At 35.0% G+C, this 519,728-nt stretch overlaps 40 protein-coding genes and 4 long non-coding RNA genes across 55 annotated transcripts in view; 20 read left to right on the top strand and 24 right to left on the bottom strand.

The window, feature by feature from the left end:
- The window catches only part of LOC136820021 (probable actin-related protein 2/3 complex subunit 2), a 12,675-nt gene extending 8,993 nt beyond the window's left edge, over positions 1 to 3,682 (bottom strand). Inside the window, exon 1 of the mRNA XM_067076260.1 lies at positions 3,488 to 3,682. Coding sequence (XP_066932361.1) covers positions 3,488 to 3,561 — 74 coding nt within the window. The 5' untranslated portion in view covers positions 3,562 to 3,682. The remainder of the gene's footprint in view (positions 1 to 3,487) is intronic.
- Positions 3,683 to 18,805: 15,123 nt separating this feature from the next.
- Positions 18,806 to 38,544, top strand: LOC136820020 (allene oxide synthase-lipoxygenase protein-like). Its single transcript, XM_067076258.1, has 14 exons — positions 18,806 to 19,489; positions 19,920 to 19,964; positions 21,167 to 21,295; positions 21,795 to 21,892; positions 22,666 to 22,798; positions 23,187 to 23,282; positions 33,004 to 33,100; positions 35,036 to 35,153; positions 35,495 to 35,587; positions 36,433 to 36,602; positions 36,918 to 37,003; positions 37,305 to 37,478; positions 37,779 to 37,942; positions 38,331 to 38,544. Exons 1-14 carry the CDS (start codon positions 18,875 to 18,877, stop codon positions 38,443 to 38,445), a joined length of 2,133 nt encoding a protein of 710 aa, XP_066932359.1. The 5' UTR covers positions 18,806 to 18,874; the 3' UTR covers positions 38,446 to 38,544.
- On the bottom strand, positions 24,479 to 30,479 carry LOC136820039 (uncharacterized). Its single transcript, XM_067076273.1, has 5 exons — positions 30,277 to 30,479; positions 29,403 to 29,744; positions 26,203 to 26,379; positions 25,873 to 25,923; positions 24,479 to 25,499 (listed from the first exon to the last, which is right to left on the bottom strand). The coding sequence occupies exons 1-5, from the start codon at positions 30,350 to 30,352 to the stop codon at positions 25,273 to 25,275; spliced, it is 873 nt and encodes a 290-aa protein (XP_066932374.1). The 5' UTR covers positions 30,353 to 30,479; the 3' UTR covers positions 24,479 to 25,272.
- A 4,728-nt stretch (positions 38,545 to 43,272) lies between the features above and the next one.
- Positions 43,273 to 102,241, bottom strand: LOC136820012 (potassium voltage-gated channel subfamily H member 6-like). Of its 3 annotated transcripts, XM_067076250.1 has the most exons (9): positions 102,176 to 102,241; positions 97,509 to 97,569; positions 59,422 to 59,539; positions 48,123 to 48,575; positions 47,320 to 47,716; positions 46,192 to 46,391; positions 45,311 to 45,563; positions 44,576 to 44,781; positions 43,273 to 44,160 (listed from the first exon to the last, which is right to left on the bottom strand). In XM_067076250.1, exons 3-9 carry the CDS (start codon positions 59,530 to 59,532, stop codon positions 43,408 to 43,410), a joined length of 2,373 nt encoding a protein of 790 aa, XP_066932351.1. In that variant the 5' UTR covers positions 59,533 to 59,539; positions 97,509 to 97,569; positions 102,176 to 102,241; the 3' UTR covers positions 43,273 to 43,407. The 3 variants fall into 3 exon arrangements, with proteins under 3 accessions (XP_066932351.1, XP_066932349.1, XP_066932350.1); XM_067076248.1 differs by lacking the exons at positions 59,422 to 59,539; positions 97,509 to 97,569; positions 102,176 to 102,241 and adding an exon at positions 54,500 to 54,913; XM_067076249.1 differs by lacking the exons at positions 59,422 to 59,539; positions 97,509 to 97,569; positions 102,176 to 102,241 and adding an exon at positions 49,666 to 49,849.
- On the top strand, positions 62,234 to 63,411 carry LOC136820064 (uncharacterized). The gene is made up of 2 exons (XM_067076303.1): positions 62,234 to 62,357; positions 62,485 to 63,411. Exons 1-2 carry the CDS (start codon positions 62,293 to 62,295, stop codon positions 63,287 to 63,289), a joined length of 870 nt encoding a protein of 289 aa, XP_066932404.1. The 5' UTR covers positions 62,234 to 62,292; the 3' UTR covers positions 63,290 to 63,411.
- On the top strand, positions 65,666 to 66,672 carry LOC136820043 (uncharacterized). The gene is made up of 2 exons (XR_010848520.1): positions 65,666 to 65,881; positions 66,075 to 66,672. It is a non-coding gene; the product is annotated as an uncharacterized lncRNA (long non-coding RNA).
- LOC136820010 (collagen alpha-2(I) chain-like) lies at positions 81,902 to 108,508 on the top strand. The gene is made up of 27 exons (XM_067076245.1): positions 81,902 to 82,214; positions 86,956 to 87,132; positions 87,676 to 88,016; positions 91,191 to 91,437; positions 91,776 to 92,495; positions 92,836 to 93,417; positions 94,080 to 94,226; positions 94,648 to 95,000; positions 95,434 to 95,707; positions 98,015 to 98,082; positions 98,313 to 98,366; positions 98,990 to 99,325; positions 99,597 to 99,758; positions 100,109 to 100,252; positions 100,485 to 100,736; positions 100,919 to 101,539; positions 101,726 to 101,878; positions 102,205 to 102,411; positions 102,671 to 102,778; positions 103,136 to 103,243; positions 103,480 to 103,587; positions 103,893 to 104,756; positions 105,065 to 105,370; positions 105,597 to 105,738; positions 106,142 to 106,323; positions 106,886 to 107,077; positions 107,649 to 108,508. Exons 1-27 carry the CDS (start codon positions 82,154 to 82,156, stop codon positions 107,790 to 107,792), a joined length of 7,053 nt encoding a protein of 2,350 aa, XP_066932346.1. The 5' UTR covers positions 81,902 to 82,153; the 3' UTR covers positions 107,793 to 108,508.
- An 890-nt stretch (positions 108,509 to 109,398) lies between these two features.
- Positions 109,399 to 118,762, bottom strand: LOC136820019 (F-box/LRR-repeat protein 7-like). The gene is made up of 3 exons (XM_067076257.1): positions 118,304 to 118,762; positions 110,159 to 110,395; positions 109,399 to 109,536 (listed from the first exon to the last, which is right to left on the bottom strand). The coding sequence occupies exons 1-3, from the start codon at positions 118,703 to 118,705 to the stop codon at positions 109,474 to 109,476; spliced, it is 702 nt and encodes a 233-aa protein (XP_066932358.1). The 5' UTR covers positions 118,706 to 118,762; the 3' UTR covers positions 109,399 to 109,473.
- An 8,074-nt stretch (positions 118,763 to 126,836) lies between these two features.
- LOC136820018 (pyridoxine-5'-phosphate oxidase-like) lies at positions 126,837 to 136,687 on the top strand. The gene is made up of 7 exons (XM_067076256.1): positions 126,837 to 126,976; positions 129,741 to 129,898; positions 132,129 to 132,228; positions 132,990 to 133,043; positions 133,931 to 134,059; positions 136,006 to 136,076; positions 136,443 to 136,687. Exons 1-7 carry the CDS (start codon positions 126,881 to 126,883, stop codon positions 136,606 to 136,608), a joined length of 774 nt encoding a protein of 257 aa, XP_066932357.1. The 5' UTR covers positions 126,837 to 126,880; the 3' UTR covers positions 136,609 to 136,687.
- Positions 136,688 to 140,588: 3,901 nt separating this feature from the next.
- LOC136820078 (unconventional myosin-X-like) lies at positions 140,589 to 203,194 on the top strand. The gene is made up of 55 exons (XM_067076317.1): positions 140,589 to 140,684; positions 143,193 to 143,291; positions 144,098 to 144,256; positions 144,469 to 144,656; positions 144,919 to 145,053; positions 145,340 to 145,464; positions 145,799 to 145,812; positions 146,066 to 146,150; positions 146,681 to 146,784; positions 147,524 to 147,653; positions 148,367 to 148,632; positions 149,053 to 149,153; positions 149,725 to 149,791; positions 150,018 to 150,110; positions 150,376 to 150,527; positions 151,072 to 151,186; positions 151,833 to 151,913; positions 152,450 to 152,574; positions 152,995 to 153,115; positions 153,522 to 153,683; positions 153,987 to 154,046; positions 154,388 to 154,500; positions 154,899 to 154,959; positions 155,406 to 155,564; positions 156,311 to 156,463; positions 156,764 to 156,884; positions 157,280 to 157,356; positions 157,729 to 157,787; positions 158,762 to 158,968; positions 159,286 to 159,379; positions 159,687 to 159,742; positions 160,237 to 160,404; positions 161,118 to 161,162; positions 162,040 to 162,125; positions 162,570 to 162,629; positions 164,242 to 164,296; positions 164,576 to 164,662; positions 165,742 to 165,797; positions 166,274 to 166,431; positions 167,432 to 167,552; positions 167,934 to 168,037; positions 171,129 to 171,173; positions 171,568 to 171,642; positions 172,087 to 172,160; positions 172,700 to 173,047; positions 173,628 to 173,754; positions 175,289 to 175,325; positions 175,369 to 175,390; positions 176,298 to 176,404; positions 176,965 to 176,997; positions 178,189 to 178,283; positions 200,971 to 201,057; positions 201,604 to 201,713; positions 202,528 to 202,612; positions 202,992 to 203,194. The coding sequence occupies exons 1-55, from the start codon at positions 140,664 to 140,666 to the stop codon at positions 203,103 to 203,105; spliced, it is 5,802 nt and encodes a 1,933-aa protein (XP_066932418.1). The 5' UTR covers positions 140,589 to 140,663; the 3' UTR covers positions 203,106 to 203,194.
- LOC136820067 (uro-adherence factor A-like) lies at positions 181,429 to 194,211 on the bottom strand. Its single transcript, XM_067076306.1, has 4 exons — positions 193,925 to 194,211; positions 185,051 to 189,394; positions 182,071 to 182,256; positions 181,429 to 181,734 (listed from the first exon to the last, which is right to left on the bottom strand). Exons 1-4 carry the CDS (start codon positions 194,090 to 194,092, stop codon positions 181,429 to 181,431), a joined length of 5,004 nt encoding a protein of 1,667 aa, XP_066932407.1. The 5' UTR covers positions 194,093 to 194,211.
- A 2,625-nt stretch (positions 203,195 to 205,819) lies between the features above and the next one.
- Positions 205,820 to 241,773, top strand: LOC136820011 (sorting nexin-13-like). The gene is made up of 29 exons (XM_067076246.1): positions 205,820 to 206,015; positions 217,912 to 218,027; positions 218,429 to 218,627; positions 219,150 to 219,271; positions 219,731 to 219,849; positions 220,320 to 220,633; positions 221,135 to 221,184; positions 221,660 to 221,751; positions 222,971 to 223,101; positions 224,449 to 224,560; positions 226,499 to 226,554; positions 226,943 to 227,023; positions 228,691 to 228,762; positions 229,543 to 229,647; positions 229,881 to 229,945; positions 230,149 to 230,204; positions 230,851 to 230,882; positions 231,259 to 231,349; positions 231,797 to 231,936; positions 233,047 to 233,154; positions 233,507 to 233,617; positions 234,343 to 234,468; positions 238,108 to 238,158; positions 238,334 to 238,401; positions 238,820 to 238,897; positions 239,120 to 239,188; positions 239,788 to 239,900; positions 240,137 to 240,188; positions 240,755 to 241,773. Exons 1-29 carry the CDS (start codon positions 205,980 to 205,982, stop codon positions 240,900 to 240,902), a joined length of 2,913 nt encoding a protein of 970 aa, XP_066932347.1. The 5' UTR covers positions 205,820 to 205,979; the 3' UTR covers positions 240,903 to 241,773.
- Positions 241,774 to 252,549: 10,776 nt separating this feature from the next.
- LOC136820013 (uncharacterized) lies at positions 252,550 to 265,048 on the top strand. Its single transcript, XM_067076251.1, has 3 exons — positions 252,550 to 252,791; positions 253,772 to 253,897; positions 263,874 to 265,048. Exons 1-3 carry the CDS (start codon positions 252,599 to 252,601, stop codon positions 264,947 to 264,949), a joined length of 1,395 nt encoding a protein of 464 aa, XP_066932352.1. The 5' UTR covers positions 252,550 to 252,598; the 3' UTR covers positions 264,950 to 265,048.
- LOC136820031 (octapeptide-repeat protein T2-like) lies at positions 260,712 to 261,988 on the bottom strand. The gene is made up of 3 exons (XM_067076268.1): positions 261,687 to 261,988; positions 261,364 to 261,642; positions 260,712 to 260,965 (listed from the first exon to the last, which is right to left on the bottom strand). The coding sequence occupies exons 1-3, from the start codon at positions 261,986 to 261,988 to the stop codon at positions 260,803 to 260,805; spliced, it is 744 nt and encodes a 247-aa protein (XP_066932369.1). The 3' UTR covers positions 260,712 to 260,802.
- Positions 265,049 to 267,018: 1,970 nt separating the features above from the next.
- Positions 267,019 to 271,441, top strand: LOC136820015 (keratin-associated protein 10-8-like). 2 transcript variants are annotated; one of them, XM_067076253.1, is made up of 4 exons: positions 267,055 to 267,145; positions 267,525 to 267,594; positions 269,763 to 269,825; positions 270,179 to 271,441. In XM_067076253.1, exons 2-4 carry the CDS (start codon positions 267,534 to 267,536, stop codon positions 271,165 to 271,167), a joined length of 1,113 nt encoding a protein of 370 aa, XP_066932354.1. In that variant the 5' UTR covers positions 267,055 to 267,145; positions 267,525 to 267,533; the 3' UTR covers positions 271,168 to 271,441. The 2 variants fall into 2 exon arrangements, with proteins under 2 accessions (XP_066932355.1, XP_066932354.1); XM_067076254.1 differs by lacking the exon at positions 269,763 to 269,825 and having other exon boundaries at positions 267,019 to 267,145.
- Positions 271,442 to 275,016: 3,575 nt separating this feature from the next.
- Positions 275,017 to 275,760, top strand: LOC136820077 (cuticle collagen 1-like). The gene has a single exon (XM_067076316.1). The coding sequence runs from the start codon at positions 275,017 to 275,019 to the stop codon at positions 275,758 to 275,760; it is 744 nt and encodes a 247-aa protein (XP_066932417.1).
- A 3,686-nt stretch (positions 275,761 to 279,446) lies between these two features.
- On the bottom strand, positions 279,447 to 284,004 carry LOC136820076 (coiled-coil domain-containing protein 89-like). Its single transcript, XM_067076315.1, has 4 exons — positions 283,604 to 284,004; positions 283,101 to 283,207; positions 281,368 to 281,437; positions 279,447 to 279,648 (listed from the first exon to the last, which is right to left on the bottom strand). Exons 1-4 carry the CDS (start codon positions 283,970 to 283,972, stop codon positions 279,547 to 279,549), a joined length of 648 nt encoding a protein of 215 aa, XP_066932416.1. The 5' UTR covers positions 283,973 to 284,004; the 3' UTR covers positions 279,447 to 279,546.
- LOC136820045 (uncharacterized) lies at positions 281,730 to 282,736 on the bottom strand. Its single transcript, XR_010848521.1, has 3 exons — positions 282,660 to 282,736; positions 282,117 to 282,220; positions 281,730 to 281,815 (listed from the first exon to the last, which is right to left on the bottom strand). It is a non-coding gene; the product is annotated as an uncharacterized lncRNA (long non-coding RNA).
- A 395-nt stretch (positions 284,005 to 284,399) lies between the features above and the next one.
- Positions 284,400 to 299,402, bottom strand: LOC136820049 (calpain-7-like). The gene is made up of 23 exons (XM_067076283.1): positions 299,158 to 299,402; positions 298,841 to 298,887; positions 297,668 to 297,784; positions 297,144 to 297,211; positions 296,422 to 296,598; positions 296,004 to 296,090; positions 295,405 to 295,531; positions 295,114 to 295,199; positions 294,577 to 294,670; positions 293,430 to 293,540; positions 292,696 to 292,731; positions 292,057 to 292,168; positions 291,538 to 291,647; positions 291,198 to 291,248; positions 290,489 to 290,582; positions 290,089 to 290,188; positions 289,067 to 289,202; positions 288,542 to 288,617; positions 287,141 to 287,277; positions 286,777 to 286,839; positions 286,047 to 286,180; positions 285,584 to 285,652; positions 284,400 to 285,076 (listed from the first exon to the last, which is right to left on the bottom strand). Exons 1-23 carry the CDS (start codon positions 299,378 to 299,380, stop codon positions 284,944 to 284,946), a joined length of 2,388 nt encoding a protein of 795 aa, XP_066932384.1. The 5' UTR covers positions 299,381 to 299,402; the 3' UTR covers positions 284,400 to 284,943.
- A 280-nt stretch (positions 299,403 to 299,682) lies between these two features.
- LOC136820048 (EKC/KEOPS complex subunit TP53RK-like) lies at positions 299,683 to 302,578 on the bottom strand. The gene is made up of 2 exons (XM_067076282.1): positions 302,534 to 302,578; positions 299,683 to 300,434 (listed from the first exon to the last, which is right to left on the bottom strand). Exon 2 carries the CDS (start codon positions 300,427 to 300,429, stop codon positions 299,758 to 299,760), a length of 672 nt encoding a protein of 223 aa, XP_066932383.1. The 5' UTR covers positions 300,430 to 300,434; positions 302,534 to 302,578; the 3' UTR covers positions 299,683 to 299,757.
- A 94-nt stretch (positions 302,579 to 302,672) lies between these two features.
- On the top strand, positions 302,673 to 303,897 carry LOC136820047 (protein HEXIM1-like). Its single transcript, XM_067076280.1, has one exon. It carries the CDS (start codon positions 302,827 to 302,829, stop codon positions 303,562 to 303,564), a length of 738 nt encoding a protein of 245 aa, XP_066932381.1. The 5' UTR covers positions 302,673 to 302,826; the 3' UTR covers positions 303,565 to 303,897.
- A 3,275-nt stretch (positions 303,898 to 307,172) lies between these two features.
- LOC136820046 (chondroitin sulfate synthase 2-like) lies at positions 307,173 to 314,745 on the bottom strand. The gene is made up of 7 exons (XM_067076279.1): positions 313,966 to 314,745; positions 313,428 to 313,644; positions 312,107 to 312,373; positions 311,142 to 311,289; positions 310,488 to 310,649; positions 309,859 to 310,054; positions 307,173 to 309,413 (listed from the first exon to the last, which is right to left on the bottom strand). The coding sequence occupies exons 1-7, from the start codon at positions 314,731 to 314,733 to the stop codon at positions 309,003 to 309,005; spliced, it is 2,169 nt and encodes a 722-aa protein (XP_066932380.1). The 5' UTR covers positions 314,734 to 314,745; the 3' UTR covers positions 307,173 to 309,002.
- Positions 314,746 to 329,499: 14,754 nt separating this feature from the next.
- LOC136820106 (putative mediator of RNA polymerase II transcription subunit 26) lies at positions 329,500 to 344,799 on the top strand. Its single transcript, XM_067076344.1, has 13 exons — positions 329,500 to 329,775; positions 330,592 to 330,711; positions 331,096 to 331,125; positions 331,628 to 331,862; positions 332,277 to 332,311; positions 332,732 to 332,782; positions 333,835 to 333,922; positions 334,677 to 334,979; positions 336,922 to 337,182; positions 338,241 to 338,477; positions 339,733 to 339,987; positions 341,594 to 341,851; positions 343,720 to 344,799. The coding sequence occupies exons 1-13, from the start codon at positions 329,539 to 329,541 to the stop codon at positions 344,709 to 344,711; spliced, it is 3,102 nt and encodes a 1,033-aa protein (XP_066932445.1). The 5' UTR covers positions 329,500 to 329,538; the 3' UTR covers positions 344,712 to 344,799.
- Positions 344,800 to 346,348: 1,549 nt separating this feature from the next.
- On the top strand, positions 346,349 to 358,540 carry LOC136820014 (uncharacterized). The gene is made up of 5 exons (XM_067076252.1): positions 346,349 to 346,470; positions 347,557 to 347,709; positions 348,705 to 348,821; positions 357,280 to 357,579; positions 357,834 to 358,540. Exons 1-5 carry the CDS (start codon positions 346,407 to 346,409, stop codon positions 358,454 to 358,456), a joined length of 1,257 nt encoding a protein of 418 aa, XP_066932353.1. The 5' UTR covers positions 346,349 to 346,406; the 3' UTR covers positions 358,457 to 358,540.
- Positions 353,410 to 356,663, bottom strand: LOC136820030 (uncharacterized). Of its 3 annotated transcripts, XR_010848515.1 has the most exons (5): positions 356,610 to 356,663; positions 356,234 to 356,404; positions 354,891 to 354,955; positions 354,037 to 354,086; positions 353,410 to 353,561 (listed from the first exon to the last, which is right to left on the bottom strand). It is a non-coding gene; the product is annotated as an uncharacterized lncRNA (long non-coding RNA). The 3 variants fall into 3 exon arrangements; XR_010848514.1 differs by having other exon boundaries at positions 356,234 to 356,663; XR_010848513.1 differs by lacking the exons at positions 356,234 to 356,404; positions 356,610 to 356,663 and having other exon boundaries at positions 354,891 to 356,227.
- Positions 358,541 to 359,305: 765 nt separating the features above from the next.
- Positions 359,306 to 360,414, bottom strand: LOC136820016 (melanocortin receptor 5-like). The gene has a single exon (XM_067076255.1). The coding sequence runs from the start codon at positions 360,346 to 360,348 to the stop codon at positions 359,395 to 359,397; it is 954 nt and encodes a 317-aa protein (XP_066932356.1). The 5' UTR covers positions 360,349 to 360,414; the 3' UTR covers positions 359,306 to 359,394.
- Positions 360,415 to 369,097: 8,683 nt separating this feature from the next.
- On the bottom strand, positions 369,098 to 374,251 carry LOC136820008 (keratin-associated protein 10-2-like). 3 transcript variants are annotated; one of them, XM_067076242.1, is made up of 7 exons: positions 374,143 to 374,251; positions 373,853 to 373,930; positions 372,444 to 372,521; positions 371,898 to 372,056; positions 371,127 to 371,201; positions 370,819 to 370,884; positions 369,098 to 370,616 (listed from the first exon to the last, which is right to left on the bottom strand). In XM_067076242.1, the coding sequence occupies exons 2-7, from the start codon at positions 373,923 to 373,925 to the stop codon at positions 369,682 to 369,684; spliced, it is 1,386 nt and encodes a 461-aa protein (XP_066932343.1). In that variant the 5' UTR covers positions 373,926 to 373,930; positions 374,143 to 374,251; the 3' UTR covers positions 369,098 to 369,681. The 3 variants fall into 3 exon arrangements, with proteins under 3 accessions (XP_066932343.1, XP_066932344.1, XP_066932345.1); XM_067076243.1 differs by lacking the exon at positions 371,127 to 371,201; XM_067076244.1 differs by lacking the exons at positions 370,819 to 370,884; positions 371,127 to 371,201.
- An 8,425-nt stretch (positions 374,252 to 382,676) lies between these two features.
- On the top strand, positions 382,677 to 383,898 carry LOC136820088 (elongator complex protein 4-like). The gene has a single exon (XM_067076325.1). The coding sequence runs from the start codon at positions 382,685 to 382,687 to the stop codon at positions 383,831 to 383,833; it is 1,149 nt and encodes a 382-aa protein (XP_066932426.1). The 5' UTR covers positions 382,677 to 382,684; the 3' UTR covers positions 383,834 to 383,898.
- A 165-nt stretch (positions 383,899 to 384,063) lies between these two features.
- Positions 384,064 to 392,322, top strand: LOC136820087 (5'-AMP-activated protein kinase subunit gamma-1-like). Its single transcript, XM_067076324.1, has 14 exons — positions 384,064 to 384,157; positions 384,404 to 384,679; positions 385,154 to 385,220; positions 385,608 to 385,711; positions 385,948 to 385,981; positions 386,273 to 386,320; positions 386,490 to 386,548; positions 386,903 to 386,948; positions 387,072 to 387,126; positions 387,388 to 387,514; positions 388,237 to 388,317; positions 388,585 to 388,707; positions 389,077 to 389,223; positions 390,324 to 392,322. Exons 1-14 carry the CDS (start codon positions 384,101 to 384,103, stop codon positions 390,438 to 390,440), a joined length of 1,341 nt encoding a protein of 446 aa, XP_066932425.1. The 5' UTR covers positions 384,064 to 384,100; the 3' UTR covers positions 390,441 to 392,322.
- Positions 392,323 to 393,060: 738 nt separating this feature from the next.
- Positions 393,061 to 416,880, top strand: LOC136820098 (uncharacterized). 5 transcript variants are annotated; one of them, XR_010848526.1, is made up of 11 exons: positions 393,061 to 393,297; positions 395,803 to 395,859; positions 397,320 to 397,704; positions 397,986 to 398,103; positions 399,537 to 399,738; positions 400,747 to 401,201; positions 401,580 to 401,716; positions 414,069 to 414,447; positions 415,605 to 415,707; positions 416,320 to 416,376; positions 416,680 to 416,880. XR_010848526.1 is itself a non-coding variant. In XM_067076336.1 (7 exons), the coding sequence occupies exons 2-7, from the start codon at positions 395,837 to 395,839 to the stop codon at positions 401,591 to 401,593; spliced, it is 1,197 nt and encodes a 398-aa protein (XP_066932437.1). In that variant the 5' UTR covers positions 393,061 to 393,297; positions 395,803 to 395,836; the 3' UTR covers positions 401,594 to 401,817. The 5 variants fall into 5 exon arrangements, 2 of the variants coding, with proteins under 2 accessions (XP_066932437.1, XP_066932439.1); XR_010848527.1 differs by lacking the exon at positions 416,680 to 416,880 and adding an exon at positions 416,543 to 416,588; XR_010848528.1 differs by lacking the exon at positions 393,061 to 393,297 and adding an exon at positions 395,369 to 395,494.
- Positions 404,513 to 410,705, bottom strand: LOC136820054 (uncharacterized). Its single transcript, XM_067076287.1, has 7 exons — positions 410,617 to 410,705; positions 410,173 to 410,247; positions 408,964 to 409,342; positions 407,095 to 407,212; positions 406,574 to 406,775; positions 405,049 to 405,509; positions 404,513 to 404,710 (listed from the first exon to the last, which is right to left on the bottom strand). The coding sequence occupies exons 2-7, from the start codon at positions 410,187 to 410,189 to the stop codon at positions 404,697 to 404,699; spliced, it is 1,191 nt and encodes a 396-aa protein (XP_066932388.1). The 5' UTR covers positions 410,190 to 410,247; positions 410,617 to 410,705; the 3' UTR covers positions 404,513 to 404,696.
- A 5,577-nt stretch (positions 416,881 to 422,457) lies between the features above and the next one.
- LOC136820099 (uncharacterized) lies at positions 422,458 to 429,758 on the top strand. Its single transcript, XM_067076339.1, has 6 exons — positions 422,458 to 422,565; positions 423,928 to 424,306; positions 424,599 to 424,716; positions 425,583 to 425,784; positions 427,411 to 427,871; positions 429,257 to 429,758. Exons 1-6 carry the CDS (start codon positions 422,546 to 422,548, stop codon positions 429,268 to 429,270), a joined length of 1,194 nt encoding a protein of 397 aa, XP_066932440.1. The 5' UTR covers positions 422,458 to 422,545; the 3' UTR covers positions 429,271 to 429,758.
- Positions 429,759 to 431,749: 1,991 nt separating this feature from the next.
- LOC136820097 (major facilitator superfamily domain-containing protein 6-like) lies at positions 431,750 to 435,233 on the bottom strand. The gene is made up of 3 exons (XM_067076335.1): positions 433,929 to 435,233; positions 433,102 to 433,248; positions 431,750 to 432,717 (listed from the first exon to the last, which is right to left on the bottom strand). The coding sequence occupies exons 1-3, from the start codon at positions 434,986 to 434,988 to the stop codon at positions 431,804 to 431,806; spliced, it is 2,121 nt and encodes a 706-aa protein (XP_066932436.1). The 5' UTR covers positions 434,989 to 435,233; the 3' UTR covers positions 431,750 to 431,803.
- Positions 435,234 to 436,244: 1,011 nt separating this feature from the next.
- On the bottom strand, positions 436,245 to 444,835 carry LOC136820102 (uncharacterized). Its single transcript, XM_067076341.1, has 5 exons — positions 444,696 to 444,835; positions 440,270 to 443,827; positions 439,026 to 440,052; positions 438,403 to 438,819; positions 436,245 to 438,098 (listed from the first exon to the last, which is right to left on the bottom strand). Exons 2-5 carry the CDS (start codon positions 443,795 to 443,797, stop codon positions 436,678 to 436,680), a joined length of 6,393 nt encoding a protein of 2,130 aa, XP_066932442.1. The 5' UTR covers positions 443,798 to 443,827; positions 444,696 to 444,835; the 3' UTR covers positions 436,245 to 436,677.
- Positions 444,836 to 449,109: 4,274 nt separating this feature from the next.
- LOC136820075 (transcription factor 23-like) lies at positions 449,110 to 449,460 on the bottom strand. Its single transcript, XM_067076314.1, has one exon. It carries the CDS (start codon positions 449,458 to 449,460, stop codon positions 449,110 to 449,112), a length of 351 nt encoding a protein of 116 aa, XP_066932415.1.
- A 3,267-nt stretch (positions 449,461 to 452,727) lies between these two features.
- On the top strand, positions 452,728 to 469,586 carry LOC136820100 (uncharacterized). Its single transcript, XM_067076340.1, has 4 exons — positions 452,728 to 452,956; positions 465,758 to 465,987; positions 467,991 to 469,128; positions 469,372 to 469,586. Exons 3-4 carry the CDS (start codon positions 468,441 to 468,443, stop codon positions 469,473 to 469,475), a joined length of 792 nt encoding a protein of 263 aa, XP_066932441.1. The 5' UTR covers positions 452,728 to 452,956; positions 465,758 to 465,987; positions 467,991 to 468,440; the 3' UTR covers positions 469,476 to 469,586.
- Positions 454,590 to 455,372, bottom strand: LOC136820074 (demethylmenaquinone methyltransferase-like). The gene has a single exon (XM_067076313.1). It carries the CDS (start codon positions 455,370 to 455,372, stop codon positions 454,590 to 454,592), a length of 783 nt encoding a protein of 260 aa, XP_066932414.1.
- LOC136820073 (arsenite methyltransferase-like) lies at positions 457,449 to 458,228 on the bottom strand. The gene has a single exon (XM_067076312.1). It carries the CDS (start codon positions 458,226 to 458,228, stop codon positions 457,449 to 457,451), a length of 780 nt encoding a protein of 259 aa, XP_066932413.1.
- Positions 464,046 to 464,864, bottom strand: LOC136820060 (arsenite methyltransferase-like). The gene has a single exon (XM_067076293.1). The coding sequence runs from the start codon at positions 464,855 to 464,857 to the stop codon at positions 464,066 to 464,068; it is 792 nt and encodes a 263-aa protein (XP_066932394.1). The 5' UTR covers positions 464,858 to 464,864; the 3' UTR covers positions 464,046 to 464,065.
- Positions 469,587 to 474,542: 4,956 nt separating the features above from the next.
- On the bottom strand, positions 474,543 to 475,947 carry LOC136820023 (protein O-mannose kinase-like). The gene is made up of 2 exons (XM_067076262.1): positions 475,463 to 475,947; positions 474,543 to 475,205 (listed from the first exon to the last, which is right to left on the bottom strand). Exons 1-2 carry the CDS (start codon positions 475,772 to 475,774, stop codon positions 474,633 to 474,635), a joined length of 885 nt encoding a protein of 294 aa, XP_066932363.1. The 5' UTR covers positions 475,775 to 475,947; the 3' UTR covers positions 474,543 to 474,632.
- Positions 475,948 to 476,072: 125 nt separating this feature from the next.
- Positions 476,073 to 478,204, bottom strand: LOC136820024 (mitochondrial protein C2orf69 homolog). The gene is made up of 3 exons (XM_067076263.1): positions 477,639 to 478,204; positions 477,046 to 477,307; positions 476,073 to 476,584 (listed from the first exon to the last, which is right to left on the bottom strand). Exons 1-3 carry the CDS (start codon positions 477,777 to 477,779, stop codon positions 476,163 to 476,165), a joined length of 825 nt encoding a protein of 274 aa, XP_066932364.1. The 5' UTR covers positions 477,780 to 478,204; the 3' UTR covers positions 476,073 to 476,162.
- Positions 478,205 to 481,146: 2,942 nt separating this feature from the next.
- Positions 481,147 to 483,311, bottom strand: LOC136820038 (uncharacterized). The gene is made up of 3 exons (XR_010848518.1): positions 482,907 to 483,311; positions 482,210 to 482,308; positions 481,147 to 482,003 (listed from the first exon to the last, which is right to left on the bottom strand). It is a non-coding gene; the product is annotated as an uncharacterized lncRNA (long non-coding RNA).
- Positions 483,312 to 489,929: 6,618 nt separating this feature from the next.
- Positions 489,930 to 511,600, top strand: LOC136820086 (receptor-type tyrosine-protein phosphatase N2-like). The gene is made up of 21 exons (XM_067076323.1): positions 489,930 to 490,224; positions 494,260 to 494,331; positions 495,433 to 495,480; positions 495,828 to 496,451; positions 498,345 to 498,387; positions 498,875 to 498,958; positions 500,034 to 500,113; positions 500,471 to 500,544; positions 500,812 to 500,954; positions 504,046 to 504,106; positions 505,203 to 505,355; positions 506,497 to 506,550; positions 507,049 to 507,142; positions 507,400 to 507,473; positions 507,857 to 507,934; positions 508,232 to 508,294; positions 508,541 to 508,597; positions 508,891 to 508,962; positions 509,086 to 509,180; positions 509,432 to 509,624; positions 510,265 to 511,600. Exons 1-21 carry the CDS (start codon positions 490,149 to 490,151, stop codon positions 510,334 to 510,336), a joined length of 2,310 nt encoding a protein of 769 aa, XP_066932424.1. The 5' UTR covers positions 489,930 to 490,148; the 3' UTR covers positions 510,337 to 511,600.
- A 5,470-nt stretch (positions 511,601 to 517,070) lies between these two features.
- LOC136820041 (polycomb complex protein BMI-1-B-like) overlaps positions 517,071 to 519,728 on the top strand; it is a 9,491-nt gene continuing 6,833 nt past the window's right edge. Inside the window, exons 1-4 of the mRNA XM_067076276.1 lie at positions 517,071 to 517,209; positions 517,724 to 517,820; positions 518,512 to 518,567; positions 518,958 to 519,002. Coding sequence (XP_066932377.1) covers positions 517,104 to 517,209; positions 517,724 to 517,820; positions 518,512 to 518,567; positions 518,958 to 519,002 — 304 coding nt within the window. The 5' untranslated portion in view covers positions 517,071 to 517,103. The remainder of the gene's footprint in view (positions 517,210 to 517,723; positions 517,821 to 518,511; positions 518,568 to 518,957; positions 519,003 to 519,728) is intronic.

Below are 519,728 nucleotides of genomic sequence, written 5' to 3'. Positions count from 1 at the left end.
GCCATTATGGATTTTCAGACCAAAATATTTTGGGATTTTACTCAGTTCATTGTACTTAACAACATATCCAAAAATGAAAAAAATCTAAGTTCCAAACTATTGAAACTGCCCCAAACTGCCCCATTCTTAAAAAAACTGGCTCTTAAATTTTTTAACCTCTTTGTGAGAAGTAGACTAACGTACTCTTGTCAGAATTGGAATCTGACCGCAGCGCAATTTGATAAGCTTGACTCAACGTACAGAAGTCTACTTAGCAAAATGATACAACATGGTTTCAGTTGAGTCGATACTGAAGAAGGAAACTTTCGTTTAAAAATTAATAACACTAAGCTGCATTCTATTTGCCATACTGAAGACGTCAGTAGTTTCATTTGAAAACAGCAAAGTAATTATGCAGGACATTTCGTTCAAATGTCTGTAGATTGTGGTATTAAACAGTTAATGTTTAATTCCGATAAATATCATCATAGAATCAGAAGAACAACTCCCTTCTTCTAGAGAAGGTGTTGTCAGATAACAATTTGACTATCGACAGATTTATAAACTTGAATATGAAATAGTGATTTTTACCTAACAATTTTTTATGATTAAAGTTTGACTAAAGTCCCATTTACTAGTTATAGTAAATAAACTTTAACTACTCGAAATGGAAACAATAAAGACTTTAGTTCTCCGAATGCGAATTGAAACAATCCCTGAAAGAATTTAGGTCAAAGTGTCTGCTCTCCTATTTAGCATACCTGAATCTCTTAATCAGTGCGTCACAAACAGCGATATTTCGATTGCACGGAAGCGCTTCAAAACACCAGCTATTTTGGAGTTTTGTCTCGTTAACCCAAACGCTTCAATCTCGTGTAGGCTTAGGGGTCAAGACTAGAACTCCCAATACGAGACATTTGCCTGACCGAAAAAAAATCATCATCATCAGTTTTGGTAATTGTCAGAATCGTTTACTCACTGGAAATACGCAACTTTCTGAAGTTTCGTTTTTTTTCGGTTGTGCTTCATTTTAAAAATAACGAAGATGAAGAGTTACCATCAATCCCGTGAGTAAAAGAAAGTATTCTGACTAGTCTACGAAATGTGCGCTCGCGCGGTGAATAGAATATCTCGCAAATTAACATATGCACTAACTAACGAAATCCTTTATTTTTTATGCTTAGGTGACGTCACCATTGATCCTGACTTGACAATGGAGAACCAAATTTGGATGCGTAATTATTACGAGCGGCCAAGAAAGTTTGTGTGACGCAAAAATTGCGCGATAAAGGAAGCCGTAGAAAAACGCCCACTGAAATTGAAACTAGGAATTTATTGAATATTTCCATAATGAAGTATCAAACTTTTTGTTTTTTGTAATTATTATAAATTCATAATTTTTAAATACTATTTTTTGAAAGCCAAAGGACTATGAAAGCAAATTTAAGCTGATTGGGTGGATATTGGGCGGACGGGCGTTTTGCACGTTCCGAGATTGGAAATTAAACAAGAGTAAAAGACGGGGGCGTCTTAGTATGTAATATTATTTTTATTTTTCGCGACTGAAAAATGAATTTTTGATTTTTGAATTTAAGGAAATATAATATAATATATTATATTTGATTGTCAATGCCAAAAGATATTTCTTTACTTTACGAATAATCTGCTGTGTTGCTTTGCCACTTACCCCCGGATTGTTTTAGTAGGCACTTCGGTCACGTGACTAAAAACACATGTATATATTGAAACCGACTGTGAACTGAACGAAATTGCAATTACATAAATTATTGTGGAAGTGAACGCTTTAGACGAATTTTTGGGAAATCAAAAATACAACTTTTGTGAGAATGTTGAGTTTTGTTTATATGGCTGTTTGTGACGCACTGTTAATTTGGATACTACTCTCCCAATTTACAATAATCCTTGTGGTTATGAGAATTTTTTTAGGAATAGCCCATTTCACCAAAAGTTTTCCACATGAAGAAGGTCTCATTGTGAGAGGCTCTGAGAATGTTACCGTAGAGTCGTTTAATATCGACATGCGCCTTGTTATTTCGACATAGCTGTAGCCTGGTCTTCGAAATAAAGAACCAAACATAAACAAATACATACATACCAAAGTTATCAATCAATCACTAAATTGTACTCTCCCTATCACGTCACAGATTGTTGAAATGTAAGAAACGTGAAGTGGGTTTTTTTTCGAAAAGAAAACTTTAACGATGTAGTCACTCACTAAAAACTAATTAGCATGCTTTCGTTCAAGGCAGATATCCAAATCAAAACAACATTTTGCATGCGAAGAATTTTAGAAGACCTTTTTACTGTGAACCGAAAATAATAAAAAGAACCCGGTTTCCTTTTGAATTTAATGTGACAATGATGAAATGCTGAATCAGCAGAAAAATAAAAAAGTAAATAAATGAAAATTGCCGTTTTTGGCAATTATTGCCGTTTTTGGAAATAAAAGTTGATTTTATTATTGAACACATGGTATTTGACACCCTCGCGATAAGTAGCTGCCCACTGTGCCTCGTTTAGTTTTGTTTTCAACTGGTTTTTGTTGGAATGCAGATAGCAAAATGGAGTCATATGTAAACAAATTTACAACGGGGTTTTGTTATCTCTTTCTGGCTGTGTTTCGGCATCGATGCAGGATCTTTTAACATATTATTTTAGAATTTTTCATGTTATTGAGCAACGAAAAATTGAAAAAATCACTTTTAAAAATTCGAAAAACCTTTTTCAGTCTGGGAAATCCTCTCAATTGCACGCTTATGTTCCGAGGCCGTAAGCGCGCAATTGCATGGTTATCAAAATGGCAGAATTTTTAAGCGTGTAATTACACGCTAATCAAAATTGTTCTGAAACGGGCGGTAAGCGTTATTATTCTGATACGCAATTCCTTCCGAAAGCTCTGTTGAATTTCAAAAGCCTAGGGCAGTTTTACTCAAAATTTATCGTAGAAGAAGATTTCGTAAAAATGGATTGCCCGTTAAACCATGCCTTCGCCCGAATTAGAGAATTCTGAACCCCTTGAAATCCCTAAGCAATTTCAACCGAGGCGTGAGCGGGCGTAAATTATAACCATGCAATTACGCGCTTACGCCCTCGGAACATAAGCGTGCAATTGAGAGGATTTCCCGGACAGTTTTTCTTGATGCAATTTTACTATTTTCAAACACCACTGACATCTTTGCCCTTAAAAGGACAACACATTTTGCTGATTCATCATTTCATCGTTGAAAAAATTGCTGTTTTCGGCAATAATTTCCGAAAAGAGCAATAATTGCAGTTTTTATCTTAAACACCCGACTGGTGATGGTGGAGTTTCAGATGTCAGGAAAAATGGTTTCCGACTCTCCGACTCTCCGACTTTTCAGTAGAAATCACGATCGGTCGGGTGACGGGAACCAAACAATTTTTTATGAACGGCCTTATTAGCCCTCTACCTCTGTCTTGCCTTGGTTAAAATACGGAGCAATTCAAAGCAAACCTAGGAACTTACTTTGCTGCAATTTGAGAAATACGTGACTTCAAAGTTTCTTCTACAATAGTGTTGTTGATTTCAAGTAAAATCATCTTGATGGAAAGCTGTATAATTTCTCTTTTACAATAGTTTTTGATGCTGTCCTGTCGCCTGCTTGCTTTTCCCAAGCTTGAATTTCAAGGGAGTGAAATAAACAAGTTTAATTTTTTGACTCGCTTTTTCAGTCCTAAAAAGAAGGGTTTTGAGAGAGTATGCACTGAATGGGCGAGACGAATATTTGCTCTAATAGATATCACTCAAAACAACTAAATCGAATGTTCATCTCCACCCTTCCAAGAAACGCCCTTTCGGCTGAAAAATCCAATTTTCTGAATTCATAAATGTTTTGCTTCCATTACCATCATACACTCAAATTCAAAAACAAATGTTTAAAAATTCTTGTGGATAAGTATAAGAATACTGAAATCCTGTGAAATCTGTGAAAATTAAGATGCCACCCAAATAAGAATTTCCCGCCAAAAGGATTGCTCCACAAAAAAGTGAAATCTGTAAACAAACAAATCGCGGCGAAAATAATTCAGAATCATGATCATCAGACATCAGAGTCAGATCATATCATTATGATCTGAACTTCCACCTTTGTGGACACATTCAGAGCCAGAGAACAGTTAACAGCTCATGTTTCTCATAGCTGGTAAGAAATCTTGGTAAGATTACATTTTATTATCATAAGAAATCAACATAAAAAAGGGTTGTTTTTTTTTATTTTTTTTCAAAATTGTACCACTCCACCTTGGTGGGCAAAAAAATTATATGTCTAATACAATTTTTTCGCAAGTACTTTCAGTAGCTGTTCTTAAGAAATATAAAAGATTTATAAAATTTTTTTGACTCGCTTTTTCAGTCCTCCACCCTTCCAAGAAACGCCCTTTCAGCTGAAAAATCCAATTTTCTGAATTCATAAATGTTTTGCTTCCATTACCATCATACACTCAAATTCAAAAACAAATGTTTAAAAATTCTTGTGGATAAGTATAAGAATACTGAAATCCTGTGAAATCTGTGAAAATTAAGATGCCACCCAAATAAGAATTTCCCGCCAAAAGGATTGCTCCACAAAAAAGTGAAATCTGTAAACAAACAAATCGCGGCGAAAATAATTCAGAATCATAGATCATCAGACATCAGAGTCAGATCATATCATGATGATCTGAACTTCCACCTTTGTGGACACATTCAGAGCCAGAGAACAGTTAACAGCTCATGTTTCTCATAGCTGGTAAGAAATCTTGGTAAGATTACCAGTTGAGTGTTTAAGATAAAAACTGCAATTATTGCTCTTTACGGAAATTATTCCCGAAAACGGCAATTTTTTCAACGATGAAATGCTGAATCAGCAGAAAAGTAAAAAAAGTAGATAAATGAAAATTGCCGTTTTCGGCAATTATTGCCGTTTTTGGAAATAAAAGTTGATTTTATTATTGAACACGTGGTATTTGACACCCTCGCGATAAGTAGGCCCACTGTGCCTCGTTTAGTTTTGTTTTCAACTGGTTTTTGTTGGAAATGCAGATAGCAAAATCGAGTCATATGTAAACAAATTTACAACGGGGGTTTTGTTATCTCTTTCTGGCTGTGTTTCGGCATCGATGCAGGATCTTTTAACATATTATTTTAGAACTTTTCATGTTATTGAGCAACGAAAAATTTAAAAAATCACTTTTAAAAACCCGAAAAACCTTTTTCTCGATGCAATTTTACAATTTTCAAACACCTCTGACATCTTTGCCCTTAAAAGGACAACACATTTTGCTGCTTCAGCATTTCATCGTTTAAAAAATTGCCGTTTTCGGCAATAATTTCCGAAAAGAGCAATAATTGCAGTTTTTATCTTAAACACCCGACTGATTACATTTTATTATCATAAGAAATCAACATAAAAAAGGGTTGTTTTTTTTTGTTTTTTTTCAAAATTGTACCACTCCACCTTGGTGGGCAAAAAAATTATATGTCTAATACAATTTTTTCGCAAGTACTTTCGGTAGCTGTTCTTAAGAAATATAAAAGATTTATAAAATTTTTTGGAACTAGCCTAGAAATTTGAATTTTTAGAATTTATAGAAATTACAGAAAAAATTAGATTGTTTGGTAAACGCTCCAAAAAAGAGGGGAAAACGGCATGAACTAGCTACCTACTATTCTTTGCTTTAAATTTATATAAAATGTTCTATCATTGTTTTGAAAAATTCTATAGTCGTTTTTATCTTATCCAAATTATCCGTAATAAAAATATCATTCATATCTATTATTTTTTCGTCCGGCCACGAAATTTTCGTTTTCATATTTCTGCATTGTACCACGTGTTCAGTTGTTTCGTTTTCTATCTCACACCCTCTGCGGAACCACCGTTGTGTTTTTGCAAAAGCGAGAATATTTATTTAGATGAGTCTGATTTTGTCCCCTCTACCTTCTGTCATCTGTAACCTTTTGTAATAGTTGTTTTGGACAACGCGGTGGCCTATTGAATAACAAATTACTCCACATACATTACTTTCCCAGCCAATAAAAACGTGATAGATTATCCCAGTGTGGAAACGATGCAAAGTCCATGCCAAATTATTATTTGATTAAAGTTGGGTGCACGCTGAAAGAAGTTCGGCTTGCAGAAAAGGCGGGCGAATATGCAAGGTTTTTTTTCACTCAACGGGTCAGGGCTGAGCCCTGCCTGGTGGGGGTTCAGGGGGCGAAACCCCTGAATGAAAGCTCTGAGATTTTGATCTTCTCATTTCTAAAAGTTGCTCAAAATTTCTAGAAAAAGAGCTTAAATTGCTGGTTCTTCGAAAAAAGTAGACTAGTGACTAGTAAACTAGTAGGTTATTACTTATAACCTTATAATAAAACTGTCAATCAAATGATTTAAACACTAATTAAATATTCAGCGTGCGTGAGAGAAAAGGAAAATAACGGACCAAAAGCTACTTCCAACGCCTTTTTTTCTTCACCTAAAATCGTAACGAGAGACATACAGATTTCTGTATGTCTGACTTGTGCAGGATTGCATTTATTTTTCTTTCTGTTTATTGCGTTTTTAGAAATGCTCATTTATTTATATGTTCCCATGTTCAATGTTACTATGAAATATCATTTAGTCAAAAAACTTGGATGGGTTCTCAAAAACCTATAAAAAGTTGTAAAATTAAACAAAGTTTTTTGAGGGAAGTAACTTCTAATCATGACCATGAGCCATATTTTAAGATCTAATGGGATTAGGGATTAATGAATTAAAAGCGCTTTATATTCTATTTACATTCTACGTCGTTATGTGACGGTCATGGGAGTACGAGGTGGATGGGTTTGAACCTGGCGTGATGAAATCCGGCGTTAGAATGGCTGTGCTCCTCTCGTCTTGAAAAGCTTTGACTTACACCAATATCTTACTTTATATCCACTCCTTACGCCAAAATGCCAAAAGTAATTACTGCTTCACGCCGAATATATGAATATATCGGCGTGCTGTTCACTAATTCCAGCCTGGAGATTATCTTGTCTCTAGGTAACTGATGTGGATGCCAGTGTCAAAAATGAACCCCCTAAAAATTACACACTCGTTATTTGCTAATCCCAACGGGCGATAGGTGGTTAGGCGGGGGGCATTCTCTAATTCTCCAAGCGACGTCTGGTCATTTTGAATGAAAACAAAAAAGTTAAAAAGGGCGCGATATCAGTAAAAGTTATCAAGACATGTTATGATAGAAAGTATGATTGATAAACTTGGTGAAGTTATCAAAACAAATTTTTTGTGAAAGAGATTTAACAGTATTTTCACTAAATACAGGCCATATATCAACAGTCCCATGTTTCGACCAATCGTCCCAAGTTAGAGCAGTTGACGGTGTAGTTAAATGGAAACATCAGTTATGCTTTAATAAGATTTTACTAGATGTTACAGAGTGTCGTCGATGAATTGAAAATGCTTACTTGTCTGCCAGTTAAGAACATTTGACAAGTTCCTGTACGTAACCGCAATCAAAACAATCGTAACAACACTCATAAAAAAATTACGTTTGTAGCAATAAGCAAAAAGTTCGTCCCAAAAAAAATGGAAAATGACAAAAAAAAAAGTTTCTAGAAAAGATTGATTGACTATATTTTTTTTACTGAGTTTTGCCTATGAGATAGATAGCAAACATAGTAACTATAATAAGCTGACTGTGCATTTAATTTGCTGTAAAAAGTTTCTGCATTGCCATTGGTAAAATTTTCTCAAACTTTCAACAATGATAGAACAAACCTGTTTATTAAAATTACCAGCGCATTTTTAATCGTTATCCTTTTTCATCTTCAATGAACCATTCAAAGTCTACTGAAGTTAAGCACATAAGATATTCTTATAATTATTGGTATTCACTGAAAAACCTTTTCCTCAATGCAATTTTACATTTCAAACACTTTTGACATCTTTGCACTTACAAGGTCAGCACAAATTAATTATACTGATTATATTATACTTAATATTTTTCAACCGTTTTCAGCAATGATTGCCAAAAAGAGCAACAATTGCTGTTCTTTAATTTAAAGCTGGAGTTTTTACAAGCTCTTATTTGATTTGGTTGGTCGTTAAGATGTAATAAAAGAATCTTATTACTTTTTCTAAAGAAAGCGTCATCTCTATCACTTCAAATGACCAATTAGTAAAGTATCTCGTAAAAACTCATCCCTCTTTCTTAAATACCCAACTGATTTAAACACTTAAACCTACCAAAACTCAAAATATTGTAAATTTTGTGTTGATGACATCATGCTTGGACCCTAAATGTCATCACCCAAAGAATAATGAACTTTTTGATGTATGATATTGCATTTTTTGTGTTTTGATGACGTTATCAACTAAAAATGCTAAAAACTCAGCCAAATTTCAAAGTCATAGTCAAGTCTCTTAAACTCTCTTGTAATATTTCCCATAAATTTATTGTTCCGATGAGGGGTCAACAACTTCCCAACTCCTTATCGAACTTGAGATATTGCATTTTGAAGTTCTTCCCAAATCCATGATGTCATTGGGTTCTTTTACCCCTAATGTTGACAACAGTCAATTCTCGAATTTTGGAATTTTTTCAATTAGTGGTTGTGCCCCAATTTTCCCAAAAAAACAAAAAACAATTATTTCTGTGGGAAAGTTGCTTTCTTAATTGTGTGAAAGACTTGCATTACAAAGACTTAAAATTGGGATAAAAGCAAATGGATGATAGATGGATAAACAAATTCTATATTTCCTCATTCATACTCCTCCTCATTTCTGTACATATATACAGATTTCTTTACGTCATTGGCAGATCTAGAGAAAAGATGCTAAACTCCCTATTTGGGGATGAGCTTGAGTTTTTACAAGATATTTCACTAACTGGTCATTTGAGATTATCTAGAAGAAAGTAAAAAAAAAGTAACAAAATTGTTTTAGTTTAGTACAGTTTAATGACCAACCAAATCAAATAACAGCTTGGAAAAACTCCAACTTGGCCCCTTAATCTGGTGCTATGCACTCTCAAAACAGTCATTCCACAATTATAAGTAAATTCTAATTTCCCTATGTGTACCAAACTACTATAAATTGTTTAATTACTGCCCAGGGGGGAGGGGTCAACATCCAGATACCAGACCCATAGCCGGGTGGTGGTTCTTTTAAAAGTCTGAAAAGTCAAGTTGGTATTGATGGGGGTGGGTCCCCCTTTTTTTAGAAAAAAAGAGTTATCCTCGGCTGGTATTGATACCAAAATAGGGGGTGGGTACCCCTTTTTTTAAATAATATGGTTCAGAAAGTTGGTATCCATATCAAAATTACAGCAAAACTTTCCTAATATTTGCCCTTATAGCTAGAAAATACCCCGAAAATATTGATATAACTTTTTTTCATTTTAAATAAAGTACATATCAGTCTGAACAGGCTTCAATTGGATTTGTTTTAGCTTTTGAGTATAATGACTGTAAATGAGTAATAAGTATAAATGACTTAGAAGTTTGTTTATTTTGGACTTTTTCAATATTTTCAAGTTTTTGATCAAGCCTGAAGCAAAAACATTTTTTCTGTGATAGCATTTGGTAATGAGTGAATCTATTCTGTTCTAGTATGTACTAATAATAGCTTCTCCTAGTTTTTGCACACCAATTATATTCAGATAATATTGATTTAGATTGATTTTGCTAGATTCATTGGGTTTGTTGGAACTACCTCCGGGTACCCCAGTGGAGGTCTTATAAATTAACTGTTGTCTGTTCGTCCGTCCGTCCGTTCGTCTGTTACCAGCTTTTCTCGAGATTGGCTCATTAGTTTTTTCTGATTTTTGGCACAAATATGGAAAATGGCAATGGCCAAAATGTGACGGAGCCCAATTTTCAAAAAAAAAAACTTCCAGCCGAAAATGTCGGAAATATGCCGGAAAAAACTGGTTTTTTGCATTTTCTCAAGATTTTATCATTAGTTATTTTTGATTTTTTGATCAAAGATTATTATAGATATTAAAAATGCTCAAAACATGACCGAGTCTGATTTTTGAGAAAAAATTTTTTCCGGCAGAAAATGCTGGAAATGGTTATTTTTCTAGATTTTCATTGGACTTCTTTCTTATAATTGGTTGTTTTTTCATTCAAAAACATTATTAATAGCAATGCCCACCATCAAGCATAATTCAATTTTCAATAAAATTGATTTTTGAAGCCGGAACTATTTAAAAATCGCCGGAACAACCTATTTTCACCGGAAATACAGTATTTCTTGAATTTCTCCAGCTGTACTTTATTTTTTTCTATGAAATTTTGCACACTGATGCAAAATGACAATACCTAAAATCTGACGGAGCCCGATTTTCAAAAAACATTTTTTTCCAGCCGAAAATGCCGGAAATATGCCGGAAAAACTGTTTTTTTGGCATTTTCTCGAGATTTTATCATTAGCTTTTTTGATTTTTTACTCAAAGATGCGTATTAACAATGCTCAAAACATGGCCGAGTTTGATTTTTGAGAAAAAAATTTTTCCGGCAGAAAATATCGGAAGTGGTCGTTTTTCTGGGTTTTCATTGGGCTTTTTCATTATAATTGGTTGTTTTTTCATTCAAAAACATTATTAATAGCAATATGGCCACCATCAAACATGTTTCAATTTTCAATAACATTTATTTTAGAAGCCGGAACTATTTAAAAATCGCCGGAATAGCCTATTTTTCGCCAGAAAGACAGTATTTCTTGAATTTCTTGAGCTGTACTTTATATTTTTTTATGAAATTTTGCACACTGATGCAAAATGACAATACTTAAAATGTGACGGAGCCTGATTTTCAAAAAAAAAAAATTCGACCGAAAATGCAGGAAATATGCCGGAAAAACAGGTTTTTTGACATTTTCTCGAATTTTCATCCTTAGTTTTTTCTAATTTTTTTGCAAAAAGATGCGTATTCGCAATGCTCAAAACATGGCCGAGTTCGATTTTTGCGAAAAAATTTTTTTCGGTTGATGCCAGAAATCGCCGTTTTTGCAGATTTTCATTGGATTTTTTCCTTATATTTCTATGTTTTTCACACAAAAACATTATTGATAACAATGCTCACCATCAAGCATGATTCAATTGTCAATAAAACAGATTTTTATGACCAGAACTTTCTATTCATTTTTCCCTACAACTCTTCCCTCTCCCCCCATCAACAATCAATGATGAATTTATTGCGTTATGCATTTTCGCTAAACGCTATATTTTCTGACTGATTTTTTTCATTTTTCTCTCGCATTGCTATCTAACTTTCATCATCAGGTAGGTCCATTCAGCATCTAGCTTGTTTTTATTATATTTTCAGTTTTCAGTCATTTTCTATTTTAGCATATGCCATTTTTTGTTGAAAGAGTGTTGAAGAAAGAGTATTTCAAAAATGAGTTTTTTGAAGTTTCTCTTAGTACCCTGTTTGTGTGGGAGGGGGTGGGTCCCCTTTAAACAGCTTTAAATTGAAAAAGTCATGTTGGTATCGATACCAAGTTAAGGGGGTGGGTCCCAATGAAGTATAAGCCTGAAGGGCTAGAAGTCAATCTCCTTGGTAGGATTTGAAGCCAATAAATCCTACCAAAGTTGCGCGGCCTTGAGCGGCTCGCCTGGTTTTTACACAAATGACAGATTGAAACTAAAATTTACCGCTAAATTTTGAAAAAAATATCAATCGTAAACAAAGGAATTGCTAGATTCAATCTGTGGTCGCTTCACTTTTTCTTGCATGAGAAAGGCTAGAGATTGAACTCTAGCCCTTCGCTATGGTGGGTCCCATGGCTCGCACCCCCCCCCCCCCGCCTGAGCGGGGGGAGCTACACCTAAAATTTGACATATAAGAGGTGGAAGCTGCTTGTTTTTCCTTCCCAACAGGCAGGGGGAGCTCTATCTTGGGGGGGGGGGACCTCTATCTTTGGGGGGGACCTGCATTAGTTTATGTAACTCCGGGGGCTAAATAACACTTCCTAAATATTTTTCTTTACTGTTGGTTTTTAATTTCTCTAAACCTTTTATCAGGCTGGGGGGACCTTGTTCTCAGGGGGGACCTAAATTTGGTGGCGGGACCTAGAACCCCCAGTCGGAGCCATGGGTTCCCCCTTTTTCTGAAAATTATGATTTTCAAGTTGGTATCGATACAAATTTTGGGGTGGTGGTGTTAACTTAGCTCAAAAGGTCAAAAGTCGGGTTTTTGGGCTATGGGTTGGTATTATAGATGTTGACCCCCCTGTACAGCCATGGATAACATAATTAAGATACCAACAGGTGGCAAAGAATGAGTAAGGAATCTAACCCAGAATCAAGTATTATATTAATTTGATTGGTAGAGAAATAATCTTGCACACGTTAATAGGTATATGTATGAGTTCTGGAGGATTTTACAAGACTTTTTGTAAAGCTGTTTGCTCTTCAATTTACCATAGAATGGTCCAATCTGGACACCCCTTTAAAGGTATTCTACGGGAATAAAAGAAGCTTATTTTAGGCAGTGTCTTCATGCTGAGTCAGATAAATTAAAGCTAATTTTTTACGCAACGATATCCTGCAAACAAGTGAAAGATCAAAAGTTGTTTCGAGATGTGACCTCGCATTCTATTCCTTTTGTAAACAAAAAATAGTAAAGTTGATTTTGAGCACATTTACAATCTAATGTTTTGATTATAAGATAGAAAACGTTCTAATTGTCATAAACATAAAAACATTCGAAAAAGTATCAGTAAAAGTTCCTTTGTTTGAGGAATGTTTTTTTATTCAATGTATTTTCATTTTTTCAAAACCTTTTTCTAATCTTGTCGCACTTGTTTTTACTACATCAGCATCATCAGACCTTTCAATCAAAACAAAACCTTTAAAAAAGGATCTACTCATTACGGAGAATCTTTTCTGTGATCATGGTTTCATCCATGATTTTGAGTCCCCCCTTAAAACAGAAATCACCTTTTAACAATTTATCCCCCCCCCCTTAAAGCCCTAAGGTCGTTTTGAGATGTCCCTTAAGATTTACTCCCCCTTAATATTCCCAGACCTACATGTGTACATGCCCTTAAAAAATTAAGGAGTGTGGAGGCTAGGCTGCTGTAGTGCTGGCTATCAGAAATCAGTGCAATGTTTGGTAACCTCTTTTGTCGCTCTTATTTAGACATAAAAAGATAGGAGTGGAATCACAATTGCTTTTAGTATCAAAGTAAAGGAATGTAAAAAGTTAGGGTGTTATATAGGTTTGCCAAAACTCATATACTCTTATTTTAGTGAGAAAAAAAGGAGCTGTAGGGAAGCTCTGAACACATCCCTAGTTTCTTATAAAACAATTTTTAAGTTTTTTAATGATGTCATGAAGGCACTGGCGGATTTAAGACAATAGAACTAGTACGTTGGAAACATTCGAAGAGTGCAACGCTCGTTAATTGACAATGAAATTACAATTACAAATCTCTTCCCCTGATAAGTTTGACATGGTCTAAAACCGCCTATGTGAAGGGGCACTCAAAAAACGCTACTTCATTTTCACCTAGTTCCTTTTCAAAATCAGATTACTGAACCCCGCCCTCCAATTTTGAAAGTTTCTATTTTACAATTATTTTAAGTTTAATTTTTTAAATCAATTAAGCTCACAAAATTGTCTTGAGCAAATTGGAAAGTCAAAAAGATGACTTCAACCACAAAAAATTTTGTTACACTTGATAATTGGTCAGTCTTTAGGATAATAGATTGCCAATTATATACACCCCTTTTCACAGAACAGACTTGGTAGGAATTTTAAGCCAGCTGGGGGTAAAAATAGACTCAATGGGGGTTAATATTCCCATTTTTTTATGGCTGGGGATTTGAATTCCATAGTTTCTGGGAAAATTCAGTGGGGATTGAAAAAATAGCACAATATTTTGCGGTTAGGGTTTGCTTATCTGATTATTTTCAGGGCGATAAGAATTAGAGTATAATTTTCCACTCTGGATGATATTTTAGCCAATTTTTCCATTGGGAAGAGGTCACAGTGGGTCTGAGAGAAGGGGGTGTTTTTATTACTTATTGTCAGTCAGCTATTTAAATGAAAAAATGTGACCAGTATAAGAAAACAATGAATGTACTCTATAAATGCTCTTTATAAATGCCTTTTTTATTGATCCTTTCTTCCTTAGTCTTTTTGAAGGACTAGGAGATAAGACTCTCACTATTTTCAATCTCTGGGTATATTTTATTTGTGGGTTGATGATATTCTTTTTCATTTAAAACAAACTTTTTTATTTTTTTCAATCTATATTGGCTGCTATGATAGATATTCCAAGTGTAAAGTGGCAAAAGTTTAACCTACCCCAGCTCTAATTGAACTAAAGGTTGTCTGGTAAAGTTTTAATGTGTTCAATTGTGAATTGATTCTGATTGATTAGGTAAACTAGATGCTCAAATTGAGCAGTTTGGGGTATTCAAAACTTGCCTGTCAACATTTTTGAAGCCAATAGAAATCGAATGATATAATATCAACTGTTTTTAAGCTATTATTAAGCATTCCATAGAAGTAAATTTTCAAAAATTACCAACCATTCAGCGTGAAACAGTCCTAGTTCCTTATATGGTGAGAGGAATTCGTAGCTTGAATCTATAGTATTTTAAATGCTGCATAATCTATGAAGAAATGAAGAAATATGCAAACGACTGTTTAGTATATGTTTGTATTTTATTTTATCAAGCACTTGGTATTTTGTTTTGTTTTTTTGTTTCATCAAATTATAAATATTCAAAAAGAAAACTAAGATTTCTATCATATTTTCTAAAAGGTACATCATCATGAAATATGTTATTAAAGTTACAATTATACTGTAGGGTGTTTTTCCCACCGGAGACAAAGTTTTAGCTAAATTACTCAGTGGGTAGGGAGTCTCACCAGGTCTGTTACACAGGAGTGATTTACATATACCATTTTTGGTGGAAAGAAAAGTAAGAAAAAGTAACTTATACATGATCGTTTTTTATCCTACAAAAATAATAAAAAGACTCGATGCCTTCTTTGATTGTAAGCAACAACCAAATGGATGGCTTACATCGATCCATTTTAGTATTTGAACTTTCAGAACTTAATTAAAGCTAATTTTCTACTGGTATTATATATTTTTTAAGGACACAATTTTTCAATAAAAATAAGATCCCTTTGAACTGAGAACTATGAGTGAATTGTGAATAAAGATAACTTAGTCAAAGTTAGTTTAACCCTATTTTATAAAGCTTTTTGGGAGTTCGTATTATCAAGCTTCAGCCAACATTTTACTTGCTCTTATAAAAAAAAGTTTAGATTTTAAATTGAAATTGAATTTGGTTCTTTACATAAAGTTTTATTTAGATTTTTAGGATTTAGTTTCGGTAATGAGATGTTTCTTCATTTAAAAATGCTTCTTTTTGGAAATATAATTTCAAAAGTTATATCACTAATCTCTAAAAACCACTTTCTAACCCACACTTCTTTTTTAATAAGAAAAAAAAATACAATTTAAGAACAAGCCTGAGTCTAAAATCTTTAAAAAGCAAATTAAGGGTAAAACCATAAAACAAGTAAAAATAGCATAAAAAGTTTTAAAAAATACCTTAAAATGTACCTTTTAGCTTAAAAATAAGGTTCAAAGTGCAATACCAAAGGTCATGCTAGTCTTAACAAAAATCTACTGGTTCTTTTAAAAAAAAGGGAGTATTTGGCCTGTAAAATTGATATGAGATTTCTCTTATAGAAAAACAAATTAAAAGATTATTAACTAATATTCATGTTGATGATAAAGTGAGTCTTTGTTTCACATTCGTCATTTTGTGTTCCTTTGAGCCAAGCTCAAATTACTGTTAGACTAATTGATATACACGTTTCTTTTATAAGAACAAACTATATAAGAACATAAGGCTTCGATGGCCAAAATGTTTTTAAGGACAAGCTAAGAACATTTTAAGGCTTTGTTGACTCAAAAACACCCGTTTTCTTAGGGAAAATGGGTAAAAATGGTCACAAAATGGTGAAAATAAGAACATTTTAGAACATTTTTAGGCTTGAAACCAAAAAAGTTAAGAACATCCGAAGGCTACTAAAATTGTTAATGTTCTTATGAAAAAATCCTGTATCTTGAATTCTTCTTTGAAATATAAGAATCATTTTATTGGATGAAAATGTTATTACAGTTACTGGTATTGGTCAAATAATATTTGAAATTTATTACTTTTTTATGAATAATCGAAACTCATCAAAGAGATACCTCTTTCAAGTGTAATAAAATGTTTTTGACTGTCTATTTTACATAACTACAAATCCCCCACTGCGTTGCTAAGGTAACCGTTTGTAAACAAAATGTAATGCTTTATTAAAGGGACTTGCATAAGTTTTATTTTGATGTAGATAAAAAGTTTCTATTTCACAAAGAAAATTGGGGGAAGATAAAAAAAAAGTTAATTTGTATCTTATATATAGATGTGATTTTTCAAATTTTGTAAGAATTTGAGTTTTGTATTTCTAAAGGATGTATCTTAAACCTTGAAAATTTAGCATTCTTATTCTACGGTTAATAGAATTTCTTAACTTTTGTACTTCTTTTTTCATTAATGTGTAGTGTGTGTTTGAACTAAACTTCGCAATGTTTCAGAATTCATTAGATTAATGATGGCTCAAAATTTATTTCTTATTCTATCATATTCTTATAGGGATTATTATTCATAAAAAGGCTGTGATTTGTCAAAAATTATATTTGATGAACCTATCATTTCTTTTTAATTTCTGTTCGGAATAGCTTTTAGCCTAGCAAGTGGTAATCGTCTCTTTATTAGCAGTTTATCGAAATATTTCACTGTCTCGAAAATTTACTTTCCCTAAGTTACATAAAAACATTTTGTTGGAATAATTTAAATTTCTGGAAGATTTTATTTTCACCTTTTACGTATTTTGCTTGGATTCGAACTTGCTCGTTGCTATGGTTTAGAGTGTTTACTGGCTACAAATGAAACTTTTGATATTATTTGGTTGAAAATTTTACATTTTAGGCAAAACTAATCGACATCTTGTTATTTTGGATGTGGTGTTATGATGTAGGTGGTGTTCTTAGTCGAAAGGGAGCATGGGTTAATCAGGACACTGCAAACGCACAACACACTGATAACGGCTTTCTTTTGACCTAAACCTTTGGATGTATTTTGCGTTTAACCTACGGGAAACCTTTATATAAGTGCAATCAGTCCTGATTACCCATGATTTATTTCGAGCATGAAATGGCCTTAATTCTAATTTGAAAAAATGGCTGTCATCGAGAAATGTGGCAGGTTTTAGTAGCTCCGTGGTTTTAAGATAAATCTTTTACTTTAGTAAGTATTGAACCACAGAAAAGGGAACCAAAATGTTAAGAGTAAATTCGTTTATCATTTTCTCGAAAACACCGTCGTTTTTTATAAGATTCTTGTCACTTTTCCGGAATCTTTCCGCTATTTTTCCCGGGATAACCGGCATGAGATTGGAAAGGGTTTGTTTCTCATTTTTCAACTACCCGAAGTCCTGGTCTTTTTCTGCTAGTAAAGTGGCAAAGGAATCTTAGTGCGGAAATGGGAAACTTATAAAAAACGAAGCTACCTTTTTAAAGAAATTGCTTATCCTCAGTAAGTTTTTAAGTGAATGTGGGAGGAGAATCATATCAATAATGTCAGTAAAATGCGTGTATAACCGAAAACATTACCGTCTGTTCCACTCGAACTCGCATCATTTTTTAAAGAAATATAAGTTTTTAAATTGAGAGAAGAATTCTAGTTTTTCATGTCAAAACGACCCGCTGACAATCAACATCCTCCTTTTTTTAGCAAGATGTTCTAAGACCTTGAGTAACCTTTTTAGCGTCTTCTCCCGCGTAAGGGGAATTCAAAAGATATACCACGCGAAATGGGTAATCTGAGACTTTTCTTTTACTTACTATTTGTATGAGTTGGTGTCTTATGTTGTGCAATAATTCAAAGAAATTTTTTCTGTACTTTTTATATACTTGTTAAAAGAATATCGTATGATCCTGGTTAGTCTAATATGCAACACGACTGATTCTAAGGGTAAGGGAAGGGATGCGATAGGGAAGGTGAAGGGCAATAGTATAATCTATTTTATACAAACTCACGTTATCCTATCAAATTAGCAATTCATGATATTCATGACGTAATGTTTTCTACCGAAATATCTCAGTAGTGGCAAAATTAAAATAGAAAAAAGTTGTATAAAATTTGCCACTACTGGCAAAAACCGGGGTCTTTTCGTAGAAAACATTACGTCATGAATATCATGAATCAGCACATATACTGCGTATTATTGTATTTATAGCACGTTTTTTTTAAGATCCATTCTGAGTCCTAGTGTGTCATTTTATTCTAGTGGATCGTTTAGAATCACTCTAAAGTTGTGTTTAATTTCATTGTTCCTTTGTTGGCAATTTGGAGTTACAGTTGACGCTCTCTAGTTCGATCTTCATGGAGAATCGGATTTTCATCGAATAAGGGAGCATATCGAATAATAGAGCATCGTTTAAGAGAGTTTCTTGTTGACGGTGACTTTCAATATTATCGAATAACGGAGCGCAGCGAATATTAGAATGTTGAATTATAGAGCGTCAACTGTATTCATTAAACGGACAGTTTTCGTTTAGTTGTAACATAAATAGGGGCACCAATCGAGGCACGTGATACAAGGTGATAATAAAATCGCGTGGTAGGCTAGGGATAGGCTATCGTGGCGTTTGCACCCTTGTGGTTTTAGGGTGGGTCAAAAAAGAAAAGGTCTTTCAGTTGCCATGCCAATAAAATTTCAATTCATTTTCTATCTGTTATAGAAAAAATATCCGACAAAACAATCATTTTGAAAATTATTTAAAACAGAATTTGTAAAAAGAGAAAACCAATGGGTGTAGCATTGTCAAGACGTAACGTTGATTTTGAACTAATTTGTAAAACTGGAGATGTCAAGGGGGCTGGGACAGACTCCAACGTATATACTGTCATCGTCGATGAGGATGAAGATAAATCGCGGAACGTTCTGTTAGATTGTAATTGGCGGAACGATTTTGAACAAGGGAATATAGACACTTTTAAAATCCGGAACGTGCCAAATTTAGGGCGTGTCAAAAGTATATTATTATGGCGTGATTCATCGGGCGTTAATGATGATTGGTTTGTGGAATATATTAAAGTAAGACAATACACAGTTGGTAAAAGTGATAACTCTACAGACCAGAATGGTAATGTGAGTGTGAATTCTACAGAACAGTTTAAAGACATTGACGGAAATCACATGAAAGAGACGAACCAAAGTACAGGATCTTTAAGACAAAAAGTTGAGTATGAATATCCGTTCCCGATAAACCGATGGATTGAACCGAATCGGACTTACACATTTACCATCTATGATTCGTTGTTACCTCAAGATGATAAAAACCCAGACCAAAGATTTAAAGAACTTGAAGAGAAAAGAGAACGTTATGGATTGAAAGGAGATTGCGGTGAAGCCCCTAAACAGGTCTGTTAATTAGACGTTCATCATTTTAATCAATTAATCATTTTTTCTAAAACACTGAGTTATCGCTTGTGAAAGTTTCCAATGAAAACTGGAAATTTAGATTACCGTAATATCTTTCTGGATACCTTCAGCGAGTTTATGTATTTGTACTTTTGAGGACGGTGACTGAAGTGATTTGGAAAACCCTCAGTTCTGACCCGCAAAATCGAAGTCGGTAAAAGAACTGGTTTACCGTTGTTCTCAGTTAGTCAGGATCTAGTCAAATTAAAACCTTGTACCGTCTCCGTCGCTGAAAAACGCAGATACATAAACTTGATATTATGTCTTTTAGTTGGGTGGGGAACTGTTCAAAAGTTATCGCGAGATTTCTTTTCGAGTTTGGAACGATTAGAAGCAGACCTTTCGATTGACCCATTTTTTTTTCATTTAGATTGATGTTCTGCCAAGAGAAGAAAGTTTCAGTAATGATTATAAGGTGAGACAAGCTATGATTATTTTGGGGACCCAAAATTTATAATTCTTGACTATTTTTTCCTTACGAAAGATATTTTCTGTTCGGAAATTTTAAACGAAGTGGAATATCGACACTAGCTCCATTTAACTGTTTTTATCTCCAACATAAAGTCATGTTCCTTACTAGCCGTTATAAAACATCAAGAGTAAGATTGAAACTCAGTCGCCTGTGCAACACGAAGGTTGATAGCCACTATACCATGCGCTTTTGAAATATAGATTCTACCGTATCTACTAGTACGTACTACTTCTACGGTGTCTTATCTGTGTAAATTTTCCTCGATATGTTAAAGGATATCATTTAATGTCTCTCCTACACAACAAAAAGAAAGAACAACTTGAGGAAAAATTCGTTCTACTTTGTCCAGCATTGAGGCGCGCCTCTTTTCTGTATCATTAAAAAAACTTATGGCCAAATCTTCATGATGCACCGACCTTGCAAATAGCCCATGAAAAATTGTGCGGGTAAGCGCACAAACCAGACGGCTGTGCACATTCCCTGTGGTGCACTTGTGTGTGAGGTCTTCTTGGTGGAATGGCGACCATATCAAGGATATAAAAATTACAAACACACAGAGGATTGGAGTATTCACGGAAGAAAGAGAGGAGAAAAGGAATTATCGACCAATCAAGGTAGTATTCGAAAATGAAGACGACAAAAACAAAGTCTTGAGAGCCATCACAACATACAAAGGCCCTCCTTCATCCTATCGAGCAACAGAAGACCTCACAATTATTGAACGATTGACAATCAAAGAATTGTGCAAAAGAGCACATGAGCTCAATGCTCAAATGAAAGATTGTTTCTGACATTTAATTTAAAGTCAGGGGAAGCCCCAGAACAAAACTTTACTGAAAGAAAATTGTAACAACAAGCGATAGGCCCACGGCGTGCCTTGAACCTCAATCCTTTAATAAATAAATAACAGTTAGCCTAACTCGTGAGGTCTGTTCACCAGTATATACTCTACATTGTGACTCTATGAATAATCTAGAATTTCGAAAAATCATCAGTTGTCGTGAAACATGTAGGTTCGAATCGGGGTAAAGTCTTGAAAAGTCTCGGTACATCATGAAGATTTTAGCCGTAAGTTAAAAAAGAATATCTACAATTATGATTTGCTAAGCCTATTGGCCAAGTCATTCAACCTTTGCTTTCTTTAGTGGGATATTGTTGGTAAAAAGATGCGTCTACTCGCGCAAAAGAAATTCTTGAAACTTCGAACATCTTCAAAATGGGAGAACTTGGATGCTCTGGTCGATGTTTACAAAGGTTCATTTGGAATACCATATGTAAGTGAAATGAAAATTTCCAAATTTTTTAACCGTTTATACAATTTTAAAAGTTTCCTCTGTCCCAGATGGATTTCTGTCTCAGCGAAGTATACAAAGAGGCTTTTTCGTCTTAAAATTCTGCACAATTCACTAAAATTTCATGAAAATAAGTGCTAATTTGCTTTGTAAAATCCATTTTCGTCACCGTTTCGTTTAGCAATATGTTTTCAAGTGTTTTTCATTTGGCTTTTGTCAATTCGTATGTTGGAAGAATATTACCATTCGAATCTTTTTATAAACTATTAATTCTCAGTTCATGTCAAGGATAAAAAATACTCCAGAAAATAGAATACTTCTGTAAATCGATCAGATTCGAAATCCCTTTCGAGTTTGAATTTAAAGTCAATTCTATTTCTAATTCTATTTAGAAATGGAGATCACGGACTAGATTCGGGACAGATATAGCTTTTATCCCCTCTGGATCTGTTAATATTTATGTTTTCTCTACCAATTCCAGGGTTATTACAATTGGAAATCGGACGAAAAGTTCGGACAGCAAAGAATGCGAGGTTGTAATGCTACAATGTTGGAATTGTGCACAGAAATCCCTAAAAAGTAAGATTTCTCTTTTACAACCCTGTCTCACAGCCCCGATGGAACTTTTTTCTCAATGGGGATAAAAATTCCCATTGAAATTCCAATGGGGATAGAAATTCTATTGTTCCAAGGTTAATAAATTCAATGGGGGTGGTTTTGAAGTGCAATTTTTAAACATTGAATATCGCATGGGATGAAATAAAAGTTAATTTCCCAATGAGGCTGCAATTCTAGAATATTTTCCTACTAGGGACGAAATTTTTGCCAAACTGGGGTCCCAGTTGGTCTGTGACACAGGGGTGTCTTTCCCTTTGTTAGTAGCGTATTTTCCATTGAATGTTTATGGTAGTTATTGCAAATTTCGTATTTTTAATTCTCCCTCATGTAGAAATCCTCAATATTTTAGCCAACCTGATTTCTAGCTTTGTTTTGTGGTTTTTTAGCCAACTTTCACATATTTGCTTCTTAGCAATGATTGTCGTAAACTGATTTACCCTAAGTCTGATGTTACCAAGGGCCAAGGGCATACTGCTTTTAATGCTGAAAATTCAGAATCAACTATGGCACGAGACGCGATAGTAACCCAGATGAGGTCAAAAATCCGCAAGACCTTCGGCTATCTAGCGAAAAGGAAACCTTCGAAGATCATCTACTTGTGTTTTAACCTGTTAACGACCACTAGCCTTTTTATTGCACAGTGAACAAATAAAAAATTTGTTTGGTGAGTACTAAGGTACTAAGGGCTTTGACTGCAGTTGAAATACTAATTTTTCCTTTGATTCAATTTTCAGTTTTCCAGTCACCGGTGAAATGGCGGACCCTCTGTTAGAAGAGACATCCTTAGAAGAAGCGCTTAAAGACCGTCGTATTTACATCATCAATCTGGACGTCTTGAATGATATTATTTGTAAAGATTGTCGCACGGTACGTAAGCCCGTTATTATCTTTCCTTGCATTAAATGTGGAAATTTTCATACAGAACTCTAAAGCACCGAAGGTCGGATAGATTTTTAAGACCTCGAAGATTTTTTTAAGGAATTTTGTCTGAACGTGTCAAGGGTTTTAATGCAGGAGGTATGGAACATGGTATGACCTTGTTTTGGGGGAATTTGAGATCCAATCACAATCTTTTCATTGTGTATGCGCAATGACAGTTTAACCAAACTGGGGGTTTCGGCGCATTGAAAGTTTACTACCATCCCAATTTGATGGGAAATTGACCCACTCCTTTAGATATTATTAGCGTGGTTGGCTAATGGAATTTCAGATGCGCAAGTATATGTGGCTATTTTATCATGGAACTTTCTTTTAGATTTGTCCAGCCATGGCATTGTTTTACGACAAACCAGACGGAACATTATTACCGATCGCCATTCAACTTTTCCAAGAACCCGCTGAGAATAACCCTGTAAGTATAAAAAGGAATAAACTTCAGCGCGTACGCTTAATAAAGCTTTTATACGCTATCGGTTAAAAGAAAAAAAATCACTTCCATTATGTAGTCTTATCAGACGACACTAACAAAAATTGAAATTGAAATTATGTGAAATTAGAAGCCTTTAATGGAACTATTCTTCCAGAAGCTTTTCAAAGGGCAAAAAATAATTTTTCGGTTTCTTTCTGGCGACATTGTATCTTAGCGGCATTCTTGTGTATTAGAAGGTGGGGTAGTTTAAGGATCATTTAATAGGTACTCGATGTCTTTATGCTTGATGCTCAGCAATTAAGAGAAGGATCAAGCCTGGTAAATGGAGCAATCCACGGAGAGAGATTGGCGCCTTCCTTTACCTTCGGGTAGATATTCGTTGAAAGAGCAGCTTTTGGGTCGCCTCCGACTGCGGTCGAAGATTATACTGGAACTCTAGAAAGATTTTTAGGGATTCTTGTAATAAAAAATCAGCATGGGCTATTAGAACACCCCTGTCTCTCATCCCCACAGTGGGAATAAAAATTTCTATTGAAATCCGAATGAGGATAGAAAATATATTGTTCCAAGGCTAAAATTCAGTGGGGATAGTTTTGGAGTGCGATTTTTGAACATTGAATTTCGAATGGGGAAGAAAATTAGAGTCAATTTCCCAGTGGGCCTGAAATCCTTTTTGCCAAACTTTCCAGTATGGCTGGGGTCCAAGCGGGTCATTGACACAGGGGTGTGTTACAGATGAGAATATATGCTAATACTTTTCTGGAGTTGACCAAAGCAAGAAACACATTCTACGTTTTGAACAGAGCTGTGAAAGTTTTGAAATTATGCAGTTATTAGGAATTAGCCAGTGAGAATTGTCCAAAGTTGCTAGTTGTAATTTAACTTCAAACAGGATGGTATCGTCTGACACTTCAGGATATATGTAATCTTTTGTTAAAACCTTATGTCAAAAATTATTCGTCATATCAATGTCAATGCTTCAGAAAACAGTCGACTTCAGCAAAAGAAAAATTTCCATGTCCTTTCATTACATAAACGAAAGCACAAACAAATGCTTTGACACTTCGAAAATGAAACTAGAAAAAATATTATACTACACCTTGCTCAACTTCCTAGTTTAAACGAATGTTTTCGATTACCTAATTTGGATGAAATTATGTGCCTTCGATCCCGGCATACCGGATCAAAGTGGCATATAGAAATGTCACTTTATATCTCGTTTCTCTTGATTTCTAATTAATTAAATCAATGTCAATATTATAATTATCTACTATAACTTACTGTATAATTATGTACAATAGAATAAAAAGGTATTCTAAAAAGATCCTCTGTAATATTTCATGAATAAATTTAAAGTTAAAAACCACAATAGAATTTCCAGAAACAATTACAAAACGATCATTACCCAGTGTGATATCGCGTTTGACCACCATGAAAATCGTCAACAGCCATTGACAACTTACGACAACAATATAAAACTCGAAAATAGAAATTTCGCATATCAAATCGATCAAGTCATTATAATCCATCTGATTCGCCGTTGTATTTTTCATGATTCTTTTTCACATTATTTTAGCGTCCGTCTTATGACTTTGAAGAACGAGCCTGAAGCTATATTTCCATTTCCTTTTTACCAGAATAAATCCTTCACTACCTACAAATGAGTGAATACATTTTCATTTCTGTTCGAGAAAATAATATAGCTGCATGTTTGATTATTATTGATTCGTATCATATCGTGATCCATAAAACCAAAAACGTCAGGTAGCTTAAAATCCATCGACTGATATGAAACGCGTCAAAACAACGACTATATAACGTTGAATGAACGTCAAAATAATGTTATTGAGATATCTCATTGATCAATGTCCAGCTGACACAGTACGTTAAAACAACCTCTGCTCTATCTAACATTCTTAAAACCCACAAAACGTCAACTGGAAGTTGAAACAACGTGGGCGTAAATTATCGCTCATTTCTTAAACCTTGGCGGTAACACATTATTCGGCTCCACATATTCATAAATTCCATTACTTATCTCCATCGGTCTCTCGTAAATATTTTTATCAGTCTGTTGTAAAGAAGTATAAGTATCGTCTACAGGTGTTTCGTATTGGGCGGGTGGTGGGCGTAACTGGTCGTAAGTATTAGGTTGATAATCTGATAGATCAGCATACTGTTGCTCTTCGGAATGCGTGTCTGGAATGGAGAAGAATAAATTTTGTATATTTAAGGAAATTTCATTGGATTGGACACTCTTTGGCAACGTTATCTTCCTTATAATACATACATATACATACATACACGAGAATTTTATTGACAGTATAAGATTTTTCATGTGAAAAAGTGTTTATAGAAAATATCATATAACCGCATATAAAGACCACTGTGTCACAAGCCTGGTATGACCCCCTACCCACTGGAATTCTTGACCTGAGAACAATAGAATTTCATCTTGATTTTGATTGAGATTTTCATCCCCACTGTGGGAAGAAGCTCCAACGGGGTTGTGAGACAGTGTATAAACAACAAGAGAAGTCAAGCAAACAATGAAAATTGTACATCGACTTACTTTTTCTTAGTGATTGTGTTTCACCGTTTCTTTCCCTCCTCTTTTTGTTTCCTATAATAAATTCAAAAGAACTTTCTCGTAAAGTCGTGATATTAACTGTACTGGGTTCGAGGTTAAATCTCTGGAAAATACAATAATGCAAAAATTGTATTTTGAATATATTTTTAAGCCAGTAATTGCGTCTATTCACGAAACGCCCATGGCATTCATTACTCACAATGGTTTTAAAATCTGTTTAGGGAGTAATCAGTGAATATTTAAGAGTTGTTAACTTCAGGGGGTCAAAAAAACTTTTAAGGCTAATTGGGGTGTTTAAAATAGCTTACTTACTCCTAATGATACACAAAACAATAGCAACAGTCGTTACAATGAACAATAGAACACTAATGATGCCAATCACAATCAATAGTGTATTCGTTTCGTTATTGTCTCCTCCGTTGCCTTTTGTATTGTTGTCTTTGTTATCGGGGTGTTTTCCATTGTCTGTGCTTGTCTTGTTGTTTGACTCTAAAGTGAAAAAGAAGTAGAAGAAAAAATGAATAAGGCTGTAGGCTGTATAATCTTGCATGTGATTAACCAGAAATTTTATCCGTGATATTCCGGATGAATTTCACTCGTTCATATTTTGAAGTTTCAAAAGTGTGACCTTTGGGAATAGATCCCGAATTTCTTGCGAAACTATTCGAGATAACTAGATCTAAAACTATTTCGAAAAATCAATTGTCTGTGAAAAATACACTGTGAGTGTCTTATCCATTTTATACTGCCCCCATCCATCTCAGGAATATATTACATTTCTCAGAAGGAACCAATCTTTAACAGGCTGATACACGTTGTTTTTATAAGAACAAACTATATAAGAACATAAGGCTTCGATGGCCAAAGAACATTTTAAGGCTTCATGGGCTCTCAAACACCCGTTTTCTTAGGAAAATGGGTAAAAATGGTCACAAAATGGTGAAAGTAAGAACATTTTTAAGAACATTTTTAGGCTTCAAAAGTTTTGGATGTTCTTATATAAAAAAACGTGTACAATAAGTCATTTTGGAATTAGAATGACAAATATGAGGTCAGACCTGTATAGACTCGTGTTACAAAATTGGAAATTTCATTTAAGTTGTTTTATTGGCATTACCACTAATCCTAATCTAAGATTAAAAGTTTCTCGAAATATTGCATGTTTAGTTTGCAATATTTTGTAGCCAAGGGAAAGAATTGTAACTCTGAAATAACCAAAGGATCATTGACAAGGAGCTTTTCCTATCGTACTTTCATTCTTACGTTTCTGAACCTTTTTGGACCTACCTAAGGTAGTCCTTTAAATTAACCCTTGTCCGTTCGTTCGTCCGTTCGTTCGTTCGTCTGTTGCCAGCTTTTCTCGGGATCGGCTCATTAGTTTTTTCTATTTTTTTGCACAATGATGCAAAATGGCAATGCCCAAAATGTGACGGAGCCCGATTTTCGAAAAAAAAAATTTTCCGGCAGAAAATGGCGGAAATATGCCGGAAAAACTGGTTTTTCGGCATTTTCTCGAGATTTCATCATTAGTTTTTTCTGATTTTTTGCTCAAAGATGCGTATTAACAATGCCCAAAACATGGTCTAGTCCGATTTTTGAGAAAAAATTTTTTCCGGCCGAAAATGCCGGAAATATGCCGGAAATCGCCGTTTTTCTGGATTTTCATTGGACTTTTCCATATAATTGGTTGTTTTTTCATTCAAAAAGATTATCAATAGCAATGCCCACCATCAAGCATGTTTCAATTTTCAATAAAATTGATTTTTGAAGCCGGAACTTTCTAAAAATCGCCGGAACAGCCGATTTTCGCCGGAAAAACGGTATTTCTTGAATTTCTTGAGCTGTACTTTATATTTTTTCATGAAATTTTGCACATTGATGCAAAATGTCAATACCTAAATTGTGACGGAGCCCGATTTTCGAAAAATATTTTTTTCCGGATTTTTTACATTTTCTCGAATTTTCATCAAAAGTTTTTTCTGATTTTTTGCAGAAAAATGCGTATTCCCAATAGTGAGGTCTGTTAGCACAAAAATACTTCAGATGGTGATTAAAGCATGAAATTTGGCACAGATGATCCTTAGAGGGTCTAAAACTTAATTTTGAACAGTAACACCAAACTTTGCCACCTGGCCACCTGCCAGATGACGTCATCAGGTGGCTTAGCAAAAATTTATTTTTTTGAAAATATTTAAAATCTGATGGTATCAGCGGAAAGAGCATGAAATGCTGATGAAAATCGAGGTATAAAACATGCCTTCAAAATCTTCCTATCAAAAGTTATGAAGGTTTAAAGTTTTGTGATGACGTCATCATAAGCCTTTCCAGGCAAAACCTAAAATCCCGTAATAACGGAACTAGTTGACCAAATTTAGTGTTTTAAACATGACTCCATGTCAAAATTTTAAGTTCCATCTGATGCTTGGGTCTAAACAACATAGGAAGGCTTAAAACATCCAAAAAAATTAGTTGGTTGTACACTGTGCTCCTGAAGGGAGAACGCTGCGTTGATTTGCCTTGTAAAGCTCAAAATCTAAGTTTTAGTATTCTGTAGGATTTAAAGCTTTTAATTCAATTTGAACATCGGAATCGGAAAAAGCAATGAATTTTGATATGAATTCATGTATAAAACATGAAATTTGGTCAATTTGTACCAAAATTACGAGGTTTTTAAGTTTTGCCTGGAAAGGCTTATGATGACGTCATCAAAAAACTTTCAACCTCCATAACTTTTGATAGGAAGATTTTCAAGGCATGTTTTATACCTCAATTTTTATCAGCATTTCATGCTCTTTCTGCTGGAACCATCAGATTTTGAATATCTTCAAAAAAATAATTTTTTGCCCAGCCACCTGATGACGTCATCTGGCAGGTGGCCAGGTGGCAAAATTTGGTGTTACTGTTTAAAATTAAGTTTTAGACCCTCTAAGGATCATATGATCCAAATTTCATGCTTTAATCACCATCTGAAGTATTCTTACGTTTTTATGTGCTACCTGACCTCACTACAATGCTTAAAACATGGCTGAGTTTTTTTGATTTTTGAGAAAATTTTTTTTTGGTTGAAAATGCCGGAAATCGCCGTTTTTGCAGATTTTCATTAGATTTTTTTTCTTGTATTTCACTCAAAAACATTATTGATAACAACATCAAGCATGATTCAATTGTCAATAAAACTGATTTTTGCGACCAGAACTTTCTATTTATTTTTCCCCTACAACCCTTCCCTCTCCCCCCATCAACAATCAATGATGAATTTATTGCGTTATGCATTTTCGCTAAACGCTATACTTTTTGACTGATTTTTTTCTCCTCGCATTGCTATCCAACTTTCATCATCAGGTAGGTCCATTCAGCATCTAGCTTGTTGACTTAAACATTACCAATGCTCTAGTAAAATATTCACTTGTTAAAGGCTGAAAAGGGCCCAAAGAAAATCAGTATTTTCTGAAATCTGAGTGTGAAATTGTTCTTAAAATTTATTCTTGTGTTTTAAGCCAAATTATCCTTACCTACAGCCAGTTGTACATCCTTACTATAATAGAACTGTCTTCCAGAGATACATTGAACTCGACAATTGTAAGTCGCTTCATCTTCTTTGGTGACATTATGTATCACAATCAAATATCGGTCTCCGTATTTCTCTGTTGCCATTCTGTCTGGTGCTTTCCGAGTCTTAATGAAAGCTGTTCCACTCTTTTTGACCACTAGAATAGTTTGTTTGCCTTTAACTTTTTTGTAACATGAGACTTTATTCAAGATATAATTCCAAGGGCGATGGATATCCCATTCTAAGGTAGCCTGTTTTCCTTCCAATATGACCAGGCTAGGTTTGGGTACTTTGACATCACAGGCTATAAAATGAAGGTGAAAAAAGATATAAAATAGTTCGAATGAACCCCAATATTATGCAAATAATGAGCTTTACTCACTAAAGTTTTTTTTAAAGATTCCTTATCGACATATTTTCCATTCCCACCCATCTTAATGGGACGAGATGGAGGTTTTACAAGCTCTTATTTGATTTGGTTGGTCGTTAACCAGTAATAAAACAATTTTGTTACTTTTTCTAAACAACGCGCCATTTTTATTACTTCAAATGACCAATTATTAAAGTATCTTATAAAAACTCCATTTTATCTGAGCAAAACGCGCATAAAGTTTACAAATCAGATAATTTGTACTCAGTACCCAGCTATCCGTTTATAGTGCTAGTTGGATTTTTCGTCTTTACTAAGTATATTACTTGGCATTAGGTTGTGGATACCGACGATGTAATCGAGAGACTCAGATGATCGAATTATCAATTTAGACTTCATTTTTCTGATCTTTGGACCTAAAAAATAGCAGTAACTCGAAGCAGCATTACTATAACCAATAGCTTACCTAAATTTCGACCAATCAAATTAACCAAAACCACACAATATGTAAACACAACTTTATAATCATGGAATTGTATCATATTTTCAAGTTTTGTCCTCCAAACACAAAAACCAATTTTAATTTATGAAATCTCTGAAAATACTTTCTTTCTGAAAAAAAACAAAAATGACATATGCCATATGATCTTCACTGCATAGATTGTAATTAAAGACAATCTTTTCTATTGGGAAATTAGAGAAGAAAAAAAAACAAATCAAGTTATTCTTTGTGACAAATTAATTATAATACGTTAATTTTGACGATATGACGTGATATGTCTGTTCGTCTTGCCAACTAGAAAAATCTTTTTATAAGAACTTCCGGAAACGGTTTGCTGGGGGCCATGGTATAACTTAAAATCCTCGAGATTTCAAACACGGATATATCTACTAAAACCCCAAAAAGTAACATACTAACTTAACCATAACATATCATTTAAAATCTAGGCTATATTTGTCTGATGCAGCGTATTTCTCAAGAGTCTAAGGTACTTTGATAATTTATTGCTTTTATCACTAAAAGCACTTGCTATTCTTAGGAGTTTTTTATCCTGTTTTCCCTGTCGTCATTCCTTTTGTCTTCAAAGCGGAATTTGTTTTGATTACGAGAATTTCGGCAAATTCACTTTCGATTTGTTGTTTTAATTATTTATTTTCGCGAAAAAATGTGTCAAAATGACGCACGAATGACTAAAAAGGTATTTCGATCCCGACACTTTTTGTTCGGTGCGCCCGAATCCTGTATGTTTTATGAGAATAAAGTATATAGTAACACGAGGCTCCAAAAAACCAAAAGATTTCTAGGAATATTTTCAGGCTTGCAGACTCTAAAACATGATGCCTAGAACGCTTTCATATTGCCTTAGAGATATTACAACAGAATTTCAGCGCTTGACCAATTAGAAACAACAATACTTTTTGCAATACTCACTTTTTTTTACTTGGAAAAGATTAAAGCACTCAATCTAGCCCTTCAAGCTTTACAGAAAACTGTAAGAGTAACTACGCTACCAGCAACATTTAAGAATTAAAAATCACTATCAACAAATAATTTTTCGTCAGTAATCTTTAACTTGTATTATCTATTTCAACATCACGACATAAGATTTTCATATCTCGACTGATCTTATCTATTTGTCATTGTACGTATTAGAAAATTTTGAAGATTATTTTGTTAGCTTCTGTCAATCATTTGATAAACTTCCGTGTATTTCTTATAAAATAAATATTTTATGATATAGAAATATGTCTATCCTTACAGCTCCCTTTATTTCCCTTATAAGAGGAAGAATTAAAAAGGTTTTGAACAAGCTGGTAACTCATATGGCACGAGAAAGTGATATATCAGTTTATTATTGGTCAGTGAATCAAGTAATTCATTTTAGTCGAACAAAAAATAGATCTAGAGTTAAAACTTGTGTTCCTTCAATAAAAAATTCGACAAGTTCTTGTTTAAACTAGATACCTTGTTTCTAGGCAACTAGATGCAATTGGATTCACCAAAAGGTAAACAAAAAAGAGCCAAGTGTCAATAAAAAATGCAAAGGATATAAGTTTTCATAAACGTTAGCATAACCTATGTCATCATCACAGGATAAAGTTGAAATGATACCGTTGGCTTTTTACTCCTCTATGACGTCACTTTGTCTTTGTGACACCATTTCTTTCAATGAAAGAAAAGGCGATGAAAGGCAAACTGGGTAATCATGGGTGATGGTCCCATCTCTACCGATCTGTATTCAAACCCTGGATTAAGGATTATGTCTATCATTGAACAGAAAACCTGTCAACGATTTCGTGGTTATGCGCAACCCAAATTTCGTAAACAAATTTAGTTTAAATAATCAATCAATCAATCAATCAATCAATTAAGAATCATTACCAATTATATCCATAATAAATACCTGCCTAATGAAATAAAAAAAAAACCATATCATCCAGTTTCGACTTTTGCTTCTTTGCAGTATCGTTATGTCCATCTACACACAAGTATAGTTTCATTATACATGTCTAATTGACGTTATAACTGACCACTGAAGTAAGCTGATTCTTAGAACTGAGACAACAATTTGCCAATGTTCAGCTCTTTAAGAAAGCCACAAATCCATAAACAAAATTTGGCTTATAAATGGTTATGTTTATTATTCAAATGAGTACTATAATCACCCTTGAGGTGCAGGTTATTCCAGAATTCTTTTTAGCCATTCCCTCATGTTAAGGTCGTAAGTTGACCATATTTCTCGTTAAGGAGTTTTGGGGTTCGCTCAACAATATTTAACATTTCGGGAAAAATCAAAGAAGGGAGTTTCGTAGATTTAGTCGAAAATACAGTGGGTTGGTGAAAAATTTGCCTAAAATCCAGATAACTTTCCTTCAAAAATGACCCTCCCAACTTAAGGGGTAGATTAGTCAAATAACCCAAACGCTAAATATTTTATTTTATTTTGAACATTCAGACACGAATGACGCATATGCGCGTTCTGAAAAAGCTCATTTTATCGTACTGGACATTTTATGTCATAATTCCCGACCATCAGATTTAAGAAAAAAAGTTCTGCTTTTTTGTATAAATTGCAGGACAAGTGAGGTCACGCCCTTCAAATAAGTTTTGCATCTATACTGTCAGACAGTGTCCGGTTCTGGTGGTCATCTACCAATTTTCATGTTTATATTTTTTCTTCTTTTACTGCAGATCTTTTTACCAAGTGATCCTGAGTACACATGGATGTTGGCGAAAATGTTTTTCAACAATGCTGAATGCTGCTTACATCAAACTTGCACACATTTGGGTAAGAAGAACGATCCAACACCCTAAAAGGGGCCTTACTTTCTTTATTTGTAGATGTTTTGAATTAAGTCGATAATTTTTTTGTGCAATACAGGTGACTCTGGCTAATTCGAACTCGAACGGAGAATTTTATTTGTTCGAATTACAGAGAGATTCGAGTTATGGAAAGTATTTTAAGTAATTTTTTCCTTGATCAGGGTGTCTACGGGACCTTGAAAACCTTGAATACCTTGAAAATGAACGACCCAACCTTGAAAACCTTGAAAATTATCACCTTTCTGGGAAAAACCTTGAGAACCTTGAATATCGTTAAAAACCTTGAAAAGCACTTCTTCCTATTCGTCCTATTTATCATAACTCTTTATTAATTAGGGAGGTGGCTAGAGTCTAGTTTCTTCTCTAGAGTGGAGAAGTAAGGCATCTCCATCCTTCTACTAGCCTTTCAATTACCTAGGTTTTTTCATCTTTCTATCGATTGTCATTGGTTCTACCGGTTTATTCTGGCAATTCTTATAGGTTCAGATTAATTTTGATTATTGTGTACTGGGTTTTTCTCATTCATTACCGTATACTAATCTTATTATTTTAGTTTTAATATAATACACGCTTCTTTTTATGAGAAAAACTTCTATAAGAATATCAGGGTGAGATTTCAGAGTTAGAACAATAGGCCTATTGTTTAAAACAATAGAAAAATGAGAATAGTGCTCACCATCAGCCAAAAGTAAACTATCTTATAAAAAAAGCGTGTAGTATTGGAGCCATACAGGGTGGGACAAAAATGTGCTTCTTGAAGAGAAATTAGTGTCTTTGTCTTTTTATGACATCCCTTGAAGACATTCTATCATAGTTTCACAGTTTCATAGTTTATACCCGTTACATTTAGGGAGGGTCTTGGATTTTGATGAAACCCAGATATAGGGGGTTTAAACGTTTGAATTTCCTAAGAGGGGGTTGACAGTTAAGGGAGGGGGGTTCTACAGAAAATTATGTACAAGTTGTAATTATATACATTCCTTTTTTTTGAAAAAAATTTTCAATAAAATTTCCTAGGGAGATCTGATATTTCAAATGTATTTTAATGGGGGTTACCACATGAGGGGTCTTTTTACTGAGTGGATGTTCTTGAACCCTCTAGAAACTATTTCTATCAAATATACGACTAGGTTTCTAGCACAGCCAATAAAAGAGAAATGAAATTTCTATGGTACTGACTGCTCTGCAAGTGGTACATTTTTTTGCCTGAAAACTTTTTTGCCCACCCTGTTTGGCTCATATGGCTAAAAGATGTAAAAGTTATTTCTTATATCTATTTGGCTTTGAATACTTGTTTTTCACGATGCCTACTGGTAGTATCTTACAAAACTTGTCTGAGAGCCATATCAACTGAGTATCAAAAAACCTTGAAAAGTACTAAACTTTTTGCCAAAAGAACCTTTAAAACCTTGAAAATCCTGAAAAAAATCCGTAGATGATGGGTCTGGGAAAAAGTTCGATTTATAGAAATATTCGAGTAAAAGAAGTTAAGAAAGAGTCTAGAGTATTCACATGGGTCGAGGATCGGCCCTTGACCTTGAGAGGACTGCATTTTTAACAAAATAAATTTGTCCTAATTAGATCAGGAAAAGAAGCCCGAGTTTTATAATTGATACAGTTGACGCTCTCTTATTCGATTTTCAAGATGAATTGGATTTTCATCGAATAAGGGAGCGTATTGAATAGTAGAGCGTCGTTTATGAGAGTTTCTTGTTGACGTTGACTTTCAATATTATCGAATAATGGAGCGTATCAAAAAGTAGAACTTCAAATTAGAGAGCGTCAACTGTATTTTCAAAACCTATTGTTTGGAACCTTTCAACGAATGAAAGGTTCTTTCTTTACTTTTACCGGGTAATTGTATCATAATAAAATTCCTTCAATTTTTGATTGTTTTTAGGATTCACTCACTTGGTATGTGAATCAATCTGTATTTCAATCCATCGAAGTTTATCACCCTCGCATCCAGTTTTTCGACTTTTGGGGCCCCATTTTCTCTACCTGATCGCTATAAACAGGTATGTTATTGACATTTTTATCAACAACTGTCGGTACGATAGGAAAAAACAAAATTTAGTTTTGGAATGTCATATTCTTCGCCACGGAAAGTCATGTGATCTACTTTTCAACCAATAAGATTCCATCATTTCAAGGGGAAAACGAACTCTACGGTTTAACTCACTAAAAAGTTTTGCTTACTGAACACGCAATTAATCTTCTTAGTCAGTTAAACCATAATTCTCTGTTTTCTATCCAGTTTGAGGTCGTGTCTTGCCAAAGATTTAGGATATTAGAGGATAGATAATCATTTGGTTCGAGAACGCCATAGCTTAAGTACTGTTTTTGTTCCTCTCATCAGTTTGGCAGTGCAGAAGTTGTTGTCACCTGAAGGTTGGATTGATATCACCATGACAATGGGTGTATCTGGCCTCTTCCAAATATTGAAGAAAAAGTACGTATTTTTCATGTTCATTGCTCTAACTTAAGCAATGTTTATTCGATCATTATTTGATGAAACAGTTCTGGTGGGAACCTCCTAACGACTGGAAGAATCCCAGTCCCCACTGAGAAAAACTCCTAAATTTCATAAATTTCGGAAAATGGAAAAACTACAATTGATTCTCATCCACCTCTCGGAATGAGGCTAATATTATGAAAATCCCCATTTGATAATATGAGCTGTAGAATTTCAAATCTTTATTTTCTTACTTGACTGAAACATACTCACCAGGACACTGAAACAAGGGTGTCAAAATGTTCCTATTTCTGATCCAAATTTCCATGCGCATTCTCGGTATTCAACCTGATCTTCTTGACTTGAACAAGATATGTTTTAATTTAACTTTCAGGTTTCAAACGTTCGAGTGAATTTTCATTCGAGTGAATTTTCATTCGAGTTTAAGTTAAAAGGAATTTTTGTGTTTGAAAATGTGAATTTCATAATTCCATAAGTCATGAGCCGAAAGAGTCGTATCTGAGAGAGGACTCTATGGCAATAAAAATCCAGAGGGTTTTCGAAAATACACGTCAACAAGTCAAAAATGTAAGTTCAAAATAGGGGGGGGTAGGCGTAGCTATCAAAAATGACCTCTCCTTAACCCACGATGCATGGTATTCACGTTGTTATCTTTTATAAGGAAACACCTGAAAAACAGAGGGCTTTTGCCATCTTAAACAATAAAATTAGTGGCAAACGCCCTGTATTTTTTGAGTGTTTTCGTATAAAAGGTTACATCGTGAATATCATGAATTCATTCATTTTTAATATCCCAATATTTCTTCATCAATCTATCACAGATGGAAAGATTGGCGTTTGGATACTGATGGTTGGTTACCGTCGGAGTTGAAGAAACGTCAAGTCGACGATGATGAACGGTTGACAGGCTACATGTATCGAAAAGACGCGTCGACTCTACATCAAGCTATTTGGGATTATGTTTCAGAAGTTTTGACTAATATTTATGGAGGTACAGTGTTATCTTTTTTAGCCTTGACTTCGAGCGGTCATAATGTCGAAAACGTTTAGTCTCAGTTACATTTTGGTAAGAACTGAAATTTTAGTAGGATATATTTTTACCCAAGCATTATTGTTTTTTGAATTTTTCATCAAGTTCAAATCTGAACTACATAAATTTATTTGTTCAAAAGATTTCCTGGTTGCTTTAAAGGTCATAGAAGGTAGGTTTGTGGGCCAAACTTCTCACTCCATCCATAACTTAAAAGCTTGTCAAAAGTAAAAGCATATTCATTGTAGAATCTCATAAAATTTCATATCACTTTAGAATCCACCGAAAAACTGACGGACGATTTTGAAATCCAACAATGGGGTGCTTGTCTTACAAACTGTGATACTGGAGTCGGTATTAAGGTAATTATTTTAAGATTTTCATTCTTGTTCGTTCGTTCGTGCATATTTTAGCTTTATAAACTCTGAGAGGCCTGATAGAAAACGGTCCTTCATTTATCATTTTTCTTTTTCTCGTTTATGAAAAATTTCATATGGATTAGTTGGTTGATTCGGCTATTACATCATAATTTTGAGATTCGACCAATCCAATCAAAAGTGGTTTGTTTTTGGAGTATAAATGACAGACTATATAGGAAGAAAATATCTCACTTGATTTCAAAGTAGAATCTTATGATTTTCATTTGACATTTTTGTTTTTTAGGGCGTTTTCGGTGACGGCAAATTTGAACAACTGGACGATTTAATCAAGACAGTCACTTCCGTTATCTACCTGAGTAGTGTTGCACACGCCGCTGCCAACTTCTGCCAATATGACGAATACGCCTTTCCGCCCAATTATCCCGCCATTCTGAATGGAAAAGCGCCAAGCTCAAAGGTAAGATTTAATTGAAGGAATATTTTTTATGAATCAACATTTCCAACTTGACAATAGGCTGTTGACATCCTCCAATGGAATATCTCTCTAGTCTGGAAGTCTGGTTTTGACTTTCGAGGTCCATGTTTCCGATCACCTGATCAAAATCCACGTCAGAGAGTGGTCAATGAAATTGGGAAAGTCGTCGCATTGGAATTGCAATGCGACGTCACCAAGACTTTTTTGCTTATGTTTTCTGACAGGGTTTATTTTTCAATTGAAATTGCTCCAACGAATTATCTGATACTTTTAATTTTGCAGGCTGAGATAACGGAGAGTGACGTATTGAGTTATCTTCCAAATAAGGATACAACTCTCTCCATCATGGTGGTGACAAAGATTTTGAGTGATCGAGGTACCAATGGTCTCGGTGATTTTGAGATCCAATATCAATATGAACCAAAAGCTGTAGAAGCTGTTGAAAAGTAAGAAATGTCCTTGGCCCTTTGGCGTAAGCCTGAAAATATTTTTGGACAAGACAATCCCCGAAAACGAAGGCTGGGGTTCAGGCCACCCAAATCTTTGACGCGGTCTGACGAAATTTCGTAATCTAAACCCTCAAAATGTTCGGAGTTTACAGCCGTCAGGGTGGTTTACGGGGAAAATAATGGCGGTAGAATTTACAACAAGCGGTCGATCATATCTTGGTCTCGCCTCGATCAATTCTACTCCGCTCTGGGATTGCTTTCTTCTCTCAAATTTGTCTCCTAAGATATTCCCATTTTAGTGATCTTGTGTAGGCTATGCGATATTCATCATTCACTTATAAAAAAACATTGATCGTTTATGAAATTATATGTGTATCTTTTACAGGTTTCGAGCCCGCTTAGCAGAGATCAGTAAGGAGATCAAAGAACGCAATGCGAATATGAAGGACCCTTATCCTTATTTGGACCCTGAAGAAGTTCCAAACGCTATCAGTATTTAAAGGATGTGACTAAATATGCGTGATATGTAAAGTTGTAGATTATATAGTCTAATAAATCACTGGTGAAATGCAATATGGTGTCAAATTTTAGAAGCAAGACCTCAATAAAAGTGATAAGACTATCTGCCAGCGCAAAACGATGCTACGACAGAAGTTTTACGACGCTCACCTAGCATAAGATGGATCTTGTATGGACGTTGTATTGACGTTCAGTATCAGGGCTAATCACAGAAATGAGACCAATCTCATTTCATCATCCTTCTGTTAATGAATTTCATTCAATCAAGGTGCCCAAAAGTTTACTAAACCTTTTTACAACTAGACGCCAATTAAAACCCTGGGCATACCAAAGGTTAATAATAGTTTATAGTTTAAGGTTGGGACATTAATTAAAAAACACCTTTTGTCCAATACGATTCGCACTGTCTTGGGGGCTCCCATTTTAGGGTATTAGTCTCTTTCATAGGACTCATGCATCTGCATATTCAATTTAAAGAGCAAAAATGCACAAATCTGTGCAGATTTCCTTTTGCTAAAGACGCTCAAAATTGATTTTTACCACCCATCGATTAACTTGGGGATTCATGAACTCTTTTCTATTGTTGCTGCTTTATGTACAAATTTTAAACAAAAGAGTTTTCAACCATAAAAAGTTGATTACTGCAATGACGAAGAAAATTATCATGTACTAAAAACACGAATCCTATGAAATAGGGTAATGGTTACCTGTAAATACTTTTTACAATACTTATTTTTTTCGTAATTTAATAAAACCTAGCACTTTGAACGTTGATCGTTTAAAAAAATTATTTACTAAGGAAATAATATTTTAATTTTTGAATGAATAATTTTTTTTCATAATACTCATATTTATTTTGTAAAAAATAATTTTAGTTTTGTTTGATACACTATATGTATTTTATTTCATGAGGGTATTTTAAAATCGGAGTGTAATGCAGTGATTCCCGGCAACAATTTTATAAGAACAATAATAGATAATAGGCTAAAAAATGGCTGAACTTTAAGCAAATTAAGTGTCAAATTATTAAAAAAGGCAATTAGCCTAAGTCAGATTTGCACTAAAAATAAGAACAGGATAAGAACAATTTTAGGTTAAAAAATAAGCCAAGTCTCATAAAAAATCCACTTGCTCTTATAAAAAACATTGTCAAATCATTTTTATCTAGTAATTTGATTTAAAATGGTTGAAATTCTACGAAAATACCCTTATAGGATTGAGACAAAACTTCATGTTTGCAATATAATTTTTAAAAGTTTTTTTTTTTAAATATATGGGTTTGATTTTTTGATAAAAGCCAGAGATAACAATTTTGAAAAAATATTATTACTTAAAAATACTTAAAAGATTCATTTTTGCAACCTTGAGCCCGACTAAATTTTAAAAGAAAGATGGCCGCGATTGGCCTATAATTTTACGAAAGTTACGAACTCCTATCCTAAAGGCCTAAAATTTCAAGCCACTCCTCACAATTTGACAATGTGGAAACTTTATTAATCAATTGTCATACAGAAACGAGGTTGGGTGGAGAAGAAATTGTATAGTTGTTTTATATGTAATGTTGTAAAATTTACTCATGGACTGTAAATTTTGTTTAAATATCTACAACCTAACAAAATTTTGACCTGAGTTTCACACAGTAACTATGAATTATGGATTATTGATTTTATTTGATTGTCCTCTTTTGTTTTGATTAATTTCAGAAGCAGCCACCTAAAGACCTAAAATTTGCAAATACCTGTTCTGATTTGCCAGCTGGAAGAATTTCCCCGAAATTAAGAACAGCTCCTCGTTTTCCATGGGAGAAATTTTTACTTCAGAACAGTTATATTTTTCCAGCTAGGAGGTAAAAAAACTTTCAGAACATGTACGAAATTATTACCAGGCGATTGATTTTATGCGAGTTAACTGTTCTTATCTACCAGGGCTGACAAAATCTTATAAGAACATCGCCAAATTCCAGCTCGACTGAAGGACTTTTAAGAACAGAAACTTAATTTCCAGCTAGCTAACAGTTATTTGTGCGACAATTTTCAGATGTTCTACGCAGATGAAGAATTTCAGCTGCCACTCCAGGCAACCACATTCAGAAGGAAAACAGATCTAAAAGACTTTTTGACTTTTTTGAAATTCACTCAGAACAGATAGGAAATTCTTAGACACCTTATTTTTTCATAAGAACAGATCATATTTTTCAAGCTGATCCCAATCTTCAGTAGAACAGACCACTTTTTTCCAGCAGACTTTTTCCATATCCAGCTGGAACGTGCCTTCAGAAGAGATATTTTGAAGTCCCTCTTCGGTGGATGCTTTCGTATTTTATTGGTGTGTTATTTTTGATTTATGGTTGTGGTCAAAGATGAAGACAAAGACAGAGATCCAGTCCAAGTAAGAGTTACTTCACTTTTTGTGAATTCATCTGCATTTATATATAATAAGTTTCTCTCTTAGTAGAATAAGTCAGAAATTCCTCTTTGTCCTTAGTTATATTCAATGTGTCATGTTCGAGGACATTGCGTTTTGTTTATCTTATCTTCTACTAACCTGAGACCAAATTGTGATTGTTTTCTGCCCACCAAGCTCTAAAGTGATGGGTGAAAACATGACAATCTGACGAATATAAAATCCCGATTTTGGAAGGACCGCGCTCGTTTCAAAGACCTGGAAATGACATTAAAGTTGCGTGATCATGTTTGAAAATAGGGTGCCATATCAGGAAAATTTAGTTTTTGACTTTCCGGTGCACAACAAGATTCTTCGTGGGTTAATTTTCAAGCGCCTTCAGAGGTTTACCGTGCGCGTAATCCACAGCGGACATGTTTTCATATGATTCTATAATTCTCTACTTATCATTAACAATGCTAAAGTTTTGCTGCTGCTGTGCTGCGGTACAGCCACTTTAAAATTTGTTAAAAGTCTACAAGTTATCTACCAAACTTGTAGGCTTCTTCGAAAAAGTTTCTTATATGAAGTATATCTATAGAGGTCTTCGATTCAGGCTACATAACTTGGAACCATTGAGCTTCTGCTACAGCAGTCTTCATTGCATAAAATCTGCAATTTTAGTCTATTTTCACCCCAAAGACATTCTACCAGAATTTTTCTTTCACAGCTCTATTCAATTGCACAGTCTTGGGGCTCTCAAGTCAACCAAATAAATATGCAAATATTGTGCATACTCCACCTACAGAGCACAGAAGGTTTCGTTCTTATTTTAATTTTCAATTTTTCACACAGACTCGACATATTCTCACCTTTTTTAACTCCCTTGGCCTTGGGATTTTTCCAAAAGCCGATCAAAATAAACTATTTTTACATACTCCACAAAATACTTCATTTACAAAATATCCTCATTGATATAACTCTGAAACATATTATATTCAACAAACTTTGAAAGCTCAAAAATTCTGGAACTGTACATAATTTCGAACACTTTGAGGGGTCTATCAATTTCATCCACTGATATTTTACAAATTACATAGCTGTTTTAGGATAACGACCGCAAATGTCCAGAAATATCACACTAACTTTATCCTACCGGGAAAAATCCTGGTGGGATACTGGATGATGTGATATTTTACAATAGGCGCAAAGAAAATTTTTATCACAAGGATCGAGCAAAAGAAAAACTGCATACAAATATAAGGATAAAATTATGATTCATATATTCCTTTCAAGTTTCAATTATTTTCCTTATTTGCACCTAAATTTTACAAAATCTTTTTAATTTTATCCCTTCTCCGAATGTCACTTCCTAGGGAGGGTACCCATTTTTCCATATTCAAACATCCACAAGCAGCATTAGGATAACGATCGCAAATTTCCCGAAATATCACACCATTCTCTATCCCTTTGGGTGCAATCCTGAAGTGATAGTCCATGATGGGATATTTTATAAAACATACATAACTTGGAGCCATTGAGTTTCAAGCCCTTCGGGCTTGGAAAGAGGCGAACATTTAACCCTTCTAAGGCAAGAGAAACTGAAGCCACTTATTTCCTATCCAAAACGCACATAGAACGCGCCGTAATCATGACTACGGATTGTATCTAGCGGTTCCTTTATTTTTGAGGACTACATTTTTGAAATCTAGCGATAGATTTTAGTTTCAATCTAGCGTTTGTGTAAAAACTACGCGCGGGCGTTCTGGATGGGAAAAAAGTGGTTTCATTTTCCATCCAGGAGTCTCGTCTCTAGCCCTTCGGGCTTGAAACTCAATTCTTGGGACGGATTTTTTGTACATCTTTTACCGAGCTGGGATATGCATTTTCAGCGGAACTGAATATTGTGCGAAATTTAGAATACAACTTCCGTATATTTTACTTGACTCCGTATTCTAGAAGTTCTGCACTTACTGTTTTTTTTATTCGGAATATAGACAATATAGAAAATGAATCATACACAAAATTCATAAAATTTATCACGGTGAAACTGGGGTAAGATGACTTAAGTTCGGTTGCCAAACTCCATGATGGTGATATTCTTAGTATATTCTTGATTTTTGGCCAATTTCATCATAAATATTTTTATAAAGTATATTCTTATAAAAAAGCGTAAATATCTCTTTACTGAAATCAAAGATATTGACAAATTTCTACAGGAAAAACCAAAAATATGCTGTGACTTTTGAATTTACGGTAAAAAAGCTGCCACCAGATTGGAAAGTTTTTGACGTTCTCTAATTCAATTCTAATCTAATTCAAGAATCGGATTTGGATTTGAATAACAGAGCACCGTTAATAAGAGTTTTTCGTTGTCGGTGACTTTCAATATTATCGAATAATCTAGCGGATAGAATAGTAGAACGTCAAATTAGAGAAGGTCAACTTTTATTCACTGTGAATTATTAAACGACTGCAACTTTTTGCCGTGAATCACCTAAAAAGTCTCGGTTATTTCCTTTTTCTTTATTTCTTTTGTCCCCGAAACATCATGTTTATTGCTATTGGTTCTTAACCCTGTTCGAGTTTGAAGATGAAGAATTAATTTTAGTTTTGTCTGTTGTTAAAACCTTGATATGGTTGTGATTGGATGTCGTTGTAGATGGAATCGAAGTATGGTTATTGTTATTTTTGACTACTGTTGCATTATGGGTATTGTTGTTCTTGATAGAAGTATTATTGTTATTATTACTATCATTATTTGTTTTATTGGGCGTGGTCGAAGATGTTGACGTCACTTTCTCTTCTAACAAATCGACAACTTTTTTCATGTCTTGTTTCAAAAGACTTTCAATACGGAATAAATGGGTTCTCATCTCTTCAACTTCTCGTCTCAGTTCTAAAGTACAAGATCCATCGTGGTACGACGTTGCAGCAACGTTATGATGAGACGTAGCTGAAAGATGTGTATCTCTTCGTATAGCTACTGGTGACGTCGCGATAAAAGAACTATCAACTATTTTATTAGATGTTGGACATTTATTTTTAGTCATGCGACTTTGACAACTGCTGGAGGAGCATGGGTCTTCTTCAGATAACGAGTCTAATAAAGGTCTACTTGCACGTCGCTCATCGCTTGAAAACTCCGTAGTTGATTTAGTGAAGCCACTGCTAGTACACGTCCGGCAAGGTGAGCCGTTGTAACTAGGCGATAGACGATCGAAAGGCGTAGTACGTACGTTATTCGAGAAACGTTGCGCGTTGAATGATGGTGAGGAATTGAAGATTGAGCTGTTGACATCTTTTTCTTCAAGCTACGAAACGAGAGAAAAATGGTTCAAAGTTATGCATTAAACTATTTGAAATTGACAAGTCAAGTCAAGCAATAACCTAACAATGGTCGCAACTTTTTAAAGCAAGTGGTATGAAATAATAGTGTGCAAAATTTAAGCCAAATCCAACCATTTTTAAAGTCTCCAGGTTACCCAAAGTTTTAGTCTCGCTTTAACGAAAACTTTTCCACATGCCCGAAATATCAAAAATTTTGAAAAATGAAAAAAAAACACCCTAAAAATATTTATTCACCCGAGGAATAAGTGTGCAAAATTTCAGCCAAACCCAACCATTTTAGATTTAGGACACACAGACATTCTCAGATTCTACATCAACTGAAGTTGAGAAAAAAACGGGGTTCAAATCAATCCCACGATACACATGAAATCCCATCACCTGTGAATCTCTCAAATCGTAAGTAATATGCAAATCCACATTGAAAGTTTTTCGAAATTCTGGATAAGCTGCCATAATATGCATGAGGTTTTCTTTGGAAATGGAATGTAAATCACAATAAGTCAAGGCTCGTATACTGGCTTTTGCTTTGCCAGTTACTCGATTGTATGTCAGGCCAAAGTTCTCTCCAAATGAATCCTCTTTACCTAAGAATAAATGTTTTAAATGCGTTTTAAACTACAATTTGGTACATGTAAAATTTCGATCCATCAATGTAAATACAGTTAACTTTCTCTCTAACTCGATCTTCAAGGGACCGAGAATTTTTCTTCGAATTAGAGAAAGATTCAGAATTACAGAGAGTATTAAAGCAACTTTCTAGCTGAGGGGACCAATATTTTAGTTCGAATTATCAGAGAAAGATTCGAATAATAGAAGTTCGAATTCGTGGAACTCCACTACAATTGTCAATCGAAAAACGGAGCCGTTAACTCGCTGCTCTACACCAGAAATTTTATTGCATTTAGTACAAAAATGGTACTTGATGCCTCTCTGCTTGATACTCAGCAATTAAGGGAAGGAACAAGGGCATGTGAAGCAATCCAGGGAGCAAGGGTGGCGCCATCCGCTACCTTCGGGTAGATAGCTATCGAAAGAGGAGCCTTCAGGTCTACTTCGACTGCGGTCGCAAACTTTAGATCTTTAAAAGGTTTTAGACTATAGTAAGTTGCTTACCAAGTATAGCGATAATACTATCACACTGTATAACTTCTACCGTACCACGGCCGATCCAGTACAAATTGTTGATTTCGTCACCATAGTGAATGATGTAATCACCCGGTGGACAATGTGTTGTATTGAACTTCAAGGAGAGCGAGCGCAAACAACCTGGAGTGCAACCACGGAACGCCAAGTTGTTGGACAAAAGATGACGGTTTAAGTGTAACGAAATGTCTGCTTGTAAACCTTCAGGAAAGTTCCGTAAAACCTGTATAAGTGGAAAGAAAAAGAGATTCCATTTGAGCATTTCTGTGATTACAGACCCAGGTGGAACCTTCTTAATAGACGATATCGGCTTAACGTGAAAACTCAGATTTGATCCCCGAATATTGCCCACAATGCTTTGCGCGGAAAAAAGTTCACGGTGAAAATTTTTCCGCACAAAGCATTGTGGGCAATATTCGGGGATCAAATCTGAGTTTTCACGTTAAGCCGATATCGTCTATTGAGAAATACCTCAATAATAAATTCTAATTACAAAAAAAATCTGAATGACTCTACTGGCTCTTATGATCTGAAAAAAAAAGATTTTGTACCCTTATGTTCGGATTCAAACACAACTTCCAAAAATGTTACATTAGCAAATGACGCAACCATTTTAATCTGGTATACCTTAAAAAAACTCAAAATAATTATTTTGGAATTGCTTAAGGACTATGCTTTGAGTATTGTGAGACATTATCACCACAAATTTCAATAACAAATATACTTAGCAGTTAAAAAAATTATTCATAGAGACATAATAGTGCTCCACCTCCCACCCGGCTATTGAAATGGGTGTTGGGCAAATGTTGTTGAGCGCGTCGGTCATTCTAGAAGGCGATCGCATAGCTTACCTCGTTCATATCAATACCGTTAGTATAGGAGTAATCATATTGAGCATAATCTTCCAACCGTTGCCGCAACGGTGACGGTATCTGATAGAAACGTATGAATTCACGGACACGTCTCATGGTGGAATGGTAATGGGCCATACCCGAATATAAACGTTGTATGATTGCCGTGACGTTACCAAAGATAACCGCATGCATCAATGCTGAAAGTAGAAAGTAGAAGTTTTAGGTTTGTTAGCTCTCTAGTCATTCAACTATCCGATACGCCATTGATCATCATCACTATCATCTTTCGACCGTAGTGCAGTGGTAGAGCATCCGGCTACGTTTCGCAAGGTTGTTGGTTCAACCCCAGCCGGGTCATACCAAAGATTCCTAAAATGGTACTTGATGCCTCTCTGGTTGATGCTCAGCAATTAAAAGAAGGATCAAGGGTAAGTTGAGCAATCCAGGGAGAAAGAGTGGCGCCCTCCCCTAGTCGTCTCCGACTGCGGTCGCAGACTTATCATCTTTCGACCACGGACGAGATGAAAACAAAAGGTTTTGTACCCCTATGCCTATGTTTGGATTCAAATTTGAAATGCGCCACCAGGCCACCAAGAAAGGGTCGTAACAAATCCATGACCCGTTCTTACCAAGGTCTTTTACTTTATAATTCTTAGCAGTTAAAAGAATTACCCATGAAAACAGAATACATCAGACTAACCTTTAAAACTGTAATGTGCGACCACGTAAATCTCACCGAGAATTACCGAATGGCTCCCATTTCAATAGTCTGATGTATTCTGTTTTCATGGGTAATTCTTTTAACTGCTAAGAACTAAGTATAGAACTAATAATGAAGCAATGTTAAGTTAAATTCCTTGATCTTCAAACCAGACGCTTGGAAATCGTCTACGATTTTATCCATGTTACAAATAATTTTTAAGGGTCCTAATCATTTACCTAATCCCAAAAATGTGTCTGAAATACACTCTTCATTCAAATAGGCCGATAGAATTGAAGGAAGTGGTGAACTTTCCCTTTGCACATGGAAATAGACCATAAACAAAAGTAGGTTTCGCAGCGCTAAAACTTTGTCACACGTCCTAAAAAAGACCTTCAACTTAATGTTATTACTAACATACTAACCTCCGACTAGCATAACAGCAATGGTAAATATCTTCTCGCTATTGGTGTTTGCTGATACATTTCCAAACCCAACACTTGTCAAGCTTGATAATGTAAAATACAGAGCTGTCAAATACTTGGTTTGAATGTCCGGTCCACTGTTAGAATCTGTCCGGTTATACGGTTGATTTGTATTGATACCTAACTTATAAAGCCATCCCATTTCTTGGACTTGATGGCGTTCAAAATTTCCAATGGCGTACCACACGCAGGCTAACCAATGCGCCACTAGGGCGAAACCAAACATTAGTAACATGAGAAGGGCGGTACCGTATTCTGAGTAACGGTCTAGCTTCCGTGCGACGCGAACCAAACGTAGCAAACGCGCCGTCTTCAGTAAACCGATCAACGTGGTCGTCTATGAATAAATAAAATAAAGTAAAAATTTCTTAACATTGAAAGGAAAGCAGAAAAGATATTTTCAAAAGGTTCAGTTCAATCTTTGTAACGTATGCAGCCTGTTAGATCAGCCTGACCTTCTGGAATTCTAGATTCTTATAGGTTTTCTAACCCATTATTCTAAAGCCAGATGAGATAAAAAGAGGTTTGAGGATTTTACTCTATAACATAATATCCGTTCCTCTCTTTAATCGGGCACATCAGCCCGGGGTTCATTTTTGATAGACTTGAAGGCGCGAGTAAATAGCCTAGATCAATATGGCAGCCATCATTTTATGCTTTGCTTAAGCAGAACGTAAAACAGTCCTCCAACTTTTAGTAGTTTATGGAAGGTAAAAATTAGTCAATGTAAAAACTGTTAATACCTGATCAGTATTTCCAATCATGATGAGTAACTCAAAGGGTATGGCAGCTAACAAGTCAACGACAAACCATCCCTTCATATAATGGATAGCAACTAAACAAGGATCACTGACAACCTCGTCATGTACATCAACAAAAGTCGTTCGAAAGTTGATGAAAATATCAATAATAAACATGACATCAACAATGTAATCTAAGATGACCAATGGATCATCAGCTATGGTGATTGCAGAAGCGGCATGAGATGTATGCATCGCGAATGTTTCCTCGTTGGAATCTCTGGTTAATACGAAGGCGGCCATGTAGGGCGTGATAATGGCGGTATACATGACGAGAAATAAGACCACCCAATCCCAGATGGCTTTGAATGGTGAGTAATGGAGAATTGTCCATGGGTGGATTTTTGGAGATTCCACTTGGTACTCGGGTAAAATATCCGATCCTAAAGACATCACCTGAAATGTATATAAAAAAAGGTAATTATTTTTTACTTCTGAATGATGGGTGGGCAGTCTGTTAGTCTTCAATATATAGTGTGTCCCAAAAAAAGCGGACACATTTTTTAAATAAAGTAAAACCCTAATGATTTATACAAAGTTTTATGACTTGAATACTTAATATTTCAACCTCAAAAACCTATTCAATCGTCTTGGAAATTGAATACCTATAGTATAGTACCTATTGATTGAACAAAGAATTTAAATCCTATTACAAACATTTTAAGCCCTAAGTTAAGATGATGAGTTTTGGAGATTATTACTGTATGTAAAAATTTGTCCGCTTTTTTTGGTACACACTGTATGAAGTTACACTGTTATCGATTAGAGATCGATGTCATACTACAAACTGAAAATAATTGTAAACCTGTAACGTCAGATAGACGTGCCGGGCTACACAAGGCCAATCTCGCGCTTATTTCTACTATATGTATATACATATGTAAACATCCGTAAATCTACTAAATTATTATTTTTACTGTAATGGTAGATATAGTATTTACCGTAACTGCCAGTATAGTAGATTTTCGGATGTTTACATATCTACACGTATGTATGGTAGTAGAAGTGTGAGGATGTGTTGGCTAGACACCGGATTTTAGTAAGGCCAACTTTTGAGCACATCTATGATAAAACCATACATAATGATAAGAAAGACAATCATCCAGAATTTTATGATTCGGAATTCTGCTGATGCAAACAATACGTTTTCTTGGTTAGAATAAATCACCAATTAATCAAGCATGATTTGATATATTTATATTTCAACTCTGTGGGTTTTAAAAAACCTCGCTTCAGGAACAAAATCTATTTAATGTGTTTTCCTTCCGCTTTGAGCCAATTTCTTTATGCTGACAAAACATAATAAACAAAATAATTTCTTAAATATTAAGCTCGCTCGGCTCTAAAAGGGGAGAAACTTGTACTTCCTTTTGTTTAAAAATGCTGAGTAAGGCAATCGTTGGAGATTGGAGACGTTAAATAATTTCCTTTAAATTATAGCTTAATGTCCATGTAATCATTTCGAAGGTTACCAATAAGTGCTCACTGGTGTTTTGACCGATCGTGATTTTCCGGTAAAGACATCACCCCCGTCCACAGTGCCATCCCAAATCAAACAATCAGATGTTCCAGTACCATATTTCACTTGATTCTTTAAATTTTCCCCTTCTTTTTTGGTAGGTTTTAGTCCCATTTCTACAAGCTACCAATAGTATAGTACAACTGTTTAAAGTTATGATTTACCTTATTACACAAATATTGCTAGTCATTTTATTAACACGAATTGAAAAATTTCGTGTTAATAAAAACCCCCTTAATTAAAACCAGCCGTGGTGTCCTTGAAAAAGCAAATAAAAGTCGTGCTAATTTTTTGCGTGTTAATTTCAAGGCCGTTGAGTATTTGTCTAATAATATTCGTGTAATAAGGTAGTTCGATATTTCACTTTTTCTGGAGTATAGATATTACAGTATTTTTCACGGATAGCTATGTTTTCATCAACTTAAAAATCAACATTCCACCATTCCACATCCCAAACAAACAAATACAAAAAAAGTTTAAGAAATCCAAATATATAATTGAAAAAAGAGAAACCATAATAATTATATAAAAAACAAAAATCATAATTTCTAAAAATGAAGAAGCAAAAAAAAAAGGTACTGGACCTATAAAAAAGAGAAGAAATTTTGTTTGAGCATAGAAAGGATATAAAAAAAGGAAAAACTACGGTTGGTAAAAAAATAGACCTGAAGTTAAATTTCATAAAACTTAATTAAATAGTCTAATAAATACACATTATTTTGTTGAGACCGGGTGAGACCCTGTAACAAAGACATTTTTATAGATTTCCCCTTAATGAAAACCTCAGGTCGATAATACTTAAACAACCTTGCTGGAAACCTTTCCATTTCTTTTTCTTGGTTTCTAACCTATATTTAATTCTATTAGTTTTTCGCAAGACCCCCAAAAAGTTTCATGAAAAGAGCGTTATGTATAATCAAGGAAAATTTAACATTCATAAGACGGAGCAAACGTCAATCAATCAATCGATCAATCAATCAATCAATCAATCAATCAATCAATCAATCAATCAATCAATCAATCAATCAATCAATCAATCAATCAATCAATCAATCAATCAATCAATCAATCAATCAATCAATCAATCAATCAATCAATCAATCAATCGGCCCGAAGTTTGGTTCATATTCTGACATCCCCTGTGCCCTAAGTAAATTTTTGGGGGATAGCGGCGACCTTTGACCAATTAGTATTGGTAAAATAAACTTATTAAAGTTATTTAGGGCCATTTAGAGCGAGAACAATAAACTTTACAATTACTTAGGGCCATTTAGAGCCAGAACAATATACTTGTTAGATAATCAACTAAACTAGAAGGATTATTTTCAAACTGGGGACTCAACGGGCAGATTGTATAATGAATCGTAAACAAGATTACAAATTGGCTGTCCTAAGCATATCGCCATTAAATCACAAAATTAGTGTCTGAGAAAGCTAAGAGTTTTTCTGTCTAGCTAGCCTTAATTTCGACATTGGCTTATCTTACATAGCGAGGAGGGTCCCATATACATGAAACAGGGTCAATCTCAAAATTTATGCTCAGACAGACAGAAAAACTCTTAGTTTTCTCAGGCAATGATTTGGGACGATTGGACTTCTTGATTTGTCAACGGCGTTATATCATTTGTATGTACATATTTAGAGATTTACCCTCGAGCTGATAAGGGAAGAAGATTTCTTGTTCAAATGATTTTGAGATGTAATTTTTTAAGTTTTCCAACGTATTCACACATATAAGAAGGACCCGAAAACCTTTTTAAAAATTACGTCATGAGAGCACTTAGTTTTCAAAATATTGCTATGGTAATACACTCTTCTCGAGATGCATAAATTTATTGTTGTCCTCGTTTTCAAACAGATTTCATTGCTATGAAATTATACATTTAAACCAATTTAAATCCCCAAAAGGCAAACATTAACTCTAAAACAAAAGTACTTGAAATTCAAAATGTCTCATGAGGTGAAAACAACACAATTATCATTGTGAATGTGTTATTTTATAGCAATGAAATCTGTTTGAAAACGAGGACAACAATAAATTTATGCATCTCGAGAAGAGTGTATTGATTCCCACCATGGAGGTATAAAGAAACAGGAGAAGTATGCTATTGTAACCAAGCTCGCCCTACGATTAAAAAAGTTACGATGTATGCATGCTCATAATCTCATATATCGTGCATTTTTAATGAGCTCTTTTATCCATGGATGAAATCCTATTGGCTCATTTAAGCTTTAGAAATTAGATGAGACGAGATTCATTGTTTCTGACATCAGTGTAAGAAAATATTTGGACTAAAAAAAGGCCTGTAAACTTGGCAATCCTTCATCAAATGATAAGATTTTTCGATCAATGTTTTCCTTAAGGTGAACTCTATTGCTTGATACTTTCCTCCAAAATTCTCCAGCGACTTTATGTCTACACATTGAGTCTGAAATCGTGTGTGCTTATAAAGAACTTTTCATTTTCTAGCTTGAGAAAATATCTTTTCAAAACAAAATTGAGCGGATAGCGAAATGGAACATAAACTTGCTTCGTGGACGAATTCTTATCTAATTTTCGTATATTAAAAGGCGAGAATCTTCAATACTGATTATTAGAATGTTCATAGCAAACTTGAGTTCTACTAAAAAGTCTTATTTCATCGGGCGAGCTTAGAATTTCTTTTGATACATTTTATAAAAGAAATCAAAAGACTTTAACGACCAATTACCGACACATTCAACTCCTGTTTTTCTTTATACCTCTATGTTCCCACCAGAATAGTCCATTAGAAGTTTACTCTATATATGAAAGTAACATTCGAAGACTCAAGAGATTTAATCACCTTGGTAATGGTTTCAGAACGAGGCACTCGTTGCACTCAAAACTATTTATGAAAAAGGCTTATTGTCTAATTTTTGTTTATTTATAATGCGAGTACACATCCCAATCAAGAAAAATACACTCTTGACGTCTCAACACATATTTTGGCACTTGATAGGTGAATAGATACCTACATCTAAACTGAGATCAGATTGTTTCTGCCCACCGCCACACTGAAGCTCTAAAGAGATGGGTGAAAACAAAACAATATGACGAATTTGTGAGGACCGCGCTTCAACTGGCTTGTCTAACAGGACTGGGAATGACAAAAAAAAGTTGCGCGATAGTGTTTAAAAATAGGGCGCCGTATCAGGAAAATTTAGTTTTTGACTTTCCGGCGCACAACAAGATTCTTGTCGTAGAATTCACCGCGGAAAGACTATTTTCCTCAGATGGTTAATTTTCAAGGGCCTTCAGAGGGTTACCGTGCCAGTAAGAAAATCATGACCAGCTGTTATCAGGTTACCTACATCTTACTTCGTTCTCAATATACGAAGTATCTTTAGGTACATCTTTCTTGATTCCCACTTTTTCCCTTTTTTTTGAAGGATCTAGCAAATTAAGCCATAAAAAGAAAACCGAGGCGTTTAAAAAAAACTAGATGTTCCCACTGCAAAATTGTATCTTAACAAGAAATTTAAATTTTGAAAAAGAAAAATCACAAAATAACGCTAAAATTTCAAAAAATTAATACTGTATATTAATTCATTTTTTTAAGGGAAAGAAAAAAAATACATATATCACGCGAATTCTTTAAAATGAAATAGATTTTAGTTTTAAATGAGCTCTCTACAGGGTATCACCAAATCATTATCAAAGTGATAAGATTGGTTTTGAACTCCCCCTACTCACAGACCCCGGCAGCGGGATTTTTTCAGCCAGTGGGAATAAAAACAACGGACTGAAACTCAATGGGGATTGATATTCTCATATTTTTTATGGCTGGGGATTTCAATTCTATTTTTTTCAAGTCACAAAATTCAGTGGGGATGGGAAAAAAAGCATCATGTTTCGCAGCGAGGATTGGTTTATTTGATTATTTTCAGTGGAGACAAAAAATTGGAGGATAATTTTCCACTGGGGACAATATTTTGGATAATTTTCCACTGGGGACAATATTTTGGACAATATTCCAGTGAGAAGGGTCCCCAGTGGGTCTGTGAGAAGGGGGTATTTTTGATTGATATAAAGGGCTGGAAAATATACACCGACATTGCATTTAAAGTTCTAGATGTATCAAATATAGAAGAATAATTTACTATATAACATCAGGGATTGTAAATCAGGGCCATGGCCCCCCACTTTTTTGCTAAGAAAAAAAAAACCAACCAACCATGGTGGCGCCTCCTTAGACACTTACTATTTGGCCCCTCCACTTTCAAAATTGATTCGCCGGCCCTGTAAATAAGATATTCTGAGTAGTAGAATCGGACAGTCGTTAAATTATCGAGTAAACACGTTTTTATAGGAGCAAGACTGACATTTAGCCAAAAATCAAGATCAGATTAAGAACAACCACAACCTCAGATCCCAGAAACTATATAAGAGATACTGACTTTCGGTCCTTTTTCAGCTATAAATAAAGTAGCGACCAAAGCAGGGTATTTATTGCCAATTAAAGTCAATATTCAGTATTTAAAGCCTGTTATTGATTTTAACAAGTTTAGTCGTTATTTATTAACGGCCCTAAATGGGCGTAAGCTCAAAATAAGGCATCGGCGGATAAAGAGCCGATGTAAAAAAAGCTAGTGATGTGTTCTTTACAAATGTGTATAAATTGCGTAATGTGCTAGGCTGCTCGCATCCACTAACGGATTCGTGCTCCTTATATACTACCTGGGGTTTTGTAGAGGTCCGCGATTCAGACTAGTAATGTGCCTGATATGATGCTCGGAAAGAAAACAAAAAAATAAAAAAACACTAGAACAATAGAGTAACCTGTAAGACAGCCATAGAGGAACGTTCCATAGCTTGTGACATACGTCTTTTCTGACTGGTACGTCGCTTCTGACGATGGTTATGTTTTCGTACCACGGTAACTCGTTTGCCGTACAACGTTTTTGAAATCGTGTCCCAGGCTTTATACACCATTATGAAAACCTTTGTAAGATTCCAAATTATTTTTCTCGTTATGTCAAAATTCAAATTGTTGTTAATAATTACTTCACAAAATTTCAAAAACTTCTTCTTTTTATACTTCTTTCTTAGTTGACTAATATACGATTTTTTCAAAAAATTCACAAAACATGTTTTCCTTCTTTCATTCTTCATGTATTAGAAAGATGTACAATGTTATACATTTTTTTCAGAAAGAAAATTCACTCTTCTACCAGGCAGAAGTATACTTACTATATTTCAATAAGTACCCCTTTTCAAGATTTTATTTTATTTTTTTCATTTCTTGAGAGAAATATCTCTAATTACATGCGACGTTCTGCTGTGTTTGCATGTTATTTTAGAAAGGTATAGATAGTACACTGAAATGTTATTTTTTTCTCTCCCTTTTTCTAAAAATATGGAGATTTCTTTAAAATTATATTCTTTCATAGGATTTATAAGAAAATTTCTGGATATTTTTTGTCAGTTTTAGGAATTTTTCCCTGTAAAATTTTAATAAAATAACGTAAACACTACTAAAGCATAACAATCGACACCGATCAACGATTTTTTAAATGAGATTACTTGGAAGGGGTTCTCCAATTACTCTAAAAATTCATCACAAAAGACACACAATTAAGATTCCTAATTGTGACAATTGAAACGAATTATATACTCTCTTTTCTTTTCTTTTCATTAGTAAAATTTTGCTGAGAATCGACTGTTCTTATTTCTTGTTCTTTTAGCCTCAAATTGTTCTTACTGTATCCCGTTCTTGTTTATGAGGTGGAATTGAGGTATTTTAAGCTTTATACTCAATTTTCACTAAACTTTGACCCCTAAATTGCTTGAAACTGAGTAATTCCAGGCTCAGCATTGTTCTTAAATTGTTCTTTTTTTTGGCGATTTTGAGCCTCGTTGTTCTTATAAAATTGTTGTTATTAAAGAAAAAGAATGTAATGAGAAAAACACGATGGGGGAGATTTATTTGCATACCTGCAGCGCAAGAAATTAGAAGGACAAATTTGCTTGAAATACATTTTGAAGAAATATATTCAAAAGTGAAAATATTGGCCCGAAGGGGGCGAATTAACTTTCTTTTTATTTACGCCATAAAATCTTGAGTTCCTACCGCTAAGCATAAAAGAAATTCAATGAAAAATTCCTTTGCTTAATATATAAATCACTATGCTTAGAAATAATTACGATATTTTCGAGATTCTTATTTCATTGAAGTGGAATTAGAAGTTAAAATAGAGAAAATGTCGCTAAACGAAAATTTCGATTACTTTTGAAATATTTATCCGATTGACTTAAAATTCGAAAGTGCAAAGCAAAACCGAATGAGCATCTTTGATGAAAATTTCCCCATCATTAACCCTTTCACTACTGCGTCTTTCATCACCAGTATTTTTGGCACGGAACACGATGACGATATATCTCGTCATCGGTCTTTAAAGGGTTGATGGCATCATCGCAACTTGATAACATTATCATTCTTTGAAAATGTAGGACTTTCTCTAACTTTTTCTCCTTGATTTTTTTTGCCAAAATTTTGTGAGGCAACATAATCTACTTTTTACCACATTTCTTCCGTATCGTGTTTTAATCACCCATTCTGCCCGGGAAGTAAGAAATATAGTGAAGTTATATGCACTGAAGAAAAGAAAAAAATAATTTTTTTTTAAACAAAAGGAATACACAATACACAAAAGGAAGTGATAAGCTGAAGACCGAAGTCTGAAATCAGGTGCGGTACCTTGAGTAAGCATCTCCTGCCACTTTAGAGTCACCTGTCAGCTTAACAAGAAGAAAGAAATTAAAACATAGGCACAAAGTCTGACCATACAGTTAAGTACAGCAGAAAGGGAAAGGTTGAATAGTCGACCTAGAACCCGGTTCGGCGTCCCGTACCCGAGCGGTCGCCTCAAAGAAAAACCAATCCGGAATAAAACAAAGAAGTTCTAAATACTTTAAAAGATATATGATTACAACCGGGGGCCAGAGGGGCATTGCCACCCAATAATTTTTTCAAAGATGGTTCTAAACATTCTTAAAGAAAATAATAAATATTTTGATTGAATTCATTGATTTTTGGTGTATTTTCCAGCAATGTAGAGGCTTAACTTTCACCCCCTTCCCTTTGGCCAAACCAAATTTTCTCCCTTGCGGTTTCACTAAACTTCAGCCCGCCCCCCGAATATATCAAAATGCTCCCTACGACACTGGTATTGGAATATTCTTTGATAGTCATTAGATCAGAGGTCGAATTGTTTTTTGGCTATTTTTTAGTTGGAAGGGGTGCCACTTGGTCTATGACCATTGTAGAATTCTGATTTCAACCTTTGACTTAAAATTGATATTCGAACATGTCACGACTATATAGTAACATTAACTAAAATATTTGTACATATTATAGTTTGCTTACATCCATAATGGGCACCCCGCTTTGAAACCGTGAGATGTACAAATAATTTTTTGAAGTTAGCTTAGTATAAGATAAACTGTTTGGATCTAGTGAGATCTTTATTATAAGATTTCTGTCTGTTTTCCATAAAGATGTCTCGCAGCTCACGAGGGGTTCACACGAGAAATGCTGTTGATATCATAAATCTCTGGAGAACACCAAGGTCACTGGATTTATGATTTCAAAAACATTTCTCGAGTGAACCCATCGTGAGCTGAAAGAAATCTTTATGGAAAACAGATAGAAATCTTATAATAGAGATCTCACTAAATCAAAACACTTTCCAGAAGTGAAAAACGTGGGTCTGTAAATCAATTGACGCTCTCTAAAGGGATCCTTAAAGCTCCTTTTTAAAGAAAGATTCGAATTACAGAGAGTAATGTATACTTCTTTCTAGCTGAGGGGACCAATATTCTAGTTTTGAATAGTAGAGTTTCGAATTAGAGAGAGTTGACTGTTAATTCTTTTTTGTTTTCACCTCTAACTACAAAAGGAAACTTCTGGAACTTTTTCTAGCAGTGCTGGGAGCCCTACCCCATCGGAAAATTTAGCCAAAATTTCGTCTCAGACGGAAAGAATACCCCACAATTACAGAGCAACTTGGAAATCGATTTTGTTTTATCCCCATTTGAAATTCAATGGATAAAAAAGGACTTCAAACCCATCTTCACTGGATTTTTTGGCCTAGGAACAATAGAAATTCTATACCCATTGGGATTATGATAAAAAATTTCATCTCCACGACTGTGACACAGGGGTGCATTGCTTCATAATCGGAATGCAGCTAAGGTTTAAAGGGACGACGACCGAGTTAGCTATGTTATCTTGGTCAGAAACCAGGGGTTCGGGTTCAAATACCAACTTCTTCCAGTGTTTTCTTATAGTTATCCCCTTGAAAACAATCAAAAGGTTTTTTAAAAGTTCTAGAAGGATATCAACTTTAAAATATCAAATCTATTTAAGTACAATCGACTCGCTGTAATACTCAGGGGGCCAATAGTTTTCTACGAATTAGAGAAAGATTCGAATTAAGGAGAGTATTTTATACCAGTAGCCAAACTGAGGGGACTAATGTTTTAGTTCAAATTATAGAAAGAATCGAATTATAGAAGTTCGAATCAGAGAGAGATGATTGTAGACATATCATCAAAGTTATAATGTTTAGGATTTACAGAATGGGAAATGTCAGAAGACGATGATCCCAATGCCCCACACTCTCTTAAAAAAGAAAATAATGATACATTTGAGTTGTCTGATGCAAAACCTCATTATTACTCTTTAACCAAGTGTTCATATGAAGTTGATTGGGTGAAGGCCAACCCACTTTTCGTTAATACGTATGTCGGCGATGTCTAGTATTGGTGTCTGTGATGTATCATTTTATTTATCAAGTATTTCAAGTATTTCAAGTATTTCAAAATGAAACTCGGGGTATTAATCCCTAAATTCCCTCAATGTCATATCATTACTATTACTTATAAATCAGCAGTAGCTATTTCGATTCCTTTAGATGGCCTCCAGCGGTTTGCGTGAATGCGTGAATCTGGGCTATTTCATGCGTGAATACGTGAATTTTCCCTTTTTCCCACCGATTATGTACAGTTTTCCTGATTTTCTAATGTTTCCCCGATTTTTCCCAAAAAACTTCGGGTTATTGCGTTAAACTCGAGGAAAATTTGCGTGAATGCGTGAATTTCGAAAAAAAATTGCGTGACTGCGTGAATAGAGGGTCCATTGGGAGGGGGGGCTCTCAGATTCCTTCCTTGGCCACAGTGGTAATGAAGGTCAGTGTGTTAAGAGCAACTGCTTGACTCTCCTCCCATCCCTGCAAACTCAAATGCAACAAGAAAAGAAGTTACTTAAAGTTAATGATAGTGGCCTAAGTAAGGATTTTTGTCTGACACAGAAAATGGTTTGTACATAGCAAATTAGCACTTCTTTTTTAAATTTTGTTCAGTCATGCAGAATTTTGAGACGAAAAGCCTCTTTGTATACTTCGCTGAGACGGAGGAAACTTTTTCGCACTGGAAACAACGTGAATAAAAACATTATAGTCCCACAAAAAGTTATAGCAAAATTCTAGTAAAACACCCCTGTCTCACAGCCTCGGTTGAACTTTTTTCCTTAGTGGGGATAAAAATTTCTATTGTAATTCCAATGGCGGTTCCAAGGTTGAAAAATCCAGTGGGGATAGTTTTGGAATGCAATTTTTGAGCAGGGAATTTGGGAGTTCCAGCGGTCTGTGACACAGAGGTGTAGTAAAGGAAAAGAAACTAAAGAAGAAAAACAGACCAACCTGGAATACAACTTGAGACGTTCTTCTGATGGCTTCAGACATTTTCCGTGGTTTGGTTTGAGTTGACTTGAAGGCATGTTGACAGTTATGTTTACGCGGTCGATCGGTCATCACGTCTCTGATCGGAGAGAATCACAAGATATGGATATTGTTATAGAAGAAAATACCGGAGTCAGGTTATTGGTTTTAATGTCAAGCCTTAAAGAAGATTTTCTTTTTTTCGTTCCCGCTTTCAAAATCTCGATATCTTTGAGTCGGACAATTTTTTTTTGGAATCCACATTAAAGGAAGTTCCCAAGAGAACCGTCTTCCAAACTCAGAACAGATATTGTTTCTGTAATTCTTTTGGCTACTTATAAAAAAAAGAAGTTGACCATAAGAAAAACCTCTTCTGAAAATATCATTTATACATCGTCAACAAATTATATTTTCCTTCTATTATGTTTTTTTGTCCTCTTTGTGATTGTGCAACACTTTCTTATGAGAACACTATTAGAATACTGTTCCTAAATTATACAGAAATCGGTCTGGCAAAATAATATCAATCCAGTTCCCAATACGTGACAAAGAAAGACCTAAATCGTGCAAGAAAAATTATCCTTCAACTTGACGCATAAATTCAGCATTTGCAACTTTATAATGGCTTTTTTAGAAAATACAAGGTTCAAATATAAGGGGTTCTTCAAAAACACATATTATTCTTAAAGAAAAGACTGTGAAAGGTATCAAAACTAGAGAGGGGAACTATGTTACACGTATTCTTTTATAAGAACAAACTATATAAGAACATAAAGCTTCGAGGTCCAGAAATTTAAGAACATTCTAAGAACATACTAAGGCTTCGCGGACTCTAAAACAGCCAATTTCTTAGGAAAATAGGTAAAAATGGTTACAAAATGGTGAAATTAAGAACATTTTTAAGAACATTTTAGACTTAAAACCCAAAAAGTTAAGAACATCCGAGTGTTTCAAAAATTTTAGCTGTTCTTATAAAAAAAATGTGTATCATAAGATGAGACGAAGATAGTACCCTCCCTCACTCTCTCTCTTCAAAAGAAAAACCAACTCTATCATTTCATTGAATGATGAAACCACTTCGATTACACACTTAAAACAAAGATGAAGAAATAATGAAGAAGAGTAAAGGCTGAGACAGAGAGTGTTTTTTTTATCTACGTTCCTTATTTAGAAACCCGCACACTTCATCGTAGTAAATTTGAACCATTTCATATCCACAACTAGGAGACACGGAAAGCAAAGACATTTTCACAAACTCATCATATTGAATTGGTAAATTGAAAATGAAAATGAAAAAAACCTCATTTATTGAAAGATTTAGATACAATCTATCTGATTTATTTTTCTCTCCAAACTTTCCACCTGCTTTAATCAATAAGATCAGCGAAAGGGGAGAGGAGGTGCTTAAATATGTCCTTTTTGCTGAAAGTAGGTCACAGTAGGTCACAGTTCGGTACCGGCAATTTGTTCAATCAAGCAAAAAAAACCTGAATGATGCGAATCGACGAGGCGAAAGATAGGCTTGTTCAATCAAATTGCCGGCAACGAACTATGGTCTACTTATCAAACATGGCGGATTGTTTTGCTTCAGCTAGGGACGAAGTAGCTCTATCTAGTGTTTTAAATAAGATATATGTGGTTGAACCCATAACCTTGTACACTGTAGCCGAATGAAGAATGTAGCTGAATGAGAGGTGTCCCCCCTTTTTTTGCAAAGTAAAAATTTTTGGTTACGCCTCCTTAGACTCTATATTTATTGCCCCTCCCTCCACTTTCAATTTCATGGTGTGGGCCCTGTTATGACAACGTCAATTTTCAGTACAAAACCATGCATTTTTTTCAAAAGTGGAAATCTTTTTATAGCTTCTTGAATGATATTTCAAAGCAAGGCCATCTTGAAGAGGATTTCATAAGCTTTTAGAAAATATATACTTTTACGGATAAAAAATTTACAGAAAACAGTTATTGTGAAAATAAAAAACCATTTCACCAAAGGTGAAGACAGTCCTTAAGCAGAATTTAGAGCAGAAACTTTAAAGCAGATATATGATCAAAAAAAATTAATTTGGTATGCGTTCAAGTCATTAGTTATTCAATAGATTATCAATTTTGTCTTAAAGTGGTTGTACATATCCAGCTCAAGTCAATAATATATATACCTTAAGGGAAGAGATTTCCACGAAATTTAATTTCGCGGTTTTGGGTGTTATCCGCAAAATTAAATTCCGCGAGACACGGAAAAATCTGTTCAAAAAATATTTGCCTTTTTATCAAAATTGGCCGATATATTTACGAACAAAAATAATTATCATCAACCAGGAAATTAAATTCCTCGAAAATTTCTTCCCTTAAGGTATCTTCAAAATGCGATCAATCCGTTCGGTTTCTCAGAAATTAAACATTTAATACTTATAGACAAACAACAAGTGTATTTAGATAAATATCAAAATGCTTCTTTGAGATCCGTGTTTTTCAACGTGCAAATTGAAAGTGAAACAAAATGGAAAAAGTTTATCGGGGAGGAAGTATAAGAAGAATGTCCAATCATGAGACAAAATTACTAAAACTAAATATGATTTTGTTTATACTTCAAGGAAGTTAAAGAGCGCAATGATAATCGATACAAATTTACTTGGAATCCATTTTGAGAATGAATTGTGTTATCTGGCATGTTCAATCGACCATAAGCTTACAGGTTGTGTCTGCCAATGCATACTATAGTTAACTAGCTATTAATACTTGTCTGGGGAATTTTTTTAAAAGATCTTTGACTTTTCATAATATATATTATAGAAGAAGTTATTTCAAAAATACTTCAGAAGAAATTATCATCTTTGATAAAGTGCAAAACTTATGATGACTTCCAATCAAAGAATTCGCTTGGTGTGGTGGCTGTTTTGTCTTTCAATCATTTCAAGGTATTATTTTTCTATCAAGTTTTTACCTATTTGATTGAATGATCTGAATTTGCTTGGATAGTTTTCTGGATGGACTTTCAAGAATTACCGCTTTGAATTACAACCCCTTTTTTTAATCTCACTTTAGCATTTGTGGAAGCAAAACTACCGAATCAAAAGTTAATCGTTCAAAAAGAAATTTAGGAGGAATTCTTCAAAATACAGAGCTTCCACGTGGAAAAAAAGGCGAAATATTCGAGGCTACATTGGGAAAGCTAACACCAATTCTATCTTCATACCATCTTGATAAAGCTGCCGAAGACGCTTTTCCAAAAAATCTCGAGGAGTTGAGTAAAACAAGTAAAACCTACCATTCAATCCCAGAGGTTGCGCTAAGAGGAACGAAGGGTACTGCTGCTATCTATGATATTGTAATGAAAAATCTTATTGCACAACAAAAGGACATCCCAAATTTACATGACGGGGCTGGTTTGACTTTATATCGTGGTGATGACCGTAATGCAGATCAAATAATTCAGGCTAACGGCTTTTTCGGCTTTGCTCCTATCACAGTCGAGCATGCAAGACTAATCGCACCATATTGGCAAAACATGGCGATGGCAGAAAAATGGCGAGTACAAACAGGAATTCATGGCCCTATGCCTTTCGTAGCAACAACACCAGAAAAAAGTCCCCCTAAAGGTAAATACCAATACGAAATAACGGTACCCATTCCAAAAGAGAGGGCCGAAGGATTGGGCGTGCTTCTTCTTCACGAAGGAACAAATGAAAAAGATTTTTCCAAATCCAATATCATTGCTCTTCGTATGAATGGCCATGAAACTGACTTTGTCACTGGTATTCCCTTAAAATGGATCGTTGGATGCAGAAAAGAAGAAAAAGAGGAAAAAGAGTATCTACCTTTAACGGATCCTAAATCTTCTTGTCGTTAACACTATAAGATGTACACATTTTTTATAAGCAACTCCATTTTCCCCTTCAGGTCTAAGGATGCTTAGCCTTTCAAGCTAATTTCTAAAAAATTTGTCTAAACCCCTCTCACAATTAAAATGCATTTCAGGTTCCACCATTTCCATTTCTTAGAATTTGAAAATATAGTCCTCGGCCCTTAGCAACTAGGTTGCTTATAAAAAAAGTTAAAAAACGTGTAATCCAATGTCATACCGGGTGCGCCACAAAAAAGTTTCTCTCTTTAAAGTGAATTTTCTCGAAGTCTGAAAATTTGAAGATAACCAATCTTTTTTCATTAAAAAGAAGAAAAATAAACTTAAATTTTGATGGGTCATTTATAGAATTTGGTTCATTAGATCAAAAGTTATGCTCAATTGACACTGCATGAAATATACGTCTTTCCGATTTCTTGTTCTGAAAAACTTACTATTTTCGTGCGTACAATTTCGAAAAGATTGAATTTTCCTTACAGTTTTAAGAAAAGATTATTTTTCTTAAAGTTCTGAAGGAAAGACTGTCTTCAGGTATTTCTTACTTCGAAAAGATTATAATTCCTTTCGTCATTTTTTAGTAAAATGTAAAAAATTCATGTTTTTTAGATTGGCCGTCTTTTCTTTTTTTGTATTTTAAGAAAATATAAAGTTTTCATCTTTCCGAGTTCGTGTTCTGAAAAACTTAATATCTTCGAGCGTACGATTTCGAACAGATTGATTTACCCTTACACTTTTCAGAAAAGATTATTTTTCTTCAAGTTTTGAAGGAAAGACAGTCTTCGGATATTTCTTACTTCAAAAAGATTATAATTCCTTTCGTCATTTTTTAGTAAAATGTAAAAAATTCATGTTTCTAGATTGGCCGTCTTTTCTTCTTTTGTATTCTAAGAAAATATAAAGTTTTCTTCTTGAAATTTAAATGAAAAGATATTTCATGAAGATATCAAATTTCCGTGCAAAATTTATCGAAAATACAAAAACCTTTGGTGTGATTTTCCGACAAATATGACGGTCTCAGGCAAAAATCATGGGGTTAAAAGTTAATGAAAATTTTAGCTCGAGAAAACACAGACCTGTTGTATATTTTGGAAAGCTCTCAAAAAATTTAGATTAGAGATATATTGCAAGTATAGGTGATTTCAGTACCTAACTCGAGATATTGGGCTTCAAAAAGCGCAAAAACTGGACAAAATAGCTGTTTTTGGCTGAAAAACACGGTTTTCAAGGGTTAATATCTCGAGTTAGGTACAGAAATCACCTATACTTGCAATATATCTCTAATCTTAATTTTTTGAGAGCTTTCCAAAAATATACAACAGGTCTCCGTTTTCTCGAGCTAAAATTTTCATTAACTTTTAACCCTATGATTTTTGCCTGAGACCGTCATATTTGTCCGAAAATCGCACCAAAGTGTCCAAAAAAAAATTGGAAACATTGCAATTTCGAATCCCCTACCCCTTAGCTTTCCAAAAATGTATAACAAGTGCTTCTAACAAAACATTCTAGCGATTCCAAAAAATCGAACAAAATTCCCCCTACAAAAAAACATAAATAAAATCTAAATCTAAAATATTAAAAACTGTTTGTATATATTTTTTATTCGGGTCTGTAAATTTTCAAACAAAGCCAAGAAGGAAGACAAGGCGCCAGGTCTCTTGAGAAGTAACAAAGTTCAGTACCTTTGGAAAAAAGGCTATTGTGGCTGAAGTTCGAAAGGAATCTTAAATTTTATTACATGGAATCATTAACAGGATGTTGTAATAGTATTTCCACATGAAAACAGGTTTCAGATTTCAAAAGTTTAGGCAAAAAGAGGTACCCCAAAACCTAGCCCAATTGGCTACCCCATTTTTGGCTACCCTGCTTTTTAGACCAACCCGGAAAATTCCTAGTTAAACACCCCTGTGTGGTGTGGTGTTACTTCACAAAATTTGGATATTTATTTTTCTTATAAGCATCAAATTTATATGAATCAAATCAATAACTCTTGGTGTAAAGCAAACTTGGTTAATCGATGCTTACAAAGTTAAAACCTCGCCCATGTATGATCAATGATCCTGGATGATTCAAAATCCTTTTATGGCTCGACCCAAACCTTTTTTTTTTCGAATTCGCATCTTTTTTTTAGTATCGAGATTTTTGCATACATTGCGCTAATATAAGGCGAAATTTTCGACTTTTAGTCGTCTTGTTAAAATTAAACTCGAATTATTTAACTTAACGGAAGAAGAGAGACCGATTTATACTTTCGCCTTCTTGTTGATATTTCAAAGGGGATGAAAATATTGTTCGGCGGTTTCATCTAAGAAAATCACAATTAACTATGAATTAAACAACACCATTCCCTATGGGACCAATTTATAATTGGAGAGAAATCACTACGTTTTAAATCTCAGTCCAATTAAGACTATTAGAGAAACATGTTGACAAAAACATTTTAATTGGCAGAAATTAAAAGGGGAAAGAAAGAATGATGACTTGTCACGAAATCTTGAAACAAGCTTTCATACGAACTCAATGTCAAAGTGTGTGAAACAAAGAGAAGAAGGAAAAAATATTTTTCAATGATGCAATGATCATGTAAGTTTTTATTCGTCAAGTTTCGGGAAAACCTGCTTAAAAAAGTAATTTCTTTCTCGCCATTGGTTTTTTGCAATCTTTAAGTAATTTTGGATTTTTACACAGATTATTTTCGATACTGTATAAATAAAGAGGCCAGCTTTTTAATAATTATGTTTAAGTAAAGTATAATGTTATTATTTTCTCTCGACAGAAAATCGGAAAACGTATTGCGAGCTCGGAGAAGATCAATGTTAACAACGTGTGGAGAAAAGTTATCACAAAATGAACACCGTGTCTCATCCAGAAGACAAAGATATTGTTAAGAAAACGAAGTGATTGTTCACGAACAAAACCTATGAAACATCTTCAATGAGGGGGATTATAGTTCTTTTGAACGGAAGAACGCGGAGAACAATCGGGAAAAGAGACACGATATACACAACTGAACAGGGTATTTTAAGATTATTACAAATTATACAGCAATGTTTGCCCTTTTTTGTTAGATACTGATTTTTCACACAAATACAAGTTTTTGAACCGCAACCGAATTATTAATTCGAATAGTGCTTAGCAGTGTCAAATTTTGTCAGAATTATTCCGAAGCCCTATATTTTTTAACTCTTTTTTCAATACCCCCTCCATTTTTTTCATCTTTAAAAAATTATGTATTATAATTTATCAATCATTTTATGTAAGATAGGGTATACTTTACATTTTAAGCGCAAGAATTATGTGTACAAATATATTAATATAATTTTATTCAATATCAAATTTATTTTAAAGAAGAAAACCATCCAAGAATATTAAAATTCAAATATCTTTAAGATTTTATTAAACCCGGGTCTAATTCAATAAAATTGCAGTAATATCTGGAAGAAAACCTCGTAAAGAATCAAATACTTTCGCTAGCCTGTTTCAATGTTTTAATGTTAGACATTTTCTAAACATCTTGGTGAAATGAGAAGGGATCAAGGTATTTTCTTTTCCTAGACATTCCAAATAAAGATTTTTTGGTTATTTCTTGTTTAGAAATCTGCATATTTTCGTTGCGTTGAATTGTAAATCTCTCCTTTCATTAAAAAAATTCTGTAATTTCTTTTACAAAAAAGGTTTGTCTTTTCTCAATTTTAAGTTTAACTTTTCCATGGACAAGAAAATAAGTAACAGTGAATCTTCAGTGCGTGGAGAAAATCTTATATTATCACTTCGGAGAAAAGTGGTACTTTTCGTAGCTAAAAAACCAATCTTTCTGTACAAAGAAAAGTTAACTTTTTCGATATTTAGAAAATTTAAGCTTCTCGAGAATCAGTGAAGATTCACTGTTACTTGTTTTCGCACAAAAGAAAATTCAAAGATTTCAAAACAAGAAAATAGAGAGAAAAGTTAACTTTTCGTCATATATCTTGCATTAGAGAAGACGACTTTTCATGCAGTGTGAATAAAAAAGTTACTTTCAGAAAGTGCTCGAAAACGTTAAAAATCGACCTATTAAATTTTTAGTTTAAATTTGGCAATCGCAATAGACTTTACATGATTAAGAGCATTTTTGAGTAACTTACACATGAATTTTGATATTGAAGGTTCGAAAGGGTTTTAAATCTTCATCAAAATCAATTTAATTTATTTTTACCGAAATTTTCCTCAGATTTTTAGTTCTAGACTGGATAAAGTCTATGTAAGGCTGGATCTACCTCGAAACCCATATTTGTTGTATCTTTATGAATTTCATCAGATTTTTTAGCCTTTTTCGACGAATTTTCTTCTTTTCATTGAAATTCAACCTTCCTTTATATAACAAAAGGTCATTTAGAGAGCTAAATCATTTTTAATGACTGAAACGAAAATACTGATGTATTATGTAATTATGCTTCTGTTTATTTTGATAAGTCGATTTTTAACGTTTTTGAGCACTTTCCGAAAGTAACTTTTTTATTCAATTGAGCATAACTTTTGATCTAATGAATCGAATTTAAAAAATGACCCATCAAAATTTAAGTTTATCTTTCTTCTTTCCAAGAAACTTTTTTGTGGCGCACCCGGTATTTCTTGTTATAATCGTTTGCGCAGGGGGGGGGGTGGGGTCACGCAGTTACTACAAGACCGTATGCAGGGTGTCTACGGATTTTTTTTCGTGATTTTCAAGGTTTTCAAGGTTTTTTTGGTCATTTTAAAGTGGTTTTTCAAGGTTTTTTGGCAAAAACTTTGGCACTTTTCAAGGTTTTTTGATACTCAGTTGACATGGCTCTATCTTTACAGGATTTTTTTTTTTTTTCAGAATAGAGGACAGCAAATAAAATTTATTCGCTTTTGGTGCCCGGGGAATTACTTCCACAGTTAAATTCCTATCTCCCTCTCGAGAACAATACTACAAAGAGAAATACTCCAGCTCCCTAGTCTTCCAACTGTAGAAATAAAGAATTAGAAGCAAAACCAATTGTTTACAGTGACCCAGGAGGCGCAAACATGGTTTGCGCCAACGAGAGAAAATTTTGATTTTGACTCTTTCAAATGGCTAAAAAACGCCTTATTTTTGATTTTGTTTTTTATAAAAATCAATTTCCAAAGGAGTTGTTTTAAGGAATCTTCGAAATTTTATTGATGAACGGCCATTATTCCAAGACGCTCTGAAGCGATTTGAAAATTGGGGAACAGTCGATTTCTTAGGGCTCATGCAAACATAAAATTAGTGACAAAAACTCAGCTAATGATAAAAGAATATGTTGCATTCGTTGCAACAGAATCATCGCAACAGAAACAGGGAAATATGGAATTCTTTAAGTGTTATAAAGGTTTAGCGCCGCAGGCGGTTTTTTACTTATTCTTACTTTTCGAATGACTGGATAGTACTTTTCAAGGTTTTTAACGATTTTTCAAGGTTTTCAAGGTTTTTCCCAGAAAATTGATAGTTTTCAAGGTTTTCAAGGTTGGGTCGTTCATTTTCAAGGTTTTCAAGGTTTTCAAGGTCCCGTAGACACCCTGGTATGACACTTACTATACTACCGTGGTGGTACTGTATTCAGAAGTTATGAAAACAGTTACTACACAGTGTAGTAACTGCTGTTTGGGGGTGGTGCCAAACACTAAAACTAGTACTTTTGGTGTAGTAAGTGCTTAAATTTTAATTCTTTTTAAAGAACTTTCAAAATTTTTCACAAAAAATGAATTTTTTTGTGAAAAAATTCTTTGTTAAAAAAAATATTTTAGTTATAAATGGACGAAAAAAAATTTGAAATTTTTCTCAGACCCAACTTTGAAATTATGCTTTCCCTAATTATCATTAAAATGTTCTCAACAGCTGTTAATTATTATTATTATTATTATGATGTATACAAGCTCACAGGCCCGAGGTGGACCTCTACGAACCGATTTCTAATTACAATATTAATATGTCAAGTATCTTAGTTGGTGTTTTTCCCACGCTTTGTTTAGGCTTTCTTTAAACAATTTGATTGAAGTCGACTCGATGACAAATCGCGGTAGTGCATTCCATGTTGGGATCGATCTATAGTAGAAAGATTTCGTCTGAGCCCCACGAAAACCATCATCAGCAAAGTTTGGAACAAATTCATGATCATGGAATCTGGTTGGACGGGATTTTTTAACAAACTTGTTCCGAGTTGTCTGTGGGTCGTAAAAATGAATATGCTTATATATTTGCACCATATCACTGAAAAGCCTTCTGAACTCAAGAGATGGAAGCTTGAGTCTTTTTAAACGTTCTTCGTAGTGGAGATTACGATATTGAGGAATCAGTCTTGTCGCTCGTCTTGAACACCTTCAATCAAGTTTATACTACGACCGTTAATTTTGGCTGCCATACTGATTGTGCATATTCCAAGTGAGGTCTGACAAAGGTGGTGTACAGAGTACAAAGTGCCGAAGGACTCAAGTCGTTAAAACTTCTTTTGATAACTCCAAGGATTGAATTTGCTTTGTTAACCTGTTTGGATATATGCTCCTCGAAAGTTAGTTCCGAATCGATCAAGATGCCGAGGTCTTTTTCTTCAAAAACATGTTCAAGTTCATTACCTCCAAGCTGGTATCTGTGTGCATGCTTGATGTTGGCGAATTTACCTATTGTTAAGACATGACATTTATCAGGATGGAACTTGAGTAACCAATCCTGAGACCACTTTTCCATTTCATCGATATCTCTTTGTACAACGATAGAGTCTTCTACCGAATCTATAGTCTTCACTATTTTCGTGTCATCAGCGAAGATAAATGCATCCGAAGCTACTTTGTCTGGCAAATCATTGATGTAAATGACAAATAGCAGAGGTCCAAGTACACTTCCTTGAGGAATCCCACTTACGACAGGGTTAGTTGTTGATTTGGCTGAGTTGACTTTGACCAGCTGCTTGCAATCTGACAAAAACGATGTTATCCAGTTTAGTAGACTTCCACCTACCCCATAACATTCCAGTTTTTTCTTTAACCTCCTGTGAGGGACGGTGTCAAACGCTTTTGCAAAATCAAAATAGATGCAATCGACAACTTTGCCTTCTGCCATCGTTTCACAACATTGGTCAATGTAGTAAAGAAGTTGAGTGACTGTTGATCGCTTACCAATAAAACCGTACTGTTTTTCAGATAAAAGATTTTCTTCCACAAGATGATCCATAATTGCTTTTCGTAGCACTGACTCCATCATTTTGCATACTATAGATGTTAAACTGACTGGACGGTAGTTTATGGCTAGGTTGTGAGCACCCTTGTTCTTGTAGATTGGCGTGACATGCGCCATCTTCCAGTCCTCAGGTAATACGCTATCTTCTAATGTTTTGTTCATGATTATCTTCAGCGGTTCTGCAACGAAGTCAACTAGTTCCTTCAGCATCAACGGATGAATCTCATCTGGTCCAAATGATTTGCTGGGGTCAAGCTGCTTGATCTGTCTTATTATTGTTTCTAGAGAAATTTCAGGGATATCGATCATCGTATCTGTTCTTTTATCAAATGAAGGTAATTGTCCGTTTGGCTCATTCGTAAATACACCACAAAATTGCTTTTGTAGGATATTTGCCTTTTCTATGTCTTCATGTTTCAATGATTCTTTGTTGTCCTCCGACTCCAGAAGAGATGCAACTCGGCTTGTCGACTTCAATTGATTTCTTACATGCGACCAAAATCGCTTCGGGTTGTTCTTTGCCGATCTGCTAATTTCTCGTTCATGGTTTCTACGCGTGCGTCTCATTATACTGTTGACTCGGTTTCGCGCCGAAACATATTTTGCTCTATTGAACTCCTTGTCAGCATCCGAACAATTAATCCACTTCCTATGTAGGCGATCTTTTATCCTGATTTCATTTCGAATATCTTCCCCTATCGGAATATTTCCTTTTTTCTTCCAGAAGGAATTTCCAACTTCTTTTAGCGGGACGAATCGGCTCTTTAGATCGTTTAGATCAGTTTTGAACTGTTCCCAGAGCTCACATACTGTCTTTCCGTTTGATGTCGCGATAAAGTCTTGCGTCCAATTAGCCGCTCGAAGAAAGCGTCGCATTTCCTGGAAGTTAGCTGAATTGTAGGAATACTTTTGGCAACTTGGCTTCTGCTCAGCACAACACTTGAAGTCAAAGACAAGTACACTGTGGTCACCTTTTCCAAGTGGACTAAGATATTTGAGATTGTTGACTTGATTATATTCACTGGTTAGAATGAGGTCTACTAGAGACGGATCGTCTGTTCCTCTACATCTCGTCGGCTCTTTGACGTATTGGTAAAGAAATGAATCTCGTAGTGCATCCAAGAATTTTTCTTCTTTACTGTCCTCAATATGGGGGGTTGTCCAGTTTTCCCAATTTATTGTTGGTAGATTAAAATCTCCAACTATACATTTGTGTGAATATCTCTTGTCTTGACTCAATGACTTCAACAGGCTGTTCAACATAGAATTGTTTTCGTGCGAGTTAGCTTGCTTCGTAGGGCTTCTGTATATACACGCAAATATAAGTTTGTCTTTCTTTGCTAGACGAATCTCGATAATACAGGTTTCTTCGAATTCAACAGGACTTTCGATGTCAGCAACTAGATGGTCTATTGATGAGTGTGCCAATATAACGATTCCTCGACCTTTGTTGTTATTGGTATTAGTGGAGTTAACAACTTTGTAGTCTTTCATTTCGTATTCGTGGATTTGCCATTTTTCACCATGTTTGGGTTTTACTTCACAAATTGCGATTAGGTGCGGTTTCTCGAGTTGATTTATCTTATTTAATATTCCTTTCTTTGCTTTCGTAAATTGATCGGTATTTGTTGATAGGATTCTTATTTCAGGTATAGTTCTTGGGGTAGGGTTTGCTTTATTGCTAGTTGATGCTTGTTAACCAAGTGAATTAAAAGAAAATCTAGCTCAAAAATGGCTTTAGGTTGAAAAATAATCGCAATTTAGGGTAATTTCGAGCATGTTTTTGATGATATCACTCAAAAACAGGGGTGGTACCTGGAAATCTTTTCTGAAAACAGTTACTACCAAGGTGTAGTAACTGCAAAGGGTGGTGGTCCTGAAAAAAAGTGTTGAAAAAGCTGTCTTGTAGTAACTGCGCCCCCCCCCCTGATTTGCGTTGGACATTTGTTTTTTATTGAGTTACAATCCCAGGTCTGCAAATAAATATTTTGTAGTCATTGTCAGTCATTGTCTGATTATGTTGACTGAAACCGAATCATGTCGGAAAAAATCATCCAGTTGGTCAATCAAAAAAAAATTTTCTGTCGGTCTTACAGCTAAATCAGTCAGACATTGACCGATGACCGACGCTTATTTGCAGCCCTGCAATCCTTTCATCAATCAGAAGTAAACAATAGCTTCGTTAGATGGGTGAAAGTGTCTTCGGCCAGGTATTTTAGAAAAGTGGCTAAAATTTATGAACAGTATCTTTTACCGTAAGTTTAGGTACATTTTAACTTCGTTTGTGGGAGTCTTCAATTTTGACTTGCCTTTTCTTTTCTTCGATGTTTGTTTCTTTAGATTAAAAAAATTATAACCACTATTCAAAATTCTCATTTTCATTTTTGTTCTTCAGCACTGATCTTACGATGTTCTTTCAGTGTTTAGTAAGTTTGACTAAAAAAGCTCGCCCATTTCAACCCCAACCAAGTTGTATAAAAATGTAAAGTTTTTAATTTTTAAAGAAAAATGTATTTTTGAGATTGAATGTGATATACACTCGAAAATTAATCGTAAACAAACCTTAAGACTTTTTTTTTCGGATAAACTATTTATGCATGGTTTTAATGTTTAGGAATCATAACTTTTTACGGCAATGATATTTCCTTCAATTTTCTTTCACTTTTGATTACAAGTTTGCCAAATATGGATGAAATACATTATGCATCGTCATACCTTATTCGTAACGTTAATTAGCCTGTGTCGTTAGGAGATCAAGTCTAGTGTTACGGACACACACACGGACATATTTCAAAACTTGGCTATATTAATAGGGCCCTTAATACATAGGATACTGCAGATAAGTTAAGGAACAGAAAACACCCCTTTCTCACTTGACAAAAAAGGCTTTAGGCCGAAAAGTTTTTCAGGAAAAGCTATTTCATTATTTTTTACCGACGAGGGTACTTTAGTCTCACGCAAAAAAATCAAAAAAATTTAATCATACAATTTCCAAAAAATCCCTAAAAACATTCGAGGGTTAAAGGCTACCTATCTTTTGTAAAACTCGAAAAAACTAATTAGACAAAAGCTGGTAACAAACGGACGAACGGTTAATTTAGAGGACCTCCATAGTTAGAAACATACTTATATATTATAATGCAAGAAACAACCAAACAAACACTACTAGAGAGCAGAGAAGAGATTTCAAATTCTCCACTGATAAAACTGATCCGATTTTTTAAGAATTTCTGATACATCAGTCAAAAACATAAGTCAAGTTTTATGAGTCCAAAAAACTTCAGGTACTTTCTGTAGTATTTTTTGAAGTATTTTTTTTGCAGTAGTAGAGGCCAGTGTCGTAAGTTAACTCAGTACGCTCAAAAGAAAATCACAATGAAGTCTTCCCTGTCTTCAAAAGTTCTTTACAGCTAAACTTACGTCTGCTATACCATTTTGGCCCATTGGCAACATAAATTCGCTGAAGGTAATCCATCAGAGTATCAAAATGACCAGTCTTAATCAGTCTTATATAATTTGTCGATGTTAAACAGTGTTATTGGAAGACATCATATCTACTATGAAAAATATTGACCGGACCGTAGCTCAATATTTTTCATAGTGAATGAGACGGAGTCCAAATAAATGGTTTATTATCCCTTCGATGTTGACAAAACGACGTGCTGACAAAATTAAAATCCCAAAAGACGGGTTTTCAAAAATGATTCTTGGTAGTTTTTCTAAAAAATATAGATTTCTATTTTCTGACTCAACAAATTTGTTAAGTGACGTCAACTTTGCAAATACTATATACCCTCCGCGGAAGCTATAATATTAAACAGTTATTGGACGACGTCGAATTCACTAGGTATGCAAAAATAGTGTGCGCAAGAAAAGATATTGGACCAGGCAAAGCCATGTCCAATATCTTTTTCCGTAGCCCAATATTTTTCATAGTGAATGAGACGGAGTCCAAATAAATGGTTGATTATCCCTTCGATGATTTCAACACTAAATTATTTGCTCGCTCTTGCCAAATTTTAAGCTCAAAAATTGGGTTTTCGAAAGGATTCTTCGTATGGTAGCTTTTCAGAAAAGTTATAAAGTTTATATATTTTGTGACGCAATGTAGGACTCATAATACATTTTCCTTCGAAAATACATAGTCTGAAATAAATTTTTGATGAGGGGCTGACAATATGATTACCAAAAATATGTGAAAAGGCATTCACATTAAGGACTGTCTTCACCTTTGAAATGAAAAAAATTGGGAAAAACTTTTTTCTGTATAATTATATGTAATTTTTTATTTACTTTTCAATTCTGAAATCAGAAATAGACTTAGACCTTAGACTCTATATTCATTGCCCCCCCTCCACTTTCAATTTCATGGCGTGGGCCCTGTTATGACAACGTCAATTTTCATTACAAAACCCTGCATTTTTTTCAAAAGTTTTCAAAGGTAAATTTTAAGACTATCCAGGGGGGTCAGGGTCCAGGATACCAACCCAGGGCCCAAAAACCTGACTTTTCGAGATTTGAAAGTAGTAGACACCACCACCCCCTAAATTGGTATCATCAATACCAACTTGAAAACCCCAATTTTCTAAAAAATGGGGGAACCTACCCCCCTAAATTGGTATCGATACCAATATGAAAATCTTGATTTTCTGAAAAAGAGGGGACCCCCCTAAATTGGTATCGATACGAACTAAATTAGCAAAATGTATCAAATTCATAAAACTAGTTGATAAAGTAGACTAGATAAAAAAACTCATTGTATTAGGCACGCCTAGAGTCTTTGTAACATATCCTTTATGATGAACGTTATGTACAGAAAATTTTTATTACAACTAAAAAAGCTCTAAGATCTGCTAAAACTTCAGTTTGTTCAACTCTAGATTTGAATGAATTTTGGTTGATTGAAAGGATTGAGAGCAGCAAAAGTTAAATAAAAATTTAATTTCAATTATAGAATGAAGAATGCTTTTATATGGAATCAGGGTATAGTGTAAACGATTCAAATAAGTTTTTATACTTACATTGTACAACATTTTAAGTCAGATACCAATTTCAAATTCAGCAAAAATAAAAAAAAGGGGGATCCATCCCCTCATTTTGGTATTGATACCAACTTAAAGATTCCCTAATTTTCAAAAAGGGGGACCCACCCCCTCATTTTGGTATCGATACCAACTTGACTTTTTGAAATTAAAAAAAGAATTGACACCACCCCCCGGCCCTGGGTTTGGTATCTGGATCCTGACCCCCCCTGGACTATCTGCTATTATCTGAAAGATAATGAAAGAGAATTAGAAAACCAAAATCAGGTCACGGGGAGAAACAGCTCTTGGAATGATTAGCACATTAGCTAATAAAGTATGTGCCTAATAGTATAATCATCGAAATACGCTTGCTGGACAAACATATATATGCCAAAAGTTTATTTCATGTCAGCGATTACCTATCCTTCGGTATCAGATCAAACGGTTCAACTTGAACACAATCTTGTCATACAACATACGCGTTGTTATGACTACACAAGTAGTGTATTGTGGGACCTCTCTAACAAACATAAACAAACTATTAACTATGTGAGTAATGTCATTGAAAGTCTGAATTGCTTGCATTCGTCAAGGACGACAATGTGACTTTCCTTATATCATTTTGCCGGGGTCAAGAAAGATAATATACTTAACTTTCTGTGTATTCGGCCCGTGGGGGGAGGGGGAGTACTAGGGTTGCGAGCTGGCAGGGGAGTACCGCCCGACTTTCGACCCTTGGACCCTTACCAGGACTAAAAAGAAGGAAACAAAGGAAAATTTTGTGAATTTTACGACCCTTATTGGGACAAAAATTTAAATTTCTGATTTTCCGACCCTTAGCGGGACTTTGGAAATCCAAAAAAGGTACCCTTAAGGGTGGCACTTGGCACATACTGTACTCTCCATTTGCCTAAGTACCCTCCTCGGGGGTGTTCGGGCAGAGGGGCTTTCGGGTCGATGTGAAATTATATTTTCATGCAAATCTTCAAAATTTCCAACCCTGGCTATGATCAATTTCTTTTTTACTATCGCGTACACGTATATAGTACACGTATATGGTACCCAACTTTGCAAATTGTTCTGCAGCCAACTCTCTCCAATTCGAACCTCATCTCTACTATTGGAAGCTTGTTATAATTCGAACTAACTTATTGGTCCCCTCAGCTAGAAATTAGTATACATTACTCTCTGTAATTCGAATCTTCCTCTAATTCGAAGAAAACCTCTGGCCCCTTGAAGATCGAATTAAAGAGGGAGTTAGCTATGAATTGAAAATGTGACAGTCTTCCTTTCTATTATTTAAATACCAAGTCTTGAGAATTTAGATCCCTTATCTTAATAGAGTTTTTTTAACTTAAATCTCTACATATTTGTGAATAAAATGAGATGTGACTCGATGTCTTGACGATGAGCGAGTGATTACAGCAAGTACAGCTTAGAAATCCTACCCACGGACAACCTATTCTAGTGCTATGACTCTTTAAAGTCGAAACCTTTATGCAAGATTAGAAAAACAGCCTCCAAAAAGATATTCTTTCTTACAGAGGAAGATAAAACTAAAATCAAATCTTCTGGAATGCCTAAAAAGGATCTTTTTCATACATTAAAGTCCAATTTAACTGAATTTCACCCCCGTCCCTGCTGAGGCCCATAGACAGTTAGATATCTAAGACCTTAAAAGTATTCTAGATGCAATCAGCAAATATATTGATTCATAAAAACCAACACATTTCTATACAGAGAGGCTTAAAATGTTTATTTGGTATAACCCATTACAAAGTAAACAGGAAAATTACCAAAGGGATATGCGCTGCAAAAACTAATAGGGTTATAATCTGATAATAACGGCTTTCTACTTATAAGAATCAAAGTATAGTATGGAAGAACTTAGCCGATTTATCAAGGCAAAGTTCTCAAATCAGAAAAAAAAAGATCGAGAATAACAATCTAACTACATCATTCTTGGGTAGAAATTATAAAGTCGTGATTGATTGAATCGAAGGAAAACATTCAAATCGAAAATCCTTTCTTATAAATAAGATTTGACTCAACTGTTACTTCATATATTAAGAATGTAATTGCGAATCAAGCCAGCTCACAAATCTTTAGGGGATCTCTGTCTTATACAGTCTTTTAAGAAATTTGTTATTTATTCAGGCTCAAATATCATCATGGATATATTAAGTTTTACGGAGATTGGAATCCAATTCTGTAGAATGCTTATCTTGAAACACCAATGGATCCGTTTACATGTTTTTTTATAAGAATATCCTTTTTTTTTTGAAGGCTTCAGATGTTTTTAAGTTTTAAGCATAAAAATGTTCATAAAATATTCTTGATTTCACCATTTTGTGTGTATTTTTGTGTAATTCACTAAAAAATTGGGTGTTTTATAATGCGTGTAATACAGTAGTACAGGCGTTATATGATAATCACGTTTATATGTTCATGCTATAATAAACAAAAATAATAACTCCTAAATTTTAAAATACTTCCTAAATTTGAAAAAAAAAATGGTTAAAATGAGCATGGCTGGCTATTTCTGTTTTTCTCCAAAACGCAACTGTATCTAGTGGTATGAATTTGTTGCGTGTTCAAGCAAAGCTGAAAATGCCATATTACACCGGGCTACTTATCAGCCCCATCCAGTCTACCTAAAGGCAATAAGTAGCCTTCGGGCTGATTAATGGTTGGCCGATAAACGTCTTTCTTATTATATTAGTTATATCGATTAGCCGTTGGGACATCTTGGATATCATTTTTCGGCTTGCACTGCGAATGATAAAGACAAAAGTTCCTAATGTGTGATTTTTCAGCCAAATAAATAGAACGAGTGAAAAAGCTTTTAGCCTCACTTTTCCTAAAGCATTGTCTCGGTGAGGATTTTTTAGAGATAAAAGGATGGGCCAGTAGAACAGACACGAAAGAACAGGGGTTGAAAGTTAAGGGGTAATGTTTCATTAGGAAACCTAGCTTTCATAAGGGTTGGGAGAAGCTCATGTTATATAAGTGTGTCATACCCGGAGGAGCACTCAAGGTAAACGACCTACCATACGTGCGGCCGGTATATTTTCCAAGCTTCCCAAAGTGCACTTCAAGGGTCGAAATCAGCAAAGATTAGAAAAATTACACTCTGAGGGTGTAAAATTTTGAAAGTCTGACCATATTTTGCTTGAAAATGGTTAAACATTTCCAAGAAAATGCACCGTAAGGGTCGATCTTTCGCTCAAATTTGCTCAAATTTTGCAAAATTTTCTCTGCACTGTAAGGCTCCGATTTCAAAGGCCTAATTCTGGGCCACACGTATGGTCGTTTTTGAATCGAGTGCCCCTCCCCCCGGGGTGCCATATTCTTTCTAACCACCCACACAATATTTGAAAGAAAAAATGACCTGCTTATTTTTCTTTGGAGTGCGCAGATAATCGGGTTGAAACCAGATGGGATGATGACTTCCTTTTTTCGCTGATATAATAATCTTAAAAAGTCAACCCCTTTGTTTTCAAAATACATAAGAGGTGTTTAAATGTCAATAAATTAGACCATTTGATGGAAAAATTCATGGTTCAAATTTTTAAGGTTATCTTGAGATAACTAAAACCAGTTCTGGGTCGGGTGGGTGTTTAAGACCAAGTATGTGTCAGATATTGCAAAAAAATGTTGTTGCATCTATAATGTTTTGCCTACACATTTTTTTATAAGAAGAAACTATATAAGAACATAAGGCAAAATATCAAGAACAAGTTAAGAACACTTTAAAGCCTCGATAACTCTAAAAAACCCAATTTCTACTTCGGAAATCACACAAAGATGGTGAAAAGACAAAGACAAGACAAAATGGTGAAAGTAAGAACATCTTTTGGCTAAAAAATCAAAAAGTTTTGAGAACACCTGAAAGCTTAAAATTTTTGAATGTTCTTATAGAAAAAAGGTCTATAATGTTATGATTAGAGTAAAGCAGTGATTACAATTGTTTTGTCTTGCCACTAACGATGTGATGCTTTTATATAAGAACATCATCGCGTTATCACGATCGACAAATCGATCAAAAAAAAAAAGAAGATTAAGACAAATTTGATACCTGAAGGTGGCAGAAATTGTCTGAATTATGTCACAGCCCAGTGCACTGTGGGAAAAAATGATGACAACGCCTAACAGACAGTACAAAGAATTTTTTTGCTCAGTTGTGATAAAAAAGAGTTCATTTATAATTGATTCATATTCTACCTAGATTATGCTATAGTCACTGTCTAAGAAATAATCTCAAAGCCAAAGAAAATTCGCAAACGGATTTTTTTGTAGAAAAGATTTTACAATCTTCTTCGAAACTCTACCGCCGATTTTTTCCCCGTATACCGCCATTCTGGCTGTAAACTCCACGCATATTTATTTTCCCGTCTTAACTATCCCTGCAACGGACGATAACATGTTCGTAATATTTCTAGACTATATAGTACGTTACCTCCTCAAGAATTTGGCATTCCCGCTCAATTCTGGAGTCAATATAATAAAAATCAAGTTTAATGCCTAAAATAAATCTGGCTCTAAATATAAGTACAGGATAAGAATAATTTGAGGGTCAAAGTATCAAAAAAAAATTAAAAAAACTTATATAAATCTGCTGGTAAAAAAAAAGTGAATCGCCATTATTCGAGACATAACGTTCTTATAAAATATGGGATATCAAATACAGTGGATCAATTGACGATTGTACTCGAATCTAACCACGTTCAAAAAAATCTTCGCCAATCCAATGTACACGCCTTTTACAAGAACCGATCAATTTTGGCTAAGTGTCTCGAATGTTCTTAATTTTTTCAATATTTTCGAGGCTCAATTGTTCTTACGATGCTTAGTTGGTTTGGCCAGGAAAAAAGTGAACTTAAAAAATCAGTTAAAATGTAGTTCTGTCTGTCTAATTTTAAATCTGAGGCTCATCCTGCTCTCAATTTGTTCTTAAGGTTTTCGGCCAAATTTTAACCTCGTGTTCTTATATAAAAAACATGTAATGTTTATACAGGGCTAACTCTAGGACGATGAGAAAAGAAAAACCAAATTCATGTTGAATGATAACATACACGTATATAAGAACATAAGGCTTCGGTGGCCAAAGTCTTAAGAACATGTTAAGAACATTCTAAGGCTTTGTGGGCTCTAAAACACTTGTTTCCTTAGAAAATTAGACAAAAATACTCAATGAATGCTGAAAATAACAACATGTTTAAAAAATTTTTAGGCCTGAAACCCGAAAAGTTAAGAACATCAGAAAGCTTCAAAAATTTTGGATGTTCTTATAAAAAGACGTATACTTTTTCTATATCATTTATAATAAAATTCTTGTACAAATACAGGAGCTCTTGGTTGGAGCAAAGTTACTAATCTGTTTGCATGACGATAAAAAAGAATAAAGCATCTAAGCTGTTTACAATGGTGAACCAATTAGGGGTGCCGGACCTAGATATTAAAGAGATTGATAATGACACGGTTAAAAGGTCCTGTAAGCGTCCTCTAAATCCCTTTAATCTGAATTTTAGGGTTTGATTCTCCGTAATAATCGTTCAAAATATGTTTTGATATGTTTTTATAATCGAAGATGAAAATTGTTATCAAATTTTTGTAAGTTCAGCCAACTCTCTCTAATTCGAACCTCTACTTTTCGAATCTTTCTATGATTCAAACTAAGATATCGGGCCCTTTAGTTGGAAAGTGGTTTAAATTATTCTCTATAGTTCGAACCCTTCTCTAATTCGAAGAAAATTCTCGGTCCCATGAAGATCGAATTAGAGAGAGTCAACTACACCAGAACTTCATCATGCTTGATGAAAATAATATAACGAAGAAAAAAAGTATCGAATTATTTTTTGCGGGTAGAAAAAACGTCATCAAGTGGTCTGAAAGTGTATGAGGCATATAAAGTTTCATGATATTTTCCCCCCAAAACCTTCAAGTTTTATATTAAAGGGTTTTTTATAGAGGGCTGTATGATGATGCGTATATGAGTATGAAAAAGACAAAAAAGAATAAGGGTTATAATACAGACATTCTCAAATTTTTTATCTCAACAATGTTTCTCTGGTCAACCACAAAGCCTTCATTGGACCTCTCATTTAAATACTTTGAAAAAAAAGTTTCTAAAACCAATCCAGTGAGATGTGTTTTTTAACAGCTAACATTTCCTGTCGATTAATTGTCCATTGTTCTATCTTGTTTTGTTTTTGATTGTCAAGTCATACTTCAAAAGGAACAATAAAATTATATATCAACATTGAAACTTCCCAGTATTCAACGCATGCGTATTAGAATTAATATTTTTTTTTTTGAGGCCGGATTGATTTCATTCTGGATTGTGTTTATATGACTATATTAACCCGGTGAAAAAAATTCGTCAGTACAAAATAAAAACGTTTTGAAAACTGACGCGGGTTTTTAAAGAAAGGCCGTTCGACTTTCTGTGAAAGTGCAAAGAAAAGCACGCCACTTTTTTTTTTGAAAAAAGTGTTGGTGTTTTTCTGTGTGTGTTTGGAAAGAAATAGGCACATTTTTGGTAGAATTGTGAACTTGCAGTATCGGCGGTGTGTGTAACCACCTTTTTGGTTAATTGCAGCGGGTATATCACCGTTAAACCCCTTGTTTCACAAAATGGCTATCAAGGCGAGCATCTTTTTGGCTTTATGCTTACTGGTGACCGTTTATGCTCAAGGTAAGGTTGTCATGAGGACCTGGTGTTTTATCTCGGAAATTTTTTCAATTCAGTTGTTTATAGGTTTTTTTGGAATCCATTTTCCTTGCATTTACCAATATCTGCTAAAAATGTTGTATCTGATTATTGAATATGACCGAAATAGTATAGTATAAAGATTGTCTTTCAATATCATCTTAAAATCTATCTTTTACAGCTTATTGGTATTTCCAAAATCAACAAAATTATAGCTCAGTAATTATTTTGGAAAAATGATCCCCTTTTTGTTGCTTTTATCATTATTATCATTTAGTTAAAACTTATGAATTTTGGTATTATGATAAGAGGGGTTGAGTCTTTTTATTGTATACAAGTAGTTAGAGTAGCAGAGCTAGTATGTGAGAGGAGAAATGGTTGTGTTTACAATTAAGAGTGTCTGCTTACAATTAGACATGAAAATATGAATTGGGTAAGGTTACAAGATTTTTTTAAGTAAAAGGAAGTTAAGGTGACATATTTTTATTTTTACTTTTTTTGTAATCATATTGTTTCTTTTATTATGCTTTTTGGGTACTTTATTTTTGTTTGACAAAAAAAAAATTGTGTTTTGTGTGTGATTTGAGAGCCTTCTAAATTTTGTTGAAAATTCTGATTAAGGAAATAAACTCGATGGGGTAAAACGATTTTAGCGAAATTCCAAAGGGTGAGTTAAAAAAAATTTTGTAGTCATAACAATAATAATATAACCCCGAAGGTTTTGATATTGAGAAAATATTATTTTGAAATTAAACGTCTTTTTTTTTATAAAAAGGTCGATTTCACGGTTATTGACATATTTAAACTGAGGAGGGAGTTTTTATAAAGTTGTCCACCACACTCTAGCAAAGAAAATCACTGTTAGGCGCATATTTACTGAGACAACACTTTTTGATAAAGTGGGGAAAAAAAGAAACTTTATTTTTGTTTTATTTGATATACTACAAGGGGTTTCTTTTCAATACTGATCTGAAAAGGATATCAAAATTGTCGGCTTTATTAGTCCCTCTTTACCTAACAGTTGTGTCCTTGATGACTTTTATATGACTATGTAATGTATTATGAAAAAAATTAAAATTTGACACTTTTTGACTGAGGCGAACCACACTTGAAAAAGGTGCTCACAGCAAGCGAAAATTTTCAAAACAAAAATACTGTCTGTCTTTTACTCATTTTACAAAGAGTAACGTCTTATTTTTGCTACTCAAACTTTCCTTTTTGGCTGAAAATTTTACCGCAAAAAATGGAAAAAATAAGTCTCAAATTTGCCCTTTAAAAATAGATGATCTTGACCCCTGAAATAAAACAGTTTAGAATGACTCACTCATGTTTAGATAGGGAATCCAAGTAAAAAAACATTTTGGCACCCCTGCTGGGTAGGGTGATATAGTAAAGCGGATTTTGCTTATTTCAGCTTTTATCTGAGCCCAAACTAAGAGCATGCTAAGAGACAGGGGTGTATATGTTTATACAAAACAAGAAAAAATTCAACTTTCAATTCTTAACTACATCATAATTTGCAGTCATTGGAGAAACTATAACAACCCACAATTTACTAGATAAGAAACCTACTAAATTTCCCAATGTTACAGTATTTGGAGCTATCAAATATATGGCTTGCTTTCCATTAAAAATCTAATCCTTGCTATTTTTAATACAATTGATGAACGGATGAACAGACCTGACTGTATTACAAAATCAATATTCCTTTGTTTAAAAAACGCAATGTAGACGTGTACTATCATCACCAAGAGTGAACATTTTTTGTTAAAATCAAAAATTACGAGGTGTTAGAAAGAGAAGATTATAATTTGGGGTTGTTACGAGTTCCATTTGACCACAAGGAGATTCAAATATCTTTATATCTTTATAACATAAAAAGAAAATATGCGATATAAACCCTAACCAAAATATGTTAATAGCCTATAAATCCAAATATTTAGTCATTGGAATGAAAGTCACCTAGATCAGATTTTACAAAAGTCACACGAGAGCGTCATTTTTATGGTACATTGATAGGTTACTAGGCAAACCCCTTATTTTTCTACTTTGATGACAGCTACTTATTGCATTTTATACAAAGATAAAAATAAAGTAATACAAATATTTCATGATCTTCTTAGAGACCCGTTAACGTCTGATTTAATGGACATAATGTAAGCCTTCAGACCTCGTTAACCCCCTGCACGTTTTTTATAAGATCAACTAAGAGCCTTCAGATGTTCTTGGCTTTTCAGTTTCAAGCCTTAAAATGTCCTTAACATGTTCTCATTTTCACCATTTTTTAGTATAATAAGAAATTGGGTGTTTTAGAGTCTGTGAAGTCTTAAAATGTTATTCCTAATATTTTTGGCCTTCAAAGTCTTGTGTTCTTATGTTCTTCTTCTTCCTATAAAAAAAACATACATTTTCTTAATTTATCAAGACATCCAAAAACACCCAATAAAACCCCAAAAGTCATAAGGATCCTTGAAAGATAAATTATTTGAATATTTCTTTTTTTGTGAGGGTTTGCATTAGGTTTTATACCCCATATTAGACATAACTTTTGTCCAACCTCAAAGGAAATGAGCCAATTAGAATGCTATGAAATTATTCGACCCCAATCTCATTGCTTTAATCAAAACAAAGAAAAATAATATTACACTATAGGCTTCCGTGACGAATCATTTTATAGTTTACTGTATTTGAGTTAATGAAAAAAAGGAATTTTGAGCTTTGCAAATCATATAACCTTCTTAAAATCGACAGTAACAAAATCTTACATAATGCGGGTGGGTCCACCAATGAATTTGTTCTGTTTTTGTGGAGAGAGGGCGTTGTCCTTTACTATTTTATTCTAATTTAAATGAATTTGATCACCATATTCCTTGAAGTTCTTTTATTATCTATCTTCAAAATTTTACTATTATTATTTATTTGATATAATTTTTCAATTCGGAAATTAGAAATTTTTAGCGTTCGAAAAATTTATAATTACAACTTTAGGCAGACTATCAGCTTATAATCTTTGGACAGTTTTTTTGTTATGATTCAAAGGCAAGATTTTCTGACCGTCATTATAAAATATAATAACCTAGAATATACTTTTTACTCAGTTTTACACTACTAAAAACTAATTCACTTCAGCAGATATTTTCTACCAATACACGATTGAATTCGTCAGGATATGCTCACCATCGTGTCATCAAACAAATCACTTTATTTCAAAAATATGTCATCTGAAGACAAGCTTCAATCTCAAAGATCCTCGAAATTCATCATTAATGAATCCCCATCAACATCCCGTTAACATCACCATTAGGCACGACGGAAGCTTAAAAATCTGGTACGGCAAATGTGGAAATTTAGGCGATTTCGAGATTTTCTGTAAAAATCTGGTACGGCGGCCACCGTACCTACCGTACCCGGTGCGTCGTGCCTGACCACTGATGACAAATAGTATCGGGTCACGTTCATCACCCGATCATCCGATTTCACATAAAAAAATCAACGCCGGTATCGTAAACTCCAAGTTCATTGGTTAACGTGACCATCAATCACCAGTTCACCCGGGGGCATTCGATTCAAAAACAACCATACGTGCGGCCCTAAATTAGAAATCAGACCCTTACAGTGCAGAGAAAATTTTGCAAAATTTGAAAATTTTTGACCATTTTCAAGCAAAATATGGTCAGATTTCGAAATTTTACACCCTTAGAGTAGTGCAATTTTCCCATCTTTGCTGATTTCGACCCTTACAGTGCACCTTGGGAATCTTGGAAAATATACCCTTAAGGGCCGCGCGCATGGTAGGTCGTTTACCTTGAGTGCCCCCGGGCCAGTACACCTGAATCTTGTGGTTATATCATTACTTTTTATAATAGCATTGTTCTAACATCTCATTTATCATTAACCTCTATAACAATCATTACATTTTCTAGAGACACGCCCGAAAGAGTGTACACCGATAGATCCGAATCAGGAATGCGGACCACCAGGTTCTGCACCAACTGAATGCTCCGGCAATAATGATTGCGGTAGTAACCAAGTTTGTTGTCTTGATAGATGTAATGCTGGAACATGTGTAGAAGCAGGTTTGATAACATAAATCCTCAACATTTTTTCACCAAAGTTGACTAATTTCCAAACGTCTCATTTTTAAAGTCAAATAGCTTAAAGAACAACTTTGAGTTTAGATTCAACCTTTAACAACTATCAAAAGCTCCAAAAACTTCACTTATTATCATTCATTGAGACTCGGAACACTTATGAATCGTACTCTCCCCATTCTCCTATTCAGGAAAGTTTATCATGCATGCAAGTTTTAACATCTGATTACTGAGTAGTAAGGGAGACAGTTCCAAAACTCGTAGAAAGACAGTTAAATAAAAGAAAAAGAAAGATATAAAAATATAAAAAAAAAAATTCAAGAAGCGACAGGTAGCGCGAATAATTTGCGATTTCAGGATTTTTTTTAAATTGATATCGAAATGGCGGCCGGAACCAAAAGAATAAATCAACAAAAACAAATAATTCTCAAGCAAGGAACAGATTGAAGAACACAGCTACTCCAGGAAAGCCAAAAAGTTTCAAAAGATTTTGTCCTGCATCAAGATCAACAATATCCCATACATAGAATTCAAACCGAAGGACCACTACAAGACAACAACAGGTAAAGTATAGATGACACGAAGTTACAATAGATCTAACTCAAACATATTCTTCTTCCATCCCGTCCATGCAGAAGCGGTGAAAGAAGGGACCTGCCCGGAAGCCAGCCGGACAGCAGAATGTCCACCAGAAGAAACCATCAACAACGAATGTCTTTTTGATGAGCAATGTCCAGGCAAGACGAAATGTTGTTCTGACGGATGCGAATTAAAATGTACAGAACCAGTGGCAGATGAAACAAAAACAGAAGGTTCTTTTAATTTATTTCTTTTTGACTTTCTTTTTGAGTCTTTCTTGGAAATTCTTCTGTAACACCCCTGTGTCACAGACCCACTAGGACCCCAGCCCCAATGGAAAATTTGGCTTTGATCTCATCCCCATCCGAAAATCCATGTTTAAAAACTGCACTCCAAAACCATCTCCACTGGATTTTTATCCCCACTGAGGAAAAAAGTTCCACCGGGGCTGTGAGACAGAGGTGTTTTGTATTTTTAGGTGATTTCGACTTTACCTAATACAATGCTTCTGAGATTCTTCCTATTTTACCTTTACAAGTCAATTTCTATTAACAATGCTCATAAGATCTTATGAAATTGTCCGGTATAGATTTACTAGAGGGAGGCTAAAATAATAATGCACAGGGGGTTGAGATTTTCGAAAATTAACTAACGCTTATTGGAAACCTGAAAGTCGGGATTTACACAACAAATTAGCTCATAGTCTAAGTTAAAAGATAAGAGATAAAAGACAACAAAGCTCGCTAACACTTCTCTGATTATATTCACTACCATAGTATGTGCTGTTCCTGTTGATCTCGGTTTCATTATTGACGCATCTGGATCCATCGGTAGTGTAAATTTCCAAAAGATCTTACAATTCGTCGCCAAGATTGTAGATGCTTTTGATATCCGACCAAATGGTACACATGTTGGCGTTATTTATTATTCCGATGATGCTAAATTGGCTTTTAATTTCAATAAATTCGAAGGAGATGACTTGAATAGGGAAAATGTTGTCAATGAAATTAATAAAATCGTTGTGACTGAAGGACAAACTCGTATAGATTTGGCTTTGAAGAAAGCTAAAGAGGAGTTGTTTACAGAGGCAGGTGGCATGAGACCTGATAAACCAAAGGTAAGACATAGTAACCAGTTGGTACAGAACGTCAAAACAAGGTTCTTGTAACGTCCTTAACATACAAATAATGTTATATGAACGTTAAAAAGCCATTGTGTGTCATTAACCATAACCATGTGGTCCGTGAAAATAAGACTCAACTCAGCAGATCTAAATGAAGAAAACTCTCTTACTTTAATCAAACTCTATCATCATCATTGCTCGACCGCAGTCGAGACAATGGATTCCACTCGCTGGCGCCAGGAGTCGCGGTTGCGCATAGCAGTGCCCAGGTCGCTAAGATCAAGGCCTGTATCCCTGCTCACCACATCCGGAAAGGTAAGTTTTCTCGATCTCTGAGCCACACGTTTAGGTTTCCAAAGCAATAGGGAGGAAATAACCTCAGATGAGGCACGGAAACAATGACCAGCAAATTGAACGCGCTTGGCTTTAAGGAGGAGAGAGATTGGTTTCAAGGAACCGTATATGGTACGTTTTGTTGGATGGTCACGCCAAGAGAGATTTTTAACCCTTCTCAGAAGTCTGGTATAGGTACCGTCTAGTTGCTTTTCAAACTTTTTGGTAAGGGACCAGGTTTCTGAACCATACATAAGAATTGGCTCAATAGTTGACTTGAAAATTTTAACTTTGAGACTAGAGTCGATGAAGGAAGATGACCAAATACTATGTAGCTTATTGCATGCACTCCAAGCTAAACCTTTGCGAATTTTAAAGTCTTTTTCAGAAGAAGAGATGTAAGAACCGAGATATTTGTAGTCTTCTACCTTTCGTAGGTTTGTACCAGATATTGTTTTAATATTGTCTGATGATGCGTTAACATTAAGAGTCAAATATTCGGTTTTGGACTCATTGAGGTATAGGCCTGTACAGTTTGCAGCAGATTCAAGAGCAATTAGAAGATTTTGTGCATCCTCTAGGGTAGAGCTGATAAGTGCTATGTCGTCAGCAAAGTCTGTATCTGTTAAATGAACGGCAGGGTTACGTGGACCAAGCCTACGTTGAAGAAGAAAACCGCAGCTAGATATTTTATCAACAGAAACGCGCATAAGGTAATCGACAACTAGAATAAAGAGAAATGGTGCAAGGGTATCACCCTGGAGAATACCAGCTAAAATAGAAAAGGTTGAAGTCTCACCATCAGGTGTTTGTACTGAAGATTTTGTATTAGTGTACAGAAGTTTTATGGCATCAATGATCTTTTGAGGGATACCGTAAAGAGAGAGAATATCAAACATTAAGTCGCGATCAACCGAATCAAAGGCTTTCTTGAAATCAACAAAAATCAAAATTGCTTCAAGATTGAAGTTTCTAGCTTCCTCTAAGATTCGTCGAAAAGCAAGAACTTGGCTTAAAGTAGAACGACCACTTCGAAAACCGTTTTGATTTTTACGAAGAATGGGTTCAACATGAAGCCGTATTCTATTTAGAAGAAGCTTATTATAGATTTTTGCTGCGATTGGGAGAAGAGAGATACCACGATAGTTTGTGGCAAGACTAAGGTCTCCCTTTTTTGGTACTGGAACGATGGTCGATTTTAACCAGTGTGTTGTACAAACTTTGTCTTCGAACGCGAGGTTGCATAGCTTTAAAAGGATATCATGAAAATTTCTGTCCTTCCAGATAATAGGTGGAATGTTATCTGGACCGAGGGCCTTGCATGATTTTGTTGTGGAAAGGACCTTTGTCAACTCTTCCATGGAAAAAGAAAAAGTAGATATATCTAGAGGGGGAGAAATTTGCTCTCGCGGAAGAAAGTTATTTGTTGCTAACACCGGTTTTTTACCTAAAAGATTTTTGAAATGCTGTAACCAATTATCTAAGCGTTTTTTATCCGAGCCACCTTTCAGCTGGATGGACGGTTTTGAGTTCTTGCCACTTAGTTGTTGTACTACTTTCCAAGCATCGCGATGAGAATTTTTGGAAAATTGCTCAGACATGTCCTTCAGCTGAGTATCAATAAAAGAAACTTGAGCCTCTAGGTTGGCCTCGTCAAGTTTAATCTTGGCAGAGTTAAGTTGCTCCTTGCGTCTCCGCGTTGGTGCTGCATTATACAAAGAGGAAGCTTTTGTTAGATTTTCTCTTGCTTTCTTGACTAAGGAACATTCTTTTGGGTCTGATTTAGCTCGTTTTTGTTTTCTTGGAAGTTGCTCTAGAGCAACTTTTTCTGTGGAATCTTTAAGACAAGAATACGCTAGCTCAACATTATCTTTGGTCAATTCTTCGTTGAAAAGAGTAGAGAAACGGTTAAAGACCTCAATTCCAAACATGCTACAGACTTCAGGATTTGTAGAGGCTCTTTTCCAATCTATTTGTTTTAAAGGATTAGGTTTTGAAGGTTTAGAAGAGCGAAGACTAAGTTTGACCTTAGAAGATACGATGCGATGATCAGTACTCACAGTAGCAAAGGAAGAATATGCTCTTGAGTCCTGTATGCTATTACGCCATTTTTTCCGGAAAATGATATAGTCGATCTGTGCTTTATCGCCGTTTGGATATTTGAAGGTCCAGAGATGATTAGCACATTTCATGAATGAGCTATTTGAGGAAAAAAGGTCAAATTCTTGTAGAAGATCTAAAAGGTGTTCACCGTTACGATTTGTAGCCTTGTCAAATGAAAAAGGAACATCAGGGTAGGCAAGTTTGGCATTAAAATCACCGGCTATGGAGAGAAAATTATGCCTTGGAATATGGCTAAGCAAGTTTTTAAGTGACGAATAAAACTCCTCGACATCTTCCTCGGGAGCACTGTTGTGGGGGCTATAGGCACACACTACTGTTAAAACTGGGTTGCTGGAAAATTCAGCAATCACGATTCTAGGTGTAATTTTTTCAATTCTTATTAAGTTGCTGGCTGCTCTAGATGAAAGAAGAAAGCCAATCCCTCCAACAGAAGCGTTAACCGTGTTTTTTGTTGCAGATGAGGTGATAAGTTGGGAGGAAGAAATAGAATCGTAAATTAAATCATCAAACTCTATAAGGATCGATGTAAAAGTGGTTTTTGGCGTTTGAAAAGAAACCCGGGTTTCAGGCTCGACTCTCCACTTCGACTCAAGTGTTCTATTCTAGCCAAATGTCCCAAAGTCCTAATATAGTTGGCTATCCACATAAAATAAATCGACTTCAGTCAGGTTTTCATACAAATTACCGGCTAATGATCTCTCTACTTCTCAGATTGTCCTGGTCATGACAGACGGTCGTCAAACGAAAGGAGAGGACGCTCCTGACGCAGTTGATCTTCATATCGCGTCACGTCCACTCAAAGATCTTGGTGTACAAATTTTCTCACTTGGTATAGGAAAGAATTATGATATTGGTGAATTGTTGGATATTGCATCTGACGATGCCAGTGTCTTCAGATCATCAGATGTCGATGAGTTGGTCTCCATTGTAGCAAGTATCACTGAACAGACGTGTAAAGGTCCGTAGTTCGCCAAATTTACATTTATCTCTTGCATTTCTAAATCGTTCTATTGCAGACCTTAAAAAAGATTCCTTTCATATTTAATAGCAAATTTTGACCAAAAGCATCCTGCAAGCACCGAATTAAATTCCCGGCCAAAATGATCCTTTTAAGCAATCCTTTCCTCCTTTAAGGTAACAAGATTTTAAATCTTACGATTCAAGGTAGATCGATTTCGATTCGATGAACGAATGCATTCATAAATGAATTTCAGAAATATTCAGAAATTCTTTGAATTTCTACAAATATATTGTAATATTTTTAATCAAAATAATCATTGTATTTCTTTCTCTTAGGATGTACTCGACCAATTGATATTCACTTTGCTCTTGATACTTCTGTCAACGTCGGTGAAGAGAATTTCAATATGATGGTGAACTTTGTTAAAGCTGTTGGATACAAATTCGTTATATCAGAGACAGGTTCACATATGTCTGCCTCAGTATTCGGTTCAGACGCAACGACTGTATTTACACTTGATAAAGCGACTACCCAGAATGATTTCTTGCTAGTTGCAGATGATATTCCGTATTTAGGTGATACAGAAGCTAATATAGATTTAGCTTTAAGAATGGTTGCCAGTGATGTCTTCACTTTAGATGGATACGCCAGACAAAAGGTTCCGAAAGTCTTGGTCATGTTAACGGCTAGTGATTGTAGTACGTGTTTGGAACCATTATCAGATGCTGTTGAAGAACTTAAGGAGAATGGTGTTCAAATTATAACAATCCCTATTGGTGAAAAAGCAAGTCTAGCTGACATGGATGCTATTTCTTCATTACCATTAAATCGATATGTGAATCCACAAAACTCATATTCAGAATTGATTAATGGTATTTTTATTCAAAAGATTTCGAGTATGATTTGTTCTGGTAAACCTGGTATCTGTGAGGAGCCACCAATCCCAGAGAGCTGTGGCAATATTGTGTATAATTGTGATGTCGATGTCGATTGTCCAAACGAACGTAAATGCTGCTTGAAGAATTGCGAACAAACTTGTGAACAACCCGTTACAGGTATGACATTTATAAGAACAATTTTATAAGAACCCGAGACTAACAATTAGCCAAAACCTAAGAACAAATTAAGAACAATCTGAGACTAGACACTTTAGAACTTACTCTAAAGAGGTCCTGATTTTAACAGATTTTAACAGATTTAAAATTGATTCTAAGTCTTTAAGTAAAGGAACTTAGCATAGAATTATTCTTATAAAAAGCTTGTATTCTAAAAAAGTTGAAGAGTATTTTAGAATCTACCACGGTCTTTAAGCTGTTGGAATTAAAGTCTAATATGTGTTTTTCTTTTAATCTTTGGTTCTAGTGAAGCTTATCCAATTCTTCCTTCTTATTTTAGCTTGTATTACAGCAATCGATTTGGCGTTTGCTTTTGAAACGACATCCTCAGGTGATAACAACTTTATTGACATGAAGAAACTCGCTGAACAACTTGTTGACAATTTCAAAGTCAGTGCAGCCTCTACACATATCAGTTTATCAACATTTAGCGACACTCCAGGCTATATTGCACCCTTCAATGCATTCAAATCTGCCGATGAGGTCAAAGCCAAAATTGCTGGTCTCAAATCGGATGGAGGCTCAGTCAGTAATATGGGAAATTTCTTGGAATATGCTAACAAAGAGATGTTTAAGGTCAGCTTTGGTGTTCGACAAGCTCAACCACGTGTCTTGGTTATCTTCACAAGTGGCAACATACCAACTGCTCAAGAAAGTAGGGCTATCGAGGCAGCTAAATCGTTAAAGAAAGCTGGTAAAGATGTCTCGATTATGATTGTTAATGTTGGTGGAGCGAGTCAATTATCAACATTGAATGAGATTGCATCTGAACCAAATGAAGCTAAAGTGATCAGTGTTTCTGATTCACGGGATCTGTTGAACTTGGAAACAAAACAGAGAATCGCTGAAGAAATTTGTTCAGGTAGGTTGTTTAATACAGTGGTCAAAGCAAGATTTTTTCGTCTGAGACAGAAATCTTGAAATTTTAGTAAATCATGCAGAATTTGATACGGAAAAGCCTCTTTGTAAACTGTGCGGAGATAGTAGCAAGTTTATGTATTTGCACTTTTGAGGACGGTAAAGTGACTGAAGCGATTTGGAAAAACCCGCAGTTCTGACCTGCAAAATCGAGGACGGTAAAAGTGCTGATTTACCGTCGTCCTCAGTTGGTCATGATCTAGCCAAATTAGAACCTTACCGTCTCCGTCGCTGATAAACACACATACATAAACTCGGTAATAATCCGTCCGTGACGGAAGAACCTCTAACACCGTAAGCACTACAATTACGAAAAGAAGAGTCTTTCTCAGTTGGGTTTGGACCTTTAAAAATGACTCGCAAGCTACAAAGTTGTATACTTGCTACTTGCTGCCTGTATCTTTCTCGATTTGCTTAATTTGTCAAAAACTGCATATAAACGAGTTCGTATAAATATTGTAACTTGAAATTCTAGTGTCAAAATATTTACTATCTATTACTGTTTCTCAATCTACTGTACTGTTTTCCAAGACAAGACTTGAGAACATAAGACGTTTTTTTTTTGATGAAAATACTAAATTAAATTGAACTTTTTCTCATTTATAGCAAAGACAAGACGAAGGGAATGCAAAGAACAATTTTCAGCAGTTTGTGGTGTATTCGATAACTTGTGTCAATCTGATCTAGATTGTCCAGGTTTCCAAGAGTGTGTCAGTGATGGTTGTAGAAAGTCTTGCCAATACTGTGGAAAACGTAAGCATTTCATAACGTGTTTTTTACATCATTCATTGAATTTCGATGAATAAAGTAAAGGAAATGTTGTAATTTATTTACGATATGCACCATTGCAATGTCTTCTGACATTACATCACCGACCCAACAGCTGATTGGTTGAAAGTGATGTAAAATCCGTCAATACGTGACTTGCAACCAATCAGCTGTTTGGTCCGTGGAAGACATTGCAATGGTGCATATTATGAATTCATTTAAAATTTCGTGATTTTCTGTAATAGTTGAGATTTCTAGCTTTATTGTCAACTCGAACCTTTAGTATTCAAATCTTTATGTAATTCGAACTCGAGTATTGGTCCCCTCAGCTTGAGAAAGAGGTTTAATAATTACTCTCTGTAATTCGAATCTGTCTCTAATTCGAATGACATATTTATTTCACCAGGGTGTGAAGATAAAATCGACCTTCTCGTTATGCTTGATGACTCATCCAAAACTGGTGAAAAAGGATTCAAAAAATCAAAAGAATTCGTCAAATTATTCATGGAATGGTTCAACGTAGCACAAGATGGTACCCATGTTTCTGTCATGACATACAGTGATAAAGCCAGACTCCAAATGGAATTGCCAAAACCAGGATCAAGCGATCCAGTACAAACGATTACAGATTTATCAACCAAAGTTGATGGGTTGACATACTCTGGTGGATCTTCTTCAAACCTTGATATTGCTTTGGGAACAGCAGCAGCTCAAGTATTCCCACCAGGAGTACCAAGCGGACGGCCTGATGCCAAAAAGGTTAGTTCCTAGCGTTGGATTGTAGATTCTCAGTTCCCAAAATAAAGTTTTTCTTTTTCTTCGTACAGAAAATAATTTTAGACAAAGGAACTAGCCGAAATTTATCAAATTTGACAGTGTTTTGCTTTTCACGCCGTTTAAACCTTTGGGCTTTGCCACCAATCAAATTATTTTGCTAATAAAAACCAGTAGATTTTTGACTTTTCTTATTTTTTTTGGCACTTTGAGCCTCAAACTGTTATTATCATGGTCTTTTTCATAGGGGTGGAATTGAAGTATTTTACCCAAATTTTTACTACTTTAACCCCTAAATTGCTTGAAATTGAGTAATCCCAGGCACAAGATTGTTCTTAAATTGTTCTTATCTTTTACCAATTTTGAGCCTCATTGTCCTTATAATGAAGAGTGCATTTTTCCCATTTCAATGCCTTAGGTAGTCATTGTTGTGACGGACGGTAATGTCGATAAATCAAAACGTCTCGACGTCGCTTCGTGGCCATTACGTAGACAAAACGTAACAGTTGGCGGTAAACTATACAGTGGAATCCGTATAATGGCTGTCTCAGTCGGAGATAAAATAAATTTGGATGATTTATCACAAGTTATTACACCACCTATTGATAAAAATGTTTTCCTTGCTGCTAATTATGATGACATGTATAATGCAATGAGACAGCTGGCTGAAGATTCTTGCGAATATGCTTCAGGTATCTTTCTTAAAAATCAATGAGTACTTTATTCACAAATCACATTATGTATTCAAGATATGCACCACTGTAATGTCATTAACCATTACGTCACTTTTAAAGCAGCTGATTGGCTGTAAGTTTAGTGCTGTGTTTTGAAAAACATTACATAATTTCATTTACAGTGGCGCATATCTTGGACTTTTTAACAGGTGTCTCAAGGAAAACATACCATAATTAATGCCAATAATCTTCAAAATACACTTTGATATAAGAACAAACTATTTAAGACCATGGCTTCGATGGCCAAAATATTTTAAGAACAAGTTGAAAACATTCTACGGCTTCATGAACTTTAAAACACTCAATTTCTCAATAAATCACACAAAAATGGTTAAAAAAAAGATCAAGTTAAGAACAATAATTTAGGCTTAGACTCAAAAAGTTAAGAACATCCGAAGGCTTAAAAATATTGGATGTATTCTTCAACGTAGTTTTCAAAAGAAATTTTTTTCTGGATGTTTCAACATTATCACGTATCTTGGATAGGATTTGATGTTTTCCTTGAGACATTAGTTATAACAATCTCATTCAATATCTAAAAGCACTCACCACCACAATCAACCAATCAATCTATTAGGCATAATATATGCACAAATGCACATATAATTACCCATCCACACAATACACATACAATCAAAACACTTATTCCATTTTTTGTTTAAAAAAAACTGTAACCTCCCTCAGCAAAGAAAAAACATCAAAAATTATAATAACCATGACACGACTTACAGAATCATAATCAGCCCTTTGAAACTAATCACCCAATAACCAATTTTAGCTTTAAAGTCTGATACTCCCAAACAAAGCTAACTATAATTTATCAGAAACTGAATTTTTAATAAGAAGCTAATTTTGACAAACAAAAATGATTAACCAAGTACTTAACCTTAATGTCAGATTGCGAAGAGAACTTAGATAGACCAAAACAATAATAATAATCAATAACAATAATTACTTATTAATTCAAAATTACAAACACAATAAAATCAAGAAACCCTAATAATACAGCAGTTCAAGGAATTCCAGCTTTTTAAGCAAAAATATTAGTTTTGAAAACTTTAACACACCAATTAACTTTGCTAATTTTAAAGATTAGATCTATAGTGGTTAACAACTTATTTTGTCTGGAGGATTACAAATTTTTGAAGAAAAAAACAAACATCCATTTCCAAAAACAAATAAAAAAAATACTCCGAAAACAAAACATTCACATACACATACACCCCTTATTACAAAAGCACACAAATACACCCCTTATACGCTCACTCTATACAAAAGATTCTATTTCAAACAAAAAAAAAAACTATACTTCGTGCACACATACAAGAGAACTCAAGGCAAGAATTTCCCTAGAGACGTCATGGTGTCGATTCGTCCAACAAAGACTATCTACATACATTTTATGGTTTGTGCACAAACACATTCTTTTTACAACTTTAATAACACCCATTTTAATTCGTATGAAAAACTATTATACAATACACACGACATACCCTAAATGCACAGCAAACAATGAAAATATATTCTATACCCTTTAATTTGAGCAAATCAAAGTCGCCTACTTCCTTGTTGATTTTTTTATTGACCAATCTGAAAGCTCCTTAAGGCGTCTTTTCACTTAGTCTAAAAGCCTGTCACATTTTCCTTTTAGGGAGATGAGGGTTATCCAGATCAAAGTTTGTCCTGAAATCCTACTGTTTTGGTAAAAAAGGCTTCCTTTCAAGTCCAAATGAAGTAAATAGTCAAATAATCAACATACCAAAATATTCCAAGATTCCACCAACCATGATTACCCAAAATGCATCATCACTCGTGTGCCCCTGAAAATAAAACGCAAAATCATTGTAAATTATTTTTTGGTTAAGAATAAATTGATCTTGTCTCTTTTTCTTTTTTGTATTCAACCCTTCCTATTGTTCTTCAATCAGAAAGTTTTAAATGCTGAAAAAAAAAAATTAGACAAAAAAAATATTTCTTTTGGAAATGGATGTTTATTTTAGAAATTTTTGAAAAGTTTATCCAACATCCAGCATGCATCAGTAGTAGTAATAAATAATAACCATAACCCAGAATACATCAGAAAGTCAGTAAAACCAAATTATACAATCTTAACACTTATATAACATTTGCAACAGTAATAACAGCTTTCTACAGTAATATAACCTAGTAATTATAAGCTAGTAGACACCCCCCGAACAATCTATCAATCTTATAATAATAAGAGATCACTCATTGACTTGCTGTTTTATTTGGTGTTATTTTCAGCTGTTGTTGAACCTCCAATCATCTACGAACCAGGAGATCCAGGACCACCAGGGCCTGATGGAGAAAAGGTTGGTTGAATATTGGTATCGTCCTTAATAGCAAGTTGATATCTGCATGATTGTTTTAATGTTGATGTGTTTGTATAGGTCAATCTTATCGAATTTCTGGAAATTCTCCATGTGCTTGCTAACACCCAGTGATCTAATTTTTGAACCCTTTTTATCGTTGAACATAAAGTTAAGGTAAAAGGCTTCACGTAAAAATCTTATTTGATCAAACATTTTTTGTGTGTTTTTAGGGAGACCAAGGTATGGACGGAATGAAAGGAGCACAAGGTGTTGTAGGACCAAAAGTAAGTTTGGAATCTCTCTAGTATAAAACAAAGCTTCTTGATAAGAGTAATAAGTATGAAATGGAAACTTTCTTTAACATAAATTCTGTAAATTATTCATGGACATAATTCACCACCTTAGAGTTTTTCCTCAAATGCTTTCGCTTTCTACACTTTTCTAAAAAAAAATTTTATCACAAAGCTGTATAAAAATATTCTATATATTTTATGTTGGTAAACACTGAAGGGGACAAACATCCATCAAAAATTTTCGGTTTCGGGAATTAGGTTTCGAGTTTACCAGGATCGAATGTCATCAAATGTCTGAAGGCGTTGCATTGACATGCTCACAGATACCGGAAATTGACGTCATTCTATCTATTCAATTCCCTGTGGCGAAAGGGTTGATAGGTGCATATTTTCTATGATATGCACCATTGCAATGTCTTCTGACATTACATCACAGGAACCAACAGCTGATTGGTTGTAAGTGATGTAAAATCATTCAATACGTCACTTTGAACCTACCAGCTGCTGGGTCCGTGCAAGTCATTGTAACGGTGCATATCATGAATAGACTGAAATTCTAATGACAAAATTTTAATGACAGTTTAAAATTTGATATTTTTTGCCATCGTTTCCAGGGTGAACCTGGAATGAAAGGACTCAAAGGAGAAGATGGAGATCGAGGACCACCAGGAGGTGTTGGTGAGGGCTCAAGCACCAAAGGACCTGATCCTGAAGGCGAATCTGTTGGAGCTTCCATTGAAGGTACTCCATTCCCAGGACCTGGAGGTATCATCTATGATCTTCGAGAAGGTCCACAAGGGCCACCAGGACAAGCTGGTATCGTTGGTGGTACTGGTCCAGCTGGAGACAATGGACCACGTGGTAAAGATGGCCGCAAAGGGTCACGTGGATCACGTGGATTCTTTGGTTTACCAGGACCTAAAGGAGAACCAGGAAAAAACGGAAACCCTGTAAGTTGATTAGAAGAGTATAAATATTTGTTTACTGAATTTTTAAACGAAGCGGAACATAGGGAAATGTGGCTATAGTTATATTGCTTTTCTTACTTTTTGATATCCTAATAAAACCTTCAAATTGAATTTCAATAGATGATATGTTAAGTTTTCAGATCTTCAACTAGCCTCAATAATGAATGTCAAGTAGTGTAATCCATCTTATAGGGGTTAATGTACAAATTGTAAGAACACAAATTGAAGTCTATTAATATTTCTAACATCCCAGGGAGACAAAGGAGACTCTGGAGCTGCTGGAGAACCTGGACAGCAGGGACCAACTGGTACACAAGGTCGACGTGGTCTTCAAGGACCTTTCGGTTTCAAAGGAGAAGCTGGCTTAGCTGGAGCTTCAGGAGAACCTGGAGAAGCTGGTCGCACTGGAGCTAAGGTAAATTGAATTTCAAGAAAAATACGAGTTTCGACTTTTTCATGATCAAGAATGAAGACTGTGAAAACGAGAAATTCAAAATTTCTCAAGTTGATGCTTTTATTCTAGTTATGTAATGTCTTCCGCGAACCCAACAGCTGATTGGTTGAAAGTGACGTATTGACTGATTTTACGTCACTTTCAATCAATCAGCTATTGGGTCCATGATGTAATATCAGAAGATATTGCAATGGTGCATATCATGAATTCTAGTTATGTGCATTGATTTTGTTCTTGAATAAGACTTTTTGTTTAAAATTTCAAAAGATGTTGAAATAGGCTCAAAGAAAATTTTTTGACACATCTTATAGGGTTACCCAGGAGAGAAAGGAGACCAAGGAGCCGTTGGAGAGACAGGTTTCCCAGGACCTGAAGGACCCGAGGGACCAGAAGGGCCACCAGGACAACGTGGCTTGAGAGGTCAAGACGGTAAACGTGGAGCAGCTGGTGATGCTGTAAGTTTTGTTAAATGCAGTCAGAATTCTATTCGTTGAAATTTGCCTGGAATTTAATTCTTCGTATATGGCTTTTTCAATTGAAAGCTGCCTGATGTTGTATTCTGAGCAGCCAGCAGAACTGTTGGAAAACCAACAAATAAAGCTCTACCTTGTATTTCATTATCCATCTTGAAACATACAAGCAATTCATTTCAGAAAGACGTTTATCAAATCATATTTCTATTCCTAGGGACCAATCGGTTTGAAAGGACCCACTGGACCACGCGGACAAGCCGGAGCTAAAGGACAACAAGGAATGCAAGGAACTCGAGGAGAAAAAGGTGTTGCCGGTGAAAAGGGACCCGATGGAGAATCAGGTCTTCAAGGTTTAGCTGGACCTGCTGGAGACGATGGTAAACCAGGAGACGCTGGAGTTGAAGGTAAAGAAGGACCACAAGGATCACCAGGACCTGCTGGACCACCTGGACCAAGAGGAGAAGCTGTAAGTAGAAATTGTAGCTTAATAGTATGTCTTGATATGCTGATAATTCAAACAAATTCCTGACATTAGGCGTTTCATAGACATGTCATGAGCCTTCTTCTATTTTTTAATTCAAGTATATACACACAGATGAAATATATAATTGAAGAGTTAAACTTATTTATGTTTTCCGTATTTACCAGGGACCACAAGGAGCTCAAGGAGAAACTGGATTCGTAGGTGTAAAAGGTCTTCGCGGAGAAATCGGTCTTCGAGGTACACCAGGAAACAAAGGAGAAACTGGTGTTGCTGGAGAAATCGGACCACCAGGACCTGCTGGCCAACAAGGTAAACAAGGAAAGACTGGCCCCGTTGGACGACGTGGAACACAAGGTGTCCGAGGTAGCCAAGGTTTACCAGGTCAATCCGGAGATCCAGGACAATCAGGAAGAACAGGACCTAAAGGTAACAGTGGTAAACAAGGAGAAGTTGGACCTGAAGGAGAAAAAGGATCTCGTGGCTACACAGGACGTGTTGGAGCCAAAGGATTCCCAGGAGAACCAGGAAACGTTGGACAACCAGGTTTAACAGGGCGCGATGGTAAAGATGGTCAACGTGGCTTGAACGGTAAAGATGGAGACCCAGGACCACAAGGACCTCAAGGTATCCAAGGTGTTCAAGGAACAAGTGGTGTACCAGGAACAACAGGAGATCCCGGAGATACTGGAAACACTGGACGAACAGGTGCAACTGGTGTCAAAGGAGCTCGTGGAGCATCAGGAACTAGAGGATCTGCAGGACCTCCAGGACCTACTGGTGAAAATGTAAGTTATTCTTTACTGAAAAAAGTCTTTCACAACATTCACATCACCAAACTTGGCTTGATCATAATACTCTTTTCGAGTTAGGCCTTTTAGGTGAACTCGTTGTTTATTGTTTGATGGGAAAACAGTCATCGCTTATTGTTGAAAAATCTGACGATCTAAAATAGCTTTTCTTCCTTCTCTTAGGGTCTTCGTGGAGAACGTGGAGAACAAGGACCCGGCGGAACTCCAGGAAGTCAAGGACCACCAGGACCTACCGGAGCTGTTGGGTTACCAGGATCTGATGGTATCCAAGGACGCAAAGGATCTTCTGGACGACCAGGAAACCCAGGTTTGATGGTAAGTGATATTTTGCTTTTGATTTATATTTTGTACCAAAGTTTCGATATTTTGTAACCGAGTTATTTGATTTGACAAGATTGTTTGGGTGATTTAATTCTCCATCGTGGAATTTATTTAATCCACTTTTAGGAAAGTAATTACATAAATTGAAGCACTCGCCAGCTTCAAGCATTTTTCTTCCTAAATTTACTACTCTCTTTAGACTAATCATCGTATTTTCTCGAACTATAAACTCCTAAGAAATCAATAAAATAGTGAGAATTATTTAAAGAAAATTATTCTAAAGGCACCTACTAAATTATTTTGATATCACTCCATTCTAGGGAGAACAAGGCGTACCAGGAGCTCCAGGATTACCAGGATCCCCCGGAAACAATGGTAAACCAGGAGAACGTGGAGATCCAGGACAAGATGGAGGACCAGGAGATCAGGGACCACCAGGATCACCAGGAAACCCAGGTGCCAGAGGACGTGAAGGAACTCCAGGACGACCTGGCCGACGTGGAACACCAGGACCTAATGGAAAACCAGTAAGAAAGAACTCTAATAATAATTTGTGAAAATCATGTCTTTTGTCCAAGGCTGATTATTGAATCAAACAAAACACACATCAATTGAATTACTGTAGAGAATCATTTAGTTGTTCGAGAAACTGTTAAAAATTGCCAGAAATTGATGATCCTATTAAGTAGAACACCAATTACAATAATCGTACAAATAGTCCCTTGTAAAAAATTATCATCAAAATAGACTTTTCAATAAAGTAATCAACCATTCTTCTTTCTCAAGGGAGCACCAGGAGCAGCAGGACCAAAAGGATCAGACGGTCGACCAGGAGAACGAGGTCCAGAAGGATCTTCAGGTCCACGTGGAGTCAATGGAGCACGTGGAAGCCCAGTAAGTTGTCGCTGTCTTTTTTCTATAGAAAAGTCTTATCAATGAAATGAGATTACAATTAACTCGAACCTCTAAAGAACACCTTTACTTTTTTTTTTGGATTAATCTTAAAATTAAGTTATCATTGTCCAAACTCGTACACAGTCCCTTAGTTCACTTTTCAAAGATTCTGATAGCACTCACGCGGCAAGTGGCTCTGGGTACAAGATTGGTCACTGTCCGTTTTCTAGTTAAACCAACGATGTAAGACGATAATAAGTCTCTCTGTAAACTGTAGTTTCAAAGCCATGCCACTCAAATCTCATCTTCAGCTTGCAAGCCCTATTTGACTGGAATATTCTTTCGTATTTCTCTTAGGGTCCAGATGGAGCTGCAGGACTTGATGGAGCTCAAGGACCACCAGGTGACATTGGTGCACCAGGAAAAACCGGAGCCTCAGGAGTACCAGGACCTGTCGGACTTAGAGTAAGTATTAACCAGTATTGAGCGCAGAGTGCTTTTGTTAATGAGTAATTATTGAATGGATAAAATGTGGTATAAATGCATCGATGTAAGTAAGTGTTGAATCGAATCTGAAGTTGGATGATATAAAATTAAAAGCATCTTGAAAATTAATACATAAGTTTCAAACATTAAGTTTGAATAAAAACAAAAAAAGATTCGTTGTTATAATGGTTGATTCTTTTTCTTTCCAATGATAGGGACCAACTGGACCACCAGGAGTTCGTGGAGCTAAAGGATCATCAGGAGATTCTGGTGATGATGGTGAACAAGGACCTGCTGGTACCGCTGGACAACCTGGTCTTGTTGTAAGTAAAGTCTCCTTTGTTGCTATTAGAAAAAGACTTGCATTTTCTAATAATTATATTTCGTTGTTCTTTTGGTGCTGCGAATACACCATGTAAGAAATACTATAATTCAGTAGGTTAGACAACAAAAGATGACATAAAATAATAAAATAGGTGAAACATAAAAAGCTAAAAAAGGTACACAAAATAAAAAAGGTCGTTTATAGCTGGAAGAATATTTCGACCATTGACGTGTCTTTATTTTGACATGTAAGATATTGCAAATGATAATGTCATTAAAATAAATCAAATCACAATTTTTCTAGGGACCAATCGGAGAAATTGGAGAACGTGGACAAGTTGGAGAAGTCGGAGAAATCGGAGAGACTGGTCCACAAGGTATGCCAGGACCAAGAGGTCCACCTGGACCACAAGGACCGGAAGGCCCAGAAGGAGCCCCAGGACCAATGGGTAAAGACGGAAACAAAGGACCTGTTGGAGACCCAGGAAATGCTGGCAGACCTGGCAAACAAGGAGAAAGTGGAAAGCCAGGAAAAGACGGTGTTCCAGGAAACCCAGGAACTGCTGGTAAACAAGGACCAAACGGACTTTCAGGATCATCAGGACCACAAGGACCACCAGGAGAACAAGGTCAACGAGGACCTCCAGGACGAATTGGTGTTGTTGGAAATAATGGACCTAAAGGTTACGTTGGCCCTGACGGTTTGAATGGATTAACAGGTAAACGTGGATCACGTGGTAAAGAAGGACCTCAAGGACCCACTGGTGTCATTGGCCGTGATGGTCGCGATGGAAAGCCAGGATACAACGGAACTGACGGTGATAACGGTGGTGTTGGACCTAAAGGAGATTCTGGTGAACAAGGAGATAATGGAGCACCAGGATCTACTGGTGAGAATGGTGATGTTGGAGAGCCAGGAGTCGGTGGTGAAGATGGACCACAAGGACCTAAAGGACCCAATGGTAACCCTGGAGCACCAGGTGCCCGTGGAAAGACAGGACCTAAAGGAGACCGTGGTGGTAAAGGAAAGACTGGTTCTGATGGACGTGGTGGCTCCAAAGGACAGAAAGGAAACATGGGACGTTATGGTATGCAAGGACCACCTGGTGATGCAGGAGAGAAAGGAGATGAAGGCCCACAAGGAGAACGTGGACACCATGGACCACAGGTACTTTTAACTTTGAGTTGATTCTTTGGTGATAGGGTCAATATTTTAAGACAATTTTGGATGATCGAAAATTTACAGTATTCTAAATCTAATTTTAGATCATTCAACTTTTTTATAGACTTAAACGTTAGAGAATAGAATACGTATTTGCTCTATATGATAACAGAGAGACAAACAAAGTCGTTATAGCCATTCATTTTCACTTATATTGAAATACTGGAGATACATCGAGATAAAAGGAAATAAAAATCTTCTCTCTTTATATTAGAAAGAAGACTTATCTAATAACATTTTTTCTCCATGTATAGGGAAGCCCTGGAGATTCTGGACCAAACGGACCAGATGGCGAAGAAGGATCCAAAGGATCTCTGGGAAACCAAGGACAAATTGGTAACGAAGGTATCCTTGGTGCTCCAGGACCTGGAGGAAGTCCAGGAAGTGCTGGAAATCCAGGTCCCCCAGGTCCACCAGGACCTCCAGGAGATATGTCTGGTGCATTAGCCGGCAACTTCTGGGATTACTTGAATACTGGACATAACATGAAAGGTCCTGGTTATTACAGACAACGAAGATCTGCTGAAAACCACAACGATATTGAATCCATCTTCAAAGAGGTATAATATTTTCTCTTTTATTAACATGATACCTAGGATAAAAATTGGGTAATAAATCCATTTCTGATCAAGTGAACACATGGAGGATAGGATACACGTAACTCAAGCTGTCTAGAAGTTGCTTTCCGATCTTGCAATCTTATAGTCATCAAAGTTAAACCCTTACTAATGTTTTACAAGATTTGTATTAAGTAAAAGCATCACGATTTTTTTCTTTTCCCAACAGAACTACAGGGTATTCCAAAACTTCGACAACTTGTGGAATCGTGTTATGGATGATATTGTCAACAAAAAATCTTTGGGAACCAAAGCTAACCCAGCAACCACGTGTGCTGATCTCTTCCGAACAAGAAAGGGATTATCATCAGGTATGTGTGGAAGCTAGTCTACTCTCGATTTACTAGCTCTAAAATGAAGCTCCGTATTTTGATGTCAAAGCGATCACCTATTATATTATTCAAGGAAAGATTTGAGTTATTGACTTCGATTAAATGTCCTTCTTCTCAAGGAAGAAAGAGTCGGCTGCTGTCTTAAAAACAAAGAATTCCCCATTTTAGTTATTTATAACTTATGATACCTAGGCCATTTCACAGTCGCAAAGCGTAATGGGTAATCAGGACCACTGTGCTAATAACGACTTACTATTGGACAAAAGTTTTGAACATTTTTGCGTCTAGCAAACCGGAAGTCGTTATTAGAGCGCAACCAGTCCTGATTACCCATGATTCATTTCGACTGTGAAATGGCATATGCCACCCATTCTAATTTCAGGCGACTACTGGATTGATCCAAATGAAGGATCATCACACGACGCCATTTTGGTTCATTGCAATGCCACCAATTATGAAACATGTGTTTATGCTAAACAACCGGAAGCCGATAAAGATGTTTGGTTCACTGGAAAACCATCTTTCTTATGGGCTTTCAAAGAATACATGGATGAACCAGAAGGCGTAAGTATACAATAGTTGGGTAGAGCATTATTGGTAGAGCATTCTCCTCGCAGCTTCAATCTCTGTTTACTGCCAACTCGAAAAATATCAATAAAGCTTATATGGTTATGTGTGATCTCCGTGCTAAGAGTTGAGAAACTTTCTGAGGTGGAATAGAAAATAAATTGTTCAAGTATCGGGAACAAGTGCTTCCAAATAGTTTGTAGCTTGCATATCTTCAAAGTCTCAAGAGCAAAAAGGAATGACGAAAATACTAGAAAACGAGGGCTGACTCTTGACTTTTTATCAATCAACAAAGCATAAATTTTTCAACAAACTGTAATGAATTCAATCGAATGATAAACAGACAAACGAGTATTTTTACAGTTGACTGTCACTCTAATTTGATCTTTAACTGAGGAAACATTTTCTTTGAATTAGAGAGAGATTCTAATTACAGAGTAATTGAAACAACTTTCCAGCTGAGAGGAGCAATATTTTAGTTCGAATTAGAGAAAGATTCGAATGATAGAGATTCGAATTAGAGAGAGTTGACTGTATCAAATTTTCTTTCCCTTTTTAGATTTCATATGCTGCCGATTTGGTACAATTGAAAATGATGAGATTGTTAAGTAACACCGTTCGACAGAATATTACACTTCATTGTAAAAACTCTAATGGAGATATGAGCATTATGACGGATGAGAATAAAGAATATGAATTCAATTCATTACCACGTGGTATGAGATCAAAAACCATCTCTAATGGATGCTCGGTAAGATCTGTTCTCGATTTCGTTCCCAGTGAATTATTAGCTTTTCGTAAGAGGGCGCGGGCTCCCGTAAGGCAACACCAGGGTATTCTCTGATGCCTAGCAGTAAAGTAAATAAAGCCTGGGATACATGGGGATGGAAGAGATAGGAGGGTGCTAGAAATAATCTTGTCAAGAAATCTAATCTTTTTTGAAGACTTAGTTAAGTTTAAGAATTCCTATCATCATTAAATTCAGAATAAGGTTGGAAAAAACTCTTTTGAAATAGATATAATATACGTTTGGTATTACTCTACCGTCGTACAGAGAATTTTTGCGAATCGTGCCGTTAAATTAAAGACGATGATGTTATAGGCACCTACCTATCACAAAACAAGCCATTTTATCTGATAAACAAAAAGTAAGAGGCGAAACTTTATTGAGCAAAAGCCAACTAACACAAATCTATAAATCCTACATAATTGCACCAGACATATCTTCTGGAGGTTCTTTTGGACCGGGAGGACCTGGATTTCCAGCACTTCCTGGACTTCCTATTGAGAAATAAATAATGTCAATTCTTTTTCTTTTTCAGATCAAAGATAACCAATGGCATAGTCGCGTTGTTGAAATCTTTTCCGACAATCTCCGTGGATTCCCAGTTCAAGATATTGGAAAATTCATTGCTACTGAAACTGAACAAGTTGGAGTCACCGTAGGACCTGTTTGTTTCAGTTAGAAGAATGGCATTAAATTTTTGATCATCTGGAAGATCTTTTTGATAGAAGAACAGAGGCAGTTTGGAGAAGAATAGACATTAGATTGAACCATTTCCTAACCATTGCAACGAGTAAAGGAAAAATTTATCACATACACTGCTTTCACAACTACTGGGGTTGCGTCGAAACATCTTGATACAACAAACCCTTCAAAACGTTTGATGAACACTCCACATATCACAATTTTAGATTTCAATCAAAAATTTTAGATTAACAGTTTTTTATAGAAATTTTATAATAAACTAGAATTTTTTTCCATTTAATAACATCTAATCGTAATGTGACCAGATTATTTTATTTTTATGCTTCATTGAAAATCTCTTGTTTGTTCTTTTTCCAAAAAAGACTGCCACTATCTTCTTGAAATAAGATTTTACTGTCATTATTTATAATTTCAACTTAAAAGAGGAAACAATAAAAGAGAAAACAATTGCTTGCGAGGGAGCTTACACCACACCCCTTTGAAATGTATTTACAGTATGACACGGCTTCAAGTACTTTTTTTACTCTTTTATTCAAGAAAAAGCTAAAAGATAATTGAAAGAGTTTGTCGTCGTATATTTGTGAGTATTTTGACTTTTACCTCTTGTACATACGTTATTTACTATGAACAATAAAAAAATTAAATTGGTACACCTTTTATAGGGAAATAATAACTATAAAATATGAAAAAATACATTACAAGTTGTTTTCATTCATTTCTGTTCTAAACCTTTCTTTTAAATAGTATTAAGATTGGTTAAAGGTTTTCTACGGGAATAAAAGGAGCTTATTTTAGGCAGTGTCTTCACTATGAGTCAGATAAATTATAGCTACTTTTTACGCAACGATATCCTGCAAACAAGTGAAAGATCAAAAGTTGTTTCGAGATGTGACCTCACATTCTATTGCTTTTGTAAACAAAAAAATAGCAAAGTTGATTTCGAGCAAATTTGCAATAGAATGTTTTGATTATAAAATAGAAAATGTTCTATTTATTATAAACATAAAAACATTCGAAAGAGTATCAGTAAAAGCCCCTTTGTTTGAGGAATGTTTTTTTATTCAATGTATTTTCATTTTTTCAAAACCTTTTTCTAATCTTGTCGCAATTGTTTTTACTACATCAGCATCATCAGACCTTTCAATCAAAACAAAACCTTTAAAGAGTGTACAAATAATAGAAAAATCGAGCTTTTCAAGCATTTAACTCTTTCTGTAAAGCTTTTTTTATTCAATGAAGTAATGATTCTAAGTTTGAATCAGCTCTTAAAAGATCCTTGATATCTTTCAGAGGTCACTGCCCAATGTGGTTAGTTCGAAGCCTTTTTTTGAAATGGAGCTGCGAGGAAAGATTTTGTATGGTCAAGTAGCTGACATTATTGAAAAAACTGATTAGGCCTAAAATGAAGATGACTCAAATTAGTATTAATTGATAACATTAATTGATCAAGAGTACAAAAGTCCAAGCAAGAAGTGTACTACACCCAGCCCCATACTCAAACACACCCACAAAAATAAACTGGTGATTGATGCTAATTGCACAATTTAAATACAAATCTCATATTTTTTAATTAAAATCTTAGGTTTTAAACATTATTGTGTATGCCCATTAGGAGAACAAAACTACTTACAAGGAGTAAGGTCAAACATTTTGATTCTTCAAAAACATGAGTTGATCATAATGCCTTTGGCTGCCAGACGTTCCATTATTCCTTCTGAAATCTAGAAAATATAATACCAATGCTATTATGTGTTATTCAGTCAATAGATGAACTTTTAATATACTTAGGTATGCTGTAAACTAAATTTTCACTAAATTTTCATTAGTGGGACTAATTTTTGCTGCGATTAAATTTTGCTTTTTTCGCAGCTTTGGTTGTAATCAATTGGAAATTTGAAAGGTTTTATCTAGGAAATCTTTTTGCATTGAATTCCAAAAGACCACTTTTAACATGTTTACCGCCATCAACGAAGCACTAGTAATGCGTATTTCACAACCAACATGCATAGTTGGGCAGTAAAATAGCAAAAATAGCAAATAATAAATAATTTCTCACAACAACTGACAATAGAGTCATCTGCGGAATTAAGTCTCTGCAAAAGCTCAAAATTTCACGGATGAGCTCAACCGCAAAATTCAATCCTAACAAAAATCAATACCATTACAGTATTAAGCCTTATTGGGCCCTACCTGAAGGTGGCATGAATCACTGAACTGTCAAGGATCGAGATTCTACAAATGCAAGGCTACCAAGCTATAGCAAATACTTTGACCCAGCTAAAATTTTACTAACATGGATTGCACATATAAAAATTCAATTATCAACGTTCAACATGAACTTACATTTGGACATTTGTATAGTCGAATTTCTTTTAAATTTTTGGCATAACCTTCCCTCAACATATCATCGAATGAGGTATTTGATAAATAGGTTCTCCCAATATCAAGTGTTTCCAAATTGGTACATTGTTTGAGTAGTGCAGATAAACCTTTGCTGGTTATTCCATAGTTAGAGCTGATAATGAGGTGTTTAAGGTTGCAAGAAAATTTGGCGATTGCCAAAACACCAGTGTCTGTCACCTGAAATGATAACATTGAGATACTATAAGATATTCATCTAAATCGTATGCAAGATGTTTCCTAGGACATCCTTTATATCGTTCTAACTTTTAAACCAGATGCCAGGTATACCCTTCTTTTCTCATTCCTTGTAGTATCTCTTCTGAAGAATATGGACCAAGGAAGAAATAGTCATTTATGGAACCGGCATGATCAAATCAAACTAACAAAGTTTGAAAAGAGGTCTCTACCCACCCTATAAATCTAGCCCTCTCTTTTATACTTCACCTTAAGAATCCCACAACCGTATTTAGAAAAAATATATAATACCAATCAGGGGGGTCCATGTACAGAAAAGCGGCATGTATCATGGGGTGGGTGGGTGTTTTCAAAAAAAATTAGCTGTTTAGTACTTGTGTACTATACATGGGGGTCAAATTTCTGATTTGCTGTTAAGTATACCTGTACTATACAGGGGGTGTCAGGGTCAAATTTCGGATTTTCTGCTTAGTATTTGTGTACTAAAAAGCCAAAATCAAATAAAATTGTGATTTATTTTAGATTTTTGTCGAAAATCTTTTAAAATTCTCAATGTTTTTGACAATTTTCGAGAAAATCTTTTGAAAATTTTTTTATGGGAAGAATAAAAAACTTGCCCCAAAGTTTCAAGTTTTTTGGCTTAAAATTTTTATTTTATGAAGGGGTGTAGGGGTATATTTGGTAGTTTTCTGGATAGTATATTGTACTATGTAAGGGGGGTGTTGGGGTATATTTGGCAATTTGCTTGATAGTATATTGTATTATACAGGGGATGTCAGGGTGTATTTGGGAGTTTGCTGGATAGTGCTGGATAGTATATTGTAAAATATAGGGGGTGTTGGGGTGTTTTTGGGAGTTTGCTGGATATTATTTTGTACATTGTGTACTATAGGGGTGGGTGGGTGTTTAAAATCGAAATTTGCTACAAAGTACTGATACATGCCGCTGTTTTGTACATGGACCCCCCCCCTGTACCAATATTTTTACTAATAAATTCCAATTACTTTTGAGCTGTATAACATTCTTTTTAGAGAATTTACTGATAGGAAATCTTTTTTGAAAAAATAGCACACTTCATGGTATAAACTAACATCATCAAAAACACTATCACTGCCAGTCACTTCCTTTGAAAACCCTTACTACTTATCCCTCCCTTTAAATAGTCTGATTTCATATCCCTCCCTTAAAGTAATTTTTCCAAACGCATTATTTCTAAAATTTGATTCAGGGTATAAGTACATTCTCCCAAATATAATGTAGTGTGAACACATTATTTCTAACCCCCCTACATTTAGGGGGGTCTCGGATTTTGATAGAACCCTATGAATTTCCTAAGGGGGTTGCCAGTTATTGGTATTTCTACGTTTCTCTCAAATATAGGTAAAAATTGAAATTTTCATCTCAATGAAAAAAATGCGGCGCTGTAAGGTTTACATCACTTCTACTTTGAAAATGAAAAATTTGAAAATCTTTGCCTGCGACAAATTGTTTTGGAAAAAAACTGATGAAAATGTTCCATTTGTTGAGCTAATCAAACTCAATCAAACCTTTGGTTAGTTAGTTTGATTAGTTTATTGACGTTTGATGTGTACAATTTACAGTTATTGCTGATAAATTATTATTGAGCTTCTTGAACAGCGTTTTGTATTAAGCTACAGCTGACGCACTTATAAGCGGAACCAAACATTAATCAAACAAATAGCAATATGTAAGCAAACCTTAAACTTAGAAAAGCTCTATATCGAACTAAAGATTTCCCTGTAAAGTTCAATTACTTTTTCTAACTATTTGACATGACAATGCGATAAGAAAAGGTCTAATAACACTCTGGAAAGATGGTAATATATAAACCAGATATTTTTTGGCGTAGACTGACTCAAGACCTAGTCTACACAATAGACAGATCCAGGCTTTTAGGCCTTACTCTTGGTCTATAGGCACTGCTATAGGCGGCGTCTATAGGCACTGCTATAGGCGGCCACTAGTGACCCCCACCGGGAATTGCTTATTAATAGGTTTAAACATAATAGACAACATTCACAAAAGATGTTTATCAATAGAGATTTTAAATAAAAGAATGTTTAAAACACAGCTGATTGGCTTAGGTTTCGAAACTCTCTATTGTTTCATTAAAACCTCAGTGTGCATGCGATTTATCTGGAGAATTTCAATATTCAAAACAAGAGCAGTGCTCATAGCCCGAAGAGTACGAGTTTTACGCTCAAAACGAAGGAAGATATGACGTGGCCTACTCAAGCCCTTGAAATTGAAAGTCTACACCACCGGATGTAATCCAACGTATGTATACCAGACCCCCGCGCTCGATAGGATCGATCATCGGAACGGCTCGATGACGGATCGATATGTGATCGATGGATTACTTATCGATCCGGATAGGAGATCGATAGAGGATCGATACTCAAGATTTTTTTAAGCTTATGATTAGTTATCGATCTATCATCGATCTATCATCGATCTATCATCGATCTTTTATCGATCTTATCGACCCTATCGACTCTTTCTAAAAATCGAGCTCTAATATTAATTGATCTTTCTCGCTATCGATTACCTATCGACACCTATCGATTACCTATCGACACCTCTACCGTAGGACGGGGTGAATCGGATACCCGGGGTGAATTGGATAATTTGTTTAATCGCCTCTCATACTTTACTGACGATGTCTTTTTCCATTCTGTTTTCAGATCCCGTTCACTGATCGATCAAGCTATCGGAAAAATATGGTTTCGAAGATTTGGAACATGTTCTTCGGAAATTGAAGAAGAAAACCTTCTGATTTTCGGACCCTTTTTTGAAATGCCGAATAAGAAATAATGAAGCGACCGTGATTGGAGATTTCTTTGGCATTGTGTTCTACGAAAGCCAGTTGTACACAATCTTTGGTTCACTAAACGAAAAATAATGTCTATTCTTCGTATTTTCATTCTAAAGTTAGGGCGGAAAATTGTTCGCGTTAAAACGCGAATCGCCCATTTGCGCCCCATGTTGAAGGCGTTGTTAAGTGATGCGGAACCGAGAAATGGAAAGTAGTTAATTATTGAATAATTAAAAAATATCAAATGCCGTCATCATGTCATTTTTAATTACTACTGCCACACTATCCCAAGAGGCTTGTTAGTGTTCAGAGTAGCTAGGAATAAATGTTCAAATGTTAATAGTCACTCATTGTCCATTGTTGTTCATGTGAATACAATGTCTTTGTATATTTGTATAGTGATAATTTGGGAGTTTATATGTTATGTATTATTTTCCAGAAGAAGATAGTGGGAAGGGTAAGGCTACAAACACTTTACAACAGGATTAGAACTAGACGATGCTATCGTCCGTATAATGTATTATTATGATATAACATAGTTTGTATATTATCTAAAACGTAATATGTTTCGCGGCGGATAGAGTCTGTGTTTACGACAACAGCTACCCCCGAAAAAAATTCCCGTCTTCACGTTTGTTCCTCTTAGATGAACCTCGTCTTAGACTATAGCATAGTCTAGATAAGAACGTTTGTTAAAGAAATGGACGCCTCGATCTCTCGTCCTTCCTAGGAAATGTCTTTGACGAAAGGGATTATTTCTAAAGGCTTGATAATGAGACATGGTACAGTATGAAGCAAGACATAATTTCCCGTTCGTTCATATGCTGTTCATTCTCTCGGAGGTCTCGCATCTCTGACTTAAGGGCTCTGACCATAGTGAATTTTTCATAATTGCCGTGTTTGAAATGTGTTTTCTGACTGATGTAACCAACAAAACTATGGCATGTTATACATTTTCTGTTAGACAAACTATTCCTGAATCTGAAAATTCAAAAATTGCAATGAAAAAATTTGATGAAGAAGAAAATGAAGACTTTTGCGAGGAAGAGTATTTCAACTTTGAAGAGCTTAGTTTCGGCGAAGAAAAAACATTTTGAAAAAATTTTGGCAGTAGATGGTGTATCTTTTACCGAACAATAAAAATTTTTGCGGAAAATTTTTGTAAATGCTTCTTTGTCTCGAAATCTTCAAAATAGTGGTTTTTCATCAATTTTTCATCTGGATTTTGCTTAAAAAACAGTCATAACTTTTGACACATCTTTTTAGAAAAATTTTCCGCAAAATTTGAAATAGTTCAATTCTTTGCGGACAGTGTAAAGAAATTTTGAAACAAAAAGGTTAATTACCCATTAAAACTTAGCACTTTTTATAAAAGAAGGTGATGCAACATATTATTAACGTCTTTTTAAAGTTCGTAACGTCATTTCTGCAATTAAATTCTTAATTACTCTGAAGGGATTTGATTAAAAAGCAATTTATAAAGGCAATTCTTTGTTAAAAGTGTTAAAGAACCTAAAACATAACTTTTATGTTCAAATACTAAAATCAATTTTCCGACTATGGTCAGAGCCCTTAATTCATCTCTGACTCTGAGACAGGGGTGCAAATATTTCTGCAAGCGGAAATTGGAAAAAGGGGCAAAAAAGTATGACACGGTGGAGCCCCTTCCTAGTGGAACAATTGGCAATAAATAATCGGCCAGGTGAGAAAATATGCCCCAGACATTTAAGAACCCGAGAAATTTTTATTTTCTATATTCCTTACCATTTTTTTATCCTTCATTTTCCCGAAGGGTATAAAAGTTCTTATCGGGCACTGAGAGAGACAATGTTATAAAGTATTTTCTTTCGCTAAGAAAAGAATAAAAAGTACATATTTTCCAAATAAGAGCTTAAAAAGTTTGCTGCCAACTACGAGTATACTATGCATCTGAACATTGAATACCATATAGAATTAATACTGTCTCCTGTCTTTGTGTTCATGGCGATTCCACGCTGGTTCTGAATTCTTTAAGTGCCACCTCGAGTGCCACCGTAATACCCCTGTCTCAGTAACTCAGTGAAATTTTGAAATCGACCATCGGAGAAGTTATGAAACAAGTAAAACGTCACACACACCGGGTCTGTATTTGTAATCTCTAAATTCTCGCTGGAGTACTGTAAAATTCACTTTTAAGCATTTTTCCTAGAGTAGAATTCATTAATAATTTTTTTTCGATTTTGACCGAGTTGACCTTGTTGCCGTAGAGGTGTCAAAATACCAACAGTTCTCCAAGGGCCATAACCTTTGATACAAATACTTTTGCTTGCTTCGTTTTTGTATTTTTGGAATCTTCCTTAAGGGCTCTGACCATAGTGAATTTTTCATAATTGCCGTGTTTAAAATGTGTTTTCTGACTGATGTAACCAACAAAACTATGGCATGTTATACATTTTCTGTTAGACAAACTATTCCTGAATCTGAAATTTCAAAAATTGCATTGAAAAAATTTGACGAAGAAGAAAATGAAGACTTTTGCGAGGAAGAGTATTTCAACTTTGAGGAGCTTAGTTTCGGCGAAGAAAAAACATTTTGAAACAATTTTCGCAGTAGATGGTGTATCTTTTACCGAACAATAAAAATTTTTGCGGAAAATTTTTGTAAATGCTTCTTTGTCTCGAAATTTTCAAAATAGTGGTTTTCCATCAATTTTTCATCTGGATTTTCCTTAAAAAAACAGTCATAACTTTTGACACATCTTTTTAGAAAAATTTTCCGCAAAATTTAAAATAGTTCAATTCTTTGAGGAAAGTTTGAAAAAAGTTCGAAACAAAAAGGTTAATTACCTATTAAAACTTAGCACTTTTTATAAAAGAAGGTGATGCAACATATTATTAACGTCTTTTTAAAGTTCATAACGTCATTTTTGCAATTAAGTTCTTAATTACTCTTGTGGGGTTTGATTAAAAAGCATTTTATAAAGGCAATTCTTTGTTAAAAGTGTTAAAGAATCTAAAACATAACTTTTATGTTCAGATACTAAAATCAATTTTCTGACTATGGTCAGAGCCCTTAAATTCTGCGTCGATCGGTAGGCAATTTGTACGCACTTAAAGAAGAACCAAGGCCAGTGGAGCCTCTGAAAGTCAAACTTTCGATGAAATTAAATGAAGTCAAATTTCTGAAAATGGCTTGACAGTGAACGTGTTAGAGTTAGGTCATTCTTTGTAAATTTTTCACCGGTTTCCATCGAGACGGGATCTGTGACCGGGTCACTGATACAGGGGTGTATCATACGTTTTCTGTTATCATTTTGTCGACAAATCTTAGAGTTAACTAGAGCGTTATTGATAATCTTCTCCCTCTCTCAAGTATCTAAGATTGTTCAGTACCACCTGAAATAACGGGGAAACAAAAATATACGATGATCAGGTTAATTTCTCTACTCTTTTTATCGGCTCAGCTATATCACACCCAGTATCGCTGCGTAACTGGAAAAAGTTAGCTTTCCATGGGGCATTAGTAGAAGTCCAGTGGATACTTGAGACAGGGGTATTCTATGGACGCTAAATGTCAAAACAACATCCTTTTATAACGTCCGTAAAACAACGGGATATGTATTTGGGCGAATTTTCTATTAACTTAACCTAGCCTGTGAATGTGAAACAGAGGTGTGGGTATGCTAGACTCTTCTGGGATTAAAAGAAATACGCACCTGCTGGGTATGATATATTTCTGCTTTTAAATTCAATGATATCTATCGTAACCGCGGAATATAACGACCATATAACTAACGACCATGTGTTTGTTGACTCTATCGGTCGATGCTTCGATGAAAATTTGATATTTTCGTAAGTTTTCCAGTTTCTCTAATGTTCTTCTTTTTTAATCATTTATTTACTTCTCCCTTTTCATTTTCTCTGGAACGAAACGCAAGCGTTAGATAAAAAAACAAATTTGGATTTAGCTAATGTAGTCAGACCTTTCAGAGACGTTTCATTTTCTTACATTGCACTTTCTATCGTGCATTCAACCAACACTTTTCATAGCGCACACTAATCAAAATTTTATCATCAATGATACTAAACGTACTACCCAAATATATATCCCTTAGGTATTACATTTTTATGACGCTCCATCTAATGAATAATTGCTTTGTGAAAATTGCATGAATTCAAATTATAACTTCGGCAAAACGTAATTTTTGAAATATGGTATTGCTCCACCACAAAATATAGAGAGTGTTTGTTTATGTTCCGAATGGCGCCCCGTCAAATTCTATCCACTTCACCCCGAAACAGGTGACTCGATTTTCTTGTATTCGATTGAAGATTGTTCCTCGTAGAAGAAACTTTTGAAAATGAAATTTTCTAAACTCGCGAATTAGACCTCACTCGTCAAGTTCTGCGGTATAATTAGGTGGTAGGTCTCGTCAAGAAGAGGCAATTTGCCCAAAACCTTCCAATTCTATTCGATTCACCCCGTCCTACGGTATCGATCCAATCAAAATATCGACCGTTCTTTTATATTGATTAATCGATGCATATCGATCTAATGGCGTCAAACCGGATTTACTTATCGGTACTTAAAATAAAAATTAAATAAGCTTATTCGAGGATTTACGGGTTCGATATATGATAGATGCATAATCGATGCATAATCGATTTATAATCGATGACGAATCGATTAACGATCGATGACGAATCGATTAACGATCGATGACGAATCGATTAACGATCGATGACGAATCGATTAACGATCGATGACGAATCGATATACTCGATTGAAATACTAGCTCGATAATGGATCAACGAAGGATCGATACTCAAGACTTTTTAATGGCTGGATCTTCCATCGATCTCCTATCCGGATCGATAAGTAATCCATCGATCACATATCGATCCGTCATCGAGCCGTTCCGATGATCGATCCTATCGAGCGCGGGGGTCTGGTGTATAGCTTTTTTTCCAGAATGGGTTGACAGGTTTAAACTTACTGGCAGTAAGAGAGAATTTGGTTTGTAGTTTGTATTCTGAACTCTACCTTATTTAATAAAAAAATATTTATCCACTTGCATTATAGCAGGAACCAATGTTTAAGAACTCCAGTTTGGGGCAATTTTCAGCGAGATTTAACAAAACATTGTCTGTAATGTTTGATGAATGGCCAGCTTCAAAAAAATGAATTCTTGAGCAATTGCTTGTTAACAATAGTAAATTAGTTTCTGTTGCAGATTTCCAGCATAATGAAAGTGAGATCTGTTCAATAAATTTCAGAGAAGCAAAAATTGATTTCAAACCTTCTTCGTTCAACATCAAAGCAATTTCCTCATCAAAATATAAACATTTCATTGATTTCATGTACGACTTCACCAGGCTAAAAGATTGTTTTGAAACAGTCTGAAGCTTGCAAATATCAATAATACTTAGATTTGTAAGAATAAAGTGAATCCAAATCTCTGCTGGCAAAATATCCATCTTTATTTTCCTCTGCTGTATACAAGTTTGCTCTGTCTACTGTTCTGTTCCATCCGAATTTTCACGCGGGAAATGATTTCTTCGAAAACGTTGGATTTCAAAAAGCAAACGATTTGGGTAATGAACAGGGGGTTAAGATATTTCAAAATACTGAAATCTGAGTTTTGATGGGTAATATTTAGTAAAATTTCTGACAAAGATAACGAATCAAACTTAAAAAAAAGTTGCACTAATAATTCAAGAAAAATTCATTATCAGATCATACTAAAACTTTTGTAACGTTCAAAACTCCCTTTATTTAACAATTAACCCCCTGATTAATCCCCTAAAATCGAAAGTGAAAGTGAAAAATCCTTAAATTTAAGATGGCGGAAAACTTACATAACAAGAACATAACATTGAAGTTGTAGCCTCATCCGAAAGGTGAAAAGCTGGCTTTGGCAGTTTATAGTGTCGTGACTGCTGAATGGGTTCAATTATGAAAATGTAAGAATGCTAGACTCTTATCTGCTAGATTCCATTAGATATAGACATACTAATACTGAACTGAAAGACCTTGAAAAAGCCATACATTTTTTTGTTTTGTGCGTGCACCCTTGGCCTTGCTGGCCTTGCTCCTTTTTAAGAGGGATTTTCTGGGGGCCCTGGGTGGGGGCACTCGATTTTGAAAACAACCGTACGTTCTGCCAAAAATCAGGTCACTAAAATTGGACCCTTACAGTGCAGGAAAAATTTGGCTGAAAATCGACCCTTTACAGTGCAATTTTTCGAATTTTTTTGCCCTTTTCAGAGCAAAATTTTTTGAAATTTCTCAAATTTTACCTCAAAATTTAGTATTTCTTGAAATTTTACACCCTTACAGTGCATATTTTCCCACTTGCTCACAAATCAACCCTTACAGTGCACTTTCTAAAGTCCAAAAAACCTACCCTTAAGGGCAGCACGTCCGGTAGGTCTCTTACCCGGGTCTGGGGGTCTTTGTTTTGAACGAACGTGGAGGTTTGCCTTTTTTGCCTAAAAACTCCTGTTTTTATCATTAGTTTTTGAGATATATAATCTACCACATCCTTAGTACGTTTCTTTTGACATATAAATGACCATGACTAAGTCCCCCAGTTTTCTGCCCCAAGCTGTCATTTTTGGACATGCCATAAGTTACACAAGTAGCGATTTTGGTTTTAACCTGCCATGGCCGTAAATCTTATATTTTCTAAAACAGCTTCAACCATTTTCATGAAAAATTTCTAAATCGGTTCACCCTGATGAGTGTGTTACTGACTCCTTCGTACGGGTGAAAGTAGATTTTTTGTTATTCAATCCGTACGGGTGAAATCGTTTATATTGGTTATATACAGAAGCAGCCGGCGGAGAGATTTTTTAGAAATATGTGTTCTTATTTTCTAGGAGACCAAATGTTATGAACTTTCAATTTTTGATACGAATGATGTGTTCTGATTTCTAGGAAACCTTTATCACACTATTTGTCTCCCTAAACTTATCACTACTTTATAATTTGACGTGTTCTAAAATCTAGGAAAACATCTTGGCAAGATAAACTTGTATTACATTTGTTTTTCTCCGCGAAAGATGTGTTCTGAAAATTTCTAGGGTTACTAGGCAACAAGATTACATCAATTTTCTCTTTATTATACCCCTGTCTCCTTAAAAGATGTGTTCTGAAGTTTTCTAGGGTTACCTAGACAACAAGAACACGTTAGATGACCTTAATTATACCCCTGTCTCGTCAGAACACATCATTATTTCTAGCTGATTAATTTTCGAAGATCTGATCAGAACAGGTCAAAATTTCTAGTTGAAATATGCTCTCAGAACACATCGGAAAAAAAGGTTGCCTCGCCGGCTGCTTTCGTATATAGGGTCAGGATCAGTTAGGGTCAGGGTTGGCGTTCGAGAGTCAAAATTACCTAGTTGGGAGTAGCATTGGTAGGTGAATATAGGGCTCTAGGCCCTGGTAAGGATACTCTTAGGGTTGGGGCTAACCCTTACATGTCAATCCATATACAGTTAGGAATATTTGGCGAGTTCCTGTACGCGGCCGCAATCAAAAAAATTCATAACCACACTCATAAAAAAATAACGTTTGCGTCTTTTTTTACCGTTTTTTGCCTAGACGAAAAAGCAAAAAATCGTAAGTATAAGCAGACTGTGCCTTTAATTGACTGTAAAAATTTTTTGCGTTGGTAGAAATTTCTCTAATTGTTAACAATGATAAGAACACACCTATTTAAAAAAAATTAACCAGCGCATTTTATATCTTTCTACTTCTTCATCTTCAATGAAGCTCTCAAAGCCAATTAAATTAAGCACATAAGATATTCTTATAATTGTGAAATGTCGTTCGGGCTTTCGCTAAGGTGGAGTGCATGACGTAACTCGCGCGGCACCAAACTCGCCTTCTGTTGGCTGATCATATTGGGCATTTTGGCGTTACCACCCTTGGAGCAGCAGGCACCTTCATCATTTCCCAACTCTATCCACCATTTTAAATGAGTTAACAATAGATCCAAAAGAGCGCCCTCATTTTTTTTTTTTTTTTTTTTTTTTTTTTTTTATATATAAGTCTTTGCGATAATAACTTTGCCTAAAAAGTATACACGATGAAAATATTAATGATAGCGATTTAAAATAAAAAAGTCCTAAGAGCTAAAAACATTCGCAGGAGATAAAAGAAGACATCACTGTCTTTTCACCCATCCCCTTTTTCAGCGATGTTTATTTATGTACATTTAAATTTACGGAAAAAAAAAATAAAAGTGAAATGAATTTTCCACAAAATTATCGGCTAGTTCGAAACGCAGGTCACAGGTCACAGGTCAACAGGTCACAGGTCACAGGTCAACAAAGTGCAGACCGGAAAAAAGATAATAAGATCATAATATACATAACATAACATCAATACATAACACATTAAATTACAAAAAAGTAATACATGTCATTTAGATATTGTAAAATGACAATTGAATAAAATAACAACCTAGTGACACTTACTTACAAAAATAATGACAAAATCATAAAATATGATGCCTAACAAGACAAAAACACGAAAAATATTTATAATACAGAATGTGATGTTGATAGTGTGAATGGATATAAAACGGCACCAATCAGAAGCTTGTGAGGTCCCTAAGAGAGTGGTTTTAGAAGGATGAAACTAATTAATCATTCAATTGTTATTTTAATGACTTAATGACAATTTTTGACAAAAATGTTGACATAATCACAAAATATCATGTCTTACAAGAGAAAAACACCAAAAATATTTAGCATACCGAATTTGATGATAACAATATGGCTGGATATAAAATTACACCAATCAGAAGCTCGTGAGTTCTCTGAGAAGGTAGTTTTAGAGCGATGAGTTTTATTATATGTAACCATCATATAACATTACAAACATTACAATATGTAATATACCTGTTATACGTATAATATGGTTTTAAATTTTCTGGTCTGCGTTATACACGGCGCAAACTGCGAAATATCGATAAAAGCACATGGTTAAATTTTGATGTTTGAAATGGTTTTATATGGATGAAATTGCTTGAGAATTATGTTTTTGATAATTCTTTGTGTTTTCCAAACATTTTCCTCTGCAATGACATTGATTAGAGTCAACCTGTCATCACTGACCTGTGACCTGTGACCTGTTGACCTGTGACCTGTGACCTGCGTTTCGAACTAGCCGCAAAATTATTTACAGTATTTAAACTTTTAATAATATTTTTCAATGTCTAGATTGATAATGTAGTTTTTGACAGATTTTAAGAAACAAAGCTTTGACTTTTTTGTACATGTTTCCTTTAAGTCATTGTTTAAAATATTATTCCACATAAAAGGCCCTCTATAGTTAATAGCGAATCTCTTGGCCTTCAATCTAGCAAGGAAGATCATTTGCTTTGGTCTCAAGTTTTGGAAAGTAGTAATGTTTTCGATTGTTTTTGATGGAAAATGTAAGAAAGTTAAGTTTACAAGTGTCATTTAGTTTTTGCTGGCTGATAGAATGGCAGGATCCTGGATGGCTTCCCTAACTGATATAAGTCTGTAAAATACACACTGTCAGCTTGGTAAAATTTGTGTGTTTTTTTTTCTCACATTCTTTTTACGCCCCCTGACAGTTGACAATTAGGCTAGGCTAGACTTACCTCTTTTCGCTTTCCTCTTCCAACAATAAAATGCTTACTATACATAGTTGACACATAATACACACAAGTATTCCCCATACAATTTTTATATCGAAATATATGCAATAAAAACGAAGGTGCAGTCTCTTCTTCTTAGTCAGTTTAGACTCGTATTATCAAGATTCTGCGATTTCGAGTATGGGCCGATTTTACTTTCGTTTTCAGTGGTTTCATTTTCGATTTCGAGCCAACATCTTAGCAATGGGGTGCTGGCCCATAGTTACAGGGGTTTCCGCAAAAAACAAAACATAGAAAATTTTCCAAATCCCCCATTTCGATTAATGCAATGAAAAATGAAAATTTTCTATGTTTCACTTTTTTGCACCAATTCTTCAAAATGAAAATATTTAAGATTTTAAGTTCTTCTTTTATTCAATGGTTTCTTTACGGCACTTTGTTGACAATCTAACTTTTGCATCAAACTCCGGCTTTCTTCAGTAAATTGAAGATAAGAAAAAACCTAAGCCTTAGGATCACGGGTTGAAACAAATATATAAGGGTGGGATTTTACAGCCACCCGTCGTTCAAGGCACTGAGAGGCCACGGGTGTCAAATAGAAGGGCGGTTTGAAATGCGGCAACCTCATTGGTGGAAATGTGATAAACAGCTGGGAAGGAGCACAGAAAAGCAATCAGTAGAAGAGACCACTTTCGTTTTTGTTGCAGATTTAGATATAAACTTCTCTCAGGGATTACTTGTCAATATGTTGTGTCAACTTGTCAGCATTGTAAGGCTAGCCTAGTTTCTAATCCTGATATAGGAGTTTTTAAGCTTAGACTGTCAGTTGCTTTTGTAATTCGCTCCATCGGAGTGTCTTTTTCAAATTTCAACCAATGAGATTGCCGTGTATGATGAAGGTTAATCACTGGCCCTACTTTTTGGCGCTAATGGCTTTTCGGCGTCTTGGATAACGAGTAGTCATTTAACTTCTTTATTTGTTTCAATCCTTGATTCTAAGGGATGAATTTTTTTAGTTCTCAAACGAAAGCGGGAATTTGATACTTTCTGATTGGATGAAAGTGCTTTACCTTCATTTGATTGGATACTCGCAAATCCGGTCATTTTTCCCACTTACGGCTTTTCTCTTCGATCTTTTATTGGTTTCTTTTGTTGATTTCAAGTCCAACTTAGAAACATCCTAAAGGTTCAGAAACTCTAGAAAACTCCAGATCAAAGGTAGAAAAATGCAAGATTTACTCTCACCTGTACAAAGAAGCCACGACCGATTAGTGTCCAGGATTAACATGGAAAAGAACAATAGAGGATTGCAATCAATAGCATAGTTGTTTGGGAAAACACCATGGTTTATTGCATAACTAATTACTAATTGCAGAGTTAAAACTTTTAAAATCGTACTTTAAAGCACTTAGAAATCACTTACGGTTTTAAAGTGTTTAGGGAATTCCCCTTTTGTGCCAAATATTATGGTGGTGATTGAAGCTGATGGATAATCACTTTATTATATACTAGCAAAAAGAAGAATCTGTCAACTTTGAAAGTTGCTATGTATTAATAATCTAAATTTCATGATTTAAAAATCAATTTAAATGTCATTATAATATGAGTGTCATATTCTTGATTGATTGAACCCAACATTTAGCTCGATTTACATTATCAGGTCAAGACTTTCAGGGTTTTTTTGTGCATTGAGATAAATTACAATACTTTTTTGGTGTACAAACTTTCACAAACAGAAAAAAATAATTTAACAATATTCACTATTTTTTGGCCCTTTTTGCTAAAAAAATATGTCTGCAATTACTTAACATAACGATTCGTGGAAGTTTATGCTCGAGAAAAATAATATTTTGGTATGTTTTTAGCCCTTAGACTTCATCACAAAAGTTTGTACATCTAAAGTAAATCCTGAATTGGCATTGTAGTTGACTTGGCATTAAAAGGGGGGGTTTTCAGCGGTCTTAAATACCGTCATACCGACAAGATTTTGGGTCAAATACCGTAATACCGTCGGTGAAGGAAGCCTAATACCGATACCGATATTATATTTATGTTTTTTTTCTCGAAAATAATGAATTTTCAGTTATCAAATCTATTGTGTAGTAACAAATGAGAAATTGTACAAACAAGTTTTGTACTTTATGAGGCCCCCAGTCAACCCTCAATTCAGGTATTCACGCACAAATTTTTGCCAATTCACGTATTCAAGCGCGAAAAAAACCATTTTTGCTTTTACATCTTTGGTTAAACGATTGTGACCTTATTGGGCTAAATTTAACCTTTTTATGGTCTCTTTTAAACAGATTGACCTATTCTTATGGGATGGGCTGGAGTTTTTACAAGAGACTTCACTAATTGGTTATTTGAAGTAATAGAGATGACGCGTTCTTTAGAAAAAGTAACAAAATTGTTTTATTAGCAGGTTAACGACCAACCAAAATCAAACGAGAGCTTGTAAAAACTCCAGCTTGTCCCATTCTTATACCAAACATTTTCGCCAATAAAGTTTTTTGCTAGTTTTGTGACCTTATTCTTGATATCGTCCACTTTTTAAGGCCTCTTTTACAGCTATTTGAGCTTTCATAAAGCAATATTTTAGGTCTGCCGCACCAAAGTCACTTGCTTGTTACGGGAGGCAAATGCAAAAATAAGCCTTTCCCCCAATAATTTCTTCTTTGCAGACCCATAAGATGTCTTTTATATTGAGAATTAATTCAAAATCGAGGTTTGGGCCAATCATGGTCTGAGAAGCCGTAGACTTCAACACAGGCTTCATAGAGGTGGTGCTGTGGTGTAACTAGAGGACGCGAATTCTAAAGTTTAACCCCCCCCCCTATGGGAGGAAAGGAAAAATATATAAAAAAAGAACGCAAGCGAAGCGAGCGCGAAGATTTTTCGAGAATTTTCGCTCTCCTTTGTTATTGAAAAACGGCCTTAATACGCTGTTGTTAGCCAAGTATGCCTTGTTTGGTCATACAATTTTTGATTTTATTTAACACTGACCATTTGTTGGCAAAAATATGGTACGGCGAGCGACGTACCTGCCGTACCCGGTGCGGCGTTCCAAGAGTTTCGCCCAAGAAAAAAATTAAAATTTAGAATGCCTAGATTGTCTGAAAACGCATCATGTGCATCATGATGTGAATTATTTTTTAATCGTTCGATGCTGCACAAGATGCTTTTAGAACTACTGGATTCAGTATTTGCATCACAAAAGTTGTCATTAAAAAAATGCGGCCACAGAAAAATAACAAAAATTGTTTAGTTATCGTAAAGTTTTGCCTATTTTGAATAACCTCACCATGACAATAACTCAATTGGACATCCTAGATTGTGCGAGCGAAGGGAGCAAGAAAATTTTACTGGTTAAAATTCTTTTTTGAAAATTTTTCTGCATGAAACTCATGAAAAAACTAAAAGGTAAATAGTTTTATACCGAAATACCGTTTTTTATTGATAAAAATATCGAAATACCAACAAAAAAGTAGGCAATTTCCCGATACCGGTAGAAAATGAAATACTGTAATCCCGTCGTTTTTTTCTCGTAATACCGATTTACGGGGTGTAAAAAGGCCCAATACCGTAAAAGTGAAACCCCCCCCCTTAAAAGTAACTCAAAACAAAAAAACAAAACTATTTCGGATGATTTTTCTCTAAGATAGGTGGATGTAACCAAGGTAGGATAATTCTACCATGGTAACATTCTTGGCTCAAGCCTTGACTTGGAACAATCCAGAGAGAAAGAGTGGTGAAAAAGATAGGCTTCTGGTAGACAGCTATTAAAAGAGAAGCCGTTGCGTTGCCTCCTCTAATTGCGACTGTAACCTTCCCAAAAAAACTGAGGAATTATGAATGAAATCAGAAAAACATTGCTCTTAAAGAAAATTTGGTATATAACTTGATGTGTGCCATGTGTTTGCATCTCCCTCGTTGGTATGACTTTTACGATAATTTTATTCACCTTCTATTTTTATAGGAACATTTTGAAAATAATCAATAATACAATAAAGAGTTAATGGTTGTATATCTAAAGACACCGATCTTGTTTTCATCCATCCTTCGCACTTGTACTTTCACAACTCTTAGAAGAATGGCTACTATTAATGATAAGGTATGCTTTTTTGTCTAATTTTGACTTTCTTCATTGTTCGACCATCCTATTCCCCTGAATAAAATATGGTGACCAATTCCCCCCAGGATAATCAGGAAGGGGAGATATCAAGAAAGGAAGATCCTTCAGGAAGGGCCAGGATCAACATTAAGCCATAACCTTCTGGTCATAATTAAGTAGTTTATCTACTTTTTTTTTTTTAGGGAGAATATGCTCAAATTACAACGTATTTTCCATTTTTCATGGTAGTTTTAGACGTTCTTTTCAATTCAGAACCCTTGGAAATATTTACACGTTTTTTTTCATAAAAACATCTAATATTTTTGAAGCTTTCAGATGTTCTTAGCTTTTTGAGTTTTAAGCCTAAAAATGTTCTTATTTTTTTGAGTGTTTTTTGTCCATTCTTCTAAGAAAATAAGTGTTTTAAAGACCGCAAAATCTTAAAATGTTCCTAACTTGTTCTTAGCCTTGTGTTCTTATATAGTTTGTTTTTATTATAACAGGACGTGTAGGTAATTAATTGAAACTTTTATAAAACTATTTTTTTGTTGGTACTCTAGTAGTTTACCAGCAATTCAAACTTTGCAAGTAATATGTAAGTTGAACAGAAACATCTGGTGCTTGAAATTATAAAATGCATTGATCGAATATCATTTTATATGATTTTTGATGATATTCACAAGGCTCATTTAAGAATATGGAACATAAAAAGACGAAAATAAGGACCATTTTATTCCACATTAATTATTGATTATTATGATTTCAGCCACTCCTTTTCACTTTTTACTTATTTTGTTCACATTTTTTTTTAAGTTCCTTTTTATTTTTGTCACTTAATAGAAGTTCGAATGACAACTAACCAATCAAAATATTCGAATTGCACAACTATGAAATCGATTACTTTTTGAAAAAAGTCGTAAGGTTTTTTTGCTCTTTTCGTGAGATGATTACAGCAGGGCTATTAACTGGCTCCTCCCTTACATTTTTAAGCTAAGCTTTTTTAAGCTTTTTAAGCTATTCTTTTTAAGTAATTTAAAATCGGTTAAAAAATAAATTGGGAAGCTAGTTTGATAATATCAGCTTTGAGACATCTACAGTATTCGTTGAAATTTTTAAAGTCGAAAATTAGTTCGTAAAATTTTATATTCACAAGTTTCATTTAATTTCATATAATTTCTCCAGAATAAAGAAAAAGATAAGTTAACTCCCCCATTTAGCCAGAGATCTCTTACTAGCCTTACACTTCTGTGACCATCTACCAGAACTAAGCGTTGTCAGAGTAGACATTTGCATATAATCAACAAGAAAAAATCTTATAGCTGGATGAAAACATCATGTTTCTATTCCTGGCTATGTTGATCATCTTTACCACGCATGACACAGAATCTGAAGCTAGAAATAATTCAAAAAATGGAATGAATAGAATGATTCAGTATTTTTTGTCAAACTGTTCCAGTCACTAAGACAGAAACAATTCCATTTGGAGACGGATTGGTTACAGTGACTTATACTGTATATAAAACAACTTGCACTCGTTATTAATGACACTATGTTACTGCTTGCTTTTATGCTTTGGATTAAACAAGGGAAATTTTTGTCACAAATTTATTCAGCGATTGTTTATGTTTACGAAATATATATACAAAACGAAATTGATAAAGGGGTTTGGAGTACTTTTTTACCTTATGTACTGTATGCGGTTCTTTTTGGTTTCAAACTTGATGAAAATTAATATATAATTGCTTCAAAAACGAACACAGGAATAGGAAAAAGAAAAGTAACCAAAAAAGAATAAATACAAGCACACCCATATAGCATTGGGCTATTCCAAAAAAATTGTACCCATTATATTGAGGAGGTGTTTTTGGGAAAGGTGACCCCCTTGGATTTTTTTTCCTTATTTTTTGAACCACTCTGGAATTTTTGACCTCGTTTTACTGACCACTCTGGATTTTCAACCATTTTTACTGGCCAACCTGGATTTTCCAGCTCATTTTTCTGACCACACTGGATTTTTACTCTTGAAAAACCAGACCACCCTGGATTTTTATTTTACTGACCACCCTTGACTTTTTATTTTACTGACCATCCTGGACGTCACACCTCCTTAACATAGGGGACGGACAGACTATATCTGGAATAGCCCACTAGTTACTTACACATCTCAAAGATTATTAACTTTAAAAAATTCTACCGATTAATCAAGATTTTCCAAAAACTTATTTTCTGTAGTTTATGCCAAAAAACGTTTCACAATCTACGTCAAAATATATTGAGAATTTTGGTTAATTCCTCGTTTTTAGATATTTGAAGTTCGGGCGAGAAAGTCACTTTTGGGGTATTAGTTGAATGTAATGGAATATTTCAATTTGGAAGGGGTTTAATGACTCCCAGGCCATATTCTGACCCTTATTGGGCCATTCTTGAACTTTTGGATCCCGAGAATCTAAGTTCCTAACATTTGAGTTATCATTTATAAAGACGCGACCCGTAGTGCAGTGGTAGAGCATCCGGCAACGATTCGCAAGGTTGTGGGTTTAACCCCCTCTTGGGTCATACCAAAGATTATCAAAATGGTACTTGATGCCTCTCTACTTGATGCTCAACAATTAAGAGAAGGATCAAGGGTAAGTGGAGCAATCCAGGGAGAAAGAGTGGCGCCCTCCCCTACCTTCGGGTAGATAGCTATCGAAAGAGGAGCCTTCGGGTCACCTCCTTATACTTACTTATAAAGAAACGACCCTTTTGGTATTTTTTTCAATAGATGGAAGGTATGAGACAGTCTTATGAAGTTGAAAGTTCAATTTCTGAAGATCTCACTGTTAAGGATCCAATGGAATTGTTTAAAGTATGGTTTCAAAAGGCTGCCGAGCATCCGGATATTCTGGAACCTAACGCAATGACTATCGCTACTTGTTCGAAGTAAGTTTGCTATTATGTTCTTGTTGAAATGTTTGAATAGTGGTTTATTCTCCCGGGGGGGGGGGGGGGTACTTAGGCAAAAATAGGTGCTGGGTATGTGCGGACGGTAAGGGTCGGGTTTTTCACCTTTCAAAGTCTCTCTAAGGGTTACAAAAATCAGGAAATTTCAAAGTAGTCTCTCTAAGGGTGGGAAAAATCACGATTTTTAGATATAAAATTTGATTTTGAGAGAAAAAATTACAAAAAAGTCTCACTAAGGGTAGGAAATTTTTGAAAATCAGGGAAAATTTTTCGAAAAAGTCTCTCTAAGGGTCACTTCACTAAAATTTGGTCTCTCTAAGGGTCGGTTTTCGGAGGTCCCGTCCGCACATACCCCTCATTCACCAACCCTAGTACCCCCCCCCCCGGGTTTATTCTTCACTAAAATTGTATCATCATAACAATCAGGTCAAGAAATCTTGATTTTTGGACCTACCCCGGTGGGCTGTAGGTCCTATAAATTAACCTCTGTCCGTCCGTTCGTCCGTTCGTCCGTTCGTTACTAGCTTTTCTCGGGATTGGCTCATTAGTTTTTCCTAATTTTTGGCACAAAGATGCAAAATGGTAATGCCCAAAATGTGACGGAGCCCGATTTTCGAAAAAAATTAATTTCCGGCCGAAAATGCCGGAAATATTCCGGAAAAACCGGTTTTTTGGCATTTTCTCGAGATTTCATCATTAGTTTTTTCTGATTTTTTGCACAAAGATGCGTATTAGCAATGCCTAAAACATGGATTAGTCCGATTTTTGAGAAAAATTCTATTCCGGCTGAAAATGCCGGAAATATCCCGGAAATCGCCGTTTTTGCAGATTTTCATTGGACTTTTTCCTTATATTTCGTTGTTTTTTCACACAAAAACATTATTTGTAGCAATGCCCACCATCAAGCATGGTTTAATTTTCAATAAAATTGATTTTTGAAGCCGGAACTTTCTAAAAATCGCCGGAACAGCCTATTTTCGCCGGAAAAACGGTATTTCTTGAATTTCTCGAGCTGTACTTTATATTTTTTCATGAAATTTTGCACACTGATGCAAAATGGCAATACCTAAAATATGACAGAGCCTGATTTTCATTTATTGTATTTTTCCGGCCGAAAATGCCGGAAATATGCCGGAAAAACCGTTTTTTTGGCATTTTCTCGAGATTTCATCATTAGTTTTTTCTGATTTTTTGCACAAAGATGCGTATTAACAATGTCTAAAACATGGCCTAGCCCGATTTTTGAGAAAAATTCTATTCCGGCTGAAAATGCCGGAAATATCCCGGAAATCGCCGTTTTTGCAGATTTTCATCGGACTTTTTCCTTATATTTCGTTGTTTTTTCACACAAAAACATTATTGATAGCAATGCCCACCATCAAGCATGGTTTAATTGTCAATAAAAGTGATTTTTGAAGCCGGAACTTTCTAAAAATCGCCGGAACAGCCTATTTTCGCCGGAAAAAAAAAAAAAACGGTATTTCTTGAATTTCTCGAGCTGTACTTTATATTTTTTCATGAAATTTTGCACACTGATGCAAAATGGCAATACCTAAAATATGACAGAGCCTGATTTTCAATTAACGTACTTTTCCGGCCGAAAATGCCAGAAATATGCTGGAAAAACCGGTTTTTTGGCATTTTCTCGAGATTTCATCATTAATTTTTCCCTATTTTTTAACAACGCCAACGTCATCAAGCATGATTCAATTATCAATAAAACTGATTTTTGCAACTGGAACTTTCTATTTCTTTTTTCCCTACTCTCCTTCCCTCTCCCCATCAACTATCAATGATAAAATTTAAGGCGTTTTGCAATCTCGCTATAAACGCTATATTTTCTGACGTGATTGTTTTCATTTTTCTCCTTATTGCTATCTAACTTTCATCATCAGGTAAGTCCATTCAGCATCTAGCTTGTTTTATCTTAATTCAATGAACTTCTCTCAACTCTTTCAAGCAAAGATTTTAATTGCCAACTTTTTGCCCATTTTTCACCTACTAAAACAATTAAAATAGGCAGGGCAACAAGTCGTTTGTCTAAAATAGAGCTAACACTAAACCTAAATTTTGGTATCATCCCGAAAAACTCAATATTTTGTTTCTTGTTCGCCCCTAACAAAAAAGTTTCTAATAGATTATAGGTAAAAGTCCAAAAATCTCAAAAACGGACGGCGGAGTGAGAATAATTTTTGCGCTTCTTTTCCAGAGACGGGTATCCAACATCGCGATACGTTCTTCTAAAAGGATTAACAGAGAAAGGATTCCGTTTCTTCACTAACTATGAAAGTCAAAAGGGAAAACAATTGGTAAGGAAGTTAAATTATTTTTTTTCCAATTCAAGTATGAAAACAAAAAATGGGTACTCTTGTTTTTAATACTTCATTTGCGATAGGCTCTTGCTTATCCTCCAACGTAAAAGTTTCTTATAGAAAACATATCTATAGGGATCTGCGAATAAGAATAGGTTTGCGATAGGTCTATTTTGTTTTTCAAATTGTCAAATCAATGTGAACGGCTTTTGGAAGTTTCAGAATGTTTTAACTGAAATCGGTTAGAATTTACCATCGGCGCCCGCTGACGTCTGTTTCTGGGAGTTTATCAACGACAATTGCTTGATAATGAAATCAGTATTTTCAAAACTCTTGATATCCCATTTTCCATCATCATACATCGGCATATCTAGAAGAAACCTATCATCGCAAATGGAATCGGGTCGGGTTCGAGGATAGAATAACGTCAAATGTCGGAATCTGCGAGCATGTCAAAGCAACGTCTACGGGCATTTGACTTCATTTGGTACTGTAACCTTAAACCCAATCCCTTTCTATGGAACTTTTGATGTAAGGATTAATGTGTTTTATGTTGTCTTTATACAAAACTATGTACTGAATCATCATCATCATCCTTCGATCAGAAACATAGAATAACTTTCCCTCAACAGCTCACTAAAGCTCAAGTACTAAATGAGCTTTATTATCTCTTCTCATTTATTTTTTATCTTTAACCTACGTTTCTTATTCTACCCCATTTAGCAGATAGTAATTTTATTTTAACAATTATTTTTCAGATTGAAAACCCCAAGGCTTCGTTAACGTTCTACTGGGAGCCTATGCACATGCAGGTTTGTTAATACGTATATTTATCATTTCGATTAATCTACGATAATCTAATTGTAGGGGTTCTGCTTGTACACGTTTTTTTATAAGAATAAACTATATCAGAACATAAGGCTTCGATGGCCAAAATGTTAAGAACAAGTTAAGAACATTTTAAGGCTTTGCAGACTCTAGAACGTCGAATTTCATAGGAAAATGAACAAAAATACTCAAAAAATGGCGAAAATGAGAACATAAGAACCTTTTAGGCTTAAAACTCAAAAAGTTAAGAAAATCCCAATGCTTCAGAAATTTTGGATGTTCTTATAAAAAAACGTGTAAAGCAAATGGTTCTCTGAAATTTTTTCCAACGGATGATGCGTTTTATGGCTATTGTTCTAGTTAGATTCACTTTTTAGGAGGAAGCAAACTTTTGTATCTAAAACTTGAAAACCGGGTTGGTCAATCAAAATTAATACCAAAAACAGTTTTTAAAAAATCAACCGTTTCAAAACCGAAATCTTTTTAGATGCTTATCTTACCCACTTCCTTGTCAACGTAGATTATACAGTAATCAATGGTAATTAATTTGAGAATTCCTACTGAACTTATAAGAACATTTTGTAGCATGGCTTCGATATACAGCTGACTCTCTCTAATTCCATTTACATGGGGAATCCAGAACGCATCGAATATTGGGCAGTCCCCATTACCATCCGATAAACACGAGTTAGTTGTAGTTACTAATTCGTGTTACATGGAGTATTATATACCACTTTCCAAAGGGACTTTCTAAGTTCGAATTAAAGAAAGATTCGAAATATACAGGTTCGGATTAAAGGGAGTAGACTGTATCACCTGACAACACACACATGAAAAATTGATTTTATTATCGCCCGTATTTTTGTTGTAGGTTCGTATTTGTGGAGACGTTGAGAAATTACCTGAAGAAGATTCAACATCTTATTTTCATAAGAGACCAAGAGAAAGTCAAATCGGTGCAGTTGTTAGTCGACAAAGTCAACCCATTCCTAATCGAAAGGTACACTTTTTATAAGTATTGCGGTTATAAGCAAATCTAGGCTCAGATATGGCAAATATTTTTGAATTATACGCTGAGAATTACCTTGACCCTACACATTCCGATTCTAGCTGTTTTTGGATGAGATTTTACTGGTTGTCGGAATTTCCCTAAAATTTTGCTAAACATCCTTCAAGCATTTTTCAGCCATATCAATCTCTCAATCTAAGCATCTCCGAGCCAGTTTTTGGATTTATGTACTTTAGGCGTACAAACTTTCGCGAGGAGAAACTTTCGCGATTTTCGCGAATTTTGGCCTTTTTTTAAAATTTATTCTTAACAGGGCAATGAAAATGAAAAATGAAAAATTATTTCGTGTTTATGTCTTTACTTGAATAACATAAACTTATTTTGGATCGTGACACTCTTAATTACTAAGGCTTCAAAACAAACACACTCTTTTTCTTTTATAAGAACAATTTTATAAGAACAACGAGGCTCAAAAAAGTAGAGCAATTTTAGAACAATTCTCAGCCCGAAATAGCTGAATTTTTATCAAATTAAGGGCTTCACTCTCAAAATAGGAAAAAAATCCTCAAACTCTATATATTAATACGCTAAAGCGTGTGTGTTACAACATTTTGTAAAAAGTTTTCGAAAATCTAACAAAGCTCTACAAAGCCTCCTCTTCATGGCGTTGAACCATCATCTTTCCGCATCTTAGGCAGGTTCTCTACCACTAGACTAATTTTAGAGTGCCCAGATACGATTTTCTATGCAGGAAATTCGGAGCTGGACGAGTTAAAATCATACTTCTTCCAATAAATTTTAACTTTCAGTTTTCTTTTTCAATTTTGAAGAATTCTTATTCAAATATGCTCTTTAAAACTTTTTGTCACATTGGTGGCTTCTTAATACTTTCAAAACTTTTCAAAGTAACCTTCGAATGTCCAGCCACGATGGCTAGCTACGATGGCTAAAATGATCTAAAATGTATTTCTTCTAAGCCATTTACTTAATTGTGGTTCAAACTTGTAATACAATGTTATCTTTTTTTTCCTTAATCAATTTGTCCTTAAATCAAGGACAAAATATGAATTGCCAAATTTATTTTTCAAGAAAGACATAAGAGCAATTAATTTTCTGGCATTTGTTCATAAAATGAGACTCACATAATCATTCGGCGGCTATCTTTCTTCCGTTAGAGTTTTTTATGTATAGTGATTCACTGGATTGCGACACACAGCGTGTGACGGTGCATAAGGCTAGTTAATCTTTAAATTAAGAACAGAATAAGAACAATTAGAGGCTTTAATAGCTAAAACAAAAAAGAAGAAAGTCGAGTTTTAACAAAAGTTCACTGGTTCTTACAAAAACAAAGAGTGTACATAATCATGTTCGCAATTCATGTGCTTTCTAGATTTAACTAGACATAATCTCGGAGACTTTTAATCGATTCTATTTTGTGTGCAACTTATACGGACATCGTATACACGTTTTTTTATAAGAACAAACTATATAAGAACATAAGGCTTCGATGGCCAAAACACTAAGAACAATTTAAAGACATTTTAAGGCTTTGCTCAAAACACCCAATTTATTGAATTTCCATTACAATATATTTTACACACTAGTTATTTCTAAGGATCAAATTTGGACAAAGCTGAAAATTAATTCAAGAAATTGAAAAATTTAGAAAATCAAGCATTCCATACACTAAAATTTTATCATGATCTTCATCGAAGATAAAAAAAGTGAATTTTTGAACTAGATATTTTTTGGAACACATTTTCGGTTTTTTAACAACCCTGATAAATGAAAAATTTATTTTTATTTTACCGACCGACCGACCCATATTTTGCTAACGATCTGCCCGTAGATCAACAAATTAAATTGGTCTCGCCTTATAAAAGAACGTGTACCACGTGTTTCCAAAATTAACCTGAAGACTTCTTTTTCATTTTCAGTATTTAGAGGATTTGCGAGAAGATATCATCAAGAAATACGAGGGCAAAGAAATCCCCAAACCTACATACTGGTAAATTAAAAATTCAAATTTCAAATCAGAATTAGCTTGTACAGAGGATACGATCTTCTTAACGAGGAGGCTCGCTGTGCAGACTTTGATTTCTCATTTAGTGGTCAAATCACGGAAGAAAAACTAAGTCAGCGATATCCCAGCTGCTACGTTGTTTTGACGTTTATCTAATGTTCAAAACGTCCATACATCGTTAGATACGTTGAGACAACGTTATGTGGGATAAGAAAAATTTATAAGAATAATTAATACGAGGCTGATTTCTGGAAAAAAGCTAGGAACAAATTGAGAACAATCTGGCATTAGAAAATGAAAATGGACCAAACTTTCATGTTTCTTACAATAAAAAAAACTTTTTTCTTTTAGGGGAGGTTTTGTGATAACACCAGTGACAATGGAATTTTGGTGTGGGGGCGTCGGGCGTTTACACGATCGAATCCGCTTCCGTATACCCGCCCTAAGCGAAACCATAAACAGCGATCTAACCAAAGAAGGCGCCAATGGATGGGTGTATGAAAGATTGTCACCCTAATGCTTGCCACGATGGCTTCATGAGACAATTTTTGGAGGATTTTAGATCCTGTTTGATTGAGCCCACACCATGTCAAGTACATGGCGTCCTCCTGCTTTTTGGTCCCCCCTAATATGAGCTAAAATCCCCCATCTGGCCTTTCCCCCCCACCTGTCTTTAAAATTCGTGCTCCCCCCCCCCTAATTGGGAAATCCCCCTAGCCGTATTGTATAAGGGTTGCGAAGTGATGATCCAGACTCGCCTTAATTCGCAAGCTACTATAGCAAAAAAAAGACTCTCAATATCCCAAGAAAGACAGGCTCATAAGCCTGAATGCCCAAACACACCAGGAAGGTCTGTATTTATCCTATTACTCCCCCCACTAGGTAGAGGACTGAATATACCCCCTATTCGCCTTTCTCCCCCCGTCAAGCTTGAAATTTTCACTTCCCCCCTGGCACCAAAATCTGATTCCCCCCCCCCCATCTTCCTGGGGGGGGATGATCCCATGAAGTACTCCTATGGTTGAAACCTGAACATTGAAAGATGTTTTGTGTGTTTTTAACCCATTGAAAGATGACGTAACATTATAATGACGTCACCAAATAATGACACAATTTAATTGTCTTTTTTATTGGCTTCAATTTACAATTTACAATTTAATGATAATATCGACTTGATACGCTTGAAAGCCCTTGAAGTCCATCTACATTTTATTTATGTCTTTCAAGTTTTTCAAAAAGATTTTATCTACCCTATCTAAATGGGAAGAATCCCTTCTAATCTATTCTTTTAGAATTTTCGTGTACAAAAAAATAGGATTGAAATTGGATATGTTAGAGCGGTTTACAACTCTTTATTTTTAAAACAGTGACTTGGCTTAAACATGATGAATAATTTACAAATCATCGAACCCAAAAAAAAGAGTACTGTAAATGTTCCTTTTCTCAAAATTTTTATAGAACGAAAAATTACAGTGTTTAAAGTTACATTTTTATTTGTTGAATGCTTGGGAGTGTTTTCGTGAGTTTTTTGTAGGTAAGGCCGAAATAAGCATGAAGTTAAAAGAATCTTGACGTCTTTAACTGTCGTTTGCAATACCCACAAAATCACAGGTCGTTGTTTTGAAATTTATCACACTTAAACGATAGATTTAATGTTTAATATTATATTCTATCTACAAATTTATTGTCAAAAATTTATTGTCAATTTTTTTAATTTTACAGTGATAATAAGATGAAAACGTGAAATTTAAATTGCGTGACAGAGTATAGTGTTGTATTATTTTGATGCCAACAATACACCAGTACTATATAGGCTGTACCATATGTTTTCAGTCGATTTTAGATACAGTTGACACTCTCTAATTCGATTTTCGAATATATAAAATTCTTATTATAAATTAAAATTTGTCGTTCTTTCTAGATGGTCTGGAAACGTTAGATGTACAGTCTCTGACGGTCATTTTCCAATATTATTGGATAATGAACGTACGGTCATTTTCCAATATTATTGGATAATGAACGTATTAGAGAGCGTCAAAAGTAATGTCTCTTTCAACGCTCAGGATCCTTATTAATTTCTTTTATTCGTGGCTTGAGCGAAAATAATCACGTTATTATACTCTCAGTATGATTAGATCGTGCGCTGTTTCAATATCATTTTTATCAAGATAATCAATCTTATAAACGCATGGAAGAGCTTTGAAATAAAATTTGATAGTTTTCTTTTCCGTCTTGATGAGGCTAAAAAACAAGAAACAACTGGTTAAATATCTCCAGATTGAATACATTTTGTTAGAAAAGAATCAGGGAAACATTCCTTCATCTTGTTAAGTTCTTTAAATCTTCTACTTCTCCCTAGCCATATTTTCCTCTTCTTTAGTTTATGACGCATGGCCACCTTTTGAACCTACTTATACTATAGGAATCCTCGAGATCCTTGTGAAAACTGACTAATATATCTTATCATGAACATATAAACGACTGGACATTTATCTCCTTTGTCTTTTTGTAGAAAGGGCTGCTAGCTTCGTTGCCGCCTCGTTAAAAGCATAAAATGAAACAATAGATTTTGATGATATACCACTTGGGAATACCTTACTAATAACGTCAAAACTTCGACAAAAGTCTCTGTTGATCTACTCTTCTCAAGTTTTTATCTATATCATAACAAAGATAACAGAGGCAAAATCATCGTCAGCTTGTCAAAACTCTGACTAATATTTCTAAATTTTGACTTAAAGGTGTCTAATAAATTTAGAGAGTGTCACATTCTAATTTCGATATTCTTATTACACAGGCCCTCAACTTTGGCAAGCTATTTTTTTCAAGTCATGAAAAAAATTATTGGAGTTACAAAAGGGATTCAAAAGTATACACGCAGTTGAAACTCTGCATATTTCAGAGTTAAAAATATTGATAAAATAAATTACAAACTTGTAAAAAAATTCGGAAATAATTTTTTTGTACATTAGGGGTAATGTTTAAGCTTTATCAATCTTTTTACCTATTTAATTCAAAGAAATAAAATTATGACGGAATATTGTCGGATTTTTCATATCAATTTTGAAATACAGGCGGCAACGAAGCTCGCTTCAAAGGGACAATAAAAGATGGATGTCCAGTCGTTTATATGTTCATGATCTTATCCGACCTGAATATATTTTGAAATCAAAGATAATCTTTATATGATTGATTTTCCTTATATAAAGAAAATAAAAATTGTATCAACAGAAATAGCTCATGTTGCGTTTTCTGTTTTAACATGCTTTCCATTTTTATTTGATCTTCAACTGTGTCCTCGCTTCATTTTTACTTTTCTAGCAATGCTAAAACCAAACAGAAACATTATGACATTTTTATGATAATTTGTTGCTATCGATTTTGAAATGGTTACGTTTAGCATTGACTTTAAATATTTAAAGGTCTATTGCCCGTTTGTTGAAAAATGTTTAACCGGAAAATTGTTGTATCTATTCTGTACGCTGAAAATATCTAGGCCAGTATCTGCATTTTTGTTTGGCAGGTTCGCTTTTTTAATTTAAGAAATTGATAATACCGTAAGGAAAATTTCGGGGAATATCGTTGAGGATTTTCGTAAGAAAAAATAAGCCCGTGCGGAATCTCGCGATACAGTGGAGTCTCCATAACTCGAACACTCACGGGGAACACAAGTTTGATCGAGTTAAGGAAATTTCGAGTTATGGAGAAACGTTCATAGGGCATTGCTAACTGGAGGGACCTGAAAACTTGTTCGAGTTAAGGAAAATTTCGAGTTATAGAGGTTCGAGTTAAAGAGACTCCACTGTATTTATAATCAGCCTCGAACGGTGAAAACTAGTTTCAATCAGCAATTCCGCCCCTTCAATTTTTTTCGTTCTTTCTAGTCCGTGGTAATTTTCCGGGGGTCAGGATTCGATTATTGTCAGTTAGTTAGGGTCAGGGTTGCTAGTAACGGCTTGTCACTGTGCCGGGTGCATACTCGGCGCCTTGGGCCCCGCAGGGTTGCTAGTAACGGCTCGAATTTCAGTTAGGTTAAAAAAGGGGTACTTTTACCCATATTATAATAACATTACCCCTGTCTTTTGCCAGTTCTGTATAATATGTTACGAATTGCGTGAATTTGGTGTGCGGTGATAGTGCAAGTGGTAAGGCGTCGGGTTTGGAAACCAAGGATGCTTGTATTTGGTGGTTCGAACCGAGGTGTGGGAGTATAGTTCAGAATTAGCAAAATAGCTTCAAATAGTCCAGATAGTCAAATTCAGAAAAACTAAGTCCAGAAATCAGAAAGAACAGAGTTAGAGATAGGAAATAGAGAAAAAGAGGAGAAGGGCGGAATTGGTGGTTGAAACTAGATCTTTCCGCCTCAAACAGCCGTAAACATTAATTTTTTTCTTTATAAGATGGTAGCAAAGAAGCGACAAACATTTCACAGTGGGAGGATCACAACAATAGAAGTCTGCCAGTCACCAGTAGCAATTTTATGTTGTCAATATTTATTTTTTTATAGCTTTCATTAGAGATAAAAATTCAAAGGCATTAAACTGTTGTGATGTGAGAGTGACTTCAAGGAATATGGATAGTACGTTTGTTGTGGTAAGCAATTTTTATTTCTTGATTAACAATGATTAACAAAAAGACAGTCAGAAGAAAAAACGACAGTCAGCCCCGGACATAAGTTAGCATCTGATGGATAAGATTTCAAAATAACAAGACTTTTGACTGGAAAAAGTTGTAGTTTAAAGCCTGAAATAGGCGTTAAATCATCTGATGAACAGGTTTAGTTGGCAGACGTTTGTCTTTGAACTCAGAGAGAGAAAAAAATAAAAACAACGATCCTCATCCTCTCCTCCTGCTGACATACCCACCAAACTCAAGGAAGCTTCAGGTGCAAAATGTTTTATGTGAAATGAGAAAACTTTTTGCAAGCAGAAAATCCAAACACTGGACGACCCGACTAAATCAGACCATTTTCTGTCTGACTGCTATGTAAGCAAAGATTTATAGATTCAATGACCCATCATATGACATATGGTGGTATAGGCCTGAATATATCCTGAACATTTTTGGGTTATGCTGGGGCAAAAATAGCGAAACATTCTTTAGGCCAACATTGATGATCAGGCCATCAAGTTCAGGTCACTAAGCTTTGGGTTTCCAGGTTTGGGTCATGTTTCGGACTTTATATTTCAAATTCAAAATGGCCAAGTTTCCATTGCATTTACCAGCAGAGATTTTAAAGTTACATGAAATGACACTTTAATTTAAAATGACCCCACAATCAAATAGACCTTTTCGCCTTTCCCACCATATTGAATTGTATGCAAAAATTATGGTGGCCAAATTGCCGTGGCGAAATTCCCTTAGAAAGTATGCAAAACATATGCAAAAAGAAACTATTAATATAAAACCTATATACATGCATAATTGGCATTATATTAAAGTGTGATCTTGTAGAAGAAAGATTAAATTTGCTTCTTTTGAAAACTAGAAATAATCTAATTCGCTCATCTCTTAGAACAAGCACTTCAAAGAACCATAACATTAGACATAAACATAAGCTGAAATATCACCCGCGAAGGTACAAAAATAATCTATATTCGGCTGACGGTAAATTATTCTCCTGGGAATAGAACCGTCAGACAATCAAATCAAAACATTGATCTGAACCCGCTAAATGTGTGACATCATAATTACTGCTTTCAGTTTGTGTGTTTTGAAAGTTTGATGTGTGTATATACTCCGTCTTGGTGGAATTTTTTAATGGCATGAAAACAGAATATGCAATGTCTTTAAGAACAAATTTCTAAAAGGCTTTTATTGTTCTGTAAATATTTCTTTTTGAATTAAGAAATTCCATCTTTTATTGTTCTGATGATTATAATATTTCTTTATACTGTAAGATGCTTTGTTGTCTTTGTAAGATGCTTTGTTGTCTTTTTAATCTTTGTGTAAACTTGCATATGTTTTGCATATTTTCCAACTAAATCCAACCACGGCTTTTCGTTCCTCTATTTTTGCATACAATTCAAGATGGCGGATGGAAAGGTGAAAAGGTCTATTATAGATAGACAGAAGAAAAAAGTCCATATAATTATATCTTGCATTTCATTCAGAATAGCTCAATTTTTCTAGCCATTAATTCTGTGGCTGCATTTGAAAGGGGCTCAAAAGGAGAGAAACAAGTCTCCAAAATATGCCTAATTTATGCCTTTCCAGAGTCATCTGATAATTTGTAAATTAAATTAAAGATAAATAAAAAAGAATAGAAAATAGAAACAGCATTTTGTATTAATAGATACCGACAACTGCTCTATCTTGGGACGATTAGTCGAAACATGGGACTGTTTGATATCTGGCCTGTATTTTCACTTACTGTTAAATCTCTTTGACAACAAATTTGTTTTGATAACTCCACCAAGCTTATGATTAAGTTTATCATACTTTCTGTCATAACATGTCACGATAACCTTCGCTGATAGGGCGCCCTTTTTAACTTTTTTGTTTTCATTCAAAATGACCGGACACAGATTGGAAAATTAGAGAACGCCGCCTATTGCCCAATAGGATTGACAAATAGCGAGTGTGTAACTTGCCGCGCGAGTGACGTCAAACGCTCCATCGTTTTGCCACTAATTTGGTCTTCTTCGTTCCAGACATTCACATAGTGTCCCACTATGGATTTTTTTCATATTTTGATTTAAAAGCCTACTCGGTGCGAAGAGAAATTGTGTATTTTTTAATACGCAGTTCATTGACTCAAATCAAATGACTTTGGAGGTTCTGTGAAATGGTGGCTGAATTGCCGTCCCATCTGAGGAAAATAGTCCTTCCGCAGAAAATTTCAGTGTGGTGGGCAGAAAACAACCACAATCTGATTTCAGGCTATCTTTAAAGTAAAATCACCCATTTTGAAAATTGCTAGTCAGTCATAAAATAGTGTAAAATTGCAAATCACATTCAAAATCAAAACATATGATATATGACAACATATACACATGATATACCCTGAAGTTGAGTAAAATCTTTGATCTCTTACATCATAAGCAGATTAAGTGATATTTTATTTCAATTGTTTCAATTTTATGGTTTTCTTTATTTTAGGGGTCAAAAGTATGGTTGCAAGTAGATGACGAATGGCAACCTGCTGTAATTTCTGACAACAAAGATGGTCAAATATCATTTGCTATTGACAATGGAAAAGTATGATTTTCATATTTCTTGCTGAATTATTCACTTCACAAATTTATTGTTCTTGATTGTATAATCTACATCTAATTTTGTATTTAAAGGGTGTACCAGAAATCACTTACCCTCTTTGATTTGAAATAAAATTGAAATTTCTTAAGTTTTCTCATAACTTTAAAAAAAATCAAATCTTGTTTAAATTGAAACTTGAATTTTGATATGTCATTAATCCAATTTTGTACACTAGATCAAAAGTTTAAGATGAAAAATCTTTTGAAATTGCTCAAGATTGTCAAAAGTGGACTTATCAAAGTTCTAGTTCTAGTAATTCTTTGTAATACCTTTTGCTTGAATAAAGTATTTCAACTGCAAATAAAAAACAGAAATGGATGCCTTTTTAAAGTCAAAATTGTGCTTATTTTGTTAGCAAAAGCCATAGCTTTTATCAATTTCCCATTGTTTAGCTTTTTATGAGAATATCCTTTAAATCAGCCAGAAATTGATCATTTCATCATTGAACTGGTGTAATTTTTACACTCTTATGATTGTTTTAATGAATTAAATAATTAAATGCGTTCTCTATTATCATGACTAAAATTTGACTATAAAATTTGATAGGTTTGATTTGTCATGTTTTTGAGGAATCTCAGAATGGTGTATAGATTATGTTCTACGTTAGCACCAATTCGATGAGCTATCAACAAATTTTTGAAATATCTAAAGAACTCAAAAAATTTCAAATTGAAGAGGGTAATTTATTTTCTTGCTTACCATACCTGGAATAAATAAAATATGTTTTTATTGATAATTTTTTACGATAGGCTTTGAGTCTACCTTTAAATACCATCAATCATGAGACAGCCATGCCAATGCATCAAACCAGTATTGATGGTGTTGATGATATGGCAAAGCTTGGAGATTTACACGAGGCTGCTATTCTTTACAATCTATACCAAAGATATATGAAAGATGTTATTTATGTAAGTTTTATTACCTAGTAATGACATCAAATTGTACACTGTAGAGTTTTACCATCTCAGCAAGGTACAAAGAAAGGCTTTCCCTCTGAGACATAGTAATTTGCTCTGAGGACTATTTTTTGGGTTGATCAAAATTCTTTGGTGTAAATACTTGCAATATTATAATTCTGACAAACTTGCCAGCACTTGCCAATGTCTCTGCTCTTCTTTAGACTCATATTGGTTCAATCCTTGTTGCTATTAATCCTTACAAATCAATAGAAAACATGTATGGTCAAGATGTAATCAAAAAATATGACAATAAATATCTTGGTGATATGCCTCCACACATTTACGCTATTGCTAATGAGGCATACTATGCCATGTGGAGAAAAGGTGGAAATCAATGTGTGCTCATCAGGTATGATTTTCTTGCACTAGCAAATAAAACAAACTTTCCTTCAAAAAAGGGAGGTAATTGTTGAATCCCTGTAATATTTAGTGCTTTTCTTGTTTTTGTTAATTCAATTGCATCACTTTCAATTCATTTTAAGACTATTCTCATGAAAGATCTACACAAAGATAATATTTGGTCACAAAATTCTTCTTCATCTAGAATCAGATTCTAGCCTTAAACATTTTAATGATAAAATGTAAATGAAAAACCTAACAATCTATTTCAGTGGTGAATCAGGAGCAGGAAAAACCGAATCAACAAAATATATTCTTCGCTTTCTGTCTGAAATGAGTCGAAGGGCTGTTGAAGAAAAGGAGTTAACAGTTGCAGCAAATGTAGAGGAAGCCATCGTTCAAAGCAGGTAGGCTGTGTGTTTTGTATCTGCCTATAAAAGCTTGAGAAACCAGTTAATTGCAAAGGGAATGGTGGCCAAGTTTGTTTCAATATAATCTGCAGTAATGTAGAATTGTGCTAGGATCACGATTAACAAATCAAACCAATCAAGACTCTGATACCAAGTACTATTCTTCCTCAAGCTGAGCAAGCTGGATGTGGACTCCAAAAATTTGAAAAACACTTGCATTGTTGTTGTATTTTCATGTTCGTTTCAAAACATACCTTTTAATTTGAAATTTTCTTTTTTACAGTCCCATCTTGGAAGCTTTTGGTAATGCAAAAACAATTTACAATAATAATTCAAGTCGTTTTGGCAAATTTATGGATTTGTATTTTGGAAAAGAAGGAAACATAACTGGTGGTGTCATTGTTGATTGTATCTTTTCACCTAAAGTCATTCTTCGATTCTTCACATATATCTTTTTTGTCATTGTTTACCAAGAAATTTTCTACAATTTTCATAGAAAATCACTAGCCGTTCATTTTAAACAGATACCTTTTCTCTTTTTTCTTCACTTTAACCAATAAATTTTGTTCTCGTAGGGTAGTGCCTAAGATATTTGAGTTTCTGTCAAATCAATATCAATTTTAATAGAACACTCTATTTACATTTTGAGGATATAAATCAGTGAGGACGTTGATATGAGAACTTTTTTATAAATTCTTATGTTTTGAAATTTCTTAACTCGAATTTTATTGAAACCCCAAAGATCTATTAGAAAAGGTAAGAGAAGGTGTTATGTTGGTTAAACTTTTAAAATTCTTTTTATCTAATAAAGCAACAAATGCCCCTTAGCTTCATTTCATTTGCTAAGAATTCGCAAGACTAGAATCCAGACCTACCAAGGGTTAATTTGTCATTTGCTGGCCAAGCAAAAACAATATTTTTCCGGGTGCTTAAGTATATCTCTACAACAAAATCCGGTATAATAATGTGTCACACTCCCAATCACAAATCACATTCTTTTCTCCATTAGAATCGAGTTGTCAGACAGAATCCTGGTGAAAGAAATTTCCATATCTTTTATTGCTTGTGTTCTGGTATTGCTCCTGAGAACAGAGGTAACCGATGCTTGATCTTCAATGCAAGTTTACTGTCTAACTAAAAAAATGCAGTTTTGTCTAACTAAAGATGGCACAGACCCTGAGGGTTGGCTTCCTACTAAATTGTTTGGAAAGAATCTCTAACCAAAGTCAGTGATCAAGAAAAACTAATTAAGATCAAATCAAATGAAATCATTACTATTGATTTTGATTTTCTAAAAAATTATCTGTTCCCTAAAAACAGTAGTATTGTTAGTAGACCAAGGCAATTTCTCGAAAGTTGGGATTTTGGCGCCCCCTTAAAAAATAAATCTTTCAAAGATAACGCATGCTAAGAGAGCACAAAAATCTTTGGGTATTTTTTCATTTTTCTGGCTGAAAACTGTTTATTGTCTTACGACGCCTCCTGAAAAATCAGCCGCTGAGGGGGGGGGGGCGTTTGCCTCCTTGCCAACGCCACACTACTGCCTAAAAAAGGCTTTATAGATTGATTACCCAAAAAGAAATGATTTTTATTCCTCCAATAATTATATTCACTTTTCTTTCAGGAAACTTTTTACTTTACCCTGCTGATAAATATTATTATCTTACACAAAGTGGTTGTCTTTCTGATCCATCCCTCAATGACAAAGAAGATTATCAAAGTGTTCTGGTAAGTATGTTAAGAAACTAGTGCCTAATTTCTGATTTAAGACTGGGTAAAAGTTAAGTAATAAATATGGTATGGTGATATCATCAGCACATTTAGAATTGAAAAGTCGATGCTTTAATGTGTCCATCCAATTATCATTTCCATCTATCTAGTGTTAAAAGATCTTCCGCCTCAGACGCATTTCCATCTAAGCGAAGGATATAAAGAGGTTTTTCCGTTGCATAATTCACCAAAGTATATGTGCTGATTTACTGTGCATAGTGCGGAAAGGGGTCTGATCCCCCTTCTTAAATGACCCCCCCTTCTTGGTACCCCCCCCCAACCTTTAAAAATGCCTATCCCCCAACCTTTAAAAATGCCTATCCCCCAAGGGTTTTGGGCTAAATTTTTTATGGTAAAAAGGGAAGGGAAACAGTAAAGAAAAAATAAGTCTGGCAAATATAATACCACTTGTTAGTGAAAATAAAGAACTTCCTTTCATGCAGACCAAATGTCATAACAGTGCTGGAAAACAATCTACAATATATGTAAGCCGCCCCCCCCTTCTTAAACGATCCCCCTCCTTGCTATCCCCCCCTTTTTAGTGAAAATTTCTGATCCCCCTTCTTGACTTTTTTGGAAGGTGTCTCCCCCCCTTAAGAAAGGGGGGGGGTCTGAACTATGCTGTGTAAAATCTATTTCTTGTCTCCAATAAAAAACCTTGCTTTGACCACGGTTTAATTAAACCATTCTTCACTAGAATGCAATGCGAATTGTTGGATTGACAGAAGAGCAGATAGGAAATGTTCACCAAGTTTTATCCAGTATCTTACAGCTTGGTAACATCGAGTTTATTACCACTGGTGGTGCACAGATTCAAGACAAAGCAGGTATACACCAATTTAATCTATAGATTCTTAGGTTTAGAAACACGTAATATTGAAATTTTAGGAAAAAGGTTAAAAACCCTATAACAGTTGTATTCTTTTTTTATAAATTCTATAAAGTAATATCTTTTTGTTTTCAACATTTTTTTTATGTTTTGTAAAGTTGTATAAAATCTTGGAATACTGATAGTTAGTAAAATTATATGATTTTATTACCCTCGACAGCCCTCGGTTTAAAAAAAGGGCAGTAACAAAATAAGAGTTTGGTGGTGTAGTCAAGAGGGGCGCAAAATTTGTTTAGGAGAGCAAATTTGTGATATTATTATTATCCTTTCATAATATACGATAAGATAATTCCTGTATCTCTGACACAAATTTTGCGCCCCTCTTGTCTACGCTACTAAGTAAGTAAGTCTGCGACCGCAGTCAAAGACGATCCGAAGGCTCTTCTTTCGATAGCTATCTACCCGAAGGTAGGGGAGGGCGCCACTTTTTCTCCTTGGATTTCTCCACTTACCCTTGACCCCCCTCTTAATTGCTGACCATCAAGCAGAGAGGCATCGAGTACCATTTTGGGAATCTTTGGTATGACCCGGCTGGGGGTTGAACCCACAACCTTGTGAACCGTAGCCGGATGTTCTACCACTACAACATGGGTCGCCCTACTACGCTACTGAAGTTGGCCAGTTTACTTTATCTTCACCTTTCTTTTATAGTGTTGGAAAACCTGTCAAACCTTTTACAAGTGGACCAGTACAATTTGAACGATGCATTAACACAAAAAAGCATGACATTACGTGGTGAAGAAATTCTAAGTCCACTGACAGTTGAACAAGCTATTGACTCACGTGATGCAGTTGCCATGGCTTTATATCAAGCTTGTTTCAAATGGCTCATCCAAAAAATCAATATTAAGCTAAAAGGTGCTAAAGATTTTTTCACCATTGGCGTATTGGATATTTTTGGATTTGAAAACTTCAAGGTTAGTTTTGCTAAAGATGTCATACTTTTATTTTGTTTTTCGTAGTCTTGTTCTTTCCAACCAAGCGATTTCTCAAGTGATGTTCGGATGGTAGTTTGTACTCCTTCAAATTTCCCATTCAGTTGATAGAGTTACATTTTCAATTTTAATTGATAACCACATGGTTTGAAATAGATGGTATATTTGCAAAATTTATTTTATGGTTTGTTCTGAATAAAAATCTCCGAATCATTTAGCCTTTCAACTATTCTTCTCAGCCAAGATTTAAAATGTTAAAAGTAAAAATGGAAAGTTTTTGAATCCTTATTTTGTGGAAATAGTCAGGTTAAAAGATTTAAAAGTTCTGCTAAGAACCGTGGAAAGACTCTTGAGCCAAGAATATCTCAGCAGTCTGATTATCAAAATTGTTTTCTTTTCCAGGTCAACAGATTTGAGCAGTTCAATATCAATTTCGCCAATGAAAAATTACAAGAGTATTTCAATAAACACATTTTCTCATTGGAACAAATTGAATACAACAGGTCAGTGAGGGCGTTATTATTATGTATTTAGGCTTTTGTAGAAAAAAAAAACCCAATTTTTTGCTCAGAATTTCATGCTTTATCAGATGGTAGCAATCATTTTCGTTTATTTTGACTTTTGAAAATCAGCTATTCCTACCTCTTATTTTCCCTTGCAGTTTTGCCTACGGCGTCACTTTTTTGGTCATAAAGGTTTTCCCGGGCCTAATCCGCGTCCTCCCTCTCAAAAATATCTTGTAATAATGCTGTTCTTTGGAATAGACTAAAAATGACTAGGTCGTAAAAAAGATGTCACGGAACCCCAGGCTTGGCCCCCTACTATCTCCCATCATACATGATAATTTTTCACCATAAAAGTTTCCATGCTGTATTTTCTATAGAGTTAAGAATTAAACTTTCATCTTAAAGTTGCCATTCTTTTTAAAAGAAATTAAAAAAATATCATTTTGTTGAGAATGTTACACTCGACAATCGTTAATAAGCATGAAACTGGCAGTTTTGTATATAGTTTCTACTGTTTTACTTTTTGACAAATAAACTTATAATTCGAAATATTTGTTATCGATTCCAGGGAAGGTTTGCAATGGACAGACATTGATTGGAACGATAACGGAGAGTGTCTTGATCTGGTGGAAAAGGTACACAGTTTTTGTTGGAATGGACAAAGTGATCAATCCCATAGAAATGAAGTTTTCGGAATCTTCAGCTATTTCGAGCCAGTATGCCAATAAAATTGTTGAATACCTGAATCCACCAATGCAGAGAGAATAGCTATTCTACTATTTTCATTTTTCAGAAACTTGCATTGTTACCCAAGAATACAACAGATAGCTTAAAAACATTTCTATCATTTTCGTTTTTTAGAAACTCGGTTTGTTGTCATTGATTGACGAAGAAAGTCGATTTCCCAAAGGGACTGACAAATCATTGCTCACAAAACTCCACGAGAATCACGCTGTAAGATTCAGTTTATATATGAAGGTTTTGTCCCAACCTTCAAGAATAATGTTAGGGCTCCCACCCCTAATACCCTAATTAAAAGTACTTTTTGCAATCAAATGGTTGATTGTATTTTGTAAGGTTTGACAGAGTTTATCGACTACAAAAAGTTCGTAGAGCGATTAATTTGTTTTCAACAGTCTGATATTGATATAATTTAAACACCTTCACCAATCTGATGAACAAAAGTTTTATACGTATACAACCCCCCCTTCTTTTACAGCCGAATCCATTTTACATCAAGCCGAGAGTTGCCAACAACAAGTTTGGTATCAAGCATTATGCTGGTGAAGTGTACTATGAGATTGATGGCTTTTTAGAGAAGAACAGAGATACATTGAGAGAAGATTTACTCAATACACTCAAAGAGAGCAGGTAATATGACTTAATTCGTCTGTAGACGGAAATCCGCCCTGTGGAATTTTGAAACGATTTCGGTCCCAAACAAGCCCTATGATATCAGGAAAATGGAGTCAGGTTATAGACATTTAGCCGGTGGCAACACTAGATTTTCAATTAAGCACGTCCACTTACAAGTGACTTTCGCTAGATTATACTAAATTTCTGGTCGGGAGGGATGGGGCCAGTAGCGTGGTGGGTCGACAAAAATTCGGGCAAACTGGGCGAGGCAAATTTCGAAAATTATGATTGGCGCCCCATATGAAATTTAAATATGTTTGTAAAGATTACGCGAGCGAGCACGAAAATTTTGGGGTATTTTCTTTCGTTTTGGCCGAAAACTGCCATATCTAAGGTGTGAAAGAGCAAAGGGGCACCGTAATTAGTAATCAGAGCCGTCTTTTTGCTCCCTTTGTATTTTGGCGTATTATATGGTTTTTGTTCATTATACGAAATGTTTTATCTCAAAAGATACTCTTGTCTTTGGTGAAGCTTATGGAATGTTCTCTTTTTCTTTTAGGTCTGACTTTATTTACGACATGCTTGAAACGCTGAAGAAAAAAGAAGATACAAGTCAACAACAAAAACAACGGTCTAAAAAACCAAAGAAAGCCACTGTCAGCTCCCAATTCAAAGTAATTTTTCATGTTTTTTTTCTTCCTCGAAACAACCTTTTTTTTACATTGAGACTTCATAACATCATTCTGAATCATTCTAAACACTGTATTTTGGCACCAACAATATATAAGTCTTAGAAGTTACAAAGTTAGTTTCACTCAGTCACTAGGATTAACATGATGATTGATTGTGACCACTGACCTTTATATATCCCTGGAACAAGCTTTACCCACCATCTTTGATCGATTTTTTTTTGGAAGTTGGGACCTGCAAAAAAGTCATTATAGTGTTTGAAACTTTGCCTAACGATAAACGGCGCTACATCATTACATTAGTGTACAATGTCAGTGATTGTGACTGAAAATCCCCAAAACAAACATTAAAAACCTTCACAGCACCGATAACTTTAGTTCATGATCATGTCTCGATTGAGGCTCTAGGCCCCATTGAAAAATATTTTCATGAGTAACATGACTAGATCATATCAGTTATTTTTAAAAATCACAGCAACGCTATTACCAATACTGTAAGCGGTACGTTTACCTTGGGATTCCAGTCTTAGTTGATTAGGCTACAACAAAATTTCGTATTTCAGTAAAACAATACAAATGTTTTAGAAAGTCTTTTAAAGATTTTTTAATTTCTTTGTGAATTTTCTTTCAGGATTCTTTGTTTTCCTTGATGACTGCATTGAACAGTGCAAACCCGTATTTTGTCCGTTGCGTCAAACCTAACCCTAAGAAAGTAAGTACTTTAACAAAATATACAGTCGATTCTCTCTAATTCGATCTTTAAAAATAGTTCTTCGAATTACAGAAAGTTTCGAATTACGGAAGGTATTTTATTATAACGACTGGCTAGCTAAGGGAACCAATATTTTAATTCAAATTATAGTGGTTCGAATTAGAGAGAGTTGGCAGTATTTTATCGCCCCAATTAGCTTTTGTTTTCGAATTTCATTCATATCTTTTATGCTATTTTTTAACCTTTTCAATCCCCGAGCTTTGCACTTTTAGAACATAAAAAATAAGAATTCTCAAAGGGCCGGCTTAAAACCTAAAAGCTCTCACCAATAACCGTTGGAAAGGTGATGAAATTTGAAGAGGTCAAGCGGAGCCCTGGGACTGAAAGAGTTAACTGAATGTGAAATGATGAGGTTTTTTATGCTTTTTTAAACGAAATTTCTCAACTCTTAGAATGATATGTTGAAACTAAACAAACTTAAGCCTTAACAGTTTCATTACCACTTGACTGATGATTGGTTTTTCTCTATTTTTCAGATAAAGAACAATTTCGAGAACGAAGTGGTTTTAAACCAATTGAAATACTCTGGTATGTTAGAAACTGTCAAAATTCGAAAAGCTGGTTTCCCTGTCAGGCGAACTTACGATGATTTCTTCGCCAGGTAAATTTTGCTAACTCATAGTTTGGGTCCTTTTGAATACTTGTCAATCGCATGTCTGTCTGTTGAATAGACTGTAAATAACAGTAAATAATTCAAGAAAATGTGTAAAATATCAGGGAAAATTAACATTTAGACTATGGAATTTCGATGGAGACCTCAGAATGAAAATCGATGGAATCCATTAAATGTTCTTGGTGGATAAAAGTGGATAAATTTTTGCTTGGATAAAATTTTGACCAAAACGCGTGAAATTCTACGCAAAATTCCAAGTAAAAATTTAATCTGCTTAAGAAACAATCGGTCGCTTTCCTTCCCCGTTTTTGCCTCTAAATTTTAACATTTTCACTAGTTCAATTTTTGTTTTGTTGTGTTTCCTCATTTCGTGGTTTTGAATTATCTGAATTATCGATTTCTTTTCAGGTACAAAGCCTTATTTTATAAGATGAATAAGAAGATGATGGTGGACCCTAAAGACAACTCCATACTCTGTCTCACCCAATTCGATCCGAAAAGAGAACTTCACCGTGTTGGTAAAACTAAGGTTAGTCATTATCAGATCGTCTGCATAGTCGGGAGAATCACACGACATGTGATATTTTTAAATCTCTGAGATTGGGGGAGAGGGGCTAACTTAAGTAGGGGTCACAAATATTTTCAAACTACCTCAATAGGGGGAGGGGCTAAATACCCAATAAGTGCTTCAGGTTTATGGTTTTTAGGAACTTTAGGCTTTGTAAAATTCTTTTAGCAAAAGTACAAGAAGTTTTTCAGTAAATATTTTCCCATTACAAAAACAATGTTTACCATTTTGCCCCTAAATGCGTACAAGGGAAAACTAAATGCTAGTAAAGTGAGAAAGTCAGTCTGCGACCGTAATGGGATGCGACCAGAAAGCTCTTTTTTTTGATAGCTATATCTACCCGTATTTCAAATTATTTTCTTCCTAGGTCTTTATGAAAGACAAACTCGAGTCGGAGATTGAAATTCATCGAAGCAAGAACCTCAGACTGGCTGGCGTTGTCATTTTGAACGAGATCGTCGGATACGTTCAACGAAAGAAATTCTTGAGAATCAAAGCAGCAATCCTTCTCATACAGAAAATGTACAAGGTATGCCGAGACCTTTCTCAGTGAAATCTAATTATGATCCTGACCTATAAAATTGCGAATATATTTTATAAACCGTGATTAAAAAACGTTCGACCTAGCAAGGAATGTAACTTTTCTCCCGTATCGTTCGAGTGTCGAGTGTATACACTATCAGCTCTCCCTGACTCTTAGGTACGCTGGACTGACAAAAAGTCGTTTGTAAAATTCATCTCTGTTAAACGTAAGTCTATATATTGCTATGGCAACCTAAAATCGCCAATTTGAAAAGATTTCACACTTCATGCATTGCTTTTATTTTTTCAGGGTTACGCATCACGAACAAGGTACATCAAAATGAAGAAAGGTGCAGTTCACATTCAAAGGGTACGTCTCTCACACCAACTTGTATTAGTTTGTGTTTTGTAACTTATCTGTTCCCAAACAACAATAACAACAAATTGATTTGCTAATTTTTAAGCCCAGCCGCTATCTTTGGGTATATTTGAAATTCCCTGTTGTTAACCGATTGGTTTGAATCTGAAATTAAATCTTAATTTTTCATATCTTCGCGCCACGGAGGAGGGTCATGTGATGTGCCTTTTACCTAAAAGGCTTTACTCCTGGGATGTTCCGGTTCGGACTTTACTATTTGAGGTGGAATTGAACATTCTTTTTTCACCCATTTCTGATTGGCAAAGAATAGCTCCATGTTTGTTTCATTGCAGATGGAGAGAGGTCGACAAGCACGAAAACTTTACGCTCAAATGTTGGAAGAGAAGAGGATTGAAGAAGAACGAAAACGAGAAGAAGAACGAAGGAAAGAAGAAGAAAGACGAAAGTACGATTTGCGTGTTGCGAAACCTCTAGGCTAACATATAGTTTGCTAGCAACATACATTATATCATAAATTGTTACTAAAAAGGTTTTATGCACGAATACAATTTTTTTCTAAGGCTTCTTGCACAAATACAATTTCGTTCTAAGGCTTGGAAACCCTGGTAAATGAACACTTCATTGAATTTCTGTAAAACCCAGGGATGATTTTAATTCTAATATTCGATATCTCAGGGAAACTCTAAAGTATTTCTCTCCTCAAGGCCAGGTTATCTCTAATCATAAATGAAGCCGAGGAAAATGCGTTCAGTGATTTTTTAGAGGAAAAACTATTTTTCTCCAACTCAAAACTCCTGGAAATAATTTTGCTCTTAACGATACACCATAATTTTGATATTTCAGAGAGATTGAAAGACTGGAGCAAGAAAGAAAGATGGCTGAACTGGAAGAGCTGCGAAGAAAGGTATGGTCTCCCATAATGCATACAGTGGACTCTCGCTAATTCGAGCTTCTATTGTTCATTTTTTCTATAATTTGAATTAACTCTCCGTCTCTGTCACGGAGGACCCTTCGTAAAATACTTTCTAAAATATGACAATTGTATATTGGCAAGAAAGTCTTTTTTCTTTTTATAAGCATAGCGTTTATAAGCATACTAAGACCTGGATTTGGTGAAAAATAAGCATATCATTAGTATATCAGTGAGCTTTGGTCATTGGTCATTAGTAATGATTTGTGTACTTGAAAAGGCTCATTTTTATTTTCCATTTTGAATGAACCAATTTTTTCGGAAAAATAAGCATATCAATAGCATAATTTGAGCTCGACTCCAAGATATAGCTTTGACATAACATAGCTTGTTTTCTAAATAAGCTTAAAAACGATGAATTCCTCCTCTTCTGAAATCAGCACGAAGAAGAAGAACGAATTAAACGCGAACAAGAAGAGGAGAGACGATTGAAAGAAGAACAACAAAGACAAGCTGAACTTGCAAAGATGAGAGAACTTGAAGAACAGAAACGCGCTGAAGACGAACGAAAGAGGTTGGAAGAAGAAGCCAGACTTAAGGTAAATAATAATGCCCGTGATGGTGCCCGGGTGGGGTCCCGATTAGCCCGACTGGTGCCCAGTGGTCAGAGGGAAATAGTGATATATATCAGCAGGAACTCAAACACTGCAAAGTGATTGGATCACTAAGGTTAGCAAACTCGAATGACGTAATGATAAATGTAATATGACTAGGCATTCGATGTTGTAAGTGGTATTGTTGTGATTTTGTAATGGTTATAGAATTTTTACGTATTGGCCTTTAATTTTTTTTATTATGTCGTTGGTTGTTCTTAACTTCATGCCCTCGATTTTTGTCGTTGCTCGTTTGAGCAAAAGCTTTTCAAAAAGTTATATTGGCATTTTGTAGTGTTTTTCCGTAGGAAATTCTCGGGAGCAAATTTCTCAGACCATGTTAAGACGTTACAGTTCTCGTATTGCTCTGAAACGAAACGTTCACAAACACTGTCAAGAATCGAGACAACAAAAACGAGGACGTTACAAAGCAACACAGATCGAAATACTATCGTTTAGCTATTTACATCAGAGCGGAATTGCTCCGTTTCACTGCTCCGAAACTTTCCGAAATCAGTGTGAACACTTCCTATCTGTAACAAACACAGCAGAGCAATACGAAACTGTTAAGTCTGAACATGGACTTAGAATACAATTTCTTAGAATCCGATTTCTTAGAATCCAATTTCTTAGAATCCAATTTCTTAGAATCCAATTGACTACATTCTCTGGTTTCCTCTTTCCTACCACAGGAAGAAGAAGAACAACGACTTCGTGAAGAAGAAGAGGAGAGACAACGCGTGGAATCTGAAAATCGAAAGAATCAAGAAGAAGCAGAGAGGTTGGATAGAGAAGCTACTGAAGATGCTCTCCGACAAATGGCTGAACTGGATGCACAATTACAGGTTTAAGATTATTCTTTTTAACTTTCCTCTGTATGTGCGAATTTCAAATTAGTATTCTGGCGTGTTTTGTTGACGAACAAGGTTTACTGAAAATTATTCATGACGCTTCTCCTTGATTCACAATATTCATGACGTAATGATTTCTACCGCGGAAGCACCCCGGTTTTCGCCAGTTGTGGCAAATTTAAGAAATTCACGATAGAAAAAAGTTGATAAACATTGGCAACTACTGGCATAACCGGGGTGTTTCTGTAGAAAACTACGTAATGAAAATCATGAATTCGCCATTTTTTTGTTCAGCTTGAAGAAGCATTGGACGAAGATGAAGACTTTGATGACGATAATATTTCTCGTGTATTCACAATGGAAGACCCTTCGGAAAACGATCGACCCTCCATGGAAGGATATCTCAATCTCAAAGGTAAAAAAGCCTCACGTGTTGATGCTTTGTCCCAATTTTTGTAACCATGAACGTTTATGATAATTCATCCTTCACTGAAGTACAGTGGTTTCGGCTTGTGAATTCCTCTTCCAGCTAGGTTCGTTCCCGACCAATTAATAGTGTACATCGCGATTGTTTTTGCTTTTGGTCCGGGAGGTTTGTCTGGAAATCGAGTTGACTGACAATATATTGGAGACACTTTTCAACATATTGTCTGACAATATACTGTATAGTGGATGCAGCCTTTAAGACTCAAATGACATTTTTAATTTGTTATATGTGATGTTAGCTTTTTTAGGCTTATGCAAATAAATGTACAGTATAGAAATAGAAATTGTTAAAGACATAGTTTGCTTCTTTTGCACTATATGCAGGTGGTTTGATGAACACGCCAAAGAAACATTGGTGTGTGTTGAAAGATGACACCATGATGTGGTTCAGAGGAAAACAGGTATCCTTCACTTGTCGACCTTTGTTTTATAGTTGTTGATAAAGCTTTCTGTCGTTTCTCCTTTCAATCATGGTTGAATATGTTAAAAGTCGCTCGAAATTCTACCCGGAAAAATTCCCAAATTTCCCAAAAAATGAAATTAAAGAATTTTTTTAATAGATTTTTAAATTTTGTCAACTAAAAACGACGTCGAGTTAAACTGAGTTATAAAACGACTTTTCACCTTATCTTACGTACTTTTTGTGCTCGGCGTTTTTTAGAATTTCATTCAAAAACTATCAAAGATTTCAAAAACACTTTTTATTAGTGATGTCAGTACATGTCTTGGGTTTATTCTTTACTTACACAATATTGTATTTTTGATATTTTTAGAAAGCTTTAAAGAGTGGATGGTTGATGAAGAAAGGTGGTGGCCAAGGAACTCTTTCAAGGTATAACTGAATGGTTGCCCGACACGCATCTTTCCTCGCCTGACAGTTACCCGAATTCCAAAATTTTGTATAACTTTTAATTTCATTTTTCCTGGGAATCGTCCGCCCGCCGGGGTAATGCCTGTCGGGAAGAAATCCGTTTTTGGGCACAGACCAGTAATATCCGGTCGGTAAAAGGTCCGGTAATTCCCTATGATAATTTAATATAGATATGAACTTTTTGTGGCGTGCAAAATGAATGTTGCTGTGTTTCTTGTAGAAAACTTCCAACGTCCCGATGATTATGGGGAACTGTGAACGTTCATGTAGATCTTGATTTCAAATTGCTGCAAGCAACATCATAAGACGCCATTAACACTTCTGAACGTTTGCATTTTCAATCGAAATTAATGACAACGTTTTGGAAATACAGTCAACTCTCTCTAAAGCGAAATTCTATAATTCGAATCTCTCTATGATTCGAAATAAAATATTGGTTCCCTTAGCTGGCCAATGGTTATAAAATACCTTCCGTAATTCGAAACTCTCTGTAATTCGAAGACATTTTTGGCCTCGAGAGAGGGAATCAACTGTACATATCAATATACAAATACTTTTTGAAGTAATTATTCCCTTTGAAAACGAGACCCGCACTGAATGTAAATTTGAAGATCTAGTTAAACAGAGACCAGAAATTAACACGGCACGTTTCCATTCTTGAAATGCTTGATACGATTCTTAACGAAAAATTCACATGGATACAGTCCATCAAGTGTTTTGAATACAGTTGACGCATAAGAGGTTTTTCGACATACTCTATTTGATAGACTCCATTATTGGATACTTATGAAAGTCACTCTCATAAACGATGCTCAACTACTCGATACGCTCCTTTATTCGATTAAAATCCTATTCCCCTTGAAAATTGAATTGGAAAGCGTGAACTGTATATCCTTTCTGTTATTATAAGCACCTTATTTTGTTTTGACCACTAGACGTAACTGGAAACGCCGTTGGTTTGTTCTCAAAGATACCGTCCTTACGTACCACGAGAACGATCAAGAAGGCTCCAAGATTCTGGGTACATTAGACTTGCGAACGTGTCGCCAGATCATTGATAGCAGTCAAAAAGACAACGCTCTTGGTATTGTGATGCCGGAAAGGACTTATCATTTGACTGCTGAAAGTGCTCACGAATGGAAGTAAGTTGTTGCTTCCGGGGGGGGTGGCTTACTTAGTGAAAAAACCAAAGTCTCCCTAAGGGTTACAAAGATCAGAAAACTTACGATTTTCGAGAGAAAAAAGATATAAAAAAGTCTCTCAAAAGGGTAGGTAAGGGTAAGGAATAAGCCTCATGTTCGACTAAGTCATATATTTCGAGCGTAAAAGTCCTACTTTAAGTAAAGCCTAACAGCCTGGAGTTGTAGTACGTGACTTTATTAATATCCATTAATTATCTTGGTTAAACATCTGAACTTAGTTGTTCCATTTGTGAATAATTTGTCTTTATCTGATGTAGTGATTGGTACGGTATATTAAATCGAGTACATCGTGCAAACAATGACGAGCTCAAAGATATGAAGGACGAATCTGCCAACATTAAAAATGCTGTCGTGAGTATTGTTCTTTAACAAAAACACCTGCACTGCAGTTCCTCGAAACTCAGCAAGATTTGATTGATCTGGACGAGAATTAATATTGTGATTTCCTGTCTGATATGATGGTTCTGTAACTACTTTTTACATGTTTAAAATCTTCTTCTTTACGAAACCTTTTATCAAGTCTTTATAAAAGATCTTCACTTCAAAGGGGAATCAAAGATATTTCTTTTATGTTGCTTAAATTTCTGTAAGCTTTAGCAGGCCCTTCTTTATTCATCATTGATCATCATACTCTTTATCTAGCTGCTTTATTTTTTAGGGAACAATCGACACTATCATTATTGAAAGTATTTCCATTGAAATGATTGACGAAAGGTAAGGGTGAACTCAAGAATTTATGATATTTAAATAGTCAGGGATATGCATGCATAGCCCTAAATCGGGGTATAATTGATTATTAACTTGTCTCTGTTGATATTTCTATAATGTTACATATATACGTTATAAGGAGTTTAGGTGTCTACCCTTTTTTGAGGACGGGGGGGGGGGTAGCTTAAACAATTTTGAACAACCCACAGCTGAGAGCTGTATGTTAGCGGATAGTGTAAACCGTCGTTCTCAGTCAGTTAGGATATAGAACAATGGAAAAACTAACCGTCTCCGCTGTGAAAGAAACGTGGAATACATGAACTCGCGTATATCTGTTGCATCAAGGCATGGAAATAAATTGCTTTTAGAGCATGAATATTTTTTTAAGCACGATTTTATTAGTTGCGTTTATAGAGATCGTGATATTAAAATTTCCTTTCTAAGGTTTATTTAGCATGTATCATTTATCGCTTATTTCTTTGCATGTTGACAACGTTTAGACAAAAATTGAGTTTGAAAGATTTGAGCAACCCACCACCAAGTCTTGGTAATCAAACGTATGCGCCCTTAGAAGCTTACGAGCCGATGTCCACATTAATGAAAGGTTATGGCACCGTATCGGAGAAAGATCGTAAGGGGACCTTCAGTAAAAAGATGCTTAAAAGCAGGTAATGTGAATGATATTTTGTTTATGTTTCACCAGCCATTACAGTTGACTCTCTCTAATTCGAACTTGAACGGGGAATCTTATTTGTTCGAATTACAGAAAGAGTTTCGAATTATAGAAAGTATTTTACGAGAGTTTCTCCATGACGGGGACCGGAGATAAGTTCGAATTATAGATAGATTCGAATAATTGAAGTTCGAATAAGCGAGAATCAACTCTACCTTTGATTTTATAGAGCATGCTTTTCCTTTGAAACTTCAGTATTGAGATTGTTTTGCAATCATTAGTTATCATTTTACTTACCATGAATTTTCAAATTCATATCTAATTTACTGACACTTAATAAAGCTCTTAATATTTACGCATAATGGGCTTTTCCAGAAAAAAAAATAAATATGAGGGGTGGAGGATACAACATTTTTTGGAAATTACCCCTCGGACATTGTGACTTTTGACCCCCGGACAAACATCAGTTGACCCCCTGGACATTCAAAATTACATTCAAACAGAGCAAAATTACACCCAAACAGAGCAAGTCCCCCCCCCTCGGACAAGGTAATTTTTTACTATCCCCAAACACTATATCCTCCACCCCTCATGTACGAAGATTTTTTGGAAGAGCCCAACATCAAGTTTTATTATGTTTTAGTTTTATTTTATAAAATTAACCAATATTATTCTCTAATGATATCTACTAAATTACGTCTTTTCAAGAGTATTGGATTACCCGACCGCCACTTTAAGAGGAAAACGACCAAGGTAACGAATCTTGAAAATATTTTAACGCACTAAAAGCACTAAACACAAATCTAACACTATATCATGATACACGCACAATCACACACGCACTTTCTTACCCCCCCCCCCCCCCACTAGATGGTCTGTGAAAGATTTAAATATTGTCAAGCAAGATTTTTAAATAAATGTAGAGAATGAAAAGCTCGAAAAATTCAACTGCTCTGAAATATGATATTATAAGATATTATGATATTATATTATGATATGATAATATCAATTTCTGGATTATTTAGAATACCTTTGGCCTGCGGGAGGCCAAGGAAAAAATTTTATTTAAAGGCAAAACCTATGTCTTTATCGAATAAAACAGCGTTTTAGGGTGTTAGAGGGTTCAAAAAATGAAAATTCTTCTTTTTCTTCCAAAACATGGTGGGTGGAATTCTTCTTCCCAAAGTTTTTGACAGCTCAATTCAAACAACTCGCCGATGCGCATGAATAGCTTCCATTGTCTTACATTTTTTTCGTTGCATTTAGTTCATAGATATCTTATATAAAACACTAGATAGAACTACTCTGTATTTCCCAAGCAACAGCAGGTGAAGCAAAATAATGCGCCATCTTTGCTGAAAGTAGGTCACAGTTCGGTACCGGCAATTTGTTCAATCAAGCAAAAAAAAACATAATGGCGCGAAGCGACGAGGCGAAAAATAGGCTTGATGGATCAAATTGCCGGCACTGAACTATGGTCTATAATTTTGACTCAAATAGGGACGGAGTAGCTCTATCTATTGTTTTATATAAGATATCTGTGGACTAGGATACAGTCCACTTAACATAACATACATAAATTGCCAGAATAGACAATGTTATTTTCATCAATGAATTTTTTTCTTTTTAGACAAAATGGATTCAGTGTGATCACAGCAGATCGTATCTTTAGTTTCACAGTGGATGACGCAGAAGATGTTGGCCGATGGGTCGATGGTAGGAATTTTTTGCGAATGATCCCTGAAATCTCAAAATTAAATTTCTGCGAATTCTTTTTTAAAGCTGATTCCCATGGGACACAATTTAAGGCTTTTTCTACTTTATCAGTAAATGTTTTATGTCCAACATTGATCTCACATGCTAAATCTGTCCTGTATACACCTTTTCGGCCGTAGCCGCCAATTGCGCGGGTATTTTTTTTGTCCATTTTACCACCCTAAAACCGTCCCAGTCTTTTTTTCGCACCTTAAAGACAAAAGAAAAAAAAGTGTAAAAAAAGGATTGGATCGAATTTAGGTCGTTAAATTAATAATAAAGTGGCACGCGCCTGACCGTGCGACTACGGTCGAAAAGGTGTATTCTTCAGATTATAAAATATACACGGTGAGCGGGTCTCCTGTCTAATGCAATATTTAACCTTTATTTTTCTCACTCAACCAGCTTTGGAAAAGAGTAAAGAAAAACAATTGGAAGAAGGAAACACTGTAGCTATCGAAAAAGGTATGTGTTTATCCCCATAGTATCAAATGTAGTTTTGTTTGTGATTGATGTTGCAGAGTGCTCAATGAAACCAGAGCCAAGTAAAATATTAAAAGATATCTTTCATCACAACAGAAAGTAAAAAAATACACTATTTAGAGTTTTGTGCTACTGCACTTGTCAAATGTACAAATAAAACTATTTAGAAATTCTCTTCAATTAAAAAGCTTTATTTTAATATCTAAAGTATGAAGAAAAAAAGGAGGGCCTTCCTGGTTTCAGTTTTTCAGATTTTTTTTAACTCTGAAAGTTCATAAATTAGGCTTTGCAGTTGACTCTCCTTATTAGATCACAGGATCGAAAATTATAGAAAAAAATCGGATTACGGAAAGTATTTTTATATGGATTTTAAGCTGAGGGTAATACAGCTTAAGTTCAAATTTGAGTTTTAAAGGTTCAAATTTGTCTGTACACAAACCCAATATCTACGGTTAATTTCAAAATTCATTACCGTAGAGGGTCTGTTGTCATTGTCTTTTCTGGTTTGAGATTTTTCAAACCAACCGCTACGATGGAGTGCTGTTGGAGTTTGGCGAGAAATCGGAGGCGATAAGACAAAATGGCCGTCAGAGTTGTCAGAAAGTATAGAAGTTTGTCGAAGAAAAGTGTTTTCATAACAAAACTGACTTCTTTATTTTTTAATAAATGGAATAAAAGAGAGCTCTAAATGAAGACATTCTATTGCAAAATAACTCTTTTTGCACAAATCGAATGTTTTTTGTTTACATTTTGGATCTTTGAATTCACGAACATGAGAGAGAAGTTGTTTGATTGGAATCTTGTTTTTAAAGTGGTTTTAACTTCAGTTCTTTGCAAAAGAATATACTCAGATTATCTCTGCATGTTTTTATGTTCAAATTCAGTATTACTTTTACGGCATTTGATCTATGTAGAGTGGCTATAGTTTGTTTTGTTGGCATAACTTTTGTAATCAAAATGTTTATATTTTTATTTGGCGGACTACTGTACATGGAAAAATAGGGTAATTGGAAAATAATTTTATGTTAGACAATTTTGAATACTGTATGTCTTCGTTACTTTTCAGCTTTTAGTTTGGCTCAAAAACATTTAAAAAAGCAGTCAAAACATGCTTAGAAAGTGACCCTCAATCATGGACCCCATCCCTTTGTTTACAATTGTCGTACTTTGGCGGCCATTTTATTTCAAAGTTATACTTCATCGCAGAGGTCTCCGTACGGAAAAACTTTTATCAAACAGACAATGCGCACAGAGTGAACTACGCTACGATAATCGTGAGATACACTCTGGTACAGAGTAGGTTCAAATTAGAGAGAGTTGTGTGATTCTATGCTTTTCCAAAATAGTTTGGGACTCGAAATAACGAAATTTCTTTAACTCGAACCTGTATAACTCGATTATCTCCATAACTCGATCAAGTTTTATGGTCTCTTCAGTTAGCAATGACTTATAAACCTTACTCCATAACTTGAAATTTACTCCAACAAATTTTTGTTCTCCCCCGTGCGTTTTGGAGTTATGAAGAATCCACTGTATTTTTGATGCGGAATCGGGTGTAAAAATTAAAAGCGTTTCTACTTATTAATCTTTCAAGGTTGGTTGATCAAGAGGGCGCCAACGGAACAGACACAAGCAAGAGACAAAAGGAGGTCAGAACATTCTCTTTTTATTCTGTGATCTTCAGCTTTTGGAGAGATGAAACAAAAAGAGTGGTTCCAAAGATCTAGATGAATATTTATCATATCGCCTTATCGGCGGGGGTGGGTGGTGAATAATATTCTGGTTTGTCTCAGTCGAAGAAAATGTTTACTGCAGAAAAGTCTAGCATTCATCCAAAATTATAGCACTACCCGGGCTCAAATTAGGAGGAGCTTTTTCACGATAAGACATAAGACGTCTGATTTTTATTTGATGTCTTTTTTATCAAGGTGGTTTACCTTATCTTCAAATTCATTGGACTACTTCAAATCATCAGAGAGAAATTCACCCAAACTTGGATCTATCGTTCTCAACAAGTAAGCTTTTCCTTTTTCTAATTCATTGTGAATGTTCGTAACTTTTTGGTGAAAACCATGCTAAAATATTCTTAAGGTATTCTTAGGTTAGCATCCGAATCAAACCTAAATTTGACATGTAAAACATACCTGAAGCAAAAAAAACGTTTTTGTTCTGTGAAAGCTTTGAGCCTTTCTGTAGGAGTATTGGCAATAGTTTACAGTTAAAAATGTTCAGTTGCCAAATATTCCATGATGGTGATATTCTTAGCATATTCTTGAATCTTTTGGCCCATTTCATTGTAAATATTCTAACAGAGTACATTCTTATTATAAAATGTCTATTCCTGTCTAAACCACTTAAGTCGTGGTTTAAAAGTTAGGGCATTTGGAAGAATTGAACAAGACCTCGAAGGGGTTTTACAAAGAAATTTAACTTCATCTTGAATAAAATTCAAATACGCGGGTTGCAAAATTATATCAATGCATTCAAAATATGTGAAAAAAAAGTTCACGTGATTTTATTCGCATGTTACTTACTTTACAACTTTACAGCTGATAACTTTATTAGTGTCAATAAATTCGAACCAATCAGAAATAAATGTCATGTACAAGCACATAAAAATTAGAGTAAAAGCGTGATTTGTCTTCAGACTTTAATTTTGCAGCCTGTGTATTGAGTGGAATCCAGGGAGAAAAAGTTCCCAGCGTTTGAAATGATAGCTTTAAAAAAAAGAGCAACCTGCATGTAATCGGTGACGTTGGTCCGTCGCAAGTTTATTCATTTATAAAAAACATTTTACGCTACTTTCCAACTGAGGGGAACGATGTTTTAGTTCGAATTATAGAAAGACTCGAACTATAGATGGATTGGAATAGACCTTATCGGAGTTTTTGATTTTTCTAAAACAGCGATTACATTACAGGTATTACAATAGAAATTTCTTAGGAATTCCTCGAGGGAATTCTATTGTAATACCCCCGAAACAATCCCACAATGCATCGCTATTTTAGAAAAATCAAAAACTCCGATATAAGGTCTATTAGAGAGAGCAGACTACTTTTTCTAATTTCTCCAATTTCAACTTTTTTTATCATAGTGTATGTACAGTTGTTCCACCACCTCCAGTTGATGATGTCAAATCTAAAGAATCTGGTATGTCCTCATTGATTTCATAATTGTTTGGCAATTTGAATTGGTCAATTTTTATTTTATATCTGAGATAGGAGTATTCTCCTTATTCAGTGATATAAACAACAGCTGTCCTTAAAAACGGACCTTGATGTACCTGATGGACCTGATTATATTTTCTACATCGGTTAAATGTCGATAATTCAAACTCAATTGGGAAGTCTAAATAATGCGAACATTGTGAAGAGATTTGACAAGAAAAATTAAAAGTTTGCATTAGGAGGGTTAATCTATAAGACTTACGCGCGTGTTTTTTAACGTTTGTGTTCGTTAGCTCTTTGTCTTCGAATAAGTAATTAATCAATCTAAAATTTATTATCAATAATGTCTGTGGAGGTAGGGGTGTTTTTCGCTCCTTTCACAACCGGGCCAACATCACAAGGTGGCAACTAGAGCAATTTTGACGATTATGTAATGTAAATGCATGTTTGCTTTATTAGGACAATGGGAGTTTGTGGTGAATGGGCGTAAACGTTCGTACAACTTGGTGACGAGTTCTTTTGAAGAAGCCTGTAGATGGCATGCCGCCATACAAGAAGTCATTGATAACAAACCGCCCGTCGAAACGCCCTATGAACAACTCATCGAACAAATCATGGTATGTATCTAGAGTCCGGATTGTTGTTTCGAGCCGGGAACCCCTGGTAAGCGTCACTGACGCTTAATATGTGATCCGTTTATGACTTTGATCCTGGAGGGGGGGGTACTTAGGCGAAATGAAACAAAACCCTCAAAGGGGTACAAAAACCATTAAAAAGAAAGTTTCTGTAGAGTCTCTGTAAGGGTCCAAAAACCACGAAATTCAAAATTTTCTCTCTCATAGGGTCGTGACTCTCCAAAATTTTATACAAAAATCGAGTGAAAATCGAAAAAAAAATTGAGGAAAGTCTCTCTAAGGGTCCCAAAAACAACCAAAAAAGGGTCGATTTTCAATATTTTGCCCGAACATACCCGTCACCTCGCAAACCTAGAACCCCCGGACTTTGATCTATTAAGCCTTGTTTTGAATATCAAAAATTCAGTTAAAAGGTTCAATTAAATAAGTGGAACCATGGAAAGAGTTCTCTGTTGTAGAGCAAATTCATAACATAAACAAATTACATTTGCGTAGATAAAAGCTATGTACAAAATGAGATGATAAGCTCGGGGAAAAAATGTCGAACGAAAGTGACTAAAATTTTGAGGGGATGACTAAATTTTTCCCCGACATTTTATTACCCGACATTTTATTACCCGAGCAAAACTTTTACCCCATTTTTTATCACCGACCAATACTTTTACCCGATTTTTTATCCCCGATCAAAATTCAAATCCAATTTTTTTACACCCATATTACCCGAAATTAGTGCTTTAAACGTCGAATTACAAGATCTATTTTCGAGCTAGCAAAGGAAACCATTTCATTTAGGCAATTTAGTGGGTTGGAAGTGACTAAGATATAAATTTGTTCGAGGATATGTGACGAATTTGAAATTTTGGTTGGGGAAAAGTAACGAAAATGCTTCTAGGTGACGAAATTTTTCCCCGACTGAATTAAAACCCCGATATTTTTCCCCGATATTTTTTCCCCGATAAGGTAATCTATTTGTTTCTCACAGGAATCATCAAACGACTTGTACATCGATCGCATATATCGTGTTAATCCATTACTATGTTACACCAAACAACCATTGAAAATGCCTTTGTTGTCGCTTCCGTACGGAAGTTCGCTATCTCCCAGTAAGTAACTTTTATAACTTAGGCAGAACCAATTCAAATCCAACTATAATTTTCAGGAAAGTACGCATTTTTTTATAAAATGTGTAATAATAATTTAATTAATAATTTTGGCGAGTGGTTAATCGTTTTTCATTTTTGCGAGAAATAGCATGTTGTCTGGTGTATTCCCTTTCTTATTTTGCCCAATATTATTAGCTTTTGAAACTTTTGAAACTTTCAGGTTTGTAAAATGAGTCTGGTCCCTTAAGTCATCTTAGTTCGTAAAATTATAAATAAAATGACATTACTGGTCTAAATATACGCATATACGCGTCCCTCGTGGTCTAAGGGTTAATAGCTCCACCATCTTTTGACTTCCGTTTTTCTTTCGCACACCAACAGAAGCACAAAACAAAGGGTACGGTACATTCTACGAAGAAGCACTCCGTATTTTCACTTCACTACAAGAATTGGAAAATGTCGCTGATCCTATCGCCGTCACGCAGGTGAGTTGTCATCTTTATGGACTCTGTCCTATGCTTCCTGTTCCGACTCGAGCGCCAGCGGATGTTTTTTTTTTTCATTTAGAATTCTAATATGTGTCTGTTTACTTCGGTTTAAAGATTCTATGTTCTTGTCATCACCAAATTTTTGAAAATTAAACCCGTTTTACTCCGAAACGAAACGAAGCTATTCTTTTGGTTAAGAGCGACGTAAATTGAATTAACCATTTCGTTTTGGAGCGAAACGAGAACGCTGCGTGCGAACGTTTAGAATGGCTTCATTTTGTTTCGGAGCGAAACGGAACCGTCACGTGCGAACATGTTCGTTGCCTTAGAAGTTGAAAGATCCCATTGCAGTTTATCTGAGCTAATTCGATTTCTAGTATAGGGAGCTTTTTGTTTCCCGTTACAGAGACTGTCGTGGTTAATTTTATAGCTGATCGACTTGCTGATTTGCAGAATGCCGAAGATTTCAATAGGTTTTTTTCTAAAGTGACACTTCAAAGGTTTCAAAGTTACGGTCCCATTCCTTTAATATGTTTATAGTGTTCACTTTTTAAAATGGGTGTGGTCGAGTGTAAATATGATAATATTGATAAACATGTCTACATTTCCGTGTAAGAGTTAGTTTCTTAAACAGTACAAGATTAGATAGATATGCATTTGTTTTTTTAAACATGAATAAAAAAATAATCTAGAAAAACTGCATCAATAATTTAGCACAAGTGTAGAGGACTACTAATCTTTAAAAGCTTTTATATTCCTTTCCCCCTAAGCTTTCAGGATTCGTTATCCCTCACTCGTTTTTTGACAAACTCGAAAACATATGAGGCTATTGTAAGATATTGCCGCTGTACTAAAAATAAAGTCTCAAAAACAAAGTCTCAAAGAGAAAGAAGGGCTTTTTGTTCCTTTTTTGCACATGAAAGAGAGAAGAGTGAGGATTAAGGGGATTCAAAATGTTGTGAAAATTAGGTGCTTTTTTTCTATAAACATTAATGCTTCGCTTGGGCTTGTGCTTGTGCGTGGTATGTCTGTGTCTTCGACGGAAATGGACTGTTTCTAGATTTGAGAACAGCAAAGCCTCTATTTACGTAAAGGAACTTTTTATCAATATTGAAGCAATCGCCCTTATCTCTATCCGTTGATCAAGTTTTTTCCCCAACGTATTATTCAGTGTTTTAAAGAGAGAGAAACTTTCAACAAAAGAATTTTCAATTTTCAGTTTGATGTCAGGGTATATAGAGAATGTTTGTATGTTAGGCCATCTAAGAAATATTGAATTGCTTTTGGTACCTTTTGTAAGGTTACCATTATCGAGATGGTGTCTTTCTGGTTGATGTTATTGGCTTTTTGCTCAATGTTGTTCATAACGAGTTGTTCACCGCCATCCAATTCCATGTTCCCACGTGTCAAGAGTCATCGAGGTTTCTACCACCACACAGGCTGTAAGCGTAAACTAGTCAAACTCAACCTGACTCATTCGGTGTGTACCGAATCTAAAGAGCTGAACTGGTTTAGTTGTTCTGGATACTGCCCCTCAAAGAGTACAGCTGAGTATACTCCAGGCTTTAAAGATATAGAAGGAATTAACGTTCGTTGTACGTGCTGTAAGGCGATATCATTCCGATATTTTGCGACTTACGTTTGTGATGATCCCCGATCAGAGACAGTTGTACCGTTCCCGATGGGTTGTGTTTGTCAACCGTGTCGTCACGGTCATAACGCTCCTGCATATAAATAGGACACGCTTCGTAGACTTCATAACCGTTTGCTGGAATTTTGTTGTTAATAGGCTTTGGTTACGTCATGAACATTGCTTACCACGTTTTTGAGATACAGTTGACGCTCTCTAATTCGAATTTGAAACGAAATTGGATTTTATCGAATAATGGAGCGTTTTGAATAATAGAGCATCGTTATCAAAGTTTCTTATTGACGGCGAGTTTGAATATAATCGAATAATGGAGTAGTAGAACGTCGATTTAGAGAGCGGCAACTGTAATGCTATGACAAGTTATCCCTAAAAAGAATTTCTTTGATGTGTTTTTTCATTTCAAGTAAGATCAGAGGTCTGAAGGGCCTTACTGGAATATGACGAGGAAAGCGCTGTTCTTCGGGTTATCTTTGAAATGCTGAAGTTTTTTCGACTGATATAGCAAAATAATTGTTTTTATTTTGAATGGCTAATTGTAGATTGACACTAACATTCCTTCCATTGGATCTGGTAGATAGATCAACAATCAGAAAATCAGCATCGAAATTGCATTTAAATTTGGTTGCAGTTAATATTCTTTTGTAAGCTCGAAATATTACCATTAAAAGCTCAAATTATTGATAGGAAATTTTAGATTTATGTAGGAACTTGATCATCAGCATTGTCCATTTTCATTTTTGATAAGTTTGTAATAAAATTAGCATTGTAATACTGTTTTGAATAATTAATTTAAAAATGGTTTCAAATGTATTCCCGTCCCCAAAACCTTCATCCCCCAAAGTCTTCATGGTTTTAACAAAAAATCAATCTGCCATCTGCCAAAAGGCATGTAAATGAATCATAAACTGTCTGCTTACTATCCATAATTCATATTTTACGCCAGAGTTTGTGAAGTGAACTAACCACTGTTTCACCAAGAGCTCGGATTCAATTCTAGCAAGTATCATGTGTCAAACCTCTCCCTAATGATATATTCAAATTAGCTATCTATTCAATCTCGTTCAGTAATTGCTACTACTACACTTTGGCAATTAGCGGGTTATTAATGTGTTTTTAGGGCTCACATTAAGTGAACTAAGACTTGTTAACATCTTTACACTAATCATTGGACCAGCGAGAAGAGCGAGCTTATGTATTTGTGTCTTGTTGCGACGGAGGTGGTTAGCTTTTAATTTGTCTAGATCCTGACTGGTTGAAGAAAACGACAAATCAGCCTTCACCGGCCTTGATTTTGCGGGTCAAAACTGCAAGTTACATATTCCAAACAAATCGCTTACGCCACTCTTCCGTTCTCAAAAGTGCAAATACATAACTTCGCTAGAACCTCTCAGATACGGTTAAGCATACGATTGACATCCTTTTATTTTTCCATTACAGGGTATTTTACAAACATGTCATGACTTGAAAGAAATGCGGGACGAGGTAAGCTTATTTTGAACGTAGCATAAAGGTAGAGCACACGGCTATAGTGCACAGGGTTTTTAGTTCGACTCCCATAAACTGATCATACAAAAAAATTCAATATGGTACTAAACGCCTCTCTGCTTGATGCTCGTCAACTATTTAGAAGGTTAGTTGGTTTCCAGGGAAAGAAGTAGCTACCTTTGGGCGGCTAAGGAAATGGGAGTGTTAGGGTCGCCCTCGACTACGGTTGCAAACTTAATGACTTCTTTTGAACTTTAAAGAAATAATTAGATAAAACTCGAAAAACTCTTACAAAAAGTCTTACATTACTGGGCTATCCACGTTAAATATTGACTCTATTTATCTTTCTATCACAAGTTATAATCGAAACTTTTCAATGATTCGATTTCAGGTTTATTGTCAATTGATCAAACAGACATCGAATTTGGAAAATCCAAACAGTTTGTCTGGTTTACGACATATTCAGGTTTTTTCATTGACTTTTTCATTGAATTTTATTTTAATTATACATCTTAAATGTTTTCACACAACTTCTCCTCATTTTCAGTAGCTACCAGCCACTCAATTGTCACTCAATTGATTATTATTACGTCATTACTTCGTAACGGCTATATTCGAAAATCCGAAAATTGTTGAACGACGAATTCTGTTTTTTTTTCGATGTGAATAGGCACACCAAGAATCCATATCCACTCTTATTAAATTTTCCAACGGCTTAATTATTGCGAAGTTCTTTTTTAGCAATTTTCGCAAAAATTAGTCCTCGAGAAAAATCTGAAATTCGAATTCTCCCCAAAGCATTCTACAAGAAATTGGATGAAAAATGGCTGATTCAATTCTCTTAAAAGGAATTTACATCAAAAGTTCATCATTAGTAACGTTCACATCGTCTTCTATATCAACTTCTCAGGTGTTGGTATGCATGTCATGTACTTTCTTACCGACAAGAAGAATCCTTCGTTACTTGAGGTTCCACTTGAAGAGGTAAAGTTCTATTGTTACGATCTGGATGGCTTTCAAACCATAGTTCTAAAGGGCTACTTAGACAACACAATATAACGATGAACAATATTCGAAAATATAGTTTGCGGAAAAGTTAACGACATGTGTTCTATTATTGTCGGAATATTACCGTTAGGTAGCTCTACCGCGATGAATTTCCCGTGGATATCGGAAAGATATTGTCTGTGTACAGTTTTGTCTAATTATAGACATTGACATAGTTTTTGAGGAGACGTTTTCACGCCTGTCATTAAAGCTTAAGCTTTAGCATTTTCAATAACTTTGGCGCTTCAGTAACTAATGACAATTATTTTCTTCTTCTTCATTTCTCATCTTCATTTTATATTTTTTTCATTATTATCTATTTGGTATTATTCCACTCTCGAATGTCTTCCAATAATCACAAAACAACTATTTAATTCAAATTCTATAAAAAATTATAGCCTTTTTTGCCACTGCTGCTGGTTATATCGAGGCAGACTTTAATATGCTAATTGAGTTTGATTACCTTCTATTTACAGAGTCCGAGAAATGTATATCAATACTGAGATGGCCAAATTTGCTGAATTCGCTTTGGACGCTCTAAAACGAACGCGCGTGCGTGAGCTACCTCCTTCACGTGAAGAAATCATCACGTTATTGGGACGCCGTAAGATAACGGCAACTGTACATTGTTACGGTGGTGGTTCGTGTCAAATCTCGATCGATTCATCGACGACCAGTGGTGAGGTCATCAAGATCCTAAGCAAAGGAATGAAATTGAAACACGATAATCTGATCTTTGCACTCTTTGAACGTTGTGGACCTCCAAATGAAAAGAGTATAGAAGATCGACAAATCTTAGCGGACGTTTTAGCTAAATTTGAAAGGTATGTTGATAGATAGCGTTTATACTTGCTCAATTTCTTCCAGAGCCTCTTCAGTCTCTATATATCTAATTCAAAGTGGGAACCATTGTAATTATTCCAGTTTTAGAGAGTTAAACAGATGAATTGTAAATTTATTTCAAAATTTTTTAGTTAAAAAAAACACAGATATGGAGCGCTCTTTTAAGTGATGTTCAACAACAATATACATAAAAATATGGATTAAGATCCCCTCAAAGAATATTGCAAATATTTGAGTTGTTAAGAGAGTCGGTTGTGACTTAGTCCCTTCACAAAAGACAGCTCCGGCCTTTTGGGCCTTACTTTTTGTCTTTAGGCACTCCTATAGGCAGAACCTAGTGACCCTCACCGGGAATTCGCATATTACCTCTCTTATTCGAATCTTTCTGTTATTCATACTAAAATATCAGTCCCCTTCAGCTGAAAAGTGGTTTGAATTACTCTCTGTAATTCGAATCTTTCTCTAATTCGAAGAAATTTATTAGTCCCTTGAATATCGAATTAGAGAGAGTCAACTGTATTGCATCAGTATTCACTCTTTCTTCCCTTCATTTTGTTGCAGGTACAAAGCAACAGAACAGAATAAGAACAAGAAACACAAATGGCAAATCTTCTTCAAAATCTTCTGTTTCATACATCCGGAGAGAGTGTTGGCAAATACTGTGGAAGGAATGTTCCTCTTTGAACAGGTACAGTATCACTTACGGCAAGCTACCTTGTAGTTTGATCAGTTACTACAATAGTGGACAAAATATTTGGCAAAAAACGATTGAGATAAAAAAATATCCCCCCCCCCTCTTCCACCTCCAAAATCACAATTGAGGGGTAAAAATCTTAGTCAACATTTTCACACGAAAATAAACTTAAGTCGAATACCTTCAGAATTTTTGGAAAATTAAACTTCACTGTGTAAAGTTTTTGTAGGTCAAAGTGAAAAAAAGGTACAGTAGCTCAAATTTTATTTTATCATAATATACGTACTTTCTGACTAAAAACTTGAAGCACTTTGGATTCATGACGTTGAGAACTATTGTCCAAGTTCATGTGTAGATGTGAGCACTTTTTGCAATTTGTACTAGTATTCATGGTTATAAGGAAATTCATAAATTTCCCGGTCATGAAATTTTTGAAATTTCCCGAGTGCAACGGGAATTTAAAACATTTCGAATTTGACCAGGGTAATTACCAAAATTTCACGAAAACAAGCATGGGTCCTGGTTAATCTCATGGTTTAGATTGAAATTTAACAATTCTGAAAGACTCAATTTAAACTGGAATCAATTGAAAATTTAAAAGATCTCAAAAAGTCTTAGAAATGCGAATCGAGTTTTAATTGGATAGTATTCCATTTATTAGCCTTTGAAGTAGTAAGAAAGTCGAAAAAGGTGTGAATTTCCAAACGATGAAAAATTTCACTCTGCGGGAAATTACAAATCTAGGAGGGAAATTCAAAAGCTTGAGGGAAATTACACAAGTTCGCGGGAAATACAAAATAACTAAACAAAAACGTCAATCGAATTTCAATCACCATGCGATTATGGATTATAATTTCTTGCATTCGTTTTTTACTTCACTTATCGTAGTTTTGATCGACGACAGGACGAATGACGTTTGACTGAAACCAAAAAAATCTAAACTTGCTCGAAATTTTTACACAGTCAAAGCTGAAAAATTTGCGTTTAAATCATTTGAAAAGAAAAGAAAAAAATTAGGTTGTAAGTTAACCGCTGAGTCGGGCTCTAAGCAGGTCCCGAAATAAACGTCCCCCCCCCCCTTTATTTATTTTTGAAAATATTTTCAGCTATTAAAAGCTAAATAGCCTTGTTTAAGTATATGATAAAGTTATTTTGGGGTTTTAAAATTTCCGACTCCCGCGACGATAAGGTCCCCTCGTTTATTACATTTTTAAAACATTTCGGACCCCCCTCCCCTTTTTATTCGGACCCTCCTACTATTCGGGACCTTAGAGTAAAGGGTATCTATACGTTGGTCCGTAATTGTTTCATTGATGAAGAATAATAAGCAATCAAGACATCGTCGAATGAATTGACAGAAGCAATGTTAATTTTTTATTCTTAATGTTTCGATATATTAATTCATCATTAGTAATTATTTAGTGTCTAAAAATAATAAAATTAGATTATTAAAAAGTGCAAGTAAAATCTTAAAAGACGACGTACAAGGACAATAGATAGATGAAGAAATCCCTTTTTTTTTCTGTAGACTTGTGAGAATTATACGAGACGATATCTGCTGCCGAGTTAACTTATGTATTAGGCATTACGATTGCAATATCTGGAAAGGTGACGTCATTGGCAACTGGATGTAGTTCAATGTTCTTATAGGGTTTTAAGGCCGGTCTCCACTTTCGGCGGCACGAGCGAAAACTTATTGACGTTTTTGTAAGCAATTCATTTCGAAATGAGGATGAAAAAGTAGAACTTCCTTCAACTTTTTTGTTCGCGCGAAACTTTTTTTGACGTAATTTTTTTATGACAATCAGGCAAGGTTGGAAAAAAACTGTCGCCATTTCGCACAAAAGTGGATACCGGCCTCTAGTATCTATTAAATGTCTTGACTGTAACTTATTTGCGTAATTCAGAGAATACCTTTTCGTTACTCTTTTTTAAATGGTTTAACACAAATAAAGAATACTTTAGTCGGATTAATTTCGCAGGTTAAAAAAATCTCGATTTCTGGATTTTAATTAGCGAGCTTTGAAAACTTTGTGAATAAGCCTAAATCCAGGTATAATGGTATTTTTCCACCAAAGAGAATTTTTGACTGGCGGTGGATTTAATTTCGCAAGTCAGCAATCTCACGCGTTTAGCGATTTTAATTTCACGAAAAGGGAAAAAATTCTCGAAATCAAAATTTATCTCGCAAAAGTTAATCCGAGTTAGATGGGTTTAAATTCCCTCAAAGAGAGTTTATAAAATTAAATACTTGAGTTGTTTTAAGATGCTCGGTTGTAACCAGTTTAAAAACTGACATCTCCGCTTTTTTGTTTTATCGTAATATTCAGACAGATAAATTCGTCATTTACCAAAAAAGAGTTTCCTCTTTCATTTCCCTCATTATTCAAAAATTTTAAAATAAATAATCAAAGAGAATTTGGGCACTTGCTCAATCAGATTGATTTAAAAACCGATCAACATTTTTGGAAGATAGCCATGAAGTACTATATACCAAGCATTTACGGTTTCTTTCTTTTCTACTATTTCCACCACAGTGATAACGAAATTCGCCAGGTTTTCCCAGTGATCAAACTTCGAAAGAAGGCTCAATCAGAACGTAAACAACAACAACCTGTCAAGAAAGATTATGGAACTATAAAGGTTTGATTTGAATCATCCTCAAGAACAGTGTCTCTTAAATTTGATAACCATTCCCCTCTCAGATTAGGATTCAAGTATTCGAATTTCTTGATAGTTTGAGAGGACAATCTCTCGATTTTCGTTGATTTTTTTGGACACTCTACAGAGCTCTTGTTGACTTTGTCCAAATTATATAAGTTTACTTTTAAAAATAGAGATACTTTTCATATTTTGTTAAAATTACGTAACTGTCCCAAAAACGTTCGAATCTGTCGAGGCGATTTCCTTACGTAAATCGAAGTTACCTTATAACAAATTTTTGCGGAAATTTTAAATTGAACCTGCGAAATACAATTTTTCCAATTTTATCGAATTGAAAAATCTTAAGAAAAAATGTATCTGTCAAAAAAAAACAAAATTAAAACCCGGAATGCCATTTTTCCGATTTTTTTTTTTCGAACGAGAGAATATTGTTCCAGTGAAAATTAGTTCCAATAAGGTACCAAATAGCCGCGATAGTTACATAACTTCACAAAAACCTTTGATACTTGATACTTTGATAATTTTTTCATTTTCTCAGGGGGACGATAAAGAAAGCAATCTCTCCATATAAAGGTATCAGAATTTTTCGTTAGGATTTCAAGCTTTTATATACTAAAGAAATAATATATTTGCCTAAAATATAAATTGAAGTGGTTGGAATAGGCGTGGGTTCGAGGAAATTGAAATAAACGAAGGGTTAAAATTGTATCTTTAAGTAACGAGAGTGTAGTAAGTCTGCGATGCTGTTGGGGCAACGAAGGCTACTACTTTCGACAGCTATATTAGTTGAATTCGGGAGGGACGTCTTCCTCCTGGATTGCTTCACTTATCTTCTTAACCCTTCCCTTAATTACTGAGCATTTAGCAGAGAGGAATCAAATACCTTTTGGATAATTACGGCAACCCTTTGGTATGACCTGGCCGGGATTGTAATAGCCGGATGCACCTTTTGTATTTCGGTTGAAATACTCAAAAATAAAGTAAATTTAATCGGAAATCTAGTCATTCAAGTAAATATACAGGACTTTTCTCTTGCAGAAACGACTCCAATAATCTTAAAATTTAAAGAGTTTTAGATAAAGGTCAGCGATCACTTTTTAAATTTTCGATAGATAAACTAATGAGGGTTTTTTTCTGAGTTTGGAAACTATTCTAGTCGCGTTACTTGGGGAGTCTAGTATTGGGGAGTGTAAAAAATTACAAAAAAGCTACGAGATTTTGAAAGGTATATGACGGCTTTTGGCTTAACACCGTTGAGCGCAGGAAAGCTATTTTCCTGTCAATTCATTCCATTTATATTTCCCTGAACATTGAAGAATAATTCTTGATTAAAGTTGAACCATGTAAAACCCATTTAAAATTTTTTTAAAAGTGTCAATCCATGATAAAATGACAAAGAAAGTGTCAATTTTTCTAGCTCTATAACTATCTCTACGAAATTTTGAGGCTAAGAATGACTGTCAACTTATATCCTTTTATACATAAGCATCACTGGTATATCAATATTTTTGGGGATGTTGACAATATGTATTTAAAGATTTTGTCAATATTTTTACAAGAAGTGTCATGTGTCAGCATTATGGACATGAATAACTACTAAGTATTTTGGGTTGCTAGAGTCAAATAATTTGAAGTGGCTAATTTGAAATTTGTACTTTTGGGCAGTTTCAATAAAAAAATTTTCGGTCCCGTAATTTTACGAACTCCCCACTTGAACAGCAACTCCCCAACTCGCACAGTGTTATTCACTTTACTTTCTTACAGCTGAGGAGGATATGACGGAACAACCGAAATACAATATTGAAGAAGAATTATCTGCAATCAAAAGTAATGTCATGACCAAGTGGAGAGAAATAGAGGTATGTACAATAAATCTTGTGTCTCCTTGAATAAGGAGAGTGTATGAGTCAGAATCTTCGACCAGCATAGTCTTAGGGATTTTCGGTTCTCAAAACTGAATCCTACTCAATTTTATGTGCCGGACCCGAATTTAGAGGTACTTTTTACACTAAAGTGTCGAGAATATTCAAAATATCCGTAAAGATTACAATCTTTACGTTAAAAACTTGACGTAGCTCCGTCAGGCTGTCAAAGATACTTCATGATTTCCATACTTATGGAGAATAGTTCCTGAAAGAATGCTTTGTTTATAGAATTGACATCATGTGATTACTTACCTTGAGACAGGAGCCAAATCCTGAATCTCCTTAAACATTTTTGAAATAATCAACTCTGTTAGTTTTAGGGATTGTCGGTTCTCAAAAATAACTAAGTCGTAGTCAATTAAATGTTTAATGAATCCAAATTTAGGGGTAGTTTTTAAAATATTCGAAATGTCTGCGGAGATGACAATTTTGTCTGGATGAATATAATGAAAATATGGAATTCCGATTTGATTACGCTGAATAGAAAGTTTATTTCAAGAAAATCAAAAAAATAGAAAATATTCAGAACTAATTTAAAAATCTTCTTTTTCTTACTTTCTTCTAACCTTCATCTCAGAGAACGATAAACGAAAATCATACCAATAAAAAGATATCCATATGTTCTCGTGACCATATTTATCCCAAATCGAATTGAGACCATTGTAACTGCATGATTTGTTGCCTTTATGCCACCAAGCTCCGTGTTTGACAAAGGCACAATTCTCTCCTGATTTGAGATCGTTATCTTGATCTGAGGTTGTCCATTTCATGCCATTCTGATAAGTCATTCCATCGCCAGCATCTCCTGAATATCCATAAATGTGCAATCGATAGCCATTTGATTCGCTATCAATGTGAAAGGTTGAATATTTTGCATGTTTCCATGAGCTCGAATCTTTGCTTTGAAGGTCGAATCTGACCTCAGAGCCGGTCAAAACAGATTGAGCAGTAAGTAGATGCAGATTGTCATTCCCTAACCAATGTTCATGTTGGAGTTGTCCGAAGCCCTCTTTGAAGGTTTTCCAATCGCGAAAGAAATTGGTTGTCCCGTCATAACGTCTTTGGATTAAAGTCCAACCACCTGGAATTGGAAAAAATCAATTTTTTTCTAATACTACATAGACTTCAAATAAGTTGTTTTGATTCCGTGTAAGCGAAAAATATCAAGTAAACAAACTCTCTGATGATAATTTTAACTCAATCACAGTTTGCTTACTTGAATTCTTTCCTGCAAAATAGACTTAATCAAAGCAGAGAACTAATTTAAGAGTTGTGTGAATTTAGAGTAGGCAAGACGAATGGATTAGATTTTTTCAAAAATTATTTACGTAATCTTACTGCAGCAAAAGGTAATCAAAACCACATTCATATTCATTAATTTCTGTTTTAAGCACTAAATTGGAGTTACTATATTTTTTTGAAAATTATGCAAAAGCCCAAACCCGACGGAGAGCATCGAGATTATTCTTGTAGTGCTTCTTTTCATCAATTTTAAAACATCCTGTTACCGGCGACTACCATACTAGCCTAATGGTATTTGAACAACTATACTATTGAAACGGACCTGCTAATAGTAGGGGGCAAACCCTTAGGACCCGTGACATATTTTATGCGACGCAACCAAACCTGGTCAATTTCAAATTTTCGCGAGGGGGGTTTGCTAAGGCCTAGAAAGATTTTTCAGGATTCAAAAACTGACGTCACAAGCAAAACCCCTTGACCTCTAAAATTTGAGTAGTTTCACATAATTCATCAAGAAAAATGACAAGAACAAGGGAATCACAAACCTCCATCAGTGGTATGATCACAATACGCAGCAACCATCAAACCATACGTATTTATATTGATACGGTACAACCCATTAGTTCGTTCACCGTTCAAATAATGTTCCTTACAATCTCTCCTCACTGGTTTCTTTCGGCAATCACAATAAAACTTGGCAAAAATATTGTAATCTTCAACACAATAGCAAGATCCACATTGAGAAGATTTGGTTTCACAGTAACCGTTGATTGTTTGATCTTTCATCTTCAGGGCATCCAGCTCTTGCATCGTTTCGATTAACTTTTGATTCGTCATTGTCTGCAATTTCATCATGGCTTTGAATTGTAGTTTCAGCATTTTGACATCATGATCAATACTGGCTGAGTCCAATAATGAACAGATTACCAGCAATACCAACACCAGGAGGATCTTCATTGTTTCTCTTTCAGTGTCCACCAATCAATGATACCAAAGAAATATGGTTACTAGCTATATCACTTGTTCTTTCTATTTCATGCTTTGAGAGAGGAATTGAGTTATGACCCCCTGGTCCGTAATTGTCTCTTTTTGTCCAAACACACTTTTCCATTACAAGAAACAATAAATTTTGACTGAGGCTCAGCTGTTCTTAAATTGTTCTTGACATGCAATACAGTTTATTTCATTATTGACTCAAATTCAGTAAACTTTTCAGAGCCAGTTCCGAAATCTGAGGTTATAGGATTGTGCTTATTTTGCTCTTATATTTTGGTAATGATTGAGTCTTGGTCCTCTTGTTCTTATAAGAAAACGTGTATCTTTATTACAGGGTCCACTGTAACTTTTCAAATTTATTCATACTTCTCTTATTATCATTAGTCATTGAATTGTCTTTGTTTTAGATCGTTCAACCAATCAAAAATCATTTCGGTCAAGCCAATCAGATTGATCGATCGGAATTTAAAAATCTTTTTCAAAGATTCAAGGGGGTTTGATAAGTGAAAAAGCTGCAAAATGGAAAAGTGTCGAAATTATATTTTGAAATGCTCAAATAAACGACAGCAGATGTATCTACACACTACTTGAAATAGTTCTTCAATGACCCTTACCGCCTGACCAAATACATTTGATAGTAAATCAGACTGTGTTTGATATTTAGTTGTACCGTGTCCCTCCCCGTAAACGAAACAAAACTAGAATCGGACAATTTAACCCTTTCAGAAGTAATTTGAAACAATGTATTTTTATACAGGATTTTTTTATTACTAATCATAAGAACCAAAAGTTTGAACAATTTAAAAAAAATATTTTTGTAGGAAAAATCTAAACAGAAAAATCAATGGGAATTTAAATATGCAAGACATTCATTTGCATCGGTGATATCTTCCAGCCTTTTAGGAGGCTCTTTACGCGCTGAAGCGCAACCGAAAAGGTTTCTAAACTTTTGACCAAAGCTGACTCTGGCTTTCTTCTTTTCTTCTTTCCTTCGCCTGTCTGCAGTTCCGTCTAATTCGTCAGAGACTTTTTTATACTGGTCTTCTAGGTCATGTTGTACTCCACACAACTCGGAAAGTGTATTGGACACTGTTTTGAACTCTTTGTCCAATTTTTGAAATCGGTCATTCAATTCGATTAACTCTCGCTAATTCGAAATAAGATAAGCTTGAAGTATCAAGGAAGGAAAAAACTTAGCTTGGCATTTAGGGCTCTGAGGGGAACGGGAACTAATGAAACTCATTTTTAAAATTTGAAAAGAACACTGAATTTCAGGGAGGGATCTTGACGCACGACTTGAAAAGTGGGAGGATGAAAGATTCGAGACACCATGTCTTGGACGGGAACCAACGTCGGTAGACCCGAAAAAACACTCTCGCAGAAACTCTCTCTCGCGGGGGATGCGGGGGATTCTCGCGGGGGATTCGCGGAGGATTCTCTCACAGCGGAGGATTCCCTTCCCAAAACAGGATTCATGGTCAACACCCATTCTTTTGAGAAGGGATGTTTTACGTTTAAGTTCGTTTTCCATATGATCGATATGACAATCCATCTCTTCCTCTTTGTTGCTCCTTTTCAGGAACTTTTTCATGTTGCAGTTTTTCATGAATGAAAGAACCACGTTCCATTTCGTTGCAATAGTATTCTTGGCCTTCTCTTTAAGAATTTGCTGAAAAGAAAAAAAAATTGATTCATTTTATTGGAAAATCTATCCACCCCCTGAGAGATCAGAAGTAAGTCGCTAAAGTATGTGGACACTTTGCCTTTTTTCAAAGGCAAAAACTTTTGCATAATTTTCAAAATCTATTTCAATCTATTCGATAATTCCCCTCAAGAACATCTTTCCAACGGTATATAACTTTCTAATATAGTATAAATAGGTGTTTTTCATTTACTAAATGATTAGATGCGTGAAACCTCTACTGCACCATTGAAAAATGAATTCCGAAATCACTAGATGTGACTTGTTTGATTACATCATTCAATGACATAGTAGACTTTCAAACGTCGAACTGTTTCTTTCATTTACTAAATGATTAGATGCGTGAAACATCTACTGTGCCGTACATAGACTTAGAAAACCCGAAGGGCTAGATGTCGTGCTTTGGCTGAAAAGTGTGCCGAGGTTAGGTAGGAAATCCTACCTAGGTCACGTGACATTACAATTGAATTTCAGTGCTTGACCAATAATAAGCGGGTTTTCGAAAACAATAGCAGCAATATTTTTTGCGATATTCACTTTTTTCTTTGCTTGGAAGAGTTTAAAGCACGACATCTAGTTCTTTGAGCTTTTACAGAAATCTGTGGTGCCGTATGATGTACTCCTAAACTCAGTAGATGTGACATGTGGGAATACGCCGTTCAAAGACGCAGTAGACAGTTTATTATGGAAAAGTAAAGAATCAACCGTACCACTGAACGACATAGGCTAGTCGTCATAATTTTTCTAGAGTTTAGCATTTTCAACAGTTTTCAACATTTAAGGAATTGTGTTTTAATGCTCGCATCACATTAATTTATCTCTCAAAGCACTCCTAAAGGGAAGTTCAAAATGAAATATATTTCCTTAATATTATGACTGCTCAGTAGATATGACATGTGGAAATACACCGTTCAAAGACACAGTAGACAGTTTATTATGGAATAGTAAAGTGTTAACCGTACCACTGAACGACATAGGCTCGTCGTCATAATTTTTCTAGAGTTTAGCATTTTCAACATTTAAGGAATTGTGTTTTTAATGCTCGCATCACATTAATTCATCTCTCAGAGCACTCCTAAAGGGAAGTTCAAAATGAAATATATTTCCTTAATTTTCTGAATGCTCAGTAGATATGACATGTGGAAATACACCGTTCAAAGACACAGTAGACAGTTTATTATGGAATAGTAACGTTGTCAACCGTACCACTGAACAACATAGGCTAGTCGTCATAATTTTTCAAGAGTTTAGCTCTTTCAACATTTAAGGAATTGTGTTTTTAATGCTCGCATCACATTAATTCATCTCTCAGAGCACTCCTAAAGGGAAGTTCAAAATGAAATATATTTCCTTAATATTATGACTGCTCAGTAGATATGACATGTGCGAATACGCCGTTCAAAGATGCAGTAGACAGTTTATTATGGAAAAGTAAAGAATCAACCGTACCACTGAACGACATAGGCTAGTCGTCATAATTTTTCTAGAGTTTAGCATTTTCAACAGTTTTCAACATTTAAGGAATTGTGTTTTAATGCTCGCATCACATTAATTTATCTCTCAAAGCACTCCTAAAGGGAAGTTCAAAATGAAATATATTTCCTTAATATTATGACTGCTCAGTAGATATGACATGTGGAAATACACCGTTCAAAGACACAGTAGACAGTTTATTATGGAATAGTAACGTTGTCAACCGTACCACTGAACAACATAGGCTAGTCGTCATAATTTTTCAAGAGTTTAGCTCTTTCAACATTTAAGGAATTGTGTTTTTAATGCTCGCATCACATTAATTCATCTCTCAGAGCACTCCTAAAGGGAAGTTCAAAATGAAATATATTTCCTTAATTTTCTGAATGCTCAGTAGATATGACATGTGGAAATACACCGTTCAAAGACACAGTAGACAGTTTATTATGGAATAGTAACGTTGTCAACCGTACCACTGAACGACATAGGCTCGTCGTCATAATTTTTCTAGAGTTTAGCATTTTCAACAGTTTTCAACATTTAAGGAATTGTGTTTTAATGCTCGCATCACATTAATTTATCTCTCAGAGCACTCCTAAAGGGAAGTTCAAAATGAAATATATTTCCTTAATATTATGACTGTGACATTTGTGAATACGCCGTTCAAAGACGCAATAGACAGTTTATTATGGAATAGTAAAGAATCAACCGCAGCATTGAACGACATAGGCTCGTCGTCATAATTTTTCAAGAGTTTAACTCTTTCAACATTTAAGGAATACACCTTTTCGACCGTAGTCGCGCGGTCAGGCGCGTGCCATTTTTATCTCACTAAACTCGATCCAATCCTTTTTTGACACATTTTTCTATTGTCTATAGATGCGAAAAAAGGACTGGGACGGTTTTAGTGGGATAAAGCGGACAAAAAAATGCCCGCGCGGCAATTGGCGGCTACGGTCGAAAAGGTGTATTGTGTTTTTAAAGCTCGCGTCTACGATGCTACGTTAATTCATCTCTCAAAGCACTCCTTCAGGGAACTTTAAAATGAAATATATTTCCTTAATTTTCTGAATGCTCAGTAGATGTGACATGTGCGAATACGCCGTTCAAAGACGCAGTAGACAGTTTATTGTGGAATAGTAAAGTGTTAACTGCAGCATTGAACGACATAGGCTCGTCTGCATACTTGTTCAAGAGTTTATTTACTTTCCTATGAAAAGATTCATGCTTTAAAACTCGTTCTCTACAAAACTATGTAGCTCATACATGGGAAAACTTGAAAATTTACCTCTTGAAGCTTGGATTTATCTGCACGAAGTTTTTTATTGGCTTCCAATGTGGTATTCAATTGGATTCGCAATGCGTCAGAGGCATTCTTTGGGTTCTTAGCTTTGGAACTTGTTGGGCATTTTTTCTGCTGCAGCTCACTCTGTTTCCATCCGCCCAATATGTCTTTAAATTCCGGAAACTTTCCTGAATGTTCACGCGTAACCGAATCATCAGCACTTGAGTGCGTATCAGCTTTAACCAGGTTGGAGGGTGTGAGTTCTGTAAGTGAGTTGTTCAAGGATCCACTGTGCGCTTTGATTTGAGATGTATCATGGTCTACAGACATAGTTGGTTCATCTCCTGTGAGTTTGTCATTCAAAGATATGCTTTGTGCTTTGATTTGAGCTGTCTCCTGGTCTATGGACACAGTTGGTTCATCTCCTGTGAGTTCCTCATTCAAAGATTCACTTTGTGCTTTGTTTTGAGATGTATCATGGTCTACGGACATAGTTGGTTCATCTCCTGTGAGTTTGTCATTCAAAGATATGCTTTGTGCTTTGATTTGAGCTGTCTCCTGGTCTATGGACACAGTTGGTTCATCTCCTGTGAGTTCGTTATTCAAAGATTCACTTTGTGCTTTGATTTGAGCTGTCTCCTGGTCTACGGACACAGTTGGCTCAACTCCTGTGAGTTCCTCATTCAAAGATTCACTTTTTACTTTGATTTGAGCTGTCTCCTGGTCTATGGACACAGTTGGTTCATCTTCTGTGAGTTTGTCATTCAAAGATTCACTTTGTGCTTTGATTTGAGATGTATCATGATCTACGGACACAGTTGGTTCATCTCCTGTGAGTTCCTCATTCAAAGATTCACTTTGTGCTTTGATTTGAGATGTATCTTGGTCTATGGACACAGTTGGTTCATCTTCTGTGAGTTTGTCATTCAAAGATTCACTTTGTGCTTTGATTTGAGATGTATCATGATCTACGGACACAGTTGGTTCATCTTCTGTGAGTTCGTTATTCAAAGATTCACTTTGTGCTTTGATTTGAGATGTATCTTGGTCTATGGACACAGTTGGTTCATCTCCTGTGAGTTCGTTATTCAAATTATTCAAAGATTCACTTTGTGCTTTGATTTGAGATGTATCATGATCTACGGACACAGTTGGTTCATCTTCTGTGAGTTTGTCATTCAAAGATTCACTTTGTGCTTTGATTTGAGATGTCTCCTGGTCTACGGACACAGTTGGTTCATCTTCTGTGAGTTTGTCATTCAAAGATTCACTTTGTGCTTTGATTTGAGATGTATCATGATCTACGGACACAGTTGGTTCATCTTCTGTGAGTTCGTTATTCAAAGATTCACTTTGTGCTTTGATTTGAGATGTATCTTGGTCTATGGACACAGTTGGTTCATCTCCTGTGAGTTCGTTATTCAAATTATTCAAAGATTCACTTTGTGCTTTGATTTGAGATGTATCATGATCTACGGACACAGTTGGTTCATCTTCTGTGAGTTTGTCATTCAAAGATTCACTTTGTGCTTTGATTTGAGCTGTCTCCTGGTCTACGGACACAGTTGGTTCATCTTCTGTGAGTTTGTCATTCAAATTATTCAAAGATTCACTTTGTGCTTTGATTTGAGATGTATCATGATCTACGGACACAGTTGGCTCAACTCCTGTGAGTTCATCATTCAAAGATTCACTTTGTGCTTTGATTCGAGATGTCTCCTGGTCTATGGACACAGTTGGTTCATCTTCTGTGAGTTTGTCATTCAAAGATTCACTTTGTGCTTTGATTTGAGATGTATCATTGTCTACAGACATAGTTGGTTCATCTCCTGTGAGTTCATCATTCAAAGATTCACTTTGTGCTTTGTTTTGAGATGTATCATGATCTACGGACACAGTTGGTTCATCTTCTGTGAGTTTGTCATTCAAAGATTCACTTTGTGCTTTGATTTGAGATGTATCATGGTCTACGGACACAGTTGGTTCATCTTCTGTGAGTTCATCATTCAAAGATTCACTTTGTGCTTTGATTTGAGATGTCTCCTGGTCTATGGACACAGTTGGTTCATCTCCTGTGAGTTCATCATTCAAAGATTCACTTTGTGCTTTGATTTGAGATGTATCATGGTCTACGGACATAGTTGGCTCAACTCCTGTGAGTTCATCATTCAAAGATCCACTGTGCGCTTTGTTTTGAAATGTATCGTGGTCTACGGACATAGTTGGCTCATCTCCTGTGAGTTCATCATTCAAAGATTCACTTTGTGCTTTGATTTGAGATGTATCGTGGTCTACGGACATAGTTGGCTCATCTCCTGTGAGTTCGTTATTCAAAGATCCAAGACTTTGTGCTTTGTTTTGAACTTTATCGTGGTCGACCGAGACAGTTGTTGTTAAATCATGTGGCGGTGCGCTAGATGTCTTGCGTGGATGGGCGGCCTTATGCTGACTGGCATCTTGTTTGATCAAAAGTTCATTTGACAATAAAGGGAATACCGACTTGTTTTGAGTAGTACCGTTACTTCTAACAATAGCAGCAGTAGACGTTTCTGTGGCACACTCATTGGATGATTTACTGTTAGCTGTTTGCACGTCTTCAAAATCTGGCATTTGATCGTTCTTTGGAGACGACTCGAAGTCTTCAAAATTCGTCTGATCGTTCTTTGGAGACGACTCGAAGTCTTCGAAATTCGTCATTTGATCGTTCATTGGAAACGAATCAAAGTCATCCAATGGTGTCAGAGAAACCACATTTGAGATAGAATCGACAACCTCTACAGAAATAACTGTCTCCTCGATTGAAGACTCGCTAACGGTATCCGTAAGCTCGTCCTCCGATCCGCTCGATACTGTCAAACTAACCTCTTTACTCTCTGCTCGGTCTAATGTAAAGCTGTCCTGGCTAAATTTACTCTTCTTCACCAAAACGCAATTTTTGGAACTCTCCTTTCTTCCTTGTTTACATTTGTTTGTGTTAATGCTCTTTTGAGCTGTTGTAGGTATTGGAGTTCGGTTGCCTTGTTTGGGAATAATCGTTCGACTTGTCTTATCATTCTTTTTGATTTGACTTGCGAAGAAAGCTGCTTTAGCTGCGACACCATCACTTTTTGTTGATGTTTCTACACTTTTACTCTGGCCAGCACGGGGCTTCAACATTTGCGTATGCGATAAAGGCTGAACCATAATGATCTTTTTAGAAGAACTTTTCTTGCGGTTCTTGGTAGTGGCACCTGTATCCCTGTCCTTCTCTTTGTCTTCAACTGGTACATTTTTTATGGGACTGGGTTTGCGTACCGCTGGTTTTTTAGCTACATCGGCGTAGCTTGGTGTTCTTGACTTGACGATAGATTGCGAAGTCTTCATTGAATCATTCTTCGGTTCATTAGCTACTGCTTGATCTTGTTGTGGAGACGACCTTTCACCCTGTGCTGCGTTTAGGAGAGCTTTCTCCTCAAATTTTTTGTCAATGGCATCAGACTTTCTGCAGGGTGCCTTAACTGGATTCTTACTAGGACCCTTATTTTTAGTTTGATCTGCGGAGTTGGTTCTGTGGTTCGATTTTCGTAATGGTTTCTTGTGTAGGTAGTTTTGACTGCCTTTTCGGTTTCTATCTGTTACTTGCATTGAAGCCCTACTCTTCATTTTGGCTTCAGATTTTCTTTTGTCAGCGGCACCACGGCGATCAAAGTAAGCAACTCTTTTATTCGACCCTAGCGATGAATTGTTACCGATGCTGGATTTAGACCCATTAGCAGGTGTCCTTAGTTTGCGTGAACTTTTTCTTTGCCAATTTGATGGCTTTTTGCCTTTTTTTATAATTTTAGATACAGTCTTATCTTCGGACGGTTCTTTCACTCTGTCCTTCGGTCCTTTAGCCATTTTAGGTTGAACTGGTCGGGGCTTAACCGCTGGCGGCTTTTTGGCCATTTCAGCGTAGCTTGACCGCGCTTGAACGATATCGTCCGTTGCCAATTCTTTATTTGACAGTGAAAATTCATCCAAATCTTTTCGAGTTGTGCTGGCGCCCGATGTGAGTGTGGGAACTTTTTCCACTATTATATTCTCACTTGGAGATGCACTAATAATTTGCTTCTTTTGTTCGAAAAACATAACTTTGGATAAGATATTACCAGTAGGCTTCTTGTCACCGGTGTCATCAGTTTGATTACTACCATCACAAGTCGTAGATAGTTTCCGCTCACTTGATCCTTCCACGGCGGTAGTATTTTTGTTTGATGGGCGTTTTCTCAAGCGCCGCTTCTTGCCATCGCCAATTGACACATGGCGGTTGTCCGCAGAGTGCACCATATCATACACCTCTTGCGCGGTAGGTGTTTCAGTGGCCTCCTGAAATTTAAATGATTTGTATGTTAAATTCTATTAAATTACGACCCTTAACTGCATCCCAATCAGTCAATAAATTTGAGATTAGTTATAAAGTTTAGGAGCAGTCTGTGAATCGATTTCAAACAAAGTATTTTATATGAAAAAAAGCCAGATAGTAAATTTTTGCTCAATAAAGACTCAGATTCATTAAAAGTTCGAATACAATAAATATAATAAATAATGGCTGTTCCATTAAGAATCGTTAAGAATCCATACAGGGGACTAACATTTTCAAAGTCAAAAAAATTCTTAAAAATATAATATCTCCTTGGAAAATGACAAAAGAAACCCTTAAATGTGACGATGAACGAACTCAAAAATTCATTGCTATGAATTAAATAGCCCGGTTTAAAAATATATATTTGATGACTAGGCTAATATAAAAATTATCGCGAAATAAGGAATTGTCGTGTTGAAAAAAGCAAGAACATTCCTAAGATAAGTAACACAACGCTTTATAAGGGTAAAATAAACTTGAAAGGGTTTAATAAACATTAAAAGATTTAAGAAACAACCTACAGTTGACTACCATTCGAACATTTTTTATAGGTGCCGTGGTAAAGTGTTAGTCGACCTTGGCTTCTGTGCAGGAGGCCAGGGTTCGATTCCCACTCACGGCAGTTCACTTGGCAAGTGAACGTTCCTTCGCCCGGGTCAACCCATGCCATGTGAGGGGAATTGGGTAGTCAGTTCAAGGTGCTGACGGGACGCTCATTAGTAAGCGTCTATAGTTGCGAGAATAGGCCTCTAAAGCCTCCTACAACTCAACCAAATAGAAAACTCGAACGGGGAATCTTGTTTGTTCGAAATATAGAGTGATTCAAAAGTATATATCATAGAAAATATTTTAAGAGGTTTTGTCCTTGACGGGGACCAGGAATAGTTTTTTATTTGACGTCAAATAGTCAAGACGTGTTCTGTATCGCTTTCAAAAAAATGGTGGAAACTCAAAGAAGCATCGAAATTCGCTAAATATGAACAAAAATCGCGATAAAAACACCCAAGACCCACCAATTGAAGCAGCAAACACAACTGCAACATGCACCCTTGTTACGTGTATTGATGATGAAGATCAAAATCGACTCAAATGCCGTAGCTGCCAACGTATGGTACATTACGAATGCACACAGTTGCCACTTTACCAACTGCAAATATTCGCTAACACGTACAATAATCAATATGTATGTCACAATTGTGTGCGAATAACGAGATCCTTAAGAAGTAAAATCGGAGAAAACAAGTACCATATGATGCAAGAGCAGATTGCTAAAAAGGACGACGAAATAAAAAAACTCAAAAAACAACTGACCAAAAACCGACAAGTCATCAACAACGACATCGAAACAATGCTAACACAAAAGATGAGCGACCTAGAAGCCAAAACAAGGAAAATGATAAAAGAAGAGATACAACAGACAAAAGATTTCATGAAAGAGTCATCCCGTAAAACCTACGCTGATATAACCAAAGCACACAAGGAAAATCTTAAATCTGTTGTTGCGAAACAAAAAGAAGAGGAGAGGGGAGAAAAACGAGACATCGAATCAAGAAGAAACAAGAAGCCAGTTGGGCGTGAAGGCCCAGCAATAAAGCGATTAGTAACGTGTTGAAAACGTGTTGAAAACGAGCGCGCAAAACAGCAAATGTATGACCCCGTTGACATGGATCAAAGTGAAAACAGGAAAAAAAAATTTCAAAACCACAGTGGCACTTCTCATTGGTTAGACGCTTGAAATTTTATTGAATGGTCTCCTACCAACTGGGCCTACAGGTGCAGGTTTACCCGGTCCGTTTAAAATACCGGTTCCATTAAAATACAAAGTTAAATCAAAACAAAAATGGTGGAGTAGAGCTGTGAGCAGAGCTGAATATAGTTTATTTTAATGACCAGCCAGGTCATTCATTTGGCATGTTAGTTGGACCAGACCGTAAACCAGAAAACTAATCTTAAAACGGTGAAATAATTTTACGGTCTGGATATCAAGGCTAATAAAATTCATGTGGTTAATGTGAGTTAACAGTTAATGTGACCGATCCAGAAATGACCATTTTCATTGTTCATGCGTTGCAACCATGAAAGAAGTTTCAATCTACCGTCAACTGCTCCAACTTGGGACAAGTGTACGCAACATGGGACTCGTTGATATCTGGTCTGTATTTTCACTTACTGATAAATCTCTTTGACAGCAAATTTGTTTTGATAACCCCACCAAGCTTATCAATCATACTTCTTCGTTCCTCTTAGAGTGATCAAACACTCGCGTGTGTTCCAATACGGATTTTTTTCATATTTCGATTTAAAAGCCTACTCGGTGCAAAAGAGAAATCGTGTACCTTATTGGTATATATTTTCGCGTGTTACAAATTTTCGCGGGTACTTAATTTCGCGAGTTTTTTGGTCAATTTTCGCGAAATATAATACTGTTTAAATTTTTCAAAATTACAAAATCGCGAAATTAAATACACGCGAAAAAATTTTTCTTAGTAATTTTACATCAAAAACGCTGTGTTTCAAGCAAAATCAGTCTTTTTCTTGCTCTATATTCCCACTTTTTTGAAAATACCTAGTTTAGTGAATCGCACGTTTTTTCGAAAAAATTTCGCGATTGGCGAAAATTTGTAACACGCGAAAATATATACCAATAAGGTATTTTTTAATACGCGGTTCATTAAACTCAAATCAAATGACCTTGGAGGTTCGGTGAAATGGTGGTGGAATGGCCGTCCCATGTTGTGTAAGATAGTCCCAAGTTGGAGCATAAGCATAAATTTAGTGTCCATTAACAGATTCCAGAATCAGTTTATATACTTTAAGTAATTATGCGGGTCGAGTTTGAAAACTCAAGCCACCGACCGTTTAATGCGACAGATCCAGAAATGACCATTTTATTTAATGTGTAGGATCATGAAAAAAGTCCCAATCTTGTTCAACTTCACACATGAGCTGCATTTTAGTGTCCATTAACTTATTCCATAATCAGCTTATTTAAATAATTCTGTGTCGAGTTTGAAAAATCAAGCCACCAATCGTCAAACGAGACGGATCCAGAAATAACCATTTTCACGCGTAGCATCATGAAACAAGTTCCAATCTTGTTCCAATTTACACATGAGCTCCATTTTAGTGTCCATTAACAAATTCCAGAATCAGCTTACTTGAAATAATTATGTGTCGAGTTTGAAAATCACCACATTCCACCATTAATTACCACACTGTGACTGTTGTTAACACGACACAGATCCAGAAGTGACTGTTTTCTTGTGTAGTATCAAGAAAAAAGTTGCAATCTTATTCAAATTTACACATGAGCTGCATTTCAGTTTATTTATTTCTATATCAAAAGCCATCATTATTTCCTGAAATAAAGTCTTTTTGAAAACAAGAAACTAAAAGTGAAAGTGATTTAAGACATAATTTTCACTCATAAAACTTTATGAAATCTTGAGCAAAGATTATAAGATATGGCAGTGTTAGTTTATAAGATATGTTGAAAAAGGTTTATAAAGAAAAATCACTAAAAATTTCTATGGTTTGAAAGTCTCTTGACCACTAAAGCAAATAAAATGTTCAAGAAAGTATGAATCAACCTCCTCGCTTCAACCGCCATCTTGTTTTGTTTTGAAAATTGTTTTGAAGGAGCGCGGAATCAGAAAATATATTTTTGATAGCCAGTATCCGACTTTAGCAAGCTTTTCCCTCTCCAGACGGCAAGATTAAAAAGTGTGTTACTGGTTTTAAGCGCCGTTTCTACCAAAACGGACGGACAGACAACGGACGGACGGAAAGTTGCAAATGAAAGGCCCTATCGCTAGCGCTGGGCCAAAAACATCATAATTCATGGCCTCTGTGAACAAGCTGAAGACACGAAAGAAGAAGATCAAGAAGAGGACAAAAAGGAAATGGAGGATCTGCTCAAAGATATCGGCATCCGCTACATCAAACCAACGCATCAACATCGTATTGGGTTCGAACATGAAAAATCGAAGAAAAATCGTCCGATAAAGGTGACTTTGCAAAGTGAAGAAGAAAAAGAAAGAATCATGAGCAACCTTAAAGCCTTAAAAAAGTTTTGATATCATCTAAGCATCACTGATGATTTCACCATCAATGAAAGAAGAAAAATCAAAGAGATGTGCGAAAAAGCTAAAAAATGGAACTCCGAATGTGATGGTGATTTCATTTGGCGTGTGAGAGGAAGTCCCAGAACAGATAACCTTCACTTGATAAAAACAAACAAAAACTTTGCCAACCAAAAGCTGTCTATTCTAGCCTCAGTAGCAGCGACGATGAGCTGCCAACAAAACATTAGTCTTTTTTAATTGTAAAGTAGCGTTGACTTTTATTAGCCTTTGTTGCTACCTTTACTTACTTACTATAAGTTCGAATTATAGAAAGATTCAAATAACAGGAGCTCGATTAAGCAAGATTCAATTGTGATTATTAATTCTTATGAAATTAAGTGAAAGTTGAGCAAAAATATCTTAACATACCTTCTTTGTCGGTTTATCTTTTAAAGATAGGTTCTTCTCCTGGCTCAAAGCCTTGTTCGAGTTTGAGTCATGTCCACTGATTGAAGTAGATGTTTGTTGTACCTCCAATGGTATTTGAACTTCGTCCTTTACCGGAATTGGCGATGCGATTGAATCGTTCGTCTCCATGATTTGGTTGTCACAGTGATCCAAGATAACAGTGCAATGATCCAATAATTGTAATAAAAATGAATAAAATATAAAAAAATCTCCAAAATAGGTATTCAAAACGAAGAGCGTGCTCTCTAATCCAAATGGTTTTTCAGAAATGAGTTTCTATTTTATTTTGACGCTCTTTGCAATATTTTTTTTTTGACGTCCAATGTAATATTTGACGTCAATTATATTTGACGTCACACGACTTTTAAACCGCCAAAGTTACTGACTTCACCCTGGTCGAACGCCCATGGAAACAAAATAATGTCGGCGGCGACTCCATTGAATTTCTAAGTTATCTTTTCAAAACTCGCCAATTAAAAGCCTGTCAACGGGAAGTGATAACATAGGGAATGCGTGAAAAAAAATATTTTTGACCTACCTGGAGGTCCTATAAATTAATCGTTGTACGTTCGTTCGTTCGTTCGTTCGTTTCTAAAGATGAGAGGCTCATTTGATTTTTCTGATTTTTTGTCTAATGTATAATGGCCAATACCCAAAATGTGACGGATCCTAATAGAGAAAATATTTTTTTTTTCCGTTGTCCGATCCGGAAATCTCGAAAAAAGTGTTGTTTTTTTATGCTTTTCTCATTTGTTTTCCTTAGTTATTTTGAATTTGATAGCTTTTTGCTGATAAACCAAGGGTCTTATATAGGCCTGGAGAACGGCGAAGCGGATTTTTTTTCCGTCAACGAACGAAGACCTACGCTAGCGGCCGAATACCTTTAAAACTTTAATGTGCGGTTTTCCAGCGGCCGAAGACCTACGCTAACGGCCGAAGACCTACTAATTTAATGTGCGATCAGTTTTCAGCGGCCGAAGACCTACACAAACGGCCGAAGACCTGCAAAACTTAGAAATTTGAGAATCTAAATCTGAGCCAGCGGACGAATACCTTTCTTTGCCGCATGAAGTTTTTCGCACCAAACTGCCGTTCAAGCAATAAATCTTTATATTTCGTGAAATAAATTCTTTTCGTGATAAGTCACATGAACACATAATGGTACTCTTGTAAACATGGAGAGGGATTTGATTGCTGATATTTTTGAGAAAATCGAATCAAAGTACGAAATTGTTACATTTTCTTGTGATGAAAATCATGAAACTGATATTGAGATAAAATGTGATATATCTTTCAGCACAGATTTCAAAAAATTTATTGAAACCTACTCAAAATACACGGGTGAAACCTTGAAAATTAGGACCCGAAAAAAGAACACTGAGAAGAGTATCTATTCGGAGCGAGTGTTTTATAGATGCTACCACGACACAAGGTACGAAAAGACAAGAGATGTCAAGTCAATATTGGAGAAGAAACCACCAACCAAAAGATTCAGGGCTACTTTTTGTCCCTTTCAGATGTCGGTTAAGATACTTAAAAGTGATTCTAATGAAACAACCAACTCCATTTAGATGTACCATAGATATAGAGCATAAACACAATCACCCCGTGAATTCTCTTCATGCTTTAAGCTTTAAATTGATTTCAGAGGAAACGTAAAACAAGCCGTATATGTATAAAAGTTGCGAAGCAATCCAGAGCCACCTCGATTCGCAAGTTGCAAGCAAAACATTTAGTTCCAAATAATAAGAAAATTTCATATTTTCAAAAAAACGGAATACGTAACTAAAAATGTTTAAAAGGAAATAAAAACTTTCAAAAAAAGCAATTTCGTATTATACTTAAGTTCAACAGATTGCAAGGATGGAAAAATGTCTTGTATATTGGAAAAAAAGTTTTAATCTGAAAGAAAACCCAAGGGAAAAAACTCCACTCTCAGAAGCCATTTTCCATTTCAAAAGCATTCTGAAAAGTTATAAAAACATTTTATAAGGCCACAATCACACATAAAACTAGTTTTCGCCACTGTCCAACTGACTGATAATATTTTTCTTAATTTTCCGAACACTGCAATGTAGTGTTTGTAGCTATTTATTCAAAATTTTCGTTGGATTTGATTTCTGCCCAACACATAGTTTGAAAATCCAATTTTTCTGACATTTTATCTGCCGACCAAACGATCAATTAATTTTTTAACCTAAAAACGACGCAAACCAGCGCAAAAACCAGTTATTAGTGATGGTGGGCTATTTTCAGAAAAGATATCAAAAAGGAAAAATACTTAAATGCGATAAACTGTTGTGGAGATTAAATTTTGCGGATTTCACGGATTTGGGTGTCATCCCCAAATTAATTAATTATAATCCCATTGAATTGAAAATTTGAGAAGGCCTTATCAGCAAAATATTTCTAAACAAAACTCAAAAAATGTTAAATAAATACTTTTTGAATGTTTACTGGCATCAAAGAAGTGCTAATACAGTAATACGCATTTCAACGACCAATGTGATTTGACAGTACAGGCAAAAAAATTGTAAGAATATTGTCACACAATAGTGCCATCCGCGAAATTAAGTCCCCGCAAAATGTTTCAATTTTGGGGATTGGCCCAACCGCGAAATTTAATTCCCGCAAAAGTTTATCGCATTAAAGTACTATAAATATGAACCATCATAAAGAAAATCAAGTTGACCGTTCAAGCTATCAAACATTGTTTTCTTACAGTAGATATTCTCACCCAGTTGTAATTAAAAGTTTGTGCATTATTACTTGATACATAGAGATTACTTCATACTGTTTGTGTACATAAAAGTTATCTTTAAAGTTCTTTTTCAATATCTTTAAGTTATCAAAAATAGCAAAACAAATTTTTTCCAGCAAGCTGCATGTTCTTATGACAAAAGTTTTCCAAATTTTGAACGCATGCAAATGAAAAGTTCATGGTTCGCTACAAAAGTTTTCCATATTTTAAACCCATTCCGAAGATAATTTCATATTTCACGACACGTTTTCCACATTTTAATCAAAACGGAAGATAATTTCAAAGTTTACGATGAAAGTTTTTAATTTAAAAAGTTTTGTAAGGTGATTTCCAATTGTTTACATCCATATTCAATGTCTTTACGATTAGCTTACTTTTTCAGAGGTTGACATAGCTAACATTATTCATCAGGCCGCCTGCTGGGCTGGCTGTGGTTGTCGTCAGCTTCAAAAAAATTGGAAATAAGCCGCTACCGTATATAATTTTCCCCTCAAAGAGGTTTCAATTACCAGTTGAGTGTCATTGTTGTAGAAGAAGCACCAAGTAAAATTCAATCTATAGTTAATTTTGCTCCAGGTTCAAATTTTTCCAAACAACAAAATGTAAATGAATCAAGCCAAGAGTAGCCTTTTTTAAAGCTGCAAGTGTTTTATTTCCAGGCACAACATGGTCAGATTTCTCCCAAAATATTCAGTCACTTGCCATGTTACAATTCATTTACATGTACAGGCAAAATTCAAGTTAGTTTGTTGTCAAAATTGGCAAACTTGTCCGGTTTTTTCAAGAAAATGCATTTCTCATTCCAAACCAACAGAATTGAAACAAAACATCAAATCCAGGGAGGTATAACAAGAAAACTTTATCATCCACCAGTTCTTGTGCCAATCAGACAATACCCTTCCGAACCGGGCGACGTTCCACGATCTGCAAGGAGAATAGAGCACCGTAGGGATGTTTTCCCGCGACATGTCTTTAAAAATAACGTTGTCCGTCTCAAAAAAAACCACTCTACTGTTCTCTCGCTCGGAGCTCGATTGAATACGAGCCATGTAATCATACACGGAGTTTCAAATTCGAATACGTCAAATTTAATGTAGTGGAGACAATTTTCTCTATCATTTCGGGGAATATCCTTTATGTTTTATCCCCTTAATATTGATTGTCGCGCGACTCGGAGATACTAAACGTTTTTCCCATCTCCTGCCTTATAGATGGTTGAAAGAATGGAAAGTTAAAGGTACGCACACACGATAGCAAAACTGCTTCGCTCATGTACATTCGCTTCGCAATTATATCAAAAAGCTATTTGAATCTGGTATGACTCCATCACAAGCATAAGCTGAGTTTCTAGGTGAATTTCGTAGGAAATGTGCTACCGAGTACCATTATGTTTTCATGTGACTTATCACGAAAAGAATTTATTTCACGAAATATTAAAAATTTATTGCTTGAATGGCAGTTTGGTGCGAAAAACTTTCATGCGGCAAAGAAAGGTATTCGTCCGCTGGCTCAGATTTAGATTCTCAAATTTCTAAGTTTTGCAGGTCTTCGGCCGTTTGTGTAGGTCTTCGGCCGCTGAAAACTGATCGCACATTAAATTTGTAGGTCTTCGGCCGTTAGCGTAGGTCTTCGGCCGCTGGAAAACCGCACATTAAAGTTTTAAAGGTATTCGGCCGCTAGCGTAGGTCTTCGTTCGTTGACGGAAAAAAAATCCGCTTCGCCGTTCTCCAGGCCTATATAAGACCCTTGGTTTATCAGCAAAAAGCTATCAAATTCAAAATAACTAAGGAAAACAAATGAGAAAAGCATAAAAAAACAACACTTTTTTCGAGATTTCCGGATCGGACAACGGAAAAAAAAAATATTTTCTCTATTAGGATCCGTCACATTTTGGGTATTGGCCATTATACATTAGACAAAAAATCAGAAAAATCAAATGAGCCTCTCATCTTTAGAAACGAACGAACGAACGAACGTACAACGATTAATTTATAGGACCTCCAGGTAGGTCAAAAATATTTTTTTTCACGCATTCCCTATGTTATCACTTCCCGTTGACAGGCTTTTAATTGGCGAGTTTTGAAAAGATAACTTAGAAATTCAATGGAGTCGCCGCTGTAAGAAAACAATGTTTGATAGCTTGAACGGTCAACTTGATTTTCTTTATGATGGTTCATATTTATAGTACTTTAATGCGATAAACTTTTGCGGGAATTAAATTTCGCGGTTGGGCCAATCCCCAAAATTGAAACATTTTGCGGGGACTTAATTTCGCGGATGGCACTATTGTGTGACAATATTCTTACAATTTTTTTGCCTGTACTGTCAAATCACATTGGTCGTTGAAATGCGTATTACTGTATTAGCACTTCTTTGATGCCAGTAAACATTCAAAAAGTATTTATTTAACATTTTTTGAGTTTTGTTTAGAAATATTTTGCTGATAAGGCCTTCTCAAATTTTCAATGGGATTTAATTAATTAATTTGGGGATGACACCCAAATCCGTGAAATCCGCAAAATTTAATCTCCACAACAGTTTATCGCATTTAAGTATTTTTCCTTTTTGATATCTTTTCTGAAAATAGCCCACCATCACTAATAACTGGTTTTTGCGCTGGTTTGCGTCGTTTTTAGGTTAAAAAATTAATTGATCGTTTGGTCGGCAGATAAAATGTCAGAAAAATTGGATTTTCAAACTATGTGTTGGGCAGAAATCAAATCCAACGAAAATTTTGAATAAATAGCTACAAACACTACATTGCAGTGTTCGGAAAATTAAGAAAAATATTATCAGTCAGTTGGACAGTGCGAACACTAGTTATTTGTGATTGTGGCCTTATAAAATATTTTTATAACTTTTCAGAATGCTTTTGAAATGGAAAATGGCTTCTGAGAGTGGAGTTTTTTCCCTTGGGTTTTCTTTCAGATTAAAACTTTTTTTCCAAATATACAAGACATTTTTCCATCCTTGCAATCTGTTGAACTTAAGTATAATACGAAATTGCTTTTTTTGAAAGTTTATTTCCTTTTAAACATTTTTAGTTACGTATTCCGTTTTTTTGAAAATATGAAATTTTCTTATTATTTGGAACTAAATGTTTTGCTTGCAACTTGCGAATCGAGGTGGCTCTGGATTGCTTCGCAACTTTTATACATATACGGCTTGTTTTACGTTTCCTCTGAAATCAATTTAAAGCTTAAAGCATGAAGAGAATTCACGGGGTGATTGTGTTTATGCTCTATATCTATGGTACATCTAAATGGAGTTGGTTGTTCATTAGAATCACTTTTAAGTATCTTAACCGACATCTGAAAGGGACAAAAAGTATCCCTGAATCTTTTGGTTGGTTTCTTCTCCAATATTGACTTGACATCTCTTGTCTTTTCGTACCTTGTGTCGTGGTAGCATCTATAAAACACTCGCTCCGAATAGATACTCTTCTCAGTGTTCTTTTTTCGGGTCCTAATTTTCAAGGTTTCACCCGTGTATTTTGAGTAGGTTTCAATAAATTTTTTGAAATCTGTGCTGAAAGATATATCACATTTTATCTCAATATCAGTTTCATGATTTTCATCACAAGAAAATGTAACAATTTCGTACTTTGATTCGATTTTCTCAAAAATATCAGCAATCAAATCCCTCTCCATGTTTACAAGAGTACCATTATGTGTTCATGTGACTTATCACGAAAAGAATTTATTTCACGAAATATTAAAGATTTATTGCTTGAACGGCAGTTTGGTGCGAAAAACTTTCATGCGGCAAAGAAAGGTATTCGTCCGCTGGCTCAGATTTAGATTCTCAAATTTCTAAGTTTTGCAGGTCTTCGGCCGTTTGTGTAGGTCTTCGGCCGCTGAAAACTGATCGCACATTAAATTAGTAGGTCTTCGGCCGTTAGCGTAGGTCTTCGGCCGCTGGAAAACCGCACATTAAAGTTTTAAAGGTATTCGGCCGCTAGCGTAGGTCTTCGTTCGTTGACGGAAAAAAAATCCGCAACGGCGAACCTCACGATGCCCGAAAAAGGTACAATCCGCCGGTCTTAAAATCCGGTTCGCCAACTAAAGTACATATTCACTACACAGTTATACACTACAGTGTATAATCAATACACTCGACTTGTTAAGAATTCGGCGGTCTAGAATCTAAATTTCGCTGGAGTTAATTTTTCGTTCGCCAACAAATCAAAAGCCTTAATAACATTATCACTCGTTTGTATCAACTCTTTTTGTTATTGCTATTCCAGGGCACTTTACCAGATGACGCACAAATGGAGTACATGTCTATCGTGAAAAATTGGCATGGGTTCGGCTCAACAATGTTTAATGTTACTGTAGGTTTTTAGAAGATTTTCGCTATCAGTTTTTTGTTTGGTGAACAAATCAACAACAGTGCTGTATATACCAAAGATAGAGCTTCCGTTCAAAATCATATATTTCCATGACAAGTTGAAAATTTACATGTTTTAGAAAAACATGATTTTGAAAATTTCCGCTATCTAGTCCAGGCAATATTGAACGTTTTTGCACCCTAAAAACCATAATGATTTTCAAGAAATAAAGAAGTTGGAGTCAAAATATTAATTTTCAACCTAATTCCCACTTTGCTTAGACTAATCCTTTCTCTATACACCGTTGACAAGTGTACAATTGTCTTTTATACAGTTCTGCATGTAAAAGTTGAGGGATGGTTTACAAGTAGAAAATTTGTTGTTCCCTTCGTACGTTACAATTCGCAAACTATATTTTCAAATATTACTCGCTAATGTATTGTGTAGTCTAAGTAGCCCTCAAGTTCCAAGATTACTAGACGGTCTACCTAAAACATCGACTCTAACATAATAGACTCACATGATATTTTCTAATACAATTTTTTTCAGTCGAAAGATCCAACGATGCCAAAAGACCTTCAACTTGGTGTCAGTTTTAACAATGTAGCTTTGTATAGAAGGGAAGAAACGAGACCGTTGGCTACTTATAATTATGAAGAGTAAGAACAACTCTTTTTTCTAATTCATGATATGCAACACTGGAGATGAATTCATGTTTGGTTAAGTTTACGTAATTTGGCCGGTTGTTCAAAAGTGGATTAGTGGCCGATTAGCTTAATTCTCGATTAAATCTCGATTATCGCCGATTAACGCAGAACCGTCGGTTGTTCGAAAAAAATTAGGCTTAAATCTGGATTAAATCCCGATTAAATTGGCCAAATTTTAATCCTGCTCTGACCCAGGATTAACGAGGATTAAGAGACTTTTTCCTACAAAAAAAGTGAAGTCGCTGCATTGAAGTGAGAAATTTGAACAAAAAAAGATTTTCGAATGTTTTGAAAACATTCGAAAAGTGACGTCAAGATTAAGATTTTTGAAAACATAAGCAAAATGTCCACGATTAGTTAATCTGACGTTCGAACAACGGAAGTTAATCGCCGGGATTAACTAATCGAAATCTAATCGCGATTAGCGCTAATCGGGAGTTAATCTAATCGACTTTTGAACAACCGGGCCCTGGAGTTACATTCCTTACGCAAATCGAATGTGTGTTTCCATAATGGCGGAATTCGAAAAGATTCGAACTATTTGAGTCTTTTTCTCCTGACGAACGTTAGAGCTGCATAGTTAATAACAGAAGCATAGATCAACCAGAGTTTATTTGAAAAAGCTTTACTGACTTTTGTTAGATTGTACTTTTGTACAGTTGATGCTCTCTAATCGATTTTCAAGGAGAATTGAATTTTTAACCCTTGCTTATTTTTCATGTAAAACTTTCAATTTTCGAAATAATTATATTGTTTATTTGTTTAGCATTTTATCATTCGGTGCGCCACAACCGAGCACTTATCGAATCGTTGTCCAAGGGAAGAATCCCGTCACCTTCGAGACCGAAAAGGTAAAGAGTTAATTATCTCTAATTACCCATCGAATATCTGCTTTATATTTATGTAAATCAGAAGTCATCTGACAGGGTTGCAAAAGCATTAAGTGCATGTTTTTTATAAGCATGCCTTTTGCCTTTTGAAAATAGGCTTAAATTGCTTATCCATATTTAGGAAACAAGCTCAGATTTTCATGAAAAAATTGGGATTGAGTTTTCCTTTAATAGTAATTTTTGTCACTTTATAGTATTGATTTTGGAAGAATTACTAAGTCAGTTTTTGCTGAAACTTTAGCACATCCTCGTTGGCTGTCTAGGCACTAACCTCCAAATAACTTTGTATATTTATTTAAATATTAATGCATAAAATATTTAAATTATTTTTTTTATTCAGGTTGTTGAAATTGCGAAACTAATGAAAGCTTATATCAATGAGATTGTGAAAAATGCTCGTCGGAAAAGCGCCGTATTAAGGGACTCCTTGTACTTAATTGGTGATCCGAATTAGTGGAACTGGTTTCACTTGCAATGGGACAATCGATCGATACAAATGTACCAGGGAACGTTAGCTTTATCAAGCATAGCAGAAGCCAAAACGAAACAAAGACTATATTGCATTGCATTATTGTGGAAAATAAAGTCTGGGGTTGTGGCTATATCTTTTCTTGGTGACAATAATTCCCGAATCATTTTCCTGGTAAGGTATGTCAATCTAAACAAGCTAGTCTATTGTTGTTTTGATCCATGATTCAATGTGAATTTTTGGTGATTCTTCAGACTTTGTTGAGCAAAGTTGAAATTTGTATAATATTCGAATGAACAATAATTGATAACTTTACTACTGTTGTAATGTTGATTGGGGTGTTCACGCTAGAACCATTGGATATAGTGTGAATTTTAAATGTTTTTTGATATTTGATACAGTTTTAGAAATTTAGATTAAAATTGGTAACAAGTAACAAATGTTTTCGTTCTGCATGTCATTCAAAGGGATTGTGTTTAGAATTAAAAGCTATACGGTGGTTCACCTTTTGGTAACAATAGTAACAAATGTTTTTGTTCTACATGTCATTCAAAGGGGTTGTGTTTAGAATTAAAAGGCGATGCGGTGATTCACCTTCAAACTAAACTGAAACAGTCTTGATTTTTGAAAAACAGATACCCTTGATCTGGAGGGAATCTCTGTAAAAATCCCTCTAAGGGTCAGAATCAATTTTCTTGTGAATTAGGACTTTTTCAAAAGTTTATCTCAACTTTTTGCTGGGTAGCTCAGTCCGTAGAGAATTCACTTTACGATCTTAAGAGTTGTTGATTCGATCCCCAGTCACCGCCAACTTAGCTTAGATAAGGTAATCTGATCTGGGCGGTAAGTAACTAAGAGCTAGGCGCTCCACTTCAGCATTTGGAGGTATACCTAGGTATAGCGCAAATAGAAAAGGGGATATAGTCCAAATGAAGTAAAAGCCCGAAGGGCTAGAATCGAATCTCCTTGGTAGGATTTGAAGCCAACAAATCCTACCAAAGTTGCGAAAACAAGGAAATGGCTGGATTCAATCCGTCGTCAAAAATACGGCACATATTTTAAGGCTTCACTTTTTCTTGCCTGAGAAAGGTTAGAGATTCGATTCTAGCCCTTCGTTGATATAGACTCCCTCACTCCCGGCTCCACCGACAGCCACCAGAGGAATAAACTTACTTAGGTATTAAACAGAAAATACCAGTCAACTTCATCAATACACGTGTTTCAATAATTTACATTATGCACCAAAAGTTTTTTTTATAGCTTAGAATTTTTTTAGATTTTTCTGTTTAATTTTGTAGCAAAGTAGAATTTTAATGCCCAAACTTTCTGATTGATTTTGAAATTTACACAGTATCAAATGACAAGATAAACCATCGTTAATTTTTCCATATGTTAATATTTTTGAATTTTTTTTTTCATCTTTAATCGAATGAAAAACTAGTATATTATAGGAGAACAAGATTTTTATTTTGAATTTGCTTTTTTTTCTCTCATTTTTACGCTTGTAGAATTATTGTTAATTTTTCCTTCTTCATTTTTTTTAAATTATGTTATTTTTTCTATGAAAAGATAATGGTCCCTTCATACAAAAAAAAAAATACGAAATCTTTGCGATATCTTAATATTTGTTGTTCGGTAAAATTATAGTATGTCTCAATATAATCTGCAGAAGAGACGTGTAATTTTTGATAGAGCCCGCATTAGATATCGGTCTTGTGCTCGTTGAAAAGATAATCAACAACTAAAAATTATCAAATGGAAAAAATAAAATAAAAACACGAATTAAAAAAGCATGAAGCCCAAATTTTATCACTGGTTGACTTTAAAAATCATCAAAATAGTAAACAAGACCCTTTTTTTATAGTCAACCAGACTGAATAAATATTTTTGAAACGAGGTTGGAGAAGGCCAAAAAACCAAACCTTACCGTCCGTCCGCACGTACCTATACCTAGCACCTATTTTTGTCCTTAAACCACCATACCCCCAATTTGATTCTTAATATTTTGGCTATCGAAGCCTTAATGTTCTTATATAGTTCGTTCTTATAAAAAAACGTTTGTTCGAATCTTTCTGTAATTCGAACAAAAATATTGGTCCCTTCAGCTGAAAGATGGTTTAAATTACTCACTTTTATTCAAATCTTTCCCTAATTTGAATCAAATTCTTGGTCTCTCGAAGATCGAATTACAGAGAGCTAACTGTATTCACTTTGCAAGCAAGGCCAAGGGTCGCTTTTCACGACGTGAAAGGCAATGCAATTTTCCACGGGAACCTTCACAACAGTTAAAGAAACGGGGATATAAAAACGAAATTTGGCGAATCAAGGTAAGAATTTCATTTTCATTTTTCAGCTATTCCCGATTGACTACTCTTTTCTTTAGAGGGAATCCAAAGGTGTGTGAGTAGTGTGTGAGCTGAAATCAGTTAACGCTGTAGTGTACGAAAATGTGCCGAAATTAGTGTAATCAGAACCAGAGCGCCTTTTTGCTCTCCTTGTCTTTCGGAACCCCCGAAATTATCATTTAAGTACATTTAAGAGTTCAAATCTAGCCCCTTCCAGAGCTCGAGGGCTTTGACATCAGGGGCTACATCCGTCTCCTCACGGCTAACGTATACTACTTAGGGTTCCCGGGAGTTTCCCGAAAGACATCAGGGATATTCCCATTTTTCCGAACATGGTAGACAAAGCTGTGAAGAGAAAGCTCGAGACGAAACTCAAACTGCAAACTGCGTCTACACCTTCCAATTTAATCGAAAAGACTACTGACCACTCAAATTTAGCAAACACAAATACAGATACCAAGGAAGGTTATCAATTCCAGAGGATGAATACTTAATTGGGAGTTTGATTTCAAGCATGAGTGAACCAGAATCATCATCAAACAAAACTGAGGTATATAGGTTGCGCTGGATAAGATCCATCTGAACATTTTTTTGAACATTTTGAATATATTTACTACCCAGGTGAGGTAGAAGGGACACCCCTTTTAGAAACTTAATTCTAATAAAAATACAGAGGTCGACCTAAGAAAAAATATACATATATAACCGTAAAAACTATAAACTTTGTTTGATATTTACATTTAAAAAATAGCCTTATTAGCTACAGGATTTATAAATATAAAACCAGTTACATCTGAGAAAAAAAAAATAATAATAATTAAATAATAATAATAATAATAATAATAATAACAATATTTCTAAATCTCGTACAAGCTCATGCAGATAACAAAAGAGAAATTTTTCAATTCTTTGAAAAAGTTTAAGTTCTGAATGAAAGATTATCGTAGGAAAAGATACGTTGAAGCTCATTCCATTGGTTTGAGGAAATCCTTGTGAAAGAGTGCAATCCATAGTTAGTGTTGACATTGGGTCGAAAAATTAATTCAATGATTTTATCTCTAGTTCCAATCTCATGTTGGGTTTTCATGAATTTTAAAGTGTTTAGGGATTCCAGAGGAAGATTTTGGTTGAAATATTTATGAACATACATAATGTTCATAACTTTGACTTGATCAAAGATATTGAGAAGTCCTAGATTAGCTAGAAGAGGATTGGCAGATACCATAGGGCCATTGAAGGTCATGATTCTGGCCGCAATATTTTGAAGAGTTTGGATTCTGTGGGTTGTTGTATTGTCACGCAAAGCCCAGATTTGAGCAGCATATCTAGCATGTGAGGCAAAAATTGCATGATAGACATTGACTAAGGTTTTTGTAGGAACATAATGACGTATTTTTGAGAGAGCTCCGTTTGCTCTGCGGAGTTTAGTAGCAACGTTCGAGACATGTTGCTTCCAGTTAAGATGCTCATCAAGATAGACTCCAAGATATTTAACCCACTTACTGGGTGTTAGAACTTGACCGGCCAGCTTGAGTCGGGGAATGCAATCAGGGCGCTTCCAAGGAGATCGAAAGATAACAAATTCAGTCTTACTTGCATTGAGAGATATTTTGTTGGCCTTGAGCCAGCTGACCAAAACCCTAAGATCTGCATTAACTCGTCCACACAAAGACCATACTGTACTAGAAAAGTTAAGAAGATGAGTGTCGTCTGCAAAGTGGTAGGTTTCAGATGTCTTAATACAGGAATGTAGATCATTGATGTAGAGTAGAAAGAGCAATGGCCCTAGGACAGAGCCTTGAGGGACACCATGTCTTATAGGTAGAAGCTCAGAATTGGAATTAGATAGAGAGACAAATTGAGAACAGTCAGAAAGATATGACTTGAACCAAGCATTTTCGATGCCACGAATACCGTAGTGATCTAATTTAGCAAGAAGAATTTCATGATCAACAGTGTCAAAGGCCTTCTGGAGATCAACAAACACGCCACAGCGGCTAGTTCGAAACGCAGGTCACAGGTCACAGGTCAGTGATGACAGGTTGACTCTAATCAATGTCATTGCAGAGGAAAATGTTTGGAAAACACAAAGAATTATCAAAAACATAATTCTCAAGCAATTTCATCCATATAAAACCATATTTCAAACATCAAAATTTAACCATGTGCTTTTATGGATCTTTCGCAGTTTGCGCCGTGTATAATGCAGACCAGAAGATTTAAAACCATATTATACGTATAACAGGTATATTACATATTGTAATGTTTGTAATGTTATATGATGGTTACATATAATAAAACTCATCGCTCTAAAACTACTTTTTCAGAGAACTCACGAGCTTCTGATTGGTGTAATTTTATATCCAGCCATATTGTTATCATCACATTCGGTATGCTAAATATTTTTGGTGTTTTTCTCTTGTAAGACATGATATTTTGTGATTCTGTCAACATTTTTGTCAAAAGTTGTCATTAAAGTCATTAAAATAATAACTGAATAATTAATTAGTTCCATCCTTCTAAAACCACTCTCTTAGGGACCTTGCAAGCTTCTGTTTGGTGCCATTTTTTATCCATTCACACCATCCACATCACATTTTGTATAATAAATATTTTTCGTGCTTTTGTCTTGTTAGACATCATATTTTATGATTTTGTTATTATTTTTGTAAGTAAGTGTCACTAGGTTGTTATTTTATTCAATTGTCATTTTATAATATCTAAATAACATGTATTACTTTTTTGTAATTTAATGCGTTATGTATTGATGTTATGTTATGTATATGTTATGATCTTATTATCTTTTTTCCGGTCTGCACTTTGTTGACCTGTGACCTGTGACCTGTGACCTGTTGACCTGTGACCTGCGTTTCGAACTAGCCGACGCCACAGGCAAATTCTTTATTATCAAGTTTGTTTCTAATTCGCTCTGTGATGTTTATAAGGGTATCAATGGTTGAGTGAGCTTTCCGAAAGCCAAATTGTTTTGAGTAAATCTGGTTATACCGATTTAGAAAATTTATTACTCGAGAGTAAGCTACCTTCTCGTAAATTTTTTCGATATTAGAAAGCAGAGATATAGGCCTGTAGTTAGAAACATCCAGAGGTGATCCTTTATTTTTAAAGACAGGAACGACTTTGGAGATCTTAAGAGATGAGGGAAATATTCCTGTTTCAAAGGATTTGTTGATAAGGAAAGATATTTGAGTGGATAAATCTTGGTTCAAAAGTTTAAGTATTCTGACTGGGATGCTGTTCGGACCTGAAGATTTAGAGGGCGAGAAGGAATTAATTATTTTAGTGATTTCTTCTGGGGTCGTTGGCGCAAAAAATATTGAGTTTTGATTTGGGTTTTTCATGAAGCTTGAGAAATGATGGTTAGGTGGCTGCATCTTTTCTCTGATAGAGTCCGCTATGGAAGTGAAGAAATCATTAAAAGAATTAGCAACTCTTTTGGGATCAGAGGTTACAGTGTCCCCAACTGAGATTGATATAGGGCAAGTTGACTTACCTGATTTTGAAGAAATAATGTCTCTAACACCAGACCATACTTTTTTCATATTTTTAGAGTGTCGGTTGAAGTAATTAGTAAAATGAAGGTACTTACTCCGTCTAGTTAATGAAACAATTGTATTTCTATAGGTGTTATATTTATTTTTGTAATTTAGTTTTTCTTCTGCTTTTTTAGTTTTTAAGTATTTTCGTTGATAAAAATCTCGTTTTGACATAGATTTTACTATGCCAGGGGTGATCCAAGGTTTGAGCTGTGATTTGACTTGATTTTTGTAAGTTTGACTGTGGGAATGTGTCTCTCCAGAAGGTCTTTGATTTCATTATTAAAAACATCAAAACAAGCACTGGGGTGGAGATGAGAGGATTCATAAAGAGCAGCCCAGTCAATATCTAAGTAGTCAAGAATGAAGTTGACCTCATTAAATTTTTGCCAGTCTTTCCGAAAATAGGGACCATTGTCTAAGATTTTGTCAAGATTAAGAGAGGGGAAAAGGCAGAATTGTGGTAGATGATCAGATATAGAGTGGCATATATTACCTGAAATTGTTCCTGACTCAGAAGGGCTAGAAAAAATATTATCGATGAGAGTTTTGGAATGGTCAGTTATCCTTGTAGGGAGAAGAATTTGAGGAAGAATAAGGTGGGAGTCAAGGATATCCATGAATGATGAAGCCTCAGCTGATTCTTCACATTTGAGCAGGTCTATGTTGAAGTCACCAAGCAAAATAATTTGTTTTTTCTCACGTTTTATTTTGTGAAGCAGTGGTTGTAAGAATTCTTCATTGAAAGTTTTTATGGACATGCATGGATGGCGATATATGTTACCAACTAAAATGTTGGGACGGTTTGAGAGAATGACTTCAACAAAGACAGATTCAAGACTGAGAGATTGATAACAGGAATTACTGAGATCTTGTCTGGGTTTATATAGAAGTTTCTTGGAAATGTAGAGAGAGACCCCACCAGCAGAAGATTCTGTCGGAGTGAAAAATTTTTCATACCCTGGAATAGTGAAGTCACTTTTTTGTTCCAGGGGAACAGATTCTAGAGTAGATTCAGGCTGGTCGGTCAAGCTTCTAGTTTCAGAGATACCAACAAAACTAAAACTGGAATTTATCAATGCTAGAAGATTTATTAGTTTGTCAAAATGTTTAGACATTGATGCAATGTTTAGATGGAACGCAGAGCAATCAAAATTATTTTTAGAGATTACGTCATTGAGTTCGTTGCAGTCAAGGTAACTGCAACTGTTGTTGTGAAATTGGATGTTATCTTCTTCATCTTTTTCACTGGCAGTGGTGCCAGTGACGACTTTGTTAAGATCAGAAAGTAGTGTTTTCAACTCATCATTAAGATTGGAGCTAGAGAAATCAGTTGTTTTTTGGTCTTCAGGTTTATTATTGAAAATATACGAACCTGGTAATGTATTGTTAATGCAAACAGGACAATACCAGTTTGGAGAATTGGGTAAAGACAGAGCTTGAAATTGTTTTCGTGATAACCCTGAACATTTGTGTTGGTGGGTCCAGAGGTCACATATGTCACATTGAATTGAATTACACTTATCACTAACAGTTTTTTTACAAACAGGACATTTGTCCATAAATGAAATGAGCTTAAAAAATTCAAAAGACGAGAAAAGTGTTTAAAGTAGTAAGAATCAGGCAATAAATGCAATGAGCTATGTACGTGAAGAGATTGTTGAGGTGGTGAGAAATAATGAAAAAATATACCTAAGATGAAATTGTTAACGAACTTTTCTTTCTTGGAGCATAGGTTGGAGTCATTCTACGTTAGTTTGTGTTAGTTTCAGCATTCAGGTTGGTTAGCATAGTTACATAGGGGCATCAAATCGTTCATAGTTTAGATCATGAATAATATAAGCAAGATGGTCCTCATTTGTAAAAGTGTGAATATTTCTGCCACGCAAAGGATTTTTGAGGCAAGCTTTCAAATTTCCTTCAATGTCCGCAAAAATAAAATTTACCAACTTGTTAAAAATAGTTCCTTCTTTAAAAATTTTCTCTTTCAAGGATTTGAGAGTTTTCGAGCGTTGACGAGTAAGAGAAGGTTGAAGTGATACCAGTGAATCCTTCTTGATTTGTCTTCGTTTCATGTAAAGACTCTTAACAGTTGAATGTTTGGAGAACTTTACAATTATTGACTGCTTTCCATTGATAACTGGTCCAACTGGGTGGGCTTTGTCAATTGATGATGTAGTGACCTCAGGGGCACTTTTTTCGAGGATTGTCTTGATGTTCCCAACATGGTCAAAGTTTTTGTCATTAGTTGCAGGAACACCATTGACAACAATACATGATCGTCTTGAGTATTGTTCAGCATTGTCTAGTTCATTTTTCAGTAAGGTGGAGGTTTGTGAAGATATAGCGATTTGAGAATTAGCAATAACCAGGTTATGTTCAAGATTATCAACTCTTTTTGATAGAGTACTGACCTCTTTTTGTAGGGCTAAGATTGTAGTTAGCATCACTTCTTTGGAGATGTCATCCACGTCAATATCGATGGTATTGTTCTCGCTATCATCTAATTTTTCAAGCCTTTTTGTCAAATTTACCATAGCAGGAGATTTCTGTGACAATGTTGGTGTTGAAACATTTTCTTGTTGGACTGCTTTCTTCTCTTTGTTGGGCATTTTGTTAGTGAATTATTATAGCTTGATGTTTTAATAATTGGATTTATGAAGATTGTTGATGGATGCTTCAGATTGACTTGATAGTTGAGTTGATTTGTAGAAGTTTTTCCAAAGTTATCAGAGCTACGCCGCCATTTTGAAAGTCCGTGTCCTGAAAGTCCATCATTAGAGCAGATCAAATAAAGAATCAATAAGTATTGATAAATCACTTATCAATAAGAGTTAGATAAAATTCAGAAAAAGCGGTCTTTTCTGTCTCTAGTGGACACTACTCGGTTTTTCTGGGTCCGACAATACATTTGACGGTTGCGCCAGTTTTCCAAAATAGATTTTGTCTGACAACCAGTAGACAGGAGAACCGTTCTATAATCTGATGTATACAGGACAGGTATGACCTGTGAGGCACCGATCTGCCTCAAAAAATTTACAGTGAGAAATTCGAATTTAGCACTGTCCTCACTTACTAAAAATAAAAACCATATATTTCGGAAGTTGCGCTTTCTCTAAGAAAGTGTGACCAGTAAAAGAAAAACAAAATTTGATTGGCTATGTTTTCAACCGTTATTAGGATCTGGGGGGTTGGTGTAATTTAAGATGCACGATCTAACGATTTACGATGCACGATTCGCGATCCGTGCATAAAATATGTTAATTCATGCGTAATTATGCTAATCATGATAAAATATTTAGGCCATTTACAAACTTTCATTCGCTGAAGCTCAATTATTTTTAAAAACATCATTTATGTAAGATTATACAAATTATATTTAAAAAAGCTTTTAGTGCGTTTTCATAGATTAAAAGCAAGTGAAAGCCACGTGCATTCACCTTCTGTACTCTCTCTCTTTTTCATAATTTGAATCAATCTGGGGGAATTGTTTACCGGAAGAAAATTCTTTTTCATAATAGAGCACCCGTTTTTTGCTTCGTACATTACGGTCCGCAAACATATTGTTCTGAAATATATTCTTCTATTTGCTTTAAGATAGAAATTCCTATATATTCGATTAATGATTGTTAAAACTGAGAGCAAAAATATTTCTTGTGCATTGTTTATTACTTTCACTTTCTTTCTATTGTAAGATTATGTAATTTTTTTTCATAATTTTACGGTCGTAATTATTCGTAGTTCCATTGCTCTTACTTATTTCTTTTTGGATAAATTTACTGTGGTAAACAAAAGTGAGAAAAGATTATGCCATTGTTTTAGAATTATGTTATATAATTCAAGTTTTATGATAATTATTAGGAATAATCAGCATATCTTATGCATGGATCACGCATCGTGAATCGTAAATCGTTAGATCGTGCATCTTAAATTACACCAACCCGGATCTGGGAAATCCAAACTCTCAGCCTATACCATCAGTCGGGTGTTTAAGATAAAAACTGCAATTATTGCTCTTTTCGGAAATTATTGCCGAAAACGGCAATTTTTTTAACGATGAAATGCTGAATCAGCAAAATGATGTGTTGTCCTTTTAAGGGCAAAGATGTTAGAGGTGTTTGAAAATAGTAAAATTGCATCGAGAAAAAGGTTTTTCGGATTTTTAAAAGTGATTTTTTCAATTTTTCGTTGCTCAATGACATGAAAAGTTCTAAAAATATATATTAAAAGATCCTGCATCGATGCCGAAATACAGCCAGAAAGAGATAACAAAACCCCCGTTGTAAATTTGTTTACATATGACTCGATTTTGCTATCTGCATTTCCAACAAAAAGCAGTTGAAAACAAAACTAAACGAGGCACAGTGGGCCTACTTATCGCGAGGGTGTCAAATACCACGTGTTCAATAATAAAATCAACTTTTATTTGCAAAAACGGCAATAATTGCCGAAAACGGCAATAATTGCCGAAAACGGCAATTTTCATTTATTTACTTTTTTATTTTTCTGCTGATTCAGCATTTCATCGTTAAAAAAATTGCCGTTTTCGGCAATAATTTCCGAAAAGAGCAACAATTGCAGTTTTTATCTTAAACACCCGACTGACCATGCTATATATATTTTGCCATCAGTATATAGAATAAGGAAATCATAAACATAGCATGGATCTCTAGCTCCAGGCTAGACAACCAGTGTAGTAGAAAAAATAAGTGTTTCAGTTTTAAAACAACACCAGCACAGTACAGTGCAGGGAATAAAGCCTGTCCGTCCTCTCTGACATGCTTTTATAGACCTTTTTTCAAAGAGGCCACCCTGTTGAATAATTATGTAGTCCAGCAGAAAAACAATGATAAAACCATGCATAATTATTACAATATGCATGATACAGTAATTATGCATGGCTCTATCATTGTTTTTATGGCTGGACTACATAATTATTCAACAGGACATCCTCTTTGAAAAAAGGTCTATTAAAAACGGCTTTTATCTGAAATAAATTTGTTAGAAGATTGTTAAATTAGAAAATACATTTGCTGTGGGAGAGAGAGATTTCACTGATCTGTGACAATGTAGAGGGATGGGTGATATTTAAAAAGACAAAAATTTGAGCGAAATAGTTACCATAACTTGGTCTAATGTCGACATCCCTCCTCTAATTTCGACACCCTTTTTATCAGCTGAAATTGATCTAGAAAGGTTGAAACTGTTTTTCTTTGCTTAATGGTCAGAGAGGAATTAATCTTTTTCAATCACTGATTCAAGCTTTCATATTATTCCTGTCTCTAAAAAAAGGTGTCGGAGTTAGACGAGGGATGTCAATATTAGACCAACTTACGGTAGTTTCTGAGACGTCTAGATTTTGGGTCGGCTGCTGCTAGACAATAGAAAAGGCTTGTATATTATAAAAGATCGTGGGACTATTTTCGGACAAAAAACAGTCGAAACAGACAAACTTCTCGGTTGATTCAATTTCATCTGGATTTGGACTGTTTTGTTGTCAGACTAGAAAGTGTCGGACTAGTTAGATGTACCCATTTTTCTACAATTTGGGGGAGTAACCCATCCTTGACAATACTGTATGAATTGTTTTTCTTTTCATTAAAATGAGAAAGGAGAAGAATTTGGACAAAGATTGCCCGGATGAAGTCAAGCGCTCCATCTTGATGCCCCCAATTTCTTCTTCTTCATTTGCAAGGAAGGCAAGTTGGGGGAAGGTTGAAAATGGCAGCAAGATTTAGCTCATTAACAGCCACTCAAATTTACAAACTTTAAAAGCTATCAATTGTTATTGAAGTTAACAGTAATTTTCTTTGATCTTTTGACTATATTTTTGTACAATACAGCAATTTTTTTACAAAAAATTGTGCTCGAAATTGCACAGTGAGCTGGCAGAAAATATGATGCATGATTGATATTAACAGCAAACAGTATAGCTCTAAAGCTCTAAAAGAGCATCTACTTACATGAAAGCCAGAATATGAACCTTCAAAGAATCAAAACTATAAAGTCCACTCACAAACATCAATTTGTCTGTTATAAAAAAAATCAATAACGACACTTTCGTTAAATGACAATCCAACAAAGGATTTTTTGTCAAGAACCTTGTAAAAGTTCCAAAACTTCCATGATGGAAATGATCTGCCCTATATAAATAAGTTCTATCATTTTAAAAACTGTGCGGTTCGAGGATTTGGCCGAGCTGAAAAAAGCCACCCTGTCAATCATTTTCTCAAGCCAAGAGTATGCAAAGCGTTATTAGCTTTGCCATAGTGCCGCAGATCATCAGTGGATAGTATTCAATTATTATTATCCCTTTATTTTCATTTCTGGAACTTTTGCAAAAAAATTGAAAAATACAAAAAAAGTGGGGGCGGGGGCTGCTGTTTTTGTATGAAGTCATGGTGATCAGCAACCCTTGAATTCCTTGAAACACTCTTGATTTTTTGCCTGCCCTTAAAAATTACCTTGAAACCCTTGAAAAATCAACAATATTATTTTGGGGACCCTTGAGGTGCAAGATTTATACCCTTGAAATACCAAATTTTTTGGCCATTTTCAGCCATCTTTCAGAAAAAAAAATTTCCCACTACATGATGGGATATATACAAACATCATGAATTACATACAATTATATACATGAATTACATGAGATCAAACATACTTTTGGAACCCCTGAGATTCAAAAGGGGATATTCCACACTCATTCTTAAGGGGTTTACCCTTTAACCCGTTAAGTGCCACTGGAACTATATGAGATTGGCAGGTCTTGGTGATGATAGAATGGGTGGTTGTAAAATTATCAATTATCAGCCAATCTAAAGCACTGAAAATCAAATATTTTCTCCGTCGGGCCCAACTATACTTGGGCCCTCCTTTGCCACAACTGTAAAGAAAGCGAGCTAGTATCTGTTGAAGAATGTTATTGAGGTTCTTTTCAAAATCAAGTGGATTGAAAAGACTGATTAGTCCGAAAGATTTCAAGTTTTTTATGATTTTGTTAAAGGGGAAGCTAAGTAATTTCTAGGGTACCCATTTTTTGCTGTTATCATCATTATATGACAATATCATGTGCCTCAGGTTACTTTTTATTCGTTCGAAACACTTTTTTCTACGAGATATAGCTCCCTCTTTTTTGCAATAAAAGTGAGTTTTTAAAGAGAACGCGTTTTTTAAAGAGGAATGGCACGAGCATCTGTTCTGACGTAATTTGCTCCAAAAGACGAACAGAAACTTTTCTTTTAAGCAAAATCTGTACTGATAAACAGTGCTTTGTAAAGAGATTCTGCTAGACCTGGCTAGACATTTATTCGTTTTTTTCAAGATTTCTTCACGTTTCTTCGATCCTATACTTTCTCATTCTTTCTAGCTACAAGATTAGTAAGTCCTTGACCTTTTGTGATAATTTTAGTTTGATGAAGCAACCGTAAATGCTAGATTTGTAGATGCGGAAAAAGCTTTGGCTCTCCAGAGGAAAATGTGTCCACGAATAGTCCTCATCCCGATTGGGTAAATCGCTAATTCCACTTGAATTTTGTGGCTGAAAATGATTCTATCGAGAAATAAAAGAATTAACATATCCCATTTAAAAGTCTCTTATTTTGACTTTGACTTTACTGTGCGAGATTCAAAAGTTCCCTAGAAGATTCCCCTTCCTTTACTTCTCCTAGAATTTAGAAAAATGTATATTTAACCCAGTTGCTTTCAGACTTCAATTTCCCACTGGATTAGCTAGCCTTTAGAAAAACCTACTGGTAAAAACAGACTTTAGATATAGGGCGCACAACGTACGTTAGCATTAACTCACTAACGTTGACTTGTCATGAAATAGGAATTATTTAACAACATTTTTCTCTTTAAAAGAGCGAGGAATGGTCTAAATACAATTTTTATATCTCTTGTCTTTCGTATTTCATAGCTATAACTTTACTTACGGCCTCTTCACATGGAAAGAAGTCCAAAACTTACTAAGCTTACTGGACCTTACTGAAAACACAAAGATTCTTTCACATACCTAGATATTGTGGCTACCATTGAATTTCTATTGAAAAAAACAAGGTTTTTGGATTCTAGTATGGTTAGACCGTAATAAAACATCAAGTAATAAAATATTGGAAAATAAGGGGTTGAAAAAAGTTTTGATCAGTTATGATACAGCTCTTTTCTACTACAAAGTCGTTTAAAAAAGATTCTTTCTGGAGCAAATGACGTCACACGAAAGAGAGATTAGAAGAAATTTTAAACAAAAAGGGGGTCTTTTAAACACCGGTTTTTGCGTCTAAAAGAGTATGTGTTTATGAAAGATATATCGATGTTTAGACATTGAAGTTGAGATTTTCGTGAATTCTATGATGTTAGGATTGGTTTTCAGGGGAAAAACATATACCTTAAAAATCACTTAACTCCCCTTTAAAGAAAACGTCTTAGGGGTTTTTTATACATTTTAAGGGAGATGAGGATTCAACCTTGAGAGTTGAAGATTCAACCTTTCTCCCATTGTCAACAGATTTCCTTGAAATTCCTTTAAAACTAGCAAAGATCACCTAAAAACTCTAGAAACCCTTGAAAGTTTGTGGTAAAAAAACCTTGAAACCCTGGAAAATTAGTCAAAGATGACCCTTGAAACCCTTGAACTTATTGAAAAAGAGGTGATGTTCACCATGGAAGTTTTTTCCCAGGAATGACAAATGAGCAGAAAATCTTTTATTGCATTTTTAACAATGAAAAAGGGAGTAACTCAAAGTTAGGGGGCTACTTTAGGACTACTTTAGGCTACTTTGGGGGTACCTGACCCTGGAGGACCCTATGCAATAGTTTTCTTTTTGAAAATATGCTGTAAGTAAATGAAAATGTTATATATAAAATGTAATTTTTAAAAATTTTATGATTATCCAGGTTGGAATACCATCATCAGCAATATGGATTGGACTATCATTTTTCCTCTTCTTTGCGACATTTGGAATCTTTGGAACTATCTCACTACTCATTTACATTCTTCTATTCATTGCTGGGTAATAATAATAGTAAAAATAAAAATAATAATAATTGCTCTATCAGTTTTCATATTAAATTTTACTTATTAAAAGATTTTCTCCTTATAGCATGTCAAGAAGAATTTTGATAATCACAAGCTTGTTATCAACAAAACCAAATTTTAAAATTTTACCTTCCTTATCTGTCCTTTTTACGCCTGCCCCTAATTTAGTCCTGGCCCCTTTTACACCCGCCCTTGTTACGCCAAAGGCAAAAATTTTCCATTTTTGGACTGGTCCTTATTTTATTTTGGTCCCTTACGCCCGCCCTTATTACGCCAGTGACAAAAAGATAAGTGTCTGCGTACAAAGGCCTGATGATGTAGATAAACACATATTGCTTGGTTATCTGGATAAAATCTAGAAATTCTAAATTTTAGATTCTCATTAGTCATATGGAATTGGTCAGTGGAAAAATCAAGTGAGATTCTTTCCAATGAAGATCAACCTCTGTTAGATCATGAAGACAAATATTGTGGAATTCCTGCTGTATTCAAAAATATTGAAAAAGCACCACAAGGATTTAAATATGATAAAAGAATGACTGGTTCAAGTTGTATTGATGAAGTATTACAAGAGGTTTGTAGAGCACTGTCAAACTGAAATCCAGCTAGTTTTACTTATTCTTTTTCCATATAGTTGAGTTGAAGGAGGCTCTGACGCCCATTATAACAACTATAATTGCTTTCAATGAGTGCCCTGTCAGCACCTTGGACTGACTACCATTCTCCTCACATGGCATGGGTTGACCAGGTGAAGGTTTGTTCACTTACCAAGTACACCGCTGCGAGAGGGAACTAAGTTCAATGACCATTATACCACAGCACAAATCTAGTTGACATTATTTGAAAAATTTCTGTTCAAATAAGAAGCTCTTTTAAGGGCTCCTTTTAAAAAGAGGAAATTACGTTAGATTTAAGTCAGGTTTTAGACAGCTTCGACTCTTCAATGCTAAAGTTGCGAATTGTGAATGAGAATTGTATTTTTCAAATGCTTTTTTGGAATGAATTAACCCTAAATTTTAGTTGATACGACTTGAGGTAATAGTTTTAAAAAGAACATGATATTTTATTTTATAGTCTTTATTATATTTCTCCAAAGGTGATCCAATATTTCTTTCGGGATTATATAAACTATTGGTACTACTCCATATCTGACGATGAGAGATTTCTGTATGAGTTACGCCAAGTCATTCAAAAATGTATTATTGGGTTTGCTAGTAGGTATGTATAACACGTCAATTTGTTTTCTTTTTTGACCCACCTGGAATAACATCATTATCAAAAAATATTTGATTATTGTTATATATATTGTTTAACAGTACCTTGATAACAATGATGAGCAGTACCATGGGATGTATTTCAATAAACGTTTGATTGATGGAATTTAGTAACAATAAAATCATTCCGATAGGACAATATTTAAATGCAAAATATTCAATATTAGGGATAAAAGTAATTGGGAAAGTAGCTACAGCCACCACTGTTTAAAGGTTGGAGAAAATGAACCTAGTATTTTCATCCAGCATTTTCAAATCAATGAAACAAATCATTTTGTCTTAAAAGGCTGGCGTTCCCAAATGAATTCAACATTCTAACCAAAGAAATATTGGGTCAAATGTTAGTTTCGTTAAAACCTGCCATTACTGGCTAAAAATCATTTATTCTCCTATTCATTCACAGAACAAAGGAAGTTGAATGGGTACCATTCTTAACCACAAGAATGGTGGACGAAGTTGCATCACACCTCCGAATTTACCGCAAAACACGATCAAGACTTGATGAACGAAAAGAACAACCTAGTAAATACAATATTCCTTACTAAATTTTCATCCTAATTGCAATTTATAAAAACACTTTTTAAAGTTTCTGTTAAAAGAATAAAGGACTTTTTGGTAAAAAGTTGTTATCCTGTTCGCCAGTATAATAAAGCTTTTCAAGTATCAATAATATAATAACCTTCCATATCGTTTTTCTCTGCTCAAATATTGTTTTTTGTCCCTCAATAAGATAATCAGATTTATAACCCGTAAAGCTCTTCTATAGTTTTGAGTAGAACCTAAGTCAATATAAAACATTGAATATTTCAACTTAGGAGAAAATCTTATGCAAAAAGATTATAGTAGGTATCTACATGCCCAAAGATTTCAATTTTAAACTATCTGATTACCAATCTAAAATTAGGAACCACCCAAATTATTCTAAGAAACACCAGATTTAGCTTTGTTTTGAGTTCTCTAAAATTATCAAAGCTTCTTGTTCTCTCCCTTAGATTACAATTCACATTTAACAGCAGACGAAGCTAAAGTACAAAATGAAATCGATCTCGAAAGTTTATTTTTTGAAGTTGAATCTGAGGTTGTGAAAGGCGTCACTAGAAGAACCATATGTTTGGATGGCGAAGGTGAACAACAATATCTTCAAGATATTTCTGAAGTGTTATTGTATTTGCTGTTACCAGCTGAGGATTTTCAAAACAAGACAGTTCGTTTCTTTTTGAGGGAAATCATTGCAACCAGTGTTTTGTTACCCACTGTCAATATGATATGTGATCCTGATTATGTTAACCAAACTATTTCATGGCTGGTAAGATTCCCCAGTTTCAAAGCCCCCGGTGGATTTTTTCCCCACAGCGGGCAATAGAAATTTCTGTAAAAATCCCAATGGGGATAAATATTCTATTGTTCCAAGCTCAAAAATCCAGTGGGGATGGTTTTGGTGCGTAATTTTACACTGAATTTTGAATAGGGATGAAATCAAAGTCAATTTCCCAGTGGGTATGAAATTATAGGGTAATTTTCCCACCAGGGACGAAATTTTGACCAATTTTCCAGTGGGTTGGGGGCCCCACCATGCCCGTGATTTAGGTAAGAAAATTTTCTAAATAATTTTTGTAACTTCCTCTTTTTCTATCCAAATCGTCATTTGTAACCAATAAGCTGTTACAAAAATGACGTGATGTCAGAATACATTACACAAATGGTTTTCATCAGTAGACCTAAATACAAATTCATTTTTTTATCAGGTTCTCTATCACTTAACTTAAAAAACTAATTTTTTAATTCAAGTATTTTTTGTTCATTCCAGTGTGCCAAAGAAACAACTTTCACAGCTGAAACTTTTCTAACCACCATCAGGTATGTGCATTGGATTTCTTTTAATAGATCTTATCGGAGTTTTTGATTTTTCTCAAAAAGTGATGCATTGTGGGATTGTTTCGGGGGTATTACAATAGAAATCTCTTAGGAATTCCTTGAGAGAATTAATAAGGTCTATTGCTCCTAACCAAAGTGTTAAAACATTGGAGTCTTTTTTTGAGAGTAAGCTGGATACAGAGACTCTGACACATTTTATACATGAATAAGTAATTGGTAAAGACCCTCCAAGGAGTGTAACGCCCTTAAACAACATCACATTTGTTGTTGAGAGTCTAACAAAATTCGAATTTGAATCTTCCTCTAATTGTTGAAAATTCGTTGAAGGATTTGATAAATAGACGAATGAATCCTGAAGTCATCAATGTATTACTTTATCCTAGAAAATTTACTTTTACAAAATTCTAGTACTTTTTCGTCATTTTTGGATGACTCTTAATTGATTATGCTTTGCCAGGTTCTGTGACGATATAGACGATTTGGAAGAGACAAAGAGGAAAGTAGATATTGAAATCGCTAAACTACGCTCTCATGATAGCCATGGTTCAGGTTTGCTATTCTGTTTCTTTCTTGTAATGAAAATTAAATCTGCAATGTACAAAGTTCTTCCGTTTCAGACAAATTTCTGTCTCAACAAAAGGAAACTTTTCCATGTCAAAATCCAGCCAAAGTCTACAAAAATTGTAGAATCTCAGTTAATCTGTAGTGCAAAGTCAATTTCTTCTATGAGAGAAAAACTATACTATAGGCTATATTTCTGTTTGTGCAGAGGAATGTAAAGAGATGGAAAAACAGCTTTTCTGATTACTCAAAGTTCAACGATCACTTCTATTGAAAATTCTATTGTAAAAACGTTGATTAGGTCATTAAATGAAAGTCCAGAAAAGACGGCTCGCCATACAAATTGGACGGTTTCTACATGATTTGACGATAAAAATGAAAATTTGTTTTTCCTTTTTTGCCGATTACTAGTTCAATTTTTAAGAATAAGGAGCAATATTTTTACCAATGTATAGCAAAAGAAATTCTTAACGCAATGATATTAAATTGGTTCTTTTAAAACTGTCAGAAGTCGAGTAAAATCAAGATGAAGTTATAATTTTCTCGAGCTCTAGCTTTCCATATTATGGTGCGGTCATGATGCGGTTATACCAGTAGAATTGCTAGAAAATTCTGAGCAAGAAGATATAGGTACCTTTTCGTATAGGAGAGGTGTACCCAAAATATAAGCCCTAAAAGTTTGCACATAATCAGGCTTGAAACAAAAGAATTTTGTCACAACACGCTAATTATGCAGATTTTTTATAGCGACAACAAAAGAAACCTATTTACTCGACATAAACTCCCTTAAGGGCAAGAGACCTGGTATATGACGAGCCGTTTTTCCATTGTTTTCAAGAAGCTGTTTTTCCATCTCTTTACATTCCTCTGGTTTGTGGCGGAACGGCATGAAGGTTTTTTCATTTTCAAAATCATTCAAAAGGTTTTGTCCAACGCTTTGGCATCTTAAGACCTCGTTTACACTTAATATAATATTCAAATATGTCAGTTCTAGTTTACGTTATGTTTTTAAGAATATTTTTAAAATTTCCTTCCTATTGAGCACTTTGTTGAAATGAGTCACATTATTTTGGTTAAGTTCTTTTTTATCCTTATTGCTTTAATTCAAGGCTGGAATAATCTCGGAATTAGAATAACCAGTGCACTGTATCTGGGAAAGACCCCCCCCCCTACAAAACGTGCTTTTATTCCCTTTCATCCTTTCTAGAAAGTAACCAATCAGAAGCTAGCATGAAGAAAAATATGAATAGCTTAATGTACGTTCGAAAGTTGTGCATTACAACCATACGAAGTTTGAAATCTGGTTCTGCTAACCTTGGTGATCAAATGATGTCTATGGTACGTGTTCTTTTTACATATTCAAATCATATTAATTTTTTTTGTAGTAGGTATTTTTTGATTTCGCTGTCATTATATCTACAATCCCCACTGTTATATTTGTCACAAAAGGGGAATTTTCTCAAAATTTTGATTACCCCAAGTGATTTTTAAGTGCCTTAAAAGTACGGTTTGAAAGTAGTGTTCTAACTCTGACTTTTAACTTAAGACTTAGGACCTTAGGATCTCATGAACTAGAAGCTCAAAAATAAGGCTGAGAATATAGCCTGGTTCCATATAAAAAAATCCAATGAAATAAAGTGGAAGTACTGAAATCCAAATCCTCGCCAAGCTTTAAATTCTGAACGTTAAAATACAAAATATTGCCCTCAATCTATTTTTTCGGCACCGATTATAGGTACCTTAAGGGAACCAATTTTAGAACTAATTTTCGCGGTTTTGACCTATTTGGAGCTATTCTTTCATTTTCCTAGGGATTTTTCAATTTTTTTATGAGAAAATGGCTAAATTTGTATTTTGCGGGTTTTAACTTAAAAAAGCGAAAATTAGTTTCCTTAAGGTATATCGGGACTATTACCACATCTGCTAGTTTCGTTATATGTTTAATTCTTCGCTCAGAAAAGTCATGTGATGAATTATTCACAACAAATAGAGCTTAATAATTTCGAGTGAAGAAAAACACTCTTGGTTTAACTCTCTAAGAGGTTTTTTTTACTGCGAATATACACAATCGAACTTTAGTGAGTTAAACCACAGTCGTCTGCTCTACATCATGATCATGGCATGGGAAAGAATCAACAATAGAAAGACATAAAAATGTGTAAAAAATGGACGTGTAAACACAGATTTAAAGGCGCTATCAAGTTTAGTTCTTTGTTTAAACCCTTGGGTTCTTTGTTTAAACCCTTGGGTTTTAAGGTTTGAAGTTCGTTAATCCAATAGTTCTCCCGTGTTAGAATCTTTGTTTAAACCCTTGGGTTCTTTGTTTAAACCCTTGGGTCCTTTGTTTAAACCCTTGGGTACTTTGTTTAAACCCCTGGGTTTTAAGGTTTGAAGTTCGTTAATCTAATAGTTCTCCCGTGTTAGAATGGTGTATGTCTTGGACGATGAAAAGGATCTTAGGCCGACTGTGTGTATGGTGTTGTTTTTGTATATTTCTTAAAAATCTAGTTGTTTTTATAAGTTGTTGTTTGTCGATGTTGTTAGTTGATGCTGTGTTGCTTCCAAGGATAACCAATGGGCGCGGTAAGGGTTTTTACGGCATGGAACTACCACTGTCAACCTCGTGTGTTGTCTTTTGGCATGGTAATCAGTGGGTATTTTACGTTTCGAATTGTCCTTTTCCAGGAGAACGAGGCAGATCCGAACTTGATGGAATTACTTTCGCCACATCAAAACATTCCCAAATTATCACTGAAAGAAATTCTAGAGGATAATACAGCACTTTCATACTTCATCGGTAAGTCGAAGACATTGCTGGAAATATAACAATGATACCAATCGTGTCGGACAGAAATACCCGATCAGGATACTGTCCGATGTCCGACGATTATTTCGATTTCTTTTCTTTTCTTTTCATGTTACTTCTTTCTTTTTCGCAGTGAGGCGAGTTAGATACGGCTGAAATCTGACACATTTGAGATTACTTTTATCATACTGTATTATTAATTTGTGCAGGCAGATATTTTCGCGAGACAATATTTTTCAAAAGTAATACTCAAAATTGGAAAAGCAGCAACTGATAAAACGAAAATATGGCGATTGCTTGATATTATAAGGGGAGGGGGCTAAAGTTGAAAGAATTTTTGAATTTGGTATATCTTGAATGTTTTAAAAATGCGCTCAAAAAGCAACAATAGACTAAAAAACAGCACATAAAAAAGTCTTTAAATGACAAAATAAGGAAAGTAAGGAAAACTTATCCCTAAAATTATTAGGGTAGCTACGACACTGATAAACCTTTCATACTGGTGCATTCACAAGGAAATGATCCATAATGAATAATCTATATATTAATAGCGGTGCTTTGTGTGTCTGTGTGTCACCACTTTCGTTTTCGCTTTGTTTGTGTTTTAAAATTATGACTTTTAGTCCCTTGCTCCACAAATTTGTTCTTTCGGATTCGCGCCATTTGCAAAAGATCGGATAGAGCTTGGTTTAGACTTTATACAGCCTTTGTTTTGAAATTTAAGGCCCATCTACATTTAGTAATTTCAATTTGTGCCAAGACTTGCCTTTTTCTCTCTTCTATTGTTTTAAATGTTTTCGAATGTATTTAACGATCGTATTTATTAATGTCATTCGAATTCTTTCCAAAACAAAACAATTTCATCTCATAGAAAAGAATATTTCAAAAGTAAATCAAAACATAAAAATCAAAAAGTTTGTGGACAACAACATTGCATTCAAAACTTCAAAGGGCGACATAAAGCATAAGAAAAAATTAGTTAACTTCTTTTCTTATAAAAATATTCAAGTCGTCGTTACTGTTAAAAAGTGTGTACGTCATTTTTTATGTTTTAATTCGAAAAGTTATGACAAGGGTTTAAAAAAGCAACTTAGAATTGTCTTCTTTTTTTTCGATCTGATAAAAACAAAGAGTTGCAATATTCTTTCTGACCTTCCCACCCACTTTTTCCTGAAAAATTGTCATTTAAACTGGACGGCATATTTAACGCGAGCGAAGCGAGAAAAATAATTACCTGCAGAGTCGTTTCAAACGACACTGGTACAGTCCCGGGGGGGGGGGGGTACTAGGGTTGGTGAATGAGGGGTATGAGCGCGGGACGGGACCTCCGAAAACCGACCCTTAGAGAGACCAAATTTTAGTGAATAAGTGACCCTTAGAGAGACTTTTTCGAAAAATTTTCTCTGATTTTCAAAAATTTCCTACCCTTAGTGAGACTTTTTTGTAATTTTTTCTCTCAAAATCAAAATTTTTTTCTGAAAATCGTGATTTTTCCCACCCTTAGAGAGACTACTTTGAAATTTCCTGATTTTTGTAACCCTTAGAGAGACTTTGAAAGGTGAAAAACCCGACCCTTACCGTCCGCACATACCCAGCACCTATTTTTGCCTAAGTACCCCCCCCCCCCCGGGGGTACAGTAAACGATGCTCTTTCTGATAACTTTTGACCTAAACAAAAAATTATGTCACGGGGGGACACGATCCAAATATGGTTAAAAGATAAGACACGCGGGGAAGGTTAGAGTTAAATGTTGTAGAGATTTCTATTTTTTATTTGATCGCTTTTTTAAGCCAGCTTCAACACCCAAAGGACTTTTAGTGCGTTCAGCTACAGCTTAACCGGCGTGCGACGCCGGGTACCGGCTAGTAAATATTATTATCCGACGCGCCTAAATAGCGACATTCTAATTTCTTTTATCTTACTTTCAGAATACATGGGCTCTTACAATGCAGAACACTACATTTTCTTTCACCTGACTGTCGAGGTAAGGGCGTAGATCATGACTTAAGTCTCATTCGCTGCTAATGTAAAGAAAATGTACTGTATTTAACTAGTATGACTTATACTAAAGAAATGAATAAGAAGTCTAAATGATTACATTGCAACATGAAGTCACTTTCCTGTACCGATTCGATCATTTCAACTATCTATTATTTGCAAATCTGACTTGCGATTCAAGAAAGTGCTCTATACCATCGGTAGAGCGATATATCAGTCAAGAATAGAGACAAATTTATTTTCCGATACTCGGAGTTTCGTGCCGTTTCAGGCAGTCTTCAGTCCTCTATTCTTGACTCAACTATCTATTACATATGACGGACTACACACATTTATTACACGATTATTACACTCTTCCAAATTTAATTTTTCAGGGCTTTCGAGCAACGGCCATCCAACAATTGACTTTGTTAGCCGAAGAAACAGCAAAAGCTCAAGACAAAAAACTAGCAAATGTAAGTGATCCTTTCCCAACATTTATCATTTCATAACTCGAATGTCTCTTAAAGCGCTAACCATTTCTATTGGTTCCTTTGCAACCTTAAACTATTTTGCACCTTTATAGTTCGGGTTCTAGGAAAATTGCCCCCGAGAAAATTGCCCCCCGGGAAAACTGCCCCCGGAAAATTGCCCCCCGGAAAATTGCCCCCTAGGAAAACTGCCCCCTAGGAAAACTGCCCCCCAGAAAATTACCCCCCAGAAAATTGCCCCCTAGGAAAATTGCCCCCCGGAAAAATTGCCCCCCCCCCCGCCATCTTTTTTTTCCACTTTTATAAAATCCAATGAAACTTCAAATGGCCATTGTAGCTGTAAAATTAAGTAGTTTTGAATTACTCTTAGGGTACCTAGTAAACGGGGGTCAGCGGGGGTGGATTGGAAAAAAGGCTAAAACAGCATAATCCGTTAAAAAAAGAAGTTTCAGATTCCGAAAAATTGATAAGCGGAAGAGGGGTTGGATCAACAATGTCCTGGGTAGAAAATTTTCGAAAAATAGATTATTTTGGTGGGAACTTTTTTTGGGGAATACTGTAATTAATTTTAGCGAATGACAGCGCAAATCTGTTCTATTTCATCTTATTTTGAGCAACTTTGTTGAATTTCAGGGGCTATTTAGCCAAGAAAACTAAAATTTTAATTTTGGTGGGAACTTATTTTGGCGAGTTAGTAAAAATTAGTTCCCTTAGCTTAAGATAGCACGGATAGGGCGCTTAGGGTTAAGAAATGGGGAAAGGTTTTTTTGAAAGTGATTTTATTACTCGACTATCTTTCTCCACCTCATACAAAACTTGTAAAAGTCGTTTTTGAGGCGTCTTTTTTCTTTAAGAAAAAACTAAAAACTAAAACATGCAAAGCAGATCAATGGTCAGCGCGAGGAATATAGTAAGAATGAAGTTATCCATTCCATATGACCAAGAAATTTTGTAAAACCATAAAGAAAATACTTGAATAGCGAAAGAAATACAGTATAAAACACATTGAAATTGACTATCGCTAAACAGAGAAAACGCTTTCTCTGTATTCCATGGTTAAACCACAGTATTCCTTATAAAAAGCGTCAACTTAATGAAAATTACGGCTGCAACCTGCAACCGTTGGACCAAAATATAGCCCCAAAATATTCTAGATCTCTTAATCCGTTAAGACGCGATCACGTAAAATTGCGTAATCCAAAATCTCCCAAATGTTGAAAATTGAGTTAGATTTAGTTTCGAAAAATGGAAAAAGAGGGGGCAATTTTCCGGGGGGCAATTTTCCTAGGGGGCAATTTTCTGGGGGGCAATTTTCTGGGGGCAATTTTTCCTAGGGGGCAATTTCCCGGGGGGGCGTTTTCCGGGGGGCAATTTTCCGGGGGGCAGTTTTCCGGGGGCAGTTTTCTCGGGGGCAATTTTCCTGACACCATAGTTCGAAATATCCAAACTTGAGCGAATTATGGGGACGCAACTTTATTGATATTCCTGGGAACTTTTTTACACTTGCAGTTATAGATATGACTTTCTTCATCTTCTTTTTCATTCACAATTTGTCTGTTTATGCTATTTGTATTGATTACGCCCTTCGGCTCAAATTGCTTATCGTCTAAATAAGAATTCACCCTGATTGTATTTGATTTCCTTTTCTTCAGCCGAATTCTGAAAACTTCGAACAATTGAAACAAGCTGCATTGAATATTTATGAAGAATATATTTCACCCAAGGTAAAGAACTTGCCTTTACCAGAAGGACAAGGCTATTTTCTCGACACCTTTCGGTCTCTAACTTTTTACAAAAATTAGCGAGTTTATGTATCTGTGTTTCTGCGACGGAGATGGTAGGTTTCTAATCCTGACTGACTGATGCCGGTGGTAAATCAGCACTTTATCGTTTATAAAGTGATAACCGCAAAGAAGCCATGGCAGTGTAGGAAATTAACGCCTAAAGGCCTCCACTTGCGAGCGCTTCAATCGCACTTTTTGCTTGGAAAAAAGATTACGTCATAAAAATGTAGCGCGCGCTCAAAAGAAAAGTTGAACACATTTCAACTTTTTTCAACCGTTACGTCAGATCGCGCCAATGGAGTTGCTTCATTTTTCTTTTGACCAATAGCGGGGAAGCTTTGCTCGAAAATATGCGATTGAATATGCGCGCAAGTGGAGACCGGCCTTAACGACGCTCCATCGTCAAAAGTATATCCAACGCTCTCGGTTCATTTGCACCGCTATTGAGTAGTGATACCATTAGGGTACCCCCTGCAAAAAAACCGATCAAAGGTTTTGCTTAGCTGGGGTTGAGAAACGTAATCTAGGGTATATATAAAGGGCAGTGAATACACACAATTAGGATAAACAACCCCTTAATCTTTTAACGAGTTAGACCGTCATACTCTGCTTTCACCCATTTATGACGTCACAACTTGGGAAATAATAAAGGACGATATGCGAAGCCTTATTTTCATTATTTCTATCTCAACTTTCTTGTTCTCTAACCGACCATCATAGGCTTCACCACGTATTGTATTGGACGATGGTATGGTGAGAAAGATTATCAAAGACATCAAATCGAATGAACCAAGTGGTGCCTATTTTGATGCCGCTCATATGGCTGTAAGATTGATACTTCAAATTCGTTTTAAAAAATTCTTTTTTATTCTAGTCTTCTCGTGGTCGGTTTTAAAAATCTGAATCCCAAACAATTCCTTTCAGCAAGTTTCTTTCTAAAGGCCTTTGAATGCCTTTGATGTTTCATAAATAACAAATAAAAACATGTTCTGTTCGAATCACTTCGTAGATTTTTTGAAATGAATGAATTTTGCTGATTATCCGTTCCCGCTTTTCAGGTTTATAAGATTCTTGAGGGACCGAAATATTATGGTGCATTTCTAAGCAGTACTTCGTACCTCAAGTAAGTCTTTCTTATTGATTAAATTTGTGCTTGATTTTTTAATTTTTTCCTGAAGTTACGAAGTTACGTTTTTCGGACCGACTTTAACCAAGTCTAGAAGAAGATGTCTCCTCGGCTGCACAAGTTGCAACCCTCCACAAGCACTTTTTGATGCATAATTGCGTCAAATCTTGGACATAATATTCTTCTTTCTCACTTTGTAGATGTTTATTCGATTTGGATATGTTGAACAGTAAAGATGACGAAGGTGCTTCCGATGGTAAGATGTCTTCTTCTTCTTCTTCTTGTTTTTATAAGCTCTGCAGATAGCTCAATGCTTGCTGTTCTACAGTTAGCTCAAAACGTTGGTTGTTTGGCTGTTATGCAGCTAGCTCAAGAATATCTAGATTCGATCACGCTTTTTAATATATTTGTCGAACATTGTGGCTCAATTTCTGTATAGTTGGTATGATGAATAGGTTTGATTTGTAATTTTACAATGGAGCTTCATCTTGCATGTTTTCTATTGTCTATTGAGCTTTTCCAGACAAAATGTGTACTCACTATGTTAAGGAGGCCTTTTTGGGAAAGTTGACCCCTGGATTTTTTTCCAATTTTTCTGAACCCCTTTGGACCTTTTGCTCTCAATTTTTGGGCCACCTTGGATATTCTGCCTCCTTTTACTGACTGCCCTGGATTTTCAACCTCATTTTACTGACCTGGATTTTCACACTCGAAAACCCAAACACCCTGGATTTTTTATTTTCCAGACTATCCTGGACATCACACCTCCTCGACATAGGGGGTACAGACTATTTCTGGAATAGCCCATTCTTTGCGTAAAAAGTCAACTCGTTTTGTTTTGTCAATAATTTAGTATGACCAAAACAAATCACTCCAATTTGTTACAATCTTTTTTCTTTTAGATGATACATCTTCAACCATATCTACTACATCAGTAAGCCAAGTATTTCGGGTACATCGGAAATAAACATGGGCTTATTTACTTCTATAGAGATGTACTTCCTATAAGAAACTTTTTTCGTTGGAGAATGAGCAGAAGTCTATGGTTCATTCAGTTCTTGCAATTCAATTTAATTACTATTTATCATGCTTCCTTTGTAATACTTATAGAGGTTTTTCTTGTTTTGTTAAGTTATACATAATTTCACCATTATATGGAAGCAAATTTTCGATTTCATAAGGGATCGTCTAGTCTAGAACTAGTCTACGTCTCTACAGATTCGAACGTTTGCTTCTATAATGGTGGAAATTACGTAACTTCACAAAACACGAAAAATCCCTATACCGTTTTGAAAACAATTTATGTTAAGGTTCGCTCTACACTTTACGAAGAGGAGACAACAAATCAACCATGGACTCCTGATTGTGATTTGAGATATTCTGCTCTCATTGGACAAGCTGGTAAGTTTGTTATCGCCAAATCGCAGGAAAGAGTTTCTCTCGTGTTTATGTCGTTTTAAAGGAGTTTTCACGATCACATATACTTTTGTCAAATTAAAATACTTGAGGAGTGATAAAACTTCGCGAGAAAAGCCAAAAAGGCTATTCCAGGAAATTGTCAACCGCGATTGGAGATTTATGGACGATTGAACCGTCTCTAAGGGTGCTATAAAATGGTGTACTCCTAGGTCCCTGCTGGTGACGTATCCAGTCAAAAAGGAGCACGGCGTAATGTTCCATTTCATCTGGAATGGCCGTAAAATTTATATACCTGAATTATAGCTAGGAACAAGTAGGATATAGATGGACAATCTTGAGGAAATAAGTATGTAACAATTATTTTAGCATCATATACATTAATATTATAGTATAATACAACTATATTGTGCCCTATTTTTCTACAACTAGGTGTGGTTACGATGTACGGGAAATCATACGTCAATTACACAGTTCACGTTTGTCGGACGACCGGTGAAGGTTCAAGGAACTGGATCATCATGAGACGCTATTCAGATTTCCATGATCTTCACTTGCAACTCATCGAAAGGGTGAATAATATTAGCTTTTCGTTTTGATTGAACACAGATTCAACATCTCGATTCAGGGGTCCCAGATTCGAATCCCTACAAATAGATAACCGCACCAACTGACCATGGACCCCATGAAGATAATCGAATAACTATTAAAATATCGATGTTATCTATCTTAGGTTTCTTTGACCCCTCTTAGCAAATAGATTTTTTTTCTACTTTGTTATCTACCTTTTTTTACGCTTGCCCATTTTGTATTTTTTTTTTTTTGCCTTGTTGTGAAATAAAGGCTGGTAGAAAAAGAATCGAAATTCAGGTAGATCATTCTGCTACGATGGTCAAGGTTTTGGTTTCATCCCCAGCAGCCAGATCTTAGCAAGCACCTGAAAAATTGTACTAATTGATTCCTTCTGCTTTTTGAGAGTGAGTGGTAATTAGAGGAATATACCGTAAATCCTCGAATAAGCGCCCGGGCGCTTATTTAATTTTTCAAGCTCTAAGGGGGGCGCTTATTCAAGCGGGGCGCCTATTTTTTTATTTCAGAAATTCGTATATCAACAAATTCGGAATCTGCTTAAACTTAACTGTTTCAAAGGGTTGATTTTTCAAAAAGGATGAATAAAAGAAAAATTGAAAAAATCCAATTGACAATTTCTATCATTTTATTCTTAATCGCTTTCTTTCTTTTTAAGACACAAGTATCTACTCAATATCTTATATAATCTCAATAACAATATTCGAATAAGCACTTTTCCCTGGAGGGGGCGCTTATTCAAAGGAGGGGCTTATTCGAGCGGGCGCTTATAATATTATTTTAACGAAAAGGGGGCGCTTATTGGAGAATTTACGGTAGGGAGAACGAGTGACAACCTTCTCGAAAATAGAGCCTTCGGGTCAACCTCGACTATGGTTACATAACTTACTATATACCGGGTGTAAATTATTGTTTTAGCATTTAGACCAAAACTTTTGATCAAGTTGACCAAATTTGACAAATGGCACCTCAAAATCTAAAGTTTATCCTTCCTCTTGCCAATGCATGAAAATTGATTCTTTAAAAGTTCATAGAACTCGAGAAAACATTTTTTCTGGGATATCTGGTATGTATCGAATCTTTTTCTCTTTCAGTATCAATCGTTAGGGACGTGGCTTCACCTACCAGGTAAAAAGACGTTTGGCAACATGGAGCAAGAATTTATTGAAAAACGAAGAGATCAACTGGAAAATTACATACAGGTACATAATTTGGGCTTTTATAACAAAACTTTTCGTGTGACGCAAACGCATCTGGTCAGCTCGGAATTTTGAGGATTTAAAAACATTTTTAATCTAGGCCTGGTAAACCTTTTTTGCAGAAGGCTGACGCTACAGGCTAAAAATCCTAGCTACCTTGGTGTTTTAAATTGAAAGGTCTCGCAAACGTTCACTTACGTCAATTCTATATCGAAACAAATTTGATTGAATTTCGTGATTTTGGGATGTAGAGGGGCAAGGGTTGAGAAGGTTCTCGTTGCAAATTTAAAACATCATGCTAACACCCAAAACGATAAAAAATAACTTAACGTTGAAACTTTTTTTATGTTTGCAGCCACTTCTTGATACACAACTATTAGCTGAGCATTCCGGTATGTTTGAACTGGTAGCCGGTTTCCTTGAACAAGGAGATTACTTCAAAGGAAAGTCCGAAATCTCAAGAAGGGTACGTAACAAGTATATTTCAATCTTTTGATATTCGATTAAGTTTCAAGGAACCGAGAATTACCTTCTCTTCGGTTTAGCATCATTCAAAAGCAGGGGTTTTGCTTTGTTTTTTTTTTGGCTGGCGAATGAACATTAACTCTGTCAAAGGCTAGTTTATTGATTAGCGTGAATATGTACTCGAGGTGGCACCGAATTTTCTGACCGGCGAATCTTTTCAGATACTTGCAAAAGGTTGGTTGTGAGACTGACTAGGTCGGATTAATTTTAGCTACAATCTCAGAAACATTCATAGAATGGGAGGTTTCCAATAAATTTAGATGAATTTCAAACTGTTCAAACTTTTACAGTGTTATTGATTTCTAAAAATCATTCAGCTTTTAAGGGCTACTTAGACTACACAATATATTGACGAACAATATTCGACAATATGGTTTGCGGACCGTAATGTACGAAGTAAACAACTGGTACTCTATTATAAAAAGGAATTTTCTTTCTGTAAACAATCCCCCTTTATTGTTGGAATATTGCAAATGGAGCTGGACAATATATTGCGGACACCTTTTCAATATATTGTCGACATTCAGCAATATATCATCAATATATTGCCTGACAATATATTGTGTAGTGTATGTAGCCCTTTACGCCTTTTAATTTTCAACATTCAATTTTCTCAATACGAGGTCTCTGGAATTACGATTTTAGTTTTCCATATTGTTTTATCAGGTGGACCATTTAGTCAAGCCGATGAAAGTTTCCCTTAGTAACGTGGGACGTGCAGTCAAAAACAAGGCAGACTCCGTGTCCAAATGGTCTGGTGACCTCACTGACAGCTTCAAATCCAAAGAAAAGGTAACGTCAAATCTACTCTGCTTTTTGATAGAAGCATACTTTAGGTGAAACTCGAAAAACTTTAATTTGACAAACCATAGCATTATTTTTGAATAGCTTGAGCAGAGCAGAGATGAAGTTATATTGGAATTTGGTACATCCGGTATCATTCTGATCATGTATTTTAACGAGCTCGGTTTAAATCCCCAAGACACTTATAAAATGTTTTTCTTCGGTAGTGAAAGGAAAAGGTTTTTTAAGTTTAACTATTATTGCAACCTTATTGTTTCAATAATTTCATGAACTTGATGGAACTTGAACGATCGATCACTAAATCGATGCTGGACGCAATACGCATACTTTCTGATTGAATACTAAAGTCTATTCACGATAAGTGTGCACTCTTTTTTAATTTACCTATAACTTTTGAAGGAATTCTTCAATCTTTATAAATTTGGTATCATTAGAAAGATATTAGCGAGTGGAACAATTTGAAATAGAAAAATCTTTAAAAAATTTCTGAAATTGAAGATGAAAATGAAGAAGAAAAAAATGAAGATCTTGCAGAAAGTTGCTATAACTATCATTTTCACTGAAGTGAATCCTTGATCATCGAACGTCATCACTGTGAAAAAAGTTCTCAAAAATAATCATTAAAAGATATCAAACAAAATTATAAGCTGATTGAAGTCTAAAAACGCTGATTTCTGCTGTTCTCTGCTGTTTTTTGGGGTCAATCACTTATCAACTTTGTATCATAACTTTATATTGAATAAATATTTTAGTGAAATTTCTTCACAGTGATGACCTCCTAAGATCAAAGAATCTCTCCAATGAAAATGAAAGTTATAGCACCTCTCTACAAGATCTTCATTTTTTTCTTCTTCATTTTCATCTTCAATTTCAGAAAATTTTAAAGATTTTTTTTCATTTCAAATTGTTCCACTCGCTAATATCTTTCTAATGATACCAAATTTATAAAGATTGAGGAATTCCTTCAAAAGTTATAGGTTAATGAAAAAAGAGTGCACACTTATTGTTACGCAACTTAGCTCCCAATAAATTCGTAATTGGTCGATTTCGTTGATCCACTTGGGGAATGACGTAATTCCCGTGAAATTATAAGTGTAGCTTTTCTATTGTTACGCAGTTTTATACATAATGACCCTAGAGAATATCATTTGCTATATATTCGTAGATTTTTTAGAGATCATTCTGCTCGTCAGGATGAGTTATGATTTACATCAATAGAGAGAGGACATGTATGTAAAGGAAAAGGCTGACTTATGAGATGTCACATTATACAAAGTAAATACTTTGACTGATACTTCACTGAGTTTTACTACAAACCGAATTGATTGATATTTTACAGAGATACTTTACAGAGTTACTTTACAGAGATACTTTACTACCGATTATATTCATCTATGAGATTATGAATTGTTACTAATTTATCGACTACATAGAGAAGATATTATACAATAAACATAGCTATTGATATTGTCCATAATTCACTGACCTCCTAGGACGAAGTCCACTTAACAATAACTCATCCGAAGCATTTTAAAGAAGAAGAAATTGAAGAAGAAGAAATTGTTTGTTTTTTAATTTATGGTTGTGGTTACTTTTATAGTTGTGGCGTTTTCCTGTCAAGAACTCAAGAGAGGACATCAAGAAGGGCGACACAGAAGTGTTCTTGTGGCACGGGAAACTCTGGTGTGGCTCATTGAATACTGGGACCTGGTTTCTGTTTGACCTGTCTGTTGATAAACCGTTTCAGTCTCTGTCCTGTCTGGCTCTTATTAACGTCTGGCCATTTGAACCGTTTGACCTGATCCGGACGGAGCTATCCGACCTTTATCTGGCCTGGTTTCCGCTTCTGACCAGTTTGAGTAACGTCCTAACGTCTGACCGTTTGAACTGACTGACCTGACCCGCACGGAGTTATCCGATCGCCATTTGGCCTGGTTTCTGCTTCTGACCAGTTTGAATAAAGTCCTAACGTCTGACCGTTTGAACCGTTTGACCTGAACCGGACGGAGTTATCCGATTGCCATTTGGCCTGGTTTCTGCTTCTGACCAGTTTGATTAACGTCCTAACGTCTGACCGTTTGAACCATTTGACCTGAGCCGGACGGAGCTATCCGACCACTATTGGGCCTGGTTTCTACCTCTGATCAGTTTGAATAACTGTCTTAAACCACCCTCCCGCCCGCTACAAACACCGTCCTCATTCCCAACCGCTCCGCCTATTCCGCAAACACTGCAACTATCGTCACCCGCCACCAGCTTACACCCCCGCGCGCGCATCACCGCCCAGGGGCCTTAACAAACATCGACATACTAAAAAATCAACCTGATCGCAGATCACACCATAACTTGATACAACGTTCACCTATCCAACATACGCAAGGATCGCACAGAGCCCATACAAATCATACTGAACCAATCCGAATCGTTACCGAGACATTAGAATATCGTCAAGAATATCCCCATATCCACTATTATGGCCTCTAGTATCGAGCGTCAAATCTCCCAAGCGAAGCGCAAGAGAAACGGGAAAAAATATTCTATCGGGAAAATGATTCAAGAAATAGAAATCCATGTCGCGTCGCGGGGAAGTCGAACGAAGCTGCGATTTCTGAAAGATACCTTGCAGCAAGAGAAACTGGCCGCTATAGAAAGACATGAGGACTTCATGCTACTCTTGACCGACGGTAATCCGGAATTCAATGACCGATGGATAGATGACCTATCCATAAGGGTGAACGACTGTTTGGCGAACATTGAGCAATACTTCGTCGACAGAGAAAATGATACTCCTTCATCACTATGTTCTGCTGAAACTCAAAAGGCGAGAATCGAATCCTGGAGACAAAGTATCCAATTTTTCGAGGATGCAGAAAAGCTCGAAGGATCTGAAGCAGAAAAGCTCGAAGGATCTGAAGCAGACAACAATAGCGTCATTGAAGCATTCTCGAAGTTATATATTGAGCCAGCCCACTCCAACAACACTATGACCCAGACAACAGGAAACAGAGATCCTGAGAATGCGGAAGTCCGAGATACGCAGGCCATGAATGAATACGGAAGCAACTCACCCAGAAGGAATGACCCCGAAAACCGGTCCCCGGAACCTGGAAAAGGAATTTTACTTGAAGCGAACCTAACACGACTCCAAAATACCGAAACTAAACCTCATGTATCCGGAGAACACGAAGTAAGAACCCCGGACGATACGTCCAAAAGACTAATCGTGTCCGAAGCAGCAGACGTGTCCGAAGGAACAAGATATCAAACATATGATGGGACGAGGGGGCAAACCCATCACCTTGAGTCAACATCAAGAGAAGTAAAGTTCAAAAGGAGCCCTCAGGAATGGAGGGACCCCCTTCCTAATCGTTGCCTAAAAAGTACATATATTATTGATAAGTACCCTCCCAAGGATAGACTCAACCCAGATGCTACTCCTTTCCCAGCCACAATCAATAAGTACAATCGATCTCGGGTCAACCAAACCAACGAAAGACATCGATACGAGCGTTGTCAGACGAATGATAATAGGGGATCAGTTCGGCAATCAGTCACCCAAGAAGGGAATAGACTTTAGAGATTCTTGTATTAGATAGTTGGAATAGATTATTCTTCTTTTCATTTCAGTTCAGCGAGAAAGATGTATCTGGGAAGCTTTCGGAAGCACTAGTAGCTGATGTAAGTCTCGTATTCCAAACTTTTTTACAACACCTTTAAGTGGTATAATTTTGAAACGGAGTATAACCTAGCTTTATTTACTCTTTTCAGTCTTACTTCTAAACGAAGAAGTAAATCTTCTTTAAAGTGTACCAAAACAGTAAGATTCTGTAGATCCTGTATTTTTCTTATACAGACGAACGAGAATATTCCATTGCGTATTTTGTTATTGTTGATGGACGAAGTATTCGATCTTCAAGACAGGTAAAACACCCCTGTGTCACAGACCCAAATATGGCAAAAACTTGGTCCCCGGTGGGAAAATACCCTGTAATTTCATCCCCACTCGAAAATCGATGTCTAAAAATTGCACTCCAAAACCATCCCTTAACTGGATTTTTTAACCTTGGAACAATAAAATTTCTATCCCCATTAGGATTTCAATAGGGATTTATATCCCCACTGAAGAAAAAGGTTCCACTGGGGCTGTGAGAAATGGGTGTGGTAAACGTGTACAGAGGATGAATGCGTATACGCGTCCTTCGTGGCCTAAGGGTTAATAAGATTAATGTTTTGTCTTCTTTGAGAAATTAGGAAAAAACTGTCATATGACTCTATCCATTTAACCATTTTGAGTATAAGTGAAAAAAAATGTTTTACCACATACTTTTCTCTTTTCAAGGAACCAATGGTTACGACGACGTATTGTGGTCATTTTGAGACAAATTATCAAAGCTATCTTCGGTGACGGGATAAACAGGTATACTATTAGTGCAAGAACGATAACATTCGGCTATGATGAAACTATTTACTTCTAATTTCTACGGTTTAAAAGAAATTATATAAAACTCGTTTGCTCACATAGCATTTTTAAACAAAAGAGAGAACAACTTCATCCGCCTTTCGCTAATTCAGCATAAGTGGTGGGCCTTTCTTGTGTATCATCAAAAATAATATTTTGCATATAACTTTTGATGTTCAGGAAAATTGTGGAGCACGTAGACTTTTCGACAAGTTCACAACAAATAGCTGAATACGTAAAACAGTTCAGGTTTGTGATTTCATGTTGAATATTCTAGACGAATTTTTGAGGCTCAATTGTAATTGAAATAAAATATTCTTTGTTCATTTATTTATTCTGAAATCTAAGGCTAGGATTTTTCTCAATTTGTTCTTAGGTTTTGACCACAATTGAGCCTTGTGTTCATATTGTTTACAATTCGTAAAATGATATATAGGACAACATAAGACTGTTCATCTAACGTTCCCAGACCATCTAAAAAGAACGACAAATAACTGTTAAAAAGCGACAAAAAGAACGACAAACCCTAACCCTAACCCTAATTATCAAAAAACGACATATTGGAAACATTAGATGAACTAACTCACATTTCTAAATTCATTGCCGTAGAGGGTCTGTTGTCATTGTCTTTTCTCATTTAAGATTTTTCAAATCGGCCGGTGCGATCGATAAGAGTTGTGTTGCTATTTTTAATTCACACTTCATCGCAGAGGTCTCCATACGGGAATTTCTTTATCAAATAGACAATGCGCACATAGTGTACTACGAAGCGATAAACGTCAGATACACTCTGGTACAGAGTAACTCGCTACTTTCTAAATGTTCTTTTAAATTCTTTTATTTTACAGAGATTCGTACTGGCCGGGCGGCGTGTTAGCCGAAGAAAACCCTGAGAGACCGTCAGATGCTAAACGAAGGTTAAGGATGGTCACCAAAGCTAAAATGTTGGGAAGCATACCAGGTGCATTTTTCTATTACTGTAATTTTCTTTTTGTGAATCTTAATCCCCTTCCAACAGGGATACTTGGCTGTTGTAGTCTATCAATGATTTCTTTACTTTTTCGATTATCATTTTTACTATTTTAAAAGCGTAAAACTTCTCATACTTGATTAGGCTGGGCGCATCCCCAAAATTGATATTCCTAGTTAAAATTAATTTTGATCCTAATCTTGCAATTCATATTTTGTTTTTTTTAGACGAGTTAAAGAGATTCCTTGGCACCGAAAATGTTCGTGAAGGTGTTTCAAGGTGAGCTTGTTTTTCTTATTTCAGAACAATGTTTTTCCGATCATTCGTAATTCTATTAGAAAATGAGACTAAAGTTTGGTTGAAATTAAGTAACAAATTAAATCACAAAAACAATTACACGTAATTCAATAAAATTACTACCTTGTTTTGCTGCAGACGACTAATGTCTTGGTTTTAGAATCTTCAGTTTTACTTGATCTTCAAGGGACGAAGACTTTTCATAGAATTATAGAGAGCATTTTATAATTTTTCCAGCCAAAAGGGGCTAATGATTAAGTTCGAATTAGAGAGAAATATTCGAATTATAGAGGTTCGAATTAGAGAGGGTTGGCTGTAATACAACATTGAATAATGGCATTCTTTCAAATTCGATCTTCAAAGTACCTAAGTTTATTTGGATAAATAAGGAGTAGTAAGGACCCATAATATTTTATTGCAAGATTCAAATGGAATTAGATACCGTAAGTTGGTTCGAAATTAGAAGAGGGATGTCCATATTAGACCAATTTACGGTAGTATTGCTGACTCGTCATTGTAAAATACTTTCTTTTCTCTCTCAATGGTAGGGTGTTTGATATGTTTCAACACGTCAACTTAAATCGCCGTTTATTTTACGTTTTATTCGAAGCTTTCTTGGACACGACATTTGCTGACAACAAATTTAATGAAATTTTCAAGAAAATTCACGAAACAAACTCTAAAAAATCCTCCTAAATAATATTATACTGTGTTCTAAAATTTAATTTTTCATAAATATAAACCTAAAATATGAAATATTTTTTACCAATTTTTTCATTGCATTTTAAATTATAGTTTATATTAGGCGAAAATAAAAAAATATAGTGTTCCGGAATGCGGGTGAAGGAAAAAAGCTCTCATGCGGCCGGCCGGAAAAAAATTTTTGTTTGCCATTTTTGATAACTTAAGATCATTGAAATAGAACTTTAAAGATAACATTTATGTACAAACAGTATGAAGTAAGCCCTAACTACAAATTTATCAATTACTAATAAACAAAACTTGATTTACAAGCGGGAATATTTAACCAAACGACTTTTGATAGCTTGAACGGTCAACTTGATTTTCTTTATAAAGGATGAATCATATAGATTAACTCATAGTCTGCGACCGGGTCAGAAAAAATATTTTTTTCACTCGGCCGGTTTCCGGAAACACTACATTTCTTTTTTATTTTCGCCTTATTTTAATTTATTTTATGATTTTCATTTCTAATTTGAGTTAGAGGTTCAAGAAGGACGAGACATCGATTCAAAATATTGATTATGGATTATGAAATTTCGAAACATCAACCGTAAAAGTAAATTTTTTTTTCGTTTCCTTGATTTTATCGTTACATTAAACCAGTTTTATTGAGACAATTTTCCTAGTAGAGCTTGACCTCAGCATACCCCAAACGTAGTGCAAAAATAATTTCAATTTTTTTTCTCGTTTATTTTATGTAAATATTATCAAATTTTGTATATATGCGGGTATTTTTTGAGTTGTTATGTGGTGATTTTTGCTAGTTCATTTAGTTTCATTCATTCGAATTTTGACGAATATACAATTATAGCTCAATCCAGTACCAATGTTTTAATATCATATTTCAGTTTGAATTGTTTTACAAGACGTCCATTACCGTTAAAGTGATGAATTTTTACAATCCTAATTAAAAAAAAGCATCATCAATCCCTTTAGTAGGAATTTTGTTTTTGTTTTAAAGTTAACATGTTTGATTTAAGTTATCCAAAATCATGATTATGATCCTAATCGTCAGCCGTGCAAAATTACTCGAATCTGATTGGTTTAGAGGAGTGCGATTAATCGTTAATTGCACTATTACCACTTTTTGCACTCTTCGGCGGGGGGACACTTTTGTGTGTTACCACTTTTTGCACTCTTCGGCGGGGGGACACTTTCTTTTCTCTCCCAAGTCCTGTGTCAGAGACTTTTTTTTACTATATAATAAAAAACAAAGACATTTTTTTCTTCAATATAAAAAAGAACAAAGAAATTTTACGTTAAAATAGCTTCTTTTAATTGAAAACAAAGAAAAATTACACTGCAATATTTTCTTTTTAAACACAAAAGAAAAAAAGGAGGTTTTCGAATGTTTATATTATGACGATTACCTCGGAATCGTCAAAATTCCGTCACCGAAAATTCCTTTGAAATTCAATATTTTTGTCGAAAATACCGCAAATTTTGATTATCTTTTACCAATTCCGAAATTCCGCAAATTTTTTTGCTAAATTCCCTTTTTTGCACTAAAATTGTCTAATTTTCCGTGTCCGTCAGAGAACCCAATTTCCGTAATTCCGTCTAAATTTTCGCCAAATTCCGCCACTCCGTCCGAAAAAAGGGCCGATTACGCTCCTCCGCCAACCATGAAACCCCCCACCTACCCCTTCATTGCTCAATTAAATTTTTCCTCAGCTCTGCGCTGCCACCTCGGCAAAATTTGCTTTTGAAGTCCTAAGGGACCATATAATGTGGAAATGAAAGAAATATGTAGGAGTTAAAGCAAAAAAGGCCATTTCATAAATTTGGTAGCGGAGTCGTAAAATATGGCGATGACCCGGGGGAGGCATGTACCCGTCGATCGTCAAGGTCAGTCTGTATCTAGCTCTCACAGGGGAGTTTTAAAAGTCACCCCCTGGATTCCCGCGGAAATTTCCCGAATCGGGGTGCAGTCCTTCCGATCCGGAAACAACAAGAGTAGTCGGGCCCACCATAAATAATTATTCTAGGATCTGTCACTTTACTACTGCTGCTCCCGACTAGCAAAGAACAGTTTCTGATTGGTCGTGGCTTCTTCGTAAAGACGAAAGACAGATATGGACTTATTTCGTACTTTCCAGTCTCTTGTTCGTAGTTTTTCTGACTTTCTGATTCTGTGTGAGTTATTTACTATGTTTTCTAACTTAATGAATGACTTACCGACAGATCGCCACCGGTGGGATTCGAACCCACTAAAGGCAAAGTTCCGATATTTTTGAAACCCAATGCCTTATCCACTGCGCCACGGATTCATGTCGAAAGAGCGTTTCTGATGGCTATTTATATTGTACAAACTGCAGACCAGACTGTATTAAGAGAAAATCACAAAAGAGTGCTTTTTTTGAGCTCCAACTCTAACCCTAACTGATAATAACCAAATTCCTAGCTAATCTGATACGTAACCACACCCAAACCACACCCATACCCAACCCTACCAGGTTGCCTGCAGGTCCTGACACTATTCCCGCATACCGGATCCGAAAAATAGATACATGTCTTTCGCTTTTACGAAGAAGCCTTCACCTTTCTGGTCGAAACCTGAAAAGTCAAAAAGATAAATTTTGGATTTAACAACTTTGTTTGTGCTAATATCTCTCCTTCTTTTTTGTAAGTATGTTAAATTTTGATGCTATGCATCAATTTTCCTTCTGTTTCATATTGGCACTGTCACTTTCTCCCCTGGACTGGAAATTAGGGGTTTACAGAGCCCCTTCCTTGGCCTTGTTCAAAAGTGAAATTTTGTGAAAAAGGGCCTGGGAAATGACTATTGATGTCAGTATGAGGAGAGAACCCCCTGGAAACCTTTATTACCACCCCCTTTCAGTGTAGACCTAACTCTTCACACAAAAATTACGGGGAACGTATGTTTGGACTTTGTACCCTATGCTGCACTTAAGCACTTAAGCCAAAGTCCCGCAAAGGCGGGACAAAAATCAGTTTTTTGAAGTTTGCAAAAAAACGCCACATGGAAGATCTTTCAAATTCAGTATATGAATGGAGCAGTAAAAAATACAACTTTTCTATTTTTACTTTTTTTTGCAAAAGTTCTAGGAATGAAAATGAAGGGATAATGACAATTGAATACTATCCATTGATGACCCGCGGCACTATCATAAAGCTAGAATTGCTTCGCGTACTCTTCGCTTGAGAAAATGATTGACAGATTGAAGTTTTTCACCCGTGCAGGAGTTCGCGGAGCGTTCTCGACTCAATCCTCGGACCGCGCTAAAAATGGTAGACTGAGCTGTGATAGATCATTTCGATGGAAGTTGTTGGCAGTTACATCAATATGCTTTCTTACCTGTCTTTAAAAATATAAATAAAAGTAATCACGGAAAAGGACGCGAAAAAAAAAGACATAAGTGTGAGAACAGAGTAATCAAACTCATTAGAAAGAGTACCATTAGAAGTCATAAAAAATCAACCTGAATATATGCAATCGAAGTTCCAGAGAACTTCATAATTGCCCAAACAACATTACATTACTATGTCAAACTCCCATCCCATAAATTTTACAATTACGTCAGAGTAGACTACGCTCGCCACCGAAGAGGTTTATTTGGAAAGGGTAATTATATTTTATTGTCCGTTTCTTTTTTAAAGATTTGCCGGGTTGGAAAAGTATGAATTTCTTTGTACATATTTTACCTACCCCAAATATTTAGGAGGCTGAGTTTTAAACGAATTGTCAAGTTGAAACGAACGATAAATGTATCAAGGTCTGTTTTATTTACCCCCTGGTGACTTAACAAAAGAGACTTAACTCGATGTTACAATCCAATTATTGAAAGTTTGTCTCGGCCTTTTTTATATTGAGCGAGACATACGTTCTCTGATTATTCATATTGACATTTTCGAGGCATTTTGATGTAACTGGTTGGAATGTTTACAAGGCTCTTGACAGAAAATCGTTTGTTTTATTGTCAGCAGTTGTCAATGATGACAGTGCGGTTATTAATTTTGTTAGATCTGACAAATTGATGTTTGTAAGTGCACTTTATAGTTTTGATTCCCATTGAAGAATGGGCAGGTCTAAAACGCCTAATACCTACTACTTAATACTTACTACCTAATCCGTTTGGATACTTTACAGACCAGAACTTCCAGGCCCTGGCTCTCCTTCGCCTGTTCGAAATTTATATTCTAAGAAAATTAGTTTCATGGAATGTGTTATCTAAAAGAATATTTGAATATTAAAGTATAAATATTTTCTTCGCCTCGTATAAGTACAAAGCAAAAGGTTATTATCTTTATCTAGTTTTTCTTCCTTTTACTGCTCTCTCTATTATGACTTTGATTTAATTATAAGAACACATGTGCAAATATCTAAAATCAGTTATTCTTATACACCCATGTCTCCTTTATAAAGATCCAAATGGCTAAAACGTTATTTAAACGTTATTTGAGATTAAATATATAGGTCATTTAATTGTATCCTTTTGTATTTATCTGCATCATATCGAGTAAAGTGTCATACTACTTTTTGAGATTGGTTTCTAGGGCTTTATCTTTATCATCTCAACTGATTCTTATAAATAAAACTAATATGAATAAGCAAGCAAAAAATTTTTCTCCTACGAAAAAGTGTGTCTCAACAAAATGTGCGGCTAGTTCGAAACACGGGTCACGGGTCACGGGTTACAGGGCACGGGGTACGGGTCACGGGTCACGGGTCACGGGGCATACAATTTACAGACCGGAAAAAATATAACGATATCATGACGTATAATTCATTTCACGTACTACATAACACATATAATAGTACTAATACTACTAGTATAGTATGTCTGAAACAATTATATACGAATAGTATTATCATGAAAATTTTTAAATAATATGTCACCCACAAATTTTGACAAAATGATATTGAATGACAAAAATATTGTCAAAATCATGAAATATAAGGCCTCTGAACCAATTTACAGCAAAATGTTTTTTCATACTCAATAGGATGCTAATCATGTGACTGGATATAGATTGACATGTTTTAAAACGATTAAATGCTGCAAGATAGTGGTTTTAGAGATATGAGTATAATTACGTCATTTTTATTAAAAATTCATAATGGTAAGTGGAAAATATTGACATATTTATAAAATACCATCATTTCTACGTTATTATCCATTAAAATTATATTCATACTCATAGCGATGGAGGGGATATAATGAGATATGATTTAACAATAGCCGTACTATCATTTTCGTGAGAAAGCTCGCTTTTCAGGCGATGGGAATTGTAATATGTATATTACTTAGGTATAACATATAACATGCATATAACACTAAAAGTGTATTATTGATAATATAAGCTTATTATATGTATGTAATATGTTGCGGTGTTTTCTGGTCTGCATTATACACGACGCAAACTTCGAAAGCACGTGGAAAGCACGTGGTTAGGTTTTAGCGTTTTAAATAGTCATACGCTGATAAAATACCTTAAAATTGATTTTTTCGATAATTTTTAGTGTTTTTAAAACATTTTCTGTTTGAATTACTTTGATCTGAGCTGCCCCGTCACCCCATGCCCCGTGACCCGTGCCCCGTAACCCGTGCCCCGTGACCCGGACCCGTGACCCGTGACCCGTGACCCGTGTTTCGAACTAGCCACAAAATGTGTGTAGTCTGTAAACTTCATAGAAAAAGCGCGGGAAAATGAAGTGAAGAGAAGAAAAGAGAGAAAATATTTTCATGTCTTTAAAACGTTGTAAGACAAAAACTTGAAATTTTTTTAACACCAAAATTTCAAATTTGGTCATATTTAGCATGCTGATTATTTTAAAGGTATTTTCGAACAATTTTGAGGTATAATTAGTAAATATTAAGTATTAGGTAGTAAGTATTAGGTAGTAAGTATTAGGCGTTTTAGACCTGCCCATTGAAGAATCATATTCTGGTTTTCATGTTATTAGATGCTGGTTTAGAGCTTTAGGTCTACACTGTTTGAAAATCTGAAAAATGAACAAAAACCCCTTGTTGGAAAATGTTGGGGCAGTGGCTGGGTTTACTAACTGCAACTGTTGACGGTGCGGTATCAAAAAGTTAATTCTTCTTTCAGAAAAAAGACTGTAATTTGTTTACCTTTATTCTTACAGCTTCCCAAAATCCAAGCTCTCAAACATCATAAGTCAAATGAAATTACTTTCGATTTCCCGTAGAAATTATGCAATGAAAAATCCGGGGGTCAATAAATGAAGACTTTCTTTTCCGCACAAGATTTCTTTGCTTTATATAACGAATTATTACTTTTCAATATATTTGTTAAATATAATTTTTGATTACAAAAATACTTTACATTGTATTTAAAATTTTAAAAAGTCGATTCTCTTTGTTTTGTCTAACCCCCGTCTCAAAAGAAGTCCCAGAATCGCAAGATTTTGGCAGTCGGGCGTTCAAAACAAAGGTGTTTTTATTTTTCCGCCCACTTTTACGAATTTTTCTTTAATAGGCATTTAAAATATCAAATTTAAACCTTATTTTGTATCGTTATATAGTTAGTGCAGGTTAAATTTACGAAAAACTCAAAAAGTCTTACTGTCTCAACCAGCGATGACCAGCCGCCATGTTTTTACTTTTAAATGGTTCCTAACAGGTCCGCATTTCAACCCGTATCAAAATTTTTACCATAATGCCTTGCGTTTTTCCGTAAGTTCAGAAAATACGTCCGTAAATTTTAGTTGCAGATCCGTGAAAATTTACTTACATGGGTTTTTGAGCTTTGAAATCAGTTCGAAGATCAAAGGTTTTGTTTAATTAGTTGGGAGCTATTAAAACACAAAGATAGAATTAACCACCAATTAGCCACCGTTAGCCGGTTCCCGGTAGCAGAAAAAAGGCCTGCCTGGAATTTTGCCTGCAAGTGTTGAAATTCAATAAAAACCACTTTAGAATGCAATTCTGAGCAATTGGCAACTTGGGTTAAATGAAAACAATAGTTCGTAAATTTCAAATGCATAGTTAGATTATGACCGCGATAATTTACGATAATTTTTTTCACTCGGGGCTTATGCTACCAATTTGTAAGCTTAACGTGGTTTGAGACAATGACATTAAGTCATATACAAAAAAAGAAGCGACCGCCATTTTGAATTCAAAGCGCTTCGACTGAAAGTGGCGTGAGATAGCATGCGATGTTGTTATTGTGTTTTTGTGAATGTGTGTGAAGTTGTCTTTTTGATTTCGAAAACATTCGTCTAAAGCGTTCACTTCCACAATAATTTATGTAATTGCAATTTCGTTCAGTCCACAGTCAGCTTCAACATATACACATGTTTTTATTTACGTTACCGAAGTGCCTACTAAAACAATCCGGGGGTAAGTGGCGAAGCAGCACAGCAGATTATTCGTAAAGTAAAGAAATATATTAGCATTGACAATCAAATATAATATATTATAATTATATTTCCTTAATTCAAAATTCAAAAATTCATTTTTCATTCGCGAAAAAAAAAAAAAAAAATGAATTAATATTACATACTAAGACGCCCCCGTCTTTTTCTTTCGTTTAATTTCCGATCTCGGAACGTGCAAAACGCCTGTCCGCCCAAAATCCACCCAATCAGCTTAAATTCGCTTTCATTGTCCTTTGACTTTCAAGAAATAGTATTTAAAAATTATGAATTTATAATAATTACAAAAAACTAAAAGTTTGATACTTCATTAGGGAAATATTCAATAAATTTCTAGTTTCAATTTTCAGTGGGCGTTTTTCTAGGGCTTCGTTTATCGCGCAATTTTTGCGTCACACAGACTTTCTCGGCCGCTCGTAATAATTATACATTGCCAAATTTGGTTCTCCATTGTCAAATCAGGATCGATGGTGACGTCACCTAAGCATAAAAAAGAAAGGAATTCGTCAGTTTTATGCATATATTATTTTGCGAGATATTCTATTCGCCGCGCGAGCGCACTTTTCGTAGACTAGTCGGAATACTTTCTTTTACTCACGGGATTGATGGTAACTTTTCATCTTCGTTATTTTTAAAATGAAGCACAACCGAAAAAAAACGAAACTTCAGAGAGTTGCGTATTTTCAGTGAGTAAACGATTCTGACAATTAACAAAATTGATGATGATGATTTTTTTTCGGTCAGGCAAATGTCTCGTATTGGGGGTTCTAGTCTTGACCCCTAAGCCTACGCGAGATTGAAGCATTTGGGTAAACGAGACAAAACTCCAAAAAAGCTGGTGTTTTGAAGCGTTTCCGTGTGATCGAAATATCGCTGTTGTGACGCACTGTTGAAATACCGTCAGTAATAATCTGAGAAAGAGAACAATAACATTATGACATCACACAAATAAATTATGCTGGGAAAGTCTGCGAGGACAACATGGGGTTTTAACATTTTTCCCTCGTAAGTTTGGGGGGAAAACGAAAGTACTCTATATTTTACGTATGGGGAAGTTTAAGAAAGATTTACAAAATAGAAAAGTTTCGTTTTGGGGTAAAGAATCAGTATTGTGAATTTAAGTGAGTTTCTATTTTGGAATTTTTCTACAGAGCCAAATAAAGATTTTTTCTATTGTTCTTGCTTGATTGCCTCTAAGGGTAAGTTCCGTAGGAATGAGGCTATCGAGACATAATGTGACGAATTTGCGGGAAAACGAAATTTAACATTTCTCTAGGCTGGGTATGTGAGGCGGAAAAATGGCTTTTAGAATTGCACCCTTACAGTGCAGAAAAAATCAGTGAAATTCATACCCTAACAGTGCATTTTTTCAAATTTTAAACTCTTTTAGAGCAAAAAAAATCAAGATTTTCAAGAAAAAATTTGCAATTTTTGCCAGATTTTTCCTAGATTTGCTGTAATTATACAGCGCATTTATCAAAAGTCCACCCTTACAGTGTAGACCTAACTCTTCATACAAAAATTATGGGAAACGCATGTTTGGACTTTGTACCCTATGCTGCACGCAAGCACTTAAGCCAAAGTCCCGCAAAGGCGGGACAAAAATCAGTTTTTTGAAGTTTGCAAAAAAACACCACATACAGTAGAAGATCTTTCAAATTCAGTATGTTAATAGAGCAGTAAAAAATACAACTTTTCTATTTTTCCTTTTTTTTTGCAAAAGTTGTAGGAATGAAAATAAAGGAAAAAATGGTAGACTGAGCTGTGATAGATCATTTAGATGGAAGTTGTTGGAATGTTTACAAGGCTCTTGACAGAAAATCCTTTGTTTTATTGTCAATGATGACAGTGACGGTTATTAATCCGTATTTTTACTTACTGCTAAATCTCTTTGTAATTAGTTATCTACCGTCAACTGCTCTAACTTGGGACTATCTGACAAAACATGGGACATTTGGCCACCATTCCACCGAACCTCCAAAGTCATTAACTAACATAACCACAAATCATAGATAGCAAATAATGTTAATACACATATAAAATGCGATCACGCAAATTCGCGCAAGCGTCCGAACAGATATAAAAAAGTCCATTCTTCCACGGAAAATTGTGAGATCTGTTATCACCACTCAGTAACTTTGACATGTCAATCAATCACGCACGCTGTAAAAAAGTCTCTAGTAGAGAAAAACAGCACAAAAAAAAAAATGGTGTCAAGATGTGAGCAGCGTGTGTGATAAAATTGATAAATTTGATCGAAATGTCAAGACAAACTTGTTGTCAAAGAGATTTAAACAGTAAGTGAAAATACAGTCCAGAAATAAACCATCCCAAGATTCGACCAATCGTCCCAAGTTAGAACCGTTGACGGTAGGTAGGATTTCCTACCTTACCATGGCACAATTTTCAGCCGAAGCACAACACTGGCCCCTTGGGGCTTTATAAATCTATGAGAACAGGCTGCTTGCTTGAGGTTTGCTTGAAGTATGAAGATAGTCCCTAAACTGGACTTTTGCCGAATCGTTCTATATTTTTTTAAATTTCACTTTTCCAGGATTTTTCTACTATGAGTCCAAATATGCATCTTGGATAGATTTTTTATGAAAAGTTCTATAAAATATTAACTCAAGTATTACAGTTAGGAACATTTGGCATGTACCGCAATCAAAAAAAATTGTAATTCAGCACTCTTAAAAAAATTATGTTATGTGTCTTTTTTTATCTTTTTTTGCCTAGAAGATATAGCAAACGTAGTAAGGTGGCCATCGAAAAGTAGTTTTGTTTGCGTAGCAGCGGTTTTTAAAAATACATGCAGGTGGACAGGCGGAAAGATTTCCAATTTCTTTTTGCAAAGTATAGCTATAATAACGCTGTTCTCCCCACACATAGTTTCATCAATCTAATTTTATCAGTGTTATTTTGTTTTGTTTATGTGTTTGTGCAGAGAAGAGCTAGAGAAAAAAGCTATACATTAACATTAAGCACAATTAGCTTTTTCCAGATTTTTTCACATTTTCTCCGCATCAGAAAATCAGTGGAAAATATGATGCGGTCAGGTGACGCGAACAGAACAATTTTTCGATGGCCGTCTAGTATAAGCAGATTGTGCCTTTAATTAGCTGTAAAAATTTCTACATCAATAAAATGTTCTAAAACTTTCAACAATGATAGAACAAACCTGTTTATCAAAATTAACCAGAACATTTTTATCTTTCTCCTTCTTCATCTTCAATGAAGCACTCAAAGTTTATTGAAGTTAAGCACATAAAGATATTCTTCTAATTCATGATATGCACCATTGGAGAGTCTTCTGAGAACTTTAAAATTTTCCACCCAATACGTCAGTTAAACAATAGAAAAAGTGACGTATATATTGGGTGGAACAAAAACAGAAAAGTTGCATAATTTCTTGAAGTCATTGCAGTGGTGCATATCATGAATTATTGATATTTACTGAAACACTGTTTGTTGCGCGCTGCAGTGGAGTGCATGACATAACTCACATGGCACCCAACTTGCCTTCTGTTGGAAGATCATTTCTGGTGTTTTGGGGTTACCATCCTTGAAGCAGCAGGTGCCTATGTCTTTCCCCTCTGTCTATCATACCATAATTTTTAGAGCTAATGCTAGCAGACAAAAAATGACCAAACAAATATATAAATGAAAATGAAGGGTACTATGATGTAGTTGCTAACCTTGCGTGTATCTTAATTGTTTTTTTGCTCATTTTTGCAAAAAAATCGCAAAGACTGATTATGACGTCATAATTGATGACGTCATAAAAACTAAAAATTGAATTTGTCAAGATTGCTTCAAAATTCAATTTCCTTCAAATTATCACCCAAGATGATAGATCACCAAAGTAGATTTTTTACAAAAAAAATATTTTCGAGGTCAGCAAAAATTAGGATTTATTATTTTTTACTTAATCTCTGCTGACGTCATCAAATTTTCAAGTTAAAGTTTGAAAAAAATTGGATGGAACATTCTTGAGAAGTTTAATTTTTAGCAGATTTTGCAATTTTTCACAAAAATGAGCAAAGAAACAATGACAGGTTGAGGTTTAGAGACCTCCGTAGCACATACATCTGACAACACTCTACTTACTGTCAGTTTTAAAAGCAAATTTACGCTGCTGTTTTATACACAAACAGGTTTGGCATGCAAAGATCGTTTCTGATGCGGCATCTGTATTGTATTTTCTCTCCAATAAGATTTTTTTCATCTTTTTTATTTAAAGGTATATTCTTTAAAATAAATCAGCAACAATAAACAACTAAAAATGATGGAGGCAGAAACATCACCAATAGAACCAAGTACAAAGCGAAGACAACTTTATAAAGATTACAATCAACAAAAACAATTCCATGGTTCCACAGTGTCTAATCATAAAGATGATGTTGTGTTCCAAAAACAACAAAAATGGCCCTTTCTTTTGTGGTTATACATGAAGTCACTGGGATTGTATCACGAAGGTATGATTATACTTTTGTGTTTTGCCAGCAGATAATTTTTAGGTCAATTTCATACTCAAAGTTTCATAGCTAACAGGAATCTTCAAATCAGATGGTTTTCCACTCAGGAGATCATGATTTGAAAATCTCTTGCACGTTTTTACATGGGAATCTATTATTCAGACGCATAAAATGACCAAAAATAGCAAAAATAACCATCTACAGTCGTTTAATACTATTATTTCATTCTATGATCTATCTATCATCTTTGAATAATCATGCACTTTGCGAAATTTTCGACTCTAAGTCGTCTTGTTTATCATTGTTACAGCTAGAAATATTCAGTTAGATATATGTATAACATACTATGCTTATACAGAACTTTTACACGTTTACTGTAGACTATATGTGGCTTGGGTTCAGCTGCTTTATAGCTCTTTATCTCTAAGAGGTATTCTAGTAAAAAGCTGAAAGTCGAATTCGTTTCAAGATCCATTTTAGCGGGACCGGTGATCGATATTTGGGGCAAAAATCAACAGGATTTCGGGATTTCGGGATTTTGCCTAAAATTTAACGGGATTTCGGGATTTTAGACCCTCGGATGCCCCGCCCCCCACCAAATTTGGTCATAGCTATCAATTTCATTTATTTTACAACTTGTTTAACCTGGGTTGATTTTAGTAGAGTTTATTACATGCTACAACTGGCTAGATAATCTAGAACAAATCACTAAAACGTTCAAAGTTAGCTTGTCTTATTCTCTAATTTTATAATTAGAATCTCAAACCATCCAATCAAATCTAATTTGAGATAGAAGACATGATTTGACAATAGTTTCCAAAGCTTAGGATACAATTTAGTGAAACAAGACAATCTTCTTCAAAACAAAATGTCTACCATTTTGAAACAAAGACCGGCTTTTGAATGAAATATACTGGTTGGTCATCCCAGTCTTTGTTTTAGAGCTTGGTTATTTCCAATCCTATTTTTTCTTGTTTTAGCTCCTCTGGTGACAGTGAGACGATGTGCCCAATGCAAGGAGAGAGGCCACGAAGAGTTTACAACTATGATGTCTTTTCAGATGCACCATTGTGATATTTGCGAAAGTTTCCTATGGGATCACGATGGTATGAAAGTTTTATTTTTTTATTTTTTTTTAGGACGTAATTTAAGAGAATTTCTAGAAGTTCTATAAATTGAGAAAAAAAATCAAATTTATTTCTGATTAATTTTCCTTTAGACCTGGAAGAAATGTTTCTCTTCCCTCCCTGAACCTTTTCTTTAGCTTGCAGTGACCCCTTCCTTTAATCTTCTATTTCTCAAAGATTTGATTGCGTGTAACAAAGCGATGCAACTATGAAAGTGTGTTTTCATTTTTCCATCTTTTTTTTACTAAATTTTCATAGATGTTCACCTTCAATGCACCAAAACTTTTTTTGGACCTATTTCTGGGTACCCCGGTGGAGGTCCTTTAAATTAACCCATGTTCGTCCGTCCGTTCGTCCGTCCGTCCGTCCGTTCGTTCGTTCGTCTGTTAAATTTTTGGTAATATGCCGGAAAAAATGTTTTTTTGGCATTTTCTCGAGATTTTATCATTAGTTTTTTCTTATTTTTTTCTCAAAGATGCGTATTAACAATGCTCAAAACATGGCCGAGTTCGATTTCTGAGAAAAAATTTTTCCGGTTGAAAATGCCGGAAATCGCCTTTTTTGCAGATTTTCATTGGTTTGTTTCCTTATATTTTTATGTTTTTCACAAAAAAACATTATTGATAACAATGCTCACCATCAAGTATGATTCAATTGTCAATAAAACTGATTTTTGCCAGAACTTTCTATTTATTTTCTTCCCTACATCCCTCCCCTCTCCCCCCATCAACAATCAATGATGAATTTATTGCGTTATGCATTTTCGCTAAACACTATATTTTCTGACTGATTTTTTCATTTTTCTCCTCGCATTGCTATCTAACTTTCATCATCAGGTAGGTTAATTCAGCATCTAGCTTGTTGATTTTAAAAATAAAAAGTTTAGAAAGACTTCCAAAATAATCGCTTTTTGAATGCGTGTAACAAAGCGATGCAACTATGAAAGTGTATTTTCATTTTTCCATCTTTTTTTTACTACATTTTTATAGATGTTCACCTTCAATGCACCAAAACTTTTTTTGATTTTAAAATAGAAAAAGTTTAGAAATAATCGCTTTTTGTTGCTTTTACGTAAATTTTTTTTAGATGTGAAACAGTCTTTTCCTCTTCGTTCTTTCCTAGCAAGCGCTCTTCCCTTTCTTTCCTTTTCTAGTATTTTATTTCTATCTTTATGCTTTTGTTCCTTTTCATGCTTTTTTTGCCTTTACATTCCTCTATTTTCGTTCTTTCTCATTCCCTCCTTTTTCGTTCCTTCTCATCCCTCCGTTTTCGACCCTTCCCATTCCGTCTCTTTTCGTTCCTTCTCACCCCTCCTTTTCGTTCCTTCCCATTCCATCGTTTTCGACCCGTCCCATCCCTCCTTTTTCGTCCCTTCTAACCCCTCCTTTTCGTTCATTCTAATTCCTCTGTTTTCATCCCTTCTCATTCCTTCGTTTTTGTTCCTTCTCATCCCTCCGTTTTCGTCCCTCCGTTTTCGTCCCTTCCCTCCCTCTGTTTTCGTCCCTTCCCTCCCTCTGTTTTCGTCCCTTCCCATCCCTCCGTTTTCGTTCCTTCCCATCCCTCCGTTTTCCTCCCTTCCCATCCCTACGTTTTCGTTCCTTCCCATCCCTCCGTTTTCGTTCCTTCTCACCCCTCCTTTTCGTTCCTTCTCATCCCTCCTTTTTCGTCCCTTCTAATCCCTTCGTTATTGTTCCTTCTCATTCCTTCGTTTTTGTTCCTTCTCATCTCCCTGTTTTCGTCCCTTCCCATCCCTCCGTTTTCGTCCCTTCCCATCCCTCCGTTTTCGTTCCTTCTCACCCCTCCTTTTCGTTCCTTCTAATCCCTTCCTTTTTGTTCCTTCTTATTCCTTAGTTTTTGTTCCTTCTCATCCCCCGTTTTCGACCCTTTCCATCCCTCCGTTTTCGTCCCTTCCCATCCCTCCGTTTTCGTCCCTTCCCATCCCTCCGTTTTCGTTCCTTCTCATCCTTCTCTTTTCGTTCCTTCTCGTCCATCCTTTTCATTCTCGTTCCTTCATACTTCCTATTGTAGACTCAGCTTAAGAAAATGTACAAAATTATCCAAAATCATGAAATTTACCATAAGGTTATAAGACTGTTTGAGAGCAAGGAAAAGAAATTTCAGGATTGACACAAAAAGTTTTGATTCAACAAAATGTCTTAGTCTCTTCAACACAATCTCTAGTGCATTACTCTGCTACGATTCAATTCAATCAAAAGTGCTTACCTCATTGAAAAGAAGCCTCCGAGTGCGATTCTTTTTAGGCAAAAGCGCGGGGAAAAAAGCTGATATGCGGGGTGATAAAATCAATTTTTCAGCTTTTTTAGCCTCGATTCCATTCAGACTTTCATTGCGCCAAATTTTTTTGATCAATAGAAAAAGGTTTAGAAAAACTTCCAAAATAATTGCTTTTTATTTGTTTTTGAAAACGTTTGTTTTTGATGTGAAACAGTCCTTACAGATTTAAAGAACTGTTTCACTTGACCCTCCACTGACCCCTTTCATTAACTTGCTTCTATTTCTCAAATGTTTTCATTTCATATCACGAAGTGATGCAACTATGAAAGTGTATTTTTATGTTGTTTTTTTCATTTTTAACACATTTTCATAGATGTTCACCTTCAATGCGCCAAAACTTTTTTGATCAATAGAAAAAAGTTTAGAAAAACTTCCAAAATAATTGCTTTTTATTTGTTTTTGAAAACGTTTGTTTTTGATGTGAAACAGTCCTTACAGATTTAAAGAACTGTTTCACTTGACCCTCCACTGATGACCCCTTTCATTAACTTGCTTCTATTTCTCAAATGTTTTCATTTCATATCACGAAGTGATGCAACTATGAAAGTGTATTTTTATGTTGTTTTTTCATTTTTAACACATTTTCATAGATGTTCACCTTCAAATGCGCCAAAACTTTTTTGATCAATAGAAGAAAGTTTAGAAAGACTTTCAGAATAATTGTTTTTTGTTGTTTTTTGAAAAAATTTGTTTTTGATGTGAAACAATCCTTATAGATTTAAAGAACTTGCTTCTATTTCTCAAATGTTTTCATTGCATATCACGAAATGATGCAACTATGAAAGTGTATTTTTATGTTTTTTTTTTTTTCATTTTTAACACATTTTCATAGATGTTCACCTTCAATGCGCCAAAACTTTTTTGATCAATAGAAGAAAGTTTAGAAAGACTTTCAGAATAATTGTTTTTTGTTGTTTTTTGAAAAAATTTGTTTTTGATGTGAAACAATCCTTATAGATTTAAAGAACTTGCTTCTATTTCTCAAATGTTTTCATTGCATATCACGAAATGATGCAACTATGAAAGTGTATTTTTATGTTTTTTTTTTTTCATTTTTAACACATTTTCATAGATGTTCACCTTCAATGCGCCAAAACTTTTTTGATCAATAGAAGAAAGTTTAGAAAGACTTCCAAAATAATCGCTTTTTGTTTGTTTTTGAAAACGTTTGTTTTTGATGTGAAACAGTCCTTTTAGATTTAAAGAACTGTTTCACTTGACCCTCCACTGACCCCTTTCATTAACTTGTTTCTATTTCTCAAATGTTTTCATTGCATGTCACAAAGTGATGCAACTACGAAAGTGTATTTTTATGTTGTTTTTTTCATTTTTAACACATTTTCATAGATGTTCACCTTCAATGCGCCAAAATTTTTTTGATCAATAGAAGAAAGTTTAGAAAGACTTCCAGAATAATTGTTTTTTGTTGTTTTTTGAAAAAATTTGTTTTTGATGTGAAACAATCCTTATAGATTTAAAGAACTGTTTCACTTGACCCTCCACTGACCCCTTTCATTAACTTGCTTCTATTTCTCAAATGTTTTCATTTCATATCACGAAGTGATGCAACTATGAAAGTGTATTTTTATATTGTTTTTCATTTTTAACACATTTTCATAGATGTTCACCTTCAATGCGCCAAAACCTTTTTGATCAATAGAAGAAAGTTTAGAAAGACTTCCAAAATAATCGCTTTTTGTTTGTTTTTGAAAACGTTTGTTTTTGATGTGAAACAGTCCTTTTAGATTTAAAGAACTGTTTCACTTGACCCTCCACTGACCCCTTTCATTAACTTGCTTCTATTTCTCAAATGTTTTCATTGCATGTCACGAAGTGATGCAACTATAAAAGTGCGTTTTTATGCTTCTTTTTTCTTTTTTATTACATTTTCATAGATGTTCACCTTCAATGCGCCAAAACTTTTTTGATCAATAGAAAAAAGTTTAGAAAGACTTCCAAAATAATTGCTTTTTATTTGTTTTTGAAAACGTTTGTTTTTCATGTGAAACAGTCCTTACAGATTTAAAGAACTGTTTCACTTGACCCTCCACTGACCCCTTTCATTAACTTGCTTCTATTTCTCAAATGTTTTCATTGCATATCACGAAGTGATGCAACTATGAAAGTGTATTTTTATGTTGTTTTTTTCATTTTTAACACATTTTCATAGATGTTCACCTTCAACGCGCCAAAACTTTTTTGATCAATAGAAGAAAGTTTAGAAAGACTTCCAGAATAATTGTTTTTTGTTGTTTTTTGAAAAAATTTGTTTTTGATGTGAAACAATCCTTATAGATTTAAAGAACTGTTTCACTTGACCCTCCACTGACCCCTTTCATTAACTTGCTTCTATTTCTCAAATGTTTTCATCGCATGTCACGAAGTGATGCAACTATAAAAGTGCATTTTTATGCTTCTTTTTTCTTTTTTATTACATTTTCATAGATTTTCACTTTCAATGCCCCAAAGCTTTTTTAATCAATAGAAAAAAGTTTAGAAAGACTTCCAAAATAATTGCTTTTTGTTTGATTTGGAAACGTTTGTTTTTGATGTGAAACAGTCCTTTTAGATTTAAAGAACTCTTTCACTTGACCCTCCACTGACCCCTTTCATTAACTTGCTTCTATTTCTCAAATGTTTTCATTGCATGTCACGAAGTGATGCAACTATGAAAGTGTATTTTTATGGTTTTTTTTTTCAGTTTTAACACATTTTCATAGATGTTCACCTTAAATGCGCCAAAACTTTTTTGATTTTTTGATCAATAGAAGAAAGTTTAGAAAGACTTCCAAAATAATCGCTTTTTGTTTGTTTTTGAAAACGTTTGTTTTTGATGTGAAACAGTCCTTTTAGATTTAAAGAACTGTTTCACTTGACCCTCCACTGACCCCTTTCATTAACTTGCTTCTATTTCTCAAATGTTTTCATTGCATGTCACGAAGTGATGCAACTATAAAAGTGCATTTTTATGCTTCTTTTTTCTTTTTTATTACATTTTCATAGATGTTCACCTTCAATGCGCCAAAACTTTTTTGATCAATAGAAAAAAGTTTAGAAAGACTTCCAAAATAATTGCTTTTTATTTGTTTTTGAAAACGTTTGTTTTTGATGTGAAACAGTCCTTTTAGATTTAAAGAACTCTTTCACTTGACCCTCCACTGACCCCTTTCATTAACTTGCTTCTATTTCTCAAATGTTTTCATTGCATGTCACGAAGTGATGCAACTATAAAAGTGCATTTTTATGCGTCATTTTTCTTTTTTATTACATTTTCATAGATGTTCACCTTCAGTGCGCCAAAACTTTTTTGATCAATAGAAAAAAGTTTAGAAAGACTTCCAAAATAATTGCTTTTTATTTGTTTTTGAAAACGTTTGTTTTTGATGTGAAACAGTCCTTACAGATTTAAAGAACTGTTTTACTTGACCCTCCACTGACCCTTTTCATTAACTTGCTTCTATTTCTCAAATGTTTTCATTGCATGTCACAAAGTGATGCAACTATGAAAGTGTATTTTTATGTTTTTTTTTTTTTCATTTTTAACACATTTTCATAGATGTTCAACTTCAATGCGCCAAAACTTTTTTGATCAATAGAAGAAAGTTTAGAAAGACTTCCAAAATAATTGCTTTTTGTTTGTTTTTGAAATTGTTTGTTTTTGATGTGAAACAGTCCTTTTAGATTTAAAGAACTGTTTCACTTGACCCTCCACTGACCCCTTTCATTAACTTGCTTCTATATCTCAAATGTTTTCATTGCATGTCACGAAGTGATGCAACTATAAAAGTGCATTTTTATGCTTCTTTTTTCTTTTTTATTACATTTTCATAGATTTTCACCTTCATTCAATGCCCCAAAACTTTTTTGATCAATAGAAAAAAGTTTAGAAAGACTTCCAAAATAATTGCTTTTTGTTTGTTTTTGAAATTGTTTGTTTTTGATGTGAAACAATCCTTACTGATTTAAAGAACTGTTTCACTTGACCCTCCACTGACCCCTTTCATTAACTTGCTTCTATTTCTCAAATGTTTTCATTGCATATCACGAAGTGATGCAACTATGAAAGTGTATTTTTATGTTTTTTTTTTCATTTTTAATACATTTTCATAGATGTTCACCTTCAATGCGCCAAAACCTTTTTGCTCAATAGAAGAAGTTTAGAAAGACTTCCAAAATATCGCTTTTGTTTGTTTTTGAAACGTCGTTTTTGATGTGAACAGTCTTTTAGATTTAAAGACTGTTTACTTGACAACTGACCCCTTTCATTAACTTGCTTCTATTTCTCAAATGTTTTGATTGCATGTCACGAAGTGATGCAACTATGAAAGTGTATTTTTATGTTTGTTTTTTTCATTTTTAACACATTTTCATAGATGTTCACCTTCAATGCGCCAAAACTTTTTTGATCAATAGAAGAAAGTTTAGAAAGACTTCCAAAATAATCGCTTTTTGTTGCCTTTACTTTTTATAATTTTTTTTGATGTGAAACAGTCTTTTTAGATTTGAAAAACTGTTTTGCTTGACCGACCCCATTTGGTTCTTTCCTAGCACTCTTCCCTTTCTTTTCTTTTGTAGTGTTTTTCTTTTCTTTATTTTCCCATGGTATTCTTCTCTTTTACACTCCTCCGTTTTCGTTCCTTCGATCCCTCCATTTTCGTCCCTTCCCATTCCTCTGTTTTCTTCCCTTCCCATTCTTTCCGTTTTCGTTCCTTCTCATCCTTCTGTTTTCGTTCCTTTTCATTCCTCCGTTTTGTTCCTTTTCATCCCCCCGTTTTCGTCCCTCCCCATTCCTCTGTTTTTGTCCCTTCCCATCTCTCCGTTTTTGTCCCTTCCCATCCCTCCGTTTTCGTTCCATCGCATTTCTTCATTTCCTTTCCCTCTCATGCCTTCCATTTTCGTTCCTTCTTATCCCTTCCATTTCCGTTCCCTCTCATCTTTCTGTTTTCGTCCCTTCCCATTCCTCCATTTTCGTTCCTCCTGATCCCTCATTTTCGTCCCTTCCCATTCCTCTGTTTTCGTTCCTTCTCATCCCTTCCATATTCGTTCCCTCTCGTCTTTCTGTTTTCGTCCCTTCCCATCCCTCCGTTTTTGTCCCTTCCCATCCCTCCGTTTTCGTTCCATCGCATTTCTTCATTTCCTTTCCCTCTCATCCCTTCCATTTTCGTTCCTTCTCATCCCTCCGTTTTTGTCCCTTCCCATTCCTCCGTTTTTGTCCCTTCCCATTCCTCCGTTTTCGTTCCTTCCCATCCTTCCGTTTTCGTTCCTTCCCATCCTTCCGTTTTCGTTTCTTCTCATCCCTCCGTTGTCGTCCTTTCTCATCCCTTCCATATTCGTTCCCTCTCATCTTTCTGTTTTTCCCTTCCCATTCCTTTTCGTCCTTCCCATTTTCGTTCCTTCCCATCCTCCGTTTTCGTTCCTTTCCCCTTTCCGTTTTCTTTCCCTTTTTACTCCCATTTCTTTTGTTCCTTCCCATTCCCTTTTTCGTCCCTTCCCATCCTTCCGTTTTCGTTCCTTCCCATCCTTCCGTTTTCGTTCCTTCTCATCCTTCCATATTCGTTCCCTCTCATCTTTCTGTTTTTGTCCCTTCCCATTCCTCCGTTGTTGTTCCTTCCCATCCTTCCGTTTTCGTTCCTTCCCATCCTTCCGTTTTCGTTCCTTCCCATCCTTCCGTTTTCGTTCCTTCCCATCCTTCCGTTTCCTTCGTTTTTCCCCTTTTCGTTCGTTTTCTTCCTTTCTTCTCATCCCTCCGTTGTCGTCCTTTCTCATCCCTTCCATATTCGTTCCCTCTCATCTTTCTGTTTTTATCCCTTCCCATTCCCCGTTTTCTTCCGTTTTCGTTTTTCCATCCTTCCGTTTTCGTTCCTTCTCATCCTTTCATATCGTTCCCTCATCTTTCTGTTTTGTCTTCCATTCCTCCCTTCCATCCTCCGTTTTCGTTCTTCCCATCCTTCCGTTTCGTTCCTCATCCTTCCATATCGTTCCCTCCTCATCGTCTGTTTTTGTCCCTTCCCATTCCTCCGTTGTTGTCCTTCCCATCCTTCCGTTGTTTCGTTCCTCCCATCCTTCGTTTTTCCTTCGTCCTTCCATCCTTCGTTTTCGTTTTCGTTCCGTTTTCGTTCCTTCTCATCCCTTCCATATTCGTTCCCTCTCATCTTTCTGTTTTTGTCCCTTCCCATTCCTCCGTTGTTGTTCCTTCCCATCCATCCTTTTCATTCTTTCCCATCCTTCCGTTGTCGTTCTCGTTCCTTCATACTTCCTATTGTAGACTCAGCTTAAGAAAATATACAAAATGATTCAAAATCATGAAATTTACCATAAGGTTATAAGACTGTTTGAGAGCAAGGAAAAGAAATTTCAGGATTGACACACAAAGTTTTTATTTAACTACATGTCTTAGTCTATTGAACACAATCCCTAGGGCATTACTCTGCTGAATTGCTGCGAAAATACATTTAATTCAATTCAATTCAAAGTGCTTACCTTATTGTAAAGGAGCCTCCGTTCCATCTGCATCGCCTTTCTATCCATTGTTCGTACTGCTTCATTTTTTGTCAATTATTTTTTAAACTATCAAAAGTTAAATAAAATAATATTTGACGTCAATTCTGATAAGTTTATTTGGCGTCATCTTATCCATTTATTGCTGCTGACGTCAATTTCATATTAAAAAGAATGTTTTGCGCTGTGGTATAGTGGTGATTGACCTTGGTTGCTGCACAGGCATCTGAGGTTCAATTCCCACTTGCAGCGACTCACTTGGCAGTGAATGAACCTTCGCCCGGGTCAACGCATGGCATGTGAGGGAAAATGGGTAGTCAGTTCAAGGTGCTCATTGAAAGCGTCTATTGTTGCAAAAATAGGCCTCAAAGCCTCCTGCAACTCAATCAAGTAGAAATAGAAAAAGGTTCAAGTTTGATTGAAATTTTGAAACACCTTAGATTTTTTATAGATAAGTTTAATGTTTCCAACAAGAAAATGACAAGCATTAAATTCAATTATTTGATTCCTATATTATACTTTCTTTATCGATGATTGTGATTCACAATTCAAGATAATCACGACGTAATGTTTTTAACGGATACACTCTGGAACATTTATCTACTTTACTCGCAACAGTCCTAATAGGTCACTATTAGGTTATTGGGCTTTTCCAGAAAAAACCGTATACCCCCTGTTGAGGAGGTCCATTTTCATTCCAAAAGGGTAAGGTTTATGTGGCGGAATTCCATAGGGAGATACAAAAATTTGTCAAAAATAACTGGAATTCCATGGGGGTAGCTTTTTAATTCCTACTAAAAATTCAGAATTTAAGAGGGGTTTAAACCTGAAATTGCCTGGAATTCCAGGCGGTTAAAGAATTTCCAGCCACAGAGGGATGGGCAGCCTCAACAGGGGGTTTATACGTTTTTTAATTACTTATTTATGTAACCAAAATTATAGAATTTAATTTAATTTATTGGCCTTACGCATATACAAAACTCAACGAAAATGCTTTTGAATATAAGAAATGGATTTCACCAATATTGGCAAATTTGAGAAATTTAAGCTAAGATAAAAATTGTTCAAAATTTGCCACTACTGGCAAAAAACCGGAATGTTCCCGCATACATATTATGTAATGAATAAAAATATAATGAATCCAACCTATCTTACTCTTCAGGGAATGTGTCTTACATCACGGATGAGGAGATTGGGGCGAGTCGTCTCAACCATCGAAGAAGTTTTATTTTATCCAACATATGGTTATTCATTCTCTTCTCAGCGACTGTCATGTTAATCGCTGTAGATCTAATCCGTTATGAAGACAAGAAAGACAACCTTGTTGAAACCATATCAACACTCTGTATTCAAGGTCTGTTAACTATACCAGTTTTCAGTGCTATTTCGTGTAATTTTCATTCAGCATACCCACATTGGGCACCTGGGAAGTGGGCAGGTGCAATTGCTCCCACTTTTCTTGTTCAAAGGTTGCGTTGTGTGCACATGCGAAAAACCAGAATGGCTGGCTACGTGTTATTTTTTGCTAGCGTGTTTTTCATCACTATTCAATGCACGCGTATCACGCAAGACTTATTCGCTTACGGGAAATCGTTACGTACGTATTACACGCCGGTCGATTATTTTCTCATTTTCACCGGTTGTTTAAACTTTTCCGGATTGGCGTACATCGTATATCTTCTGCGACGTAGTTTTGAAAAAGAAGTTCGTCTCGTCTGTAAATTTGTTAACTGTCACATTGACGACGTCGATATTTGTCGGCGTCGGTTGGCCGAAGCCTTTGATACGTTTCACGATTTTCGTGAGTTCACTTCTGGTTGGATGTCTATGAACGTGCTTTTCGCTATTGTGTCATTTTTACTGGAAATTCATGTTTGGATAACGTCATCGGCTAGTGAAATGCCATATTATCGATACGAACGGTTGATTTTTCTTGTAATTTGCTTCGTGGTGCCTATCCTAGCTATCGGGAATGTCAGTGTTGATTATCTATGGTCTCGTTTAGTCAGACAAATAAGCCGGAACCGCACAGCAGAGAAAGAGTTCCACTGGGACAAAGTGATGCAATTTTTACAGGAACAGAGACCAGGCAATAGACCTTGGCAATCCGTCATGGCTTTTATTTTGTCCATCATTGCCGTCTTTGCTGCTATACAGTTCCGTATATTGAGCAGTAAAGCCATCAACAGTGCAACACATTTTCAACCGTTAAATGTGACTGAGGTTTACTTTACTTAGAAATTTTCTTCTTTAATTTTTATTACTTTGTATTCTTTACTCTTACATTTTAGTACTCGTGTAATTTATTTTGATTGATAACTATTAGATTTATTTCTCGCCATTTAGCCAACTAGAAAGTTAAAATGCACTGTCAATGAACAGGCGGGTCGCTTTTTCTTCAGGAATGTGATTAGCTACAAAAGTTACTCATCAATATCTTTCCAACCAGTTCCAACAAGTGGAGGCCAGTGCAGCCTTATTATGATAGCAAATTTCGTTCAACGCTTTGCTTTGCACTTTTCCAAATCGTATTGTCTTTGATAATCATTTCAAATCTGTCAGCTCGTAAAATTTTCGTGATAATTACCTTAACGGGGAAAAAATGTCGGGGGAAAGTGACGAACATTTTTAGAGGCGGTGACGAAATTTGGATTTTTTCGAACTATCAAATTCATATTCATTTTTCACTAAAAATGCGAGCTATGTGAAATGAGGAAAAAGTTTATTGTTGGCCCAGACTACAAGACACCCCCTTCGCAATTGAATTCAAAAAATCCTACCGGGTCCGTGAGAATGGGGTGTTACAAGACAACGCCTATAATACAGTTAATCGCACGATGGGTTATTTTTTCTTATTTGGCACGCCCTCAAAGAGAGCAATTAATCGTTAATTGCATCCTGTAGAGAGCAATTAATCGTTAATCACACTCTCCAATGCGGCGCCAATGTTTACAAAATTGATTTTAATGTTTTTTCTTACATTCTTTTTGCATCGAACGTTTTAATTGCATTCGAAATTTATTTTGTGAGAAAGAAAATCAATAAACAACAATAAAAGAAAGACATAAGGAGACGAGAAAAATATAAAACTCTCAGTGTAATTTCTGTAATTTTTTTCCTAACTGGGAAAAAGTAGTGAAAGCCATTGTGCGATTAGCTCGTAATCACATAATAACTCGTACAATTCGAAAATTGCACTCGTGATTTTTTTGTTTCGAATTTTCCTCGTCCTTTCGGACTCGGAAAATTAATAACAAAAAAATCAGTCGTGCAATTATATTCGAATTGCACTCGTTATCATGTGATTACATATACGAAGCATAAAATTTATATAATTTTGATATTTTTTTAGATTTTTTACTAAAGAATTTTTATAAAGACACTCAGAGTATTTTTTTTTCATGGAAATGTAATCTAACAATTTTATAAAACGATACGAAAGACTACAAGCTTTTTAAATTAGCCTAAATTTTCAATTACACGCTTGTTTGTTTTTTATTAGAACACCTAAAATTTGGCTGAGCCTGGATGTGCTTTCTTTTTTTAGCAATTTTCAGCCTAAAATGTTCTTAAATGCGTTCTCAATTTTTCAGACTACTCTAAATCGACTATATCGTGCAAAATAAAGTGCACTTTAAATTGGTAAAATTTGGACAATATTTGACTTTCGATTTTAGAAAATGCATCCCTCCCTAAGTTTGGTTAAAACTGCTTGAAAAGAGCAAAAATTGTAGTTTCTTGGTAGTTTCTTGTCATTCTTTTTCCAAAGGCTGGATATGTTCTTACGTTGTTCTTAGTTTTTCGATGAATTTCAGCCTAAATGCTCTTATAAGCTGGGTTCTAATAAAAAAACGTGTATTGCTGAAAATATTGCTCAAATTATTAAATAGGTTTCATTGGTTACAATGATTTTGTTTGAAAATATTGGGTCCGATCTTCTAAATTTTGTTCATCCTGAAGATTTGTGATTTTTGTAACAATCTGAAAAAATATTTCATGGCAAATATTTCGTGAGATAGGTCTAACACAGCACGAATGGAAAATGATTTTTCATATGTTATTAAGTAGTAGATAAACTTTCAAAACAAATGTCTAGAATAGCAGCTGTTTGTATAAAAGGGTATTTAAATTTGAAAATATACTCATATTGAGTATCAATCTAAAATTTAAATGCAAACATTTCGAAGCTTTTTATTCGAAAATTCTTTTCAGAGTTTTAGTAACAAACGTTCGAAACATTCATTTTCTGTATTGAAAGTTACCCAAGCGAAACGAGTTTATACATTTAGTTAATGACATTATTCTTTAAGGAAAATTGAAAGCAGTATCTGACGACATTGGCGATTCTGTGGTAAACACCGAACATATTATTTTACATTTCCAATCATATTTTTATAGTGGTAACATCAGATTAACGGTGTCGGATTTTCAAAGGTATGGAATTTTTATGGATATTTTTAATCTTTTTAAAGCTTTTACTGGTATATTTTGTCATAATTTGCTGATTATGAAGGCGTGATTTGGGCACAATCCATTGACTTATTCTGTTTAGAAACTTTCGAATTTAAATTCTTGATTTTTTAAACATTTGCATGCATCCATCCCAAAACAACGGAATTTATCACCAGTGAAATTGTTTAAATCTAACGTAATTGAAAAATTCCAGACTTTCTTGGATCCTTCTGTTTCAAAAGATAAGATAATGTTATGAATATCATGAATAAAGCCTTTTGGATGCATCCTAGATTGTCAAGAATTTCTTGTAATCTTGGTCACAAACTATTAATTTTTTTAACATTTTCAATTCATTCAGGGATTGACCATGAAGCAGACTATCGCAATCATCTTACTCGTTGCAGTATGCTTGGCACATGCCAAAAAAGGTATGTCATTTATTTATCACTTCTAGTGTGGTAACATATTTTTCTCCACATTTCAAGGGCAAATTTGATTCGATTTGGATTCTCCAAGAATTTAAGATACACTTACTTAAAAGAAAGATTTCCAAAAGTATTTCCAAGGTATAAAAAGGAGAGGGGTTCCAAAATAAATCCAGCTTCGGGGCACTACACTTTCCTCCCTACACCCCTTCTCACAGACTCGGTAGGATTTTTCAGCCAGTGGGGGTTAAAAATAACGGACTGAAACTCGATGGGGGTTTTCCCATGTTTTTTTTTATGGCTGGGGATTCATATTCTTTTGTCAGAAAATTGGGCGGGGATGGGAAAAATAGCATGATATTTTCCAGTGAGGATTGGTTTATGTGATTATTTTCGGTGGGGACAAAAATTGGAGTATAATTTTCCACTGGGGACGTTATCTTGGCCAATTTTTCCAGTGGAAGGAGTCCCAGTGTGTCTGTGAGAAGGGGGTGTTTTGCTTCTGTGTCCACGTTGCTGGATCCAAAACCAACTGATTTATGAGGGAGGGATCATCAACAAGTCTTTAAAAACTTAATCCGTTCAAATGAATGAAATCTGCTCTTTAGTGTGATTCTTTTAGACCAGGTAACGGTGTCCCGTTTTGCTCCGAAACAAAATGAAGCCATTCTATTGGTTAAATTCAATGTTTACGTCATGTCTAACCAATAGAATGGCTTAATTTCGTTTCTTTCTATTCTAGTTTCTTGTTCACAATTCAGTCACGCATGTTCGTTTCTAGTTTAGCAACTCGTTTTGTCATTCATTCGTTCGTTTAGTTTCATTCATTCATTCACTTTGCATGTTTTTCCTTCTCATTAACATCCGCATCTGTCATTGGCCTTCATTCGATACCTAGCTCGCTTTTTTCATACACGCTTCTTTAGTAAGGACTTGAACGAGTAGACTTTTTTTATTGTGGTCGACACTCTTTTTACACTCTTTTTTATTATAACAATTTTATAAGAACAGTGCGGCTCAGAAAAGTAAAAGAAACTAAAGTCTGTCTCGAAATAATTTGCAGCTGGAGAAAGAAATGGCTGTAACTTTTGATAGAATTCGAATCAAGTTGCGATTAAGTGCTTGTTAGAAAGATATTCGTGAGTGGAATATTATCAAGTAAAAAAATTGAGAAAAAAAAGGAAAATGAAAATGAAAAATGAAGAAGAAAAAAATCAACTTCTTGTAGAAATGTGGTAAAATTACCATTTTCACAGGAGTGATTCTTCAATCTTAGATCATCATCACTGTCAAAAAAATTTTCAAAAATATTCATTCATTCAAAAGATATCAAACAAAAATTATTGCTAGTTGACTCTATAAAATAGTAAAAACTGGTAAAAAACGACAAAAAAACAGCCTTTCGTCGATCAACCAGCAATAAACTTTGTTTGATATCTTTTGATTGAATGAATATTTTTGAAAAATTTTTTGACATTGATGATGATCTAAGATTGAAGAGTCACTCCTGTGAAAATGGTAATTACACCACATTTCTACAAGAAGTTGATTTTTTTCTTCTTCATTTTTCATTTTCATTTTCCTTTTTTTTCTCAATTTTTTTACTTGATAATATTCCACTCACGAATATCTTTCTAACAAGCACTTAATCGCAACTTGATTCGAATTCTATCAAAAGTTACAGCCATTTCTTTCTCCAGCTGCAAATTATTTCGAGACAGACTTTAGGTCTTGAACATAAAAACATGGTAAAAGCAATTTAATGCTCAAGAGTCAAAATACGGACCAAGCATTCTTATAAGAATCAGTGTAATTGTGCTTCAGGTTATTGAATCAAGATAAGGGTATCATTAACACTATTTTTAGCATTTTTCTTTTCTTAAAACTGTTACAAAGAAGTGGACACGTTTTTTTATAAGAACAGACTATATAAGAATATAAGGCTTCGATTGCCAAAATATTAAGAACAAGTTAAGAACATTTTAATGCTTTGGGGACAAAAATGCTCTCAAAATGTTGAAATTAAGAACACGTTAAGAACTTTTTTAGGCTTAAAGCTCGAAAGGTTAAGAACATCCTAAGGCTTCAAAGATTTTGGATATTCTTATAAAAAAACGTGTACTTCTCCAAAGTTCTTGTATAAAGAAAGGTGTATGAATTTTGCGTTTTAGTGAAAGAGGCATACATGTACCACGGCAAAATTGTGACGTTAGAAAAGGACGTTAAGACGGACGGTAAGGGACTCACTGCATTGACGTTAGAATGAATGAAACTTCTCGACTTTATGACAACACACGCACGTACACTTTCTCGTATCATCATTAAATAGAATTCTCTGCTCTGTTGCTCTTTTAATGTAGTTAAAACTACTGAGTCTAATATTTTTGAGTCTGAAAAGTTCTTTCTCTTGGGCATTCTTTCATCATAAAAAGTTTGAAAACTTGACTTTGAAACCTGTGGAATTTTCTTTTTCCAAAATGCTGTCGTCTTTTAGTTGAACAATTTTTGATGAAATGATGATACTAAGTAGTGACGGACTTTTACGATGACTGTTTAGTTTAGACTTCGACGCTTCTTTACTTCATAGAAAAACGAAGTGCACCATCATCCAGAGAAGGAGCTGGTAAAAAACGATATTTCTGTGGAGCCCAATGTGCACCATCATGTGCCCCATCTTGTTCACCACAATGTTGTGCCTCCGCTCCAATGGCTGCCCCTATGCCAATGGCTGCCCCAATGTGCGGTGGTATGGGATGTGGACCAATGGCTGCTCCCATGGCTGCTCCATGCGGTGGTATGGGAGCTCCATGTGGTGGTATGGGTGCTATGCCAGCTATGCCAGTTGCTGCTCCAGGACCAATGGGACCTATGGGACCAGCTGGTATGCCCGGTATGCCCGGTATGATGGGCCCTATGGGACCTATGGGACCAGCTGGTATGCCAGGAGCCCCAGCTCCGCCATGTGCCCCAATCTGTGTTCACTGGTGGGCCGTTATTAGCCAATCTCAACCAAAATACACTTGTCCAGCTCAATGTCAACAATCCAACTGTTGTACACCACCACCAGCTATGGCTGCTTGCCGCCCATCATGTGCCCCACAAGGATGCTGTGGACCACCAATGATGGCTGCTCCAATGCCTGCCCAAATGCCAGGATGTGCCCCATCGTGTGCACCACAAGGATGTTGTGGACCACAAATGATGGCTCCACCACCAATGCCCGCTATGATGCCAGGATGTGCCCCAGCATGCGCCCCGCAAGGATGTTGCGGACCCCAAATGATGGCTGCTCCAATGGCCGCCCCTATGCCCGCTATGATGCCAGGATGTGCCCCAGCATGCGCCCCACAAGGATGTTGTGGACCCCAAATGATGGCTGCTCCAATGGCCGCCCCAATGCCAGCATGCCGCCCATCATGTGCTCCAGCTTGTTGCGCCCCACCACCACCGCCACCAATGCCCGCCTGTCAACCATCATGTGCCCCAATGGGATGTTGTGGTGCAGCTATGCCAGCCATGCCACCAGCAGGATGTATGCCTTCGTGTGCCCCAAGCTGTTGTATGGGGAAAAAATAAATCCTTCGTCTCCATTTAGTAGATTGAAAAGAAAATTTATACGGCAAGGACTAAATTCCAGACCAGAAATGGTTTTGTTAAACATTTAGAATCGTTGTTGGAAAATGACTTTCTCTCATTTTGCGTCGGGAAATATTAAATATTTCCTAAAAACATATTTTTTATACAAAAAACCCAAATAATCTTATAATATATTTTATTTTGTATCATATATTGCGTATAGTTTGTTATTATGATTCTTTGAAAGTAAGAATTTTCGACTTGTAGATGAGAACGTTGACCAGCTATTTACTGACTATCTCTCAACTAACTATCATGCACGTAAAACATCCATTTCAGTTTTTTTAGATATCCACAGATGAAGCTTAACACATCATGCACGTAAAGTATGTTTGTATTTTTTTAAAAAAATTTTCAAACGTCTTAAAGTCAATTCGTTTAATTTTCAAAAGATCTTTAACCATTTAAATACCGTTTAAAAGATACAAAAACTTTTAAATCGATAGAAAAATAGATCAGTTCATAATATTAATTTTTTTATCATTTGACGTGCCAGATCTAGCTGAAACTTTCTCCAGACCTTCCCTATAGGATGGTTATGCCTCAGGAAAAAATCCCCTAAAATCCCACTGGTGGAACATCCCTTTTTTGGGACATTTCTTTTTTCCCCAGGCAAAACCCTAAGGGCGAAATTTTTTGAAAATTTCAAACTCATTTTCAGACATTATCAAGTATACCATTCGAAAGCTCTCGAAAAACTATATAGAAGACTTTTAAACGGGTATAGCCGATTTCATTACCTAACTCAAGATAATTCACGCAGAAGATGCTATTTATGGTCAATTTTAGACCAAAGTGTAGCGAAATCTGGAACTTGCGCATGAAATATCTCGAGTTAGGTAAGGAAATCAGCTATACACTCATTTTGTTTTACAAGCATAACGTTTATAAGCATACTGAAGCTCAAATTTCCAGAAAAATTAAGCATATGCTAAGCATACCTTGAGGCTCATTAGGAGGCTTGAGGCTTAGAATCATAATTTCCAAAACTTCAGAAGTGTAGCAGTCTGTTTTTGAAACATGAACACACAACTATAAAGATTCGAAATTATATGGTAAACATTTGAAAACAATAGTATGTCTTCATTTTTCTCAAGATTAAAGAGGGGAAAATTTGCGAAAATTTTTACCCCCCTCCCTTCATAATTCTTTTACCAAGCATAGGGTTAAGCATAAGTCGAGGCTCAAAATTGAGCTTTACTTAAGCATAGTGAGCTTCAGCCGAAATTTACCGAATGCTTTATAAAACAAAATGAGTGTAACCGTTTAAAAGTCTTCTATATAGTTTTTCGAGAGCTTTCGAATGGTATACATGATATTGTCTGGAAATAAGTTTGAAATTTTCAAAAAATTTCGCCCTTAGGATTTTGCCTGGGGAAAATAGAAATGTCCCAAAAAAGGGATGTTCCACCAGTGGGACTTTAGTGGATTTTTTCCTGAGGTATAAGCATCCTATAGAGAAGGTCTGGAGCCCGGGGGGGGGGGGGGGTACTAGTTTGCAAGGTGACGGGTATGTCCGAGCCGAAAATCGCAAATCGACCCTTTGAGAGACAAAATTTTGGTGATTTTGGGACCCTTTGAGAGACTTTTTCCTAAAATTTTGTCCATTTTTTCCAAATTCTGGTTTGATTTTCACCAAATTTTGGTCAAAATTTTTGGAAATCGTGACCCTTTGAGAGAGAAATTTTAGATTTTCGTGATTTTGGGACCCTTTGAGAGACTTTTAAGGAATGAGAAAAGGTACCCTTATGGCTCGCACATACCCGGCACCCATTTTGCCTAAGTACCCCCCCCCCCCCCGGGTCTGGAGAAAGTTTCAGCTAGATCTTATTTTTTTCCTACAAACAGCCTGTATTTTTGTAACACGACCACACTATAGAGGGGGTTCAAAAAATCGAAATTTGTTTTTGCAATTTTGAGTTTTTAACTCTCTCAATTTGACCACTCTGTTTTGAACTGACTTACATGAAAACGTTCTCAAGAGGCTACACTAACAGATAGGAATGAAAAATCACTACAGTGCAAGGACAATGCCCCCAAACCCCCGTTGTTCTGAGTCTAATTATGCCTAACATTTATTAGAGGCTTATATTTTGGGAAAACTTTTCTCAGATCAAAAGATTCCTATATTTTCTTGCTCAGAGTTTCCTAGCAATTCCAATGATATAACTGAATCACGACCGCATCATTAAATAAAACGCCTGAATACAAGAAAGTATAAGAAATTTAATCTACTTTTCCAAAAGGGTTATGTAAAATTTGTTACTTCACAACTGAAAATTTAGAGAGCAATCTGTCAAAAACGAAATCCATTTACATACAGAAACCAGCGTTTTCAATAGAAACGGTTATCGACAAATGCCGCCATTAGAACAGAAAGGGTTATAATTGAGTTTTTCGCAGCATGCATGTTACTTTAGGCGTAGAAACTTTCGCGAGCAGAAACTTTCGCGATTTTCGCGAATTTTGGCCCTTTTCGCGAAAGTAAATGTCTTTAAAAATTCTAGGAAGGGCCATTCGCGAAAGTTTATGCTCGCGAAAAATTCTTGACAAAATAGAAAATGTGTAAAACTTCAAACTTTGAATAAAATGTAACTTTTATGGCACTTTTTAGCCTGCTAAAAGACTAATAAGTCAAAGGACAAATGTTTCAAGCGTCCCAAGAAGTATTTGTGTCTCTAAGCCATTTTTTCATGTGAAAATTCTCAATTTTACGTCTTGATTCGCGAAAGTTTATGTTCGCGAAAAATATTTTTCCGTTAAATTCGCGAAAGTAAATGTCGTGAATTTCGCGATTTTTCGTACTCGCGAAAGTTTCTGCTCGCGAAAGTTTGTACGCCTAAAGTATATCAAAAAATATATTATCATTGGTAAAGTTGTCAATGGGACAAGCTGGAGTTTTTACAAGCTCTTTCTTGATTTGGTTGGTCGTTAACCAGTAATACAACAATTTTATTTTTCTAAAGAATGTGTCATTTTTATTACTTCAAATGACCACTTACTGAAGTATCTTATACAGAACATCCCAAGTCAATCGGCCGATAAACCTAGAAAAATTTTCAAAAAGGCTCCGATAAATTGCTAAGAAGTATTTTGAATCGTCCTGTGATGTCAAAAAGATTTCGCATCCCCCTAAGGATAACAAATCTTTCATAAAATCAAATCTTTCGAAATCTTCTAAGGGTGGCAATTATTTTTCAAACCCTACTTCAAATCATCCACCCTCTTCTAGTAGATACTTCACGACCACCTTTCTTATATAGCTGATGTCAGGACCGTCAGGATGGTACCACTGTACCAAAAATGAAATTTTTAGCACCAAAGGATAAAAAAGATCATCAATTTTTAAATTCTTTTATTTGATAATATTCACTCCTGAAAATCTTTTCAACGAGCACAAAATCGCTAGTTAGTTCGTCAAAATAATTTACAAAGGAGACGAAAAAGGTTATAAACTTGATAGATTACAACATACTTTGGTGGCTGCAACCACAAATCTACTCCTCATACAGGACCTGCTGGTTGCAGCCACCAAAGTATGCTGTTTATCTTCCCTTGACAATTTTTTTGCTCCTGAAAATCTTTTGGACAAAATCTCTAGTACGAATTCTATAAAATTTACAGCATTTTTTTGTCTCCTCTTCAAATTATTATGAGACATTATTAAAACTCATGAAAAATTAATTTGAATAATCTTTTTGAAATTAATCGACAAATCTTCTTTCAGTTGAAAAACCAGCATCAACAGAAACCAAAGATTCAAAGTCCAAACCTGCTTCCAAGCGTCAAATGTGTGCTGGCATGTGCTCTCCAAATTGTGCACCAGCTTGCAGTGCTCAATGTTGTGCTGCTCCACCACCCATGCCTGTAGCTATGCCATGTGCTGCCCCACCCTGTGCCGCTCCAATGCCCGCCCCTTGCGCTGCTCCACCATGTGCCGCTCCAATGCCCGCCCCTTGCGCTGCTCCACCCTGCGCCGCTCCAATGCCCGCCCCTTGCGCTGCCCCACCATGCGCGGCCGCTATGTATGCTCCCTGTGCTGCCCCACCTTGCGCCGTCCCGATGCCTGCCCCTTGCGCTGCTCCACCTTGTCCAGCCCCTTGTGCAGCCCCGCCCTGCGCCGCTCCAATGGCTGCCCCTTGCGCTGCTCCACCCTGTGCAGCACCTATGATGATGGCTGCCCCTTGTGGTGGAGCTGCTCCATGTGGAGCAATGGGACCATGCGGAGCACAAGGAGCTACTGGAGCAGTAGGAGTTCCAGGACCAATGGGTCCAGCGGGACCAATGGGAATGGGTGGACCACAAGGACCTATGGGACCATGCGGGCCTCAGGGACCAGCTGGAGCTCCAGGTGCCCCAGCTCGACCATGTGCTCCAATTTGCTTACATTGGATGGCTATCATCTCCCAACAACCAACTGCATCTTGTCCACAAGCTTGCCAACAAACAGGATGTTGTCGACCTCCAGTACAAATGGCAGCACCTATGCCAGCTTGTATGCCATCATGTGCTCCTTCATGTTGTGGCCGCTAAGGACAAATAATTCTTAAATTTTGGAAGATGTTTTTTGAAAACATACGAGTACTTATGACTTTATCACAGTGATATTTTGTATTATTGTTATTATTATTGTTATTATTTGAGAATTATGGAAATTTTATTACGAAAAATACGAACCAATTTGATTACTCTTATGTTCACACCCCACCTCCGACCAGATTTAGTTATTGGGTTTCACAACCTCTTGATAGCGAATAAAAGACTACTTCGTAAATAGGTAAATTAAGTAGAGCATGCTATGAGTAGGAGAGTCATTTAAAATTGATACACGCTTCTTTTTTTTATAAGAATGGTGTAAATCCATTTCATCACCAAAAAAATAGCCTAGGTAATCTTTCCAAGAAAAATTTCCAAAAAATTCGAAAAATAAAAAAATTCAGAAGATGTCAGGCGAAAAAATTGCCAAGAAAAAATAAATTTCTAAAGTCAAAATTTTTCTGGATTTATTTTCCAAAAATATTCCAGGTAGTTTTTTCCAAAAATATTCCAGGTAGTTTTTTCCAAAAAATATTCCAGGTAATTTTTCCAAACAATAATCTTTCCAAGAAAAATTTCCAAAAAATCCAAAAAATCTAAAATTTCAAAAAATGCTAGGCAAAAAAATTGTCAAGAAAAAATAAATTTCAAAAGTCAAAATATTTTTCTGCATTTTTTTTCCAAAAATATCTCAAGTAATTTTTTCCAAAAAATTTTCAAGGTAATTTTTCAAAACAATAATCTTTCCAAGAAAAATTCCAAAAAATCCGCAAGATCAAAAATTTCAGAAAATGCCAAGCAAAAAATTGCCAAGAAAAATTAAATTTCAAAAGTCAAAATCTATCTGGATTGTTTTCATTCCAGGTAATTTTGCAAAGAAAGTTTCCAAAATTATCAGATTGTCACAGAAATCTTAAAATTGCAACTTGTTTTTAAACATAAACAAATAAATCTCATTGAGAAGGAAAGAAAGATGGCAATGATAATCTTTCGCTTAAAATTTCACTCATTCTCTTTTCAAAAATACATTAACAATACAACCTTAAAAAACATAAACCTGTCATCAAAAATATACATTTTGTTACAAAATTTAAAAATTCAACCACTGTATGAAGCAAAAAAAATATTATGTACAAAAAACACAAGATCTTAAGATAAATTAAAAAAAAAACAAGACGACTTGAAGTCGAAAATTTCGCCTAAAGTTTAAACTGCATGGGAAAAAACAAGAAGTAGAGATGAAACCTAATCTGAAGTCTACTTTACATCGAGCCTCAAAATCGCTAAAAAGATAAGATCAATTTACGAACAATGGTTGTTTAATTCTTAATAACTAATAACTGAAGGGCATATCACCATCTATAAAGAGTTATTAATTTGATTCTTATAGAAAAAAAAACCTTATCAGGGAAAACTTCGTCGGGGAAAAGTTACGAAATCTTGTCCCAAATGACGAATATTTTTCCCCGACGAAAATTTACCCCGGCCTTAATGCGTTTACCAACTACCAGCAAGTGACGAATATTTTTCCCCGACGAAGCTTCCCCCGATAATGTAAATATGTTCATTTTGCGCGCCATCCCTTGATTACTTTGTAAGAAATAATTACCGAAGGGTGTATCACCGTCTATCGAGAGTTACTGATTTGATTCTTATAAAGTATATGCTTATAAGAAAAATAAATATGCTCATATTGCCTGCCATCTATTGTTAACTTTGTAAGAACTAATTACCGAAGGGTGTATCACCGTCTATCAAGAGTTACTGATTTGATTCTTATAAAGTATATGCTTATAAGAAAAATAAATATGCTCATATTATGCGCCATCCCTTGTTTACTTTGTAAGAACTAATTACCGAAAGGTATATCAAGGTATATCAAGAGTTATTGATTTGATTCTTATAAAATATATGCTTGTAAGAAAAATAAATATGCTCATATTGTGCCCCATTCCTTGTTTACTTCGTAAGAACTAATTACCGAAAGGTATATCACAGTCTATCAAGAGTTATTGATTTGATTCTTATAAAGTGTATGCTTATAAGAAAAATAAATATGCTCATACATATTGTGTGCCATCTCTTGTTTACTTTGTAAGAACTAATTACCGAAAGGTATATCACAGTCTATCAAGAGTTATTGATAAGATTCTTATAAAATATATGCTTATAAGAAAAATAAATATGCTCATATTATGCACCATCCCTTGTTTACTTTGTAAGAACTAATTACCGAAAGGTATATCAAGGTATATCAAGAGTTATTGATTTGATTCTTATAAAGTGTATGCTTATAACAAAAATAAATATGCTCATATTGCCTGCCATCTATTGTTTACTTTGTAAGAACTAATTACCGAAAGGTATATCACAGTCTATCAAAAGATATTGATTTGATTCTTATAAAATATATGCTTATAAGAAAAATAAATATGCTCATATTGTGCGCCATCCCTTGTTTACTTTGTAAGAACTAATTACCGAAGGGTATATCACCGTTTATCAAGAGTTATTGATTTGATTCTTATAAAGTGTATGCTTATAAGAAAATAAAGAAAAAATCCAAACTGTGAAGCTAACTGAAGCTAAAAACACAAAAATATATGACGTAATCCAAAGAAAACACGCGAAAATCGTCCCATCGCCCGTGGTTATACGAACGTGTAAAATGTAAATTAAGCTTAGTAAGTTCGTCCACCGTATCGAGTACTTTCGTTTCTAAATTTTCGTCCGAGGACACCGCCGCTGAATGCCTATCGTAATACTTTCGCTAAGGCGAAATTAATAAAATTAAGAAATATACTCTTAAATAAAAGGCTAGAGCTCTCAGAAATTAGCCCTTCCCCATAATATCAGAATCATTTGATCAGAGCATAAAACTTTTAGAATCTTTTTAGCAAATGTAATAAAAAATTCTTTCCTAATTTTCTAATGTTCATTTGGCTAGGGATGTTAAAGGGAAGAATTTTATAGGATTGTGCTTCAAAAATAATTGCCAGCTGTTTTGGTCAGAATAATGTACAGAAAAATGCCCGGAAAACCTTGTAACTCTGTAAAGTTTACAAGAGATGAATGGGAGAAAAATGAATTAAGGGATAATCAGATGGTAAATAACTCTATTTAGATTAAAGAAACCTTCTGTGGTACTTATTAAAACCTCAAAGTATTTTTATGTAACAATTTTCCAAAATCGAGATATCAAAATTTGAAATTTTTGAAAATGGGTTCTTATACGGTTCTTATGACGTTGAAATTCTATAGTGCTTTCATCCTTAAAGCCAAAAACTTGTAACTTAAATACCTCGACTTTGGAAAATAGTTAGACAAAAATATTTGAAGTTTTGCTCAGGACAATAAAAGGATCCCACATGCCAAATATTACAAACCATCTGATTATCCCTTTAAGAATTCCCAAAAATTTCCAATGAAAAAAAAAAGACAAGGCAAAAAGATACCTTGTAAAAAGGAGGAGATAAAACTCCCAGTACGGAACGCACCAACCACTGACGGAATGAAGTGGTGTATTATGATCACTACCAACAATTTAAAGTATTTAATGTCCTACGATACGAACTTTTTATTTACAAGCATAAGAAGATTGATTGATATTTTGGGTAAAACTAATAGATCTGTGTTATATATAACGAATAAAAACTTAAGTATATTCTCATCAACCTCATTTCATAGAACTATCTCCGTCCTCACTCTCTAAAATGATTTTGAAACCAATCTTTGTAAAAACTGTGTTAAAATTAACCAAATAGGAAACGAAATATTTCCTTTTCACTTTTTAAATGACTTTGGACTCAGCCTCCTTAGTTTAGCATTCAGTTCTTGCTCTCGATTCAACAGCTTTTGGGCATGGTCCTTGTATGCATTCAAATCCTATAACAAATAAAGAACAAGCTAGATGCTGAATGGACCTACCTGATGATGAAAGTTAGAGAAAACTAAAACAACCAGTCAGAAAATATAGCGTTTAGCGAAAAAGCATAACGCAGTAAATTTCATCATTGATTGTTGATTGGGGAGAGGGAAGGAGAGTAGGGAAAAATGAAATAGAAAGTCCCGGTTGCAAAAATCAGTTTTATTGACAACTGAATCATGCTTGATGGTGGGCATTGTTATCAAAAAATGCTAATACGAATCTTTGTGCAAAAAAATGATGAAATCTCGAGAAAATGCCAAAAAAACGGTTTTTCCGGCAAATTTTTTTTTCCGAAAATCGGGCTCCGTCACTTTTTGGGAATCACCACTTTGCAACACTGTGCAAAAATCAGAAAAAACTAATGAGCCAATCCCGAGAAAAGCTGGTAACAGACGAACGGACGAACGAACAGACGAGCATCAGTTAATTTAAAGGACCTCCGAGGTTGGTCCAATAAACAAATAATGTTCAAATTAGGTGCTTTTAAAAAAAGCGTGTACATTATTTTCATATTTTTATACTTCACCCACCAATGATAAAGCAAAGTAACTCAGAATTTTGCTGAATCGTTAGATTTCAATCCAAAGTATACGAGGAAAATCAAATTTTTTTTAGAAATACGTTTTTAATCGGGTTGGTGTAATTTAAGATGCACGATCTAACGATTTACGATGCACGATTCGCGATCCGTGCATAAAATATGTTAATTCATGCGTAATTATACTAATCATGATAAAATATTTAGGCAATTTACAAACTTTCATTCGCTGAAACTCAATTATTTTTAAAAACATAATTTATGTAAGATTATACAAATTATATTTAAAAAAAGTTTTCAGTGCGTTTTCATAGATTAAAAGAAAGTGAAAGCCACGTGCATTCACCTTCTGTACTCTCTCTTTTTCATAACTTGAATCAATATAGGGGAATTGTTTACCGAAAGAAAATTCTTTCTCATAATAGAGCATCCGTTTTTTGCTTCGTACATTACGGTCCGCAAAACATATCATTCTCCAATATATTCTTTTATTTGCTTTAAGAAAGAAATTCCTATATTCGAGTATTGATTGTTAAAACTGAGAGCAAAAATGTTTCTTGTGCATTGTTTATTACTTTCACTTTCTTTCTATTGTAAGATTATGTAAGTTATTTTTTCCATAATTTTACGGTCGTAATTATTTGTAGTTCCATTGCTTACTTATTCCTTTTTTTGGATAAATTTAATGTGGTAAACAAAAGCGAGAAAAGATTATGCCATTGTTTTAGAATTATGTTATATAATTTAAGTTTTATGATAATTATTAGGAATAATCAGCATACTTTATGCATGGATCGCGCATCGTGAATCGTAAATCGTTAGATCGTGCATCTTAAATTACACCAACCCTTTTTAATCTCTTTGTTTTTGGAAGGCAGATTTAGACCTTGGTATTCTGACCCGTCCGAATTATAGCCCTTCCCTTTTTGGTTCATTTTTATCCACCCTATAAAGTTTCTATAAAATTTCGCTGACCATCCCCCCCCGGAATTTTTTTAGGAAAGGACGGAAAGTATGACCATGGGATGACCATCTAAGCGTGGAATAGTCTAATTTGTGAAAAATCTTCAAATTTTGATGAACTTTTACAGTAGTACTTTGTTTTTCACTAAGAAATGAAGGAAAACACATTGTTTACCTGTTTCATGCTTTGGCGTTCTTTCTCGAAAACGTACGAGGGTAGTTGTTGTTGAAGCGCCAAATATTCTCTGGAAAAACATTGAACAATGAATAAAATGGTTAATTGACAGCATTTTGAATACAAAAAAGATTTAACTTGGTCACTGTCAAGATAACAAAGATAATAATCTCTCTTGCATTTCTCGCGATTGAAGGAGTCAAGGAAATTTCGAGTTATGGAGTAAAGTTTATAAGGCTGTAGGGTCCATAATACTTGCTCGGGTTAAGGAGACATTCAAGTTATAGAGGTTCGAGTTAAAGAGACTCAACTGTATAAGAAGTTCTAGAACTCTCGAAACAGCACATAAAAGATCTACAAACTTTTTCAACGTCTCCCTTTCTTTAGAACTTCTTGATTGTTCATCCCGTAGAACTCGTTTCGCATTATCCAAATCATTGCGAGTAGTCTGAAAAACAAAGAGTTCAAAATATATTTGATGAAAATTTTCCTTTTAGTTTTGGATTTTGATATTACCTGAATATTGAACACTTTGATTATACTCAAAATATCAAAATATAATTCATCGTGATCTTTGGGTTAAGTCACGTTGAAAAGCTCAATCTAGCTAGAGACTAATAAATTCCCTGCTGAAGGCTTTGCTTTGAGTTTCCGCTATTTGGAGAGCTTTCATTTGAGGACTTCAAAAACTTCATAACTTTAGCTTTTTTACAATAAGTAAAAAATTACGTTTCGATTGCGTCACAAACCTGTAAATCTTGCTGAAGACGCGAAACCATTTGCTCGGAGATTTCTCTTATCTTCATATTTTCATTCGATTTATTTTGCGAATCTTCAAATTTTTCTTTCAATGCTGAAAAAAGAACAATGAACACAGTGTATCAATGAATATAATATCAAAATGAAAATGAAAAAATAGAGAGTATATTTACATGGGTTTTCAAAACTAGGTTTATAGATAGAGTCTATATTTTACGTGGATAGCCCAGTAATCTAGGACTCTTAGACAGTCCTTCGATTTTTTTCATGGCGTCCACGGCCAGCCGGCTTGGCTATCTATGAACTGAACGGAACATTGGAAGGATCCCTGGTTTGAGACGCTGACGCCTTTTGACCACATGGTCATCGTTCCTTAAAGCGTGGGAATAAAAATAATACTTTATGTAATCTCAGTACAGATTGGTCGTAGCTATTTTATACGGGTCGAAGGACAAAACGTTGTGAGTCTCAGAGTCACTCATTGAAAATCTAAATCTAACAAACAGTATTTGAAATCGATGAATTGAAATTACCACTATACTCTTGGGAGAGGTTCTTCAGATCGTCTTTAAGTATTTTCAGCTTTTCATCTCTCTTCGATAGCTTTTCCCTGTAAATTAGTATAAAATAAAAGTTCTCGAGGCAGTGTGTAAAATTCAACCTTCGCGTTTTTTTCTATAAGAACAACATATATAAGAGCATTAGGTAAAAAAAAACAAGCACGTCCTAAAAATATTTCAAGGCTTTCTGGGCTGCAATTTCTTCGAAAATTACACAAAAATAATCAAACAAAAACATTTTATTTAGGCTTTATTACAAAAATTAAGAACGCCCCAAGGCTTCACAATTTTTCGACGTTCATCTAAAAAAACATATATTTTAAGGGTCATATAACTGGAGGGGCATATGTCTAGCCTTTTTGGACGTTTTATCATATAAGATTGTCTTGAATATCATGAAAAGTTAAATCTTACTGGAATTTTCTTGCTACATCTTGAGATTGATTCAATTGTTGTTGTAAATCTTCGTCTAATTTCCGCATTTTTTCAGCGCATGCGCCTGGTATATCTTCCAACTCGACCTATATATAAAATGTTTCTGGGTTTCACTATAATGTTTCAAAAATGTTAAAGGTTTTTTTTTACATAAGTGCTCCCGTGTCATATCAGACACATTTTTCATATCAGGACAGTGTCTGCCTATTGTTATATTTAATATTTTTCTTTTCCTCTTTCCTACCGTGTCAATCCAATGTGAAAAGCTTGTAAATGAGTAAGCAAACGATATCACTCTTAATTAAAAACAAAACCTTTAAACTAAATATCATTATACGGTTTTAACCGTACGTATTAAAATACGGGGTTATTCAAAATTTCAAATTTGTCGTACGTTTAAGTTTCATATTTTTTATGGTTATAAATTTCAAATAATTCTGCTTGTTTTTATGTCAGACGAATACGACGAATAGAAACCATACCTTTAGCTTCTCACATTGAGTATTGAGTTCTTCATTATTTTCTTCTAATTCTCGACATCTGTTACGTAAACCAACATTTTCTTGTTCCAATCCGCCATTCTGATCTTTCACTTTTTTCCATCTTTCCTCTAATTCCGAAATATTTCTTTTCAACAATTTACATTTCTCAACTTCAGAAGAATGTTCATTTTGAGTTTTCTCTAAATCATTACGTAATGTTTTAACTTGCTCTTCATTGGTTAGATATTTCTGCAAGTATTCGTCCGCGCGTTGTTTCAGAATACAGATCAGTTCGACTTGTTGATCGATGCGAGATTGTAAAAATTCTTCTTTATTCTTTGGCGGTTCTTCACTGATTCTGATCGACATTTTTTCATCTTCTTTTTCTATTATCTAATGTCTAAATCGAAACAAAGCAAAATAGCTGGCGTTATTCGTTCGTAGAATTACGCATTCGTTTTCCCGATGCTGATTGAGTTTTTTCTTCAAAAGTCTTGTTCCATTGCATATAGGCCATCCCACGATCGAAAGGAATCAAGGGTAATCAGGACTACAGCACTCTGAGAGCAACTTTCTGCTGGTCTAAAAATGTTTTAAATATTTTTGTGTCTAACCAACAGGTAGCCGTTATGGGCGCGAAATCAGTCCTGATTACCCATGGCTCATTTCGACCGTAAAATGGCCTATTTTAAACCTCCTCAGAAAGCCATAAGTTAACATGGTAAATTAATTCTAAGATTCAGATAATGAATATTCAAACTTAATTGAGCATTAGCAATAAAATAGACAACAATGCTTGGGCTATCCCAAGATCTCCCGGAAGGAGTAAAACTTTTCTAGAAAATTGATATAAAAAGACTTCAATAACAATAAATTACAATGTACAATATGTGTGTCGGATTATGTACAAAGGCAAAAAATTACAAACACCAAAAATAATTCTTTATTGTACAGAAAAGTATCACAGTTGACTTTCCCTAACATGAATTCCCACAATTCAATGGTTTTCGATTTGATTTCTCATGATAAAATTGTGACTAGTTTTCAAGGACGGCTCATTACATTTGTTTATCAAGCAAAGTACAAAGAACAGTTTTTTAGGAAGTTTGTACCTTGGCCAAAAAGTTGCGAAATTTAACAACGGTTACAAAAGTTACAAAATTTTGCAGCACTGCGATTCTATGCAATTTCTCAAATTAGTGTGGCTTGGCTAGATTTCGGGTAGATTCAAACTTTATTTTTTATACAAAAAATCCTGCGTGAATGCAATGAACTGAGCAATAGGTGAATTGAATAATGTACAAAATAGCTGAGCAATTGCTGATGATCTATGATAAAAACTACATTTTAAAAGCACAAGAAGCTTGCACTTCCAAAAAGAAAGGCCCTTCTTGACCAGGAGAAAATGTGGACGGAATGATGACGTATTGGCCTGGCTTTACGTCACGCAAAGTAAACGCAACGAAGCCCCATCTAAAGAGAGAAAGAAAAGTTAGTGTATGGATTCAATAAAACATTATGTAGGGGATTTTACTCTCGGACACTATTTTTCTCAGTTTTGAACCACAAAGGGATTTTGTGATCTCCAGCACGCCGTGATAATTTTCAGAGTTCAGAGAATTTTGCAAAGGGGATGAAGTTTCCTGGCATTTTTCAACGGAGACGATTTTCGGTAGAGAGATCCACCAAGTTTGTGATACAGGGATGTGAACAGATGCTTGGTCATTGCACGTTACATACAGTACACAGTACTGGAAATGGTCAAGATAACGAGGAAAAGCACACACTGTTCTGTAACCTGCATCTTCCGATGCGTATGAAATTGTCCCTGGCTATCAATGTGGAAGGTCTCAAAACCTAATATTTAAAAGAGGTCATTTATGCACCAAAAGGACAAAAAGCGAATTTCAAACAAAAAAGTTTCAATAGTTATTTAAGGAAGGAACATTCGAAAATTGATCATTTCCAAATGAACGTTACCTGTAGTCACCAGAAGTTTTGGAGAAACTACCATCTGCTGAGCGCAGTTCCACAGCCGCTGCGAATTTCCTGAAAAAGCGACCAAAAATAAGGCTATTGTTCATTATACAAATCATAACACTTTTACAAGTAACTCATAGTAAATACCTTACGGGAATTAATTTTGGCGAGAGGTGAAAGTCGCAAAAATAATTAGATTAGGTAAAAATAATTAGATTAGGTAAGAATTAAATTTGGAAAGAACTTATTTTGGCTAGTAACGTAATTATTTTAATTTTGGCAAGAACAATTTTGTCGGGGCAGCAATTATTTATTCAACAAAACTCGCTAAATTCACCAAAATTGGTCCTCGTCAAAATTATTAAAGATAGAATAAACGATTCGAGAGTAAAAACAGCGACCAAAATTCAATTAAGCGTTGTTAATTTTGAATTTATCAATTATAAAGATTGTACTGTTGTACCTATTAGCTTCGATTTTGATCAGCAGATGGGCAGGCAGGTCAGCAATCAATTCTAGTGGTATTTTAGGGTTGTTTTCATAAGTTGGTGAAGCACGACTTCCACCTGCCGTTTGACTTGTCCATTGACATGTAATCTAAAGCAAAAAAAAAACATCGATCATATAAGCTACCAATTATCCATATTCCATTCATACCTATCTCGAATGGTAAGTTTAGTATGTCAGTATGTCAGGGTAACACCAGTTAGCTGGTGTTAAAAATATATGCAATAAAATAAGATTTCTCTTTTGCTAGAAATATCTTTTTAGGGATAGGATTTTGGTAATCAGTGTAAAAACCTTTTATTCAAGAAAAAAAAGAATTAATTCGGATAACTGAATTCGGATGATCCAAGAATATCTACAGGGATTTTTTTAAGCACTCTGAGCAAGGACCGTTTTGTATATTTAGATTGAGTTTCTAATGCCTGAAAGGGCATCATTGATGAATCTGGGGGTCTGAGGGCGCTTTGAAGCCCCCTAGTGTGTTCGGGGCGAAGCCCTAGTGGGTTCAGAGGGCTAAGCTCTCAAAAAAAAAATTTTATGTAGATTGTATTTGTTATTTTTTTTTTAGTTGAAAATATTTCTTTGGATTGAGTATTTTGGCCGGTATACGGACATAAAAAAAGTGCTTAGAAAAACCCCTGAATCTATCAAAAATTGTTCGACTCAAGTGTCAAGTCAATCCATACCCTCTTTTTGGAACTGTAGATATCAGGAACGGGAGCCATGTGAAATTTCGCAGTCGAAAATACCTGAAAGAAAAGGTTTAAAGGTTTATTCAGACAAAATATAATAAAAGTGAAAAACTTGATATAATGTAGATTTCGGCTTTCTTGTCTCAGACAGAAGTGGACTTTAAACAAAAAACTTTTACAGAATTTTATTGAGTTTGTACCTCACTGAGACAGAAATCTGACTAAGATTTGAACTTTGAACTTTGAACTTTGTATTTGTCAGCTTTAATTAAAAATTTAAACAAAATGAATTGAAATTTAAGACACCGTTTCCCGCCGTTCTCCTCAAGCTGAAAAGTTTAAAAAAATTTATTTTTACTTTAATGGAATAGTAGATAGTGTGCATTTTTTCGTATTGCGAGACAGCGACAGTGAATTTGCTGGTACCACGTGGCGGTTTCATTTTGCTCAAGTAGTGAGGTGAATTGATCTTCGTCCCTTCCAAATATTTCTCGTCTATAAGAAAAGGGTAACAAGAATATGCTCATAAAAAAGCCTGTGACCCTAATGTTAGAAATAATCAATTCATGATATGCACCACTGCAATGACTTCAGGAAATTATGCAACTTTTCTGTTTCTTTTTCCACCCAATACGTCACTTTTTCTATTGTTTAAGTGACGTTATGGGTGGAAAATTTTAAAAGTTCTCAGAAGACTTTCCAGTGGTGCATATCATGAATAGCAGTGTAATGCATAGCAATAGATCTACTTTTCTTGCACACTTGTGATGTAGCGCCGTTTAACGCCGTTTAACGCCGTTTTTAAAACTGCAACAGCTTCTTATTGGGGGTACAACTTTCGAATAAACTCGATAAATAACGGTGGATATAGCTTAGTCACAGGTTTTCAGTTTAGTAGAAGGCTATGGTCAATTACCGTACTCTTAGGTGCCAAATAAACGCCCCCCCCCCGCTTGTTAATTTTTCAATTTTTTTCCAACCCCCCCGGACGTTATTAGGACCCCCCCCCCCCCCCGTTTATTAATTTTTGAAAAAATTCCCAGCTCCCAAAAGGAAAGTTTCTTGTTTTACTCTAAAAAGCCTAAATTTAGTCCATTTTGACCCTTTTTAGGGTTTTTAAAAGTCCATTTTCCAACCCCCCGGTAATTAGGTCCCCCCCCGTTTATTTGATTTGAAAATTTTTTTCAACCCCCCCGTTTATTTGGCACCTAAGAGTAATATGGTCTAATATTGACATCCCTCGTCTGATTTCGACACCCTTCTTTAGAGACAGGAATAATATGAAAGTTTGAATCACTGATTGAAAAAAGGATTATTCCTTCTCAAGTTCCTTGTCCTCCCTGACAACTAAGCAAAGAAAAAAAGATTTTCAGCTGATAAAAAGGGTGTCGGAATTAGATGAGGGATGTCGACATTAGACAAAATTAAGGTAGGTCACACAGAAGTGGATTCATATCAACATTGTTTATGCAATTTTTTTCCTCACAGAGTCATCCAAAAACAGGAATTTGTCCCGTGTGACGTCATATGACGCGCAGGAAAAGGGTGTTTGAGTTTTTTTATTAAAAAAACTAGATAACACTACAAAGCTTTCAAATGGAGTTTTTTTCCGTGATTGACACAACTATTGTACTTGGCATTAAAAATATTCCACAAATCAATCAGCTATTAACTCAGAAAGTTACATTCGTTAAACCAATAAAAAGTCGGTTAAAAATCAAAACATGTGTTAAAAAAGCAAACATCATGTATTATATACCTGGATAGTATATACGAGATCCATCTGATTTGAAAACATGCATCGTGATAAATTCCTTATTTTCTGCAAAATCGTCCTAAAACGAGAACATTGATTTTGATCGAACATTTCATAGGCACAGATATAGTGATATATCTTTGCCTTTGAAAAGGGATCAATGTTATCTCCGAGCAGATTCTGACATTCCACGCATGCCACGTACGCACTCTAAAGGTCATGGCTTCGTAAGAGAATCTGCCCAGTTTGGCACACTGCTTTGATCTTTTTCATCCTGTTTTGACCTGATGTTTCGGCCAATTCTATCTTTCAGTCAAGTCTTCAAAGTGGAATTAAAGAAGAATGGAATAATCGATGGTTAGAGTTATGATTCGACTGCATACAGTGGAGTCTCTATAACTCGAGCGGGCACGGAGAAACTTGTTCGAGTAAAGGAAAAATTGGACTTCTAGGAGTTCAAGTTAAAGAGACACCACTATATTATTTCTCAATCACTTCCGGTAGGGAAAAGATGACAAAAAAACTTACTCTATCAGTGATGTGTCGTGTCAAAAGCAACCAAACAGTAGGCTCCTTGTCTGGTGACTGGATCTCTAAGCTATATTGAGGATTCTCGCCAATGTTGTAAGCGTCTTTGATCGGTCCGTCTGCCGATTTCCATTTCCTGTACAAAGAAAATAATATTTTTGTCTTTTGATCCATCATCAGTTTTGATATTGAAGTCTAGACTATAGTCGAGAACACCAGTGTTCGCAACTTCTAAAATAATCCCCACTATCACAATTTGGTAATAAATCAACTTAAATTGAAAGCGAAACCATAAACGATAGAATAATGTCATTGAAAGCAGCTGTAGCACAAAGATAAGAACAAACTATATAAGAACATAAGCCTTCGATGGATAAATATTCAGAACAAGTTAAGAAATTTTAAGGCTTTGCAGACCCTTATAAAACCTATTTTCTTAAAAAAATGGACAGAGCGTCGCATCAAAATAAAAAAGCTTTGAGTTCATTTTTGTCGTTTTGAGAAAATCGACTTTAAATTATTTTTCCTGAAATCCTGAAAAGCCATTAACTTTTGAAATATTTTTGTGTTAAAAAAGCTTAAGTCTAAAATTGTTTCCATGCTGGACTGAGCCCTATTTTTTAACCTAAAAGTAAAGTGAAAAAAGCCTAAAATTAGGCCACTTTAGGTTAGCTTTTGATGGATTTTAGCAAAATAAAATCGATAAAATATGGGGTTTAAAGCATCGGTATGATCATAACTCAATTTACCAAAAAATAAACTTAAAACTTTTTTATTTTGATGCGACGCTCTGTCCATTTTTTTAAGAAAATAAACAAGAAATACTCGCAAAATAGTAAAATAAAGAACATGTTAAAAACATTTTTAGGCTTAAAACTCAAAAAGTTAAGAAGATCAAAATTTTGGACGTTCTTATACAAAAAGACGTGCAGTGGGTGAAATCCCCAGCTGAGTCAAACAAAGATCAAACAATATGCTTGACGCACCTTTCTCTTACAAACATGTCAATTGAGATGACTTACGAATGATATGTGAATCTGTAAGGGAACAATTTTGGATTCCAGCTCATGTACATGACGTCATAGAAATGACGTAATGATTCCCAATTGATCCAAAACACTCCTGGCAAGATAATTAATTTAGCTGGTTAAACCTAACATGCTATCTATTTTCTATAAGTTATAAAGATTCTATTCTATATTGGACGGAGAATCGAGACAAAAATACCATTAGATGCTAGAAATTTCCTCATTTTAGATTCTATTCTATGATATCCTAAAAAATAGAGATTTAATCTGGTACAAGCATTACTGAAACAAATAGGGATTGTCAGCCAAAAGAATTGAAATAAAGTCTAGATTCCACCAAGAGAATTTGGGTTATTTCGAAAGACTAAATGAAAGTAAAAGCATTTGTGAATACCGTTATCATTAAGAGCTGCTTTCTTGCGATCATAATTCAACAAACGTTCTAATTCTGGTGTCCAATGTTCGTCATCTGTTTCCGAATAATTCCCCTGATTAAGAAATAAAAAAACAAGTTAAATTTTTCATTGATTTTATCATTTTTAATCCGTCCGTCCGTCCGTCCGTCCGTCCGTCCGTCCGTCCGTCCGTCCGTCCGTCCGTCCGTCTGTCTGTCTGTCTGCCATAAAAATGAAAATTTCCACATGAAAAAACAGCTTAGAAGGAAAAATACTTGTTGGATTGACACTTTCAAAGTTAGAATTAAAGACAGTTTTTACGCCGAAAGTATAATCTACGCCGTACAACGTTTCATGATTTCGTAAACTACATCATTGATGCTTTAAAGGTTAACAATGTATCTCGTTACGCTTTATTCCACTAATCAAGTATCCTGGCAAAATGCGAAAGTCAGGCCTTTCGAAAATTACTTCCGCTCAAATTTGTTAAACGGTTGTCTACGCGATCTACGCGAGGATAATCAGTTCGCGTTTATAATTTGAGTAGTTGTATAAGGTGAATAAGGTATTTCTATTGATTTCCTCTACTACACCATTCTGTATACATAGGAGTTGAGGGAAATCATCCTTTCAAAGCAGTTTACCACTAAATTTCTAATGGTCAAATGATAAGAAATTATGAAAAATAGAAATGGAAAATTATCATACCTTCCACCTTAAATGACTCCATGGATTTTTCAATTGGCAAAGGCGTTTACCCTAAAAAAGAGAAAACATGTTTTTTAGTAAACAATGACTAAAAAAAGAACTTTCCAGATATCATTGTCTCATTGAGGTCCACTTTCCATGAGGTGTAACGCAAATCTGACAAGATAAGAATAATTCAGCTGATTTGATTAAAATAAAGTAAAAATTCATTATATTGAATGACAGTTTCTTTTTTATTTGGAAGGCCAACTCCAATACCAACTTCATTCTGAAAGATGTCACATTTGGTTCGGTTAAATATGGATCTGAAGATTTGAATGTCATTGTATTTGAGACTTACAGCAACAAGTTTCATATCGAGGACAGCATAAGCATGAGTTGGTACCAAACCTGCTCTCGACGCTTCTAATTCAGAGATAGGGCCAGTTGCTGCTGTGATCAAAACATCACCTACAGATCGGATCGAAATTACAAGAAGCTGTATGAACACAGATATCTAGATATCTAGATAGAACTTTTCCTACCCTATTTGAAGCAAAATAATTTGCTATCTTGGATGAAGTGATCTCACAATTTAGCTTGCGAGACCCTTGAAATTTTGAAGTCCTCGCAGTGTTAAAAAAGTTTCAACAGTGAAAACCAAGGTTTCTAGTGTGGCCTTCAGTATTAGTTGCAAAAGTTTCTGTCGTTGCTAGGTATGTACAGAGTAGCTCTATCTAGTGTTTTATCCAATAAATCTGTGTGTATGACACACAGATTAAACCTTTTTAAAGCTATCAAATCCACAGTAAGCCTCGTTATGAGATAAATTGAAATAATTTTCAAATAAATTGAAATAATTTTCCAATAAATTAATTACCTTGAGCTAGACCTTTAGTCAGTCGCTCAAACAAAATAGTGTGGTCAATTTCATTTGATTTTAATGATGCTCTTTCTGGAATCCAGCCAGTCAGCGCATGTAAATCTATGTTCTGAAAATGAAAATGAGTTATATTACCAGAAATAGAACCCATAATTTGCCTTCAATGTTTCTTTTTCCCCTGAAAACCTTCTCCCCCACTATGGATCCCCCCTCTACAAAAAAAATGAAAAATACATTTTCCAACTCCTTTTGCGATTGTTTGCAAATATTTTTCTTAAATTTCCACAAATTGTGATATGTCTATGCGTGATACATCCCTTTCCCTTGTAATTGGTAAATGTATCAAAAAAGGTTTTTCGATTACTTATTGAATTACGAGATTTTTCAAAAAATTTGACAATATTCCATATCATTCATCATACTTTCTCCATAGACAATATTTTCATGACCCTTTCCAGAGTTTCCTACCTGTAAAATTCATTTTTTATAAAATATGCTTAATCGCTGGCAAAAAGAACGCGAAAGGAAATAGTGGAGTCACTTTTCACATTCATAAGGAACTTCTAAAAGTTGTTTTTAAAAATTAAGGAGGGAGAAGAGTGCAAACTATTTAAAAGGTTACAAACAAATTCTTACTGAGTTTGAACCAGGAAAGTCATATCCTCCCATAACCTAGAAGGAAAATAAATCCAATTAAATGAAAAGCCTTCCAGAGGACAAAAAAAAATATGATAACAAGCTAACTATTTCAGGAGGAAGACATTCTATAATGAAGCTGTATATTTGTAAGTTGAAACAGTGTGAATTCAATTATATATGTAGTGAATACAGTCGCTCTCATGTTGTCTTCTGACCAGCCACCAGAACAGTTGGGAAACCAACGGATCCGGCGAGACTCGAACTCACAACCATGACATTCGCAGGCATTTGCTCTATCATTGAGCTACGGGTCCATATGGAACCCGAGGACTCAATTGCCACTCGGTAGAGCTGGAAGTGAATTCTTGTCTACTGACTGGTCAGAGACGGTGAATTGGGAGAAATCCATCTCCACATTGATACGTAATACGTAAGGGCAATATTCACAATTATATATGCTTTTTTTATAAGAATAATCAGAATTTTTGAAGCCTTCAAATATTCTTAATCATTTAAGTGCCAAGCCTAAAAATATTTTGAACATGTTCTTTTTTCCACCATTTTTGTGAGTCTTTTTGTTTCTTTTTCCTAAGAAATTGGGTGTATTCGAGTCCGCGAAGCCATAAAATTCTTAAAGTTCTTAACTTGTTCTTGATATTTTGGATATCGAAGCTTTATGTTCTGATACAGTTTGTTCTTATAAAAAATGTGTTCAAAACAGAGAATTTTACCTTCATATAAGCTTTCTCTAAGAGGCTGACCCAAAATTCATCTTTATTTTGTGAAAAAGAGCATAGTAATTCGCCTCTGTTCCCCATTGGTAGTCGGTCGTCAATAACAACCTATAACGTTCAAAGGGGGAAAATGTTAAAGTTGTATATAGTCTGCACCACAATTAGTTTTATGGCGTGAGATGGTAGGCAATTCGATCTGCCTAACCAGAGTGCAGTATGCAGTGCTGATGAGTCCTAATAAGGACGAAATGCATGTGCTGCTCTGCCACCCAAATCTCCTGAAAGAAGATAGTTGGACAGAAATTCTATGAATTTCTTCACAGATATATAGTGTATAGATACAACTTTGCCAATAAAAATCTGGTTCAATATAAATCATCTCATGAAACCAGTAAAATTCATCAGCTTGTTTTAAAAAGTTATGCACCAAATTTTAAGTTTGCCTTTCCTCTTTACAACGGAAAAAAAGAATTTAATAAAAATTCAAATTATTTCGGACACAGTTACTCACTCTCCAAACCCTTACTTTTTTTGGGTCACCTGCTATTCTTTTTCACTAATTATTATATTGGGCTATTCCAGAAACACTCTGTACTCCCTATGTTGAGGAGGTGTGGAGTTCAGGCTGGTCTGGAAATTAAAAAATCCAGGGTCTGGTTTTTCGATGATAAAAATCTATGGTGGTCAGTAAAATTAGGTGGAAAATCAAGGGTGGTCAGTAATATGAGGTTGATAATCCAGGGTGATAAGTAAAACGAGGTCGAAAATCTAGGGTGGTCCAAAAAAATGAAAAATTGAAAAAAAAATCCAGGGGGTCAGCTTTCCCAAAAAACCTCCTCAGATTTTCTCTGGAATAGCCCATTAAAAGATTCATTTTGGAGGTGAATCAGAAGTCAATTATTTTCACATTATTGTATTATTATATTATCTGGTATTAATGAACATTTTTCCCTAAATTTAACAAAATCCAAGTCTTTTAAATTCTACATAGTTTTCACTTCACATAAACAGTCTATATATGTTTATCGTTCTTTTATACAAACACATTTGATAAATACAGAAAATTTGACAGGAAAACCCAAAGAAACTGTTGCCTTACTAGTGAAAGTATGGACCTGAATCCTAAAAAACTCCTTGATCTCACCTTTCTGGCCACTCCATTGAACCATAGTTTGACCATGTATTTCCCACATGGGTTTGTCATTGGATTCCCATCACGATCTTGTGGGTAAATTATACTAAAAGAAACAGCAAAAATCTCTCTTAAGTTTATACAAAATATCAAGTTAATTTTTAAGAGCTTATGAAACTGAAAGTGATTTTTGGTAACTTTGACAAAATACGAAGGAGGTGTTTTTTTTTTCATAAAAGTCATCAAACAGTGGACAAAGCAAAGATCTTTATGTTCGACGGAACTTGAAATAAACATTCTTCTCCAAATTTTGTGGAATTTCACTGAATTTTGTGATTGGAAAGTATCTTATCACGAACCTAACAGCTGGTTATTTGCAAGTGACGTATTGACTGGTTTTACGTCACTTACAACCAATCAGCTGTTAGGTGTAAATCATCACTAGGACGGAAGAACGTTTAACACTGATGAAGAAAAAGAATCAAAAGAAAAAGAATGATTTGAAGTAATTGGCAAGAATTTGATTAAATGAGAGGGTCAGCAACTTACTTTGTTAGGATTTTATTTTTGAATTTTCGTTCATACGCAGCACTGATGGCCAGTGAAGCCACAAACGAACAATCTGAAACTATGGTCTAATGAAGAGAAAAATTTTTAGAAACAACTTTTCCTACAATATTATTTGGGAGCTGAATCTCTTCCAGGTTTTACAACCTAAAGGTAGAGATCCAAGTACATCACATATAATATTTATGAAAAACATAATTCATTAGCGAAATCTAAAACACTGCTGATAATCTTCTTTTAAATAGGAGGGAGATTTTATTTACAATATCCTACCTGTTTAATACTGAAACTGTTGACTGCGTAAATCATTTGTGGATTTTGGCAAATATCGGACGGTCTAACCCAATCTGTAAGCCTTGATTTTTGTTTTGGTGCTAGTGGGAGGAGACCATCAGGATCGCTAGGAGGTAGAGAAAAGCAGACCTATAAGTACTTTCAAGAAATTTCGCATCGAGTAATTCATTCATTACACGAAAATCAGTAGATAGGTAATTAACAAAAATTTCGTGTTAATTAAAACCCCCTTTAATTAAAACCAGCCGGTGTCCTTGAAAATGCAAATAAAATTTCTCTTAACTTTTTTGCGTGTAAATTTCAATGTCTACTTATTTTCGTGTAATAAGGAAGCCTTTTTATTACCTTTAGATATTGATACTCAATCATTATGACTATCCAAGGTATAAAGGTTTAACTTATTTGATAGCACAGAGAGAATTCCATAATTCAGCTTGAACAGCTTTCCAGGCTGCTTCATAACATAAAATTCAAGAATTAAGGGGACACTCGCTGTATAGTAACAAAGTGAGAGAGTCATTATCATAAAACGGATAGATAAAGCAAAGGGTTTCAAAATATAAACATAAATGTCTAACCTGAATGGTATTTTATAAGCAAATCTTTCGTTCAAATCCATTTCCATCCAAGGTAAATACTTATTCGTGTTTACAAATGATGTGGTCCTGAAACGAGACGTGGAAGGTTTGCTTAATCTTAATTGTTCAACTTCAAAAAAATGTTGGCAACCATTGACATTATCACATTCATTCTCACAAAAACTAAAATAGAATGTAAATGAAGTAAAAGAGTGTCTTTAAAATCAACTTTTTTCACTTTTGTTTTCAAAAACTGATAATATATAACTAATAAATAATAACACTTTAAAAAAAGGAACATTATTAGGGGGTCTCGAATAAGGGCTAACTCAAAAACAACAAGTCTCGAACAAGCAACGAAACACATTTATTTTGATGTCCCAAATGCAAATCATTGATTACAGATCTTATAACCTACCTTAAAACTTCAATTTCTGGCTTTGTCAGACCACCTTTTTTAGGCCCACTCTGGTTTTGATTTTTAACCGAACCGATCCTCAGTTTCTTGATGTCTAGTTTGTCAGGCGAAGGTACATGAGGTTGTGCTTGTCCTTGAGAAGTCTTGTTTGCTTTCCTTTTCTTGATTTCTTCCGCTCTAAAAAAAACAAAATATTTGAATTCTGAGTTCAATCTTTTTTCAGGTTTATACATTAAAGTCTGTCCAGACATAATTGGCAGTGGAAACAAGAATGCCTGTAACTTTTGATAGTCAAATATAATTATGAAAATTTGTTTTGCTTGTTTTAGAGAATCATAAGCGCTATATTTGAATGTATTTTTGGTTGAAATATTTCGCAATTTTTAGCGGTTAAATTTGCGATTGCAAAAATTGAGCTTTTTTTCTACTTATGCTATAATGTTCATTTTTACACCAGTGGTAGTTCGACCTTAGGTTAAGAAGTTTGTTAAATTTCAAGGCAAACAGAAAAGTCCTTCGGAAGATATGGGACCCGAAATACCCCTTGGTAGCACTTTTCTGTGAAATATCAAATCTCCAACTTATTACATCATATGAGATTGGCCAGAAGTCTGGACCTAAAAGCGTTGCAGGCCATGTCAGCATTTTGAGATGTTTCCCACGTGCTTATTACTCCAGACTTCTGTCAATTAGGCACAAAAGAAAACAAAAAGTAAATTCACCTTTCCAAAGCAGCCATTGCCCACTTATTCAATTTTTCTTTGTGGTGCTGCATATCTGGTTGTTTAGCCTACAGTATAAAAAGGTGATAATGCTATTCAGTATAGGTTATCATAAAATGAAAATTCTACATTAATTTCTATATATGTTTGAATACAGAAATGCTTGGCTTTAAGTCATTGTTGAATCTTGTACTCTTAAGTGCCAAATAAATGGGGCCCCCTCGCTTGTTAATTTTTCGATTTTTTTCCAATGTGCTCGGACCTTAGTAGGACCCTCCCATTTATTAATTTTTGAAAAAATTCCAAGCTACCAAAAGGAAAGTTCCTTGTTATACTCTAAAAAGCCTAAATTTAGTCTATTTTGACCCTTTTTAGGGTTTTTAAAGGTCCATTTTCCAACCCCGTGGTAATTAGGCCCCCCCGTTTATTCAATTTGAAAAATTCTTCCAACTCTTCCACTTGGGAAAGATAAGAGTAAACAAACAAAAACACAGAGAACAGATGACTTCATTTAAACAGCATACTTTTTCCAAGCAAAGCTCGATGGTGTCTGCATAAGCGGAGAGAGCTTCTTCCACATGTCCGTTTTCATCTTCAGAAACTGCTTGGATGAGAAGAAATTCCACTTGCTCTAAACCTTTCTAAAGAAGAAAACAGAATATATAAACAAATTTTTTAAGGGTACATTCATAATATATCATACATACATGCAGTATTATAACTCACAACAAGTAAACATTCAATAGATATTGACTCTTCAAGCGTTTCTAAGTACCTAAAAATTGTGCCTTTTTTGTATGGTATTAGGAGTTTAGTAGAATTCAAATTTAGAACAAGGTCTTGTTTTAAAGAAGCCTCCAAACCATAAACAAAATCTAACAACCAGTCCTAGACCCTCTTTACCACTCGCTTTACCAGTCCTGGACGGTCTTATAGTTGAAATAGATGCTTCAAAATGGCTGTTTATTTAACCCTTTAAGTGCCACGGTAGTTTTTTTCTAAGTTTTTAAAAGAAAATCACTAGTTCAAACTTTAAAGGCTTATATCTCCAGATCTAGAAGGAGTTAGAAGCGCATTCATAGTCGGTTGGATAGCTTAGAGTCTCCTCTTTCTTTTAGGCGCCTTTGGCACCGCTCGATTAAGGAAGGGTGGGGTGGGCGGCGTCTAAAGGGGGGGGGTAGGTAAGGGAAATAATTAAAGCAGTTGCACGGACCTGACTGAATGATAGAAAGGTGGCGAGTGGTGAAACTTCAAACTAATTCGCTGGAGGATAGAATCAAGTTAATCAGGGCCAAATTTGGAGGTTCTTGGATCACTCGAGTTGACCAAAAATGATCAAAATACTGTCAAAATCTTAAAAAAGTGGATTTTTGTCAAATATTTGCATTTTTTTGCATTTTTAGCTTAAAATCTCGCTGAAAAGACTCACTTTTGATTTTTTTTGCTTGGCCATGAAGTCCGATCTGATTCCTACGAGTTAGACCAAAAACAACGATTTCTAACTCAAACTAGACATTACAGGAGGGCTTCGCCCTCCTACATAACCCATGTCTGATATATACGACATTGGCACTTAAAGGGTTAACTAGACTGGTCATTTATCAGTCCTTAAAATACAGTCTCAAGACTAGATTGATTTTTATTACTGCAAATCACTTGAGTCCAGATGATTGTTCAGTTAATTTTTTAAGACTTACTTCATTTTGTGTGGTAGACATAGCTTGACTGTTATCTTTAGTATTCCCTAAAATTTAAAAATCAAATGGGTATAATAAGGAGTGATGGATTAAAACTATAAATCTACGTTTACATTGATGTTTTCATAGTTTTTTTTTCAACCCTTTTTAGAGGGAGTATTCCCAAAATCACTTGAGGTAGACAAAGGAGGTCCTCTTAAGAGTGCCACATCAAAAGCCAATGATCAGACGCTATAAAAAGGTATGAAAAATGGTCTGTAACAAGTTTATTTCATTTATAAAATAAACTGTGATTTCAGATGTTCGATCATATTTACCTTTATCATCAAGAATCTTCTGCAAAAGTTCAGCTCTTTCAATGTATTGAAGAGCTTTGACTTTCAAAGGGTCGAGCGAACGATCCAAAGCAATAGCTTTCAAAATTGCTTCCGCTGCTTTCATGTAATTAGAATGTGCTTCTTCATGATTATTTTCCTGATCATAGCGGATGGCCTGTTCTGCAAAAGAAGTGCCACTTATGATCAATGCATTAGGATCCATCTAATCTTTTTGTATTTTTTTTGCTAAGGATTAATAAAATGGAGAATATACTAATGATCTGAAAAATGTTTAAAGATTACTCTGATAAATTAGTTGTTATTATGCTAAAAGAGTGATTTACCCACACCAACTTACTTTAGCCAAGAAAAATTATTTAAATGATCTAAGCAAATTTCAAGCACAATTTGAGCCAGACAGGTAAAACATTCTTAAAAATTTCGGAAGTCATTGCATTGACTCATCAATGACAAATGTTTTACAAATTGAAAAGAAAAAGGTTGAAAATGATAAACACATTCACATTACAAACAATAATGAAATGATCTTCTGATGCTTATGAATATACAAAATGCAGAAAAAAACTATTATATCAAAACTTATCCAATCATTACTCGTTTTCGGCCGCGCATTCTAATTTCTTCTAATTTTTCCATGATCTCTTTGTTTCTTTTCGGGTCAGTAATACATTTAAAGTAACTGTCTAAGATTTCAGCAAAGAGCCATTCTGTGTTTGGATGTGTGCTTAAAAATGCTCTTTCCAGTACATAAAGATCAACACCCATATCTTCAGAAAATTTGGAAACACTACTTAATCCAAAGTCAATAAGAACATAATCTTCTTTATCATTCTTGGAAGTAACAAGGATATTGGATGTCGTAAGATCTCCATGGATAATGTCAACTGAGTGAATATGAGCAATCATCTTTCCTATTGCTTTTGCCATTGACACAAGTTGTGATTTAGCTTCATCTGTGTTAAGCTTTAAAAGTGTGTCTATTCTTTCACGGAGTGTCAAACTGTCAAGAATTTCCTCCATAAAAATTTGATGTTTTTTATGGTCAATGAAATACACCAAAGGTGTACTTATTCCAGCTTTTCTGCATCGTAATATTGCTCTAGCTTCCTGAAGGGTTCTTTTTTGAGTTAGCTTCAAATCTAATTGTGGATGTCGATATGTCTTTTGAAAACGTTCTTTGATAATGACTTTCTTACCCAAAAAGTCAGCTTTGTAAAGGCGTGCTTCTGCTCCTTGCTTGAATAATTTCATGGCTACTGAATAAATTAAAAAGATTTACTTTCATTAAAAAGAAAATAACATGCAAAAAAGGATAGATGCTAATTGAATTTACCTGATTTTAACAAACCCTATAGAAGTAGTGTTTGACTCTGTAATTTCTGTCTATATGTCAGTTGTTTTCATTGTTAGGCAGTTGATTGAAAAAGCCTTTAAATTTTCACTTCATAGACTTCAAAGCTGCTTTCGATACAGTCTGGAGGAAAGCATTTTGGAAAATACTAAGATCAATCGGTGTCAATCGAAATATTGTGAACATCATAGAGAATATGTATGACCAAACTGAATGTGCTCTTCAAATTGTAGGGAAATTAAATGAATAGTTTGCAGTCAATGTTGGTGTCCACCAAGGCTGTATATTGTCCCAGGCTCTTCAATGTATTTCTGTAATATGTTATGGATGAAGTGAAGAGCATTCTAGCTGTATTTTCCCTTACTGTTAAATCTCTTTGACAACAAATTTGTTTTGATAACTTTCACTGATAGCGCGCCCTTTTTAAGTTTTGTTTTCATTCAAAATGACCGGACGCCGAATGGAGAATTAGAGAACGCCTGTCGCTTAACCGGCTACCGCCCAATGGGATTACCAAATAGCGAGTGTGTAACTTGGCGTGCGAGTGATGTCAAACGCTCCATCGTTTTGCCACTAATTTGGTCTTCTTCGTTCCGGACACTCGCGCGTGTTCTACTACGGATTTTTTTCATATTTTGATTTAAAAGCCCACTCGGTGCGAAAGAGAAATCGTGTATTTTCTATATGCGGTTCATTAAACTCAAATCAAATGACTTTGGAAGTTCGGTGAAATGGTGGTGGAATGGCCGTCTCATGTTGCGTAAGATAGTCCCAAGTTGGAGCAGTTGACGGTAAACATTTTCTAATATGGTCTACAAATTCGCATTTCTAGAATTTTGATAATGGAAACTTAAATATAATGAAGAAAAAAATAAACCGTTTCAATTTTCTTTTATACATTTTACTCCCGGAAAAACAGTAACTTTACATTTCCAGGCTTGCTAACCCCCAGAGGAATTTTGATTGTAAACCCGATTGGTTAATTCCGGAACATCTTCATAATGGCAGATAATTTAAGACACTTCGTCTTACTCCACTGTGGAAAGGTCGTGTGAATTTTTAGATGTCAGTGGTATAATTTTGTTGGTTGATGGCTTGTTGAATCTGGCAAGAAAAAAGTAAACAGGTATAGCTTTTTCTAAACAAGGATCTGAAGGATTCTAGCCACACTGCCCATTGGATTTAGCTTAGGGCTGTCGGATTTAGGACCACTTTAGAGCAGTTGACAGTACCTGCGAGTGGAGCTCTAATTCTTTCTTTCAAAAGAGTGTTCGTGCACTGGTTCCTGCCTTGTTCACAGACTGGGTCCGAATAGACCTTTTTTCAAAGAGGCCACCCTGTTGAATAATTATGTAGTCCAGCAGAAAAACAATGATACACCCATGCATAATTATTACAATATGCATGAAACAGTAATTATGCATTGCTGTATCATTGTTTGTATGGCTGGACTACATAATTATTCAACAGGGTTGCCTCTTTGAAAAAAGGTCCATAGCGCTAGCGCTTTAACGACTTATTATTCCAAGAAGGAAGCTTTCAAATAAAGTGAAAAAACAGAACGAAGGACTTCAAGCTTGTCTACGAGATGGTCAAAAAGGATTTATGTAAAAACCAAGTGAGAAAAGTGAAAAAGTTTGGCGTTCCGTGCACCTGGCTGGGGGCACCCCCCCCTCTACCCCAACACAAGACTTTCCCAAATTTTGGTCTTAAGTAAAACATTTTTGTAATCATTCTTTACTTTAGACCATAGGATATTCAGGCTGAAAATATATGGAAAAGACAGGACTGCAAAAAAAGAATTCAAGGAGAGGAAAGAAGACAAAAAAGAAAAGAACTGGAATGGCTTGTGATATCGGAATAAATAGGATAATTCAATTTGGAATTGGATAAAATACTATTTACTTAGTGACAGAGCTTTCAGATTTCGAAAAGAAAGTGATAAATTTTGAAGGTTCATAATGCAAACTTAACAATTTTCAAACGTTTTACCTTACTGCTTACCTCTTGTTGTTTATAAAAAAGTCCACCATGTTTGTTAAAAGAAAGACCGCTATCCAGAGGTTCAAGGTCGTGCGCTATTGTTAAACAACATATAAAGCCAATCAAAATGATTGCTTTTATCACGTGACCAAAACCTCATCCAAAGTTTGGGAAGCTTTGCGTCGAAAAGTCAGTCAATGTTTAGCAAGGTCGAAAGCCAGACGTCGTTATTTTAAAATCGTGAATACATTACTTTTTTTGCTTTTTAAAGAAGAAAAATTGAGATTTTAAACTTTATTCGCTACTAATTTGATATGGAAGTTGAAATTTCTAATCTGGAGTCCCCAGAAAAGTTGAAAAATGGTCCATTAAAGACAGAAAACGTCGAAGATGCGTCTCCGAATGGAGGTCTGGAACAGAGTCCTCGAAAAAAACAACAACAAAACAGCGAGCGCCAGCAGAATGGAAACAGTTCACAAGTCAAAGGCAAACCAAAGAAGAAGCATCGAAGAGGAGCCAAGAAGAAGCACAGGAACAAGTACAAACCCTACAACAAACTCACATGGGATGAGAAGAGAAAGCTTGACGAAAAAGATGCAGTCAAAGCTGTTCGAAAAAGGGAGGAACTTGTTGCTCAAAAAGGTCGCCCAATTGCACCTTACAACACCACACAATTTTTGATGGAGGAGCACGATCCTGGGGATGAAAATTTCCAACAACACCATCATCATTCTAGTACTAGCAGTGCAGAGGGAAATGGAAAGGACAATGATGACAATGATGAAAGTTGTAGCTCATGTGCTTCAAGTGATGAATATTTCGAGAAAGACTTTGATGAATTTTACGAACGTGTTCATATTGATACTCTAAACTCTTACACAAAAGAAGACTTGATAAAGAATTGTTATGATCTAGAACAACGTATTGAAAACCTTGAAAGAGAGGTCAAATTAAAGGACAATAGATTGCAAGATGTTCAACAATTACAAGATGAAAATCAGAGATTATTGCAAGAAAATAATGAACTGAAAGAAAAAATGATCAAAATTTAGGCTTTTATCATGAAGAAAGTTCTTCTTTTTATATTATATTTTCTTTAAACTAGGACTGAGTTTCTAAACGTATAAAACATATATTTAATGTAGAGTGTTTTTAATGCCAAAAAGGAAAATCATTAGTTCAATTTATGGGACAGATAAATAAAATTTATTTATGTGCGTGATTTTTCCACGCACCAGGAAATTTGTAACACAGTGATTTTATATTAGGCTTACACATTCAACATTGTACCATGTTTTATTTAGTTCTGTACATATATTATTTTATGACATTTTTATTTCTTGTGGATAAAAACTTTAGGAAACATCATTGGATGGAAAACTGTATCTTCTCTTATTCCCTTTTTTATCTGTCACCCTTTACTATACGTTTCTTTATAAGAACGTGAGGCTGAAAATCTGAGCCTTAGATTTTAAAAGATATTAAGAAAGTACTCTTAGGTGCCAAATAAGGGGGGTTGGAAAAATTTTTCAAATCAAATAAACGGGGGGGACCTAATTACCGGGGGGGGGGGGGGTCGGAAAATGGACCTTAAAAAAACCCTAAAAGGGTCGAAATAGACTAGATTGAAGCTTTTTAGAGTAAAACAATGAACTTTCCTTTTGGCTGGTAGCTGGGAATTTTTTCAAAAATTAATAAACGGGGGGGGGGGGGGGTCCTAGTAAGGTCCGGGGGGGTTGGAAGAAAATCGAAAAATTTACAAGCGGGGGGGGGGGGGGACGTTTATTTGGCACCTAAGAGTATTAGCTTTCCCAGATTTTACTTTAAAGTCGCATTCTATCAGGAATGTTTAAAGCACCTGTCTTACAGCCATCGTGGAACTTCTTCCAGCAGTGGGGATAAAAATTTCTATCGAAATGCCACTAGGGATAGAAATTCTATTACGTTTTGGAATGCATTTTGTTCAATTTAACTTTTATTAATGACCGGGGGGGGGGCACTCGATAAAAAAACGACCGTACGTGCGGCCTAAATTTATCGGACCCTTACAGTGCAGAGATCGACCCTTACCAGCTTACGGTCAGATGTTCCTAATTTTGCACCCTTAGAGTGCACTTTTTCTCACCTTTGCTCATTTCGACCCTTTCATTTTCGTTTACCGTGAGCGTCCACTTTGGGAAGCTTGGAAAAGCGACTCTTAAAAGGCCGCCCGAAGTATGGGGCACAGTCAATTTTCTGGTGGGTCGGGGTCCCACCAAGTTTATGACACAGAGTTTTTAAAAATGAATTCATTCTGTAAATCATCCCCTTATATTGTTTGAATATTTGCGGACATATTTACAATATTTTGAGTACGCTAATACGATTTTTAATAGCTTGGGCGTTCAGTTTATTAAATGACGGTCACCTGCGACGACGAACCACTCGGGTGAGTTAGGGCGTGTCTAGATTTTTAAAAATCACAAATCCCGAATCCGCGACCAATAGCACCCATTCTCAGGGATTCACTTATGGATTTTTAGATGACCTATACCTTAAGGTTTCAGGACCCGGTTGTTACGTAATTAAATATTAACCTAAAAATTAATTATTAAAGAAAGTGTGAATTATGACGTCATCAAATTATGACGTCATAAATCGTAAATTAGCTCTAACTCTATAAGTACATGTCGAATCTTTGTCAAATTTGGATCAAAGATGCATCTTAATGGTGCCGAACTTTTCAATGAAAAATTTTTTGAAAATTTTGATGACGTCAGCAAAAAATGCAAAAAATCGAAAAATGTAATTTTTTGCTGACGTCATCAGATTTTTCCAAAATTTTTTTTCTCAAAAAGTTACATTTCAGTTAGATGCATCTTTGGTTCAAATTTGGGAAAGATTGGACATGTATTTTTAATATTATAGCGATTATACGATTCATGACGTCACCAAATTCGATCAAATTATGATGTCATGATTACAATTTCTTTAATAATTAATTTTTAGGTTAATATTTAATTACGTAACAACCGGGTCCTGAAACCTTAAGGTATAGAGGTACTTTAGAGCCCTAAGTGGATCTCTGAATCTGGCTGCTATTGGTAGCGAAAACTTAGGGTAAACTGTTAGGTTTCTGAGACTTGCCCTAAGTCACTCGAGCAGATTACGGTGAAAAGTTCTAAATGTGGGGGCGTACGTTATTTCGATCTTTTTTCTTCGGAATTTCGGAAATCGGGCAAAATTCCTTCGTTTTTCGGAATACTGAAATTGTTTCGGTATCGGAAATCCATGAATTTTTGCTTCGGAATTTCGGTGTTATAAAGTTTTTATCCCACTTTTTCGGAATTCATACATGAAAAATCAAATCTGATGAAAAATTAGTCAAAACGAGGAAAAATACCCAGAAAAATCGGTATCGGAATTGTAAGTATTTTTTTACGGAATCTCGGAAATGTTAGAAAAATTGTTCGGTATTTCGGAAACTGCAAACCCCGTACGCCCCCCCCCTAAATCGGGTTAGACGAACCTAAGTTCAAAAAACGATACGCCAACCACAAGTCATTCTTCGCCAACAAAAAGTACGAAAAAGAACCTGAACTTTTCAAAGGAGATTTGGAGGTAAGTTGAAACGAAAGAATCGTTCCCCAAAGATTACTTGGAAGACAGTCCTTAAATGTTCACCGTTCAATCGTCGAATCGTGCTTCGCTGATATTTTTACTCTGACTTAATGAAAAATTAGATATTGCCACATTCGGCCAACCTGAGAAACTGTTAAATTCAAAAGAATGAACTGATTTCGAAATGCCAGCATGTAAATAAGTTCACCCTCAAACTCCACGGCACCAAAGACTGAAACGAAGTCAATTATTTTGGCGCGACTTTACAGTGTACAGTATAGTATTTTCAGTATAGAATTTTTGACTGAAGATTGTAAATCAAGCTTTGAAAAATGTAAATTTTGTGTAAAATCATATGGGATGAACAAACAGTGAAAGATATTTGTCTTGATTCATTTATCGCCATAATTTTAAAAACCTTACATAAAATAGACATTAAACGGAATAAAATTCTGGAACCAGAAATAGCCGGACCCCAAACCATTTAAGATTGATCTATTTGGCATTTTTTCATCATTTTTTCGATCCCAAAATCAACCACTAAAATCATTTTCTCTTATCCCTCCCTTAAAAATTTCATTCTTAAAGTATGTTTCAATGATATAACCTACAACGAAGACAAGAAAGTCAGTAACTTGACACGATTTAATTGAAATTGGGGTTTTGCGCTTGTCCATTTTTCATCTTCATTTTCCAATTTTTTTTTTTTTACTTGATTTGGTACTATTCTACACTTGAATATCTTTTCAATTTGTCTCCGCAAAGATTATATTGAGATGGGCTTGACTTGATTTTCAAACGAATAGAGCCTCTTGGGTCTCTTGAAGTTAATGAAATTAAACATTGAAAACACTGGGTTTGTCCCGTTTGTCTCTCGATGCCGATAATATATTTTATAGATAATTTCTTAAATGTATTTCTATTCTAAATAGGTCTTTTCATAAATTTTCGTCACGAACGAAACTTGTCTCATTTTAACATGCTTAACAAGCCGGTATTTTTATTGAGACGTTAACTTCAATTAGTACGATTAGCAGCATATACATTTGTCTAATAACTAATTAAAGCTTTAATTGAAAACGAGGCAAATGTAGCTCATGACGTTAACTTACGAAAAGGTCGTTATTATATATACAATTAAAAATTAATCCCTCATATAAAAAATCTTCGTAGATAATGCGTTATAAAATTCAATAATATACAGTGTGTCCGCCAAAAAAGCGGACAAATTTTTATATAAAAGTAAAACCCTAATTATTTATTTTTTAATCTGGGTTTAGAATAGTTGAAATAAGATTAAAATTTTCTGATCAATCAATAGATATTCAATTCTCAAGATGATTGAATAGGTTTTGGAGATTATGGTCGTGTTCAGACCTGAAAGTTTAAGTTTAAGGTTTAAGTAGTACCTTGTTGATATGGGAATTCAATTATAATCACTTTTCTTTTGTCATCATCGATTGGCGATCTCGAGGAATCTCCTTTCCTAACTTGAAATCATGTCATCTTCTCTCTTGAGATACTTTGAAACAAAAAAGATTTCAGGGAATCCCTCTGATTTCGTCTATTCAGAAAACTGTAACGAAATCGTAAAAACTTTTTTTTTAAACCAGAGGGTGATTCCTTTTTAAACTTTGGTTTAACTAATGAGGAGCGTGCCGTTAAATACAAAAGGAATCTAAAAGAAACTTGTAGACCTAATTGATTTAAACCTTGGTCTGAACACGACCTATAGGTACATAAGGGTCATAAAATTTCTCATAAATCATGAAGATTTTACTTTATATAAAAATATGTCCGCTTTTTTTGGGATACACACTGTAATAGCATAACACCTCTGTTGGGATAAACAAATTGCATAAAAGGATTAGAATTATGCAAGCAGATACTTTCGGCAGATGATATCCACAGTTAATTTTCCAAAATCCTTTGTTATCTTAGTTTAATGAAGATAAAACAAAGAATTTTTGATAATCCCGAGGAGAAAAATTCTAAACAAAATGTAATGCTAACAGCACCGTAAGATCAACCCTGTCGCATCAAAAAGTAGTATTTTTCCAAATGACAAATCATTTTATTCAGAACCCGTGAAATCTGTTTCAATAAGAATGCATATTGTCTAAATTTTCAATAATTCTTTCGCACCCATTATACATAAAAAAGAATTGTATTTCGATGTCGAAAATGAAAATTACTGTTACTTAAATTTAATTTCTGCCACTTTTGAGATGTTCTGCTATTTCTGCTGACGTCATCAAAATATTTACAATCATAGAATGGGCTCTTCCAAAAAAAATTTTACATGGGGGTTCAGGATATATTGTCCGGGGGTAGCAAAAAATCATCAAAATTTGCCTTGTCCGGGGTGTAAATTTGCTCTGTCCGGGGGTAATTTGGTGTGTCCGGGGGGTCAGCAGATGCCTGTCCGGGGGGCCAAAAGTCACCCTGTCCGGGGGGTAAATCACTAAAATTTGTTATATCCTCCAACCCCCATGTAAAACTTTTTTCTGGAGAGCCCAATACTCCTTTTGATATCATTGGTAAAAATTTCATAAAGTTTTACTGAGTAGTTCTCAAGATATTTAATTCTCTTGTTTTATGACGTCATCATAAGTGGCCTAATAACATGTTTGAAATTTGGACACGCATTAATTTCCCTGAGGAATACAATGATAATTGAAAACTCATATCTACTTAAGAAAATATGCTAAATATTCAAAATACAGATCCGGGGAACGACCTTAAAGTGGGGAGGCTGAAGGCTCAAAATGAGATAAAATTTGCTAGGAATTTGAGAAAAAAATCTCATTTGCTCAAAAGTGGGGAAGTCTCCCCAGTCTCCCCGCTTCCGCCGGGCCTAAAATACATATTTCTAATGCTGATAATATGTCTATGGTTTTTTCGAATTATTAAAATCAAAGAAAACTTGAGCTAACTGAGCTCTATTACCAAGTCTTTGTGAATTCTTAAAATGACATTCGGTTTTATTTGTTTTGACATCTGAAACACAATTCTCAAACTCATACCAAGTATGAAGTTCACTATCCAAAGCTCTGAAAACATTAAGATTGGATCCTTCAAAAACACCAAGAATAGTTTTATTGTTAGGCAAGTTTTCATCAAGGAAGTCATTTTTCCACATACGAGCTGCTTTATAATCATTATTATTGAAACAGCCAACTTGATATGAGTCTCGACCCCAGAACCCGGTTGTGGTGTGTACTTCTGAAAATGCTGGTTTCTGCTTGCCATTGTAAACAATGTCTGGATTGTATTCCAAGAAAGGAATGGGGAAAAAGACCTGAAAAGTAAAAAACATTAAAATTGTTAATAGAATCAATGGTGTGCTCTCATTTTAAGTGATTATCAAGCAATAGATACTGACAGAATGGTTAAAAATATGTCTGACTGGTCTCTGAGGAAAAATCGTAGAAAAATCTTTGGAAGATTTCGATACATGGCGATGACACATCTATCTTGTTTTCAAACATCTCGAAACGTTGGATATAGAACCTTCTAAAGACAATATCCTGTGCCTAATTACATGCTTCAATACACTCCTTCTGCACTCTAGTTGAATTTAGAAGGTGAATCTAATTACGGTGATGAAACTAAAGAAATGCAATTGTTCGAATTATGGAGTTATGAATTTTTAAGCTTTATAAGGTTGAAGGGGCCAGAAAACTTGTTCGAGTTAAGGAGACATTCGAGTTATAGAGATTCCAGTTAAAGAAGTTCCACTGTACCTGCAATCCAGTCACTACATTAACACGACATCTGTTTAAAAAATTGACAGTGAAATGATTATGATGTGAGAGCAAGAGTATAAGAGCGTTGGAAGGTAGTTTCATTGACACAATGTCCATCACCAAGACATCAGAAATGTGTTTAACACCAACTTGTAACCATGGTAATTGAGCCCACATGTATGATTGCTTGTATCTGAAAATATAAGAAGTTTGCATTGGGGGTTGTTTAGTGTTGATAAGAATGAGATCATTGTTTTTTGAAATTAGCCGTAGATATCGGGTCTGTGTACAGACAAGTAAAGATTTGACTGAAATTTTAATTTCTGGACTGTGGAAATTGTGTGAAAATTAATTTTGATAGGAAATTTGAAAGGAATTCTTCAAATCTATCAGTCATCCTTTCTTTCCGCAATATAAACTTTATTAGGCTATTCCAGATGTTGAGGAGGTTAGATTTTCCAGGTCCAGGTACTCTCAAAAAAATTTCGGTGAAAATCCAAATGAGACGTATCACAGTACATGAAAAAATCAAGGAGTCTCTTAAGGGTATACAGGAAATCCTCCAGGGAGATCTAGAATTTTAGAATCAAATTTTCAGGAAAAGCCTAAACACAAGTAATTCGCACCTTGAAATCAGATTTTTGAATTCTAGAAACGGTTCTTTTTCTTCTTCAAACTTCCCATCACGAATATTGACAAAGACAGTTAGAAGAACAACATTTTCTCCAGATTGTAAACAAAGTCTTTTGTACATTTGCATGAACTTTTCAAAATATTTCATGTCATCCCTTCGAAAAGAAAAATACCAAAGAAATTAAGTATTTGAAATAGGAAGCAAGGTCAGCAATGATTTATTTCAATACATACTGAGTAATATATGTTTAGGTGATATGCTGTAACGTCATTAGAAAAATAGAAAAAAGCAATGGAAGAAAATAAAACATAACATAATATCATCCAAAGACTGTTCAATATTTTAACGATCTTTTACTAGTCCCAGGTGATACCAATACAGTGGAATCTCCATAGCTCGAACTCACCCGAGAAACGCGAATTCGCAAATTTGTTTGAATTAAGGTAATTAAGAGTTATGGAGCAAGTATCTATAAGGAATTGTTAACTGAAGGGAGGTGAAAACTTGTTCGAGTTAAGGAGACATTTGAGTTATAATAAAGGTTCGAGCTAAATAGACTCTATTGTATATCTTTTCAACTTTGGGTAGAGCAAAACTTTCTAAAAAACCCAAATTGATATAATGAAAAGAGTTATTTTCTACTTACTTGAGTAACGGTAGTACAATGTGTATTCCTTTCTGTTCTGTTGCAGCTGGCATTGAAAGTGATTCAACTCTGGAGAAAGGTCGAAGTAACTGATAACGATACACTTTATCTGACGATTTGTCCTTCATTTCAATCAGATATTCTGCCCCTAAAGAAACGGTCATTTCACAGCTTTAGCGATAGTGTCTGTACCCTGGTCAAAATTCTTGTCAAGATCTTACTAAGATCTTGGAAGGGTCAAGAATCCTGACCAGGGAATCAAGAAGCAAGAGAGATATAAACGTTAGAACAACCCGCTGATCAGACCTTCAAAATTGAGGACAGTCAAACAAAGTCTGATTTACCATCTTCCTCATTCAGTCAGGATAAACACAAATGAACCACTACTCTTAGGTGCCAAATAAAGGGGGGGGGGGTTGGAAAAGTTTTCCAAATTAAATAAACGGGGGGGGCCTAATTACCGGGGGGAGGTTGGAAAATGGACCTTTAAAAACCCTAAAAAGGGTCAAAATAGACTAAATTTAGGCTTTTTAGAGTAAAACAAGGAACTTTCCTTTTGGTAGCTGGGAATTTAAAAAAAAATTGGGGGGGGGGGTTATTTGGCACCTAAGAGTAACCATCATTGAAACAGAAGAAACAGAAGACATTTCGTGTTGCGAAATAAAACTCACTACTACCCGAGAGAAACGATTGGAAAATTGCACTGTCTGTCTTGTCTTACAACATCATAATATATACCGAAGACTTTGTGGTGATAAGTTGTCAGAGAAATTTTGTACTATCAGAGAAAAGCTTCGTTTCATAGAATTTAGATACAATAGACTTGCTAATTCAAACTGTCATTCAAACTGGGTATATCTAATTTGAACAGACAAATTTCTATTTTCAAGTTCGAAATATGGAGACAAAATGTAAACTTTTAACGAAGAAATAGTGAAAAAAGATTCAAAAGGCAGTAAAAATACCTCTTTTCGGATCAACTCTGTGATATCCATTTAACAATTCCAATCTACGATTTCCATATTTTTGATTGATAGCTTGTTTTACTGTTTGTAGAATCTCTGTAAAATCACCATAATATGAAGCAGGGAAAGATGAGGTTGGCTCTTGATCAGTGAAAGCATACATCTTGTTTTTATCAAATAATGTCCATTGAATAACTTCAAATCTTGATGATGGTCGGAATGGTCGCGGATAGCCTAGTGGCCATGTTAATTTCTTCTCCAACACATCTAAGAATTGAAAGAAAATTTATAATTGGTTTAAAGGCGTAGGCTTTTTTGAAGGTCATTTAGTTTTGTATGGAAAAAAATGTACCATCGCAGTCTGAGGCGACCCGAAGAGTCCTCTCTCTATAACTGTCTTCCCTAAGGTAGGGATGATAGACGCCACTCTTTCTTCCTGGATTGCTCGCCATTTACCCTCGATTCTTCTCTTTAAGATATTCTTCTATTCAAAATGTGCATTAAGCAGAGAGATAAATCAAATACTATTTCGTATTAAGCGCGAGGTCTTTGGTATAACCCAATAGGGGATTGATCCCGGTATCTTGCGCATCGCAGCACCCGAATGCCCTACCTTTGCACTTCGGTTACTACCATCTGAGTTGCCAAAAACTGTTGTTTAAGAATCTCATCTAACGTTTTATAGACGCCGTGTGTCCTACTGGGTTTATACTTATTACGATTTTAGTTCATAGGAATGATAATTTATGCAGGATAATACACTTTATAGTTAGAACCAAATGAAAATCACGCTGTTGAGTACAAAATAACATCGTACCGTATATTCTTAAGTCGATAATTCCTAATTTATTAAGAATAATTTCGCCTAATTCCTAGGCTTATTCAATTTAATAAATTGTCAAATATTATGTACCTGTCATATTTTGTGAGTAGGATTTTCCAGTCGAGTGTGTAGTTTTTAAAGCAGTCAACTGTCACTTCAGTTCCAGAGAGTTTTGGATGTTTGTAGATGGTCCCGAGTAGTCTGTTGTCTGGTCAGTCGTGTAGAGCGTCAGTTTGTCGTCATAAGTCAAAACGAACACACACCTTAGAAGCAGATTCACATACAAAAGTCACACAAAAACGTCGAGTAGAGCTCTGATGGGTTGTAAATTGCACACATAAATTGCATCTCAAAATGTCCAAAGTATCTCTCAGCCAATCAGAGCTTTTCTCGACTTTTTTTCCGTGACGTTTTTACATGAATCTACTAATAGGAAATTTGTGTACTTGAAATCGCCATTAATTGGTACTCAGATATACGTAAATAAAATGAACAAACCGTTTGGCACTCTATCATGAAATTCTTTGATCGAAGCTTGTAAGTTACGTGAAGTTTTTAAAGTTTCCTTTAAACGTTCTTGAACGATAGTTTTGTGTAATTTCAACATATCCGTGTTTGATTTGAGAGGAGCAATAGAGATAACATTTAGGGTGTTTCCATCTCCTAAAACTCGTTGCATATTGCTGCTTTGGATATTAAGAAATCGTTCGGAATTCTAAAACGAAAGAAAAGTCAAAACCGTTGTTTTAGAATATTAGGATTACTGCAAAAAGCAGAAAAATTCATCTACCTTCAAAAAACTAGATTTTGTAGCTTTGTGGATTCAAAAGTAAATTTAAAAGTAAAATTTTAATCGAGTTCTAAAATTTAATAGTAAAAAAGTCCTTGAAAGGTAAAGGCAAAAACGCAATTTGTTTCTCACAAAAAAAGAAAAGTTTCCAAATAATCACAATCGATTAAAGCATGCAACGTAGTTTGAGATTGTAAATACCTTGGCAAGAAAATATCTTTATTATTAGAAGAAATAGAAACTCACGCAAAAAAGTGTTTCCTTATTTCCCAGTTTTGATAACAACCCAGAAGGAAAACCCGCTCCATCAGTTTGGTAATAGTTTGAAAGAGCTGTATGACTCATTATAACGCCATGGCTTGAAGAGCATTCTCCTTTAATTTTATTTGCCAGTATGATTGGTTGTGTCGAATTCAACCGTTTTAAATGATCTCCAGCATTAACCATATTCAAATAAACATTATCATTACTCAAAATAAACCAGTTATATTTATTCAAATGGTGATCTTTCATATATTGTACAATACGCAATGAAAATTCCAAATCACTCGACGTGTCCACAATATCTGGTAATTGAATGACGTTAAGGTTTAATTTCTTCACAAATCGGTTATGAAATTCACTGTCTCTTGAGTACGGTGTGAAGAAAACAACAGTCTGATCATCTGAAGACCACGTGTTATTAATGGTCACACCATTGGTCATAAGTTGTTGTTCACTTATTTTGACACCAACAAACATTAGATTTTTGAAACCAAGCTCACTGTATACAAAATAAGGCCTGTAGTCATTGTTAAATCGATTTGGTTTTGCCTTTACTGTTACTGGCTTTTCTATATTTATGCTTCGACCAGATTTAGATTGTTCTTTTTGATCCAAAATAACTTTATCGTGACATTTCGAAAGTGCTTGATATGACGATGAAAATTTGAGACGTATAACCAGCCCCAAAAGAAAGCCTGATATCAGATAGACAAATATCTTTGGATTTTTGTTATTCATACTTCGATTCATTGCTTTGTTTTTTTTACTAGAAAAAAGAAAAAGAATTTATTGAAATTGTCGGATTATTGTCCACAATCTATCATAGCCAATTCTTTACAAAAACATTTAAATCTGAGAAAATAGTTTCAAAATATTTGAATCATTATTGAAAATCAAAAAAACTCAAAAGACTACTTCGTCACGTCAAAGCTAAAAAGACTTAAGTTAAATTACTACAAATATGAGCTGCTGGTGAATTCCTATTCAAGGGGTCATTCTTCAGGCCTAGAAAGCCTTATCTACCAAAATTTGACCTCTTATGACTTGTTTATAACATAATACTGGTTAAAATCGACCATTGTTACAGTACCAAAAAAGGGAGACCTTACTTAGTCTTGCCACAAACTATCGTGGTATCTCTCTTCTCCCAATCGCAGCAAAAATCTATAACAAGCTTCTTCTGAATAGAATCCGAGTTCATGTTGAACCCATTCTGTGTAAAAATCAAAACGGTTTTCAAAGTGGTCGTTCTACTTTAAGCCAAGTTCTTGCTCTTCAACGAATCTTAGAGGAAGCTAGAAACTTCAATCGATCGTGAAGCAATTTTGATTTTTGTTGATTTCAAGAATACAACGTTTAACAGTCTCAACTGCGCACGCGTATGAACAATTTGCCATTGTTTTGATTTTGGCAACCACGGGAAACTTCACTCTCCCCTGTAAAAAATGGTAGGTAAACATCCAGTTCTCATAAGAAAACCCAGCAGAGAAATGGCAGGTAAAGAACTTCTTTTAATCATAACTTCTTTTCCTCTAGATAATTTTGTGAAATTTGACCTAATTTTCATTTTAAAATCAAATTTTCAGGAACCGATAATAATTGTAAACGTCTTAATTATCTATATTCCTTTGCCTCACCGAAAAGACGACGTAGTTGTGATTTTTTCACCGATAGTCGGGGCAAAATGGACGACAATTTTTTGGCTTGAATCAAAGGACAAGTTATAACTAACAAGAGATATATTACAAGACAACTCAAACTGAAACATCAAAATATAGTCCCTTTCCTCCGCTTAGGAACTAACTGTTTTTGGTTATATCCGGACCAGAGGTACTCAGATACTAGACTAGTAAAAGAAAGAAAAAATACAATTAATCGAACGTTAGTAAGAAAAAAAATAATAATCAATTCTAAAATTAATGGAACTCTTCAAGGTACTCTAATAGTTTTCGTCCCTAATTTATTTTTTCGAAAAACTTTCCAAGCCAGAATTTTATTCCACCTTATGTAATTTTTGGGAAAATTTTTTGAAGGTTTTTTTTTTTGCCTTTCAATAAGCACTTTTCAAAAATTTTCACAAAATTTAATATTAAAACCCCCCCCCCCCCACTTATTTGGATTTCAAATTAGGCTTTATACCACAGAAATTTTAAAATGCTTTTAAATTAAAAAAAGAAAAAAAAAAGTACGATTTTCGTGTTTTTCAAAGAATTTTTCTAATGAACAGAAACAAAACAAAAAAATGAAGTCGTTCTCATCCAGTCAACCAAATTGCTTTTATTTTGAAAACGCAGAAATCCAAATTTTATTACTTAATTCCTCGTGTCATCCCAAGAAAGTTTTAAATCTTTCTTGTTCATCCTTCTGCTTTTCTAACCCTTTTCATCGGTACCATAATGTGTTTACAAACATCTCGAAAGACGTCATTTACGGCGCGAGATTTGTTTACAATCTTCTAAGATTTAAAATGGTAGCTTCACAGTGAAGAGAAAAAATGGGAGATGATTTACCCGTTCACAAAAGCAAACAATTTGAGTACGATTTCGATGAAAAGGATCTAAGACTGTCTATTGTTAGGTGTGTTGTTTTTGTATATTTCTTTCTTCAAAAACTTGCCCAAACATACCCTGAACATTTGTGGACCATTTTCAGGTCAAGTTAGGGCTTTGAAGCTCAAAATCGTGAAGCAGTTTTGTGTCGTCCCGTCATCAAACAACTGCCGTTTTAACAGGAGTGCAGCGATCCGATTCATTCCACCGATTTTCGAAGTTGTAGCAAATAAAGAATCACGCTTGGGATATAATAAGACATCGTTTATGCAAACACGGAAACACGCGTCCCTCAAACATCGCTCTTAATTTTTTGTCCTCTAGTTATCTAGTGATGGTGCCTTAATCGAGATATGTCGAACGATGAGACTTTTAGTCAATACCGACTCGTGTCGAAATCATCAAATAAAAAATACAAAAAAACAAAGTGCAAAAATGTACAAAGATGGCCTTCTTGGTGTAAAACAGTTTTGATTTTTTTTTAAATTTCGACAAATGTGATTACGCCATTTCTTTATCAATGAACGTTAATTTCAACATTGGTTGTGCAGGTAAGTTTCGACATAAAAGAACCTCCTCCCCCCGCCCGCGCGACTTGCAAAAACCCTAGAATTTGACCTTATTTTACTTGATACTGCTTTTAAAAAAAAAGGATTGAAAAAATTTTCGTAAGTTTCACTACGTTTTTCCCAGTTAAAAAAAATAAAATTAAACCGAAGAAAAATGCTTAGATCGGGCGCAGCGCGGGCAACATTTAAACTTCAAGAGTTTAAAAAAGTCCGTGTTTCGTTTCCTCCGGTAATTTTTTGCTATCAACGCGAGAAATAACATCATTTTAAACGGTTTTCACGTCCTAGTCAAAAGAAATTTTTAGGACGTTCAGCCAAACCATTTTCCAAGGTCATTTGATGAAAAAAACTCTGGTTTAAAGTGTATTAATAGGCAAAGTTTATGCATTTTTCGCTTGTAGAGTTTAAGGTCTTGCACAAATGCCTGTTCGTCTAAACGCATTCGCAAAAGGTGTTGTATCAATAGACCTTTTTTAAAGAGCGTTCTGCTAAAAACAATGATATAAACAGGTTTCATTCCTGCTGGACCTCCATCCAAAAAAGGTTATTGATTGGCTAGACTATACACCGTTTAGGAGTCTCGCCTCCTCCACCGTGTTCCACCGTGAAAACAGTAGGTAAAAATGCGCACTTTAGTACTGTGAAAGGTTAGAGGAATGTAAACATTGTCAATTTTTTTCTTTCCTTTAAAAAGAATGACTTATATATATTTGAACATGATATCAATGATAATTTCATGGATCTCTCCTGAAAATTTCACATAAATTCATCAAGAGGAAAAGAAGTTATGATTAAAAGGAGTTCTTTACCTACCATTTTTCTGCTGAGTTTCCTTATGAAAACCAAATTTTTACCTACCGTTTTTTTACGCTCTCCCCCGTAGTTTCCCGCGATCACTAAAATCAAAACAATGGAAAATTGCTTAGACGCGTGCGCAGTCGACACTACTAAACGGTGTATTGATTACCGTGAGATTGGGTAACTTGTGTCAGTGGAGGCTAACATGCATAGCTCTCAAATGAATGACTTGTATGGTCATTAAAATACAAAGTTAAATCAAAACAAAAATGATAGAGTAGAGCTGCAAGCGGAGTGCGTTTTGTCCAGACAGGTAATAAGACGTAAGGCCTTTCTTCTTAGAGGTGGTATTGTCAAGACCCCAGAGTTGGCACCATATTGAAGATGGGAACGAAAGAGATAATAAATGTTAACTAAAAACATAGTGCCTGAGCTTAGATATAAGCTCTGGCAAAGTTTAGCTGAAAAAACTTTGAAAAATTTTCTTACCTCCAATTTTAAGAAGGAACCAGTCTGTCTTTTCCCAGCATTTTGTTTGAAAGCCTTAGCAGATCTAACTCCAAAGATCATCATTAAATGAAAATATGGGTATCAGCGAAATGAAAAGTTTCGGATTAAATAGAGTTTATTAGATGAAATAGAGACATGGGATTCAGATAAAATGATAAAAGTCAAGCCTTTCCTCTAACCCCATAGTGGTTAGAATAGAATGATCAACAGTATCGAAAGCCTTTTGCAAATCAACAAAAACACCATACACAAAGTTACCATCATCAAGAGATTTCCAAATACGTTCAACAATATTAAGTAAGGTATGGATGGTTGAGTGAGATCTATAAAAACCAAACTGGCGCTCAAAAAATACTCGATGAGAATCTAAGAAAGTAATAAGACGAGAGTACATAAGTTTCTCAAGAATTTTCTCTATGTTGGAAAGGAGAGATATAGGGCGATAATTGGATATTTCAAGTGGAGAGCCTTTGTTTTTGAAAACGGGAATAACTTTCGAGAGTTTAAGCATTGTGGGAAAACAACCAGATTCAAATGAAAGGTTAAAAAGAAAAGAAAGGGGTCCAGAGAGATCAAACTTTAGAAGACGAAGAATTTTTTTGGGAAATGCTATAAGGGCCAGATGATTTGTTAAAGGATAAAGAATTAATTGTTAGTAAAACTTCAGCAGGGTTAACACGATCAAGAAAAATAGAGTTCCTAATGTGATTTTTGAGATAGTGAGAGAAGTGACGATTGGTTGGACCAATTTTGGAACGGACAGTATCTGCAATAGATGTAAAAAAGTCATTGAAGCCATTGGCAACAATGTTTGGATCAGAGCTGAGATGGCCATTGACACGAATAGATGAAGGAGAAGATTTGGAATCAGATCCTATGATATCTCTGATCCTTTCCCAGACTTTCAAAATATTTGTAGCATGAACAGAGAAAAAACTGGAATAATAATTATTCTTACTCTTACGTGTAAGAGTAACTATGAGATTTTTGTATGTTTTATATCTTTGATAGTAAAAAGATTTCATAATAGGGTCCTTGGTTTGAATATATTTCCTAGAATAAAATTGACGTTGTGAGATTGACTTAATAATTCTGGGGGTGATCCATGGTTTAGCCCGAGTTTTTTGTTGGCGTTTGGTCACAATAACAGTTGGTATATGTTGATCAATAAGGTCTTGGACAAGATCATAAAAAGTTTTGAAAGCTTGATCAACATCTGTTATATGATATAAATTATTTACCCAATCAATATTAAGAAAATCAAAAATAAAATTTTGTTGTTTAAAGTTTTTCCAGTCCTTTCGAAAGATTTTTCATTTGGTTTTACAGAGGGACCACAGACAAATGAAATTGAGGAAGATGATCAGAGATAGAATAATGAAGAAATTGAAGAAAAAATATAATAAGTGTCATGGAGTGGTCAGTAATTCGAGTCGGAAGAAAAATATTAGGTATAAGAAAGTGTGATCCAAGGTTGTTCAAATAAGATAAGATATTGGGATCAGAAGAAGTATTCAAAAGATTAATGTTGAAATCACCTAGCAAAAGAATTTGTTTATTTTCTTTGTTGATTTTATTCAAAAGTGGTTCAAGAAGTTTATTGAATTCATCAAGCGAAAAAAGAGGGTTTTTATAGATGGATCCAACAATAGTATTAGTAGAATTTGGATGAAGGATTTCTGCAAAAGTAGATTCAAGAAAGGTTGGCCTATACAACGTAGAGTCAAGATCTTTGCGGGGCTCAAAAGAGAAATTGTTTGAAATGTATAACATAGTGCCACCTACAGAAGCTTCTGTAGGCGTGTAAATTGGTTCCTGAAAATTTTCAAGATTAAAGTTGAAAGATGGTTTTTTCCCCTTCAAAATACGGGTTTCATGTTTCATGTTTCATTTTCGATTTTCGATTATATAAACCAAAAGAAAAAAAAATCTTTTCTATGTTTCACTTTTTTGCACCAATTCTTCAAATTGAAAATATTTAAGATTTTTAAGTTCTTCTTTAATTCAATGATTTTTTACAGCACTTTGTTCACGATCTAAATCTTGCATCAAATTCCCAGCTTCTTCAGGGAATTGAAGATAAGAAGTAGTTTATACCTTAGGATAACGGAAACAAATAAAAAAGGTGTTATGAAAAGGGTGAGATTTTACGTCCGCCGTGCATGGCAGCGAGAGGCCAGGGGTGCCAAAAAGAAGGGCCATTTGTGCCAAAAAGAAGGGCCATTTGAAATATGGCAATCTCATTGGTGGAAATTAAATAAACAGTCCGCGAAGGAGCACTGAAAATTAATCAGAAGAAGAGACCACTTTTGTTTTTGTCGCAGATTTCAACATAAAGTTCTCACAGGGATAACTTGTGAATGTCTTTTGTCAACTTGTCAGCATTGTATTGTTTCTATTTCTATTTCTTTATTAGCAAGAACTTTTTACAAGTTATTTTCGCTAATGGAACAAAAAATAAATAAATGAAGAAATATTAAGTAATTTACAGACTATAATTAAACAACTATAGTGTACAAAGGAAAAGACAAAAGAGGTAAGGCTAGCCTAGTTTCTAATCCTGATCAAGGAGTTTAAGTCTAGGCTGACTGAATTGGCTAAGTCGGCTGGTGGGCTAAGTTGGCTGGTTGGCTAAGTTGGCTGGTTGGCTCTAAAGTTGTCTGGTTGGCTTTAAAGTTGGTTGGTTGGTTAAATTGGTTGAGTTGGCTAAGTTATCTAAATTGTTAGCTAGAAAAAAAGGTTTCCAGCCAACCTAGCCAATTTAGCCAACCACAATTTATTGTTCTTTAAGAACTACAAGCTGTATGTGTATTGGCTGAGTTGGCTGGTTTGCTCTGATTGTTATTTGGTAATTACAATTTGGGCTATTGGACTATTTGGCTAAGAGCTTGGCTAATTGACTAGTTGGCTGTTTGGCTAGTTGTCTGAGTGTGATTAGGTTGGGTAGATTGGCTAAAGTTGGCTGGTTGGCTTTAGTGTGGTTAGTTGTTTGTAATTGTAGACTAGTTGGTTGCTGATGTTGATGTTCTAGTTAAGTGCGTAGGTAGTTTAGGGTGAAGTTGGCTGGTTGGCTAGCCAACTCTTCAAAATTATACTTGCAGTGTTTATTTCATAGTTGATTGATGATTAATGCTGCAAAAGGTTTTATCATTTACTTGACTCGCAAGGGAAAGGATGGGTTGCAAAACTTCTGCAGGAATTTATTGAAAAATGAACCGGTGCTTTTGAATGAATGAAATCAACAACTTTGAGAAAGTACCTATTTGCCATAGTTGAAAAGATCTGAACCAAGAAGCCAACACTGAAAACTAATTTGAAAAACAACTTCCCAAGTAAAAAGATCTATGGGTGAGAATATACCTAGACCCACACATTGCCGGATAGTCTATTTCACGGAAATTTTGCCGGACCTCATACACTAAACTAGTTTGCAAAAAAACACCACATAGAAGATCATTCAAATTCATGTGAATAGAGCAGTAAAAAATGCAAGTTTTTTATTTTTCATTTTTTTTTGCAAAAGTTCCAGAAATGAAAATAAAGGGATAATAATAATTGAATACTATCCACAGATGATCCGCAGCACTATCCTAAAGCTAGAATTGCTTTGCATACTCTTCGCTTGAGAAAATGATTGACAGATTAAAGTTTTTCACCCGCGTGGGAGCTCGCGGTCGTTCTGCAAGCATTTTTGGCTCTCAATCCTTGGACCATGCTAAAATGGTAGGCTTAGCTGGAACAGGTCATTTCAATGGAAGTTGTTCCGGAATGTTTACAAGGCTCTTGACAGAAAATCTTTTGTTTTATTGTCAATGCTGACAGTGTCGTTATTAATTTTGTTAGAGAAGTGCACTTTATAGTTTTGATTCCCATTAAAGAATCATATTCTGGTTTTCATGTTATACTAGATGCTGTTTTAGAGCTTCAGAGCTAGCCTGTTTGTGCAGATTTCCATATAAACTTCTCACAGAGATTACTTGTCAATGTGTTGTGTCAATTTGTCAGCATTGTATTGTTGCAAAGGGAAAGATAAAAGAGGTAAGACTAGCCTCTAGTTTCTAATCCTGATATAGGGCTTTAAGTCTAGACTGCAGAATTATGTATCACTTTAGTTTGTAGTCAAGGCCTAACAAATCAAAGCATTATCACATCAATTGAATATTAATTTTTTGTTAGTTGGTTAGTTGGCTGCTGCATGTTAGCAATCGGTCATTTTGGGTTGTCTCTAGCTCTCAATTTTTATTTAATTGTCTTGAGATCACGGGATCTTGGGATCAATTTGATGAATTCTTGATTCAGGTGACTCTCTCTCATCCTTGATGTTGCAATTACATCCTGAAACCTAGATTTTCTAGTGTGACAATGTGTTAATACTTAAATCATCTTGTAAATATTCTTTCTACCATTTTTTAGAGAAATAGCGGAGGGCTGTTTGAGATAAAAACGCAATTCTTGCTCTTTTTTGGAAAATATTGCCTGCCTATAAACAGCATTTTTGTTGACCAGCCAACAGTGCACTTAATAATTTTAAGCCGATTTTTCTTAAAAAAATTACTGTACAGTTAGCTTTCATTGCCATTGATAGAAAGGTTGTGGGGTAGCCTGGTGATCCATGCAATGATTTCTTCTTTTATATAATGATGGTGAAATGCATGAATAGCATGGTTTGGGCTATGAGGAATTTCTCAGCTCCAAACAACAGTTGAAACACAGCCAATAAAATTCTGTTATTATTTTACTTGTCATACTTTCTTAGAAATAACGCAACTTTCTAAAGTTGTATTAATTTTGAATGAAATGTTGGACCAGCTTGTGTCAATTCAAATAAAGAAAATAATAAAAATTCAAAAAAAGAAAAAAAAAATCGTGTTGGATGGCGTTTGATGAAGTTTGATCGCCATCAAACATTTCATCCAACATTTGCGGCGAGATCAAAGAAGCGATCTCATTGAATTGTGTAATTTTTTGTGTTGGATTGGTTTGGTGGTACTTTTTTCTTTATTTTTTGAATTTTAATTTTTTTCCAAGTCATGTCTGATGAAATGTTGGATCGGTTTGCCCCGGCCTTGATTTTCGCTTCACCCAACGCAAGTTTTTCCATCAAACATTTCATCTAACATCGGAAAATCATGTTGGATGAAATGTTGGACTGGTTTGCCCTGGCCCTAAGTGAGGACAGCGCTAAATTCGAATTTCCTACTGCCTCACAACTGAAACCTGTCCTATTTATAAAAATACATGATGGGCCTCCTGTCTAGTTGTGGGGCTTTCAAAGTTTTTAAATGCATGAATAGCTGAGCTAAATCTTGGTGCAATGTTCAACTTTCCCCAAACTTGCCCTCTTCAAAAATGAAGCAGGTTTGCTGGTCATTTCCTTTGCACGTTCACAGAAGTCTTCTCCTCTCTCTTACTCTGGAAGCCCAAGTGTCTGGTTCAAAGAGCAAGAAAGCTAACTTTCACTGACGCAGTCAGTTGGGACACTGGGCTTCATTTTATTGACCTGGAGACTGCCATGCGCAAGTACGATACTCGGTGCCAGAGAGTGGAATCTATCATCTCGACGGCGGTCGAAAGATGATGAAAAGATGATGATGCTCTTGTTCTTTTACCTAAATTTTGCAGGGTTTTTTTCTCACATGACTATCTCTACTATCTCTTAATAAATGCGTTCACGTCACTGTACTTGTTTCATAGTCTGCATATTTAAATACATGTTATTAGAGCCCCAGCTATTTGAATGCTTGAAAATCAGTAAAAATTGTGTGAATACGTAAATCTCAATTTCTTCAAGTTTCTTCAAGAATCCTTGATTTTGTCAAAATTAGGTTTAAGTGAGTTTAAAAAAAACTTCCATGAATGGATAAATTTCGATAAAAGGGGGACTCTTTGTTTTAGGCAGAATGACTAACGATTTTAGTAAATAAGGAAGCTATGGCCAGTGCTATTTTAAATTGAAATGATTGTAAATACTAGTTTGCAAAGGATTAGGACTTTGATCTACATTCAGTCAATTTTAAATATCAAGTCCTTAAATCTAACCGCTTTGTTCAATATTTTGTGATGAAGATTTTCATTGGTAAATCCCAATGGTGGAATGCATCTTTTCAAAATCATTGCATTTTTAACACTGTCATTTTGAGAGAAGCATGGAAATGGTAGTTTAAAAAGTTAAGATGATAAAAATTAAAAAAAGTTTTTAAATTTATGTTTTCACACCTTTTCTGTCGATTTTAATGTATTCACCCAATCCGCTGGGGAGGCAATGCCTTGATTAATATGGATTTTCAAACCTCACAAGTCTTTATCAAGGGTTACAGAAACAACAAAAAGTCAAAGTAGTCTCTAAGGGTTGGAATTTTAACCTGTTAGAGTCTCAATAAGGGTATGAAAGGCAAAAAATACCAAAATAATTTCTCTATCATTTTAAGTTAATCTGCACTATTCAAGACTCTCTGACCCTACACTCCTTGGGTCGGAATACCACAACTTCAAAACTTTTTTTTGCAAATTACAACAACAGACAGTTAGTAATTTAGTTTCTTTGATTTTCAAGTGATCTTATAATCACTAATTACTATCTTTTGATATGTGATTATCTTGACTATTAATGATTAATTTTTATTTCGTGGTGAAGGAATACTTCGAAGAATTTTATATTATGCCTTATTAAAGCATGGATTTAATATAGAGGGTTCACAACAAAGTCATATTAAATCCATGATTAAAGTAATAGGGAAATGTCTAGAAAGAGAATTTTAAAAGTAAGGAATATTTTGGATTTAAGGGATTTCTATTTCTACAATGTAAGGGAAAGTTCGAAGAGCTATTTTTAGCATGTGAGTTTTAGAGAACCATTTTAGGTGAGAAGGAAAATGAACATGATAAAATAGAATTCTTTTATCACCCACATCCTATTTATTCTTAAAGTGTGAAGTCTCTTTTTCACCAATCATAATAAAAATCTTTATTTAAAAAAAAAATGAGAACGATTACTTTGTATCAAATTCATATTTTTGAAGTGAAGAAATTTTATCTCTCTGATATATGGGTTCTATGTTTATTTAACTGATTATTGAATTTTAGTGAAGAAACTCCCATATTAAGAATTGAAATTTATTTTGGTTGATTAGTAAAAAGTTGATATATGATATACATCCGTACATCCTGTGCCCAAGTTCAGGAGTTGCCACAAAGCCATTACACGTTTTTTTTTTTATAAGAACGTCAAAAATTTTCGAAGCCTTCGGATGTTCTTAGTTTTTTGGATTTGAAGCCTAAAAATGTTCTTAAAATGTTCTTATTTTCAGCATTTTTTGAGCATTTTGATGTAATTTCTTAAGAAAATGCATGTTTTTAATTCTCCAAAGCCTTAAAATGTTCTTAACTTGTTCTTAACATTTCGGCCCTCGAAGCCTTATGTTCTTATATAGTTTGTTCTTATAAAAAAAAAACGTGTATGGTAATAACCGGGAGGGCACATTGCTATACTGTACATTGTAATAGATATACATACATTTTCATACGATTCGAAATAAACAATATTTCGACCTACTTGCCAATAAGTATGACACTTTTTAAAAAAATAGTTGGTAGAATTATAGATTTAGATTTTGAAGTTGTTTTTAAAGATTTCAAACTGAGGAAATTTTTGTTTCAATGTTTTGTTTGTTTTTGTTAGCTAGGCTATAATAAAATCTGTTTATATATAACTGTATTTTTTAATGTTTGATGTGACTATTTACTTATAGTTTGTTATAAGAAATAAAATTGAAATTAGAGAATTTTGATTTATGTGTGTTTAAAACACTGTAAAATGAGAAAACAAGTCGTATACCTAGTTTATTGATGATACAATTTATGATGTATAAGTTGGATAAATAAATGAAGGTTTATGGAGACTTTTTAGCTTATTTTCTTAAAAGAAATTGTTTTGTTTTTTCAGCGTCCATTTACCAAATTGCACTATCCTGTTTGCTATTACAAAGAAGTCTTATTGCAAACTTGTATCAAATTTCACGTCAGAAAATAAAAGACTTTCTTAGATGGAGCAAAAAAATTGTTTTCATGTGTAACACAAAGCTCTAGAATTTTAAAAGCGTCTGATATCATTTCTCATGTTATAGTAGAGAAGTTGAGATTAAGATCAACAAGCTAACCAGATTTTTTAACAAATCCTTTTTTTCTGACACCTTAATCATATCTACTACTACTATCAAACAAGAAATTCTATAGTTTCTATAGATGTTATTTATAATAATCGTTATTAATTATAGAGAGACTTTTTAGCAGCTGAAGGTTGCCAACTTCTTGTGGTTTTGCTTTAAATTTGAGTATGACTTTACGTTTACTCTAATGGTAAAAATTTGAAGGTTGAATCTTGATTGTTTTATTATTTTCAACAGTTTTTGTTTGCTTGACGTGGCATATAGCTTTTTTGGAGTACTGTATTGTGTTGGATGGGAGTCTTATCAACTGCCTTTAATTTTCATTAACTGTAATTGCAAAGAACTAATTTTTTAATGACATTTCTGTGTAGGTCAATCATAAGATGATTTGGTCATAGCGACATTGTAATGATTGTTGTTATTAGCTTCTAAGTGTAGCAACAAGCCAATTGCAATTTTACATCACTCTAAAATTTTTCTTTCAATCGTAAAGTGCCTCCTTTAACATACTTTAGATTAATCTGTTAAGGCTATGAGAATTTTTCTATCTCTGAATGAGAAAGAAAATTCAAAAATGTTTTAGATTTCTTGTTTAATATAGTCATGTAACATTCTTTTAGAAAGTTATGAAATACTGTTACTTATTTGAAATCATTTGAAGAAGAAAATAGAATGATTGGTATGGTATAATATTGAATTTTGAACCAAATTGAGCTTGTGTGATATGAAATTTTCAACTGTTCCTAGTTATTTTATCTATTGGTCTAGGTTGTTTAGCTTACACTTGTATGGAGCCTTTTTGAATAAATTAGGAACACGTTTATAAGGAAGTTGAGGCTGAAAATGGTCAGAAAAATAACGATTCGTTGAGGAACTGCTCAAGCTGAGAAAAATAAAACAAGTTAAGGAACAGAGAGTCAAACTTGAAGTTGCACACGTTTACAAAAGCCTAAACAAAAATATCACAAAATATTGACGAAACAACATTCAACAAACGTCTTTTTCTGTGCTGTAGTCCATTGTTATACTTATACATAAGGTATATGCTTATTAAATTCAATCTTAGCAGCTAAGTAAATAAGGAACTCCAGGCTCGGAGTTAAGGTTCCTTATAAAAAAACGTGTATGCCTTTTATAGGGCGTTGCTTTTATGGAGCTTTTTTCTTTTTGAGATGATACGTATTGATCTGTTATTTCGCTTAAAAGTCTACATTTTACCTATGGATCGAAGTTGTGAGCGTCCCTCCATAGAATATTTATTTTGATGATTATTCAAGCTCTGTAAGATCTTTTTGAGAATCTAGAGAAACATCTTTGACTTCTAACTGAATTTTATGAATGAACACCCCTGTCTCACGGCCCCGGTGAAACTTTTTTTCCTTTCCTCAGTGGGGATAAAAATTCCTATTGAAATCCTAATAGAGATTCTATTGCATGTTCCAAGGTTAAAAAACGCAGTAGGATGGTTTTGGAGTACAATTTTTAAACTTGGAATTTCGAGTGGGGATGAAATCAAACTCAATTTCCCAGTGGGGCTGAAATCCAAAGGTATTTTCCCACCAGGGACGAAATTTTTGCTTCATTCTCCAGTGGGGCTGTGACACAGGGGTATGAATGATGATTATGGCTTACTTATGATCGGCAGAACTGTCCTGGGAAAATTAGTTTTTATGTTTGATTTTTCCTGTTTTTGCTTTTTGACTTCATAACGGCCGATTTGTTCCACTTTCAAAGAAAATAAACAAGAAAATCCAACCAAAACAACTTCCTGTTATGATTTGCTACTAACAACACTAAGATTCTCATCCTTCCAAAGTGGGTTTTATGTGTTTTGTAAGTTCAACCTCTCTCTCAAATGTATACAATCTCTGTGTGATCGTTTTGACCTCTTGATAATTACTTTAAAAATCTAATGTGACATGATATACTGTCTGTTAGTAATAGTTTTAAAGGAAACGTTTGGTCGAGTTGACATTGATATATCTACTCAAACTGTTGTGAACATTGATACGAAAATTTACTATTGATTTTAAAGGAGATATTGAATAAATTCTCATTATCAGCTTGTATCTGTCTAACCACTTGAGTTTCTTTCTCCTGCATTCCATGATACCTTTAGAAGTAATTTCCTATTATGGTTGGAGTATCTTCATTGTGGTTTCTATAGGAGGGACAGTCTAGTTTCATCTGTAGCTGATAGTTTCAACTATCTTCTCAGAGAGAAAGATCTGCATTCTGAAATTTATAGGTTTGTTAAGATATGTTTGACATCTTAGAGTAAATAGCAGATAGTAGACATAGATTAATAAAGCCCGAAGGGCTAGATGGTGTGCTTCGGCTGAAAAGTAAGCCGTGGTTAGGTAGGAAATCCTACTTGGTCACGTGACATTACAATAGAATTTCAGTGCTTGACCAATCAGAAGCTTCGCGGGTTTTCAAAAACAATAGCAACAATATTTCTTCCGATATTCAATTTTTTTCAATACTTAGTAAAATTGAATCCAGTCTCATTTTAGTTCAGGTTCAATAGGTATATTTTACCAATGTCAAATGATTTGAAATTTCTGCATCAATGAGAGCATCGATAGGGACATTTGATGTCATTTAATATTAGTAAAATCGAATCTAGTCTCACTTTAGTTCAGGCTCAATAGGTGTATTACTAGTGAACTTTGACTATAACGTTCCTTTACTATATCATCTCAATCGCTCAATAGCGGTTCAAAATCATATTTTTCTTAGTATTTTATGAAAATTGTTCTTATCTTGTTCTTGATTTATTTTACCGAATCTCAGCCTCACATTCTTATGAAATTGTTAATGTAAAATAAAAATGTATTTTACGAGATTGGTTATTCACCTTTCTAAAACCTTGTACGATACGTAATTGTCAAAATCTTAAATTTGACTTAAAACATTATTTTAGGTCATGAATATACTAATCATAAAAACGAAAAATAAAAAATGAAAAGTCGTGCACCTGGTGTCCCTCAACCAAAAGAATCACCAACAGACACCACACAACAACAACCAAGTCATGAACCATTCAGCTTAACCACTGTTTTATACCGTTTGAATTCAACCACCAAAGCCTGGGATTCTGTAGAAGACGGTTTCGTTTCCATCAATGTGGAATGGATTACTCGTGGTAATGGAATCACCAGACATTTACATTTGTCTTATCTGAAGAATCAACAAAAAGTATATGATCTTATTTTTAAACCTTTTTATGACATGATCTTGTTTGCTACAATATATATTACAGTTCACTGTCAAATACATAATATTGAGCTATTGTTTAATATGTTGAATCTTCCAAGGGTATCTGAGACCGCGTATTTTTGGCATCATGTTTCATTGGCTAACTTGGGAATCAATACTGTTTTAACCAATAGAAAAGCTTTATTTTCACTTTCCATATCTTATTCTTTTATTATTTATTTGACAAAAGGTTTTGCATTTTTTAAGAGCCCCCCCCCAGCGGCACCCCTAATCACGCCATCACGCAAAAAAATTTTCTCCATCACGCATCACGAAAATCGCTAAAATTTGTCATCACGCAAAAAATAGCGAAAAATAGCCCAAATCACGCATCACGCCTCAAATTTTTGCCCTATCACTCATCACGCCAAAAACCTTGATCACGCCATCACGCCAAAAAAAATCTCTAATCACGCCATTACGCAAGAAAAAAGTCCGAATCACGCCATCACGCAAACCGCTGGGGGGGCCTCTTTTAACGCTATAAAAGTTATATCTCACTCTCAGCTATTGTATGATTTACCATCTAACTGTTTCAAAGATTTCATATTCTAAAATCAAACTTTAGTTAGGTTCTCTAATATAACTTTCAAGGGGAATTGAAATCTTCAAAATAAGGAGTGTATCGATTTATTGAAGTAAAGCGTCGTTTATGAGAGTTTTATAAATTTCACGATAATGGAGCGTATCGAATAATAAAACGTCGAATTAGAATGTATTCTTCAATGAAAAATCTTCATTACTTTTAATTAATAGGTTTATCTGTCAACGACCAAGGATATAAAGAATGTTCGTAAGAAAGATACGTTCATTCGATGGAGTCTTGACAAAACAACTTATGGAGCACGTTTTCGAAACGATGAAAATGCTCAAAAGGTAGTTAAAGGACATCAATTTACTTACACATCGTTTTTAAACAAAATAAAGAACATCTCCCACTCCCCTTTTGACACGAGCACAAGGTGCGCCTGTTTTCTATATCATAAAAAATCATCAAGTCTAACTACACTTTTTTTTTAGAAGAACCAGTAAATTTTTGCTGAGGCTCGGCTGTTCTTATTTTTTTGGCACTTTGAGCCTTGAATTGTTCTTATTTTGTTCTTATTTTTTCTAAGGTAAAAAACAAGTTTAACTTCAGCCTCTCCACTGTTCTTAAATTGTTCTTATTTTTTGGCATTTTTGAGCCTCATTGTTCTTATAAAATTGTTCTTATAAAAAAAAGGTGTATCACTTTAAATTTCATTTCTCATTATTTTCTAGTTTGCAGATGCATTGGGACATAGTGTTAAGGTAAGTGATCCATTTTGGTTTTGTTAGATGATTTCTATTCAAATTTAACTAAAGGGTAATATGTGTATACTGGGGTGCGCACGAGGGTTTTGACTTCCGAAGCACTGATGAATTTTGTCGTGATTTCCGAAATTCCGGTTAAAAATACATTAGTTTCATTACCGACTTTTCTTTTGTTTTTGAGCTGTTTAGCTAAAATTCCGAAATTTTGAAAATAAAATCCCTTTAGAGTTTTTCGACTTACAAAAAGGTCTATTTCCGATACTGAACCAATTTTAAGATTCCGAAATACCGAAGTAAAACGTTCGATTTACACAATACCTACGTACCCCATACTCTTTACTATTTTAATGAATTTTTCTTTTTACTATTTTTACTTTTTATTATTTTTACAATCCCATTTGATACGGTTACGTGATTTGCACTTTTCAAATTGCTAATTTATCCAGTCCAGAGATGCTTTCTTTAACTAGTTTTTAAATTACAAACTACTTTTTTTCAGGAGACAGTACCATTGAAAATATATTACAATCTCGAAAAACCATTATCGGTGGATATTTCTTGGCAATTATCACTCAATGAAGCATTGGAAAAAGTGTACAAATCCTATAATTTATCAAAGGAGGATGTATTTTTAAAATACCGTGAGAATGGAAAACCTAAAGAGAAATTGGATGGCAATTCAAATGTTGGTGATTTGAGATTTGTTGATATTGAGATATGTGTGGTTGTCAAAGGTATGAATTTTAAATGGAAGGTATCAATATCGAATTCGAAATGTGTAATAATTTTTATGCCTAGACAGAAATTCAGCCAGATGATGATGTATGTTTTCGATTTCTTTTTATTGTTATCAGTAAGAACAATTTAGACCTGGGACCCGGGTGATAGGGTACTAAGGTTTGGAGAATGTTGGAGAGTTTATGGTTTTCGCACACTTCCAAAAAGAGAAAATCCTTACTCAAAGACTTTTAATTTTGTATTGTTTTTATAACGGTTAAAAAACCAACCCTTACCGTCTGCACATGCCCAGAACTCATTTTTGCCCAAGTACAACCCCTGCCCCGCGACTTAAGATCCGGGGGCTTTCTTAATACCATGGCCTTCTTAATAATCAACTTTATACACTCGTAAACTCTTTATTTTCATAGAACCGCTGAAAAGAAAGACAAGTGTTACTTTCAACGTAAGTGCTATTGTTTTTGTTCCATACTAGGATATACTTGCGTATTTCCCAACATTTCTGTATAATTAAAATTGGAGTGAATTTATTGGAAGCGAAAATTCTTAGGTTCCAATAAATTCACTCCAATTTTAATTATACAGACTTGATTCAAAACTTTCAAGAAATCTCTGCAGTATTACACGATGTTTTTTGCTCAGTTTAAAGAGATATTACGCAAAACTACGGGTTTTCTAGCTTGGAAACATTCAAATTCTGAAACAGTACCCTCAAATTGAGTAACAAACATCAAAAAGTTGGTCACATACATTTTGAATCCTTTTCTTTTTGAATCCACTGGCCATGGTCTATGTTAATTAGACATCGAATCGCTGTCCCTTCTAGCATTTGCAGCCATTTATTTTCCCTTTATTTGATTTACAGATCAACAATTCATTGTGGCAGGGATTATTGGAGTTGGCCAACCTAAGTATTGTAAGTACCTTAAAAGTGACAATTTTTGAACAAGTGACGAATATTTTCCCCGACGAAAATTTTCCCCGGCCTTAATGCGTTTACCAACTATCAGCAAGTGACGAATTTTTCCCCGACGGAAATTTTCACCGACGGAAATTTTCACCGACGAAGATTTTCACCGACGAAAATTTTCCCCGACGAAGTTTTCCCCGATAAGGTATTTCATTTTCAGACATACCAGACAAAATCTTCATGAAATTTTCATAATTCAATATTGTATCCACTATTCTTGTTCCATTGATATCAAACTCAATGAAAAATATCCGTATCAAATTTTGATACAAATGATTCATCGCATTTAGAGCAATCTCGATAATCATCAAATATCACAATAGTAATATATTATTAATTCTCTGCTTACACTCTCAACTTCCTGACCATAGACATTAAGTATAACGCTGTATTTGTGTCTTTTAACTTTCTTTCACCCCCTGCTGAAATTGTTACAAAAGACAGTTTAAAGGCATTACTATTCATGGAGCTAGCCTTAGGTAGTGTTTTTTAGTGTATGGATCCATCGTTAGCTATGGTTTTAAAGGAATGAATCATTTCTATCTGTAGTACATTTTGCTCCAACCTTTTTATGTTTATGTATTTGCACTTTTAAAGGGACGACGGAGTAACTAACGCGATTTGAAACTACCCGCAGTTTTAACCGATCAAATCGAGAACGGTGAAAGTTCTGATTTACCGTCGTCCTCAGTCAGTCAGGATCTAGACAAATCAGAAGCTAATTGTTTCCGTCATAGAAAAACAAGCATACAAAAGCTCACTATCAAAAAAATCAAAATATAATAGCCGCATTCTTTTTCACCGTTCAACATACATAAGCTCACTATTAATTGAACAGACCCAATAACGAGTACCATTTTTTCAATATTATTTTGGTCAGTCCCTCAATGGTTTAGATCCTTAACAGGATATATGTTATTTTAGGTTTTTAACGCGTTGCTGTATGAAATATTGCAACATCATCAAAATAAAATATTATTTCCTGTTTCTTTACTCAGGATGAGATTTCTTCACCATCAGTAGCATATTTGATCGAATGTTTTGTGGATGATCATGGTGGTACAAGCTATCTCAGAGAAGTCAACAGTGAGTAACTATCATCATAGTCGTTTATAACACTTATTATACAGTAATACTGTTACGGGATAATGTAATGTGTGCTGGCTGGGTTAGACTGGATTTGCTTATAACACTTATTACAGCAGTCATACTGTTACAGGATAATGTAATGTGGGCTAGCAGGGTTGGACTGGAGTTGTTTATAACACTTATTACAGCAGTCATACTGTTACGGGATTAAATTCAACTTTAGACTAGAGTCTACTTTTGGCAGAACTTTGCTTTTTGATAATTTTTTACTACGCTGAGTCCAGTGAAGTAGACTAGGAGCATTTGGCGAGGTCGCCATTTTGAAAGAAAATGTTAAAAATCCAAATAACAATAAAACTACTTGGAGTTGAAAGATAATAATCAAAAATGAGAAACAAACACGATTAAAAGATTTGCAATCCCTTTTTCTCAAATAAAAACATTGCTTCATACTGTTTTTACCTTCCAAAAACAACTTAAATCTGGCGGACTGTTTTACAGTCCGCCTAAGCAAAAGCATATTACCATATACTACCGGGCCACTTATCAGCGCCATCCAGTCTATCAAAAAGCTTTAAGTGGACCCCGGGCTAATTCAACTTATGTCCTTCAGTTTTTCTCATCACATCCTACTTTTTCTTGATTTTAGTTGTCTGGCGAGACTACATCTGGATAGATTTTTAATAGAAAATATCAGGGCTACATTATCCGTAAATTCTATTTAATTCATCTCTGTGTCCATTTTTAATAGATTCGAAAATGTCACCACAACTTGCGGATGAGTTGAACACATTAGCAGGTCAAGTACACGCAATGAATCTCTCCAAAAATAGCGAACCCAAGCTGGTTACAACACTGGAAAGAAAGAAACGCCAGGCTCCAAAACCACCCAGTGCAAAACCACCAGAGAAACAAACATCAACGAAACGAAAAGCACCCACTCCGCCCACTAACAGGGCGCCACCTCAATTTGTTCCGCCCCCACCGCCAGATGACCCACCACCGAAATGTTCGTCAACTTCGCCAGTGGGTCCACTTTCACCGAGAACTATGGGTAAGATCTATTACAGTCTCGAAAAATCGACTCTCTGCCACTCGAATCTCTTCAATAATCGATGATTGCCTTATCCCTTCCATTGCTTCAAACCTATGGCTTTTTGTATCGCACACCCAATTTTGAACGATTACTTTATGGCCGGTCTCCGCTTTTGCGCGAAATGGGGGACAGGTTTTTTCCTAACCTTTTTTGCCTGAAAAAAAGATTACGTCATAAAAAAGTTTCACGTGAATAAAGAAAAGTTGAAGGAAGTTCTACTCTTTTTATCCGTTACATCAATTTCGACCAATGGAATTGCTTCATTTTTCAACCGACCAATGACCTTACAAAAATATATATTATATTTTATCTGATAGATAAGAAATGAGGATGATCAGTTATTATTTGTCGATGGGATTTGAATTAATTGTTATCTTTCTGAATTTTTCTATTTGGTTGAGTTGCAGGAGGCTTTGAGGAGGCCCGCAATTCCCGAGTTATTTTTTCCGAGTTAAAAAACAGAGTTAAGAAAAAACCGAGTTATCCCGAGTTATGACGTCATTTTTGGAATTTAGTGACGTCATTTTTCATTTTATAACTCGGTTTATTTTGCTTCCTTTAACTTTCCGAGTTATTTTCCATTTTTTAACTCGGGAATTTTTGCTTTGCTTCCTTTAACTTTCCGAGTTATTTTCCAATTTTTAACTCGGGAATTTTTGCTTCCTGAGTTATTTTTGAATTTTTAACTCGGGAATTTTTTCTTCCTTTAGCTTTCCGAGTTATTTTCCATTTTTTTAAATCGGGAATTTTTGGTTCCTTTAGCTTTCCGAGTTATTTTCTTCATAAAAAAACACCAGCTTTAATCTTTAATCTATTGATCGAAACCACAAGCACACCGCAAATTTACTATTTGCTTGAATAGAAGAAGAATTTTGTGAATGAGTTCTATGGGGGGGGGTACTAAGGCAAGTACGGGTATTTTTTGGACCTTCGAAGGGTCGTAAAAATCACAAATCTAATTTCAGTCCCCCTAAGGCTTGTAAAGAAAGTTCCAATAAGGGTCACGAAATCTCGAAAAATCAGTTTTTTGCGGCACATACCCGTCAGCTCGCAACCCTAGTACCCCTGGATAGTCTGTGAAATGATTGATTCAAGAATCGTTGGTGATTCATTCAAAATTTTTACAGCGAAGGGGGAAAGACTCTTGTCATGTCACTTACAGTATTCTTTAGTGAAATAGGGAGGAAATATTAATTTTGAAATAGCTTTATCTCATCACTTACCTACTGTATTTTTTTAGATTTACACAGCATTTATGCTGTAAGATTTTTGAAGGGCTTACACTTTGTTTATCTAGCAGGTTTTAATTTTTATTCACTTGTTTGTTGATTATTCATTTTATTCAAAGCAGGTTAAGGTTTTTCTAGTTGGTAATGGATGGTTATGTCTTTGATTTTGGTTGGTATGGGATCAATAGATTAAAGCTTCAATAATTAATTAAAAATTCAAAAAAAACTCGGAAAGCTAAAGGAAGAAAAAATTCCCGAGTTAAAAAATGAAAGATAACTCGGAAAGTTAAAGGAAGCAAAAATTCCCGAGTTAAAAAATGGAAAATAACTCGGAAAGTTAAAGGACGCAAAATAAACCGAGTTATGAAATGTAAAATAATGTCACTAAATTCCAAAAATGACGTCATAACTCGGGATAACTCGGTTTTTTTAACTCGGGAATTCCGGGCCTCGGCTTTGAGGCCTATTTTCGCAACTATAGACGCTTTCAATGAGCGCCCCGTCAGCACCTTGGACTGACTACCCAATTCCCCTCACATGGCATGGGTTGACCCGGGCGAAGGTTCATTCACTTGCCAAGTGAACCGCTGCGAGTGGGAATCGAACCTCAGTCGCCTGTGCAGTAACCAAGGTCAATGACCACTATACCAAAGCGCCTTTTTCGTCAATAGATCTTGTCTGTGAGAATCGACCAACAGCAGCATCTGATGAAAGGCAACCACCATCCTTATCTCCTGTCACTGAAGATGTTGTATCCATTCTTCCACCACAACCATCTCCAGAGATGTCAAAAACCAACCAAGAAATTCAACATCTGAATGGAGATTCAAAAGAAGATGAGGTTATTGGTGATTCTTCAGATGAACTCATAGATGATGATATTTCAGCTCCTACATCTCCAAGTTTGATGGAACGGTTTGAGAGTATGCCAGGTAACTAGATAGTAATTTGTAGGCGATGTTATGCGTTTGTTAACTGACTATAAGTCTCATCCTAATATGAATTTATTGCCTGGTTAGATTCCGTAGAGCCTTCACCCATGTCATGCCTGGTGCTTTTGTATTTTTAGTAAATTACTGTCTGTTGCAATTGGCTGTAATTTTGTTACATCTTAGAGAAATTTCTATTTGTTCCGCTGGTTATTTCAAGAAATAGAGCTCTAGATCTACATTATGAACACAATTGAGTAATAATCAATAGCTCTCAAACTATCCTGCCAACCGGCATTTATATTTCAGTCTCAAGTTAACTAGGCCTACCTACTAGGTTTACCGTTTTTTATTTTTTTTATTTATGTTTTTATGAATATTTTGAATTGTTATATTTATTATGTTTATTATTACTTTATGCAATACTTTATTATTTTTTCTTTGTCGAAAATTTATCAGTCCTATTATTATAAAATTATCATTTTTATTTTTATGTCCCTCTTTTATTGATTTTTTTCCATGATATTATGGTTTTTAAAATGTTTTGAATCTGTTCCAGAGTGCAGTTGTTTAAAGGTATGATTTTTGATTATCAATCGCAATATTAATTTGACTTTTGATTTTCTTATTATCTTAGTATGTTATCTATAATTATCGTTACCATTATGATTGTTATCAGGCGCAGTAGTGTAGCCTGTATCGATTTTGATTCTTGTCCAGGAGGTCTGGGTTTCGATCCCCACTCGTAGCTCTGATTCCATTTACAATGAATATCGATTATATTACGCAGTGGGGTGAGGTGAAAGTGCGCTGGCCTTTTTCTCTAGTGGTTAAAGCCGTGGATTAACACAATTGACCCAAAATCTGCGTGACAGTGTCTCACGCTGACAAGCAGTATTATAAAACATAGCGAAGACGGTTCAAACGAGACAACTCCTAGTTCGCTCATCATGGGACCTGGTATTGTCTGTGAAAGGGAAGCCAGTCATTATTACGTTTGAGAAATGAAATGAACTTTTCTTGTGATGATGATGATAATGACACATTATTTGTTTCTTCAGAAAATTCTCCTGAACAAAACGATGACAAGGAAGGAGATAACATTGCAGTTGATACAGATGAGCATTTAATTTTACCAACTGTTCATCCAACATCACACCATACAGAAGGTGATGAGGAGGCTGATGAAGTCACCAATGAGATGGTTTTGGATGAAGTTGATCATTGTCGAGTGTATGTGGATGTAGATGCACTTAATAATGAAGAAACTGTGGACGAAGAAGAGCTTCAATGTAACGGTCAGTATTCCTTCTAAGACACTCTAGTTCTTTTACACGATTTTTCTATAAGAATACACTTTATAAGAATGTCCATGATGAAAATGGCCAAAAAATTAAGAATATTGTAAGAATATCACCATCAAAAATTCCATTTTTTCCTTCAGGTGTGTATTTCTTGATAAAATTTTGGTTGAATTTCGAACCTGACGTAAGAAAATACCCTAAGAATATTTTAGGATGATTTTTCCAAAAAAGAATATCCACGATGAAAACACCATTTTTATAAAAAAAAGCGTGTATAAGAACTCGGTTAGCAATGTCGTTGAAAGCATTTTGATTTTTTGGGGAGGGCTGAGGTTTAGTGATAAAATTTATGTTCCAGTTGGCCGGAAAATGCACTCAAAATTAAGTTTTATTTGAAGAAATGATATAAAAAATCAGTAGTTTATGAAAATAAAAACAATCTAAGAAAGCGAATTGAAGGTTTAAAGTTGAGTATGAATCAAGAAAAGGTCAACCAGCTTTTCTATATCAGCCATGACACTCCTTCATTTTTGATACAGTGCAGGAGGCCCCAAGTGGTTTTCGTGATGGCATGTTAGAGACTTTTTTCTAGCTTGATTACGTGAATTAGAAAACTTTTTTTCGTGATTGCGTGATCAGAGGTCAAAATATGATCGTGATTTGACAGCTTTTTTGAGCCATGATGCATGATTTGGACTGGGGGCGTGCAGAGGTGATTTTAACATTGCAGATTCCAGAAATACATTAATTAATTAATGAAATGCTATAACACTACCAATTCCCTAATCTAGACAAACTTTTAACAAAAAAAACATAAAGGCTCTTTTGGGATAAGTTCTGATAAAACTTTGATTGAACTTATAGCAAAATGTTATCAATTTTTGACGCCCACCTCTTTAGTTTAGTTTTATGTCCATGAGTATAATTACTCGTCTCGCCTATTTTGATAAATAAATAATACTTATACATTTACACGTTTTTTTTTTTAGGAAACTAGTTTTACCAAGCAGTCTCAATGTTTCTTAAGAAATCGGCCTTTTGAGCCTTAAATGTTTCTTACATGTTTCTAAACCTGTTGACATAATCAGCCTCATGGAAGACTGGATTGGAAGGTTCTTAAAAAAAAACCGAATTAAAAAATGTTATTTTCTCATTCTCAGCCTCAGCATGTTTCTTAGTTTTTAGGCATTCTGAGCCTCATGTTTCTTAAAAGTGTGTTTCTTATAAAAAAACGTGTACTTACTTTCAGATTCAAACAACGATTTGGACACTGGTTTCATTGAAAACACATGTGAAGAAGAAGACGAAGATGAAAAGAACAAAGAAGAAGAAAGTTTAGAAGAATTAGTACCTCAATATCCTTTGACACTACCCTCAATTGAAAAAGAATCTCATCGACAATGTCAAGATGATGATGTCCAAACCATTGAAGTTGTTAAAGATAACGAAGACAATTCGAATTCAATGCAAAGAGATGAAGAAAAAGATCAAAACATGAAGATAGGTACGATTTCACTGTTGTTCATTTTTAATTTTTAATTTTTTATAAGAACATCCAAAGTTTTTGAAGCTTCTGGATGTTCTTAACTTTTTGGATTTTAAGCCTAAAATGTTCTTAACATGTTCTTACTTACTTCTAAAATCTTTTATTCCACCATTGGTGCAGAAATCTTGAGAATAGGTCGCGCAAGTTCAATAGTTGAACCATTCATTAAGTCCGCTAAAAGTATTATTGAGAGAATGAAAAATCAAGGTGCTCAGCCTCAAAAACTGAAGGACATTTTAAAAAGGACTTTTGGTAGACATGACGAATTGAAAAGATTCGCAGCAGATTCGGTTAAATTTGTATCATCGCTCATCAAGCGAAGCATTATTTTTTCTTATTTTTCCCCCTATATAAATCTGCTGTCAGGAGTTTTCCTTATTTACAAATAAAATTGCAAAAAAATGTTGGACTTGTTGTTTATTTACTTTATTTATTTATTTATTTTTTATTTTATTTTTTATTATATTTTATTATTATTTATGTCTGTATGTTTAATTTTAATTTTCTTCATTTTTTTTGTCATTTCTTCTCCCTCCCTCTTTGAGGTAGACTAGAGTCTACTTTTGGCTGAACTTTGCTTTTTGATAATTTTTTATGACGCTGAGTCCAGTGAAGTACTTAATCGCGCCATCCAGTCTATAAAAAAAGCTTTAAGTGGACCCCGGGCTATCTTTGAGGCGGCCGCTCGGGCACGGGACGCCAAAACGGGTTCTAGGCCGACTTTTCAACCTTTCCTTTTCTGCTGTACTTAACTGTATGGTCAGACTTTGTGCCTATGTTTTAATTTCTTTCTTCTTGTTAAGCTGACAGGTGACTCTAGAGTGGCAGGAGATGCTTACTCAAGGTACCGCACCTGATCTCAGACTTCGGTCTTTAGCTTATCACTTTCTTTTGTGTCTTGTGTATTCCTTTTGTTAAAAAAAATTGAATTGGGTTTTTGTTACATATTGTCATGGTTAGTCGCTAGTTTGTATCTTCTTCAGTGTATATAACTTCACTATATTTCACATTTTACGAGCATTTTTGCACAAATCGGATGTTTTAGAGTCCGCAAAGCCTTAAAATGTTCATAACTTGTTCTTAAGATTTTGGCCATCGAAGCCTTTTGTTCTTATATAGTTTGTTCTTATAAAAAACGTGTACAAGTTAATTTCAGTTTTCATTTATAAGTACGGTACTTGAATATCTTTTTCATTGACTTCTCTCTACGGGGGAGATAATAGGACCTAGCACAAAGTAATTTGTTGGAGGGGGCTAGAAAGCTGGCTGAAGCTATGGTTATTCAAGTATCCAGCGACCGTAGTGCAGTGGTTGAGCATCCATCTACGATGCGCAAGGACCTGGGTTCAAATTTTGGCCGGGTAATACCAAAAACTTCGTACTTAGTACAGGGTAAGTGGAGTAATCCAGGGAGAAAGAGTAGCGCCCTCCCCTACCTTTTTGTAAATAGCTTTCGAAAGAGGAGCCTATATACTATATACATGTAATAAACGTCACATCCTTTTATACAGACTAATTTTAAGAGCTTTTTTCTGTAAACAGGCTTTTTAAATTCTTGTCATAGAAAGCGCCACGCCCGTAACTTCTATACCACCTGATGAAAAACCACCAGTAGAAAGACTCTCTGCGCATGACGATGACGTAAAGGTATCAAACGACACTGAAAATGAAAAGAGAAAGATTTCAACTGAAGAAGAAAAAACAATGAGAGGAAACGAAGAACTACAAAAAATAGATGGTAACAATAATAATAAGCAACCAATAAGCGATGGTGAACAACATGAAAGGAAATTACCACAAGAACCTTCTTCAAACTCAATAGGTATCCTTGATAAATGGTTCTCTTTTCCGAATATGTGTGTGAACTGTGTCTTTAACACGTTCTCTGCCAACTACGAGTATACTTGTAGTGGAGGGCTCAAAATACTAAAATTTAAAGTATTTAAAACAAAACTCGGGGCATAGGAGTCTCTGAAAGTCAAATTTTCTCAAAAGGTCAGGGTATTCTACTGTGCTCCATAGCTGCATACAAGTTATTTGAATTTGATTCTTTATACAATCAACACTTTTTGGACCTACCCCGGTGGGGTGAAGGTCCTATAAATTAACCTGTGTTCGTTCGTCCGTTCATCCGTTCGTTCGTCTGTTACCAACTTTTCTCAGGATTGAATCATAGGAATCTTTGGATTTTTGGTACAAAGGTGCAAAATGGTCGTGGTCAAAATGTGACGGAGCCCGATTTTCGAAAGAAAAAAAAATTTGGGCAAATTTGGGACAAAAAACGGCTAAAAAACGGGTTTTTTGGACTTTGTGAAAAATTGGATCATTAATTTTTTCTGATTTTTTGCATGAATGTAGGTAAAAGATGGCTCAAGCAGATTTTTGCAAAAAACTTTTGTTGGCTCAAAAAACGCATGTTTATCTATAAGAATCATTATTAATAAGCATACATCAATGTTCTTAGCCATATTATTATTTTTATTATTTTTTTTTAAGATGAAAATGTCACGGTGGATGGTTTGAGTTTTCTAGAAACACTTATTATTTTTTTTGGCTGAAAAACGAATCTTTATCTATAAGAATCACTAACTATAAGCATAGATCAATATTCTTTGCCAAATTATTATTTTATTATTATTTTTTTCTAAACAAAGAAAATGTCACCTTAGAGCGCGATGGTTTGAGTTTTCTAGAAACACTTACTATTTTTTTTGGCTGAAAAACGCATGTTTATCTATAAAAATCACCATTTATAAACCTAGATCAATGTTCTTAGCCAAATTATTATTTTTATTATTATTTTTTCTAAAAGAAGAAAATGTCACGGTAGAGCGCCATGGTTTGAGTTTTCTGTAAACCTTATTTATTAAGCTGTGCATTTTTCTGATAGTGAATTGTTTTATAAAGAAAAGCGTTTTTAATAGTTTGTTTTTTTATTTTTCAAAAATCTTTTTCAATACCGTAAATCACCGATTAAGCGCCCCGCTTGAATTAGCGCCCCGCTCGAATAAGCGCCCCCCATTTAGTTAGAATAATTTTATAAGCGCCCCGCTCGAATAAGCGCCCCCCTTTGAATAAGCGCCCCCCTCCAGGGAGGGGCGCTTATTCGAATTGGTGGCCTAGGCTAATTTCCGGGATAAGAATTTCTCTTCAGATGATTAACAGTCGAAAGAAATTAACTTGTTATTGAAGAAGATGAAGACGACGACAAAGATATTGTTATTGATTGAATAAGATATTGTCTTAAAAAGAAAAAAACGATTAAGATTTAAATGATAGAAATTGTCAATTGGATTTTTCTTTTATTCATCCTTTTTTGAAGTTAAGTTTAAGCAGATTCCGAATTTGTTGATATACGAATTTCTGAAATAAAAAAATAAGCGCCTCGCTTGAATAAGTGCCCCGCTTGAATAAGCGCCCCCCTCAGAGCCTGAAAAATTAAATAAGCGCCCGGGCGCTTAATCGGTGATTTACGGTAGTGTTCATAGTTTCTCCCAATAGATATGTTTTCATTTGTCTTTATTCTTTTGTATTTTGACCAGTTATGTTTCATTGTTTCAATGTTCATTGATTAGTTTGATAACCAGGTAGGTCCATAAAAGTATCACTTGTTTTTTTTCAAAGAATGTATACTTTTATTTTACTTTCCTTTCCTCTTATAATCACTCTTACTTTATTTTTATTTTCCAGGTCGAATCTCACCACCCATCGCTATCAGCAAGCTGGAATCACCACCAGGGACAATCAAAAAACCTCCCAAAGCTGGTTTATATGCTTTACTGAAAGCTCGTAGTAAACAGATATCCACAACTTCACTGACCTCCAATACAAACTCTGGACCTAACAGAAACTCCTCAGGTACTTCAACGCCTAGTCCAGGACCCAATACTCCCCCTACTGAACGAAGCAAGATTACTTCAAACGCAATTACTGCTGCAACTATCGAAACCTCGAGACCAGATTCTAGTGCTAGTCTACATTCAGTAAATCCTTCGCTCCACAGAACAAACTCATCAGGGTCTAACGGCCCTATCACTAATCCTATTCCAAGATCTACCGATTCAAGTAACAATAACTCTACAACCTCGTCCCCAGATGTTATGCGAAAAATCAGCTCTGGACATCCTGGGATCCAACGAACCAACTCTAGCGGTTATATAAACGCTTTTAAAAACGCATTCGAAAGAAGTAATTCAAATGCTAGTGATTCATCGAACAGTAGTCCTAGCAATCCTAGAAAGTTGTCAGGGGTAACGCAATCATCTGCAGCCATTTTGAAAAATACAATATCGACATCTAAAATCAATGACTCAAAACCAGTGACATATCGACAGAACTCTTTCGAAAAGCGAAAAATGAATGGTATTGTATCTTCAGCACCGCCTCCAGTTTCTCTAAAACCATCACCCAAGGTTGCTAAAAAGCCACCCCCGCCCTTAGTTAAACCGAAACCAAAACGCCCACTTGCCAACGTTTCAAAGCCATCACCTCAAACAACTTTTACGAGAAGTGTCACCGAGGAAGCTGGATCGAGAGAAACGATAAATACAAAATCGATTGGTTCGCTAAGTTTTGGTTTTGCACAGGACAAGAAAAAAGATACAGACAATACAGTTAGTGATCAGACGGTAAAACCTTCACAGCTTTTCTCCGTATCTAATACCGGAAAATCACAGCCTTGATTTTGTTATCTATAAATAACTGGCTTCTTGAGTTTGTTTATTTGTTGTTTTATTTTATTTTCAAAATCGAAATCCTTAAGGGAGAAGAGTTTTTAAAGGTTCCATGATAAAAAAAGGTTTAAAATCTTTGATGAAGTATCATTCAAAAAAATTTTTTCGTAACTTTTCCAGGTATGATCTCAACTTATAGACCAACTTTAATGACACAGCCCAGCGTTTTCTGAATTCTTTTTCGCAAAAAGCACATCATAAGAATTTGAGCACCAAATCAAAGATATAAAATAATCCTTATATACATATATCTATGAAATTTATTAAGAAGAACTCTTATCACAAATTTATTGAATTATTACTACAAAAAAATTAAAATTGATAATTTAGAATATTATGAAGATTTTTTATGGTTATTTATTACAAATTTTTAGGCTTAGATGTTTTGTTTTTGTTTTGTTCAAATTTTTATTCGGCCCTTGTTAAACTCCGGTTACGGAGTTTCTTAAAATCAGTGTTTTTCATTTGTAATTGTGCGTAAATCCGATCAATCGCGAAAGTAGGGTTCGATCTTTCCGGTTTGATTTCCCGATTTGGTTTGCGTTTGCGCTCGCACCTACTAGGATAAACTCTTTTGAATTTTAAGAAAGGCTGAATATTAAGAAAGGCTGACCCATGACAATTACCGGAGTTTGCAACCGTTATTACGGCTGTTTTATTTCTCTTTTTTTTTGTTATTATAATTTTTGTTAAGATTTTTAAGGACAACTTAGGTATATTGTTTGTTTTTCTGGTCACTTCGTTATTTTCATTTTTCTATATTTCATTGGAAGTTTTGTCCGCTTTGATACCTTAAACCATTTCAGGGTCTCTGTGGCTTTAAGAAAATCGTCTGATTTCAGCTTTTAGTACTATAATGAGGCCCCAAGCGGTTTTCGTGATGGCGTGATAGGGACTTTTCAAAGTGATCATCCAAATTTTTTGCTGATTTTCCTGATCGTGATTGAAGACAAAAAAATGCGTGATATCGTGATCAGAGCGGTGGTAGCTCCTTCTACACATTTAGAATAACTTTTTGAGTTGCATTTTTATTATTTTTGTTTTATATTATTTCTACCTCATTATATTTGTTTTCATTTTTTGTCTACTTGGTAATTACTTTTTAAATATTGCAGAATTCTTTCTTATATAAATAGAAGTCCACTTCAGAATATCTCTCTACAAAGTGGAAAGTATAAGATAAAAGTTTTTCTTGCTTCCCCTCAACGCCAAATATATATTTTGAACGACTTTGGCATATTTTTTTCAGGAAATAGCAAAGTCAAGAACATGTTCTTATTTTCGCCATTTTTGAGTATTTTTGACCCATTTTTCTAGAAATTGGGTGTTAGAGTCCGTGAAGCCTTAAAATGTTCTTAAATTGTTCTTAACATTTTGGCCATCGAAGCCTAATGTTCTTATATAGTTTGTTCTTATAAAAAAACGTGAATTTGAAGGACCCTTTTGAGTCAAACAGTGTTTCAGTATTTGTAACATTTACAAACAATATGTTTAAGTGGTATTTTACTCCTTTACTCATTTTCAGTACAGTTTTATGCTTGATCAATTGGTTAAGAATCTTTCCTGGTCGCGAGAAGTTTAATATTTCCTTTACAAATCAAATCGAAACTGATTTAATTTTTGTTGTATAATCAAAGTTTTAAAATGAAAATTATATTTGTTTTATTATGTGTGGTGATCTGTATGGTTCAGTGCAAGAAGAAACATGGTAAGCTACCAATTATGATATCCGCTGAGTAAGCTTTTGTATTGGGTTTTTATTCTTTCTTGTTAACCCGTTACTTTTTCGAAGTGGGCTACACGACTTTTTGCGCAATGCAATTGGTTTTTTTCGCATGACGGCGGGCCTACATTAATACATTGTTAACCGGTTACTTTTTCGAAGCGGGCTACATGGCTTTTTGCGCAATGCAATTGGTTCTTTTCGCATGACGACGGGCCTACATTGTCCAAAGTTGCCCGTCGTTAGGAAAATTCATTGTGACGTCACTTTTTCAAAGGAAAATGAACAATGCGTTGACATCATTTCTCTCATTTTTTATTTCTGACGTCAGAAATTATAGCAATTTTTTATCTCTTTTCGCTTGTTTTTTCTGCTTTATTTCGCTATTTTTCCTGGATAAAGCGCTAAAAATCAATCAAAGTTGAAGGAAACAGTTAACAAATACAATAATGACCGGTTTTTTTCGGGCTGTACTGGAAATATTGCCCTCGGTCAACGCAACAACCTCGCAAGCTCGGTCGTTACTTGACCTCGGGCAATATTTCTCAGTACAGCCCTCACTAACCGGTCATTATTGTATTAATAATGACCGGTTAGTGAGGGTTGTACTGAGAAATATTGCCCGAGGTCAATATTGCGTTGACCGAGGGCAATATTTCAGTACAGCCCAAAAAAAAACAATAATTTCTGACGTCAGAAATGACCTCGGGCAATATTTCTCAGTACAGCCCTCACTAACCGGTCATTTGTTAAGATCGTATAGCACTATAGCAATAGTAACAAATCTGCACAAATTTATTCGTTTGTACGACTTGCGATCCCATCCTCCTTTGTGTTAATTATAATATCAAAAGAAATGTAACAGCATTCACAGTTTTCCAATTATTTCGAAATGAACTGTGGGATTGGAACTCGTACAAATTTCTAATTGAAATAAGTATGAAGTGTGATGACGCGGAGCGCTATTGGAGAAAGTTAGATCTTCCAAAAGTAACCAATAAAACAGTTTTCTTTATCTTGTTGTTAAAAGAAGCTTTGAAGTTTTGATTTGATTTTTTTGTCTTTTCTTAGTCTCTTCATCAGCATCATCACACACACGACGTTCAAAGATCTCACCATCCATGCCATCGCTTGGTGATTCACCAGAAACTAACTCTGAAGAAGCTGTCTCCACCAATGATGATGGTGATGATTCTGTTGATGATCACCAAAGCCACCAGAAAGGTATTTTCATTTTCATATTGTTTGCATTCTAAGCAAAGATATTTTTTTTCTTTTTTTCATAAGACGGTCATTTTGATTTTGATGCCTTCGGATGTTTTTAACATTTTTGGTTCTACCCCGGGGGGGGGGGGTACTAGGTTTGCGAGGTGACGGGTATGTCCGAGCCGAAAATCGAAAATCGACCCTTTGAGAGACAAAATTTTGGTGATTTTGGGACCCTTTGAGAGACTTTTTCCTAAATTTTGGTCCATTTTTTCCAAATTTTGGTTTGATTTTCACCAAATTTTGGTCAAAATTTTTGGAAATCGTGACCCTTTGAGAGAGAAATTTTTGATTTTCGTGGTTTTGGGACCTTTTCAGAGACTAACTTTTGAATTTGTACCCCTTTGAGAGACTTTTGAGGAATGAGAAAAGGTACCCTTATGGCTCGCACATACTCGGTACCCATTTTGCCTAAGTACCCCCCCCCCCAGGGGTTCTACGCCTAAATTATCTTAAGATGTTCTTATTTTAAGTATTTCTCTTTAAGTATTTTTTGTCATATTTCCCTAGAAATTGCGTGCTTTACAGTCAACAAAGCCTTTTGATCTTAGAATGTTCTTAGATTTTTCGCCTAGAAGTCTTACGTTTTTTTCTATACTTTGTTCTCATAAGAAAACGTGTATTTGTCTATGCGGCTTCTTGATGAAATCGACATAAGATTGAAAGTATTTGGATTGTGTTGGTGAATAATAACAACATTTTATTCTCTTCATATTCCAGGTAGCAAGAGTTTGGTTTTTGACCTTTAGGGTCTGCAAATTGTATGCTTTAGGATCTGTAAAACCTTAGAACGTTTCTAGAAGTGCCTAGAAGTCTTTTGTTCTTATATACTTTATTCTTACAAGAAAAAGTTTATTTGACTATGCTGTTTCTGATTTAAGTATTCGGATTGTGTTGGTGAATAATAATAATGATAATAATAACAACAACCTTTGATTCTCTTCATATTCCAGGTAACAAGAGAGGAAAGATATCTTCAGAGAATGCAGCAAACTTTGGTAACAATGTTGTCTTCAAAGAAGGAATCAACCCCTCAACTGCTTTTGTAGTTAAAGAAGAGAATCATAAAGGTTTGTAGTGTTAGAATTGTGGCATTTGCTAAAGTACTGCAGAACCTCCTCCTGTTAGAAAAAATTGTCAAAATTGCACCTTAAGACTGTTTGGAACTTGATTTTTGTATTTTTGTACTTTCTTTTTTATTTTTTTTTTATTTATTCTTTATTTATCGTTGGTACGAAACAAAAATAGTACAAAAAGACTAATTAAAACCAACATAACAATTTAATACTTACTGAATAGTAAATAATATTATCAAAATTAAAATATTAAAATCATTAAATTATTGCCGACCCAAAAAAATATCAGCGTTTTGATTGGTCGAGAGCATCGAGATATTTGCGATATTTCATATTTCTTTAGTCTGGAAATATGACCGCGTTGACTTTTGGGGGACTGGGTAAGCGGCGGGAGAAAAATCAAAACAAAACAGCCGAAAAGAACTGACTTTCGGAGAAACTGGCTTGCGAATCAAAGGGAAAAACGCAACAAAAATATGTTCAGATTAACTTTTACTTTGGAGTTCTCCCATAAAAGACACTAAAATCAAATCTGATAAAATAAGAAATTGTAAAACTACTTGACACGACCCAAATATTTTCAGCTTTTGGTATAAAATTCGTCCGTATGTAACCAAACAGTTTTTTATCAATGCATACAAAAAACTTGAGATTCTTGAATGTTTGCCAGTAAGATTTCTCATAACGTAGCAAGGGAAGTGGTGATTTTTGAAAAAGTTCTCTCCTAATTTTCCTTCTTGACGAGGTACGTCCTTGAATTGTAAACTCAACAATCATTTATACATCTTCCTTCTAAAATTCGAAACAATTAAAGCTTGACGATAAAATTTCCAATATCCAAATTGTTTTGCTCTTGAAAAAAATGTTGTTCTTTAACCATTATTACAAGCATACATTTCCATCATGGAACTCCTTTCCTCTGCTATTCTTTTCCATGCATCGAAACAAAAACATTGAAAAAGACTGAATATTATCAATCTGATTAATCCAATGATGAAGGGGGGTTTCTTGTCTATCGAAACAATACTGTACACCATCTGCATTTTGAATTATCAATCTAGAAACTTTCAAATACATCTCTGAAAAATCTGCAACTCTTCAAAACAAAACTTCTGGGTCGAAAATGATCGAAAAATGCTTTTCTGTTTTGTTTTTGTATGAATATTTTCTGCGGGAACATATCGAATTTTTTTGTTCGAATCTAACGTTCGAATTAGATTTTCGAATAAAAACATTCGAAACTACACAGAAGAAAGAAGCAAGGCGGAAGTAAGTTTTAAAACAAAAACAAAAAGAGATTTTTATCAGGACAATTTTTTTGAGTCGACAATAAATTAGTTATCACATGACTTCTCGTGCAATACTCGATATTTTACTCGTTCCGAGATTTTACCGATATTTTTCCTCGCCTAAAGGCTCGGAAAAATATTACGGAAAAATCTCGGTACTCGTAAAATATTTCTCGTATTGCACTCGAAGTCATGCGATAACTAGTACATATTGAACACAGTTTGCAAGAACAATATATTTTTGCTTTCAAAATTTTGGTTTTAAAGCACTCTAATGAGTCTGATGTTTTAATCTCATTTGGCAGTCTATTCCAAGCCTGTCCTGCCCGATAATTGAAGGAGTTCAAGCAAACTGCATTTTTTGGTAGAGGAAGTTTAGTTTGAGCGCCTCTTCTGAGTTTTGGAGCATGTGGGGAATCCACATCCTCATCCTCGTTCTCAGTATCACGCTGGATGATTTCAAAATTGTTCCAGCCCAATTTATTTCCAATATTGTTGACGCTCTTATAAACCTCCACTAGCATGAGTTGGAGATGTTGAGTATGAATGGACACACAATTTGCTTCGACCAGAAGCTCATCATAATCAAGATGGAGAAGATTTTGCTTAGCCCTAAGGGCTCTGTAATGAGCTTCAGTCAAAAGATTGTGGGCCATTTTACTGCAAAACATCCAAATGAGAGGGCAATATTTAAAAGTAGATAATATAAAACTATTAAATATTAAGTCTGCCTGCTCTTGGTTTAGATATGATCTAATTCTGAGGATAGTTTTAGTTTTTTGAGAGGCTTTGTTACATAGATCCTGAATATGAGGATAAAATGATAAAGCACTGTCGATGGTTACACCAAGAAGTTTAACATTCTCAGAAGATTTAAGTTTAAAATTTCCTATGTCAAGAGATATATTTGCGTTTTTTGTACCTGGAAATAACAACTGAAACTTCTCCGGGTTCGCTACAAGAGAGTTTTGTTCAAACCAGGTGAGAATGATTTTCAAGTCTAAATACAAAGCTTCAATGACTTCTTGCAAGGAAGAAGCACATTTGTGAGAAGTATTATCATCGGCGAAGTTACAGAGGTCATCTTCATTTACAAAGTAAAACAAATCGTTAATAAAACCATTGAAAAGAATTGGACCTAAAACAGATCCTTGTGGCACTCCAAATACCAAAGGTAGCCAATTACTGTAAGATGATCCCTATCTGAAAGATAACTATGAATAACAGCGAGGCTTTTACGTCCAAGTCCATAAGCGTGAAGTTTTGCGATTAGAAGATCATGAGGCAAACAGTCAAAGGCTTTCGACAAATCCATCATAATTGCTCCAATTTTACTAGAAGTAGAAAGAGACGTCTGCCATTTTCGCAACATGTTTAGTAGAGCACTCTGTGTGCTATACTGTTTGCGAAAACCACAGAGTTTTGTAGAGAAAAAGGACTCAAGAAAGATGTTTAATTGTTTCGAGATTAGTTTTTCAAAGATTTTAGCCGGGGAAGGGAGCAAACTGACGGGTCTGTAGTTATCCTTATCGTGCTTCCTTTTCTTTCCGGGGGAAATGACCTACCAGACGTTCGGCCCTTAAGGGTAGGTTTTTCATAGTTCAGCTAGTGCACTGTAAGGGTAGGAAATTACAAAACTGCACTGAACTGCACTGTAAGGGTAGGAAATTGTGATAAAAGGCCAATTTTTTGGTAAAATTGGCACAAAATTGGTCAATTTTGGAGGAATAATTCCACATTTTCTTGGAAAATTGCAAAAATTTTGAAAAAGTGCACTGCAAGGGTATGATTTTTCATGGAAATTCACTGCACTGTAAGGGTCCGATTTTAGAAGCCAAATTTTGGCCCGAACGTATGGTCGTTTTCAGATCGAGTGCCCCCCCCCCGGCACAGTGTGAAAAGGGTCGATATCCGGTACGATTTTTTTATTACATTTTACCGCAGATATAAAATATACTGTAATATATTTTACAATTTTGATCCCGCATATTATAATATCCGTGTTACCACATACTCCAAAGTGAGACTCCGCATATTGTTATATACCCCTGAATTCATATCCGTGGAGTATAGTATATCGGATACGTATGATTTATCTTTCATATTGACCGTATATTTTATTCCGTATATATCTGTATATTCCTGATACGTATGCAACGTGAATAAGGGAAACCGTGTACTACTCAATATATTACATTATACCTCTTGTATATGAAAACGGGAGAATGATAGGGTTTCAAGAGTTTTTCATTTTTCTGTATTATAGTATTATACTCCAGTATACAAAAACAAAAGAGGAAGATGTTTTTTATTAGCACAAACCTTTTCAAAATTTGCTGTATAGATATTTTTTGATAACCTTTCATTGAGTACTGAAGGAGACGAGAGAATCTTGTTTGCAAAAAAGAGCACTGTACTGTAATTACGAGGAAGAAAAATAAAACGATTAAAGACAAAAATATTTCAATGAAGTTTTTTTTTCAAGCAGAGCGTACAAAAAATTATTTAACAAATCTGAAATGTTTAATGAGATAAAAATAGAGGTAAATAATTTATTGATTGTGTTAAAGGGACATAACAGTACTTGCGAAGTTTGTAAACAAACTGTATGCAGCGGATACAAATCAAAACAAATGTCACATGTCAAAATAAAAAATCAAACCAAATATGGCTAATTTTGATTTTTCAATTGTTTTACAAGTTTGTTTTGGACACGTGATTTTAATTGTTCTTTTTAAAGACACGTGGCTCGCGCAATGTTTACATTTTACTACTGTAATGTCCCTTTAAAAGTATCCTCGAACCGATCGAACAACTAAATCGACAGTACAAAATTTCAACAACCCTGTATCAGTAACCCGGTGAAAAACATACACTTCTTTTTATAAGAACAATGAGGCTCAAAAATTCCAAAAAATAAGAACAATTTAAGAACAAATTACGATGGGAATGAAAGATCGCTTGTCTTAAACGATTGTGTAATTCCACATGTTTTCTTTATAAGAACATAAGGCTTCTTTTGTTAAAATGTAAGAACATTTCAGACCCAATTTCTCAGAAAATGAATAAAATACCCACTAAGAGATGAAAATAAAAATATTCTTAGGCTTTTAAAAGAAAAAAAAAGTTAAGAACATCCTAAGGCTAAAAAAACGTTGGTCCTTATAAAAAAGGTGGGTTACAGCTTCAGAGATAAACCTTCATTATAGATTACCGGGTGGGTGAAAAGTCAGGGTTTTTCTCTAACCGGGTACAATTTGCTGATTTTTACAGTATGTAGAAGTACCACCGGGTCTGTGACACAATACAGTATATATTTATCAATCATTTGATCATTATGCTTATATTAGAGTCGCTGGCATCCGAATCTTTATTCATCACCAGCCAAAATATTGTCTTGTTCAACTGTTTAATAATTTCTTTACGTCAAAGTTCCAAGTGATAGCTGAAAGACAAAATAAAATTTTCAGAAGGAGTTCCAAAATTCTGTCAATTTGGCAGCTTGAATGGGAAATAGGGTAAGCATCTTTCAAGGTTTATATAGCGCACACTTTTGACATAATCATTACTCTTCTTGATGTGTTTATACGAGCTCCAATCCTTTCGCGTTTCTTTTGCACATTAATTGCATCATTTGAGAAAAGATATATAAGAACTTGCACGTATCTTTAATTGAGCCGCATTACAACTCGTACAAATGTAAAAAAAGTAATAATTATGACGTATGCGTTGCAGAGCGCTATTCGAGAGTTACAAATCAGCTCAAATGTTCATATGGTTAAATATCTTTGAAAAGTGAAACAAAGTGTTAACCATATTAGATCCTTTTGCCTTATGAAAAACAATCAAAAATTGTACATTTCTCAATATAGTTATTACATGTAAGTAATCGAAGATAACTCAAAAATATTTATTCTTACCTCGGTTAACCAGTTGGTTTCACTTGTGCAGACAAAAGGATTTGTAACTCCTAAAAAGGAACAAAAACAAAATCTTATAGTTTAAGTGACATCTTAAGTTCCTCACCAGCTAAATCGTACTTTACATCATAAGTAAAACCTTACACTTGAGGGACCAAACGGTATGTGTTCTAATAATAGGTCAAAGCCACGTCAAAGCTCCGTTGGGAAATTTGGCAAGAAATTTGTCTTCGTCCCCGATGGAAAATTACCGTGAGATTCCAGTCACACTATAAAAATTGACCTACATTTCATCCCCATTCTAAATTCAATGTTTAAAAATTGCAATCAAAAACCATCCCCACTGGATCTTTTAACCTTGGAACAATATAATTTCTATTCCCATTGGGATTTTGATGAAAGCTTTTATCCCCACTGAAAGCAAAAGTTCCAAAGGGGCAGTGAGAAAGGGGTGTCTTTTGCAACTTTTGATGAAAACATTTGGGAGGAGCCACCAATTTGAAAAGTTACATTTAAAGACTGCGCAAACTTATTGAGAATCATATCTAGAGGTGATTCGAATTTTTTTGATAGACATTTTAGGGAAAAATATTTCACTGATGAAAAGTCCAGGTATTTTAACTTTTTACTTCTTAAGCTTTGTTTTTATTGATAACACCCCTGTCTCAGTGCCCCGGTGGAACTTATTCTCACAGTGGGGATGAACATTTCTATCAAAAACCAACAGGGAAAGAATTTCTATCCTTTTATAGTAGTCTTTTACTGATCACTTTCTTCATTGGAGAGGAAGTAAAATAAAACTTTGAGAGTCAAGATACTGAGTAAGACCATGTTGCAACATAATAATTACTTACTTAGTTTAGGGTTAATTTCCTTGAAATTCAAACAATGTCCATGTACACGCAACATCACTTTAGTGCTAAAATAAAAAATAAATATAAATACTTTATAATTATTAGCATTAATAACAAAAAGTGTTAATTCAATTGTTGGGTGAAGCTATAGATTTTTTGGCCATGCCATGGCTTTACAACAAGGATTTAGGCAGAGTTAATAGGGGAAAGATCAAAAAAAGTTTACAACCAAGAAATTCAGGCTAAACAGGATAATGGAAAATGCAATCCAAAATATATCTGCCCATGGCTAACTGACTGGTTACTGATTAGCATAAAATTGCACTTATAATTAAAGATTTATCTAAAAAAAATTTAACTTGCCTAGTAGAGAAAATCTCAACACCTCGTCAGATAACTTTCATGCACAAAAAAACTTTGCAGAACAAATTTATCTCAAACGAAATTATTTAGTTTACAAAAATATTATTCAGAAGTTGTAGTACACAAGGCTTTCTTTTTTAAACTACTTTAGCATTATGCTTTCCATTTTTTTTAAGACAATTGAGAAGCTTTGAAAGTAATCACAAAAAACAAAACAAAAAAATGAAAGTCCAATTGAATCATAATTTCTACAGTTTAAACATGGTTTAGAATGTTTTGACTGTTGATGTTGTTTTGGCATTAAAATGACTAACAACATGCACATCTGATTCAAAAGAATTTCAAAGATTATGTATTGTTCAAAAGATTACAATCATAAGCTAGTCCCTTAGTTTTAAAACAAAGTTATGTCCACATTTTGACACTCTATTGAATGGCTAATGCTGATATGTGTTTGGCATGCTTGATGACTACACATATGCCAGATATTACAGTGTTTCAAAAAGATCTAAGGGAGAAATAATGATCCATCTCTAATCAACAAATCGACTCAAATTTAGTTTTTGCATTTGCCATAAGTCGTAAGTGGAAATATTTGTTCAAAAATTTACATACATTAAAAGAATTTTACTATAATATGGACAAAATCAAAATATGTGTAAAACTAAAATAAAGAGAATACAAACACAACACAACATAAAAACAGAATCCTCTAGCTAGCTACAGTAATCTGAAAAATTATTTTCAAAATCTGTAATTCAACCATTCAAGCTTTCTTTTCTCTTTACTATACAATGCAGCATATAATGTACAGCAATAAAATAATATCAACATCGTCCTTGAAAAAAAATGCATCAAAAGCCATAAAACATTTCAAACAGTATACCTTTTTTCTGCCTTAAATCTTTCTTATCATCTTTTAACAACTTTCTTTAATCCCAAAAAAACAATAGTAGTTGTAAAGAAATAATAAAATATACTTAGCTTGGAGTAAATTCTGTTATTCTTGACAATAAAGTCCTTCGTGTTACTTCAACTGCTTCAAACCTTAAGTTCAATGGGAACTTTCCGCCATCTTGCTTGCCGCCAAATTCTAGAAGACTGCTTTGTTGTTTATGTGCGTTTGATAAAATCAAAAAAGGAGCTGGAACCTAGTAAGGGCGAATGTTTTTACTTTGAACGGGCGTGAGTGTAGCGACACCCATAGAGTATAAAATGATATCTGAACACAGTATACCTATAATGGGTTATCCGAAAAGAATATAACGTAACCGGGAATATAAATCCTAATGATATGTTTACGGGAAAATTTATACTCCATATACGTTTTATTCGTATACGGCACTGTATACTCACGGATGCGTATCAAAACAGAAATCGACATACTCCCGTATTCAGCTATGTTTCGCGCTGTGCGGGTTTTCTTTTTATGGACTGGAATTATATCAGCCTGCTTCAAGCTATCAGGAAAATGTTGTGATTCAATACTGTGGTTGAAACACGCTGTCAGTGTAGGAGCACAAACAAATTTGGCTAGCTTTATGATCTTAGTAGGAATATCACCGCTGACTGACTTAGAATCGTTCAAATGTTTTATTACCCTGAGTGTTTCTAAATTAGTTACTGGTGAAAGCTCAAACGTGTCAATATCTTGCCTATTATCAAGAATTTTGATGATGCTTGGATGACTAGAGAATTTTTTTTATGGCTGAATTGACTGCTATGATAGAGCCATAGAGATTGTCTTACCCTGAAATTTGCATTTTAAAGGACCATGTGCTTTGAAATCTTTTCTAGAACCTACTACACGTAAGAATGGGTGCTATGAAGGCTTTTTTATTTTGGTTCTAAGCCTAAATATTTTCAAAACGTATTCATATTTTCAGCGTTTTCATTGGTCTAATTTTCTTGTTTTACATTTTTTAAAATGTATCAGAATGTTCTTAAATTTTTAACCTCGCAGCCTTGTGTTCTTTAAACTTTGTTCTTATATAAAAAAACACGTATTCTTGCAATTCTTTTATAGGCTTTCAAGGAAGAGACAAAGTCATTCACCAGAAAAATGATAAAAACAACAAAACAAAGAAGAAATTTAAACAAGCTAAAAAATCAAAACAATCTAAAGACCATGACATGATGGCCAGATTAAAGAAAATTGCTAAAGAGATAGCTGATGTGGAGCATAAGAAAGAAGAAAAAGCTGCTATAGAGGCTTCTCAACAGAACAAAAAGAAAGGAAAGAAGGTGAAATCTATTGATAAAGATATATCTACTGAGAATTCTCATGGACGAAGTGATGCAACATTGTTGTCAAACAAACCAAGCGGTAAGCAACCTTGTTGTTTATTGATGCTTAAACTGTTATAGTTGGATAATAACTATTATATCAAAAAAGATACTTTTCTCCCAAGTAACTCTGTAGAAAATAGAGGATTTTCAAATTTGAACTTAAGAAGCCAGAGAGGTTTGAATTTAAAAGGAAAGTTGATTTCCAAACCGGCAACTTTTAAGCGATATTCTGATGAAAGTTTGAAGTTTGAATTCCTCTCAATTCGTTCTTTTTCCTTCCTTCTTCTTCAGTCCACGAGCCTTTCCAGTGTCCATGGAGTTGTTTCTGGACGTGCAGTGCATATTGTCCAGCAGAATGCTGCAATAATCCTTACAGCTGTCCTCTTAGTTGCAAAACCATCTGTGCGCCGCAGTGTAAAGATAAATGCTGTGCCCCTGGTGCTAGGAAATTGCCAAAGCTTCAATTACCATTAATACAACCTGAACGAAATGTTTCTCCTAAACTCTCAACGTTCACCAACACTCAAACAGTCAATACCAACGTTGCTAGACCATTAAGCACATTCCCGAAGCTAACCAGCTATGGACGAGACATTTCAGAGAAAATTAAGATTCTAAAACAACAAAGTAACTATGCAGCTAACCTTCTCCAAGGTTTTACATCAAATTGTCCAGCACTTTGTTCGAAAGTATGTACACCCATCGTGTGTCGTAGATCTTGCTGCACTCCTTATCCACAACAGCAGCAGCAACCATTATCGCAATATGCAGCAATAGCACCACAAAGGACTTCTTCATATTCATTTTACCAACAATCTCAGCAAAGAGCATATTGTCCACCGATTTGCCAGAGCTCTTGTATTGAACAATGTCCAAACCAATGTTGTACAACTGCACCAAGACCTTATTTGTAAAACATTGGGAATGAGATTAGTGTGGTGAAATTAACATAACAAGGTTGCTGTATTGAGGTATGTAACTTACTGTCAAATGCAATTAAATTGACGAGGAAAAAAATAATTCACCCTCTTCTCACAGACACACTGGGACCCCTTCCCATTGGAAAAATTTGTCAAAATATCTTCCCTAGTGGAAAATCATACTCTATTTTCTGTCAACACTAAAATAATAAGATACTCTGTAAGCAAATCCTCACTGCAAAAAAAATGCTATCCTCGCCGAATTTTCTGGCTCAAAAACAATGGAATTCAAATTCTCAGCCATTAAAAAAACCTGGGAATATCAATCCCATCGAATTTTGTCAATCTGTTAAATTTACCCCCGCTGGCCCACCGGGTCTGTGAGAAGGGGCTGTATATATGTGTGGTACAATCAATCGAATTGGGAGTTTTCCTTCTCAGGTTTCAGTTAATTCTCATGAAAAAGTGGTTAACTGAAGATCAAATGTTCAATATTATTAAAACAACATAGTTATGTGATATATAAATAATTGTAAATAAATAAAAATAAATAACACTTAAAATAATTAAAACTTATGATTCGTAAAAAAATTTCTTTTGCTCGTTGCCAAATATATTCTGCATTTCAATCGTAGGTAGTCTACAGTGTGTCCCGAAAAAAGTGGACTAATTTTTATTAAAGTAAAATCCTTTATTATTATTTATGCCAAGTTTAATGACTTGTTTACTTAATATTTGAATCTCCAAAACCTATTCAATCATCTTGGGAATTTGATATTATTGATTGAACAGTGAATCTTAATCTTATTTCAATTTTTCTAAACCCAGTTTAGATAATGCGCTTTGAAGATTTTATTTTCGAATATAAATTTTTCCGCTTTTTGGGATAGACTGTAGTTACTTGATACTTAACCAGGACAATCTAATATGCGTTATTTACTTTCAACAGTGTTAGAGACAGCCGAACCACTGTCCATTGCATCAGGATTTTTGAACCATGGTTCTTTAATTGTCTTCCTCAAGGATTTATTAAGCAGCACAAAAATAATGGGGTCTGATATAGGGTTTAAATGGATAATCATTATCGTAATTCGCGATAAAGTTTCGCCCCAATTTAACTTTTTGATTTTTGGATTAGATAACGCGATTAATAAATATATCAAAAACGGAGACCAGAATACCAGAAATGACGTGACCATTAACATACAAGTCAACGTAGATTTACGTAACTGCTTACGTCGGATTTTTTCTTTATTTTGCGTATTGGCGTCAACAGAATGACGTGCTATGCAGCTTACGTGTCGCTTAGCAACCAACCAAATTGCAATGTTTGAATACGTAAGAACGACCATAGCAATACTTAACGTTGAAGTTGTTGTGATCGTAAGGATGAGAAAATTCGCGCGTCGTTTGTAACCTTGGAAATACATATTCAAAACAAAGATGATAGCAAAGATCCATATTGTGATGATTAAGCCGATTGTCTTTTTTGTCGTAGCTGTCTTTTGGTAGCGAAATGGATGACATATAGCTAAATAACGGTCGATATTTGAACAGATCATAGTTACGAAAAGCACTAATATAAAACCATTACTCAAAATGATTTCTAATCTAGTGATACGTGAACCTTCAAGACAGGCTACAATAGCGAATGCTAAATGAGTTAATTGTATATTAAGGAAATATTTGGTCGTGTGTATGCGACCCACTTTTTTCCATTTCTTAACAATCAAAATGAAAGCTATTAGATTCAAAAATATGATTAACCCGGCAGCAATTTTACACCAGTAAAGATAGATTTCCACTATAACTGGAGCATTCCATTCAAATCTGGATTTGTTGCTAACTAAGTGAGACAATGAGTCATTCAAGATTGCCAATCCCATCGAACTTATAGGTTTAACTTCAGTAATCTTAGGATCGAAGAATCTACCAAGTCTTAAATAAGTCGTTGTGTTCTTAGAATGTTCCATTTTTTCAAACTAAATCTAAAATGGAAACATTTAAAAAAAAATTATTACTCAAGATTGTTAGAAATTTTCGTTTTCCTTATTAAAATTATGGATAATTTTAAAGTCACACGACTTTTTTATTGATATTGAACAATATAATCCAAAGCTTTAAGTCCTTCGAAAAGCGACTGTTAATCATTAAAACAAGTCATAAGTTTTTCAAATATCTTGTTTCATGTCCAGCTTAGCAAACGTTTAAAAACTTATATTTAGACTTCTATATCCTAGTGCCTTTTATCTCCCCTTTTATCATCTTTTTTTAAATTAAAGCTATTTTTTCGCTTCTTTTTTTCAAAAATAACTTTGAGAATTATAATTAAAAAATTTTCCTTGAAAAAAATTGCTACCAATCGACCTTTCTAAATCAATCCCTTCTGCTCGATGAAAAATCTATAATCTATTAATGAAAATAAGACAATCATTATTATATGCCGTTACCTTGGTAACTTATAAATTTGGTCCCAGTCGTTTCGATGACTTTAAATGATAAAATTTAAATTTCTACACAGCTGTCATGCGCGTTTTTATAAGCATGATGTAATTCTCTTGAGGTGAAAACAAGATTCGCACAAATGCGACTAAATATTTCCCCTTACACTTGCAGATGGACTGCCTGATCGTAAAAAAAAAAAACGTTTCAATTTGAGGCCGTCCAGGCTTGCGCACCGCACTGGGCTCGACTTCAGTAACTTTCGAATTATTTATTATTTAAAGGTCTGATTGTAGCAGTTTAAGATTTTGAAAAAAATGAAAACATGACCCCAGGCCCAAAAATCAAAATCTTCAAAAAAGAAATATGGTTTGTCTCTTAGCCAATCAGATTGCTTATATTTTTCAAGTTCAGGAAGGGAAAACAAAATTCGAGTTATGGAGCCAAAAAAGGGGAACATTCGATATATGGAGGTTTTTTTATAAGAGTTTATTAGGAGATTTTCATGCTGCCAACGAATTTGTTCGAGTTAAGGAGACGTTCGAGTAATAGCGGTTCGAGTTATGGAGACTCTGCTGTATTTAAACAAGTAAGCTCATCTCCAGGATAAGATGATAAAAACTTCGGGCATTACGATACGCTTATAAAAAAGTATTGGCTAAAAAAATAGAAAAAAGGGCTCGGTACTGAAAGGGTTAACAGCATACACTCTTTTTTTATAAGAACAATCAGGCTTAGACTGAAACAATAGGTCTATTATTCTAGACAATAGAAAAAAATAAGAACAAGCCTAGGCTTAACTCAAAGTTCATGGTTCTTATAAAAAAAAGAGCGTAATGAGGGTTCATAACAAGAAAATGTCAAAGTGAGGAACGTTGCATATTGTAGTCATGTGTTTTAAAAATTACACTGAATGTAAACCTCAGATTAAGCACAAAATGTATATTAATATATATACAATGTATAGCAATGTGCCCTCCCGGTTATTACCATAATGGCTTTATGGCAACTCCTGAACTTGGGCACAGGATGTACGGTTCAATATAAAAGGGGTTGCGCGCGTTTCAGAACTCTTCCGTCCCTCCACTCTGTTTGCATAGCAAAGACATGCGAGAGACGAGAGTGACAAAAAAAGCCGTAAATGTCATGTTTATAAGTTGCAAAGCGATCTAGAGCTTCCTCGATTATTGCAAGTTGTAAACGAAAAATTTAATGACAAACAAACGCCGTATATTAAAGTATGATGAAAACACTATAACACTCTCAGGGGATCTTGAATTTAAAAAGAGTTGTCGCAAAAAACAGACTGTACCCTTATAATCATAAAGGTTGGTGAGTCCAGTCAAAACACAGATTTGATCTGTAGCGTCATGCTTCACCTTACACCTTTACTTTACAAAATGGGGAATGTTTTACAATAAACCAAGTAAAATGTCAAAATTTCTGAGAGATGATTTTTTTTGCATACTATCATGTGTAAAAATACAGAAAAAAAGGAAGAAAAGCATAGTACAGACCTTTTGCTATTTGCAATGTCATGTCAGAATGAATAAAAAACTCTGAGAGCAGACTTCAGTATCAAACAATGACATGATAATATTTAGAATCCACTTTAACTAATTATACATTAGTGATTTATCGTTTTATGTTAGAGTTTTTAATTATTCAATATGAAATCGTAAATAACAAAAGGTCTATTCTATAATTTTTTTGAAATAAGGCACAACAATTTTTATTTATTGTTCTACAGGAAGGCCTTTCAAAGAATACAGTATGGGTCAGTCCTGGTCAGCAAGTCAGCATATAATAAAATTAAATCTCTGAAATTCTAGGGTCAGAAGGTCAAGATCTAAAAAAATTGTAACATTTTGAAGCACCAGACTTTTTCCTCTTTATTGATGAATGACATTTGTGTCATTTCCATTGTGATATTTTGAATTCATCTAAGTTTTGGGATGAATTTACAAATTGATTTTCAACTTGTTCAGTTGCAAATTCAATATTATTATTTTTTTCTATTTTTAAATATTATCATTTTTTCTATTTTGAAAAAATAGGGTCGGTCAGGCCTGTAGTACAACAAATTAATGGTCTCACCTAATCGTGTGTGCATGTTTCGTTCATTCAATTTTTGACGACATTTTTGGTCAAAAAATTGAATTTCGATGGCAATATTCAATTTTCAATTTTCGAGTTAAAAAATTGAAAATTGAATTTTGATTGCAAATTTCAATTTTTGTTTTGTTTATTGCCAGAAAAGAACTGAAATTTCCAGTATCATCTTTGATTTTCGAATATAAACTTCTTGCATTGAAAATTGAAAATAATATTTTCAAATACTGAAAATTGTGTCGTAAGAAATTGAAATTGACAAAACCAAACCAATTTTTTATCACGCTTGCTTTTCCAGGAAAACAGATGCTCAAAAGTAGTGTTTCATCGGTTTTATTGTTATTTGTTGCTGTCTAGTTTCCAGGTCTTTTGCAGCTTAATTTAGTTTTGGGTTCTATAAATACATTATGGCATAAATTTCACGCTGGAGCAATTTCCTTTACGTAATATTTAACTCTTCGGATACTCTTTGGTCTTTGTCTGGCCTTTTCTATTTGACTACACTCTTTTTTTATAAGAACAATTTCAAAAGAAGGCTGGAAATTGGCCTAAATCTAAGAACATATTAAGAACCCGGGGGGGGGGGGTACTAGGGCAAGGTGGGTTATGGGGATGCTCCGCTGGTTAGGGTACCTTTTTTAACCTCCACGATTCCCCAGGTAGGGCCGCAAAAACACCAAAATAGAAAAATCAGTCCCTCGTAGGGTGCCTATTTTTGGAAAATTTGGGGAAGAAGTAGAAAATTTTGGAATTTTAGTCCCGTTCAGGGTCACTTTTTTCGCAAATTTCGAGTCCCACGAAGGGTCCATTTTTCGAACCTCAGCGGAGCACCCCCGTCGGTCGACAAGGGTAGTACCCCCCCCCCCGGATTAAAAAAAATGTGAGCCTCAGATTTCAGATTTTAAAAAGGTACTGACTTTAGCCGATTTTTTTTTATTAGAACACCTATAATTCGGCTGAGTCTGGATGTGCTTATTTACTCTGGCCACTTCCATTTCAGCTCTTAATGAAGTAAACGCGTGTGTAATCGATACATTAAGAGAAAAATTAGACTAACAAAGAAGAGACTGAATAAAACTATTGTTTCCTTTGTCTTCTTTGTAACTGGTTGTAAATCATTTTCAACTTTCGATTTTTTCACCCGAGACGTTTTTTTACAAATTGGTTTGGTTTTGTCAAATTCAATTCTTCACGACAAAATTTCAGTATTTGAAAATATTATTTTCAATTTTCAATGCAAGAAGTTTATATTAGAAAATCAAAGATGATACTGGAAATTTCAGTTCATTTCTGGCAATAAACAAAACGAAAATTGAAACTTTCAATCAAAATTCAATTTTCAATTTTTTGACTCAAAAATTGAAAATTGAAAATTACCATCGAAATTCAATTTTTTGACCAGAAATGTCGTCAAAAATTGAATGAACAAAACATGCACACACGATGCCTGCATGCCTAATGCCAAAAAGAAAAACTTTCAAGCCAGGGAAACTATTTCATTTTTCCAAAAGAATGCAAAAAAGGAAAATTCATGACAAAAGTATTAAACCACATTTTAAACGCATGCATAGGAAAGTTCATAATTCACGACAAATGTTTTCCAAGTTTTAAATCCATGTTGAAAGAAATCTCCATATTCATGACAAAAGTATTCCACATTTTGAGCGCACGTGGGAAAAAAATCTCCAAATTCATGACAAAAATATTCCACATTTCTTGCAAACGCATGCGAAGGAAAAGTTCATAGTTCACGACAAAAGTTTTCCCCATTTTAAACGCATGCGAAGGAAAAGTTAATAGTTCATGACAAAAGTTTTCCCCATTTTAAACGCATGCAAAAGAAAAGTTAATAGTTCACGACAAAAGTTTTCCCCATTTTAAACGCATGCGAAGGAAAAGTTTATAATTCACGACAAAAGTTTTCCAAGTTTTAAACACATGGTGAAGGAAAAGTTAATGGTTCACGACAAAAGTTTTAATAGCATGTTGAAGAAAATCTCCTAATTCATGGCAAAAGTATTCCACATTTTGAACGCATGCAAAGGAAATTCTCCAAATTCATAACAAAAATATTCAACATTTTAAACGCATAGCTATCACAATGCAGGTACCTTCAATGAACAAATGGTATGTATGTACAAAAAAATATTTTCGACCGACCGACCGACCGACCGACCGACCGACTGACCGACCGACCGACCGACCGACCGACCGACCGACCGACCGACCCACTTTTTAAAGTCGAAATGACGGGAACCAAACAATTTTTAAAGATCCGCCTAAAGGAAAAGTTAATAGTTCATGACAAAAGTTTTCCACGTTTTAATAGCACGTTGAAGAAAATCTCCAAATTCATGGCAAAAGTATTCCACATTTGGACGGTTGGCAAACGATATCATCCACCAGGATGCATCCTCTCTTATTTTCCCCCTATTTTCTACTTTCCTATCTTCTATCCTGATTTTCTGACTTTCTCAAGTGTTTCTACTGTTTTCTAAGTATTTTTCTGAAATTTGCCCGTACCGGTGAAACAGGACAGGTCACCGACCCCGGCTCGAACCACCAAACGCAAGCAACCTTGGTTTACAAACCCGATGCCTAACCGCTTGCGCCAACGAGACACGGCAGAAAGTTGTCATTCACAAATACTTATAGCGTGTAATTTACAGACCTTTATTAATAAAGCTCCCAACCCTACCGGTGCCCCTACAAGGATCCCTACGGGATCCCAAGTTAGGTCTCAGGGTACGGATGCCCCTAAGAAGGCCTTCGGCCTTTTGTGACTCTCGAGCTCCAACCCTAACCCTAACTGATAATAACCGAACCCCCGTCTAGGTCCGCAGATTGAAAAATTTCACTTGCATTCTGGTGGATGATATCGTCTGCCAACCCATTTGGACCGCATGCAAAGGAAAGTCTACAATTCACGACAAAAGTTTTCCACATTTCAATCGCAAGCGGAAGATAATTTCAAAGTTTGTGATAAAAGTGTTTGTGTATATATATGTGAGGTGATTTTCAATTGTCTACATCCATATTCAATGGGATTAGCTAACTTTTTCAGAAGTTAACGTTCTTCGTTGGTTGTATCCCGTTAGCGTTGTGTACGTTCGGGTTGTCAGCGCTTTAAAATTTGTAAATTGGCTGCTATAGAATTTCCCTCACAAAGAGGTTTCACTTACCAGATGACTGGATGAGTGTCATTATTGTTGTAGAAGAAGCACCAAGTAAAATTCAATCATCAATAATCAGTCAATTTCGCTCCCAGGTTCAAATTTTTATACTTACTTACTTGGATAACTTGGAAACAAAGCCAAAGGACCATAACGATTCTTCTTTGATGCTGACAGTCAGTGTTTCTTTTTCAGATTTATCCACAAATATTCAGGCATATTCAGTCACTTGCCTTGTCACCACAATTTATGTAAATATACAGGCAAAACTGCAGTTAGTTTGTTCTGAAAGTTGAAAATACCATCCTGCTACTAGCTGGACTATCCTGCTACCAGAGAGAAAGTTTCCAATTCAGTCGAGTTGACAACCAAAACAGTCCAGAACATGCACCACATATGGTGAGTTAAATTTCCTCAATAAAAATCGCACATTGATAAATCCTGACTAAAGGTTTTACACTATGGACAAGAGTTCCGCCTCGCTGCACAAATGCCTCGCTGCACAAATCGATCGGGAGAGGCGTGGGCGTTATTAAGGGTGCATACAGGGCGTAAGTAGCCAAGGATCGGAGAAATGCCTTTTTAACTAATATTTCCCCTTATAGCGGGGAAATATTCAAAAATAATTAAGAATGAGGCACCAACAAGAATAACAGATTAACAAGAACCTCTTTTCAAATAAAGACATTACCATTGCCACTTTTTACTATTTAAAAACTACTAACAAGAACCTGGTACAATCATGCTTGATGCTCGGAATATGTTGGCATTTCTGGGGTATTTTAGAGTTTTACAGAATTTTAAGTTCGGGCGGGAATTGCATTTTCAGAGTTTGTACTTTATTCAATCGGATGCTTCGACCTTAGGAGCGGTATAATGGCTTCTAGGCTATATTATCATCCTTGTCGGATCATTCACAAGCTTTTGAATCCTCAGATCCTAAGCTCCAAAGTCTCATATCAAAATTCTATTCCAACCCTAAGTAAAGGCAATTAAAAACTACTTGACGTTTTTAAAATTTTGTTGGGAACTTCCTTTTTTGCCAAATATTATGGCCATGTAGGCTGCTGTATAGGCCATTTCACAGTCGAAATGGATCATGGGTAATCAGGACTGATTGCGCCTCCATTACGGCTTCCCATTGGCTAGACGCAAAAATCTTCAATTTTTTTCAAAACTTTGGACCAATAGTAAGTCGTTATTAGCGCGCAGTGGTCCTGATTACCCATTACGCTTTGCGACCGTGAAATGGCCTATTCTACTTCCGTAAAAGTTGAAATTTCAAAATTTCAAAAAATAAAATCTGACATATTATCCGCCATATTAAGTTGGTATTAAATGGACTATAGACTGGAGTCGTTTATAATTCGTGTAATATAGGCGTTATATGATAATACGATTATTGTTACGGGATTTAGTTTGTATAAACGACTGGAAGAATCCGGTGTTCCGACCTTATAGAATCCCCGGCTAGCTACGCAGAAACTTAAGTAGTGAGAAAACAATTTATCAAGCAACAACAAACTCAAAACAAAATCAACTCAAATGAAAAATCTTTAACACACAAATCAACAGACATTTTTTTTGCAAGAACTTTTTTTGAGTGAGCGGGAAAAAGTTATAATTGCATTTTCTTTTATTTGGAGTTATTGCACAAAGGTTTCTAGACGACTAAAATTGTTCCCTCTATTACTTTTTGCTTTATTTCTACTATATGTCTGTCTGAATTAGTCGTATAGCTTGCTAAACTGAGTGGACTAATTCGTCCCTTTCCCGAATTAGTTAACAACTATTAAGGTTTTTCTTTTGATATTTCCCTGACTGGCCAGGAAAAGGGAATCGTTTAAGCCATATCAAAAACAGATGACGCTAAGAATTGAGGAGGTGATATACTTTCATAAAGAGATAGGGAGATACAGTATATAAAGTTTTTTTTACAAAAGAAAGATGTCCTAAACCCCGCCAACTGTCAAGACTCTATATGAAAAAATCCTACCGGGTCTGTCAGAAGAGGGTGTATTATTAATTCCATAGTGTAAAATTTTGAGATTGATCAATTTCGGCACTTAATTTATCAAGCTTTAAAACAAATGTGAATCCAAAAGCCGTCGTGAATATTTGAATGTGGGATATTTGAAATTCTTACTGGTAGTTTTCTATTCCTTTTATCTTTGACGATTAGTGAGACAGTGGTCTGTGTAGATTTCCAGACTAATAAACCTTTCATCCGTATGTTATTTTTCTCCTGAAGTTTTTTATAAAGTTCACTAGTTTCCTATTCTACTTCTAGAAGATACCCCTGTCTCTCAGTGACCCGGTGGAGTTTCGCCCTCAGTGGGAATGAAAATTGCAATCCAAATCCCAATGGGTGGGGATAGAAAATCTATTGTTTCCATCTGCAATCGGTGCAATAACATATTGGCACTTTTGGCTGATTTACCATTTTTCGAAAATTGAAGTTCGAGCGAGAATGTCAATTTCAGGCCTTCAACTTGATTTCAACGATTATTTTGATGGGAGGGATTTATTGATTTCTAGGCTATATTTCAAGCCCGACTGGACCATTTTTGAGGGGGCCTTTTGAACTTTTGGATCTTCAGATCCTAAGGTCCTCCTAAGTCTAGCGTTAAAACTCTACACTTCCAACATACTATAAAGCACTTGCAAATCGATTGTGGTTTCAAAACACCCCGGTGGATTTCCTTTTTGTGCCAAGTATTTCGTCACCGATCGTGGAAGAGTCCATGGAAATGGTTTTGGGGTGCAATTTTCATTTTCATTTCCATTCAATTTCCCATTGGGATACAAATGATAAGGTAATTTCTCAGTGGGGTTGAAATTTTGGATCATTTTTCAACGGGGAAAATCATTTGGGTGGAAGCTTTACCGGGTCTGTGAAACGTGCGTGTTAGTAGAAACTTTTAAAAAGTTGTTTAGATATATTTTAATTCTTTCACAAAAAAATAAATAATAGTTCCATTTATACTGAGACGGAAAAATCGTCTGAGACGAGAAGTTTGTAAAATGTGATCTGTGGAGGAGATCCTATTTATTGAAACCTGAATGGAAAGTACACTCCTCCATAATGCTCATTTTCTAAATTGCTCGTCGCATACAAATTAATCGTCTCAGTATAAATAGAACTAATATATAGTTTTTATTAAATATACAAAAAAATAACTATAATAATTCATTTGGAAAGCCTACTACCTACTTTTTGTTTTGTCAAAAAGAAAGACACGTGACAAATTAACAGATCAACACGACAGTATTATGGCAAAATCTACTGGTAAATTTGAAAACTTCAGTTTTAAGAATCTACAAAAGTGTTTTTCAATCTAACAGATTCGGAAGAATTTGGAGAGTCTGAAATAAAAAATCCTATCAAATCGTCTTTACAAAGATGTTATTCATTGACAGTCCATGATCGTATTTTACCAAGTAGAGATTTATCTACTAAGTCATCTCATTAGAATAACTATTGGTGAAGATCTATTTTCCAGCTGGTCCTGGCCCACAGCACATTCTTGGACATTGTGCAGCACATTGTTGTTGGCAAAGAGATGGACATCCAGATTGCATTTGCATTGGCATTGGAGCTGGCATCATCATTGGAGCAGGCATCATCATTGGTTGTTGCATACCAGCACCACAGCATGATTGCTGTTGACATTGTGCACTGCATTGTTGTGCACAGGATGGTGCGCAACCTGCTGGCATTGGTGGTGGAGCCATCATTGGTGGAGTTTGTGGACAGCATTGACGTGGGCATGATGGTGCACAGCTTTGTTGGCAAGCTGGGTTACATCCAGCCGGCATTTGTGGAGGCATCATCATCATTTGTGGAGGTTGCATCATTCCTGGTTGTGGACAGCAAGATGTTGGACAGCCAACTTGGCAAGATCCAGGTTGGCATTGTTGTGGACAAGCTTGTGCAGCTGGCAATTGGAAGATTTGTGGAGGTAAAACTTGGACTTTGAATTGCATTGCTGGTTGTTGGACACATCCAGGGTTACAGCTTGGTGGTGGCATGCAACTTGGTGGCATACAGGCTTGTGGCATACAGCTTGGTGGAGCACATCCTTGTGGCATACATCCTGGTTGACAAGAAGCTTGTTGAGCCATTTGCATAGGCATCATAGCTTGCTGTTGTGGGACGCATCCAGGATTACAGCTGGCTGGTGGTTGACAACCTGGTGGTGAGCATGGTGGAGGTGGCATACATCCTGGTGGGGCACATCCTTGTGGCATACATCCTGGTTGGCACGAAGGCATCATTCCAGGCATCATCATTGGCATAGGCATCATCATGGGTTGTTGTGGCATTGGCATACCAGACATACAACAGCTTGGTGAACATCCAGATTGGGCACAATCTTGTGGACATGGTTGTGGACATTTCAAAGCACGTTGTGGTGGTGGTCGGACTAAAAATTAAACGAGACAAATAAATTGGTATAGTAAAGCTTTATAAAACAATTCTATTATCTTGAAAAACAGGGATAAGACATCTACCAAGAGAAAAAGAAATTGACCAAACATCTGTCACCTAGTTTTAGATCAATATTAATCCCAGTGGATCTTAGTAATGTTAATAAGGTACCAATGTATACAGTGAGCAACACATACCATCTTGTTTTTTGTTTGGGTTAACGATTGCTTTGTGCATGTCTATTTCAGCTCTGGCTAATTTGCCTACAAAATCAAAGAAAAATGGAATGTCATTTTTCGTCTGTTTTGTTTTTCAATAATCGAGTTCAAAAATGGAAAGTTTTGAAAGAATTTAAAGTCCGATGGCCAGTTTTTGTTCCAAAGTGTAGTATATGTATGAACATTCATTTTTACGTACATTTATAAACGTTATGTACATTGAATGGCCGTTTGTTTTAGTTAAATCATTTTAAGAAATGTGTATGTGATGTGTATGTGTTGCTCACCCAGACTATCATGAATGGCTTGGCGTAAATTACTTGCTGCTGCAATGGCTTCGGGGTTTTTACTTATATCAAGACCTAAGTGGATAAAAAGTAGAAAGGAAACTCTTAATAATCTATACTTCTGAAGCTAAAGTTGTTTTTCTGATTCCTCGTAACTTTAGCTCGATTAATGGCTCCATCTTTATGAGCAAATTTTGTCTTGTATTAATATGGTAAGCTAAGAAGTTCTCATACACCCCTGTGTCACAGACCCGGTGGGGCCCCAACTCACTGTTTAAGAAATATACTCTATAATTTCAGCCCCACTGGGAAATTGACTTTAATTTCATTCCCATTCGAAATTCAATGTCATAAATTGCACTCCAAAACCATCCCCACTGGATATTTTAAGCTTGCAACAATAGAATTTCAATCCCCATTGGGACGTCGATAAATCTTTACCCCCATTGTGGGAAAAAAATCCCACCGGGACTGTGACACAGGGGTGTTCTCATAAACTTCCTTTCATACTATCATTTTCAACTAATTTTCAACCTTGTAATCTTTTTGGCTTACATAGTTAGAAAAATCTAAGAAAGTCTTATCATGTTGAAGCTCTAAAATTAAGTGGTTGTAGGAGATTCGCAAAGACTGAAATACAGGAATGGATTACTCTTCGATTCTATTGAACAATATCGATTGAAGTTTACTTTACTACACTTCATTTATCCTTCATCAAGAGGTTAAATCGAGCTCTTTAACTCTTATCTATACTCTTTATATAATATCTACCTTGGTTGTTTGAAGGCATTGGAGGAGGGAGGATAACTGGAGATCTGGCAGAAGCAGCAGATCCATTATCTTCATTGATACTGGCATCTTCATCAGCTTCTTCAGCTGGTCCATCCTCATCATCATCTTCTTCGCTCACTTTGGCTGCGTGCACTTCCGCTAAAATGGTCAAAAAAGGGTATTCTATTTTTATGAAGCATTAGGAAGTTTATTAATGACGTTTTGGTATAGTGGTTATTACCTTTAGTTGCTGCACGGGCAACCCTGGTTCAATTCCCACTCGGTACGGTTCACTTGGCAAGTACCCGAACCTTCTCCCGGGTAAATAAAACACAGTAGGCTTTCTGGTCCGGAGTTTGTAAATTAAGTTGGATTAAAAGGTAAACAAATCATGTTGAGATTTGAACTGGAAGTGATTAAAGTTGCCCTTCACTTAAGCATGTAATTTAAATTGAAGACATCAAAAGGTAAGACGTAAGACGAAAATCCAGGCGATTTCCATTACAAACAAAACTTGATTTATTGCAATAAAAAACAAATTTATACCTTTCTTTCCAGGCCCTTTGTCTGCTTTCTCAGATTTGGTGACATGTGAAGCGTGTTGGTGTGATTTCGAATGTGAGGCTGAAAGAAGATACAATTCGTTGAAAGAGTAAATCAAATCAAATGATAAGTAAAGAATTAGAGGGGTCACGTTTATCCTTGAGCATTTTAAAGGTATTCCCCATTGACTTCCAAGCCTCGAAGGGCTAGACTCGAGACTCCTAGATGGGAAATGAAGCCACTTATTTCCCTTCCAGAACGCCTGCGCGTGGTTTTTACACAAACACCAGATTGAAAGTAAAATCTATCGCTAGATTTCAAAAAATACAATTCGTCGACAGATACAATTCGTCACCATCATTTCGGCGCGTTCTATGTGCGTTCTGGATGGGAAGTAATAAGTGGCTTCACCTTTTCTTGCCTGGGAAAGGTTAGGGTAGAGATTCTTTTCTAGCCCTTCGGGCTTCAAACTCAATCCCCTTTACGAAAAAAATGGTAGTATAGAAATAAAACTCGACGGAAAAAGTTACCACTATTGTTCAGTTTTCTCATGGAATAGACAAAGTAAAGTTTAGCTCCGAAAATCGGACAGTCTGTACATTTTGATACATTGCTTTTAAATTCCTACTGTATGTCTTGAATTCATCCACTCAGAATTATTTATCCACCGAGATAATACTTTTATAGTTATATTTTTTCGTTCAAGAGCAATACTTCTTGAGATTTCAATTCCTAGATTTCATAATAACCATGATTGATTGAGTATCGGTAAGACCAGACAGGAAAGCAATATTTGAAACTCAAAATAAAATACAAAACTTGCAACGCTTTTTGTCGAGACAGGGTATGTCGTGGAATAGAAATTATGATTGACAGTTTGACCACGTGACCAGTAGGGTCACGTGGATATATAAATAGCGCGGCATTTGTAAATTATGATTAGTACGAAACTAGATAGAGAAGAAGAAACATCTAAAAGAAACATACAGTCCTCCCACTTATTTCATTTCGGACATTTGGTCCAAACGAACCGGATCCATTTATTTCGTTTCGGACAGGGTATCTATTAATCTTTTCATGGATTGTTGAACAATTTCACACCCCCTTATCATAGACCCGGTAGGATAGAAACGAACTCAAACTCAATGGGGATTGATGTTCCCATGTTTCTATGGCTGGGAGTTTCAATTCTTTTGTTTTTAAGTCAGAAAATTCAGTGGTGGTGAAATAACATAATATTTTGCAGTGAGGGTTAGTTTATTTGATTATTTTCATTGGGGACAAAGATTGGAGGATCATTTTCCACCGGGGACGATATTTTGGCCAATTTTTCCGGTGGAAAGGGGTCTCAGTGGGCCAGAGAGAAGGGGGTGTAATTTTGTAATGATAATGAAGCTCAAAATGTAACATACCTTTCAAAGCTCTGCTTTCGATGCTTGCAGTGAAGATGCATAGAGCCACCAATAAAATGGTTAGTCGCCACATATTTGCTAAAAAATAAAAATTTAAAACTCGATCTTTTGCCTAACATGATTCCGCATAACGATAGCTTTAAAACTCAAACGCCATTAAAATTTCAAGTCCAAAAAGCAACCAAATAATGTTAATTATGCACTAGAACCCACAAATCCATCTTTTGATTATTATTTTTATAATGCTTATTTGGATACTTTATATAGAATTCAAAAAAAGTGAAACTTACCAAAATATTTCAAATGCGACTAATAAAAAATCCTAAATTAAAAAAAAAATACTAAAATTTGATAGTAAATTCTTTTTTTCCGACGCTAAAAAAATCACTAATTGTATTTAATTTAATCTTTTGAGTTTTTTCCTATTAACATTATACAGAAAGTTAACAGGTGTCCATTGTTCAAAATTAATGAACCATAATTGTTTTCTATTCAGTATATTAGAGGTTGATAACTGTTTTATAACACTTTCGGTATATTGTTTGGTTCGTTTCGAATTCTTCGAATTTAAAAACATTCCATTCGAAGCTGATAATATAAAACGCGACTTGCACACCGGGCTTTGTTTGATTGCGGCTAAAAGCTTTGCCCAATAAACAAACAAAATTCTTCAATTTTCATCCACAATCATGTTCGAAATCGATTGAAAATTAAGCTTATTTCCTCGTTTTTCGAAATTTGAAGTTCGGGCGAGAAAATCGATTTTTGGCCATCTCTCAAAATTTAATCGGATATTTCAATTTGGCTCGGGTTTATAGACAATATAATATGGATATTATGAGCCTTATTGGACCATTTTTAGTTAAAACTCTGATTGCTGACCTGACGGAAACTTTAAATTTTTACAAATCTTGCGTTTTTCCCCGATTTCCCGATGTTTCCGATTTGAACGGAATGGGAAAAAGGGTTTGAAGCCATGACTTTGATTTTATGTTTCACTTTCCCTTTTGGACATAAATCAAAAAATCAATAACTCCATGGGATTAAGGCGGGTTCGTTGAGGTCAAAATCCTTGCAACGTTACAAATCATTTTCAGAAGCTCGTTTTGGGCTCAAACGAAGCGTATTACTAATTAGAATAAGATTCAGTCTAGGCAGATGTTTTTTCATTTTGAAATTTTGCGTAATTCGCAAAAATCCTCAATTTTGCGCTATTTTGATGACGTCATAAAAATTGAAATTCCAATAACTTTTGATAGAATCATCAAAATAATTTCAAACTTTCACCGAAGATGAATTTCAATGCAAATTTTCAAAAGATTTCAAAAAATTTTCAAAATCTTGATGACGTCAGCATTTTTTAAGGATTTTAGTTTTTTGGCTGAAAAGTCATGACGTCATCAAATTTTATTAAAATTTTTTTCTAATCCTAAAAACATTAATAATATGCATCTTTGGTCAAAATTTGAAATTATTTTGATAATTCTATCAAAAGTTATTGGGATTTCAATTTTCATGACGTCATCAAAATAGCGCAAAATTGAGGATTTTTGCGAATTACGCAAAATTTCAAAATGAAAAAACATCTGCCTAGACTGAATCTTATTCTAATTAGTAATACGCTTCGTTTGAGCCCAAAACGAGCTTCTGAAAATGATTTGTAACGTTGCAAGCATTTTGACCCCGCCTTAATCCCCTTGAGAAACTTCGAAGGGTCGGAAAATAAGAAAATGTCAACTTTTCACCCAAGCAAAGGCGTGGTTACATTACATTTACATTAATTTATTTCTAAATTTTTGAAATTTTTTAATCAAGTCTTTATGATTAAAAAATTCACCCTCTTATAAAGAAAATAAAGACGTATAAATCCTTGAAAAAGAAATTATTTATTGCGATTCTTTACCATTTTTTTGGTAAAAAGTTCAAAGTTTTTTTTCACTTCTCTCCAGATCAAAGCCACCGACATGACATGATAGACAGGAGACCCGCCGTGTTTTTTTTATAGTTCTATGTGCACAAGACGGGTTCGAGCTGCGAGTCCAATATTATTAATTTTTTACAGTTGAAAAAGCGCAGGACTCACTCACTAAATAAAAATGAGTGAACAATAAAAAATCGCGCTTTTTTCTATAGAAGTTTGAGCATAGAAACTAAAACAAACTTTCATTGGATAATTCATCAACTGTCATTTTGAGGAGCGAAATTCAAATTGGCAGCCCAAACCATGCTATTCATTTCGCCATCAGTTTATCAAAGAAAGAAATCATAGCATGGTTTCCCAGGCTACCGACATGATAGTTCTGTACATTTTTTTCGATGAATGGATTTTCTAGCGTTTGGAATTTTTAAAACGTAATATGAGATAGGGGTGAAAGATAGGATAAGTTCTAAATAAGATCTAAATATTCTTTGGTCACGTAGACGAAGTTCAGCAAATATTTTGTTGTAGGCACTTATTTCGTTCCTCAACTTTAACCACTAGGCGTACCCGCAGCAAGACCTTTTAACTCGACTTTTCTTTTTCGAATATTTTCTCTCAAATTTCCGTTTCAAAAGAATTAGCACGATACGTGCTGCTGCCTTCCTCCTTCCACTCATGTCGTTTGTTGAGTGAGAAAATGAGTTGAGAAAAAACTATTGCAGATTTGATACAACATACAAAAATTTCAAAAAAGACTTTATAAAGAAAATAGTTAATTTCTTTAATGTATTTTTGATTAAAAATTTCAAAAATTTTAGGGGGGGGTCACTTTGCAATTTTTAGAACCCCATTTTAATTTATGAAATTTTTCTGAAAAAGTGCCAAAACCTTCATTTTCCTTTCCTAAGGGGTTTGAAAATCACCATATTTACTCCCCATTTTATGAATTTTCTCCCACAGTACCACTCCTCCTCTACAATTAAGCACCGAGTAGTATATGACGCGGAGCGCTATTATATAGCTTTTCCCCGCGCATGCCCGAAACACTCGCGGGAAATGATTTTAAGCACGTAGCTTGAATGAGAATAGTAGACTACAGGAACAACATGCCACAGGTCATGCCACAGACTATTAAAGATGGTAGCAATTTGCAGGCAAAAATCAATTTGCAAAAAAGTTGGTCTTTGGTCTTGTCTTTTCCCGGGGGGGGTACTACCCTTGTCGACCGACGGGGGTGCTCCGCTGACGTTCGAAAAATGGACCCTACGTGGGACTCGAAATTTGCGAAAAAAGTGACCCTGAATGGGACTGAAATTCCAAAATTTTTTACTTTTTCCCCAAATTTTCCAAAAATAGGCACCCTACGGGGGACTGATTTTTCTATTTTGGTGTTTTTACGACCCTACCTGGGACTCGTGGAGGTCAAAAAAGGTACCCTGACCAGCGGAGCATCCCCGTAACCCATTTTGCCCTAGTACCCCCCCCGGGTGTCTTTTCTTTTGGAACACCTGAACCTTTGAACACTGCACAACTATATGTTTATAGATAGTACCTATATTCATTAATGGGTTTTTCTTTGAGATATTGGTAAATATACAGTTGACTAACAGTCTGACAGTTGACAGTAGCGAAAAGCTGCGCCCGCCTGAGGACTAAGTTTGTAATGAGTAGGGGATATTTAATACATAATAGTGCAGGGTATTTTCCATTCTTTTGATGAGTAGATAAAACCCCTTATTTAGGGGAATGCATTGAATAGAATGTCCGTCCTATGAATAATCTTTTGCAATATTTTAATACTACGCTGTCTAGTTAATATTTTTAAGAAGACTGTCCCAATGTTTTTTCAAATTGTCTCCGTTTTTCAAGCTGTCACATTTTCAAAAACTGTTGCAATACTTTTCAAGTTGTCGCAATAATTTTCAGACTGTCGCTTTTGCAGAAACTGGCAGGATATTTTTCAAACTGTCATGTTTCCAAAAGCAAAAATTCAAAGTATGAAAAAACACCCGTGGGGCCGGGGTGTAGCCTGGGAATCCATGCTATGATTTCATCTTTGATAAACTGATGGCGAAATGTACAGCATGTTACGGGCTGAGATCCTAATAACGGTTAACGGTTGAAAACATAGCCAATCAAATTTTGTTATTCTTTTACTGGTCACACTTTCTTAGAGAAAGGTGAGGAAAGCGCTAAATTCGAATTTCCCACTGTAAAAAATGCGAGTCCAAGATTGGACTCACAGCTCGAACCCGTCTTGTGTATATAGGTACATCAAATTATAAAAAAACACACGATGGGTCTCCTGTCTAGTGGGGATGTGGCTGTGGGGTGGTATATACTTGTGATGACGTAATGATGAGAAATCAAGTGAGTGGGAATCACTGTCATAAAGGCTCACGTGCACCACATTTTACTATCTAGGACCAGGGGGGGGGGTTGGTAGTAAAATCTCAGACATAATGACGTTTACTACCACCGTAGTTACTACGGTGGTGGTGTGACAAAAAATCCAAAAAAAATTTTACTACCCAGGGTAGTTAAATACTAAAATGGTTGGTATCTATGTGTTAAATTTTGAAATATCTTTACTACCTGAGTAGTTAAATAAACGGGTAAAATTAGCAAATTTTAGCTATTTTTGTATATAATTCTTTTATTTTTTTGGATGACTTTTCTGAAAAAATCTGAAAATTTTTATAATTTGAAATAATTTTCTGTTGAAAGTTGTTTAATTCTAAAGGCAAATCATTAGATTTTGCACTAAGTGAAAAATGTGTCACAGAAATATACATTTTTTAGCTTTTTTTGTAAAATATATAAGTCCGAAAAGCAACCAAAAATAGGTGGTCTCCATACTTTTACTACCAGGGTAGTAACTGAGATTTTACTATCGACCCCCCCCCTGTCTAGACAAAATCAACAAAATAGGGCCATTGAGGATGAAAGTTCCTCCAGCATCTATCTTAATCACACATACAGCAAAACATCATTGGATAAGCGGGGTAAAGGAAACTGAAACTTGATACAATGAGGCTTTAACAGCAAAGAGCATTCCGTAAGGAAAATACGACAGTGTTGAAAATGACGGGAAAATGCAACAGCTTCTGGAAACGCTGTAGTTTGACAAATATTGTGACAGTTTTTGCCCCTCTTTTGTAGAATCTCCTAAAAAGTAATAAAATTTGATTCCCACCCCTTTTTTTACACTCAATGCATGAAAGTAGTGTTCGTCAAAACTATCAACAAAATAACTATACAATGAAAAAAAAGATTGGAGCGTTTTCAGTTTTCATACAGTAGTACATCATTTTAATTTCTTAACTATATCATGAATTCCATGTGTGACTAACGGACATTTCCACTGTTTAGCAGGCTAGAAGTCAAGCTTGAAAATAGGAATAAAGCTTCTTTTGGTGTGGTAACTATCAATGGGGGTCAAAGTTTCAAGAACCATATAAAACTTTTTCTCTTGACTTTCACTTGGTCAGAAATTGTAATTAATAGGCCCGTGACTAACGGACACAAAAATTAACATCTAAAATGGGACACTTTTACAAATAGCTGTAAAGTGCTGTTCCTAAAGCTACAGTTTGGGTTTTTTGCTTAAATTCACTAGAGGAAAGGTTGAATTTTATGTTTCAAAATTAATTTTGAAAAAAAATTGTCAAAGTAAGAAAATATGACAAAAATTGGGCAAAAAATGCTGTGACTAACGGACATTTAAAAATGTGACAGGCCATATTTTAAAAAGGCAGGGCATCGTCAGTTGATGGCAAAAAGGGCACTTTTTCTGGTGTTTTTCCACTAAAATGGCTGTTTTAACAAAATTTTTAGTGATTTCAGGAAGGGCAGCGTCCGATAGCCGGACGCTAAAAGGGCATGAAAAATGGCCTGCGTGACTAACGGACAAAACGGTTTTTTAATGATTCTGACGAGGCAATCCAACCATTCCTATATTTGGTGCTTTAGGGGTGAAATGTTATATCAATAAAATTTGAAAATTTTGAAATATAAAGATCTGTTGAATTTTTTTGGGTGTTTTTTGCACTGCATTGTTTCTTTGTTGAATCAGGACAAAGACAGACAAATTGGGTAAGGGTATTTTATTTATTTACTTTGGAAAAGGATTATTCTCCCTATTATGACAACTAGTCCGTTAGTCACGAAAATGTAAAATGCACACACAAAGAAAGGATTGACTATTTAACATATATCTATGGGTAAAATGGGTAAATATAGTCAAAATAGCTTTGATAAGAACAAAATACATGGTTTTTTAAGCGAGTGCTGTCTATTATATTCTCCGAACTCTGAATTTTAAATCTATTTCGTGACTAACGGACAATCGCAATGTTTACTAACAGAAAACAACTTTTAGTGAAAAAATACTTCATTTTTGGTAAGTTTAGCCTTAATTTGTTTGCAATAAGGTGTTAGAAACCAACCATTTTGAAAAAGTGATCTTATGAAAATTTCATCTCAGGTAGAATGAGTTTCGTGACTAACGGACACTTTTTGATGAGCCTCTTGTGAGCTACCCACTCAACCTTTAGGGCTAAAATTTTGCACTTATTTTATGGTCATAGTACTTCTGTTTTTAAGACAAAAATAAAAGAAACATGCAGCTTCCCTTGGCTTTCATTGGAACTTTTCTTCTTATCAGTGTGACTAACGGACAGTCGGGTAGGCATGCATAACAGCCAGAAAAATACAAATAGGAGTTAAGCAAAGCAGATTTTGATTATTCATATGTTTTCTATAATGGTTGTCAGTACTCTATCACAGATTTATGTACTGATACAATCATATTTCAACCCTGTGAATCCAGGTCGGCATTCGGCAATGCCGACCTGAAAACCGCTTTTATTTGCCGACGTAATTTACACTCTAGGTCGGCGTGCTGACAAAAGAAATGTTTTGGGTCGGCAAAGCCGACCTAAAGAGGAAAAATATTATTTGTTAGGTTAATCTAATTGTGTTATCATTTTGTCTGAATTCACAGGGCTGTATTTGGATAAAAAAAGTTTCTGGCAAAGTTCTTGGTTTTTTCAAGCAATTTTGTATTTTTTTGTATTAAAGGCTTCACCCCAGCACAGAAGCGTGAAAAATGGACTTTGAAGAAAGATTTTCTGGATTCTCACACTTCAACATATTTATATTCAAGAGAAAATGAAAACTTATGTTATTATGCCAATTGGGCTAGGTTGTGGGGTACCTCTTTTTGCCTAAACTTTTGAAATCTGAAACCTGTTTAATGTGAGAAGGGCCATTCGCGAAAGTTTATGCTCGCAAAAAATTCTTGACAAAATAGAAAATCTGTAAAACTTCAAAATTTGAATTAAGTGTTACTTTTATGGCACTTTTTAGCCTGCTAAAAGACTAATAAGTCAAAGAACAAAATTTTCAAGCCAATCCAAGAAGTATTTGTCCCTCTAAGCCATTTTTTCATGTGAAAATTCTCAATTTTACGTCTTGATTCTTTTCTGTTAAATTTGCGAAAGTAAATGTCGTGAATTTCGCAATTTTTCATCCTCGCAAAAGTTTCTGTTCGCGAAAGTTTTTACGCCTAAAGTAGTCCAGAAGCTGGAGCTCAACTACTTTTTACCTTTACTAATTCTGATGGAGAAAAAGTAGAACATTTATTTAGGTTTCTGATTGTTTTTCGACAACAGCTATATATAGGTAGTATTTAATTTTGAAAGATTTTTACTGTAGAGGTAAAATATTGATCAGGTCAACGAGTTGAATGTGTTAAGGATACATAATTGATTAAATTTTATATGCAAAAATTATCAGGTTTAAATTCTTTATTGTTTAAAATACATCTAATAGTTTTGATAGTTTAGTTCCTATTGATTGCAGCTCCATCATTCAAATCAGAAAGCAAAGAAAGTATAAGATTTTCTGATCTGTATGATCTGAAATGTGGTCCAGTATTGAGGGTTGTTTTGAAAGGTGGTGCCGTACCATGGGTTACCCCAATGGTGCACGTTACGGTCTACCCCGATTTATCATTCCACAGCATGATAACTTACTATCTTTGTAGATAAGCTGACTGTTCAAGCTTTAAATACTCCCCAATAGCAATAAAAATGTTTCCAGAATAAAATTTTGCTGAAAAAACAACATTTTCTTGCTTTGTATACCATACGTGGAAGAATCTAATGTAGCGCTGTTGTTTCACGAAAAATCTTTGCGCTGGCTTTTAAATTTTACAGACCAGAAAACATATTGTTTATGTTATTTCCTGATATTTTCCGATTCGGGTTAAGACAGTCTACTATTTTTTTGCATCAAAAGACTTAGTCAGAAAGTCTGCCGTATACTATCTTCGCTTTCTGATTTGACTGATGGCGCTGCGATAGGTCTCTATTTTTTCCACCATCAGATTATCAAAGGCAAAAAATAGTTGAGCTCCAGACCCTGGACTACAAAAGACTACACAGGCTAGTGAATTCCATTATTTTGAAATTATTGTAGTTAATTACTGTGGCGAAATGCTGTCTGCACTAAAATTCAATATCATGATTTTATCCCCATGGAAATTGATGAATGAAATAGGCAGAATAGTGAGAATTAACCCATTTCATAAAGGGAAGGTGGTATTATTTGCGTATTATTTTCCAGTCTGCTCAGTAAATCTTTTTCAGGGCAGACCATAAGGTACACCATTACACCAGTACACCTCTACAAAACCTAGTCCCCACCCTCAGGAAAAACATTTCACCCGTTATTTAGAGTTTTTCATCTTTTCTTTTTCCCCCTCTTTTGCAAAAATTTTCCAATTTTCCAATTGGAAAAGTCTACCTGCACATATTTAACATCTTTTTCTGTTTAAAAAGGTCTGAAAAAATTGTCCCAAATTGTTTTTTACTTCAGCTTTAAGTTAGCTAATATTTTCTTTCTCTATGAAAAACTTCAGAGATAAAAAAATGACTTCTAGCTTTGTTAAAAAGCAAACAACAAGGGGAAGGCCTAATTTACCACTTGGTACTAAACCCTCTGTTGGAAATAATCAATTATTAGTTAGCTCTGGTATACCATCATTGGATATGCTGATTGGTGGTGGTATTGCTATTGGTACTTTGGTGATGATTGAGGAAGATTTACATCGTACATACAGCAATGTTATGCACAAGCTCTTTTTAGCAGAGGGAATCAAATGTAAACATAGTATTTTTGTTGCAAATGAAGAAACATCTATGGATGAATTTATAAAGGATATCCCAAGTTGTATTGATGACGTACAGAAGACTGCACATGTTGAAGAGATGAAATCAACGAATACAGCAAATGATGACGAATTGAAAATAGCATGGCGTTACAAGAATCAACCAACTACTCCAAAAGTTGTATCCACACAATTTGGACATTATTTTGATCTATCAGAACCAGTTCCAGAAGTAAAACTTAAAGAAGTTGATTATACATGCTATCAGGAAGATGAAACCGAAGTTGGAAAGAATGGTTATTATCAAGGTCTGCTAAAACAAATTACAGCAAAAATCAAAAACCAGAATCTATTCACTAAAGATTCTAAAATTATTCCTCCTATTTTAAGGATAGATTTGTCAGCAATTGGCTCTCCAAATTGGAACATAAAGCTCTTGAATAAAGATGGTTTTGATTCTTCTCTGGTTTGGTTCTTGCTTGCCCTCAAAGCCTTACTTCGAAGCTCTTTTGCTTGTGCCATGGTGTCAATACCCAGTCACTTATTTCAAAGCGAAAAACTTTTAGGACGTTTACGACACTGTTGTGATATTGTGATTGATATTGAATCACTACCTGTGATTGAAAAGCATCCGCTATCTAAGGAATATCATGGAACAATGGAAATCAAAAGAATGTCAAGTTTGAACTGTATTAATGGACAGAATATTGATACTTCTGATCTTGCATTTAAATTAAAGAAGAAAAGGTTTCTTATTGAGAAATTCCATCTACCGCCTGATATGGGTGAAGCTCCTAGTGCGCCAAAACCTGATAATGCGCCAAAGAAGTCATCTACTCCTCTCTGTGGGCAAATGACTCCTGTCAATAATGTACTAGATTTTTAAAACTGATATTTTTGTAACCTTTTTTTTTTGAAAAGTTTTATAATCAATCATGGAGAAATTATTAAAAAAAAAGAAAAAAAGTGTTGAAGATTCATTGGTGATCTGGATCCGCACAGGAATTTTATAACATTCCTAACATTTTTCTTGACAACAACACTACATTTTTGAGGGGTTTTAATTGTTTTAAGCCTATCAATGTTCATTACTCTGTTTATTCATTATCTTTTCAGTGACAAACTATAATATCACAGAGATAAGAAACAAATTATGTCAACACCTGATGTTATGGAAAGTAGAGATGATTCAATGACTGATTTATCAAAGGTAAATCTTTTTGGTCTTAACCCAATCAGCTTGAAGTCCGAAGAACATTTTTCTACTCAATCATTCAGCTGTCCTTTGTTTACTGTATAATAGTCTGTTATCAGTTACTACTTATTACATTCATGTAGTGCGATTTTGACACTGTTTTCACCTAATTATTTTTATAATTTTACGATCTGTATTTTTGTTTAACTTTTCAGCTTTTCAATGCAGTATTAATTTTATTTTCATTAACTTCTGCTCTAGGTGCCAGAAACAGCAGATGAATTTGCCCATCCTCCTCCTATCAAACAAAATCCACCAGATGAACAAAAGCTACCACAATACGACGGTCAAGATGCTCGCATGTATTCTTTCAGCTCTGACGACAACTTGCATCAGCAAGGGGAAAGTCCATCAAAGTTACCAAAAAATATGACACCTCTTAATCTGCATTCTTACTCGGTGTCACCAGATAATAAATATATTGACACTAGAAGTTTTGATTCACAAAGTGGAGATGAGCTGACTCCACGTCCAAAGGTATTTTTGATTGTTTGAATTCTCAAGACCGATCTGAGAAACCTTTTTTATGGTTATTAATCGTTACTTCTATCAAGATAAAATTTATATGTTTGAGGTCTTTCAAACTTTCAGTTTGAAGCCATATTTTGACATCAGTAATAGATGATGTGGATAACCCTTTTTTTGTGGATAATGCTTTGTATTTTCGAATAGACTTCATTATTATTTTTTACCTACTGTAATCAGAAATTTGGAATTCAATTTTGCAAACAGGAGCTGAGTTTTCCAGTGGACGCCCAGTTTTAGTGTTTGAATATTATTGTTTATTGTTGTTTGATGTTACATGAAGCAAAGCTGTTTTAAAAATGACACTTTTAACCTTAACATCTTATTCATACCTTCTCTCTGCTGTTGACTTTACTAAAAATAGTTGAAAAAAGCTTAGGAATGAGATAGCAAAATATTTCCTTCAATATAATGATCATTTTCTAGTACTCACCGATACCGAACAAAGACAACATCTTGGAGATCAAATGTGATGACGATGATGAAATAAATGGTGAATGATTTGTATTTCTTCTGTTTATATTTTCTTTACACCTGTGTGGCATATATACCTAAAATACCGTATTACTTCGAATAAACGCCTGAGGGCGTTTATTAATTTTTTTGTATTTTATAAGGGGCGTTTATTTGTGGGGGCGTTATACGGTATAATATAGCAATAATTATAGAAATTATTTATTTTGATAGTATAGAATTAGCATGAAATAATCTGTAGAAATCTTAAGCATTTAACACTATGTAATAACGTAATAGTCAAAATGCATTACCTGTGCATGTTTGCAAATCTTCTTGATCTCTTGAAGGAAGACCAGTTGTGTTTTCCTTCCTGTGCTTGTTATTATATTTCGATGATTATTAATCCTTTCAATTTTCCTTTCAGATGATAAGAATGCATATAGTTATGCAACTTTTCTAAAGAAACACAGCTGCTATGACATCATTCCCAACAGTTCGAAAATTGTCGTTTTTGATACTCGTTTAAAGGTACAGAATTATTTTAAAAATTTTCTTCACAATATCAATTTTACCTAAATAAAGTTTTGAAGTAACTCTGGTGTTATCATTTGTGCCTAGCGGTGCGGTGGGGAAACATTATACATTATTTTTATATAATGTTTTGTAGTATCGGTTCGGAGCTCAAAGGATTATAACAATAAAGTTAAATTAGTTTTGTTCTTGAAAGATTTTAAATGTGTAGTTTACATTTATATTTTTTATAGGTCAAAAAAGCTTTCTTCGCACTCGTACATAATTGTAAGTTTGTTTTTTTACAAACAAGCTGCACGTGGGAAGTGTTTGTCTGGGGTTTTCAACAAGAAACATATCAAAAATTGTCCTTGTAAATGAGCTAATGCCCATTTTGAGCGTGTACAGTCATTATGGCTACCATGTGGAAACAACTCAAGTCAATTAGTCTTCAATGATGGTGAAACGGTTTCGTTTCAATTGCAAAAAAGAGTTGCACAGTTAATTAAATCGAATAATGAAATTTGACTTTACACATTTTGAGAAGTATTAAACATAAGTTAATCCTGTTTTCTTCAGCTATACGATCAGCACCATTATGGGACAGTAACGAACAAGACTTTGTTGGTAAATTTCAACACTTTTAAGATAATTGTTTCTGGTTGTTTCTTCAATTTTATATGTCTCAGGAACAAAAATATTGACACTGATTAAAACCTTCATGGCTCAAAAAAGGAAGTTACAGAAAGCATGAATGACCTTTAAGCATTTTTTCATTTCTTTTTTTATGTTGCAGGAATGTTGACCATTACAGACTTTATCAATATATTAATTCGATACTATAAATCACCACTGGTAAGCAGACATACTATACTAAACTATAAGGGTCAAATAAGAGCCAACAACAATGGGCTGTCCATACAAGGGGGGATGGGTGAACGTTTTCAATTCAAAAATAAAATCTTCGAAATGAGTAGATAACCCTTGGAAAAATTATTTTCATACCTTTAAAGTGTGACGGTGGACGAATCTTTTACCCCCTGGAAAAATAAAAATCACTCTTTTAGACCCCCTGGAAAATGTTCGCCCATCTCCGAAATATAAAATGGAATGGCCCAATGTATGTTGTGTTAGAACTAAATTATGCACAAATGGATTATTCATTCTGTTGTTATTTGACTGTGTTTATCTGGACTTTGATTATCACAGGAGAAAATGTGGGAATTAGAAGAACACCAAATCGAGACTTGGAGGAGTAAGTAATTATTTGTATGTTAAAGTAAAAATGAAAATTATTATAAAATGTGAGAAATATGTCAAACGGTGTCCTCAAATTCTTCATTTGGAAGTTTAATACTCTCTCTCCTCTTTGCTTTAGACCTTTTCAAAAAAAACATCCACTCAACATTATTAAGGATATCACCGACTGAAAGGTAAGTGCAAATAATCGAATGCTGTTTCTAAATGGAAGAAAGATAGCGTTTATTTTTATTCTTCTAAGCTTAGCTTTATGATGCGCTTGAATGAATCGTCCTAGTGTAGAATCCTATAGCCTAAAGTTTTACTTTTAAGTTTCTGATTTTTGACAGAAAATTACGGTTGAATCTTTGTATTTCGGTCTTGGCGAGTAATGATAGTTTTATTCCCTGTTTCAGCTCAATTTAGAAATTTTTAGATTTGTTTTCTTCTTTCAGCCTATTTACTGGTGTACAGACACTGATGAAAAACAAAATTCATCGTTTACCAGTCATCGATGAAGAAACTGGCAACGCTATGTACATATTGACACACAAGAAGATACTTGCATATGTTTATCAACATGTAAGAAGAGAATATATTCATGATATGTGCCATTGCAATGTCTTCTAACATTACATCGTGGACCCAACAGCTGATTGGTACATCCATGGAAGACATTGCAATGGTGCATATCATGAATTAAAATCTATCAATCCTAACGGTTCAGAGGGTTTGAGTTTTATACCAGAGTTGAATGACCTCAAATATCTGTACCTTTGTTTGCCAATGCAAAGACTTCAGATATTTAACTTCATTCATCACTGATAAGCTGCAAAACAGATCCTCATACAGACATTTGATATGAAACACTAGATAGACATACTCTGTCTTTCTCATGCAAAACCATACGCCATTTTTGCTGAGTAGACCACAGCTCGGCACTGGCAATTTGTTTAATATGAACGAACAAACAACTCAAATGGTGGAAAACGAGGAGACAAGAGGATTGTCTTGATCGATCAACTTGCCGGCACAGAACTGTAGTCTATTTATTAAAGATGGCGCATTATTTAGCTCCAGTCAGGAACGAAGTGGCTCATTTAGTGTTTTATTTAAGGTTTCTGTTGACCCTCTGCAATACATCTAGAATTAATTGACAATACTATTGACAAAAAATGTTCACGTTCGATACAAGACAAGGGGAAAACAGCGGGAATATTTTTGCCTTGCTTCTAAGCGAGGGTCTAATTAAATTAGATTTATCAAAATTTCATACCATGACCATTCTACCTTTTGTTTCTTAGTTGGACGATCTTGTAATGCCAGACTTTCTTGGCAAAACTATCGAAGAAATTGGTATAGGAACCTATGGAGACATTGCAACGGTACCCTTTGTTTTAATTTGTTTTGTATCCAGCAAATCATTGTGTTTTATTTCTTACCAAGAGTATTCAGACACAAAACGGTTCAATTTTCAAGGTTTTGTTGATTATTAGTAAAACATTTAAAAAAAATCATATTTAATTACAAAAACTTTTTTCCCAGCATAAGGTATTGAGGTACTGAAAGCGACTGAGTTGTCGCCGAATATTATGGTAATTTTGATTTACATTTTAACTGTGATTTTAACATGCTTTGTTTCTTACTATTAGATAAGTCCAACAGCAAAACTGATCGAAGCATTGAACATGTTTCACGAAAGGAAAGTGTCAGCACTGCCAGTTGTCGGAGAAGATCGAAAATGTGTTGATATCTATTCAAGGTTTGATGTCATGGTATGTCTCTCTCCAAAGATTTCTCCAAATTGTTCTTCAGATAGTTTATTGTAGTACGTAGGTGTTACATCAGGTTCCACTCCGCTCAGAATTACACCTACCTCTAACTTTAGCTGCTGTATTTCTCTAAATGTTCTTCTATCTGCTCAATAGTATGTATATTTTCGCTTTGATATAATATTTCATAATATTTCAATAAATGACTACATCTTACTATACTAAATGAGTTTATGAAAAATGTGTGTAACGCAAGATGGTAGCTGTTTCGACGACGGGAACCGTCTAGTGACCACTAAAAAGTTTTTGTTTATTGAATATATTTTTAGTCACGTCTCTAGGTTCTAATATCTTGATATTTCTTACCTTTAGAACTTGGCAGCCGAAAGGACGTACAATAATTTGGACATAACCGTATCAGAAGCACTGTCTTACCGTCAAGTCAGGGTGGAAGGTATTCACAAATGTTATCCACATGAAACGTTCTACGCAATCATTGATCGCATCGCAAATGCTAAGGTATATTGTAATATCTCTCCCTACATATTTAATTGACCAATACAGCTATCAACCACTGACCTTTAATACCATGGACCAAGTTTCTCAAACTCGGCCAAGCCAAATTTTGGATTGGAGTTTTCTTTTGAAAAGTGGTACCATAGTGGTAGCACTTCTCCTCAATAGCGGTGTAAATGCATCGAGAGCGTTAAAACTACTTTTCCTCTGATACTTTAATGATATAGCTCCTTTACACTTTGTGTGGTTTGTATAAAAGTCATTTTACGGTTGAAATCAATCATGTGTAGAATCATGACTGTCTGTATCCAATAACGACTACTTCGCATCGGTTGGGAAAAAGTTTTGGAGCAATAGGAAGAGGTTTATTGATTCTGATAAACCATGAAGTTACAGCCTCTATAGTATTCCAATCCTCCTTCAAATATTATTCAATAGGAGGATTCAAAGAATTCTGTATCAAAAATGAATTTTCTAGCACTAAAGAATACACCGTTTAGGAGTCTCGCTATCTTCACGGTACTCCATTGCAGAGACCGGTAAAAATGGTAGGTAAAAATGCACACTTTAGTACTGTGAAAGGTTAGAGGAATGTAAACATTGTGAATTTTTTTCTCTCCTTTAAAGAGAATGATTTAGATATTTGAACATGATATCAATGATAATTTTATAAGTCTCTCCTGAAAATTTCACAAAAATTCATCAAGATGAAAGAAAGTTATGATTAAAAGGAGTTCTTTACATACCGTTTTTCTGCTATGTTTCCTTATGAGAACCAGATGTTTACCTACCGTTTTTTTACGGAGGAGAGTGAATTTTCCGTGGTCGCTAAAATCAAAACAATAGAAAATTGGATTGACGCGTGCGCAGTCGACACTCCTAAACGGTGTATTAAAAGTTTTTTTCTTCTTCTTCATTTTTCATCTTCAAAACTTTATGACTTATTATTCTATTATGCTCTTTATAATCATTTTATCTGTATATGATTTGTTACATTTGAAGCAATAGGAATAAAAATAAAAATTAGTGCACACTGAAAGCGGATGGACTTTAATCTTCTACATAAAACTTTAATTTGATTCACTGTCGTATTGATTTTTTAGGTACATCGTTTAATTGTGGAAGACAGTGATCATTGCATCAAGGGTATTGTATCATTATCAGACATTCTCAGGTTCTTGGTGGACCCTCCTAAAATGGCAGAAAGTTCTGTTTCTTGATGTCTACTCTAAGATTCTGTGTTGTTGCTGCTACATGAGATTGGTTTTGATTAATTTGACGTCCTCTCAATTTGATTGGATGGTGGATTTGCTGGTGGATTGGCTTTATCGAGGATTAATTGAGAATATGACCCGAATCGAATCATCAGACTTGAATGGGATCATCATCCGACACGAAACGATATCCAATTATTTGATTGTCTTCAATACATGAGGCAACCGGCAATTGGAGGAGAAAATACGCATCATTACGGCTCACTCCACAACCTGCACCTTGTTTTTATACCATTCGTTAACCCACACTACGTCTACGCCGTTTAGATTGTAGAGATTGATTTAGAGATTTAGAATAATTAGAAAAAACATTATATAAACAGTATCCATGTTAAGAAATCAGCAATTTTTACAAGTTTTATTCAGTTCGATTTTAATAATCTAATTTATTGCTCTTTGCTCAAATGATTATAAGGAATTACAATACCTACACACGTACTGCTGGCTACGATTGACCATTTTATGCTTTTTAGAAAACGTTCGAATGATTTTTTTTTTGAAATTTTTTGAATATATTTCAATATTCTTTAAGTGGATAAGAAGAAGGAACTTTTAGAAAGTTGCCAATCCATTTTCTAGATATATAATAACATATTAATAGTCATTGCTATTTATTTTTATACCGGGTGTGCCACAAATAAGTTACCCTCTTTGATTTGATATTGTAGGCATTTGACTTGATATTTTTCAAAGATTATTTCGGAATCATTCAGAAGAAAGCCTAACTTAAAATTTGGTGTATTACTTCTAATTTTAATTCATTAGTTCAAAAGTTATGTTCAAAAACCTAAAATATCAATTAAAAAAATGACAGAAAAAGGCGAAAAACGAGAGTATTTTAAATTGGTTGTAATAAAAAGAGGCACAAAACGATTTTATGCATCAGAAAATGTATTTCCATTATGTAAAAAGCACTTATTTACAAGATTATGCATCTCTGTAAATACATTCCATCATCTGTGAATCGAGATGAGCTGCAACAGTTCAAACGAAGCATTTTTCTCAAAACTTTCACCTTCTCCACCTTTCTCAACGATGTCACACAGCAGAAAAACTTCTGGAAACTCATAGGAAGATGTTGAAAATTTTGTGGGGCTTGAAGCATTCGGCATCTTGTTTATGCCCAAGGGAAAACAGAAGTAAAAAAAGACAATAGAGATAAAGAAAACATAAAGAGTGTTACAAGGCAAGACATTGTACTTTAATGTTTTGGTAAAAGAGAAGTCGTTTCTCTCATAAATTGATACCCTTGTTTTTAGTCTTTTTTGACATTTTTTAAAATTGACATTTTAGGATTTTGAACATAACTTTTGAACCAATGAAGTAAAATTAAAGAATAATACACCAAATTTTAAGTTAGGCTTTCCTCTGAATGATTCTGACAAACAATCTTTGAAAAATCTTTCTGCTACTGCCTGCAATATCAAATCAAAGAAAGTAACTTATTTGTGGCACACCCGGTAGTTAATTTAGTGATAGAAATCTTATCAAGGCATCGCTCAATCAAGGATCGGGTCTGGTCACTTACTTCTTGCTATTGTGGACACTTAAAAAGGAATAAGAAGTCGGAGTCTTATTGTATCTTAGACCAAATCATGATTTGTATGAAAAAATTATTTCACTACACTCATCTGACTATGTATCGATAGTCGACAGTACTCCTTGATTAGTCTCATACTGTCTATAGTAGATTTTAGTTTGTAGGTTTGTATTATTTATTATTTCTATAAAAAAAAACATCACGACCATTTATCCATTCATTTTCTCACTGAAATCTTTTTTTTACTTTCTTTGGGAATTGAAAGAGATTTTTTATCCAGTCTTTTTTTGTCATGATTTCTCCATGGTCCTTAATGCTGGTATAGTCAGTAGTTCGTGATTAATTCTGCTTTAAAGGACACCATTTAATCTATATCTTGCTTACACAGCATTTTTGAACAAAAGTAAAACAACTTTCTTCCCTTCCTTCCTCGCCTTCCCATCACTTAAAATTTTGAGAAATTCTTTTTGCCCCTCTTTTCCATATCATAACAAGAGGAGAGGATTCAACCAGCTTACCAATTTTACATCCTGATCCAAAAAACTTTTTCCATTTATTCTGATCACATACAGTTCCTCGTGAGATGGTCAATCAACTTTTCGGGGTTACTGTATTATAGTGGCCATACAGCTTTTATAAGAGTTACCAAAATCGGAATGTGCCTTATGATTCTTTAATCAATTTTATTCTTATCTGACATAACCAAGCTAAAACCACTGATAGATAGGCCTTTTCATAAATAGTGCAGCGACTGCCTCGTTTTGAAACAATTACCTAGGTGATTTTATAAATATGCTAAACTTCTGATGAACTCCTCCTGGGAATCAATTACCATAGCAATATTTTGAAAACGAGGTAAGCGTTGCTTGTGATGTAATTTATGATCAAGCATTTTGATTATTTGAACAAAATAGAAATCTGAAATTCCCTTTTTCCAGTTGATCTACTAGTTTAGCTCAATACTCTTTGGGTCTAATTGCAAGATTTTTCTCATTTAAACCATGACTTTTATTTCTTTCTAGCATGCTCTAACAAAAAAAATGAAAAATGAAAACCTATATATCGAATAAATATTTCATTGGATTGGTACCACATTGTGATTATTTGGTTATGTCTTGGCAGATGTTACCACTCTGGTGATATGATTTCAATGTATGGATTTTCTAATGTATTGGTTGCAGTTGAGCTGTCGGACAAATTGGTCAAATTGGAGCATGGTTTTTCGAGGCCTGAACTGTATCCGTAGTAAAGTGGGTTTTAAAAGTATGTGAACACTTTTTTATCTTTGTACGGTACAATATCTTTAAAATACAGCATTTATGTACAGCATTTAGCCAATCAGATTGCTCATTTTTCTTGTTGACGATAAGCTACGTTAAATTGTTATTCACCGTTGAAAATACATTCAATGGTTTATTAACCCAAAGATTTTTGAATAATAATTGACAAAAAAAGAGAAATAGAGATACTCATTAAAAAGTCATGACATAATTCTGTGTTGAATCACTGATTTCTTATTGTGTTCAGATCTTTTTGTATCGGCGATCCAAAAAAATATCTGCAATCTGATTGGTTATAAAGAGTCCAATATATCTTGTATTCTACATGTAAAAATATGAATTGACGAAGAGATGTTGTTGCATTGTAGTGGTGCTACTAACGTCACTTTGCTACAAAAGTACCCTGCGCTTTTTTCCAACACAAAAAGTGCATTTTTAGGGTCACCGATAAACCAGTTATCAGACCTTTGCTCGTACTATTTGGAAATTTTTACTCGTTCTGGTTTTTTCCGTATATTTTGCTCGCATAAACGCTCGGAAAATATTGTACGAAAAAATCTCGGAACTCGTAAAATATTTCTCATATTGTACTCGCAACTGTCCGACAACTATTGCGTATCATATTTTTGATAAAACTGGGAAAATGGCCTTTTTCAGAAAATTAGCTGGAAAACTGGAATTGGGTACATTTTCCAAACAGGAAAGCTGGAAAAACTGGAAAAAAGTTTTTGATGTTTTAATTTTAACTTCAGGAATTTGTTAGAATTATTATGTGATTAACATATTATAATTTTCATAAGATGTTATCCTGGTATCAGTTTAGCCTTTTTCAGTTTAGTCCATCAGATGTTCTCTACAAAGATTTTCATGAGCTTAGATCTGTATGATCGATTTAAAACAAATATCTTTTGAAAATCTAGAAGTACCAGTGGATGCCCCTTGAAACTTACAAAGATGCATTTTGGGCTCTCTTAGCCACCAAACTTAATTAAATATTGTTTAATTCACTTTTTCACAACCTCTCTTAAATATACTTTCATAAAATCAAGCTTAAACCTTATTACACGAATATTACTAGTCACTTTATTAACACGAATTGAAAAAGTTTGTGTTAATAGAAACTCTCTTAATTAAAACCAGCGGTGATGTCATTGAAAAAGCAATAAATGCCTAATAATATTCGTGTGATAAAGTAATTCCGAGAATTTGAATTATCGCAAAGTGTAATAAAATTCAAAGTCATCAAAATTTTATCAAGAATCCCTTCAAAAAACTAAATTTCTTGGACCTAGAGATAACACAATAGGTCATAAGACCTATACTCTTTTGGTACCTATACTTTTGGTAGGTATGAAAAAAATCATTTTCTTCTTCATGGTTAGACCTCAAAGAAATCTTAAGGCCCTCAAAGTTCTAATTTAGTTTTTAAGGTGTATTTTGATTTTAACGTACAGTTTTGACAATATTTAGGTCCCAATCATCTAATTGCAACATTAGATACTTTGCAGTGAATCACTGTTCAAAATTTGAGACCAAAAGGACTATTTTATAAAAAGTTATGGAGAAAAACCATTTTGTAGAACCCACAGACAGCGTACTTTTAACACAAAAAGTTTCAGCCTAAAATAAATTCAACCTAAATTTTCAGATAGAGGGTACTTCTATTTTTTGCAGGTTTTAAGCGGTATTCACTGGTAGTAATTTTTCACTCGCTTGTATAGCTGGAAAAAAGTACAGATTTTTGGGTGAAGGCTGGAAAAAGGTACATTTTCCAGCTGAAAATACCTGGAAAAAAATGATGTTTATGACCAAAACAGCTGGATTTCTCTTCTAAAATTCCACCCTGTAACTTATATAAAAGGGATAGAAGATACACGACAAAATTAACAGTTGGAAAAAAACCATGTCCCAAAAAAGAATTTTGTGACATTGCCTTGAATTATGAATATAAATGATCATGCCGATTTATCACCATGTAGATATCCCAAAATAGAAAAAATAATAACTCCTATGGGGAATATTGACCGCACTATAAATGATATCATGGTGATTTCTTCTTCAAAGTTTATAAATGATTCATATTCTAAATATTGTTAATTCTTTATGAATTAATTTTGACTTGGACAAATGACAAATATCACAAAAAAAATAAAAAAATAAAAACACTTTAAAAAATGAAGGTGAGTCATGTGGGTTCAGTTTATTTGTTTTGTGAATTTTACAGGGTTTTTTTGCTTCATTTCTGGTTTGGGGGTAGAATACCTTACTGTACATTTAATTGCGAGGTTAAGTATAGTGAAAATACGCAACGTGATTGGTTGAAGCTTCTAGCCTGAGCCTTTTTCGTTCGTCGCGGTAATTTTCGTCAAAATACTTAACCTCGCTGATGTGAAAACCGCCAATCGAACGTCTACAGGTCACATCGTGTTTATGGGTTGCGGTTATATAACGCGGCGTTTCAATGCTATTTTCGTCTCCTTCTTTTTAGGGATAAAGAATTTTCATCAAAGTGAAAGTCCCTGATGGCAATGATTCGTTTTTCAAGGTATGTTTTTTTCATCAAAATAGGCTCAAGTAATACACCTTTTCGACCGTAGCCGCCAATTGCCGCGCGGGCATTTTTTTGTCCGCTTTACCACCCTAAAACCGCTCCAGTCTTTTTTTCGTACCTGTAGATAATAGTAAAGGTGTAAAAAAAAAGGATTGGATCGAGTTTAGAGGGATGATTAAATAATAAAGTGGCACGCGCCTGACCGCGCGACTACGGTCGAATAGGTGTATTAATGGTCTGCATAGGTTGAGTGTGCGTACTTTCACATATATCGAGAAATATAAAGAAACTGATTTACGACAACGACTACAAGACACCTTTACTAATTTTACTCCAATACTAATTTTTATATTCGTTTTTGGCAACGTTTAATCAAAATGTTGAGCAAAATAGCACAATATTTATATTGTTTACCGTACTGTAATTTTCGAGGGCAGAATGATCTATTCATGATATGCACTACTGGAGAGTCTTCTGAAAACTTTTACAATATTCCACCCAATTCGTCACTTAAACAATAGAAAAAGTGACGTATTGGGTGGAACAAAACAAAAAAGTTGCATAATTTCGTGAAGTCATTACAGTGGTGCATATCATGATATCTATATTTACAGGGAAAAAGAATTACCTCTGTTTGTTGTGGAACTCATAATTTCGGTCCAAATGGAGTTTGCTTTAAAAACTAGTCCAGGATTGTCGGCCAAGCAGGTCTCTTTAAAATAGGCAAAAAAAGATTGACTCATTAGTTTTTTCTGATTTTTGGCACAAAGATGCAAAATGGTGATGCCCGAAATCTGTTGGAGCCCGATTTTCGAAAAAAAATTCGAAAATACCGGATATATGACAGAAACACCAGTTTTTTTTAGCATTTTCTCGAGATTTCATCATTAGTTTTTGTTTTAGATTTTTTGCACAAAGATGCGTATAAGCAGTTCTGGAAATATGACCGAGTCTAATTTTTGAGGAAATTTTTTTCCGGCCGAAAATGACGGAAATTTGCCGGAAATTGCCGGTTTTTTAGATTCTCATTTGGTATTTCACACCAAAACATAAACAATAATGACCACGATTAAAAATGGTTTCATTTTTCTTAACAAGGATTTTTGAATTTTCTAAAAATCGCCGGAACAGCTGATTATCGCCGAAAAAACTGTTTTTTTCCTTTCTCGAGCTGTATTTTATACTCTCTCATGAAATTTTGCACTCTGATACAAAATGGATATATACCTATATGCCCGATTTTTTATAAACATTGTTCTCTGGCCGAAAGTGCAGGAAATATGCCGGTAATTGCTGCTTTTCCAAATTTTCTTTGGTCTTAATTGGAATATAATTGTGATGGTTTTTTCACATAAAATATTGTTGAAAGCAATTCCTAATATTTTCTAAAAATTTAATTCAGGATTATCCCATTTGTGAAGTTAACAACAAACTATCCTCAATTGATCTTTCAGGATTACTCTGGTATGGATGCTTGCTCTAACCACAGGCACAAAATCACAAGACACTTGTGAGAAAGCACAATGCAAGCAGACGTTCGGTAGTTTAGATGTCATTCATGGTTCCTTGGTAAAAGTGTCAGACAAGAAATTTGCTTTATGGACGGCCAGTAAAACACTCTCCTTCACAGGGAGTCAAGAAGAAAGAGAACGTTCTTGTTCGGAAGCTTGTGTAAAAGAAGGAAAAGACGTGTGTAGGAGTGCTCATTTGGAAGCGTTTCAATCAGAAGATACACCCTCCACTTGTGAGTTGTTCGCGGAAAATGTTTATGATCATTTGCCAAGTGTGTTGAGCACAATTCGAACTGATAGCCCTGGTTGGACTTCTTTTCATGTCTTGGTAAGAACTGTCCATTTCTGAATTTGTGAAGGTTTCTATTTCAATTCAGCCTATACCAAACCCTTTTACTCTGAAAGAATAGAACCTCCGGTTTGCGGGGTAGTTTTGCAACGAAAGGAAACTTTACGGCTTTCCGGATTTATTTTTTGCTTGAAAGAAAAGGAGTTAAAGGTCTGCCTGACAAACATTCTGCCCTTATAAAAGCGTCCAAAGCCCTTCTTTCTTATGGAAATTATCAAGCAGATATATTTTGATAAGCATTTCATATTTATTTTATTTAGAATTCATTTTGTGAAGATGCACCATGTCAAAATATTGGAAAATGTGTTCCCGACTTTGCAACCAATCAAGGTGTATGCGAATGTACCGGTTACTCGGGAAAATTCTGTCAAGATTTAGGTAAGTTACATCTGTGAAATTCAAGTTCATAAACTATTAGTGTAAAATCCCAGTTTCGGTGAAAATGACAGTATTGCTACAATCTTGCTCGAAATAAATTGAGACTTTAGTGTATTCTAACGTTTTTCAGAATTTAAAGTTCGATCGAGAATTGCTATTTCAGTACTTCCACTTTCTTCGCCTCGTGTTAAAACTCTACTTTCCAACTCAAAAATTATTTGTGGTGTTTAAAATTTCACAGGGAAATCCCCTTTATCTCAAATATTTTGTGTGGGATTGCAGCATTACTACTCAATCCGTAAAATCTTTGTCTAACTTTCGGGTCCCCTTTCAAAGTCTGAAGAGTCTTATCTAAGGTTATTGAAAGTGTAAACATTGTCATTCATTTCGATTCTAGAAAAAAAGGTCTTTCTTACAATTTAGAAAATTCCCATTCCAATAGTGTTATAAAACAAAAAAAAACGAAGATGGCCTGGAATTGAAATTCATGCTAAAAATTCTCCTGTAACTCTAACCTTTTTGAGATTCTCTGCAAGTTTTACCAGGTTGGCAAACGATATCATCCACCAGGTTGCGAGTGAAATATTTTAATCAATTATCTGTTAGGGTTAGAGTTGTCGCTCGAGAGTCACAATATAAGGCCGAAGGCTTAACTAGGGGCACCAGTAGGGTTGGGAGCTTTTTTAATCAAGGTCTGTAAATTATACGCTATAAGTATTTGTAAATGAGAGCGTTCTGCCGTGTTTTGTTGTTACTCTCGGGTACCTAATAGCCGGGGGGATTGGAATAAGCGGGGGGGGGGGGGTTGGAATAAAATTGTCCTGGGTGGAAAATTTTTAAAAAGGAGGCTAATACAGCTGAATTGAGACAAAAGAGGGAACTTTCAAAAACATTTTCCCAAAAATTAATAAGTGGGGGGGGGGGGTTGGAATAAGAATGTCCTGTGTGGAAAATTTTCGAAAAATTAATTAGCGACGGGGGACGGCTATTAGGTACCCGAGAGTAGGCAATAGGTTTGCAAACCAAGGTATTCGAGCCGGGGTAGGAGACCTATTCACCGGTACGGACAAATTTCAGAAAACAGCTAGAAACACTTGAGAAAGTCAGAAAACCAGTATAGAAGATAGGAAAGTAGAAAATAGGGGGAAAATAAGAGATCGTGCATCCTCGGTGGGTGATATCGTTTGCCAACCGTTTCACCAATTTAGCTAAAAATATAGTTCAGAAATCATGATAACTTTCGTGATATTTTTCAAAAATGACTCGTTTATAGAATTGACATCATTTTCTCCTTTGCTTATAAAGATCTACGAGCTTCAGCTCTCGACGATACATTCATCTGGATTCAACCCTATCCAATATCGGTTCATTTATAGTGTTGGGAAATCTTTAGGTGATAAATTTCTTTACTGTTCATTCTTTTCCTTATCCAGACCCCTTAGAAGAGGACGGCTCGGTTTATTTCACATTCGATGATGGACAAATGAAGAATTTGGGAAGAAGTGGCGATGTTTTGACTGAAGGAACTGGTGATGGTCTTGTTATATATGATATGGCACGAAACACAAGAGTCGTGCAATGCCAAACACTACAGTGTTTCAATTTCGGGGACAGCGCTAATACTCCATGTCTGACGTAAGGAAGAGTCTTTTGGGTCATCCACTTAAGGCGCACAAACTTTCGCGAGCAGAAACTTTTTTGTGAAAACGAAAATTCGCGAAATCGTGAAATTTACGACATTTACTTTCGCGAATTTGTGGAAAAAATACTTTTCGCGAGTATAAACTTTCGCGAATCGTTGGGTAAAATGAGAATTCTCGAATAAAAATTGTCTTAAAAGTGAAAACTATTCCGATAAAGACGGTTGCTCTTCGACTTTAGAAAGGCATTAAAAGATAAAAAATATGCCAAAAATTTGATATTTATTACGATTTTATAGATTTCCAATTTTTTTTGAAAATCTTTCGCGAGCATAAACTTTCGCGAATAGCCCTGTTAAGAATTTTCAAATACATTTACTTTCGCAAAAAAGGCCAAAATTCGCAAAAATGGCGAAAGTTTCTCCTCGTGCAATTTTGTGTTTGACACCCTACCCCAACCCCCCCCCCACCCTTGTACGCACCAAGAGCAATAGAAATTATGTCATTCAAACAAATGATGTACTACTTTTGCTAAAACCTTTCTCACCCCTTGACTACATACGTCCTATATGGATTGCCCATGTGGTGAATTACCACTAAAGTTGCTCAAATTTACTAGATCTTTTGGGTCATCCGTACTCTGAGGTCCCGAATAGTGGTTTGGTCCGATTTAAAGGGGGGGTCCGAAATTGCACCTTCGAAAACCCTAAAATAAGTTAATTATAAGTTCGTATTTGTATGTATTACGATTTTCGATTCTCATCGTTCTTTATAGGGTCACTTTAATCAGCAGTACGTAAAAGCAGATTGTCCTTAAATTAGATATTCTAAATATTTTAAAGGAAATCATTCATTATGAAAGGTGTCTCCTACCATTTGTGTTACAATATTTTTGAACAAAATGAGGAAAAGGTTTTTCTGCTTCTCCCACCGTGTCATCACAAATTTGAATGCGATCTTTTGTTGCCTTATATATTTATGAATCAAATTCTTTAACTTATAGAACCTATACAGAACCTTTTTGTGCGACTGGAATGACATTGTCTTTTTGGGTGCGATGTTTACGGGGTTTCGCTAACGTTAACCAAATCATTGGAATAATGACTCAAGGGACCGGAACTCACCAGGGGCTTGACATCATCGCAGATTTTAAAAATAAAGAGTTTACAATTTCACTGGATCTACCCAGCACCCACTGGTTTTGTCGCTTCCAAAACGTCCCCACGGAATTTTATCAAAATTGGATGTTCGTTAGCTACACATTTGATAAGTCTACACAAAAGCTTGTATGCTTTCTGAACGAAAGACGTCTTGAAGTTACAACGGCCACGCTGACTTCACCCCAAAGCCCTTCTCCGAGAGCTTTGTTTGGAAGCATTGAGAAATATCTATTAGATGATGTTTTTTTCGTACCCAAGTTTTCGACGGATGATATGATCTCGGCTTATTATAATAGCAGTGAGTGTTTTCTTTACTCATTCGTTTCATTGTGGCGTACTTTTTAACTAATATGATTTGCTACTATTTTTAAATTCACTGCAGTGTGCTATTATAGATTTATAAAGCGCGAAGGGCTAGATGTCGTGCTTTGGCTGAAAAGTGTGCCAAGGTTAGGTAGGAAATACTACCTAGGTCACACGTGATTACAATATAATTTCAGCACTTGACCAACAAGAAGCTTTGCAGGTTTTCGAAAACAATATAGCAGCAATATTTGTTTGCGATATTCAATTCTTTTACTTTGAAGAGCTTAACGCACGACATCTAGCCGTTCGGGTTTTACAGAAATCCATGGTACTATTCCTTTGATAGTAATTGTTTTGTTTTCCTTTTCAGCGAAATTCAATTGATAGAAGTGATTGGTGGCCCAGTGGAGGCCTTATGGGAAAAGTAACTCCTCAATGGATGTCCACGTGTCATAATATCTTTCCTTTTTTGCACCTTAAAGCACTACACGCATTACACTGCACAAGGTATATCTATTATATTATATTTTTCACTTTTTCAACCATGCACATTTTATGCTTTATAGTTCACCTTAAATAAAAATTTCATTGTGCTTTGTTTAAACGAATTTGAAGATATCATTACATTTCCATCCCTCTTCAAACGAATTCATTCCTCGATATAGATTTGCCTGTGGATTAAACGTTTTGCTAAGAACTTTTAAAAGAGCGTGCTAAGAACACTTATAGGCTTTGCAAACTCCAAAATATGCAATTTCTTGGTATATTGCACCAAGTTACACAAGAACATTAAAACTTAGTAAACATTTTTAGAATATTACTTAAATAAATGTCTGTTATCAGAGCAAGGCTTGAACACGAGAAACAGCAAAAATCGCTCAGAAGTTTGAAGTGTTGATAAAAATTCCTGAATGCTATCAATGGCAAGTATAAAAGGGTCTCCTTGGAGACAGTAATGGGCACCTCGAAAGTGAAATTCGTTACCAGGACTTAATAATAATATAAATCCGATTCACTGCAGATAGACCTTTTCATAAATTACGTCATGAACATCACTTGCTTCGTTTTGAAATTATTGTCATGGTAATTAACTCCCAGCGGATTTTATCAAAACTACTTTCTATTCATAAAAAATCATTTAATGTCTCAAGGGATATAATCACCATGGTAATTGTTTGAATACGAGGCAAGTGATGTTCGCGACGTAAATTATGAAAAGGTCTATTGTTTACAGTTTTTTTGGTCCAATTTCGGAAAGATGGAATATCTTTCGACTTTGGATTTTTTGGAAAATAAATGTGTAACCTTTAGACAGATAGATAGGTAAATATGAGCCCTCCGAATATATTCTGGATGGGCTCTACTCCCGAAGGAGTAGAAATCACGACAGACACTGCAACTTGACTCGATCGACACTGGGAGCAGTACTTACGCGAGGCCGAACCTTATGACTGCCCCCCTCACATGGCATGGGTTGACCTGGGCGCGAAGGTGTATGCGGGAGCCAAGGCTGATAACCACTATACAAGCACGCCTTTAAACCTTTCAACTTTCAGAACTATACAGATCTTTTAAAAAGATTTTCTTTTTTTTACCACGTGCAATTCTAAAAACTTAAAGAAAAAGTAAAATATGCATTTACAGATTATTCCGGAATAAAATAGAACAGACTTTCTATAAATAAAAATCCTCATACTTTATCACCTAATTACCTAAGCAAAATTTTGTTTCCAAAAACTAAATTTAATTACCTTGAGAATTGAATATCTATTGAATTAATAACAAAGAGAAGAAATTAAATCTTATTTCAATGTCTCTAAACTCCAGAGAGCTAATGAGATTTTAAAATTTTACTACAAGATCTGTTCCACCTTTTACCGAACACACTGTATTTGGTGTAAAGTGCATTGTTAATATACAATATATTGCAAATGATAATGATTTATATAATTATATTTTTTAAGTCTTGATTAAAATGATATGATTTTCTGAACCGGCTGTAGGGTAGTTCCAAACATAGAAATAGGTGTGAAACGTAGAAATCGACTCCACTAGAGAAATATATTTGTATTTTCTCTAATTAGTGAAAATCTGTAATTTCACCCACGTCTGCTCTCTGAGCATTTCTCAAACAAGTTTACATTTCAAGATTCTACTTTAAATATATCTAGCAAACTCTACAGTACTTACAAAACACTTTGAAATCTTCAAACTTATAAATAATGATGTAACAAACCAAAAGATAGTAATATGTCGTACGAAAACAAAGAAAGAAAGAGCTAGATTCAATTTATAATTCTAAATGTGGTGCAAACTTCTTAAACTTTAAGGCTTCACTTTTTTTCTGCTTGAGAAAGGTTGAAAATCCTTCTCTAGGGGGCCGTCCACATAGTACGTACGCACTAAGGGAGGAGGGGATATCTTATAAAAAGCGTATGCTTGCGTACAGGGGGAGGGAGGGTCGAACGAAAATGTACGTACGCAAAATAAATATTTTCAGCCCTTTTTTGCATGTAAAATCGTGAGAAATAGATAAAGAGTCAATTGTTGTCCTGTTCTCGTGAAATAATGTACATATCTGCTTACTCTTAGGTGCCAAATAAACGGGGGGGGGGGGGGTGGAAAAATTTTCGAAATTTTAATAAACGAGGGGGGCCTAATTGCCATGGGGGGTTGAAGATTGTACTTCTGAAAACGCAAAAATAAGGTAAATATAGGGTAAAATCAGGCTTTTTGGAGCAAAATAAGGCGACTTCTTCTTACACTGAAAATATTGATAAAATTAATAAACGGGGGGGGGGGGGGTTCCTAATAAGGTCCGGGAAGTTGGAAAATTTTCCAAAAATTAACAAGCGGGGGGGGGGGCGTTTATTTGGCACCTAAATTAACAAGCGGGGGGGGGGCGTTTATTTGGCACCTAAGAGTAATGCTTAATGAAACACTCATATTTTACCAGACGATTTGCACCTTAATCTTTTAGTTAAGGGGGCGGGGATGGAAAAAGTATGTACTAACTAGGGGGTCTAGGCATATGCGTACGCTTGTGTACAAAGGGGGTTTGGGTACTCGATTTTTGACATTTTAGTGCGTACGTACTATGTGGACAACATTTCGTTTTGAATTATTTGGTGTTCTCTTTAAAGGTTTCGTTTCTAAATAAGAGTGTTCTCGGGAAAATCCCAATATGAGCTTCCGAAAACTATATGAAAAAGTAATAAAATCACTTGCTGGATGCTTTAAAAACTTAAATAATGTGCATTTGAAATACTACTTAAATAAATTATAACTTGGTAACAAAGTTGCTTTTTCCACGGACGCCATTTCGTACCCCGTAACTGACAACTCAGTTTGTTATCAATGCTGCGATAAGACACACACAGTAACTCAATTAATTACAACTGCGCTTACCAGCACGCAACATTTTTTTCGCATAAAACAGTTTGAATAGGTATTAATCTTTACCTCCATTCTGTCAAACCCGGTTAGCTTAATTTGATTTGGCTGAAATGAAGATTAAAAAAAATTATAAAAAAGTGTGAACGGAAACAAACTACGACGGTTCCATATTAAAAAGTCTCAGTACAAATCATCGAACAAAATAAAATGAAGACTTGAATGTGCTTTCTACCATTTATGCATAAAATTTGAATCAGATCTACCTCTGAAAAAATAGTATCTTGATAGTTCGATCTAGAAAATATTGGATTGTGTCTTAATATGGTAGCCGTAAATGTAGTATTAGCTTGTAAGAGGATGATGTGAAGATTTTTTTTTTCATCAGCCCTAAATTTAATCCACCGCTAATTAGGTCTTGTTCAAAAGGACGGATAAAAACTTACTTTTATCATAGAAAGTTGAAATCATTTCATCAGTCGAAAACTTGGGAATATAGAGGATATCATCCAACATGAATTTGCCTTCATCGCCAGGGAAGAATTTGGACGTGGGTGGATTAGAAGTAGTTGCGCTGTATGTTGTCACCTCCACACGATCCTCATTCATGAAGCAAACCATTTTTGTTGAAGGCGTTCTTTGGAAAGACATGCTCAAGAAAAACCATTGGCGATAAATATCGTTGGGAATATTCGTAAATTGACATTTCAATCGGTTGTTAAGGAGCTTGATGTAGATGTTTATTTCTGTTTTGTCAGGCTTGACATTAATGGCTATACCAGCATTATCATCACCAGCTCCTTGATCAATAAGCAGCATGAAACCGTCTCTGTTTTCATCCCCACGCAAAAGGCGAACCCAGAAAGCCAGTGTCATCCCACCAGCACAATATGGCATTGTGTACTTTCTAAAATACATAGAATTTTAATACAATAATTACTGTAATGCAAAAAATTTGGGAAGAAGTGGCGATGTTTTGACTGAAGGAACTGGCGATGGTCTTGCTATATATGATATAGCACGAAACACAAGAGTCTTGCAATGCAATCTCACAAACTAAGAAAAGTGTGTTATGATTTATTTTAATATGGTGACAATTCACCTAGCTTTTTATAATTCATTTCAATATTTCAAAACAGATATTCAATGTTTAAAAGTAGGCAATCAACAGATTTCCCAAACCACGATAATGTAATATAACAAAGAGGAGTCTCTACAGAGTGATGGTACCCAATCCCCTTGCACAAGATTCCCGATGCATGATCAATTGGGTTAAAGTAAGTAAACTCGACTTACGAAAAAACAATAAACTTCTTCAGCTTAAATTTTGGATTAACTGAAGGCTTTTTACGGTGAAAAATTCATTCCGAAACCAGTCTTTGTTTTAGAAAAATAAAGCTTCAAGTACACCAGTTTAAAAGAAGTCGAGGTGGAAAATCTTCAGGGCAAAAAGGTAATTAAATTTTTATTATCAGTTTCTATTTTTTTGTTAATTTCAAATTTTCCATTTTCCCTGGTCAAACCCATCTTCCTTACTGCCGCCATTTTGCATTTTTATGCCCGATTTTCTGACTTTGATATTCAGCAATCGACATTTTTGTTGATTTTCGGCAAATCATACTATTTAAAATAGTAGTCTAATTACTCTATGATAGGCTAATTTGATCGTGTTCTTGACTGATAAATATTGAGGAAGGGACGTTACAAAAATATTAAAAGCTCTCATACCCAGATAAGATGTAAGGAAAGTAATGTGTTTATATCATAGAGATAAGTGAGTCAAAAATTTATTTCAATTTAAAAACGAGATTTTACTTATACATCTACACTGTTAAAACCGCCCTCTTCAGGCAGTTGAAAAACGTTTTACTTATAGCTGTGTTTCGATTCGATACTTTTTTTACGGACATCCTGTAGTTGGTTGAGAGCGCTCAATACCCTAATACCCTATTGTTTATAACAAAAACTCACTTCATGCATGTAGTACTTGTGTCATCTCCAAAATCGAAACAGTTTGTGAGATTGCATTGCAAGACTCTTGTGTTTCGTGCTATATCATACATAACAAGACCATCACCAGTTCCTTCAGTTAAAACATCGCCACTTCTTCCCAAATTCTTCATTTGTCCATCATCGAATGTGAAATAAACCGAGCCGTCCTCTTCTAAGGGGTCTGGTAAACGATAAAAATGCAATATTCAGTAACTGGAAAAAGCTGTTTTGATCTCAACTGAAGTAAGTATGTATTTTTCAATATTGGATAGATTTCAGGGTCTTTGTCGTGTGGTCATTAAAAAAGCGCTGTTCCTTCAAAGACGGACATACAGCACCATAGACAGTGACATGCTACTGATGAACAAACCGAGGCTTGGCAAATAGGTTCCCAAAGCTGGCACAAAACATTGTTTCAACATTCATCCAAAGTTCATAACGTCCATATAACGTTATATGAACGTTATAAAACAACGTTGTGTGCCAGCTGGGTTACTTACTAAGATCTTGACAGAATTTTCCCGAATAACCGGTACATTCGCAAACACCTTCATTGGTCGCAAAATCGGGAACACATTTTCCAATATTTTGACATGGTGCATCTTCACAAAATGAATTCTTAAAAAAAAGATTATTCTAGTGGAAGGTGTTTGACTTATTGCGCATGAAGCGCGTGGTTTTCAAGCAAACGTCAGATTAAAAGTGAAATCTTGAAAAATATGGGGACGAGATGGACTTTATAAACTCTTATTTGATTTGATTGGTTGTTAACCAGTAATAAAACAATTTTGTTACTTTTTCTAAAGAGCGCGTCATTTTTCTTACTTCAAATGACCAATTATTAAAGTATCTTATAAAAACTTCATCTCATCTGAAAATATGCCGAGTGAAAACAAAGAAAGCACTAGATTCAATCTGTCATTCTAAATGCTTTGCGAACTCGAGAGACTTTAAGAGAAAAATATTTTGTGCTTTGAACTTAATCGTTTGACCCTCCCTTATATTTTCTTGGGTAAAATTGAGGTATAACCTTTTTTAACTGCTTTGAATCTTAATAGTTGGCTTCAATTACTCAAATTGAAGCTCGTGAATCTGAAATTTTTTTGAATGCGGCACAATTTTTTTATAGAAAGTGTGCAAAATATTTTATCTTAGACTTAGAACTGAACGCAATTTACATTGGAAAACCCCTTTTTACTGGATCAGTTTTTTGAAAGTGTCTAGGGTCAAAAGTCCTGGGGGCTAACAAAAAATTCATAAATCTTTGGGGGGACTTGAAACTCAGGGGGAACCTAATTTTTACCTGGGACCTAAACCCAGGCTGACGTTATGAAAAAAAACTGCGCTATTTCATAAGTCCCGCACGAGAACAAAGAAAATCAACCAGTTCCGTAGACTGACACGCCAGTCAGGCTGGAACGGTATCACGCGGGAAAAGTGAACGTAGTAAGCGTAGGAAGAAGGGAAGGGCTGAAAGCCCTTGTTAATCAGCAGCCTCTCACCAACTGTTGTTCATTCTCCTACGCAGTTCCTATTCTAGCAAACGCCCGCTGCCTTTATGTTCCCACCCTCTGACATGATTGATTAGACTAGTTTGCTTAATATCCTCAAATACTAATTTTCATATTCAATTCAAAGCTAAGTTAAAGGGATAATAATCAGATGGTATGAGCTTTTCCTCACGATATATAGACGGATTGGGCTGTTCCATACAATTTCTAAACAGGGGGGGGGGACAAACCTATTCAAGGCAAATAAAGATTTATAGAAATGTGAACACCCCCTGAAAAATTTCAAAATTTGCAAAAGAACCATTGGAAAAATTATTTTTATATCTTAAAAGTGAGAGTGAATGAACTAAAATCAGTCTTTTGCCCCCTGGAAATTTTGGAATAACCTTATACCCCCTGGAAACATGAAAAAATACTTTTTTATACCCCCTGGGCATTTTTTCTGATTACCCCTGGAAATGTTCGTCCACCCTCCTGTTTGGATATAAAATGGAATGGCCCATTTGATATGCCAAATATCTAAAACAACGACCATTCCATGGAGAGGGGCACGTTACGCCAAATCGCCAAATTCATTTTGACTGGATAGCGCTACGACCCATGCACCATGTACCCATAGATGGTGGTTAAATCAAACATATCGTGGTTGACCATTTCTTGGAATATCCCACAATCTGATTACATGTTCTTTTAAGCAAGTGTCTATCGTTATATCAGGCTCGCATTATGCTTAGCATTCTATTGTTCTCAAACAATAGAGCCATTGTTTAGGTACCAAAAACTGAGCCTGCTTTTATAAATGTTAGATTACAAAAGAAAAATAATATATATCCCTTTAAACTACTGTTGAATGCTTACCAAGACATGAAAAGAAGTCCAACCAGTGCTATCAGTTCGAATTGTGCTCAACACACTTGGCAAATGATCATAAACATTTTCCACGAACAACTCACAGGTGGAGGGTGTATCTTCTGATTGAAACGATTCCAAATGAGCACTCCTACACACGTCTTTTCCTTCTTTTACACAATCTTCCGAACAAGAACGTTCTCTTTCTTCTTGACTCCCTGTGAGGGAGAGTGTTTTACTGGCCGTCCATAAAGCAAATTTCTTGTCTGACACTTTTACCAAGGAACCATGAATAGCCTGGAAATCGAAGAGCTGCTTTTTACACTGGGCTTTTTCACAAGTACTCTGAGCTTTCGTTACGTCAAAGACGGACAGAAACGCCAACAATCTAAAAAAGAAAAACATTGAAATACCGTAAGGATGCTTCAAAACCTGAAAAAGAATCAATCGAAAAATTTCAACTGATAGCGTACACGTTTTTTTTTTTTAAGAAACACACTTTTAAGAAACATGAGGAGGCTCAGAATGCCTAAAAACTAAGAGACGTCTAAGAAACATGCTGATGCTGAGAATGAGAAAATAACATTTTTTAATTAGGTTTCTTTTAAGAACCTTCTAATGCAGCCTTCCATGAGGCTGATTATGTCAAACAGTTTAGAAACATGTAAGAAACATTTAAGGCTCAAAAGGCCGACTCCTTAAGAAACATTGAGGCTGCTTTGTAAAACTAGTTTCGCAAAAAAAAAACGTGTACTGGGTCGCCCTGCCTACCCTCTCATCCCGCTATGGTTAAAAAAGGCCTTGGCCAACAAGCGCACGCTTCTGCAAAAAATCTGAAAAATTGATCCAGAAATTTTAACCTTTTTAGTTTAACTCAATTGGCTTTTTGGATTTTGCCGAGTATTAACCCTCCAAATTTTTTTGAATATCTTTAAAGCACTTTGGTTTTCTATGATTAAACTTTCTAAAGGAAATTCAAGTACTGTTTTTAATCCTGTGAAAATTAATCTTATTGAAATAGATCTTATCGGAGTTTTTGATTTTTCTAAAAAAAGCGATGCCTTGTGGGATTGTTTCGGGGGTATTACAATAGAATTCCCTCGAGGAATTCCTATGAGATTTCTATTGTTATACTCCCGAAACAATCCCACAATGCATCGCTTTTTTAGAAAAATCAAAAACTCCGATAATATGTATATTAATATCATCAGGACTCACCTTGTAAAATGGTTCATTTTTCTTTTTCTTTGAGTCTACAACATTATCCTTGCATTCATTACATGTAGACCTGAACTAAAAAAAACAACAACAAGGTCAAGTTCTCTTATAGATTTTTTTTTCGCGGTAACTAATTTTTGTGGAACTAATTTTCGCGGCGGCTACCCTTTTTTGCCGAAATTATTTCATTTTCATAAGGGTTTTTACACATTGTAAGTAAAAATCGTGTTTCGTGGAACCAATTTTCGTGGTAGACACATAAAAACGCGAAAATCAGTTCCGCGAAAATTAGTTCGGCGAAAGTTAGTTCCTGCAAAAATTAATTCTCTTAATAACTGTTAATTATAACTATTTAATATAATTTTCTTTGAAATTTTGCCATTCCAAAAGTAAAATTTAAAGAAAAACAGCGACAATTTAATATAATTATTTCCATACTGTTACCAGATAAAACCGAGTCGTCCGTATAGTTTCTGGTTGAAAAAAATAAGTCTATCAGATATGAAACTGCTAGTATTATGGCAAATAAAATCAAAAATAGCCGAAATGAAGAATTTATGAGGTATCCAAGGGGTAGTTATCCAGGGGGTAATCGTCACATCGATTGAGATTAAAACACAACGTCTTTTATAATAACATCGAACAGTATCGAACAATATTTGGAGTTTTCGGATGTTCTTAACTTTTTGAGTTTTAAGTCTAAAAATGTTCTTACAATGTTGTTATTTTCACTGTTTTTTGAATGTTTTTGTGTAGCTTTCTAAAAAATTGGGTGTTTTAGAGTCTATAAAGCCTTGAAATGTTCTTAACCTGTTCAATAAGATTTTATATTTTGACCATCGAAGCGTAGCCTTATGTTCTTATATAGTTTGTTCTCATAAAAAATATGTACGCAATGGTGGTATGATCGAAACCAGTCAGTTCAAATAATATTCAATATTTTTATAAGAACAAACTATATAAGAACATAAGGCTTCGATGGCCAAAATACTAAGAACAAGCTAAGAACATTTTAAGGCTTCATGGACTCTAAAACACCCGATTTCTTAGGAAAGTGGACAAAAATACTCAAAAAACGCTGAAAATAAGAACATGTTAAGAACATTTATAGGCTTAAAACTCAAAAAGTTAAGAACATCTAAAGGCTTCAAAAACTTTGGAAATTCTTAAAAAAAAACGTGTATTATAATGTGTTTTTATTGAGTATGGCTATAGTGTATACACTCTCACAGAGGCGGAGAGAATTGATTTTTACTTGCTGACAAGATTATTCAAATATTTATAACAAAAAAAGTTCAAAACATGTCAAAGTGACAAGATTTCCTCTCCACATTTTGAATTTAAAATTGAATAGACCTCTTGTCCTTGAAATTGAAAAGGACCTGCGTTCGAAAGGATAAACTTTACCCTCGAATAAACCTTTTCATAAATTATGTCACGAACATCACTTGCCTCGTTTTGAAACTATTGACATACACGTTTTTTTTAAGAAACACACTTTTAAGAAACACGAAGCTCAGAATGCCTGAAAACTAAGAAAAGAAACATCTGAGAAACATGCTGAGGCTGAGAATGAGAAAGTAACATTTTTTAATTCGGTTTTTTAAGAACCTTTCAGTCAAAAAAAATGTTTTTTAAACTTTGCATAAAAGAATCATCTAATGTCTCAAGGGACATAATCACCATGGTAATTGTTGGAATACGAGGCAAGTGATGTTCGTGACGTAATTTATAAAAAGTTTATAATTTCAGACCAGCCGTTTGGTTATGCTGAAAGTGAGCATTTTGAGTTAAAATAAGGACTGGTCTGTAAAATATTAACCAGGCACGTGATCAAATTGGATTTCGCACGATGCCCTTTAGCCATTTTTCTTCAATGCTTCAAGATAATTCAGAGCATTAATCATGATAGCATCATGGTAAAGGTGTGAAAGTTTTTAGGTGTCAAAAATTATTTCATTTTTAAACTTAATAAAAGTTAGGAATTTACAGAAAATCTCATGGCAAAAGCTTTATTATTTTAGGAGTTATTGACATTAGTTTCACCACTGAACAGAAAAAGCCCTCCCCCTCCCTAGCACGAATAGGGTTAAGGGTTTTTTTTTAAATTTGGACGCTGGTCTTGTACCAAATTTGGAGCTGATGTTGCTTACGTAGGCAATACACCATAGTATGCTATGGTATTATTATCTATTACATACATACATACATACATGGTATGACAATATCATAAAATATTTTCAACTCGATGACGTCATCAAAACACTGATCTTCATTTTTTAGGGCCTGAATCGAGGTTTTGCACAGTTACAGTAATCTAAGTAATTTGGTCCTAAATTGTCCTAAATTGCAGCATACCTATCTGAATGGAGCTTTATTGAAACCACGCTTTTTTCATAAGAACAAGTTTTGCTCAGGCTGGACCGTTCTTAGTTTTTTATATATTTCTAGACTTAAATGTTCTTACAATGTCCATAATACGCTTAGTTTCTTTACTTAAAACCTTAAAATGGGTTTATTGGTTTAATCTATTAAAATCTGTCAAAATCAGTACTGTTTTAGTAATTTCTGAAACCTGAGGCTCAGATTGGTCTTAATTTGTTCTTTCGGTTTGGCTAATTTTCAGCCTCATGTTCTTATAAAATTGTTCTTATAAAATAAAGCGTGTAACTTTCGTTAGGGAAGTGAAATGAATGGTCTATCGTTTCATACTAGAATTTGCTTTTCTAACATATCTTTATAAGGGATATCAATGGATGGGACGAGATTGAGTTTTTACAAGCTGTTATTTGATTTGGTTGGTCGTTAACCAGTAAAAAACAATTTTGTTATACTTTTTTTAAAGAACGCGTCATTTTTATTACTTCGAAATGATCAATTATTAAAGTATCTTATAAAAACTCCATCTCATCTGCAATGAATACCCAAAAGAAGATACTTGTTTATAGAAATAATTAAATCATTTGTTAATGACCGGTAACTTTAGGACATTTAGGTGCTTCCTCTGATGAAACATTCAGAGAATGGAACCAGAACGGGTGCTTCCGCCGTAGAATTGTGTATTAAGAATCTCCAGAAACAGAATTCGAAATCAGCGGAATCGAGTTTCATCCTTTCTTGTTGAATCATCAATAGAAAAAGCTCTTACCATATCATTTTATGACTCACGAAATCAATATATCTAGACTAAAATTCGACGTTAGGAGTATTTTTGAAGTTGATACATTTCGGATCGGGTCATTTTGAGCAAAGAATCATTGAAGATACTTTAGAAATACAACATTTCTTAATCTTTATGTAACAAGCTCTACTCAAGTATTGAGCACTCTTAATTGTGCAGAGAAACGCGAGAAGCAGATACTTGAGAAATACAGTGTGTACGAAAGATGAATAGCGATCTATTCAGGTAAGATCTTATACCTTATATTTAGGATCATCTTATACCCATCATGGGTAATTGGCGTCACCAGAAGAAGACCAGGGGGTTGGGAAATATATCTCTGAATACCTTAATACACGAATATTACTAGTAATTTTATTAACACGAATTGAAAAATTTCGTTTTAATAAAAACCCCCTTAATTAAAACCAGCCGTGGTGTCCTTCAAAAAGCGAATAGAATTCGTGTTAATTTTTTGCGTGTTAATTTCAAGGCCGTTGAATACTTGCCTAGTCATATTCGTGTAGTAAGGTACCCTCAAAATGAGGTAAACCCAGGATTTTTAGAGGAAAATAAGAAAGCCCCAGTAGTTTCGAGTTCTGGCAGAGGCTCGACGTCTATTTTACAGACCATTCTGCAAACGAAACAATTTACTTTGCTTTAAGAGTGCGAGGAACAAAGTGGCACATTTTATCCTTCAGTTCCCCTAAAAGACTTTCCCTACCACAATTTTCAGGGCACTTATTATTTTATCAATATGGAAGCTTAAACAAGCTCGAGAATTTTGTGAAAAGACACAGTGCAAGCAGACATTTGGACGTCTACAAATTATTCATGGTTCCTTGGTGAAAGTATCAGACAAGAAATTTGCATTATGGACGGCCAGTAAAACACTCTCCTTCACAGGGAGTCAAGAAGAAAGAGAACGTTCTTGTTCGGAAGCTTGTGTAAAAGAAGGAAAAGACGTGTGTAGGAGTGCTCATTTGGAAGCGTTTCAATCAGAAGATACAACCTCCACTTGTGAGTTGTTCGTGGAAAATGTTTATGATCATTTGCCAAGTGTGTTGAGCACAATTCGTACTGATAGCACTGGTTGGACCTCTTTTCATGTCTTGGTAAGAATCTAATATTTTGATTACTTCATCGGCCTTTTTTTACGCCGGCCCTTTGTGTGCTACTGTCCTGTCTTGATCTTTTAATTAAATCAATTAAGTCAATTAGGGTTGGAAACGCTAAGACCAATAAAAATAATTGAAATTGCTTCAAAACAGGAAAAATAAACTGAAATTGGCATTGCACTTCCCAACTCGACTGGTAAAGTATAGACAGCCTCTATAATATTGAAGATCAATGCTTTTAACAAAAAAAAAAAAGTAAGTCTTTCCAGCGAGATTTTAATCCAAAAAGTCAAAAAAAAGGCGAACATTTTGCTAAAAATCCACTTTTTAAACCGTTTTTTGACCATTTTTGGTCAACGAGTGATTTAATTCCTAAATTTGGCGGCGCTGAAGAGACTCTAAGCTATCCAATGAACTATTAACGAGCTTAAAAGGTTTAATAAAGAGCAAAAGAAAATTTTATCTGCTTACCTTTACACTTAAACGATCAAAAAATACAGCGGCGTTCAGATTAAAAAAAACTTCGGCCTTTTTTACATTGGTCCTTAATCCTGGGGGGGGGGGTACTAGTTTTTGAGAATATCGGGTATGTGCGGACCAGACCTCTAAAAGTGACTTTTAGAGAGACTAAATCTTGACTAAATAATTTTCTAGCCTTAAAGAGATTTTTTGATATTTTTCTGTTTTTTTTTACCCTTCACCCTTAAAAATACCCGAAATGGGAACGAGACTATTTTGACTTATTTTTGTAACCCTTAGAGAGATTTTTGAGGGTAAAAAAAACTGACCCTTACCGTTCTATCTTTGCCTAAGAACCCCTTCCCCAGGCCCTCAATCCGCCGTAGGCCCAAAATAGACGATATCGGATTTAGATAAATGCAATGCATTCTGGTTTCTAGGGACTCTCAAAGGAATGATAATAGATCAATTATAATAGATTATAACTCCTTTGAGAGTCCCTAGAAACCAGAATGCATTGCATTTATCTAAATCCGATATCGTCTATTACACCAATAAGGATCAACAAGTTTTTCCATATTATTTTCTGTTAGTTAGGAGGATAATTAAAAAAATATTTTAATGAAATATCATCTTAAATATCCTGCAATGACTTTTATAGAGTGACTATATAAACCCAAATACTTTCCTTTTAGAATTCATTTTGCGAAGAAGCACGTTGTCAGAATATGACGAAATGCGTCCCCGATTTTTCAAATGACAAAGGCGTTTGTCAATGCAACACAACCATTTCTTCGGGTAAATTCTGTCTATCTGTCTATCTCTCTATCTGTCTATCTGTCTGTAGTAATATATAGAAACTTCCATGTGTGTCTTGCCTTTTAACTCTAGTGCAGAGAATTATTTATAGACTTGCAAAAGCAGGCACGGCGTTCGAAATTCAGAAATATTTTTGTATGTATTATCACTGAGATAAAGCGTATAGATATAGAGAAAATCTCCCATGAATCTATTTATTATTGGTATATATTTTCGCGTGTTACAAATTTTCGAAAAAACGTGTTTCGCGTGTATTAAATTTCGCGATTGCCGACTTCTGGAAAATTTTCGCGTGTATTAAATTTCGCGATTCACTGAACTAGGTATTTTCAGAAAGTGGGAATATAAAGCAAGAAAAAGACTGATTTTGCTTGAAACACAACGTTTTTGATGTAAAAATACTAACACAATACTAAGAAAAATTTTTTCGCGTGTATTTAATTTCGCGATTTTGTAATTTTGAAAAATTTAAACAGTATTAAATTTCGCGAAAATTGACCAAAAAACTCGCGAAATTAAGTACCCGCGAAAATTTGTAACACGCGAAAATATATACCAATAAGGTAGAGAAATTAACTTTCCTTTACACAGTTTCTGACGAATGTGAGCATGAGGAACATGGTCATGATGATACTGAGCACCAAACTGGTTCGTACTATTGATATTACTTGTATGTCCTTCCATCTTCCCTCTTCCCTTCTTCCCTCTCCACTTTTTCTAGAAACACCATAAGATGCTCCTTATGGACATACTCAACTTTTGCAGTTTTGACAAGAATACTTTTCCCAACACTTTTGTTTTCCTCTTATATTAGACCCCTTAGAAGAAGATGGTTCGGTTTATTTCACATTTGATGATTGACAAATGAAAAATTTGGGAAGAAGTGGCCAGTTCAGTTACTGAAAATTAATTCAAAACACTCTTTTTGTATAGTTCTTTCCCTTATATTAGACCCCTTAGAAGAGGATGGTTCTGTTTATTTCACATTCGATGATGGACAAATGAAGAATTTGGGAAGAAGTGGCGATGTTTTGACTGAAGGAACTGGTGATGGTCTTGTTATATATGATATGGCACGAAACACAAGAGTCGTGCAATGCCAAACACTTCAGTGTTTCAATTTCGGGGACAGCGCTAATACTCCATGTCTGACGTAAGCTTAAAGAAAAAATAGAAATTCTCTGAAACTTTGTCGTGGTTATTTGTTACCAAAATTTCTAGAAGAATTGGACTTTGACTAAATCTTTATCAGTCAGAGTCCGGGGGGGGGGGGTACTTGGTTTTCAAGGTGACGGGTATGTACGAGCCCAAAATCGAAAATCGACCCTTAGAGAAAGAAAAGATTGATGTTTTTGGGACGCTTAGAGAGACTTTTCTGAAAGTTTTTGAAAATGTTCACTCGACTTTAGTCCAAATTTTGGAAAATCACAACCCGTTTTGAGAGAGGAATTTTCGATTTTCGTGAATTTTGGACCCTTAGAGATAGACTCAATTTTCTTTCGCACATAGCCGGCACCCATTTTGCCTAAGTACCATCCCCCCTTCCTCCACGAGTCGAAATGCACTTTAGAAAATTAAATACTGAAAATACATAGCTTACCTTATCTGAAATTCTTTTAGCATATATATTTTTCTCAGAACTTACTCAGACTCATATTGTCCCGATGGGATGACACTGGCTTTCTGGATTCGTATTTTACGCGGGGATGAAAACAGAGACGGTTTCATGCTGCTTATTGGTCAAGGATCTGATGATGATGCTGCTGGTATAGTCATTAATGTTAAGCCTTACAGAAAGGAGTTAAACATCTACATCAAGCTCCTTAACAACCGATTGAAATGTCAATTTACGAATATTCCCAACGATATTTATCGCCAATGGTTTTTCTTGAGCATGTCTTTCCAAAGAACGCCTTCAACAAAAATGGTTTGCTTTATGAATGAGGATCGTGTGGAGGTGACAACATACAGTGCAACTACTTCTAGTCCACCCGCGTCTCGATTCTTCGCTGGTGATCGAGGCAAATTCATGTTGGATGATATCCTCTATATTCCCAAGTTTTCGACTGATGAAATTATTTCAACTATTTATGATAAAAGTAAGTTTTTACGTATTGGTTCTTCCAGAAGCTCTAATTTTCCCGGCTTTATACACCTTTTCGAGCGTAGCCGCCAATTGCTGCGCAGGCATTTTTTTTGTCCGTTTTACCACCCTAAAACCGTCCCTGTCTTTTTTCGCACCTATAGACAATATAAGAAAAGAAAAAAAAAGGATTGGATCGAGTTTAGGGTGGTAAATTAAATGATAAAGTGGCAAGTGCCTGACCGCTCGACTACGGTTGAAAAGGTGTATTGGGCTGCTCCATTAAAAATTCTTACAGAGGGTTGTACGAACCTTTTTACGTCAAAAAGATTGAAAATGTATGGATACCCTCTGGAAAATGGCAAAGTTTTCAAAAAGACCCTTGGATTAATTCTTTTTCTATATTTCTAAGTGAGGGTGGACGAACTAAAATCAGTCTGGAACCCCGTGAAAATTTCAAAATAAATCTTTACTCCCTAGAAAAATGAGTAAACACTCTTTAGATGCCCTGCAAATTCTTCTCGAATTGGAAATGTTCGTCCATCCCCCTGTATGGATATAAAATGGAATGGACCATTTTTAGATGGTAACATAATAGAAGCCTTATAGACTAGGGCCTGTTTCTTTTTTAGGTTGATGTCTGTCTGTCTAAATTAAAAGTTTTTTTTTTGCCGAAATTTACCATGAAACATGATTTATTTTTGACGTATCTTTTCACTTTTACAATTTTCACATGAATTCTCACTTAAGGCAATTTTTCGATTTTACACCAACTTAAATGGCATAATTTTTGCATTTTAAAAAGATTAATGTATAACTTTTCTTATGTGTGCCTTTTTACCTACCTTTTTAGAATCTAAAAATCTAAAAAATTGAAAATGAAAGAATTAAATAAAGACGAAAACGAAGAGTTTTTCGAAGAAGAGTATTTCACCTTTCAAAGCCCTAATCTCGGTAAAAATCAAACATTTTGGAATATTTTTTGGTTTAGGTGATGTATCTATTTGAGATGCCTTGGAGTTTTTACAAGATACTTCACTAATTGGTCATTTAAAGTGATAGAGATGACGCGTTCTTTAGAAAAGTAATAAGATTCTTTTATTACATCTTGACGACCAACCAAATCAAATAAGAGCTTGTAAAAACTCCAGCTTGTCCCATCTATTTAGTATCTAAAAATTCAATTTCGGAAAATTTTTGTGGAAGTATCTTTCCTTTAAAATCTCCAAAAACCTCATTTTTGGCAATTTTGTCCACTAAATTTCCATACGAAAACAGCTATAACTTGGGATTTAGCCAATAATAGAAAGTTTTTTCGAAAAAATCTACCGTAAATAAAGAAATTATTTTTCATTAACTTAAAAAAAGTTTGAAACAATAAAATGATTTCCCCAAGGAGATAAGGCTTTTTTTGTGAAAAGTATATGAATAGCGTCGTTTATGACGTTTTATTAAGATACATGCCACACTTAATCCTTAATTACTCATGATGTAATTACTTAAATTCATTTTTTCAAAAGCAGTTTGTTCTTAAACATGTCAAAGAAGCGAAAACATAAGGTTTTATCCTCAAATTTTGGAGATGCCTTGGAGTTTTTACAAGATACTTCACTAATTGGTCATTTAAAGTGATAGAGATGACGTGTTCTTTAGAAAAAGTAATAAGATTCTTTTATTACATCTTAACGACCAACCAAATCAAATAAGAGCTTGTAAAAACTCCAGCTTGTCCCAAATTTTGAAATTGATTTTTTACCTACGACCAGAGCCCTTAACTAGTTTCCACTAGCGAGTACCTCACCAAACACCGGGATTTTTCATCACGTTTCTTAGTGAGTTCCACTTTGACGATTTTCGAAAAATAATAGCCTATCAAGTGTTTTGACGCAAACTCGATTTTTCGATACTGCAGGAGCTTCAATAGCCAGTACCCTCCCACAAAAAAATTTTTTTCTCTGTTTTATTATTTAAATCGCGATGAAAAAAGCGGTTCTCGTCTGACAGGCTAGAGCTTCAAACGTTTAAAGTGACGTCAAAAAAATGGAATGTTTAGAGCCCGAAAACCTGGGCTAAAAAACATTCGAAAAAATCGCAAAGTGGAATAGACGTTGCCTGTACCAGACGACCACGGCTTTTTCCTTGACACCTCGATTACAGAAATCGCGTGTTGGGATATTGATAGGCTAGAATAGACGTTACAGCGTACAAAATGTTGAGACATCTAGTATAGGCTAAGTTTCTACCGTCTCAACAAAGTCTCATCTTAGGTCGGAAAACTTTTAGTGTAAAATCCGTACGGGATCCGTTTACATATCTTTTAACGATTTGAAGATATAATCCAAAAAGTATATGTTTCGTGTTTTTTTTAAGGTAACAAATCCTACATTTACGACTACCATATTAAGACACAATCCAATCAGTTCTAGGTCGAATAATCTACAATCATGGTCGTAATATTTTAGAAAAAAGGGAATTTCACACGAATTTTCAAAACCACAAACGATTTGGAAGTGCTCTAGGACCTTAGGATCTGAGGATCCAAAAGTTAAAAATAGTCCAATAAGGCTCAGAATATAGTCTGGAGGAGATGGCCCAAAATCGACTTTCCCGCCCGAACTCCAAATTTCGAAAAAAGAGGAAATAAGATATAAGAAATAAGAAATTTTCAATATATTTTAACCATGATTGTTGATACAATTTTGATACAAGACCAGATTCAAATTTTATGCATGAATATAGAAAGCACATTCAAGTCTTCATTTTAGAGTTCGATTATTTGTACTGAGACTTTTTTTATATGGAACCTGTGATTTTTTTAAATCTTCATTTCAGCCAAATCAAACTAAGCTAACCGGGTTTGACAGGATGGAGTTAATACCTACGATAAACTGACTGTTGTATACGAAGAAAATGTCTCACGCTAAAAATAAACGCATTTACAATCCAATGAGTAACTTTGCGAGTTTTATCGCAGCATCGGCAACTGGCTTACTTATTGGTGGTACGAAATTACTTGCAATAAACACAACTTTGTTCTAAAGTTATAATCTAACTATAGGTAGTACTTCAAATGTAATTAGTTCACTTTTTAAATCACTCAAATGATTGTGGAAATCCTTTACTTCGAATGTCTCCTTAATTCGAACAAGTTTAAGTTACCTTCAGATAAGAATGCCTTATAAGCCTTATTCCATAACTCGAAATTTCCTTAACTCGAACAAATTATTTTTGTGTTCATCGTGAGTTATAGAGACTCCATTGTATTGTTTTTTGATAGAGCAACCAACAGCTACAAAAGGGCCTTAAAATCTGGTGCACAAATTACGATTCCACTTTTTCTATTTAATTTTTTAATTTTATCGCACTAGGCTGCACACACTCCTCCAAGCACGACGCACCAGATACGACAGGTACGGCAGCTGCCACATTTTTTTCAAAAAAATCCTTTTTTCGTCGGTAAAATATCTTAAAATTCAACATTCGCCGTACCAGATTGAAAGAGATTCTGTCGTGCCTGTCCTCTGATATGTTTTGATATAGGGGACCCAACCACAGCACACTTTTCAGCAAAAGCACGACATCTAGCACTTCGGGCTTTATAAATCTGTTGGATGCGTTTTGTGTATGAAATTCCCGTCATTTAAAGACCTCTCATATAAAACTTACTAAACAAGCTAATTTTTTAAAACACAAAAAACAGGGTTAACTCTCGGACGGGAATTTTATACACGTTGCGCATCCCTTATATCAAAACATATCAGAGGGTACGCGTCTAGCCTAACATCGCACTGGCACTGCTCGCATCATAATTGTAATTTTGATAAAAAGTAATTAGTTTAAAGAACGAACTTAATATTATTGACTCAAAAATCCATTACTTTTTAGGAAAAATTGAGGTATATTAAGGTTATATCCGATGTTCTAGCAATTCAGGCTCGCCAATGTTCTTAAATAGTTTCTTTTTTTACGATTTTGAGCCTCATTGCTGTCATAAAAGAAGAGTGTACAAAAATCATCTACTTATACTGGAATTGATTTTCGCGAGATTAAATTCTGCTGATTCTGCGGATATGGTTGTCATCCGCGAAAATCAGCCCCATCGGCTCCAATTTCAACATGTTTAACGCCATCTAAGAATCTAAGAAGCGCTAATAACGGGTATTTCACAACAAGCATGCATAGTTTGACAGTAAAATAGCAAAAGTAGCATAAAATCGTGAAAATATTATCTCACAACAAAGTCATCCGCGAAATTAAGTCCCGCAAAATCTGAAAAATTTGCGGATGTGCTCAACCACGAAATTGAATCCCAGCAAAAATTAATCCCAAGTAAAGTAAAGTAACGACAAAGAAATAAGAACTTTAACTGTAGTTTCTTCTCAAGTAAAAAATATTATATCCAGACCCTTCCAGCTCTTGTTTTTGTTTTCTCATAAAATATTTAAAGACACGCCCCCGCAATGTTACTTTGTTACCAAGATACCGAATTTATATACAGATACGAAATTTAAGATTTAAGAAAATTTAAATGAAAGTCATTCCAAAACAATCAAATTTTCATTTTATTTTACAACATCAATAATTCAAGAATACATCATACACATTTGGTAATCAGACAGTTTATGACAAACTATTTTGCTTTTTAAAAATTGCTAAATTTTAATAAACATTTATGACTCCGGTGAGCAGAAAATATGTTTTTCATTGCGTAAAGATTTTTTTCTGGTGTCAAACATGTTAAGGATTTTAACCAGGTATGTAAAATTTTTTAAACCGTTTGATAAATTCATTTGACTACACGATTTTTTTATGAGAATATTCATGATGAAATTAAATAAAAATTAAGTATATGCTAAGAATACCAGCATCATATACCGGGTGCACCAAAAAAAGTATACAACTTTGTCGAGATATTGTGAGCTTCAGGATTTAATTTTTTTGGTTCATTCTTTTTTTATTGCATAGAGGATGCTCTAAATTGAATTTTGAGCTATTATACATTAAATTTGAAAAAGTAGTTCGAAAATTATTTTGAAACTTTTTTTCAATGTCGAAATTTCAAAAAATCATTAAAACAGCGAGAAAACTTTTCTCTCGACACTTACCTTCTTTACACATTAAAATACTAAAAAATGCAACTGTGTTCATCAAAACTCGTCACGGAATTTAAGAAAATGGTAAAACAAGCTATTCCCATGTGAGATAATATTTTTGGAAAAGCTGAGACTTTTTTTGGAAATCTCCAAAGTTTTGATGTTATGCTATGTGAGAAAATTTTTGAAAAAATAGATCACCATTCCTCGACTAGTTGCTCAAAGAACTTGGGTCTGCATTGAGTTTGCTGGTGTTGGAAATGTTCATGACGTGCAAATAAGATGGGCAAACTGTTGGCAAAATATAAGATAAGAGGAAAAAGAATAAAAGAAACAATGAAATTGTTTTTTTTTGTCATTTTGTCTTATTTATAGCGTGATTGCTGTTTTAATGATTTTTTAAAATTTCGACATGGAAAAAAACTTTTGAACTGCTTTTTCAAATTTAATGTATAATAGCTCAAAATTCAAGTTAGAGCATCCTCTATACAATAAAAAAAGAATGAACAAAAAATTTAAATCCTGAAGCTCACAATATCTCGACAAACCTGTATATTTTATTTGGTGCACCCGGTAGAATATAGAAAGTGAATCTAACGAATGACAATTTCCCCGTAAATCGCCAATCATCCCGTAGCAATCACTGATCTTTATATATCCCTGGACCAAGCTATATCCGCCATCTTTGATCGAAGTTTTTTGAAAGTTGGTACCCACAAAGAAGATTGTAGTGTTTGAAACTTTGCCTAACGACAAACGGCGCTACATTATTTGTGTACAAGCGAAACTAGATCTAGCTCTCTCTCCGCGGGTACCAATTTCAAAAAAACTCCGATCATAATAATATTTTGCTTGGTCGGCATTGAGTAACTTGGTCCAGGGATATATGAAAGTCAGTGGTAACTTTCCTGGAAAGTTCTTTTTCAAAAGTCTCAACTTCCAACAATATTTTCAGTCCCTTAAAAATGTAAAATTTTGACCATTGTCTGGAATAACATTTGGAGGTCAATTTTTCTGTTTTAGACTTTTGGTCTGTCTATCAGCGTGGGGATTCACGCAAGCCCAAGACACTTGTGAAAAAGCGCAATGCAAACAGACGTTCGGTAGTCTAGATGTCATTCATGGTTCATTGGTAAAAATCTTAGACAAGAAATTTGCTTTATGGACGGCCAGTAAAACACTCTCCCTCACAGGGAGTCAAGAAGAAAGAGAACGTTCTTGTTCGGAAGCTTGTGTAAAAGAAGGGAAAGACGTGTGTAGGAGTGCTCATTTGGAAGCGTTTCAATCAGAAGATACACCCTCCACTTGTGAGTTGTTCGTGGAAAATGTTTATGATCATTTGCCAAGTGTGTTGAGCACAATTCGAACTGATAACACTGGTTGGACCTCTTTTCATGTCTTGGTAAGAACTTGCTTTATTCTGAATTTCAGATCATTTTCAAGCTTGTTTCTACGGTATCATTTGACGAAATAGTAGGGGTCTAATAACAGAGAAATATCCTATTTAGGAAAGTTACGAAAGCTGAGTAGCTCTTTTTTTATAAAAAAGCTTATCAGAGAGGTTTGTGGTTCATTAAAAATGTTGAAATTGATAACCATTGATTATTAGATCTTTCCAACTAAGACAATATTTAGATGAATGGTCAGATCGGAGGAATGTTTTCAAAATTAAAAGTTCTTTTTTTATTTTTAAGAATTCATTTTGTGAAGATGCACCATGTCAAAATATTGGAAAATGCGTTCCCGACTTTTCAACCAATGAAGGTGTATGTGAATGTACCGGTTACTCGGGAAAATTCTGTCAGGATTTGGGTGAGTAAAGTATCTTTAAAATTGACCTCTGGACCCTCTTAGTACATCATGATGTGTATTAAATTTCGGCTGGATTAATTTCAGAATTTTCGTAATTTATGACATTTTCACGAAATTAAGTTCTTAAAGAATTCAAATTCATGATTTTTAACCGTACGTCTAGAAATTAGAATTATTAATATATTCTGATTGAGGAATTTATTGCACGGGAAATCTTGAATTTTCTTAAATTATTGATTACGTTAATAGGAGGCTCTTATTAATTTGGAATGTTATAATTGTAATTTTCAGATTTAAAAAAAAGACTTTCTTTCGCCTTAGATCATATTACACTTAAAAAGTACTCACGAGATTAAGAATAATTCTGAATACAGGGGGGGGGGGGGGGGTCAGTACTAAAATGTTTTCGTCGATAACTTTTTGCATACCACCACCCCATTTTAAAAAGTGCTGTGGTGGTGTGCTAAACCTAGTATATACTATAATTTTTAGGTACATTTAGACACAGAGACTACCCAATTTTGGTATTTTCAGGACAAATTTTGTCTTCTCAAGGTCCATTTTTATCAAGAGTGTTGATTTTTGCAATGAATACTCATTGTTTTGCTAAATTGATACTTTTAAAGAAAGCTACTTTACAGTATGAATTGAATAAACATTTAAGACATTTTACTGAATACAAAAATAATTGAACTGAATTTTTTTTTGAAAAAATCACGAACAATTCTGAAAAAGATTCAAAAATGAGGAAAATCGACAATTTTAGCAACAATTTACTAAAGAAATTCTTAAAACTTATTCTGAATACCACCTTTTTGGTGTTTTATTACCCCCTACTGAATATTGCATTTTTTATTGTTTACCAGACCCCTTAGAAGAGGACGGCTCGGTTTATTTCACATTCGATGATGGACAAATGAAGAATTTGGGAAGAAGTGGCGATGTTTTGACTGAAGGAACTGGTGATGGTCTTGTTATATATGATATAGCACGAAACACAAGAGTCTTGCAATGCAATCTCACAAACTGTTTCGATTTTGGAGATGCCACAAGTACCAAATGCTTGAAGTGAGTTTTGTTATAAACACTAAGGTATTAGGGTATTGAGCGCTCTCAACCGACTACAGGGTGTCCGTAAAAAAAGTATCGAATCGAAACACAGCTATAAGTAAAACGTTTTTCAACTGCCTGAAGAGGGCGGTTTTAACAGTGTAGATATAAAAGTAAAATCTCATTTTTAAACTGAAATAAATTTTTGACTCGCTTCTCTCTATGATATAAACACATTACTTAAGGTGTTTAACCCACTTTGAGTTAGAAATCGTCATTTTTGGTCTAACTCGTAGGAATTGGATTGGGCTTCATGGTCAAGCAAAAAAAAAATCAAAAGTGAGTCTTTTCAGCGAGATTTTAAGCTAATAAGTCAAAAAATGCTAAAATTTGACAAAAATTCACTTTTTTAAGATTTTGACCGTTTTTCGACCATGTTTGTCCAACGAGTGAGCCGAGAACCTCCAAATTTGGCCCTGCTTTTCTTGATTCTGTCCTCCAGCGAATTAGTTTGAAGTTTTACTACTGCGCACCTTTCTATCATTCAGGCTGGTCCGCACAGCGGGTCTGACTGTTTTAATTTCCCTTACCTAACCCCTCCCTTAGCCGCTGTCCACCCCGCCGTTCCTAAATCGGGCGGTTAAAAGAAAGAGGAGACTCTAAGCTATCCAGCGGACTATAAACGTGCTTCTAACTCCTTTTACATCCAGGGATATAAGCCTTTACAGATTTAACTATCGATTTTCTTTAAAAAACTTAGAACAAAATGACCGTGGCACTTAAGGTGTTCAAAACGCATAAGTAAATATTATGTTTTTACTACAACGATTCTGATAGCATTGAAAACATAGTCAGGGATTGAAAAGTACAGAAAGTTCTCTCTGCTTTTTTTGAAGTGCACGCCAACAGTGTGTTTGAAACACCGTGACTTAGTTTGTACAAAATTGTATTTTGATTTCTGCCTCTTTTTCCTTTGATTTTTTTTATAGACGTGCATTTGCGCAACAAAACTTTTGTGATAAGCTTGTTTGATGGATTACTTTATTATACAGGGTGTTTCAAATATATAAAAGTATACTTTTTTTTAGGAAAAAATTACATTCAATCATCCTTTCATGTACGAAAAATCTCGTTTTTACAAGCTTCATAATAGGTTTGACCATAAAATGGAAAATTTCAAATTAATCAAATTAATAAAAAAAGAAAAATTCTCAATCAAAATTTAATTAACCTTTTGCCCTGAAACCTGGTGTACTTGAAGCTTCATTTTTCTAAAACAAAGACTGCTTTCGGAATGAATTTTTCACCGTAAAAAGCTGAATAGATGCGCCTTCAGTCAATCCAAAATCTAAGCTGAAGAAGTTTATCGTTTTTTCATAAGTCGAGTTTACTTACTTTAACCCAATTGTCCATGCGTCGGGAATCTTGTGCAAGGGGATTGGGTACCATCACTCTGCAGAGACTCCTCTTTGTTATATTACATTTCCGTGGTTTGGGAAATCTGTTGATTGCCGACCTTTAAACATTGAATATCTGTTTTGAAATATTGAAATGAGTTATAAAAAGCTAGGTGAATTGTAACCATATTAAAATAAAGCATAACAATTTTTTGCATTAATTTTGTATTAATTCTATGTATTTTAGAGATTTCTCGGTATCATATTGTGCTGGTGGGATGACACTGGCTTTCTGGGTTCGCCTTTTGCGCGGGGGTGAAGACAGAGATGGTTACGTGCTGATTGTTGGTCAAGGATCCAAAATGAGTGATACTGGTATAGTCATTAATGTCAAGCCTTACAGAACAGAAGTAAACATCTACATCAAGCTCTCTAACACCCGATTGAAATGTCAATTTACGAATATTCCTAACGATATTTATCGCCAATGGTTTTTCTTGAGCATGTCTTACCAAAAAACGCCTGAGAAAAAAATGGTTTGCTTCATGAATGAGGATCGTGTGGAGGTACCAGCATCCAGCACAAGTGCTTCAAATCCACCTGCATCCAAATTCTTCCCTGGCGATGAAGGCAAATTCATGTTGGATGATATCCTCTATATTCCCAAGTTTTCGACTGATGAAATTATTTCAAGTTACTACAATAAAAGTAAGTTTTTTCTGGCCTCAGACAAAATGGGCTATTTCAGATATAGTCTGTACCCCCTATGTTGAGGAGGTGTGACGTCCAGGGTCTTAAAAATAAAAAATCAAGGGTGGTCTAGTTTTTTGAATAATAAAATCCAGGGTGGTCAGTAAAATCGGGTTGAAAATCCAGGGTGGTCCAAAGAAATGGGAGAAAAGAATCCAACGGGGTCCTAAAAAATTGGAAAAAAATCCAAGGGGTCACCTTTTTAAAAATAAGATCTCCTCAACATAGGTGGTACAAATCGTTTCAGGATCTGATATTCTAGCATAGGATAAGCGGCTGCCCACACTCAAGCTCTAAAGGAGAAAACCAATTTCTTTTATCGTAGAGAAAAAGTAGTTGCTATTGCGCTGTAAGGTTGAAAAAGGCTGCAGAGGGTTTTCGAGGGTTGCCCGTTGGAGTGAAACAAAACAGCGTAAAAAACGGGATTTTTCGACAGGGGAGGCGTATATTCGTAGGTTGCGTTTATTTGACGGAGCCTTTATTGAAATTTTTTCCTCAAAGGAGGGACGTTTGAAAGAAGAGGGAGTTTTTTCGAAGAAAAACGGTATGTTAAGATTAGAGCATTCGTTAAAAATGGCAAACAAAACGAAGAATAATACACAGTAAAGCGTATATTTTACACAATAAGTATTTTAAATGCACATTTTCATTCATTTAGTATTTAGTATTTATTTCATCGAGAAGCTTTCACTAGCTTTCAGTTTATCTTAATGTATGTACACGTTTTTTTATAAGAACATCGAAAAACTTAGGCCTAGGATGTTCTTAACTTTTTGAGTTTTAAGCCTAAAAATGTTCTTAAACTTGTTCTTGACATTTTGGCCATAGAAGCCTTATGTTCTTATATAGTCTGTTCTTATAAAGAAAACGTGTATGACGCTTTGAAATCAACTATTTAATCGAATAAACAAAATTGTTTGAATATCCAAGCTAAGAAAACTTTTCATTATAATCAGATTACGATGATGCTGTAAAAAGCAGGAAAGGTCCCTGATAAACAGGGGGTTTGGGCCGAAAAAAAGTTCCAGATTCTAATAGACCGGGATGTATTGATCCTGATTGCTGGGGGTCTGAAACCCCCAATATTAGTAGACAAAGATTAGGCGATATCAGAGCAAAATTTGCTTTTTAAGTGTAAGATATTTTCAAGTAATTAATTAATTACCGTGTGGAGGGGTCTCTTATAAGATCTGGGGGTTGGTTGAAAAGCAGGTGATTGCAGGAATCCCTTTAAACACCTTTGATGGTAACCTTTCGAGGCTTTATGTTTAAGAAGAATCGTTGTATGAACTCAAGTATTTACTTTCTTATTTAATCATTTATTTACTATTTCTACTTTTCAGCCAAAACAAACTAAACAAGGAGAGATAATAAGCTGAAAGATACGAGAGGTTCAATCTTTGAGCAGTCAGCTTATTTGCAATGAAAATGCATGGTCACAAACATACTTTACTGAAGACAATGCTTCAAACTGTATCACTTGGCAAACTGCTTGTCTAGTTGGTAACAAATGGTGCGATAAGATGGGAATAAGCAGTCAATCTTTTCAAGGTATATTTTACACAATAAGTATTTTAAATGCACATTTTCATTCATTTAGTATTTAGTATTTATTTCATCTAGAAGCTTTCACTAGCTTTCAGTAGATCTTAATGTATGTACTGTATTATATTAAGATGACTTGTAGCCCGGATCCCGGTTAAAGGATTTTTTGTTATTTGTTATTTTTGTTTTTTTCTTTCAAAATGGCGACCTCGTCAAATACTTCTAGTCTACTTTACTCAGTGTCATAAAAAAATTATCATGAAGCTAAGTTTAACCAGAAGTAGTTTCTAGTCTAGTAAAAATATACATTACAGCGTAAAACTTAACAATTGGAATGAACACCTGAATAGAATACAGATTACTTGATGAATATATTTGAACAAGATCGACCTTTCTACGAATCCTGGTAGTACCTTATCCTTGGAAGTTTTCGAAAATCGTAAATTTTTTTTAAGATTTTTTTTTTGATTTATGACAGTTAAAATTTCTTGCACCTAGATGCACCCAAAATATTTGTTATCGCACAAGACTTTTATATTGATACCTTATTGGAGAAAGATACCGTGGTAAAAGTTGTTCGGGGGTAAAGTTTGGCAATTCTTATACAGTCTCGCTGTGATGGTCAAAAAGATTTAGCTCACTTTCTTGAAAATTCTGGAAATCTCTCCGGTTTCTTTCAATAATAAGGTACACGTTTTTTTTTATAAGAACGTCAAAAATTTTCGAAGCCTTCGGATGTTCTTAGTTTTTTGGATTTGAAGCCTAAAAATGTTCTTAAAATGTTCTTATTTTCAGCATTTTTTGAGCATTTTGATGTAATTTCTTAAGAAATTGCATGTTTTTAAGTCTCCAAAGCCTTAGTATGTTCTTAGAATGTTCTTAAATTTCTGGACCTCGAAGCCTTATGTTCTTATATACTTTAATGGGATAAATTTTCGCGGGGATTAAATTTCGCGGTTGAGCTCATCCGCGAAATTTTAAGATTTCGCGGGGATTAATTTTCGCGGATGAGGGATTTCCTGATTTTTCGCGGGGATTTAATTTCGCGGATTGGGGTACAAATTGAAATTTTTGAAAAGGGTCAAAACATTGAAATAATATTTTTCCAGGAAAATTAAGATTTTTTTTTTCAAGTAATAAGAGAGTGTTTTGAAATAGGGCGAGGAGATATGTATTACAACTATCAAAAGTTGAATTTGAACTTCCATGGTGCGAAGCTAAATTTTCACAGCCTATTTGGGAAAAAATCTTCCATATCCTTTTAAATGTTTAATTTCAAGCCAGTTGGATTACCCTCTTGCATTGAAAAGATTTTAACAATAAGCAATCACTTTAGATAAAAAATTTTCCAATACCTCTTCCAAGTTTGTAAATTTGTGAAGAAAATTTTGAGGAAAACGATTTTTTGCTAACAAGCATATTGAGGATTTGACCTTTCCCGCCCGAGGGTTGCCTCATGTAGAAAAAAAAAAAAAGCGATAAAATTGAAATTTCGCGGATTGCAAAAAAATTCAAATTTTTCGCAGAAACTAATTTTCGCGGATGGGCCTTTTTCAAATTTCCAATGGGACTTATTTTCGCGGATGACACCCAAATCCGCGAAATCCGCGAAAATTAATCCCCGCGAAAATTTATCCCATTAAAGTAGTTTGTTCTTATAAAAAAAATGTGTAATGTCATTTGTAAGTAAAAGATATACATGTTAAACAACCCTCATTCGAATATTTTTCTTAACCCTATACGCTTGGTTGATGACATCAACTTCCACCTGCGAATTTATAGAGGTCTTCAATTCAGTCTAATCATACGTTAGATATATGACGTCGAAAAATCAATATGTTGAATTTTTCGAAATAGTCAGTTATCTATCAAAACTCTACATTGGCCTGTATTTCATTTCAGCTTTTTCTGGTTGACAAACTTGCTACAATTTTTTGAAGATGATCATCCTGAGTAATTTAAATTTTCTGGTAAATAATGGTTTTAGAATACACTCTCTTTTTTTCTATAAGAACAATGAGGTTCAAAATCGCCAAAGGGGAAAAGGATTGGGTACATACCAATTGAATACCCTTTAAAATCTACAAAAAAAGAGGTACCCCCTATATCCTGATAGATAAAACGGTAAGGGCTAAAACTTTTTTTGGTGGGTCTAAGCTACCTATGAATATGGTTTTAAGGGGGTATCCAGTGGTATCCTAAAATTCCTCAATCTCACCCTATAGATGAAAAACGGAATAAGAACACATCGTGGCTAAAAGAGTCAAAAAAATAAGAACAGCCGAGCCTAATTTAAATATTTACTGGTTCTTATAAAAAAGACTATATCGTTGTAATATTTACAATCATCTATTACTTTCATCCGATGTCGCACGCTGAGACATGGAAGTCAAAATATAAGTTCCAGCTGGTATATTCTCAACATAGGTATAATTCCCAAGAAGTTCCATCAATTTACTTCTATACTTCAGTAATAATAAATATACCAAATTAACGCTACTCAATATAGCATAGATTGTAAAAGTAATATTGGATCCTATATAAGTGACTAATACGCCACCTAAAATACCACCGCCCCCGTGCCCTAAACCCCAATAGATAGCATGTAAGAGAGCCTGGAGTGTTACTGGTGCACCAGGTATTAGTCCAATATAACAGACAGCTGAAGTCCATATCGCTGCTGAGGAAACTCCTTGTAAAATCTCAATCGGTAATGATAGTAACGGTTCACGGATACACGAATATGCAATTAATCTCAAAATATTCGAAGTCAAACCAATATACAATACGTAATCATATCCAATTTTCAATAACAGGTAGCCCGAAACAAAGTACATTATAACTTCTGATAAACATTGAACAGCTGTTAGCATACTAAAAAGCGTTTGCGTCGCACCAAGATCGTGTAAATGCCAAAATAAGAAAGTGTGTACAAAGCCTAATGAAGCTCCTGAACAAAGTAAGGTTATAACAAAACTAACATGTTGGCAGTCACAGAATAGGTATATGGCTTCACCCAATGATTGGCTGTATGGTTGGTCTTGCTCTACTAAACTAAACTTGAAAAATAAAGCACATATGAATGCTAAGCCCATCATTACGGCGTATACGTAGAAAGATAAGATGTAATCTACGTGGTTTCCTTTACGGCAATCGATACGTTGAATATAGCTGACAACCAGGCCCACAATGAAAGCGCCAAGACCCCAGCCTAAAGCTCCCCACACACGCTGAAATCCATAGTTGTACATCTGATCATCTAAAAAAAAGGTAAATCAAAATTGATTGCCATGAGTACTAAAAGAAAATTTCTGAAAGGAGTTTAGTCAATAGGCATGAACTTTTCAGACACTAAAAGAAAGTTTTTTAAAGGAGTTGAGCTAAAAGGCATGAACTTTTCAGGCACTAGAGGAAAATTCCTTAAAGGAGTTGACCTAAACAAGGCAATAGTTTCCAGGCCTCCAAATTTCGCTTTGAAGGTAGACAATAGACAATATAGATAAAAAAGTGAAATGAAGAACAGAAACTCTTGGACTCGAAGTATCTATTTCCGTCAATTTTCCTTGATTCCCGCGTAACATCTGCTAGAGACTATAGAAACCTTAAACCAAGTCTTTAGAATTGACTCAGTTTGTTTACTTACTCAGATTTTCCAGTGTTGCTGTATCAGCCAATGTGGCGGTGGGTGACGCTAAAGTTGTTCCTAACACTGTTATAATGATTAACACAATGAAGATATTATGTGCGTTGTTTTTGGATACTTCTTTTTGTTCTACGCTCTCGTCAGATTCTATAAAAAAACGATACAAAATATTTCAGCTGGATTATTTTTTACTGTAAGGAGTGAGAAGGAGCTTAAAGGGACATAACAGTACTTGTGAAATTTGTAAACAAACTGTATGCAGCGGATAAAAATCAAAACAAATGTCACATGTCAAAAATAAAAAATCAAACCAAATATGGCTAATTTTGATTTTTCAATTGTTTTACAAGTTTGTTTTGGACACGTGATTTTAATTGTTCTTTTTAATGACATGTGGTTTCGCGCAATGTTTACATTTTACTCCTTTTATGTCCCTTTAAAAGTCCTGTTAAGTTCCGCAAAAATAATGTTAATGTAGTTTTTTACAGTTTTAAACCCTACAAGAATTGGATTTTGTCCATTGAGCTTCAAACAATACTTGCCAGCGATTACTAATTAAGAACACGCTTTTGATTTGTTGTATTTTATTGTATTTATTTTCAAGACACCGATAACACTTTAGCGGCATACAAAAAGGTACGGCGATGGGAATATCTGAAACTTGGAAATGGAAATGGAAATGGAAAAGTCACAAAATAAAATCTCTGTCCTCTATACTCTAAAAGTCAACCTGTAGCAAGAGGAGAGGACTTTTTTTCCAGAGCGCACTTATCTATTGAAGGCTTTCCAAATGGTCTTTTTGAATTTCGAATTGACAATTCACTTACCTAAAGGCCATGGATAATCACCATCAGTGTTCAACGTATCAAATTCTTCTTCAATTTCATCAGCTGCTAATAAACGTTGTGCTTCTGATATCTTCTGACTGGTAGTCCGAAGAGGCTGATTTATCGTTTTATTGCCATCAGTCGAAAGCTGAGTATTGATTCCTGTTACTAAGTGGTCGCTTCTACGTTGCCTAGAGTGAGGTTGAACTATAAAATGTTGTGTTTTTTCTAGAACTCTATCAATTTTGCGACCTTTCATATTTTGTTTGATTTTAGAATCTGGTTCTAGTTTATCATCTTGTAGAAATGTATCAATCTTATGAGTTTTCGTATATTGGTTGATTTTGGAATCTGTTCCTGGTCTATTATCACTTGAATGAGGGTACACCATATACTGTGTTTTTGTAATATTCGTTTTGCGTCTTTTAGTAGCCGCTTCTACGTACGTTTGCGTCAGATTTGATAGACTCTGGTCTGTAATTTTAGCCGGTGGTGGCAATCGAACCATTGTATCGTTCTGTGCACAGGCTATGGAAGGTGGTATACGGACTAAAGATATACTATAATTTGTACCCAACCAAGATGCAATAGACATCAATAAGATGATTTTCTTCACATTACATGTGTCTGCAATAGCACCCCATAAAGGGGCGGTTGCCATTTGAATAAACGGGCGTACGCCAATGAGGAAACCAACTTGTTGGGCGGATAAGAATAATTGTTTGTAAAAGACTGCTAAGTATGGAAAAAGAGAACCAACAGCCCCATAAAACATAAAATAAAACATTTTATAAACAATCAGGTGTTTGTGTGTCCAATCTAAACATCGATTTTTGAATCCGTTTTTCTTTTCATTATCATCATCTGATTGGCTATCTCCATTCCCATCTATTGGTTCATTTTGCTCATGTATTTGATATTGTTCTTCAGTTAAATTTCGTTTAATGTAGTCTGGTTGTTGGAAACGTTGTGATATGTTGAGATTGGTAACGTTTGGTGATAACAAAGTTGGTGATAACGTACTCGCTGAACCAGACGAGAAAAATGTGTTTGATGCCATTAAAATATGATTCTTTCATGAATTTTTAGTTAGTTTCCATATCTTCATTTGTGAACAAATCACCAGAGAAAGTGATCGATACCAAAGATGCAAAGATAGAGCTTTCATTAATCATATATACTTCTACATGACAGTTTTCCATATGAAACATGCTAAAAAATGACAACAATTTAAATGTACTCTAAGGTATGTATCAGGTAGTGGAATGCAATGCAATGGCTGGAAAATTTGAAGGCTCTACCACGTGGTAAAGATATTTTTTTGAAATTTAATGACCCCCTAAAAATCATGTCATCAAATTTTTTGGCCTTGGAATTTTTCCTGATAAAACGCAAAACGCAAATTACGCAAAAACTGTGGCTTTTAAACAGTTATGAAACAGTACCCTAAAATGATTTTAAGAAATAAAAAGTTTGTCACGGACGGTTTGAAGGGCCATCAGCAACGGACTATAAAATTGTCAAACTACATGATTAGCAGGCCACTTGTCAGGTACTGCAGCAAGTTTTAATAACCAATACAATAGAAATACAATACTACATCCCTGTGTCCCCGGTGGGAACCACCCTGGAATTTCAGTCCCACTCGGAATTTGACTTTTATTTTATCGCCATTCGAGATCCAATGTTTAATAATTGCACTCCGAAACCATACCCACTGGATTTTTTAACCTTGGAACAATAAGATTTCTATCCCCATTGAGATTTCAATAGGAATTTCCATCCCCACTGAGGAAAAAGTTCCACCGGGGCTACGAGACAGGGGTGTAATACTATTCCATAATATCAACAATAAAAACAAACAGACAAAGTAGTTGAATATTACAACCAATCAAATGTAATCAACATTAATTAAACAGCAATTTAGGTAATTAAAATATCTTGTTGCAAGTATATTCATGTTTTGATTTTTATCTTTGTATTCAATAAAAACAAAAACAATACAATAATGAGAATTTTAATTGTCTTGCTCTATGAATCACATTGAGCATGTTTTTGTGTTTCTCTATTGTTTTCTAAACTTCATTGTTTCTTTTGTTCGATTTCATTGAGAATTTCAAGAAGAATTTTTATAAAAATTTGAGAATTAATTTTGAAAACAACCATTCGTATCTATAAGAACAATAAAATCTTGAAAATAAAATATTTTTCTAGCCTTTTATACCTTGTTCTTACAAAAAGAGGAGTATGGAAAGGCTTCAATGTGGTAGAGCCTAAGTTAAGCTTCATCATTTTAAGATAAAAACAAAGATTTCTCAGGTTTTCAAAACCAACACTTTTATGGGATTAATAAAAAATTTTAAATAGTTTTTTGTAGATATTACAAAATTATAAAAAAACTATATATCGAAACAAAAATATCAAATTTATTTACATTACATACAAAAATATTCTATTGTAAAAAATATTGCCCAAATTTTCCTTGAAAATCTTCTGCATTTAAGAAAATTAATTCTGAAAATATTGTTCAAAATCAGTCACCATTTTTAAATCATTCATATATATGAGTAGAAAATATCTCAGGTAAAACAAACTTAACACGTCTAGTAATGCTTTCCACATGTTTTAGAGCTTGTTGTATTTTTGGCGGATATCCTTTTTGGCTCTTAAATAATTTATTCTTATAAAAAAATTTGTTCTGAAATCAATAACTCAACCAACAAAAGATAAATAAAGGATGCTATAATTTTCATTTGTTTGTGTTGGGGAGATAAGGTTTCAAGCATTCAAAGACTCCTTGAGCCATTTTAGTGTACCCTTGTGGTGTCATATGAAGATGATCGTCCCATAAAATATTCTCCATAACTGGAGTTAACGAATGTCTTGGAACGATCTTGGCTAAATCGCAAAGTACAGTTCTACCGTTACTTCCATACGCAAAATCTCTTAAAGATTCGTTTATCTTTTCTCGCATTTTAAATAATGGTCGATAATCAGGCCATGCTTCTATTGAGTTCTCCGGCACTGTCAGCAACATGGTATGTGCGTTATATTGGTACGCTATCTGGTGTAAACGTTCAATATCTTTAGTGATACGTGGTTGCCAGATTGTTTCTAATTGGTTTAAAAATTCATCATCATCTCCAAAGTTTTTCACATGTAAAATATCATTCGTTCCTCCTAAAATGATTATCCAATCATATTGCATAGTTGCGTTTCCAAGAACCAATGGTAAACGATGTGTCATTTGTTTATGTGCCATTTCCCCAACAATTCCTTTAGCTTCAGTGTAAATGTTAAGTTGTGAATGATATCGAAGTATATTACCAAGAGGTGAACAATAAGGATAGAAGCTTTTACCATGTTTGTTATACCCTGCTGTTAAACTATCCCCAAAGCACAAGATACGAATTTGTCTTGGATCATGTAGATTCACTAAATGTGGAATCGGAGGTTGGAGATGAACTGTTTTTGGTGTCGTTGTGGTTGTAGTTGGTGCTGGTGTTTTTGGTTTGGGTGGTGGCGACGGTGGTAGTGTTGGTGGTGGAGTGGGCGATGGTGTTGCTGGTTTCACGTGTACTACTTTGTTTGGTGGGTCCTCAACCAATTTCTCTTTTTTGGTTACTTTGCCAAGTCCTAGAGCTTTTAAGCCACTTAGAATGAGATCGATCTGTGAAGTATCTTCCTTCTTTGGAGGAGATCGTGCTGTTGTTGGAGTTGTCGTCAATGCTGTGGTTGTTGTAGCTATCGTTGGAATAAAATCTCTTTTCTGTTTTGTTTCGATTGGCGTATTTGCTTCTTTGACGGTTCGTACCACTTCTGGTAGAATTGCTTTAATGACTTCAGCAACATTGTTGGATGAGGAATCTACAGGTTGCTTGGTCGTTGGTGGTAATAAGGGTATTGTTTCAAAAGGAGAAGGTGTTGCCTCCATAGTCAACGGTAACGTTTCTCTTCCCTCCTGCAAATCAACATCCTCCTCGTTGGCATCTGAGAATCTTTGAAAGCCTCCATTCCCTTCCCTGTTTTCACCTCTGCCATTATCCTTAACAATGTAATTGACACCATTATAAGTGATTTGATTTGGAGTATTCGTTGGTTCTTCTCTATGGTCTTTCATAATGTATGTAACACCATTAAACTCCATCTCGTGTGGTGGTTGAGATTCACCTTTATGAAGTAACAAAATGCGAACTTTAATTTTGCTAATGATCAAAGTAAATAAAGCACCAAGATGTCTAGAAATCATATTATTTATTACCCCTTCTCACAAACCCGGTAGAATTTTACAGGTCAGAAGCATAAAGTTTTTCAGCTAGGATTGGCTTACTTGATTATTTTCAGTTGGGGGGAAAAATTGGAGGATAATTCTACACCGGGGACGATATTTTGACCAATTTTTCCAGTGGGAAAGGATCCCGTTGGAGCTGTGAAAGTGCATTAGGTCCAAAAAAAGATTTTGAAAGAGATTTACCTTGTTGCTCATCATTGACACCTCTGTCAATAACCTTTTGCTGGTTTGGTGCCCCATAATCCATTCCTTGATCATTCATCAAGTCATCAGAATCTTGCTGGCTATCGTCGGTTAGTCTAGTATCCATCATCTGTGATCGATATCTGTCCACATCTCCCCTTCTTTGCAAACCTCCATTTCCTGGACCATATTGTTGTCTGTTTCTTTTGTATATTGGGCTATTTACTGGTGTATGAATCTGTGATGTTTCCAGATTGCTCTTTTGTGATTCTTCGCCATCTTCTGATTCCTCATTTTCACCTTGGTCTTCCTCCTCTTGCTCTTCATCTTCATTATTTGTCTCATCCTGATCATTGGTTGTCTCCGGTGTTTCTTCCATTTTCCTATTATGTGAATTGTATGGAATAGTACTTCGGTCTAAGATTTAGAAGAAAAGAACGAAAGAGGCCTTAGCACCACCTGTCAGCTTAGTTTTTATACCTAAGCCTGAATACCTTAATATCGAGTTATTGATTGGCAAAAATGAGCTACTTTAAATGCTTGGATAGGCTTGAGACAATTGCAGTAAGGTGCTCGGAAAGAAGAATAAATATAGAATCGGGTATTGTATTGAAATATCTAACCTGATCTATGGCCAGATCTTCTTGTTTCTTGAAGAACATCACCAATATCTGCATTCTCACCATCATTGTCATCATCACCATCACCTTGATCGTCAAGAGATTGCTCTTCTCGTTGATGTCTCATAAAATCCTCTTCGTGCTCGCCATCGTCGTCATTGTCGTGTAATGGTGTCCGTGTCGCTTTCGAACGTCGCTCATTGTCTTCTGTTTCATCATCAAAGTCGTCGTCATGTCGGATTTTAAATCTCCGTCTTTTACTGCTTCGTCGTGGAGTTTCATTATCCTCACTATCCTCGTTTCTATCTTTATAATGTCTTCTTCTTATAGAAGTACTATCATCGTCATCATCGTCGCTATCGGAATCGTCAATGGAGTTGTCATGGTGATGTTTACGTTTGTTGTGTCTTTTGCCGTTATCTTCGTCGGCATCAGTATCGTCATCGGAGTCGTCTGTTTCATCTGATTGGTGTTTCTTTTCAGTGTGATGTTGATGGTGATGGTGTACATCGGATCTCCTAACTTCATTTGATGAATCGTCATCTTCATTATCATTGGAATGTTTATTTTGGTGTTTATGATGTCTCTTATAATGACTTTCATTGTCATCAGTTTTATCGGAATCGTCACTGTCCTCATCAGAATCGCCATTTTCATTATGTTTGCGACGGTTTCTTTTCTTCTCCCTGTCATCATCCCCATCATAAAAATCATCTTTTTCATCAATATTCATCCTCCGCGATCCTTTCCTAATATTCCCATTATCTTTCTCACTCATCAAATCATCTGAATCAGCACTTTCATCACCATCATCTGACTTTTTCAATCCATTCATTTTCTTTACCAGTTTGACCTCAGTTTTAGCTTGTTTCTTTATCTCTTTCTTCATATCACTAACCATGTTCATCAAATCTTTCATCTGTTTGCCACCGTTGCCACCGTTCTTCTGTTTTACTTTCTTTTCTTTGTTGTTTGCTTCTGCCATTACGTCAACTGTCATTGGACCATTGTCATTGTCTTCTTCGGTATCCTAAAATGAGAAATGATCGAGTCTGGATAATTTTCAACAACATAACAACTAACTAAGCCTAAAACTGCTATATCTTTTAATCGGAGTTTTTATTGAAAAAAGGTATCTACAAATAAAGCCCACAATGAATACGGCTGCCATTAAGGTATTGATTTCTTAAAACTCGGATCAAAGATTCTGATTGGTCGAGACTGATCAACTCTTTTTGAATTTTTACCTCTTGAGTATCATCATCAGTTGATCCGCTTTCTTCATCGTTTCCATTTTCATCGTCATCATTGTCCTCATCATTGTCTCCACCACCAAGCATTGCCAAGTCATTCTGATCCCTCTTCTCTTCCATCTGTTTCTTCATCACACGATCAGCCATTGCACCATTATAACCATCATTCTTACACCCAAACACTGCATATATCTTTTTACCATTTTCCCAACCAACTGGTTTGACAGCTAACCGACCTGTTGAAATTCTATAAGTGATATCTTCACAAGTCATTTTTAATTTTCGTTTCTTTCTTTTTCTAGTACAAGCTCTAACATTGTATTTGATTTTATCATCGATCTTATCAGGTCCTTCCACAATCTGTACCAACGTTCCTGCACTAAACGCCTTGATTTGGACACATGTTTTCAGTTTGTAAGTTTTAACTTCTGTTTTTTTTTTCTTTTTCTTCTTCGTCGGAATAACTTTCCTCTTTTTAGCAGTTTTATCAATTTTCGATTTCTCAAAAGCAACAAATTCACTCATTAGATCTGGAGTAGGACTTGGTTGTGCTGCTTGTATCTTTTGCTGCTCGCTTAACATCAGAGACATGAGGTTCTTGCCAGCATCATCTGGTTTCTGAACACCTATCTTCTGTTGCTGTTTTAAAGTAGCTGCTACATCATCTTTAGTATCAGCTGCTTCAGACTTCTTACCATCCTTCTTTTTATCCTTAACAGAATCTTTAGTATCTCCAACATCGTCGTCAACTGCAGCTTCATCATGGTGTAGAATATTAATCATTTTTTCCACATCCTCCAAATCTTTCGTCCCTGATGACATCTTTGAAAACTTTTTTCGAATATCTTTCAAATCGTCAGTTAGAGATGATTTCAATTTTGAAACAGTCAATCTAAGGTCATCGTCAGATTCATCCGATTCTTTGTGATCCATAGGTTCTAAATGTCGATGATGTGGTCTGTCATTGTCACCAATACCATCATCATAAAGTCCATCATCTTTGGCAGCATGTTTTTTCATATCTTTATCAAAAGGCATAATTTCATCATCGTCCATCTCTTTAAAATCATTTCCACGTGTATGTCTTGTTGGGAATAATTTCTCATGTCGATGACTTAGTCGATGATGTTTTTCACTTTTTTCTTCCTCTTCTGGTTCACTTTCATCTTCATTGCCGTCATCACTGCTATCGTCCATTTGTCTTTCTTTACCGATAACAGCATCTGATTTAACGGTTCGATCCATATTCTCAAGAGGATCGTGAGACAGAATACTTGGTGACATATATTGCTCAACATTCTCTGCTATGACTAAAGGTGTTCTTTGTTGTGGCTCTGGCTGAGGTGGATTTTCTGGAGGTGGTGGAATGGTTGTTTGTGGTGGAGGTGGAGGTGGCGGTGGTGGTGGTGGTGGTGGCGTTGTGGGTTGAAGTGTCGTGGTTGTTGTAGTTGTTGTGGTGGTGGTCGTTTTCAAGTCTTGATCGTTTTCATTTTCTCCATGTGAACTTCTTCTCAATCCATCGCCAGGATCCTCCACATCTTGATCTCGATCTTTGAACGGATCAAAACTCCTCAAATCAGGGTCATCCTCTTTTCGTTGTCCTTCATAATTGGATGCATCTGCCTGGGAAAGAGGAGCTTGTTGCTGGTATCGTCTATAAGGATCTGCCGAATCTTCAAACGATCTACCATAAGGTGGCTCGAATCTATTTTGATCATAGTAAGGTTGTTGATAATTACTCCCATATCCCCATTGATTTGTTGGTACTGGTGATTCTGGTTGTCGATTATCCATAAACATATTCTGATCATCAAAACCCCCATTTGGTTGGTCACCATATCTAGGATTCTGCTGTTCAAATCCTTGTGTGGGACCCATTGATGGTTGTTGCTCGACTCCGGCAGCTTGTGGTGAATTCTTGATGTCAGTACTATCACCGAGGTCAATACTACCAGCGTTGAAATTAGATTTAGATTGAGGTGAAAGATTCCCAATATTCAATGACGATAAAACACTTTTGGCAGCTTCTAAAAAGGGGTTGATTTTTGTTGTAGTTGATGTTAATTGAGCTATTGCTGGCTTTTGAGTTGTTCCTGGTGTCAACAGCTCTGGTGTTGGTTGTATCTTCTTGATTGTTGTGGTAGCTATTTGTGGAGTTGGTGAAGCAGGAGTTGGTGGAATCAAGACGCGGATCTGTGGTATCCCAGGGATTTTTTGTCTCTTATCATTTTCAGATGTCTTTATTGTATTTGCATTCTGTTCCTCAATGTTAAGATTACTGTTCAAATTGTTGTTATTGATAAGTTGGGAATGATGTGTTTGTTGTTCTAAAGTCTTTTGTTCTTCTTTTTGTGCTTGTATATCCTTTGTTTTCTGTAAAGTCGCGTTTGATATTTGTATGAAAAAATCTTTTAACCTGTCACTAAAATTCTGATATTCAGAACTAGAGTTTGTTAGATTATCTGTCAAAGTCAATGTTTTGTTAAAGTTTGTGATATTAGTTCTTTTCGAATCATGCAAATGTTTGTCGTGGTTGTAGATACTTGGGTGGTGATGTTTTTTATGTAATTCAAATGTTTTGAAAGCGAAAAGTGCTGAAACACCAACCAAAACGATTATTAAAACGTAAAACACAATTGAAAACAATGATTGACAACATAGAACGTTGTTAATAAGATTCTTTCCTTTTCTTTGTGCTTCTTCTTCAAATGTTTCATCCTTCCTTTTCGATCTGTTTAAGTTTTCATCCAAATTCGTATCAATATCAATCGATTGGAATTTATTGAAAATCGGTTTTATGGATCCTTCTGCTTTGGGGCTTTCTCCAGTAGGGCTGCTAGCATCAGCTAACTGTTTGTTCCCAGATTTTAATTTTCCTTGATCAATTTCTGCATTATAAATATTGAAATTGATCGTTGTTTTTGTTTCATTCGGTTTAATATTAGTCCTTTCAAAATTCTGGTCTGCACTTTTATGGTGTTCTTCTTTTGGACTTGGAAGATTTTTCGCATGTTCTTCTTTTGGACTGTGAATTGGTCCCGAACTAAACGTTGGAGATTTTTCTTTTGGAGGTGATTGTAGTCTGCCATTATGTTCAAGATTTTTAAAATCCCCATTTTTCGAATTCTTATCAATTTTGTCAATATTTGGATCAACTGGTGAAATAATTTTCGGTTCCAGTTTTACTGTATCATTGTCTTTGTTTTTATTCTTATTCGCCAGTAATGTTTTATTCAAAAGTTCCTGTTTCTTTTTAAGCACAACTCGCTTACGTTCCAAGAATCCTAAATCAACTTCTTTAATATGAAAGGTGGATCGGTCTTCAAAAGTCTGCAGGAACCGCTCACGTTCGTTTTTCCCGACTTTCTTTTTCCGACGAATGTTCGGGTAGATTTTTGTCGGAATGAGCGACGGTCGTTTTCGTGGAGAACTTCCATTGTCGGTGCTTTGACTCAGGTTAGGTTTATTGATAGGCAGGTGACTATCAGTGGTGGTATTGATGGATGATGAGTGATTGGACATGAACGAACCATTACATCAAACATAAACTACCTATGGTGAGATAATCGAATAAGTTTTGAGTAATAGTGAATAAAATTTCAGCAAAGGTGTTTTATTTCTTTCAAAGATCACAGCAGCCTTATAATCCGTACAACTGCGGTATCACCAACGTCTCACAGCCCCGGTGAAACTTTTTCCCACAATGGGGATAAAAATGTCCATCGAAATCCCAATGGGGATAGAAATATTATTATTCTCAGCTCAAAAAATCCTTTGGGAATGGCTTTGGAGTGCAATTTTTTCCATTAAATTCTAAATGGGTATAAAAACAAAGTCAATTTTCCAGTGTAGCTGAAATTGAAGGATATATTTGGCGTTCCTTGGCGTTTGAGTAACGAATTCTTTGCATACTCTAAAACACCCGATTCCTTAGGAAAACGGACAAAAGTTCGCACAAAATGGTGAAAATATGAACATGTTAACAACAATTTAGGCTTGAAACTCAAAAACTTAAGATCACCCGAAGGCTTCAAAAATTTTGGATGTTCTTCTTAAAAAATATGTATGCTATTGGACTGAGGTCGAATCAATTTTTTTCAGTAGAGAAGGAGTCTTGTCGTTCCTGTCTTTAGATTGTATGTATACTTGTATACTTATAAATTAAGTGATACCATTATTGAAAACAAATGTTGAAACAGTGCTCGATACACTGGGTAGAGCTTTGATACATATATTTTCATTTGTTAAAATTTAAAATCCATATATTACTGTCAGTTTCACGCCTTGTGCGATAGTATATCTGATGATCGCACAAGGCGTGAAACTGACAGTAATATATGGATTTTAAATTTTAACAAATGAAGATATATGTAAATTAAGTGATAAAAATATGTTTAATTGAATTAAAAAACCGACTTACATGAAAAACTACTACATGCTACAATGACTCAATCTACACGAACAATTATGACAATAGCCCAATCGTCATCATTTGAACAAGAATCATTACAAGTTGAAAATTACAAACATAGAATTTACAGTTAAAATGCTTGACCGTTCGTAAAAACACTAAAATGCTTGTAACTCATTTTCAGCATATAATTGTTTACAAAGCTTCTTTCAAATAATTTTTTGAATCAGCTTTGAAGAAGGACGCTAAGTATTTTTTCATCAAAATGAAGAACAACCTCTCATATAGAATGTTTGCTTCTTATTCAAAAATCTTTCAAACTTTGATTTTCCTTCAAAATCACTTTCGTTTTCAAATTGAAAGGCGCTATCAACAAACGCAAATCGAATGTCAACAGGGAGAAAAATCGAGAATTTAGAAGAGCCTAAATTCTACCCTGAGTATCCGAGGTCAAGTTTTCAAAAATAAAATATATCTGTTCGAGCTGGGATACTCACGGTACGTAAATTCTGAGTAAATGCAAGTTCTGATATTCCCCGAATTTCCCGATTAAATTCGGATTAAAGTCCCGTAATTTTTAATGATGCATGTTGCGTTATCTCAGGACTTTTTTAAAAAGAGTAGGCATTAGTTGAAATAAAAATAGAAAACGCCTTTCCTTGATACTAAACGGTGTCTAATCCTTTAAGTCCTTTACACATTTTTATAAGAACAAATTATAATAAGAACATAAGGCTTCGTTGGTCAAAATGTTATAAGAGCAATCTATGAACATTTTAAGGCTTTGGGGACTCTAAAACACCCGATTTCTGATGAAAACAGATAAAAATACCGACAAAATGATTAAAAATATAAGAACATATCAAGAACATTTTTAGACTTAAATCCGAAGGCTTCAAAAATTGTGGATGCTCTTATTAAAAAAACATGTATTCTGACAAGAATGTTATATGGCTTTTAGAAGTAGATTTTTGAGCTGAGGTTAAATTTTCTAATTCAACGCAATAAATAATTATTTTGGACGCTACGCGTGAAAAAATAGAGAAGAATTAATTACGAAATTCAGACGTGCCAAATACGCGTTAATAATTACGGAAGAATAAGATTAGACGCGCTAAATTTGGAGGTGAAGATCTTTATTTGTGTCAGGGTTGTACAGCATAGTGTACCATATACTTTCAAACTCTCTCTCTGAGTGTTTTTCTTCTGTTTCTCTTTAAAGTTATTATTTCCATTTCCTTTCTTTCTTGGTAACTCTCTATATAAACTAGTTTTCCGTGTAATTCTCCATTGAGTTGTCCTGTACCTATAAGTACACGGAAGTTCCACTCCATCCTGGAGAAGATCACGAGAATACTATAGTATTTTATAAGATGGTTTTTGTAGCATTTAAAAATGTGTTAACGCTTGTGCAGTATCATACCTGATGAAGTTCTGAAAATAGAACGAAATATCGTAAACAAACTGTGTTGATTTTACTTTTTTGTTCACTTATAAGAATGATAAGTTTGTCAACATTGAAATTTTCTTGTATAGGTTTTCATGTATAAAGCTTGACCACGCGTAAAATTAGAATAAAATTAATTAGGCAAGATTTCGGCTACGTGTTAAAAATTATAGTACGATTAGTTACGATTTTTCGCTAAAAACAGGATACCCATGTTTTCCCAGATAACTCAGGCTGCAATGCACGGTCAAACGGTCTACTTTCAAACTAGTTTCAACAGGTTAAACTCATATTTACAAAGATCGCGCTTATTTTTAAGAAATATTAAAAACAAGCATACTGAAGTGCACCAGCATTCTGGGATGCACACCCTGTACGCGTTAAATTAGAGTACGTGTTAAGGGCTCTGACCATGGTCAGAAAATTATTTTAGTATCTGAACATAAAAGTTATGTTTTAGATTCTTTAACACTTTTAACAAAGAATTGCCTTTATAAATTGCTTTTTAATCAAACCTGTTAAGAGTAATTAAGAACTTAATTGCAAAAATGACGTTATGAACTTTAAAAAGACGTTAATAATATGTTGCATCACCTTCTTTTATGAAAAGTGCTAAGTTTTAATTGGTAAATAACCTTTTTGTTTCGAACTTTTTTTCAAACTTTCCGCAAAGAATTGAACTATTTTGAATTTTGCGGAAAATTTTTCTAAAAAGATATGTCAAAAGTAATGATTGTTTTTTAAGCAAAAGCCAGATGAAAAATTGATGAAAAACCACTATTATGAAGATTTCGAGACAAAGAAGCATTTACAAAAATTTTCCGCAAAAATTTTTATTGTTCGGTAAAAGATACACCATCTACTGCGAAAATGTTTTCAAAATGTTTTTTCTTCGCCGAAACTAAGCTCTTCAAAGTTGAAATACTCTTCCTCGCAAAAGTCTTCATTTTCTTCTTCATCAAATTTTTTCAATGCAATTTTTGAATTTTCAGATTCAAGAATAGTTTCTCTAACAGAAAATGTATAATACGCCATAGTTTTGCTGGTTACATCAGTCAGAAAACACGGCAATTATGAAAAATTCACTATGGTCAGAGCCCTTAAGTTTTTTGTTAAAGATTTACGGCACTCAAAGATTCATTTAAGTCCATAAAACGAAAGTGAAATATCGCGCGAAAAGAAGTTATCCGAAACTGGATTCTAATCCGGATTAATCGGGAAATTCGGGGAAGATCAGAATTTGCCTTAACTCAGAATTTCGGCCCTTCTGAGAATTTCTTAAAGAAAGTATTGACGCGACTTTCGCGATTTTCATTTTTATTTTCCTACAATTCTAATTAAAAATCCACAATGCTATTAAAAATTCAACTAAAATCATAAATACTCATAAATTTAAAATAATCACCTTTTCTCAATAAAAGAAAATATTTCATATTTATACTACAGTATATTAAAAATTTGTAACCGATGAGAATAATCTAAAAGCTAAAGAAAGATTTGAAGAAAAAAAAGAAAAATGAAGATGAAAAATGAAGATTTTTTTACTTTAAACTTTTTATCTGAAAAAGTATATGAAATCTAAATAGACTTCACAATTTCAGATTTATTAAAAATCAAAATTGATATAACGCATACTAGACTTAAATATTTTTTCTCGGAAGAACAAAAATTCGTTCATTACTTTTACACCTCTATTATATCAGAAATACTTGATTTTTTTCAGCCGTGATCCCATCACTTAAGTTTACAGTGGGAGTAGTGAAATAGGTATGATTTTTCAGCGACTAAATACCCCCTTCCATCCAGGTCCATTTCATTGTCTGTTTTCATCAGCTATGTTTACATGGTCTCGTGCCAAAGTTGTAGAATGAATAGATATTCGTCTTTTTAAGCTTGACCGGTATAACCATTGCGAGTGAGCGACCAATTTCGACCGTTTTGTGACTTCATTTATTCCTAGTGGCTTTTGTTTCTACAGAAAAAATATTTAGCATTACAATACTCTTACGCTCCATATAAAGCCCCCCCCCTTGTAATTTTTTTGAAAATTTTCCAGTCCCCCCCCCTGGACCTTATTAGGACCCCCCGTTTATTAATTTAATATATTTTTAGCTTTCAAAGAGAAGGTCCGTTATTTCGTTCTAAATAGGCTAATGTTAGCCTAAATTTACCCTTTTCTGGACTTCCAAATTTCCTCAAAAGGTTAATAAGTGCCTTATTGGAGTGTACTTATTCTAGGATTTTTAACTCTTCAGCCCCCCCCTAACTCTTGGAGTATTATTGATTTTTAAACCTTTTGAGGAAATTTAGAAGTCCAGAAAAGCTATTCTGAAGGACGATAGGATTAAGATAAGGACAAAATACTCCCATAATTTACATTTGCTTAGGACACCTTTTATCACCAACTTAGATCTGGGAGAAAATCTAGTGACCTTAGAATCTTAGAAAATTATTGCTCTCTCTGAAATTCCAAAGACAGTTTACTTATTGTGTGAGGTCTAATGAACGTTTTACTCATCCAAAAGGTTAAGAGGAGATTAAAGGATCGATAATGTCAGGAATTTTGCTACAAGAAAGGTTATGGAATTAAAAGTTCCGATCACGTAAGAAGTATAATTTTCAGAATTATACCATGCGTTACTACATACCATTAAAAAACCCATTGCATCAGTGTAACTTCAAAATTAACGCCAGTAGAAGCCATGTATTTAACCGGAAGGAGAACTTAATATAAACTACATTTACTAACCCCAGTAGAAAAAGAATTTTCTCTCCCCTGTGGAAGCTGTGAAAAGCAAGTTGCTTGATATCCCTGTTTGATTTTTACTGGTTAGGCCTATTAAAAAAATTTTTCTTTAAATCTTCATTGAGACAGGGTTGTACTAAAAGTTGTGTTATAGCGGCATTTCAATTATGAGATACTAACTTATCATCTGCATAGCATTTTGCTCCTTTGTTTGATACCCACTAGAATTTTCACATACGAACCTTTTGAAGATCGACCGATGATTCTTCTTGCCGCTGACGACCACTGCTTTCGTTCTCAATTTCCTCAGTCGACGCCAATATCTTCTTTAAATGTGTTATATAGTTGATAGCCAACAATAATATATCCAACCTTGAAAGTTTAGTGTCTTCTGGGACGTTGGGTAAAGATCGTTGCAAATTTGTAAAGGCCATTTTCAATTGTTGGACACGTGTTCTCTCACGTGCTGCGTTCTTACCCACGCGTTTCTTTCGGCAACGTGTTTTGGCAGAAGTTTCCACATTGCTTGTTGCCAAGGTATCGTTCAATATGGTCTCTGTGTCGATGTTTGTGTTTGCCATTTTGGATTTTCCTCGGTCTCCTTTCCCCAGTCCTGTTAGGTTGTAATGGAAAACAATTTGTAGTTTTTCTGATTTTTCGTTTAGAAACGGACGTAAAGAAGAGAAGGGATACAAGTATTAGGTTTGAATTCTGCAACGAAAAGGATTATCTTCCAACGAAAAAAAATTGGCTAACTAACGAGTGCACGCATCCTCTCTGATATGTTTTGATATAGGGGCTGCGTATTGTGTATAAAATTCTCGTCCTATATCAAAATCAATTCCGGGGGGGGGGGTACTAGGGCAAGATGGGTGACGGGGATGCTCCGCTGGTCAGGGTACCTTTTTTAACCTCCACCACGAGTCCCAGGTAGGGTCGTAAAAACACCAAAATAGAAAAATCAGTCCCTCGTAGGGTGCCTATTTTTGGAAAATTTGGGGAAAAAGTAGAAAATTTGAGAAAATTTTGGAATTTCAGTCCCATTCAGGGTCACTTTTTTCGCAAATTTCGAGTCCCACGTAGGGTCCATTTTTCGAACCTCAGCGGAGCACCCCCGTCGGTTGACAAGGGTAGTACCCCCCCCCCCCGGGAATCATTTCTAGGGATGTGCACACCCTAAACTAACTAGAAAGCGTAAGCTGTTTCAGTATTTTTACTGAACTGATTTTTAATGTTTTGTATTTACACTTACCTTAGAATTATTCGAGGTCAATATTTTATAAACCAAAACTTCTTGTCTTAACATCTTCCTCCCAGATAAAGTTGACCATAAAGGTAAATTCATTTTGTTTGCAGGCATTACTTAAACAGGAGCAAGTCCATGTTATGCTGAAGAAATAGTGCGTAACAACATGTACGACGGAGGGTTCACGAGACAGCGTCAAGCCTTGTTAGGACAAAGCTGCTCTCTGTTGCAGGGTTTAAGTTGATTTTTCAAACAGTTAAAAATTGCAATTTGAGTTTGAAGAAAAATAAACTTTAGTTAATCCTCTCATAACAAGAAAAATCATTGGAATAAACTTTTGACAAGATACCCAACAGAGTGTTAAGAAGACCGAATTCTTGTGTCTGAGGGAGGGTTATGACACGTGACTTAACGGTGTTTGTTTATGTTTTTAAACTGTCATAAGGATTAAGAAGTTTTAATATAAAAGATTTCCAATCAAGTTCGTTTGTCTAATATATAGGCAACTCTATGAAAAAGGAGGCCTAATAAACTTTTCTCCATCCTCGAGTGCGAATTTAAATTTTGCTGGGACAACGAAATATTCTAGTACCATTACACAAATATTACTAGGCAAGTATTCAACGGTCTTGAAATTAACACGCAAAAAATTTACACGAATTTTATTTGATTTTTCAAGGACACCACGACTGGTTTTAATTAAGGGAGTTTTTATTAACACGAAATTTTTCGATTCATGTTAATAAAATGACTACTAATATTCGTGTCTACCTCGAACCTTGGAATTTAAAGTCGACCTTTTTATTTTAGCCCGAACAAGCTTACGTCCTGAAACGCGTTCACTTTAAAATATAGATTGTTTTGAAAAAAAAATTATAATGATTTGATATCATCTTTACTTAAAAGTGTTAACAAAAAATAATTTTTTTCTATAATTTCCAAAATCTACTTCAAAAAATAATATCAAAACCCTAAAAGTGTTAACAAAAACTAAATTTTTTCTATAATTTCCAAAATCTACTTCAAAAAATAATATCAAAACCCTAAAAGTGTTAACAAAAACTAAATTTTTTCTATAATTTCCAAAATCTACTTCAAAAAATAGTATCAAAACCCTATTACGACGTTTTCTCGCTACTCTTTCTCTTTGTCCGTTTATTCGGGGCAATCATACCGTACAGATTCTCCCAACGTTCAATACGAACCATAGTGACTAGACTCAGTTCCTCTTTAGCCTTTTTACGATCAGCTGCGCGTCGATTATGAAACCACGTGTTAACCTGTTTGGTAGATATTTGTAAATCATTACTTAGCTTTAATTTTTCTTTTTTACTTGGATATTGCGATTCATTGTTGTAGAAATAAGCGAGGTACATCCGTTGCTCGCTTGTTTTCCAAACTCTCCTAGACTTTTTGCGAGTCTTTTTCTCGTTCAATTTTGTACCTTCTTCATTTACAACTTTTTCCTCTTCTTATTTCTATCTACAGCTTCCTTTATTATGTCTTCGATTTCTGTTGCACTGTCCGTTTCTTCACTTGAGTCATTGATATCTTCTTTTGAAGTTTCTTCAATATCTGATTCGTTTTTGGTAGCTTTTAAATCGTTGATATTATCTGGAAAAATAAATTCAAAATCACAAATTATTACTCCAAACCAATAAAACAAGCTTCGTTGTAAATCGCAAAAAGTCGTTAGGACCTTATCCAAAAATTTCAGCTTCGGGAAAAATCTGAGTTGACTGAGTCAGACAGTATATCACACCCCCTGTAGTGACACGATCTGATCCACCCCTGTGGATAATCCGGGAAAAAGATTTCTAAAATTTGTCTAATTTTAGGCCCGTCGTGAACCAAACCCGATCAAAATTTGTTGAAATTCTTTAACTCCGATCAAAACTGGAATAGTTATGGTCTTTTAGCCCATAAAAAGTTATGGTTAAAATCAAAATAAAAACATTTAAATGAATTCTAGGAAAACAAGTGGAGGAAGTTGTTGAAGTTTTACTTTTTCGCCACCCTCTGTTAGATTTCTCTGGGTCAGAGAGGTAGAGAGGAGAGGTGTTACTTAGCCCGGATTTATGTACAACCAACCAAAATCTGGTCTGTAAAGTACACACTGCTAAGGCAGGTGTGGTTGAGTTTGGACCCTGTTTGTAAAATAATTATTAAGTTTGATTTAGGACTTTAAATAAACTAACATATTTTATCAGGATCTTTTTCTTGGGTCTAAATTTAGCTATGAAGTTTATACCTTGTTTTCCCTTCTCCTTTAAGGTAGTTTTTGTTTCAACGCTGTCTTCAAGATAATCATCATCGTCTATGCTGATAAGAAGTCGATCACCAATTTCAAGAACGTCCCCCATAGTTGCAGCAGACCAATCAATAAAGGACCCCCAAGAATCAACAAACAAAAGAAACTAATATAAAATACAATCCAAATGGTATTATTCATTTTTTTCTTTCACGTCCAGTCTCTTTTTTTAGCCTTTTTATTTTATAACATTCGAATTTCGAATGTTTTGTTTTTATGAGACAAAGAAAAACATCTGCGTTGGAGAGTCTTCTTTTCTTTTCTCGCCGTTTAAAAAGACGTGACAATGGAACGACATCATTTTTTTACAAAACAAAAACAAATTTTAACAGCCATGAGGAGGCAAGAGGTCAAAAGGTTCGACGAGTCTCGTCGTTTTCAAAATATTCGTAAGAAAAGGAAAAGTAAATACGATGTTCCAAATTATTATGAAGGCTCCACCAACCACCGTTTTTTGTTTCGAACCCAGGACAATCAAAGTTTTATGATCAAAAGGAAAAAAAAGGAACCCTAACAGATGGTAAGATTTTATCCATTCATTTTCCTTTTCAAATTGGTTTTTGATTGGTTTGGTTTGCTCAAAGATGCTCGGACTATTTCGATTAGATTACCTTTGTGTTGAGTTTGGCAATCTTTACAGGTTGTTCCACGAAAATAAGTAAATCATGCTTTGAAAGGTTGTATGAGTTTTGTTTTGACCCCAAGTAGTTTTGACTACTTTAAAATCGTAGAAATTTTATCGAGACTAATTTTAGCGTTTTCCCTATTTTCGCTAAAATAAATCTCGCTAAAACACGCCGAATCGACAGATCGCTAAAATTTATCCGCGCGAAATTTCTGGTTATATTGCCTTGATACATTTTTATCAATAGGAAGGGTTTCAGTGCAAAGAAATGCTAGAAAACGAATTCAGTCAATAATGTAATACGAGTATTCGCTAAAATTTATCCACGCGAAATTTTTTGAAATCGTGATTCGCTAAAATAAATCCAAAAAAAATCAAGATTTTCCTGACTCGCTAATATACGCTAAAATTAGTCTCGCTAAAATTTCTACGATTAAAGTATAGCAATGAAAATTTTACTTTGGAGAAGAAGATTGTTTTTAATAATATTGTAAAGCATTGAGTGGCAAAGGGACAAAGAAAATCCTATATTCATCGAATTACTACATGTGCAAGTTCTTTAAGGTATCTGGTGCCCGGAGGGCGGGTGGGGGGTGGGTACTCAAGGTGAACGACCTACCGTACGTGCGGCTCTTCTTAGTGTCCCTTTTCCAAGCTTCCCAAAGTGCACTGTAAGTTTCGAAATGAGCAAAGAAGAGAAAAAGTGTACTCTAAGAGTGGAAAATTTGGAAAATTTGACGACATTATTTCAAAAAATGGTCAAAAATTTTCAAGAAAATGCACCTTAAAGGGTCAATTTTTCGCCCAATTTTACTCAAATATGGCTAATAAATTTTCTCTGGACCGTAAGGGTCCGATTTCACAGTACAGTACGATTTGAACGTACGCTCGTTTTTGAATCGAGTGCCCCCCCCTAGGATCTGGTGTGGTGACATACAGGGCAGTTCAATTATTTGCCATTACATGGTATTGTTTATTATCAAGACCAGCTATAAAAGTTACCCTTTTTACCCCAATCAACCTAGGTTATTGTATCTCTGGTTGGGATTAGCTATTGAGTAGTGATAGCTTGATAATATAAACTATAAAATAATATATAATACAAATTTTTTTTTATAAGAACATGCAAAATTTTGAGCCTTCGGATGTTCAACATTTTTAGTTTTAGGCCCAAAAATGTTCTCCACATGTTCTTATTTTCACCGTTTTTTGGGCATTTTTGCCCATTTTCCTAAAAAACTAAGTCCCCAAAGCCAGCCTTAAAATGTTTATAACAACTTGTTCTTAACATTTTCGCCATCGAAGTCTTATGTTCTTATTTGTTCTTATAAAAAAACGTGTACTGACCCACACACGTGTCCGAACTGAAACTCTGTGCATTGTTTTAGGTAAAAATAACAAACCCATACAGTATGGTAATCAAAGGTTTACTAAGTTTACATTTTTAAGATTGAAATTATCATTGGCTCGATATTCTAAAAAAAAACAGCTGACTGACTAAATCGTTCTTCGTGAAGTTCTATACTCTTCACTTTTGAAAATATCCGAAAAAGTATGTTTGTTCATAAGCGACACGTCCTTCGGAATCGTACACGCACGAAGTTATATCTTCCTTTTCACAGATTTCTCTCACTTTTTGTAATGTCTCTTCATAGTTTCGTGTATGAATTGAGCATGCATACCATCTAAGATAATGGTCAACTGAAGGTAATGGAATGCTTACCCTCTCTTCTCTAACCTGAACGTTTGTAAACCCTGAATTTAGGCCGAGCTCGATAAGCTCATCAGTCGAAATGCCTGGGAAATAATTTCCGCCCAAGTATTCTCCATCTGGGTTAAGCTTTTCAGAGATTGGCATCATATTAATGGTATTTTGTTTTGTCATGTTAAATACAAAGCTACCCTCTTCTTTCAAAGTTTGCCTGATTCCTTCGAAGATTCCTTTTCGATCTTCTCTTGGTATCCAATGTACAACTGTTGACGCGACAGCTAAATCAAAATCACTTCCAAACTTGGTCACTTCTTTCCCTGATGCCTCGTGAAAAGACAGGTTTGGCGAAATATAACTCGATTTTGCTTCAGAAATCCGGTCTTTGATAGGATCAATAGCAACAATTTTGCCTTGCTCTCCGACCATTTGTGATAATTTGAAACTATTGTTTCCAGTGCCACATCCGATATCTAAAACCTTCCATCCATTTTCGATTTTGATATCTTTGACCAAAGTGTCGAAAAGTTTTTCTTGAATTATTTTGCTGAGTTCCAAATAGTCTTTCACTCCACTCTTTGTCTGGTATCTGAACTTTGCCATTTTTACTTCTGAAAAAACGGACATTCGATTAATAAGATAGCGCATTTCACACTTGTATGCGTGGGCTCACAATTTCTTATCTCCAAAGCGCAATTTTCCAGACTTACACCAATGACTTTAAGATATAAATTAAATCTTTTAAAGAGTCTGTAAAAAAATTCAGTTAATTGTCGGATTGACAAAATTGACTTTTCAAACAGTGAGTTTAGCCGTTATTGTTGATATATCCATGAACATATATCTAATATATCACTACCTTTCAAAGTCTATCTAAATTACTTCCATATACAAAAGAAATTAGGCTGTAATAATGATCTGCCTGGTGACCAGGTCTAGTAGAATTTTCATATCGGATGGACGCAAAAATCGAACAAATTTTGAAACAAAATACTTTCCAAAAATTAGTCTTTACATACTGTTTCTAAAAACACGTAAGATACACTATAACTTGTCTCTATAATTATAATGTAAATATTGATTGTATTGATATCATATATTGTTTTCTATTGACATATACCTAGTCTCAAAATTGACAAAGTAAACAAACCGCAAAGTTTCAATTAAAAAAGAAGGTCAAATAGCTAGCTACCAAAGGAGATTGAATTGAAACTGTTCTCTGGCCATTAAAGTCTATCCCCAGCGGATGGGGTAAATTTAGGGAGTGGTCAGGAAGTAGTACTTCTACTAGGGATAGTGGAGGATATTTCAAAAAAAATAATTTCGGAAAATTTTGGTTTTGGACTCCTGATTTCCTTCAAACATATCTCTTTTTCGGACTGATTCTGCGCAGAAATGAGACTTTCAATGTTTGAATGAAATAAGTCTTTCTTTGCATATAAAATATCAAATATAACAGGAGTAATATTTTAAGTTGCGTTTAAAAGTACTTTAATCGTAGAAATTTTAGCGAGACTAATTTTAGCGTATATTAGCGAGTCAGGAAAATCTTGATTTTTTTTTGATTTATTAGCGAATCACAATTTCAAAAAATTTCGCGTGGATAAATTTTAGCGAATACTCGTATTACATTATTGACTGAATTCGTTTTCTAGCATTTCTTTGCACTGAAACCCTTCTTATTGATAAAAATGTATCAAGGCAATATAACCAGAAATTTCGCGCGGATAAATTTTAGTGAATTGTCGATTCGGCGTGTTTTAGCGAGATTTATTTTAGCAAAAATAGGGAAAAATCGCTAAAACGCTAAAATTAGTCTCGCTAAAATTTCTACGATTAAAGTAAAAATGTTATCAGAGATTTTAAGGAGGCGCAACCACGGTTTACGCCGACAGGAGAAAATTCTGATTCTGGACTTCTGATACGCCTCAAACATGGCTCTTTCTCGGAATGATTCTGCCCAGAATTGAGACTTTTGTCTGAATCATACAATGGAATCAAAGAGAATATAAAAACATATATGCTGGAGAGAGAACGATCTTGCTATTGGAGTGATTTGTTTTTATATTCTCTTTGATGGAATTTAAAAGTAAAGATTTTCTTTGAAAATATTCTTCCACTTTCTTTCATTGAATATTTCGATTTTAGAGGGGTTTGGTGGCTTCTAGGCTATATTCCAAGCCTTATTCGAGCAAATTTGAGCTTTTAAGATTCTGAAATCCTAAGGTCCTTCTAAGTCTTTAGTCTCATGTTAAAACTCAGAGTTAAATATCTACTTTCCAACTGTAGTTTAAGGCGCTTAAAAATCAATTGTGGTGTTTAAAATTACACTGGGAACCCCCCTTTGTCTCAAATATTTTGACGATGATTGTAGCCCCTAGAAATATACACGATTAAATAAATCTGCAGCAAAGTTCAAAGTCTAAAAAATATACAAACCCAGGAATCTTGGTCAAGTAGCAGTAAAAAAAAACGTTATTTTCTCATCATTTTTCATCAGCAATCTTTGAGTTTTTTGAAAATGTTTAACCCTTAAATTTATCCACTCGAAATTATCATTCCAACAAGTTATTAATTTTAATTATATATTTTTTATCCTTCAAGAGCAAACTTTAAATGTGATAACAAATCAATTAAAAAAAATAATTTAAAGAATAAAATTAAACAAATACTATAAAATTACTTTTGAAAATGTCCGAAAAAGTTTGTTTCTTCATATGCGACTTGTCCTTCAGAATTGTAAAGACACGAAATATCTTCTTCCTCACAGATTTTTCGAAATTTTTGTAGTGTTTCTTCATAATTTAGTGTATGGATTGAACAGGCAGCCCATCTGATGTAATCTTCAACTGAGGGTACTGTAAGGCTTTCCCGGTTTTCTTTAACTTGAGCGGTTGTAAACCCCGAATTTTGACCAAGCTCGATAAGCTCATTAGTGGAAATTCCTGGGTAATAATTTCCACCCAAGTATTCTCCTCCTGGGTTCAGCTTGGAAGTGATCGGAATCATGTTAAGGGTATTTTGTTTGTTCATATTGAATACGAAGCTACCCCCTTCTTTCAAAGTTTGCCTGATTCCTTCAAAAGTCTCCTTTCGATCTTCTCTTGGTATCCAATGTACGACTGTTGACATTACAACCAAATCAAAATCACTTCCAAATCTGGCAACATCGTTTGCCGAGCCCTCATAGAAATGTAGATTTGGAGAGTTATAACTAGAATTGGCTTCAGTTATTCGGTCTTTGATAGGATCAATAGCAACAACTTTGCCTTGCTCTCCGACCATTTGTGATAATTTGAAACTATTGTTTCCAGTGCCACATCCGATATCTAAAACCTTCCATCCATTTTCGATTTTGATATCTTTGACCAAATAATCGAAAAGTTTTTCTTGGATTATTTTGCTGAGATTCAAGTATTCTTTAACGCCGATCTCATTCTGGTTTCTAATTATCGTCATTTTCTTTTCTTCTGAAGAGCAGATCATTCAATTAGTCTTCTGAATCTTGAGCTACCAAAGACTTTTTTGACAACCTGAGCATTTTCAACATTATTTATACTATGTATTGTTTATGTTATGTAATATTAGTCTACACAATAGACAGCTCCAGGCTTTTAGGCCTTACTCTTGGTCTATAGGCACTGCTTTAGACGGCCACTAGTAACCCCCACCGGGAGTTGCTTATTAATAGGTTTAAACATAATAGCCAACTTTCACAAAAGATGTTTATCAATAGAGATTTCAAATAAAAGAATGTTTAAAACACAGCTGATTGGCTTAGGTTTCTAAACTCTCTATTGTTTCATTAAAACCTCAGTGCGCATGTGATGTATCCGGAGAATTTCAATATTGAAAAGAAGAGCAGTGCTCATATCCCGAAAGGAGTTTTACGCTTGAAACGAAGGAAGATATGACGTAGCCTATGTATATGTTTCGAAAAAAACACTGTCTTGACCCAGATCGCAAGGTTAACGACGATGACGGTGTTTATGTATTAACGATGAATACCCCGGAAGTTTCCTTAAAGGGGAAAATAACGATCATATTTTTGTTGCTTTAAATATAACCACCTGGAGATAATTAAAAATTTCCAAACGGTTTTATCCATCTAGAAAAGAAAGAAAAGAATTAGACGGATGAAACCAATTAAAGTCATGACTGTTTTCCCGGGTGTCATCATCGTAATCAAGAAAATTTACGGGTCCCGACCAAAGCTTAAAAAAGATGTATTTTCCTTAATTGAATATTCTTAATATAACAAAAATCTTAAAGAACGGAAGATCGATTAAAAGGAAGAAGACATCCAGTGAAAGTAGAGAGTCCATCACCACCATGCCCTAACACACTTTGGTTTGGTGCAAGTCTGATCAAAGCTTTCACACTACCAATTAGCAAGATCAGTTGTAGTCAAATTGCAATGAGATAAATAAATTTGGTCCTTGTTAAAATTATTCGAAAAAGTTTGTTTTCTGCAAGGGGGTTTGACGGTATTACTGTTTATCCCTTTTTATGTCAGTGTTTCGGTGTTAGAAGAAGAGTGTCTTGCGGTGACAAAATAAAAGTTTTTGCAGTTTTGACGGTGAATCAAGAGTCAATATTACAGTCTTGGCGACATCCGTACGCGTACGTAGAGTCGTAAAGACACCAATGTCTTTATCCTGGCAGGTTTGTCGAATTTTGTCGTTTTTCTTCAAAATTTAGTGTACAGTATGGATTGAAAAAGCAACCCACTAGAGGTAATGGTCAAGTGTGTGTAGCTGGATGGTTACCACTTCTACAAAGTGAGCTCTTTTTTTAAAGCCGGAATTTCGATAAGCTCAGGTTTCTCGATAAAGTCTGCTTTCAAATCCTTGCCGTGTAATCAGGGGGGGGGTCACTTGGTCAATTTCAGACATCATGCCTGTTTTTGGGGTGGTGGTCAATCTTTCAAAATGTTAAAAAGCAGTTAGTACAGATGTGTACTAACTGCCAAAGGGGTGGTGTCTGAGAAAAGTTCAAGAAAAAAAACTGTACTAACTGCATTTCCTAGGAAGCTCTGACTACCAGATCTTCTTTCCAAAGGCTTAATATGCGCTTTTTTGTTTGAAATCTGTTCTTGGTTAGCTCTAATTTTGCTTCTGTTTTTCTGTGTCGTGCCGTTCTTTTAGAATCGTTGATGTTTACATAATCCGTTTTCGCTATAGAAACGGGGAAAATTTCCCGATTTTGCAGACAAAGATGGTAGATGAGGAGCGATGTTGAATTTGTTGATCAGTGTTGATTGCTGGAATATTTTTATTTCCAGATGTTTTCAGATATTTTTATGAATGTGCTGGAATTTGTAATTATCTACAGATCTATATACTGTTTTACACTGTTTGATATATGATAAGGATAAGATTTAGTCTAACCTACATTAACCTTTATAATTAACTTTTATAATTCTAGACTAGAAAACTAATACATAATTATGACTAAATGTCCACACTGCAAGAAGACATTTGAATATGGTGGAATTAATCAGACGAATTTAAATCGTCATATTGAGTCATGTTCCAGAAAGAGAAAAAGCGCTAAATCTTCGTCTATAGAGACTTATTTTAATAAGCCGAAGAAAACGAAGGATGATGAAGCTGACAGTGACAACAATAAAGATGATGATACTCGCCAAGCAGACCTGAGTGATGGTGTTTCTGAAGATGATTTTGTTGAATTGATTGAACCACAAGAAGAAATAGAATTCAAAAACAGTTAGTACAAGTGTACTAACTGTCAATGGTGGTGGTCAAAAAAAAAATCGTCAAAAATCAGTTAGTCCGGATGATTTCTTGTACTAACTGCTTGCCCCCCCCCCCTGGTGTAATACACCCAATCAATATTAAAGAACTCAGTCCGATCACTCTAATTTGCTAGAAAATTCACTTGATATTTTTTCTCAAATTTGTCATTCGGAAAATTATCTAATACAATCTCTTTAGCCTTAATATTCAGGCTGTAAACTATAAACGAGCACAACTAAAATTGTCCATAAGTAAGGTAAAAGGTAAGGTAAGAGTAAGGTAAAATAGCTGAAATATTTTTCCTCAAAATCACAAAAACTTTTACACCCCAAGTTTTTGTGATTTTGAGGAAAAATATTTCAGCTATTTTTTATAATATGAGGCTACTACCTTAAGTGGATTAATTTTGGCGTTGATTTAATTTGGCGATTGGTCAAAATGAGATTTTTAGCGGAAATTAAATTTGGAGAATGATCAATTTTCTAAAATTTCGCAGAGATTTAATTTGGTGGATGGGAAGATTTCAAGCTCTGGTAAACTGGATTGCGTGGCGACACAAAAAGGTTTCTCTCTTTAAAAGTAATTTTCTCGAAAAATTTTTTAAAAGAACCATTCGTATTTTATTCTAAACCCCTTAACCTTGGGACTAAAAGCAGGTTGAATTAGAAAAATTGGACCCTCTGATTATTATTTTGTATCACTGGACAGCCTAATATTTGGACAAAAAACCCTTTCGTTTTACGGGTGCAAGTTTGGGGTTAATTTTGAGTGTAATTTTAAATTATTCAATAAAAATGCTTGCAAATTCACGTTTCATTAAAATCAAAGAAGCTCGAATTTTGGGTCTTGTTTAACCCTATTATTATCAGGCTTTTTCGGATTTTGTATTCTCAAGGAGGGGTGTTTTCCACCAGCCTTGCATAACTTTTGATCTAGAAAAGGTATGGACTTGAAATTTGGTGCAAATGTTCTCTACCATAAAAGGAAATCATAGAAAAAATTTTGGGTTGATGACGTCATCATAAAGGTGATGACGTCATCACAAACTTTCACAATTATCGCTTACCAAAGAAAAAGTACTATTCAATAAAATAGCAGTTAAAGTTGAACGAATGGAGATTTTTAAATTCTGTTTTAAATTTCTAAAAGCCAAAAAGAATATGTTTAACATAATTGCCGGTTTTTAACATACTAATAAAATCGAGGTTTAAAATCCATGCAGAAAATGAGTAAATTTTTTCAAAAAATAATGACGTCATTTTTGATGACGTCAGCAGTTTTTGAAAATTTTTAAAATATTTTTTAAAATTTATCATTGATACCTAAAACCTGTCAAAATTTGAAGTCAGTTGGATGCCTCGATCTAAAGTTATGCTAAATTTAAGATTTTGGGATTTTACAGAGTTTTAGCTGGATTTTATGATATGCCTGCACAAAAAAGTCATAAAACCTGATCTGCTCGGTGTATAATTGTAAAATTTGGTAGACATGCTGGTAATAGGATTATATTAAAAGTCGAAAACTTTCAGAGTGTTAAAAATAATTTTCAGTGAGCTATTAGCAAAAGAGTGCCAGCCTTGTGGAAAACACCCCCCTGATAAAAATAGGGTTAAACCCTGAAAAGACGAAAATTGGACCAAAACCCCTCTTATACTAGGTGTATTTCGGTGGCTTTCATAAAACTTGAATGTTGTTTTCGTATTCTGCATGAAAAATTGAATAAAAATGGAAAGTTTCATCAAAATTGGAGAAACTTAATTTTTGGGTCATTTTTTGCCCTAAATGCCCAGAATTGGGCCCAAAACCCCCTTTTTGAGGGTATTTCAGGACTTTTGAAGAATTTTGATTTTCATTTTCGTGTTCTACATGAAAAATTGGATAAAAGTGGAAATTTTCATCGAAATTGGAGAAAGTTGATTTTTGGGTCATTTTTTGCCCAAAACCCCCAATTTTACCCCCTACAAGACCCAAATACACCAAAAACAATATTGCCATTCGATTCTACACCATTTAATTGTGTTGTATTTCATTAGAATCGGACGACATCGACTTTTTTTGCATTTTTGCCCTGGGGACACTCATCGGGGACGCAAATTCTTAAAGTTTCTGTTTTCAAAGCAAAATTTGGTGTTCAAAGCTTCTTAGAGGAAAAAGTTAATCAAAATCTTTACAGTTTTCTGCACTATTTGGTCACATCTTGATAGAAGATAATACTCAAAATACAAAAATGCATCCTCATAGAACATACAGTTCTTGAATAAATAAGCATCTTGTGCCGAATTCACCTTTGAAAAGGAAATAGCTTGAGATTTTCAAATCATATGCGAAATAAAATATCAAAAAGTGACTTAGTCCTGACTGATACCTTCTGGCACAAAATTAAATTTGGTGGGAACTTATTTTGGCAGATTTGGTCAAAATAAAGCGCTACACTTTAAGCTACTAAATCATAACCTGAGATCAGACTGTGATATTTTCTGCCCAGCACACTAAAGCTCTATAGTTGTGAAAACAAAAAAATCTGACGAATAAGCAACGTGACTAAGATATGCAATTTCACCGGTTTGAGAGATGTGAAATAGCGTTTGCCGCCTACTTTTTTTGATCTCGCGCTCCGAAAACAATTAAAATGCTAGATCCTATCCATCGGCACGAAATTTAAAAGGTCAAATTTTTGCTTCACTTTTTTTTTGCTGGAGAAAGCTTAAAGTTGCCTATCTAGCCCTTCGGGCTTTACAGATATCTGTGGGGTTACCTTGCTCAGTAAGTAAATTATGACCAGCTGTTATCAAGTCACTGAATCAGGGAACACAAAGTATGCAAAACCATCATGCTATGCAAAACTTGCTTTTGAAATTTTTGTTACTAAGGTATCATTGTTATAATTATAATAAACGTTCGTGCCTTTTGTTAATGCCTTGCCTTGTTAATTGCCTATCTGGGTGGATGTTTAAATTTAATACGAATTATCCTCTTTGCAAACAATACATAAAATATTTTTGATGCGTCTTGAGTTTCCTGCTGCAAAACCGCATGGGTCAGGTTGCTGGGGTGGGCGGAAATTGTACTTTCGAAATGAAGTGTATAGACTAGAGTCATACTGTTTAGAGAAGATAAGGAACTCGTTTTTGATAGCTAATATATTAGTAATGGTAATGATATGACATTGAGGGAAATTAGGGGTTGATATTTCAAACTGTTTCAAAATGATACGAGGGGTATTAATCCTAATTGCACGAAATGCCATATCAGGCTTATCATTCCTGGTTAATTATATGACTGATTTTATTATTTTTTAAAGATCTATCCGAAAAGGGGATTCCAGAAGTAAGACAGAAAATTTATGATTTATTGCTATAGAAAGATGATGGATTGCTTCAAAACACAAGTCATTCCATATACTCTCAAATTGTTGCAGATATCTCATAAAACCTTCTTCATCTTAGAGCGAAAAGATGAGGAATTTTTGAAATCTTTCGATAAATATAAATTTTTTATTTGAATTGAATATGCCAGGTATCGAGGACTGAATTAAATTCATTTTCTACAATAGGCAAAGAAATATTTTTGTTTATAAACTAAATGTCCATCTTTATCATAAAGGCATGATACATCTTCATTCTGACAAACATCTCTCAACTCCTTCAATGTTTGGTCATAATCTCGTGTGTGAAAAGAAGAAGCAGCCCATCTCAGATATTGATCGAGAGAGGGTAATCGTTGCACCATTTCTTGTTCCTTAACCTGGACATCTCTATAACCAGAATTGCTGGCTAATTGCTCTATATCTTTGATCTCTGGTACAGGCCAGTAGTTTCCGCCCTTGTAAGGATTTGTTTTGATTTTGGCCAAGATAGGTATCATGTTGAAAGTATCCTTCTTTGTCATGTTGAATATAAATTGAGCGCCTTCTTTCATAGTTTGCATAATCCCTTGGAACACTTCTTGCCTTTCTTGCGGTGGTATCCAGTGTATGACTGTAGCTGCAACAACCAAATCAAAATCACTTCCAAATTTGGTAACATCCTTTGCCGAACCCTCATAGAAATGTAGATTTGGAGAGCTATAACTAGAATTGGCTTCAGTTATTCGGTCTTTGATAGGATCAATAGCAACAACTTTGCCTTGCTCACCAACCATCTGGGATAATTTGAAACTATTGTTTCCAGTGCCACATCCGATATCTAAAACCTTCCATCCATTTTCGATTTTGACGTCTTTGACCAAATAATCGAAAAACGTTTCTTGTACAATCTTACTGAGTTCTGAGTAATCTTTTACTCCATTGGTTGCTTGGCCTGTGAAAATTTTGTTCTTGATTTCCTTCATTTTCTAGCTTATAGCGGTCGTGAAGCTCAACCCATAAAATACTTTCTTACGTAAACTAATAAGATAGTATAACGGGTATAAAAGAGAGTATAGAATAATTCCAAAGTTTACATATTAGTTTTGATAATTTCATTCAACTAGAAATCTGATACATATGATACACTTTTGATATGACATTTTTGAAATTTGAGACTTGGAATGACCCATTTTAAAATTGATTTCTCATATGATATCATTATTACAAAACATATACTATTTCAATTTTTGGACCTACCTCGGAGGTCCTTTAAATTAACCTGTGTCCGTCCGCCCGTTTGTCTGTCAGATGCAAGCTTTTCTCAGAAAATGTCACGTTCGATTTTTCTGAGTTTTTGCACAATGATGCAAAATGGGAGAAAAAAAATTTCCGTCCGAAAATGCCGGTAATATGCCGGAAAACCGTTTTTTTTTAATATTTTCTCGAGATTTATCTTTTTTTCTTTTATTTTTCGCACAAAGATGCGTATCAACAACCAATTTTGGAGAAGAATTATTATGATAACAATGTCCACCATCAAGCATGATTCAATTGTTAATAAGACTGATTTTTGAAGCCGGAACTTGTTTTGCCGTTGAGCCCAAACCTTTCGAGGTCAATAGAATCGTCCAACTATAGTTTTTGGTTTTGCGCTTATTTTCCAACGTTAGCTTTTCATTTTTCTCACGGAAACAAGAAGAGAATTTGTGCGTTTGAGATATTTTGTTTTCTATGCTCAATATGACTAGCAACCTTCCCAATAGGTTATTAATGTCAGCTTTGGTCGGTGCCGTTAGAAAGGTATTATTATACTGTGTGTTCTGGGCCAACAATCTCTCCAAAGGACATACAGTAAACATATTTTTAACTCTTCTTTTTAACAGACCCAACGTTGAATCTTAGACCAGTGAAAGACAGAACAGTCTTTAGTGATGAGCAGCAAATCATCTTGGAGAGAGGGTACCAGAAAGACAAAACACCTGACTTGAAAGCAAGGCAATTCCTTGCTAATTTAACTGAGTTGACAGAGGAACGAGTACGGATCTGGTTTCAAAACAGAAAAGCGAAAGAAAAACGAGACCAAGAAGATGAGCTGGCCAATTTTGCTGAAAAGGTAAACACAAAAGAAATACATCGTTGAATTTTCAATATTCCGAACTGATCGAGTCAGTCTGACTCGATAATTATTTCAAGGATAGCGGTCCCAGACCTCTTTTCTCTACTTTATTAGCTTCGTTGAAGACATTTCAATAGACAGTTAGTCACACTAGCGTCCCGCCAAAATGCGTATCAAAGATTAATGCTGCGAAAGCGCTATATCGTTTACTTAACTCTCAAGCAAAAAAATGCGCCGCAAAACTTCTAAAGGGATTCATGAAAAAATAACCCGGCGCTTTTTAATGAAATTAACATTTTCAAAAACTTTTCAAAAACTTTGAGAAATTGCCTAAAATTTGAGCCATAGATGAAAAAATTTGAGCAAAGCCAACCTTGAAAACTAATTTGAAGATCAACTTCCCAAGAAAAAGATCTACGGGGGAGGCAGAACCCACCTAGATCCGTGCATCGCCGGATAGGCTATTTCCCGGAAATTTTGCCGGACCTCAAACAATGACCCATTTACATGTGCGGAATATTTTTACTTTAGCGTATAAACAAGGCTTTAAAAATCGAAGCGCTGTCTCGGGAATTGAATGACAAAATTTGGTTGGTTGATATTTGGCTGCTGCACGTTCGCAATCGGTAATTTTGTCTCATTTTAAGTTTGCAAGTTTTAATTGATTGTCTTGGGAACTTGAACTTGATTCAGGTAACTCATCCTTCTTGTTGTTGCGAATACATCCTGTAGATGACTGATGTTGTTTTTTCTGAAAACTAGATTTCCTATAGCCTGGGTATCCAGACTCAAAATTTCAGAAAAAACACTCTTACCTCAATATACAAAGTTTCTAAAATTTTAGAGTCTGGTGCAGCTAAAAAAGTCTGATACAGTTTTGAATGACACAGTCTGTGAGTAAACCCTTGTTGACAGAATCTCAAAACTGTGGAAACCCAGGCAGACACACATAATTACTTACCATAAAACCTCTTTTACAAACTCAATAAACTTTCAAAACTACTTTAAACTATATCCAAACGTCAGCCACATTCATAAAGGCTCCTTTCCATCAGCCATTTTGTTTAGAAATGAACCTGCGTTTTCATTTTCATTTGTTTATCTTTTTTTGCAAGGTTAGCTTTTTCCATAAATTATGCGCGCGCATCGAAAAATATCACAAACCCCGCGAAAATTCTGCTCAGTGACTGGGCGCGTACTGACCAATTAGAGACACTCGCATATGCAGGGACAGATATCCCTGTAGACGAGTTACTTCGACCAGACCGTAAACCAGAGACAAAATATTAAAAAAAACTAGACGGTGAAATAGTTTACGGTCTGGATATCCAGGCTAGATTTCCTAGTGTGACTAACTGATAGAAAGAATCGTGAAAGATGACTTTATCCTCCGATGCAAAGTTTTCTTGTCCCTTCAATTAACAATGCCTCATATAAATCAGCCTCCATAACTCGAAATTTCCGTACTCGAACTAATTTGAAAATTCCTTTAGTGTCTACTGACAAAATTCACGGGGTTATTAAGACACAGGTCTTCTGTATGCAATATCCTCATTCAGTAAATAGCGCACCGTGCTTAATCTAAAAATAGATTTTATTTTTGACATAATCATTACTCTCGATGTGTTTGTACGAGTTCCAATCCTATCAACCTTTGCGTTAATCTCTTTTGCACGTTAATTGCATCATTTGACAAAAGATATATAACAACTTGCACTCTTTAATTTAGCCGCATTAAATTGTGGGATTGCAACTCGTACAAATGTCAAAAAAATGAAAAGTAATAATTATGACGTGTGCGTTGCGGAGTGGTATTTAAATTGACTCCTTTTCATACTTCAGTAAGGGTAACAATGTTTTGCGATACCACAAATTATTCTAGTGGGTAAAGCTCTGTTTACTCGTATTTTTTCCATGACACAATCTCTCTACATCATCTACATCTACATCTTTCATTACATTCGAAATTAGAACAAATTCTTATTTCTTTCTTTGGATAGATACAAGCAGGTGAAACTATCCCAGGTTACAGTGTTAAACCTCGTAAGCCAGCATCATCCATCTTCCAAAAGCTGAACCAGCTCGACAAAGTCTTTGAGCGTCCTTCCAAACCAACAAACAATAACGGTAGAATAAATACACCAGCAAAGAAGAAATCTCACAAGGAAAGAGACATTGTCAAGAACCTGATTCGTGAATCTACTAACCGAAACTCTAGCACCAGTACAATCACCCGTAAAACAACAACCACCAAGGAATCGCAATATTTTGCAACTCTCACCACGCAAGATGAAAAGACGGCTTCCAACAAGATACCCACTTTCCAAACCTTCTCACGACAACTTGAACGACATGTTTCTGATCAATACCGGCCAGCATCTTCGACACCATCCAGAAAACGATATTTCCGAGACGAAGATGATATCGACGAAGCACAATGCATTCAGAAGATGTTGAAACATACTCCAGTCAACACAACTGTCGGTGATCAACTTTTGGACAAGAAAATCAAAGTTGAGGAAGAATCAGATTTGCGTTTCCAAATCAACGAATCTCGAACATCTGGACCGGCTTTTCCACAACCCTCGCAAACTGCTGTCTTACCTCACCAAGAACTAAATTCTTCTCGACCACCAGCGCTTCCAGCTTTCCAACATCCCCGAGAACGGTATAGTCAACAACCATCAAATAGCCATCAAACTTTACCAACAAGTTTCCAGCCACATCAAAATGAACCACCAACCATTAATCGGACACCAATGCCAGCATTTCTACAACCAAAACAAGAACCTGGAGAAACAGCATTTCTACAACCAAAACAAGAACCTGGAGAAACCCAATTCGATTTTCAACAATCTCATCAAACAATTCAACATCTCCGGCATCAAATCCAATCTCAACAACCTACATTGCAACAAACATTGGATGTCATTAACGGCGAAGTCAATGAAACAGTCAATTCTTCACAATGGAGCGATCCACTGGCATATTTACCAAGAGGAATGGAAGACTTCAAAGGTTTCTTTACACCTGACCAACTTAACATTCTTCAATTACTTCACCAAAGACAAGTGTTAGATAAATTGGAACAACGAGTTAAGAATAGCACCACCGATTATTTGCCACCTGATACCATTGGTAAGTCTGCCAGGGATGCTGTCTAAGCCAAATTGAATTTAGGTTTAACAGTTCCTTTTTTAACTAATTTTCAAAAGAAGAGGCTTTGATAGATTTTACTTATTTAGCATTTATTTCTAATACAAAGGAGATATTCTTCTATGTTTTAAGTTACATTGTCTACATAGACGATTGCTTCACTGGAATTTATTATCATTCCTAGAAATTTCATCCCTGACTGATATTTTTGTTTTCTTTTCTTAGAGGAGGTCATTGATTCTGGAGTAGGGTTTGTTCCAACAAATGAAACAACCGAACCCACTATGAGTTATTCAACCCATGGTCAACCTGGCACAGAAAACATGTGACTATAATTTTCTATTTTATAATTTTATGATTTATTTTTGAATCAGTATGCAATGATTATTTTGTAGCATTTTTATACATAATTTTTTGTACAAATAGATTTTAAACCTTATGTGAATATTTCACTGTATTTTAATATTTTTTTTAGTCCAGTCCCTCATTTTTTATCCTTTTTCTCTGATACCTATAGAATCAGAGAAATGTGCCTAAACTTTCAGATTTTGGCTGGAATATTACGGATTTTCGAAATCTCCCTAAAATTTTGCTTATGGTATACAATCTTTTTTTTATATGCATACGGGAAAATCGGAGCGAGGCTCTCTCTATTTGTTAAGTATGCTTAGCAAAATGTCATTTTCAGCCTTAATTTATGCTTATTTACATGCTTAGACTTCGTTTTGTTGATTTTCTTTGGGTTCCTGAAAATTTCGAATTTTTAAGTCGGGAACATTGATTCTGCTCAAAAAATTACAGTTTTTTTTTAATTTGGCGCCGGAGGCGAAAATATTTGGTCTAACAAAACTAAAACAGCTTTAAAAGTAACCCTAAAAAAGTCGGTGTTTTAGAAAAGGGGCCGTCCATATAGTACGTACGCAAAGATTTTCCAAAAAATTTGATACCCCCTTCCCCCTTGTACGCAGAGAACAATAGAAATGATGTCATTTAAACAATAGATGTACGTTTTTGCTAAAGCCCCCTCTCCCTCCTTCACTGCGTACGTACTATATGGAGAGCCCCAAAGCTTAACTGTAAGTTTTTTTGCATTTCAGCTTGGAGGTATGCTTATCTTTTACCGGAGTTTGATCATAAGTGGTTATATTAGGAGTTTTGCCTGTAGTGTCAGTTTTTCGGCCATAAAAACTTGTGACAGGCCTAATTCGCGGGGCCCTTCTCAAAAAAGTCTCAAATTTTATCTACTCTCGTGTGGTTGCGTTCCACGAAAGATTCTAAGCATTGGCTTGTACCGTTCGGTCAAACTTTTTTCCATGGAATGTCCCAAATGCATCAAATAAATTCAAGTTCAATGATCATCGAAATATGTCAAATAATAACGAAGGTCTGTTTTGGCTATTTTTTGTCATTTTTGGTCTCCATATAAAATACAAAAATTTTGAAATCAATGAGGTTCAAATATTTTAAAGTGTCGTGTCATGTCGAACCAGTAGAAAAATCTTCATTTTTCATATTGAATTTTCCAAATAAAATTAATTTGAAAACAGCCATAAAAGACAATTTGAAGGGAAGGATCTTCCTTCAAAATACGAAAATAAGAAATATTTGACACGACTTAAAAACCTTCAAATAATTTGACGCCACTGTAAAGTTTACATGAAAATAATCAAGAATTTAAATATAAATCACTTTTTGCGTCAAAAAATTTCTATGAAAATATTTTAAAAATTTAAAAATCCTTAAAAAAATTGACAGAATCGAAAGATTCCTGACACGACTGAATTACCAAAAAATAATTTAACGTGGATCAAAGTCAAAAAATCATAAAATATTCGATTCCGTCAAAACTTTAAAGGATTTTTAAATCGTGTCAAATGGAAATGTTTTGACGCAACTTAAAACTCATGAAAACATTTGAAATGACTGAAATAAAACATCAAAAAAAGATTGACGCAACTAAAAATTCATCAACCTTTTTCGACGCAACCAGAAATCCATGAAAACATTTGGAACGATGACTGAAAATCCATGAAGGATATTTGACGCAACTAAAATCTTGATGAAAAATATTTGAACTTGATGTTTGAGTCGTGTGAGATATTTTCACTTCAGTTGCGTCAAATATTTTTTATAAATTCTTAGTTGCATCAAATACTTTTGTATGGATTTTTCAGTCATTTCAAATATTTTCATGGATTTTAAAGGTGGTAGTCTACTGAGAAATGGAAAATCATCGAAAAAATTGTCGAATTTTGGTTTTTGGGTGTTTTGAGATCCTTAGGTCTTTCTGAACATCTCCTGGAAATTTCAGAGAGATATCTTTATTTTTCAGGTCGCAGTGAGCATTTTTGTCCTGCTGGGTGCTTGAAAAATCGCCCTAGCAACGGAAAAAATCCCGTTGCTAAGGACTTATTTCTTCAATCTCGGCCGAAACATAGCAATGTGATACGCCAAAAGAAAGCTCTTTTAACGCCCTTTTCGAGCGTCAAAATATTATTTTTGCGAAGCGAATTTATGAGCGAAGCAGTTTTGCTATATTGTGCACGTACCTTTAACTTCTATCCCAAGCGAAAATTTGCCATAAAATTTGCTATATAAATCACATCTTCAAACCGATGATTTTATCAAAATGACCTTGAATGGTTTGCCTCGAAGCCACGAAAACTTTCTCGGTTTGGTAGCTAGGACTGCGAAAAATGCTGTTTTAAAATGGTGTACCCTAGCAGTGAACAGCGACAAAATTACCGGAAGCCGAAACACGGACTTAGAATCTGAAGTTGATCAAATTGCCGCGCGGGCGGCACGCATCTAAGCAATCTAAGCAGTGGTTCTTCGGTTTTTAATGTTTATTTTGCTGTTAAATGGAAAAAAAATAGTTTGAACGGTGACAGAAAGGATCTTCATCGTCCCTTGACTTTTAACAGCAAGTATCAAGTATCAAATAAGGTCAATCAATGAGAGGTTTTTGCAAGTCGCGCGAGCGGGAGGAGTGCTCTTTTAGTGAACGAAACTTACCTTGCAAAACCAAGTGGATATTCTAAGATAAAGAAGTACGGAGGTAATCAAATTTGTCGAAGTTGTCAAGAAATAAATCAAAACTGCCGAAGAACCAACAAGCCATTTTTGTACATTTTTGTTTTTGTTTTATTTTTATGTTTTGTGATGATTTCGAAAGACGATTCGTGATTCGAATAAAAATGTTCGATTGTTCGACGAATATCGTTCGATTTTATCAAGGCACCATTTACACTAGAATAACTAGAAGGAAAACAAAAGAGCGACGTGCGGGGCAGCGGCGGGTGTTGTGCCGCCGTGGATTATGTAATGTGTTTGGGTCATTAAGGCTCTAACGACCCTGTCTCTATAGCGGCTTTATTAGAAGAGGGATTTTTAGTGAGTCTCTTATTTTGCTAGCAACTTGCGAATTGAGGTGGAGTCTGGATCGCTTCGCAACCCTTATACAATACGGCTAGTCCGTGGCATTACGTCATCCTTAAAATTAAAGATGGTAGCTTCAGTACCGTGAGAAAGGGTAACTTGCATCAGTGGAGGCTAACATGCATAGCCCTCAAATGAATGACCTCGCTGGTCATTAAAATACACATACGCAGCTCCGCTCGCAGTTCTACTCTACCATTTTTGTTTCGATTTATTTTCGTATTTTAATGACCAGCCGGGCCTTTCATTTGAGGGCTATGCATGTTAGCCTCCACTGATGCAAGTTACCCTTTTTCACGGTAGTGTAACACATCAAAACAAGCTGAAAAGCAAGCTGTAAGCATGATTCTGCAGATTTCTTGGCAAGTTTTAGATCAAAACTTAATTTCTTTGATGGAAATGATTTGTTTAAATGAAGAATAGACTCTAAAGAAGCCATAAAGTTGCTGTACATTGGTTATGTTGCTGGATTTCTACGAAAAACATTTAAGTTGCCGCCATTTTGTCTTGAGCAGGCGGTGTGCTTTTGGTGGCTCACATAATGTTTTGTAGTGGATTTAAATGTAACTGAGATATTTCCAAGCACAACATGATGTAACAGAGATAGAAATGTGCATTATAATGAACTGGACCTAACTTCTGGAGACGCACATTCTCATCTGACACCCGCCACTCATAACAGCCTTCTTTCGGCGGTCAAGTCAGCTCATTGCTCATTGTCATCTAGTCTATGTGAATAAAAATATGCACACAAAAAGTTTACATGCCTACAGAGAGTCATGCTGGACTTTCAATGAACATTTTGACACACTTATATGGCTTTTTTTCACCCAAATTTGATGTTATCGCAAGATTACCGCAAACTTTGCTATGTATGTACATGACTTTAGCGCAACATGTTTTTGTTGATTTTTGGATATTTTATCAATTTTTGTGAAATGTTTTACTTTAACTTTTGAAACCTGACTGGTTGGATGAGTATTCAGTGAAGAAATTTTTTGAAAAGAGCTTTCCAGCTTAAAATAATACCCATTTTTGCAGACTTTTGCCTTTTGCTTTGATTTTCTCAAAACGCGTTTCCGGGGGTTTGCTAACGCCTATGCAGGTTTTTCTCGGGATTGAAAAGTGCTAGCTCCATGAAATTTTCAGGGATTGCTTCTTGTACCATTTGGCAGAGGATGAGTGAAGAAAAAATTCAGAAAAATCTGTCATTGGTTCTAAATCTCAAAAATCACGTTTTTTAGGTTCCAGACCCCCTGGAAAATAATTATGAATTTTTTTTTTCACTCATCCTCTGCCTTTGATGAATACCAACCACCATACCAAAAATCTTTTGCTAAAACGTTTTAGAAGTCTTTAAAAACCTGTATGGAGAAAACTATAGTACGTAACCCCCTGGTCGGTATCACCCCCGTCTGTGCTATTTTTAGAATTTTTTTTTCATATTTTGCATGGTTAATAGTTTTACTACCATTGTGGAAAGTTTCATTGAGATATCTTAAATATTTCAAAAGTTATTACAAAAAAATAAAAAAATGACTTTTTCCATTTCTCAGTAGACTACCACCTTAAGTTGCGTCAAAACCCCGGTCAAAACATTTCCATGCAAATATTTGACATGATTTAAAAATGTCTTTTCTGTATTGCAGTACTACGTCATGACTTATTTTAGTCGCGCGTCAAATGTTTTTTGGTTGATTTTCGATAAAAACCTACATAACCCTGCCTAAAAACAACCTTCAAGGATTTTGTGGAAGATAAGTAGATTATGGTTCGGGTTCGCTTTTTTATGAATCTGATAGCGCTCTGTTGGTTAAAATCCACCGGGTCAAAGAGGAAGGGGTACAGTACTTATATTGAGGCACGGAAAGAAAATTTTGCAGATTTGACCAAACTCCCCCAAATAAAACTCCCACCTTAACCGGGTTTGTTCTTAATTAATTAAAGAAGTATTTTATTGACTTAAAATATGTAATATGTAATCCGCCAAAATAAATTCCCGCCACTATTCCTTCTTACAATCAATGCAAATTTAAGTAGTACATATCTCAAAGCTCTATTTTCAATCTAATACCTTCTAAAACATCTTTAAGTTTCTGTTTCACTTCTTTAGCCGAGGGTCTTTTAGCCGGCTCGATATTCTTACACTGTCCGAATAATTCAAAAAGCAACACTTTAGTCCGTGTCGCTAACGCAGAACGTCCTAATAAAAACAACAACACGTTTGGCATCTTCCAAATGTCAGTCTTTTCATCATAACCAATCATTTCCTCGTCCAAAAAAGGTCGATCATCGTGAGGCCACAGTTGTTCTGGTGCTACAAACTCACCAAATAATTGTCTATGTCCACACTTGATCATTTGATTATTTAATACACTCGGTAAAGCGTCTAGATCATTCACAACTAATCGAAAATCGTCAGTGATTAGATATTGACTAAGTGTTTTTGTCAAATCACTACTATCACACATGACTCTAGACTTCTCATGTAGAAATTCTATAATGGATAAATAATCGACAGCCAGTTGGAGTCTCTTATTCCACGCTTCCTCTGAAGTGAATTCTTCAAGAATCTTGTCAAGATTTACGAGTGAACCATGCTTATAATATTTCGTCACCATCTGTAGAGAAAAAAATAGTTATAACTTTGATTAAAAGAAACCTTTTAACTCCGCTAGACTCAGTTAAGTGTGATTTTTTAATGTAACCTGCATAGTTTAACCCAAATGTACTATTTGAAATTAAAAACTTAAAAATCTTTTAAAACAAGAAGTAATCAAAACAATTCATCTAAAATTTTCGTTTAAAATGAAAATGTGAATCTGAAGTTGACCTGAATAATTAGACAAACCAACATTTTAGGAATCATATTATGTACCTTTAAATTTTTTATATCCAAACAATAGCCAACCAATTCTGTTACAAAACCACTCTCTTGAAAATCAATCAGCATTTGTAAACCATGCTTGAAGTCATCTCTCATTTCCAAATCTGCAGGATAACTTAAAACCACTGGAATGTCTTTATAAAAACCAGAATATAAACCCTTGACACGTCCACTGGTTATTTCTTCGTTGATTTGGACATCATTTTCAATATCCTGACATTGAAGTCCATCAGTAGTGTTGAACAGGTTTATAAAAATATATAAAACCAGTATTAAATTTAGCCATTTCTGAACACATGCCATCTATTTACAGGTTTATCACAATGCATTAATTAAAATCTAAAAGAGAAAAAATCAATTTGCAGTGATAATGTAATTTATATAGTCTAAATTCTGATTTTAATCAGATTTAAAAATTGGTTGGCTTGCTTTAAGTATGGTAAAACAGAAACTAAACCCTAAATTTTGACGATCATAAAATAAAAAGTTTATATTCTCAATAGAGAAGAGTGGGCAACAGAAAAGGGAAACATCAAAAGCTTTAATTATGAATGTTTTAAGTTATGTGATCACAGGAACTATATTCTAATTGTCTGATCAGGTTTCACAGATGACCAGAATTGTTTCTAACTTTCGAAGACTATATTTACAAGTTAAAATATTGATTCCCACCCCAATATAACAAAATATACTATCTACGAAAACTATGTATCAAATTAAAATGCATATTTAAATCTGGTACGCCATTTTCAAAATACGAGCAGTCTATCAATCCGGCTTTATATTTCTTCAAGAGCTGTACAAAACGTTTTTTCTCTTTTAAAATCCAAACACGTAAAGGGTCTTTCATCTGATAGGGCGTGGTATGAACCTCAATGTTTGGAACATGTTTTGATAAAAGTTCAATACATTTTTCATTACGTGGATACGCTCCACTGTTTCCTGGTACACCACCATCCAACCAACAAAACGTTTGAATGTTGGTCAAAAGAGACTGTTTTTGTGTTTCAACTAATAATGGTAATTCTAAAACCAACTGATTCAAAACAATACAGCCTTTACTGAAAGAAACAAGTGATATTGGTTTGTCATTCCACGTTTTGTCAGCATCATCTATGATTTAAGATAAAGTTTGAAATCAGTCAAATTAAAACCACACAGCAGAATGATAGGATAAGACAGAGTCACCAATTTCCCTTCGATGAAACTTATTCCAAGATTGGGCTCTTCCAGAAAATATTTCTATATGGGGGGGGTGTAGGATATAACAATTTTCACTGATTTACCCCCGGACAAAGTGACTTTTAGCCCCCGGACAACAGGTTTTACTCCCCGGACAAGCATCAGTTGACCCCCCAGACAATCCCCAGACAGAGCAAATTTACCCCCCAGTCAAATTTTGATGATTTTCGCTACCCCGGACAAGGATATCCTCCACCTGGGGTGTATGAACATTTTCTGGAAGAGCCTATTTCAAGGTTCTTTTGCAAATTAAATGAACATTTTTATTTATATAGGCTGATATAGGCCCTACTGAAATGATAAAAAGATGAATTATACCAGACTATACTCACATTTCGAAGTGCAACTTTGAAGGAGCGCTCTCAAGTGTAACCATGCCTTTGGCTTATCTTCCGTTTTATAGTTTGGCATACCCACATCGTTAGTGTCCAAGAAGTGTTCATAACAAGCAAACGTGTGAAGGTGCATTCTTGATGGCTTGACAACGAAAATACAACTATCATTAAAAACTTGGTGTAACCATTTAGTACAATTTTCGTAACAAAATTCTTTGTATCTTGTATCTCGTCTTAACATCATGTCTTTATAACATTCCTGTGACAAAGTGAGAAAGTAAAGAAACTTAGTGATCCTTGAAAGTGAAAAAGGATTAAAAAAAACCTGGGGATTTAAATATTTGCTTTGTGGTAGTGATCATGGGTTATAGTTCCTCAAAACTGAAAACAATTTATAACAAGTAGGGCTAGAAACATTTTCCTGATTATTGAAAAGTGCAATATTTATCATATTAAGGCAATTTTAATGGTGGGGAGAACTAATTTCGTAATTCTAGCAAATTTGGCAGTTTTAATTTCCGTTTCTTTCATAGAGGTCAATATAGGTTTTGCCATAATTAATCCCCTTAGGGTAACTTTGAATCAATTACCTGAACATCACCAGGGAAAAGTATCACCAACTGATTGATGCGTTCACTTTTGCTGATGTAAACCTCGTTGAGTTTGCTGGGTAAGCCTTCAAAGCTTGAATAACATTCCTCAAAAGTTGTAGTAGCAAGATTGTTTTCCATTGTGGACTTTTAATATTTCAGCCTACTCAAGGATGGGTCCAATCTAGTAAGTTAATTATTTCATTTACTTTCTAAAACCAAAAAAAAAAGAAAAAAAGTACTTTGCTCATCAGAGACTAGACTATACTAAACAATGTGTTATACTGAAGTTTCATTAGATACCCTTAGATTAATGGATATTAGGAGGTTTGATAAAAGCTTAGTTCAAATTCTAAAAGATACTATACTTCAAATATACTTTGACAAGGAGCTTTTTGAAATTTTAAGTAAATGAATGCACAACAGATTCTTCTGGGGAATATTTAGGAATGCAAAAAAAAAACTAAAATATATTTTCAGCAATTTTTTTTAGTCATGTCTTTTTCAAAATGATGTATACAATAAAAAAATTCCTACTCAACCATTTTAGTTAGTCTTTTAATTTAGAGTTTAATTGACTTGGTCTCTCCAGTTGGTTTACCACCTTCCCATTTGATCATTTTCAATTCAGATTGTTTTTGCATCACAGCTTCAGTTTGGAATTCAGGTTTCAAGCACTTTCGTAATGTTTGTGACGCCAGACGTGAAAATTGCAAGTAGTTCAAGCCAGCTTGTCTCCAGTAAGCAACCATCTTGTTTTGTTTTTATGTTTATACAGTTCACTAAAATATTTTGTTATAAAAAGTTTAAATAATGAATATTCTTATGAATACACTAATCCACACCCAGTTTTATTTCTGCAAAAAAATGCAAAAAATTGTGAATCTGAAATCAAATCATGCAAAAATTAATCCAGCTAAAGTATGTTTTTGGAGAATATTACGACCAATTTTTTGTGGAAAGAAATTTTTGCAGAATTTCATTTTGCAGTTCACGGCTTGTTTTTTAATTTGAAAGAATTGTAATGTTAACTGTCTGAACCTCTTGTTTGATAGATGAACTTCTTCCATGAGAATAATACCAAGAATTTCATTAAAAGTTTGTTTTGACTTTTCGGTGTCAAGATAAGAAGACCCATGTGGAGGTTAGACAAATCTACAGTACCGTGAGATCAGGTAACTTGCATCAGTAGAGGCTAACACATGCATATCCCTCAAATGAATGACCTGTCTGGTCATTAAAATACAACTATGCAGCTCCTCTCGCAGCTCTATTCTACCATTTTTGTTTTGATTTAACTTTGTATTTTAATGACCAGCCAAGTCTTTCATTTGAGGGCTATGCATGTTAGCTTCCACTGATGCAAGTTACCCAATCTCACGGTAGTTTCCCCAATATCCTGGTTTTTCAATTTTCTGATTTCCCCAATGTTTGGAAAAAAGGAAAACTGGGCCAAGATTTCGGATTTCACTTTGAAATTTTTATCTCACGCAAAATGAACATCTCAGTGGCAAGTAGTTCTGCACAATGTGCCATTCCAGAAAATTTTTGTCACCCCCCGTCAGACGACGTGCATTTTCTATTTTTTTTCTAGCCTCTGAAATAATTTTTTTTCCAGTGGTGGCCGTGATGGAAATTCCACTTTTTTTTTGCCTTTTTATTTTAATTGCCGTGGAAATTCATACATTTTCTTCTCTTGCCTTGGAAATTTTGAATTTTGGTGAAAACTTTTGCCCTTGGAAATCCTGTGTCGGCAGACACCACCTGTTGTAGACAAATTCTGGAATGCCCCAATCAGGCTGTCAGGACCCTCTCGGCGCTCCGGAAACGTCCGGAGCAAGAAGTGCCGTTGATGGTTTCAAATAATTACCTAATGTGACAAATTCAATTTCATTGGCGGCTGAACCATCATCCTCAAAGTGAGTATCTTATTTGACCAAAGTCAGTCAGGCACATCCTGGCAAATGAACGGGTTGAGCATTTGCTGCATGGGGTATTCGTCACCCAGTGTAAATGAGATAGGACGTCTCAGGCAAAAAACGTGAAAATGAATAAAAATGAACTTCAAACTGAAAATGGGAAAAAAGGAAGAAAACTGGGAACTTTATTTTTTCGTCAAAAGTTTCTTCAATCGGTCTTACTATTCGCCGGAATTAGCCAGAATGAACCAGAGCCACCTGAGTCACCCAGAGCCAGCCAGAGCCAGCCAGAGTGACCTAGAGCCAGCCAGAGCTACCCAAGAGCTAGCCAGAGCCAGCAATCAGCCAATCAGAATCAGTCATTTTGTCCTTATAAGGACAAGTTATGCTGCTAAGTTAAGCTCAAGTTATGCTGCAGCCACCGGCGGATTTTTCCAAATATCTGTTCTTTTATTTTTTCCAGGAGAAGAAATTTTATGAATAAATCTAGGAAAACATATCCTAAAAGAACACCAAGGAAAAATCCAGGAACAACCTAGAAAATATCTGTTCAGAAAATCCAGGAGGACACATTCAAGAAAACTACATTTTCCGGGAATTTTCCAGCAATGTTATGAAGAATACACATCAAATTTCTCTTTTTGTTCCTATAGTATAACCACCTTATCTCTAGAGAATATCTATTATTTTCCAGGGGCGTCAAATTTCTGATAGAACAGATATACATTTTCCAGGAATCCATTTCTTTTCCGGAACAGATAAGTTTTTCCAGGAGTATCCTGGGCAGATAACAGATAGTATTTTCCAGGAGAAAAGGACCTCAAGAACAGATATTTTGTATTTTCTAGCCGGTGGCTGCTCTTGATGCTTATTCAGAAATAATTCAACAAAAAAAACAAAAAAAAAAGAAACAAATCATCCCCTTCTAATTAATGAACGTTGCAAGCGTCTCAACTATTTTGTTAACTACTATGAAAACATCTCATTATAAGAATAACAATGCAATGCCATCATTTTCTATTTTTTTGATGGAATGAAGAAATCAGGATTATAAAAATTCACTTCCACCAAAATTAATGGAAGTGCAGGACAAAAAATTGAGACGATTTGTATCCCCTATAACAAAACTAATTTCGGGGATGCGCGCAGCCTATCACACCCGACCGTCCCAACAAATCCTGCCGACCCAAAAAAATAATTGCGATCTGAAAAGAAAATTTTTTTCCTTCAAAAACTTCAAACTTTCAAAATTGAGTTTTATTTGTTATAAATCACAAAAATAATATTTTTTCCTGACCGACCTAAGGTCGGGTGACGGCAAACCAACCTTTTTTAAATTCCAGCCTTTGCGTATTTCTTCTTAAATAAGCATATTCACGTTTTTTTAACGTTAATTTAATGATGTGCTTATTTTCTTGGCCATAGGTTACACTTGCATAAATTGCTATTTAAAATTCAGATCTCGGTATACTTGAAAAAAAAATAAAATAAAATAAAAACCCGGAAAACTTGGAAAAGACGAATTTAAATCATTAGTAATCTCATTCTTTCCCACGGAATGACGTCACACGAGGGGGGAGATACTCAAATAAAAACAAACAATTTATCAACAAAATCATTTTAATGAGTTACAACACATTGTTTGTTTTTCCCTCGAAATCCAGAAAATCTATTGGCTAAAACACAAGTCACATGACTATCCATGGCAAAGAATGGTTTTGAGGGAAAAATATGGGATAACATTTTCGACTTGAATTTCGAAAAAATTTTGAAATTTACCGGGTGCAACGAGGGAGATTATAAAATTAACGTAAGCAAAAACGTCAATCGAATTTAATCAATCATAAGATGGATAAGATTACTATTTCTTAAGGTACTGAGAGTAGAGTATAAAATGCTTTACAAAATGCTATGCACACAGTAACAACCATAAAAAAAATGAAATTTTTTTCAGCATATAAATAAGAAAACGGATATGATATCAAGATAAACAACTACCTTAAAGGGAAATTTTCGCGGTTTTGGGTGGAGCAGAAAAGGCAGGAAAGGCAGAAAAGAGGAGATTTTCCCAGTCATCCGCCAAAATAAGTTTTCGCTAAAATTCAAAAATATGCCATTTGGCAGGAAAGTTCCCTTGAATGAAATTCGTTTGGTAGAGTAAAAGCTCGTCTTCTCGCCGTAGAGAGCCAAACGTACTGTTCAATTAATTTCAGTCAAACAAAAACAATAAATAGAGTACAATTCTTCTAATTTCAATCCCTGGGAAAATGATGTGCTAAGCGAAAAATTAGTTCCCTTAAGAATTCCAAGAATATGTTATTTTATAAATTGTAAATTTTAAAATAAAAAAGGTGGTTCTTATTTTCTTTTTCTCGATGCTCTCAAGCAACACACTCTCCCTGAACAGCTCATAATGGTAACAATTGGTAACATTGGTGGCGGCATTCTAAATAAAGAATGAAAATTAAAGTTGAAACTGTGGAAGATCCGTGGTACGGTAGATTTTGTTAAGACCGTCGCTCAAAAGCTAAACTGCCGAAGTTACGGTAACAAGTAATGCACACTAATTGATGGAAAGCACAAAAATAAATCTAGATTTCAACTCAGATCTAGATGAGATAATTGTTTCATACATACAACAATATAACTTACGCTGTCTCAGGCTCTCAGGCACTTCTTGAGTTTAGTGAAAACAGTCCGTAATGATTGTGATATTAACGAATCGTCTCGGCTTCGGTTGATCCATTTTTCCTGAATAAAAAGAAAGTAAAAACATTATTTGAACTTTAACTTATTATTTACTTTAAAGGTATACTAATTTAGACTTAAGATCATATAAAGATCAGATGTGTACTTCTTTGTTCTTTATTTATCGATGATGTTCCTATGTGTGATGCTTGTGATCATTTTTAATAATTGAGCAAAGTCCGCCATATCGTATTATTCCCGACTAACTCTATCGCTGGATAGCCTGTAGCCGACGATCATACCTTTTATTGCGCAGTGATCAAATAAAAAGTTTAGCTGATCGCATTTTTTTTCGTGACCCTGTCTAAACGGCATTTTAGAGCGTGCGAAAATCCCTTGCGCCGGGAGCACCGGAATTTTCCGGTGTTAAAACGGCGTTTTTTTAGCTGCACCGGAAAACACCGGAGATTTCTGGAGCGCCCGGAGGGTCCTAAAATTATGGCTTACTAACTATGGCTTAGGGCACACACACAGACTGACTACTGACAGAAGGGAAGGGGGAGCAGACAGATATTTTCTTTTTAAAAAAGGAAAGTTTTAGACAAAGACACAAACTGAATAATTGAAGATATTAGCTTGTGTGAAATGTGTTAACACTTACCTTTCCTTTCAAAAAAGCCAGGATTTCATCCATATTTTTAACGTCTACCGGTACCACTTTGAAAAGGAACTACGCATGTTGAATGTGCCACTACAATGTTTTCATCGTTGAGGTTTATCTCTGGTCTCACTAAATTTGAAAAATTACAACGCAAATTAACCGCGTGAAGCTGAACACATCCGCCGGTGGCTGCAGCATAACTTGAGCTTAACTTAGCATAACTTGTCCTTATAAGGACAAAATGACTGATTCTGATTGGCTGATTGCTGGCTCTGGCTAGCTCTTGGGTAGCTCTGGCTGGCTCTGGGTGACTCTGGTTGGCTCTGGGTGACTCTGGCTGGCTCTGGCTGGCTCTGGGTGACTCAGGTGGCTCTGGTTCATTCTGGCTAATTCCGGTGAATAGTAAGACCGTTTCTTCAATCGTTGGAAACAAAATTGACCCATGGAAAAAAAATTTCATCAATGCAGTTCTTTGAAATGGAGCAAAATATTTCCAACCCGGTTCAATTGTGTGGGGTATTCAGTGCTATTAATTACATCACTTTTGTTTTCGACCCCTTGCATTTGCCACCAATCGCAAGTGAAAAATACCTCGTTCATTTGCCAGGATGTGCCTGACTGAAAGTGTCCATAACCTGCTGGGGACAAATATATTTTGTATTTGTAACCATGTTTAAACTATTTTTTAGAAACTGATAAAATTACTTGCTCCACAAGCACCGGAAGAGCTCCAGAACTTTCCGGAGAGAAAAATAGTGTTTGTTTAGCTGCTCCGGATGAAAACTCTGGAAGTTTCCGGAGCGCCAGGAGGGTCCTGCCCAATCTGATCTATCAGGGTTAACACAGTACCCTAGGCTAGTGTTACTAACTGTAGCTACAGTGTTTTTGGACCTAACCTCCTGGGTTGTGTGCTCCTACTTAAGTATGAAAAATCAGTTTGGAATTTTAGAGATTTAATTTGAATCCTTTTTAAAAACTGGAATCCTACGAATACGGTCTTAACTGACAAAAACAAAAAATATTGGTAAGAACTAGAGTACAAAAAAGACTGAAGTTTCAATTTCAAATTCAATTTTTTTACCAATCATCAGATCATGGAATCTGGTCTGCATGCTTTACTGTCATTGCTGTCTTGACTGAAGTTTGTCAGTCAAGGACACCTTCAAATTAGCCTATCATAGGCTATTTAGACTATTTTATATAGGCTATTTAGCCGAAAATCGATAAAAACCTCGATTTCTGACGAAATATAAATAGTCGCGTCTATTTTTTAACATTACTTCATTGCCGAAAGCCAAAAGAATCTTTTTCACTTAAACTGATTTAATTTCTACGTCAGATGGCCGTAATGTAGAGTTTTTTGATTCAATAATTATCGAATAAAAAAAGCAAAGTGGAAACAAGAGAAATAGAGACAAAGTATTGAGTTCTGAAATATTTATTGTCGAAACGAGTTGAATGTAAAATGAAAATGTAATTTAAGTTTTTGCGTTGCTGCGTGGCTGCGTCTTGATGTAGGATTTGGGGTGACGTTGGGGATGTACCATGCAATACAAATGATAACTTAAACGCCTAGGGCTGCGGGACAGCCACTGAGAAAGCCGCGGACGGCCTGAGGTGCGTAGCCGGAAGCTGTGAGCGACCTCGTAGCGGGTACTGCGTAGCAGTGTAGTGTCCTTAGCTTAATACCGTTGGGACTACGGTATGTCGTGACCTTAAAGTCCCGGAAGGACTTGTCGTGTGTGTGCCCGAAGGGCAGTGTGTACTTGATCTAAACTAGCCGCTAACTATAAGTGTAAGGGGTTACGAAGTAACCCACACCCCCCTGATGATACATGGCACATCCCAAACTAGGCGGTCCCTGGACTAAACATCCTCCGCGTATGAAAATGAGGTAAAACCTTGGGACCAAAAGCGCCTTGACATCGTTGATTGGCCGTCGTCGTTGGCCGGTCGACGTCACCTAAAAAACGAAAGAAAAAAAAAAACGAAAGAAGCAAGAAGTAAGAGCTGGTGCTTATCCTTATTTTGGGCAAGTAAGGGCGGGTGGGAAATTCCAAAACATTATGATTTTAAAAGAATGTGTTTCGATTTTCGGTCACGGTTTATAGGCTACAATTCAAGATGGCCACCAAGCGGGCGTATGTTTGATGCGTAAGGGCGTAAGAGCAGTGATGGGCGTAGCGTTAGTCGCTTCCTCGAAATTAACATGAGCTAATGCTTAGCTCCAATTAATTTCTACGTCAGATGGCCGTAATGTAGAGTTTTTTGATTCAATAATTATCGAATAAAAAAAGCAAAGTGGAAACAAGAGAAATAGAGACAAAGTATTGAGTTCTGAAATATTTATTGTCGAAACGAGTTGAATGTAAAATGAAAATGTAATTTAAGTTTTTGCGTTGCTGCGTGGCTGCGTCTTGATGTAGGATTTGGGTGACGTTGGGGATGTACCATGCAATATAAATGATAACTTAAACGCCTAGGGCTGCGGGACAGCCACTGAGAAAGCCGCGGACGGCCTGAGGTGCGTAGCCGAAGCTGTGAGCGACCTCGTAGCGGGTACTGCGTAGCAGTGTAGTGTCCTTAGCTTAATACCGTTGGGACTACGGTATGTCGTGACCTTAAAGTCCCGGAAGGACTTGTCGTGTGTGTGCCCGAAGGGCAGTGTGTACTTGATCTAAACTAGCCGCTAACTATAAGTGTAAGGGGTTACGAAGTAACCCACACCCCCAAAACCACCGCCAAATCTAACATAGGATTGCCATTACGCATAGAACGTTTATGATCGCTATGGGTCCCGAGACAGGTCTTAGGAGTAGATACGATGATTAGGGTCGTTGCCTAAACCAGAGGTAACGCCAAGGGTGATTAAAAAGAACGCATGATGCTGTAAGACGGCACGAAAAATTGAAAACTTGAGTCGCGGGACGGCATGATAAACTGAATTTTGAGTCACGGGACGGGATGAAAATTGAAGAGCTAAGCCGCGGGACGGCATAGTAAAATTGGCAAATTAAGCCGCGGAACGGCATGAAGATTGAAGAGCTAAGCCGCAGGAAGGCATAGTAAAATTGGCAAATTAAGCCGCGGGACGGCTAGACTAGAGTCAACTTCTGGCTGAACTTTTCTTTTTGATGATTTTTGATGACGCTGAGTCCAGTGAAGTAGACTAGGAGCATTTGGCGAGGTCGCCATTTTGAAAAGAATGTTTAAAATCCAAATAACAAAAAAAAACTACTTGGAGTTGAAAGATATAATCAAAAATGAGAAACAAACATCAATAACCGATTTGAAAACCCTTATTCTCAAATAAAAACATTGCTTCATACAGTCCGCCTAAGCAAAAGCATATTACCATATACTACCGGGCCACTTAATCGCGCCATCCAGTCTATCAAAAAGCTTTAAGTGGACCCCGGGCTACGGGACGGCATGAAAATTAAAGAACTAAGCCGCGGGACGGCATAATAAAATTTGCAAATTAAGCTGCGGGACGGCATGAGAATTGAAGAGCTAAGCCGCGGGACGGCATAATGATAAAGTTGGCAAGTTGAGCTGCAGGACATCACAATAAAATTAAAATTTTTGGCATGGAGATTGAAAAGATAACCCGCGGGACGGCATGATAAAGTTGAAAATCTAAGTTGTGGGGCGGCATGAAAATTTTAAAACTTGAGCTGCGAGACGATGTGGTGAAAATGAAAGTTCAAGCCACAGGGTAGCATGATAAAACTGTCAAATGCTAACCGCACTGGCTTAACTTCAGTATCTTTGAAATCATTCGTAGGCCCAATTGTAAACTTAATGGCTTAAGAAAAATTATAGCATTTTGGGTTTTAGCCTCGTTTAGGCTAAAAACCTGTCCCCAGGCCCCAAAAACCAAAATTTTGAAAAAATGAAAAAATAATTCCCAGGGATTTGCCCAAGAATCAAGTGTGCACAATTTCAACCCAATCGGACCAATCTGAGTCTCCAACCTGCCCCAAAGTTTTAGCCTCGTTTTGGCGAAAAACTTGTCCCCAGGCCCCAAAATTCAAAATCTTGAAAAAATGAAAGAACTCCCCCAGGGATTTGCCCAAGGATCAAGTGTGCAAAATTTCAACCCAATCGGACCAATCTTGAAGTCTCCAACCTGCCCCAAAGTTTTAGTTTCGTTTTGGCGAAAACTTGTCCCCAGGCCCCAAAAATCAAAATCTTGGAAAAATGAAAAAACTCCCCCAGGGATTTAGCCAAGGATCAAGTGTGCAAAATTTCGACCCAATCGGACCAATTTTGAAGTCTCCAACCTGCCCCAAAGTTTTAGCCCCGTTTTTGCGAAAAAATTCGTCCCCAGGCCCCAAAAATCAAAATCTTGAAAAAATGAAAAAACTCCCCAGGGATTTACCCAAGGACCAATTGTGCAAAATTTCAACCCAATTTTAACCGCGGGACGGCATGAAGTTGAAAATTTGAGCTGTGGGACAGCATGACGAAAATGAAAAGTTTTGTGGTAATCAAGTTTATTCATGAATTAGACTCTCGCATAAAAAGGATAGCGACAAAATGTAATATGCCTCTAAACTGACTATGAGCACAGTAATTATCCCCCAATGGACAGTTTTCACTAGTTAGATTGGAAGTGCTTACAACACCAGCTCAGCTTCAGCATCTTCATAGTCTCCCAGAGGCCAATTGTAAACCCACATGCTAATTAAGACTGAGGAATTACCCAAGGAGCAAATGTGCAAAATTCCAGTCAAATCGACTCACTCTAAAGTATCCTGTAAACTAAGTAAACTGAGTAATGGTGTTATATATTGGCGTTATGGGGTGTGACAACACCCTTGAATCATATCACATTGAAAATGAAGAAAAACTAACCCAGGGATTCACCCAAGGACCATGATTGCAAATTTTTGCCTTTCAAACACTTCAGAGATCCCCAGTATGTCCAAATTTCGACTTAGTTCTCAGCCTTTAATTGGTGACCCTAAAACTAAATTGCAAAACTGAAAAGTGGGGAAACGCCCCAGTGAATTCACCCGAAGCGCAATTTGCTCGAAATTGAAGCGATTCAGAAATTCGAGGTCTCCTCCAGCCTGCCCACTTTTTGTACCAAGTTTAGGACAAAAACCAGTAACCCCATCCCTAAATTCTAAGGTATGAAGCGCGCCAGGGATACACTCAAGAACTTGTGTGCAAAATTCACACCAATCAACCTCTAGGGGGAATAACAAAACACTCCTAGGATTCCAAGGAACAAGCATGCAAAATATTAACTACTTCTAGTATTGACCAGGAATGCCAGAACCTATGAATACGTCCGCCCATCTAAATTCAATAAAATGAGAGGAATGCCCCAAGGACTTATACCCAAGGGACTTAAATGTACAAAACTTTAGCAAAATCAGCCACCCCCCCCCCCAAAAAAAAAAAAGAAGAAGAAGAATGCCCCAAGGACTCACTCAAGGAACTACATGTACAAGACTTTAGCAAAATCAGCCAACTCCCAAGAAGAATGGAGAATGCTCCAAGGACTCACCCAAGGAACTTAAATGTACAAACTTTAACAAAATCAGCCGACCCCCAGGTCCTGAGCATGCATCCAGGTGACGACCGACATCTGCACATGCACCCACGTACACCCACACACTGACAGACACACTTTAATTATAAATAGCTCAACTGAAGTTGAGAAAGTCTAAATAAAAAATGGGATAGTTGAACCATGTTGAAACTAGTGCAGGGAATCCAGCTAGGGTGAGGCATAATAATGGTCAGTGTGCTATTAGAGATGCATGTGGGAATGCTGGACACGTATAGATGGGACAACAAACTCTAAAAAGGAAACGACTCACCCAGCAAACTTGGAGTTGTTGATGGAATCTAGGTCACAACAGGGCAGGACTGGCAGGAAGCACTCCGCTGATTGGTTTGTGGAGGTTGACAGGCAAGCCAAGGCTACGTTACGGCCACAAATGGATTGGGAACGGTCTCGAAAGGTCACCACATTTCGCTGATTCTCAAATCAACCAGGTCGAATGTAAACACACAAGAAAGGGGAGTTGCAATGTTCAGTATCCCAAAATTTGATTGATACCATGCACGACAGAATGCCAAATAATTTACACAAAGATGGTTCCAACTACGACAGGATCAACGAGTTACAACAGCTTGATTAAATTTACAGAATAAAATTTCCAAGAATCCACATGACTTCACTCATCAAATTCCAAAACATTATGATTTTAAAAGAATGTGTTTCGATTTTCGGTCACGGTTTATAGGCTACAATTCAAGATGGCCACCAAGCGGGCGTATGTTTGATGCGTAAGGGCGTAAGAGCAGTGATGGGCGTAGCGTTAGTCGCTTCCTCGAAATTAACATGAGCTAATGCTTAGCTCCAAATAACATTCAATTTTGGAAACAGAAATATGAATAAATTTACTATCCATCGGCTAACTAACCGATTATAGGCTAATTTTCTGATAATGAAGTGCCGTGTACAAAAACACATGTTTGTTAAAAAAAAATTTTTTTTTCAAAAAGCCTGATTTTCTTACCCTGCGCATGCGCACGCATGCGCAGTACCAAAAAGTGGAATATTTCCTAAACCAAAATTGACCCAAAGTCAAAATTTGTCATGAACATTTCTCTGACAATGAGAAACCATGTATTCCTTAGAGAAGACGCGACTATTTATATTTCGTCAGAAATCGAGGTTTTTATCGATTTTCGGCTAAATAGCCTATATAAAATAGTCTAAATAGCCTATGATAGGCTAATCAGCCTATGATAGGCTAATTTGAAGGTGTTCTTGACTGTTTGTGTGAGTGCATTTTGTCCAGAATGGTTGCTTCGTCTAGGTCCGCAAATTCACATACCCTCCTCCGCAGATTTTGTTTACCAGCGGAGTTCTTCAAAATTTATTTCTATCACGTGATAATACGGCCAACTGAGTAGTTAGCCGATCAGACCACGTGGTTAAAAACGTTCAAGATGATTCCAGTTTGCTGGAACTTTAAAACGGAAAGTTGTAAAAGCCAGATGTCAAGCGTAGTGTAATAATTTTTAGAGAAGAAATATCATCATATCACAACTTGAAGAATGAAATAATAATGAGAAACCAAAAAAGACTGTGAATTGGTACTTTAAAAGATCATGAACGTTGTGAGGTTAAGGTTATAACAGAGAAACACCATAAATGACCTTGATTCCTTCAAGTTCAAAGCAGGATACAAAACCCAATCAACATCATCATCCATGTTGTTGCTTTTACATCTTTTTTTTGCTTTTCTAACAATATTTGAAGTTAACTGTTCAATTGCTGACAATGATGGTAAGATGATTAATCAGTTTGAAGTTTTTATAGTCTTCCTTAATCACAGAATTATTTTTAGCGTGTTATTTTTTCTGGTTGTTAAGAAAGTGATCGAATACTCACAATATTTTGAAATTTTGGTACTCGACATTCGATAGGACCCTGCCGACGCACCGGACTTAACGAACACCGGACACACGAAAGTCCGGTGTAATATGAGAATTTTTTTACCACCGGACAATCTCTACACCAGACTCAAGGAAGTCGGATGTCCGGTGTCGGAGAAGGATTTTTTCCACGACCGGACATGACCAGTCCAGTGCGTCTGGTGTTTCTTAATTTTTTGTTTCATAAATGTCCGGCGTCCAAAATACCCTGTATGCAACACCGGACTGACACCGGACTTATTGCGTCCGATGTAGCAAAAAGATACTTTTGGCCACCGGACAAATACACCGGGCAGTCCGGTCTGTGGCAGACCTCATTCGTTTTTTAATCGATAAGTGTTTGTTCGATTACTTCGATCATTATCGATTACTTCGATAATCGAATTTATCGATTAGTACCGTCTGGTGAAATTGATAGAAAGGTCAAAAATATTTTTCTTCTTTGCTTTGTAGTGTCAGAGAGGAATAACCAGGCGGTGTCAATCAAACAACTTCGAACAAAAATCGCAATCGAACCAATCGAACGTAATTGAACGCGATCGAATAATTGCAATTCGATTGTCGAACGTAATCGAATCTCAATCGAACGGCCGATTCCTGGGTAATATTCAATTGCGTTCGAGTAAGGTTAGATTGGTTCGATTGATTGTTGACTATGTTCGATTGATTCGATTGATTGTCAATTACATTGGATTAATCTTTGATTTCGTTCGTTTCGATTATGTACGATGAGTTTGATTGCGATTAAATTAAATTGGATCACTCTGTTAATTAGAGCTTCTTAGCGTGGGCGGCCGAGCGTTTAAGTACCATACTAAAGCGAATAAAATCTAATACAATTGAATCAATCGAACGTAATCGAATACAATCGAATGTAATCGAAGCAATCGAACAGCAAATCCTGGGTAATATTCGATTGCGATTCGATTGTGTTCGACAATCGAATTGCAATTATTCGATTGCGTTCAATTGCGTTCGATTGATTCGGCGTTCGATTCGTTCGATTGACACCGTCTGGGAATAATCCTTATTTCGATCCGCAGCCCTGTGAATCCAGGTCGGCATTCGGCAATGCCGACCTGCAAGCCGACGTAACTTGAGCTGAAGTCGGCTTTTATTTGCCGACGTAATTTACACTCTAGGTCCGGCGTACAGACAAAAGAAATGTTTTGGGTCGGCAAAGCCGACCTAAAGGGGAAAAATATTATTTGTTACTCTTAGGTTCCAAATTAAAGGGGGGGGGGGTTCGAATAAACGGGGGGGGGGGGGGTTGGAAATTTTCTAGATTTTAATAAACGGGGGGACCTAATTGCCGGGGGGTTGGAAATTGTACTTCTGAAACCCAAAAATAAGGTAAAAATAGGCTAAAATCAGGCTTTTTAGAGCAAAATAAGGGGCCTTCTCTTTGACAGCTGAAAATATTCTTAGAGATTAATAAACGGGGGGGGTCCCAATAAGGTCCGGGGGTTGGAAAATTTTCGAAAAATTAACAAGCGGGGGGCCCGTTTATTTGGAACCTAAGAGTAGGTTAATCTAAAATTGTGTTATCATGATAATTGAGCCTCATTCCATTCTCTTTATAAAACATAAAACTTATTAACACAATTATAGAGCAGCTTAATTTGTTAGTTCGTCTTTGCCGACCTAAACAAGCTACTTAGGACGGCTTTGCCGACCTAAAATGACCTCTAGGTTGGCAAAATTTTGCGTGCCGATATGATTTTGTCTGAATTCACAGGGCTGGATCAGTGATTCAAACTTTCATATTATTCCTGTCTCTAAAGAAGGGTGTCGGAATTAGATGAGGGATGTCGATATTAGCCCAACTTACAATATGGGGCAAATGTCTAGAGATCAAAGCAAATATTTCTATTCCCGGACAAACAAAGCCTGGCGGCCGGAAAGTGAACACAGACACATGCAGGCAGACAGAATAGGAATATAGTGAAATTGAGGTATTTGCAATGTTAGCTTTTTTAGGCTTATGCAAATAAATGGATAGAAATTGAGGTCAATGTGACCGCGCAATCCTTTAAGCAGGTTAGCTCTAAAGCTCTAAAACAGGATTTAATAACATGAAAACCAGAATAAGATTCTTAAATGGGAATCAAAACTATAAAGTGCACTTATACAAACATCAATATGTCAGATCTAACAAAATTAATAACGACACTGTCATCATTGACAATAAAACAAACGATTTTCTGTCAAGAGCCTTGTAAACATTCCAACAACTTTCATCGAAATGATCTATCGCTGCTATGTCAACCATTTTTAGCGAAGTCCGAGGATTGAGCCGAACGCAGAACGCCCGCAAACTCCAGCGCTGGTGAAAAACTTCAATCTGTCAATCATTTTCTCAAGCGAAGAGTACGCAAAGCGATTCTAGCTTTACGATAGTGCCACGGATCATCAGTGGATAGTATTAAATTATCATTATCCCTTTATTTTCATTCCTAGAACTTTTCCAAAAAAAAGGAAAAATAGAAAAGTTTTATTTTTTTGTATTTTTTACTGCTCTATTCACATACTGAATTTGAAAGATCTTCAATGTGGCGTTTTTTTGCAAACTTCAAAAAACTAAATTTGTCCCGCTTTTGCAGAACTTTAGCGTACGTACTTGCGTGCAGCATAGGGTACAAAGTCCAAATATGTGTTTCCCGTAATTTTTGTATGAAGAGTTAGGTCTATTAAGACTGTTAAGTACATGCATGTTCAGTCTGGCCGGAGTATATAAGTCTGAAAAGTAATGTAATCCCTGGACACACACAACAAAGAAATTCTCAGTGTCCAGAGGCGTCAGCAGAGTCGTTAGCTGGTAGATGACCCAAGGTTTTGATTTTGAACTTCAAAAAGTCCTGAGCATGACTAGAATTTATGTCTGCATATGTTGCAAAATTCAAGTTGTCACCAGCAATCCTGTTGTTTTTTTTTAACTGAAGTCTCAAATTGTGCGGATATTTAAATTTATAGACCAAAATAAACTCAGGATGCATTACCATTAATGATGTAATTTTATGAAATGCGCGGGAAAACAATCAAAATTTTTTACTACAGTATACTTCCAATGAATACTAAGAATAAAATGTGTCATTCCTTCCTTATATATACTTTAAGAGAAAAATGAAATAAAAGAAGCTGTCTTTGATATAGTATTTTATTTTAAACGTTTTGATTTTAACAGAACAACATCATCAGTCATTCAAATAATTTGTGGAAGAAAATGATAGGAAAATGATAAATTTCTTTGATAAACAACAATTGAGACAAAAATCAAACTTTAAAAGCAAAAATTGAAAAAATTGTATAATAGCAATGGTTTATTAGGTATTATTCAATGGCTGTTTTTGCCTACAGGGTTATAATAATAAATAATGAATGATGGCGACACGACTGTATCAAATTCCTAAAGTCAATCAATCGAGTCAATTTGTAATTTTGATTTTTAAATTTGAGTTTCGATAAGCACAACACCAATCATTTTACTCTGATTGTAGAAGAATAGATACTTCTTAAATTAGGCTATATTCATGCCTGATTTTATTAGCACAGGAAATCATTTTAGTATTGCAACTATCATATAATAATAACAATAATCATATGAAAGTATTGTGGAAATAAAGTATTAATTAAGATACAAAAAGTCTCAATTCGGAAGAAAGATTTCACACATTTACATAAACAATCAAACACTTCATAAGTTTTGAAAAGATCCCTAAACTTTGACATCAGTTTCTCTCTTGACAAACAATGGTTTCAGAAAATTATCTTGAACAGGTCAGATTTTCAGAATTCCTTTTGATATACTGAATGTTTGATAGGGGCTCCAGGAACTGTAGAACTTGTTGTTTGTTTGTGATATTGAATATTATGTTATTATGTTTAGGCTGCAAAGTGTTGGTTTGCAAGCTTTTAACGTCAGTTTGCCGAGAGGATCCAAACTGTCCTAACGAAAAAGGTAATATAGTTTGTTTACCTAAAAGGATTAACATTTTTTACCACTTAATAGTTTCTATTCATTGATATTGCTCCCACAGACAAAACCATCTCTCCCTTTGGCTACTCATTTTGATATTTGATAAAGATCTTTTTTTATTAAAATGAACATTCAATGATTGTAATTGATATGAAACTTCCTGTATGCCTTTATATTTTAATTAACAATGATACTGCCCACATTTATCTCTGGTATGTGTGTTTTGTGGAGGGTTTTATTATACAAAAATTACACATTATGACGTATATTATCAATATTTTTTTGAAACATCCCTCTTATTTTATCAGCTTAGACAGGTGCATTATAAAAATTGTAAAGAAAATGAAAGCTAAAGATAGCATGAATAATAGAGAGAGAGAGGGAAAAAGAAAACTGTTTCATCGAAACAAAAAAGGCAGTCCCAAATATAACCTTCTATACAAAGCTATGAGTATTGTGAAACACTCCTTGAAACTAACCACTAGTTAATTTCCTCCTCACACTTTTGTATCCTGCCGAGATTGTGTGATAAAGAAAAATTCGAAACAAAAGAACTGTTTTCTCTTTTGTGTTTGCAACAATGTAACAATAAGAAAAAAACAACCTGCTAATTCTTTTCATCAACACTAGAAATCTTATTTCATACAATGATATATTCACATTGTACCCTCTTCCTATATTTTTTTTGTTTCAATCTCCACTACAAATTTGCATTATTTACCAAAGTATCAGCTTTAAATTGCATTTATTAGCTTTTAAAGGTTTTTTACACCTGCTTGAGACTTCTTCCCATTAATTAGGCACAGCCAAATAAAAAAAGTTGATATGATTAAAAAAACTATCCGATTCTTTTCATTTAAATCCCCATGACTTTTATTAGTTTTTCTTGATATTCCTATTCTTATCCTGCAATGCATCCCTGGTACTAAAATATCAACAGAATAATATAGCCTTTCTATAGAATTTCGTAGAATGTTCAATTTTCTTGGAGGAATTGAAATCAAAACTATAATATTGATGAAATTTATTTCCGTACAATTATTATTTATTGTAAATGCAAAATTATGCATTTTCTACTTTTAGTTTTCTTCCTATCGTGTTTACAAAAGCATGTTACAAGAGGGCAACAAGGTTTGTTTATTTTTTTATCGCCCTTTCTCCTTCATTTTTATGAATTTTTAAGCCAATGGCAGTCGTTTCAAGACTCACAATCCCCTGATGAGGGTGTTGCCATTTAAAGCGAGGTATTGGGCTTGAACAAAATCATCATAGTGTGCTTTATAATTTTGTCTCTGGTGTCCTTTTCAGTTTTTTTCAAATGAATTAAAATAATTTGCATGTGGCATCACTTTTCCCTGATTTGCAATTTTACTCCAGTATTTGATTAAAAAATATTTGGAGCAATTAACATTTGTTCACCACGAAATATTACTTTAAGTCTGCTAATGAGCTGACATAACTTGTTCATTTTGTTTTAGATTGTTTATTTTCGCCATCACAAAACGAGGAAAACGCTTCATATCAAACAGTACCCTCATATCAGTTGAGAGACTCTTCAGAAGTTAATCACCGCAAAGAATCACAATACCAAAATCTTTATTCAAGAGATTTTACTGATAATAGTGATAATGGTAAAGATAATTTGAAAAGAGGCACCGATACCATAGACCAGGAAACTGAACAAAAAAGAAAAGAAGTACTGCGTGTTTATGACTTATACAAGAAACATTCACTTAAAGAAAGCTTGTATTCATTGAAACACAAAGTTGATGGATTGATATCAAATCAAGATACATATTATCAAACCAACACTGAGAACACTGATTCAGACTCTTCAGTTAGAGTTCAGACTCTTCAAAAAGCAATAAAATTGCTTAAAGATAGCATTAAAACACACTCTAATCAAGATCAACAAGTTGGAAAAACTGATAAAAAAGATACAGTCAGTACAAACCAACACAAATCCATAGATACCCATAATAACGAAGACAAAAAGAAAGATTCAAAGAAAGAAGTAATAGAAACAAAGAAAACATCGAAAGCACCTGGAAGAGAAGAAGTAGCTGTTCCTGTTTATACTCAACTAGACAAAAAGTCAACAGGTTTGTCCAATTCCAGGCTGCAGGTTTTTTGTTCGTAGGAATTATAAATGAAAAAGGCTAACATCAATTCCACTCTTCAGTTTGAATTACTACTTAACTAAAACACTTTTGTCAAAGTACCCAAGAATAACTTACTGGCATTATTTTTGCTTAAATAGAGGCTAAAGAATTTACCTGTAAGTGATGTTAATTTTTGACTGTTTTCCTCAAGTATATCAAAGCATGTCAAGAAACCTTTCAGATTTATTAAATCTAAACTCTTGATGTGTTGAGGTTTCACTGCTAATAATTTAATTTGGGTTATGGTTTCGGGCTCTGTAATAAGGTCACTAAAGTCTGTCCAGATATAATTGGCAGTGGAAACAAGAATGTCTGTAACTTTTAATAACCAAATACAATTCAGAAATTTTTTTTAGCTTGTTTTAGAGAATCAAAAGCGCTTTATTTGAATGTATTTATGGTTGAAAAATTCGCGATTTTTAGCGGTTAAATTTGCGATTGCAAAAATTGAGCTTTTTTTCTACTCATGCTATACCTTTCATTTTTACACCAGTGGTAGTTCAACCTTAGGTTAAGAAGTTTGTTAAATTTCAAGGCAAACAGAAAAGTCCTTCGGAAGATATGGGACCCGAAATACCCCTTGGTAGCACTTTTCAGTGAAATATCAAATCTCCAATTTATTACTAAAAACGGGGGTAGTGATAATATTGATAAAACAGTTTTTCGATCATAACACATTTTACGATCTCTTTAATGACCTCATAACCAAGCTGTGTTTAGTGTTTTGGGAATTAGCAAAGTTCTTTAATGACTTAAAAATAACAAAGGCAATATAAGTTCATGCTTATCTTTTCAATAAAAACAATTATACTGTGATTTCACTTCGTTTCGAAATAATCAATGGCTGCGTTTAGACCAGCCTGGCATTTGTAATCACTTGCAGTATTCTTTTGAATTCTATTGTTCCGCGCAATTGTTCGGTTTGTCAAATGCCTAATGATGCCATCGTGTTGGCATTTCGTTGGCATTTGAAATGCCATTTTAAGCAAAGGAATCCCCTTTTCTTGCATTTCAAATCAAACAAAGGAACCAAAACAAAGAGAAAAAATGACATTTTTGATTTTTTAAAGTATTTGCACGTTTTTTATTCAGTTCTTTCTATAGATTGTAAAATTTGCAAGATTTGCCATAGGCTAGCCCTACGGCAAAAAGTTTCAGTCTTAATGACTGCAGTTTTTGAGAAATTCCATGCTTTTCATTGTTTGATCTGTTAAAGGTGAACTTGAGGGAATCACCTTTTCAGTAATGACTCTAAAAAGACGATTCCTTAAATGCCATGACAGAAAATACAATGGAAAAGCTATTACAATCGACTCCCTCGTGAGCAAATGCCAAATTACAAATACCAGTTGGTCTAAACGCAGCCAACGATACCAATAATATCAATGCACCAACACTTAACATTTTCCAACTTTTAATTGCACTGTTCAAAAATAAAAACATAACCCCCGTTTTTAGTAATATGTTGGAGATTTGATATTTCACAGAAAAGTGCTACCAAGGGGTATTTCGGGTCCCATATCTTCCGAAGGACTTTTCTGTTTGCTTTGAAATTTGACAACCTTCTTTACCTAAGGCTGATTTACCACTGGTGTAAAAATGAAAGTTATAGCATGAGTAGAAAAAAAGCACAATTTTTACATTCGCAAATTTAACCGCTAAAAGTCGCGAATTTTTCAACCAAAAATACATTCAAATATAGCGCTCTTGATTCTCTAAAACAAGCAAAAAAAAATTCTATAATTATATTTGACTATCAAAAGTTACAGGCATTCTTGTTTCCACTGCCAATTATATTTGGACAGACTTTAAATGTTGTATTTCTTACTTCAGAAGACAAGTCAACTCAACAGTTGGTTATAGAATTAGCCAATCAGTAAGTTTTTCATATAATGCTTTTTCAAATAAATTTTGATATTTTTTTATATTTTGAAGCTAGTATGGATTTTACAAGTGCTGCTTTTAGTTTGTTTCTCATTCAAGATTCAGAGGAGGTTTATCTCAGAACACTTTCAATTTTTCTCACGATCAAAACTCTACATGGACAGGGCTTTTTCTAAGCACGTTTTTATGTCCGTATACCGGCCAAGATACTCAATCTAAGATGAGTTTTTTATTAAACTCAGTCCAAAATATAAAAGATATTTTCTAGATATTTTCTTCGGCCTCTGCTCAAAGTGCTTAGAAATATCCCTGATGGATATTGTTATATCAATTCTCAATTTGGGTCTCAATATTATTTTATATACCTCAAAGTACTATTTATTAGAAAAATTATGAAATTTATCTCTGGCTCTTATACTTTTCTATAAAGTCACATTTAGAACTATGCATCAATGATTGTATTATTATTACTTGTATAGAGCAAAGAAAGAGGAAGCTGGAACATTGGCAGACATCTTAAAACGATCATTTGCTGACTCGGATAGTACATTCTCATTGCAACAGTAAGTGTTGTTTTTTGTCTGGAACCCTGCATTTGTAATCAACATTAACCATATTCATGATAGATATGCACCATTGCAATGTCTTTTGACATCACATCACGAATTCAATAGTTGATTGGTTGTAAGTGACGTAAAATCAGTCAATACGTCACTTTTAACCAATCTCAGCTTTTCAGTCCGTCAAAGACATTGCAATGGTGCATACCATGAATTCTTGGTATGTGCATGGATGTATTGCTTTCAAACTAATGTTGGATACTTTCCTTGGTCTAGTAAAGGAATTTTCTTCCACTTAGACTTTCTATTTTTTCCCTATGAAATTGGAAAGTGTTAACAAATTTATATCTCCTTCATCATTTTTTTAGACAAAAGTAAAACCACAACCGTCTAAATCATAAAATGTTTACACTCAAATACAAAAAAAGATTTCCCTTGCATGTTTTCTTCATTAAAAGTAAACACTTGAAAAAAAAAGCTTTTTTTTGCACTGTGTCTTAGTAGGAAATGGAAAAAAATCAGAATTAAAGAATATTGAGATTGAATTTTCTTTCTCTTTTCTTTCATTTCTTACTTCCTTTATTTAGTCTTTTACTAACTAACAACATCTTCAATATTTTTCCTTCTTCATCTCGTTTTCATTCAAAATGAATGAGTGTTTAAAATTTCAATAGAAAAAAGAAAATCTTGAAAAAATCTCTTATTCTTTTTCAAAGTTATCTTCTGAGTATAGCTTCTAAAAATCTGATATGAATTGCTAAAAAACATTTCAAAATTGTGGAAATCTGGTTTGATATTGTATTTCAGATTTTTAGAGAAAATATAGTCGAACAAAATAATCATATGGAGGGTAGACGTTATTATTAAGTAGAAATAACTATTTTTGAAATTTAAATTCAAAAGCCTTTGCCTTTTTGCTTATATGATCATGTAACTGAGACAGCTTTCTCAAATCTTAGAAAGCTGCTTGTCTGTCAGATGGTTTGGGAAAAGATGAATTCAAAACCTTTAACTTTCCAATTCCATCTGTTTGGGAACAACGTTTCAAATTATTGTTTGGTGTATTTGACAATTTTAGCATCAATGATAACAAAGTCACCTATCAATTGGTATCCAGAGAACTTTCAGCTGATTCTGTTGCAACCAAATTAAATAGTGGTAAATAAATAGTTGTTTCTGTTCAGTCATTATATTTGGCTATTCTATTCTTAAGAACTTTTAAGATTCTTGATTCTGGAGGCAAAGGAGCTTAAGTAACCCTTCCTCCCTTTGAGCTCTAATATTTTTATATGGAAATAGTTTTCAGTATTCCCACTTTCGGACTTAATCTACCATTCTATCTGTAATGCAGTTTAAATATTTCGTCAAATTTTACATGGTCTGCAAGTTCCCTTTAATGAAAGTTTTTAAATACCACAGATCTTGCAGGTTTTCGATTATGATAAACAGATATTTAAGTTTTGGGACTAGTTGAGCAATAAATGCATGATTTTTAATATGATTGTTTTATCATAGATAATAAATTTGTGAAAGATGTAGAAGACCAAAGTGGTCTTCGGATTGTCAGGGCATCCACTACACCAAATAAGGTAAATTTTTTGTCCTTCTTTTTTGCAAAGCTTATAACCCTCTTGGAGATTATTTTTCACAGTAACTTGATTGAAGTTACTTCAGCCCAAAACACAGGTTTTATTATCCCCAAAAAATTGCTGTCTCTGGCAGTAATATTTCTGTTTACTCCTGATAATTTAAGATTGCTATTTAAGATTATAAAGCTATAAAACATACTACTCCAGTATGTGTTTGTGTCTTAACTTAAACATGCCCCTTATCAAGAAATATTATTGTTTTCTCAGAACTCAAGTGGAAGTGAACCATCAGTTCTTGAGGAGACAGAGCGGTCAGTGTTGAAAGGTCATATCACCATCTTTGCTGCAGTTGTTGGTACCTGTACACTTGCATTGGTGGTTGCGGCTGTTGCTGTTTGTTTGATCAAAAGGTTAGCTATGATAGGTTGTAATTCATGATATTCATCACTTCAACGTCCTCTGACATTAAATGAAATACCCACCAAATGATTGGTTACAATTGACTTGTTTTACCTCACTTACAACATAGTCCTTATAAAAAACAACTTTTTCCTTTCTTATTATCAAAAGATAGAAATCGATTTTTCTCATTTTAAAATCACGTTACCAAATATTCCTCTTGGGATTGGTTTTAAGATTTAATCACATGATCAAAAAGTGAGCAAAACAAACTAATTTCTCAACGCTAGTTCAAGTAAGAAAGAATACTATTGACAGCATTCTTCAAAAAATAAAGGACAATTTTTTCACAAGCTCATGCTTTAGATTATTGTTCAAGGTCTTTAAGGAGGTCATCGACCCTTAGAGACCCTTTTTGAAACACACTGTTCTGCAAAGTTATTTAAAGTTTTTTTGGTTCAAATTGATAGTATATACTGTAAATAAAAAATTCCGACAATTTTTTTCAAAATGGCACCCCGTTGCTAGGGGCTACGGCCCCGGCAACCCGGAAAAATAGAAACTTTGCGACATTTTTTCTCAAGTTAGCTTTAGAATTAGAAGTTGAAACTTGGCAGGATTGTTACTTGGATGAAACTCTATGAAATGAATGAAAAATTTTTTTCTGCATAGCAACGGTTGCTATGGAAACTAGAAAATCATGTTTTCCCTAGTTACCATGGCAACGGTTGCTAAGGGAAAAAATTTTTCATCCATTTCATAGACTTTCATCCAAGGAGCAATCCTGCCAAGTTTCAACTTTTAACTCCCAACCTATCTTGAGAAAAAATGTCGCACACCGCCAATTTTCACCAAATTCGACATTTGAGAAACATGCGGTAAAGTTTAGAAATCACTGTTCCAATAAGGAAAATAGCTTTATACGTAGTTTCTTTTGCTATTTTAGTTGATTTACAAATACTTTAAATCATTTCAATAGATAATTTGGTTAAACTGACTCAACTGGGACATTTTGGCCGATTTAGCAATCTGAGGTGCATCCTCAAAATAGCCTGCAGTTGCGCAAGAATTCCGCAAAACAGTTTAAAAGGGTACAAGGAGCAAAAATTTTTGCTTTGTTCACTTCAATAATGATTTGAATCTATCCAAGAGAAAAAAGACCAAAAAGTCACTGTATTTGTCCAAATGCTGCCTTGAAATTCCCAGTGTTTTGTGTAAGCTACGTCCACATATAATTTTGTACTTTCACTTTCACTTTTAAACAGTTTTTCGAAATGAACCGAATGAACCGAAATGAACCAAAATGATCCAAAATCGTAGCAAATCATCCTCATCAAACTTCAAATACATATGCAAACATATCTCATACATGCTTACTCACTATAAATGGGTGTTTAAAATAATCTCATAAGAATGATGGTGATGAAAATACAAAAAACAAAGAAAATTATTTACGTACCTTGTGCTTATCTTTGGAGGTTATTATAAACTCAATTCAGAATAAATCTCATATAATATTGAGAAGCATGGTTCCTTGGAGTATTAAAGACCTCTTTTAAGTAAAAATGAGCTTTAAAATGCCACTCAAAACAGGAAATAAACACATAGAAACACATAAAGCACAGAGGTTACTCTCAGTCAACCCACCTCTCAAATGATTTCAAGGGCGGTGAATATTTACAATGTTTATAACTCGATCGCGGTACGCGTAAGCGACTTTTGAACTTAGCATAAAGAATCTTTGCGACTTTAAGACGTCCCGTAAAAAATTTCAAGCAGCTTGAAGCGCTAGAAGCAGAATTATAGCTGTTTTATCTCTGGGCGGAAATACGGGCGCAAACGGGCGGAGACCAATTTCTGTCTAGGTAAGCATCTTTATAACTAAAATTTTTAACCTTCTTCTTCTTTTTATGACCTGAAACTTTGGGAAGTTGTTGTGAATAGGTTATATTCCTTAAGTCCGACGTAGTACTTGAAAGTGAGATTTCGGGTCCACGCCATGAAATTTTGAAAGTGGGGGCAATGATAAAGTCTATAGAGGAGGCACAAGCAAAAATTTCTACTTTGCAAAAAAGTGGAGAAGCCATGGCCCCCAGCCCCCCCGGTGACGCAGGCCCTGGACTTGTGATGATGGAATCCATCCAGGCTAGTTAATCATGGCTTACTGTTAGACACAGTAGTTTTAAGTGACCCCAGAAAACCCCCAGATGTTCTTGAAAATTTATGTGACCCTTACTTCAGTAAATCAAGTACTAGTAGCCACTTAACTTTTAGACCCCCCTCCTCAGGCAAGTTGTATTCTCATTTAGGGAATATATCGAACATTATGTTATACTAGAATATCGAAAATATATAAAGTATTTTAACGTGAAAGATGAAGGCGAGGAACGGATGACCACCCACAGATTAAAAGTGAAAAACAAAAATGTCTTTTTAGTAACAAAAACAATTAACAAGATGTCAGGATATAAGTGAACTTTGAAAAAAAGGACTAAAAAAGAAAAGAAAAAATATATCGATGGAATAAAAAACCTACTAGGGAAATGGTGAGTTTTCCAAAAGATAAGAGCTCAGAATGATAATGATATGAAACTTAATAGATATTTATCACTTCCTAGTATTTTCTAAATAACAAGATCTCGGAGTACAATTTCTATTATAAACGTGTACTTAAAACATAAGTTAGAACCCCCTTTTTACTCAAAGACGTTATTTAGATGTTAATCTTGCATAGATAGGTCTCCCCAAGTATAAAAAGAGCTTTATATATTTTGCAAGTTAATGAAATCAGATACGTATTATGTGATGCAGTTTATTTGTTAAGCTCTTTTTATTAAAACGTTGCACACAAGGGAAAAAGCATGTTTTGATCAGTTATGTTCAATTAATATCATGCTTCATAACAAGTGTATGCTTTTCTACAGTATGATGTTATCTTTTGTAGAACTAAAACTAGTTGTCTGTTTGTTTCATGGAAAATTTATATTTGTATGTTTTTCTGTGCAAGGTTTTTCATTATTTTATTATTAGAATGTTGAAAGGTGCCGACATTTTTTGTAATGTAAACTATGTTTGATTTTATTCCACTTTCTTCTGTTACAGGCGAAATAAAGAAGACGGGTTATTCGCTTTCAAAAAACAAGAAGCTGTCCAGGACTATCAGGTAAGACAAACGTTGAGAAACATTTCATATATTTTCTTACGTTTTCAGCTTGTTTCCTTATTCATAAGACTAGCAGAAGGCGTTGGGCTAATATTCTGCTTCATACTTGAAAAAAATCTAGCTAAACAATACCTTTTCGACTGTAGCCGCCAATTACCACGCGGGCATTTTTTTGTCCGTTTTACCACCCTAAAACCGTCCCAGTCTTTTTTTCGCACCTAAAGACAATAGAAAAAAAGTGTAAAAAAGGATTGGATTGAGTTCAAGGGAGGGGTAATTAAATAATAAAGTGGCACGCGCTTGACCACGCGACTACAGTTGAAAAGGTGTATTTAAAAAAAGTTAAATATCATGGCGTTCTAATTCTACAGGCCTTTAGACCGAGAGACTGTTTTGATTTATTAGAAGATATGATTTCCCAAGACCGATAGACATTTTTGGCCGTTTGTGAATTACATTGTTTCTTCTACCAAACAGTATTCGAGTTCACTCAGCAATTATGTTTTTTAAAGTTCTCATAACCAATTACCCAGGATAATTATGTTTGCCAAATTAGATTTGTATAGAAGTAGAACAACATATTGTTAGAAGAATTAATGTTAATTTTGCCACTTATTTAGTTTCCATAGCGACACTATTTCCACTTAGTATAAACTGCACTTTGGAATTGTACATTATATAATTTGTTATAAGCCAAAGAAAAGTTTGTATGCAGTGTTCTAAATTTGCAGAAGAAACTCTCAGATTGATATTTTCTTTAATATTTCCTCTTTCATGTTCGTCTCATTTTTATGTGTCTTCAGTACTGCTTACTTAGATCTTGTTTCACTTTCTCAAAAAGGCAAGGAATTAGGCCAGCTTATCTTTGAAGAACGACAAAAATCTTTAAAATATTGAAAAAGCATGACCAAAATATATAATGATCAAAGAAAAGGACTCAAAGTAATGCCTTTTTCATCGAGGGTTTAATTGTCATTTCTATTCAAAATCTGAGAATTTCTTTTTAATTTGATGCCTTTTTCTATACTTTTTGGATTTCGTAGAATCCACACATTTTGTGTTTGAATTAGCCTCTTTTTAACCTCTCACATATTAGGAGTTGTGTCGGACTCAGATGTCCGTAGCGAACGCGCGGAGTGACGACGAAGACGAGGATAACGAGCAGGACAAATCGAACACGATGAGACATAATTGGTATGATGAACAGTTTCCATACAATATGGACATTGGTACTGGTCATGTGATCCTGGTAAGTTTGTCCTTGTTGAAAATGTGCTACACGTTTTTTTTATAAGAACAAACTATATAAGAACATAAGGCTTCGATGGCCAAAATGTTAAGAATATTTTTAGGCTTTACAGACTATAGAACATCGAATTTCATAGGAAAATGGGCAAAAATACTCACAAAATGGTCAATATAAGAACATGTTAAGAACATTTTTAGGCTTTAAAACTAAAAAAAGTTAAGAACATCCGAAGGCTTCAAAAATTTTGGATATTCTCATTAAAAAAAACGTGTATCAATTATGGAGGATTTGTTCTTTAGACCCAAGACTACTTAAACGTAAACTCAAATGCTATGAATCTTAACTTAAATTTAGTATAAGGCAATTCAAAGAATCGATCAATCTTAACACAATAGGCCTACAGGGTTGCTACGTCTGCCAGAAATGTCTGGAATTGGCATACATGTCTGGAGAAAATAGTCCTGAATGAAACCTAGTAAACTTTCCGGAAATAGAAAACTTTTATCCTGGTATTTGAAATTCTCGCTTGACTCGCAACCAAATCTTTAAGTCATGTTCATTCTGAAATTTCTCAGTCTGTTCTATTCATCAATTTCAAATGACATTAAGGAAAAACTGAAAACCTGAAATTTTATCCATTAGGAAGTCCTGGAAAATATTGGGTTTTTTGTCAAAATATCTATAAAAAAATCTAGAAAAACATGGCTTTTTAGACTAAAAGTCTGAAATTATGAACTTGGCAAACCTGTAAAGGGCTACATACACTACACAATATATTGCCAGGCAATATATTGATGATATATTGCTGAATGTCGACAATATATTGAAAAGGTGTCCGCAATATATTGTCAGCTCCATTTGCAATATTCCAACAATAAAGGGGGATTGTTTACAGAAAGAAAATTCCTTTTTATAATAGAGTACCAGTTGTTTACTTCGTACATTACGGTCCGCAAACCATATTGTCGAATATTGTTCGTCAATATATTGTGTAGTCTAAGTAGCCCTGACCTAGGTCAGCCGGCTTAATTTTAGATTTTGAGCAAATCTCATCAATTAAAGTATTGTACTACAAGTGCTCTTATTACACAGACAATATTCACTTTATGCATAATTTATACCGTTCACTTTTTCGTTTCAGGACTACATGGAGGACCATCTACGTAACGAAAATCGCTTGAACAAAGAATGGGAGGTAAAAAGATGACTTTCAGAAAGCCAAACTTTTTTCATGACTTACAATAATCATTGATTTGATGCGTATCGTGTATAAAATTCCCATCCGAGACTGATTTCAATTTCTTTTAAAAGGTTCAGAAATCCAATGATTGGGCTTTTCCAGGAAAAAAATTGAATATGAGGGGTGGAGGATATAACGTATTTTGGAACTTTACCCCCGGACAAAAATTTGGAAGAGCCCATTGCAATACCTCTAGCCATTAAAATTTTTAATTCAAATTTAAAAATCTCTCCCATTAAAACTAACTAATCGAGCTAATCAAGTTTCGTAACTCTCGTACAGGAATTTTATACGCAAAACGCATCCCCTACTACAGTAAATCAAAACATATCAGAGCCATGCGTGCAGCCAAATTTGAAATTGTAACTCGAATGAGTATTGTATATTAAAAGCCTTATGAATTTTTATGACCATTTTCATATCTTTACTCGTTAACTTTTTTATTCGTCTTAGGCACTTTGCAGTTATAAAGCGGACGACGCAGAGACGACGGTTGGAAGTGATTCTAAAAACACGACAAAAAACAGATACCGTAATGTTCTGCCATGTAAGATAACGAGTTCATATAAAGGCACTGACAGCGCTTCCGGAGGCCTTTACCAACCCCAATTAGTCATTCCGTGATTAAAAATACTCTCATACATTCTAAATTTTAATCACTTTCTTGAACCACAAAAACACAAACTATTATGTATTTAAAATAATCTGAACTATATGGCATAAGCTTAAAAAAACAAAATTGTCACTGCTCAGTAAAAAACTAGCGATCAAAATAACATAATATATACCGAATTTTCCTCGTAGACGATCGAACAAGAGTTAAGCTGCGTGAAGTTTTGAACGTGTTCCATTGTGACTACATCAATGCTAACTATATTGTAAGTAATCATCTTGGGAATAACGAGTCAGATCTCTATTTAGTTCTTGTTTTGCTAATTTGATAATTATACAATTGAAAAGATAATTCATGGTATTGATTTTTGAGCAAAATTGTTACCAAAAATTTTTGAAACTGTAAGAAAAATAATAACTTTTTATCCTTTGATGCTAGTAACTTCATTTTTGATGTAAAGAAACCTCGAAGACTCCTGGTTTCAGACATAAAATCATTTTTTAACACACGTTTATTGTATCGAAAGTTAGAATTAGAAGGAAGCTCGTTGGAGTCGAAAAACCCTGTTTTATTTTTGCTGATTAATGCAGTCTATACATTTAATAATTTATCAATGAATCAGTGTTATAATATTTACCTTTCTTTCAGACGGACGTGGATCCCAACCACCCAGACTACATTGCCACACAAGGACCTCTTGATAACACTGTCGCTGATTTTTGGCAGGTAAAAACTGAACAAGAATACTTTCGTGAATCTGTCGTGTGGAGAAATCTAAGGGAGACTTCTTACCATTCTGCCCAGTTTAGATAGTCATGAAGAGGGTGGCTAAAGGATCTGATTCGGATGACTTTTTTTTCTGTTAAACTGTTGGCCAAAGAGCCAGATAACAATACGCCCTTTTCGTAGCGTTATAAAGTGAGAAGGGTCGTACAGGACATTTTCTTCAAATTTTCTATTTGAATGGGGTTATTATTTCTCTGTTGCTTCAATAACACCTTTTAACACCTTTCTTTTCTCCAGATGATTTGGGAACAAGGAGTTGTTGTGATTGTCAACTTAACAAAATTGTCTGATATGGGATTAGTAAGTTGACATTTTATCACCGATTGACAGGAGACTAGATGTCTGTTTCATATCAGGCACACATTTTATATCAGGCACACGTGATTTCATATACCTTTATTTTAATCTCTTGTATTCACGATTTTAACTTATGAAGTTCTTCCGTCCCAAAGTTAGAATTCAGTTAGAATTTGGAGAGGGTGAGCTAATTTCTCTGTGAACACTGAAAAATGCAAGTCTAGTAATTTTTATCATTTTATTTTTCAGCCTCAATGTCATCGATACTGGCCTGAGAATGGAAGCGAAATTTTTCACATCTACGAAGTAAGATTATCTGTTTCCTATTTTCATTGAAAGCTCAATTTCAGTTTTTCAATACAATGACGCTGGTGCTATTCACGCCGATTCGAACCACAAATGAGATTCTCATTTAATCAAATTACAGATAAGTTTAATTTAAACAAAGTACTTTCTGAGGCTTTTTCCATGACTGGGATTAGAGAATAACTTCTAATAAGTGAGTATACTATATACTGTATACTATGTTTAGTAGTAAGCCATTGATTTCAAGATATTCTCCAAGATTTTATAAAATTTCTTTCTTTTTGTCGAATTAGGTTCATCTGATATCAGAACACATTTGGTGCGATGACTATCTCGTGCGAAGTTTGTACCTCAAAAATCTACAGGTATGTATAGTTGCAGCTCGCTACTGTGACACGGTAGCAATATTTTTTGTTTTCCTTTTTAATTTTGCGTCTCTTTAAATTTTTAATGCTTTACTTTATTTTTGTTGTTCCTTTTTTTACCAGACTGGAGAAACAAGGACCATAACACAGTTCCATTACTTGACATGGCCAGATCTTAGCATACCAGATTCTGCCAAACCACTGCTTGAATTCAGAAGGTATTTTAGCTAACTTCTTGTATTTTCTTTGTAAAATGATCTGTCTGTCATTTTTATTCAAACTAAGATTTCACAAACATTTATCTATAACAGCAGTACTTGAAAGCCATTTTTGTTCAAAATTATTTTTCTCAATTCCTCGTTACCTTAACGATAAAAATGGTTGTAAAATTTTGCTTTTTTGAGAGTAGATACAAAGGCTTTTGTTTGTCACACTTGATTCATCTATTTTGCTTTTTAACAATTTCCAGGAAAGTGAACAAATGCTACCGAGGTCAAGCATGTCCAATCATTGTACACTGCAACAATGGCGTTGGTCGTACAGGCACATACATTTTGCTAGACATGGTGTTGAACAAAATGGTGAAAGGTGCCAAAGAAATTGACATTGCTGCCACATTAGAACATCTCCGTGATCAACGACCGGACATGGTTAAAACAAAGGTGAGTATGCCTGAAAGATTATTCTACCCTTTTCTGTCGAACTAAAGCCAACATGCTATAATCTACTACATACTACCAATTTTATACCTATTGATTTTTCATAACTATCTCTCAAGGACATTTTTTAAAGGAAACCTGATATTTTTTTCTCACGATGATTTTCTAAGGAAAAAAATTGGTATAAGAATGTAATGAGATGAAGGGAAAAGGCTCTCTACTTTATCCTGACTTTACCATATAATGGAAATTAAGGTGTACCATCAAGGTCGTAATATTTGATAGATTAGGGAAATTCCCACGAAATCTTATAACCTGAAAAGATTTAGAAGCGCTCTAACTTAGGTTGGAAGGACAAAGTTTCAATTCTGAGTTTTAGGGCTTAAGACTTAGGGACTTAGGATCTGAGTATCTAAAAGTTTAAAAATGGTGCAATAAGGCTCAGAATATAGCCTGGAAGTCTATATGAACCCCTCTCAAATGGAAATATTCAATTACATTTAACAAATAGTCCAAAAGCGACTTTCTTTCCCGAACTTCCAATTTCGAAAAAACGAAAATTCTCAATAGGTATTTCGACGCAGATTGTAGGATCTGGAATAAACATAGTATCCACAATCTTTACTCTTCTTTTCATTTTCAGGGTCAATTTGAATTCTCTCTGACAGCCATGGCTGAAGAAGTTTCAGCTATCTTAAGTGCAGCTCCAAAATAATGAATGATGACGTCATCACAAAAACCATAGAATGGGAACGGATTGTGTTGTTTTGTATTACGTCTTGTTTTATTAGAATTTGCTGCAAAGCATGTGTCATAACATACTAAGTATGTCTTACAAACTGACCTATATTAGCCCTGGGCTTGTTTGTTCCGATGTTTGATCCAAAAGAATCTTGATGTGAGGGTGAGGGTTATTTTCAGATATAACTTAGTCAATGTGGTTACATTATATCAGTTTTCCACCAAAAGTGATGTTAGAGGACTTGGTACTAAGGGTCAAAGTTGTTGCGTTGACGCACTCACAAATACATATATTTGTCTGTACTTGACCTTGGCCAGCTCAAACCCAATCCCCTTTTAGAACACTGCTTGTTGACTTTATTAACCAAAAGAGCTTTGAGAGTATTTTCAAGTTGGTACTCCGTCAATATTATGCAATTGCTAAAAAACATCTCAAATATACCCTGGGTTAAATATAGGTTAGTAGTTTTAACATCGTCTGTTTTTTTTTAAGTATCAGTAAAGGACTTTTTTTGTCAATCCAAAGATAAGCCAGTGAAACCTCTTTAGTTCAAATCTAATGGACTTATATGCTCCTCATAAAGGGTGAAAGAGCTCATGTACTCAGGCTAACCATGCTGTATTTTCCCTTTTCCCTTATAGCAAGTGTAGGGGGATAAAATAAATTGTTTTCTTTTTTCTATCCATTTTTCGCTATTTTATTTTATTTTATTTTTTGGTGACGTTTTTTTTACTAAAATTATTATTTTTATTTAAAAGGGCATGTTTAGTTTTGTATATTAATAAATATTAAGAATTTAGAAAATTAAATATATTACCATTATTTTTTTTGGAAATTAATTACATTATTTTTATCATATTTTTTACGTTATATACTGAGCATTTTTTTCTTTCAAAATTATGATAGTAGAGGCTAGTAGCGATTAATTCAACAAAAAGTAATTAGTCGAACAATCTCTTCCTAAAACAAAATCCATTCTCTCGCTGGCTAGTATAAACTTTCTCTATTTTTCTTTCTCTTACATTTGTTTTTATAATGGCATTATTACTGTACCATTTTTCATAGCTGTAGTAAACAAATTATTATTTTATATAGTTTTAAATACTAAAAAATTCCACTTCAAATATTGTGGAGGTAACCGGGATGTAGATTTTTCTCTCTTTTTTGCGATGGGGTTTTTTTTTTCATTTTCGTTATTTTCTTATCTCCCTAATATATTTACCATACTTCTATTAAATCATTCTTGTCATCAATTAACTTTATCACTCGTATCACTCTCAATTCTGGCATAATTATAAGGCTTTCCTTAAATCACATTCATTCCCAAAGGTGATTGATAGCAAGGGATTACTTTGGATATAAAGTATTATGTAAAGAAATAATAGAAAAGTATAATATGACATTACTAACTCATTTTGTTTTTATTGATTTACCGTTACTCATCATGAGAGTTATAGCTTCCTTATTTAACTCTGAACCTGATGAAAGAGCCACCCTATCATCTGCTCCTGAAAACAATGAAGTATAAGCCCAAAGGGCTAGAAGCGAATCTCCTTGGTAGGATTTAAAGCCAACAAATCCTACCAAAGTTGTGCGACCTAGTGCGGCCTGCCTGGTTTTTACGCAAATGCCATATTGAAACTAAACTTTACCGCTAAATTTCGAAAAAATATCACTCAAAAACAAAGCAATCGCTAGATTCAAACCGTCGTCAAAAATACGGCGCATATTTAAAGGCTTCGCTTTTTCTTGCCTGAGAAAGGTTATAGATTCGCTTCTAGCCTTTCGGGCTTATACTTCATTGACTGAAAAGGTTCTAGACCGAAATCATTTCTTCTTCTTTAAGAGAGTATAATTTGAATATTAGCCCAAGAAAACATTTTTAATCACAATTTTCTAGACTTGAAATCATTTGATAGAATTTGCAAGTTTACATTGTATCATGACTATTTGAGACAACTAACAGCATGTCTGATATCTATATGATTATTCTTATTATTCTAAAAAAAGACTTTCTAAAGCCTTGTGATGACACTGCTAAAAATTCATTTGGGAATCTTGACTCTTTAATTATACAAATATATTAAGTTTACTAATACATAATTATCATAATTTGGTAAATGTCTCCATGTAATGATTTGATTTCCTCCAAGTCATTTTCATGACATTGCCATAGATTCAATGCACTCTGTTCGATTTTTAGGTGATATAGGTAGTTGATAGTTGATATGTCATTGTTATCTCTTGTCATGATATCAATTTTTTTAATTTTAAACAGTTGATAAAAATTGATAAACAAAACAAACAAAAATGATATGACATTTACATGAAGAAGCGATTGGAATTGGAAAACTGTTTTTTGTAAGTGCAAATTGTTTTGTTGGTTGAATATCTCCTAATCTTTGTATGTAAGTTGCTTATTGTTTGTATGTAAGTGCTTATTGACTCTTCTCTGTGTTGCTGTACACAACAACCTCCGAATTGATTTTCATTTTAAGCTACTGTCATGGTGGATTTATGATCTACCATTTTATAACTATTGTTATAGTAACCAACTCTATAGCCATCTTATTGAGCATTTAAATATATGATGCTTAGTGAATGAATTTAAAACACTTCTATGTTTGGGCTGGCAGAGTGAAGAGCTTGCGAAGCTTAACGATCTTATCGAGGAAGAATGTAGACGTATTGGTTTAGTGCGGGAACGAGGAACTTTGCCCATGAGTCGTTCGAGAGATGGCCTTTGTATTGAGCTATAAGGAAGCTACATGCATCTCTCGACATTCTAAGTCGATCGATCGTTTTGAATGTTCTTTAACATCTTATCTTCTGCATAAACTTCAATTCGCACAAAATGTCAATTTTCTTCAAGATAAAAAATTTAATCATATCATATCATATACCATAACCAATTTTTCTAATGTTTCATATCAACGATGCTCAAAAATTGTCAGATTTGGCTTAAATTCGGCACACTTATTCCTTTGATGAATATCTGGGGGTCTACCATTGGGCCTATAAATAATTTGAAGCTACTGATGTTGAGCCCAGTGCGTTGTGCACGTTCGACTATGTAAATCCCCGAAATAAATTCCGTCAAATTGAAAGAAAACTGGAAAATTTGCTCATTCGCCAAAATTTCAATTTCTTCTCTCAATCTTTTCTCAAGGTATGTCCGTGGTACTGAGAAAATAATGACGACGATGTCGGGATATATTTGGGTGGAATGACCCTTTGCGACTTGCTATTTTATAACTTAAAGTATTCTGTAAACATGTTCTTTTCTAGTAGTGACGTCACTTGCCACTTTCATTTTAGATCAAGAACAAAAATATGGCAGCGAAACATGGGACCGATCAAATCTACATCGGTGAAGCTTACCTTAAGTCTGAAGAAGCAATAACAAAAGGTTTTACTATTGAAGATGTGAACGCGAGAAGAGATATCGTTTTAGATGTGGCACATTTTGAACCTAAATTGACCTGTTTTGATGACAATAAGCATCCTAAAACTTTCATAGAGGATATGGTTTATCGTTTGGATAGTTACGTCTGGCGTGACCCTGATCTAGAAACTAGCCAAATGGCTTTAAGTCACACAAAATCCCTTATCGAGCTTCTATTCGGATATGTACGTGCTAATTGGGTATATGGAAGTTATATAAAGGATGATGTTGACTTGATTGAAACTGGCAGCTATTTTTCAAATTTGAGGGTTGGTCTACCTTTTGAGTTCGACTTCATGTTTGATATAACGGATATTTTATCACCAGCCTACGAAATCGTTCAAGTTGAAGATGACAAAGAGCGGAATTTCATCAGCGAGAGGCCGGAATTGCGTGAAAACATTTACTATTGTATCAGATTAAAGGACGACTGTGCATTCACAAAATGTTCTACTATCGGCATGTTATTTCATGTTGAGGAGTTTTGCGAATCACTACACAAAGCCTTTGAAGATGCAATAAAGTTTTGTAAATATGAAGGATGGGATATATTTGATTGGTCATCGCCCAAAACCTCCCCAGCATTTTCATTCTCCATGTTTTATGATGAAACTGGCATTTTAGTTGATCTAGTACCTTGTTTCAGAATCGAAGCAACAGATGTATACAATCTGCCGAAAATTAATTCAAGATTGAACACATTCTTCACTGAGAACCAATGGGGTTCAAGTACCTCTCATGATGATGACAAAGGCTCTGCTTATGATACTCAACCCCTTTACTTAATTTGCTGTGATGTTGATTTTAAACAGAGTTCGGGGTTCAATCGTTATGCCGAAATCTATAAGGGATGCACATTCAGATTGTCCTTATCATTATTCGAAAAGCATTTCTATCGCCGTTTAGATTCAAACATATCGTCTGCTTTACGCGTTTTTAAATATCTTTTCCAGACTTTTCCGTCAACGCTTGGCGATTGTAATGGTGTTTGGGATAAAGAAAAGAACACCAAATTGAAAAAAAAATTTGATAAACAAGCAAAGGCTGATTTGAAGAAGCATAAAAACAGAATACGGAACAATAAATATGGAGACGAACAAGATCCAATGGTTACATTCGGATGCAAATCATCAATACCTAGTTATTTCTTCACCAACTTCTTTTTGAAGCTTCTTTCAACTGGAGAATTTATTCAGCTATGGAAAGGTTACGGTCCCGGTGATATTTTTCTACAGCTTTTCTCGTATCTTTTAAAACTGTTAGAAACGATACCTTCAGACCTGTTTCAGTACACAGAACATTCGCCCACCGTTTATCACCATGTTGCAGTGGGTAGTTGGTTTTTCGAAGATAGATCATTTGCAAGCAAAGAAGTCTCCTTGACCGATGATCAAATATTTGGTCTTCGATCCTGGTTGCATGCTATCGTATTTGTTTTATCTGATCCGAGTAGTACGTCTGAAATATACGCCAATTTTCCCTTACGTTGTATATTACCTCGAGTTGAATGTTTGAGTTGCAAGAAACATTATTTCATCTTGAACGACGATATTCCACATTTAAATATCGAGGAAGATGAAATATATCGATGTCACATTCATAGATTAGCTGCCTCCTCAATTCCAATTGGTTTTAATCATGTGGATTGGGATGATGTTTGGCCTGGCTTGTCTAAATATTGTTCAAACTGAAAACAAATTTCTCGGAATATGAAAAACGAAAAAGAATTTCTCGGAATATGAGAGCTGAGTATGCCGGCCATTCTGTAGCAATATTCAATCTTTCGAATATTTAGTTCAATCCAATCCTTAATGCCGATATTTAGTTCAATCCAATCCCCATATTTAGTTCAATCCCTATATTTCGTTCAATCCAATCCCAATATTTTATTCAATCCCTATATTTCGTTTTCCAATCCCGATATTTATTCAACAATTTCCCATATGTCATTCAATCTTTTTTTTTCAATCTTTTTTTTATTCAAGCTTTTTTTTTATTCAATCTTTTTTTTTATTCAATTTTTTTTTTCAATTCACTTTTTTTATTCAATCTTACTGGGCACGAGTACGCCTGCACTGTTGTTTAACATTGCTCTCCGCCACCTTTTTGGCACAAAATGGTAGCTCGTATGATAGTATATAAAAGAATGGATGGTCAGGATGGTTTAGAACTTCTTTATCAAATCTTTGCAAGGCATATTAACTCACTCCAGAATGTTCTAATGATGAGGAGGAGCGTTGTATTCAAGCATCGTTTGACGAGCTTTAAGATATTAAGATAAATTAATATTTATAATATATTCTTTATTTAAATCTAACATAGAGAGCTCCGACTTTTACGTCTTACATCACTTCAAACCAGTAAACTTTAGGAGATAATAATTACGCTCGTTTTTGAAGAAAAAAAAAGATTGAATGAAACAAAAAAAACGATTGAAAAAACAGATTGAAAAAAAAGATTGAATTTGCATATCGGGGATTGGATTGAATGAAATATGGGATTGGATTGGATAAAATACAGGGATTGGATTGGGGATAACTAAATGGGGATTGGATTGAATGAATATACATTGGGATGTATTGCATGATCTGGATGAATAATATGGATTGACTAATAGGGGCTTGGATTGAACTAACTATCGGCAGAAGTGATTGAACTAAATATCGGCATTAAGGATGGATTACTAAATTCGAAGATTGAATTGCACAGAATGGCCCGGCTAAGCTGAGCCGCTGAAAAATTCGATACATGCTTGTTAAATAACTGAAATTTAAAGTATGTGAAGCAACGCGTTGTTTTTTCTGGAAATGGTATAATGTATGATTTTAAGATGCAAAGGTTATTCTTTTGTGGTATTTTAGCTTTAAGTATTTTCAAGTTAGATTTTTGTCTATTACCTAATATTTTGGAGTCGTTTTTCATTTTTATAAATTGAGCAGATGAGCTTGAAGTAATAAATTAAAGGATCATTGATAAACTGTCAACCACGATTAGAGATGTAATTGTGTAATTTGTTACTTCAAGCTCATCTAGTCGGTATGATTCTTTTGTTTTGAAAGAAAGGGTCTTGGATATTTTATATAGTTCGGCTGTTCGTTATTGAAATCTAATAGCTGTTTTTCCAAGGGTTGTTGACATTTAGAATTTGATGTAGCTCCCGTTGTTGGCAAATCAAACAGCTCTTGGGTAATTTCCGATGGATTCTATGGTAAACTATAGTCGTTTAATCTATATTCTTCCGTCTCATTGAAAGGTATAACAAAAAAAGGAAGCACTGAAAAAGAACAATATTAAAATGCAGAGGAAGATACAATTGGAACACGTGAACCCATTCTTGACATGCGCAGTATGTAAAGGATATTTGGTCGATGCAACGACCATTGTTGAATGTCTTCATTCTTGTAAGTGTACAGTTCTCTGTTGAATCATCAATCATCAAAATTTTCAACCTTGTTTCCTGGTATATTATCGGCTTTTTTATGATTACTGATAAAGCCCTAGTGAGCACCTCACCACAAACTGGGATTTTTCATTTTTCCACTCTGATAATTTTCGAAAATAGAAGCCTGATTGTTTTGAGAACTCCCCCCTCTAAGAGGAGAACTCGCATCAGCCTACACCATGGTATTCACTTGCACCCATTAGTAATAGCGCAATAAAGCCTGGGATACTCGAGAAGGAGGCTACAAAATGCTTCTATTGTTGTATTTTTTTTTTTACTTTAATCTTAGTGACGTGATATCCGAACTAAAACTTAAAATCAACCCATTGTATCAAGAGACTGTATGCCAGTTAATTGCAAGTTTTAGGACTAAGAAGGAAGACTAAACTTTTCAAGATATCGGGATTTTGAAACCCACAAGAACCTGATAGAAAAAGGAACCTTGAATTCTTTTTTCTCCAATTTTTTTTTAGTTTGTCGTGGATGTATCATACGACATTTAGAAAATTCATACAATTGTCCAAAGTGCAGTACAGAAATTCATAAAACCAAACCCTTCGAATACATAAGGTATATGTATTTCTGTTTATGTCTGTCCTTCTTTCTTTTCCAGAAACTTTAAAAATGGTCGAATTTGACCTGAAATTTAGCTCTTTTAGTGAATATCCTTTAATCTTTTTAGCCTTGCAGGGTTACACAATTGCTTTAATTCGACCTTCGAATAGTTGGCAAAGTACTGAAGTTGAGAAGTTATTGATGGCTTTATTTACGACAACCACAATGTTATAACCACACATTCTATAATTGCGCAACATAGATACAGAGGAGTTTCTTTAACTCGAACCTCTTTATTTCGAATGTCTCTTCAACTCGAACAAGTTTTCTCGTCACTTTAGTTAGCAATACCTTATAAACCTTACTCAATAACTCAGCTCTTAACTTAAACCAAATTTGTGTTCCCCATGCAGGTTCGAGTTATGTAGACTCCGCTGTATTAAACTCTGATACAAAAGCGTGGGTAGATTAGACTGGCATTGTAACGTACCATGGCACTCATAAGGTTCGGCCTCGCGTGAGTACTGCTCTCCCAGTGTCGTTCGAGTGTCATGGTTTACGCCATGGCTTGGCAACTCGCGTCTGTCATGTTGCAGTGTCTGTCAGCGATGTGATTCCTACTCCTTTGGGAGTAGGACCCATCCCGAATATATTCGGAGGGCATATATCTATCACTGTATATTGATGTTTTTCGATCGGGCTTTAGATCAGACCCTTCATTACAAGAAATCGTTTACAAGTTAGTTCCTGAACTTTATCAAAGTAAGTACTTAATTAACCATTCCAAGTCCTGATCAAATGGCAACGAACTAGAAATAAAAGTGATGGTAAATTTTCGGCCTCGTCCAGGCTTTAATGGCCAAAATATTAAGAACAGCTAAGAATATTTTAAGGCTTTGTGAACTTTATATTCACCCAATTTCTTAGAAAGTTGCAGGAAAATACTCACAATGGTGAAAATATGTTAAGAACATTTTTTAGGATTAAAACTCAAAGGTAAGAACATCTGAAGGCTTCAAAAATTTTAGATGTTTCTATAAAAAAAAACGTGTAAAATAAAAGAGAAACTACGTCACAGTAACTCACTTAAAAAACTTGGAGCGCTAAAAGCGAATTCGGAATCAATTTTTTTGCATATCACTCTCTACTTAGATGAAGAAACACGAAAGGAACATTGGAAAAAGCAGGAGAAAAAAGGTATGGTCTATGACTTAATGCTCTGACTAGATCGTAGTACTAATACTTTTTTCTTAAAAGCTCCACGCAGATGTCTTATTGTAATGACCCTCTTTCAGAGTAATTGTGTGGGGGTGGTCGGGTGTGGGTGGATTCCCACGGAAATGTACACTCTCTCTAATTTGATCTTAAAGGGACCAAAAGAAATTTCTTCGAATTAGAGAAAGGTTCGAAGTACGTAAATTGTTTCAATACGACTTTCTAACTGATTTGTTAATATTTTAGTTCGTATCTACCGGGTGCACTAAAAAAAAGTATACAGGTTTGTCGAGATATTGTGAGCTTTAGGAATAAAATGTTTTATTCATTCTTTTTTCATCGTATAGAGGATGCTCTAACTTGAATTTTGAGCTATCATACATTAGGTTTGAAAAAGTAGTGCGAAAGTTAGTTTAAAAAAACTGACTTTTCTCTTGACACTTACCTTCTTTACACATAAAAATACCAAAAAATGCAACTATGTTCATCAAAAATCATTACAGAATTTAAAAATATGGTAAAGCAAGCTATTCCCATGAGGGATAATATTTTTGGAAAACCTGACAAAAAGTTTTGGAAATCTCCAAGAGAGGTTTGGATGTTATGCGTGTGCTATGTGAGAAAACTTTTTTAAAAATATATCACCATTCCTCGACTAGTTGCTCAAAGAACTTGGATCTGCATTGAGTTTGCTCGTGTTGGAAATGT

This window comes from Clytia hemisphaerica, unplaced genomic scaffold, assembly GCF_902728285.1.
Source record: "Clytia hemisphaerica strain Z4C2 unplaced genomic scaffold, Clytia hemisphaerica genome assembly, whole genome shotgun sequence".
NCBI classification, from domain to species: Eukaryota; Metazoa; Cnidaria; class Hydrozoa; order Leptothecata; family Clytiidae; genus Clytia; species Clytia hemisphaerica.
Note: the sequence above shows the minus strand (reverse complement) of the source record. Positions and strands in the feature narration are given on the sequence as shown.

Bases quoted from the DNA above. Each gene is read 5' to 3' on its own strand.
- LOC136820078 (XM_067076317.1), top strand. From the start codon at position 140,664: ATGGATAGTACGTTTGTTGTG. The intron at 146,785-147,523 runs GTAAGTATGTTA...ATTCTTCACTAG, and splicing joins AAGATTATCAAAGTGTTCTG to AATGCAATGCGAATTGTTGG. The intron at 150,111-150,375 runs GTAAGATTCAGT...CTTCTTTTACAG, and splicing joins AACTCCACGAGAATCACGCT to CCGAATCCATTTTACATCAA.
- LOC136820010 (XM_067076245.1), top strand. From the start codon at position 82,154: ATGGCTATCAAGGCGAGCATCTTTTTGGCTTTATGCTTACTGGTGACC. The intron at 92,496-92,835 runs GTATGACATTTA...TTCTTATTTTAG, and splicing joins TTGTGAACAACCCGTTACAG to CTTGTATTACAGCAATCGAT. The intron at 100,253-100,484 runs GTAAGTTTTGTT...TTCTATTCCTAG, and splicing joins GTGGAGCAGCTGGTGATGCT to GGACCAATCGGTTTGAAAGG.
- LOC136820067 (XM_067076306.1), bottom strand. From the start codon at position 194,092: ATGGAGACGAACGATTCAATCGCATCGCCAATTCCGGTAAAGGACGAA. The intron at 189,395-193,924 runs GTATGTTAAGAT...TTTAAATTTCAG, and splicing joins AAGATAAACCGACAAAGAAG to GAGGCCACTGAAACACCTAC. The intron at 182,257-185,050 runs GTAAATTTTCAA...TTTTCTTTTCAG, and splicing joins ATAAATCCAAGCTTCAAGAG to CAAATTCTTAAAGAGAAGGC.
- LOC136820024 (XM_067076263.1), bottom strand. From the start codon at position 477,779: ATGGAAAACAATCTTGCTACTACAACTTTTGAGGAATGTTATTCAAGC. The intron at 477,308-477,638 runs GTAATTGATTCA...ACTTTGTCACAG, and splicing joins TTTTCCCTGGTGATGTTCAG to GAATGTTATAAAGACATGAT. The intron at 476,585-477,045 runs GTGAGTATAGTC...CTTAAATCATAG, and splicing joins TCAAAGTTGCACTTCGAAAT to ATGATGCTGACAAAACGTGG.
- LOC136820019 (XM_067076257.1), bottom strand. From the start codon at position 118,705: ATGGATATTTTGCCAGCAGAGATTTGGATTCACTTTATTCTTACAAAT. The intron at 110,396-118,303 runs GCAAGTGGATAA...TTATCATTTCAG, and splicing joins ACATTGGTTCCTGCTATAAT to GTGACAGACACTGGTGTTTT. The intron at 109,537-110,158 runs GTAAGTTCATGT...TATATTTTCTAG, and splicing joins GACTATACAAATGTCCAAAT to ATTTCAGAAGGAATAATGGA.
- LOC136820075 (XM_067076314.1), bottom strand. From the start codon at position 449,460: ATGGCAAACACAAACATCGACACAGAGACCATATTGAACGATACCTTG.
- LOC136820023 (XM_067076262.1), bottom strand. From the start codon at position 475,774: ATGGCATGTGTTCAGAAATGGCTAAATTTAATACTGGTTTTATATATT. The intron at 475,206-475,462 runs GTACATAATATG...TTTTCTCTACAG, and splicing joins TGGATATAAAAAATTTAAAG to ATGGTGACGAAATATTATAA.
- LOC136820100 (XM_067076340.1), top strand. From the start codon at position 468,441: ATGTTGAAACATACTCCAGTCAACACAACTGTCGGTGATCAACTTTTG. The intron at 469,129-469,371 runs GTAAGTCTGCCA...TTCTTTTCTTAG, and splicing joins TTTGCCACCTGATACCATTG to AGGAGGTCATTGATTCTGGA.
- LOC136820054 (XM_067076287.1), bottom strand. The intron at 407,213-408,963 runs GTAAGCATTCAA...CTTTTTTTTAAG, and splicing joins GGACTTCTTTTCATGTCTTG to AATTCATTTTGTGAAGATGC. The intron at 406,776-407,094 runs GTAAGTAACCCA...ATCGTTTACCAG, and splicing joins AAAATTCTGTCAAGATCTTA to ACCCCTTAGAAGAGGACGGC.
- LOC136820048 (XM_067076282.1), bottom strand. From the start codon at position 300,429: ATGAAATTATTCAAGCAAGGAGCAGAAGCACGCCTTTACAAAGCTGAC.
- LOC136820039 (XM_067076273.1), bottom strand. From the start codon at position 30,352: ATGATACAATTCCATGATTATAAAGTTGTGTTTACATATTGTGTGGTT. The intron at 25,924-26,202 runs GTAAGTAAGCTA...AATTTATTATAG, and splicing joins TGTTTTGTGTATCATTAGGA to GAAACAAAAAGAGGAGGGAA. The intron at 25,500-25,872 runs GTAAGTCGATGT...TCTCCATTCCAG, and splicing joins AACACAATCACTAAGAAAAA to ACACGCATTCCGAAGAGCAA.
- LOC136820046 (XM_067076279.1), bottom strand. From the start codon at position 314,733: ATGAATCGAAGTATGAATAACAAAAATCCAAAGATATTTGTCTATCTG. The intron at 310,650-311,141 runs GTAAGTAGAAAA...TTCTTTTCGAAG, and splicing joins ATTGTACTACCGTTACTCAA to GGATGACATGAAATATTTTG. The intron at 310,055-310,487 runs GTGCGAATTACT...TTATATTTTCAG, and splicing joins TTCAAAAATCTGATTTCAAG to ATACAAGCAATCATACATGT.
- LOC136820049 (XM_067076283.1), bottom strand. From the start codon at position 299,380: ATGGATCCTAATGCATTGATCATAAGTGGCACTTCTTTTGCAGAACAG. The intron at 296,599-297,143 runs GTGAATTTACTT...TGTTTTTTTTAG, and splicing joins GCAATGGCTGCTTTGGAAAG to AGCGGAAGAAATCAAGAAAA. The intron at 285,077-285,583 runs GTAACGTTCATT...TTCTCTCTTTAG, and splicing joins AAAACTTCTGGTGACTACAG to ATGGGGCTTCGTTGCGTTTA.
- LOC136820077 (XM_067076316.1), top strand. From the start codon at position 275,017: ATGTGTGCTGGCATGTGCTCTCCAAATTGTGCACCAGCTTGCAGTGCT.
- LOC136820086 (XM_067076323.1), top strand. From the start codon at position 490,149: ATGTTGTTGCTTTTACATCTTTTTTTTGCTTTTCTAACAATATTTGAA. The intron at 504,107-505,202 runs GTAAGACAAACG...CTCACATATTAG, and splicing joins AAGCTGTCCAGGACTATCAG to GAGTTGTGTCGGACTCAGAT. The intron at 507,935-508,231 runs GTAAAAACTGAA...TCTTTTCTCCAG, and splicing joins CTGTCGCTGATTTTTGGCAG to ATGATTTGGGAACAAGGAGT.
- LOC136820097 (XM_067076335.1), bottom strand. From the start codon at position 434,988: ATGGCATCAAACACATTTTTCTCGTCTGGTTCAGCGAGTACGTTATCA. The intron at 433,249-433,928 runs GTAAGTGAATTG...GTTTTTTTATAG, and splicing joins TGATTATCCATGGCCTTTAG to AATCTGACGAGAGCGTAGAA. The intron at 432,718-433,101 runs GTAAGTAAACAA...CCTTTTTTTTAG, and splicing joins AGCAACACTGGAAAATCTGA to ATGATCAGATGTACAACTAT.
- LOC136820015 (XM_067076253.1), top strand. From the start codon at position 267,534: ATGAAGCAGACTATCGCAATCATCTTACTCGTTGCAGTATGCTTGGCA. The intron at 267,595-269,762 runs GTATGTCATTTA...TTTGCGTTTTAG, and splicing joins CTTGGCACATGCCAAAAAAG to TGAAAGAGGCATACATGTAC. The intron at 269,826-270,178 runs GTAAGGGACTCA...TTTACTTCATAG, and splicing joins AAAGGACGTTAAGACGGACG to AAAAACGAAGTGCACCATCA.
- LOC136820106 (XM_067076344.1), top strand. From the start codon at position 329,539: ATGAAAAGTCGTGCACCTGGTGTCCCTCAACCAAAAGAATCACCAACA. The intron at 331,126-331,627 runs GTAAGTGATCCA...ACTTTTTTTCAG, and splicing joins CATTGGGACATAGTGTTAAG to GAGACAGTACCATTGAAAAT. The intron at 337,183-338,240 runs GTAACTAGATAG...TTGTTTCTTCAG, and splicing joins ACGGTTTGAGAGTATGCCAG to AAAATTCTCCTGAACAAAAC.
- LOC136820047 (XM_067076280.1), top strand. From the start codon at position 302,827: ATGGAAGTTGAAATTTCTAATCTGGAGTCCCCAGAAAAGTTGAAAAAT.
- LOC136820074 (XM_067076313.1), bottom strand. From the start codon at position 455,372: ATGGCAAAGTTCAGATACCAGACAAAGAGTGGAGTGAAAGACTATTTG.
- LOC136820098 (XM_067076336.1), top strand. From the start codon at position 395,837: ATGGCAATGATTCGTTTTTCAAG. The intron at 395,860-397,319 runs GTATGTTTTTTT...TTGATCTTTCAG, and splicing joins GCAATGATTCGTTTTTCAAG to GATTACTCTGGTATGGATGC. The intron at 398,104-399,536 runs GTAAGTTACATC...TTCCTTATCCAG, and splicing joins AAAATTCTGTCAAGATTTAG to ACCCCTTAGAAGAGGACGGC.
- LOC136820099 (XM_067076339.1), top strand. From the start codon at position 422,546: ATGTTAAGGATTTTAACCAG. The intron at 424,307-424,598 runs GTAAGAACTTGC...TTTATTTTTAAG, and splicing joins GGACCTCTTTTCATGTCTTG to AATTCATTTTGTGAAGATGC. The intron at 425,785-427,410 runs GTGAGTTTTGTT...TATGTATTTTAG, and splicing joins ACAAGTACCAAATGCTTGAA to AGATTTCTCGGTATCATATT.
- LOC136820102 (XM_067076341.1), bottom strand. From the start codon at position 443,797: ATGTCCAATCACTCATCATCCATCAATACCACCACTGATAGTCACCTG. The intron at 440,053-440,269 runs GTAAAAATTCAA...TTCTCATTTTAG, and splicing joins CTGATGATGATACTCAAGAG to GATACCGAAGAAGACAATGA. The intron at 438,820-439,025 runs GTTAGATATTTC...TCTAAATCTTAG, and splicing joins AAGATCTGGCCATAGATCAG to ACCGAAGTACTATTCCATAC.
- LOC136820088 (XM_067076325.1), top strand. From the start codon at position 382,685: ATGAAAAACTTCAGAGATAAAAAAATGACTTCTAGCTTTGTTAAAAAG.
- LOC136820018 (XM_067076256.1), top strand. From the start codon at position 126,881: ATGGTTGTATATCTAAAGACACCGATCTTGTTTTCATCCATCCTTCGC. The intron at 126,977-129,740 runs GTATGCTTTTTT...TTTTTTCAATAG, and splicing joins TGGCTACTATTAATGATAAG to ATGGAAGGTATGAGACAGTC. The intron at 134,060-136,005 runs GTACACTTTTTA...TTTCATTTTCAG, and splicing joins AACCCATTCCTAATCGAAAG to TATTTAGAGGATTTGCGAGA.
- LOC136820011 (XM_067076246.1), top strand. From the start codon at position 205,980: ATGAGTGAACCAGAATCATCATCAAACAAAACTGAG. The intron at 220,634-221,134 runs GTAAGATTCCCC...TGTTCATTCCAG, and splicing joins ACCAAACTATTTCATGGCTG to TGTGCCAAAGAAACAACTTT. The intron at 228,763-229,542 runs GTAAAGAACTTG...CGACCATCATAG, and splicing joins AAGAATATATTTCACCCAAG to GCTTCACCACGTATTGTATT.
- LOC136820087 (XM_067076324.1), top strand. From the start codon at position 384,101: ATGTCAACACCTGATGTTATGGAAAGTAGAGATGATTCAATGACTGAT. The intron at 385,712-385,947 runs GTACAGAATTAT...TATTTTTTATAG, and splicing joins TTTTTGATACTCGTTTAAAG to GTCAAAAAAGCTTTCTTCGC. The intron at 386,949-387,071 runs GTAAGTAATTAT...TCTTTGCTTTAG, and splicing joins CCAAATCGAGACTTGGAGGA to ACCTTTTCAAAAAAAACATC.
- LOC136820008 (XM_067076242.1), bottom strand. From the start codon at position 373,925: ATGTGGCGACTAACCATTTTATTGGTGGCTCTATGCATCTTCACTGCA. The intron at 372,057-372,443 runs GTATAAATTTGT...TGACCATTTTAG, and splicing joins CAAAGGGCCTGGAAAGAAAG to CGGAAGTGCACGCAGCCAAA. The intron at 370,617-370,818 runs GTATGTGTTGCT...TTTAATTTTTAG, and splicing joins CCCAAACAAAAAACAAGATG to TCCGACCACCACCACAACGT.
- LOC136820031 (XM_067076268.1), bottom strand. From the start codon at position 261,988: ATGGAAGGGATGAGAAAGGACGACAACGGAGGGATGAGAAGAAAGGAA. The intron at 261,643-261,686 runs ATGGGAAGGAAC...GGGAAAGAAAAC, and splicing joins GGGAAGGGACGAAAAAGGGA to GGAAAGGGGAAAGGAACGAA. The intron at 260,966-261,363 runs ATGAGAGGGAAA...ATGAAAAGGAAC, and splicing joins AAGGAACGAAAATGGAAGGG to AAAACGGAGGAATGAAAAGG.
- LOC136820016 (XM_067076255.1), bottom strand. From the start codon at position 360,348: ATGGGATTGGCAATCTTGAATGACTCATTGTCTCACTTAGTTAGCAAC.
- LOC136820012 (XM_067076248.1), bottom strand. From the start codon at position 54,832: ATGAAGAATGAAAGAAGGAAAACATGTTTTGTGAATTTTTTGAAAAAA. The intron at 46,392-47,319 runs GTTAGTATGTTA...TTCTACTTTCAG, and splicing joins TGCTGTTATGCTAGTCGGAG to CATTGATGCATGCGGTTATC. The intron at 45,564-46,191 runs GTAAGCTATGCG...CCACTTATACAG, and splicing joins ACGGTATTGATATGAACGAG to GTTTTACGGAACTTTCCTGA.
- LOC136820064 (XM_067076303.1), top strand. From the start codon at position 62,293: ATGATGACTTCCAATCAAAGAATTCGCTTGGTGTGGTGGCTGTTTTGT. The intron at 62,358-62,484 runs GTATTATTTTTC...ATCTCACTTTAG, and splicing joins TGTCTTTCAATCATTTCAAG to CATTTGTGGAAGCAAAACTA.
- LOC136820020 (XM_067076258.1), top strand. From the start codon at position 18,875: ATGGGTGTAGCATTGTCAAGACGTAACGTTGATTTTGAACTAATTTGT. The intron at 23,283-33,003 runs GTAAGTATAAAA...CTTTTACTGCAG, and splicing joins AACCCGCTGAGAATAACCCT to ATCTTTTTACCAAGTGATCC. The intron at 37,004-37,304 runs GTAATTATTTTA...TTTGTTTTTTAG, and splicing joins ATACTGGAGTCGGTATTAAG to GGCGTTTTCGGTGACGGCAA.
- LOC136820073 (XM_067076312.1), bottom strand. From the start codon at position 458,228: ATGACGATAATTAGAAACCAGAATGAGATCGGCGTTAAAGAATACTTG.
- LOC136820013 (XM_067076251.1), top strand. From the start codon at position 252,599: ATGATGGAGGCAGAAACATCACCAATAGAACCAAGTACAAAGCGAAGA. The intron at 252,792-253,771 runs GTATGATTATAC...TTCTTGTTTTAG, and splicing joins ACTGGGATTGTATCACGAAG to CTCCTCTGGTGACAGTGAGA. The intron at 253,898-263,873 runs GTATGAAAGTTT...CTTACTCTTCAG, and splicing joins TTTCCTATGGGATCACGATG to GGAATGTGTCTTACATCACG.
- LOC136820014 (XM_067076252.1), top strand. From the start codon at position 346,407: ATGAAAATTATATTTGTTTTATTATGTGTGGTGATCTGTATGGTTCAG. The intron at 347,710-348,704 runs GTATTTTCATTT...TTCATATTCCAG, and splicing joins TCACCAAAGCCACCAGAAAG to GTAACAAGAGAGGAAAGATA. The intron at 357,580-357,833 runs GTAAGCAACCTT...CTTCTTCTTCAG, and splicing joins GTTGTCAAACAAACCAAGCG to TCCACGAGCCTTTCCAGTGT.
- LOC136820060 (XM_067076293.1), bottom strand. From the start codon at position 464,857: ATGAAGGAAATCAAGAACAAAATTTTCACAGGCCAAGCAACCAATGGA.
- LOC136820076 (XM_067076315.1), bottom strand. From the start codon at position 283,972: ATGTCGATCAGAATCAGTGAAGAACCGCCAAAGAATAAAGAAGAATTT. The intron at 283,208-283,603 runs GTATGGTTTCTA...TTTTATATATAG, and splicing joins CTCAATGTGAGAAGCTAAAG to GTCGAGTTGGAAGATATACC. The intron at 281,438-283,100 runs GTAAGATTTAAC...ATGTTTTTCCAG, and splicing joins GATGTAGCAAGAAAATTCCA to AGAATATTTGGCGCTTCAAC.